The 553,174-nt window shown below is 40.3% G+C and overlaps 7 protein-coding genes and 1 non-coding gene across 12 annotated transcripts; 1 reads left to right on the plus strand and 7 right to left on the minus strand.

The window, feature by feature from the left end:
• Positions 1 to 1,756: 1,756 nt before the first annotated feature.
• On the minus strand, positions 1,757 to 9,826 carry TBXT (T-box transcription factor T). Of its 3 annotated transcripts, XM_054395666.1 has the most exons (9): positions 9,621 to 9,826; positions 9,181 to 9,445; positions 8,455 to 8,589; positions 7,709 to 7,770; positions 7,559 to 7,620; positions 6,566 to 6,569; positions 5,900 to 6,069; positions 4,180 to 4,309; positions 1,757 to 2,024 (listed from the first exon to the last, which is right to left on the minus strand). In XM_054395666.1, exons 1-9 carry the CDS (start codon positions 9,824 to 9,826, stop codon positions 1,757 to 1,759), a joined length of 1,302 nt encoding a protein of 433 aa, XP_054251641.1. The 3 variants fall into 3 exon arrangements, with proteins under 3 accessions (XP_054251641.1, XP_054251633.1, XP_054251648.1); XM_054395658.1 differs by lacking the exon at positions 6,566 to 6,569 and having other exon boundaries at positions 5,900 to 6,076; XM_054395673.1 differs by lacking the exons at positions 5,900 to 6,069; positions 6,566 to 6,569.
• Positions 9,827 to 92,016: 82,190 nt separating this feature from the next.
• On the minus strand, positions 92,017 to 94,876 carry PRR18 (proline rich 18). Its single transcript, XM_054396685.1, is given in 4 exon segments — positions 92,017 to 92,863; positions 92,865 to 92,964; positions 92,967 to 93,182; positions 94,846 to 94,876. Coding segments are annotated over 4 exon segments (1,194 nt in total).
• A 1,484-nt stretch (positions 94,877 to 96,360) lies between these two features.
• On the minus strand, positions 96,361 to 112,688 carry SFT2D1 (SFT2 domain containing 1). The gene is made up of 8 exons (XM_054393258.1): positions 112,591 to 112,688; positions 106,184 to 106,270; positions 104,172 to 104,254; positions 101,355 to 101,436; positions 101,002 to 101,037; positions 100,233 to 100,291; positions 98,972 to 99,001; positions 96,361 to 96,920 (listed from the first exon to the last, which is right to left on the minus strand). The coding sequence occupies exons 1-8, from the start codon at positions 112,651 to 112,653 to the stop codon at positions 96,881 to 96,883; spliced, it is 480 nt and encodes a 159-aa protein (XP_054249233.1). The 5' UTR covers positions 112,654 to 112,688; the 3' UTR covers positions 96,361 to 96,880.
• Positions 112,689 to 121,680: 8,992 nt separating this feature from the next.
• On the minus strand, positions 121,681 to 133,798 carry MPC1 (mitochondrial pyruvate carrier 1). Of its 2 annotated transcripts, XM_054395527.1 has the most exons (5): positions 133,653 to 133,798; positions 128,825 to 128,828; positions 125,075 to 125,171; positions 123,313 to 123,445; positions 121,681 to 122,646 (listed from the first exon to the last, which is right to left on the minus strand). In XM_054395527.1, the coding sequence occupies exons 1-5, from the start codon at positions 133,721 to 133,723 to the stop codon at positions 122,628 to 122,630; spliced, it is 324 nt and encodes a 107-aa protein (XP_054251502.1). In that variant the 5' UTR covers positions 133,724 to 133,798; the 3' UTR covers positions 121,681 to 122,627. The 2 variants fall into 2 exon arrangements, with proteins under 2 accessions (XP_054251502.1, XP_054251510.1); XM_054395535.1 differs by lacking the exon at positions 121,681 to 122,646 and having other exon boundaries at positions 123,319 to 123,395.
• An 18,127-nt stretch (positions 133,799 to 151,925) lies between these two features.
• On the minus strand, positions 151,926 to 443,571 carry RPS6KA2 (ribosomal protein S6 kinase A2). 2 transcript variants are annotated; one of them, XM_054399265.1, is made up of 22 exons: positions 443,509 to 443,571; positions 441,117 to 441,161; positions 242,280 to 242,396; positions 237,704 to 237,785; positions 212,936 to 213,016; positions 212,126 to 212,205; positions 208,492 to 208,598; positions 203,732 to 203,769; positions 202,854 to 202,996; positions 196,395 to 196,465; positions 195,483 to 195,571; positions 190,687 to 190,751; positions 182,057 to 182,159; positions 178,124 to 178,254; positions 176,247 to 176,372; positions 162,877 to 162,966; positions 161,161 to 161,319; positions 159,878 to 160,039; positions 156,091 to 156,167; positions 153,643 to 153,760; positions 152,441 to 152,578; positions 151,926 to 152,051 (listed from the first exon to the last, which is right to left on the minus strand). In XM_054399265.1, the coding sequence occupies exons 1-22, from the start codon at positions 443,569 to 443,571 to the stop codon at positions 151,926 to 151,928; spliced, it is 2,211 nt and encodes a 736-aa protein (XP_054255240.1). The 2 variants fall into 2 exon arrangements, with proteins under 2 accessions (XP_054255240.1, XP_054255239.1); XM_054399264.1 differs by lacking the exons at positions 441,117 to 441,161; positions 443,509 to 443,571 and adding an exon at positions 307,837 to 307,935.
• A 25,490-nt stretch (positions 443,572 to 469,061) lies between these two features.
• Positions 469,062 to 492,210, minus strand: RNASET2 (ribonuclease T2). The gene is made up of 9 exons (XM_054399011.1): positions 492,122 to 492,210; positions 488,585 to 488,648; positions 480,063 to 480,118; positions 478,614 to 478,671; positions 477,724 to 477,794; positions 475,166 to 475,279; positions 472,971 to 473,016; positions 472,702 to 472,776; positions 469,062 to 469,253 (listed from the first exon to the last, which is right to left on the minus strand). Exons 1-9 carry the CDS (start codon positions 492,208 to 492,210, stop codon positions 469,062 to 469,064), a joined length of 765 nt encoding a protein of 254 aa, XP_054254986.1.
• LOC128980812 (U4 spliceosomal RNA) lies at positions 490,055 to 490,194 on the minus strand. Its single transcript, XR_008489500.1, has one exon. It is a non-coding gene; the product is annotated as a U4 spliceosomal RNA (small nuclear RNA).
• A 16,860-nt stretch (positions 492,211 to 509,070) lies between the features above and the next one.
• Positions 509,071 to 534,407, plus strand: CEP43 (centrosomal protein 43). The gene is made up of 13 exons (XM_054396077.1): positions 509,071 to 509,160; positions 516,731 to 516,784; positions 518,536 to 518,590; positions 519,199 to 519,287; positions 523,639 to 523,773; positions 524,508 to 524,591; positions 528,050 to 528,258; positions 530,453 to 530,533; positions 530,823 to 530,932; positions 531,496 to 531,564; positions 532,250 to 532,289; positions 533,026 to 533,119; positions 534,300 to 534,407. Exons 1-13 carry the CDS (start codon positions 509,071 to 509,073, stop codon positions 534,372 to 534,374), a joined length of 1,185 nt encoding a protein of 394 aa, XP_054252052.1. The 3' UTR covers positions 534,375 to 534,407.
• The last annotated feature ends 18,767 nt before the right edge of the window (positions 534,408 to 553,174 follow it).

Below are 553,174 nucleotides of genomic sequence, written 5' to 3' on the forward strand. Positions count from 1 at the left end.
AGTCAAAAGAAATCACAATGAAATATGCTGCTAATTTCTACAAAATAGTCTAAATAATGATGCACTTACATAATTTACACAATTTACCTTCACAATAAAATAGGAGCACTAAGATCATCATTTACATATTGACAGAGAACATGGTCATGCAGCCATCTGCTTCTGATGCTGTTTCCTGCTGGACTACCTTCAGAAGACCACAGCCTGCAGTTGCATGCAAATCCTTCTGCAGGGAAAAAGCCCTGCCAAAGTCTTTCTAGGTGCAGGGACCTGCCCGTAGCATGTCAAAGAGACCAAAATTGTGGCAAATATTTGCTTTTTTTCATCTTAAAGTTGCCACTCTGGCACATGAGCACACATTGAGTTATTTACAGAATCCCCTGGTAGAGAATTTTGCTTTGCTGTATTAGGCACTTCATTAAAAAAGTTATTTATTATGGCTTATGCAAAACAATTCCATTTCCTCAAGATATGTACTTGGCAGAGTCAGTGGGAGAAAGAGACATGTCCAAGGGCACACTTTGAGTCAATGTTTTGGGTTAGCCTGCATTAGATATTTGGATGTAACTTAATATCAGTCCTGAAGGAAGTTATTTTCTCAAGACCTGATCTTTCCAGCGAGTCAAGCAGTCAGTGTATTTTAAAGCTTAAGATATCTCACTTTCCCCCCCCAATAATTCATAGCTATTTCCCTCTTACATTAAGTTAACTACTTATAACCCTACTGTTCAGCGTGCCATTGGGTGACATATCCCACATATGATTGTCTTAAAAGTATACACTGCAAGTTGAGGGATTAGTTACACATCTTAACATGTAGAAAATAAAGTTGTAGTTTACCAAATAATAAATACAGATCAACAGAGTACAATATCAAAAGAAAATAAATTAGGATTCTCCCAGGTGTTGAATTCCCTCTCTTATGGCCCAAGCCAGAGACCATAAAAAACAAACAAACCAAATCAATCCAAAACATTAAAAAAAGAAAACAGTGATGTTTTTTCAGTGGGCTTGAAAAGGTTTTGGGCTTCTTATTAAACACTGGCTTTTTGAAATGAGATGTTTAATTAAGCCGACAGATATCTGAAGTCTATATGACCAAACTGCAAAACTTACCTCTAAAAGGAGGATTTGGGGTAAAAAATTTAAACATTGATACTGTGTTTATTAGGAAGGTTGTAGTTCTTACAGATTGTCTCAATGTTAATTCAGCAGCAAGGAAATAATCACATAATTAATAACACGACGTATTTGTGAGGCAAATACGTGTTAGTGCACATGATTTTCCAAAAACTTCACTCCTCAGCTACATTTGTGCATATTTCAGAATGTTTCTAACTAGACGGTTAATAAAAGTCTTCTCAGAACTATAGCTAAGTTTGCCATTACAAAAATCAACTGGAAAACAGAAGTAACTTACTCAAGAATGATGCCAAACTTCAGGTCCAAATGTCTCAGGGCTCTGAGACATTTGGAATCTAAATAAAAATCTTAAAACTTAACTCTATCAAACTTAAGAAAAAAAAAGAAAAGTTTAAAAGCAGTGAATCTGCTCTCAGAATTGCACACTCACCAGGTTTGTAAACTTTACATGAAGTGATGCGCTGTTCACTATAAGAGGTATAATGTAGATGCTCTGCACAAGCAGTGCAGATGCTCTGTCTGTAATTTACTTCACGTCTCCTTTTCCTCTTCCTTGAGAATTAAGTATGTAAAGTAATTCAGTAGCTAAAAAGTTTTTCTTATAGGAAAGGGTTTACATGGAAGGGGGGGTGACAGGTGTCCATGTGGATGCTAGCCTGGCATGTGCAGAGGCGTCGTACTGGCTGTCAGGCAGGTCCGTGGGTGCCCCACTGTCATACAGAGGGGAGGCAGAGGCGGTGGCAGTGACTGGGTGCGAAAGGGCAGTGTAGTGTGCTGGAGAGCTGCGTAAAAACTGGGAGCTCAGGCCGTTGGACATCCCGCTTGACTGAGACACCGGTGTGATGGTGCTGTTACTCACAGACCATAAGTTAGGATACTGACTGAAAGAGGTAAAGTGATAAACAAGTTGTTAGTGACTCTACTGCCTATTGGCAGTTGCTCAGGCCACAACACAGCTCCCAAGCTGGATGCATTTGCTGGAGACAGTGAATTTCTTTAGGAAGATCCCACTATTCCTACTGTGAGCTAGGAAAGGTCCCCAGGCAGGCTTTGTGTTCATGGCACACCATCAATACACCTAACCTCCCTGTTTTCTAACAGCAGGTTCTAGTGCTAGGTATACCAGCAAATTTTATATCAAGCTGAGGAATGAACAGGCCGACTGAAAAACTCAGAGGGTTTTGAAAGGTGATTCTTGAGCCATGCCATACCCTTGCCTCAGGCTGAAGGCTTGTGGTAGAGGTGGCTGGACACAGAAGGTGTTGAAGGCATGAAGGTTTAAATCCTTCGACACAAGGCTGTAAGAGCGCTAATGCCCCTTGCTTGCCTCTGTAGTCAGAGAAGAACGGATGCCTACAAACAGCAATTTATCCCTTCTTGTTCATCATCTCATGTTAGAAGGGAAAGAGCCAGATTGATGGCTGCAGATTGCATGGGCACTACAGAATGGGATGCTTGAAAGGAAAAAATGCCTTGACAAGACACTACATCTTCTGCAGTCTCTCTCCTCTCAATATGTATATACACACACGTGAATTAAAAGAGACAAGGTGATTCAAGAGAAACAGTGAGAAAAACTTCAGTCCTACTTTGTAATACTACACAGCACTTTCTACCTATTGATCCCAAGCAGTTTAATGAAATAGATATGATAGTCTTACTTTACAGGCAGGAATTTAAATGAAAAAGGGTGGCAGAAATGCCTTTCCTGAGGTTCCTCACTTCCAGTTCTACTCAGTGGAGTTTGCAGTTTTCCTAATATGTATTTTGGGGTCAGACATAGGAGTTCTAGGAAGACCCTTTTACTTGATTAACATATGTTCAAAACTAAAAGTTACATTCAGTCTGATTAAGTGACCATGTGCATGGTTGAAATCAAAATGCTTTCCACAACCAGAGCAGTAGGTGTGAATTGCTGAGCAAGATGCTTAAAACCTCATCCTTCTGTGATTAATAGCAAAGATTTTCCCACCTTATCTGTATTTCTTTGGATATTCAAATTTAGTTCCAAAAGAGACTGACTGTAAGCTACATCTCTACTAAAGGATCCAAAAGTTTAATTAACATAGTAAGTACAAAGAGGAAAAAGGTATTTTTATAGGATCACAAAGGGTTTCACCATGTTATGCTGGCTTGTGTAACAATGCTTAAGTAAAGACTTACTGCCCCAACTGCTTGCCCTTTCTCCACACTACAATTCATTTCCCCTTTGTAGCAGAAGAGTTTGTGCAGACAGCTGGGAAAGCAGCAACTAGCTAAAATAAAAGAGATTAAAAGAACTATAAAAATAGCATTGTTCTTAGAAATGATGAAAGGTCATCCTCAAATTCAATGGAACTGATTTGCAATCCTTAATCTATCAAATACTGATGTCACAAGTATCTGCTTTTCCAAACCCCAAAAATAAAGTAAAATAAAAACATTTATCTGTTTCTTCAGTCTGTTTTCCTTGTGAATGGTCACAGAATCACAGAATGGTAGGGGTTGGAAGGGACCTCTGGAGATCATCTAGTCCAAAATCCCTGCTTAACGCAGGTTCACCTAGATCAGATGGCACATAAACATGTCCAAGCAGGTTTTGAAAGTCTCCAGAGAGGGAGACTCCACAACCTGTCTGAGCAGCCCATTCCAGTGCTCCATATTCCTCAAAGGACTTTTTCCTTACGTTCAAGTGAAACCTCCTGTGTTCTAATTTGTACCCATTGCCCTTTGTCCTATCACTGGGCACCACTGAAAAGAGCCTGGCCCCATCCTTATGACCTCCACCCTTTAGGTATTAATATGCATTGATAAGATCCCATGTCAGTCTTCTGTCTACAGGCCAAAGAACACCAGATCTCTCAGCATCGCCTCATAAGAGAGATATTGCAGTCCCCTTTCTGGAGCATCTAAGTACCCTCTCCAGTCAGCTAATGATTCACACCTGGCCATAAAGATTTCTAATTTGCTGTGAGTTTTTATCTCTTTTTTTCAGCCTTCACTTCATAGACAGAATCAACACACTGATTTGCAGGCTGACGAGGGATGGAGTCCTACCTGGAGCTGGTAGCTGTGCCAGTGCTGTGACTCATAGGCAGCATTGTCGTGTGTGTTGGAACTCCCAGAGAAGACCAGTTGTCATGGGACTGCAGCATGGAAAGGCAGGCAGAGGAATTATCGGCATAGGCTGCTGAGAAAACAAGCAGGCACTTAAACACACAAGAATCAGACCAAATAATGATCATGTATTCAGATACAATATATAGATTGATACCTGCCCTTCCATTACTGCCTCACGAAAACCAAACAAAATTATACACACAGGGAAAACTGAAGTCTGTTATTGCTTGTCTTGAGCTTACATTTTCACTAGCACTTTCCCTGCTGATGCTCAAATAACTGCAGTCTTATTTCTGTAAAGCATCTGTGGCCAAAAAAGCCATCTTCAAACCACCTGCTAATTCAGCCCATGCTTCCTAATTCAGTCAGTAGGAAGAGGTGGGTTTCTTACTTACATTATCCCAATCGCTTTTGCGGGGGACCTTCTTTATCTCGGTCATCTCCATTAGCATTAAGAGTCTGACAGCCCTGGGTAATAACAGCACAGCAATGAATATGCTCACTCATTTTTGAACTGAGTATGCCACCATGGGTTCTGAAGTCTGCCTTACGAATTGCCAGGAGTGACTGGACTGTAACTTAAACTTCTTGGGACTAGTGACCAAAACTGGCTGGCCAACACAGTAGAGGCACTAGGAAGCTATATAAGGAATCCTATACAGCAGTCCAGAGTGAGAAAGAAGTTGCTGTCACAGCTGGCTAAGGGAAGAGGTTCTTTGCTGACGACCAGGAAACAAGAAAGAACACTGGAGGTATTTCATTCTTTTCTTCTGTTTCAAGGCACAAAATTTCAAATATGCAAGAAAAGCCCATAGAAAGTCACTTTTTCACTTTAAAATGTCCTACAAAGCTACATACAAGATTGGTCAGGCTGCATCTAGAAGCCCATGTATGACTTCACAACTCAAAATGTTTCTTTCTTTCTAATGGGAACTTCCAATATCTACACAGCTTGAAGGACAAAAATTGTTAACAGGCCGTTGCCAGAAGGAAAAGAAACCACCAAAACAAAAACAAACAAAAAAACCCACCTGAACGTCCCCCCCAAAAACCAACCAACCAATCAATCAAACAAACAACCCACCAAAGAAACCCAAACCCCACTACTAAAAACATCCTTCTCTCTGTGAAGTACGTATGGCTTAAGGCACTAAGCCTTGAGTTATTTGGCCATTTCTGAGCATGACATTTAAATAGCTTTGCAGTTTACTCTGCTCCATATTGTTTCTGTGTATCCAGTTGTGGTATAGCCAAGCAAAAGTATTTATAACAAGTGACACTAACAGAACCAAACATAGAATTCTTAATTTCATTGCATTGCCTATAACTAATGATTTAAATTCTCACTTTCAAACTTAACAAAAAAAAAATTAAGCTCAGTGGTTACACGAATTCAAGAACATAAGACAAATCCAGCCAAATCTAATCAGTTAGCAGGAGACGTGTCTACACACCCTGTTTTCACATCATAAAGAGACTGAGGATGCATGTACTCGTCATCCCTAATTCTTTGCAATGCTCGCTGCAAACCCACTGCACAAACCAAGCTAGACAGAGACCTCAGCTTCTGTGGCATTGCCCAAGATGCCCACTGCTCAAAGCTTGCATCCCTCTGCTCCTTTCCCATTGTTTTACAGAGCTACAACATCAGACTTACTTGGCGAGTTGTTTCTATGAGTGTAGGGGTTGGGGTAGGGGGCAGGACGGTGGCTCCTCAGCGATGAGTACCTTTCACAGCTGTGAGCAGAGGAGAGCGACAAGGGGGCTCCAAACTGAGGGTGAGGATTGGCAGGTGGGCACAAAGTCCCAGTCCCTGGAATAAGCCAACTACCTACTGTGGTGAAAGAAGGAGTCCATAAGATGGGTATGTAATGCAATCAGGCAGGGAAAGAATCACAGCAATGAGATAAAAATCAATCAACCAACCATCTATCAGCAAGGAAGTGCACACTCAGGATGGAAACTATTTCAACATGGCTGAAAAATCTGGATCTGTACAACTGAAGTGATCTTATGAAGGAAAATTAGACAACAACTTAGGAGAAGCCCTAAATCAAACTAACATTATTTTCTAAATTAGCATTTAATTACAGTCACAATAAAGAAATACTGAAATGGTTAATCTCTCCCTTACGTGTGTACTCAGTTGTGGTGGATTGAAATTACCCCCCAACATAAAACTGCCAGACCAGCTCAGCTGGAAGCAAATGCTGTGTTTACAAACAAAACCACAATCTAAAATGAAATTGCAATGAATATATACAAAATACACAATATTTACATATATTTGCAGATATGTACAATTTATAAACAGCACAAGAACCCCCCTGGACAAAACCAGGGGGCTAATAATAGCTTCCCCACTCCCTGCCCCCTTCCCTCTATCCCCCTGTAGACAAGGGACAAGAGAAAGAGCAGAGAGTTGTTTGTTAGTACTTAGCCACAACAAAGACACAGCCAAGATGAGCAAAGCCAGGAGAAGCACCAGCCAGAGCAGAGGAAGCGGAAAGAGAGAAAGTTAGTTTACCTTACTAGCCTATGTTTGTTATCCATCCAATGGGATTACTTAGATCTTATCATTATTTTTCTTTTTACACCCAAAGGTGATTTATTTACATTCAACTACATTCTGTTCAAGATCTGTGAAAAATTTTCAAGGCACAGCCTGAAACTACCACATCAGTAATAGCGTAGTATTCAATTTTAATCTGCTCTTTTGCAGTCTCAATCTATAGCTAAGATCTGAGATTTTTCATACTAAGAAGAACTCTCAAATTTAAGCATTTTCACTGAAACAAAATAATTGCTGGTGCAACTCAACTTTCCCCCTTCATAGGTTGCAGACATTTTTGCCAATAATCCGTTAAACCAGAAATCATTAAAACACTAATGCTTTTTATTAATCTAAAAAAAAACACACAATAAAACAAGTGCCCCTCGTTTTCTTAAAGTACTTCAAACGAAATATATTTTAAATAAATTTCTGATATATTTTGAAATAAACTTTTGTCTCCATATCCATATGAATACTGCCATCCTCATATACAAAGGCAGCTGGTTTTTTTGAACATGAAGGTATATGCAAGATTCTATTAAAGGATTTTGAATGTAATACAGAAATCTTAACTACACAAACACAGATCACAATTTTATTCAATCATAAACCTGCATGAAACACAATCATGAGGACTGGTAATATTATTCTCCCTACAAACTGGCAAGCCAGAGAGCAAACATCACTCTCAAGGTTCTGCTTAACAGATGAGATGGAAGAGATGAAAGTTACGTTCATGGTGCGAAATGAAAGGAAACGTACACTGAGAATACCCAGATTGCTGGTTGTCTCCCACTTCCTCCATCATGTCTTTGTGATCACTTCTGTGAAAGAAAACATCTTGTATTAGCGAAGAATATATTTTCATAAACTGTGCAAAAAAATCGTCACTTTAGAATAGTAAGTTCTCACCTTTCTTTTGCATCAAGAAATGCCTTTGCAAATGGATTATATTTAATTTTTAAAGCCGTGATCTAAAAACAACAACAAATATCTTTATTGGCAAGTATCATCATTCATTATCTGCAAATATTAGGATTCCATTGAAGTTAGTGTAATCACAGATTTGAAGAAATAAGATTAGGCCCATACTACCAAACTATGCACATCAATTAAACAGCCCTAAGGTCTGAAGTAGTAGCAGAGGGCTAGGAGGAGACTGAATTGCCTTGGTTTATTATCAGCTAAGAAAGGTAGAATTATAAATAGCTTCACATTTCAAGCCAGAGCAGAATGGACATTAAAAAGAAAAATCTCAAAAAGACTGATTATTTACAGATTTAACAACCATCAGGGGGCATTTTGGCTAACAGGCAAAGGCCAGTTTTGAAAACAGCACCTCCAGTTATTTCACTGAGTAGCTAAAAATGATGACTGTCTTTCCTACTGTGCTTTTTTGTCTCACATAACATTTTAAGAATTACTCTCCTGCAATAAATTTGCAGTACATATTAAGACAATCAGTGATCAGAACTTGGTACTACTACACATTCAGAGGGCTTTTATGTATCTTTTATTCACATTTTATGTTTAGCTTCAAGCAAAGCACAGAAAGAACTGAAAAACATGAAACAAGATGCATTATTTTGCTCTGTAACATGCACTTTGCCACTTGAAACCTCCCTGTACTTGCATCCTTTTTTCCCTGCTGTGCATACCTCCTCGTTCTGGTAGGCCGTCACGGCTATAAACTGGGTCTCTGGGAAGGAATGGCTGGTGATCATCCGCTGTGGGCCACCCACTCGCACTATATGAATCCTAGGCTCATACTTGTGCAGGGAGTTCAACATGATCTGTGAGCAAACAGAGCAGGTAAGCAGTGACAGAGCAGTGGCAGAGCAGTGGCAGAGACTGGCAAGCACAGAGGGCACCCAGTTTTTAAAGTATTATCTGCTAAAGTATCTATATTTCCAGCACAGGAGAAAAAGACAACAGGTACCAATAAACTAAAGCTGCAAGAGGCAATGAACACTGTAGTCATACACCCCAACTTTTTGTGTAGTTATTCTCATCACTGTTGCTTGACACAGTCACAAACATGTTGGTGATAAACAGCCTGAAAGACAGATCTGCTGTGCCACTGTCATTCTCAGATGTTTGGAGCAGAAAAATATTTTTTTAAAAAGTCAGAACACCAAGGCACCCATCCTCGGTGGAAATACTCTGCTGAGAGAACTCGGTTTGGGGCAGGGAAGGAAGTGTGACCCACCCCAGCAGGTTTGATAACAGTAGTATTAAAAACCAGCGTTAAGAAGGACGTGAGCGGTGCCTCGGCAGTGCCCAGCCGAGCAGAGACAGGATGAAACGGGCTGGCCGAGCCCCGCAGAGCAGGGCGAAGGTGGTGCGGTGCCAGGGCAGATCCCGCCGCCGGTGCCAGCGCTTACCTGCCCGCCGCCGTTGAGCTTGTTGGTGAGTTTGACTTTGCTGAAGGAGACAGGCGCCTTCATCCAGTGCGCCCCGAAGTTGGGCGAATCGGGGTGGATGTAGACGCAGCTGGGCGCCTGTGGCTCCGGCTTCCCGCCCGGCACCCACTCCCCATTCACGTACTTCCAGCGGTGGCCGTCGGCCGCCACGAAGTCCAGCAGGAAGGAGTACATTGCGTTGGGGTCTAGCCCCGACACGCTCACCTTCAGCACCGGGAACATCCTCCTGCAGGGCGACACGGAGGCGCGAGGCACGGCGGGAGGCAGCCCCTGCCCTTCCCCAACTCAGCTGGGTGGCCGCCGCCACCGGGAACCCTCGCCCCGCGTCCCCGCAAGGGGGTGTGCGCACGCCGAAGGGGTGGGAAGGGGGCAGGAGCGCGCGGGGTCCGCAGCACCCCTACCTGCCGTTTTTGGTGACGATCATCTCGTTGGTGAGCTCTTTGAAGCGCAGCCACAGGTCGTTGTCCTCCAGCGCAACCCGCAGCTCCCGCTCTGTCGGGTCCCCCTTCTCGCTGCCCGCCTGCAGCTCGTTCTCCACGGCGCTCAGCAGGTGATCCACGCGGTACTGCGGGGGCTTGCCCGCGCCCTCCGTGCCAGGGGAGCTCATCTTGGCCCCGCACCCGCCTGGAGGGGCAGCCACCCTGGCACAGCCCCAAGCGGCGGCGGGGCCGGGGCTGACTTCACCTGACCTCAGCGGCCCCAGCGAGCGGGAGCGGGCAAGGGGCCGCTGTTATACCCCGCCATAAACACCCCCCCGGTGACATCACGATGCCGGCGGGGGGGCCCTGCTGATTGGCGGACGGCCGCTTTGATCTGGCCGGCCGGCCTTTCCAATTGGCTGCCCGCGGCCATATCACAACGGTGCCCGGGGAAGCCTGTGATGTTAATTGCAGCCCACGGGATTAAACGCGGCTATTTTATGTAAATCTACCCCCAAATGTTTGCACCTCTATCAAAGCCGCCGGGCCGGGGCTCCAGCAGCCTAGGAGGAAATGGCCCATCTCAGCAACAGCCTCATAACCTGCGCGCAGCAACCTCCCTCCTCCCCGCAGCCGTCATCCCCTGGGCCACCGGCCCCGCCACAGCAAAACCCCGGCTCTGGTTTCAGGCTCCCTGGGTGGGAGACAGTCCGCACCCCCCGCGCCGCGAATTCATACTTAGGGAAGAATACGGGGAGTCCTCCCCACGTTCTCGCGGGCTTCCCGCTCCACTACCACAAACTTCCCACGCTTTCTCGTCATGAGTCGCGACGCTTCTGCTGAAGTGAGGGCTGCAGTTAAGCAACGACAACCCTTGCTGGAAAATTCAGCCAAAAAGCTATAGAGCAGTTGACCAGGAACCTGGCACATGAAGGGCAACCCCTGCCAGCGTTTCGCCAGCGAGCACAAGAGCCCGCGCGTGAGAAGGACACAGAGTTTACCTCCCATTGCCGACACAAGCAGTGCCTTCGCAGCCGCTAAAATCGACGACGGTGGTTTCGAGCTATCCCACCTAAATGAAATCATACTTTTAAAAAACATATTTGTATCCAAAGGGGCCGATTCGTAGAACAAGGAGAAACCCCCTCGAGTTTCTGCGCCAGGCTTCGAACCTGAGCTTCACGGGTGAAGCTTTCCAAAGCTGAATTGCTTTTGGGATTGTCTGGCGCAAAAGCAAGGGATGGGGCGAGGGAGAGGAAGGCAGTTTTGAAACACTCCCTCCCGCCGTCATTCTCCGCGGCTGCAGCGGTCTGTGGTGTGAGGGAAACAGTTTATTACCTTTCCGTGAGAATCCCTGGATAGAGGGAGAGGGGGAGAGAGGTGACAATGAGCAGGAAATAGTTCAATGGGATTTCTTTAAACAATAACAAGTTCTTTAAACGGGAGCAAAGGAGAGGGGGAAAGAAGCAGCGCGGTGTAAGAAGAAAGGTTTCTTTTAAAATAGCCATTTCGTCTCTCTCCAAGCACCGCCCACCGTCTCTGCCGAGTTTTAGGAGTTTAGGAGAAAGTGCCCGGGGTTACACGGACAAGCTGTCTGCGAACAGGAGGAGCTGAAAGTCAGGGTTGCCGGGGGAAGGCGCGCTGAGAGGGTCACTTTTCCAGGACGGCGTCCAGTCTGGGCACCGGCTTTTTCTGCGGGCAGCCACTCCCTGGCTGCACCCCTGTCTTTCCACCCTCTGCACACTGCGGAGCAGCAAACCGAGTGTGTCTGCGTCCACCCGATTTCAAATAAACCAAATCCGTCCGCTATTATTTTCGGTTTCTTTTTTGTGTCGGGTGCTACAACTCACGGCCGTATTTTCGTTACACAGCGCCAGCGGGCTCATAGTTCATTAATTCACTCAGCTCCGCAGAGCTTTTTTTTCCCATTTCAACCTGACGTGTTAAATTCCGCATGCCAGCTCTCTTCAACCACTGCCCAGAAACACGTGAAAAAAGTATCATCCCTTCAGAATAATTCCTGCGTTAAAGTTTCTGAAAGCTCTTTCTGCCTGAGCGTCTGCCGCCTTCATGTCCTCTTGTGAAGGGGAAAGCGGCATTTGAAATTATCGGCGAAACTTGCTGAATTAATATGTAGTCGCTGCTATAGATAGTTTCGAGATGGTCTTTTTACTCCCAGGTATTTATTTCATTTAAGGTGCTCCACTTAAACACGTCCTAGCAAAAGCTAGGAGCATTTAAACTCCAAAGACCACGGCACACTGTCCGTCGGTGGGGTTGACGGCACCATCTTACTTTGGGTTTGCACTTCGAAGGCAACTTTTCAAATACTTAATGGTGAGAAAGCTGAGCACCAGGAGAAATTAGCCCTAGAGGAGAACCCGCACGGACAGTCACTCACTCCATGCAGGTGAAGGGCAGAAAAGGGACTTTTTTCCCCTCGTAGAAGTAACATTCTTTTTAGAGTACGGTTCGCGGGGGAGGAGGACGAGCGGTGGTGGGCTGGTGGGGCTGGTGGTGGTGGCTCCAGCGTAGGGCAAACTCCAGCCTCAGTTCTTCTTCAACTCTACATCACCTGGCAATGAACATGTTGAAAAGCTGAGAACAGACCAGCTGGGACTGAAAATGACGGGGCTGTTTGAGTGGAAAATGAACGGTTCTGAAAATCAATGATGAAAATAAGTAGAGCCTATTTTAATGTGTATTCAGGCTATACGAGCTTTAAAACTCTATTCTAATTTCTCCGGATGGATGCTCCAAGGAAGGGCCTGTTCTTAATATATCTATCTCTGTATCTCTATATCTCTACATATCTATATCTATAGATAAATGTTTATATATACATGTATATATGCACACAAGGTGTAGGAAGCATCCTCAACCCTTTTGGCAGCAAACGCAATATGCTTACAACTTTTTGCACTGGCCTCTATCTCTACGCAAAGGGAGAAGAGTTATTTTTGACGTGATGTATTTCACATCACCATTCTGCTCATCCCTGACAAATAACGTGTGCACTCAAATTTAGCTGTCTTTTCAAAAAGAAGTCTGTCCAGCTTTACATTTTTAAATGACAGTAAATAAGTTTCCAGGAGTCATATATAATCTTTGAGGGGAGGCGGGGGGGTTGGGAGGGGAACCCAGCAACAAACCCAAAGGCTAAAATTTTCCTCGGCCTGGATTCCTGTCGTCTTCATTTTATTTCCTTCTCCTTCTTTCTGATCTTAATTGCTCTTCGGTTCTCAGGAGAGGGGACTCCCCACTCTCACAGCCTTTTCACCGAGAGCTCCAGTGCATGACAGTTTACAACCAAAAAACTTCCTCCAGCCGAACAGCTATAAAGAGCCCAGATTTATAGCAATACTTTCATTCTCGCATGGGGCGAGTAGTAGCCTCCAGCTGTTACTTCGGGTTCAGAAGACCTGTCCGTCACTCCCTACCTTATTCCCCCGGGACAGCGCCAATCCCCAGACACCTTTCCCAATGGGAACCGCCCGTGTCTGCTCCCTCAACTCTCGGGTACCACCTTTAATCGCTTGGGGATGTCATGCGAAAATGAGAACTTGGTTAGGAATAGGAGGCATTTGTTTAATTATCTTCCAATTTGCAGTTCTGGGTGGGACACACGCAATTAACACAGCCCCTGGTGCTGGACCAGCGTCCCCGCAGCCCCCGCCTCCTGCCGCCTCCCCGGGAGAGGCGTCGGGCTGGGCTGGTAACGATAACCGGGCCGGCACGCACCCTGCCTGGGGATGAAATTCACCTTTAAAGGTAAAAACGTCTCACTCCTGGAAAATAAACATCTACTTTCCCAACATTTTTTTCCCCTTAAGAGAAATGAATACGTCTAGTACAAACTATATGTAACAGAGATGCAGATTCGTGTCCCTACCTGTCAAGTACTTTTCCCTGGGTACTAGGGATGAATGCCATACTGATCCTACTGTTGAGCCATTGGTTGAGGACACAGATGCCATTTTTCATAAGAAGCTTCTGGATTTCGTTTTAATCTGGTATATAATTTTCCTTATATATAAGGATTAAACAAACAAAAAAGCTTAAAGATCGTTCTGGGAGAGCTCTTTAGAAGAACTCACCATTTTGTAACCCTAATGCACTAACATACATCTACAAAGGAAAGATAACTGAAAGCGTTTTAAGTTTATACATTGTGAGCATTAAGTCTCTGGAATCATGTTTCAGGTTTTCTGCTTGTAGTATTTCAGAAATATGACTGATTTTCCTCCAAAGGTTTTAATGCATACACATTTTTAAAAAACATTTTCTCTGCAAGTCTGAACGGAGGACAACATGTTGATTTTGATTTGTTTTGCTTTCCCCCTCTAGCATTTGGGAGTGCATCCTGCATTTTCTGAAGGTGGCAAGACTCCTGTTGACTTAGTCAGATCTTTGCTTGATACTGCAAAGTACCCTCTCCACCTCAAATGCTAAGACCCTGAGGTTTCCCTCATGAAACCCAGTGCTAAAACTTCTGATGACTTCAGCGCTTGCTGTACTAGACAGCACTGTCTGGAGAAAAACAACAAAACAAACTGAAGCTCCCATGAAAGCCCTTAAGGGACAGTCTGGTTCAAAGATGGATGAAATCAGCAAACTTGGGGGCAGAGTACCTTTGATACAAACTCAACATTTTGAGCTAGAACATCCTTTTCAATATTTTAATGATATTGATAGAAGGCTAGAGCTATTGAAACCAAGTTACCCTGAGTGGGCTAGTGGGAACAAATAGATGACATGAGTCAGACCCATTCACATCTCTCAATGGGCCATTTCTTTAAAAACTGCAAAGAGGAACAGGTACAAGGTACAATGGAGCACTGGGGCTGTAAAAAGAAATAGTAGCAGAATGGATACTGTCTACAGCTTTATCATGCCCTAAGAGATAATTTTTAAAAGAAAAAACAACAAACCAAACCCCAAAACAACAAAACAGGAAACCCATACACACTGAAGACATATTCTGCTTCAAACAGGGATTACAGGAGTCTGATGACAGAAAGTACTTGTCTCATCATAAACATCCCAGCAGGACTCCTGTTGAGAGACCCTGCCATAAACAACACCTTTTCCTATTCTTCAACCCGCATAGCTCCCAAAGGGCACTAATGTAAACACAACTTTTTTTGCTAGGTTGAAAAGCTAATGTTCAGGTTTCAGATACAAAAGTCCTCAGATTTTCTGAGATTAATAACCAAAACAACATACTTGCACTGGTAATGTTAATCTCTTCCCTGAGCATTATCTCTCTTTATAAAAATTTGTGGTGCTAAGAATCAAACAGGCCACATTTTTGCAGTTCCTTTCTTCTTCAATAAAAGATTTAAGGCAATCAGGAACCCACAGTTTCTCCTTTCACTCTCCTCATGGAGATTACTGTAAGGTTTAAGACAAACTGAGTGCTTCACAGGTACATAATATTAACACCTCTTTTTAGTTTTCCCTGGGAAACCTGTACCTAAACTTAGCTCATCTCACGTTCTGGAATTAGTAATTGCTTTGAATGCAGCCTCAAAGCTTACAGCCTCTTCTGAGCCCTTTACTGCCAAGATTATTTCCTGATTTCTTGTTCTATGTAATTCCCTCAACCCATGTGAAATAAAAGCATTTGTATACCTTCAGCCGTGAGGGGTTACTGAAAGCAAATTCTCTGCCTCTCATCAGCAAGGAAGCTATTTGATAGAAAACTATTTTCTTCCTTACTTCATTTGAGTTAATCTCCTTGGACTGATATCAACGGTTCTGCATAACTGATGCTGTTTTTGTCACCCTGATAAAGCTGGCTCAGAGGAAAGAACTTGAACTTAACTTAATCTGGATATTATTTTAACTCACAGGTAGTCTACTTCTGCAGCAGTTGAGACATTTTTAGCCCCCTCCACTTTGTCTCTTACACTGTCCTGAATCAAATTTCTTTATTCCAAACTCTGTGTGACCTATATACCCAGCCATTCATCTTATTTACACTTGCTTCATCAGTAGGGACTTCTCTACATCTGTTATAAATATTTTTTGTATTACTACTTTTAAGAAAGCTAAAAACTCCTGAACTGATTAAGCCACAGAATCCCAGAATAGTTTGGGCTGCAAGGGACCTCAAAGTCACTACCATATTTTGTTGTAAATCTTTTTTTTTTTTCTGTTATGTATACAACATGAATTCTGCATATTAGACCCTTCCTCCTGGCCAGAAAATATTTCTTGCTCTTGTTAAGAAAATGTCATCTGTGACTTAGGACTAGTAGTCTGTGCTGCCTGATGTCCTGTCTAACAGTGCTTAGTCAATACATAGGAAGATGTGATTCTTTACTCTGATTATGTAGATTATTTTGCAATGTTTCCAGTCAGAGAGGCATTGCCTTTGTTGTCCTAGTAACTCTTCAAAGCAGAGAATTATAGCTGTATTTTCAACAAGCCTAAATGTTAATTAGCCTTTATGCTAATTAACATTGCTCATCCCTATGAAACTACCTTTTTAATGTCTAGTTTACATCGGTGGATATTCACTGCATTCCTGTGTTACGATAAACATTCTTGCTGGTTGCTAGGAAAAAAATGTATATCTCTCTTGCTTAGAAAAGTATTGCTTTCTTTTCATATTAAACACCAGTGGGCCTCAATTAGTGACCAATCTGTTCAAAACACTCCGTAGACAATTTTGATAACGATGTGCACTAAATTTCTTTCTTTCAGTGGTGATTCCAGCATCCTAACATCAAATTCTCAGATAAGACGAACTAAACAATAGCAGACCTAACTGGAAGAGTTATTTTTTTATTACTCCCTTGGACCAGAGAAAACTTCTTGCACCAAGCTTCCTCTCGTCATCTCATAAGATTCTAACATTTCCTTCTGTATATAATGTAACTGAAGAATGTGAGTAATTTGTTTGAAAAGTCAATGACAGAACCACAGGCTAATTCACCGAGATCTCTAGCGGACAGAGTATGAATTCAAGGATATCCAGCTTTATTATTGCTAAGAATTTAGTTTTATAAAATCCTTCCATCTTTGCCCTCTCCTCAACAGGTACAAACTTATAATTTATGATAGCTGGCCAGTCAGTGTTGTGCTACAATCTTACATCAGTAAGCTCACACCAGTATTCTTGCTGCGTACTACACTGAACCTTCATGTCTTGTTGTGATGTTTTCTTTACAAATCTGTGTTCCTAACTTCTGTGTGTGAACAGAAAAAGATGATCTCAGACATGTCTGTCTGCAGTAGTACTTTTGATAGTTCCTAATACAAGATGTATTTTGTCATTTGTTGTTCATGTTGTTCCGTATCATGCTATGGGACTTTTATCTCAGTGAGCACTAGAAACATTTCTGTTCTTTCAGAGGTAGTCTGATACCTGAGGATTTCTCAAACTTGTAATCTGCTGATGCTGTGCTCATATAAGCTGGCAAGTTATTTACAGGCATGGACTTTCCTTGTTAATATAATATATAAATAATCCTGCAGGCACATTGCAAACATCATCTTTTTTGAAACAAGTTGTTAATCTTTAGTTAAATTAAAACACATCTTAACTATGTTGTACTTATTGCTGTTTTAGCACAGTAAAACCCCCACAAACACTACTGATAGAACCCTTCTCCAGTTCTGTCTTTTAGAAAGCTTGTTATTTGTGTTTAACACTGGCTTTGCAAAAATTTTCTTTAAGAAACCAAAGAGTTGGCATTGTTTGAATCTGTAATCTAAGGTGCATTTCACTTTCAGAATCTTGAGACAGATGCCTGATTCTGATCACTCCTGATTCTGTCAAGGACATAGTCAATCTGAGCAGCAGAAAAAGAAATGCTTTACCTTCAAGGCATCTTCCTTTAACAAACAACTTTCAAGTCCCAATGCTTTAATAGCTTTAATAAAAAGGGAATTTAAATTCAAGATTCCATCTTCAGCAGATGCCTTGCCTCATACATTAAATTATCTATGCTTATAGTAAATATATTTCTATTGAAATAGCAATGGCTATGATGCACTTGATATGGCTTTCAAGATGAATTAACTTTGCCCTCTGAAAAGTTTTCTCCCTGTGTTAAGAAATATAGGATTACATTATGCAAAACTGAAAGAATATTAAGTTAACAAGTAAGGTATTAATTTCTGACAAAAAAGTTAGAAATTCCACAAACTCGTTTTATTAATGAATACTTATGCAAAAATAATTCTTACAGATCGGCTAGACTCTACAGATTTTACATGGGAAAAGAAGGTTTTCCACAAGTAATCTGTACAAGAATGGAGTACAAATGCCACCCTAATTCTTACAATTTTTGTTCTCAGACTAGCAACTGGAAGGTGTAAAATCTTATATTTAAAAGACTGGACAATGACTCATGCTCCCTGTTTTATTTTTGTTTACATATTTTTTAATTTTCCAGATTTGCACCCTGAATAACAGCAAAGAAGGATTGAGAATGAATAAGTCTCAAAAATTCTTTCTTTGGCCCTGACCTTTCTCTAAAAAGATTTGCATTGCCACAAGTTGGTTTTGGCAAATCGTTTCTTTTGGGAAGGGGTGTGGCAAAGGAAAAACATGGGGAAGAATCCAAAAATTTCCACCTTTTGGCTACCTCAAGTACTTGCCTGCCTGGAAACTCAATTATGATGCAATTAATGAACAGCAATCCTCCACCTTCAGTGCTTCCTTCCCTTTCTCAAGACAGATGTGCTGACAGCATGGCACCTTCTTTAAAGGAACTCAATTTTATGGAAGCTGATGTCTCAGCAAGGCATGTGTCTAGAAGCTTAGGGTTGCCCCATGTATTTTCAAGCATAATCACTGTGTTTCATGCCAAATTTCCAGAGTCAATATCGAAGATAAACCCCATTGCTATGCAAGGTCCAGCAAACACCTCCTTTTATCTGCATCCCTTTCCAGTGGCTATGCATGCGAAAATTTCCATTGCTTTTCTTGGAAAACACTCTTATAGACACATACATCTCACTTGCAATCTTTTTTTGTCATACTGCACACATTTCACTCTGCTTGTCTTTCATCCTTTTCCTCCTAGACATATCTTCATATGCAACCTCAAATCAGTTCTCTTTTACATCTTACAAGATATATGATGACACCCCAACCCCCTATCCAAATTCAAGAAATTAACCAACCCCAAACTAACCCATCTAGGTGCCTAAACACCTTAATAAGTTACCTGTTAATCAGTGGTGCCAAATACCTACAATTCCTCCCCAAGTCAGGAACTTTTGAAAACTAGGAGAATTCAGTCCCTACAACCTCTGTTTCCCACCTGCCCCAGACACAGAGAAGTATGCATATTTTCAGCTTCACTCATCAAACTAATCATATTAGACTCAAGGACACTGAATAAAGCAATTGCAGAAATGAAGTTATTGAATCGGATTCACATGCCTAAACTCAGCCTTTGATACTTTGATACTTTGTGTTTTGTGAGGTTTTTTTGTTTGTTTGGGGTTTTTGATTGTTTGTTTTGTGGGGTGGGGGAGGGGATGAGGCTTAATCATCAAAGGAAAATGGAAACAAGAGGACAGAATAAAACAACTAAGTAGATACACAGAATTTTAGTCTTTCTTCCAGGAGAAAGCACAACTCCAGGAAGCCTTAGGGCTATCAGTCAGCTGTCAAGAGATGTAGAGGTATGGTATAATTGCCTGCTCCAGGGTTCATGTTTCGCAGTGCCTTGCAAAAAGCCATTCAAAAGATGCATGCAGAATAAAATCTTTCCCTCCAGTTTTTTCCAAAGTCTTTAGAAAAACTTCTTTTTCCTAATATTGCTAATATTCTGACTCAGAGAAAGATCAGAAGAAAACGGTGATCCCCAGTGTGTTTGAAGTATTCACAGACATATTTTTGGTCTGTTTCTGTAAAAATTTTAGTTCAGCTTCAATCATAGTTCTAAACAAGATTGTATTTTAAACATCATTTTCAAAAAATACTTTTGTAAATTGTCTCAGAATTAACAAAGATGTGTTTCTACATAAGAAATTTTTGACAGAGTATATACCTATTCTTGAATTAGTATTCAACTATGGAAAGTGACATTTCCATAGCTTTAGTGCAACTAATACAACATTTGAACAGAAATACTGAGCCATTACAAAACATTAACAGTAAAGGGTAAAAGGGTGTCTTCCATGAATCTGTTTGAGATGCCCCTGTTGAGATGCTTTGACAATAAACCCGAAGTACTTCTACTTATTTTTACTCCAATGTTTTCTTACCAGGCTTCCAAGTAGAAAGCCTGCAGTGGATCTAAAGGCACTATCTTCCTGTCCTCTTGTAGATGAAGAGCTCTGTGCAGAGCACCAGAGAAACTCTTTCTGTTACTGAAAGTCATGAGGAGAATCTCTTTTAAGAGGACAAACCCAAGGAAACCTCAGGAAGGGCAAGGCAATTGCCAATTTCATAGCTGTTTTGCAATTATTTTCTTCACTCTACTTGAATTAAAAGCTCTGACAGACTGTGTGAATAAAGGAGATTTTTTTTGCAGATTGCCAGAAGCTGTACTTTTCCTTAAGAATATGCTGAAGTTTGTGTATTAAAATTCAGTGAGCAGAACTACGCTATTATGGAATGGGATGATGTCTTACATCTTTAAAGGGCACTATCCACACTTAACACACTGAAAAGTTTCACTTTTCCAGTATTTCTGCTGCCTTTTTAAAACCACTGGTCATAAAGAGAGAAGGAGGGTGGGGAGGAAAATAAAAGATACAGAAAATGTTTTTAGGAATGGTTCCACCATCAAGAAATGTAAAAGAAGATGGATAAAGTCTTGCCTCAAGCACAGCTACTACCATTTTGAAGTGTTCCTCCGCTTGAACATATACAGATTAAAGACGGAAGTCTTTGCTCTATCATTTTATATATTATAAAACCAAAATAGCTTTATTTTGATTTTTTGAGTTGTCTTTACTTAAAACTGAACTTTAGGTTTATACCACCGTCATGCAGTGGGCTTCCAGTTAAAAACTAGAGACTGAGTCAATTCCCATCACTATTCACCAGCAGCCAGCCAGCTATTTGACTGCAGTGCAGTGGAACAAAATGGGGTCTTTACTTTCTCATACTTTCCTTGATTGGCTTTGTGCATACACTCTGTTAGTCACTGTAATAAAGACTTCATTATAACTGAAGACAGATTTATTTTTTTCCCCAGAAAGTATTCTGAACTTTAGCCAAGTAAACCAAACAAAATCTTAGGACACACACCATGATTTTCAGATTTAAATTGCCTAATTTAAATAATTTTTCCATAGTTTTCCATTCATGAATAAACCATGGTGTTTGGGGCAGTTTTGTTTGGTTGGTTTGGGTTTTTTTGCTTGTTTCGGTTTTGTTTGTTTGTTTTGGTTTTATTTGTTTGTTTTTAACTGAAGTTAGTTTTTAGTTAAGTCTATCTTCTCTAAAACTCACCATGAATGATTACTACAGTACTGATCTTTTTTAAGTCATTTCACAGGAGCAAAACAGAATTGAATGTAATGAATATTGATACATCAATGTACTGTGTCCTAGTTTATGCTGTGGCATTACATTTCTTACTCTCCATCCTCGACTTCTGATAATTGTCTTTTAGTTGGCAAACACTAATTTTCATGCATTTAATAATAGTGAAATAATCTGCAAGAAATTTTTTAATACTCTACCTTAATTTTTTGCCTGTTGATTTCTTGAGTTCCACACCTGACGCTTTGGACCAAGTAAAACCTGGAGTACCAAGGTTTGCTGCTTGTCAGAACTTCTTGAGGAAGAGGAAGATGATCTGTAGAAGCTCAGTATATGCTTGCACAGGTTCAGAAATTAGTCTTACATTTGTAAGGAGAGTACAGTTTTGGCTTCAATTACACTATTAATTAAGGGTAACTATTATTAACCTAATAGCAACCAGATTTTAAAATCCTTCTGCACAAATCCAAATATTATATATGTCAGAAAAATATTGTGTATGAAAGAAGTATTATATGTGTATATATATATATTAATACATATACACACACACACACACATATGTAATATATATACATATACACGTATATATATACATACATACGTGTGTGTGTGTATATATATATATATATAAAAATGCTCTCTCACATGCAGTGAGCTACAACTCCTAAGTTAATACAGTTGCAAGTAGACAGGCATCAGTTACTAACTCAGATTTTCCCAGTCCTTAAGCACAGGAGCACACAACAGTATCTCACAATCTATCAATCAACATGCACACCTAAACAGTATAACACAGTATCATGAGTAGGTGACACTACACATCCTCTCAGGGGAAGGCTCTCATCCTGTGGTCCTGAAGCTAAGTGGACTCTCATTATACTTTCCTCTTTAGGGAAAATCTGTCAAGAAAAATGAAAGGATAGGTATTCTTCAAAAGTCTATCTAACAGAATGTACTGCTGCCCTTTGGTTTTTAAATGTTCTTTTTCAAAACTCCAGCAATAGTTATCAGTAAATTCTACCAAGCAATTGTCTCCAGAAGCTGTCTAGGAAATGGCTGCATCTCATAATGAAGTAAAATGAATGGATATATACTTACAAGCTTGCCATAAGTGAACTGCTAGCTGGATGACTGCAGTGAGTATCTTTTCTGGTCAGTAGCATTGTGTCACATGATTAATGTATAAAAAGGTGTCAGAATTTCTAATTCTTTAAGCATCTCGGGGGAAAGATACTACGATCCAAATATGCAAGGTTTGAAGACTGCAGTGATAATGACAAAGCAGGGATTGATTTGGGAGACAGCAGGTAACAATCTATGAGAGCCGTAAGAATTACAATATTTCAAATATCACCCCCAAATATAAACTATTATTTTTCTTTGTGGTGCCTAACAGAGGCTGGCAATTCCTATATGTTTTGTAACCTAATTTGAAACAATTATTCGAGTTTGGCACTAATTGACATACCAGCAAATAATAAGTTGGTAGAAACATCATGATCTTTTGAAGACAGGACTGATCTTGGCCTTTACACTACCTATCTTCTTCTTACATTCTAAATTACTTACCTATGTGCAGCTAGTTAAAACATGTCTTTATTTAACCTACCATCGACAGTCCAACAAAACATTTGAGCAATTGCTTAGCAAGAAGTCAGCCCAGCAATCATTTAAAAGGGAAAACTCTAACCCTTTCTGTAGGTTATCTTTGCTTTGGGAGGTTCTCTCCAAACTTGCTCAGCTCTTTCCCATTCTGAATTATGTAGTTCTGTTGTAAAACAACTGCTAGACCCAGTCCTAGATCCAAAGAAGGGGGTTCCAGTACCTCCAAGGGAAAAGCTGCCCAGTAGTTCAGTTTCTGTCTTAAACACAGGAAGGGTACCCCTATTGGGAGGAATCCAAACCACAGTTCAGCTGGAGTGATTTTTAGATTGCCCCTGTAATAAAAATGCTTAAACTCCTAAGTCTGCACTGACTTTCGTTTCTGCACTGATCTTAGATACAATGTCAGGGTCCAAACGTAGCTCCCAAACCTCTTCAGGATGGCAGAGTAACTGGTGGTTGCTAGGATTTGAGTAATACTGCAATAGCAGGGAAATCAGAAGATGAAGATCTGGTTATCTAGTCAGGTTTCTTCACAGAGCAAGGTCTCCTTCTGTCACACAGGTATACTGTTTGTTGTAAGGGAATTCCTGGCAAGGACAACAGCATTTTAATCACAGGCGTGATTAAGAAATGGAATTCTTAGGGTCCGCTTAAATTGCCTCCCATTTTTTTCCAATTCAAGTAGAATTTCCTTGTTTTCAATGTGTGGGAGGAGGACTCATGTGGAAACACTAGCAAATTTATCTCCTGTTTCAGAGAGGTGTGCAAATAAACAGCAGAAGTGAACTTCTGCAGTAATTATTTTACCACCTATTAGTGCCTGCTGGTTTTCGTAGATTCATCAGGACACCTGAGAATTCCCCTATAAAGTAATCTACATGCTGTACTGCAGAGCAGCTCTTGACTCTTTTGATCTTTGATATTAGCAATAATGAATTTGTAGCCACTGTCATCTTCCTCAGGATTGCTATGCAACCTAAGCAAGTGGCCTGCTCTGGTGGCTGCTTGATCCATTTGCTCAATGCTCAGTAACACATTATGGTTATTTCAAGCATAATCTGGAAGCAGGCAGGGTTTTTCAAACTATTAGAAGAATTTGGATAGAAAGCAAAGGTGTTACATTTGCAATCCCAGCTTTCTTAAATAAGGTGAACAGAGGAGACACATTATAAATATATTTTCTTCCTTGCTTAAACTCATTTTGGTAGTTATAATGTGGTGATGAAAGTTGGCTTTTATGGTTTTAATGAAAAATTTGGGATATGCTCTTTGAAAGCTGGGAAAATGATAGTTGTGCTTTTTATCTATACTTCTCTTACCCAGACCACCACCACACTAACAGGGTCATACTGTGCATCTGAGTCCTTTCTGTACTCTCAATACAGAAAGCTAGTTCCTTGTTAAATGTCCTTGCATGGATTTGAAAATATGCTCACAATTTCTTTGTGTAAAATCTTCCTGAAGACATTGTGAGGTAACTTGAGCTGAAATTAACTGTTCGGCTTAACTTCTCTTAAATTTTCCCTTGCAGGTATAAGTGCGTTCCTAAAAACATTGTTAAACGTGTTCTGAAGGAAGGTCCTTAATTCTGTGCAAATGACTTAAACAGCAAGCTGTCATAGCTGCATGCAAGTTGCAAGCAGTTTTCATTGGTACTCCTATACTTCCTTCTGAAGGAAAACTTGTCTGTGATTTATGACAGCACTTTCTTGAGGTATATGACGGTTCCTTCCTTTCTCTTCTACCTGCTTTTCTGCTGTCAATGAGACTTCAAATGTTCCAGATTTCCCCGCCAAGGAAAGGAAAAAAGAAAAAAAAGAGAGAGCAAGCGAGAGCCGAGCTCTTGCTGCACGGCTCCAGAGCGCTGTGAGAACAAAGAGCTGGAAGGGAGGGTGGAAAACCAGGGGGAACGGGCAGGAGACTGGCAAGGCAGTGGGGGGAGAGGCCATGAGGCAGTAGGGTGAAAGGCAGCAGAGAGGAACCAGATCTTGTAAGCTGAAGAGAAACCTGGTAGGAGAAACTTCTTTGTTTGGAGGAGAGAACAAAGGGGAAGGATTGATGATGGAAGAAGCATAGGTGCTGGGTTAGAAGAAATTCATTATTCCTATCCACAGTCAGTCTGCACCAAGGAAAGGGGAAAGATAAATACAGAGGGAACTGATTTGCATGGGCAAAGAAAAATGCTTCTTTTGCTCTATTGCTCTGGTTGTGACTGTTAATTATATAATCCCTCTAGCCCAACACTTTATTCACTTAAAACAAACAAACAAACAAAAAATTAGATTGGAAAATTTAAAGCTGAAAAATGTAATGCAGCAAGGCTACAGATATTGAATTCATTGACCTTGACATCTAAACATATGTAACTGCTTTGTTTTAGGTTAAAAACTCCTGATGGCAACCATTTATTTCTGTAAAGCAGAAATACCAGATCTTCATGGGAAATTAATATATATCTTCAGTCATTAAGCAGACCACCTAAAATATCAAAACTAGAGCAATAGTTACCTTTCCTAAGTTAACTACTATAAATTCTTTACTGTAGGGTCGAGTGTTTTCCTCCTACCAATATTATAGCAGAGTAGTCAGCATTTCAATGTAATCTGCACTACAATGCCCTGTGTTAATGCAGGGAGACACTTCAAAAACAGAACAACATGTTAATGATCCCTCTCATATCTCTTGTGCCTAACAATTAGTGGCCACTTTTATTAGCAGTTAAGTGCAGAAATATAGCATTTAAAAATCTTACAACCTTTGTTCTGAATTTTAGGTGACTTCAATATGTCTCTACTAATTCCCTTTGTAAGCTTGCATGTCTGTTGTAAGCAGTATTTTTATTCCCTGGCTTCTTGCCTGGTTATAAGGCAAATTTGGATTATTTTTTTTCCCCAATTTATTTTAAGGTATGAGTAAAAGTTGGCAAACTTTCTTTACTGGCCATAGAAGTTTGGGGGTTTTTTTCCAGTGCTTGGAACTCTGAAAGTGGTAGTTGGAAATGAAGCTATTTATTTTGATGCAAACGAGGTTAAAGTCTGGATTTTTGGTTAGAAAACTGGATTAAACATCAATTTATTGTTCAGCCCTGAAAAAAACAGCTCAAAAGAGAGCATGTTCTAGAATGTTCTTCCTGTGAACATGAATTGTTTACTAGAACATCCAGGGCTGGCAAGTCCTGGTTTTGTTAGCTTTGTAAAGCATCATCATTGGCTTCACCTTTCACACATTTACCATTTCAGTTGCTTCTGTTTTAAGACATATTGGTTGTGCTCTGGGCAAGTTATACAAGACCAGCAGACATTTCTGGAAGTAAGAAATGAACCTGTTTTCTAGGTTTCTTCTTCTGCAATGTAGTTTCATTGCCCTTACATGCACATCCCTGTCTCTGTAATTTCCAGCCAACTTCTTCTGTGAGGCTGCAGTTTGATAAATATCCACCCAAGGTTTGCTTACCTAGTAATGGCCACTAATACATAGTCTTGTAATACCTGCTGCGGGGCTTTTCTTCCAAAAGCTGAAGGAGCATTGACTTCATCTGTGTTTAAACAAACCAACAGTTGGCTAGTCAGGTCTCAGGGACCAGGAGGGCACCGTAAGTACCTGGTAAGTTTGCCAGATGTGAGAGGAAACTCAGTTTGCCCATCATGTTTTAGAGAGTGAGGGAACTACTTTTTACATATACAGAAATTTGAGGGGTTTATTTATAAAGAACTTTCTGGAGTTTACATATTTCCCTCTCCATCACAAATTATTAAGTTTTTCATTTTGTTGGATGAAACTCCTAGATCTCAGTATTTCTAGCCTAAAATAGTGATCCATCTGTGATGGGCTTTCTCTTCTCTGCTGACCTTTTTTGATTCGTTGAAGAGTTCTCATTTCTGCCATAGCAAGAAATACGTTCATATAGCTGAGTGTTTTGCCTCTGCTGCATTAACCTATGGTCTGTTTACTTCTATAAGGAGGCACTGAGTGTAAGACAGCCCACTCACACAGGAAATAGAGTGTCTTTCATAAAGCAAAACTGCAGCATGTTTTCTTCAATATACCAAAAAGCTGAACAGATTATTCTTAATATTCTTGTTATACTGTTTCCTGAGAAGCTTAATTTACTGATTCATATTCAGTTTTGCTGCTCGTATGTATTGGTACATGGAAAGTCTTAACACTGGAATACATTTGCTTCCAGCTTAGTTGTAGGGCAAAATAAAAATATCACTGGCATTGTGATTCTCAATACTGTAAGTGCATTAGCTCAAATGGAGAAATTCATGTTTCATGATGACAGTTTAAGCTGTCAGTTACAGTAATATCAACCATTCTGAAAAATTACTTTTCAGATTTAAAGAAGAAGAAGAAGAAGATAGAAGAGTGGCAAAATTTCTCCTCTTCACACATGGTCAGAGTGATCATTAATACTGAGACTTACAAGTATTTATATATAATCTGTACCTGATGTAGCTTTTTGAGAATTTATTAAAAAGTTAATATCTAACTTCTATGGTTTAGTAATTCTTTTCCAGTATAGGAGATTTCTTCTTTATCTGCATAATTAATCCAGTGAGTAAGTCTTGATTTAGCTTCCTAAATTTAAAAAGCAAAGAATTAAGCCACATATATTAATAATACCCATCCTGAACAAGAGATTTGTCACTACTTATAAAGTACTTTCATACTTTGCTACTTACTTAAGGAGGAACAAAAATGCAGTATTTGCAGAAGAATTTTCACAGAACATGTATAATTTGAACTGGAAAAATCAATACAAAAAATAATCTGGTTTTAAGTCAAAACAGAATTGCAATACTACTGTTTGTTAAACCAGTCTAAATGTTTGGAGGCATTGCCTGCCATTGAGCCAGATTCCATGTAAAAGATGGTGGCTTATTTCTACTGGGGTTCCCTTGGCTGAACTGCATATGCTATATTTGAGTATGATGCAAGCAGGACTCCTCTCTGGTAAAGCCCTAGAGGTTTCATGAATGAGTATAGCACAGCAGGCTGTTTTGATGTGGGAGTGGTAGTCTGTGCTTCTCTTTCATGTATTACAGTCCCCGTGAGTCAGAAGGACATGGTAAGTTAATGCTGATCCAGAACACTTGGTGTCATTGCAACAGACCAAAATAACACAAGCTGAGCCAGAAACATCAGTGTTTTAGTTGAAGAAGTTTGGGTTTCAATTTGAAGCCCAGCTTCCCTACTGCCAGACTGATTTTGTCTTTGAGGAGAATAAAAATATTTTACTTTTTTATTGTTTAGGAAGGAGAAAATGTTTCAAACTTCATGGATTTTCATTTTTCATTAGATCTAATTCTAACCACATCCCTAAACCTTATGCTTTTAAAGTTTCTAATAGCATCTTGTAGGGAAAAGGCATTCATACCAATATGCACATGCCCATTAACAGATAGTAGAGTGCAAAGCCAACCCCAAATCTCTCTTCAGCCTCCAAACTTGGTACAGCAAACTTCTGGAACTGAACATGGTGACGCAGAGTAAACAAGGACCAACATACCAGCACAGGATGCTTCAGAGCAACCTCTTGAAAAGTCAGAGCCACTTTAGGGCTAAAGCACTGGCACTGGATTTCTGATGCTCTGAACTGCAAGATACATAAAAAAAATCCTCTGCAAAGTCTTACTATAAACAATTTTAAAGACTTAATTTAAATACCCACAGCATAGAGATGTATTCACAAAATAATTGTATTAGGTGTTAATCTTCTATTATAATAAATTAATGTCTGCCTCTTAATTTATTCACATCTCTCTTCTTTGGAAGTAAAACGTCAAACCTTCTCCTCCTCAGCTGAAAATAAACTAGTAGTAAAATGTTACTCCAAAACACATAAACAAATTTATCTGAGATGTAGAAATTCCATTTGCATGCATTTTTGCATTAGAGGAAACTCAAAATTGGTTTCTTTTAAGGGTATCAAAGTTGGCACAAATGGCACAAATCCCTAGAAGGTAAATATGTGCCTTGATTTGTTTTGTTTGAAGAAATCTGGCTTCAAAATAACAAAGTTATAGACTTTTGAAAACATGCATCCTGGTTTGCACAGCAGGTTTTTCTTAACATCAGAAGCAAACACCAGGATGTGATGTTCTGAATATTCACTTTCAGTATATTTGAAAGGTCACACCTACTTGTATTTGAATGTGTGATTACTTTAAGAACTTCATTGTTCTGAATTCAGTTACAAAAGGAAAAAGGTGTTGGAGACCTTATTGTTTATTATAAATGAGATTTCTGCTTTCAGTCAGAGAATTAGAGAATAAAGGCATTTTTACTCACAGAAACTTCTATTGTTCTTGTAGAAATACATTTTAGACAGGGCTTCCTTCAAGACTGGCTGTGATGTGGGAAATATGATGATTCAAATCATTACAGGGAAAAAATAGTCTCACAGTTCTGTGGCACTGTTTTCTTAATTTATCAATTGCGTGCTTTGGAAGAGCTCTTGCAACGCTGTCCGTGTTGCTTCTGTCTGGCCAAAACAAGGAATGTGTTTTCCTCTGTCTCTTTCTCAATGACATCAGGTGATTTGTGTTCTCTTGGAAATAAATAATTCACCTTGGGATACAAGAAACCAAAATATTTTGAGTAACAAAAAGCAAATCTGCACCCTCACACCAGAATACTGCACACAGCTGAAAGGCATCAAATATTGTAGCAATCAGTAACAGGCTCAGAATGGAATGCATCTTTACCTCAAGCTTTGGGCAGTATTGGTTAGTTATGAGAACTATTCACCAGCTTTGAGCCTCAAGAATAGATTTAGAATGAATTTTAGAATAAATAAGACAGTGTGTTTCTGCCATTTAGCAGATTCATAGCTAACTTAATTTCGAGTGAGTTAGCCCTGATTCCTTACGAGTGACAGAGGGTGAACAGGTGAGAGAGGCAGAAGGTTAGATGTTTAAAGTAGATGCTTAAAAATAGGTAAGATAAATGCTGTTAAAATTTTATGTGGGTTTGCTCTTGCAATTAATATCTGTAAACACACTGCTTGTTAAGTACACAGAAATAATTGGAAGAATTGTGCAAAAGCCTGTGGAAAAACAGCGTTCAAAAGTCTTGTTTTTTAAGAAGAGACATACATCCCTGAGTTCACTAAGAACGTCCCACAACCAGAGACCACCATAACCCATTCATGGGGTTTGCTGGTTTTGATATTTCTTCAGTAAAATATTAACTAAATGAGTATTTATTTGGTTGGTTTAATTTTATTGCCTTAATAATGGCTCTTATTCTAGTCAGATGCCTATTGTTCATATATTAAAAAAAATCAGAAATTAATTTCAAACAGAAGGAATCTTTACTCTCAGATTTTCCCTTTGGATTTCATATATGTTAATAGTAGTAAATATCCAGTATTCTCTTTTATGGTGTACTGTAAAAGCAAATAACCTAAACCTTAATATTATTTTATTATTTTTCAAAGGCATATAGCACCCACAGCTCATTTTCTGCTACCTAGGATCCTGATATCATTAGCTTGAGAGGCTTATACGTAGATACTAGATAACAGTAGATATGGCCTAGAAGATGTCAAATTAAAAAAAAATTTTTTTCCCTTAAGAATACAATATTTCTACCCTGTAGAGTAACAAAGCTATGAAATTTACATCCAAGAACTATTTAAAATGTATTACTTTATGCTTACAGGCAATTTCTTTTAATTTAATGTCTTTTAATAAAAATGATTGCAGAATAGGGAGAGGTTGAAAACAGCAGATATGAGCTCTTGCCTCTCATCTTCTGGGCAGATTTACTATTGGCTCTACTAGAAGCATGATTCTTTAAAAAAAATCAAATATAAATTTTGGTTAGTTTTAGCTCTCACAAGAAAAAGAAGTTACAAGTGTCAGAAGGCATTCAGCCCATAGTCCTTGTTTGACCACTCAGGATTACCAGATTTCTGCTACCTCAGACCTAAACGGACCCTTTTGCCAGTTATACCAAGCTGTGTAGTGATTTCAAAGGTTTCCACATGCAAACTCCCTGCCTCTGGTATCTACCATGCATCTATCTACTACAAGCTTTCACTACGAAGCAATTAATTTTAACCTAGACCTACACGCATCCCCTATAGCAATCCTCTAGAAAGGTGCTTTAGTCCCTACTTTGCATCACAAACTCTTCATTGAAAACAACAACCACCAAAACAGAGGAGAAAGCTCTGATAACTCGATAACTAACCAGATCATGGACACTATGTACACTTTTAGCAGTTGTAAACTGTTTTGCTCCAGTCTCCTGCTCTAAGTAGCACCAAATAAAGAAATACATTTGGAGGAAAGCAGTAATGTTCATCAGTCTCTGTGCATATAGTAGATATTATCACTACTGCTGAATCACCAACCCGTGTGAAATACAGCATACCTGTAACCCAAATGTGGAGCTCCCTTAATAAACTGCACCTCTGCATACCTCACTTGTTGTGGTTCTCCCTCAACATTACAAACCGTCAGCTGCTTTTCTGGAGGACTGAGGGAATTTGTCCTAAAAGCTCAAGTATGGAAACAGGCTTTCTGGCACAGGGAAGGATATATGAATCAGGTGTAAATTTTAAACAGCTTCCCATCTAAGGTGGAGCCTTACTCTGATTTTGTCCTTCACAAAAACAGTAATGAGTGTGAGGGACCATCAAAACACTAAGGCTGCTCACCATCCTAAGGAGACAATACTACAGTGGGGAAAGCCATCTGAATTCCTAAGTGTTTTTGAGAAGCTTTAGCAAGATGTTTGCAAGAAGGTTCATCAGCTTCCAAAATAAGATTGGGGTGCCACAAGGAGAGGACTTTTTTAACAACAACAAGAGCAAGTTGCCACTCTAATCCTCTAGTTCACATTCCTAGATCAAGATGCATTACATTTCTATTTTATTGCTCTGGTCACTGAAAAGCGACTTTGAAATGGGAATACAGTGATCTAGCCTTAACGCAACTGGGATTTTCTTTAAGTGTTGATCTGGTCCTCTGTCTCTAAGGCCTTTTGTTCCAGCAGAAATTTATTCATTCATTCTACACAGAGCATAAAACACAGCAAATTGATAACCTCACTTTGCCAAAAGGTGTCGTACACGGGGAAACAAATCTGAAGTTTAATCAATTTTTCAGGTACCTACCAGCTGCTCTCTTTCTTTTGTTTTGAGCATGATTAACATGTGAGAAGTAGATTCATCTTATTATAATGATTTTTAATATTTACGACATTTGTTTTGCTCCATCATTTTGGTACTTGATTAACTACTATAAGTAAAACCCTTTTGCAAATGGAGACACACACACAGATGCTTGTAAAACAAATGTTAGTATAAAAACATCATCTAAAATTAGACAGAAATCTGTTAAACAATGGAACTACTTGCTATCCTAAATAAAATTCAGAAGACCTGAAAATGTCTTCACATAAGATAAAAATAAATATCTTAATATATAATAACAGTAACCTCCCTCATGGATGATGCCATATCAAGAAAGGCAAGATGATACATATGATCCAAGTAAGTAAGGCACCTTTCATGTTGGAAATGTTTCTTACTCCTTTTAGAGGTTCTATAGTGTAGGTTAAAATAAATATTAGAAACTGCGATTATTATAACTAACCATTATAATCTTAATTAAATATTTTTTTGTATTTATATCAATTAGGAGATAAACATTGTCTTTAAAATCCTGTATAACTCTTGATATTTAATGACCTCCTGAAATTCCTATTCACTTGTTTAATACAATAAAGCCTTGAATTAGACTCACAAAAATAGAAATAAATTTTTAAAAATATCAACAACAACAACAAAAAATCCAGCCTAACTCCCCCTATGGTTAAATTACAATTTTCTACCATATTGGAATAGCTGTAGATATCTAATTTTATATATATATATATATAATTTTTATATTAAGTATATGAAAATTCAGTGTTTAACTTCCCCTGTTTTACTCACTGGTGCAGCAAGCAAACACGACTTGCCACTAACACTCTCTGCCTTTCATTATTTCACTCCATGTCTGTGTCATTCACATACATGTAAGGTTCAGCTTTTCATTTGTAACAAATAGATAAACTGTCATTAATGGTTTTCAGAAGCAAGTTTTAATTGCAGCAATCTTTAATTTTTGTATGTGTATGTGGCAAATTCATTGAGCTCTTAATTTTGTTTTTCTTTATGAATTCAGGGGCTATCTTGTCTCCTGAAGGAAGCAAATCTGCTTAAGAAAAAAATCAACATGGCATTTAATTTCTAATGAGTTATTCGATGTCTAAAATTCTTGAGTGACTTGAGGACTAGCTGTAACCTAAGGCTCTGGAGTTGGGCTTCAGAAGACTTCAGGAATCATTCTTAATGCAAGATCTTTTTATATACAAATTACTAGTGTGGGTGACTTGTTATACAATGCCTTTGGCGTTCTATCTTTGACTAGAGTGAGGCTAACAACAGGTAGGATTATACAGAAACAAGAGCAGGGCCATATGCTTGGTGGGCTGCTCAGCTATGCACTGAAGTATGACTCCAGTACTGAAGCTAGCTTTTCTGTCCTGTGCATAACACTGTCATCTTTGGAAACAATTTATGACACTAGTCTTTAGTGACGTTGTATGGCCTTGACCCTCCAATATGCCTGTGCCTATGTGGAGTCTTTGGGGCTTCAGTGACTTGTTTATGCAGAACTCCTTTCAGAGCCCTGTATAAACAAAGCCCTGCTATGAAGAACCACAGAGAAAGTGAAGTTTAACTTTCATCTGGACTTGTCTTCAGGACTTTTAAAACTTGTATTTGGCAAGTACCGTATCATAATTACTTGTGGCAGCTACAGATTTAAATTCATACAGTTCCAGTGAGTAATTGTGAGGCTGTTCATGTAAACTCTGTACTTGGATTACTCAGATTTAAAGAGCAAATACTCCCATCGCTGCTTACTGAAGTAGTTTTCCCTTCAGCTTTGAGTCCAAACTAATACTGTTTTGTAAAGGGTCATCAAAATCCTCTCACACTTACCCGAATTATTTTGCTTTCTGCAGTAACAGAGCATATCCACTGCTATTGGACGCTCCTCTAGCTCCTTTTCATAAGAATTCCTTTTCATAATTTTGTCCTTCAAGCATCTGAAAAAACACCAAGATGTGGAGGATCAGGGTTCCTGGGACATACAGAGTTAATGTAACCCCGTCTTCTTGTCATGAATAGGAAATAGCTTGCCCCTGAAGACAATTTGCCTAATTGATTAGAAGCCTGATTGCATCCCTGAGAGGCTAGATGGCCTGACGGGATATGCGTGCACCGAGGCAGGGAGCTTACATGGCAGCTTCACAGAAAGGGAGTCTTCTGTGCTGCTGGACTGTGGGTTGAGAAGTCATTTTCCACTAACCACTTCTGGATCAGTGCTCACACCCAGCTCACACCCAGTGCTCCAGCATGCTCCCAAGCACAAAATCAGCTTGTAAAATTGGAGAGAGGGGGCCAGCAAGGGAAATCTGAGGGCTACCTCCTACAGGTTGCTGTCAGGCCCAGATGGCATAGAAGCCAGCCAGTATGTGAAAACACTCAGCCTCCTGCAGTGAGGCTCTGCAGCAGAAGAAATGTTTTGCCCACTCAAACCCTTCCTACCCATAAACAGTAAGTGGTTTGCTTCTCTATCCTTTCCTGCCTCTTCACTTCTCAGGAGTGAGAACCAGAAATGCCCAAGCAACTGAAGTTCCAAGGCTTGGCAAGCTTCCCCAGGAGTCAGAAACAAACAGAGCAGCCCTGTGGTTCCCTAATCAGCTCAGTAAAGTTGCCTTGTGAAGCCCAGTGTCAGGAAGCACTTTATAGTACAGTAACCCAGCCTGCTATCTGGGTTTTTTCAGCTTGGCTTCATCGCTATTACCATAATAAAGACCAACTTTTTTTTCCAACTTTCATTTTGCCCCTTCAAGTCTCTACTTGCTCTTGACTTTTCTGAATTTCACTTTGATACTTTGATTGTTCTTTCAAATAGATATAATTATAAGAATTCAAGTAAAGTGGTTTTTTGGGGGGTTTGGTTTTGTTGGGTTTTTTTTTGGTCAGAACACTGTGGGAGAGAGTGAGAAGAAAGCAAGGGTAAGAGAAACATGCTGTCAAGATTTGCTGGGAGAACTTACCTCCTCCCAAGGTTCTTCAAGTGTTCTCTGCAATTCAGAGGGCCAAAACAGCTGCAACTGTGGGACATAATCCAACATTCATGTTTAGCATAAAACAAAACAGCAAAAAGTGAGCCCAACAGAACAATTAGAGATTGCAGACTTCAGACTGTGTTTTGGCATGCAATATTCCACCTTCTTCCAATTAGACCATTCTTACCTTGAGAATTTGACAGCAGTTCAAACTTTAAAAGGAAGAAAACCCCATGTTAAGGCTTCTTCAAACCATCACACTGTAAAACAGCATGGTGGCTTACAGTCTATTACATTTCTCATTCAGTGCTGATGTGAATGAAAAAGCCTTCTGTTCTGCCTGTACCATCAATCCCACTCCACTAGTATCTCTACCAGTCTTTGGAATTTCTGGAGAGCCCCCAAACCCAATACTTTGATTATGGTTCGTCTGGGAGTGACTTACAGAGATTCTCCTGTATGTCAGCAGGAAAAAAGGCAGTTGGCTTCTGGGCGCAACACAGCCATCATCTGATCTCTGATGCAGTGGAAAAAGGAGAACTATGGCAGGTGACATTCATAAACCACCTGGAACAAAGACACATGGGAAAAGTGAGATTAGTCTCAACAGAAGAATTATATCTGTTCTTTCCAATTCAGCATTTAGTTATGTCATTAGAGATACCATTACATTATTAGGAAGTAGGGTTGTGCTTCTCTCAGGAAGATGGATCTTATTGCTTTTTATCCTATTACTTTCCAAGTGTTATTTTTTTCTGGGCCATAAGTCATTGTACATCCACACACTTCACCATTACAGATTTTCATTTAGTATTCTGAGGATCACTATTAGAACCACTAGACACAACTATAATCCTTTAGACAAAATATTTTTATATTCCTTCTGTATTAATCATAGAGTCCATAATACGTCATGCAGTGATCTGGATGACAGAATAGGGGATGCTCTTATTATACCTGTGGCTGACACTGTGTGGAAAGAGACTACCAGGAAGCTGGACTTAGAATAGAAAGTGACTTTAACAAATTGCAAGTGTGGTCTGAAGAAGTGGCAGATATCCAGCACAGACAAATGAAACACAGTGCACACAGCAAGAATAGAATGAATCAAAAATGTTTTTTTAAATTATACAAGCCAGCTGTGTGTGGCACAACACACGGTTTGGTGCCCCCTTTTGCCTTTATTTGAAGCCTTTAAAAAACACTGGCGCAATGGACCAGATTCAACTGCTGTGTAAAGCTACAATATTCCTACCTGAATTCAGTGGATTTATGCTAATATCCAATGTTATTATTTTCTTTTTTTTCTTTTTTTTTTCCCCTTTTTTTTTGCTTTCAAGCAGAGAACTGTCATTGATGTTGCACCCTTGGACTTTACTGTGAGATCACTCTGCATTTTACAGCAGGATACTAGATCATTTTGTTGATTTGTTTTATTCTCCTTCAGGATGAAGGATTTTTGCTGTCTCCAGTAAATTTCCAAATACATTTTCCCAGGCTTGAGCAATACCCACTGAATGTATTCAGGATTTGACTGTGTTACCCTTTAATTGTCTCATAGAAATTCTCAGTCTGTTAGATATGTCATTGAGTGCTGAATTATGAGAGTGTTATATTTATTATTAGAAGTTGGGGCATAATTTACATCTTCTTTATTAGAGGATCTGTAGCACTTCAAAATATGTTTGGTTTCCCTTTTTTTTTTCTTTTGAATTGCAGTCTTCCCTTTGGAGAATGTCTTTACCAGATTTACAGCTGGAGAAATGAAAAATATTTTGAGTGTTTAGGTTTCTTATCACCTATTACGAAGTATCACTATCATTGCATAGGCAAAAATATGCAAATAACTTGAATCCCCCTCCCTCCAAGAAACTCTTGTTTGATTATCAGGAATTATACATCCCTTTGTGGGCACAAATATATTTCCTTGTCTTTAAATCATATTTAAGCATAAGCCTTTTTAGTTGCAGAAGCACATATAAAAAAAAAAAAACCTCTCATGTATAAGTATCTGAAAACCTCTCATGTATAAGTATCTGACACTAATATAGACTACTAACATCGATGTACTTATTCTTGATTTACAGTCTTGTACATTAAATGCATATAGTTCCCACATGGATGACAACTACAGTTTGTATTTTCTCCCTGAACATGCTTTAACATGCATAGAAAGTATGAGGAGCAAACTAATTCAATTCATGAACTTTTGTTGTCTTGAAGGCACAGGAAAGTTTGGTTGTGGCAGCAACAATTCCTTTACAGGTTTGCCACAGTTCTGCTTTCAGCTATAGTAAAGCAAATCAAAACCACCCTTCTGGTGCTAGCATGGATATTGACCAAAAGTTAACACTATATACATGTATAAAATAACTACCTGTGTACCCCGGAGGTTTGTACTGGTTGCTATGGGAATGTTAATCATGAATTTCCTGGCAAGAGTGTGATCAAAATCCTAACTTTCAACACTGCATTAATGTTGTTTTTCACACTTGCAAGATACAGATTTTAACTGCAGTTCAGGCATTCCCAAACAGAATAAGCTCTTTTCCCTGACATTGTGCTAAGATGTTAAACTTAAAAAAAAAAAACAAACCACCAAACAATAAAACAAACACCCCCCCCAAATACCCCAAAAACACACACAAACAACAACAAACCACAAAACCCAAACCCAAACCTACAAAACCCCAAACCCAAACAACTAAAAATACCAAACCAAACCAGAGCATTTAAAAAGCGATAGTCACATACAGATGAGTCTCTCACAGAATTACCTTCAGCATTTGCAACAAATTCCCCAAGTTTCCGTTCAAACTTGTGGCTCAATGTACCTGAGACAGCTAATTAAAAAAGGAAGTGGTCAAAGTCATGCTTTTTTTTTTTTTTTGTAAACTTCAAAGGTGATCCCTCTCCTTCCTCCTCTTTACATTTTACTGTCTGGCTTTCTGCCCATCCTGCAGCTGTTAGCTGAGCCTGTGTTTCATGGCGTCAAAGCTGCCTCCTCACGGTCCATAAAGTTACAGCAGGGATCGTGATACACAGGTGTGGAAAAGCCAGAAGTGCAAGATGGGCCCGTTAATGATTTTTCTGGCACCCCATGCTGAGCTGCTGAAAAAAGAGAGCAGCTTGCAGAAGGCAAGGGACTCTTTGTTTGCAAAGGTATTTAAGATTGTATTACTTCTCCCACAGCAAAGGTGTTGGGTTTTCACTTTAAGGGCTGTTTACAGAAATTATTCACATTTTATACAGCTTTTAAAAGATGCTTTGAGGCTTTAATTGGACAAAGGATTTTCGTCACACCAGTATGAAAACTCTTACTTTTCATTTAACCCCACATTAAATCATTCCATGATCTTACTCAGTGATAAGCAGCCAGGTCCCATTATGAGGATGTAAGAGAGGAAAACAAAAACAAATTATATGGGTTTCACTTATGCCAAAAGCTTTAATCTTGGAATTTCTGCACCCATTTACATTTGGGCAGGGAAGGCAATGAAGGAAGAGGGAACTGACTGCTGAAACAAACAAACAAAAGCAGGGAAAAAAAGAGCACAAAAATTTGCTGTTCTTGAAATAACTCCTATCTATAACTCTTAGCTTGTACAAATAACTTAAAAGTCTCCTTTATTTTAAACATTGCTTGAGTTGTGCCTAAAGAACAACTTTAAGCAACTCCAGTTCAAGATTTTTATTAGTGAGTCCCTGAAACTAATAGCCAACAGGAACCATTTTCCAGAATGCACAAGTGACACATGATATTCTCTGCCACTCAGAATCAATGGAACTTAAATTTGCAGATCAAACACTGAAGCATGCCCCAGGTTTCACAAAATATTTATTGTCCAACTTCAACTAGTGTCCCTACTTCCTGCTAGGAGAGAGAGCCTGAACAGTTGAATTTAGGCTTTAAACTCCATCCTCAAATCCCTGGTTAGTTTTGAGACACTAGCACTTTTGCTACCTCTACATCCTAGATCCCCTAGCACCACAGTCCTTAAGCATTTATATTTTAACCCTGTCCATTTGCATCAGTGTTTTAAAGCTGGGCAGTATTTTGGTGCTAACAAAGAGTAAGCAGTTATGAGCTGAGAGAAGCGGCTAGAGAGGGGATGTGAGGTTTTAGACACTAAGGCAGAAAAGTGACAGATACACTGTCACCTTTGCTGTTTGTCCATACATCATTTACTTATATCAAAAATTTAGCAAAGTAGAGATTTATCTCCCCACAATTCTGTAAGAGAGTTACAATTTCTGTTGCTACAGCTTCTAAAGATACAGAGCTGCTGGGCGCACTGCCCAAAGCTCAAATATGTAAGTTCAGTTCTGGAATTGCATATCCATCTAGACCTACATGATGGATATGCCCCCCCTGGCAAGCAGTGGTTGATGAATCTCAGGCTCCTGACCTGCTCACATATATTCCCCCCACTCCCCCCATCCCCCAAATGCTTTATTTTACTGGACAATCATTTCTGATTCAGTAATTCCTAGAATCTCAAACCAGGACTAGCAGCCATCACAAACTGAAGAAAGGCAATGCCAAGCAGAAAGTAGATGGAAACAGGAACATTATGCTTCTGCTACCGCTTCAGCATTTGGTTGTGTTACTGAGTGGCATTGGATGTTGCCAGACAGCAGGGCATCTCTTTAAGTCAGTGGGAAGCAGAAGGGACCTTACTGTATGCAGGAGTGAAGAATGCAGTGTTGTTTTCTCTATGCCTGTGGTTACAACTGGCATGGCAGTAACTGGCAGTTGCAGAACTGACATGACATGGCTTTTGCTGACAAACAAATGGATTGGGTGCCCTTCCTAAGGTCATTAGAGAACGATGTGTGTGTGTTTTGTGCTGCTCCTAAGTCCGGTTCTGAGAAGAGAAATTCAAGGGAACTTGGTACATGTAAAACATTGTCTCTCCTCTCTTCCATTAACTGCTGTGGAAACTGTGCCAATACTTCCAGCATGGAAATGTAACACAACCTGCTCAGCCCAGGACTTCACAAAGATGGTCTATATCCTAAAAAAGTAACAAAAGCTTAAATAATTAGCTGTCCTCTCTTAAGACAGCCCACTCTAGCACACACCAGATTGAGAGGGAAAAATAGCACACTCAAAAAAGCCTTGGGTTGAGATAAAAAGAGAGTTTAATGGAAATAACACAATGTACAATTACCTCAGCCTCTTTTGTAGAAAAGCACAGCAAAAGAGCAGCAGCAGCCGAAGCCAGCCATAAAATGACTTCCCCAACCCTCAACCCTGCAGCCAGCCCAGCAGAAAAGGCCAGCACCCAAAAACTGGCAACCAGAAGTAGCAACTGGAAACAGGAAGCCTCTTGTGTTACAATATGAACTACAAGCCCCATGATACTTTGCTCCAACCAACACTTTCATTTTAAAGCTCGTCAGCAGATTCAGCTGAACCCATTACACTAACTCAGGAACGGAACTGTCATAGTATCCATGTACGGCAGCAAGGATGCAGAGAAGGTAACATCTCTATATTTTTGCTTCCAGAAGGAAGCTTAAGGTGAACTCATTTACATTTGCTTTTGCTGGTTCCCTCGACTGCCAGACTAATCTTTAGCTATCCTTCCTGAAGCAATCCATAATAACATCCCCGTCTGTGTCAGGAGATACATTCTAAAACTGAAGCGCAGGAAATAAAACCTTCTTTTAAACTCAACAAATCTCAATAGCTTTTGTGCTGCACCCACAAGCCATTTAAATAACATGAATTGGCTTTTCTTGTTATGTTTACAATATCTCAAAAACGTCTTCCCCAGATGTATGTTACATAGTTCAAGAAATAACTCTACCGTCAGCTTTCCAGGATAGGGTCTGACCTCACAGCTCTGAAGGCTGATGCGTCAGTCCTTTCAGCTCTCACGAGAAAAGAATTTAAAAAAAGACATGTTAGACACTGAAAAGCTGAGAGAAACTGGGCATGGTGGGTGGGTGTTGCAGAATGCCACAGTATGCTATCTGCTCTGCCATGGGACTCTTCAGTGGCCACATGCATACTATGCAGTCTTTTTGCACTAAAACTGCTTTTTCTGGTGGTGAGAGAAGCACAACCTTCATCTCACAATAAAGGGTTGCAATGAAACAAGCAAGCAACCAACCAACCCTAAGAGTTTTGAGTGACTGAAATATAAAAGTAATTGAGACAATATATTTATCTCAGATTGATTTTTAGGTTCTGCCTTTCTCTAGACTTCTGTAGGTTTTTTTACGCTGAGATTTGCAGCCTTCTTTTTAATGGATACTGCCAGCAACAGCAGTGGCAGCATCCTGGTTGTTGCTGCATTAAAAGGTCCCTTGAACTGCCTCCAATTACAGTTTGGTAAAGCCAGATATAAGCCTCAAGGACTAAACATCCAACTTCCAGATGCACTCACCTGTTCTTCATGGACAGTTAGGGGGTCTATCTGGGTTCAGCTGTAAGCATCCTACTGGGACAGTGCTATGGGATTTTCTCTGCACAGCTGGGGCAGTGGCAACTGTAGCTTCTGGACACATGCTACACTGACTTTTATCCTGCAAGTGACACGTATCACAGCAGGGCACCCCCTGCTTTACTAAATCCTGCAGGCTACTTAAAACACATAATGGTTGTCAATGTTGCACACTGGCAAAACAGTTTTTGCAGACTGCTGTTACCATCTCAGCTCTTTATCAGTGTAGTTGTGGGATATATTTTGATTTAAAGAAGTACCTTTATGACAGCAAATTTTGGTTTTTACCAGCTTGTTTGTTCAACATTTAATGTTACGTTATCATGACATGGTCATTTTCATTTTGTAAGCAAAACTTCAACCCTTTGGCTGAATGAGGCACAGCACAATGCAGTGTATTGCTGAACAATGCTGAACCTGAATGGAGCAGCAGACTAGCAGGTCTATCCTGTTCTTATAACCCTGCTAGTTTACTTAGACAATTGGAAGTTTCTAGTACATCTTGGTTTTCCAGACTTGTCTGCAAAATTTTCAGTTAAAAATATTTGGGGTTTTCAACTTGTATTGAATTCCAATTGGCCAGCTTATAATATCTGAAACAAGTATAAGCTATAGCCAAGTATATGTGCTTTTATATTTAAATTTAAATACCATTTTCAAACTGCAACAATTTCAAAACTACCAAAATGCTGGAAGTATGTGAACTCTAAATCAAATAAAACACAGTGAAAAACAGTTGAATTCAAACATATAAATATTTCCCAGTTATTCTTTTATCTTTTTTTTTCCCCAGGCAATTCTAATTAAAGAATTACTAAAGAACATTAAAACTTGATAAATCCATGATTATACAACAAGGGCTAGACTTTGTCTGATCTGGAAACTAAGAGGAAAGTGGGAGGAATTCTGAGGGAACAGCCAGAGTGAGAAGTAAAACTGCAAGACGATGAGATGGTGATCAAAGGGAACAAGGACTTCCAGGCACAGTGACAAAAAGCATTACCATCCTGAAGAGATGAATGAAGAAAGTTTGTAGAGAAACATGAGTCCTCTTCATGCTGCAATTCCCCCAACACCATTCAGAAGCTGTTACATTAGCCCAATTCAGATACTTCCATTAGCTTCCTAAAATTTGCCTTGTATCTCAAATAATATCAAAAGCTCTAGAATGCATTGCAGTGTGTGCTGGTACAAATACACCAGATATGACCACATTTCAGGGACTGTCCACTCAACTAGATGTCCAAAGGCTTAACTAGCTGATGTCTGGAAAATGTTTAATCTAAGAATCTTGAAAGGCAAATAGTACAGCACCACATTAGTAAGAATTAAATTAACCATCTCAGTTTTTCTTTTCACTAATGCTGTCAACAACAGTCTTTATACATCAAGCAAACAGATTTCAGAAGATCACTGTGTTTTAAAGCCTTAATTAATGTGGTTCATTTTCCTCTAAGATAAAAAATTGAACTTGCCTATACTGCAATGGAAAGGATTTTTTTCAAGGCATTTTCTAGTATGAGTTGGAGCATAAAGATTCTTCAGATATCAAATCAACACGAGGGAAACTATGTAAATTAAAATTTAAACAAACAACACACAGAGAGAAAAAAAAACACATCAAAAAACCCAAACCAAACAACAACAAAAAAACACCAAAAAGAAAACAGAAGAATAATCTGCTCCTTAATTCTGAGGTCTTGGCACACCTCAGTGCTACTCCACAGCTGTCATTCTTACAACCTTTTTCTGGTGCTGAATGAGTACATGCAATATTTCAGGTTCTAGAACAAGATCGTAGTAGAGAAGGGGAGAAGCAGTGTTTTTTAGTAAAGAATTAGAAGGCAAATGGAAAGCTTCATAACTTCCAGCTAGAGCTGAAATTTAAAATACTGTCTTGAGTCTCTTTTCTGCTCTTGACTGAAGGTAGACACCTCTTTCTTTGAGTAGCATCTATTTTGTGTATGATTATGTAGCAATAGTTGTTTTTAATGTTCAAGAAAGAGCTGTATCTCTCAAGAGAAAAAATCAGCCAAGAATAGAACTTATTCTCATAGAGCTTTGAGACCTGCTGCAATCAGGGAAGTGGGGTGGGCTATCAGGATGACCATAGTCTGGGCACTCTGGACGAGTTCAGAGAACTTGTGCAATGCTTAGGCAGCAGCATACAAGCAACAGTGGAGAAAATAAAATACAGGGATCCAGTGAGAGATCCTACCATGGGAATAGCACAACTCAAGCTATAAGCCAAGAAATTATTTTAGCTCTTATACCATGAGGAATGGAAGTATCTCTCCTGGACGAGGGGGTGGGCTAACCATCATTGTGTTATCAAGGTAGGACTAAATGCATACCTGAACCATGGTCCAGTGCCAGAGATGACATTCAGGCAAATTTCTCTCTCGTGAGTACTTTGATCCAAGTGTAACCAAACTACCTACATGAGTAACTGTAGAAAAGGTTATCAAGTGCAACTCCACTAAGGTCACTGGAAAATACTGCCAACAAACATGGCCTTTAGTTCATACATTCAGTTTAGTAATTGTAGAGCAAAATTCAGCTGAAAGGACCTAGTGAGGGCTGGGATTTTCATACTTACCTTATGAAATATTTGTTCAGTTTCTGTTTAGGGCTTGGTGTGTTTAAAAGGCAGACATTGGCAGCACGCTGATCCCTGCTCTCTGGCTGGGCATTATGGTCAGAAGAAAGAAAACAGTGTCAGAAAGATAATTTTTATAAACGGGATATTCAACTCATAATGGTGCATTTGCCTCTTGATGCGTCATCCCGAAGTGCATCTTCACCTGGAAAAAAGTAACTACCATAACAAGCAGGAGTGTCTTAGAGATTTTATTTTCCTTATTGAAGTTAATCTCCATTTCTTTGAAAGAACTGTGCTCTCGTTTACCTTCAGTGGAAGTAGAGAGTGAATGCTTTGGTGTCAGTGAAATGAAATGAGCCCAAATTTACACAGACATTGCTGAAGCAGCCCTTCCATGCTCTCTCTTGGCCAAAAGAAGCAGAAGTTACCAACTGAAGGAGGTCCTGTCCTCTCCTTCTAGTATTTGTACAGCTATGTAGTAAGCCATATCAGGAAACCAGCCCAAAACTAATCTGACAAAAAATTAGGGAGCTGAGTGGGGAGATGATTTTATTTCAGGTCAGCACTAAGATCTGCCTCCTCACACGAGTGGCCTGAGTTCCAGAAGCAGAAAAAAAGCAAGGAAGAGTTGGGGGTGACATCTTTGCTTTATACAGCACATTTACATCAATCCAAAATCATTGTGAAACTGCAGTCCTGGCCTAGTTCACAATTAAGGAAGGCAAATCAGTAGAAAGAAAAGCTCAGAAAAAACCAACCAACCAAAAAACCCCAAACCAAACCAACAATAAAAAAGCCCTCAAAACTCCCCCAAAGAAAACCAGAACACACACACAAAATACTTTTTCCTTTTCATTTGAGCTCTGTGAACTTGCTCACTTTAGTGTCAGACAAGCACTAGCAAGAGACCAGGGACAGGAAGGGGAGGGGAACAGCAATAGCTATTATACCAACTTTGCTGTGTTAAGCTGATTGTTAACAACAGCAAAACTTCAAAACTCTTGAAATGATTGGGTTTTTTTATGGGCTAGGAAGTTATGGTGGTTCTTTCTGAGATCTTTCATAAAAGGCAGGTATAAGTGAAGGCATAAGATCTGGCTCAGAGACAAAGAACTGAAATACTAGGGCATTGAAACAGACTTAAAGCCTTGGTCAGGCCACCTTACCCCTCTTTCAATAGCAAAAGCTACCATGGAACACATGGTACTAATCTTTGCACAGATGCTGTTCTGATAGAACTTTAAACAGTGTTCTTACTCCAAGTGGTTATTACACTTCTATGAGACCTACAGTAGTGAAATTACATTGGCTTACTCTTTGCTCCCATAGCTTCCTCCATCTGCTTTAAATCACTGCTGATCAAGTAAGTGCTACCTGAAGCTCTCAGGAGCAGCCTATGAGCAGCACTGTACTGGTGTTTCAGAAATGTTTCTATCTGGCTCTGCTGGAAGCAGTGTAAGAGTAGGGTATTTACACATTTTCATTTCCAGGCATGAGCCAGAGGTGCAAAGTTTTGTGACTGACACAGCAAAGGAAACATCAGGCATAAGGTAGGCTTGATTTTGACCAGTTGATAGCAAGTTTCATGCAAAACTTTGAGTCAATGCCTCAAAAAACTTATATAGATGAGTTTATTAAAATGATTCACTGAATAAAAACATAATGAATGAGGTCAGCAGCTTTTCTTTATTTGACAAGTTAGGCTGGCAATGGTAACTGTGTGGATGCAATACACATTGATTTTGTAATGGATCTGATCTCAGATTTTCCTGTGATACTTTGTTCTTGGCAGTAGGCCGAGTTCAACTAGGGAAGATCTGAAGCAGCATGATCTAGGTTTGAGGTCAGAACAGACGCTGGATGAGAAACCTTCAGAGGTCCCTTGCAACTGCTATCTTTTCTATACTTTTAAGTGCATGCAGCAGTAGTTTTGATCCAGTCACCTTAACAGAGGCACCTTCCCTGCTTCCTTTGCCTACTTTACCAAAAGCACTTATAAGTAGTATTGTCTGAGGTCGTTACCAAAGCTGAATGCCTCTCTGGAGCACCTTTTTTAGCCAAACACCAGTCACTGCCCTGTGTGACAGCAGGATTCTTCAACAGGAGACAGGGTCAGTAATTAGGCTCTCCTGGCCTTAAGATGCAGTGAATAAAGACAGGATTAGGTGAAGAGATGTCAGGAAGAAAACATCCTTTGGAGTTTGGTTAACATTCTTCAAACTTCAAGATTATTAGTCTTGGCCTGGAGAAAGAGTTTACATGCCCCAGAAACCATCTCCTTTTTGCAGCTGGTCTAATTAAAGAAACATACAAACAGTCTTGCTTGTGTCTTTCTGGCCATACAGTACAACACAAGCTGTTACTGAGAGGGAAACTAGCCACAAACTCCCCAGCTACAGCAGGCAGATTAGGCAGGAGGCCAGCTGAGCAAAGAGAGAAAGTAAGTGAACCAGCCTCCCAGAACCAGTGCCAGAGGTTAGCTATATACTGTACTTTGTAAACAACAAAGTCCTTTTAGTTATCTCCCTGCAGAAACCCCACACAGCCTACAAACAAGAGTTAAAGGGAGTTGTTTCCAGCAACGTCCACAAGCCTGTGCATCCCATAGTTTATCAGAGGCATACTCAGCCTTAACTCTGAGACATTCATTACTTTAACTGGCCACGTTTGCTTTGCAAAACAAAAGGTAAGGAAGAGTCAGTCTCGGAGCAAAAATATTCATTATAACTTGCCTAGTCTTTGTTAATGTGTTAAATGTAGGAGGTCTGCTCTAATTTCAGTCGTGTGAAAAAATAAAAGGGAAAATCTTGTCACAGTGTATCACTATTACGCTCTATAAAAAGAAAAATGCTAAGTGTTTGCAAGATGAGTGACACTTGCATTTCCTGCATGAGGGAAACAAGAAGATGTCTGAAGAGAGAAAGGATCAGGCATTCTCCTGACAAAGAGGGGTATGAGTGAGAACTGATTTTACTTGCTGCATGGTCCTGCAAGTCAATGCAGATCCCCACTTCTTGCTTCAGATCTGTTTCAGGAGAGATTTTGCACCCAGCAGGCAAAGTGTGCCAGCACTGGAGTGAGCAGTGTTATCGGGTGTTAGCTGCAGCACTCCGATACATCCTTGAGAACTAGCACATAATTAGGGATACTTTCACAATGGAATGTGTGGCTCAGGTCCATATGTTAGGCAAAACTAAGGATGCTTTCAAGGAGGAATTAAAAACACCTTAACAACAGCTAACTTTTAATAACTATTCCCTTAAGTGCTCCTTTTGGATTTGATTTCAGCACTATTTCTGAGATTCTCAAAAAACTAGTTTTGATAAAGTGACCCTGTATGCTCTTGTGTTTAAAAAACCCAAACAAACACAAACCCCACAACAAAACATAAAAAAACTCTCACAAAACAACCCCCCCCAAACAACTAAAAAAAAACAAAAAACAAAAAACAAAACCCCACCACACCAAACCCACCAAAAAACTCCACCGTGAGATATAGATATATGTCTTTGTTTGAAAAGTGCTCTGGATGAGAAATTAAAGGGCACATGTTTTAAAGTGCAATACCAGGTATTAGGTATTACAGATATAAAGTCAGACTCTCTAGTCTCTGCATCTCGGGCAGTCATTGCCACCTCCCAGAATTAGCTGAGCACTTTACACCTACTTGTACTGACATAAATGACAACACAAGAGCAAGGTGATAGAAAACAGGTCTGCAAGGTATAGCCTCAGCCAAACACACCTGCAAACCTTTTACAAAGAAAACTGCTGTTCTGGGTCTAGCTTGCTGTATATTAGAATATAGTAAGTGGACCTACTAATACTGGTATGGAACTACATACAACATAAATTGCACTGGGCTTATAAGAGATTTGGTAATCACTGATATGCACACAAACAATAAAATGCTCCTGGTCACATTTTTCTTTCTAAGCACATTTTAAAATAAATAAGGATTTGTTCTTTGGCACAGATGAAGCAGGACCCACTCCCCCAGCAGCCACCTTGATAAGGAAAACAGTCCACACTGATCAAGGACTTGGCAATACAAGGTATCATGGCTGCTGAGAGGACTTCCAATTCCCACAAGTACCTGTCCCAGTGACACAGTTTCAAGGGCACACTACAGACAACCACAAGATTAATTATGAAACTCCCTGACCACAATGGCATGTGACCTCAGCCGTTACTGTTTGCAAACTACGTGGCTGAATAACCCCATATTTTCTAAGAAAGAAGTGATATCATACTGTGGTTTGTGTTTTCACTGTAAGGTTGAAGACCTGTGGTGCCCTCCAGCTTTCCTTACTGGCTAAAAATGAACTGAGACAGGTCTCTCACTCTCCACATCAATCTCCTCTGCTGGAATGTCAAGAGATCACCAATATCGTATCCCAGACTCCTCCATTCATGGAAACATTTGTGGTTAACAGCTCTAGACTTTTTTTCCCTGATTATCAGTTTTCACTCTAGAGGTAACTGCAGCTATGTGTAGATATACCTGTTACTTTGCACCATTTTCTACATGGATTATTTCCCATCCATAATCCACCTGCTTCCTAGCCAGCAAGCTAATACAGTGGAGAATAAAAATTAATTTTAAACCAAGGGCCAATCCCTATCCTGTCTCCAATCCAGGAAAAAAGCAAACTCCACTTTAGAATGAATCACCTTAAAAGTTCTAAAGAAACAATGATTTTTTTTTTTTTTGATTCTCAATCACTTTAGAGTAAAGAAAACAGAATTTCATGTTAACCTCAGCTGCTGTGCCTAGAGTTAAAAGGGGAGTGTCTCTGGTTTGAGAGTTACAGGGATGAGTGGAACATGTACCGGAAAGGGAAGGAAGTTTGTTTATACAACTGATGACAATTTCTTAGCTATCAGTAGCTGCTTTTCTGAAATTTCTATACCTAAAAGTGAAAGTGTTTGTTGTCCTCGGAAAATGCAGTTCCTCAAAAGCTCTTTCACATCAAGAGGCCAGCCTCTCCTGCTCCAGCACCAAGGGGCCAGATCCACCAGTCACAGACTGCCTCCTCTTCCTCCTCCTAAAGCTCCTAAGGCTTTTTCAGGACAAGAGGCACTGGAAACAGGCAAAGCAATACTGTTCTGGGAACGGAAGGGTGCCTGAAGAATGAAGTGAAGACATGTGGGGATTTATTTTAGTGTGATTAGAAACGTGTGGAACGGAAGAGGGGAGCTGTAATCTTCACCTACTAGTATTCAAGTATGCCTTGTCGCTTTTTCTCCTGTAAATTCCACCTTGGCTTTGTCCCCTAGTTTTAAAATAATGTCCATACTGTGAGGTAGAGATATCTGATTTATTTTTAACAGGCAAGTTCAAACACCCATGAGTCTGAGCTAGGCTGCAAAGAGCAAGCCACGGACACTTTTGATGCCCCCCAGGTCTAACAAAGCTCTCTCTGTGCTACATCGCAGACCAGCACATGTATGGATTTCTCATCACCCCCTAAAGGCACCTCATTCTCCTCTGTCTCTTGTCCCTTGTCTGTGAGAGCTCTTCAAAGCTCTATCCGGGGTCTCATCTTCTGTATCTTATCCTCAGGGAGCCTTCTCTCTTCACACTGATATAAGTATCACCTTTAGGTAAATAGCTTGTGAATCTACATCTCAATACCAAACTGATCTCCCTCAGTTTAGCTCTACATATCTAATAACACTTCTGATCTGTTGTCCTGAAAGGATGACTATTTGTCTAATGCTAAACTTTGCTGTTATTACTGAGCAGCTTGTATTTTTCCTTTTATGTCATTTCCTTTTCTCCTTTGCTGTTAGCAGCAGCATCATACCCATTGCTAAAATAAAATTTTTAAAATGTCTACCTACCAGTGCTGGAATATTCCCTGCTTTTCAGGTCCTCTTCCATAATAAAAAAAAATGCAAAAAACATGCTTGCTCACATCTCGGTTATTTTAATCTACTATAAGTATTTCCCTCTTCAGTTCTTCACTGCTCCTTTCTTTCTGGACATGTGCTGACCTGAATGATGAATATGCATTACACTTAACAGAGCTCAGTGTACTTAGATACACAACAACTTTAATTACATAAAAAAAAAAGTGCAGCAGCAATAACAAAAATAATCATTCCATATTCTCTGTGACTTCCCTCCTGTTAGCACTGAATCTCCATATCCTGCCTGCTGTCCTCAAATTCTACACCAAAAGCTGGGGAAAAGGTCTCACTTGCTGGTTCTTCACAGGGTCCATGCGGAAGAGCATGCCCTCAAAGTGGCATTAAAAACAAAACTCAGGCAACTTGAACTTGCACTGAAATCTCTCCTTCAAATTTGAGCCTGATTCACACTGCTGTTTCTAGATATGAGTTTTCACAAACCTTTTCATCACCTTGAGATGAAATTGCTCAGTGTGCTCAAAAGTGAGGGGAAAAGAAGAGCAGGTAGTAGAACTACAAACTTAATTTCCTTATAACAAGAATGAGAGTGAAGAAATTATTTACTTAGACATTTACATGCTTCACTTACACCTGCAGTTTCTCCTAGTTATTTCCAGTTAGAATCATTCTGGTGAAAGAGACAACAATTGTTACAATTAAACTGTCATCTTTATATTTCAGATCAGTCTCTTTTGAGAGGCATGAAATGAAGGGAGGAATGAATGGTCCTGCCATTTGAGAAAGCCAAGGCACACCTGTTTGTTCTCAGCACTTTCACTGCTTTTTTTCCACGCTTTGTACTACAAACCATTTTTCAGGGGTTGGTGATGCTCTGCCAACACTCATAAATCACGTGTTCCCAGGGAAGCTTTCTAGCACAGAAACTAAGCTAGGTGAAGCAGCTGGTGTTCATGACAGGAAACTCTTAGCCTTCAAACCAACACGGCTGCACACAAGCTGCCCATCAGTGGACCTTCCTGGAGCACCAAAAGGACTACCTGGTATGTTCCAGTCTCCACAAATGCATAGATTAAGATAGGTGTCTTTGCCTAAACAAAAATTATAGACTGTAGTTCTGTCCTGAGGCTGATTTGATTAAAACCCTAGCGTTCAACAGTTAAATACAAGCAGTTCTCCTTAGACATAAGTGACATCTGAAAATGAGGTTTATTTTCTTGCTATCAAGCTAAATGTTATTGACTTCCACAGTTTATTATGTATGGTGGCGTGACCCCACAAAAAAAATCCCATCATCTCCTTGTATACACGTTAATTGTTTTAATAGCTACTATTTGGGATGAATTTGCAGGAATCACGATTTATTTGTAATTATTTTTTTATATATATATATATACTAACAGACAGTGGGAATAGATGATCAGTGTAGGTTCCTTTCAACCAAGCTATTCTGTTTTGTCTTCTCTTTTAACACTCAGGAGAAGTATTTAAGATGTTAAAACTAAATTTTGAAAAGAAATGACATGATGGATCTGGTCCTCCTCTATTCTAGGGTTACTCCCTGCAGAAAGCCAATAAAAATGCTCCCTTCTCAGACTAATAAAAAGATGACCTTGACGTAAATTAAAATCAGAGATGGTGAACTAGAATCACAGGGGAAAAGTATTGTAAAGATAATTTTTTTTAAATTTTTTAGTGCGGCTGAATATCTTTGTTTAACTTAAAGCTGAAGTGCACAACTAAGCCAAATAAAAAGTGAAAGAGGACTTGCCTGTCTTTGTATGACGGGAGCAGAGAATTTAAGGAAAGTACAACTGGCTAATACTTATAAAGGTTTGCACTGTGAACATAAACACCTAAGCATACCAGCAAATTTTAATACAGGAGCTGAACATATATCTCTGACCTTGATGGGGAGGAACACAAAACCAGGAAACACTTAGGTGATGACTGTGTAAAACCAAAATCAATTGTCTATGTCTGTTACAAACACCAGATATGTTTAAATTAGTGCCAGTTTGTGAGCAGACTTGGGGCTTGTTTGAAAGCTATTTGCCTCTCATGGAGGAAAATGAAAGGTGTCTCGGCCTGATTCGCCATAGGTTTGCACCCAGGAGACTACCTATGCTTGCACTGCACATGTGTACAGTTATCACTTTAGAACTGGTCAGTATTATAACTACTTGCAACTTTTTATGTGACTCCAAAATACTCAGGGGAAAGCAAACAAGCTAATCTACGTATTCTTTTCTTTCCCCATGTCTCCCTTGGGAGCACTGGTTAGCTGCCCCAAGCTGAGCATGCCGACAGCAGCCAACTCATTTTAACCAGCCTCTCTCAAATCCTGGACTGAACTATTTTCCATAGAGTATAACACATCTTCTAAAAATACCTAGACTGCACTGCATTTTTGCTTCTTATCGTTCTGCCAGTATAGGAGCCTGAAAAGTCTGGAGGTTTTCAAGTAATTTTCCAACTGGCCTTTTCCCCTTTTCATGCACAAAAGGCTGCCCCCTCATTTCTCTGCTTTATTTTTCTTGCACCTATTTGTGAACAATCACTTCTGCTTCAGTCAACCATATAGAAACAAGCACTGAGCCAAGACATATTTGCCTTGGGTCAGGCAAACAGGGCCTATGTGGCCCACCTTCAGCTTGGGGCAGGATGAAAGGCCAGCCAGGCCTCCTCGCGGTTTGGTGACATCTGAGCTCATCTTTCCTTCGTTTGGGAACAATCACAGAAAGTCACCTGAAAGTGTCTACAAATAAACCTCTTTCCAACAGCTTAGAGAGGGTGCTTTTCACCTCCAGCACTTATGACCCATTTTCTGTTGTCACGCTGGGGGGGAGCTCAGTGTGCTTTCACAGAGAGAAATTGTGTAGGTCTTTATTTGGGCACACTACTTGGCTTCCCTGTGGCTAATCTAGACTAGACAGTAGTTCACACATTGTTTTCTTTCCTTAAACAATGAAACAAAGGATAATTGCGTGTTTTCACTTTTGCTTTTTTATGGGGGGTGAAATTAACCTTTCTTTCATGCTGTTTTGCTTTTTTTTTTGTGCCAGATCTGCACACTGCACACAGAACATGGCCTCAAAGTTGCTGGTAATAGCAATGGAATGAATATGTCTTATTTATATATGGCTGTCCAAATGAGATTTCTTGTCAGATACACAAAAACATGAAGTAGACCCTAGTCCATCTATGTGAACTACCCTGTGTTCAGCTTGGGTACTGCAGCTGTCAGATTTATAAAGAGAAAGCAGAATGACATTTGTCTGCTCAAGCTCTTTTCCAACCTACAGCCAAAAGATACCATTTGGCTTTTTCTGCTTGTACAGTGGGCCAAAGGCAAGAAGTCCACATCCGAGTCAAAACAAGGCTCTCACAAAGCCTCTGTTTTCCAATGCGAAATCCTACCCAGAGCTCAAGTGATTCTTCATTTATTTATTAAAGTTTATTTATATAAACTTCATTTATTATTATCCAGGGCATGTTGTTGCTATCATGGGGAAAAGTCTGCCATAACTGTGGTGAACTTTGGTGTCCTTCCTTTAAGGGCTGCTAAGTGTTGGAACGGACTGCCCAGGGAAGTGGTGGTGTCACCATCTTTGCAGGTATTTAAAAGATGCGTAGATGTGGTAATTAGTGATATGGTTTAGTGGTGGACTAGGAAGTGATATGTTAATAGTTGGACTTGCTAATCTTTAAGGTGTTTTCCAACGATTTTATGATTCTGATCTATTTTCCCATCTTGTAGTGAATTACAGTGTTATACAGAAAAAGGAGAGATGATACATGGGGAGAGGACAGATGGTCAGAAGAGGTAATTGGGTCATTGCACTTTCTGTCATCTATGGACACCCACTTTCAAAAATTAAGATAATGATTTGGTCTGAAGTTCCCCCTTATACTGTGGTGGTGGCCATTCCTGCATACCTCCCAGTGGTATGGCTGGGAGATTCTCTATGCTAGGTGATGTTCTAGAGATCTTGCCATAGGGGACTGCAGCTGGGTGGAAGTGCGAGTAGCATCTTCAGTTTAACAATGCAGACCTGCCCAACTTCAGGTTTACTAAGGCTTCACTTGCAGAGTCCACAAAGCACATTTTTCTCTATTCTAACTGGGAGGAGAGAGGCTGGGTCTTAAGCTGGACATGAGGCTGAAGCCCTCTTTTGACCAAATGAAAAGCATTCATAACATCAAGAGTCAGCTCTTCCTCTCACATTAGAGGCCACCTTCTAGACCTCACCGGCTTCTTGCCAGAGAAAGAATGTGTTGCCTTAACAATGACAGCAAGATGCAGATGAAGATGTGCAAGCAAAAATGGCTGGGCCCATTCTTCACTGCTGGAGATGAGCACATCAGATCAATGTGAGTGATCAGTCAGCAATTCCACCACTCTGGGATGGGAGCATAACTTTCTAGATTCTCTCTTCAGTCAAAACAGAAACCAATTAACATTGTATGGGAGAGCAGTAGGGAGAAGAAAAGTCCTCTATACCAACACCATTACAATTGCTGATGTTGTAACCATCACTTAAATAACAGTGATGAACACACTAGAAATCTGGAGATAGGAGAAAAGTTGTTCCGATGATCAGTTATTACACTGTTTGGTTTCAGCATTTTTTAGAAGAAAAAAAGCTGTATCAGAAAGCTGTATCACATCAGATCATCAAAATCAGCATCACTTAAGAAGCTCTACCTCATGTTAAGATGCAGGAAAGTATATTAAAATTAAACTGAGAAATATAGTTCCATCTAACAACATTTCTCTAGTTTTTTTGGGGGTTGGTTTTTGGTGTTGTTTGGTTTTGTTTTTTTACTTCTTTCAAATCAAATAACAAAATTCACTTCTGTTTCTTGTTCCATCTCTCAAATTGAGGGAAAAAAAGGGGGAGAAATAAGATTGAAATCTCATTTTCTCTTACTGCAAAATGGTCTTTGCTCACTAGGTAAACCATCCCTCCTTTACACAATTACTTCTTCAACTTGCAGTGACATCGCCATAATTCAACAATGATGACTCCCTTCAAGCTGTTAAAAGATTAGAAGTCATGTAATACATTTTTATATTTACAAATGAAAGTTTAAGCCATATTATCAGGATAAAGTAATAATTTTCTATTCTATAATATCCAAACCAAAAGCATACAACTTCTCTTGTCTTTCAAACTGTTTCACTGTCCAGTGATGATTTGTAAATAATCTCTAAATTAATTTGTAAACCACAATAAATGGAAAATTCTAGTGTAAAATTGTCTATGTAATTTATATAGGAAATACTGCAATTTAGACAGCAAATTATATGCCCCAAAAAGGTAAATTAAGGCACAAAAATTACCATGGATGTATCTATGTGTGCTTTTAAAAAAATCTGAATTTAAGATTAGAATATTTAATTTGTCATGAAGGGATGGAGATGCACCACATTTTTCATTCCCCTAGAACCAGGATGATATTTTTGTCCCTTGCAATATAACTGAGCTTAGTGTGCCCAACATGTGAAATATCTTTTGGACAGAACTGACTTTATTAAATTAGAAGATAGATGGATGGAACCATTGAGTTCACAATCATATAACTGCTTTTGACTTCTCTCCAGAGCAGTGCTTAGGTAAAGAATGCAAACTGCAAATTAAACCTTCAGTTGTACTCAGCAATCTGACTGTCTGGCTCAAGAAATACTGCTAAGTCTGGCAGTTTGGGAGAGCAATGTGTGCATTGCACAGGGATGTGAGGAACGCAGCCCACCCTAGCTCATCTCACAGAGCACAGCTGTTGAACTGTACACAGAGGAGAAACAAGTGGGTTTGATGGGAGGAGGTGAGAAAAGGCCTCTCAACTTAGATATTTTTGCTTTCCTTTATATCCTGCTGCTGTGAAAAGTGGTTTTTTGACCAACACAGTTTTTGGACAGCAGAGCAAATCTCTCCAATAAAAGCAACTGGGAGTGATATTCAGTCTTTTCAAGTGCTCTTCATCACCATCCTTTGAACGTGCCTTTTTTTTTTTTTTTTCATTTTCAATCTACAGCACCTTTGATTAGGACATCTGGCAATAAGGAGCTGGTAGGTTTTCTATCAAGAATACAGAGGCAAACATTCATAGATCTTTTTTTTAAAGCATTTGTACCCTCCATATCTCTGTATCACTCTTCTTCTACTCATGTTCATTCAAACACTCTCCCTGCCTCCATGCCACTCTTGCACACAGCAATGAAAAACTGGATACTTTCAGGAAAGTTCTTTTCTTAAGGTCTCTCACTTTCTTTTAGCAGCAACAGGTCCCTGAATCTGACACAGAAATTCCTTAGCGTGAAAACACTGCCTGAATAATTAATATTTCTCTCCTCTAACTTCCGACAGTCCTTTTCCATCATACAGCACAGTGATGTGCAGGTGGACATGACCTCACTCTCAAACTTACAGTAAAATGCAAGGATTATCCTAAGCCCACCTAGAAAAAGGTAAGGGGTTAATTGTCAGTCTTCATGAGTTACAAAGAACTGGAAAGCCAAATGAACTTGTCCTTAAAGCTAGGTCCACATTTTAAACCCTGCCAGGCAGCCGTATGACTTAAGAATACTGCAAGGGAAGGCAAGAAGCAATTACACCACCATGGGACACAACTACTTTAGCAAAATCACAGTAAGGACATAGTTTGACAGTCAAAAATGTTCTTCTATTTACTCTTTCCAGAGAACATCTATCAGCAAAAGAATTATTTTGCTTGTATAATCATGTGAAGCACAGAGGTAGATGCTTGACAAGAACAGAGGCACTGGGTCTCCTTCTGGAGTCGACTGGCTCACAGTGGCTGCCTCCACTATTTTCCCATACCAAGCACAGTTTACACACAGTGAGAATTTACTTTGAATGACATAATTCCAGTCTCAGTAGCACTGCTTGAAAGCATGAGTGTTTTGTTTAACTACAATACAAATTGCTCACTTCTTTCAGTTGCCCACATCTTTGGCTTAGAGAGAGCATGGCAGGCTGCTCCATACTGGTTTTTACAAAGGCACTAGAAAGCAAAATTTTATAAGCAATCACTGTAAAGTCAAAACTAAAACATAATTAAAATTTTACTTCTGGTTTGTGAAAGGAATAAAAATGTCTTAGAGACACAGTTTGGAATGAGAATAGTCTAAAGTACACTAAGATTCTTTTTGAAGATGGGGCAAATCTGTTAACCCCTCCCTCCAGTTTTTTGATCAGCATTCTTCTACTCAGGCGGAAGCTTAGCTATCTCTTCTTTTTCTTACAGCTCACAACCCTGTAGGAATTACAGAAAAGAGGTCTCATGTCAGTTAGATCTGCTTTCCCTGAGACCAGCCTGCAAAGCAGAAATTTGCCTGGCTGCCTGTTATGAACCATTTTACACCCATCTCCCTTCCTTCTCTTTACCACTCTGCTTAAATACACTAATCATCCAGAATTCAATTATCTAGATCCAAGTCTTCTGCACTGGGTGAATTTTCCTTCAGCTCTTTGTACCTTCTAGACTCAGTGCCTGAAAAAGAAGAGCTCCAGATGATGTTATCTGGAATGCTAATGCAAAATAGCATGTGCAAGGTGTACAAGGAAAACGCATATGGGAAGTGATATGTATGTGAAACAAAGCAGAGATGACAGTGGTAATCAAGGAATTAGACTTATGTCTCCAGACAAAATGTTCTGTACTTCATTGAAGACTTCTCCCACATTGCATGGCTTGCCTCGCAGGGCATTTCAAACACTAACTGAAATCTGTGACTGCTATAGAATTGTCTCTCAAACATAGCCTTATCACTAACAGATTCAGTTCTTTTCAATTATATTATGTTTTTCTATGTCAAGCTTTATACCCCTGTGAACTAGAAGACATAACTAAAAGTTCTTCTTCAAGCAGACGTATGCAGAATAAGAATTACTTGCTAAATTGAGATATACATATTTTTTCTTAGAAGTCTGCTTTGCTCTCTAGGATTACTGAAACTAAATCTCCCTTGACACCACTCAAAAATCCCCAACCACCCCACAACCCAGTAGAGGAGAAGCAAATGATTTAAGATTATAGGATTAGGATGGTTTTACTAGTTCTAATTCTTTCTTGATCAGTAATGTGTGTACATGGTTGTTCACCACAAACTGTTTGGTGGCCTAGTTAAAAATAGCGGTCACACCCCTTTTTCCCAGCAGGGAGGTGTTCACACCATAACTGGCATTAACAAGCTATCTTATTAGGAAAACCAAGAACAGCATAAGCAAAGGGTCTGAAACATTGACCTGGGTAGAGTTTTTTTCCAGTCCCTCTGGATTAGAACAGAAAAAAATACCACTAAAACCCAGACGGTGGCCATGTCACACATGAGAATGCTTGCAGGGAAGTGCTGAGTATGCAAAGTTTCATTCTTCCTCATCTTTCCCAGACCACTCACAAGTATCCCATAAAAATTGAAATTTATGATAAAAGTTGCCATTTTAAGAAAAGAGCTGTTTAAAAATACTTTGGTATTATCTGAGATTTTTTTTTTAATGTCTAACCATGCAAAGCCTTGCAGTAGACAATGCCCAAGACTTTTAAATTACATAATTTTCTCATTGTATAATTAATATGTATCTAGTAATAAATTAGAAAAATTTCCAAATAATATAAAAAGAGATCCAAAGCAAATCTAACTTTTGAAGCATACCAGATAATTACAGGACTGAAGAACAGACTCATGGTGCTTAACATTGGAAACAATTTGTAGCACACCACTTGATGTCCAGGGATGCCCACTTGAAAGCAAAATAAAGTTTTGGTCAGTATTTTTTTCTCCTTCCAGTAGCTGGGAAACAAAGCACAAAACAAATGACAAGTAAACATTCAGCCACAGGAAGCCATTAACAACAGTGGGCACCAATTAGGACCCAGCAGGTATCCTTTACACCGCCTGGCGCTCTAGCTCCTCCTCAAATACTTTGGCATAACACTCACAAACTCAGTCTTAGGAAACAACAGGCTGTTTCATTTACTCAGCAATTTGTAGCCACATATTCCTGCTGATAGGCCCATAAACCTGTTTGTAGTCGTTTTCTGTTTCCCTTCAAGTTTGTGTCATTAGAAACTACAATTACTGTCTGTCCAAAGAGAATATATTTCAGGAAAGAAAATAAAATTGAGATACTGTGATCCCTGCCCTCTTTGTCTCCCCTTTTCAACTTCTTTTTTTGGAGGAGAATGCACAACACCATGACTTATGTCAGGAAATTCAGCTCTCAGAGAAAATATTTATGAATTCTCAGATTTTGCAACAAGGATATTATTTTTTTTCAGAGCACAGCTTTTTTGGTAAAACAGAATGAAAAGGATATTGTTCTTAAGATTAAGCCAAGACCTTAAACCATTTAACAAAGAACTGCATAAAAATAGACTCTACTTCAGCCAAAAAAATATTTCACAAAATATGTGCAATTTTGAGGTCCTTATATTAACTATAAGATATTTTGTCTCTATTATCCAAAGAACCTCAAAAAACAGTTCAAGCCTTTTAAAGTCAATCACAGATTGTGTTTCACATTGTGAGGGTAAAGATACAGAGTCTTATTAAAATGTGTAGATTCTTATTTTTGCTGTAATATACAGAAAAAGCAGGTTGGAGTATCTCAAACTAAGATTTTACCATTTGACCACTGTTTTGACAAAGCAAAAAAGTACTTCCACAGCATTTTGCCACTGCAAGAATCACAAGCAAACCATAATCCAGCCCCGAGAGCTGAGAGCTCTTTCCAGTGTGTGTGTGGTGATATAACACGATGTGGGTGGAACAATCCTCTTGGCGCCACTAAATTAACCTTGCTTTTTCAACCACTCACAGCCTAGGTGCTCTCATGTGCCACTTCTGCTTCCATCATCACTGCTAGATGAAAGTTAACCAAAACATCATCAGTTATGTTTGATCATTTCTTGAAGCTTTTGGCATTACAAGAAAATAAGGAAGGCAGACCTTGATTGTGCTAATTCAGAGATCTCCACATCAGGTCAGACTCTTTCAAGACATGTTTCCCTCGCTTGAATTATCTTTCCTTCTTAATAGTTTAGTATTTTTTCTCCCTGTCTCTGCCATCTAAAAATTTAAAAACAAAAGAACAACCAAAACCAATGACAAACACAGACAAAAGCCCAAAACAAACAACAACAACAAAACCCCCAACAAACCAACCAAACCCCAACAACAATCAGCAGATTAGGGAGTTACTTTATAACAGAAATTTATGTCAGATCCCTGCTGCCTGTTGGCAAAGGTGTGCTCAGCTAGCCAGTCTCTATCTCCTTACACCACCCTCTGCTAACAGTTCTTACCAAAGCTCCCAACTCTGGCTCCTCCAGCAGCCCAACAGAGCAGTTCACAATCCTTACAATCTGCACTGAAAAAAATCAGCAATAGTGGGATAAACTCTGCAACAATTTCCAGAATTCCTGTCTGGTGAGGAGTGGTTGAAGGAACTGGGACTGTTTAGTCTGGAGAAGAGGAGGCTGAGGAGAGACCTTAGTGCTCTCTACAGCTACCTGAAAAGAGGTTATAGTGAGGTGAGTACTGGTCTCTTCTCCCCAGCATCAGGTGATAGAATGAGAGGAAATGGCCTCAAGTGGTGCCAGAGGAGGTTTAGATTGGATGTTAGGAAAAATTTCTTTACTGAGAGTGGTCAGGCATTGGAATAGGCTGCCCAGAGAGGTGGTAGAGCTACCATCCCTGGAGATGCTCAAAAAAAGGCATAGGCATGATACTTCAGCACATGGTTTAATGGCCATTGTGGTGTTACATTGAGGCTTGATGATCTTAGAGGTCTTTTCCAACCAAAATGATTCTATGATTCTGTGAGTTTCAGAGAATAACCAGCTACATGCCTGAAGCCTTGAGATATGCATCTCAGTACTGCCATACAAGTGTGTGCTTTAGAGGTGTCATTATTGTTCCCAGATATTGGCAGCATGGCATTCAGAAAGATAGCTGAGAAAACCCCCACAGTCCCTGTGTATATCCACAGCTCACCTGTCCTGTGCTCATGTCACAGTAAGTGGCTAGCAACCACTGGCTACTGCAACAGCAACACAGTCGAAGTCTCACAGCTGCTGTTCAGCTCTTCCACCAAGGTGCAGAAATTCAGTACCTGGCCTGTCCCTCTCAGAGCAGTGGGGAACCAAGAGCTGAAGAGTCTGCATTGTTGTTGCCTGGCATGCTGGAGGACAGAAACACTGGGTAACTAAGGTGCCTTGGCAATAGAGAAAAATACTACACATGGGGAATCCTAGGTACAGCCAGCTTGCCCTTTGCCACAGACCTAGACCTATTGTGACCAGACATCCTTTGTCATAGCCAAAAGGATACAGCTATGGTGGACACTCAGTGAATCTTCATAATGAGAATTATTTATTCCATTTGAGATTATCATAGATTGGCTTATCCCAGGTACCAAGGTGGTGGGAGTTTCACTTGTTACAGAGAAAACTGTCCCTTTTCTCTGTGGGAACATCACAGCTGCCTCTTTGTAACTGTACTTGCATACACACATTTCAGTTTCATCTTACTACTTCTGAAAAAGAAATTTGGGACACAAAATTATACACTTTAGTATTGATCACTTAAGTGTACACAAATTCATACACAAAATACCCAGTAGTAAGAGAGGTGACACTTGTACAACTAGGTGCATATGTATATAAACAATCCATTCAGCACTAGGAGAACATCTTTGAAAACTACAACTGAGATCAAAAGAAGTAGTCTCCCTGGTTTGTAGCCACCTACAATTCAGGTGGCTCGTTGAAGCCAGTCATCTAGGCTCCTTCTGTAGTCAAGCAAGAGAGATAAGTGCCTCCAGATTGCCATTTATCCCATTCTAGGATAGGTGAGTAAAACAGGTGAGATGAATCACCCTGGCATTGCTGTCGGCCATGTGGGGGATGGGGCACTGTAGATGACTAGCTTAGAAGAGAGACTTAACTTTTAGCAGCTAATGTTAAGAGGAATCCCATGCTATAAGATTAGGGAAGACTTTATATTTGGTCTTACAAAGAAAGTCAAACTTCAGTTTCCCCATGAAAAAAATAAATCATCATGGAGTCTCCATCATTCAAGCTGTAGACTACTGAATCTATGACATTCAAAGGATCTGAGGTGCATGTTTTCCTAGAGAAATGAGGTTCACACTGTTCTGCTTTCCCAAGTAAATGAGGTTCACATTCTTAACATGAATGTTAAGAAATTATTTATTGCAAACCTGTTGGCTGTTTTCATCTGAGTGTGATGAAGATCTATAAAAACACTTAAACATTTTGTGGGGGTATGTTATCAAGTAAAGGACAGATCTGTGAGTGCAAGCCAAAGGGAAAAGGTGGGAACATGGCATCAACCAAGAGATTAGAGATGAAGCCATAAGAGTTGTCTTGAGGTACAAACCCAAAGGAGGAACTTGTTTAGCTCGCTGCTCTAGGTCATCTGACACCATTGTGTCAATTGCAGACAATAGATTTTCACATCTTCTGTTCTTCAACAGTGCAAGGTTTCTGTTTAGATTTAGCATAATATTCATGCAAATAGCTAGAATAGCTTCTATTAGTAGTAATTCTCAATGTTATGTCTTGCACTACTAAACCAGAAAGCGATGAGTCTTTTTCTTCAGGCTATCCAAGCGTCTGCACTAGCATTTACTACTTGGAATGCAGGCAAGTAGACACAAACAAAAACCTCAAAATGAAAAACTGCTCAAACCAGCTGGACACAGTCCCCAAGTTTCTTTAAACCACTGATATTTACTTTAAATAAGGAATTATATTTAATATTTTGATGAGATTCATGTCTGGCCTTCTTTCAAGGTTAGCTGTCAAATTAATTGAAAAATTGTGCCAGTAATATATATTCCATTACCAGGTCCCCATTTTCTCCCTGCATGGGAAAGAATGTTCTATGTCACAAGCCCTGAATAAACTAAACTTGAAGATAAGATGAGAAAGGGGCAGACAGTGTATTTACTGTTTTTCTCTGTTCATTTCCTACTGTCTTTAGGATCCTTTGGGAGTTCCTCTTCTCATGTCAATTATTTGCAAAATGGGGAGAGAGCGTAAAAATGTGACTTAGATGGTACCTGATTAAAAGTAGATATAAATTCTAGAAGTCAGAACCTGGTTTCACAAAATAGGTAAGATGTAGACATGATATTTGCCTTTCACTGCATTGCTGTGGCTGAAAAGAAGAACAGATACCTACCAGCACTGTATTGATATTTAGGTATTAAGAAGTAACCATCATAGTAACAACTGAAAAGCTGCCCTACATACAGTGTTTCACATTTTGTGTTCCTTTAAATATAGCTATAACCCTGTCACACTGATAATCTTACTGAAATCAAAAATGATTGAGGAAAGGAGCAAAAGCTTTAATCTTCTTGTTAGTTTACAACCATTCACCTGCCTCATCCCAGAGCTTGGTGCTGCATTCCAGTAATTCAAGCCCTAGGAAGGCTAGAGAGATGTAAAAGAACTGTAAAACAGAAGCACCAGGAGACACTACAGAGATTAACAGGTCACACACTACAGTTTTACAGCCCCAGTTTCCAATGACACTAGCTCACAGGGAGGCAAAGCCTGGGCATCTACAAGCAGTGAGTTGAGCAAAGCAGCACCTACACTGTATACGTCCACTCACTTCCACACTCCGTAACCTATCACATATGTACATTCCTACACAGAGCAACTGTGAGGTTTGGGTTCAGAAAGGTGTTGAACTTGAAGAACTAAAACACACATTTAAATGCCTTGCTTTTTGGAAATACTTTACAAAGATTTTCTCCTTATACCCACTACATCCAACAGAGAAATGGATATTGGCAGGTCTGCTAGAGCAAACCCCAGCTCTGTTTCCCTTGAAGTCACTTTTTTCCCCTTCCTCCTCAATATTCTCCAATTCTTTTTCTTCTCAAGAAAGTACCTGAGGAAAATGTCCAAAATTACAGTTTGCTTCTACAGACACTTATTTTATAACGCCGATTGGCACAACCAGACCTGCAGTCTGTTGGTTATTTACTAAAAATAAATTTCTTTCAGGATTATGTATGAATGCATATTCAAGCTAAAAATTTTAACTCTTAATACAGTTTTACAGATTCTATCAGAACAAAGGACTCACTGGGATCAAGAGGTTCACACCTCCTAAGATGCACTGCAGACACTTTAAAAACAATGGGGTAAAGGTATTCTGGGTGCACATCTCTGGCCATGTCAGTGCCAAATACCCAACATCCACTGTCGTTTTTTTTTTCCCCTTTGGGCTACCTCTAATCTGGTTCTGTGGACTGAAACACCTTCTAGCTGTTGACATACATAAGGTGGAGCATATCCTCCAGGGCTGTCTGACCTCAGCCCTGCTTCATGATGTGAGATGCTTAGTGCCAAGGTGGAAAACGTCAAAATACTTTTACTTCAAAATATGTTGCAGGTCTGAACTAATTATCTTGGAAAACTTTTGCTACATAAACAAGCATTTTAATATATTCCCAAGTTAAAGCTGGTAAGGGTAAAGATGATTTAAAGTTTTTCAGGAATTAGGGTCACTTATTTAAATATGCTTATTCTCATCACTAATGCTTTTTCCCTGCTTTGTACTCAAAACACTCTGGGGGCCCCAGTGTCCATACAGATGTGCCAGACAACGAACACAAGTCCAGTTAGACATGTACAGGCCTTTACAACAGAAGAAATGTTGAGCTGGCCTCAACATTTCTACAAATATGGTCTCCTCCACAGGTAGATCTTGGGCAGAAAAGGGATGCATGGGGTTTTTTTCTATATTATTTTATTTCTATATTAACCTGATTGTTGTTACATCCATGTGCAGAAATTACTGTGGAAAATATTCACTTTAAACACACTTAATGTGCTGGAGGAGAAGAAAACTTGAGCTGGTGTTTCTTTTTAGACTTTGAGGTCCCTGTGATACAGCTGACAAGGCTACAAAAATTCGATTACTTTGTGTGTGCAGGCCCAGACAGAGGAAACCTATATTTTCTGATCAACAATGCATATATTTGGCTTTTAATATACAGTGGGAAACAGCTAGGTAGAAGCCCTGAGGAATAATGTGCAAGTAACTCCTGTAAAAAGCAGCACTAGCATAGTTTTACTAATCTGAATGACAACTTAGTAATTGGATGCAGTGACTTTTCCACACAGGCTTCCAGACCTATTGGCACACAGGTGTGGGAAGAGCTTGCCCAGAGACTCCTTATGCTGGCTTTGCAGCACAGTTACCAGCAGGCATCAAGCTGTAAACAATTCAGGGGACACTTTCACTGGCAGCTACCAGTCAAGAAAATTAAAGGGAAAAATGTTTCTTAAAAAATACCTTAAAGAATGATGTACAAAAGTAGGGTTTTGGCAGTTTCAACAACAGAAAACTATTGAAAACTTTCTAAAATGTGAATGAGATTTTTTAAAAGAACATAAATAACCAGTCTGCTTTTAAAAGCACACACTTCCACCTTGATTGCCAAATGAAGTTTTTCTCAGCCCTCAGTCTTTCTTAGAATTCCCTCATACTTTTAAACAGTTCCCAACAGCGCATGAGTCAGGTAGGAAACTCTGCTAGACACCACACAAAACAGCATATGCACAGATCTATTCTATCCCCTCCTCACCTGCAAATCTCAGCTTCTTTTACACAAATACTACCCTGAATATAAAGCTCATTCTGGCAACTGTTACATCTCATGCTCTGCATCCTGCCCTGTGCAGAGTGCCACAGTTCCTGACAACTCATTCAAATGATTCTGGAGCCCAGACCAGGCTCTGAGTCATAACTTTTCAAACCAGCTCAGACCAAGAACAGTTAGGAAATGCACTTTTCCACAGCCAGTTTCTCCTGGACTCACATAACATCACAGGTTAAGAAATAGTAATAGTCAAGTGGTAGTATGACTACCAGTGCAGGGGAAAGTATTATGAGATGTGTATAAAATGACAAAAACCTACTTAACACATTTCCAAAATGCAGTGTAAATATAAAAGTCAGTACAGTATTTAGGAAGTGGCTTTTCTTTTCTGGTTGACAAAACTAACAGTGTGTTTCTCTATCTGCCTGGGAAAAGGACAGCCCTTAACTAGCATCAGACTCCTGTCTACATGACTTGACAACTGGGACTTCTCTTTGTCTAAGCACCAAGCTATGCTAGTTTAGGAAATAAGTTAAACACTGAATTTTAATGTTGTGCAAACCTCTTATTTCATTTTAATAACGACTTTTAATAATTCAACCTAAACCAACTGCTTGCTAACAGAAGCTAAAGGGAAGTGATTTTCCACTGCATCACCTAACTCAGCATTAAACCAACCTAAGTGTTAGAGATAATTTTGCAGTGTATATGAAGCACTAAAATACTCAGAAAAAAGAATGCCACTATATTCAAATAAATAAAACAAAACTTATAACACAGTATAGCCTTGGCAGTCCTTTCTGTCTAAACATTTAATAAAATACAAGTGAATATACTCTGTACCCAACAGTTCCCTAACCTTTACCTATAAAGAAAAAAAGCCAGAGATGGTTCAATATTTTTGGAAGTGATTAATATTTTACACAAAAATAAAGACTAATATGTCACAATTAAAGAAATCATCTCTCAAGTGACTGTGTCATTCAAAAAATAATTTAAAGAGTACTCCCCTGTTAAGTATGGGAAAAAAGTGTTTCCTTTAGAAGAGGAAATTCTCTTAAGGAAGTTGTTTTAAGATAAATAAAAGTTCAGGATAAAGCCAGCAAAAGGTGTGAAGGATTTCTCTTTGATTTCCCAGCGTGTGTATTTGGGCTCAGACACAGACTACATTTTATGCACATATTAATAGGATGCTAATAAGTCTACAACTCTACTTTAACAGAGACTTGTAGAGACAACCTGATATGTGGCACCAGATACTAGCCATCTTAAAAAGATTTATTTCCCCCTCACACAGGGAGAGAATCTATGTATGTTTAATTACAAATTCACACAAAAATGTCTTTCAATGTCTCTGCTAAAGTGACTTTCAAATCGTAAAGATATAAGCCAAGCCTTTTAGAATAACTAGGAACAGATTTACTCTTCACTAGTAATCTTATATGCAAAATAAGGCCACTCAGTTGCAAACCCACTTAAATTACTTGGTCATGAAAACAATGCAGGTATCAAAGTCATGGAGCACAGAAACTGGCAGCATCTCATGGAAAACTTTTGAGAGAGGTCCTGTTTAGTTGTGAACCTCAGACATATTTCAAAGTTAAATCTTTTTTTTTTCTATTTTTTTTAAATGACACTTGAAAAATGTATTAAAGAGATTAAAACCAAAAAGTAGTAAGTAAGACTAATCTCAACCTTATTAAACCTAGCTTATAGCTATCCATTAAAAAAAAAAATCTAGGAATTATATATAGTAGCATCTTAAGAATTAATTTAACCATATATTCAAATAAATCTTCCATAGATCTTCACCCCTGAAAGACTGGGGATTTTTCACCATTTCAACTTTTTATTTCATCAGTTTAGAACAACTTTGCTTTCATCATCAGCCACTAATGTGCTGGTGATGTAAATAAACCAAAACCACCACAAAACAAGCAACTCCCCTACCCCCATATATTTAAAAAAAACCCAAAACACAACCAAACCAAATCTCGAGTTACTTCCATTTGAAATGAAAATAAAAATCGTTAAAAAATACTAAGATTTTTCTTAAACTATTGACACAGAAATTTATCCCTTATATTAACTGATGTTTTAATATAATAAAACAAAACAAAACATAGTTTTTTTGTTGTTTAAAAAAAATCTATATGACTTAACTTTTAAACACTTTTTTGTTTTGTTTTGTTTTGTTTTTTTCCCAGATTCATATTTCCAGCCTGGCCAGTTGGCCAGCATGTATGTGGCCAGACACTAGTAAAACTGTGTCAAATACCTTCTTCTGTCCTGGGAAGGTTCTCAGCTTTAAGCTTATTTCTGTCAGCTCAGTGCTGCACTGACAGTATTCAGTCCCTTTGATTTCAGCACTTAGCAAAAAAACCCAGACAACTGTCAATCATCAGCTACTCTTAGTTGTCACTTTGAAGAAAGTCTGGCAGCCTTTCTGTTTTTAATGCAAAACCCAATAAATTAGTTCTGAAATAAAAAGCAGCATATTAATACGAATGGCAGCTTATAGGAGATTCCCCTCCCCTTCTCCACCATTTCTACATGGCAGGTTTCATCTACTCCCTTCAGCCTACCATCTCAAGAGTATGAAAAGAGTAGAAGCAAAGTACCACCCAAAGATGTGGGTGGTACAAATGCCCTTGTATCCACGCATTTGACCTCATTGACTCTTATGACATTAATCAAGCATATTCTGAAATGGGGCATCCAGCGTTACTCCAAAGGTGCTGTTCCTCATGTACATGACTGCAGCCATCATGGCACAATGGATTTACAGAAAATTGTGCTTTTTTAAATCTCCCATGACCACCATGCTGGAAAGAAGTCTTTCAACCTCTGCTTGCTCTAAGTCCAGCTTTCAGGAAATATACATGAAGGTCTGGAGTTTCAGGCATCAGATTCTCCAGCAGAGGGAAGAGGACAACTCTAGAGGATGGTCACAGTATCTTAAGTGCTGTGATGTTTGCGTGACTGGTGCACTACAAGAATAGTAACAAGTCCGGTAACTACTAGTTACTCCTACAAATCTGCATTGATTTGCTAAGTACATGATCTCAAAATCCAGATTGAAGGCTCAAGAAAAGCACATTTAAACAGGCAGATTATAAACCAGCACTAAATCAAAAATACAGGACAAGAGGCAATGGGTGGAAGCTGAGACACAGGAAGTTCCATGTAAACGTGAGGAAAATTTTTTTCACTGTGAGGGTGACAGAATACTGGAACAGGCTGTCCAGGGGGTTGTGGAGTCTCCTTCTCTGGAGGTATTCAAAACCCACCTGGATGCATTCCTGTGTGACCTGGTATAGGTGATCCTGCTCTGTCAGGGGGGCTGATGATCTTTTGAGGTCCCTTCTGACCCGTAACATTCTGTAATTCTGTGACATATATCTACACACTGGTGTAACACACAAATGTGCTACTGATTGCATTCTGTACCACAGGCAGTGAAACATGAAGAGATGTTCTCTATCACTTTGGCTGTCATTCAGACAATGGTCCAAAACCATATTGCCTTCCTAGTTCATGCACTGTGTTTTGAAACTAACAAAGTCTTTATTACTCTTTGATTAAAGGCATCCTTAACCTCATGGAGCCAGCCTATATGTTCAAAGTCAAGCCAGGTTTCTTCCAATAGCTTGCCAACCGTTCATGTCAATCGTGATGGGATCGGTTCAAACTCTAACACGTCAGCTGTGAAAGAGCACATGGGAGGAACTGAACCCACTTAAGCAGTGGCTGAATGCATTGAGGGGAAGGATCCTAGATATTAGGAAATGTACATTTCCTGTAGGCAATGCCAACCTTGGCATTGAAGCTGAAATTATGGCATTTCTGGGTAAACACAAGCTAATTTTGATCTCTGCTATTGGTGACCTCAGATGTAGTAATTGCACCATTAGGGAAATCTGTGAAAGCTCATCTGGGCCAAGGTGATGTATCTCACCACAACTAGCCCCAGTCTTGGTCCTGCCTGCTGCCTCTGACCAGGCCTGACACCCAAGCTAGCAGACAATCACTTCCCTCCATTAACCCACTCAGGCCTTTTTTGCAGCACAGGAAATGTCTCTCAGGAATGTACAGAGTCCAACCCAAGGTAATAACAAAACATTATCTTTAGAAAGATGAGATTCTGAGGTGAACCTGCTGAAATCAGCAAGGAAACTAACCTTGGCAAGTTCACTTCACAGCACCACAGGACAACTCAAGTCTGCTAACTGCCCTGACCAAAAAAAAAAAAAAAAACTTTTTCACAAGCAAAGACTAACTTTAGCATTCCATAAGAACATTAAAGCTTCTGGGAGCAATACTGGCAGCTGTATTGTTCTTCCCAGGACAAATGTAAAAAGAGAAAGAGAAAGAAAGGGAAACCCCAAGTTACAACAGCTTAGCTTATTTGATCTGGGTTTGTCTTTGAGAGCTGATACACTTTGGTTATCTTGCCCTACATGGACAAGATGCCCTACATCCCTTGGGTTTTTCAATTCCCCCTCCATCAAGAGTAGGCTTGTCTGAAGATATGAACAGCAACAGACATCCTGTGAACTAGGAGGTAAAGCCAAAACAAGAAAGACGAGAGAAACTGCTGGTATTCATGGTCTTGAAATGAAAGACATGAAATTATCAGAATGAGAAACTGAAATGACTGTCACAACTTTAATACAAATAACTTCAGTTTCTAGGTTTATATTTCTGATATAATGTATATTATATAAATGTATGTGTGTATATATATATAATGTATTGCATAGTATATCACGTATTTTATATATATAATGTATTTCAATATTAAGAATGTGGCAAGAGCAAAAGCAACATGCAAAGTAATTACAAGAGTTGGAATCAGGAATGTGTCACATATAGAATGCTATTTTATGCAGCATTTGGAGGCATTTGAAATGCTTAACTTGAAGTCTGTAGGTACCAAAGACTTCCCAGAACAGGGATACATTCTATTCCTCTTCTGAGGCCAGAATGGTTGTTCCATTCTAGAATGGATGTACAGGCAAGCACTTCTACTTCTGGCAGTAAACACTCTGTTGATATCTCTAATGTTTTTGAAGAGTAAGAATCACATATCTGTTTTGGCTTACTTAAGTTTTTTTCGTTCAAAGTCCTCAGGTTGTGTGGTGGGTTGACCCTGACTGGATGTCAAGTGCCCACCAAAGCTGCTCTGTCACTTTCCTCCTTAGGTAGACAGGGGAGAGAAAAAAGTATAATGATAGGCTCTTTGGTTCAGATAAGGACAGTGAGAGATTACAAAGCAGACTTGACTTGAAGAAAGTAGTTGAATTTATTACCAGTCAAATCGGAGTAAGATAAAGAGAAAATACAAAACAAATCATTAAAACACCTTGCCTCCACCCTACCCTTCCTCCCAGTCTCTCCTCTGGTCTTCATTCTCTCTGCCACCTATTCCTCAGTGTTACAGGCAGTGGGGAACAGGAGTTGCAGTCTGTTTGTCACACCTTATTTTCCATTCCCCTGCTCCAATCTGGAAGAAAAGAAAAAAGAAAAAAAAAATATTACTGCTGATCTTTTGAGAAACACGTCATCACATGTTTAAAACACGCCAATGAAAATTAGCAGGCAAGAAACACTCAAGGCTCATACATTTTCTACCATGTATTTGATACAATTCTGCAAAGCATTCTAAGAACATCACAGAAAGAAATGTAAAAAATTTAAAATAATTCAGAAGCTCACAGGCTCCCCCCAAGCTCCCTTTGAAACAAGCATGAGTGGCCTGCAACACTGAGAGAAATAATTACATACATTCTGCATTAGTTTTTGGAAGCAAGCCTCCAAGTTCTTTGATGCTGGACATTAATAGACCAACAGTGTCAGAAAAATACTTCAGGCACCATGGGTGGGTTTTGCTGGAGCATGAAGGGTGAGATGTGTTGGCTTTGCTAAAGTGTTAATCACGGAAAAGCCTGTGGAAGCTTTGAGCAACAGATGAGCCACCTGCACAAAACCATGGGTTGTAGGACAATAAATGACAGTCTGGCAAAGTAAGTGGCAGGTGAAAAAGAAACAAGGATGATATTTATTGCATACTCATGATCCAGCGTCTCTGGTAGGAATGAAATAAGAAAATGGAGCCCAGGATATGCATGCCATCTTACACAGCACTCTGACCAAGACTCAAAAGCAGAATTATAAACCTTTGTAGCCTTTGTGTTGGTGAAATGGTGCCTTTGAGATGTGCCAACACACTTTCACAGGCACCTGCTGTCTTGCCAACTCCTAAGCGCATGAAGGCTGGACCTTACTGAGTCTCCAGTTGTCAGAACCTTTGCCTGTGAAGCTGGTCCAGGGTCATTTTCTAGGACACAAATGTCAGCATCCTGGGGCGTCTAGACTGGAAAGCCACCACCCTGAGAAACCCAGCACAAAACACAAAAAACATCACCACCTAGTGAAAGCCCAGACTGAGAGGTTACACAGGGGGAAACTGAAGCTGCTGATCATTCTGCTGCAGTCTACCAGACACACAACTAATGCTGCAGGTGTACAGCAGTGAAACGCCACACTTCCCAGCACAGGACATGCCCTTTGCTTCCTCTATTAGGGTAGTACAGCTCTTACCTAACTTCTTTGCAGCGTTCAGGCGCCTGTGAACCTCAAAAATGTTCACTGCAAGATTATTTAGAGAGAATAACCCTTGATACAAAATAGTGCACCTGCCCATGATGAGATTCCAAAGTGCTGTCACACAAGCACAGCTGTGTCATCAAAACACAAGTCCCACACTGTATGGGCTGTTAGTCCAACAAGCCAGGCTGATGAAGATTGCCTGCAACAGTCAGTTCACAAGAACCACCCAACAAAGGTGGAAGAGCTTTTCCTGAGGTAAAACATAAATGTTTATGCCACAATATGATCCACTAATAGATGATAAGCCATGGTGCTACCTTGATGTTTCTTCCTCTCCTTCCCTAGCTGACTTGCAAGGATTTATCAAGAATTGATTTATTTTTCCCTTCTGTGTTTCAGTGTATTTCTTACATAGTTTTTGTACTGGGAAAATTGTACTAATCTTAAAAAAAGTATTAAAAATCTCCAGTTCAGTTAACAGTACGCAGGATTATTAACTCACTACTCATCTATGAGTACTATGGAGTTGAACTGAATTTTCACTCTAAGACAAAAATGAGGACGCAAGAATAAAACATGATAATATATTGCTACTTCTAATTATTTAGGACTCTGTAATGAAAGAAGTTTTTGCAGATGTTTATAGCAATTTCTTAGAACATCACATCCCATTCCCAAGTAAGAGTAAGTTTTGAAAGGGGACTATGCAAGATAGGGAAAAGTCCTGATGGAATAAACTTTAAAAAACAAATAAACAAGAACAAAAAAACCCAAACCAAAACAAAGCAAAACACTTGATAATTAGATTATGGAGTAGAGGGGGGGTTGTTGTTGTTAGGTTGGAGTTTTTTTTTTTATATTAAAGCTGAAAACAAACAAAAATCAAAAATCCCTCCCACCAAACTAAATCTGACAACAACAATAAATGCATTAAACTTCAAAACCAAATGCTTAGGCTTGGCAGAGGAGTAATGAGTTTGGATGATACAGTATTCTCTCACTTTTTCTGAGGCTGTTCAGTAAAGTTGCTGCTCACACTGTGCAAACTTTTTTTGTTGAAGCTTTCTTTATACATTGTCAGCAAAGTTTTCATGGGAAAAAAACCCCAAACCAACTCAAACCAAAAAAAGTATGTGTCCAAAGTCGTTACACTTAAGTGGCCTGTTTCCCAAGAGTGCTGATGACCCAAGAGCAACTCTTCACTTCAAAGCCTAGGATTTGGGGATGTTTGCTGCTTTAAGATTTATGGTCTCCCTACATCCTAACTGAGAGATTCGAGAAATTACAACCAGCAGCTCGTCTCCATTAAAATTAGAAAGAAGTGTTAGCCTGATTTGTGGCATCTATTTCAGAGGCAAACCTGTTCATGTTTTCAAGTACCCTGCCAGAGGAATAACTCATGTAAAGAAATGGGTATACCCCAGGGAAAGCTTTGCTACGTGGCAACAGGGCACCTCACCACAAAATCCATGATCTGACAGAAACAGCAGCACGTGAGAGAGAGAAGAGGATGAGAACTGTTTCTGCCTGCAGGCTAGCACTAAACAAACACAGTATTATTTAACTGACTGCTCTGACTATTTTTGTGTCAGCAAGCCAGCCTCACAACACTAACAACACTGTAAAAAATAAAATCACAACCTGTGCAGTAACAGTCCAAGCCAGCATGTGGAAATTCACAAATGAACAAAACAATACCACCAGGAGCAAAAATCTCAGTGCATACAGGGTGGGACTTCTTACCATGCAGCAAAGCTGCTGTACAACCAAGCTGATAGCCCAAACCTACAAAACCTACACAACCCCCCATTATTTAGATATTGCTGTCCACTGGGATTTTGAGGACTGGCAAACTCCAAAAATATGTTATTTCACTCAGGGCAGGATTGTTGCCCAGTACTTCCTGAAAATATGTCATGCTTCAGCCATGAAATTTTGGAAGGGTTTTCTCCTCTTTTGAGAAAAAGAAGTAGCAACTGCAAGGGAGTAAGAGTCCATAAAATGATGCCATCATTAGCAACCTGAGTGACAGACAGGAAAGAGATTCACACAATTGGTGTTTGTGAATTGCAAGCTATAAAAACTGTTTGGAGCTTGCTGGGTTGTGTGCAGTTTCTAGGCTCAGCAGTTTAATTCTCTCTGCTTCTAAAAGATCTTGGTCTCTTCAAAGACTTATTTCAGAATTTCTTTGTACACCAAATTAAAGCAAGAAAATGGAACAAACCACACTTACTCTTAGTAGGCTACATTTTCAGTGATGCATAACTAGAAAATTATGTTTAATATCTCATGCACCTTTACATCTGTCATTGGAAAAAATAGTTACATACTACAGTAGTTACTGTTACAAACTGTCTCCCTTCCATTTTGCCTGATTTTTTTTTTGCTTTTATTGTAGTTAATAATTTTTTCTGCTTTTAAATTTGTTACTATGTATAAATTGCTGAAACATGCTTGCACCTATGCTGAAGTCACATCTTAATAACCCAGGCCTTCAGCGCCAACTTGTTCCTTTTAGTTGAACTGAAGGTAGAAAATACTTTTCTGCTCCAAATGTTTTCAGAGGAAAACATAAGTAAAGTCTTCCTGACCACAATATTTCTTCTCCTAATTCAAAGAACATCACACATTGGTTGAAGTAGAGTTAAGGAAGCGGTTTGCCCTTTCTCTTCATTCAGTACAGTGTCATACTGGAAGAACAGTAGGAAATCTTGAGATACAAAAATGAAATTCTAAGGCCTAACATTTAGACACCAAAAGACAGGGTTAAAAAAAAATATCTGCTTTCTTTTTGTTCTTCTGATACAGCTCCACCAGCAGCTTTCTAGGCAATCCTTCTGCAATACAGTTCCCCAACTGGAAAAAAAAAAACCAAAAATCCAGTACATATGGATGCTCCCATGAACACACCAGTCTTATTAAAAGTAATAAATATTGGCTGCACTTCTTATGCTCTGTTACCTGCTCTGCCCAACATCCTTATGCCCTTTAACTTCACACATTTTTTTTTTTAATTGCTGTACAAGATCTTGTTTGACCCTAAAATCAGGCACTGGGATCTGCAATCTCTGCTTTGGAGCTTCTCTGTTCATCAAGTCCCAGTAGCATACATACATAGCATCTCTCTGCCTGTACAGATCCTTATATACTTCAAAGTGACACCAGTGGGAGGCAAGTCTCTCTGATTAACTGCTTTCTGCTTGGCAAAAAAAAAAAAAATTGTAAATATATGCATTTATCATCTCATATATATATATACACACATATATAAAAGAGATTGAAAATAAAAGGAAAAGCTGAAGAAGCTTGAGTTGTTTAGCAATCTGAAACTTCATATTATAAAAGCCCTTTGAAAAGTCACTTTTAGTACTTGTTTAATTGTGCCTTTAAATGGAAGGAGACATCTTGGTCTTTTACATATAAGTAAGACAAACAAATGCAACAATGAAACTAAGGCATGAATTTCCTCATAGTGCTTAGAGGCTCTTAAGAGCAGAAACACACACTTTGATGGAAGTGCTGCTTGGCTAAACAGGAAATTGAGATGTTCTGGGCACAGAGCAAGAGAATTTGAATAAACCCACCTCATACAGAATACTCTACAAAGAAGCAAAGAGTACTCTACAAAGAGTTACAGACCAGTGCTTGACAGTAATGTCCATAGTGGTGGTGGGATTTTTTTCCCTGGGGAAAGGAGAAAGCACCAGCAGGTTTGGCCCATGACCTCTTTTCCATCCCTAGTTTCTGGAAGACTCTTCTCTAAACTCAGCTTGAGCAGGAGGCCTTTGTTTTTCAGGTGGTTGTATACTGCTAGCTCGTACATGCACGCATTCAAACTCCAGATTATAAATGTCAGAAAGTAGTCTCGTCTAGCTACTGGCAACTCCTCCTTCCTCATCTTCCCCAGTAGATGGCAACATTGATCTAATTGTTATTTAGTTACACCTGCTTGCAAAACTACCCACCCAGGAACAATGTATTCACAACAGAACTTCCCTCTGAGCTGCAGAAACCTTCACGCCTGGGAGCTCATTTCCCCGCCATACATGTGTCTGCTGAGCAAGGTGTACAGCTTGTTTCTGTGTGCTGCCTGAATTTCTATGAGTTTGCATTAGTAACTGCCTGCTACACTCTTCCTGTGTGTCATATTCCCAAAGAAGATGCACAGAGAAGCCATTTCAGCTACCTAACATGCTAAATAGTAATGTATTCCTGGAGATCCAGTGAAAGAAGAAGAAGAAAAGCCATAGGACTTCACTTTCTGAAAGTACATTCAAACTTTCAACTGAATAAAAGGTGTCTTTTCAGCTGTGTAGAGTTACAATTTCTGGCACGACAGGGCAAATTTCAGCCACTGGACAGAATAAAGCTAATATGTAGCTGGCTGCAGCACTTTTCCGTGCTACACATACTTCAAGAACAAAGAGACTGCTGCTGGTTCTTAGATGCCTCCAGTAAATCAGAGTTGTGCATACTCATTCACAAGTTAACATACTCAGCAGACACACTTTTGTGCTGCCCAGAACAGAACTGGGCAGCCAAAATGCTGCAAGCCAAACCTACAAACAACAAAGATATCCTCCTACACAACCTATAAATCCTGCTGAAATGCAAAGCTTTTTGCACTATGCATGATGCAGGTATGACTCAGGAACTTCAGGGCACTGGCAACAGCCAGTGGTCTAGAGTGATAGCTTGTGGCAGAACGACAGCTGTAGTGCTTCACAGTTGACAAGGCTTACCCAAAGTTGTGATACAAACAAGAAATAAACCATATTGGCTGAATGTCTGTTGCATGTCTGGAAAAACAGAATTTTACTGGTTTATCAAGGAATCAAAGTATGCCTGAAAGTAACAACCCACAAAAATCAAACAAACAATAAAAAAACCCCCACAGCTTTTAAAAAATGTTTCATTAATGTCTCACTAAAACTGGACTAACCTGGAAGAGCTGCATTACCTGACTGAACAAGGAATCTGTCAGATATTCTCTAAGCTTTAGAAATGGCAAGCATTCCATGCAAGAACAATGTGCAAATTCAGGAAAAGCCCCTGATATGTTCTCATTTTTTGAGGTCTAGGATGGAAATGCTTAATGGCAGGAATACAAAACAAGTCAGCTCTTTGTCCTGCACTAACCTGTGTTCTGAGGTGTGGCTTGAGGAACTAAAGTACTCAGCTACCAGAGACAAGAAAATCTGATGTTATTTAGTGAAATCTATCTGTGGCATCTGTTTTCTCTAGATTTATTCTAAACTATCAACTGTTCAACATTCAGTATTGGCTAAGCCTAAGACTTTCCAGGTCTCACCAAATTTGTAAGTGTCATTCCAAAAAATACATCAGAAATCATCCACTCATCCTAACTCATACAAGCCTTGTCTTTTGTGGCAATGCTTCTGAGGCAGTACAAACTCCTACACCAGCTCAAGAGGCAACACAAACCAGTGGAGAATGTGTACATTCACTTGTCCCTAGAAAGCGCTATTTGAGGTGAAGTCTGAAGGCATCTTTCTTCTTTACAGGAGACTGAAATCTGCAAAGGAAATAGTTACCATCTCACAGAAATTCTTGGCATTACTGAAAATACTTCTGCACAACTTCACTTCTCTCTCTCACTAGTACAGTTTGTTGCTATGAAATCTCAAGAATGCCAGTGACTGATTTTGAAAGTTGATGAATATCCAACATGTATGTAATAAGCAGACAAATAGGGCAGATGTGACAACAAGCAAAAAAGACAATCTAATAAAAATTATTGGCAGGTTTTTTTTTAAAGTGCACACTGCTTCCTCCTCTTGCTTATTTGCAAAATCTGTCTCACTGGCTAAACACCAAAGCACTGTTCAGTAGGTACACTGCTCACAGTGGGAAGAAACCCATTTCCATTGCAAGTAATACTTCGCTACCAAGGACATGAGCAAATATGCATAATACTGGAGGTCCCCACCCTGCAGAAAGGCCTGCAGGCACCCACTGCATTGAGAAGAGGGGAAGGCAGCCTTGGCACTCACCTCACAGCCCTGGCAGTTACCTCACAGCCCTCACCCTCCAACTACGAGGTAGCAACAGTGCCTGGAGCAGGGACACACACCAGTGATGCCTTATGGCAGTGACAGCGTTTTGCAAGGCTAGACGAGCTTCAAACCTGTAGCAATAATTCCACCCATGCCTGTTCTCATCCAATTTTTAAATTCGATGTTTGAAGCACCCTGAGCAGTGAGGCAAAGCAAATCTTTACAGTCCTGTCAAAAGTGGCAAGGGGAATATACATGGATTACACTATGGATTCAGATGAATGTAGTCCCACACTGAGTTGACACTGAGCACCACAGGGATTTCCTGCCTAAGAGAAGACAAGGCTGACAGATGGTGCAGGTGCTTGTGCTCTCCAGAGACAAGATGACGCTACTGAGAACCATGTGGATTCATGAGAGAGAGATGGAACCATGCCACAGACTGTGGTATTTTGTTGGTGTGCCATGACCTTAATCCTGCCTACTCTTACTCCATTTTTGTATTTTTCCCACTCCCATCTTGCAGCAACTCTCTGGTGATATTCCATTTGCCTCCTCCCACACAGAGCAGCACCATTCTAAGACAGTTCAGTAAGTTTCCTGGAGCTGAGCTCACATCTTTAGTTTGCAGTGGACACTGATGTATAGAAGAAGCGTATAGATTACTTTAGATGAAGAGAGACTGTTATGAATCTGGAGCTATTCATCTACTCCCTACCAAGACAGTTGTGTAGTTATTTCTGATTCAGCATCTGATTTCTGATTCAAAGGGGATTGAAAGGGCAGAAAGCTAAACAAAGAAGCAATTAAACCACCATGAGAAAAGTTTCTTGAAAAGACAGTGATTATGCAACTCACCACCTGCAATGTTTAAGATTTTGAAAGTAATATATTTTTTACCCTAAGTTTCCATACCTCGTGCAGCAGCAAAGTGTAACTCAGCCTTCAGACAGGTGAGGAACCATCTTCCAGATGGTTGCTGGAAGAACAGGAGGTAACATAAGCAATAAAAAGATGGTGTTACACAAAGGTGAGTTACAGCGTACAGTGCCCTGGCATATACACCAGGAAAAGCAGAAAAATTATTCAGCAGATAATCAGATGCATACATTGGCACACCTGTCCTTCCTTTATGTGATCCAAATTTTGCCCCAGGTAAAGACAGCTGCTGAGAGGTCACTACAAACGTACTGTTAAAATAATAAATAATCTGCTTGCATGTTTGCTAACATTAACTGGTTAGTCAGCCTGGTTAGTCATGTGTTGGATTAAGCTATACATAAGGTACTATTCTGAACTCACAGAAACCAACACTGCTTGGTGTCAACATTGCTCTTCTGCTGGGTGGTGCAGAAATTTCTAAAGAATTTAAGCAAAGCCCCATTGAAAGAAAACATTATTGTTCTAACCTCAGCACTTCTTAATTTTCTGCCACATAAATTATTTTTTGTTGTGCAAAACCATCTGAATCACAATGCATATAAATTAAGGCAAGAGCCTGAAAGCAGTCATACACTTGCAGTTAGGCAACACTTGGCATTGTCCTATCTAGTTCTTAGGCATTCAAATCAGGTTGGCATTCACAAGTCCAAATCAGACCCCAAAACTGACATCAGTGGTGCCTGAGACAGTCTGCGGTTTATGTTCTGAAGACTTGCCCTCTCATAAGTGCTTTGCCATCTTTCATACCCTGGCTACAGAAGGGAGAAAAGATAACTTGAAAAAATCTTAAAGTAAGAAAGAAATACACAAGAAGTTTCTCAAATCTGCACTCAGAAGCTTTCCTACAAATTACCATAGTGAATCAATTTCTGATTTAGCCATCTATAGGACACTGGGTTCCTTCACAAGCAGAAGCATTTCACCATCATCTTTATGACAGCAAAAACTGTCCCATGAAATGGCAGACTTTGATTAACAGGCTAGTAGTAGTAATTACACTCCTACACTCAAACTCACATCTGCTAACCTTCCATGAAAGCAATTTAATAACCAGGCTGTTGACTATGTGGGGAATATATTTTACTTCTTTTCTGTGCTTACAAGATGAGAAAAAGAGGATGGACATGGGGCTATACCTCTCCCCAAGGGGCATGAACCAGATAGAGAGGAATCCTGCTTTTCATATGCTTCTAAAGCCATGTGCTTCCTGTTTCAATTACAGCAATCTGCAAGAAACATCAATCCATAGATTTTCCCTCTTCCAAAGACCAGAATCCTACCTCCACACAAACATGCAGTTTACACACACACACACACACAAAGCTGCCCCTGAAAACCTAAGAGCTGTTTTTGAAACTGGAACCCCACAAGTCAGATCATCCAGAGTTCTAACAACAACGACAAAAAAGTATTCACTACTCACAGACAGACAATAAAATTACCCTTCAGGCAACAGTTCAAACTGTGAAAAGAGACCAAGCACAGGACTTTTGTTTGTTCCCTTACAGACTCTCTGGCAGACAAAATGCAAAAAAGCCTGCATTAGTATTCTCAGGAGGTGAAAGCTCAAGTTTGCTTTTACCAGCCTTTCACCAGGCAACACGGTCAACATCACTAAGAGCATCTCAGTGTGCAACCCAATAGGCTTCATAATTAGGTTCTAGCATTTTCCAGTTGCTGGTGCAGGGAGGTGGTGTAAATTCTTTCATGGCAAGGCAGAATGAACTCTGATAAACACAACTGCACAAGCGTTGCACAAGGGCTGCACAAGGAAGAACAAATCCTAAGCTGTTAAGTGACATGAGAAAAAGCCTGTCTGAGAACATAAAGGAGGGTGTCTACATTCCTTCATGCTTAACTTCTGTGTGCTTGACCCTATAACTGTAGTGTGTATGTGTATGCATGACTACTTAGGACACTCTTTGAAGAGGAAAAAGTGAGTGCCAGCGTTCCTCCTACCGTCTCAAAGAAAAAGCATCATATGCATTGCCTCACCTGCATCACCCACCAGTTACCAGTGTGGGTGGGACTGTCTGGGTGCCAGCACAGAACTGAGCAAAAAAAGTGGCTCTATCTCTGGAGCCAGTTTGTTACCTGCTACCTGAGTCACCCACAGGAGGAGCTGGGACAGATCATTTACTTTAGGGTTTTACAGCACTCTCAGTCTCTGCTTCTACCAGCCCCAAAAGAGACCATCTCCAGCTATCACTCCTGGCTCTGCCCTGAATCTGTATCATTTTCCCAAGCATCTGAGGACAGATTACTTTCCCTGGAAGTGCTGCCTTCAGCTCTCGTGTGTGTGTTCTAACCTCAACCAGAGGCGTGAGAGGCTGGCAGAAGGCACTGGTGGTACAGAAAAAGCTGTTCCCATAGCCACTTACTGTCTCCCTGTCCTAGCTGTGGCTGCTAGCAAAGTTCTGCTCCATCCTTCTAGCCCTCATTTAAAACACATTTCAGGCTGAAAAAGCCTTCTGGAAAAAAAGCCACCCCAAATAAGTAAGAATTTTCAAATTAACAAAGCCTTCGTGAGCACACAGAATAACAGATTTCTTTTCTAATCTATAATTTGATGAAATACAGATTTTTTTTTTTGTTTTTAAGCTGTTATTGGTCACAAAAATGCAACAAGTTGAATGTCAAATTCTTGCTGCAAAGCACAAAGAAGCTTGAGTAGAAACAATAAATTATGTTAGTAACAGTGCACCAAACCATGTGCATTTTTTCATTCTTAAATTTTACTCTTGAATAATTAACTTTTTTTAAAGTGAAATTTCAAAGCTATATATTTTTACCCAATGCACACACCAGAAAATAATTTTATCCCCTCTGGAAGCAGTTTAATGGTTAATAAATAGCACCAATACCTAAGAGATATCAAGCAGCTCTAAGTACATAAGATACTTTACCCACTTATATTTTAATCTGATTAGAGCAGAGACAATCAATGCTGCTTTACAAATATTTGTCAATAGCCACAGCCAACTGCCATGCCAGAAATGTATTAGGCAGAAAAAGAGAGAGAGCTGTTCATCTCATGCAAATTTAATGTCAGAATATATTATCTGTGACTGCACTTCACAGCTCAGCAGGGCTTTGTGTGGAAGATAAAACACTCTGATTTACAGCATTATAAATGTTTGCTAAATGCCTTAATTGCCCTTTCTTTTTTCAAAGTGGCACTTTATTACTAGCTTACTGAACATGTTATGTAAGGCAGATAATTTTCTCCTGGTTCTTTATTGACACCTTAAAAATCTGTATTTTACTAATATTCCTTTGAATAAGAAGAGTGTCTTCTTTACCTTGGCATTCAGTGATGAACAGCCACATTCAGCTCCTTGTTACTATGGCAACATTACGTAGGAGGTACAGATACAGACTGATGCTTTTATCTTCTCCCTTTATCCTTAGAATATACTCTCTTCCTCCCTTTTACTTTTGAATAAAACAGCCACAAATGGGGGTGGTGAACCATTCAGAGAATCAAAGCAAAGGTTGTTTTCTTAACTTTGTTGTTATGTTAACTGAGGATAAATTGTAGGGCTGTGAATGAGATATTGACACCAAAGACCTTAAGATATGGTTTTGCAATCGAAGTACTTTATTTTCATGAAAAAATAAATAAAAATCATGTATGAGTGATCCTCTCTTGCTTGCTTCTCAAGCAAAACTGAACCTGTTTGCTGTTTAGCAGGCAATGGCGAGAGCAGTGCTCACATAGCTTGCTGTTTCCCATGGAAACAGCTAAAACAGTCAATGTATGCACATTTGTGAGTGTCAGGTGGGATGAAATTCCACTTTTTATGCAACCTCATCCAAGAAACCACAGAAATATGCTGCTGCATGACTACTAACAACACTTCCTCTGGATTCATTTGCTTCCAACTAGCCATTCTTTAAGCCCTTCCCCCCTCTTCAAAAAACAAAACCAAACAATAAAACCAATGTGATGCAAAGTAAACTCTTTGGGTGATCAATGCACCGTGAATTAATTATTTGGTCCTGCTGGGTCCAAACAAAGTTTATAGCAAAATATCTTATTTGCAACTATTGATTCAGCCTCTTACAGAAGCGCTCCCTGGTTTTATCAGTCAAAGCAAACCAAGTGAGTCAAGATCCCCAGGCCAGCCAAGCTCACTGGACATGATGGTTTACAGAGCAGGCACATTCAGCATCTCAGCCCGCTGAGCCCAGGAGGAGCTTTTGCCACAGATGGGGATCAGCCAGTGGTGGCACAGCTGTCTGAAACCGGGTTTGCTGTGCTCCTTCTGTTCTGCTTGTAATCTGTATTCCTCCACCAGCGGTGAGAGATATAGTTATTGCCTGCAAATGTCTTTCCAGATTCATCATTCTGAAGTTAGGAAAAATAAAAGGAAACAATGAGATTCTGCCCCTTTCTCCCCACCTCCCCCCCCCAGTTACTAACAAAATAAATCAACTCCTCAAATTCAAGATTTTAGGATTTCCATCTTCATATACTATGTTGCTCATTCAGATGAGCACACCATTTGATAGATGACTTTTTGTAGTCTGTGATTCTACTTACACTTCAGTACTAACCCTAGACAACCCATTTTTCTTTCTCCTTTGCCAAGTGGTCTGTAGTTTTGACACCTATGCATTCTTAATGTATGTTCCTGTGGCTTTTAGCAATTTTAAAATAACTTGCCTGTGGATTTAAGCATACAAGCCATTGGCTTATTCTTTCAGAAATTTAATTAAACCCCTGGAAGTGGCCTGGAGATTCCAAGCAATCCATAAACTGTAGGATTTTAAACTCCTGCTGGTATAAAAACCACAATTACTTTGCCATATTGCTGTAAATAAATGCAGGGAAAAAAACACACAAACTGAAAAATCTTAACTTTGCAGCAAGACATTTCCCATGGGCTGCAGAAAGCACTAAAGAGACATATTTTATAAGAACTCCAAAAAAAGGACAATCCCCAATTGAAAACTGTCAGTATGACCCATAACAAGATTTATAATAAGGACGTGAAAGCCATACCTTGCACATTAAGCTTTCCCAAACAAGCCAGGAACTGAAAACCAGTTCAAAGGGCACTGTAATAATCAACATTAATTCAGTATTTGTCATTTCACAATATTTCCCCCTGAAATATTGCAAGTTTAAAATTAAAGATATCCTACTGATAACTAACAGTTTCTGGGTCAAACCATTTTCCATTTTGCAGGAGCTTGTTGTAAGCTCAGTGGGAAAAATTAGAAAGACATGACATCAAAAATGTGAATTTAAGTTACAAATATAAAGATATTAAGTAATAATTTACAAATGCCATGTTGTGTATTAAATTTCCAGATAAAAATAATTTCTACCTCAAGATGTCCTGCATAAAGTCTGTGCACAATACTTTCCTCAAAGTTAGAAGCACCTCACCTATTACCTATGATCTGAAAAAAAATCCATTTTCCATAGATCAAATGGTTGAATACAACAACTAGCACAAAATATCTTGATACAACTATTTAACACTAGGACACCATTGTATTCTTTTCTAATGTTGTTTCTACAGAGCACTTGTGCCTGTCCAGAGAAGTGGATAGTCACTGCAAACTGATGTGCAGAAGGTATGTTAATATGTCAGACAGCCCTCTCAGAGTAATGAAATCCACTCTCAAGAATCTGTTCAGCACTTCACACAGTGGTAAAAAAAAATTAATCCTAATGACACATAGTTGCAAGAAAACAGTCTCCCAGAAACACTAATCCAACTGTTTTCTCTTTTTGTCTTTCATTCAAACTTTGTGCAGTAGGAATAAGGAGGAGAAAGGGGAGATCGGTTTAACTTGTTATCAGGAACTGTATGAGAAGTTATATTAGTTGTTTCCCCGAGGTAAAAAAAAAAAAAAAAAAAAAAGTGGTGGTGGTGGTGAGAACTTTATTATATGAGTATCTATTAAAATTGCTGTATCTCTGTTAAGACCTTCAGATACTAGATAGTAAGTAGAATCATAGAATGCTTTCGGTTGGAAGCACTTATAAAGGTCACCTAGTCCAACCCAGTCGGTCGCTGCCCCGGTGCGCAGGACCCGGGCTCTGCGCAGCGCTGCGGGGCGGCGGACGCAGGCTTAACATCGCAGCTCTGCCAAGGGAGGGGGCAAGAGTAGGCTGGACCGCACGAACACGGGGCAGCACAGCTCCACCTCACGAGCAGCCCAGCCACAGAGTAACCCTCGGGCACATCCTGAAGGCTTCTCACAACCTGAGAGCACCACGGCACCACATCCCAAATGGGCCTGTGCTGCAAGAGTCCATCGCCCCCGCCGGGACCCCGGGAGGCCCCCGGTTTCCTGCGGGCAGTTACGGGCGTTTGTCGCGCCCCGCTCGGGACTCCAGCACGACTGCTGATAAACCCCTCACAGAGCTTTCCCTGTTAATGGCTATCAGGTACTTCGCGCCCCAGAGCCTTCTCTTGAGGATACAGCTCCTATCGATGCTCGAACACTAAGGGTGTGGTCGCTTAGCATTGTATTTACTCGGCCTTTGCTGTTCGGAAAGTGCCCTGCAAATTATTTCTCATCTCTTTGCTACATGACTCTCGCGGTCGGCTGTTGGTACTACACCGACGTGTGAAACTCAGGCAGCCAAATGAACATTAACACAAAACGTGGAATAACAGAAATTACTGCAGTTTGCTCTCTTCTGTGCTGATTGCTAAGTTAATAGCTTCTGTGCTAATTTATTTTAATGATTCATTAGGGTCTTTTTTTCCCATTTCATACAGACTTCAGCTTTTACCAGCACTCAGAAGTGTGGTGATGACAGAAAGGATGATGAAATTCTTACATTCCTTTAGTGAGTGTGCTGAAAGCTGACCATCAGTTGATCTTCATTCAGCACTCATCCACAATGTAAAACTCATTTAGGGAGCAGAAATCATTCTTAAATATTTTATTACGCCTAGTGCTTCCACCAAAGATGTGAGCCCTCGCAGTAAGGGTGACCCAAGGTCACTGTCTCAAAACACCTTAGTGCAAAACACAGGTTGTGTGGTTTATATATCTTCAATTTAATAAAAACAAAAAATCCAAGAAAATTTTAAGCCATTCCAGAGCTCTCAAGCCTTCATTGCAAAGAAAGTGAAAAAAAAAAAAAAAGGCCAAAGACTTAACATTCTTCAAAAAAGACTTCCAGTAAAATTAAAAGATGTTAAAGGACCTTATTTCATTTTCTATGCGCTCATCTTACTATTATGACTGGGAATCAGCTTACTCTGGAAGAACCTCCTCACCTGCACCACACCCATTTGCTGGTTTGCTCCTGAAGCTGGTGGTGCATTATGTGTAAAATCCTTACACCTACCTGTCTCAGAGCCTCAGGACCGTTACTGAAACTGTTTGATAAAATTAATGTTTGCCTCTTTTTCAGTGACTCAATAAGGACTTGCACCGACACAGGTTTGAAAAGTTAAAATAATTAATAGGTTTATTAATGCAACAGATACAGCACATTGCTGGTGATAAATGCACTGACTACAAGTGATCGAGCTGGAGTTAATAAATCTGGGTGGCACCTGACACAGTTGGAGACACAAACCTTTGCAATAGTGCTCATTTATGATAGAAATGCAGCAGAAGTTAAGTTGTATATTGAAGGCATGATTCTTACCAAGAAGGTGTCCCTGTCTTGGGTGGAGGAAAAGGAGCATAGCCTGTTGGCCATCCTCACCACTGCTAAATCCATGATCTCTCCCATCTCCCCAAGAGGTGTTCCTCTTGTGGTTTTTATATCCTAACCCCAGCTGCCTCTGCCTTCTAGGTAACATTTAGCATGATTTAGGTGGAGATTTGAGTAACATAGTCATATGTTTAGCATGTACTCCATTTGACTCATTATCGTACTGAGGAGTGTCAACTTTAATATTAATTTTGCAGTTAATTAGGCAAAGGTCTCCACTCAGCACTAGAGCCTTCAAAATCTGTTTTGAAGCTGCATGGTTTTGTTGGCTTACCCTTGCTTCATTATTTTTACCTGAAACAGGGCTGTCTTATCTTCACAAGTTTCCTTCCTTCAGCTGCTTGGCAGGCCAGCTTCATGGATCTTCATTTCCAAACATAACATAAACACCACTTGGTTGTAAGCATCTCAACCTTTCTGCTGAAGCACACTAAGTGAATTTGTGTTCATGTCATACAGCAAGCTGTGCAGTTATCTCACAGCTGGGTAGAGATCTGGACCAGAGGATATTGGTACAACAGCCCTGCTACACCATCCATTCTGTTAATGTCACAATGTTTTGGCCATTATCTCAGAAGCAGCAAGAGCATCTATGAGGAACAGACAACTGTCACTATTTCAAGGATTTGCTTCACTGTTTCCTTACTGGGAAGGGCAAAGAAACATTCATGTCAGGTACTGATCTGCAGTAACTTTGGTGTCTGAGCAGACCAGAGAGGGTAGACAATTAGTATCTCTTCGTGATCACCTCACAACACAGATGCAGGTGGGAGATTACACATTGCTGTATCTGTTGCAAAACAGTGATTCCTCTTTCAGGAAGTATCACAGCCAAAACTTAACTTTTAATTTCTTCCCCTCTTTCCAAAACCACTAAGAGGAAAGGCTTTCTTTAAAAGAGAAAAGAAAGTTGGAGAGAGATTTTTTACAAGGGCATATAGAGACAGAACATGGGGTAACAGCTTTGAACTGCAATGGGTAGAAGTTCTTCACTATGAGGGTGGTGAGACACTGGAACAGGTTTCCAGGAGAGGTTGTGAGCACCCTGTTCCTGGAAACATTCAAGGCCAGGTTGGATGGGGCTTTGTGCAACCTAGTCTAGTGGAAGGTGTCCCAGCCCATGATAGGGAGGTGGAACTAGATCTTTAAGGTCTTTTCCAACCCAAACCATGATATAATTTTATGAATGTGCCTTTAAATACCTCAGAAAAATGGCCCTCAAAACCAAAGAAACATCCTCCAACTGGAAGGAGTGTTGGTGCTCTAGACACTAACCCACTACTCCTTTCAGGAAAGCAGCTGCCAAATGCTGAGTCTCCCTTCCAGCTGTGTGTAGGATCCATTAGGTAGGTCTGAGAGGTGCAGGTGGAGCTGACTGACAACCCATAGGGAATACTGCTTGTCTGGGCTTTACAAGTGTTCTGGAACACCATGAAAGAACATAAGAGATGGGCAACAACATATTCTCCCTCAAACTTGAGAAATAAGATGGTACTAATTGTGTCGGTGCGGAGGGGAAAATGAGATTCAGGGTAGAAGATGAGAACAAACTCAGCAATGCACAGGGCTGGGGCTGCTCAGTTAGAGAAACATGAGGTTCACTGTTGTCTGGCTTCTCCAGGCTTGTTTGTCACAGTACCTTCTTCATCTATTAGCTACCTTAAAAAGAAAAGAAAACAAAAGCCCCAAATCTTAGTATGTTGATTTGTGATTTCCCCCCCCCAGCATAAATCATACTGATGCATTTGGAAGAAGAAGGGAAGCTATCCAGCCTGAAGCAAATATCGATTATTTTAAGCATCCATGGCACCAGATGCTCATAACTCTCTTTCAGCAGCTAAAAGGGTTAGGAGTGGGAGGCTTAGGCTGAGGCACTTTAACGATGACTAATATAATGTAAAAATCAAATGTAGTGACTTCCAGGCTGCTTGTTTTTCCTTATGGCAAAAGCAGATCTTTTCTACCTGCAAAGTGTTCCTGAACACATCTAATCTGCTTACCAGCACAGAATGGTTCTTTCTTCATTTTTTTCACTGAGGCATAGTGGCAGCTCTACAGGCTAAGAAAAAGGGGGAGCCAGCAGCAGCTCTACTCAATCTGGGGAAGCTCCTCTGATTTTCACCGAGCCCAGGCACAGCAGAGGGACAGGAGAGATATTGTTTCACAGCATCCTACTGGCACTTTTCCCTTGCACTAACAGCACCCTGTCTGAACGCATGGCTCAGGCAAAGGAAAGCTGGGGGTCCTGTGATGGGAAGTTTCAGTTCTCCGCACTTTAGAGGGTTTTCACTCTTTCAGCAAGAAAAGGAACTGTGATACATTTGTGACACAATGCCTATTGACATATAATTAAATAATGGATCTTAAATAGTGCTAGCAATGTTGCACATAGACACACAGGGTTTTCACTGCTGTCTGAATCTCCACAGGCATTTTTGCCTTTTGAAACCTGCCATTAGCCTCAAGCATTTATTATACCACATATTAATGAAGTAAAAAAAGCAGGTTTATTATATTTATTTTACCTGTAATTGTGGATACAAGAATCTCTCAGGATTTTTTTTTAGCTGAAAAAATACTGAGAGGTAAACTACATGCAAAATTAACAAAAGTTACTTCCTCTGTCTATTCTAATACCACTTACAAAATTGATAATGATGATGATGAAAATATTCAGAACATTAAGGGCATCATTTATCATTAAAAGGATGCAGTGTTAGCAATACTGAAAACAAGAAATCTTTATGTTAATGTTTAGTGAAGGAAGTATTGTTCCAAGCAGACATTAATTATGTGACTTCAGAGAGCCCAGAAGCTCTTAACATCTATCCCAGTATGAGGACTGAACATCCTCATCTTCAAGATGAGTCCATGTTAGGCCCACTTCCAGTTACCATGTACACAATGACTTACCTAACACAAAAGATTGTAGCTGCATGATCTTGGGATAGCTTTGTTCAAATTAATTTTTTAGAACGAAAAATATCTATCCAGGCAGTTCTGAAGTTCCAAATTTCTTCTTTCTAGTGCACTTTGGGCATGTCCCTCTTTTGTCAGACTTGGTATTTCCTTCTGATTCCACCTGTGCTGCTTCCAAGTCATGTTGCATTTGCTGTTGCTGTGCATTCAAATTTGTTGAATTTCCTGCCACACATCATACTCTGAACAAAGGTGCTTTCAGCCTCACAAGTAATCTTTATTATACTTCAGTCCTTAATGAGTGGACCACTTCTCATTGCAGTCAGAGATACTGATTCTACTTGATACGAAAGCATGGAACAGTTTTAAGGAGCAACATTTTTAAGAGTCCAGGATGCTCCTTTACAAACTCTCAGTTGCTAAAGACACACAAGATGAAAGCTCACCTACAGCTCAGTTACTACTGTTTTCCTCATTGTTAGAAGGAAAAACAAGCCCAAAAGTGTGTCTGACATCAATCCAACGTAAGCTTAATTTGACAGGAATTTTGCAATTAAGGCAGGTTTACATTAAGATATTACTGAAAATTGATGAATATGCCAGAACTCCACGCACACTCAGTTAAAATTATATGAAGATACACGTGCTTCATAGCTAGCACTGCAAATTACTCTATCGTTGCATAAATGAAGTAGAATTACTCTCCATACATTCTCATGTTCCATACTTTTCTCTGACCTATGAGCATAGCTATTTCACACCTATATTATATTGGTTCATTATTTTTTCAATGGTTGTATCTGTGCATCCATATGTCAAAGCATCTCTCATGTCATTCCTGAGGTTTCAGGAGGAAAAAAAAAAAAGGAAGGAAAAACAAACCTGGAGCAAAAGGGAATATTGCACAAAATGTAGCACATTATTAAAGGTAGCACATCACTATGTTATGCAACTAATTTATAGAAAGGTTTCTTTCCCATGATTTAACGGGATAGTCAACACAAACATCATTTGGTGTGAAGAGCTGACATCTACATGAAATGTGTAATTCCCAGGTTGTGGCACTGAACTGTTTTACTCTAAACAAACTCAACATGTTCTTACATGCTCAAGCATTCACTTGCGAAATGTTTACTATATCATAGCAAATATTTGGATCTTACTTTCATTCTGAGAAGCTGGATTACAGTGTGAGAGTGGCAGTAAGTGGCCAAGACAACAACTGTAAGCCTGTTAAGATTTACCTTTTCTTTTCCAGTAGTGATTTTTTGCACACATAGCCTCTTGCATCTCCTTCTCGCCTCACCCAAGATACAGAACCCTGATGAGCATCACGTACGGTCACAGCATGGAGCGGCGGGAGGCTGGGGAGGATGCAGCGGGTCCCGGGGGTGGGAGGCGGGGTACTCGCCGGAGAAGGCTGACAAAGGATGCTGCCGCTACGCTCCCTCCCTCCTCCCTCTCGTACACTGACAGCAGATCGAAAGGTCGGACGTGTTTGCTTGTGACGGGAGGTAAAATCTCGCAATCCAAGCACGGACACAGTGTCTCATCTCTCGTTCGAGACCAGGGGAGCGGAGCAGCCTCTGACTATATCGCTGCCTCCAACCTGCTGTTCTTTGCGATTCTCCCCGGGAGGGCTGCTCCCCGTCACCAAGCCGATACGGCGCTGGGCCGGCATTGCCTCCATCTCCCCTCGGCAGGGATCCGCGGGGAATGGGGGAGCTCCCCGCCCTCTCCTCGTTATCCCGCCTGCCGGTGCCGACCCGGCCCCCAGTCTCGATGAAACCCCAGCGCTGCGTTTGCTTGAAGAGGCATCCGACGCGTGAGCGTTTTGTTGACAGCGAAGCTGTCAGTGGCCGTGATCGGCAACCATCCTAAACAAGCGTTTGAACTGGAGACGCTCTCCGTACAACCACCAGCGTCTCACAGCCATCCAAACGCAGTTACAGCCCCATAAGAAAGAGGCCGACGCGAAGCTAGTAAGGCGCTAAGGCTACTGCAACACAGAACTCGAGTAATTTATTCAAATAAATAAAAATGAACTTTTATGTACAAATATACAAAATCATTATGCACATCTTATAAAGTACTCAGAAGTCTGAAAAAAAACACGAGGCGGGGAGACAGGACGCCCACAACGTCTTCTCTCGCTCCCAGCACCCGGCCACTGGCGGGCGGAGGCCGACGCCTCTCCTTTGTCTCTCGCCTCAGCCACGCTGCCGCACCGCGGACCACCCCAGCCCCTACCGTCACCCGCCGGGTCTCCCCCGGCGCAGAGACACTACAAAGGACACAACAGCTACGGACAGTGCCTTCTCCACGGGCCCGGACGCCGGCCGTTCCCTCAGCCCCAGTCCCTCGGTGGGTCTCAGAGAGTGCCCAGGTGCGGCAGCGTGTCCAGCCTGTCAGAGCGGTCGCGGCTGGCCGCGGTCTCCACGCCGCGCAGCCACTCCGTACACTTCCGCACCAGTCCCTCATCTATCGCGGCCCCCGCTGCCGCCTCCTCTTCCTCATACTCCTCATCGTCGTAGCGGTGCCTGTCGTTAAGCAGCGAAATCTTCAGCAGAGCGCGCAAGTCGCCGCCGCCGGCGCGGGCGCCCCGCCGAGCGGGGGCCGCTCTGCCGCCGGGGGATGGGGCTGGCTGCCCGCGCTGACGCTCCTGGCTGCGGCGCTGCAACAGACGGACGGCCTCCGGCGGCAAGCTCAGCGAGAAGCGCAGGGCAGCCTCCCCCTGCGCTCCGCCGAGGCTCTCGCAGGAGCGGCTGCCTGGTCCCGGAGCTCCCGGGCGGCCCCGCGGTTGCGGCGTGGCGGGCTGTGGCCGCGCTCCGCGATCCGCCGGCGGCCTCCGGGGCGGCTGCCGCTGTAGAGAGGAGCAGGGCCAGGAGCTGGAGAGGGGGCCCGCCCGCTCCGGGAGCGCCCCCCGGGCCTTCCTTTCTGCCTTATCCTCCACGGGCCGGGGGGCTGCCTTTTTGGGGGTTGCCGCCTGTGGGGGCTTCTTGGGCTGTGCCCGAGCAGCGACAGGAGAAGCAGCAGGGGCCGGTAGGATGGGCGGCAGGGACGTGGTGCGGCCGGGAGCTCGCTCCGACTCCTCGCTGTGGGCCCAGGTGGCCGCCGTGCGCGCTCCGGGCAGGACAGCGCATCTCCCTGCCGGCGGACAGGGCACCGCGGCGCGCCGGGGCTGCAGCCCCATAGCCAGAAGCGGACGAGGAGACCCCTGCCGGCAGCAGCGCGGGGTGCGAGCTCCGTCTGCGCCGACAGCCGCTGCTTTTCCACCTCGATAACCCGCCCCGCTTCCCGCCCTTCGCCCGCCCCGGAACACCCCGCCCCAGCGCGTGGTGGGCGTGCGGGGAGCGGTAAGGGACTGCCGGCAACAGACGCGGCCTTCCCGAGCCAGATCGCAGAGAGCGCTGCGCCGCCGCCCCTTCTCCCCGCTCCCGCCAAGCCCACCGGAGACCCGAAGGTAATGTCCGGTGGGGCTCATATTCCCTGGGACTGGCAAACTCTGAATTCCTCCTGAAGTCCTCAGGCGCCCGCCTGTGAAGGGGCAAGTTTTTAATGTCACGTTAAACTAGCACCCTCATGCCATCTTCAAAACATTAACTATACATTGACCTCCTTGACTACTTGAATTACTGTTCTTAAGACCCTGCGCAGACTTGCGCCTACATGAAATACATAAACCTCGCTGAGGCTGAGAGCAGCCTGTCTTGGTAAATGAGGAGCCCAGTTCAGAGATCCCTCTTCCTAGTGTCCATTCTGTCTGTGATTGAGGCAAAACACATTGCTCAACAATTCTGTTGGGTTTTTGAGGAGGAAGGCAGTCATTTCCTACCTTTTAAAGTACCCTAAACAGTAATAGAGGTTTGGAGAGGTTCCATGTGGTAGCAGTAAGTAAGCAAATATTCCAAATTAATTCTACTTACTACCGCTCCAACATTTGGTCTAAAAAGCCATGGCATGTTTCTGCAGATTTTACGTCAAAGTACTATTTTAACTAGAGTACCATAATTTCATCAGAAGATGGGTAGGAGGTATACAGTGCACAGGAACAGAGATTCTCCACATCTACCGTTTCCTGCTGTCATAAAAGGGTATTTATACACTGATAATGCTTCCACTGTGAACTTCCAGAACATTCATACACAGCAAACAGGATGTGAAAGAGCAGAATATACCAATGGAAGAATGCATAGAATCCTAGAATTGTTTCAGCTGGAAAAGACCTGTAAGACCAAGTCCAGCTGTGACCTAACAACACAATGGCCATTAAACCATGTCCTGAAGTGCCATGTCTACATGTTTTGAACACCTCCAGGGACAGTGATTCTACCATCTCCCTAGGCAGCCTACTCCAGTGCCTGACCACTCTTTCGGTAATTTTTTGTAATACCCAATGTAAACCTCCCCTGGTACAACTTGAGGCCATTTTCCTCTTGTCCTATCACTTGATACTCTCTCTAGGGAGTAGAGACCGATCCCCACCTCACTACAACCTCCTTTCAGATAGCTGTAGAGAGCAAGAAAGTTTCCCCTCAGTCTCCTTTTCTCCAGACTAAACAACCCCTGTTTCCTCAGACACTCCTCACAGGACTTGTTCTCCAGCCCTTCACCAGATGTATTGCCCTTTTCTGGATATGCTCCAGCAACTCTGTCCTTCTTGTAGTGAGGGGCCCAAAACTGAACACAGTATTGGAGGTGTGGCCTCACCAGTACTGAGTGCAGGGGCACTATCACTTCCCTACTCCTGCTGGCCCCACTCTTCCTGGTACAGGCCAGGATACTATTGGCCTTCCTGGCCCCTCGGGCACACTGCTGATTTATGTTGTCAGATGTCCACTAGAATCCCCAGGTCCTTTTCTGCTGTGCAGCTTTCCAGCCACTCTTCTCCAAGCCTGTAGCATTGTATAGGGTTGTTGTGACCCCAATGCAATGCAAGACCCCCTTGGCCTTGTTAAACTTCATACAACTGACCTCAGTGCATTGATAGAGCCTGTTCAGATCCCTCCCACCCAATTTGGAGTCACATGCAAACTTCCTGAGGGGGCAATTGATCCACTCATCCAGATCATGGACAAAGATTTAAAGAGAACTGTCTCCAATACTGAGCCCTAAGGAACACCACTCATGACCAGCTGCCAACTGGCTTTAATTCTGTTCACCACCACTCTTTGGGTCAGGCCATCCAGACAGTTTTTACCCAGCGAAGGGTCCACCCATCCAAGCCGCATGGAGTGTGCGTACTCTCTATGCAGACTAACAAAGTGAATCCTTAAACATTCAGGAGAGAAAAAAAAAACAAAACAAAACAAAGAACAACAACAAAACAACAACCAAGAAAGCACGTGATGTAACAGACCTAAGTAGATACAAAAATGACACCAGTACACAGAGTCTTTCAACTTCAATTGTTGAACCCATGCTGCTCTGGTGATCTGATACTCAGTGTAAACTGTTGACTGCTAACTTTGTTATTTATCACAGTGCGTAAATAAAAACCCCAAATCCAAATAGCTAACACCATTCTAATTAAAGATTACAGGGAAAGTAATTTTGTACCAGAATTGGTGGTTGGTGGGCAACTCTAGAGCAAACAACTGCCTGGCCCTGAAGCACCAACTAGAGGATCTCCCCAGCGCCAGTTAATGGTCAGTAGCAGCAACTGGGAAAGGGTGTGACAGCCAGTTCCAAGACGACATCACCACCACGTATACACATACTAGTGCATCCTCAATGAAAACTGAAAACTAAAAGGAGCTAAAAATTCACTCAAGGGTCTGCCAGCACCCAAGGGCTATGACAGGCAGAGTTGGAGAGGCTGTCACTACATCATGCAGCACTAATGAGCTCAAGAGCCTCCTGTGGGGTTGGGACTACCTGGTCCCCCTATCACCAGCAGGAAAAATGCATCATTGGCAATTTATTGCTATTAATCAGTTAAAAAGTGAGGCCTGGTTGGCAGTTTATCTGCAAAATCTTACCATCATCCTTTACACAGCTTCCCCAGAAGTTGTTGCTATTTGTGCAACACATAGTGAGATTTAAAACAGGAATGTACCACAATTAGTCTCTTAGCCTGAAAGCTGAATGCTGGAAGACAGGTTATTTCCCCCTTCCTGACACTGCAGCTCGCATCTTTTCAAATCCATGCCTTCTATTTGTGAATTATCAGAAAAAAACCCAACACCCGCACATCCACCCCAGCAACTGGGATTTCAGAATACAGATAACCAAGCATGTCCATCTTGTGCTAAAAGAACCTCTTGTCATATAGTCTCAGCTATCAAACATTAAGGATTTAACTTTACTCCTGAATAATTCTCAATTGCAAAAAAACAGAGTAATTTCAGAGTAATTTAAGAGGATTTTACTTCAATCTGTTACCAGTTTAAGTCAAAATGAACAGTTTGTCTAAATACTAGCATGGAGAAGCTTTCAAGTCACTTCTGCAAACCTAATAACTGAATTTGGATGTAGCCATACACATATCCCACTTTTCAGATTTTCATATTTATTCAACTGTAATGCTGAAATTTTCAAAAGCTAAATAAAAAGATATTTTAGGCACCTTTTAAACCAATTTATTTTACAAATTTCATTTATACATTAGCCATAAGTTTTTACTAAAAAGTATTTAAGTATGAAAGTAAAAACAAACAAAAAATTTAAATACAGCTTTTTAATAAAATTGAACAAGCTTTAAACAGATCTTTCAGGTACTTTCATTAAGCTTTTTTCCACAAAGCACATGTATAAACATTTTAAAAGCAGCAGTTAATTATAATTTACCAAATCCTTACAACACGTATAAAACTCTGTCTTTGGAAAAGCATACAAAGAATAATATACAAACAGAAATGGCACGCTGTAAATTTTAGACAGAACTGTAAATTAAATCTTTACGTATATTATCCAGATCTTAGTGGCTTGCCTGCACTGGGGGAATAAACTGTTACTGGATGCAATGTAATCTTAAGACTACTTAGCACAAAGTACTTAAATGTACTTTTTTGTTTAAAAAAAGCCTAAAAGTTCTAGGGTTAACACAAACAATTTACCAAATTTATTTTTGAAACTGTTTCTAGTAAGAGTTATTACATCCCCCCAATGCAAAAGGTAAGGAAAATACTAAATTGTTACTGGATATTTAACAAATGGAAAAGTATGGTTTGTCGAGGAAAACTCAGAGGAATGAAAGTTGGCTTTTAAAGTGTACAGTGGTTCTCCTTTTTAGTTTACCCTAGACAGGTTGTGAAGCATTTAATCACAGCATCCCTTTAAAAAGAGAAAAAAAAAAGTCAGTTATTTGCTATTTTCTTTATATATGTATCAATCATTACATAAAAAGCATTCCATAAACACAGGAAAAAACAACAGTTTTATCAAATGCAGGATCTTGGCAGATATCCCTGAGCAAGTACATCTACAACATCAGCTAAACCAAAGGCTCCAGCCCCTTCTGAAGCTCTGATCAGCCCATACGAAGTCTTCCACAGTGTTTATGTTCAAGCACATGCTAAAATGCAGACACAGCTTTAAAAACTGTTTTGCACCACATTTGGTGGCTTAGCAAAATCAAAGCCTTATTCCACAAAGCTAGACAGCAAGAGTACCAGACCATCAGCAAAGCACAAGTGCTTTCAGTTCAAGCCACATTAGAGTTGGATCCCAGTGTTGCAGGAAAGAAAGGCCTGTGCTGAAGGGTTTACAGTGCAAGTACTAACAGTGCAGGATGGAATGCTGCCTCAGCTTTAAGGCTTGAAAGATCTGAAGAGGTCTATTTCTTTAACTGACGCTAATTGAACTGTTTTCTGATCACTCTCTTTAGTTTCCATTGTTTTTAAATTTCTCAAAAAAAGAGTAGAATTTGTTTATTGGATTTGTTGTTTTGCATTTTTTGTGCCTGGCCCCCCCTTTTTTTTTTTTTGCAATGCCAGCAGGTGATCCAGAAATAACTGAAAAAAACCCCAACAAACCACAAAACCAAAACAACCAACAAACTACAAACAAGTTCAGCAAATCAAGACAAATGCATACTTTAAAGGAATTACAGAATGTTAGAGTTTGGAAGGGACCTTGAAAGATCATCTAGTTCTCCGACACATAACATGGGTTAGATCACTATTTCCATGAGAAAGGCAGTATTCCACATGAGCAAATAACAACAGCTAATCACTGTACTACTAAATGCAATCTATGTAAAACGTAGTTCTTTGGTTCATAAAATCCAACAAAGAAAACCAAAGAAATTAAATTATGCATATAATCCAATGGTTTTCTGCCCAAAACTTAAATGCTGTTGGTAGGGAAGAAAGGACTAACAGTTCAAACTGTTTTCTGTGCAGAAAAAAACATTTGAAAAATAAAGGGGAAAATAAAAAATGGAAGGAACGACCCTATTGAGACTGTCACATGGTCACAGAACTAAGAATTCAGGATATTACTTTTGACCGGGTAAGCCTGAGATGTCAGAAATACTAAGATGACAATATGAAGCCTGAATTCAGTATTCCAAAGGAGTAATTTTCACCTTATAAAAAGTGTATATAGCTTAATTCTCCCTAGATCAAATACAGTTCTTTTAAAAACATCCATAGTACAGATTTTTTGGCAAAGTCACAGAAACACTTTGGGAAAATATCCACAGGAAGAGAAAGACAATATTTTGTGTTCTTTCCCCCCCTCATTTCCACAACAGAAAATCTCATTAAGTAATACAGAGATGGAAGCACTTTATTTTTCTTAAAAAAACTACTGAAAAACAAACTGCATCTTACACCACAGAAAAAATTAGATTTTTCTATTTACTTGCATGGAGTTTCACTATGTGTTTGGCCAGCTTTTGTTCCCTTTTTGTACATGCAAGAATGGAAAGAAAGGTAATCCTGCCAACATTAACGAAAAGCATTGACTTTGCCTTTCCTAAAAATATGGAGGAATTCAGAATTAGACTTAGCAGCTGAAACTACACTTAGTTCGCTTTCAGCTAAGACTTGGGGTCCTTGTTATCTTATATTTAGCACTGGAAAAGTTACTATTACATCAATGTATTTTTTAATCACTGGACAATTCAAACAAAATTTCAATTTATTTTCAGTGATGAAAACTAGAATGACATTTAGTAAAAAGAACTACTATGTACTTTACTTGCATTTAAAGCTTATATTAAGCATTACCCTGAGTTCAGCTATGTCATTTTCTAAAGATGAAAAGGAAAGGGAGGAGGTTATGCGTCTTTCTACATACTGAATTTAAGGACTTTTCCCCCCTCCCAAGCATAAAGAGAACCAAATGTTGTTAAGATGGAAGTTATTATGCAGACTCACCTTGCAAAAGGAATATATGACAGACTATACCTGGAAAAAAAAAAGTGGAAAAATTTGCATTTGTTCATGTTTCTCCTAGAACTGAATTATTTCACTTTAGTCCAGTATTAATAAAAGCAACCTGTTGTAATGTAACTTATAACAAGACTACCTACTCCACTTAACACTTACCTGAGAAAAGATGATACATTTGGACAAGTACTAAGTGTACTGCCCAGGATTTCCTGGTCTACTTTTTCCTCATTTGTTTTTTGCACCCCCTCACCCACCCCTTTTTTTAATTATAGTTCACAAGTTCTATTGCATGTAAGTGTAAAAAAAAAAGGCAGATTCACTATCACCATAATCAAAAGGAATGGAGATTTCTGGGAAAACTATTCTTCAAGATGATAGACAACCTTTTTCCAATCTAAAAGACAATATACATTACTATGCAAATATATGTCTAATCGTATTAAAACAGACCTATGCTGTATTATAATACGCCACAATCGTGATAATTTTATTACTCTCTGAAACTTGCTTCTTGCAAGCTTCCAGGCTATGTTTTGTCCCTGTGCTCAGCCTGATGAAGTTCTAGGACACTCAACAGATGTGAAGCTTTCTGCTGTAAACATGTAGAACATTGTTAGCAATGTTCCCTCTGCCTAGTATCATGCATTTACCTGGGTTCAACATGATGTCCAACAGTCCCTATCCTGAACAAATGGTTATTTGTCCTCAGATCCCAGTTCAATATAGACACTGTGTATTGAGGGCAAGTTCAAACAAGAACTGTGGTCACTTTGGATCAGTTAAGAAGTAATACCAAGTAATTCACCTGAGACAAGGAGACTGAATATGTTCAGTTTTATCTCCATGGAGAAAACAACAACTTCTAAATCTTCTGCCAAACTTGCAAGCATTCACCTGACTGTGCTCATGTATTACCAAGATCAGCCCTTATATGTGCTTAGCCCAGAAGCAGAGCATATGAATATACAGTTACTTTCACAAAAGAAAAAAAGACATTGAGGGTTTTTTGCATATAAATTCCTTTCATAGTGCTTCAAATAAGTTCACACGTTGTAGAATATACTTAAAATTATCATTTTTTGCAAGACGATTGCATATAGATTTTTCTGAAGTTACACAACGTAGAAAAACAGATCGAGGCTAGCATTTGGGCACGCTTGTTATGCTAAGTGTATTATATATAGGTTTAAATCATGTGGGAGTAGGGGTAGGGAAAAGAAGCTAAAATGAATTTTAAGAATCTTACCAGGTCATTGCCAAGAACTGCAATATGCAGAATAACACTGCCAAACCTTTTTTGTTCCACTAAGTAAAAATAAATAAAATATTGCAAATTATTACATTTTGCACCAGTCTATACTGTAAACAGTTGGAACAGTCTGTTCAAAAATTCAGTTAACCAGTGATGCCTAAATTTCCTTGTCTTAACTTATTTTGCTATTTCTTTCCACTCTAACAAATTTCCATTCATTTTATTCATCACTCCATTAGCTGTGAGAACCTTCTCTAGCTTTGAAAACATTTAATATACTGTACTTCTGCACATACAGAAGTTTACCCTGGCTCCATAATATACTTCTATGGAACATAACTACTGCCAGTTTTTCAGTCAAGATGCCTGAAGGTACTTATTCTGTCTCTCTTGTCTCAATCAGTTTATATTCTGTACTCATGGTTTCTGAAGACCACTGCATATTCTCTGACACATCACTAAGATAAAAGTGCATCTTAACTTGCTTTTCTTATTCCAGTTCTTATTGCAGAGGTCTGCAGACTGAACCTGATGCTCTACGTTTTGTAATCTCATCTATGCAACATGCAGATGGAAGAGTGCATTTGCTTTGTAGCCAGCAGGCTCATCACTGCACCTAAACTCAACTGCAAGTTGAAAACACAAATACCACATACACAAGCTCATCCTTCCTCTACAGCTGATCTGCATGTTAAAGCAATACTACAGTTAATAAACTAACAAGCTACATTGCTTTTTAGATCAACGAAGTAGGCTCACTTACCCAGAATACAGCACACAGTGTCAATACGAGGCAGAGCTGGGTGGAGATGAAAAGAAAAAAAAAAAATTTAACGCCCCCAAAAAACCTCAAAAACACCAGAAATTGTGTAAGGATATTTTACTTCAAATGATTAATTAAAAAAAAATTGTAGACAAGAGAAACAATGGGTCATAGTCAGGAGTTAGATAATCTTTATGATACACAGAGCTAAGCAGTTTGGCTAAAATTATTCAGGAAAAAAAAAAAAAAAAGAGGTCGACTTAGAAATAGTTTCCCTTTAGTAAAGCCTCAGATTTAGGTCTGATACTAAAGGAAAACCTTTCAGCAAAAGGAAGTAAAGACAGTATACTTACCAACATCACAACTGTGGCTATTAATCTTTTTGGCTCAAACATTGCTTTCAGTTGCTTCACTGGCCCCATCAGGAAACATGTACTAACAGAAAGGAAAAAACAAATGGTAAATCACTTTCAGATAAATCTTTATGAAAGACAATAGGCAATTAACCAGTTTTCCAGCAGTTAGAGGACTACAAAGGTTTTTTAAATAGGCATTTCAGTGTTTACAATGTTTACCAGAATGAAAGGTGAAATAGTCCACAAATTTAGTCCTGGAAACAGCTTATGTATTGAGTCACCCTTTGCAAAATTCTCTCCAAAACATCACCACTTACAACAGAGGTGTTAAGTTGAAGTCTACCGAATTTCATATTGAGGTGGTTATAAGAAATGACTTGCCAAAAGAATGCAAAGACCAAAATTCCACAGAAAATTTCAGCTTAACAATAAACTTCTTATTCAGGCAGCAACAACTGAGATTATAGGGAAATTGTTGCCTAAACTCAGCAAGCGAAAAAAGAAAGAAAAAGTTCAGTAGTTTGTGTTAAAATCCTTCTGCTTTATTCTGTTCTGTAGTTAACATGAAGGGAAGAAAGAAAACCACCAGCAATGCTATGCTGTACCTGTTCATGCAAAGAAATCCAATATGAACTAAGAATTCACAACTGTAGGAGTAATTATCTAGCTTCAAATACTCTGGGATGAGGCTCTCTTCCCTGTTATTGAAACTCTTCTGCTTTGCAGAAAAATCCAAAAATTTAGCGAGTGAGTATGTCTGTGAACTTGTGGTGGACTGAATGCTTTACTACAGAGCAAGAATCCTAGTCTAACTCTTTTTCTAGTTAATAAATGAAACAATCAGCAGCAGGGAAGAGTTTGGTAGAGCTCCTTTCTGAAAACAATCATAAGCCCGGTGAAGGAAACATCTTCTAAGAAGAAATAGGGGAATCCACATCCCAAGCAGTAAACTCAACCCTTTATCTTCCACACTCAGATGTTCACCTAGCAGCAACTTTGTGTATATATCCCTTTCTTTTCACCTTTTTTTTAAAATTCAAGTTGAATAGACAGATCTCAAAAGTACATATTAAATAGCAAAAGAAATGTTCTCAATTCAATGGAAAAAATGTTTTAAATTCACTGCAATCCAAACCGAAATGTTCCCAGTATTTTGTGATCTTGGCTGTTGGGCCACAAAATTAAATTAAGACACACACAAACACACACACAAAAGAGACCTGAAGAACTAGAATAAATAATTAGTTAACAACTGGAAAGATAGGGATGATGAAAACATGATGGTACAAATGAAGGAGGTTCAGGCCACATAAAATAGGCAGAAAAATATAGAAAGCAAAATGCACTGACATTGATCAGTATTGAAGGGCAGTCATCACAAGAGCTTCTTCACAATATAAGAGAATGCAAACGGAGCAGACAGGATGGGGAAAAAAAATCTAGATATCCTTCATTTACACAGGATATTTCTTATATACAACACATTCTGTAGGAGATACACTTGTCATATCACTGTTTTCATCTCTGTGGTTGGAAAGGTATAGTTAAAAACTGGCTAGAGAAGACTACTTAGAGTGGTAACTGCATGTTTTAAATACAGACTTGCAAAAAAGAAAAAGTTTAAATCTCCTTATCCGTTTGAGACTTAGTTACTTTCTACTGTTCACAGAATGGTTGCCTGTTGTTTATATCTGAAGAAGATAATACTTCTAATTCTAGCTGGCATCCAGACTAAGGTTTTCCTGCATTCTCCTGAAAGAAATAACAATTTGTAAAAGCTTTCCTCTTAGTTCACAGACAATTAGACTTGAACAAGTTTCTAAAATATTAATTTCAAGCAGTGAAAACACACACAAAATTGCTAGGCAAAAACCCCACACCAACCAGCCAACCGAAAAAACCCCAAAGCCAGACAACAAAGAATAAGGCAAGGGAGAGAAAGGGAAATAATCAGTTTTGTCCACATACTAGAAAAAGTATTGTGAGATGGAAAAATTATACAAATGAAGACTAAATTCCAGTATAAACATCTTTGTCCCCTTACAGATTTGTTGAGCAGCATTCCTTAAATATTAACTCCATATTGCATGAGTTTTGACAGATTTACAATGCTTTGACTCAAGAGTTAAGTGACTGAACTGCAGTCACAGAGTTCATGAAAGTCAAGATCAGACTCCATGGGCTCTGAGGCCCACCACCATGCTTCAACTACGCTAAGGCAGTAAGAGAAAGAGGAAAACCAGGAACTGAAAACACTGTATTGACATTAACCTGTTTCTTGTATGTCTTTCAAATAAAGAACAGTTTTAGATCCTAGGAGGTCCCTTCTGCAAATCTTTTAAGACTGTCTGCTATGGTGAACACTGCAAAGTACCAAACATAGACTTTAAAAACATGCCATGAATGATTTTTAGATTCTGCCTGGCCTCACAGTCAAAATGTAGATTTCCTGAACCTCCCTTTTTTCAAGAGTTTTCCCAGAAAGGAGGTGATCTCTCTGCTAAAAACAAAAAGCTCCTTCCTGTAACAAAGTATCCACACAGTAGGCAGACTACCAGTTTGCCTCTGAAACTGAGGTACCTCTGTAACTGGCAGAAGGACCTGGCAGTAAAGAATACAAAATAGTCAATCAGCAATTCAGTACTCATACTTCAGATAGCAGTGGTGATATGTCTCCAGAACAGTCACATAAAATATTACAATGGGAGAGTGACAACAGTAACTGTTATTAGCATTTTAATATAAAAGCAATGTTATTTATACACAAATAGACTTTCATAGGGTACTTCTCCAATTATAATAAAGAAATCATACCTGGCTAATGCAGCAATATTTCCCAGGGTATAAAACACTGCAAAGAGTTTGATCCCCTTTGGGAGCCATAGCAATGCTGTTCCCTATAAAAAACAGGTTATTTACATGTTTTTAATTAGTTTATATTATTTGTTTAAATTTTAGTCTATAAATACATTTTCAGACTATGAAACTTTTCATAGCAGAGTATACTGCTCTCATAATTGTATTAGTCAATATTCAGCACATTTCTATTGCCACCTACTGGCAAAATAATGTATCAATTTACATTATTTCACAATACTTTCACAACTAGACAACGTATATTTATATTGATGATAACATTTATTTGTACTGTTTATATTTGATTTACCACACTTTCATTTTTGTTACAGTGCCCCACCAGACATCATACACTTATGTACACAGAGGATGAAATATCATAAAGCCACACTAATATCCACCATCTCCTTTCTCCTCCAATCAACCACCTGGAGTGAGTGTACGCAACAAGACTGTAAATATAAATATTTTAGAACTATTAAGTCCAGGCATCTCTTATCTTCATTAGCAAAAAAAAATCCAAAGCCTCCTGCTGATCACAGTCCCCATGATGATCTGGGAAAAACAGAGCCTAAACATGGGACTTCAGTTTGCTTAGGTTTTCAACTTTTTTTTTTTTTTAAGCTGTAATGTGGATACCCTGTTCTTGAAATAAGTAACTATACTCTATCCAGTTGCAATTTCAGTGGGAATCTGTGCTGTCAGTTTGCAGAGATCATAGTACAAGTGAGCATGCAAAATTGCAAGAGATGAGTGTAATTGTATTCTACAAAGAAAGCCTATGGACACATTGCAAGGGCTAGATCAAAGGAAAAACACCACCTGCAATGGTGACATTTTGGCTAGCAGAGAGCACAATGAATATTCCCAAAGGTCCATAACCTGAAGCAGATGAATCAGAGGCTTCTCCACCAACGAGTGGCTATCTCTAAGTGAACGCTTGGAACAATTAGCAGGCAGTTCCTCCACAGCTGCTGCTTCCTGTCATTATGCAAGCCTCCTTGGTTCAGAAACTCTTCATGGTAGATGAAGCATGCAGCAGCAGCCATTTAAATAACGGCAGAATCAGAAACTAAAGCACACAGGACAAAGTTTCCCTACCCTACCACCAAAATGCATTACAAATCAAAACGATTTGCCTGACAGTCTCCATAAAAACTGTAAATGTCATCCACACACATTAGCTAAAGGCACTGACTAGCTTACATCAAATAAAACATTAAAAAAGAAAGAAAACCCACAAAATTAGTAGTCTGGATAGCTCCTCATTGCTATGTCACCTGCTTCTGGGGCTTTCCATGCAGAAAAAAACCTGCTTTGTACTGCAAGTTACCTGTGCCAGGTTTTGATAGACCAAATCAATGAACACATCTCAACTTTTAACTGCAGGCTTGAGCCTCCTGTCAACACCTGAAGGTTGAGAATGAACAAATTATTTGCTGGCCATAAGATTAATAGGAGTGCATTAGGCTTTTAAAGTGTCAACATTCTGCCACAGTTGTCACCTATTGATTTGTGAGTGTGACAGGCTACATTTGTTTTGAGCTCAGCCCTTAAAAACCTTTCAAGCTTCCTTCTCCTTTTCCCCTTTCACTAGGGAGAAAAAAAATATAAGATGGGTACACACAGAACAACAGCAAAAGCTCTTTCCTGGTACACCTCTCACATATCTAAATTAAAAATATAGCACATCTTGTCAGTGTTTGAACCTTTGAGTAAGGAATTTTACACTACAGTAAAAATGCTCCCTGTTGTGAATGGAAGAAGGATGGTCAGAATCATAATTTACAGAACAACAGCCCCTACATGCGAGTTATACCCTTTCTGTTCAGTTAAATTTATGGATATAAAATTTAGGATACAGTACAAAGCAAATACAGGATCACATATTAAATATGGATATGAATGCTACCAGAGAACATTAATTAACAAAGTTCAGAGGAAAAAGCCACAACAAACACTTTACTTACAAGAATGGAACATACAATGCCTGCAACAAAGCATATGGCAAACCATCTGACTCGAGTACCAAAGCTGAGTGTTGAGGCATCAAGGACCTTAATAGGAAGAGAGAGTAAAACACATGTTATGAAAAACCCAGTTTTGATCAAATTAAAGGACAATTTCTTATTTACTACTGAAATCCTTAATTTCAAACAAATTGATTTGCTTAAAAGTTGCCTGCATATAAATTACATCAGTTTAAGAAGTTGTATTATCAATCTGGAAACATATTTCCAAAACAAACAAAAAAGACAAAATCTGTGAAGGTATATTCTGTTGCTCAAGCAATACAGCTCCACTGTCAAAGAGACCTTGTCTTCACCATACAATTACAAAAATTCTTAAAATTGTACCAAAACAGAAGGATGAATGGACCTTCTAGCAATTTGCAGATGAACATATCTATTTATACGGCACTCTATATTCCTATAGTCATTACCACTTTTTCCAGTTACTAGGCAGAAGCCATTGTATGTATTAGTACAAGTGCCCACTGCCAGCATTATGAATCCACTTCAATTACTGTTTCTTACAGGGTGAATGAAGGTATGGGCAGATTTAACACAGTTTGTCTCATCAGACTTGTTGAAAGGGATCATTTTACTTCCCACTTCTTCAGGGTGATTCCAGAACCTGCAAGATCCCTTAATGACCTGAGCTGGCTGACAACTCACGAAGCAGGAAAACTAGTCTTCCTTCTATTCTGATTAGTCCTATGCTAGACTGATGAGCCAAACCAGCTCATCAACAAGTCAGAAAAATGGTGGGGCTGATTTAACAGGCAGGGCCACATAACTGGCAGAGGAACAGCCCATTTCAGCAGATGTGATTTGTTAGATATATCCAGCTTGCCTTTTCTACCCATGCTGTAAGAACAATGTATTTCAGCTTACTTCAGGACACTAAAATGAAATATAACTTCTATTTTAAACTGGTCTGTTAAGCAAAGTGTTACTTCAGCTTACATGAGTAAAAAAACTTAACTTTTCTATTTGTTCAGATGACACAAGCAAACTTGTCCTCGTGTTATGTAGTTTTAAGGATATTTTGAATTAAGTAAGATTAAACAAATACACAGCTTAGGGCTTCCTCAACCAATGAGTTTCATGTTTGTCCTATTCTCTTGAGAAATTTCTCTTTCAGGTAGTGGTAACTGAACAAGTGGAATTTGGTTACTGCTTTGAATGATTTCATGTGTGTACAAATGAAGATTCCATATCTAGTTTAGTAAAAAAGGCCCACATACAGGCATACATTTATGTGCTGTGATGAATAAGCACCTGAAATAGGTAAACAAGGGATAGCTTGGACTACTTTCTACCTATAGAAGTATTACTAACCTTACTTAATCAAATTAGATATTTTGAATATTTACTTAAGAAGGGGGGATTAGAATACTAGCAATAAATTTTTATGCTTGCATACTGCCTGAGCAGAAATGGTGGAAAATACAATATCGTTCTGAATTTTTTAATCTGTGTTCAGCGGCTAAGGCAGAAGTTCCCAAAGGTCAGAAGATGCAGCTTACCTTGTTAGGTTTGACTCTTTATCCTTATGTAGGCATTAAAGAAATAGACAAAACAGTAACTGAAGGATGGTTTAGTGCATGAAGTAATATTTCATAGTCATATTCCTGACTGCCTATCCATGTAAGAAGTACAGGAAGAGGTGGTAGGACATAACCTTTGAATCATGTTTGTCACCTATTAGTGCAACCAATCACATCTGTACACACACAGACAAAAAAAAAAAAAGGAAAAATCCTTTTCATACCAGCTTAGAAATGAAGTGTTGATTGAGCCCATACTATCACTATACTCAATGCACACCTTTCAATTGCTTAGAAAACAAGCAACAGATGAAGGTAAACTGTTTCTTCAGCTGTATCAGGCAAATTCCTGCCACTTACTGCTATCCTGCTTTTAATAAGAGACAGAGTTCCTGAAAGAACTACCAGCAAACTTCATTCTTCATATAATTTGAAAGTATCTTTATCTTCATTTAAATCCCTAACAGTTCCTAGGTGGAAAAAAATATGAACACTGTAACTACGTGAATCACAAAACAGCTCAAACAAGAAAAATCCTCACAAGATTTAAAATGTTGGTTTTAAACTAACTTAATATATTCTATGGATTTAATTCTTAAAAATTTAGATTGACAATACATGCACATGAAGTTCAGGAAGATAACCATGGAGGCTGCTAGAGTATCACAACCCAGCATTATCTGTAATAATTAAACTAGATTAATTAGCATAAAATGTAAGCTTGTTCTTCAACCATTCTTTGTTCCACCACTACTTAAGTTACTGAAATGGATCTAGTCAACGCGATGTTTAAAATCTTGAAAACGGAAATCTGGTAATGCACTTTCTTAGTCTCTGATACCTTACACTTTTTGGGTTTCACAGAAGCAACGGAACTGGCTACCTTTCTGAGATGTCTGTTTCACCTCTGTAGTGAAACAGCTTGCTGCAGGAGTTGAATAACAGGTATGCAGTTCAACTACTTAAGCCACAAACTTATGCGTGTTCTAAAATGCTAGGCTGTACTCTGTAAGAGAGCCTGACACAATACTTGCTCATTCTGTCATATCCACTGCAGGCACAATAATTTCTGTAAAAGAGGGGCTGTGAGACACCCTAAAGTAACAGCTTATTTTATTGCTCCTATGATCGGAGACTACAAACTGGACCCTAAGAAAAATTAATAAGCGTAAGCTGCCTATGCAACAAAAGCAGGAAATCATGTATGGGTGATTACGACTCTACTGTCTACATAAGCCACACAGCTAACCCTAGATTTCAGGTAAAAAGAACTGACATTACACTCTATGATATTTGCATTAGCAGAAGACCGAAAACACTGCCAAGCAAATTCCACATTTGGGGCAAGATTCATACGGAGACCCTATGGAGTGGCAGCTGTAAGGGAGTTCCTGTAAAACATATGCCTCTTCCTCTACAGCTTATCACCTTGTTTCTAAGCAATAAAAGAAAAAAAAAAAACAAATTAACAAATAGAAGCCCTTGGTTTTCTGTGGCTAAGATTTAACTCCAAACTCCCAAGCAAGAAGCAAAGATATTCCAAGAAAACATTACAGCAAAGAAACGACAAAGACGTTCAGAAATCAAGAAAAAATCCTAAGTGGAAACGCGAATCCAGTAGGCAGGCTTTCTGAAACATAAGGAACATTCTTGTACTGGTTTAATATACAAACTGCAAGGACAGGTAAGTGTGTTTACTGAATAGCTTGCTGTGGACACCTAACAAGTCATATGAATGCTAATCTGCAAGGCTGCCCCTGACCAAAAAGGCTTCTTGTGGTTTTGAACATCTACCTAGGCTCCTCCCATACATTAATGGTCTTGTAAGAGTTTTTCACATGGGCAGCCAAAAACCATAGAAACTTTATTTTGCAGGTTTCAAGGCAGGTTCCAGATTACTACCAAGAAATCACATACTTGTTAGTTTAAGAATTTGCAAGTAGTAATCTCAATTTCAAAGAAATGTTGAGCATATCTGCAGAATTCTGTTCCTAAGTAATACTTGAAAAAAAATATTATAGATATATTTTCATGTATCTCTGAAAGGCTTTTCAATCAACAATTTGGAACAAAGTGTAAGAAATGCAAGTACCTGGTGTATTCCTTCTTGCTAAAATCCTGCTGAATGTTTTAAGCAGTTCTCAATCAACAACTATCATTCAACTACACTAAGAAATAACCCAACTCTCAAACAGACTACTTTTATATTAGTTTGGGCGTTGATGAAACTAAACAGCATAATGCTGCCCTGTCAACATCATTACACTAGTATATTTACAATTTGTTATTAACTTAAAAAATATTAATTCCTTTTTTGAAAAAAAAAAAAATAGAATAGCTGATTCAATTGCAGCAAAAAGTGACAGTCAGTCATCTGAAGAGCTCAGAAAGTACACAACTGGTTCACTGAACCACCACACAGCTGTCTCACTATATACTTGTGCTTCCACTTGACAAGAAGTACTGCTGCCTTCATGATAATGGTTCTGCAAAAAATCAAGAAGGAGCAGAATACAGCTATCGAGCAACACGAACCATATGATGGCTATTACACAACTATCAGCTATTCCAAAGAGAGGGCCATTGTTTTTAACCGAACATATGACTCAGTTCCTGAAAGGCCATCTGAAAGAGCTGATTTTACAGACAAAATGCATGAACTTCTATTTTCCTTCACAATCTTATCTCTTTAAAAGTGTCCTTCTCTGCATAGGTGCACCTACCTTTTTACTCTACTTACATACTTTTCAAAAATAGTCAACATCATCCAGCTGTACAGCTGTAGCTCTAGTGAATGTCACATATGAATTTCCTCACTAAAAGAGACCAGATTTCCAGTGTTCCTGAAATACACTGCTACTTTGAGAGAAAGCTATAGCAGAGACACTGCCTGACCTAAGTACTTTGTTTTTTCTTCAGTGGTTATTTATTTAAAGAAGATCCTTCCAGTTCATATTCTCAGCATGCAGCTTCTAGGGGTTGGTCTCTTCCCGCAGGGGAGGTTTAGGCTGGATGTTACTCTTCACAGAAAGAGTGACTTGCCATTGGTTTGGGCTGCCCAGGGAGGTGGTAGAGTCACCATTCCTGGAAGTGTTTAAAATAAGACTGGATGAGGCACTTAGTGCCATGGTTTAGTTGATTAGACGGTGTTGGGTGATAGGTTGGACTTGATGATCTTGAAGGTCTTTTCCAACCTGGTTACTCCTGTGATTCTCTGCACTACACCAAAGACATGTATGTTTTCTTCTATCACATACTGGATAGGCTTCAAATAGGGTCAGATTTTTCCTATTTAAAGTCTTCTCCAACTATAACAACATCATTACAAGCAATAGTCAAATCATACCAAAAGAAGTGTGGCCAGCAGATCGAGAGTCCCTGTTGACTGCAGGGGGGTTGGACTAGATGACCTTTGGAGGTCCCTTCCAACCCAAACCATTCTATGATTCTATGATACATATTTTAGTAACTGACATTTAACAAATTACACATTCTTAACTCAGGTCTCTCCTTCTCAGGATATATATCTAAAATACAAAAAGTATTAAATATTCAGGCGTTTATCTATTGATTGCTGCCTGAAAAGAAAGCATCACAGCATCAAGGAAAACTCCCTTATGCTATCCTGTGTGTGTCTCATTTGAAATGTGCCTCGGGATGGCAGATTAATTATCTTGGTATTGAACAAAGATTAACAGAAATGCAAATACGTCTTTGATAATCTTGAGATAAGATCAGAAGGTGAAGCATTCCTCCCAAATGCTGAAAGTCACTTCTGGTAAAAAAGCGCACGTTGCTTCCTCAATCAGTCTGGTGTGAATACAATTTAGCTGCTTTACTGTAACAAAGAGGCCAAGTTCATGAACCTTGAAGAGAGCAGCAACTCAGTACAAAGGCAAGTGAAGCATGTCAAGCAGTAAGCTGCCAGAACTAACATTATGCCATAAACACTACCTATACTGTAGCTGTGCTGGTTCACCAAGGTCTGTTAGCTGCAGCTTGGATCCAGGCTGCTCTACGTTGCACACAGCCAGTACACAGCATCAAGATATTTCACGGTGCAGAGCACTCTGACCTGTAGTCAGACCAATTAAAAGGAAGCCAATGGTATAAATGATTCTTTGTAATTATGTTTAGCTTTGCTTTAACCTAGATATCTCAGAAAGTTACGGTATTCAAACTCTGTAAAAAAAAAAAAAAAATCCAAACTGACAACAATGAGGAAATAGAAAAAAAAAATTGATAAGTTGTACTTAACGATTATGTGGCAAAAAAGGCACTTCAGCACAATATACACAAAAAAAGATCTAACTAGAGAAAGCCTTTCCTTTTGCAATTTAGAAAGAAAATCTGCTGTTAAACTGATCATGAAATACCAAGGCCATATAGGATGACTACACACAAGACCAGGGGACTCTTATCCTGAAACAGAACGCGGAAAACAAACCCAAAGAGCTAAAACCACCAATACAACAAAGAGCTTCTCCACACTCCGAAAATTTGCAGGATCTGGTGCCCCGGAACTCCGTTGTTCTGCGCAAGCAACAAAGTCGCGTCTCTTCTTTGCCTCTGCGTCTCTCCCGCTTATAGACACGGACAGGCATGCGGGCAGATACCGAGGGGTGCGGGTGTGTGCACGGGCCACGAGGAGGGGCGGAAACGCGGGGCACACGGTGGCGCCCGAGGCTACGGAAACCAGTGCCGACCTAGGTCTGGGAGGCTTCAGCGGCGCCCCGTCAGCTCGCCGCCAGACGCAACTGGGCGGCCATTAGCAGCTGCCAGTGCCGGGAAGGGAAAGATGAACCGGTCCTCGCCGGGAGGTACCTGTGCCGTTAGGCCCTGCTCCTCATCGTCCTGCCCGGTCAGTACTCGCCGCAGCTTCTCCATGCCGGCACTCGGGCAGGGACGGGACGGGCCGAGCCGAGCCGCACCGGAGGGGCCGGAACGTAACCACACTCCCGTGCCGGGCCGCTGGCCCGCCCGGAAGTGACGTCCACTAGCGGGCTTCGCCCCCCGGCGACCGGCAGAGTGAGGGCCCGCGCCTGCGCAGCTGCGGGAGGGAGCTGCAGGGCAGCGCTTCCCGGGGATTGCTACCTCCTCAGGCCGGATGAGGAAGGCGACAGGACGGGCTTTGCTGAGGAGGAAGAACTTTTTCAGAGGCCTCTGTCTTCATCATTCGCTGCAGAACTGGTTTATTTCGATGCACGCGGAAATCACTGGCCTGAGCTCGATAGCGCGGGTTTGCAGCCACTTGTTTAGCTAGGGAGTGGTAACATCCTGGTTATACACGGCCCTGTAGAATGGCAGTAAGGGTACGTCGCTGTCAGGCTTGCTTGTGCCGGGAGAGGCTGCCTCGCTTCAGAGCACAAGCGTCGTCGTGGGCGGTGGAGCCTCCTGTCTGCTCTTACCTTGGCTGTACCATGGAACGGGCGCAGGTGGGCCGAGTATTGGGCCATGCAATTACCAGGCAGCAGGCATGCTGCAAGCACCAATGTAAACAGCTTGAACTAGGGGCTCCTGCTGTGTCCTGGGCACTACCTGTGGGCAAGCCATGTGCTTCTCCAGCTATGAACGGGTGGGACTGAGATCAATGGGTTGAGCTGTAAAGGCCTGCTTCTGTGGGTAAATGTAACACATATGTTGTTGTGGAGATTTCCAGTATGGCTCTCTGTTGCTTGTTAAGCTCTGCCCTGAGAGAAGGGCCATGACCCTGCTGTCTTGGCTGCTTCGCCTGCTTGTTCCCAGCAGCACACCAGCTACCATGCCGGCTCTTCAAGCATGGCTGCTCCATGTAAGTCCTCCCCTTCCTGCTCTGTTCAAACACTGATTATGTATGCCCTTTGGGACTGTTCGTGTATCTTAGCATGTGGCTCTGCTGTGTGACTGACCCTCAGGTGAGCACCACAGCTCTAGCCTGTATGGTTTGCAGGGGGAGTAAGACTGGCAGCTAGGGGGAAAGGAGCCAGCAAAAATGGAGTGTGCCTTGCCTGCTGCTTGGCTGCAAAGTGACAGCAGACAGTGGTGTGGAGTAGGAGGAGTAGATGAATGGTAAAGGCTGTGTAACCTGCTGCTGTGTGAGTAAAACTCAGTAAGAGCCAGGGCAGTAGAGCTCCTGCTGAAGCCTTTCAGGACAGAAACCTTCCACTTCCTCTTTGAGAAGCTCCTACTGTTTGCCCTTCCATGCACACTTAGGAAGAGTTTCCCACATGCCTTGTACGCTGGCTTTTAGGTGAAACTCTTGGACGCAAACTGTACCTTTCCATCCTGATGATAGGCCGTTGGCACCTCAAGAAGCTTTAGGTCAGGCCAACATTCTGAATGAGAGAAATGCTTGCAGACATGGCTGTGTCAAAGAAGTCAAACAACAGCAAAATATCACCTCCTGAGGCAGCCAGTACGGCCTATACTTACAAAGACCTGAGCAGAGAGATGAGTATGTGTAAAGGAACAACATGACCATGACTCTCCAAACAGAAATAACCTTGGGTGCTTTGCAGTTAGCAGGGGCAGGAGATGGTGAGCAGAAGTCTTTGGAGAATTCCTCCTCCTATGCAGCTGGCCTGAAGATGTCAATGAGACTGTCATTTGGTAATGGCTTTGAAGGGAACTGGTTCTGTCAGTGATCCTACATTGCTGGTGCCTCTGGAGATGGTAAGTGAGACCTTATAAGTATAGCATTCAAATATCACGACTGCATGATTCTGAGAGTTTTGCTTGCTAAGAGTTTTGCTATTTGCCTGGGCAGAGGGAAAAATCACCTACCAAACACTAGTAAACTACTGTTTTCTGTTGTGGACTCATGTGTCCACTGGAAGTAGTTACATGACAGTATGAGCCTGGGAGTCTCCACCTCCTCCCAAGCAACACACAACCACAGCTGAGATCTTTGGGCTTCCCACTAAAACCAAATCTGTGTAAGTTGTTCTGTGCCTCCATAGCCTTCCTACAAAGCCCCAACTCAACTGGCTGCTCAGTTGACTGTTCAAGATGCCATGTTTGGTCTTCAAGGCTGTGGTGTATGGTCAGAGGAAGCTTCAGGAGCAGGACACCTCCCACTCATCAAAGCAGCTGAGGGAGAGCTACCTGTTCATGTATGGTTTTATGTGAAGGTGAGCCAGAGAACAAGAGAGTGTTCTGAATGAGTGCTGACTGCTTTCAGTTTCCAGTATGCCCCCACAACCTGCTGATGGCTTCCAGACTATTTGCATGTGCAACACCACAGCCATGTGATCAACCCTAACCCACTGTGCTTGGGGAGGAAAAGGGACTGTTCAGCTGAAGCTCCATGTGGAAGTTGTGGAAGGCTGTGCATAGGATTTGCAGTTAGCCAGGTGCTGGCACTCTAATCCCCTCCTATGGGAGAGGCTCTGAGTAAGTGCTCTCTGCCTTCCATAGCTGGTACATACCATGGTTCCCCAGGGAACATTTTTTAAAGACCTAACAGTCTTTGTGGTGCTACCCATGATGTACATCGCTTCTCTATAGCTTTGAGGCCGATGCAACAAGTCTCACATACTTCTCCTTCCCCAGCTGGCCCCCTGCCTCTGCATTTCCAGAAAGGCAGCACCTTTTTAATCAAATGCTAATATTAGAAATTAACCACATTAACTAGATGCAGCCAAAAATTAAGCCTAAAATTTAGAGTAGGTTTCTGGATTGCTACAGTTCATAGAGAGAGTGGCACTTTGGAGGGACAGTTCTTGTCTAAAGCAATTATTTGAGTAAGGGAAAGATTGCCTTCTGCTCTCTGGTGACTATAGGGGAAGCAGAGATGACTAGGTCAGACCAGACACTGAAGTTTCAGTCTGATGAATCTCACCATTCCCTATTTTAACTTAAATACAGGCAGGGCCAGCCTTTATTATAATTTCTATTTCCTTTTACAAATATATATGTATATAATGAGCATGATAGGACTACTGTGTAGAGCAATAGAAAGATGGGTCCACAAAGTCCCAAAGTGGCTTCCAGAATTGATGGCATGGAAGTGCTGCCAAGATGGCTAAAAAACCCACACCTTCAATCCAAAGCATAGATGAAAGCAAAAATGTAAAACTAAGGAAAAAAAAAAAAAAAAAGCTCTCTGTGGGTTTTTCCCCTCTAATTTGTAGATAGATATAGACAATTTAAGCCTGGCTCTGCCTTTGTGGTCTGCATGACTTCATGCAGGAGTGTTTGGTTCTGCTTTGGATTACTGATGGCCTATGTTGTTCAGTATTTCTGTGTTGATAGATTTTGGCTAATAAGGCAGCAGGAGAAAAATACAGTTCCACTTTTCTAGAAAGCTGATTTTTTTTTTTTTTCTGAACACAAGCCAGTACAAAATATCCTTTTGTCTTTAGCTGGCATGTGTACCACATTGGTAATTTCTGGTTTCATGATGAGGATATTTTGGATTTGCAAACACCAGTTTATTTCACTGTTCCTGAAGTATCGTATGGTCTGCTTACAAATTTCATTGATTCTTGACCTCACTAGTTTGCATGTATCCACATATAAATTTGAAGGTAGCTAGAAAATTTGCTAAGTAATGCTGTCTTCCTGAAAACAGCATGAATTCAGATAATTTGCTGAATTGATGGAGATGGTGGCATATTTTTAACATAGAGCAGTGTCTGTACCCTTCAGTCTCATAGCTCAATCAGCTGTCAATCTGTTATTCTGTAAGAGTAATGTGATTATTCTGGTCACACTTTAGGACTGTAATGTTCCATATAGCTCCTCATTTTTGCATTCCTTGCTCTTGGAAATGGGATATTTGAATGAATATTGCTGAAAGGTGAAAGATGGGTTACCAGGAATGTGAAGTAAAACTGAATGAAGGATCTCTTACAGAGGCCCACCGGGAGCATGGTGGAAAGCAGAAAATGCAGACCTGCTTCAGGGACCTGACCTCAATGTTGCTTGGTGTTAACACCTCACACCAAACAAACAGCAACTTCTAAAGCCTTCCCACTGAAAGGAAGGCGGCTTACTAGTGGGGACAAATGCTCTTTGTGTCTTTTGAAAAGATCATGTGCTTCTAGGTGATCCTGCTTTTGGCAGGGGCGTTGGACTTCATTTCTGAAGGTCCCTTCCAACCTCTAACATTCTGTGATTCTGTCATTCTGATTTGGAAAATTTTGAACCTCTGCCAACAAGTCTGCATTGCTGACAGCAACAGGTAGTGGTGAGCCAAAAATGAGAAGCAAGGAAGGAAAGGCAAGAAAATTCAACCCCTTTCTTATACCTCAGTTCAGGAAACTCAGCACTTCTAATTTGTCTATCAGTTCCTGCACATAGCCCAGAGGGACAGGGCTGTCAGGCAGAGCACACACTTGGTGGTTTCATACATCTCCATAGTAACCGTTTCTGCTGTCACTCAAACCATTGTAGACCCAGTCATCACTTCTTTGGTGACAAAAAGTGATCTCACTCATAGGTCTCTGATGTAGGGAGCTGAGGCATACAAAAACAACTACAAAAATAAGAGCTGTTCCCCAGAGTGCTTGGCAGGCACCTAGTAAGCTAGGTGTGTTTGTGGTTCACAGTAACACTATGAGCTACTGCAAAGCTTTGGAAGGAAAAGTAATAGCCTTTACCACGCTGCTGGCTTTGTGCTTTGCTTACAGGTCACCCATAACATCAAGTAGGTACAAAAACACTTTGCAATTGTTGCTTTGCATGACCTCCCTATGAACAAAGACAGTAATCATCTTGGGATTTTAAGTGATCTCAGGGGCAAGGAGGCATGGTCTATCCAAATGTGTAAGAGAGGAATGTTTGAGATAATCTCGCTATTCCCTTGGCATTGCTACAAATTAAAACATGGAGATCTTTCTGTGACCTCAGAACCAGGCAGACTGCAGAGTGCCACATTAGAGAAGATTAGTATCATGTCCTGCCAGGAGACAACTTCAAGACTTCCCAACACCACATGTTCTTTTCAAGGAATGAGAGAGGCTACTAGTATTCTTTACATCACTCAATACCACTCTAAGAAGGCATCCCTTCAGTTAATACATACCCTACAACAAGAATCATGACATGAGACTATTCCAACTAACCTATAAATCAACATCAATTAAAGCAAATTACAGCATGGTTCTCACCTGTGTAATTTGTGTTAAATGCTTTCTAAATTATTAAATACTTTCGGAATTGTAAGCAGCTTTCTGTACTCCTTTACATTTTTCTACCCAGTGGACCAAATACAGCCATCACATTAATACTTGCAGGTGCTGCCATAATTGGTGCTGTTCCTCTTGCACCAAGTGCTGAGTTTGGAGCAGTTACCCCATACAGTAGTTTTACTTAAGGAGAAGGACATGACCCAGATTTCAGCTGAAATGAGTAAAATTAAAACTTCCAGGTTTGTTGCCATAGTTACTTAAAACCTACTGTTAAGGGCAGGGGGGTTGGGGGGGAGTAAGGGAGAAAGAAAGAAAGTAGGAAAAGAATAGAGTAATATGACAGTCAGGCTTAGGCTAGGTGATAAAGTGAGGCAGAGATCTTGAAAGGAGTAGGACCTCAATGATGACAGAGGAATTTAGTCAGGGAGCCAGTATTCTGGCTGCTAGTGGGTTGATCCTATGGACAGTGGTTATTTATATGTGGTTACCACAGTGACTAAATGCAAGGTACTGGCAGCTGCTAGATCAGCAAAAAGCATAAAGGAATTGGGTGGAGAGACAGACTTCTCCATGGTTTATCTAATAACGAAATTGCCTCATTTTAGAACACCAGACTGCTTGCTTGTTTGCTTTACAGAGACAGTGAAATTTGTAGTAATGTCTTACTCAGTCAGAATAAACATTTTAGCCTCTTCATAAGATGACAGCAGAAATACCCCAGTTCTGTAGAAGCAGAACTGCAGATGTATTAAATTAGGCAGTTATTACTGTCCTCCAAATGCAGACAGGATCAAAGCATCTTGTGAGACACAAGCTGAAAAACCTAAGAGAGCTGGTAACTGTGTTTGTGAATCTTTCCTATGCTGCCATTTTATGTTGTTGGTAGGCTGTCACGTTAGCATGAGCAAACAGGCCTCATTCATGGCTTTCTGCTAAGCCTGCCATTGAGTATATCACCCTAGTATTGTTTTTTATTATTCTTATCTCATTCTCTTATTCATGCTTTTCTTGACTCCATTTTGTTATAACTGGCATATAAAACAGTAACCTGTGTCTGTGGCAGTGTAATACAGGTTCATGCACACTGGAAACACACAGATGAAGTAAATGCATCTGATGATCTTAGTTGGACAATAATACAGTTTGTACCAGCATTCATGTGAGAGCTCTGAAGGCACTGGAGTTACTGGAAAACTGCTCTGTTCTAATCTCTGATTGTATTTTCTAAACACTTCACTTCTATGTCAAAATGTGTCTTTGTTCCAAGAACCAAACTCTGCCTTTCTTGCTGCTTTTTCTCAGCCTTTAATTTTTATTTTTAATTCCTTCTCTCCAACCCCAGTTCTCTACATTGCTATCCTTGCTCAGATGGCACCAGTGTATGTTGAGAATAAAAAAATAACTCATGATGTTATGAACCAGGTTTTACTTAGAACGTGTTTTCTCTGAGCTGGCAGGCTGTATTTGCTTTCTGGTTTTCTGCTGGTTTTAGAGTAAGGAAAGCTCACTTCTTGCTACCGGTATCATAGAAGCAAAATTAAATAACAACAACAAGACATACACAGTAGCATTACCAGAAATTATTATATACCATGAGACAGTTGTGGGAGGTTGAACAAAATTCACTCTAGGGAACTGTTATTCTCATTAAAGAAGCCTTGAAAGTAATTTCTTCTCCTGACTGCACAATTATAGTTATTGCTGTCTGTCCATTTTTACTGTACTACTAAATGACCTCCATATTTGAATTATGAATCAGCAAGCTTCCAGATCAAGGACACTTAATCATGTAATAGTTGAAGAAGTGGGTCAAGAGATCTCGTGCTCAAACTGGAGAAAAAGGGGGAACAACAGACGGAGTGAGTGTGCAGCTTTAGTTGTTTCCCACTTGAATTCCTAGGAGTGTCTAGCAGCACTTGCTCAGAAAGGTGAGAAATTCTTTTCTGTCTGAAAACTTGAGAGAAGACAGCAACTGATGCTGCAGCAGCAGTCACTGCAGCAAGACAGGAAAGACCACGTAGTTCCTAGTCTTGCTGTAGTGACCAGGATGTAGTACACACAGGAGAAGTTTCTAGTGGCAGGACATAAGCTACAGTTGAAAACTTACTAGGATTAAGCAAGCTGTGAAATTCAAATCAAATAGGTGTTCCAGAAAAACAGCATGTAGAGACAAGCCTTCTAATCATACAAATCCAATGCAAATACTAATCTCTAACTTTAGATTATGACTAATCAGTGCAACTGGCACAGTTCCATTCTTTTATCCAATGGTACCTGAGGCAAGAGGGAAAGAAAAGAAAAAGAAGGACAAAAGGAAGCCATTGGCTCCATTGAGATAGTCACACTGAAGAATATGAAAATCTCCATTCTCTTTAAAACGTTCTTTTTGGACTATCCCTGACAGCACCATCCCAAAATGGTCATATGCCAATGTGTCTCAGTATGAAGTGCCAGAGGATGAGGGTGCAGATGTATAGATTAACCATACAATTATTTATTTCAGTAATTCCTTATTTCTCCGCCTCAGGGTTCTCCCCCACCCCAAGCACCATTATTTAAACAAACTACGTAAATGGCTTGATAAATAATGATCTGAAGGACACAGGTCACAAGCCACTTTGTGGCACGCTGTCCATATAAACGTTTTTGTCACTAGGCAGACTGACAGGCTGTAGAATATCCACCTCAGGCCCAGGGTCCATGTCCCAGACTAGGCCCTGTCCCTTCAAGGCACTTGAAAGATGCTTTGCTCTACCCCTTCCCCTTTTTTATAGACGCTTGCATGGACTGCAGGAAGCATGACTGATTTAAAACCTAATGAAAGCAAGTTAGAGTTTAGAGCCCACTTTTTACCTGCAATTCACTCTTGCATTACTGCAGTATTAAAGAACTTGAGTCTTGAACAGTGAAGAGATATGGGGAAGAAAGGAAAGATAGAAGGAAGTATGTAAGAATGTATGGTGCAGGCAGCTACAAGGAAAATAAAAGAAAATAAACTATTGTAACTGGTGTTCCCTAGGTAGGGAAGTTAAGACAACCAGCAGCCAATGAATGATGATCAACACAGCAGGTGAGAGTATTCCATCTATTGCAAGCTTTATCGAGGAGCAGTCCAAAACACTACATACCTATGAAGCTCAAACTCACCTATATCATATTTCTGAAGATAATAACCTATAAGGTGCTAAAAGAATCAGTTATCCTTATTTGCTTCTATCTCACTACTCATTTATACAGAAATCTAATACTTTTTCTACTCCAGGAGATTTGGAAGGAGCGAAGATCACTAGTTGTGTGACAAGACAACAGCACTGAAGGGGTAGCTCTATGCATTAACTTTCCTAAAGGAACAAGTAGCAGTCAGCAGCAGTTTTAGGCATCCAGCAGGGCATGCCCTATAAGCCTCTTTCTTCTGTGCCTGTTAGAAATTAGCCATCATGGGATTAGGAACACAGTATAGGCCTAGGGTTAAAGCAGATGTTTTCTTTGACAAATCTTAGAATTGGTAGAATCCAGTATGTAATAATGACAGCTCTGAATTCAACTCTGCCTTATCACAGCAAGAATACTCATTCTCAGCCAAGTACCCACACCCCCTTTTTCCTTTGGGAGAAAGGGAGTTGCTAGGTATTAGGTAGGCCTGAACTCAGGCATAATACCAGGGTAAGAGATGGATAATACCATTTACTTTTCCAGCCTGTTTTTTGCTTCATGGTGTTGTGCTCCCATACTACAATTTCACTTCAGGATCAGTATTGCAATATGATAAACAAAACTTTTCAAAATGTTGAAGAGATTTATTGCCATTTGTAACATCTTTATTGTTAAATACGCTGCACTGGAATAAAATCCATCATATACAGTCTTTGCCATCTGTATCTTCAAAGCAATGCAACTTTCAGGCAGGCCGTGCAGGAAAGCCACTCTCCAAAATGAAGTCAAAAACTGCTGAAAGGCACTTTGTGTCCTTCAGATCCTAGACTCCAAACAAGTTTCTGCTTTTATAAGGATTACATACATCTAGAACAACTCAACAACTCAGTAGGAGAAAACCCCCACAATTTAGAACTTGTTACAGACTTTGTTGCCTTCCTTCATTCAGTGCTGTGCTTTTGTTTTTTTAAGTCTTTAATAATGTGCATCTTAAAAATTTATGTAATGAAGTCTCTTTACTGAGGAAAGGCATGCAGTAAGGGAAGAGGGATAGCTGGTCACTTCCAGGCTGCCTGTCTACACATTAGTTCTTGTGGATTAGCCAACCACTGCTTAAGTTAAAAAGAGAGACAGAGTAGGAATTAACGCACCCAAGTTAAATGGCTTTTAAGAAGATGTTAATATATAGAACAACGACACCACCTACAGTTCTGTTCATGGACCTCTGTCCTTGCTGATTTGGAAACAAGTTTTGTCAAACCATCATGGGCCACTTTCATAGACTGTTAGATACAAAAAATTGGTTTTCAAATATTACTTGTTATTTCAATGACTTCCTCTTTATTGAAAGGGTGGTTACTAAGGACCTATAAAGGCATCAAGACTTTAAATGCAATGGTTTACATTGCCAAGTAGTACTTTTTAAAAGGCAAGATTAAACAAAAAAAAATAGTAAGAGGATTCTTGGTGGGGGTTATTCATAATAGATGTTTCTGTTTTATCCCCACTTAACTGTCACAGCAATTGTAGATGGCAAGTCTTCCTTGGTTGTAATTCAGGATGAACACATTCCTTGGCTTATTTCAAGTTAGATATTTAGTTCTTTTTCTCCATCCTGCCAAGACAAGAACAGCTTTTGTAAGAGTAAATATTGAACTACAATTGTTATAAGAAAATCTGGACTTAGAGTAGAACTTTAGGAATGAAAGACGTCTGCCCAGTTATTTATGCAAAGGCAGTTTGCCTGCTGTTTTGCTCAGTCTAATTTTTTAATTCATAGTTAAGGAGGCTTTATCCTCCCATAAGCTCCACACAGTTTTATTGGTGCATAAGTGAGAAAAGCCATAATCCTTACTCATCGGCAGTGTCTGGGCTGGTGTCTGCACTGCTTGCTACACAATAAAGGTGTGAGACTGCTTGCAGTCACAAGAAGTTGAATCTACCCCACTTATAGAACAGTCAGCTTAGAGGCATTTTGTTTGATTTCTCTTTCAGACATAGAAAACCCTTCAGAGTTTTATGGATGTCTGCATCTCAGGAATTAGTTACCAAGATGGACACACAGAGACTAATCAACATAATACATGAAACAAAACCTAAAATAGCCAGCAGCTGCTGAAAGCTGTCTACATCCATGGCCTTTTCTGTGTGTGCACTCCTAAAAAGCTTCAAAGGATGTGCAAGGCAACAAGTCATAGTTCAGCTTACTGACAAAAAGCCTGTTAATAGGTTTGCAAAAGGTAATGAAGCTTATGACCTCCCTTTCTAAAGGGTGACTTGCCTGTGTTTGATCAGTCGTCCTCCTTGAATAAGTTGTGCAACTTCATTAGTCAAGTGGCATGCAAAAAGAAGCCAGTTCCGTGGCTGCACTTTGTAGGCAAATCTCATGAAAGTCAAGGAGTAACAACACAGTGCTGCAAAACATGACAGGTATTTAGTATGTTATTTTTGATGCTTGTGTTTTGTTGAGGCATAATTTTTATACTAACAGAATGTAATAAGTATAACACTTCTCAGAGCTTTTGAGTTTTCCACTAGTTCTATATTGAGGATCCAATGCATGAAAACAAGCAGCAGTGCTCATTTTTGCTACACATGAAAGCCTACAGGGCTGCAGCTTTTTACCAAAACTCATTTTCCTGTCATGCAACTGAAGCCTTTTTAGTTTATTACCTAAACTATCTCAGCCACAGAATAAAAATTAATCCAAATGAGACATGGTTTGTCCTATACAATTATTCTGACAATTTCTAGGACAGAGTAACTTAAAAAATGCTAATTACTTGAATATATTTCTTCCTAGGAATATTCTAAAATGGACTTTAAAAGAAGGAGGTTTACATCACCAGCAAATCATGATCATTCAGAGCATAAAGCTTTGTTACCTGCTTTCCAGGAAGATGAGAAATAATTTTAATCTACTCGCCTATCATAATTACATTTAAATGCCGGAAATTACAACTCAAGAAGTCACTAGTTTTGTGTAGTTCTGACAGGTTTAAAGATAAAAAATAAAACTGGGAAATTAATTGCTCAAAGAAAACAGCTTTTTATTAAGTACAGAACAGAACCTAGCAGATGGAAATAAATAAATAATGTACACACATGTACAACCCTATATGTACTTGTAAAAATTGAGAGTGTTTTGACTTTACTGAACTGGGTAGTTGCTACCAAGACACTCTGTGTAAAACAGTTTCACTATATCAGAGACTAGTTAAACTAGTCTTCCAACTCAAGGAGACTAAATTACTGAATTACCCTAAGAAACTACTGAGAATAAGGCTGTAAATTTCCTTAACTCAAAGGCATTTTGCTTCAGGGAGAAGAATTACTTGTAATTAAGTTATTAACTGAGCTAAGGAAGTGACATAATGCCAAAAAATAAGCTAATTAATTAAAGCTATCATATTTATGATCCTAGAAAAGTATTTGAACAATAAAATTCAGAAGGAGACATGTAGACAAAAATTTTATGTGTTCCAAAAAAGCTGGAAAAACTATCACTTACGCATTTCAAAAGGAATTTTCACACCATTTTGTTAAGTCACACTAGCCTGTCAAAGGTAACTGCTTTAACTGAGTTAATGCCCCTCAGCTGCTGTATGAAACCTGCAGACCAAGCATTACCAGTTCTTCACTTTGTCACTGTTGATAGTTAAGTCACACACTAACCACAAGGCATCACTGTTCTTGATACAAAAACTAAAGTTGGGTGAAGAGATGCATTTCTGAACAAGTGCATACAGTAGCATAAGATACCAAAAGAAGTATACATTGGGAGTCAGATGGTGATCAAAACTGCTGAGATTCAAGACCTGCCTCACTCCCCTCATTACTGGAAAGCCCTCTGAAAGAGAGCTCTGCAACTTTTCAGTATTTCAGTTTTCAAATGGTCTCTGAATTTATTTAACAAGACATTTGGTATCTGTGTCTGCTTTGAACACAAGTCTGCAAGCAACTGATAATGTATCACTGCTTGAAAGACAAAATCTGTGTTCTGCAGGTCAGTTTATTGACAAGAAGTTTGTCTTGGGTCTTACCAAATGTCATTCGGCCACTAATGATTTCTGGAGATTTCTTCATGTCATTAATAGCAGCAACAGGAAGTCCCCAGTTGGCAACTGGCCCCCAAAAGTGCTGTAAAGAGGGAAGAAGAAAATGAAGTTACACAGAAACACAGATGACCTGCAGTTTTCTGATAGTTTTCTTTAGCCACATGAAGCTGCACTGGACAGGGTTATGGGTAAAATTCCAAGTTAAGACAAGACTACTTTTGATGTAAGAGAAACTAAACACTTTTAGCAGGATCTAGTTTTCAAGATGAAAGGAGGAACACACTGAATCTTCTTGCAGACTGGAAAGGAACTATTGTAGGCCACTGAAATGCAGTTTTGTATAATTAGAGAAGTCCTATCTGTACTTCTGTAAAGCCCTCAACACAATCCCCCACAACATCTTTCTCTCTGAATTGGAGATACAGATTTGATGGGTGGATTGTGGATAATGAATTGGTTGGATGGCCATGTCCAGAGGATCATGGTCAAAACCTCAATGTCCTGATGGAGATGGGTGACAAGTGGTGTCCCTCAAGTGTCTGTACTGGGACCAGTGCTATTTAATAGCTTCATCATGACAGTGAGATCAAGTGCACACTCAGCAGTTTGCAGATGACACCAAGCTGAGTAGTACAGCTTAAATGCCAGAGGGACAGGATGTCATCTAGAAGGGCCTGGACAAGCTCAAGTGGGCCTCTGTGAACCTTATGAGGTTCAATGAGGTCAAGCGCAAGGTTCTACAGTTGGGTCAGGGCCTGACCCAACTGCAGAACCTTGCACTTGGCCCTGCAGAGAAAGACTTGTGGGTGCTGCGGGATGAAAAGCTGGACATGAACCAACAATGCATGCTTGCAGTCCAGAAGGCAAATTGCATTCTGGGATGCATCAAAAGAAGCATGTCTAGCAGATCAAGAGAGGTAATCCCACTGTGATGCTCCACTCTGGTGAGACCTCACCTGAAGTACTATGTCCATCTCTGGGAATTTCAGCACAAGACACAGGCTTGTTGGAGCATAACCAGAGGTGGGCCACAAAAATGATCTAGGGGTTGGAGCACATCTCCTATGAGATTAGGCTAAGAGAGTTGGGGTTTTTCAACCTGGTGAAGAGAAAGCTCCAGGGAGACCTTATTGCAGCCTTTCACCACCTAAAGGGAATATGTAAGAAAGATGGGAACAACCTTTTAGCACAACTTGTTGTAACAGGACAAGGGGTAATGGTTTTAGACTAAACAAGGGTAGATTTAGATTAGATAAAAGGACGAAATTATTTAAAACAAAGGTGGTGAAACACTGGACCAGGTTTCCCAGAGAGGTGGTAGATGCCCCTTTCCTGGAAACATTAAAGGTCAGGTTGATTGGTAACTGAGCAACCTAATCTAGTTGAATATGCCCCTGCTTATTGTAGGGGTTGGGATTAGATAACCTTTAGAAGTCCCTTCCAACCTAAAACATTCTGTTTCTGTGACTCTTTACCTCAGCCATTATTAAGCAATCCAGTAGGTATAATCATATAATAACCTCAGATTTACAGCTCACTTCTGTGCAGAGAACTAGCATTCATTTCTTTCAAATAATGCTCCTCAACAGTGTAAAGAGAACACAAGGAATTGCTGAAAAACTGCTTTTATGCTGAGGATCAAGAAATGCTCAGCAAGCATCTTCGAAGTGCTTACACCATCTCTTTGAAGAGCAGAGCCATGCAACCAAACCAAACTGTTACCTACAGCTTCATATGCAATAGTTGAAACAACTTTGTGATTATCAGCTTTGTGAAGCAGCTCAGTGATTAGACAGACATAAGAGTAGAACAGTTAGCTACAGGTGTGTAAACAGAAAACAGAGACAAGTAGTAGAAAGAATCAAGTTAGACAAACTTGAGATTGTATCAACAATCTCAATTTGAGTACAGTCTAAGAGGCTCTAAACTGAGAGCGTTATACATCCAATTTCTACTACTGCAGCAAGTGACTTCAGTAGAATTCTTTCCACAGAAGCAGCATGCAGTACTTGTACCCACTTCCTAATGGGAAACTAAGTAACATGGCCAGATATGGCAAGAGAGATGCACTTTGCAGGAAAAAGCTTTGTGGGTACATCTATTCTTTTATTGCTTCCCCTAATTGTAACACTGCAGATATTCAAATCACTTGGAATTGTCAGGTGAATATTTATGTTTCTGGCAATTTTAATTCCAAGATACTCTTTTGATAGTTTGGATACTAGCATGTAACACTACAGTGAGATTAAAAGGCACACTTGCTTCCTGCAGATTTGGGTTCCAATACAAGAAACTTAAATTATCTTTTTTTCTATACTTCTTTTAGTTGTATACACTGTTTTGATAGTTTAACCTTAGTGCAACATGCAAACAATGTAGGATTTTTGCAAGTGTGTATAGAACATGCATGGGTCCAAACTCAGACTTTATTTTGTAGGCTGCAATAAATGCATTTGTTGATTACATTCCTACTGATGGGAAAATTTAAATCTAATGGTTAAAGCAGCTTAAGCACATCAGATAACATGGCATAACAGAAAAGTTGCATGGCTACATGGTATTTACACTGTTAGTGTAAAGAAATGTACCTATTACATCCCTTACACAGAAGATGTAGCAACAGAACAAAAACATTCACAAAAAACAAAGTCAGCAGCACACAAGATGTTGGTTTAAGAGACTTTAATGTAGCTATTTAAATAAATTAAAGGGACAGTAAGAGGACTAGAAACAAACATCTAGTTAAATAACCATTTGCAGTGAGACAGGAAGACAACTTGTGTTAGCATAACCACACTAAAGCAGACTGCAAAAGGTAACTGGTGAGGCAGTATGTGTACTTAGGTTTTTACAGTCACTTCAGGAGCCTCATTTGAACAACTGTAGTTTCAGAAAAACAGGTTTTCAATCGTGATTTTTTTGAATCTGTGAAACAATTACAGCTCAAGAATCTTAGTCATGATTTCTGTTCTGAAAAGTAAACCAGGCCAACTTGGCAGTTTTACTTAACTGTCACTAGGACATAAATAAATAATACACTATAAACTATGGACCACTTCCAGCTCAGACTGCGCAAGCTGAAGAATCATCAGTTCACATTCCAGCGGCATGGCTCCAGCGCCTTTCATCTGCTGCCCAGGTAGGTAGATTTGGAACTCTCACTTGAGATGGTTATGCAGTTTTAAGTACTTCTAGGCAGGCAGCCTTTTCATGTTTCCACACAAAATAATTAATCTACACCTGTACTGTTTGTCTTTGGTCTACACAGAAGAGAAAGTCTTCTGTAACATCATGATTCACAGTGTAACAGGCATAAAATACCACTCCCAGTTTCAGGAGCAAACTCAGGGAAAGAAAGTCTGTAGCCAGAGTTATATTGCACTATTTATTGTCTGAAGTAAAGCTGGTTAAAAATAAGCCAGGTAGTTCAGTACCAGTATTGTTGCTATGCAAAAGAATAGCTCCAGATTGATCTGGTCTCCTTAGCAAAGGAGATAGAAGAAATGAAGCCCCCTTAATTTTGTAGTGATCACTTTACAAGACATCTGAAGGAGCTAATGTTTGGTCACCTTAACCTCAGACTTCTGAATAAATATTACTAGCGCATCACTCCTGAATGTTTGCAGTATGCTTTTCAGATGTAGGCAAGGTTGTAACAGTGCTGGGGCAAAAAGACTGCAAGTTACTGAAGTTAGTGAGAACAAGAAACCAGGAATCTCCTCTCTGTTTTCTTACCGTACTGTTCAAGTGGGCCATCATCGTTTCCATTAAAAAAGAAAACAAACATGGAAGAAAAAAGAAAAAAAATGTTAGTTTCTTTCATTATTAACATAGAAAGAATTATACCACAAACAGAAAATAGGCAGAAGCTGGAAAACTGCTGTTGTACCAACCTTGCTTAATGCAACAGCATTTAAAAACCTATTTATTTCAAGAGCTGTCATTGTGACAAATGTTTGTTGTTCAAGTATTTTTTTCCTAGCAAGATAAAATCCCATTACAGTCTGTGGAAGACATTTGTCCCCCATAGACTTCAAAGCCTCCAAAATCCCACACCGACTACTTTAAAAGGATGCCAAAAGCCATACAAGTTTGTCATGTTACAGTTCCTTTGTGGAAGTTTTGAAAAAGCTACCTGGAATTCTCCATACCCACATAAGTAGGTCAAACCAAGCACTGCCACAAATCTTACTGTCACTAAGTTCAGGCCAACTGTGGCTGTACTAAACACAAGCTATGACAAATTTTCAGTAATCTAACATGCAGTTACACTACAGTTGTGTATGGGATCATTTAAGTAATCACAGAGGTACTGAATTATATATATAATAACTTAGTAAACTGTTTGAAAGCTAGCATATACTTAAGACTCTTTGCTATTAACACCTTTTTTTAATGCTTCAGAACTTTCAAATATTCTCTACTATGGATAGTGGTAGGGCTCAGTTCTGAATTATGACTTAAAAAAAGCCAGCTACTAATAGCCTACTGCTGACCAATTGCTACTTATCTACTCTTGCCCTGAGATGCAGAACATTTCATAACAGTCTTATGCTGATTTCCATCTTAGAAAACTGTTTTACAAATGGTTACAGCAAGGGAACAACCAGGTCTACTTAGGAAATGACAATGCACATTTCAGTGAGTCTTTGTTACAAGCCAGACACTGTTCAAGATCTCAGAATGGCTGGGATTGGAAGGGACCTTTAAGAGTCATCTGGCCCAAACCCCTGCAATAAGCAGAATCAGAATAAGAATCAGAATCAACCAGGTTGGAAGAGACCTCCAAGATCATCAAGTCCAACCAATCAGGGACATACTCAACTAGATCAGGTTGCTCAGAGTCTCAATCAATCTCATCCTTAGTGTTTCCAGGAAGGGGGCATCTATCACCTAAGTACTTAAATACTGGAAGGTGGCAATAGTCTCCCCAGAACCTTCTCCAGGCTGAACAATCCTACCTCTCCCAGCCTGTCCTCATAATATTTCATTCCTCTTACTAATTTTTGTGGCTTTCCTCTGGACTCACTCCAACAGGTCCCTGTTGTCCCTGTCTTCCCTGGACTAAGGGCACTAGAGGTGAAATATGCTTTGTTAGGGTGTCTTTGACTAGTCTAACCACTTGGATTTTGTTTTCTTATTAACTGCAGTGCAGCAATAATTAACTGAAGTTCACAAGACAACTGCACACTTTGCTTTCTTCATAAAACCTTAACAAGTTGAGATGTGTCTCTTGGCATAATGTTTTTGTGCTAACAGAAGTCAACCTCCATTTTTAGAGTTGAAGTTGTTTCCATGCACCGCCATCCCCTGAAGTGGAAAGAGTTTTACCTTCTTTAGAGGATTTGGATTGTTTTGGAAGAGTTGTATTTTTCATTTCTGCAAGAGTTAGACTGTTTATTTCTCAGAGCATACGAGACAATGCCAGCAGGCACTGTGTCCTTCAGTTTCTAGCACAGACCAGTAGAGGACTTAAGTTCTTACATTCTTCTGTTTAAAGATTTACTAATGAGAACCAAAGACCAGCTAATTCTAGTCGTACCACTGATGATACCTGTTTTGAGGTTAATTTCAATTAAAAAAAAAAAAAGGCCCTAGACAGCTTACATCAATACAAGTGCTCAAGCTTTACAAGGAACAAAGTACCTAACTATTTCAAAGCCATCTACAGTAACAGAGTCACTACTTTTGTATTACTGCTGAGTCATTAGGAAAAGTCACTTCAGAAGTGCCCCAAAAGATGGCGCACTCTGTTTTCTACCAGAAGACTTTGGGACTCCTTGGGATTCATGACATGAGTACAGTAGTTTAAGCTTCTACAAGAAGATGCCAAGGCTTGTCAACAGTGGCATATAGTGGCCTTCACCCTCAAAAGAGGAAAAGCATCTTACTGAGTATTTTTTTAGAAGATAGTGTTTTAAACTGTTAAGATAGAAACTAAGTGGACTCAGCTGCCTACTATTTTTAGCTTAGATAATACAACTTTAGTGATAACTGGTATTTGTAGGATCTGTGCCACTTCAAGTTTCATATGCTAATCAGCTAGTTTTAAATTAACATTACTGCTGCATTTCACAAGAAGCAGGAAAATCTACCTACAGTTTACAGTCTTACTATGCTTACTTTAAAACATGGTTAGGGTAAAATCTGTACTTACATGATTTACAGTTATTCAGATCCCTATCAAATCACCACTTCAGAGAAGTCAGATATGAAACTGGCAGAACATGTAGTTATTACTGACAGTTTTAAAGGCAATTTATCTTGCTTCATTGTGCACGATCCAAATGCTAACCCATGACGTAATGCATCTCTCAGATATCCACCTGAGAAAAGCATCATGCATTCATTACACTTGCTTTTGTGTTTTCAAGTTATGAAGCTGAAACAGAGTTATTTATTCCTATAGACGTCTACAAGTTTTGATTGCCCCAAGCCATAATAATAGAACATTCAATTCCACTGCTTTGGGTGACTACAGGTATTCTACTTAGGGCAAGCAATTTAAAGCACAACACTGGTATAATAAACTGTCTTAATTCATCATTTTACACAAACAAGTTTCACATTTATAAAGTGGTGCTTAGATGCCAATTTCTAGAATAGATACCATAGCATCAGAGCTTTGAGGAAATTCTCGTTCTGTGAGCAAGACAAGAAGGGAATTTTATTCAGGATAGAGTCCTGCATTCTGGGGAAGCAAGAGCCTTCAGGAAGGAATGTAACAAAAAAGAGCTCTAAAGCAGACACATTTCTCCTATGGAGAAGACAGACTACAGTCTTTTGTTGCCTGTTATCTAACTCTTAAACTCAAAGCCAACAACTTAGCCCTATCATGTAGAGCAACTGACTTTGGCCCTTCATGACACTCAACAACAGAAGTACAAATGAAGCAGGCATCTTTGTACATAACAAGGCAGAACACATCCCACAAATGTAGAATCCTGTGGCATACCCTTTTTTTTTTTTTCTAATAGTTTTATATAGATAGCTTATTTCAAGTCTAGAATTAAGATGAAATACAGCTGAAAAGCTACTTTCTCAGTCTTTGGTAAAGAAAGAGATACTTCCAGGAAGTAACTATGATGGTGTTAGAAAACAGCTGGTATCTCTTCCAGATTTTTGCTTGCTTTTCTAATTAAGAAGCAGACTACTGTTTTACTGGACATTTACACACTTCACACAAAATCTGGTACAATTAACTAAAAATTAACATTAAAATGCATCTATCTTCTAGACTTTCAAAAGGAATCCAGATAGAAGTCTACTCTGAGGTTTTTGGGTTTTTTTTCAGGGATATTCTCTTCCTTGCCATATTTTACTTATCTTTTTGCCTGACAGTTACTGTGGAACTCCATTTTGCAAATGCCAAATGGACCCTACTACTTACTGAGCTTTTATATTATAATCCCTTTTCCATTACTGGCTTACACCATATCATACTACTTTAACTGTGTTTCTCAGATAAAGACACATACTCCTACATACTTGCTCAACATTAAACATCAGTTGAAATAGACATAGGTAGAATAGCAACACCTATAGAGAAAGGTTGCTCAACCACCTTTATTAGAAGAGCCCATTTTTATTTGTCAGGTTTTGCTGAACTGCTTGTCTGCCAAGGAAACTTTCAGCTTGCCTACTTGCAATAGTTCCAGTACAGCAGTTCAACCAGATTTAAGAAAGTATGCTGCAACTGCATCTTCAAGATACCCATGTGATTTCAGTTCAGGCACCATACCCCTTACCACAGCACACAAACTAAAACTTGACACTAGTGTTGAGCTGTCTGTGAGGTGACTTAAGCCACACTCCCAGAAAGTGGGACAAGCCTCGGAAAAATGCACCTATTTATGCATACCCAGGAGATCTAAATGAAAGATCTTAAGACTGTATCTGCGGCCAACCTTGCTTCTGCCCACAACTGCGCTCTTTATGTCCTTGCTGCAGGCAATGGTCAGTGTCCATGCCCCGGCTTCTGTGCCTGCTGCCACCTCTGTCCCCCCAGGGAAGGCCTGTCTGCTGAGAGGACGCACTCCGCGCTGGAAGGAGCCGATGGGTTTCCCAGTCGCCAGAAGAAAGATCACAGGGAAGGACAGCTGCCGCGGCAGTTTCAAACCGCATCGCTTCGCTTCAAGGTCAAACCCGGACTGCCCGAGCCGGGATGGGCGGGAGACTGACAGCCCTGACAGCCTCCGCAAGCCGACTTGACGGACGACAGGGACGCATTGGCACCGCAACGACATGGCAAGCCTCGCGCCCCCACAACCATCCCCCTCGGCACCTCCGCGCCGGCTTCGTCCTCCCGCGACGGGAGCTGGCGCCCTCTCGGGCCCCTTCTCCCCTCCTCCCTCCGCTCAACTGCTGGAGAAGGGTGACCCCGGTAGAGGTCAAACGGCGTCTCTCAGCCGCCGCCGTCTTAGGTGCCTCAAAGCTGCGAGGAACGGGGGCGGGTGTTGAAGGGACGCCGACCCCCACCACTCGCCCGGGTAGAGCTGCGAGAGCTGCCGCCCGAGGCAGAGGCGAGAGCGGCAGCCAGTAACGACCCTCGCCCCGCGCTCACCTCATCAGGTAGTCCCTGAACTCCTTGCTGCGTACATAATCCACGGCCTTGCGGCCCAGTGCCCCCGCCATGGCAGCCCTAGGTGGCAGGAAGCACACAAACCGCTCCTCTCGCACACTGCCACCACCTGCAGCAGTGACAAGTCCCCCAAGCCCCGGCCCGGCGCTCGCTTTACGGCAACGCCCGCGCCACCGCCCCCTCCGTCACCATGGTGCTCTCGGCACCTATTGGCTGCGGCAGCCCCACCTCCCTCCTCCCGAGCTCCGAAACCGCAGGGATGGCCATGGGGAAGGGAAAATATAGGATGCCGTAAAGTAACGCGGCAGGAGAAGGGGGTAAATTATCGCAAAGCACGACGAAGAGGGTCATCATCTGCTGAGCTGCCGGCATTCCTCTGCAGCCCGCAGGGAAGAGTCGCGCGGCGACTTTTCAAGCCACTATTGGCTGTAGGGCTGAGGCTAGTGGCTTCCCATTGGGCTGTTGTGTGTCGCTCCGCCCCTCCGGTGGCGCGTGTCAATGGCGCTGCTGGGCAGTGCTCGCTGCTGAGCTGTGGGCGGGGGTGTGAGGGAAGCGTGGGGGTGTGCATCCGCAGCCCTTCCAGTACGCGGTGCTACTGAGTGGCTGCTCGGATTGCGGTTCGCTTGTCCGCGACCTGGGTCGAGTGAATCCCGCGCAAAGCCAGCGCCTGCTCAAGGCCGGTGCGGAGTCAACGCTGACCCCTGCAATTGCATCCCTTAAGGGCACAGCGACAGGGTGTCCTGCGTCGAGGCAAGCGCCCATGCCAGCTGCTGTGCCTTCGGCAGCACGCTCGTCGTGTTCGCCTCGCGGTTTGCCTTTACCCGCAGCACTCGGGAGGTGAACGGACGAACACCAGCTGCTTTCTTCGACAAACGATTCTTTTCCCGTCGCCACAGTGGCTGAAGTGACTGAAGACACAGCACTAACAAAAGCTCATAAAACAGGATAGAAATAAGAGGGCCTATGAATACTTAAGTGATTTTTTTTAAAAAGATACTCCTATTGTGTTTTAGGAGCCCAATTTGTGGAGTTTGATTTTTTTGGAACTGGGAGTGTGGGGTTAAGACAGAACATTGTAACACTTCAGCCTTTCCCTCTGTACCTGAAAAGGTCTAAAATTCCATCTCTCATGAGCACTTTCTATTTCATACCTGAGCAGAGGTTATTTAGAAGGGATGATAAACACTAACCCTGCTAATACCATCTCCATAAAGTTTGGGCTGTACAAACCAATACCTGTATCTGAGTTACTACTTATCTCTGCTCAGTGCACTAGAGATAGTGAAAACGTATGTTTATCTTCTCTGCTTTACAAAGACTTGCAGTCTCAGTTTCTACAGTCTAGAACTGGGCTGAGAGTCCAGCATGGGGTTTACCTATGCTCTGCAAGAAGCCCTGGAGGCCACAGCTGCTTCATTTCCTGCTTCCCTTCTATTCCCTGTAGAATCTGATGAGAGTGGAGGGGAAAAAAAAAAGGAAAAAAGTAAGAACTCTACAACCTTCTCTGTCTGATCACTTGTCTGAAGAGCCCCAAGTTTGAGGAAAAGGATTGAGTATACACATCCTTTTGTTTTTCTATATCCACAGCGTATGATACGACACCTCACAACCACCCCTAGCTTTTTACTATGTACAATTGCCTTAGTATACTGCATTATGAATAAACAACACGTAGCCCAACATATTTCCATGAACTATTCAGACTTGTGACTAAAACAAGCCACATATGTCTGAGGATGGCTCCACCCCCCCACCCCCCCCGCAGTTTCCTGATCAGAACTGGTAATTGTAGCTTGTTTGGTTTTTAAACAGATTCCTTAGTTTATCTTTAATCCCTTAGTTTAGCTTTACAAAACCACTATCTACTCACTCCTGGAATTTATTCCTGGAATTCCTATTGCTTTAATTTGTATCTTGTTAGCCTTGTGCTTCTGATTTATGTGAGGAGATGCCTCTGAAGTTCATTAGGCTAACCAGTTATGCTCCTTGGTTTCCCTCAGCCTTTGGCCAGATCACTACATTTTAAAAATTCACTTACTGACTTTTCTTACTGGCCATCTTTACTTTGAACTCTTCCTCACTTGTGTAACGAGCTGGTGAACTTTAATTCCTACCCCTGTTTTTAGCAGATAAGACTGTAAAGTTGTCCAGCAATTATTTTACGTGGGAGATTCTCTGACGGATTTTCTGTAGATACTGTTTCTGCACCTCATTATCCCTTGCTGTCTGTGCACGTCTGTGCTCTCTTGAACTGCTGTCTGCTGGAGAAAAGCATCCTTGGCTCCTTCAGCATTGGTTCCACAAATCTTCATTGCTAGAGCTCCTAGTGCTAGTGGGTTTGTCTGTAAGGACACACACATGAAGTAGCCAGGGCTGGGTGACCTTTAGTAATTTTTTACAGTATCTTCAATTTTGTGTTTGTGAGGAGGGGAGCTGTTGCTTACTGGGTCTGTTTAGCAAATGAATATTGAGTCTTCCTCAGAAGAGAGTTCTGTATCCCTCATTCCCCATTTTTGTGGGTCTGGGTGGCAGGGGTAACCCTTCCAGATGCAGGGAACTTACAGCCCTTCCTGTTTTTCTCATTCTGGAACTGCAGCTCAGTAACCAGCACTCAGGAACCAGCATATCTTGACCCCAACAGATGCAGATCCTACTGCTGCTGGGTCAAATGGCCTGCAATTTTTGTTCTTGCAGAGCATCTCTTTCTGCCTCTTGACATGCCTTTGCAGACATGTGCACAGTGACATATCCCTCTCAGGGAGAGAAGAATGTATTACCAGACAGTAGCCAGTGAAGAAAAACGTATTATGGACATTGCAGAACGATCTTCTAGTGCTATATGGTAGTTTTGTTTCTAGCATAAGACATGAAGTCAGTCCTAAAAGACCTGTCTGATATAATTATTAAGAATCATCTTCAGGAGAAAATGATGGTGCCTTTTCCTACCTGTTAAAGAAATTGCAGGAAAACTTTTGAAGTGTTGCATGACAGACAAAAGAACAATAACTAAACAAGCTTTTTAAGAAACTGTTACTTCAGCACTGAAGCAGTTATTATTTCCCTGCTCTAAAGTTGCAGGTAAATATGAAGAAATATTGCTTTGACAGTCTTCTTACATTTTGTAATGAAATGCCTGTTCATTAAACACAAATCTGGTAGGTAGATGAGAAGATTAACTAGAGCCATTGACTATGATACTTAATCAGCCAAGCAAGAGCACAACTTTCTGTGACACTTGCATTTATCTTTGCATCTTTAATTATGAATACATTATCCCTATGTGCTGGCATAATGCTTGAGGAGTTTTAGTCTTCGTGCAGCATACAGCAGTAACTAAGTAGATTGATTTCATGGGTTGAGATGAACCTTCTGGTGATATTCAATACCATGCAGCTGTCATGCCAGCTTCAAAATGAAAGTGCTGGCTGGAGCAAAGTATTGTGGGGTTTGAAGTTTAGATTGTAACATGAGAGGATTCCTCTTCTGGTTGCTGCTTCTGGTTTCAGGTTTTTGGGGTGCTGGGCTTTTCTACTAGGTGGGCTGTGGGTCAGGAGGTAGGGAGCAGGCGCAGCATTCTGCTGGTGCTTCTGTATTTTGTTGCACTTTTCTGCCAACAGAGTAAGGTAATTGTACATTGTATTATCTCATTTCCAGTAAAACTCTGTATCTCAGCTCTTCATCTCAGCCCAGAGGGTTGGGGGTTTTTTGGTTTTTTTGGGGTTTTGTTGGGTTTTGTTTTTCCCTCCCACCTGTGTGGGGAAAGGGGGGAGGCTTGTGAGAGTGGGCTGTGTTAACCCAGGACAATTGAACACCTGAGAATGCAAACTTGAGATGCTAGCTCATATAAATAATGAATAATCTCTGTAAAATGCATGGTCAACCCTGACATGTTTGCAGAGACATCCCAGTAGAAATATGACTTTGGTAGTAGTATAAAGAAAATTGAAATAAATGCATAACAACCAAAGCATTGTAGAAGGAGTTATACCTCATTTTAGAAAACATTTTCCAAAATGCGGAAACACATTTTCTCAGTGCTGAAAAACATAGCAGCTAGTAGGATGCAGTTCTTACAGTGACCATGAGCCAGCACACTGTTGCATAAGATCAGCATATATCATTTATAAGATCAATAGTTTCTATGTAAAACCTCATCAATTAGGATGAATTATTACATTATGGAGCTAAAGGTATTTAATCATCTGCAATTCTTAATAGGACCTGGAGTAGGATCAAGCATCACAATAAAAATATTTCTTGCCAGCTGAGGACCTTAAAATAAGGCAATGGTGTAATATTTATAAAACCACAAGAAAAAGACAAACTCCTCCATTAATGACCAAAGGAACACTATGATGTAGAAACTTAAATGGACAAAGTTAAGAAGTGAAAAGTAAATTAGATGCAAAATAGAACTAAATAAATGATGCAAAACTAGATGGAACTAAATAAAATAGATGCAAAATGGAACTAAAACTGTATTTCTGAGTCATAAATATTGGCAAATTAGCACTTACCATGATTAACAATCATTGTGGGCAAGCCAAACCACAGTTGAGTAGCAGCAAGAGAAGCAAGGGGTGCTGCCTATAACAAAGGGAAAAAAAGAAAATATGTTGTCAGGATAGAAGACAAGCATTCCAGGCAATTGTTGCAATTTCCACTGCTTTTCTCTGCTTTACATGCAGAAAAGACCTGTCTGTCATGATTAGATTAGGTCTGAACACTTGAAGCTTATATTAGTGTTGTTATTCTAAACTATATATATGTCTCATATAAGTTCTGGCCCTAACATGATCTGTATCATGCCTACATAGAAAACAGCTAGTCCTGTGCTGTGAAAAGCATGTAAAGCTTATACAAGTGAAAGAGTACACTTTGACTGTAGGTGGAAAGAGGGGCCCTTTGTGAGAAGGACTTTATGTGTATGGTGCAGTGGAGCCGTGGGGCAGCTGAAAGATGTGGCTTTTATGTGACGAAGCTGCTCTGAGTCCTCAGTTAGTCACACACAATGAAACAGACAGACAAAATTGCAGCTGAAATTACTTAAACCATCTTCATCCTGAAATATGTGTAGCAGAGACGGCTATACCTAGCTGTGTTCTTCCTGTCATGAAGACTGAAAATTGTTTTAAGTGTTTTAAGATATTTTTCTGGGCTGAAGCTTATTTAATAATACTTCAAATGAGACAATTTTAGAATCTATTTTTAAATATAAAACTGTATTGCTATAGCTGTTTAGAATAAGTCAGTTTTTACCACATGGGGAAAAAAAATCTGGTTATCATCGAATCATTTTGATTTTTGTTTAGTTTGGCAAAGACCTTTAAGATCATCGAGTCCACCCATTATCTAACTACCAAGTCTGATGCTAAAACATGTTCTTTTTATTCATAGATTCCTAGAATGGTTTAGGTCGGAAGGGACCTTAAAGATCATCCAGTGCCAACTCCCTGCCATGAGCAGGGACTCCATCTACTAGACCAGGTTGCTCAAGGCCTCTTCCAACCTGGTCTTGAATGCCTCCAAGGAGGGTCCACAACTTCCCTGGGCAACCTGTTCCAGTGTCTCACCACCCTCACTGTAAAATATTTATTCCTAATATCTAGTCTAAATCTACTCTCCTCAAGCTTTAAGCTGTTCCCTCTTGTCCTATCACTACAAGCCCTTGTAAAAAGTCCCTTCCCAGCTTTCTTGTAGGCCCCCTTCAGGTACTGGAAGGCTTCTATTCACTGGTTACTTGTATTTCCAGTTGGCAGTGTAGATACAGGTGCTGGGCTACAGTGGTATGGTGATCAGTATTTAAAAATGAACCTTTATAACATGATTTGTTTTAAACTTGTAAAATTATCTTTTCTGGAGTAAAGAAATTGTGATAGTAAATGGTCACTTTTTAAAAGCCATGCCCACACATCTGTGTAAGAAAAAACACCAAACTGCTGTTTCTAGTATTGCACCACTGCACACTGTTGGTATCTTTGAAGCAATTGTTGATGTTTGTGTTTGGGAAGGAAGGGATGAGAGCTGCTTGTTCAGTCAGGTGCATTCTGTACTTTATATTGCTAAATCTGCTCAGCTGAGGTAAGAGAGCTTCTTGTAACACCACCTTGCAACATTCTCCTCCTTCTCTTGGTTGGGGAAATTGATTACAGTTAAATGACATATAATTACCTCATCCCTGAGAGCAGAGCTGGAGAGTTGGTGGTGTTTACTTGCCAGGCTGCACCTCCTAGAAGGAGCTGAACTGGGCTGCAAAAGCAGAGTTGATTTCCATGTGGAAAAGATGCTGAATCCAACAAGATTTAAAAAAAAATAGTTTTTTTTTTTAAAGAAATATTAATATGACATGAATGTCTGAAGTAGGGTTATGAGATGGTTTACTTTCTCCATTACTGCCTTATAAAGTGTTTGTTCATAGACTCATAGAACAGTTGGAAGGGACCTTTAAAGGTCATCTACTCCAACCTCCCTGCAGTGAGCAAGGCTGTGGTAAGGGCTTTCTAAGTGTCTGAAACACTTATATTTCCTGAGGAGAACTAGTTGCGTGTTTTGTCCCAAGGTTTGTGTGTCTTTCAACAAAATCCAGTAGAAACATCCCACAGATTGTAAGGAGCAGTCTAAAATCAGTTTTCTGACTGATGGCAGAAAGTGAAGGCATCAAAGATGAGACAATTAGTAATTTTAGTTTTGCAATCCCTTCCTCAGGGCTCATGGGTCTTCCTTGAGCTGAATAAATATAAATTTAGCAGAACATGATGAAAAATATAGGCTCCTGGTATGTTTCACTACTAATAAATTCACTTACTTTATTTAAACATGGTATTTCCTGATACCTTGTCTCTCCCCAGCCTGAATAACCCTAGGTAGGAGGATGGGCAAGAGAGTGTGATCATTCCTGATAGAAAAGTAGGAATTCTGTGCTTCTAGTCTCTTTCAGCCTTTCCCCCATTAAAGAACAACTACCCAAGCTCTTGCCACTGGAAAACTTTGAACATAAATATTAGTACTGATTTAGGAAAGAAAAGCAGATTAGCATACTTGAGCCAGAAAGGCATAATTAGATCAGGGCTCATTTTGGTCTAATTATAGTATCCTTGGTGATGTAACATCCCCTTAGTTTAGAGTCAGTTTTTCACTTGATGGATTGAGATTTCTCCCACTCATTGGAGAACTGTGAAAAGCAAGACAGTACAGTATGTAGGATGCTCCTTACTAGAAAAAAGCCAAAGGTTGTCTTTGATTGAATTGGCAATGCATATCCAGATAGGGACCCTGAAATCACCTTTGGCCTATTTCTTTAACTAAAAAAACAGGGCGGGGGGGAAAGGGGCAGATTTCTGTAGACAACAGTGGATAAACAAACCATTGGTATACAGATTAGTAAATTGGAGGTAAACATGCCAAAGTCCTTTTCAAAGCTACCGAGATCAAAGTGAAATAAACAACATGTCCTGGCGGACAAGGCTATTCAGGACTCAACAGGGAATAATTTAGGTTTATACAAGGTCTTACAGAAAAAATTGCTGATTAAAGTGTGCATACTTTAAAAAAAAAAGAAAAAAAAAAGTAGATGTATTTTACTCATGCACCCAAAAGTGCATGGCTTTTGTGAGATGGCTGGTTGTAGAAAACCTTCAAACTCTGTATTGGGGGTCCTTTTATTATCATAAGGATTTGATATATTGTGTCCTGAAGATGTCCAAAGTCATCTTTCCATGGGAATTGATCTCTCCAATAAACAGAAATATTAGTTGATGATGCTACAGTTTCAGTTCACAAGGATTATCTTGTGTTTTCCTTGGTTTTTTTACACAGAGAGCCTTATGAATAAATATGAGAGCCTACATTCAAAAGCTGTGCAATACCCAGCTAGGTACTGATCCTTAGCACCTGGGCTGGACCATAGCACTTGTCCTGCACACCCAGGTTCACTGAGTGGGTGAGGTAGGGAAGGTTAGCCCTGCCAGAAGAGGAGCCAAATCTTTCACACAGGGCAGGAAGCTCAACCTGAAGATCTAACCTAAAGGAAATACGAAGTAGAGAAATGTCCTTATCATGATACCATCCTGTGACTTCAGTGCTTCTTTCTGCTCAGGATTTTTTACAGCCTGCTAAGAGCAGCTCCTTCTTTTCCATGGAAAGCAGAGGAGGCAGTGTAAGGATCATTTCTGCATCATGTGAAATCCCTGTATTTGCCAGGAGTGCAGCAGGACAGAGCAGGAAATCCTATCAGCTTCTTCCTCAGGCTGGTGTTGGTCAGACCCACACATCTCACCTCCTGGGAACAAGATGTAAGCTTCCAACTGTGTGGTCTTATTTAAAACTCTTTGGGCTAAGAAGAGGGACTGTCACTCCACAGCAGGGCACCTCAATGCGGGTGTCTATGAAGCACTTCCACATTGAGTGGCTGCTCCACACAGATCTATGCCACATTGTACCTCAGAACAGCTGCTTTGGCAGTGTTTGCTGCAGAGGTGTAACAACTCTCACTGGATGTGATCTTGAGTGTTTAGGATTTACTAGAAGTAGTTCTTATGGGAATTGCTGAGTTTTACAATCTTTAAGCTGGGGTTGGTGGTGGTGGGGGCGGAAAGTGCAGTAGCATTTTCTCTGGAGAAAAACCTTCTTTTACTGTCACCACTCATTATTAGGAAGAGCATTTGCATTTGCTATTGATAATGTCTTCTTTTATCTGTTTTCTGTTTGTTTGTTTGACTGTTTTTATTTTTATTTGTTTGTTTGGTTTTTAATATCCAGGATACTGTGATTAGGATCTGTAGTTTCTCTTCTGTCTTGGGGCACACCTCACAGGTGGGCAGAAGCTGCATATAGTCAGTTAACGAGTCACCACTTAGCTACAGGCCTTGGAAATTTAAGAATTTAGGGGTTTGTGGTATAATTTTTATTCTGTTTTAAACACCGTAATTCTAATTGGAGAGCTTAACACCTTTATCACTCTGTACTGGAAGATTTCACTCATGAAATATTTGTTTAGGGCCCTCCTGTGGTTCACAGGAGTAGTGCACTCTTAATGCTATTGTAACTTATTTTGAGTTTAAGGCACTCTGCTTTTTATGTTTTGGGTGGGCACACCATTTACCCAGTCCTGCTACAGACTAACCATATTACACCAACGATGTTAAGCAGGATGTTCAAAGTTAACATTACAGGTAGTCATAAATATCACAGAAGTTCAGAAGGGTATTCTCTTTTGTCAAAGATCTTCCATATGTAACACAATAAAGGCACACATTTAAATGGAGAAAGTTGTGGCCTCACAATCTTTGCAAATTATATGGAAACCTCAGCTGTTCACTCAGTGCTGACTACTTTGGTAGGACAATATGTATGCATGCCATAGTTGAAGTCAAAAGACCATCACAGCACGTATATTGATTTCCACATTACTGCCCATTACTGAAGTCATCCACTTGCTTCCATACACTGATGTTTTGTTTGATAAGGCACATCTACTGAAAGCGACTAAGAGGAAACATATTTTTTCTTTTGATGGTTTCCTTCCAGCCCCACTTTAAAATCTATGGCTACCTTATTTCCATTCTGCAACTGTGTGAACATTGCACCTAGACATTTGTCCAGTTTTGTTTTCTGGTCTGACTCTCTGTGCTTCCAGAACAGTTTTCTCCTTGTCAAAGTTTTTGTAAGCAATAATCAAATCACCTCTCACCCATCTCCAGGCTGAGCTGAACAGATCAAGGTCTAATCACTTCCACGTCGGACATTTATGTTTTTCACTGCAATGAACTCTGAACCCTTTAAATATATTCAGTGATATTAGTTTGTGCATTTTATAAATGACACGTGAGGCCTGAATAATAGGGTTTGCATGACATTTTCTTACCTTTAGCATGTACTGTCTAGTCTCTTCTTCCACCTCTCTTTAGAAGCCAGGGATGAAGCTTCCAGTTACGCTGGTGAAGTTTTTCTTGTACATCTTACAGGTCTGTTCTTAAGAGCATTAAGTACTTGTTGATAGTAACTGAAAATTTTGAGAAGATTGAAGCCCTGGTGTTTAAATATAGGATATGGACAATGGGCTTCCCCAGTTAGGCATCCTACTTGAAATGAAGCATCATCTGGAAGAAAGCTTCTGTAACTGAGGGAGCCATCCAGCCTGTTTCAAACAGTTTACAGCTGTTGACTGCATGATGGAGGTATTCCTGACCTGAACTGCTATCAGTGGTATAAAAATGCATCAAGTTTAAAGGTCATGTTAGTGCAAGACCAACAATTTCTGCATGTATGGTAGACCTACTAATACATAACATAGGAGACTAATATTATAACCAAAGCCTGCTTTCTACAGCAGGGAAGTGTGAAGCTTTGTGGCTGTAGCTCTTTTTACCTGGGACTGCAGAACCTGATGGACAGGAAGAATCAATTGGGCAAGAGGGTGCCAAGCCAAAACAATGCCCAACCTTACCAGACAGTGAGTCAGCAGCCTTTTTATGAACTAATTTCCTCAGCAATTTACAAACTAATTTCCTTTGCAAAGAATGGAATCGAGCATGGGGACCTAAGGAGTGGGAAGTGTCATTTCTTATAGAAAGAGAAAAAAGAAAGTAGTGCAATGGAGAGAGGAGCAGCTGGCAGAAGAACAGAGGCATGAGACTACTTATGGTCAGAGCAGAAATCCTATGAGTAACATATTTAAAGTCCATGTTCACTTGGTTATGCTTGCTTGGACCTGAATCACATGCAGTTTCTCCACATCTGGTACCACAGATATGTTCTTGCTGGGAGCCTGAGCTGGACTTGCCAGCTCTGTGATGCTGCTGGTGCTGACAGAAATCCACAGACGTGAATGCCAGTGTAACAGTACACAGGCTCAGATATGGTAACGCCAAGGAAGCAGAACAAATCCCTCAAAACAGGAGAGGTTGATTATCCTTTTGCAGTAGCTAGTAAATTCAGCAAGCAGAAAAGGCTATGCAGGTTGCTTACCAGTGACCAATAGTTTCCAGAAGAACCTCAGGAGATCTCAATGGGACAAGAGAAATCCATGTCAGACAGCTTGTGTGAAAGTGTTCATTTGTCTGTTAGTGAAATCCAAAGTTTGTCTGGTGGGTGAACTGTCTGACTGATGAGGGATTAAAGGCTGTCTTGTTGCTTCCCAAAGCAGAGGCTTGAGTATTCAGGATGCACAGAGGTAAGAGCTTCAAGTATAATTTGAAAATATAACCGTGTGCTTTTACTGTGACCAGCACATGGCATACAAATATGGCAGTGTTTGGGGACTGGAAAAGAATTATGCAAAAAAGAGCAGAGGTTGGGTTTTTTGTTTGTTTGCTTGCTTTCTTTTTTTTATTTCTTTGTAAAGAAAGGAAAGGATGGGCATGATAAGCCGAAACGGTGGAGTACAGACAAAAGGTGGCCTCAGGGGCCACCCACAGTAACCTCTGGCCCTGATAGAGTACAGCTCCCATCCCTCTACCTGGGAGGGACTCAGCACACAGCCAGCCCTTCAGCACAATCACAGCTCTTAGAACTTTTGTACAATTTCACAATACTGTCAGCCCACGTCACAGCAGGGCAGCAGCAGCAGTTGAGGGCAGCAATAGCAGCAGCAACACTGGATACAGCACACAGGAAAAAGGGAGCAAAGAGCTTATTTGCAAACAATTGTAGGTTAACAATATAGAAAATTCAAAGATCATAATTCTGCTATAAAAATATTACACTTCATAAAACCACATACTATTAAAAAATTCTATTCAGAAACACTGGTAAATGTAATAAATATTTGTACACTGGCTGCCCTTTTTATACAGGAAACATAAAAAGTGTAAGCCTCGGAAATCATCATTTGTAAACATGGACATGGAGCCTGTAAACAAAGTGCTAGATCACAGTTCATATTTTGTCATACACATTTAGTACTACCCATGTAAACCCCTTGCACACATTATCTAGTGACCAGACTCCACAACTGCAACAGGGAAGAGGACCCTACTCTGAGCTGTCCCTTTTGTTTCAGTGAGGGTGCATACAAATTAAGGAACTAATACAACAAGAGTGAAGGAGACAAGATTTGGCTTAGAGCAGCAAATTAGGAACAATCTCTTAGCAACTGGTTTTCTGCACTTCAGAATTCTTATTTCCAGCTTCTTCTTTCTAAATTTGCATTTAGCAGAGAGCACATGCATTTTCCTCATTTGCCTTTCAGGCTATGGTGTCTCTGAAAACTATGACCATGACATCCCTTTCGGAGACATAATAGAGCACAAATTGGCTCTGTAACTACTTAATACAAAAGCAAGAAGCAAGTGGTTGTATAGTTCAACACTGAACAGCGTGGTTTACACAACACAAGCTGCTGCAAAAGGCCTAATTCTTAAATTGAGAGTCTAAAATTTGGACTGCAAATGTTTCCACGTGTAAGCCTGTGCTGACATGCATGATCATATGCCTGGTTAGCTGGATGTGCAGGTATTGTCACCCCTTTGCACATGGCAATCCAAGTTCTGCGCTTACAGAACTTATGAATAGTTCTTAGCTAAAATTTGGCTCTAGGAGCTGCTGTGACTTTTGTTCTGTAAAATTCGTGTTCTGCACAGGCTTCTACCCACCCTTCTCCTAAATACTGAGAATTTTAATTCTGCATGCAGAGAGAAGTTTACTGTTAACGTCACTTTATGTCACTTTATCTTGAGAGTTGAAACACTCAAATTTTTGCTAACTTTCAGAATATGAGAGGATGTGAAATTGTTGCTTGTATCTGTTGTGGGCAGACAGGAGTAGGACATGTGGGACTATGTTTACACAGGAACTGAGGTCCCAGAAGCAGCTAACTGCTATGTCTTGGGACAAATACATGGTTTTAGGAGCAGAACTAGAAGGAAAGAATACAGAATACACACTTCTAAAGGATTATGCTGTATACTTTAAAGGAAGAAAAGAAAATGGGCCTGCACATTTTCCTTTTTTGTTAGGCTATATCAAAGCATCTTATTTAAATTATTTTAAGCCTTTTTATTTTGAAGTAGGTGGTTGGCCTAGTTGTTCTGCTTGCTTGCTTTTCAGGATTCTGATACGTGACACTGGAGCTCACATGACTCTTGTTTAGAGTCATTGTCAGCTGATGTTCAAGAGAACTTCACTTCTAAATATTTGCTTTGGCTACATACAGAGCTACAAAACACTTAAATGAAAATATTTTTCCAGTGAAAGCTAAGATATCTCATTTTCTGCTATAGTAATTGGCTTTGTCTTCCATTTGTGTCTGTCTTACGCCTTCCTACTAGGGTTCTAAAAAGCTGTAGCACTCCACATAGTCAAGAAATTCCTCTGTAAAAATGGGTGATTCAAAAACAAGCTCCATTTTTCTTTCTACCCTCTTTATGAAGTCAATGATGGCAAAAATACATGCCAGTCAACATTATGTCCCCATGACATGTCATCTGTGACCCTACACCTTCTGGTTACAGGGAGTTTATATGAACTGTGGAGAATTTTCAGAATCCTGGACTTATCCTTCCCCTCTGTGTGTGCAGCTTGGCAGTGTGACTCTGTTAACAACACTGCTGGCAAAAAAGACTGCTGTTGCGTTCCTGATGTACCCAGCCACTTGTTCTGATGCACAAACATTTGTCTGGTAGTGACCTGGAGAAGGAAGATGTAAAAGGACAGAGGAGCATCTGAGGTCAGGAGAACTTGCCTGCATGCCTTTTTTCAGCATCAGCACTGGCATACGCTGGCATAAGCTCTGGGGGCTGGTGGCATAAGAAACACTTGTGGCACTTGTGCCTTGGGGATGATCCAAGCCCTGACATAATTCGTATCACAGTCACACAGCAATTGCCATTCTTGATGAAGGTTTGGACCTATTTGGGTGTACCATGTACAAGTTGTTAGAAAGCACTGCAGAATGTAGGCAAAGCCAGTCTGACCCTCAGAAAATCTGCATACTGATTTCTAAGAGAGTCTCATCTGCCCTGTAAACCAACAGATTTATGTTCCTTTCAAACTCAGGCCAAAACCTATAAAACAACAACTCTAGCTGAAAAGAGTTCCAGTAGTACATCCAGGGTTAGAGGAAGCATAGGGACACATAATCTGTACTTTGTGTGACGCACAACATCATGTCATGATGTCATGTCACACAAGATGTACTTCTTGCAGCTTTCTGTGCCTGGGTTATCCCAAGCACACAGGGCTGTCTCAGGGAGCTGCTGAAGATGACTTTATGGAGAAGCAAATCAGAATCTACTGTCAGCTGGACTTTTTCTTTGTAGATTTAGAGATTAATGACAAAGTGTCTGTCAGGGTCACTTGAAGTGAGGCTTTATAAATGCTATCTGCTGTTAAAAAGTATTTGAAAAAATGACATAGATTTTAAAAAAGCAAAACTGTATGAAGTCTGGGGGTAGCAGTCAGTTCTCCCTCTGAGCAGCATCTCCCACACCTCTGCCATATACTCAGGCTATGGTGTGGTATAGGAACTACAGTAACTCTTCTCATGATCTTCTGTATCAGAGCCATTTGATTTCTTCAAAGTCCTGGAACTGCAGAGGTAGGGTCCCGCTGGGAAAAGTGTGGGGAGATTGCCTCTTCCCTGCTGGGCAGACTCCTCTCTACTAAGCTGAATGACAGCTTTTGACAGCTACACCTTAGCATGCCTTGGACAGTCACCACTTTGCACACCTTGATGGTTTAGAAACACAACTATACTATCTGTAATAGTCTAAGGCATTAGGTCACTTTTTGGACTAGTAATCTGCAAGATGGTATGATCTAATTCCAAATGATTTTTAGACTTTCAGGATTTAGACATAACATTCAGTAAAAGCCTCCTAAGAGTAAAAAGAGAGAGAGAGAGAAAAAGAGAAGCTAAGCTTTTTTCAGTTAAGTTTTCTCCTAGGAGAAAGAAATGCTTATTGCTGAACTATACTGTCACAAGGAGTCTGGAAAGGAGATGCTTGTATAAAAGCTAAGCCAGGGGAAGCAGTGGCTGATATCAATCTGAAACCGTAAGTGCCAACAGCATATTCCTCCCCTTCTGCCCTTGGATTTTCTGATGGAGGCTCTTGTGTTTAAGTCTTAAGTGAGGTGGATCAGCAAGACTGACAGTGGAAAGGGTTTAATTGGGTTCATCTTGACTGAAACAGGCCAGAAAACCTCAGAAGAGCACCTCCCATGGCATTCCTGGAAAGGGGGCTGATCTGCCTTGTGGATGTGTGAATTTGCACATCTGGGGCAGAGGGGAGGCTGTGTGGGAGTGCTACCATTTTCAGTGACAGATTTTCAAGAGCACTGTAGACAAAACTCTTTTGATTATTGCCTTAAGCACAGCCTACACTTCTATTCTCCTTTGGACAAGCTGGGACAGGACTTTTTTGGTGTATGTATTCATATATACGTACACATGTGCATACATCTGGATGCACTGTCAACAAAATCTTAATAAGCAAACCCCCTTACATGTAATTTATAGGCTTATAAAATAATCAATGAGCATCAGCATGTATGTGGCCCAAACCTTGTATGGTTAATAGGGTGATCGCTGGTTAGTTAGAACCAGATCAGGAAGAGATTCAAACCATTAAACTTTGGAAAAAGCAACATCCTGCAAGCTTGGCCTACAATAATATTCAGATGAAAAAAATGCTCAAAGAATTAAACCCGAGTATATCATGAGGGAATTACACCGTTTCCAATGTCTGTGAATGGAAAGCAAACTGAAGCAATGAAATATATTCAAAAATTCCCAAGGGGAGGCGAAAACTGTTACACTCAGTGTCCACAGGGTGTATGGACACTCTTTCTGTCCATATACAACACAATTACACAGAGCATTAAAAGTATATTTTGTTGAAAGAGCACAAATCATCTGGGGCCCCAGAAAATCCAGCCCCACCTCCAGGTTACCCGCTGCGTCCTTGTGCCCACCTTGCCATCTTTCAGGATAGAAGTCACTTCAAAGGAAACAAGGCCTGGCCAGAGCATTTCTTCATCAACCAGGATATCCTCTGCCTGTGGACTCACCTCACAGTGTGCTGCTAGTAGAAACATACGCAACTTAACTTCTTAGAAGAGGAAGAGTGCAAAGGCTTAAAAAAGCTGATACTGAGCACAGCAGAGGAGAGAACGAGGGCTGCTGTGTAAATAACCACAGACACACACCTGCATGTTTGCACACACCAGACCACACCAGCTCAGCAACAGTGTGAAGTTTCACAACATTGTTTATTCCAGAAAAGAGAAAATGCTTCAAGAAGAGCTGCTTTGCAGCAGTCCTCTGTGCACAGCACATAAACCTGAACATTAAATATTGGTTTAAATTATTAAGAATAAATTTAAATTTAAAAATAGACTAAACCAAACAAATTTCAGTCAACACTGGAACAAAGCTAGTTTTAGGAAGCATATTGCTATAGCAAATGCAACTCCTTGTTCCCTTGGACACTCTGACGCAATGATCTGGTTATTCCAGTCCAGCACCAAAATGCACAAATTACCCAGCAAGGAAGGAAAAATTGTCATCTCTAGCATATGAAGTTCCATGTTCACATTTTTTTTCTTTTTCCTATCACAACCAGAAAAAAAAAAAAAAAGCCAACACAGCATATTAGCTTTTCCCACAAAGCATCTGAAGTGACAAAATTTACTTGGAAAATAAAAATTAATAAAAACAGTACAGAGACAAATCCTGGTCAGCTTGTGACCACAGTAAGTCAAAATGGGTTAAGAAAAAGAATAAAAAAATAGTTTACATCTGGCACCACAAACCTTGTTTGCTTTCTTTGAGATCAGAGAATGAGAAAAAAAGGTCCATTTTGCTGAGACCATTTCAAGAAAGTTTCTTTCCCTGAATCAGGAAAATCTAGGTATTAGGGTACACAACTTTTGTTTTATATATATATAAATACACATATACATATTTATATAAATATAAAAGCAGAGCATCCTCCCATTTCTCCTCATGATTTACTATCATTAAAGCTTGTAACAGAGTTAGCTGAAGTCTTCAGAACTGGGTGTTCTCTGCACACATGGCAGAGGGAGTTTATCTCAGCTAGAGCAAACCAGCCAGGTGGGGACATGAAACGTAAGATAACGGAGGTGAATTTGGGTGAGCTGCTAGGAAGGGCAGGGAGCAATGACTGGAAATGCACTTGCTGCTCCAGGATGGCACTCTGGCCTGCCAGAGCTGATTTGGTTTGGGAGGATGGCTGCACCAACCCACTCAGCCCCTTAGCAGCCCAGCCACCTACCAACTCTCTTCTGTACCAGCTGCAGAAGAGGGACTGACCCTTGCTTTTAAAGGAAGTCCCAGTTTGCCCCCTGAACACATGCACACTAGTTCCCCTTGGAAGCACTCCTCACCACGCTGCCATGGGGCTTTTTGCCTGCCATCCTCAAATTCATCTGTGCTGCTCCCTGCCTCTTCTTAGTTACCCCTCTCCTAGTCCTTCCAGACCCACTGCTTGCTGGTGGAGACCAGACACGTTTTTCTCCCTTGATGCAGAAGCTCCTCTTCACACTGTTTTACCGAGAATGCATTGCCACAGTCTTGTAAGACTCAGTAGTTTCTTCCAAGGACTGAGTTTCTCAGAGGTTTTCTCCCTCAGAGACTAAGTCAGGGATGATGGCACATACTCTTTGAGTGATGTAGGCTTTGTTCTAGAGAAGGCAGGTGCAAAGTGCAAAATATTTCTTGAAATTGGAAGGTATTTCCACCATTGACAGCTCACTCTCCTTCACATTGTACAGCACTCGGTTCAGGCAAGGTATTATTCATGTGTCTGTGCAGCATTCACTCTTCCTGGGATGAGCAAGGATCAGTAGATGTCTACTGCTGGTCAGCTAAGTCACTATCATGATGCATGCTGGAACAGCTGGACACATTTAAACCTGACTGTGTTCTTCATAGCAAAAAGTGCTTTTCATGAGAAAAAAAATGAAAAGAGTGTTCCTGTGGAACATAGTAAGGACTCAAAAATAGTATTTTCTAGGTGGGAAGGGTGGAGCACACCTACTTTATTGGCTTTATTTCAGTAAGGAAACAGAGCTACTAGTAAAATTGGCACATCTTTGTGAAGTTGTTAAACTCAGGATGCTGGCTGGAATGTAAAAACACTGACTGACCAAAAGAGAACCTTGCCTTACACTGGGCTTCTGCTAATTCTGATGATTTCATGTGTGGGTTGTCCAAAAATATTCTGCTAGCCAAGTAAGGACGAATTTCTCAAATAATAAACTGTGGGTTTTCAAAGAGGTGCTTTGGGGGTGCTGCTACAACCTGGTCGAGGTCAGTCTTTTCATGCCCCGTCGCTGAGCCAGATTGGAGGACAATACAGGCTCAAGCCTTGGTGCCTGAGGTGCTCGGTTTAAAGCGAAGTAAGTGGCTGCCATTGCACCCTATAAAACAGAAAAAGAGAAAATGATGGGCTGATATTCAGTTTTTACTGCTTTCCCCCTCACTTCCCCAGTTCAGTCCTCTGAAAAAATGGGCATGACAGATATTTCCATGAGATGATAACAACATTTAGGCTTGTCAGACAACTGAGATATCTCTGATTCAAAGTGGTGGGTAGCAGTATGTGTACAGAGTCAACGGGTTATTACAAAACAGCTTGAAGTGAAAACCATTGAGCAGCTGACAGGTCAAAAATTTACTATTAATACAGTGCCACATAAAATCTGGCTTCTGCAAACGATCTTCCCAATTTCTCTATCGCTTTCCAGAATATTCACACAAGTGACAGCTCAATCTGCAAGGCAGGAAGAGGTAGGAGTGTAGGATGTACCTTCACCAGATGAACATCCTGTCTGCTGAGTTGATTTTGAGACAGATACTCCCTATTCACTATCCATGGATGCCTTAGGACTTGGACTGCTGTGAGACGCTGATGAGGGTCTACATGAAGCATCTTAGACACAATGTCCTGGATTTAAGAGGAAGAAAACAGAAAAAGGGGAAAAATAATTAATGGCAGTTCAGGTTTTACTAAGATTTTCCCAGTGGCTGTGTCATCACCAGCATGCCCAGTGGAGAGAAGGATGCACCTTAGATAGGCTTTATATTTTTGAAGTGTAAAGCTCAATCTTCAAAAACTTCAAATTCAACTCTCAGTTGATAATCCAGTCAAAAGACAATGATGTGGAGGATGTTCATCTGTGTCATCTGGAGACATCTCCTTACCAACTCCAAAACATGCTTACAAGAGAAGCTTAGAACAGAAATATAACATTCAGGTGGCTAAAATTCAGAGAGACCAGTTCTGCCACATGTGAATGTTTTAATTTCAAAACTGGACATCTGATAAAAAATGCATTGTGAGGCTCTTAGGGGTTGGCAGCACGATCAATATGTTACTTGGATTACTTACAGCTTTGTGGTGGAATATATCTTTGTTATTCAATTGGATACTGCCAGTTACTAAAACTGAAATCCCTTGCAGGAGTCTCTAAATCCTGGCAAAGTTTCTGATTAATGCCAGGCAGCTGGAAGCTTTCCAGCTTTTCTGCTCATCTACCAGTCTCATAGTGCACATCTTGATGCCCACAAGTCTCAGCACCAGATGAATGTTATCTCCTGGGATTTCCAGGAGGCTTTGTAATAGATCGGCAGCATAAACTCTCAACTATACAGGAATTAAAAATGCTAGTTTGTAAACTGCCTGCTCTTGGTTAAATTTGAGGAGCAAACATACATACAGAATGTACATTTGTGGCATAGACAAGCCTACACTTTTAAAAAATTTGGTTGTACCAAAAAAGAGTTTTGTGATATTTAAATCTCAAGAGTATTCACAACTGATGGTGCTATGCTATGCTTTAGTTCAATGAAATAAATTAACAGTCCTGACACACTGTTTCATGTGGAGGGCTAGAAAAGGAAAGAATGAAGCTTTTATTTCTTGAGGCACTGAGAAATAACCCTTCTGACTATCCTAAGTTTGTTACAAGTGCAGACTGCAAGCTTGTTTCAGAGAAAGTGTTCACTGACCTTTGCAGTATCAGATACTGAATCCCAGTTTCCTCCTGTAAGTGCATATTTGCCACTGCCAATCCTGGCCAGAATCTCCTCTGGGGTATCATCTGGTCCATTTGCAAAAGGAGTGAATCTGTTTAAAAAAAAAAAAAAAAGAGAGAAAAAAAAAAAGCACAGTGTGATTTGCACTTGTAAGATTTTGAGGGTCTAGTGCTAACTGCAATAGATTACAACAGGAATTTGATTCCAGAATGGACCACAGATGTTGCTGCTTCATTTTCATGCAAAACATACTGTCCAGTAGTTCCACATACTAAGTTGTTCTGCAGACTAAAAGACTGATTCTATTTTTTCCCCCTAAACTTTTGTTATGCTCTAATTTTTTAGGAATGAAATATTCTTTAAAGAAAAATACACAGGTTTTTACTTTTAAAATGGTTTTAACTCTGTTTTATTGCCAAAAGAACTACCTTGATAATGGCAAGTCAGGATAAAAGTAATAAAGCAGAAGAAGTAGGATCTGGAACAGAAAAAAGGAAAAGAAAGAAGAACCCCTTATAACCTATTTCGCAATGCTTTGTTAACCATAATGTGCAAATTTGCTGGGCAAAACAAATGATCTGCAATGGGTTACTTCCTGATCTAGTCAGTCAGAAATTACTAGTAACATGCACCCAGCTTTACAAAATTAGTGTCACATGCAGAGAGTACACTTCTTGTCTCCATAAAGTGACAGGTGATAGGATTTTTGCAGCTGACTAAAATGTACCAGCACAAATTTTACTCTGCCACCTTCAACAGCTGTTTAGGTTTAAAATAAGGGAGATTCGGGGCTTTTTAACTTTTCCTTCCATCTATCTTTTCTCTTTGTAAAACTTGCCAGGGTGGTTTTCAGATGACTAAACAGTTGATTTAGCCACAGATTCCTATCCCACCTATTTTTACCAGCAAGTTCAATTCCTCATCTTGTATTTTCTCATTTTCAAAATAATTTCAAACGTCACAATAGTTCAACACAAAGAGATAGGCTTAATATCATTCCAAGCTGTAACTATCAAGACAGGTGCACTAAGAGTTAAGGGATGACTAAAACTCCAAGATTTGTCACTACCTGCCTTAACAGGATTTCAAGCTGGTGCTCTAGTCCTAGCTGTCTGAGGCCTCCCTGCCCACAGTAATGATGGGAGGAGAATAAACAGCCAGTTCATACTAACTCTCCCCTGGTGAGGAAGAACAAGACCATCCTTAAATGTAGTGGTGACAATTAAAAAGTCAATTTTCTCAGTTGTTTGCATTACTCATATATTCTCAGATAAAAGTGAGTTCCAAGTTAATGGCACCCATCAGCAAATATAATATCCGCTAAGTTGCACAATTTATATTGTAAAGTCAAATACATTCAAAGATATTTCCCCCCACATTTAAAGAAGAGGCATTTTGAATATAACTAGCTAAACAAATATGACTGTGGGTAATGCGTTCATTTTATTTTATTGATGTTGGTTATCACTGAAAGTCTAGGGCATTAGTCAAATAGAAACAGGTTTTGGGAGACTGCCCCAGTAAGTCATAGTACATTTCAGCTAATGGTGAACACATTTGTACTCAGGAACAAAATAGATGGGATAGAAGCTCCTGGCACCTTTTCTAGAAACCATGGTGCAAGAAACATGAGTAACAGAAAGGCAGGGTCTTTGTTTTCTGTACAAATCTAGGAATCGATACAAGCTTCCGCCACAGCTGAGTGAATGTGAAGCAGATTAAAGGACTGTAAGGGGTCACTGAAAAATGTCAAGCTGCACTTAGGTACAATAAGTGTGCACATACCATACCCTGAGAAATGAAATTCAGGGGGCTGATAATTCTAGATTGGGTTTGCACACTGTTTCCCATTCATCCCTGCATGCCTTATTCTTATCCTTCACTGCTTATTTCAATCTGTCTCTTTCTCTGGGTCTTCTTGTGTCAATATTTAACTTCAGACAGCACATTGATGGGGGTATTTTTGCCAAGTACTCTCCAGAAGTTCCTGCTGCTTGTTGTTCTTGGTGGTTTGTTCATTTACTTTCTGTCCTTTCTGCAGCATATTATCCACGTGGCATCTGGAAACTATGCTTAGGTTTGTGTTTTGTTTTGTTTTTCTGTTAGCCTATAAATGTGCTCAGATACTGCAATTCCATGCTGCTTAAGAGGTGACTGAGCCTTTTAGGAGTCTGGGTCTCATGAGGTGCATGCTTATGGGCACAGGCTGTTAAAAACCTGAACAGCTTTTAAAGTGTCAAAGAAATCTATGAGTTCTGGAGAAACTTCTTCTAATTCTAGGTCTTGGCATCTATTTTCTTGCTTTGTGCAATGGAGCATATTTCTCAAAGGAGGCCATACAGCTTGCTGTCTCATCTGTGCTTAGTGCTGAAGTGCTGAGCCCACAGGAGACTGCTGCTCCAGAAAAAACTCTTCACTTACCCTGCCAACATGGTATACAGTAGGATCCCCAAGCTCCAGATGTCACAAGCTGCATCATAACCTTGTCGTTTAAGGACCTATGTGAAGGAAAGAGAAAGATGAAAATACATTAACCTGAATTCCTGAATTTTTAGCTTCTGATCTGTTGCATCTGTTGACATTTCCAGGGCTTAACTGCGTATTTATCTCGAATAGGTGGCTGCCTCACAATCAAAAAGTTCAGTAGTGGTGTGAAACCCAGGTTGGAATGAGCTGGTTAGTGTGCAAGTCCAGCATATCTGTCACCTCCACAGTGACAGAGATGAGTGTAGTTTGTTGGAGGCTCTGGTAGCCTTCTTTGACCATCTAAAACACAGCAATGCAGAAGGGTATTTCAGTGGTCTAAAATGTTTCTTAAAAAAGGTCATTAATACTGTGAAACATAGCCTCCTAATATAAAGGTTACCAAGAACTCTGCAGGACTGAGTGACAATGGTAAGTATGTCTGAGCTCAGTTGAAATTTGGTACAACAAATGGACACACACTATCACATATCTAATGTCAGACTAGTAGAAATGCACAACGACTGTGAAGAAAGCTAAAGGCTTATTCTTGCCTTCTGTATGAAGAAAACTGGCCACATTTAGATTGCATGTAACAGATAACAGGCTAAATCTTGATTCCTTTTTCCTATGGGGAAACCAAGGCCCATGGTACTCATGGCAGATATCTGACAAGTAGGTTCAATATTGGTAGAGGATGGTGAGTTACAGCAGTAAGGGTAAAACCTAGATTTTCTTTATGCTAGTGCATACTAGAAGAAATGTCTATTAGTGTCACTGCAGGTCCAAGTGGAAATGAAGTCACCAAGTGAGGCAACATTTTTGAGATTAGAGGGAGAAGTTTGTTTCTGTTTGGCTCCAGATCTTCCACTTGCTCATAAAAGCAAACTAACCTTCTGTTTATGCAGTTCTGGTGCACAAGGAGAGTTTTGTCCCCTTCTGATTGATTAGTAGTGGGGTTTTTTGGTTTTGTTTTTTTTTTTTTTTTTTTTTTTTGTAAAAGCACATGAAAAAGGATTGTATAAATTCAGCAAGTTTTTCTCTGACCTGCAGCCTTATTACCCAGGAGTGATTTCAGCTATCCTGAAAATCTACTTGTGAGGACATTTAATGGTGCCAGGTATTAAACAAGTGGTTAGACAAGCCTAAGAGAATGGACAGTTGTCACTGTGTGCTTTTACCCAGTTTGCAAGAACTCTGCTAGATAACAGGGACATTCACTCCATGCCAGTGCCTAGGAAAAGCTTCATGTCACAAGTAACAACAAGATCTAGTAAGAGTTATCAGTTAGTGACACCGCTATTTGCAAATGCCTCCAGCAGGTCTGTGCAACTGTGGTTAAAGTGAGAGCACTGAGATGGAAGGAGCAAGTTTGGGAAACCTTGGTCAAAAAGATGTGTGTCTAATCTAAGGGGCAGATATTATGAAACAGTAACAAGTATATATCTTAGGAATGGAACTTTGCAAAAGGTACAGTCATGTCTTGCTCTAACGAATGCCGGAGAATTTACCACTCATGAAGGGATTTAGGTCACCTCAAGAATTTGGTGGAATCTGAAATACAGGCACAAGCTGGTTCTTAGAACCACTTATAGCAGGGCACTGGGATGATATGGAAGAAACTTTCTCTGGGTTCATCCAGTCCTGACAATGGTTCAGGTATTTACCCAATCCTCTTTCATTTCTGTAGGCTTTGGTTTATAGGATTAACAATGTTATGAATACAGGTTTTTCTCAGTTGTGACATAACCAGGGAAGCCTATAGGTGTGAAAGCTAATAAACAATCTCACAACTTTGAATGTTAAAACAGTGGTTCTTCGCAAATTTCGAGGAAAACTGCAGAATAAACTATTTCTTTTTCCTTTGTTTAAAAGGACTCTACCGCATCAGCAGAGAAACAGCAGGCTGTTTTTCCTCCTCATCCAGCCTGGTTCTTCTGCATTCCCTGCACACAGCGTGACTCGCGCTAGGTGGCAGCCAGCGTGCATCTTTCTCTCGGGGAGCCTTCATTTCTGCTCCTTCTCAGCTCAACCCAAAACTAAACGTTTCCAAAATAAAGTAAGTTCCATGTGAGCAAACGTCCTCCTTTTTCTGCCACTGTCCTCTTGCACCATCAGCTCGGCTGACTTTCTGCTGCATTGTTTTGTTTCACGTGTGTATGGCAGATGTCGCAGCAGGACTAAGACAAGGAATATGAAAGTCACGTCTAGGCTGAAGGGCAGCATTACATCACAGGTAAAATGCACAAGCACTTAATGCTTTATGTAAGCTCTCTGTCAGTTCTGGTAATGTTTCATTTAATTTCCAACGTTTCCTGCATTAACAGGAACTGTCTTGCTCATTACAAATGTCTCAGAATGTGAGTTCTGCTTTCAGTTCAAATCATAAGAGTCTGATCTGAAACTGCACTGGGCTGGCAATGTTTGTGACTACAGAAACTATACAAAATAGCCCATTACAGAAAACAGCTGCACCTATTTTAAGCACCTTGTATCTTGAAGAAATACTCAGTGCTTTAAATCTTGTGAACATGATTACTTTTTTGGTTTAGAAATCGAACTATTGTGGTGACACTTTTTTTTTTTTATTTTGATAAATTTTATTTTGATAAATTTAAATGCATTCCAGTTTCTAAAATGAAAATCCAACCAAACAGAATAACAAAGCAATCTATCTTGGCAATGGAAGCATTTTTTTCTGAAAAAAATTTGCTTTGAATTTATAGTGCCATGGTCTCAATTTAACAAATTCTCCCTCTGGTGCTGGAAGGCTGTGATTCCTGTAACTACTACTATCATGAAAGGACACTGTTTTTCTCATCCCATTTACATACCACGCAGATGAACACTGGATGGAGAAGAAAAGTCTGCTGAGTGGTACTGAGAGACAAGTATTTGACAGCAGAGAACAGATGAAGTATCAAACTCAGTAGTTCTGTATTTTTTTCATAAGGACCATAACAAGCAGAGAACTACACATCTAAAGTAGTGTATAGCACATATGAAAATTGCTGATAAGCCTTGCTCCAAGAAATGGACCTCTTGCTCCTCCATTGGAACACAGCAGCTGTGAATGCTTTTAAGGGTCAAAATCACAACAAACAGCCCAAGTCATTCAAACAGCTGTGAGATCCAAACCCTCTTATGTGGGGCTGAATTAAAGGAACAGCACTCAGCAATGATGCAAAGCCACCTGTCCCTACACTCGAGGCAGTCTATTTGGGCTGCTTCTGTCTCCCTGTCTGTGAAAATTGGAAAACAGCCCTTTCCTACATCCTGCATGACAGGAGGGATTGGTACTAGGAAAGCCCAAGAGGAGAAAGTTTTCTGTAGCTCAATGAAGTGAACACTGACTTCAGCATGGTAAGGATTTCATGCACAGATTTTTCTTTTGAGTCTTATTCTTGATACCAAGATTTCCCTCTTAAGTTTTTATCCTGTTCTGATAGAGTGCACTAGAGAGGAACAGTCTGAGCAGAAGCACCTAGAGAAAAACAGTATTTATCCTAATAATGAGCCAAAGCATTTTGTATGTCAGTCTAAGACAGACAACAGTTTTTGTTGGGAGCAAACTGCCCTGACAAGATGAGAAATGGGAAACTCATGGTAAGAGAGGCTGTGCAAGTGCTGGTAGGCTGGTTTATGCCTTCTTTCCCTTCTAAGGCAGCAAGGAAAAGGAAGAGAAGGAGGAAGGACTGCTTCCTAGAACATGCTCATTACTCATAGCTTTGAAATGCAATCCTACCTCAGGAGCCACAAAGTTGGCTGTGTAGCAGGGAGTCATGAGCAGCCCATTCTCAGCTCTCAGTTGCTTGGCAAACCCAAAGTCACAGATCCTGATCGAGTCTGGGTTTCCTGACTCATCCATGTAGAGAATATTACTTGGCTTGAGATCTCGGTGCACCACCTTAACAAGAAAGCAGGGAGTAGCAAGTGAAGAGAGCATTCAAAGAGCTTCAGACTTGGCTGCCATTTCTAGTTGAGATAACAGCTTATGGCAAAAATATTTAAGTTTTGGAGAAAAGTTATTTAAAAACCTTAGGTAACAAAAGTAAAAAAATTAGTGAAGACTGGTTAAAATTAGAAACAACATGTTCCACAACCTTTCCTGGTGCATTAAAAGGGAGGCTGCTGCTATAAATGGGGACACTGCAGGGTGGTCAGAGTGGGTTGCTGTGTCAGAGTCTCCTGGAACCTGATGGTCCTAAATACTCAGATGAAAGGTGAAAATGAAATCCTGTCACGGGAGAAGGTGTGTAAGGGTCTTGAGATACTGTCCATGTGAATGGCTCACACCTGGAGGCAGGGATTATTTTTTTTCCCTAATTTGAAACTGCACCCACAAAAAACCTTTCTGTGAGCACACAACTTCAAGTGGCTGTGTGTTTTGGTGGTGGGAAAACAGCCTCTATTTGTCATAGAAAGACTTAAAAACTAGCATGAAACCATAAAAGCCCAAGCACAAAATGTGCTTGTCTTAACCATGAAACAGGAAAAGCAGCAAATATTTGACTAGTCATCCAAACTGCTTGTCCCTGGACAGATGAAATGAGAGATTTTTCAAACTGCTCTGTATAGAGAGCTTAGATTTAAAAGCCAGCTCTTTAACAGTATGTCAGGAGCCTTTCTCATCAGCTGCTCAAACTGCCACCTCATCTGGAAAGATGAGCATTTGATTTTCTACCTATCTGCTGGTTCAACTATGCTATACGAAATTCTGTTAAAAGATCGGGTATTGCAATAATGACTGTGATAAAAAGTAAGCAAGCAATATCTCACTAAGATACATGAACTTGAAAATCAGTGTAGTTTGGGAATAAGAATACCATTTCAACACACTGCAGCTCAGATGAGGAATGGCTAAAGAGTCTACAACTCTATTTCACAACCCAAATGTAATTATAAATACGGAGAAAGAATCAGGGTTTTGATGGAAAAAAATATATTTACATTTCAGAGAAGCAAAATCACAGTCATTTGCCTTTTCTGAAGTCAGATTTCAAGGTAGGCAAAAAAAGCAATTCTTACACCCTGAGAGTGCAGGTAATCCACAGTCCTGGTGATGGTGCACAGCACAGCACTGGCCTCTCGCTCTGAGAAACACTTTTGCCGAAGAATGCGGTCTAGGAGCTCACCTCCCCGCATCAGCTCCATCACCAGGTACACATATTTCCCATCATCATAGACCTGTAAAAGCAACAGAATAAATATATGTTTTGTACCCATTAGCTTGGTAAAGGCTGGTCCTTTTATCACAGATTTGGCTGCTTTTATGAGACTTTGTTAGAAGAAAACGTCAGCTAATGTGTGGGAAATGTGCTTATTACGCTTAACAACAGAAAAGGCAGTTTTATAAAATGACTTAATCAACACTTCTAACGTCTGTAGCAACTTGCTAATTTGTCCACACAGAAATGTAGCTTTCCTGATCTGCTATGTGTCAGCAGAGTAGACCAAGCTGCTAAAAGCAGCACCACTTCACACCAGCCTGAAATGACTGTTGGCTCTCACCCAAGCCTCCTTTGCAGTAGTGTTCTCTTTTTCCACTTCTACAGGGTAACATTTGCCATTTCAAATATCAATATTTCCCTTTGACTCATGATCAGCTAAATAAACTGTATTATACTGTTGGCCATGACCTGCTTCAAATACAATATAGCTTATATTTACAATTCTGGTGAATACACTGTTGACATCAGCTGCAATATCTGTTTACCTTTAACGTCAATTGCCAGGGATAAAAGACACATTTTGTCTGAATTGGAAGGCAGACATTTTCATGTCATAATCCTTTATCTGGACTGCAAAAATAGGCAGTGTTATAGTCATCAGTGCTAAATGTTTTGGAAAGGAACAAACCCTTTTTTTTTTTTTTTTCCAGCGATATTAAGATACTCTTTAATGCTTATGAATTAGGTGAGAGTTTCCTCAAGGTATGTGAATAGAAATTTTCTATATTCTTCTCTCAGGTCTGAACATTAGCCACTGACACCAGCAGGATTTTGTTCTGTAAACTCAGAATTTGACACGGTGTGGGCAATCCCAGGTGAGACAGCAGGCAGTGTATGTATAACATTTGGCTAAAGATCATTACTGCACATAAGCATAGCAAAGTCTGTTCCTCGTATGAAATGCTGAAGAAAGATACCTTCATATCTTCTCAGGCTGCTTGAGTAGAAGGTATAGTCCTGGCATTAAAACACTCTTGGAGGAAACTCTAATGACTTTGTGAGCTCTCCTCATCCCAACAAAGCAGATACTATAGGCTGTATAGAAACAGCTGCCGCTCATGAAAGAGCAGTCCCTGCCCAGCAGCACCACTGTATGTCCTCAGTTAGTTGCTCTGAAATACCCAATTAGGGAGATCTTGCTTCCAAGAAGAGCTGCAAAACCAAACACACTTTGTTGTTCTCCAGGACTCTGCCCCTTTGGTTTTATTTACAGTTGATTAGACAATCATTGCAGACTGTATAACTTGACCAGTCTTTCTAACTGCTATTCAGTAACTTAAGTCACATTTCTTCTCTTGATTTCAGTGGGTCTGGTTTTAGCTTTGAACTTCAACTGAAGGATTTTCCAGACATGGACTGTTAGGTTGTTACAGTGGAGAGCTGGAATCCCCCTCCTGCATTGACAATAACCAGGCTAAATCAGTCCAGAAGCAAATGAAAGACCATAAAACCATCACATAGCTCCTGACTGTAATGTGGAAATCATCTAATGAAGCAATCAAAGACTACTCACATCTTTAAGAGTAATAATATTTGGATGCTGTCCATATCGCAAGAGGATCTCAATTTCTTCAGAGGGGTCTCTCTTGCTCTTATCGATTATCTGGAATAAATGAAGCATAGAATAGTAAGATACTGGCAAGCAGCACTAAGCACAAACCAAGCAATTTCTACAGTTTAAACAAATTAATATTTAAAATTCTTCAGTTAATCATTACTTGAGGAGAGGACAGCTCAAACCCTGTGCAAATGAGAGCCATGCTGACTACACACCAAAGCATGGCAAAGCAATATTTAGTTTAGATTCTTATGGGATAGGCCCTCTTTTTGATAGCTATGGTTTTGTTTGCCTGTAAATAACAGCAGTTACAAGAAATGCCATTTAGAAATTAACCTGGAGAGTTTTAAAATGACCCCTTTGACATAAAAATTGGATATGTTCATAATATTGGCATATGTTTGTATATCTGGTGATAAATTAACAGAAATCACTTCTCAGGCAGGCTTGCCATAAATGAAAGTGTTATGGACATTTACTGAAGTGAAGCTCTTGGTAATCACTTGGCTCTTTGGGCTAGGCTGTTGTAATGAACAAGAATGGCTGAAGATTGCATTTGGCTGTATTATCAAACTCCTCCCATTCATAAGTGAGAAAGAAATCACAGAATGTTATGGGTTGGAAGGGACCTCCAGAGATCATCTAGTCCAACCCCCTTTCCCAAAATAGGATCATGTAGGGCAGACACAATTTTCTGGATGCACCCAAGGATGCTGTTTGCCCTCTTGGCTAGAAGGGCACATTGCTGTCCCATGGAGAACTTGCTGTCCACCAGAACTCCAAGGTCTTTCTCCATGGAGCTGCTTTCTATATCACTTTTCTGAATTCAGCATCTTTTACCTTCTCACAGTATAGTGAGGCATGAAAACGTTTTGATTTTATAGCAGCAGGTCTCAGAAAGATATGACACCTGCTGCTTAGAGAGCATCACAGCACAGAAACACTGCTCTTTGGATGGCATTGGCTTCCATTAATGATCCTGTTATCATTTTTGGGGTGTTGATCAAAGAGCTTCACTCATTTGCCCAGTTGAGAGCACTGATTCTAACTGAAGATTTAAATGATAAATATGAAACAAAAAAATAGCTGTAAAATGATAAAAGGTAGAGCTCTATGTTTTGGAAACTCAAATGCAACTGTACAAGGAATGGCAAAAGACTCATTCTACTAGTAAGTCATTAGGAGTACAGTATTTTGGCACAATTTCTTGCAAGAAAACAGAAGCAGTATTTTTGATTAATAGATTTACTGAAAAGGAATGGGTGGCATTTTCAGAATATTCACTATTCCATTAATGGCTTGGATTTCAAGGCTCACCACTTTGAATGTGGCTATCTCTCTCTAAGAGCTAGGCACAGAGCACAGATTTAAAGCAATGGTTAAATCTTTGTTGTTAACAAGGATAAATGCCTGGCTGCTTTTGTATGCATTTTTTAATGGCTTAATTATGGTGATACAAATTTAAACATGTTTAGAATTTTATACCTCAGGTATAATAGTGCATACTTGAATATGTATCAGAGGTTTCAGTCATGATGACTGGCATGCATTTGCAGTGATAATGATGGTCAGTAGTTGTCCATGGTTGAGGTGTGCATTTGAAGCCATAATAGTGATTTGATTTTGAATTAATAGCAGTGTGACATGTGACAGTGCAACAGCAAGCTGATGCATGTAGGTGGCTGTGGTCCACATTTGAACAAATGAAGAAAAAATCTCAAGAACAAGTGAGTGGAAAAAAATTCCACTAGCAATTTCTCCTTAGAATAGTTCTGTTCACCCAGTTTAGTTGAGAGATTCTTAAATAAACAATGAAACCCTGACTCCTTTTAAATACAACCACAGTCACTGAGTATATCCTACTCAACCAATAATTAACACATAAAAGGATCCACAGGGCCTTGCTTGGCTAAACTAATTCAGCTTCTTTCATATTAATGGAGTTACATATGTGCACCTGTTAGGACCTGCCTAGCTTGTACAAACCAGCAGAATTTACTGCAGCAAGTATCACTACCACTGCATGAAGTGCTACTATAGCAAACACTATATTCCAGATTCCTTTTCTGTTGTATTTTCCTGTGAAAGGAAATATGCAGAGCTGTGGAAAAATTTAAGCAACTATTAATAATGCAGGATTATAAATGTATGCATATGGGTCTTAAAAATATCCAAGCCAAAAATAGTCTCAGCCATTGACATAAAACTCTAACATAATCTGAAGTAGTCTGCTACTGATTTAGCAGCAACAGCAAAAGATGATATGTAATGCTACTAATTCATAATATGCTATATAAATATAAATCACAAGACCGTCCTGCTGAATATGCATGATTTTTACTTTAATGTGTGCACAAGCTGCCATATACTGATTAAACGGACAGGCTGCCCCTAAACCCACCACAAATCATTGTCAGAGCTGTGAAGGGCTCTGCCAAATTTCTCTCAGTCCCTGGGCAGTCTGGCTGGACAGGCCAGAACAATTTTTTCCTCCACAATGAAAGATTATCACCTTGATGGTTCATCTCTTCAGCATGCCTGTCCTTGGTTTATGACTGATGAAGCAGCGAAGGAGGTGGCTGCTGCTGCTTTAGCAGATAATCACTCTTCAGGTCAGACTGGCTGACATATGCAGTTTCTTTATTCATATGCTGCCATGGCCATGGCAGCTCCTTAAATATCCCCCATAGCTCCACTGTGCTACTCAGTTTTGCTGGTCTTTCTCTTCAGAATGTGTTTTGGTGTTTTAAACCCACACCAGACCTTCCAAAGAGAGAAGGTGCCATGCCAGGATGGTTTGGCTGCTGATTGCTGCCTCCTTCAGCACCCAGAGGTGTCTGCATCACAACATGAAGTGCTGCATCCCCAGAGCATCTACAAATCTTACCCCATCTTAGTGCCAGAATGAGCTGTTGTCAAATGCAGTCCCAGTGCTCTTTATTGAATACAGAGGCTCAGGAAGAGGCATTGTGGGATTCCAGTGATATTCATAAGCAGTTCTGAGATTCTCAAAAAATATCAGATTAAGTGAATTAAGTTATGTAAGTTTTGGAAAAGGCTGTGGTATTGCTAGGCAGGTGTTAAGTAAGTGCCTTTTTCTGCAGCTGGATTTTTCAGCGCAGGTGTTGCTGGAGAAAAAGCAGGCTCTGAGCACCCTGTGTAGGTGCAGCAGGAGAGAGGCTAGAGGCAGAACTGAGGCAGCCCCAGCTCTCTGCATACTGCCCCCATGCTCGTCAGCTAGCTGCTGGGCTGCTTGGTATCCCAGCAAAAGCACATGGCTTCTTATGTAACAACCATTTTCTTCTCTTGAAGAACCCAGACTCCAGCAGCAGCCAGGCTGCTGGGTGCAGAGTCCAAAATCGCCACTAACACTTCATCCACAATCCTACATACTTATCTACATGCACATTCTCCTCCCAGGAGTGGATCAATGCTAAGATATATGAAGCAGTCTGAACTGTAATTTGGAAAGTGGTCACTACATCAGACATTGATTTCCAGAGAAGGTAAGGGAGGTATTACAAAGTCTAACCATGGTTGTACTCTGCCTCCCGGAAATAAACCAAGACACTCTTTTAGCTAGTCCTTTCCAAAGGGGACCTGGCAAGCATCTTCTGGCTCCTTGGGGCTGTGCTCCCATTGTGCTGAGCTCTGGTGCCTCCCTGGGCTCTCCCAGGGTGTGGGTAAAGCCTTGCTGAAATCACTACAGCAACTACATAGACAATATATATTTATAGTTGCTTGTTGCAGCTTTGTGAAGATATTTGTGTGCCTCCAACTGCATAGATAAATTTCTTCTTCTGAATCTAGTTATGCTGTTAGCAGATGTTAGAGTCCTCAGCTGTTTCATACCACCCACCAGCTAGGACATAAAGTCTTCACAGCCCTGCCAGAGAAATGGTATGTGCAAACACTTCCTAATCAGCTTTGGGCAGAATTAGCCCTGTTAATGCAAATTTCCTTTTCAAACTGAAATTAACCTGGGCAACCTTGCTCAAGGAGAATGTCTGTGTTTCTCACATGGAGTTCTCCGTCACTACAGTTGTATGATTGGAAAAAGGCAAGAGGAACTGTAGTGATCACTCATACAGGTGACAGTTAACTGCCTTTGCTGTCTGGAAAACAAGCAGCCTAAAAGAAAGAATAAGAGAAAAGCAATAGAGTGAGAAAGAAGACAGAAAAGAAACATGAGATGCACTGATGGGAATAGCAGTGATATGGGCCTGAGGAGAAAGGATGGGGCTCTTGCCAGACTAAGCTGGAGCTAGCAGTGAGGAAACTGCGGTCAGTTGTTGGGTCTTTCTGTGCTGGGGAGAACTTTATACATCTTTAATGAACAAACCTGATTGTATTCAAACATTCTCCTGGCTCTGACTTGATTTTTCCTTTAAGCGAAACAGGACGTTAAAGTTCTGTCTAATCACGCCAGCCGAAATGGGCAAGGTAGCTATCTACCTTCTTGGGGAAATCAAGCTAAATGTACCTGCTACTGGCACTGTGCTTTAACCATTAACACTGTGCTATGTGCCACTACTGCAGACTGCAGCAAAAATTCTGTTTAGTTTTAGTGGATTTATTCCACAGCATCAACCACAAAAACGGAAATGTGTTACAGGCACACCCTGCAGCAAGGGCATGGATAATACCTAGATTGTGGGGCTTTGAATGAGGAGCTTTAGTGAGTCATGCTGCCAGGGCATAAGGTGTGCTCTTTTTGCCTCCAATTCCAAATGGAACCAGCATCTGCCTTTTCCTCAGCTGCCCTGCACGACCTTTCCTAGCAGCTGAAAAAGTGTGAACTGAGGCAGCTCAGCCACTGGTACCATCCTAATCTGCTGCTCTGGCTACAGCAAAAGAAATTTCAGCAGAAGGTTAGGGCATTGCAATACCTTAAACTGGCTCTGCTGAGGTAGCCAGTGTGTTTAGCCAGTGGGACTGCCTAAAGATTCTTTTGCTCAGCACCAGAGAACTCATGAGGGCTTTGTGGAGAAAGCATGGAGTTGAAAGAGAGGTTTGTGTACTTCTATAAAGCTGTTTTCTCTATTACATCCTTTGAAATTTTTTCTAAAGCTTGCTTAGAGTGTAAGCATGAGCTAATCACATTTAAGAAGAACCATGTAACATGATACGATGTGATGCTTCCTGTAGAAATCCTTTCCTTTTTGGGGAGAGGACGGAATGGGCAAAGGGAGCATTAATTTTATGTCCCTTTGCATATTATGCCTACACCATATCTATAATATATTTTAAAGTTCAGGGCACCACTTGTGGAATTAAGTATAGGTGGGATTCACAACCCTTCTGAAGAAAGGAGGTGCAACAATACATGTAGAGGTTTTAACCCGACAGTTTCATTTACAATATTAGTGTGTCACAGAGATGGCATTCTACAGTTCTGTGCTGCTGGAAAATGTACAGGTTTCCATTCCAGTAATACTTCCTTCTAAAAATAAGCCCTATTCATGCCAAGCATCTGTTTTAATTTTTTTTTTTATGTCATATTACTCAAGCGGTCTGAAAATCACTGCTGAGAGGCTAACGTTATTTAAAAGGACCATGATATGATTTTACATTTACGATGTTTCCAAGGAGAACTCTTCCAAGCTTAATAGCTTCTGAGGGACTATTTGCTGTGCTATTAATTTTTATTAGCTCTAGAGATTCATTCCCACCATCCATGCTTAAATCTTCCAGAAAAATAGTGAAATGAATATTAAAAGAAACAGACCTAACTACCGATGCTTTTCTGAAGTAAGCACTGGCCATCAGATCAAGCTGTGTGGGTGAGACATTAAACTTGCTGCACAATGAACATGCCCACTCTCTGCCAGTGTTTGCCAACTTAGCCCTTCTAAGCTGCCAATGGCAACTGCAGTACTTATTAATTAGCATTTATACAGTAGCACACATTTTCTAAACAAGGCAGAAATATTAACCAATTTGTTCCACTAGCACCTGTGAAGCAGAAAAGCTCACTTTAGAGGAAAGTCTGCAGTTTTGGAGGCAGAATAGCTTGGTGGGGAAGGCTCTGCATTGTGTTGTATTCTGTTCAGCCCTAGCACACATCCTTGGATTAGACCGATGAGTTTGCAGTCTGTAACATGACCCCAGTGCTACTTGCATCGTTTTTTACCAAAAGCTTCAGGGATGGAAACCAGAATATCATATTCAGACCCTTATAAAAGGGGAAATTATTACATCAAGTTGGAAGAAAAATACGAGAAACATGGTTTAAACAGCCCTGCAAGAGAAATAGAGCCACAAAGGACCACATTATGTCCAAAATATGTTGGTATTTGGCAAGCGAGCTACAGAAGAGAGACATGATATTACTAAGCTGCAGAAAAACTGCTGCTTGTTCCTAAGTCTCAGAAAAGATCTAGTCAGCAGTAAGAAATACTATCATCTCACGTTCTTCAGAGGCTCAGCCACGCCAAGGAGAGAGACACTGTTAGCTTCAAGGCCAAATGGGAAGGATGCTGAAGGAATCCTTATGCCAGAGAGGATGTACAACCATTGCAATGACTCTTGCTGCTACAAACAAACTTGCTGCTTGTAGAAGTGCTCAGGGCATTCCTGGCTCACTGCCCTTCTATCCTGCAAGTCCTTCAGGCACAGACCAGCACAGCACTCTGTACTGGCCTGTCCTTCCTGAAGCTGTAGCTTCAGGGTTTTGCCTCTAATGAGCAATGCCTCGGGGACCTAACTGATTTCCATGAAGGAGTATCTGGCAGAAATCTGACTAAGCCCCAATCCTGAAAAATGAGGAAAGCATGTAAAATACGCTAAGCTGCTTCCTGCTGTGGTGAGTGAAATTGTGCATAGCAGTCCTGGTCCAGCGTGGAAGTCAGGCCCTTTGATAAAGTTGTTTGAAATGGAAAAAAATACAAGAAAGCTTTCAAAAATACTCTCACAGATAAGATATAGCATCCTTGCAGACAACTTCTTCACCATTCCTTTGCTACATCATCCATATTACTTTAAGTAGCTTTTTGTTTCCACCCTATCAAGAGGACACTTGTCCATGCTGTTTGTAATCACTATTACCACATCCACCATGGATCCCAGTTGTAGTCCAGGGCTTTTCATGCTCTGAAAACGCTCTGAAAACCAGCCCTTCCTGTGCAGATCCAAAGAAGCACTGAGATTTGTGCCTAAATCTTCTCTGAAGCCTTTGTCACCTTGTAGTCTACTGAATCTGGTGCCACACTATCAGCTTAAGTAAACATCAGCATCTCATCCATCGCCTTTCAGTCCATCCTCTCTCTTGCAGAGTCATGTTACTACTCTGCTCCAGCAGCAGGTAACTTCTGCTACACTTTCAAGCTAAATTTAATGGGGATGCATTTACCAATGGCTCTGATCTGTAGATTTATGCATGTACCCTGGGGCCTGACCCTTGTACCATGTTCTGGTGTAGACAGAAGAAGCAACTGGATGAGCAGAGCATGAGTATGTTCTGGTGTTGACAAACTGGCAGACTCAGGACCAAGAAATCTGAGGTCATCCAGCAAACTTTCCACTGACTTGCCTATTAAAATACTGATATATTTATCGATGTTCCATCAGACACTGGGTACCTCCTAAACAGACAAAACCAGACACAAATTCTCTCCTGAAAATTTCAGAGTCTGTTTCACTTTAGGGGAAGTGGTTAAAGAAAAACAAATCTAAGCAAATATCTCTAGATCTACAGACATCTTGATTGTCAAGGATATTCCATGACCTTTGGACTGTTTTTTCATACTTTTTCCTCCTTTTATTGTTTCACTAAATAAAGCTACATAAGTTTAGGATTTCTATTTTCTTTAAAAGAATTGCAAAAGAGTGCACCATGCTACAGCCAATCTTAGAAGACTACTTTTTTTGTTACTCACTCTTTGTGCATTCAGTACTAAACTCCTGACAGAACCACGGTATAGGTTATGGAGAAAATGTTAAAAAACTAAATACCACTGTGGAACCTTCTGTCTTCAAAATAGCAAGGTATTTTATCTCCTTACGCAAAACCTCCTAAAAACAACTAAACCAAGACTTGGAATGTCCATGAAGGGGAATATGAAGTTCAAAGAAACAATGAAACAACTCTGGAATTTATACAGCTTTTGCTGAGTATGTCACTCACTGTTACTAGCAAATAAATAGAGGTATACAGCAAGCCTGATGTCACAGGCCTGCTAAAAACAGCTCTTAGGATTTGCTGACATCTATTTATTGATATTCTGTTGATATCACATCTACACAGGTATTGCATTTTTATAGCTAATTAAGATCTACCTTCTCCCCAATCTGCATATACCAAAACACGCTGAGATAGATATACTTTCAGTGCTTCATAATTACCCAGATTATATATATATTAGCTGTAGGATTTACTAGAACTAGTTTGTGTTAGACACAAACTAACCTGTATCTCCCAGAGGCAGACACAGACTGCAAAAATTGGCTCTGCTCACAGCTGTGGAACATTTGAAGCCAAATACTTGGTTAGTACATTACAGAGATAGGAAAAAGTTATGAAATTCACATGTGTTTTGAGATCAAAATTCCACTGTAATATTGGCATCTGCAAAATTGGACTATCTCTACTGTATGATTTTCTTCTGCAAGGGTGGGAGAAATGTATACTCTGTCCTTTTACTCCGTTGTTCACCCTGTTCTAACAACATGGAAGGACTGACAATCTGCAAGACTTAACCAGTTAGATATTCTTTCACCTGAAGAAGAAAAGAGTTGGCATCTGGCACCCATGCCACCCATCTCTGAAATATTTGGGGGCAGTCACCATACTGGGGCTAGAAAAGACCACAGCAACAGCAGTTTCTAGTTGGCTGTTATCCATCATTAATCTTTCCTGGCTGTAAAGAGTCAAAACTAAATAGGGAAATCTTTAGAAAAAGGGGAATGCAATCTGGTCCTTTGCAAATTTTCTTAATCTGGCAACCTTAAGAAGTACATCTGAAAATCCATCTTGAAAGCTTCTCAACAAATAGGAATCCATGCTAGAAATCAAGGCAATGGCTTTAAATAAAGAAAAACTTCAGGAATACACTAATTGCACCAAATCTTGGGCAGATTTTGAAAAATCTGATTCAGTAAGAACTCTGAACTGTAGCATTGCCTTTGTCTTCCAAATGAGAGCTCCTGTTTAAGCTTCCATTGCAGATTTTCTTCCATCCACAGGAATCCTTCCCACCTACCCTAGCATCATTCTTTTACTTAATTGACTTATTTTCTCTAGGCACTGTTATGACTGAAATAGTTTGATCAGATTTTTCTTTGCTTCTGACCTCGCTGTTACATTTATACATGTGTGAAGTTTGTAACTGTGATCAACAATGCCAGTTCTCTTACGCTATTAAAAATCACTATGCCTGCTCTAGTTAGGATGATCAATATGCTTGCAAAAAATTAGAAACACATTAGAGGTCTATCACAGAACAAATTCTTATTTCCCCCCATATATTTCCACCAGAATCTCATAAAATATTCAGAAGAATGAACTACATACTTATGTTTCATAAGTTTACACTTTTTTTTTTTTTTTCCACTTGGGAATGAGATGGAAAGAAAAACTAAGAGTAAAGTTTGAAAAGTACCTCAAAGTGTGTCCATGCAGTAGAATATAATACAAAGACTTGCTAAACCAACATCTACCTGCACTGACCCAGGTAGGTGGCTTTTAGTTCCAGGGTAGATTTGGTTTGCAGGGAATGTCTCTCTACGTGGCTTTCTGTTGCACAGTATTGAAATGTTCTCAGAAGTGGAGATCTAAGTCTGAATTCTTAAATATTGCATTTAGAAGCCTGAGGGCACATCCAAAGTAGATGTAGAGTTCATTATTAGCATTTTATTTTTACAGATAACACAGGAAAAGAGGGAATAGGTTGAAGAAAATTCTGTTTTGCAGGTTCAGTGATTAGATTTACAAAGGTACTTAGATGCTTACAGGTGCAGAGAGGTGTCTAGGGCAACTTCCAAAAGCACCTCAGTGAGTGGATGTGCCTGGTCTCACTGAACTCTGAAACGAGTGAATTTCCAGATCTGTTCAGGCTCCTTTACAACACCAGCAAAGAACTTTTTTGCACTGCTAGGCATCTAATCATCTCTGTAAGATGGACCCCAATTAGTTGCAGATGGCCAGCAAAAGAAAAAGGGATGAAATGTTTTCTATTTTAATAAATGTATTCTGGGCTAGAAAAGGTTTTATTTTACTGAGTGGATTTTCCAGCTGTAGCTCTAACTCAAGTTACTCTGGCTGAGTACTCTGCTGTCTCACTATGGTACTACCCAACAAAAGTAGATAAGGCCTGGTGAGGGGCTCTGCTGCCTATCATACAAACTCATCATCACAGATATTTTTTCATGTGAATATCATGTATTAGGGAGCACTGAGAAATTACAGAAAATCAGAACAGTCTAGTTACAGTGATTTTTATAGAGAGTTAAAGGATGCATGTCAGAAGAGACTACTATATAATTACAATAACATCAGTTACAACTCCTGTGCTAATTACTCAAAGTGGGTGGCACTGTGTAATTTCATGAAAGTTTTGATAACAAACTATTTAACCTTAATATGAAATAAAAATAAAATGAAAAGGAAAGTAAAATGAATATATTAGTAGGAACAGGAATCTTAAGAGACAGCACTCAATGTGCTGGAAGGACAGTACAAACAGAAACCCACCAACCATCTCCAGCCCCACATGTCTGTGCTACACATCTGACTGACGCTGTGTCAGAAACTCAGCTGCTCTGTGTGTTGCCTAACCTGGCATGACAAGAAAAGAGTTGTAAGAACTGGAGAAAGAAAGAAATAAAAAGAGAAAAGATTAATAAAAATAGAAAAGAGCATAAACCTAGCAATCAAAGTGTTAAACTCTTACGGAATTTTGAGTGCCTCCACAATGCTGAGCTCGGTCTGGATTCTTTGAGGTACTCCAAACCCTCAGCTGCTGAGTAGGTTCTGGACCCTCTTGGACTCAGGCACTCAGACATCTTTGAGGACTGGGGTCTTTATATTTTGTTTCATGCTGTTTGCATCACACTGCTAAAACTGTCAGTAATAGTTGATATAAATAAAATATTGAAACATACATTTAACATACATTTCTGTTCATCAGAGATGTAATTTAATTACACAGAACCCTACCTACTGTAACATAATTGCCATCTGTTGACAAAACACCTAGACACTGAAAAATATTTTTTTTCATTCATTAGAAATGAAAATCCTACCATGTTCATATGTAAGCCCAGAGACCTGCTGGTAGGTCCATGCTCCTAATTATGATGTAGCCTAGAAAAAATCATCTGTTATCTGAACAGTGACATCAACAGATTGTCAGTTATTTGTGATTACCTAATTTTTGTGGCAACTACAGGGACACACCATTTATACTTCATTATCATCAGTCTTGTAATGGAAATGAAGACTGAATAAAAGGTTTAACATTTTTCTATTGACTACCTGCAGCTTATTTACCTCATGGACTCACTTCTTGAAGGTGTTGTGATCTCTTTTAACAGCAAATCACAGCTGAGTTTACATTTATTTTCTAAAATTTTAAAATAAGAAAAGTTGAGTGGCAGTTGGCTAGAATCCCTCATTTTCTGCAAGTCTGGCAAATAAATTTCTCTATGTACTGATTTTGAGGGGCTACTTTGGCTACTCATTTAAGCAATCTGTTCCCATGAGACCATAACAGAATGATCTGACTTAACTGTTTGTGTCTTTTCAAATTCATTATTGTAATTCCTTATTTAATTTCATCTTGTCTCTTTGTAGTACAAGAACAAAAACATGACCATTAGCCAGCAACATGCTCTTATGGCCAAGAAGGCCAGTGCCATTCTGAGGTATATTAGAAGGGGTGTGATTAGTAGGTAGAGAGAGGTTTTCCTCCCCTGGTGAGGCTGCATCTGGAATATTGTGTCCAGTTCTGGGCCCCTCAGTTCAAGGACAGGGAACCGCTTGAAAGAGTCCAGTGCAGAGCCACAAAAATGATTAAGGGAGTGGAGAGACTGAGGGAGAGGTGTCTCTTTATCTTGGAGAAGAGGAGATTCAGGGGTGACCTCATTAATGTTTATAAATACATAAAGTGTGAGTGTCAAGAGGATGGAGCCAGGCTCTTCCCGGTGATGCCCAATGACAGGACAAGGGGCAGTGGGTGGAAGTTGAAGCATAGGAAGTTCTACGTAAACATGAGGAAATTTTTTTACACTGTGAGGGTGATGGAACACTGGAACAGGCTGCCCAGGGAGGTTGTGGAGTCTTCCTCTCTGGAGATTTCAAGATCTGCCTGAATGCGTTCCAGTGTAATCTGGTATAGGTGATCCTTCTCTGGCAGAGGGGTTGGACTAGATGATCTTTCAAGGTTCCTTCCAGACCTAACATTCTGTGATTCTGTGAAATGCTTTTCTGACATGAGTGTTTTAATTGCTGCACCTTTTTCTTAAAGAAAATTGAATATTTGAATTCTTCCTGGGAGCCGTAACCTCACAATCACCTGCCACACATATTGGTCTGCTCTGCCCTCTGTAATAGCTGCATACTGTTTATTCAATAGCATTTAGTAGACAACATGACAGTCCTCTGATCATGATCTTCCAAAGCAGTTGTACTGAAGGTCTTCCCCACTAGAAAAGGTTCCCTCCTACCTACATGCTAGCAGCTTCCTGGCCTCTGCAGCTCCAATGATTCTGTCTTAGGTCATATTGCTTGATCAAATCTGAAGTTTACTGATTTGTCTTTTATGAGCAACTAAATTCTGCTGCATTAATATTTTAAATCTCTGATGAAGATTGCCTTTTGCCTCTTTGTGTAGCATGTTGGTGTTGAATGTCAAGGAGACAAATGGAAATCTGGTTTTGAAGGTGATCATGGTTTTCACTGACAAATCTATCTAATTACAATAAAAAATGTCAGAAGGAAATAACCTGAGAAGGAAGAATAAAATTCTGTTTCAACTCTGTAATAATTTTTTTATGCTATTTGATGATTTATGATGATTCAATGTAGAATATGTTAGAAATCTTGCTAGTTTGCAAGGACTGTGAATGAAATTATTAGCAGTATTTCTATGCAAGACTGTAAAGGGTTTTTTCCATCCAGGAATTTTACTTCATGAGATTAAGGTGTGAGAAACCATATAAGGCTTGTCATGAAACCTGTCACCTTCCAAAAGGAAAAAAAAAACCAATACTGAGCAACACCCATCAACAGGAAACAAGCCAACGAAAGATCCACTGTCCACACTGATGCCCAGGCTGGCAGAGCAGTTTCAATCACATTTCTGGCATCTACCAGAAGGCTTTCTTACCTTCACTGCAAACTCTGTTTCTGTAGCTTTATGAATGCATCTTTTGCACACTGAATAGGAGCCAATTCCTATGTCCTCCTTGATCTCGTATCCATCTGTAAAGTGAATGTTGTTCCCGTGTAACTGCTACAGAGAAAGACAGAAGAAACAAAGTTACTAGGACATGAGCGTGTAAAAGTACTAGCTTTGTCTTAAACAAAGTGCATGACCTCACCTCCTTCCGTGAGCTTTCTTGTTCTTTGCAGTTTTTCTAAGATGAGTTAAAAAAAATCGGAAGGTCTTTAATTAAAAAAGTTTGTCCCCCCCCCCCCGCCTTACTTTTTCTAGTCTGCAAGATGGAGTTGTTCACATGGAAGTAATGGCAAGAAAGCAGTGATTTTCTAAACTGTTTAGGGATAGATGACAATCAGTTCTTATTAGAAACTCCAGGAAACTTTGTGTCCAAATCCTCTAACAAACCTGTATATCTTGACAATATAAACTCATTTCTAATTACTGAGGGGCCAGGTAACTTAAAATCTACCAATAGCTTCACAGTCTTCAAAAACAGATACCTCACATATGGTTTGTGCGCCCAGATCACTGGAGTCCTTGTCCAGGATGCATTTAATTATGATTTCTGTGTTAGAGAGAAGCTACTATTTCAAGTCAACTTAATTTAAGAAAATACTTTGTTAGTGAAAATAGTAGGAAAATACCTTAAAATTTCTAATTGTATTTATTTAAAGGTATAAAATGATCTGTGGTACATGGCATCACTGGTTCATATGGCCCATGAAGAATGACTGGGCAGGTGGATTGATTAGATGGTGAAACCCAGTCTGAAGGCTTGCTGCAAATTCCTTCCCAGGATTCAAGAAATGACCAGAAGCTCTAAAAATCCTCTATGATCCTCTGTCTAAAGAATGTAACCTCATTAGCAAAGTCCACACAGAACCTTGAAAGTTGTAAGACATGCATGTTTTAACATTTGATATATTTTTACAAAGCAAACCACAGGAACGTATCTGGGATGTAATTGCTTTGGTAACATTGCACTTACTGTCTGCAAAAGAGAATCTTTAAGAATATGATATATTCCACTGTAAATTATTATAAAAGGGATCAAAACTATGAAAAACTATGAAAGCTACAGCCAGGGGTTCTTCCCTTGAAGCATGTACACCTCTGGCTGGAGAGGAAGGAGAGGAACGTTTTTGCTTGTAGAAAACTTTATTGCATCTTTGAGCAGTCCATTTCTTTCTCCTGATTCACTGTTCCTCTGATGCACTGAGCCATTTGTAGCAATTTATTTCTGGTTTAAATGACAACAACCGGAGAGCATGTTGTAGGGGAATGGCAGCAAAGAACCACGTGCCTGGCAAGAGTCCTTCCCCTGTCAAGCCACTCTGATCTGGCTTCTGTGAGTACACCCAGGCCCTTGTGCATTAGGAACAGGAACACAGTGGCCTCTTACTCCCAGCATCTTTGGCTTTATGCCTGTGGGAACCTACAGCAGTAGCTCATTGAGCTTCTTTGCCAACACAGGCTAGATCATATAATTGAAGACAAAACTGTTGAGATTGACATGCATTCACTGAAGAAACACTTTGTTATCCAGCCTGTATGCACGACTGGAATAGTGTTTCAGATATTCAGAAGTACTTCTCATTTCCATCGTGATAAGGTGTGATTCCTACTTCCTTTGTCAAGGCTGCAGAGAATGTGAATTTAAAGGTGAAAGCCTTTGGGCATTCCCATCTCCAACATCTAGCATGTAAACACCTACCTGCACTGGGTGGCTGTGAAACACCAGTGGGAATGCCAAAGCAGTTTAAATACACCATGCACACATGCATCTGCCCATCATATGTGAAATGTAACATCAATATCAGTACCTGCACAATTGGATGAATGGTGGGTTTGTGCATATCTTGCTGTGCAGGCTCCTGCACCAAGTTAGAGGCAATGAAGCTGAACCCTCTGAAAAGATGATGAGCATTGGCACTTGGAGGAACACCTGGGGAATCTGTCAGCGAATAAAGAAAATGACCTTATGAGCTGCAAAAAAGTCCAGAAACGAATAGTGCAGTACCTTCAACAAAGTCACCCCTGCCACACAACAGGAAATCCTATTAAACTCACAGACACATGTGAGTATAATTCACATCTGGAGCACTTTTTCCATTCTTTTGCTCTGTATCTGAACAGTGCAGGGTAATTGTTTGCAAGGAGGATCCCTCTTGGACCTAGATTTTTTTTCACAGTGCATGTTCATTTATACGCAAAGCAGTGGCCTGTGCCAGGAGTTCACACAGAGAGAGAAAGTGCAGGATGGTGAGATGAGGAGAAAGACAGATGGCTCAAGGCAGGGAACTTCTTTGGCTTAGCAGAGGTTATCTAGGGAGAGGGGAAAAAGATGCTGTACCTGTCCTTCACAGCACAGCCTGACTACAGAAATTACAAAGGCCAAAAAGCATTCTGGCTAATGTGATGTTGTATGGGTTGGGAGAATGTGGAGAAGGCAGGACCTGAAGCAAAAGCAAAAGCACAGTGCTCCAGTAGTGATGGCTTATGGCCTGATAAGGATTTTCTGGAGCAGCCTTAGAATCTGGGACCTACTCCAGAGAAGATGCTGGTTGACTTGTTGTCAGATGAACAAAATTACTACAATTATTTTAACTAATTGTCATGAAGACTTTCTCCCCATTCTTCCCCCTGACCTGCTCAATCCAGGGGATGAATGGCTGGAGATTAAAAAGCCCTTAATTATTCTACCTTTGGAATGAAACAACTAGAGAGCAGTTCCTTGTACCAGCACCACTGCTCAGGGAGAGAAACAGCATGACAAAGCAAGGAGAGTTGTGCTTCACCTAAAATTTTGAAAACCTTTAAAGAGATCTTTCTCCCCAGTATATATTTTGTCCCAGGTATTTTCATAAGCAAGAAAGAGTCATCTTGGTAGCTGAGTAGCTGGATGGGTATTATAAAACCTAAAATTTGCTCACCTTTTGTTTGTTCTTATTTTGGGAGTGTTTTTTTTTTCTCACTTCCCTGTCACATCTCCTCCAGTGTAAAATGATTTACCACAGTGAGATTACAAAGCTATACTTCCTTTAGAAAGATAACTCCTTGTAGGAAGTGTCTAAACCACCCAGTCTCACTAGAGAGAACACATCCCCTGGACCTTGTATTTGACTCACCTGCCTACACCATGAACATCACCCATTAGCATATAGGGCAATGATATGGAAGACTGAATATTGCTCACAGTCCTGGAAAAATGTGAGAATGTGTTTCCTTGTGTAGATATTCCCTGTATAAATCTCCTAGTTAAGTGAACAGAGAATCTGAAGGCAGAAGATGGTAAAAACAAATAAACAAAACCAGGACTGCAGTTAATTCTGTATCTCATTAAAAAGCCTCCTCAGTTCTGACAGCAGTCAGAAATAAGCACAAGAAGTCAGACCTCACTGCAAATTACCTGGAGAAGCTTGTCTTTTGGCAAGTGACGTGGCCTTTTTATCTCAGTTTATTGATGGGCACTCTTCTCGCAAATACATGGATGAATCAAACCAGACCTCTTGCATCCCTGGTACTTCTTACAGTGGCTTATACATAACAGTGATTTTCCAAGAGGGATTAATTAAGAGGAAAAAAAGGTTGTTTAAAAAAAAAAAAGAGTGACAATATCTGAAATCTGAATGCTCTTGACCTTAAGCAAAGCTGTGATTTGGCTCTAAAATGTAAATGCTAGGTCACCTCTATTTAAAAATAACTGTTCCTTCATAACTTGCTGCCAATCTCTTCTTTATCAAACACTGTAGAATTACTGATTATTTGCTCTTCAACATTAAATATTCATCACCACCAACTGATATGCCCACCATATGAATTAAATGTTAAAATGAAAAAAGCACAGAATTATGTTTAATCATGTTAATTAACTGATAGCTATGAAGCCTAAATATTTTTTCTAGTCTTGATAAATCCAGAAGAATTTTGTCTGTCTGAATTAGACCCACTTGCAAACACTGATCTTATATAATGGTTATCTTTCTCACTGTGAAAGTCCATAATACCTTATCCCACTACAGCATCAAACTTTACAGGATTTTTGGAGGCTTTATAAATCTTAAGTAATTTACTTAAGTATGGTTCCCTAGGGCTAGCACACATTATTATCTTATTTGTAGAGGAGGAAAGTTAGATACTTCAGATGCAATTTTATGTATTTTTTTCTCAGCAGTAAAGCCAGCCTAAGATATCTCTGACGATTACAGTGTGCTGCCCCAACAGTACAAACATTTGTGAACTGAAATCCTCCTGAGCCACCATCTCAGCCAAACCTTCCAGTGTCTTGCACAAGATAGCAAAGTTAATTAGGCAGCAGTAGTAACAAGTAGAGTACAAAATATAACCCTGAGCATCAGCACATGCATGAAGTACGAGAGTTTCCACAACAATGAAACTAATGAAGTGTGAACTTACAAAGCAAACAAAACTCTCAATGCTTCTCTGAGGCCTTCCAGGGCAGCACCAGCATGCCCTTCTCCCAAGATGAGACTAACTGGCAGTATTTCAGAGAAATGAGTTCTTCTGAAACCTGACTTAAAGCTAAAATCAAAGATGTGAAATTTCTGGTATCCAAAGAGAATTTGTTTCCATGCAGTGGGAAAGGAATATCAGAACACGACTAACATATACTGGAGACTGGTAGATGTTCTAGTTCTATCCAAATAATCGGAGTGTAATATTTGTGAAAGCTGGTGCATCCTTGGGGAAAAAAAAAGAAAAAAAAGAAGCTAGTAAGCAAGACCAGTACTGCTGCTATTTGATACCCCACAAAAGGAGATTTGAGCCAGGCTTTGAATACAGGTTTAAGAAGACTGCTGAAGGTCGTGATAAAACTGAACAAAAATTACAGGAAATCTCAGCTCTGATTCATTTGCTGTAATGCAGGCATTTTCATCATGAAATCTCAGATCTTTTACTCTCACTGTAACAGTTTTGGAGCAGTTTGAGGGTTGAAGCTTGAGACCTTATACTTGGTTATTACAATATGTGGTATTTACAATGCTTACCATCTTCAAAGTCTTTTAAAACAACAGCATTTTAGAAGGTATAAATAGATACTTCTTTATACAGAAATATCACAGGCTTAAATGTAATGCCACTTATACATGTTTAGCAAGAGGCAACATTATAACTGGGATTGCCACTCAGATTACTGGTATTATTGCTTTCAACTAAAAGAGTGGAAAGAAAGTGTTTTGCACCTTCACATATATACAGTATATGAGATGGGACATTCTCACAGCAAATATTTTCTAAATATTATGGACCAAATTTGCTGTTGGCATAACTCCACTGGTCTGAGAACTTTATGACTCTTCATTTATTTTAACCACGTATTAGCTTCCTACAGTCTATAATCTATGGGATTTCATAATTAGAGAAAATATCTATGGAATATATACTTATGTACTAACTTGCAGATATGCAAAGGTCTTTGTAGCTAAGGTAATTTAAAACAGATAAATTCAGCTAATATAAGCAGTGATGGGAGTAGTAAAATAGCAAACCAATAGTTATTTTTCCTATTAAAAACACAGAATCTGTCTCTCCTGAAAACGAATGTCGAGCTGGTGAAATGCTTATGAGCTGCTTTACTTGGAAATGCTAAACAGTTTTCACTTCCTGCTGGATATTGAAAAACCCAGTAATGTCACAGGAGATCAGATTTTTTAGGCTCTGTTGAAATGGGGAAGGGGAAGAACAATTAATTTACTCACTGAAAAGATGCATTGACCATGTGCCACCTTACTAACCTGTGGGAGTCCGAGATGTGAACTCTGGATCAAAATGAAAGGTGTCTTCTGGCCGCCCCACTGCAGGCTTGAAAGGTGGCTTGATTTCTTTCCTGTAGAGTTTCTACAAGAGGAACAGATCACAATCAGCAACAATCTGCAATCTGCAGGTATGCATTCTTGCTTTGTTTGGAGTGTTCTCTCTCAGCTCTGTGCCACTCTTGCAGGACTGACCAAAAACAAACAAAAAAAAAGGATGATGTATCCACAGCTCTGAGTCCTGCTTGACTGGTTGGCTTAAAACCTGTGCCCTGGATGGTCCCTGCACTTTTTAGTTACTGGAATCTATAATGTAAATGCAGATGTTTCTGGTAAAAAAAAATAGCCTATAGACTGTCACAATATTCCAGCTGGGGTATTTGGAAATTCACTGTTCTTAAAGGTAGAACTGGAACACGCAATGGGAACAGCAGGGTGCATGGGTGGGTTCAGCAGCACAATGGCAATCAGCACAAAGAATCACTAGGGAGCAGTGGCTGGTTTAGCATTTATTATTTATCATTAACTAGCAAAATGTTTGACACCTTGCCACCCTAAGCTAAGCAATGGGCCTGGTGCTCACAACCAAAATAAGAGACTTGTTTTTTTGGCATATCTAGTAAAAGGGAAGGGGCACATAGCTGAGGATAAGATGAATTCCCTATCAAAAAATGCTAGGAAGAAAGCACTGTGTATGGGTGGGGCCCAAACATGGCTTAAGCAGATGAGCAAAACCAAGGGAAAACATAAGGAACAGAGGAAAGTATGTAACAGGTAAGCACGGCTAGGTGTGCGAGTTTGCACTGGTGAATGAGTGGGCACATAAGGGATCAATTAAGTAAGTCACCAGTAAAATATGCTGATACACTGCCTTATTACCAGAGATTTTGTGGCCTCTTTATTCATGCTTTTTGTATTTAAGAAATTGCTTCACTCTGCTCCCTTGCAAGCATTCATACACATACACACACACTCTGGGAGATGAAACAGCTCTGCAGCATGTCTGGATCTGATCCAAAGTCTACAGGCATTAATGGAAAAAGTCCTATTGATTTCAGCAGTCTTTGCATCATCTCTGCTTGACATGGCCAAAACTGAACATCATGCTGATGGAGGTACGAGGAACAGAGCTCCAGTTTGATTCCCTACCCCATGCTACACTCCCTAGACTGCATTCCCTTTCTAGCAATGTTTTTGTTCTCAGGATTCAAATGACTGAATTAATTGCCACAGAAAACACCCAATAATTAACACGTCTCAGTACAAATACAGCACTTCATCCAACTTTTCAAGTTATGGTAAGAGCTGGAGAGTTCAATTCTATGACTGCCTGCAATATGCGTTTTCAGGTTAGCTCTTAAAACAACTTCATAATGAGCTGATTTTTCAAAATATTTAATGGAGATTAATGCATGCTTGTCTTGCTCTTTGTATGCAGGAATATTCTTTTTTAATTCTGGGTTTTGTGGTGAAAGCACGTGGTTAAACATAAGATACATCAACATAATTTGAGCTTGATTTTGCATAGATAAATAAAGGTTCTTGAGGCAGGCCATTCTGTAGCATTAATCAGCATTAGCATAAAGCATATGCTGGTGGTTGAATTATGATTCCTTGGAAAAGTGGAATGGTGAGGCTGGAAAGAATTAATGGCCATTTAACCATAGAAAGTTCCTGTTTGCGTAGAACTACTCCATATATTCTGAGAGAAAAAGAGATGAATAATTGCTGTCAGCCACAATGGAAAGCCAGTCTTCCAAATAATTAAAAGGCAATTGCAATATTAAGCAGGAAATGTCACTCACCAGCTGAAAAGTATCAACCTAGTAATTAACATATATCTTTTTCTGTCTGCACAGAACTTTAACAGAGAACTGAGCACATACTGAATATTTTTCTGTTGCTAGGATTTCACCTTGAGAAAGCTATTTGCTTCCAGCTTCACTTATTTAATTCACAGCTAGAGGCCTTCTACTGCAGAAAGCAATAGGGTCACATGCACATACCTCCTTCTTGAATTAAATGCACCTCGCATCCTGTGAGGTCCAAAAATGGGATAATGTTTTAAGAGTCATACATCGTTTGGGAATCGCACTCTCTTCTGATTATTGTAACTATATTCTCTCTGGCCTCTTAGTTCCTCCCCTCATCTGTAGTTTCTTAAGTGCTGTCAGAGCTACGTTTGTGTTTTGAATCCCAAAATCACATCCTCCACTCCTCGGGAGGGATTTAATATTCATTGTGAGTCACATGCCACTTGAAGATATGTAATCATAAATTTGCTTCTAAGAGGAGACAGAAAGAAAGAAGGCACCTCCTCAGAGCACAGCCAGGATGATTCCCTTTTCCATTTCCTTTTCTACTTGTGATAAAAATAATTTCTGTTGTTTCTCGTCAGACAACTGGGAACAACAAAAGGTAAACTGCCTAAAACATTTTTTCTCCAAGGTCTTGAATCAGATAACTAAACAAAATCTTTGAGGAGCAAGAAGAAGCAAAGAAGTGTCATCTGTGAGCTTTCCCATCCCACTCTAGCTTTAGTTCTCTGAGCAAACCACTGCAACCAAAGCCAATTCCCTGAAGCACGCTAAACCACAGGGCAGCCCAACAGTTAAAGACGATGGCTTGCTGCAGGCAGAATGCTTCTTCCTTTAAAAATCCACATCCTATGGACTTCAAAACATAAAGTGACCTCGGCTGATCTAAGAAAACAGTAAAAATCACAGTCATTGTTTCCTATACACTCCTGGAGCATCTACTTTTAGGTGGAATGTATTAATGTATTATCTCTTAGCCTGGTCTCAAAATTATTTGGGGATGTCAAATCACCTTCAACTCTTCCAGCATAAAACCAGCCAGAGTGGCAAATGCCATAGCAACTTAAGTGTCAGATCTTGTCTTTGACACTTTCTATTAGGTTGTAATTTCTGGTAAAGTTTAAACTACATCCCAAATCATAGTAATCCTGGCTCTGTATGCAGAAGTGACTGGGAGTTTATCACCTGTTTTAACAGGAACAGGGTCCCATTTGTCTCCATTTAAAGACCATTTTTCATAACCAAATTATTATTCTGGGGCATCATATTAAGCACTAAATAGAGAGTTTGGATATGTTAGTGCTAACTGAAGCATTTAAATTTCAGGTTGGGTGCTTAAGATCATTATGTGGGAGTTATTTTGCACAGGTATAAGAAGATGAATATATGCATACTTTTTCTTTTCACATTACTTCCATACCCATAAAGGAGAACTCTTAGCCCTTAATATTTTATTGATAAGTAATTTCTCTCTGTTTTCCAGTAAAGAATAAGCCTCCACATCCCACCTCCATTTTTTAAAACTCTCCACAACATTGACTTATCACAGAAAAATGTGACTGACAGGTGTAGGGAATCAGTGTGCATCATACGTGGCTGTTGTACCCGGAGGCTATGAGAAGGAAGTGCATCATCCACAGAATGAGAGCTATGAACTCCAAGGTATGAAAGCACTGATTGAGATGTTCACATCTGGATACATATCCAAGCTTCTATCACATTCTTCTGAGACTTTGATAATCAGTATCTTCATATTAAAAAGTACCTATAAAATTAACTAGAACACATTTCCTTAGCAGTTTGAGAAACTAAGAACTTCTATCAAACTTCCTTTCTGATTTGGGATAAACCCCCTTTTTAAGAAAATAACTAATTTTCCCTCAGGTGCTGATGGCCTTTTCTCTCCTGTTCAATATCTTTATTGATGATCTGGATGAGGGAATTGAGTCCACCATCAGTAAGTTTGCAGATGACACCAAGTTAGGAGCAGGTGTCGATCTGTTGGAGGGTAGGAGGGCCCTGCAGAGGGAGCTTGACAGGCTGGGCAGAGGCCAGTGGGATGAGATTTAACAAGGCTAAGTGCAGGGTTCTACACTTTGGCCACAACAACCCCAACCAGCGCTACAGGCTGGGGACAGAGTGGCTGGAGAGCAGCCAGACAGAGAGGGACCTGGGAGTGATGGTTGATAGTAGGCTGAACATGAGCCAGCAGTGAGCCCAGGTGGCCAGGAGAGCCAAGGGCATCCTGGCCTGTATCAGGAGTAGCGTAGCCAGCAGGACAAGGGAGGTTATTCTTCCCCTGTACTCAGCACTGGTTAGGCCACACCTTGAGTACTGTGTCCAGTTGTGGGCTCCTCAGTTCAAGAGAGATGTTGAGGTACTGGAACGTGTCCAGAGAAGGGTGACGAAGCTGGTGAGCACAAACTCTATGAAGAGAGCCTGAGGGACCTGGGGTTGTTTAGCCTGGAGAAAAGGAGGCTCAGGGGTGACCTCATTGCTCTCTACAACTACCTGAAGGGAGGTTGTAGCCAGGTGGGGGTTGGTCTCTTCTCCCAGGCAACCAATAGCAGAACAAGAGGACACAGTCTCAAGTTGTGCTGGGGGAGGTATAGAGAGAGTGCCCATTGGAATGGGCTGCCCAGGGAAGTGGTGGAGTCGCTGTCCCTGGAGATGCTCAAGGGAAGATTGGATGAGGCACTTAGTGCCATGGTCTAGTTGATTGGATAGGGCTGAATAATAGGTTGGACTGGATGATCTTGGAAGTCTCTTCCAACCTGGTTGATTCTATGATTCTATGATTCTTTATATATGTTGCCAGATCTCTGATATGAGCTTCATCTGAACACCTCCTTATCTGCGACTCAAGTAGCACACCGGTAAGACTAGTAACAGAATGTTGTGATATGTGTCTGTCTCTTCTTGATTGATAAGCAGTTAATTTTTCCATATTAAAAAAAAAAATCCACTCCTAAAAAACCCAGAGATACATGTATTGTATATACATGCCCTGTACATGTGCCTGGAAAATACCAAGGAAAAAAAAAAAGGTTTATTTCATTAAAAACTATTTAGTCATTTCCTCAACTGAGTTTCTTTGATGAAGAATTGAATTATTCCTTAGCCATCTTCTGGAAGCAGAAAGATGCTACCCTCCATAGTGACGCACTCGTAATGTGAGAATAAACTCCCTTGATACATGTACCTGTCATGGAAAAGCCAGCAAGCAGACAAAAGGATGAACTACATTCTAAAATGCTTGTCCTCTCCCAGTTTAATGATTCAGTGTTCTAGTCTACAAATGGCAGAAAAGATAGCAGAATTCAGACCTTGGGACTGATTTCTGCTGTTGGTAAAATCTGCAACTAAAGAATTACAGTTTTCAGTTTAGTTTGACCTCTGATTAATATTGAAGGAAATAGAACTTAAGTCCACTTTCTTCTCACACCTTCCCCTCAGCTGCGTTTGACTGTTCATTTCCTAGCATGTCATTTGCTCTATTTCCAATTTAACCTGTCAGCTAAACAAAATCTACTGTTTAAAGTCCACTCCACTGCAGTCTGCAAAAGGGGATTTCATCTTTAATTTTCAGTGAAAACCCAGAATTTTGCTAGGTGTGACCTGGAAAGAAGAAACTGTTAAAAAAAAAATAATCAGGAACCAAACTGTGTTTTGTCAGACACAACTCAGTTTGGGTCTGCCTGTCTTAGGCAGGAAAGGGGTGCAAGAGTAGTAAGCAGATAATACTCGGAACTCTTTTCTGTGAGTGCTAGACTTGATCATGAAAGACAGTCCATTCGTTTGACAAGAGATCTATTGAATTAGTGTCATTGTGCCTACTAAATGCCTTAAAGCAGTAAGACTGACATTTACAAAAACTTCTATCTATTTTTCATCCTGGGAAGTGGAATTTAGGGCTTTATTACTGGGTGACTACACTTGTAAAACTGGGACTCTTCTAGAGATTAGCTCATGCTAAACAATTTATAAAAACCCTGTCTAAGATTGTTCACAGTTCATCTAGGCTACTTACACATCAGAAGTTAAACCCAGGAGGTCTGTGCTGAAGGATGGCACCCTGGAATATGGGAATGCCATCTGGGTGAAGAGGGAAGACTGTGCTCCGGCCACATTCATCTTTTCCAGGATTGCACCTATTGCCTCTATCTGCAGTGCTCACATGCTATCAGCACTGCTCTGCTTGGCAAGAGCATCTGCAGCATCGTAAGAGGGTTTGTTTTTACACTGTCTGTGTTGTTTCCACTGTGTTCACTGCCTTCATCTGAACCAGATACTATGTCCGATTGTGTCTCTCTGAAGACAGAGAAAAATGGGTAACAAGTGGGAAATGACTGTTTTAACAGGTGAACACTTCAGTGACAGAGACAATAACCAATCCTGAATCCAAAATCTGAGGGAACAGCTTTGACAGTACTCTGAAACCAAGGTCTTATTTATACATTTCTCTGTGAGATTCTGATGACTTTATCATTGCAGTATCTAGACATCACATACAACTTGGAAGGAAGTAGCTAACTCATTTCTAAGTCCTTTTTTAAAAAAAATAGATGTAGAAAATAGTTGGTTTGTTCCTAGCTATAACGTTGCTCCTGTAGGAAACAGCTTGCTTTAAAAAACCCACCTCCTTTGCACTGGATTTCTAGAAGACAATAACCCATTCTGACCCTTCATGATAAGGGTTTGATGGAGGATTAAGTTGCTGAAAGTTTCTGGGCTGTCAGCTGCATCAGTCCTGTCTATTGCAGTTGCCAAGGCAGTACAGAAGCTCTCTGTAAGAACTTGTCTCATGCTCTCTGAGGTCTTCATAGTAGCAAGGCTTAAAATAAATCAACATTCATATCCTGTTTGCTGACTGTCTGAAAATTGATATGAGAGATGATGATGTGATTGGAGATGAAAATGAGGGCATAAGGTACTCTTTTCCTGATCAGAGGTAACCATCTGTGCCTGATCCATGTCCTTTCTCTGATTCTGCTCTGTTTCTGTTCATTGAGAACACATTAACAGTTGGATGATCATTGTAAGGCAGTCCTGGCTTCAGCTCAGAGCATGCTGGCTCACACCACTTTCAAACACATACAATGCTGCTGCTGTAACTAGATAAACCTCCCAAGACCTCCATGACTGATAGTAAAATTATAATTAAATCTGCAAATATATTACAAAGATGATAGCTGATCTGTATAATAATGATCAGTCTCCAAGAGAGTGTGATAGGTACTAATTACATTGGATTAAAATGGATCTTTACAATTACATTTTACAGCCAAGTTAGAGGGCTAGATAAGACATCAAAGGCAATTAAATCCACCTCCCCCTCTAGCACCAAGTCATGTTCAGACATACCTAGCCTCTTCATGATAGACATTTCCCTAACTTGTCTATAAGAACTTTTTCAAATGATGGAGGGCTGTACAGTTTCCTTAGGATGGGCATGAAAATGTTCCCAAAAGACCTGAGCTTGAAACAATCACCAACATCATAGGGTTTGTTCTCCAGGCCCCTCACCAGCTTCGTCACCCTTCTCTGGACACGTTCCAGTACCTCAACATCTCTCTTGAATTGAGGGGCCCACAACTGGACACAGTACTCAAGGTGTGGCCTAACCAGTGCTGAGTACAGGGGTACAATGACCTCCCTTGTCCTGCTGGCTACACTATTCCTGATACAGGCCAGGATGCCATTGGCTCTCCTGGCCACTTGGGCACACTGCTGGCTCATGTTCAGCCTACTATCGACCAGCACCCCCAGGGCCCTCTCTGTCTGGCTGCTCTCCAGCCACTCTGTCCCCAGCCTGTAGCACTGCATGGGGTTGTTGTGGCCAAAGTGTAGAACCTTGCACTTAGCCTTGTTAAATCTCATCCTATTAGCATTGCTGTGCTATTGGAAGATTTATGATGCCCCCAGCATAAAGTAGCACAACTTGATGTACAGACTGCTGTACCAACTCTAGAAATACTCACCTGATACCAATAGTGCTGTGCTATATTTGGGAAAAGAGTGCACCTGGAGGTCTTGGGGCTCCTTGAGCTACTGTTGGCAGAGGTATAAAAGCAGACCTGGGATTATCTGAATAAATCCAAGAGAGAAAGGATTCCTGGAGGTCTCTGATTTCATAAGGAATAAAGCTAGTCCAGCTTGCCTGATTCAGTGAGAAGGAACAAGTATTTCAATATGGAGTATAAAAGCAGAAAGACAGAGGGACTTAGAGCATCAAACTGCTTCCTTCTGGAGTATCTCTTTCAAGCCCAGGCCTTTGCCTCTCTTTTGCAATTGATATATTACAGGAATTCTTTCATTTAAAACTGCTAATTTTCACTCCAGTCCAGCTCCCACAATCAATGCATCATGTTTATTAGAGCTGAATGGGGAAATTATTCCACAGAACACTGCAAATAGCCTCAGGTAGTACCGTGCAAGCCAGACCATCAGACAAAACAGAGACAAGTGGTTAGAAAAAACTGGCAATGCTGAAAGCAGCTTTTTATTTCTTTTGTTTGTGAAAACATGAACAAATGTATCACGGAATGCAAGAACCATAGAATCACAGGATCATTTAGGTTGGAAATGACCTTTAAGAACATTGAGTCCAACTTAAACCTAACACTGTCAAATGTGTATGCAAGAGACATAGACACTGACGTAAAAGGCTCTACCTCCTGGGTCCTTTATGTTAGAATTCACTTCATCTTTTTTATCTAAGCATAGCAGCTTGCCTCCAATAATCTACCTAAGAAAAATAAAAACAATTAAAAAATAAAATGGTGCTCCACTTACGTTCCAGTCTATCGTAACAAAGAAAGGGTGACGCTTAATTTCTTCCACTCCATCGAGTCCAGCACCTAACAAGACAAAGACAAAAATCAAAATTAAGTTATGCTTAGGAGAGTGCTGCCAGACATCTCTTCTCTGACTTTCCTCCCCATCCCCTCTTTTCTTCTGACAAAGTCAGAATCACTATCTAAACCTTTTCCTAGCCAAGAAACCCTAAACAGTGCAACTTCCATAACGTTATAAACTACCATAAATACGAATACGAGCAGCTAATTAATGAAAATCTGATAGCTGAGGTATCTTTTTACTTTTCTCTATTTGAGGCTGATGCCAAAGTGGAATAGTTGCTCTCCTCAGGTTTCAGGCAAGACACAGGATTTCAGCTGCAGCAGAGTACATGCACCAGTGAGGCCAGAAGAGGTCCCAAGATATCTCGATATCTGCTGTCACAAGCAGTACCTCTTCTATGCGCATCAATTTTCAAGTCTTGTCTAATTATTCTTTTTCCATGAGTGAGGAAAAATGCACTTAAAAATTAGTTCAGACCCAAAATACCAAAAGGGTACAAATAACTTGAGGTAAGACAGGGTCTTAGGCTCCCCCTTTTCAAACACCATCTTCAAGTCTGCATAAGTACCAAAATCATTACTCTTAGGATGGTATGTTTGTTTCACTGTTAAACTTCTGTGACATTGTAGGAAAGTTAGAGAAACTCAAATCTGGTCATGAATCTATTTCCTTCATTATTTTTTCCCCTATGTCTTTGCCGAATTTATTTGTTTCAGTGCCATCACAAAAACCAAGAGGTGCTTAGTAATAATTACACAATTGCCAGAAATGTTTCAGCATGCCATTTTGGGAGGTGATTTGACTTTATTAATAGCACCTTTCATTTTCCCATAAGAGAAATAACATCTGGAAGCAGAGGCTTTGAATAACAATTTTGGAATCAGTTCCTGAAACATACCCACCACTTCTTCACAAGGATGCTGATCATCCTTGATTCCCAAAAGGACTTATGATTCATAAGCACCCTGCAGAAGGCACTCAGTATCTCAGAGGACTCAGCTTTTTATATGCAGTATTTGTACTTTCTGAAGATCAACATTACAAGCAGCTTTACAAAGGTCTTGTCAAACCTTGTAAAATGTGACATCTGCTTTCCATGTGTACAAGATACTACCAATGTTTGCCAAAATGCAGTGATCAGGAATGGCTTCCTACAGCCTGCTTAACGTTCACTGATGAATGGATGGATATGACAAGCAAACACTTTGTGAATGTAACGTGGGAGTGTCTGTCAGGCCTTCCGGATACTAATGCAAGACAAATATTCTTCTGCTTATTTCCCCATCCTGATGATCTTATAGTATAAACAAATCTAAGTAATGCATATGAGGATAAGCCATCCTAGCCTGCCATACAAAATTATGTGCTCAGAAGGTGCTCACCCCCTGCCAGGAACAAGGCCTTTTGGCTGTGAGAGACATTTCTAGGGAAATACAACTCAAAATCAAACCTTCGAAGAGCAAAAGAGGACAAAAGGGAGAACATCATTATATTGTCACTCTCTAAGTCTGCTGTATACCTACAACTTGAGTATGTAATATGGTCAACATGCTTATCTATAAAAGGGTGTATTTATTAAAGGTAGGAAAAATCAAAGAGCAACACGGATGGTATGTAATTACTGACTTTTCAATCTGGACACAGATGACTGAGGGGCTATACAACAGAGATCTAAATGACTATGGTTATTTGGAACAAGGCAATAGAGATTAACTTGTCCACATTTTTTATAGTATAAAAACAAAGGTCATTAAATAATGCTTGCAGGGATCAGGTTCAGAACAACCTGGAGATGTTTCCTCAGGCAAAAGATAGTTGTGTGGCATGGAATTCCTTTGGAAAGATGATGTGGGTGCAAAATATTTATACATCTTCAAAGGAAGATGAGAAACTATAAATTAAATGCGTTGAAGATTGCTTCATCAACAAGCCACAAGAGGTTCAGGAAATCCCTTATTGAGCTTAAAGCAGGTGTAGACTGGGAGAAAATGTGGGTGATGCATCTTTAATGCTTAGCTTATTTTTACTCTTCCCTAGACAGTGATTTATGGCCTCTGGGTACTGAGCAAGAAAATATTAAGACTTAGATAATAATAAGATTTGTTCTATGCCTTCCTCAGCATGTATTTTCAATGCACACTCTAAAGTCTGTACCAGATACCCTTGGCAGATTTATTCTGATTTTAGTGATGCCAACAGAAACGTGAAACCAACAGAGTTTCTCTGGAAAGAATTACACTGAGAAACTCTTTGGGAAAGAAATACCTGTGAAAAATGTCTTGTCAGTGGAGGTGACAGGGAACTTTGTTATGCAAAACATTTTCTCTGTACTACAAAAGGATGAAACCTGAGTACCAAACTGATTTCAAAAGACTGGAATAAATGTTACAGACATGTAAGCATTCCCTAGACTCAGGATAACTACTGATGCATTGAGTCTTCCCTGCTCTGTTTTTCCCCCACTGTTTCCATTTTCCTTCTTTTTTATGCTTGTGGATTCAGCATTGTCTGATGGGAATGACCCACCTTTTTCAGATGCTCCATTAGAAAGCCAAACTTTTAGCTCCTGTTCTCTTTTTCCGTAAAACCACAGAAATCAGAACCAAGAAAAAAGCCCACCCATAGCTACATCTCTCAGTGGAGGACTGTGATGTGTGGCAATGAATGCAGCATGACGTTGACACAGGCATTTATATAAAAAATTAGCATCTGCCACTTGGGGCCAGCTCAGAGCTGTTAGAGTGCCAAGGCTTAACTCTATCTCTGGTTAATTTAATGTAGTAAAGAGATTTAGGATGTTAATAGCCAAATTTCACCTAATCATTTGCCCTCTTGGTCATAAGAAGTCAGGTTGTACCCTGGTCGGTAAGTGGAGCAAGGGCACTTACTTCCTGCTCCCCTAGTGGTGGCAAGGAGAAGCAGCCTGCTCCATACTGTCCTTGCTCACTTAGGATTTAGGATTTCTTGGAAAACAGCTGAGCTACTGTGTCTGACCTCTGTGTGTTAGGCTGAGGGGGGCTTTGGCTGCGTTTCTGCAGCCAGGCAGAAAACATCATTCACTGAAAACACCACAGTCTGATGGTGCTTTTCACCCTTTATTAATAATCCTATTTAAACTGTGGTAAAGTAGGTGGATGCATTGTATTATGTACCGTATGCTATGTCTACCTTTGTTTGGGAGTTCTATTAAGAAATTCATTGCAATTTGCAGCAGCAGAGGGTTGGAGTAACCTACACACTGCCCCATTTGAAGCAAGGGGCCGAGCTAGTCGAGCATGAAAAGGTCAAGCAGAAGCTCAAGGGGAGAGAGCAGAGGGTCCATCTTCCACAGGTGTGCAGAAGCCACTGCTCAGGCAGATGGGGATGGAAATGGCCTGTCCAGTGTTTAGCTTTCTGTCACCTGTCTGGCCAGTAACACTGTAACTGCTAAGCAGAGGACCAAAAGCACTGGGCACCCGACCTTCAGCTGCATCACCTCCAGCATTTGAGAAGTGAGTATGGGTACTGCAAGCAGTAAAGGGAGAAACCTCTCTGGCAGCTCTTCCTTCTTCCACATCTCAGAACAAGCTGTTTCCTAATTTAATTTTGCTTCTAACTTTATATTTCCAATCTGAAACAATCTTTCAAATGTAAACAATTACAAGACAGAACAGCAAACTGCTTTTCTCAAGTCACAGTATTTAATCAGTCTATGCCATTCCCCACAAGATAAGTAATTTGTTAGCTGCTAAAACTCCTACGGATAGCAATGAAAGTCAACTGCATAATCTAATAAGCTATCAGCTCTCTTGTGGTACTATACAACTGAATGACTAAACTCAGGATCCTAAGGTCACAAAAAATGCAAGAGATATGAAGGGAAGGTTTGTCCCTTTCCTTTGGAAGCAAATTCTTCCCCTTTTCACTCAAAATGTAGCACAAGAAAGCTGTAAGGAGAACAAACCTCCACAATTTTTCACAGAACTAGATGATTTTTAAATGAAAAGCCATACAGTGCTATTATCTCCATATCATTCACTTGGTATGACTGTTCTTATTTTTACACATAAAAAACAAAGAATTTGTCCAATTCTGCAATGAAAATCACGCACCAGGTATTATCCATGACTGCAAATTGCAATGAATTTCTTAATAGAACTCCCAAACAAAGGTAGACATGGCATACAATACATAATACAACACATCCACCTAGTTTACCACAGTTTAAAGAGGATTATTAATAAAGGGTGAAAACACATTTGTAAGCATGGAGAGAATACATTTAGGATAACAAAAAAAACAGCCCGCTGTGAAAATGTTCCCAGCAAACAGAATAAAACAGCATTAAAATATATTTGAGAATAGGTGAGACAAGTTCTACTCCCTTTTACTTCCCATCTCAGAGTTGCAGCTAAAATATACAGAATTAAAATGACTTCTTTTTCAGTTCCCTATATTATCATACGTAGCAGTTCTCATCAGTCCTTCATAAATGCTAGTGGCTTACTCTCTTTCTTCACCTAAAAATACCCCAACCAGCTAATACCATGTTTTAGATTCCAATAGTTTGCCTGTGCTTTTTGCAAATTTCTCTAGTAATGCTCAAGATTCACCATGCTCTGGGAAGGAATGCAAAACATTGCTTAATGAAGAGGACAGCTCTCAGGGAAGATGCACAGAGAGAAACAATCAATCACCTGACAAGACAGAGCACACATAACAAATGCCCTTGATCAAATGTCTGCACATACCTAATCTGTTGGAGGGGTTCCTTTTGAAGAGGGCTCGCAGCAGGCTCTGTGCTTCTGCACTCAAGAACTGTGGCATTCCCAGCTTGGCTCTGAAAGAACACAACACTTGAAAAGAAAATAGATTTTTCAAAACTTTTTCCGTCTCACTGTGGTTTAAAAAGTGTAACTGGAGTAATCAAGACAGGCAGACATGGATTTGGTGACCAAAGTCTGCCTAAGTATATTCCAATACAGAGTGCAGACCTGATCTTGTTCTTAAATTCCAGTTAAAGAACGTTTCACTGCTGGCTTTACCAGCAGATCTAATAAATCTCATAACACCATTTACAACCAAGATAGGTCATTTTTGTAGTGGTTTTCTTTTTCTTTTCTGTTTTTCTGTTTTAGCTCTCTGGAATAAATTTGGGAATAAAGAGGAATTTAAACAAACTAATAAAAATTTATTAAAATAATTATATTAAACCATGTATTCATTAAAGAGAGTAATTTTTTTCATTGGTGATTCATTGCTACAGAGAAAAATAATGTAATACGGATCAAAGACAAGCTTCAAATACTTGTGCCTGCATTTACTCTTAAATGAATGGGGAATTTCCAAAGGAAAAAATTTGAAACTTGGCAACAACGAAACATGAGCTGTCCTGCAGAAACTGACTGTTATCACCTCTGCGTGGATCATAGAAAATAAGATACAGTTCCTTTGCAAGGCACCCTCAGTAATTCACTTCCTACTGTTTACTTTGAAAACTTAAGAGCCACATGCAGGCATCAGCTGTGCATGCCTTCCCAAACTCATGCTTTATATAGCTTTGAAAAATGCATTATGCTCAGTATTATTCTCCACCTTTCATATATTTAGGACCTGTGGGCTGCCCAGAGGTTAAGAGGAAGGAAAGCTGTTTCAGTACTTACTTGAGGATGAGTGCCATTGTTTCCTTTCTGTCTTTTCCCTGGAAGGGTAATGATCCCGTCAGCATCTCAAACTGTGGATTAACAACCAAATGACAAATCATGTGAGCATTTCAATGGTCTGCATAGCTGATAGACACCACGTTTACTTCCTGTTTCCAACACAACTGAAAACTTGAGGAACAGAATTGGTCCAACAAGATGTACTTCAGAAAAAAATGACACAGCCTGTCTGGATTATGCAGAACACAAAGAACCAACATGACTGTTTTGTTCAAGTGTCTTGTTACACTGACACTTAGGGTCAAGTTTTGCTGTGTTTGGTAAGAACTCTCATATATGATGTTTCCTCCAGCACCTGGTTTATGGCCAATGCTGGAGATGCAATATTTGGCTGAGAGGATGCTTAATATGAATGGGCATTAGATGTTCTTAGGTGTTTGGCATGTACTGTGGTCCAAGGAAAAGGGGTTTGACATGCCATAACTTTTTACCTTGAGTTGAACCACCTTCTCAATTGTATACTTACACCACTTTAGAAGTACCACAGCTATACTTTGCAGGAGAAACCTGCACAAGCCCCACATTCTCAAGGCATTTCTGTGTACTTTTTTCTCTCATGCCACATTAACGGGACCCAAATCTCAAAGCAAAATTCAGGAATCATCATCAATTATTCGCCTAACTCACACATGGAAATATCAACCACCTATGGGTCCTTTAAAACACATTAATGCTTTCAGTAAATCTGACATGAATTTCACAGTTGTAACAACAACAACAAAACAACCAGAGAAGCTTGTGTAATATGGACTCAAATCCAGGTCTTTCATGCAGTTCTTGCCAATGTGTAATGGGGGTATGAGTGTCAGCTGGCTCTTCTGAGTAAGCGGAGATGGAAGTTATAGATCACCAAACACAAAGACACCAGCCTGGACACAAAGGAGAAAAACATCCATTGAAGGTAAGGAGAACTGTTATAAGCTTACATCTGTGACTGTGTCTTAGGATCTCTTCTACTATAGTAAGTGTCTCCTAATTAATATTAATTGTTATAATCAAACACTTGTTTAGACATAACAGATTTCTCCAACCCTTATCACACAAGTAGTTTCACTCTTGGCAATCACATTAGTGCAAAAAATGATCCTTTCATTACCAAAACCTGTGTCAGACTGTTTCATAGCCTGACTTTTCCCTTTTCCAGGATTAAATGTAGCTATACCATAAGAAAAATAATAGAAAAGCATAAGAAAACTGTAACTGCTGGTTTTGGGAGGAAGGCAGAGGAGATGTTTAGAAGCTGGAAAACTAATTGACTCTAATCAATTGAAGAAGTAATTTGCATTGGTATGAAGTTACTTCAAGGCAATAAACAAGGTAACAAGTTTGAGGTAACAAGTGACTACCTGAGGTAACAATTTGCCTCAAGGCAATAAAACATGCAGTAGAAACAAGGAAAAACACTTAAAGTGTGTATGACTGACAAATATAAATAAGATCTGGAAAACTCCTGCTTGGTCTAAGAGAATCCAGTGAAGAACTGCCTGGCAGAGCTGGAGGAAGGCAACTCATCTTCTGGACAGAAATAATGTGAGAAAGAATTTTTAAAACTACTTAAATGATATTGGAGATCAAGCACCATTTTCAAAGTAATTCTGGTCTGTCAGAGCCTTAGTCCTGATAAAACTGTTCAGATATAAAGGGATACGGGACAGGGACCATTGCTTGCCAGGGCAGAAGTGGTATGTGTTGTACCAAACCCTTGTCACGATTTCTAAAGAGTTTACATTCAGGATAAGCACCCAGTGTTCACTTACACTTGTTCATGTCACTTTGTTATTGTAATAAATCTCATTTAGCAGCACTAGCAATGACTGCTACAGCTCATTTATTTTGGCAGAAACGGGCTTTAATGCTACTGATGCAGATGATACAGCTAAAGGCAACTGTTGGTTCAGTGACTATGTGGGAAGAAGATGACTGTAGCTCCCACCCATCATGATATCACAGAAGCATCTGTAGATGCAGTTGAAATCAAGAGATTCAGATGTACTATCCAAAGAAGGAGGGTGGGGTGGTTGGGACAGGATGGACATGGAGAGGAAGGCAGGCAGGAAGGAAAAAAGGAATTTAAATTGCTCAAGGGAGCAGAGGAAATGACCAACCTGGTGGCCTCAGAGAATATTTACAGAACTGTTCTTTGCTACCATGTCTGCAATTACACAGGTCTGATGCTGAGTTTAATTCAGATTCAGAAGAAATGCATTTAACATCAATATTTAAAGTGACAAACAGCTACAGAAGTTAAATGGACTGAAGCTTTGCACTTCAGTGAACTCAGCTAAGCAGCAGCTGGAAGAAAACTCTGGCTTCTCGATTGCAGTCCTGACTAAATCTATTGAAGGTTAAAAAATGAAATAACAAGATTGAAAAAAATATATTGAAATAGTTACTTTCATCAGTTAAAGCTACTTACTTACTGCACAACAACCTGTTTTTCTGCTCATTTTGTTTAACAAATATAAAATCTTGTTCGACCTAAATGTGCAAACAGAAGTGAGCATTTGCCACTAACACCTTTGGGCATAAAGGCAGAGGTGTGTGCATCACAGCAGGTTGACAAGGAGCTGAGCCTAGGTGTAGAGAAACTCTGTAGTAATTTTGGCTATTAAAGCAGACCCTATAGTTTTGCCAGGAGATTCTCCCCACTTCCCCATCTGTATAAACCATCTACTTGTTCCTTGCTTCCCAATTGCTTACTTCCTGGTTATTCTGGAGGGCCACCTTCTGTTAGCCAGAATTTTAGAAGGTTATGCCTATCTTCAACCTTGCCTTCATTTCTGTATCAATATTCAGCAAGCATAGTACACCCTGACTCTTCAAATTGTAGCATTAATTCCTCTTCACAGAATCAGACAGACTAAAGAGTGTCAGGCTGCTTTTCCTACAGGTTATTTTATCACTATCTGCTTAATATGTTCTCTCTATTGATCAAAATTTTAGGTATGAAAACTACACTATCACATTCACTTCCTTTCAGTCTATGCATATGCCACCAACTGGTACATTGTTTTCATATATTTCACATCATACTGCAAATTACTTACAGAGAAATGCTAATAAATCTTTTGGATACTATTTAATTCTTCAGTTTTTCAGATTGGCAGAAAAATAACATCCCTAATAGACCATACAAGTGATAGACCAAGGATAACAAGGAGAAATGAGCAGATGAAAAGACAGCATCACAAAGTTGTCCTGCATTTTCAGTGTATGGAAACATCCTTATTTTACCTCAACCAATAAACTGTTAAAAAAAGGAAAAAGATTGAACTGATTAGAGATATTTTTCTCTAAGATACCTGGCAGCACTCAAGGGCTTAAAGCATTAGCTTACATTTAAAAAGATTTTACTCTTTAACTCATCTCCTTTTATATACAATTTTTTTTTTTTAAATTCTAATGTATTGAATTGCTGGGGAAGGGGATGAAAGGAGGGAAAAGAGGAAAGCCTAGCAAAAAAAACAGAGGGAAAGGAGCCAAGTTCATTAGCAGGTGAAAGAAAAACAATCTAAACACCAAATATACCATCATTTAACTGAACACAGAGAGTAAGAAGACACAGATATTCCCAAAAACTAAATATGTAAAAAAAAGATAAAGGATTGGAATATATTTATTATATGAGACATAACCTAGTGATGTTCCTGAATAAACATGATAAACATGTGATCATCCACAAAGTGGATTTGTGGCCACAGGAGATAAGGAAGTTCTACTGCTTTTAAATTCAGGTCATAAATGATGCTATTTACTTAGATTACCTGCTGGCAAACAGTTAGATCACTGATGCAGGCCTTCCTCACCTCGGATTTTCACTTGTTTTCACATTGCTTGCTATCCTTACTTCCTCTGGTGGTACAACTTTTGGTTGTAGGATAAACACAATTTAAACATGCTCAGTGTATTGTGGTATGTAGTATCACACAAAACTAACCAAAATAGCTTCTGTATCATAGCAAATGGAGCTGTATAAGAAGGGCACATTGCTATGTTAATTTATGCTTTGGCTCTGGCTCTGCAGGGGAGCCATGATAACCATGTTGAGGTGGAACACGAGCCACAGCTGCAGTGCTTCATTGTGTTGTGTTGCCTGCTGGTGAACATGCACTGAGCACTTGGGTAGACCCTCAGTCTGTGCTCTTTAGGAGAGCAGCATTACCTTTGTTATCTGAACATATCCCTGTGAGAGTAATCAATATGTGGTGTCTGACCTCAAGGCACAGACACGGGGAATAATTGCTTAAAAAAACCCTGTATCATTCATATAGCTTAAAAAAATTACAGCATCACAAACAAACTTCTCCTTGATCTTCTCTTCATCCTCCTCAGCAATAATGGCACCATAGACTGAAGAGGCTGAATGGCTGCAGGAGGGAGCAGGTTAGCATCTGAACATCTAATTCTAGATGGTTGGCTCGAGAAGGGTTCTGTAGCTCTCTGAAAAAGTTTCTTGACACTACATCCTTGAGTCAAATGCTGCAGGGCTGAGAATGTTATTAGGTCCTTCTCATAAGCCAAGCAGCTTCACACTAGTCCAATCTCTCTTGTAGAGCACTGTCAAGCCTCCAGGGATGGGACCTCAACCACCTCCCTCCCTCCTCAACCTGTTCCGGTGTTCCAGCACCCTCATGCAAAAGAAATTGTTCCTAACATCCAATCTAAATCTTCTCTTCTCTAGTTGGAAGCCATTGCCCCAGGTCCTATCACTGCAGACCTTTGTAAACAGCCTCTCTTCTTCCTTCTTGTAGGCTCCCTTCAGGTCCTGAAAAGTCATTATTAGGTCCCCTTGGAGCCTTCTCTTCTCCAGACTGAACAACCCCAGCTCCCTCAGCCTGTCTTCATAGCAGAGGTGTTCCAACTCCCCTGATCATTTTTGTGGCCCTCCTCTGGACCCGCTTCATCAGGTCCATGTCCTTCCTGTATTGAGGGCTCCAGACCTGGATGCAGTACTCCAGGTGAGGTGTCACCAGAGCAAAGTGGCAGAATCACCTCTCTCAATCTTCTGGCCACGCTTCTTTTGATGCAGCCCAGAAGGCCAATTGCAACCTGGGCTGCAGCCCAGAACACGATTTGCCTTCTGGGCTGCAAGTGCACACTGCCTGCTCATGTCCAGCTTCTTGTCCATCAGCACCCCCAAGTCCTTTTCTGCCTGGCTGCTTTCTAACACCTCATTGCCTAGTCTGTATTGGTAGTGAGGATTGTTCTAGCCCAGGTGCAGGATTTTTCCTCCTGTGATGTATTCATAGATAGTATAGGAACTAATAAGTGTCTTCAGTTAATGGATTTGCCCTGCAACACTGTATTAAGCAATTTTTTGTAATGGGGCATATAAGATCCACTTAATTTACTTTGTTTAGAAAGAGATGGCTATCTCATCAAGTAAAATATCAAATTAAGCTAGCATGATTTTTGGTAAATTCATGTTGTATTTTAACTAACTTTTCATTGATTTCCGTGTATGAAAAATGAATTAGCACAGTTTCTCATGTGGGTTCCATTTACACTACATGTGGAATAGTTTGCAGGACTCTTCAATGTTAAGTAGCAGTGAGGAAAAATTTCAACTTTTGTATAGGTAATCCAATGCAAATATATGTAAGAAAAAGATGAATTCCTAACTATTCTTCCATGCCAGTTGATACATTTGTGTCAGTTTCCAGTGATTTCTCCCCTATGAAAAGTAGTAATTTTAAAACTGTTTCAGATAGTTAATTTTAAAAGCAGCTTCAGCATGCACTCAGGACAAAGCAAACATCCCAAACTAGTCATAATCAAGACATAGTAAAATGGTACAGAAGAAAAGAGGATGATATGGTACATGTATTTGTTTTCTTTTCCTACCATGAGAAAAGAGAGGTTTTTGAGTGACAATATACAACCAGCTAATAAGACTACAATGAATTCACTGTCAGTCCAAGTACTGCCTAAATCTCATTAGTGGAACAAGAATCAGCAACGCTGACATGAATAAGACAGATGAATGGCAAAAGAATCACTGAGGGACTGTGAAACATTCAGAATTCTTTCTAAAATATGTCCTTTTAATCTATATTTTATGGGGGAAAAAAAAAAAAGAGTCATGTCTGAGTTTCTCCACAAGGATGTCTCTTACATCTGAAAAATGCTGCTTGTTTCTGTGCAGCAGAAACATTCTTAGCTCACGGTAACCAACCAAAACAGCAAAGGACTGTGAGAAAGAGAAGAGAATATGGGGCCAAACGCTGCCTCCCACACTGCCATCAGCAGCTGGTTTGCTATCACTGATGCAATGTAAAAAAACACAACACACCTACTTTTCTATCAACCTTCAGTTGCTGAAGGCAGTACTTCCTATCTGAGGGATCTGATCACTTGTACAGTCATCTTTCACACAAACAACCACAACTTTTCCATTACCATGAGTACGCCAAAAGACCACCAGTCAGCACTCTGCGTGTGTCCTCGTCGGTTGACCACCTCTGGGGCCATGTACTCTATTGTCCCACAAAATGAATATGCTCTCTTGTCATGGTCGATGGCTTCTTTACTCAGACCAAAATCTAAATAAATGGAATCAAAAGAGACCTGTCAGGTCTGAAAAATAATTAGTTATACTTTTTTTCCACTTAAACCGTTCAAACAAAACACACCAACCAGCCAATGAACATCCTTCTGTCTCCATGCGAAGCAGGCCAGAGGCATGTGTGTGCTGAACCCCTGCCTAGGTGGAGTGCCTCACTGCCATATGTTAAGAGGTCCTGAAAGCAGGTATATCATTCCCACTGCTCAAAGCCAAAAAGATAGTTTATTTAAACAGAAATTCTCACTTCAGCTATGGTGAACACAATGTTGGTAAGGATTCTGGCTCAGATAACCAAAGAATTAGGAATAATGATCCCAGATGGACACCAGTGAAAGAGAGGGCCTGACAGCACCTCCAGGGTGGCAAAGGGATGCCTTTCCAAGTATTTTCTGGGCTGTTTTAATTCAGAGAATTTAACCTAGAGTAAGCAGTCATATTGGAAACATCCTTCCATCTGTGATGGTAGGCAGTCAAGCCTGCATTCTTCATGTCAATCAAGAGTACAATTTTAACAAGAAAATACCATGATCTCCATGTGCTGCATAGCATGGGTGCTTAATGACTTGCCAGAGAAGAGAAGCCCAACACTCAAACTCTCCTGGCTTCTGATGTTTTGTAAGCAAACTTTTTCCATGCAAAACCCAAGATGCATGGAACACACTGCAAAAGAAAAATTGACTTGTAGACATCAAGTCTTCTGTTCCTCACATACCTGTTATCTTAATGTGGCCCTCTTCATCAAGAAGAATGCTGTAAAGCAAAAAAGTAAACATTCATCCATTCATTAGGTAGGCCCAGAGTTCCGTTAACATGGCTAAAACATGTTTAAGACAGGTAAGGAGATATGCAAGACTCAAATATGCATGTAAATAAACCCTCAGTGTATTATGTACCTCCAGAAAGAAAAAATGATCCTAAAAATCTATCTGATCTCATGTGTGAAGCATGTATGTCCTGTGGCAGTTGCAAGGGGAGTCTCTTATTCTATGGCATGTGAATAGTGAGTATACAAACTAAGCTCAGAAAGAACAGAGTGTTCGAAGCCACTAACTGCAGAGTATCTGCCTCCAGCAAGAGAGGAGCTACAGGTTTTCTGCTCTCCTCATAATAATAAAGGCAAGCACACAAATAATTAAGGCTTAGACTCACTGGGCCTAAAATTAACTCCAAAGGTAGATACACTCATGCTGAAGTAATAAAAGTGATTGCAGAGCATGACTAGTCACAGTCTAACTGCATGAATCTCTGCCCCTACTAATTTATTCTGTCCTGAAGCATAAATTAAAATTCAGCCTGGAAGCCAAGTTTAAATGTTCTCATGTTTGCCACCTGCCAACATATTTTGTTCTCACAAAGGCACTCCAACATTTCTCTGAGAAAAATGGCTGTGGCTCACAAAAAACACTGCTAGTTTTTTGTAGAAACAAGAAGGAACACTGAAACTGAAAAGAATGAGTTTTGGTAACTTTTCTGCCTGTAAATACTGACAAAGTAATGAGGGTGGTGTTTTTTCAGTTCTGGTTAGATTTAGCATATTACTCTTTTTGAAACAGTCTAGCAAGATGTCAGCTATTTTTATATTCCTCTTATAGAGTTACTTGAACTCAATTATTCAGGAAGAATAATAAGACAAAAGTGAAACAAACACATTGCCCTATACTTTCGTGAAAGGTTTTCTCCGTGCTGAAACATTACTGCGAAGAGATGGTCTTCTGTCATTGGTGTTTAGAACAGATTGCTATTGTTCAATTCAAAGGCCAGCAGATGAGTCACTACATGTTCAATAAATGAAAATTCTTCTTGACAGAAGCATCTTTACCATTATTCTTTCTCTCCAGATTTCTCAAAGAGGCTTAATTTTTAAGCACTAGCCTGTAACACTCATATTTTAATGTCTTTTTGTGACTACAATCCCTAAACAAGAGGCTTACGCTTCAGAAGAGAACAGGAAAAAGCCAAACCCCAAGCATCTGCCAGTGTGGAAGTAAGGTGAATGTATGAACAGCCCTGGCTCTGGAAAAAGGACAAGGAGGAGTACAGCTCACAGAAATTACATAAAATTTTGCCCCACACCCAGGAAGCCCCTGTGAATAATAATGCAATTCAAAGGATGTGGATTTTCCCCAGAAACATCTATTGTATATTTCATTGATTCCCTACTGAAAATCCATACTGCTTTTCTATGTATACAATGCATGTTTTTCATTCCTTTGGCTCATTAAAAGTGTTCATACCTTAACCTCATTAAAGGAACGGAGGCAACACCAACACAGCTATTACTAATGATACTGTCTTGGGGTAAATTAGCCTGAAGCATACAACAGATTTTCTCTCTAAGAATGTTTATACAAACAGAAAAGGGAACAAATCATGGCTTCCTATCAATATGCATCCTATAGCCCCTAAAATTTGATCTACAGTTCTCTCCTCTGTCTTTTGTTACCCTTATGTGATGCCCTCAGCTGCCCACAGCTTCCCTGTTGCCCCTGGCATCACTCTTTAGAGAGCTGAGTGTTTCCACATTTGCCATCTGTCAACACACACAATACTACTGTTAAGAACTGAAAATTATACTCTCTGTAAAATGAAAATAATGTACTAACAGTGAGAAAAAGGTAAGTGTTGACTCTTTGGTACTGGGTTGAAGGTTGGACCGGATGATCTTTGAGGTCTTTTCCAACTATATATATATATACACACACATATATTCTGTGAATTAGCTTTGAGTGACAATAAGAATCAAAAAACAATATAGCTGCTTCTAAGCATTCAGATTATGACAACACACAGTTTTCCTTTGGTTGTGGAAGCAAACTTCTCTGATCATACTTTCTGTCTTCTCTTTTTATCTTTATTTCATAATGGGTCCTTTTTATTCCATACTTAGTAGAAGAAAATCTGTTGTGACAATTACAATTACATTAGCTATGGTTTGCAAGATCCGTTAATCTGAAATAAAATAGTATTTTGCAGAAGGGAAAAAAAGAACCAGAAGTGCAACTGTGATTCAGGCTTGAGAAAAAGCTTTCTTCTAAATCAGCATTTTGAAATTATAAACCTCCTAAGAAATAGTCTACTTTTAAACATCAAACTGAGCTATAATCCCACTACAAGATTCTTTCGTTTCACTTGTTCAGCTCGAGTGTGTTTACAGGATACTATAATGATCAATCTGTTCATTTCATAACAAAACCAATATTTTAACTTAAGGATTGTCCCACATACAGACAATCAAACTGATACTTTGGTTTATCCTAAGGTATGAATTAGAGTTATACCAGTCTGGATGATTCCCTTTTACATATAGCAGTAGTTATATTCACGTCAATTAATTTTACACAGTGACAGTTGTATCCAGATTCAACTGTATCACTGATACCTATTTAACTACACATCAAAGCCCATAAACTACACATTTAGAAGTTAGGAAATACCAGAAAGAGGGATGCCAACTTAACTTTACACAGTGAACTCATTGTATAAAGGGTTTTAATTATACTATTACTTTTTTTTTCTTTCTTCCACGGAACTGTTGCCTCGGTTTGCAAAACAGATAATACTTGGGGATTTTAGCAGACTGGTACAGTGAAGGGGATGTTTGGCTGGTCTCAGGTCAGATGAAAATGCACCCATAGTGCCTTTTCAACATGTTTTTGTGTGACAATGGCAAATCAGTGACACCTTCCTTTCTTAGGTGAGCTCTAATTTCTCAATTCATTGATCCCTGGTTTGAGACACTACAGTTTGGTCTGCAGAAATTTTAAGTGCTCTCACTTGCAATTGAAGTCAGTGAGAGATGTGCTTTGAAATGCAAAGTGACACACAATCCTGACAACTCTGAAAAATCAGGTTCTCAGTATCTCAAATAATTTGAATAGTTTTGACATGTACTTAATTTTCTCCTTGTTTTTTTGTCATCTCCTACAGCAAAAAATTACAGCATAAGCCTATAAACACCACAGCACCAGAAAGAAAAATCATGCATGATTCATACTAATGCTCAGCAGAAACGGAATTTCAAGCTGAAAATCTATAATTGGAGTTATTCTATAATGCGCACTTTTGTTGATGGTGAATGAATAGAAGAGCAATTCAGAACAAAGCAGAAAGTGAAGAGCTGTTGGCACACGATGCAACAGCACCTGGCAGTGGCAGCAGCAATGTGACCACTGCCTACCTGCATTTCATACTATGGAACAAACTGGTACCTTCATCCCTCTAGTGGCTTAATTTGGAGGATGACTTCCCCAATTTCCCAAACTCTGTTTTTCAGTTCTGGTTGCATAAACAGGTAAGATTGGAAATTTCAGTCACTTGTGAAAGGGTCTCTAGCCCAAAGAGCACAGAGCTCTGGTTATGTACATCTGTATGTATTCATATAGTACTGTCACTGTTGCTTTTGTAGCCAAAACATAACATTGAATTTACAGTTTAAATCACACAGTACAGTGCTGGAGATAGTCAGTCTCCTTCCTTTCAACTTCTCACCTGCAAAAATCTACCTTCCATTACTCTTTATCTCTTACTTTGTCCATGAGTATGAAGGCAGTAACACTCCATTTTAAAGAAAAACCTGCATATTTTTGATCTTTGTGTCACAGAAGTAAAAGGCTGCTCTGCTGTTACATGGAAGTGCAAGCAACAACCAAGCAGATTGTTACCAGTGGTCATATTTTTTTTTAATGACAGTGACTGTTACATTTAAAAGTCTGATAACCTTGAAACGTTGCAGCCAGATTTATGTGAGCAGGCACAGAAGATAGAGGCAAAGCAACAGAGAAGAGGAATGGAATAAAACCAGTATCATGTCACTCTCAATGACAGCACTGGGTGTGTCATTTAATCTACTGATGTACTGCATAGCAAAAAGAGAAAGGAAAATCCCATGTAGCACCACACTGGGAATAGAAAATAGGTGTGAGTATAAGAAAGAATCAGTTTTGAGAAAATATTTTGGATAACATATGTAAGTGTTTTTAAGATCTTGATTATCTTGTCTCTCATGAGCTAATATGCACAGCAGTTTTCAGAGATGCTCATTTACTTTAAATAACAGCTACAATAAAACTGAGTGATGCCACAGTGTATTTTGTATGAGCTAGAAGTGGAGTGGCTTTGAACATTTCATACCACACCTAGGCGAATGCCCGATTAAATGTGGAAAATGGAGAACAGTGTTTCCAAAGCCAAAGGCACACAGATATGAATCACATGCTGAGATCGTTCACTGAACTGAAGACCACGTGCACAGAGGCTGCATCATACAGGAACAGAGCTGAAGTATTTTTCCTCATGCTAAAATGATAAGATAGGAAGACTCTATTGATGGTGAGGATCTCATGTACAGAGTTTCTCATACAAGAAAGTAGGTAGAGTCTCTGGCACCTTTTGCCTTACTAGCATGACAAGGAGCAGAAATGACCTAAAAGCTCACATATTTACATTTCAGTTCACTCCTTCTCATTAACTTACTTTTCCGGTTTTAGATCTCTGTAAATAATTCCAAGACCATGCAGGTGGTCTAATGCCAAGGCCAGCTCAGCTAAGTAGAACTTGACATCCTCTTCTGTAAACATCACCTAGAAATAAGCAAGAGAAGAACACAGTGGTGGGCTGGCTTGCATTAAAGAGACATGGAGAACAAAATGCCTAACTCAGGAATGTTGGAAGTACCAACATATTTGGTTCAATTTTCCATAATTTGTCCGAGCTCACATTAACAACTCCTGCCAGATTCTCCTCATAAAGCAAAACTTGATCTGTGAAATACTTCCATTTCTCAAAACATGCTGCTCTCATTAGTCTGCTTGATATGTTTAAATGCTATCACGTCACAATAGTAAGAATAAGGTTTTAAGTCTTTGGAAACAAATCCTAATATTCAGTATGCTCAATTCAAAATTCAATATGCTTTCATATCTCTTACTTTGCTAAAATCTTTGTATTTGGTTACCAAATTCCCAAATAACATGGGGTAACTTAGAATCATAGAATCAGTCAGGGTTGGAAGGGACCACAAGGATCATCTAGTTCCAACCCCCCTGCCATGGGCAGGGACACCTCACACTAGATCAGGCTGGACAGAGCCTCATCCAGCCTGGCCTTAAACACCTCCAGGAATGGGGCCTCAACCACCTCCCTGGACAACCCATTCCAGGCTCTCACCACTCTCATGGGGAAGAACTTCTTCCTCATGTCCAGCCTGAATCTCCCCACTTCCAGCTTTATTCCATTCCCCCTAGTCCTATCACTACCTGATATCCTCAAAAGTCCCTCCCCAGCTTTCTTGTAGGCCCCCTTCAGATACTGGAAGGCCACAATAAGGTGACTTTGGAGCCTTCTCTTCTCCAGACTGAACAGCCCCAACTCTTTCAGTCTCTCCTTATAGGAGAGATGCTCCAGCCCTCTGATCATCCTGGTGGCCCTTCTCTGGACATGTTCCAGCATGTCCAGATCCCTCTTGTAATAGGGGCTCCAGAACTGGATGCAGTTTGGAGAAGTCTTTGGAGAAGTGAAATGCTTCCACATCTGAGCAGAATACACAGCATGAAGGGACTCAGATGGATTTAAAAGCCCACACATTGAGGGTTCAATGAATCTCAGTGCAGATGCTGTAAGCAGTCACATATCTAACATTCAGGACCTGATGAGATCTAACATGAGGTCAGCTGTTTTCATTCTATAACTAGTACGGATACTGCTAACACTGAAAGCTCTGATTTAGATGGGAAGAAACTTCTGCACGTGAAAGAACACTAAGCTCAGAAAAACTCAGAAGGCAAAAAGACTATTTGGTTCAACTTTCTTTATATCCCAGATGTTATTAAGTTCTTGCTAATAGAATTTCTATATGTACAGCAGTAACAATGTAGAAAGAGAAGCCGATAGATTGGATACAGAAGTGTGAATGCTATCTACAATAGAAGTAAGATGAGTCAGCTCAATATAATTGTCAATGTCCTGTGTAAATGTAAATATCTACAGTAGAAGTTGCTGAGCTGCCTTTTTTTTTTTTAATTAAATCTCTGCTCATGGAAAGGGGCAGCCAGAACACTTGATTGCTCTAAGAAGCTGCAGAGGGCTGAGAGCAAAAAGAAAGGACTCGGAGAACAGATGTCACATAATTTAATTAACAATATTACTGCAAAGGCTAGAAAGAAAAAGGATACACAAGCATAAACTAAAAATTTAATTGGTCTGAACATAAACCCAGCATTGATTAAAAATATATTTAAATTATTTATAAGGTTTAAAATAAGTAATGCAGAGGAGAGGAAATCAATAGAATTAGAGAAAATCTCATCTCTACATATATACCTGAAGTCAAATGTCTCAGAAAGACAGAGCAGGAGAGACAAGCTTTGCAAGCATGCATGCTGTAGTATACGAGATCCGTCTGAAAGTCCACTGAAATCAACACCAGTGGACTGAGTACATAACTAACAAATTACAAGCAGTACCAGTTTTTTTTCCTTGCCACTAAACAGCTGCAAAGTACAGGCAGACAACATGAGCTGCAAACACTGAGAAAAGACTATGTAAAAGAACTGTCCAGGAGAGCTATTCTTGATTGTATAAAGCACAGAAGTTAGTTCATTGGGAAAAATGTGAAATTTCAAAGGACTACAAAAATTGAGCGGTTCTCTTTTCTTTCTAGGTCCTTGACTGGGCAGAACAGTAACTGCCCTCTGTGGGCAAGAATCACTTTTTCTTTTTTCTATGAAGAGGCCCTTACTAAAAGAAGCCTGCTCCCTCACTAACAAAGCCTAGTCTCATGCACAGTAGAGGATACTTTTATTTTCTTTAATCTTTTTCCTCATATTAAAAATAACTGCTACCACGTATTGAGTGCTTGTACAACTATCATTACTTGGCAGTGCAAAGAAGCTGTTGCTCATGTCTTCTTTCATTAGGAAGCAAGCCTTAAAAATAAAATCTTGGGGTCCCAAGCTGTGGCATATACAGCAGCCTGCAGTATGCCATTGAACCAGCAGTTGAATGGGAAAAAAAAAAAAAAGCAACAGGGAATTTTTTTTAAATAAATATACGGTTTTTATTTTTTTCCCAGCCCATGAGTAACTCTCCAAACCAAGAAGAGTGAACAGATCTTCCCCTCAAGATGGCAGCTGAAATGCTCTTATCTTGTCTGTGTTTGGTGGCTGCCCACATCTCTAACTCCATACTCCAGAAAAAGATCAAGGGCTGGGGACATCATGTTGGTGACAGAATGCTGGGAAAAGCCCCGGGGAAGCAGGGCTGCCTTGCCAGAGCTTCTGTACTGCCTGCAGGGCCATCTCTGAGGCTAACTGCAGGAGGATGCGTTGCTTCAAGCAACGTGGTCATCTGGAGATGCAGATAGGTGCTAAACGAATGTAGAAAATCTGCTACTCTCTACAGGCATTAGTGAGACTCAAGCTTGGACAGTTTTCTGGCTACCTTTCACTCCAGCAGCAGCCCCTCCCCAGGAGCAGGGGCTGCAGAGGGCAGGAAAGGGATGGGAGCCCAGGGAGGTGATGGGAAGCAGCAGCTGCCTCCAGGCAGGCAGGAGGAGAGCACAAGGACTGTGACAGCCAACCTCCAATCCCCAGGGTAGTGTGTGGTAATCCAGCCTGCTCCCAGTAGCTGTTGCAGGAGACAGGTTTTTCCTTGCTCACTGGCTGATGCTCCCTGCTCTGCATGCTTGCCGTAGGGGTCAGGCCCTGACTACAGACATTTCTTATTTCTTCTTGTAGTGGCTGTGTTTTTCCAGGGGCTGCGTGTCCTTGCCCATGGCAAAATGTATTGGGTATTGATTTCTCAAACTGTTTCTCATCACATCCAAGATTTTGCAGGCGATGAGTCTAGGGCTATTTTGCTATGGCTTACTAGTGGTGTAGTGTGTTGTAAAGTGTGAATGGCTTAGTGTGTTGTAATCATCATAACAAATGCTATCTGTTGCACTTTGTATGGCATCATTCAAATACAATCATTAAGAACCCAAGATGATGCAACTCTATATATATAGCAGAATAATTCTCAAGGCCATTTTCAATTCCCACCAACTTAATCCACGTTCTGGAAATCCAGGACAGTATTTAATTTCTAAGGTAAAAATCTATCAGCTTACCTCTTTGGAGAGTCTTGTGAAAAGGTCCCCTCCCCTCAGGAAATCTAGTATCAGATACAACTTTCCCTCTGTTTGAAATGCTGCATTAGAAAAGGATGAGATGTCAGAAGTTTGAATAATAATAAAAAAAAAGTCTTCAATGAATGAATCTTATTCACTAGCAGTGTATCATTTATGCCATAAGCTTTTCTGTCGTTTCAGCACTTTGAGAACAACAACAACAAAACAATATTCTGTATAGAACAAAGCAATTGAGCTAAGACTATGGAAAAAAATGGTATCAGTTGGGAGACAACAATGCATTACTTATATATTGCTATCCGTGCTAACCATCTATGAACTAACATTGCTTTCCACTGCACAAGGCACTAGGAGTCACTGATGGCTAGATGTAGAGAGAAGCTCCCAAGTTTGTGTGAGAGGACTATCCAAAACATCCTCAGATGACTCTCCTCAAAGAGCTGGTGAGACAAAGGAAGGCAACTCCAGGAAAACATCCCATTCATGTATACCTGTACACATTCATGTACACAAATTTGGACTGCTGCCAATTATTAAAACCAGTTACCCCACCAGCTCTATCTAGCACATCAGACTTTAAGACAAATGTATTTTAATGGCAGAATGGCTAAAACCTACTTATACTGAAACTCTTCTTTAGCATATATGAAGAATTTCACACAGGTAGCTCCTACGATTTTGTTCAAGACAGTCATAAGTAGGCAGGAGGCAATCTATATGATATCATATCTAGTTAAAATTCCCCAACCAATTAAAGAACAAACATTAATTGTATTTTATTATAATTACCATAGTGAAGCTTGACTATGAAAGGATGATTCACTTCTGCCAAAATATCTCTCTCCATTTTTGATCGTACCCGATCCCGAACTACAAAACAAGAACAGTAAGAACAGTGATGGATTAAGATGCAGTGTAGTCAATGGATACAGTCCTCGAACAAGGGTCAGGTGATTTGGATTCTGCTTCTCTCTCTGTTGTCAGCTTACACTTTGCCCAAATCACTCTATAGTATTTTGGCAAAACACTGTCTAGTGTTCCCTTTTTCAGCCTATCTTGTCTGCAAAGAGGCACTCCTCAGGAAGGCACCATGTCTTCCTCTGCAGAGAACTGCCCTAACTGAAAGGGCTACAGTATTACAAACAACAGAAAGATGATTATGGTTTGCAGAAGAGAATGTTAATGTGAAAATTAAAATAACATAAAATTAATAACTTTATGTTATTTAAGATTAAACAGAATGGACCTGTTTCAGAGCTTGTCAGGTTAACCTTGTGCAAATTAACTTTCTCTCTTGTGCTGATGTAGGATTTATGAGATATCACTGAACAGCACTCTCTGGAAGTGATTTATACAAAATATATTAAGCTTCCAATAAACCACCCAAACAATCAGTCATAAAGAGAAAATGCTGATTTAAAAATAACAAAAAGCTATTTTTATGTGTAGAGATGAATTATATTGTGTTAGCTGCAAGAAAAATACTTTTTGTGGTTGAGAAAAATAGACAGTAAGAGAAAAATAGTTAAAGAAGTGAGCTGGGTTCAAACTAATCAAAACCGATGCTGAAGATTTCCTGGCAAACACATTTAGCAAAATGTTCAGACACTTAGGAGGATTCAGGTCCCCACATTATCAGCTCTTGATCTTACATATCTGTTTTTCAGTGAATCAAAATTGTACAACTAATTTTGTAATGACAGTTATCAAAATTATCTTCTGTTTTCTTTGCATTAGACAATGCCAATATGCTTTTCAGCTGAAAGCATCTACAAGGAGTGTTATGAGACTATTTTAGGTGGTAAAGTGTGAGATCTCAGTAAGATTCTGTCATCACCTGCATGTGTTGTGGAGCTGCAGAGAAGCAGACTATTCTCACCACCCAAGTAATGAGCATGCCATAATCAAACCACATATTCTGTCGCTGTACATCAAAAATTGATGCATACAGTTAGGTCCAAAACAGCTGATGTGAAAACCTTAAATAGGAATAGATGGACATTTTGATTTCTTGCTATTTTGATGCTTTACCTAGGTTGATAGTGATACAAGCTTACTAGCTCACTTAAACTAAGCTACCCTGTGGCTAAAATCAAAACAAAGGGAACCCCAGAATCTTAATCTTACCACAAGTAAAAATCTCATATTATGTGAAGACAAAGCACTTCTCCTGTTGTTGATCAGCAATGCTGGCAGGAGTTCTTGTTGGACAGGTAAGCATGGCTGAACACTCTCTGTGAGACATTTCCCATTATACTTGATTAGATAGCCTAACAAAGTGCCTCTGTATGCTTGCACCACACAGCTCTATGAATAGGCTAGCAGAATGGCAGTGCACCCTCCTGTCCCCATCACTTTAACCTCTGAACAGGTAAAGTCAAAGCTGTGCATCCAGGTGCATTGCCAAAGCCTCCTGCACTGTGCCCTGCTCACTGCTGTGCTAATTACAGGCTGTGAACCTGTCAGGCTGCCATGTCACCCTCCACCCCACATCTATACAGCAGCCACAGGGACATTAAAGGAAAGGTTATATCAGCACAGAAGATGACACCCTCTCTGCAGTCATGGTCCTGTAAACTCTCTGAACCTAACCTCCTCCAAAGCTGTTTGAAAGTGGCTTCCAAAAAAGATAATTGGAACCTGTAATCAGGATTACAGTTTGCATGTGAATTGGTGACCTGCGTTCTCCATCTTACAGCATCAAATACTGCCTGACTTAAATGCTCTGAAGGGCAGAAGTTAAAAAGGCCAGATTTTTATACAGTTTTACCCATCAAAGAAGCTATTAATCACACTAACTAAAAAGCCAAATCCAGTTGCTTTCTCCCACTGTCTTGTTCTTACTCTATTAATTCCACATTCCTAGGCTGTGCCTGATCTTAACCTCCCAACTGGCTTCTCTAGGGGTATCTACCTGCTTGCATCAGTTTACATACCGCAGGGCACTGTGACTTATTGCACCCAATGCTGCCCATTCATTGCCATGGTATGCCATAAACATGGAAGGTTGAATCCTTTCACTATTAATTCTGTCATAACAGGAGGGATTTATTTTCTCTTATTCCAGATACAGCTTGACATAGGAATTCCCTTGCTCTTTCCCCTGTTGTATTTTTTGGGATCAGTGCAAGATATATTCATTGGGAAAGGCTTTAAGAATAGATGGCACTTCAACATAATATTTCAACAGCATGCAGCTTTGGCTTCATTTGACTCCTCTCTCATCTTCCTGGTACAATAAATGGGAAAGTGCCTCACTTTTGCAGTTTGATTATTTTTTTCCCCAGTGTTCAGTGGCCCCAGTGTGTTCCACTGACAGAGTCTTCATGTTAGCTTTTACATCCTGGCAGTCAGATAACTAGATTAACTTGCTGAAGCATGATCTGGATTAGTTCTGGCTGCTTATTGAGCCTGCTGGATTCTGGATATGAAGGGAAATTTCCAGCAGCATTGGGAGAGATGGACAGGGTTTGAACAGCTGCTGCAGTTCCAGAGATGGTAAGGATGGAAAGCTAAAGTTACTTACTTCCACACAGGTGATGAAGGAAACATCTATGTGTGGTCTCATGTGTTGAACATGGACCACTACAAATCTCTGCACTTACATAAAAAAATACTGGCTCTCTGACAAGGAGCTATTTCTGTGGATTCTTTTCTGAGTGAATCTCTTTTCTCTGATGGTTTTGTCAAATAGTTGCAAGACCAGGAGCCCTGGAGCTCAGTAACCCCAGGAAAGATGTCCAAGTGTCTCAGTTCAGCATCGCTCAGTTCCATCTGAGTTTTCCCTACACAGGTACCTGTCTGGTGCTGCAGAACAGCCTCTTCATCTGCCCACTCCTTGGTAATGTGAGGGAAAGCACAGCAAAGGCACTGAGGGAAATGCACGCAACTTAGCTCCCCCATCCTCACTTTGACCACTTGCAGGGACGTCAGTGCAGCACACAGGCATCTTGGGATTGCACCAGATATTTACCTCTGTCATGAAAATGGTCAATGGAAGTAGTAATCATCTGCTAAACTCTTGTCCTTTCTACCCACTATCCAGTTTTGTGTGAAAGGTGAGTTTCACCTCTTATCATTAAATTGTATGTCAGACAGAGAACATAACTTTGGAGCAATAAGAACAAAGTCATGAATATTGTTTGCATGCTCCTGGACAAATTAGCTCTCCAGGAAACAATCTCTAACATCACAAGACAGAAGAGACTGTACTGGTGGAGCCTGTAACAGCAAAGGAAGCACCTGCTGCTCTGAAATAAAAACATTTCCTATTTCCAGGTATTAATGTAATATGAAAGAGGAGTGGAGGCAACTGAGGATACATGTAAAAATAAATAGAGCTTATATACTTCTGTCTGTTTAGCTCAGAACATCAAAGACGACAATGTTACTACTTTGGTTATTTACATTGAATGCTTAAGGAGAAGGTTTTATTCAAGGCATGAATTTTCACTTCTTGGGCTGTTTTAATTTTAATAACCATGAAGTACAGAAGGAAAAGGGGAAAAGGAAAGAGTACATTCAGAGCATCTTCCAAGGACAGAAATGTCCTTCTCAAGAACAGAGTAGCTGTATATTTTCTGAATAAGAAAACAAAACCATAATGGTGTTTCCCTTTCTGAAGTTGTCATGATATCAACCTTGGTTGAGACTTAAATAACAAAATAGAAATTAAATTTCAGCCTATTAACTTCTTGCCCATAAGTCTCACTGGAAAACTAATTGTTAGTGCATCTCTAAGCTATGTACACTATCAAATAATGATGACCTATGGGACAACCAGTGATATAGATGCAATGACACTGAATCAGTTCAGCAGGATGTTGAGCCAACCCAGTGACAACTTTAATTAATGAAATCATGGCCTACAGGAGCCGTAAAGGGGGAGTTTATACTAGAGACAGTAATTTAATCACTGTAATACTGATTGAAATGTATAGATAATGCACCATAGGGGGAAAGTAAATTGCCATATATCTAGTGACTGGATAGCTAAGCTGCAGTCACATCTCTTGGGAAGTTAAACATCATTCAGCCACTGGTTTCAGTGGAACCAGAGTAGTGCTTCTAGGATCTCTTTGGCCAAATAATAAATTCCAAACATTTTGATTTAGTAGCATCCTTCTCACTGCTTCCCCAAGTAATTTTTATTTCTACTTGAAAGAAATTAACTTGAAGCTATCTTCTAAATTTCTGCTTAATACTTTGCTGGTCTTTTCTCTGTCTTCAGACTTACCTAGGCTAAAAGTTGAGGTTTCTACTTCAAGAGAAGAAATTTTCAATTTAACTTGCAGAGTAGTTTTGGTTTTTTGCATACAGATTTGGTCTTAGAAGGCATCGGGGTGTTTATCTACAGTCTTTTACAAGCTAACACATGCATCTAATTTAAATTTGCATTTATTCAATTTTCAGCTGTCAATAAAAATGAAATAGTTTTTTTTCTTTGCCCTTTTTCCTGGGCTGAAACCCTTGTGGTGTCTCTCATGTATCCCTTCATGCCTCTTTAGGTGCCAGATGGATTCTGTCTAGACATGGACACTTTTAAGTTAGTGGTCCTACGACTGATAAACATTTTCCATTTATGGCTTTCCTCTTTAAAAAGTTTCTGTAGAGGAAGGTCCTGCAAGGGAGCGTGTATTACAGACACCTTAATGGACTGCCTTAGAGAAGTGCACTGAGCTGCAAATCAGGTTTGATAAACAGCAAAACCTTCATCTTGGGCTCACTCATGGGAGAAACCATGCACGATGCACGAGGGCTAAGAGACAGGAACTGAGACATACATCTATAACAAAGACCAGCACAGAGCAAGGGAGTGGGTCTGCTTTTCATTGTCTTCTGTGGGGATCAGCAATGATGCAGGGACCCAGTGGCTTGGGGCTGCTTGGCTTTGGCTGCCCATGGACCTATATTCTGACTTCCCCCTCAGGTGCCAAACTTGGAATTGCTCTTTCCTCTGTTGGTGAACAGCAAGGGGAGCCAGAGTGTCAGGGGAGAGGTTTTTTCTACATGTTAGCTGAGATCCGGCATAATTCTGCTTTGCTCATGATTGCTGTCATCTACCTGTTCGTGCCCTGTAAATGTCACTGACTGGCAACCTTCTTGGTGCCACCAAGCTGAAATTGTCATCTGGAACTAGGAATGGGTTGTCAGATAATGAGTTTGGTGTGTCAATGACTTGTCCTTATGGCCTTTTGCTGTTTTTGACAATTTTAGTCAGGTTCTCCTTAATCCTCTGACCTGAAACAACAGGGAGAGAACCCCTTTGCATGTCTGACACCAGCAACTGACACCAGAGGCATGTGGAGAGCCTCCCCTGACCCTCCTCCTTCCCTGAACCATCATCTCTCGTGAGAGAGGCATGGGCAAAGATGCAGCCACAGAAGGTGATTTAAATGCCCCAAGAGTTTACCCAAACAAAGTCAGCAGAGGGAGGTGCTGAGTCACATCAATAGACAATGGGAGAACAACTGATGTCATTTGTCTGGACCTGAGCAAAGCCTTTGACACTGTCCCACACAATATTGTGGTCTCCAAGCTGGTAAAATATGGGTTTGATGGATGGACCACTTAGTGGATAAAGAACTGGCTTGACAGCCACATCCAAAGAGTGGCTTTCAATGGGTCCATGTCCAAGTGGAGGCCAGTGACAAGCGGTGTCCCTCAGGGATCAGTACTGGGATCAGTCTTGTTTAACATCTTTGTTGGTGACATGGACAGTGGCATTGAGTGCACGCTCAGCAAGTTTGCTGATGAGACCAAGCTGTGTGGTGCAGCAGACACACTGGAGGGAAGGGATGGCATCCAGAGGGACCTTGACAGGCTGGAGAGATGGGCATAAACCATCCTCATGAGGTTCAACAAGACCAAGTGCAAGGTCCTGCATCTGGGTCGAGGCAATCCCAGACACCGATATAGGCTGGGCAGTGACTGGCTTGAGAGCAGCCCTGAGGAAAAGGACTTGGGGGTGCTGGTGGATGAGAAGCTCAACATGAGCCACCTGCGTGCACTTGCAGCCCAGAAAGCAAATCACATCCTGGGCTGCATCAAGAGAAGCATAGCCAGAAGGTGGAAGGAGATGATTCTTCTCCTCTACACCACTCCTGTGAGGCCCCACCTGGAATACTGCATCCAGTTCTGGAGCCCCTGTTACAAGAAAGATCTGGACATGCTGGAATGTGTCTAGAGAAAGGCCATGAGGATGATCATAGGGCTGGAGCACCTCTCCTATGAGGACAGGGTGAGAGAGTTGGGGTTGTTCAGCTTGGAGAAGAGTCCCAGGAGACCCTATTGTGGCCTTCCAGTATCTGAAGGGGGCATACAAGAAAGCTGCTGAGGGACTTCTTAGGATGTCAGGTAGTGATAGGACTAGGAGGAATGGACCCAAGCTAGAAAAGAGTAGATTTAGATTAAACATTAGGAAGAAGTTCCTCACCATAAGGGTGGTGCAACACTGGAACAGGTTGCCAAAGATGTGGTGCAAGCCCCGTCCCAGGAATTTTTTAAGGCCAGGCTGGATGTGGCTCTGGGCAACCTGATCTAGTGAAAAGTGTCCCTGTCCATGGCAGGGGAGTTAGAACTAGATGATCTTTGAGGTCCCTTCCAAACCTGACAATTTTGTGATTCTGTGATTACAGAAAACCATTCCTTCAGGAAGTTACATGCAGAAAAGGTGTGGATAATGACAAAGGTTTCACAATCTGCTCGGAGATATTTGCAAAAAGCATTATTGGTTATAAATTATTTACCTTCTACTTTTACCTTTCAGAATGATGTTTGGTAAGTAATCTCCCTACTCAGTCAGGAGTAGAGCACTAATTAATTAACAAAGTAAGAACAAGGGAAGTTAGAAAGTTAGTTAAAATAATTAAATCACCACCAAATAATATTTGTAGCATGAGAAGCATGTGAATAAAATGATAGATTTAAATTTCATCCACTACCCTCCTCACTTTCCTAAAACTCAGCACCATGCCTTAAGTGGAATAAAAGCAAAATAGGACTCAGGCTCAGAAACATGCAACTCAAGTTTCAAATTTTTCATGCAGTACTTGAAAATATGAGTGATAGCAAAATGATATATATACATAAAAGCATGTACAACATCCTATTGAAATTTATTTTGATTATTTGAATGTGTTTTTAATGCTGGCTATTGTAGATGAATGCAGAAATCTAGGTTGTAATTTCAAATCCACGGAGTGTACAACAGGAATTACTTCTGTCATTACTAATTACTCAAGATATGGAGAAATAGAGGCTTTAAAAAATAAAAACCAAATCAACAACAACAACAAAAAACCCAACTCTGACTTCAACAATTCTTTTTAGAAATACTATTGATATTACTGTGATTCTGCTCCACACACTAATGTACTAAAGTCTTCTAAAGAACAGCCTTTCATGTCATACCTTATCAGCAGAACATAGAAAAACACAAAGAAAAGAGGTGAAGTGTCCTGTTGACACCTGAAGGTAGAAGTATATCAATAATGTGACATAGGGATTTTATGCACATTTCTTTTGAAATGCATGTCATTTCTTGAAGGTTATTTTTCTGGAAGAAAGATCCTCTGTACTCCCAAATATGGAACCTTTTAGAGATGGGGTAAGAGCCATTGGAAGCAGAGCTTTACCACTCAGCCCTAGCACTGCTGCAACAAAGGGAGAAAGCAGATTCCTAGTGCAGGAGACACTCCTTTGGAGAAGGGCACCATGAAAAACCAATACAACTGCAGACTGCTTTTTAGGTGTCCACAGTCTGGAGGAGGTCATTTTAGCTTCTTCTCCTCTTCTTTTTTTTTTTTTTTTTCTTTAATCCCCATTTTACATGAAACAACACATTTAGCTTTAAAGAAATTAAAAACTTTCCTTTGTTTGGATTTTTTTAAAAGTACCTTGGATGCCTCAGTGTTGACAACTGGAATGACAAATATTTATATATTAATCCTAAACTTTCAATATCCATTTTTGTTATTTATCACCTATTAATTTCATTACTCTCTCCAAATATTTGGAAAAGTTAATTAAATCTTGCAATATCCCTCTGATGTACCTCTGCTTGATTTTCCAAGAAGGAGAGTTAATGGACAGATAGAGGAAGTCTAATGCTACTCAAGAAGACTCACATGGGAATTTTCAGGAGCATACCCAGGTTTCTAGAATATATAATTCTGGTGAAAAATCCTCAGAGCAGTAACCTGAGCTATTCCTGCATTTTTTCTGCCCCTCCTCTTGCCTGGGAGAGTAGCCTGCTGAGGCTTCAGAGAGTCTGAGCTCTGCAGGTGTCTCTTGATGGGTTCCCTCCTGCCCTTGGTGCCTCCAGCAGCTGCAACCTCTTGTTGCTTCCCCATTGGGACACCAACTTGGATTTCTCTCCCCAGCCAAAAACCCCACAGACACTGTAGGAGCTTGTGTGTTTTAAAATTTTGACTGCAATTAGACAGTGTGTTCTACCCTATCATCAGAGAAGTAGTAACTGACAGACCAGCCATATGATCATACAAACCTCAAGTGCTGAAATTTCAATTCTTGTGCATTTTTAAACAGAACTGGACCAACTAAATATACACAGATGTCCTGTACACAGCTCCCAGGTGACCCATTCTACATCTTCCCCTGCTCCCCCCCACCTGCAGCTGTCCAGTGGTATCCAATAAGCTAAATCCTCTGGTGATTGTACAACACCAACAAACTCAGAATTACACCTCTTAAAATCACATAAATCAGTTCTAACTACTAGTGTCACTAAAACCAAAATGAATAAATGGATTGATGAAGAGAAGAGAAAGCTGTATGGAACTTTCTCCAGAAAAGCAAAGCTTACAGCTGGAAATACATCTGTCCATGACTTGAGCAAAACTGAAAGCCTTCAATACCCCTGCATCCGGGTTTTGGTGTTTTTTGTTTGTTTGCCTTTTTTTTTTTTTTAAGTAAAGCATGTGTTTTATTTAAATTTATTTACCTTAGTGGGTGTGTTATCTTGTCAAATGACTCATGAACTCATACTTTTGTTTCTTGAATTGTACTGTAACAAACTCCTACTTTTTATTGTATTTGCTTTAGTTTAACAGATTTATATTTATCATTATTGTTATTACTATTGCAAGCAATAGCAACAATTTTAATATAAATATTAATGACAGGCAATCACTACTTATGCTGTAGGAATAAGCATTGTTTCTGTAACTTATAATAACCTGTATAAAACATTAATTGCTTAAAACATTTATGAGACAGTAGGCCTCCTTTCCCGCCTCACAAAATAGATATTTAAAATTTAATTCCAATCTACAAGAATCCAAAGGAGAAAAACATACAGGTACATGTAGTCCTCACATCTACTCTTAAATACAGTTCAAAGAAGGATGAATATTCTCTATCAGACTTCTGTCGTATCTCATTTCAGACCAATTTCCATGCAGCTACTGCCCTTCTGCAGACTCAGCTTACTCATGTGCAGCTGCAAAGGAGATGCAGCACCAAGCCTCACGTTTCCTATTGAGATGGTTTTAATTTTTCTTTTTAATTTTTCTTCACAAAGTTCAAGCAGAGAAAGTGAAAGAATGTAAATAAATCACTATTGGGTGTAAGAAAGCAAAGTAATGACTATTCTAAACACTTCCATTGGAGAGGTAGAAATGTTTAAGAATCTCTACTCAAAACAAGGTTGGGGAGTTGGGCAGTCTTAGCTTGCTCGGCTTCTGTCTGTTTCTTCTTTTCTGGCTGAAGATAACATACCCACATACTGACCTTGACAAGCTAAGTCTAACAGCCTCTCTGCTTCTTTACTCTCTGCCTTCTGCCAGGGGGACCTGAGGGGATTCCTTCTGGCTGGAGGGGTAGGCCCCTTGGGGGAAGCAAAGGGAGCTTGGTTGTGTTTTTCTGTTGATTGTACATATTTGTAAATGTTGTGAGTAGTGTATATTTGTACATATTCATTGCATTGCATCATAGATTGTAGTTTTGCTTGTAAATACAGCTTTCTTTTGCTTCCAGACTGAGCTAGCCTGGTTATTGTCAGTGTAGGGAGGGGATTTCAGCTCTCACAGTTACACCTACCCAGGAAAAGAGCATGCACCTTATGTTTGCTATTGTGACATTGCTGAGTCATCAGAAGCAATTAAGAAATTGTTTTAATCTTTTCCTGCATGAGATGGAGACGGTCGGATATCTAGGAACTACTGGGTCTCTCAGAGTAACAATTTTCACCACTTACCTTGTCAGCTTGGTGCCTGGGGTGGTTTAATTAACTCTTTGCTCTTAAAACCCTCCTGTTTTGTGGGTATTACAGGCAAAGCTAAATAAACTTTGCAGATTACTTTACTGTGGAAGTGTAAAAACTGTCTGTGCTTTAGTATTCACAACAAGTATGTTCTACATCATGCCACCAATAGTAAAAATACAGCTTTTATGACTGAGAAGTATTAAGAGTGACCGCCGGCTCAGTGGTGAAAAAGCAGACATTTCCTCTTATCTGAGCTTTTTATAGACAAAAATAGTTCCCTTTATTTATTCTGTCCAGGCCTTACAATCCCCTTGTACTGGAAGGGAAGTTTCTTCTCCAGGATCTTTGAGCAACTACTAAAGCACTTACAAAGCCTGGCGGAGGTGGAGAGGGTGAGGGTGATGCTGTACCTTCCCAGGTTGCTCTTTAGGATGCCAGTTCAGGGCAAAATGCCCCTGCATAGGAGTGACTTAAAGCCCACCCAAGACCCCTCTATTTTTTTATGTAAGCTGCTACTATTTTGTTTGATGACATAACATGGAACTTTCTCTCTGGTCCAGCTGGGATGTTTATGGACAAGGCCAACAATCTTTTGTATAATATTAAGTGAGAATTCCTGGAAGGAATGGAAATGTGTTATTATCCCTCTGTGGGAAATATATGTGCTGTGATGTTGTAATTTGCTATCAGGGCAGTTTTGCTCATAGGCTGAACTAATTCTGGTAAATATTTTCTGTAAAGCTGCTTGAAACTTGTAATTTTGGAAATTTTCAAAGATGCTCTTGCTGTGGCTTTTGTTCTGAATTGGAACAAAAAGCCTAAATACAGTGAGTTGTGCAAAATTAAATTGTGAAAATTTGTTTGGGGTGCATTAAAGTACTGTTTTGTTAAGGGGTTTAATTTATTTTTTTTTAATCTATTATTTCTTTAACATTAACTACAACGTACAACTATGAAATAACTTTAAAGAAGACATATAATCAAATCAGGGAATTCTTCTGAAATGTTTGGTACCAATGTTTTTTCAAGCAGAATTTCACCTAACAGTCTTGTTCTTGTGGATAGACCCTCTACAAGAAACAGTATGCCAAATCTTTTCTTGACCAATCATAATGCATGTTCTAAAGACAGAATAATAAAAAAAAGAGGATTTAAGGGCACTTCAGGAAAAAATATATTCACTGAGCTCACTGGGAATTTTTAGAACACAATCCCTGTGTTTTCCAAGTGTAGAGTGAACATAGAAAAGTACAAAATGTTGTTTTTGTGATTTGCCTAATTGGAAAGCAGTTGGCCAGCTTAGTTCTGATACGAGTAACGTTGGCCATGAGAGGTGCATGTCTCAGGAGGGAGAGTTTGGGCTGAGCAGTCACAGAGCGCAAGGCAAATGTTAACATTCACCCCAAGCTATGCAGCAGTGCTGGCCATGACCGTGCTAGGCTGACTTCTCACTCTAAACATTTCTTCCATTAGGCTTCTTGGATGTGATAAACAAAGACCCAATCCAGTATGACTTGCTCTAACAAAATGTTTTGGACAAGCATTTTAGTTACTGAATTCCAAATATTTTGGTTTGTGAAATGAGTAACCGGCATTGCTAAAAAACTTGGGATTGCGGGTTCTCATCCTGGACTGAGGGCATTCAGTTGATTTGGAGACATGAATTCTTGAGACAGCTTCTATTTCTAAACCATGCAGGATGAAGTTTATAAGATTGCCTGCAACTCAGCTCTGAGATACCTGCACACAACACAGATGGGAGTTCAGAGCAGTATTTCAAGACAATTGTGGCCTTTAATGTCAACCTTGAGACAACCCAAACCTTTGCTTTGCCCAGGCCCTGATATACTATGCAGACGTGCTTAATATAGCTTCCTTAATATGTTTGCCTTAAAAACAAATGAGCATCTGTGAGACTGCTATCTGTCACTGAAGAAGCCTCCAGTCCCATCAGCAAGTAGGGTGTGAAGTCAAGGCAAGGTCATTTCCTAAATTAGAGCTCAAGGAAAAGCCTGTGATTACTGACACACTGACAAAAGCTTTGCAACCAGCAAGCCTTGGATACAGAAACAAGAAGAAAAAGGTTGATCTAGTGTTTTCTAGAGCTAGGAGAGAACCATAGGGTTTAATCACAAATTATTTTTCAGCCTGGACCGCACTACCTTATAGGGAGCCTCATGGAATATATGACTAAGTTCAGAGAGTTTCTGGATGAAATCGTGGCCCTAAAACAGTAAGTAGTAAAACTGCTGTTGACATCAATAGTATCTAGCATCTACATCTCAGTCCCTGTATAGAGTTCTGAAAATATATGTAGCTGCTTGAACTCTTAAAAGAATACCTAACTGAAGAGGAAATCTTTTTTTCACATGTCACTGGGTAACCGCCAAAAGCTAAACATAAACCGTAATAAACAATGACTAAAGGGAGGCAGGAGAAGAGCAGGTAAATATTTAAAGGATATAAAAATGAAGGACAGAGAAGACTTATTTAACAAAATAAAACGGAGGAAAGGAATACAAATAGGATGAGGTAAGTGAAAGAGAAAAAGAGGACACACAGGGCATGCTGGCCAAACTGCAACCAAATGAACCCCTCTGTAGTGGAGTGAAGGGGTGGGATTGTATCCTCTTCACTTGATGCATATTACAACTGAACAGAAGTTGTTAAATAATGATTAAGTAAGAAACCAGCCTGCCCTGGCTAAATGGGAATGAGATGACATCTTTCACTATGTGCTACTTTGCTGCAGTGACTCTACCTCAGTAAAGCATGCTTTCAGGATTTCCCTACTCTTCACAGGTGTGAAGACTGATTGAAACAGTTTTTGCACCAGGATTAACTCCTGTGACATTATGTTAGAATATTTCAGCAAAATATTCTTATTGGGAATGGACTGTGAAAAGTACCATGAGCAGTTTAGCTTTCACACAGTGCTTTAGATTCTAAGATCTCAAATAGCCTTACCAAGAGCCTCAGATCACTGTGGCTGTTATCCTGAAGGTGACAGCTGGGGGTAACACAGCTCCTCTGGGGCCACCCAGTCTTTCCAGTCACTGCTCAGCAAACCATGCTTCTCACAGAGTGCAAACTTTCAAGCTTCCTTGAAGTCTTACTTTGGTAGTTGCCTGAACTTTGGTAGTGTTCCTGAACCCTCTTGTGATAAACTCTCCATAGCAAACTACTATACAAGAGTGTTATTAACAGCATGGAAGAATTTCCTCATATTTCTAATTAAGATGCATGCAAGGAGTCCTCTTACACTGCTGAATCTCATGTAGCAATGCCAAGTCTTATGCCTCATGATCATCTCATTTTTGCTCCATCGGTCTCACCTATAGCCACCCTTCAAATCTCTTCCATCCCCACTCTGGTTGAAGGGCTGAACAGCCTTGCCCTTGCTCTTTTTCTCTCTATGAAGAAAAGTCTCTGAGTGCTCACTTTGCCAGTGCTGGAACTAACAAGCCCTCTTCCCTCACAGCCCTCTCTTGGTCCCAAGCTGAAAGGGGCAGAGGAAGGTTGCTTTGGAGAAAATGGCAGACAGCTATCGCTTACATCCTGAAGTTGCAGAAAAGACTAGCTCTGACTCTTGATCCAACATGCAGCTCAGTCTTCCCCTCAAAATGACTCCTGGAGCAAGAGCTGCCCATGATTCATGACCTTCTCTCTTCCTGGCACTCCACTTCTCTGCTTACGGTTTTGCCCTTTTCCATTGCCTTTCCTTTGGCTCCACACACCAGATCACATCTCCAAGCCTGCTGCTACCACTCACAGTTGGCTGAGGGGATGGCAGCTATCTGTTGCTCCAGAAAGATGCCCTTGGGAATCTGGGGGACATCAGCTCATTTGGGGACAGCTGAGGGGCATCTGGCAAATGAGGTTGTCTGAATTCCAGTAGGTTGGAAAGTCAAATGATAGCTGTGCATTTAGTGGGACGGTCTAGCAAGAACCTCCTGGTTTCCTTGATACAAAGGCCGAAATGTGATGCTTAAGAAACTCTCTGCAGTATAAAAGTCTGCTCTTAGGGAATTGCTGGAGGTGCTGCACAAAGCCACTGGCTATTTTCCTAAACAAGGCGAGAGAGGGGAGGCACAAGCTGGGGGGACCATTCTTTTCCCTTTATGGGGACAGTTTTCCAGGAGACAGAGATAAATGGTAAAGGTGATCCCAACATAAGGAACAACAAAAATACAAAACAGTCCATCTAAACATACAATTGAGAGTATTTCTTTCTCATGACAACATGCAGGGGTCCAATTAGTACCTGCATCTTTTTACATCTTACCTACATGTATGACATTTGTATCTACATTGAAAACAAAACTGGATAGATCAGCATTGACACTACCTATAGGGCACTATAATCCCATAAACACGAAACTTCCTCTGAGCGTTAAAGGCAGGTTTGAGTTAACAGTGTTGATGACAATTGCCCATTAAGTGGCACAAAAGAAGTCAGAAAGATGACCAGGGACATTTCATAATTATCTGAGCAATTCAGCCTTTGCCCAAATGTACAGAATTAATCTGCTGCTACAGAGGAAATGGCAGTTAAATTACTGCACTATGGAAATCTCTCAAGTGTGTCAATTATAGTTGCAGGCAGATAGAAAATGCTGTAGACAAACTAGAAAAGAGAGGCTGTCATTGATGCTGATTGCTGCACTCTCTTGACCATCATCAAAACCTCCAACCTGGAGAAAATGCCATAGGCATGAAGAAGCCCTAACTGACATGGGTAACCCACGTGAAGAATATAAAACACAGAGAATATTTTTCTTTCTGTTGAAATAAATCCCAGATGATAGCCTCCCACACTTTTATGGAGATCCAGTTGAGTGCTAGCACACCTCCAGCAGCAGTTGCAAAAAGGAATGCCTGGCCAGCTGTTTGGTGAAGCTTTACAAGTGATCCAACTGCAATGCTACAAGGGAAACCATCGCCAGTGTAACTGATCTTTTATTTCCTGATATCAGCCTGACTTAAAGTGGCATCAAGTGGCAGTGCTGACCTCTCTGTTAATCTGTCCTCACTCTCAAAAGGAAATAACTTTATTTTGTTCTGTTATGGGAACCAGTAAAAGCAGTGGGATGCAGCTCCCAGAGGATACTTATGAATTTGGTTTCAAAGCAACTATAAATGCACTGCAGTTGCAGGCAGCTGAAATTGGTTAAATGAGAATTATGTTGGATGTTCCAACCGTTGCAACTTATTCAGTGAACAGAACAAACAAATGCTTTTCATATAGATAATGGATTTGTACCACAGCCAAAGACTTTCAGAGTTCATCAGGGAGGTTAAAAATCCCAGAGATATTTAGCTATTGTATTTCCAGTTCAGCTTTTCACCACAGCTACAAATTTATGCAAAAGTACAGTTGATTCATAGCTCTGATTATTTCAAATAGTCAATGCATTATACAGAAGACACATTTCCTAACAATTTCTGAGTTTGGATTCTTTAGTCATTAATTTCCATGCACTTAAGTGGCAACGAGTGCTAATGCCATCTCCTTTAATGGAGACGGGCTATTACTTTTCATAAGGACATTGAGTACTGCAAAGAGGAGGTTGCCATAATTAGGTTAACATTACAGATACGGAGACTGAGAAGAGCAGCAGCTGTAGCAGTAGCTGGTTTATGTTCATGCAAGCAGACTGGCAGTAGAGATGCAAGCAGAGCTGAAGTCTTGTAACTCCTCAACTGAAGTACCAGCTCCTGTACTAAACATGCCACAAAAGAAGAGAAGACATGACATAAAATGTCATGTCATGAAAGAACAGACTGCGTGACATGAACTCACAGGAGATGAAGACTAAAAGTGTGTGTATTTGCCGAAAGAACAATTTTCTCTTCCTATACTTTGTGTGGCTTCTTGGAACCAACAGCAAACTCTTGCATATCAGGCAGGATTAAAAGGCTCCAGTGGTTCGTTCACATGGTGGACAGCTGACTCTATGAGCTGCTGGCAGTAGCTACTCTTTTTCAGCAGTAGGTTTCTTAAAATTAGAAGCATGGCAAGCAAACAGAAAGTTACAAAACTCTTTTACAGTGTAAGATAAACAAGACACACAAAATGTCAAGCTCCAAGACCATGCCAGAAGAAAAGAAAAAAAAAAAAGGCAAACCTTCACATGAAGATTCTCATTTGGCCTACAGGACACCAGCCAGAAAGGCATCAGACAAGACAGTGTGCTATGTTATCACTGGCAAAGACTGATTGGCCTGGGCATGTCCTACCCGCTGATGTTCTGCTTAATTCTAAAGCTAAACACATGAGAAAAGGGGAATGAGGGTTGACAGCTGCAGGCAATCATGAGGAAATGAAACCACCTCCAGTAACTGCCTCAAGCAGCAATGCAAAGAAGAGCCATATTACAAATCCTTCTACCTAGGAACTTTCTTTGTGTGAAGGAACAAACATTCAACATCTCAGCAATATGACAACTCTGCTCTTTCTGTTCTCTCTGTGCTCTCCAGCTGTTGCAGGTGAGGGGTGTGAGAGCTGACAAAGGCCACTGCACCTTCCAATTCCTTCCTGCTAAAAGTGGGTTTTCTACAGACAAAACTGAATTGCACCAGATTTGTCAAATAGGATACACATTTTACTCATGGATTCAGGACAACTGTCAATGTAGACTCTCCATTCCTGAAACTACACCAAAAGCAACTAACAGAAATCTGCTACTTGACAATAACAAACAGTAGTCTTTTCCATAAAGCCATGACCAATTTGGTAATAACTCCAAATAGCTGTGATTAAATACACAGTGCAGTGAATGTGACAAAAAGCATAACCCAAGGGAAAGTAAGCAGTAGTGAAAGCCCTTGATCAAATTTACTTTGAGGACTTTGAAGAATGAGTTTGGGTCTCACAGTTTTTTACTGATGGCACCTACAGTGCCTACCTAAACTGCAGTCCCAAGCATTTACATTGCTATTTATTCAGTAAACACATCAGGATTAAATGATGGACTACTCATTCCTGAAGGAAACCAGCCACCATTTGATCATCTCTCTTGTGAGGAAAGGCTAAGATACCTGGGGCTATTCAACCTGGAGAAGGCTCAGAGGGGGTTTAATCAATGCTTATAAACATCTAAAAGGCAGGTGTCAGTAGAATGAGGCCAGACTCTCTTCAGTGGTGCCCAGCAATAGGACAAGGGGCAACAGGCACAAATTGTAACACAGAATTTTCGACCTGAACATGAGAAAAAACTGGTTTTCCAGAGATGCTGTGATGTCTCCTTCTCTGCAGGTATTCAAAACCTACCTGGATGTGTTCCTGATCTATGCAAACCTGCAGGGGTGGACTAGATGATCTCCAGAGGTCCCTTCCAACTCCTACCATCCTGTGATTCTGGCTGTTCCAGCCAGAGGACACATTCAAATGCAACCTTCAAGAGCCAGTGTTTTTTTTAGAAACTTTACACAAGTAATTCTTTCCATATTTCACTGACAGAAGAGTGTGACTCAACAATTGTTTAGAACAAACTTCTATAATTTGATGGCAGGTGAAAAACTTACCCTTTCTGCCAAAGAAATCAGCAGTTTTCAGTGTTCTCTTTCTCTGACATCAGATTTGAATCTCCTTTGTGTTCCCTGGGGAATCATCATATGAATGCCTAAATAGCACAATGCTTTCAGCTGCTGCCCATGGATCTGCTCAAGGATTAGAAGCTAGGGGTATGGACATGTCAGCTTAGCAAAAAGATAGAAAAAGTAAGATGCCTCTGTGTTGTACCAAGCAAAACCCACAAACACAGGTGCACTCAATGTCTTGATAGCAAAGTCTGAAACTTTGTCTTAAGCCTGTGACTACACTAGCAAGCAGTGTGGTGCAGCCAACAATCTATGGAAAGTACCAATGGGTGCTGGGACCTGAGGTTGCCCCACACTTGATGTCACACTTTGGTCCCATGGCCTGAATGCCCATGAGAGCCTGAAGGGCACTGAGTTTGCTGCTAGTTTAGTTTCATCAAGAGGCAAGACAGATTGTGTGCCCTGGAACTGGTGTGCCTGGCAAATCAAGTGAATGGAGATGAAGGGAAGAATTGCTTCAAAAGCTCAGTTCAAGCCCAAACAGCAATGCTGTTGGATGCCAGGACTCCCATCACAGTTTTTGCTACATCACTGAACTTTGTATGGAGAAAGCTGGGGTTTGCTTCTGTGCCCCCTTTGGGGAGAAAGAAACAAAGGTATTTCAGGCAGCAACATACTAAGCTGCTGAAGCTGCATTCCAGACAAATGTACAACTATATAGTATGCTGTGTTTTTTTTTTCATTACTGTAATGGCAGAGTTGTATTGGAACAAATGTGTGGATGGGAGAAAATTAGGCACTATTGCTGCATTTACCTACAGCATGTATGACAAGTGTGTGCTCTTATGTGACTCACAGCTAGAAAGATGGGGAGGTTGATTATAATTTCTACCAGTATTTAGGTGAAGATTTAATAATCCTGTGCTTCACAGGACAATAGGAAGAACTTGCTATGTAGCAACCTGAGCAACATTTTTTATCAAGGTGACACTACACAGAACCTAACAGCCAAAATTTTCATGAAGAAAAATTTCGGCACTTAGGAAAACCCCCATGCAGAACAAAAATGTTTTGTGTAAAAACAAACTAGCCAAAATGCATCTTTGCTACAAAGCAGATAGTATTTTAATACCCATTTTAATATCCATTCATTTCTTGAATGTATTAATAGTGAAAATTTATGCCTGACAAAAGGATCTTCGTGATGCCCTTGGCATTGTGAAGAGACTGTAACGTAATCAGGACTTCATGCAATGAGGAGTCCTACATGGCTTGAACAGAAACAGATAATAAAATCTTTAAGTGATGCATGTTCAGTTTAGCAGGGTCCAAATGGTGACCCAAGAGCATTTCTGTGTGGCTGAGAACATACTGACTAAGCTAATCTTCGTGTTTCAGAATCACTTGTGAAATATACATAGGAAGCACACAGAAGTTGCTATTTCCTTCCTTCTTGCATTGAAAATTTAGTATATGGCTATTTGTGGAGAGCGCTGAGCCTGTGTCTCAATTGTGTCTTCAAGAGCACTTCCACGTCCAGTAATGTTTTCCTTTGAGCTCAGAAACCTGACATCTGAAGAGTTAAAATTCTCAGTGTAAAGAAGCCATGTGTATCCAGCAGTTCCCAAGGCTTCAGAGCATGTGGCCTTGTTTATAAAGAGCATGACAAGGGGACCTCTGCTGTAGGGTCTGGAATCAGAGGAAACTGGATGTGTGGCCAGAACTTCCCTGGTGAATTGTTTAAAGAGGGTAATAAGAGGCCTAGAAGGGTATAAAAAGCTCATTAAGAAAATATAATAACCCCAAATTGAGTGAATAACAGGGACTCTCACCAAACACAGGGGCTGAAAAAATTAGCACAAGACACCTTGGAAATCTCAGCATCAAAAAGATTTTTTTTTTTCTGAGATGAAGGCTCTTTCTGTGTCCTTCCTTGTAAGGTTAAACTGCCCTATTTTAATTTTTTTTTAAATTTTATATTAATTTTTTCCCATTCAAACCAGAAGAAAACCACTGGAGTTCAGTATCTTAGGTCTAAACACCAGTCATGACAGGGAAACTGAGTTGTATACAGAGGAAAACTGAAGCTGCCACTTCAATTACTGTCCAAACAGGGTAGCCACTTCTACAGTTTTATCAACAGTTTATATAGAAACCACAGTCCACACGGTGATATCTAAGTTAGTTGTTATTTAGTGTATAACTAATATTATTGAATCTACATCCCCAAGAGCACGACACGCTCTCTGTGAGTCACTACAGCTGCTCACCACTTACTGCATTTATAACCACTGCACGCACTCAGCACAACTTAAACCCATAAGCCTACTGGCTTAGACTGAGGGGATCATAAACCCCAAAGCACTTCAGAGCTTTTGACAATGCAGAGTATCATTTCTAAATCCTATAAGCAGAAACAGGTAGACTCTCTCAGTTCTCAGGGTCAGAGAGCTTCCAGTACTGAGATTTACACAGCCCATTACCAACAAGATGGGCAGATGCAATCTACTTCATCGTGACCCATCACATAAGCTTCACTAGAGCATCACTGTAATGTTTACAAAGTTTGTAAGCATTATGCCAGTGAATTATGACTTCATGCTGCTTTCTCTAAAGTGGCATATGGAGGGATGGGACTTTGATTTTCAGGCTCTAGAGGTAGCCCTTACATCCCAACACAGCAACCTGTTGTGGATTTATGGGTGCTTTACAGGTGTGTAATGAGGCTTACACTGTAAGCAATCTAAACAGCTCTTGTTCATGGAATGCTGAAGCACATCCAGTAAAGCCAATGGAGCCTAAGACACCATGGGAGAAATACTGAGTGAACTGAAATAATCAGCCTGTCCTTTCTTCTGTCCCAGCATTGCTGGTGAATACAAGGCACACACATACACAGAATAAACTGTCCCTGTTTTCTTTCTGTTCTCTCAGCTTCACAGTGTGTTCAGGCCAGGCAGTCAAGGCTCACTGATACATGTCTGTGAGTTTTCAATCATATGGATTAAATGTATTATCTTTCCATTTTTTATCTAAAAATCAGATTTTCAAGAAAAAGTTTTAAAAAATTACAGTGTAATGAAGATACAAAAGCAACATATTAAGAAGGTGGTACCCCATAGTATTATCTAATGCCATTCTGAAAAGCAAAATTTCATTCTTGACAGGTATTTGTGTAGTGATAGGACTAGGGGGAATGGATCCAAGCTGGAGGAGGGTAGATTTAGATTAGACATTAGGAAGAAGTTCTTCACCATAAGGGTGGTGAGACACTGGAATATGTTGCCCAGGGAGGTGGTGGAAGCCCCATCCCTGGATGTTTTTAAGGCCAGGTTGGATGTGGCTCTCGGCAACCTAATATAGTGTGAGGTGTCCCTGCCCATGGCATGGGGGTTGGACTCAATGATCTCCAGAGGTCACTTCGAACCCCTATGATTCTGTGATTTAAGTGCTTAAATATCTTTGAGTACCTGGACCACCCAAAAGAGTTTATTTGCAAAGGTAGCTATTAGAATATTGTAATTTAATAAATAGTGTTTCAAAGTCAGATGAGTTAGAGTTATGCACATAGGCAGCCTTCTATCTGATGTATCTGCCATCTGGCACCTGAGTGACACAGCATTCTCAAACATTTTGGACAAAGTTCTCCTAGAATTAATAATTAGAATGAAACATTTGTCTAGTTTCTTCAGGAAGTTCTCTGATTTAAAAAACAGATACCCACAATCTCTTGCAAAAGGAAAATGAGGCATGAGGCAAAGAAATTTGTGTGTGATACTCTCATTTACAACCAAGAAGAGCAGTGACCTTTCTCAGTTTCAAGGATCCATGTTGTTATCTGTGCTTATTCAGATATACTTTACATTTAATATAAACAACCATGAGGTAAAGATCAATTTTATTTCCACAAACATTTGTGTGTATAGCTTATGCCTCTGCAAATATTTACAGTCTAAGACAGAATATTTTGGAATCCAGTTCTCCCCTCACAGCAAGAATGGTTCTGCTGTTTTTTCCACATCTTTTTCAAGCTTAAAACCAGACATGCAATTGATCTAAAAAACCTCCTTTTTTATCAAGCAACTTTTTTGAGCTCTAAATGCTGGAGGAGTGCTGTTTCTGATTGCTGCACCCTTCTTATACCACACTTTGCTGTCAGGATCACACTAACAAGGGACAGCTACTCTAGAAAGAGGTAGGAGACAGCACACTCACTGAAGGAAGCACAGGTTTGTACTTCTGCTGTTTCTGAAACACTACCTGCCTGCCACAGCCATAGTAAAGCTCCTGGGATAGTAAAACCTTCATCAGGATCCCATATGGTTGTTCTTCAGAGCGAGGTACAAAGCTAGTTTTCTCTCATCACTCCTGAAGGCATTTAACATTCTGCTATGATATTTAGGGCTGTGTGGCAATGCCAATGGCACTGGCACCAAGAGTTTTAACTTTCCTGCTCCATTCTGCACTGTTAGGAAGCAAAATCATTCAGAAATGAGTCTCATAGCATACATTTTGTCTGTAAATATTGAACACAGCATTAACAAGTAGTGATGGCTTTGTTCCCATTACTTGACGTAGTGACAAATACTTCACATTGGAGTGACTTCCAGCCTTTTTGAGTGTAAGTAGGCAGCAACAATTTGTCACTCATTTAAAAGACCAAAGGAAGCGGTCAGGAACATTATCTCTGTGCCAAAAGTTACATGAAAGCTCACTGACAGCAATCATCACTGTTGCTAGTCTCACTTGCCCTGTGTCAATGGAGTTTTAGCTTTATTTTTATACTTGGAGTTAAATAGCTATCAAGTTTAATTTATTTGCAGAAACTAGTGTGGACAAATTAGTTTCTACCAATGTGCCAATTATCTTGAGATTACTGAGAAATCCAGAGCTACCAGTCACAGAGGTAAGTCATTTGACCGGGAGAGAAATGCAATCCAGCAAAATCACAAAGCAGCCTCATCTTTTGCATCTTGTTACCCATGCTTGAGAAGACAAGCTGTAATGGCCAAGGGAGGACAGAGACAATTATTTCGTGGTATAACAAAGTGAGCAACTGCAACTACTGGGGGCAGCTAGAGATGCCTGTGGAACTGAGGTTAAACCACTTGGAGTAGTTCAAAATCACCATGTAAGTTTTGAGATTCCCTAAAATACTGCCATAATACAGATTTATTGTCTTTTTCCCAGTGGCATCTTAACACTACAGATTTAGCTATCAAACGTTAAGCAAAAATTGTCTGCTTGGGGATGCCAAAGAAACCCTCCCCCAAGACTCTTTCTGCTCAACACAGCTTGGAATTATACATAAAAAGGGAGAGAATAGATAGTTTTCATCTTAGGTGAAAAGTTGCGGGCTCCTGCGAGAAACCAAAACAAGCCTCTGGCACACGCTGAGAACAGAGGGATCACACAATCCCTCCTCAGATGCTGTAACAGGCAGGAGATGGCTTTCCCTGTGGGAAGGCTCTGAGTGTTGAGTTAAGCTCATTTTGGGTACTACAGGGTCCTACTCTTGACTGAATAGTTGCATATATACAGACACGACCTCTTACCTTTTATGCATTATACGCAGTACTATTTAAGTGGTTATTTGCACCACACTCTTCTCCAGAACAAATTTTCACATCCACATTTCAAATAAAAAGATCAGCAAACCAGCACTGCTTCAAAAGAGTATTTCTTCGAAAAGGTTTTCTTAGAGGAAAGGATTATGCAAACACCTGGTTTGCCACTTCCTTATTTTGATTAGTACTCAGGAGAGGTGATATGTCTGCCTGCCACCACCTGCTGTAACTCTTACCTTGCAATTACCAGTAGCCTCTTTCTTCTTCTAGTTCCCCAATTGAGGGAACTAATTGCTAAAGCAATTTAGATTTTTTTCAAGCCATCAGAACTTGCTCAAAATTATCTCTCTTCACATTAGGACATAAATTTAGGCACTATACTGCATTAAGTAAACCCATATGTTCCAAGAAAGAGCAAAAAACTACTCTGAGCAAAGTGAATGCTGTTCACCTTATTTGCAAAAAGTATCAGGCTATTGATGGGAAAAAACAAAGTAGAGTGCTAGGTCAGGAAAACAAGACAGCTTGATCTTCCTAACTCTATGGAGGAACAAACAGTAAGGACTTCAGCTGAGACAGAACTTTGATTTTCAATCCTGTGTTTTACTAGAAATTTCTTTTTCATCTGAGTGAGACAGTAGCAGTCAGTGGCTCCAGAAGAGGACTTAAAACATCAGTCATTTGGCACCAGCATACTACAGACCACACACTGACTGGTCATGAGCTAGGAAACAGCATGTTCTCAACAAACTCAGAATAACTTCTCACACATTAAAATATACTCTCCTGAATTTTCAGGCACAGAGTGAGAAGCACTAGATGGAAGGTCAGTACTTTTCCTTCTGCCTACTAGGAGCCATATTCTACTTCAGCAATATCTTTACTAAAAAATACTTCAGCTTACTTAAGCAACAGAAAGATACTGCCACTGAGATACAAACTAATATATGTGCATCAGAAGTCCTATAGACAAACCCAAGAAAGTCAGCATGCAAGTGGAAAACTCCAAAGCCCTGGCTTCTTGCTCCCACACTGCAGAAGCAACATTTTTTGGCATGTTTCTTTTAGAACATTCACTACAGTGAGGCAGAATTTTGAAGGCTGGTGGAGACAGTTATGCACTCATATACTACAAGACAGCAGCAATGCAAAAAATGGCAAGAAAAGTAAATAACACAGTAGCACAGAAACAGGGACTGCAGCCATTGTCCCAGTCCTCACCTTTCAGAGTTGCCTTCTTTAGTACCTTCATGGCATAAAGCTGACCCGCATCAGATCCTTTGATCTTCCTCACTAGAAATACCTGTAAAAAGCACATGTCTTGTGTAGATGAGTAATTAACTTCCAGTTACAAGTCTTGCTGCCTTTGAGAGAGGAATAGATACTACACAATTCAGGAAATCTAATGAAAATTATTGGCCCAAAGTACTTCATATATGTTTCACCTGCAATTGGTTAAGCTAGCTCTGGAAAAAAGTTTTAAAACTTTACCGCAGTGCACCTGCAGGATGGCCAAGGGATCAGGCCCAGCCAATACAGATTCAGGAGGGACAGGTCCAGCCTGACAAACCTTATCTCCTTTTATGACCAGGTGAGTCTCCTGGTGGATGTGGGGAAGGCTGTGGATGTGGTCTACCTGGACTTCAGCAAGGCCTTTGACACTGTCCCCCACAGCAAACTCTTGGCCAAGCTGTCAGCCCGTGGCTTGGACAGCAGCACTCTGCGCTGGGTTAAGAACTGGCTGCAGGGCTGTTAACTAAAGATAGTTTTACCTGATGTAGTCTCCCATGCTATTTCTTCTGATAGTGTAAATTTCTAATTGAAATAAAATAAAATTGTGAGTAAGACTGTGTGTCTTCTTTTACCCTGTGCAGCTATTTCTTGTCTGCCCCTGATGCCTCTGATTACTGGAGGGGTAGAGAACAAAGTATTAAGTCATACAATTTAGTCTTTATAAGATTTTCACCATTTTAATAATTAAAAATAAGAAACCAAATCTTTTAGCTGATTCCCAGGACTCTTTGTCTGCTGAGGTCAGAAATACCAGACAGTAGTGTACTTTTTTTTTTTTTTTAATAATTTTTTAATTTCAGCACCTGTGTTACTGGACAGAAGCAGAAGTAAAGCCACATGCAGAAATGAATATAAGCCCACTTATAAAGATAGGAATTAACAAAGGCTAAGCAGAATTATATAACTAATGAATATTTAGTTGGCTTACAAAAATATTTGGCAATTATTTTATTCACTGCCTGTTCAGGAACCATGCAGCTTTGTTAACTCTGTCCACCCAAAATATTAAAAGCTGCAAAAAAAAAAAAAAAACAGAAAGGAGGAAGTCTGTTTCTAGCACTTTATTTGCAAGTTGAAAGGCTCTTCCCCCTGAAAAAAAATCCATAAGCTTATTATGATTTTTTCTAACACCCTTTGAGGAAAGATTTGTGGGGAGGGAGAATAACTTTTAACAACCAGGTAGAGAAGCCAGGGGTGGGGGGGAAGGGGGAAATAAAAAGAGTTAATTCCCTCTCAAAAACTTAACCAGATTTCTTATATCTGACAGCATCACTGCTACAGGACTTCCACAATATGATCTGATATGTTTTTGGTGAGACTCTCTTTCACAAAACGTTTCCTGTGCACATGAGATACCCACAGTCCTTCAGCCAAGCTGCTCTAACTAGTTGAGCTTGGGCATGTTTCCCAGTTCCTAGTCCAATGAACATACAAATACCTCCACTGCTCACAACTGTAGGAACAAATGATGAAATCTGGATGCAACATAAGGCTTTCTGAAGTGTTTTCATTAACAATCATGTTAAATTAAGCACAACTGCTCCAGCATTAACAGGAAGTCAATTCATTTAGAAGTTCAGCTAGAGAGAGAAATGTTGGGATATTTTCCTATCCATCCCAAGTGAAAGTTTTTTTTTTTTGTTTAATTGCATTAAAAGTTAGGAGAAATTCAAGCTTGCCCAAGCACTAGATTTTCAGGTGTATTCTGTAGAAATGGTTATGGAATCTTTATCCAAAAAAACTTGTAGTTTTAGACTACGCCTTTAAAATGTTTTCACAGAAAGTAGTAGAAAGTAAATAAATCACTATTGGGTGTAAAAATGAAAATAATGACAGTTCTAAACAATCCCATTGGAGAGATAAGGGACTTCTTAAACTTGTACCAAAACAATCTAGCTCTCTCTTCTTCTTGCCTCTTCACTGTGGGAGAGACAACTCGCTTCTGCTCGACCTTGACTGCACCGTTTTGGCTAAGTCTAACAAATTATCTCTCTGCTCCTTGCTCTTGTCACTTTTGTATACAATGGGGTTGGAGAGGGTAGGGAGAGAGAAGCTACTAGCTTCTCCAGGTCTTTGGCCAGGGTGGTCCTTGTGCTGTTTATCAATTGTAAATGACTGTAAATATTGTAAATACTTTATATTTTGTACATATTCATTTCATTTCATTGTAGATTGTAGTTTTGCTTGTAAACACAGCTTTCATTTGCTTCCAACTGAGCTGGTCTGGCAAATTTAATGTTGGGGGCAGGGGAGGAATTTTCAACCCACCCCAAAACTAAACCCCAAACGTTCAAGATAATGAAGACAATAACTTTAACCTATACTGCACACAGAATGGCACAGCATGCTGAATCTGCAGAAATACTAGGCTGCAGTTCTAGAAATACCTTATCTGCCATGTAATCTTGCAAAGCTTGTAATACTCATATTGTTGTAACAAGCAAAACAATCCATTTATGTTACTAGTGATTAGTCAGCTGTTCCCTGTAGCACCTGATTCATTCCCTCCAAAGAGATGAATCAAGAACACTGTGTGCTCTTTCAGAGGACATCAAATTAATCATCAAACCAAAAAGGAAACAGAACTAATTAAAATGCATTGTAGAGCAAACTGATATTGTCCTTCTGATTAATCTTAAAGGTAAAGTTACATTTTTTTCTTGAAACCACCAAGTTGTCCTGAAGTGCTTACTCAACTGATTAGATTAGTTACACTATCCTAGTTTGCCAGAACAGTACAGGCATGTGGCTGAGCACCACTTTCAGTTTTCTAGTCTGATGTGCATGCAAGTACCTCGGGTTATTTGTATGGGAAATAGCAAAACTCCCTTAGGAGCAACTGGTATATTACCCAAATCCTGGCCTAGAAAAGCAAGTGCTGTGACTTTCAAGAGCATTGAGAGCAGTCCCACTGACACCGAAGACATGCTGTCTAACCCTGCGAGAAATTATTCAGGCCTCCGTTGAACAGCTTGAAAATCAGCCAGTTTGCATCCCTTAACACTCGGGCTGGAAACTTTAGATCAAATACTAAGGTGATGAAAATTTACATGGCTGGGGAGTGCATAAGAAACAGAGAGCAGACTTCCTTCACCCATGTCTTTGCTGCTTTGGGGAGTTTACTGGCTTGTTTCACTTAAGATACAGAAAGTGATCTGTAATTACACAGACTTCCAAACAGGTTAGATGTCCACACTCACACTGATACCTCTGTGAACTAAGTGGAGCATGTCCCAGAAATTGTATGTCCTTTTGGGAAGTGGTGGCAGGGACTAGGCATTTTGCTTATAAAATCCCTACAGTTATAAGGCTGACACAGATAGTTAATAATTAAGTATATCAGTACAACCAACCATAGCCATTTTGAGTGGTTTGATTTTTCACATTGCTCTAATATTTAAAACTCAAATATGATTACTGTGCTCTCAAAAAATTACCTATATCAAAACTTTTTAGTGAATGCTAACTTTCCAAATATCTCTCACCTCAGGAAACTTCTAGCACACTTGTTTATCAACATTATTCTAGAATAGTCAAGAAGTTGACAAATACTCTCATTTTCACTTCTTTCAAGAATAAAACTAAGGGAATAGAAACTAAATTCATTGGTAAGGCGCTCAGCTTTGTTCTGGTACTTCAGCAGCTTCTAGGTATGTCAGTCCTTCAAGTTAGCCAGAATGATGCACCACTGAACTGAAGGCTGGGAACTAATTTTTTTTAAACTCTACAAAACAATATACTTTAAATGATAAGGACTTCAATGCCTGGCTTAAATTAGGCTCACTGTTCTACACAGTTCAAACTCTATTTAAACTGAACTGACTCCTCCCTCTTTCTTTCCCTCCAACTTTCCTTCCTATTCTCATTTCCAATTGACACACCCTGCTGAAGAATAATTCTTCTTTGAGATTAAGAAAAGTCTTGGATTTAAGATAAAAATATTTCTCCACAAATTAGGTTTTTGTTGTACAGGTAGGGTTTCTTCTGCCCATGCTCTCACCTGAACAATTGTTCTCTTCAGCACTGTGGTCTTCTCAGTAAAGTGTACTAGCTTCCAAGTGTCAGCTAAAGAGCAGTCAGGGACTTGAAATGAGTTTGAAACTCCATTTGCCCTCAGTGGAAATTGCCCAGCTAGCTTTCTTAAGCCTTTGAAAGTAGTGTTTACATCCTTGAACTAAGCAGCAGTGGGCACTCACCTCCCTGGTGGGTAGGATGGAAAGAGGGAGAGGCGAGCTGATTTTATGAACAGTGATGTTCACTAATGCTCACTGGTGCTCATTAGTCCAGGTCCAGAGCCATAAGCACTATATCCGAAACTGTTTTATATACAGGAATTCAACCAGAAAATGAATGTGCTATTAAAATGAAGACAGAAAGGGTTTGGGCTTACTTATCTCCCTTTAAAATGGAATTCATATATAGTGTTACCAGTATAAATAAATTCAGAGAAAGGACATGACATTTTCAGTGTTGCTTTAGGAGATTAGATGGCATTAAAAATTACCTTTCCATATGAACCTTGTCCTAATACTTTGAGCAGCTCAAACTGAGAAGGATCTGCTTTTTCAAAACCTTCCTTCACATGATGACTGATGTCTATTTCCTTCACGATACCGTCTTCCTGCAAAGGAAACCACAGAAACCAAAATCACCAAATCAGAGCTGTTATCCTAAGGAAACATATTGCTTATTAAAATCTCTTCTTCTGTGATTCTATAATCACATATGAAAGTTTGGAAACAGAAATAAATGCATGTCCCAATATTCTCTCTGTCTTGGGAGGGCAATGTCAGGACATTCAGGCCTGCTGTTTCTGCAAGGTGAAACGCAAAAATGCACTGCAGAGCTTGGTGAGCCTATCACGCACCTTGCTAACAGTGTCAGGTGCACAAATCTGTTCTACAAAGGCCTCAGAACACTTCTCTCCACATACTTTGTCTCTAAAATACTAATTTAAATCCATTTTAAAAAGCTCCCTTAACCTTAAGCAGCAATTCTTATGAGTAGGCAATAAAGAAAAGGGATTGCTAAAAGCACCACTCCTTATTTACTGCAAGTTAACCTACTGGTAACCTAAACAGAAAACAAATTAATAATTTAGAATGTGAAAATAGGGTGGTGGTGGGAGGAAGAATGACACACTTACTTGCAGGAATTAACTTTAAACATTTCTGATTTTCTGGGTTCCTTTATTAAAATATTTCCCATTGTCAATAGATGTACATTCCTCAAAGATATCAGCTGAGCTAAGACTTTTTTTTTCTCTTTTTTTTTTTTTTTAAGTTATGACATATGGCATTTGTTTTAGCTGTTTCTTTTATGTTTTTATGGCATTCTCTTCTAAAAAGAGCGTGACTGGGTCATATGAGACCCAGAGGGACTACACAGAGTTTGCAGCAACCTAGAAAGTCATTGAGCTGAAGAGACCTGGAAGAAAAGACTTGCTCTTCAAGGACACAGTAGTGAGAAAAGATAATATTTAAGTGTTGGTTTGTTCCTTTAGTGTTTTTTACACCTACATGCCCAGGGAGGCTGTGGAGCCACCATCCCTGGAGGTTTTCAAGAAGTGTGTAGATGTGGTGCTTCAGGATATAGTTTAGTGGTCATGGTAGTTGGGTTACAGTTGGACTTAATGATCTTCAAGGTCCTCTCCAACCTTAACAATTCTTTCTTTTTTTCCCCTTTTTTCCCCCCCACCCCCCGTTCAAATTCCTTGTTCTAACTTCTCTACAACTAAATGGTGGATTTTGAGCACAAAATCTTTTTGCTTCATCTCCTAGGTCAAAGCTCACTTAGGAATAGTTCAGAATATGTCTGTACCCAGAAGAAATCATTAGAATGTCATTTTTCCCCAAGGAAGTACCTTGATAAAGCCTGGAATTATATATATACATTTTTTTTTCTTTCTTAAAATATAGCACAAAGGAAATAGAAATAACATCCTAAAATGAAAATGCTTTCACAAAAACATTTGGCCAAAACACACTCATTTACTGAACAGAGATAAATTTGATTGCCTTCTCCAGAAAAAAGGCTGTTACCTTCTACCAGGTGCAATTCACCTGATACATGGTCAGCATTACCCAGACTGCTGTCTATAACATAGCTTCATCCTTCCTCTTCCCTGCCCTGTCTCTTTACATGCATGTGCTTTGGAACAGATATTATATCCTCTTCTTGGTTTGGAAAGCTTCCTCTACTTTGTGCATGCTACCAGAGTCATGAAAAATAATCATAATCTGATAGCAATTCATTTTTCTGATCCTACTTCCTCTAGTTTAAGGTTTGCCTGAAAGGAATCACTTGGACCAAATGACCAGTTTTCATAGTCTGCACCAACTTCAGAAAACACCATGTAGGTTTTCTAAGTACAGAACTGTCTGGATTGCTCTTTTTTTTCCCCTTTCATTTCTGTGGGAGACGTTTCTTCTAGGCAAGAGAAACAATAGTAAACTGATACAGATTTTATATACAATATTAGGGGAAAACAAAGATTAAAAAAGGTGGAAAAAATGGGGGACAGAGGGGAAGAAATGAGATATTTCCTAAGGAAATCAGGAATTACCTACATGCTACTAGCAAAGACTCCACCAAGTTCTGAGGTGAGGAGCTTGTGTATTCATGTACATGAATCTTTTGGTAAGCAGCCTGTCACTTACCACTTGCACACTGGTAAGAATATTACTTCAAGCTTAGCTCACCCTGCTGCACTGCATCTTAGGTATAGTGTCTGGACCACAGTGCTCCCACACATCTTGTTTAGTGGTTACTTGCTAAGGCTAAAACTAACTTTCTATAGTCAGGCTCCTGAACCATCTCTACACCAGATCTCATATGCTTAGGAGTTTGTTCACCAGTGAGCAAATACAGAGCTTGGGAGGGCTAGTTTCTGCAGGCCAGTCTCTGTGTGTGAACATTAATGACAGCTATCATAGGATGAAAAAACTGCATGATATTTTCTCAAGTCAGTGCAGACTGAGTGTATCCAGTCAGTCAGTTTCATGATTTTGCCCATCTGTTTTGCACTGAAGCACAACACGAGGGCCAGCCACTGCAACCAGGTGAAGCAGGGCATGGATTCACATTTTGAATTCTCTTCATGACACAAAGCTCTACAAAAGAGAAGTTAATCCAAACTTTGTGTTCACCAGATATCCTCCTTAGATTTACTCCTTACTTGAGCTGACACCTTGACTTTAAAAATTGTGGATGAGATATACCACAAACAGCAAAACTCTTTCAAATTCAGTTAGATTGCATTTCAGCCTGAACCATGGAATCACTTCAGCTGCATTCACAAGTTTAAATGATGAGTGATTTTTAATTTGTTCATTCATATTAGTCATCAAAGTCACAGGCCTACAACTTGTTTCTCATTGTATTATTAAATTTAATATCACCTCTTCAGGTTCATAAAATGCATTCTGGTACAGGAATATAATGGCAGTATTAAAATGATAATAATTCAGCTTGCTAGAAGAGTGCTGAAAAAATAATCTAGCATCTCCAGAGAAAATAACTAAAGAAAGCAATAAAAACAATGCTTTAATTACAACCTTTCAAAAAGATTATTTTAAAAGAATGCAATTAAATATAAGGCCTAGCAGTATTTATCAGAGAAGTACAAATTTTAAAGATGGAAAAAACCTGTTAGACTATGTGACTTCATTGAAATAGAAAAATGTTGGCTAGAAGTGGCTTCTAGGGGTCAAGTAGTCCAACATCCTGCCCAAAATATCACCAACACTTGATCATACCAGCTGGTTTTTGTCCACTGTGGTTCTCAGTGTCTCAAACAATGAGGCTTGAGACGCTTCCTATGCAAGATTATTCTCTATTTGCCTAGCTCAGAAATGCCCACAATCATGTCAAGCTGCCTGCTCCATGGGTCCTGAAAAGGAAACAGGATATTTTTCTAGGAAGGCAGGATTTCCTGTGGACTGCCTGTGGTCTTCTCACTAGAAAGGAGTAGCAAAGCAGCACTGAGGAAAAACATACCAGACAGCTCTTTTTACACTGATGTTTACTTGTGAACTATCCAAGAGGTAGATAGTGTTTTAGTTGGTAGGGCAAATCCACTTTGAAGCAAAAAGTCAGCCTGTTAGTACTCAAGATGGACATAGCCCCTTAAAGGAAATTAAGGCTGATAGGTTTGCACATATGCATCCATTTGCCTTGCACGTATTTCTATAGTCTTATTACTAATTTTGCTGCATTAATTCTGAAATTACTTCTGTTTATTTTACCTTACTAGAAAAAAACAACAACCAAAACCAACCAAAAAACACTCCTCCAAGAATTGCATGGATCCCTTTTAATATTCTTACTTATTTGGGATTTCCCCCTATCATTTAGGTCTTTTGAAGTCTCCCTGTATTAAACTATTATGGAATGTGGTATAAGCTTTCTTAGGTACTGCTGATCAGAGTGAAACCCAGACTATGAGAGCACAAGCATTGTGTGCAGATCTCTCAACTAATTTGCTTTGAACTGCATTTTAGGGACTTGCCTAACCTGGATTTTGGTCACTAGTCCACAATATCTGCATTAGGAAGATGCATAATAATAATAAAACTGGGGCAAGAGATTTCAAATACAGATTTGTGCTGAAGCCTGCACACTAAAGCAGCTGTTTCGGTGGAGAGGATTTCACTCTGAACAAAACCAAAAGCCAGCTAGCAAAATGGTTTTGATCAGTGAAGTTGGGGGATTCAAAAAGGAATGTTCCACATTCTGGTCTTGCAGCAGCTGTGCACAGCACCCCAGGCTTTTGCTCGCTGCTGACTCATCCCAACACTGCATTAGCAGAAATGCTTGGCTTGAAGAAGCTTAATGTTTTGTAAACTCCTCTAAATATTTATGTTTGCACAAAAAGCATCATCCTGTGACAAAAGTGAGATGGATGTTCTTGACTGCTTGAAAAAAAAAGCACGTGGTTAAGCAGCACAGTCTAGGGAAGGGAGAGCAATCTACTAGAATACAGGATGGAAGAGGAATGGAGGAGGTTGCTTCTCTGTGCTAATACAAGAAAGACCTATTCAGGGCTTGATTCTTAACTGCATTATTCACTTAAGGCTTCTCCACAAGCCCTCCCATAGTGGCAGAAGCCTTGAACACACAAGTAACCCAGTACTTGAATGGAAAGGCCATTTTAATCTCATTTCCTTTGTGACTCAGGAGAAGAGAGCCGCTGATTCTTGCCCTGTGACTGCGGATGGCACAGACACTTCTTGTTTTGGTGCTTCCAGAAGGCAGCTGCTCCCTGTAGCAACAATATCAGCTCACTTTCAAGACTTCCTCATGGAGACCTTGGAGAAAGAGAGGCACTAATGCTTGATGGCTCCTGGAGAGCAACCACAGAATCTTCTCAACTCACTGTCACATGTCTCAGTGGATTGGGTAAGGGTATGAGGTACAAAAAGTCATGTAAAAGGGAAGAACTTTCTGGTGAGTAGCTATTTTCAGCAGTACAGCCTCTTATCTTGCCTCTCCACAGCCTCTCAGAAAACATGGAAATGAGACCTCCTAGAAAACTAAGGGGTTTGACCCCTTTTGGAGTCATCTGGCTTATCCCCAACATGTTTCTGAAGGAGCAGAACTAAGGTCGTCCTCAAATCCAGAGACCACCTGCAAAAACGTTCCTCATCAAGGCTTCCTGAAATGCTCTGAAATATCCAGAGATGGGGCGATTCCAGAACCACCTATTTTTAGTGATGAAAAATTGTATATAACCATATTGCATGGGAAAACATTATGGTGTTAATGTATTAAGATGATTATTGCTTTGCAAAATCAGTAAGACAAAGTTCTTATTTTTATTCCTCTCCTGGCCATCTCCCCACTTGCATGGAATCAGGATTGCCATGCAGGTATGGCTGTAAAGGGTGGGCTTCATTGTCCAATTAAAATATGCACAAGTTCTCCAGTCTTCAGATCTGTTGAGCCTGCTTGCATGCTTAAGGGCCTAAGGTTAATGAAGACATGAATGAAGCTGTGGCAATAAGAAATAATGGTAAATATAAGAGAACTTATTGTTGAGAGAATTGTTATTCATCTGCAGCACACGCTCAAGATACTGACGTTATTTTTTTACCAGTCTTACCACCTAATATAGACCCAAATCACAACTCTTTAACTTCTTAGTATTACAGGCAACACAACATTCCAAAACACAACTGTTCATTAGGAAAGCATGTTTAACACTCTGATATAGGAATCATTAGGACAGGTTGCCGAGGGAGGTGGCTGGGGCCCCATCCCTGGAGATATTCAAAGTGAGGCTCGAAAGGGCTCTGGACAACCTGATCTAGTTGAGGATGCCCCTGCTTACTGCAGGGGGGGGTTGGACTAGATGACCTTCAGAAGTCCCTTCCAACCCAGACCATTCTATGATATGTCTGATGAAGATGCACCAAGATTTCCACCTCTGCTTCACAGATTCTAATGTAGTTTAATACATAGGAGCGTAATTTTTCTCAAGATATAATAATAGGCTATTCAAATGCTCCCTGGTGCAGGGAATGAATAGCTGGCCTGTGTTCAGTTCTTTGAGGACAAGTATCCACAGTGGAAAAAAAGTATAGGGGAATTTTCATTAGCCTCTTCCCAAGCCCGTTTCCAGCAGCTGGAGTAAAATGTTAATGGTTTGTAATCCAAATTTTGGCTTCTCTTGTGGTCTGGAAAGATTTAAACTGAGCAATAATACTGTAAATGGATGTAATTGTTTTGTTCTTTACTGTCAAATTATCATTTGCTTTAGAAACAATGAACTGAATTTATTGAGCCCTTACAGAAGCACGTGGAACTCGTGGTTAATTCATTGAATATCATGCCAGGTTTGCATTTAGCTTTCAAAGATAATGTCACCTACCTCCTCAAAAGGTCATATAGAGTTAGATAATATACAATAATTTTTAGAGAGGTTGAGAATGGAGTGAAAACGTGAATGGAATGTTTAATCTTGCATATGGGATTCTACCAAGCAGGTAAAAATTTAGTGGAAACCAAAAACGTCCAAGCAAATTCTGTGGAGTGCAACACTATCCATCTGCTAAATCCAATAGACTTTTTTCCAAAGAGTGCACGTGGTTGGCAGCTGGTGGAACATGAGCCAGCAGTGTGCCCAGGTGGCCAAGAAGGCCAATGGCATCCTGGCCTGTATCAGAAATAGTGTGGCCAACAGGAACAGGGAAGACATTCTGCCCCTGTGCTCAGCACTGGTTAGACCACACCTTGAGTACTGTGTCCAGTTCTGGGCTCCTCAACTTAAGAAGGACATTGAGGCACTTGAACATGTCCAGTGAAGGGCAATGAGGCTGGGGAGAGGTCTCGAACACAAGCCCTGTGAGGAGAGGCTCAAGGAGCTGAGGTTGTTTAGCCTGGAGAAGAGGAGGCTCAGGGGTGACCTCATTGCTGTCTACAACTACCTGAGGGGAGGTTGTAGCCAGGTGGGGGTTGGTCTCTCTCGCAGGCAACCAGCACCAGAACAAGAGGACATAGTCTCAAGCCGCGCCAGGAGAAGTTTAGGCTCGAGGTGAGGAGAAAGTTCTTCACAGAAAGAGTGATTTGCCATTGGAATGTGCTGCCCACATTCCACTCCACTCCATGGTGGTGGAGTCACTGTCCCTGGAGGTGTTCAATAAAGGATTGGACGTGGCACTTGAAGCCACGTTAGTGGTTAGTCATCAGGGCTGGGTGATAGGTTGGACTTGATGATCTCTGAGGTCTTTTCCAACCTTGTTAATTCTATGATTCTATTAGACTCTCTGCAGCACTTCTCTCCAGCTGTAACTTTCTATCTCACATTTTTCCTTTCTTCTCCCTAAAGCATGTCTCTACAGCTGAGGCTCAGCTGAAGTCACACAACCTAAATATGAAGAAAGGAATCATAGGGAGTGAGGCAGTGAATGCAGTTTCATAGCTAGATCAGTGAAGCCTATGAGTTGGAGGTTTGAGTATTTGGGAGATTTGGGTCCAGTCTTCTGTGCTACTAGGCTTCCTATGTTTCTTTGATGAATCACTTAGAGCTGGATTCAGCCAAATAAATAAAAGTGTTTATAGAACAGAAGGCAATGTTTCAAACTAATTGTCAACACTTACTTTGCAGTCATAGAGAGAAGCAGGCACTTCATGATTAAAAGAAATCAGATGAAGTCACGTACTAAAACTCCACACTTCTCTTTGCCGACTAAGAAAGCCTAAGACAATTTGCTGAGATGGGGGCTTCTGCAGCTGAATGAGATGAATTCATGAAAAACTCTTAAACAGAGTGGTATAGTGGCCAGATGTTTCATGGCGTTATGAAAGAGATGTTTGCCGATATATGACATGGGAGTTTTAACAGAACTTTAAATATTTTTTTAAAAGAACTTAGATACCTGAAACATCCAGGCACTTAAAAAAATACTCCAAGGTTTTGGGAGTAATCCAGATATCAGGATTTTATAGTTCTGGTAAAGTGAGTGTTATTTCTGCTTCCTCCCCAGTTTGAAAAATAGGGATAGCTGCTTTCTGCTGTCTTGAGAATTAATACAGAAAAAAAAAGTTAAATTATCTCATACTTCAATAACGAATAGACAAATCATCTTAAATGTATCCAGTGATATGTGATGTCAGATGGCCTACAACCACATTTCCATTTATCTCAGATGAGACATCTTGATCTTGAAGATTGATGCTCTGATGATTACAGGGCCTTTTCACACTCATTTCCTGACTAGGGCAAATATATGCAACACAATGACTGTGAAGATATGTGAGAAAAATCATCTTCCTATTCAAACTGCAGATATACGTGAAATAGGAGGAGATGCCAACCCTTGACCTAACGTTCAACTCTGGACTCAAATCATTACCCAGGGTAACTTTATTTTTTATGTTAATTCTGAGTAGAAAGCTCATTAAAAAACTATTGAAGCAAGGGGTTAAAAAAAGCCAGACCAAAAGCAGAACCATCTGGTCACAAAAACACAAGCAGTTGGCCCAGCCTTACTCATACAGCAGCGGTCTACAAAAACTTAAATACGTATGCGAACTTTAACAGAAACAGTCTCAAAATGAGGCACACCATCAAAGGACAGAAAGCACAGCTGTATTACTCTAAGCTACAACAAATAAGAGCAGGAACATTTTCATCAGTCCTGCTTGGCATGGTTTACCATGTGGCTTTGGTCTTTACGTCTCAAAAGACTTCTAAGGTTCGCTACCTATTGTTTCTATTGGTGAAGAGGCAGAAGAAATTGTTGTTACTCCTAGAAGGACAGGTATTCTTGTTTCTTTAGGGTGATTCTGTGTCCCAACTAAACAGGGGTATGAAGACTATGTGCAACAGTAGGGGACAGTATAAATCACCACATCTGGGGAAAAAAAAACAACCAACCAACCAACCAACCAAAACCATTTTACACAGAAGGTTTTCACATTTTACCCTCTACTACAGCTCAAGTCCTACATCCCAGAGCCCTGCATGCTCTGGTCTGAGCCACTCTCAAACTGTTTGTGAGTCTCCTGCTGGAGACTCTCTTATGGGTGCCACCGCCTTCCACCACTACAGCCTGCTCATCAGAGCTGCCAGACAGCTTCTACAGTGTGCCAGTCCCCACAGGGAAGCCCTAATGGGACAGGTTTAATTTGATGGCAATCCACTATTCGCACAGCTCTGTTACACAGTACAGATACCCCACACCAAGGATCTGACAGCCCATTGTTCAACAAGAAAACTATGATATAGCAGCCAACACAGAAAAGTGATGGGATGTCACACACAACCCGAGTGCCACAATCAATGGCTACAAAATCTTCAGAAGGGACAGACAAGGAAAGAGAAGTGGTGGGGTTTGCTCTATATGAAAAGAAGCTTTTTGTTTGTCTTGAGCTTAATGATGGTGACCATAGGGTTGAGTGTTAACAGGTGAGAACTGGGGGGAAAGCCAAGAAGGCAGATATCATGGTGGGAGTGTGGTATAGACTGTCCAATCAAAATGAAGAGACAGATAAAAAAAATGTGTAGGCATCTGGGAGAAGTCTCTCTAACACTGGTCCTCGTTCTCATGAGGAATTTTGACTTTCCTGATGTCTGCTGGAAATACAACACAGCAGAGAAGCAGCAGTCTGGGAGGTTTCTAGAGCGTGTGGAGGCTAACTTCCTGACACAGCTCGTGTGGGAAAGGACCCTGCTGGACCTGCTGTTGGAGAACAGAGAAGGTCTTGTGGGTGATGTAACAGTTGGAAATTCTCTTGAGCATAGTGATCACAAAATGATAGAGCTCTCAGTTGGAGAAGTAAAGAGGGAGGCCAGCAGAACTGACACCTTGGAGTTCTGGCAGCCAGACTTTGGCCTGTATCAGAGACTGCTTGACAACAGTCCTTTGGGAGTCCCAGGAAGGCTGGGCATACTTCAAGAAGGAAGTCTTACAGGCACAGGAACCCCGTGTGCTGGAAAATGAGTTGATGGGGAAGAAGGCTGTCCTGGTTAAATATAGAGAGGTTTGGTTGCAACTTAGGGAGAAAAGGAGAATTCATGGTTGTTGGAAGAAAGGTCGGGGCACTAAGGAGGACTAAAAAGTTGTTGTTAGGCTATGCAGGGAGAAAATTAGAAGGGACAAAGCCCAGCTGGAAATTAATTTGGCTTCATTTGTTAAAGAGAACAGGAAATGCTTCTACAAATACATTAGCAACAAAAGAAGGGCTAAGGACAATCTCTCTGTTGGATGCAGGGGGGAACAAAGTGGTTCAAGGATGAGGAAAAGACTGAGGTACTCAATAGCATCTTTGCTTCAGTCTTTAGTAGTAGGACCAGTTGTTTGCTTGATACCCAACTGAAAGATATGGATGGGAAGCAGAATGAAGCCCCCATCATCCAAAAGAAGATAGATAGTGACCTGCTGCACCACTTAGACATATAGAAGTCTGTGGGGCCAAATGGCATACACCCAAGGTCACTGAGAGAGGTGGCAGAAGTGCTCATCAAGCCACTGTCCATCATTTATTGTAACCCTGGCTAGCTGGGGAGGTCCCAGCTGACTGGAGGTTAGCCAATGTGACATCCATCTACAAAAAAAGGGCCAGAAGAAGGATATGTGGAACCACAGACCTGTCAATCTGACCTCGGTGCCAGGGAAGTTCATGGAACAGACCATCTTAAGTGCTATCACACAGCACATGCAGGGCAGCCAGGTGATGAGGCCTAGTTAGCAGAGGTCTGTGAAGGGCAGGTCCTGTTTGATGAACCTGATCTCTTTCTACAACAAGGTGACCCATTTAGCGGATGAGGGAAAGTCTGTGGCTATTGTTTACCTGGACTTTAATAAAGCATGTGACACTGTCTGCCACAGCATCCTTGTGGAGCAACTGGGTGCTTGCAGCTTAGAGGGGTAGATGCTTCACTGGATAAAAAAGCTGGCTGAATGGCCAAGCCACGAGTGGTGGTGAATGGAGTTAAATTCAGCTGTGGCCAGTCACAAGTGGTGTTCCCCAGGGTTCAGTACTGGGACCAGTTCTCTTTATTGTATTTAACAATGATCTGAACAAGGGGATTGAGTGCACCCTCAGCAAGATTGCAGATGACACTAAGTTGACAGGAGTGTTGATCTGCTTGAAGGTAGGAAAGCTCTACAGAAGGATCTGGATAGGCTGGGTCTATGGGCTGAGGTAATTTGAGATTCAAGAAGGCCAAATGCGAGGTCCTGTGCTTTTAGGTCACGACAACCCCATGCAAGGCTACAGACTTGGGGAAGAGTGGCTGGAAAGCTGTCTAGCAGAAAAAGACCTGGGAGTGTTGATTGACAGCTGGCTAAACACAAGCCAGCTGTGTGCTTGGGTGGGCAAGAAGGCCAACAGCATCCTGGTCTTTATCAGGAACATCATGACAAACAGAACCAGAGTAGTGATTGTTCCCCTATATTTGGCACTGGTAAGGCCACACCATGAGTACTCTGTTCAGTTTTGGGGCCCTCACTACAAGAAAGACATTGAGGTGCTGGAGTATGTCCAGAGAAGGGCAACAAAGCTGGTGAAGGGTCTGGAGAAGAGGTCTTACAAGAAGCATCTATGGGAACTGGGGTTATTTTGTCTAAAGAAGAGGCTGAGGGAAGACCTTATTGCTCTTTTTGACTACCTGAAAGGAGATTGTAGCAAGGTGGGGGTCAGTCTCTTCTCCCAAGTAACCAGTAATAGGATGAGAAGAGGTGGCCTCAAGTTGTCCCAGAGGAGGTTTAGACTGCAAACTAAATGAATTAAATGAAACTTTTCACTGAAAGAATTATCACACACTGGAATAGTATCCTCAGGGAGGTGGTTGAATCCCCATCCCTGGAGGTGTTTCAAAGACGCATGGATGTAGTACTGAGGGACATGGTTTAGCATCAGACTTGGTAGAGTTAGATAATGGTTGAACTCAATGATCTTAAAGTGTTTCTATTCTGTATGCCTCTATGTCCCAGCTTTCCAACTGTAAAATATAAATGAAGCCATCTTCTATTCTCATGGGGGTAATAGAATACAAGGGCACTGGAAAGACTATGGAATGCTCAGAGACCATGATATTAGGCTCAGATAAGAAGGCAGGCAGACAAAATGGTCCGTCTGTCCAGGATACTATTCAGGAAATATAAATACTGACTAAAGGGCTCCAGTTGCCTTATTGCTGGTACTAAGCTGCTCCATAGACAAGCAAAAAGCGTCTGATGTTTTACTAGTACCTTTGAGCATGAAATAAAAACTCCAGCTGCACTAGGAAGATAAACTGCCTAAGAAAAACATATTTGCAACCATTTCCTCACCGTTTCTCAAGTGATCCAAATAAAACACTCGTCAGCAGAGCAGTGTAAATGGCATCACAGCATAATAAGCAGAAAATACTGTAACAAAGCCCTGGTGCATTTGCATGGTGATTTTGAAGAACTGAATCATCTTAAATGTGCACATTAAAGGAAAAATACCAGGTTTTATCTCAGAATGTTAGACATTGTGGACAAAAGGCTGTAATAAGACATAGTCACAATACTGAAGCATTTGATTAGTTAGTTTAGGAAAAATGCCAGTCTGCTGTTTATAGATCACTTGTGGGGTTTGGTACTTAATAATTTTCTTTCCAAGAGGAATCCTAGCCTGCTAGCACATTTTGCGTCCTCTTGTTCATTAAATTAAATATCAGCTAAGGGTTCAACCGGCTTGTACTTCACAAACCAGAATACTGTTGCTGTTCTGTTAGGAAAAAAAAAAAAAATCTCAGTGGCATTTTACAGGCAGAGTATTAATAGGCAAACTGAATAATGTGGGGAGTGCATTAAGAAGCATGTGGCCAGCAGACTGAGAGGGAGGTTCTCCTCCCCCTCTGCTTTGTCTTAATGAGGTTGTACCTGCAGTATTCTGTCCAGTTCTGGGCTCCCCAGTTCAAGAGGTAGAGGAAACTACTGGAAAGAGGGCCATGGGGATGATTAGGGGACTGGAACAGCTCTTACAAGGAGAGGCTGAGAGACCTGAGGCTCTTTTGCCTGGAAAAGAGAAGACTGAGAGTGGATATCAACAACGCATATCAATATCTAAAGGGTGGAGGTCACACAGATGCAGCTGGACTCTTCTCAGTGGTGCGCAGTGATGGGACAAGGGACAATAGGTACAAACTAGAACACAGGTTTCACTTGAACTTAAAGAGAAACTATTTTGAGGGTGGCAAAGCACCTGAACAAGCTACCCAGAGGGGTTGTGGAGTCTCCTTCTCCGGACATTTTCAAAACCTGCCTGGAAGTATGCCTGTGCAATCTGATGTAGGCACACACGGTGCTAGCTGGGTGGTTTGACTGGATGGTCTCCAGAGGTTTGGTTGCAATTTAGGGAGAAAAGGAAAGTTCATGGTTGTTGGAAGAAAGGTCGGGGCACTGAGGAGGATTAAAAAGTTGTTGTGAGGCTATGCAGGGAGAAAATTAGAAGGGACAAAGCCCAACTGTTAGCTGGGTGGTTTGACTAGATGGTCTCCAGAGGTTCCTTCCAACCTCTACCATTCTGTGACTCTGTGATTCTATGAATCAAGAAAATACAAATTAGTTTTAATGCTACTGTTCACAGCCAGGAGCATCAGTGGAGGGACTGAAGGAGAGAGTATGATGGAGCTGAATCAGGCAGACAGAAGATGGCAAGATGGAAATTCTATAGAGAAAATATGACAAGATTTAACAAAAATGTAGACAGAAAGGGCAGAGAGAAAAGGGGGTGACAACAAGGATACCTAATTTGCAGGACAAGAGCAACTGTGGCTTGTGCCTATGTCAACAGAGAGGTAAATTGAGAGAAGACTGGAGAAAATTGTTGTGACTTTACAAACTACTGTAACTGTAATATTAATCAACTTGACATGCATTTTTATCTCTTTTATACAGCAGCTTAATCTCATTTAAATACCTAGACATCTACCTAACCTGAGGAAAGAGAGTGCAGGCATGCACATACGTACTGGAGTCATCTGATGGGGAAGCTGTTAAGCAGATCTGGTATGCTCAGATGTCCTCCCAAAGAAAGAATGAGATCATGATGGGGACCAGGCTTTGCTGTAGAGGTATTTAAGGGCCCTGGGGATCTAGCCTTACCTAGTAGCTCAGCTGGGCCACCAAACTAATGTTGTGGATCCAGGCCTTTCTCAGTTATGTAGACTTCGGCTTTAATTCTTTAACTTCTACAAAATGTGTACATATTAATAAAAAAAAAAAAAGTTACACAGAGTTCATGACAACATCTCATTTCATGCTGGGCTTCAGCTTCATGGACAAATATTTAACAAAGGATGCTAGAACTGCATATTGACCTCTTCAACTGTGTACTTTTATTACGTCCCTGGTTGAGATCCAGGTCATGATTTGCAGAAGTATGCATTTAAGTGCCTAAGATCTGTTACCACACACAAGTACCTGTCTAAACAGATTTTCAGCAGTCTACTGGAAATCTGCCCAAGGAAAAGGCTCATCACATTTGGTGGTTTTGTGAAATTCTAAGAAGCCTCCAGTTCATACCCCTCAAGATTCACACAGTGGATCTCCAAGGAACAAGCTGCTAACTGATTATCACACATCCTCTCTTATGTCAAGGCAAACATTGTTTACAATGCTAAACAGCATTAAACTGAAGCATGTATCATGCATATGCACTGAACTGAAAAGATGTGTATTTCAGGAATGAGAATAAACAAAACACAGAGAATCTATCTGGATGCAAAGAAATACATTGCAACATTGTTTGGAAGACTCTCATTTCGGAGGTCAAAAAGCAGCACCAGTCCTGCCCTTTTGCAGAGGTTTCCACTGTGTAACATATTTGTGCGTAACAAAAGCTCATGTGGTAAGTTTGATGATTCTCAGCTGATTGGGATCTTAATGAGCTTATCATTACAGCTTCATAGATACAAAAATCGAAAGCTTTGCACGCAATATTGTAATGCCAAATCTCTAAATACCACCAGACAAGTTTTTAAAACTTTAACTATTATTTATAAAACAACTATATGTGTGTGGAAAAATGCCAGGAAATGAATATGTTCAAACACAGAAATGGATGAACAACACTTCAGTCAAAGCTGATCCACTTCTAATGAAATCTGGAAGGATTCCTAGAGCAGGATTCATTCAGACATATGTCTCTGTCTGAGGTAGGTGTACAAACTTCCATACAGCTGACAGAGAAAAGGGTGCTTTCAGGCTTTGATTTGTATCAGATAAAAGGAGACCTCTAGGACAGGACTTAGTAAATACCCCCCTTTTCCTCTGCTGACTGTAAAGGAATTCTATGTTGATGAGTTCAGATACAGATTCATTCCCCATTCCCACACCCCTCAAAGACTGCTTTAGTATTGTGTGGAGCACACACACATTTCAAAAGTTATAAGTTGCATTATACTGTATATTCCCAGGCCAGCCTTTAATCAACTCACCTTTTTCACGCTAACAGACAATGTGAGATGCTCTCATCATTTCATCTTCCTGACCTAATACCTTCCTAGTACCAGCTACTGCAACATCCTTCTGTATGGATATTCTTAGCCCGCCTGACTACTGCCATGATCTGCCACCACAAATCTTGGACATGAAACTGGAAGGAAAACCACAACACTGTGTCAGACATCATGCCAAACTTCCACACTAGGGGAAACTTCAAAAAATATGAGGAAACACCAGTTCCTTCAGTGTCTTAATTCAAAACACATTTTTCTTTTTAGCACAATCCTTGCCACATCTAGCACATTATATCCCCTGACACCAGTTAGAAAATTGCCAAGACAACTTAAAACTGAGCCCAGTCACAGTGCTCACAGACTGCAAGATGTGGCTTTCAGCTGCTCTGCAGCTTTTTCTCTCTGCTGCAGACATGTATAGGGCCATTTATATCAAATGGTCTTTGTTCTTATCTTCAGCCACTTTATTCATAAAAGCCCAATTGAAAGCAAAGGTACATGATGACGAAGGCAAGCACTGGAAAGGAGCTTTTTGTTTAATCCTTTTCTGTTCAAAAGCCTACTGGGTTTTAAAGAACTGAGGATACCAGTTTAAGAACGAATTCACTGCTCTAGCCTCCATTCTATAGGTTTTCTGTTTTTAAAAATTATTATTTATTATTATGAAAACATGCAAATGGTCAAACTGAGATCATCAAGTTCCTGTCAGTTATTTTTCACTGACGTGTGTCTATTTCAACATTTTCCTGTCCTGGCTGAAAACCATTATAAAAAAATCTGCATATCATAACAGGTAGAGTTTTTTAAAAAGTAAAAGGTGATCCAAAATGGCTTTAGTGAAAAATTATGATTGACCACAAGTCACACGCACACGTAACCATATTGGTCACACATTTTCCTGACAAGGTAAGGCACATCTTCAGGTCAAAATGATGAAAAACTGTGGGAATTTTAACTGTGTTATAAGCAGCAACCCCAGAGCCCTGATCTGTTCAAGTTTGCTAGCCTCAACAAATATGTGGGGCAATCTCCTTCTGGCCCACTAAGGCAATCCAGTGCCAAAGGGTAAGTGGACTCCGCAGCTCCCTTTGCTGCACTGTAAATGGACAAGGTGGAGAGAGAAGACCAGCTTGTGTCTATTGTTCCATCAAATGGACAGATTTGCTCAGAAGGGATTACAGAATCATATTCACAAAATGACCAGAGCACAGACGAGGATCTTTATCAAATTTGAGAGCAGAGTGCACCTCTCCCATGAAGCACATTCCCAGCAACCTAAAGGAGTTAAAGGCTGCTTACAGTAAACTGCACGAATGGGTCCTGTGCTCAGAGAAGCCACAAAGCTGTTTGGGACTCCTGAAAGAGGCTGACTTTCCACTCAGGGATAACTGAATAGGCACAGACTAAAGAGGTTTTTACTATTCCACTTTTAACGTTTGTTTCAAGTAGAGCTTCAGTTAGTAACCCAAACAAAATCAAATGAACAGCAAGTTACAATGACACACTTCACACATGCATAGTCTGTTTTTAAAATATCAAGCTAATAAAAGAAAACAGCTGGAACAATAAACTGAGATGCCCCCCCCCCCCCCCCCCCCCCCTCCTGAAAAAAGATCAGGACACCAAGCAACAGCTACTCCTGTTATTTTATTGATAAAACAATTTTTTTGCTCCTCAGTGATTTTGTGCTCCCCAGCAATTATGTCTGCAGTTGATTATAGCCTTTATCCTGAGTCTTATTTCATAACCCTAGAGAACTATCCATTTGTTACTATATTAATGTTCTATACATAACAACATAAAGATAACTTAATGGTAAGGGAAGCAATTCAATCAATCAGTAACAACAGCAAGATAAAAATAGTACTACAGAAAAAGGAAAACTAGACAATTGTCATCAGAGGATAACAAATGAAAACCAAAGAGGAAAGCTGAAACCATACAGAAAATTCACTGTGAAGAAGGGTTTAATCAAAGAGAAGCCCAGTGCTCATTTGTTTTCCCCATTTGTCCAGTCACAGACAAAAAGCAGTTCCACAAGTTTTTCCAAGAAGCCACAGGAGGAAACATTTCTGTAATTCAAGCCAATGCTGTAAGGGAAATGCCTTCAATGGAAAACACATTGAAAAGCTGATTATGAATTTGCCGCAAATGTTGCATTGTTTGTAGTCGTAAGTTATTTATGTTTAAAACTGGTCTTTTTCATTGATGACTACACAGCAGGGTCCTACTGTGCCAAAGCATAGCTCCAGTTTGCTTTGTGGAATGATTATTTTTCTCAAAAACACTATTTTTGGACTGTGTGGTTTTTCTTTTCCTGATTGGTTTTTAATGTTCAAAATGTTTCTTTACTTACAAAGGCTGATCAAATTAACATCTCCTATCCTTGAACTTTATCCAGACCTTATAACGAAAATTTCTGTACACGACAATCTCAAAATCTTTATTTTTCACAACAGTTTAGTATCCAAAGACCTAAGGAGTCCAGCACATACTAAAACTGTGCCAGTGAGCCAAGTTATCTTATGAACACCTCTCCTTCAGTAACCACCGATAAAAGGCACATAATTCCTTGCAGTATTTTCTTCACCAACAAACAAGCAAAACTGGTTCCTCCCTGCCATACCTGAAAACCTCCTTACTTCCTTCCAGTCATCCCATCTCAACACTCTGGGTTGTAAGCTGAGTTTGGAAGAGTGACAAGGGAAGCAACAAATCTGGGATGGCAGGAGCCATGATAAGATGCAGCTACAGGTCCTGGAAGCCACATCAGCATCGTGAAAGGCATGATAGGGAGATATGCAGAGCCGCCACCCCTTAGTTCATTTGTAGCTCCTCAGTCCCAGACAGGCGTTGCCTCAAATAGATCTCCAGCTGCTCTGTGCTTAGGAAGTTGTAACCAGTCTCTTAAATCCAGGTAGAAACCAAACCACAAGTGAGTGAGGTTGCAGCTCACATATTGTATACAACCCTGGAGAAGCAACATTCATGAAAGGGGCACATTTCAGCAGTGTGGCCTCAAAGTCATGATGGAAGGGTTTGGGTGAAAAGTCACAGTAAATAAAGTTTAGATAATCTCCCAGCCTCCTGCAGCCACACAACTATTCAGCACTGAAGGGTAACCTTTTGGCAATTATAAATGCCACCAGAATCCTGAGCAAAGGCAATAAACAGGTTTGTAACCTCTATAAACACTTCAGACAGGTACCAGGAGAGCTCTCAGACTTGGTCTCGCAATGGTCAGTAATACTGCTGGCCTAAATTGAGGTTATTCCCCACTTTCTAATTTGCTCATGAAAACTGCAAACTCTAAATTCAGCTTGTTACAACATCTATCTACACTGATTAGCCAATTATGTGAGACTAGAGACATGCACCAAACTTTAATTAAACTATTATATACCCCACCTACCTTACGATACCTCTTTTTTATTTTATTTTATCTGGTATTACTTTCTTTGTGTGTGTTCTGCAACTGCCCACAGTGTATGCATGCACATGGCTGTAAACACAATAAATGCTATTAACAAATGATGGCTATTAAAGGATTTATAGCAGATAATGCAGGATCCATTATGAATCTAGGGCCCAGATCTAAAAAAAACCCCATCATTATATCAATAGGCATAATTCCAATTTATGCTTTTAGCTCCATTACCAGAAATATAATTAGATGTTTGAGCAGAAACTGCTCTTGCAATGGTTTTGAAGAATCAGGCTCTATGAACAGAGGATATAGACAGTGAACACAAGACAAGCTCTGAGTGAAAACAACTCTCACTTTCCACAGTGGCAGAATGCCAGTTAGTTAGAGCCTGCTGCTGATGGTACAAGAAGATGAGCAACCACCACGCCTATGTGCCAAATTTACTCCTTGATAAAGTAAATCGGGCATCACTGTCTGTTGCAGCTAATCAACAAAATGAGATATGTGGGGCAACAAATCATGCCCCTTTTAATCAACCAGCACTATCATCTCCTTTGTAAACAAGGAAAATGTCTAAATTTGGTTTTGATAAATGTGAGGCAGTAAAAGAAGATGGAAATACACTGTCAACAAACTGGCTCAATTCGAAGACCACTACCTAAGGACTTTCCACAGAGTTTAGATCAAGATTTAAATACATAAACTGCATCACTCTGTGAAGGAAAGTCATGGATGAAGAGGGGATTAATCACTTGGGGGTTTAAAAGCTAACTGAGAAAATGATAAATTTTTAGACCCCAATTGCAGTTTTCCAACACCATGACTGCACTATATTGACGAAAACATAAAGGTCTAATTCTTCAAACCTGTATTTCACTTGCTGCTTGACTGGAACAGTCTAAACAACAAACAGATAAAATTGTATTATTTACTTCCTGTTGTAAAAGTGAGTCGAAGGATAACCCAGAATTCCACTGGCTTATCACTCTCCAGAATGCAAATCATCTCCGAAAAAGGGAAACACCACTTATTCTTTTTGTATCCAGAAGGTGTCATCTGGACATTCATGATGAGAATGTCTGCAGGGGGGGAATTCCCAGTGCTCCTGATACACCATCCCAGGCAAAAGAGCTCCACTACCATATTCATTAACTGTACTTGGTGGCAAAGAGCTCAGTTCCAGAATATAATGCTACAGAAAAAGAGTCACCACAAGTAAACTGCATTTAAAGTAATCCCCAGAAGTGGCCTAGGTTTTTAAAGAAACTTTTCCTAAAGTGATAAAGGTCTGAATTCATGATCAATTAAACAAAAAGAACACCCCAGATATATAGAAAATTACTATGAAAATTGGGTTTTCATCCAGATTTGAAAGCTCCTTACACAGGATGCCAGCGGACATTACAGTGTACAAAATCTTTCTATAATATAGACCTTTATCAAATCCAGTAATTCAAAACTAATTTGATTGAAAGTGAAATGAGACGATGCATGATTCACCTGGTTTACAAAAGACACAGAATCTTATGTAATCCAGTTAAAATGATTTACCACATGAAATTACTTGACTACAGAGGGTGAATACACAACCTTTGCGTGTAAGTACATAGGGCAACTGCCCAAGGAACAGCCTATCATTGCATTAGTACTGCATTGTCCTTCCATTTTTACTTTACCCCTCTGAGGGGGAAATTAAATTATCTTCATAGTTTCCACTGTCATTAAAAAACATTTTAACAATCCAAATACAGGATTTACTCCACTGACCACTAATGCCAAAGGCCTCAAAACCACTTACTCTGAAAGAGCTGATTTTTGCAATTTCTAGCTGCATCTATAAAGCAATGAGAAATTGATGGTTTCCTTTTGACTGCCATAAAAAGGGTTGCTTCGTACATTTGTTTCCTTGGGCAACCCATTTCTACAGTTTTCCATTGAAAGGTTTCTGTATGCCTGCACTGTTAAAGTGACTGCAAAGTTGACCTAATTTGGGTCATCAAAAACCTAGGATTAATCACATGTCTAAACCCACACAAATTAATTGTTACATAAACTTGCTTGCTTGATTATCTGTAGCTATTTCTATCACATACCAGGCACTATTCTTCAAATATTGAAACACAGAGGCAGTAACTTCTGCATTCTTTAACCTGTAGCAAAGAGTAACCTACGTTTCATTTTTCTGTACTGTTATTATCAACAGCATATGCACTGCAAACATTCTCCATTGCAGGATGTCAAAGCAACCAAAGAAACATTAATCTAGTCTCACAAAACCCTGCAAGTTGGGTGAGTATTAACCTTGGATACCAAGAGGTTAAGCTGCTTGCCTATGGTCACACACAACATTTGACAGGACGAGGAATAAATCCCAAATTTCCGGATTCCCCAGCCCTATGACAAGAGAAGGCTGATGTAACCGCTAAATTTTAATTTAATGGTCTGTACAAATTGTATTTCTAAATCTCCAGAGTTTGGAACAGCAAGTGACAATATTTTACTTCAGGTTCAAAACCAAAAAGTACACTAAGAGCTGGTTTTAGTTTAATGGAAATGAAGTGGCCCATCTCAAAACACTATGCTGCTTAGAGCATGCTAATGCTTACAGAACTGTATGGAAATGTTAGGTACACAGCTCTTGGGTTTGGTTACTCATGTCATCAGAGCTGGTGATGCAGTGCTCAGATCACCTTGCACAAGGCTGACTGGGATGTGTCCCTACAGCTCCTCTTTATGTAAGGCAGGTGCCTTGACCCTGCCCTCTCAGGCACAGCTGTCTTGAAATGACATGAGAGGTCAGTCCCATTAGATTTTATAGATCTTCATCATAGGGTCACTGGGTGTGACAAGCACCCAGTGTGTGTTGCCAGGGGGGCACCTATCCTGAACTCAAATGATATTCTGGTTTCTGAATGATCAAACAGCAGCTTGTTACAGGAACCATTACAGGATTCAGCTGCTCTTCAGTCTCACTTCTGCTGATGCAACAACTATGTGCCCAACACATCTCTCTGGAGGAACACCAAATTCTCTTTTTTCAGAAGTTCCAAGAGCCCCTGAATGTGGGAAGCCAAGATGAGCTGCAAGTACACAGGTTTTGGAAACTCATTTTTTGTGTGTGCCACAGAACCACAGAGAAGCACACGTGCTTCAGACCACCATATAGGTGGACAATGCTTTCAGTCCCCAGAAATGATGGTAAGTACTAACTGCAAAATAAAGTCTGCCATTCCAGAAAGTTTTGCACATACAAAATACAACATCAAAACTTGTTTTTAGCTTCCCTATATTGATTGTGCTTTTTTATCTCTCTTGCTAACTGACTGTCTCTTCCTCACCTTTTTATTAATGTTTTTCCCCTGATCTACATGCTTTCAAACCTTACTGGTCCTAGCCATTTCACGGATTAAGCAACATCTGCTTGGATAATCAGAAGAGAAGAGATTAACAAGTCAGAGAACAGTCATTACCTGCAGACATTCTGAAAATAGCCATCTCTACAAATCTAAAGACAGAGCCATCAGTTACAGTAATTCTAGAGATGGACAGTATTTGCATAGAAAGAGTATTTTAATCTTGTAAGTAGAATTCCCAGTGAAATAGGCTTCCCTATTTCCACAAATGTCTATTCCAGTATTTCAGGAAATAAACGGTGAAATTGGTAACTGTAAATTGCAGCAAGCTTTTAGTGATTAAGCAGTTCTGGAATAAGGGACTACTTCATACCTGGGAAAGAAAATCAAGAATATTTAGCCACTAACATCTTCATCTCTCACTGACAATTACCTCTTCATGAATTTCTGGGACTACTTGCATATACAATAGCATATACGTGTTTAATATCAGAGCCAGAGTTATCCAGCTTATTCTGGTTACTTTGACAATGGTAAAATAAAGACATGCTTTCTTGATAAAACTCATCTCAGCTGTAATATAGGAACAATTTTTAACCTCTAATAGTCTGTCTTGTTTCATTTTTCATGTGAAGAATCTTCTTATTGGAAAGAATATTCTACTGTATTAAGAATTTGTTGGAAATTTTATTTAACTATCTTGGATTTTGCTATGAAGTTAATTTTATTTATATATATATAAATAAAAGAAACTGGAACTAGATTTTTTTTTTTAATGTTGTGTTTTGGGAGGGGGTTTTATAACAGATCTTTAAAAGATCCTATGAAAAGTAATTTTCCCTATTTTTTAAAAACTCTATTTTTGTCATAGTGTGAAGGTAAGTTTAAAAAAAAGATCTATATATGCTTTTCAAGAATATCACAAGACAAAAATGGAAAAAATCATATATAGATAACCATGATACAGTTTTCAAGCAAAAATTCTGGGCAAGCATTTATAAAATTAAAGCAACTTTTAAAACTGTTATAAACATTATGACTTGGTGACTTAAACCCCACCTCCCTAGTTAAATAAAAAATGCCTGCATGGAAAAACGTATTGGATAGGTAGCTGTAATTTAAATTAGGTGTTGTAGCAGTAAACATAGCAGAGTGACAAGAGGAGATGCGAGTAAGGCTGAGACAGAAGGCACACACATATACACATAGGCACAAAATTTTCAAGGCCTGCTACCTCATTTCATAGCATCTTCCTCTACATGAGGAACAGCTCAGGACAGATCAATTCCTTTCCAAATGACCAGGAAAAAAAAAAAAAAAAAACATAGCCTGTGTCAAACCACTGGCCCAGACAGAGACCAGACTGGTTATGTTGCTGGAGACCCCTGAGGTCTCATGGTGTCATTTAGATCGCGCCAGTGACTGAATACTTGTTCTCAGAAAGATGGAGTTCACTGTGTGAACCTCGGTGCAGCCACCTACCAGCCATACAGTACCACCTTGCATGGACTTTAAAAGTGGAAACCTGAAAGACCTCAGTACCTTTCAAATTCTTATAAAATGTTGTGACAGCAACCTGGACATGCCAATGTACCTATTTTAAACCAATTAAATACACTGAGCACAATGTGACACACTTCTTTCAAGAAAGGAGTTTCTGCACCTGTAAACTCATGTGCAGTGGTTTTCCCACAGAGTGCAGGAAGTACAGACACGGTCCTTTCTCCCCAGGACTGAATGTGAGAACAAAGCAGGCTCAGAGCCTCAAGCTGAATGAGCTGGCTGGAGCTGTGGTATGGTAGGACCGTGCTCTGCACCCTTGTCTTTGGACAAGCAGAACATCCCTTTCTGAGCTGCTTGCTCCCTCTTTGGCACGGGCAAGCTCTGCTAGCACAGAAGAGGCAGAGTGTCAGTCAAGTCAAGTGAACTGTAAAGGGCAAATACGTAGAAGGGGAGCCATCTGGCAATAATATAAGGAAAAAAAGTATTAAGTGGCTTATATAAACCAGTGCTATAAAATCCCTGTATATGAGGCAGCTAAGGACACTATCTCTCTCAGCCTGATGTGGTGCCAGCTGAGTGCTATGAAAAGAACAAAATAAAGGTTATACAATGCCTTGCACTAGGCCCAAACTAAATAGTCAGGACTTGCATTTTGGGAGCAATGGGAACCAAACAAACCTTGTAATGCTGGGTAGAACCCCTGAGCTTCTTGCCACTGTCATAGTGAACTGGGATGGGTGGGAGATGAGCAGGGGCTGCCTTGGCCACCCTCCCTAGGCACCTCCCACCTTGGTCCCCTCTACCTAGGCAGGTCCTCCACAGTCCAGCTTACAGCATAGGCTCACTACAATCAGAAAAGCCATGGAATGAAGGCCTAGACTAGAGCCAGCTAACGTCCATCAATGACTTCAATGCATTTTCAGTGAGATCATTATTAGCACTCTCTACAGTTGCTAAACCTGCACAGTCCCTGATTTTGAAGGGCTAGAGAAACCAAAGATGAACACATTCATTCAATGTTTGCACCCAGTGTTTTCCAAACAATCCTGAAGCCTGAGGAGATGGCAAGTGGACTTGCTTATTCCCATCAAATGTCCTGGGCAACATATTGATGTTTTGCCAGGCTCCCTTAGGATTTTGACCCCATCCTTGTGATGAATGATTTTGCTTGCTTAAGAATTCACTGGGAGCTGGTAATCTGCCAATCCTGACCGATCTAATGTTGGGAAATGGTCATGTGCATTTTAAAAATAGCCTGCTTATCACACCACGTATATTGATTTTCTTTTGGAAACGCTCCAAGAGGCATCATTCTGGAAGTTAATCTAAATAAATATGACCTGAATTTATCTACAAGAGGTTGGAGAAGCCTTGTTACTAGGAAACTAGCTTTTCCCACCACCCCTAACTAAGCTGCACACATTTAAACAATATATAATTGCCTATATATTAATATCACAGCCTCTTGGCAATTATGAATCATTAAACAGAATTTTAATGTGGCTTATTTCACGTGTGTGCATTGATATTTGAAAAAGTTCAGTTCCCATGCTCCAAGTATGGAAATGCCTTTTGAAATCCTAAAATTGTACTTCTAAAGAGGCCCGATATATGCACTGAACCCCAGCCATCCACCTGTGACCTGCCAGAAAGAAAAACAGATGCTGTCAGGTGTTTCTGCGATAATTTCTTTAAAATAATTATAAGAGACATTTTATGGAATAAAAAACTAGTAGCATGAAGTATTGTTACTGCATGTCAACATACAATTGAGAGGTTGTTTTCATTTCCCTCTTTCCTGTCCAGAGCTCAAACTCCATGCATGACCCACCTCTTTGGATTTCCCTAACAAACATCTGAGGTGTGGGGCACCATGCTGAGAAAAAGGTATGGCTCTGTCTCAGTGTGTTTTGACTTCCCTATTGTTCACAAAACTGACCGTCATCTGTTTCACACACTAGATTTGGATAGCAATACCATGCTGCCCAGAGAATTGCAGGATATTTCTGTGATGGAGCTGCACCTGCCAACACAACTGCATTTGGGCATCTCACATCATCTCTCTATGCTGACTTGCAGCTAGAAAACACTCAATCCCTTTCGAATGTCTTGTAGGTAACGATGCACTCAGTTCTCCTCTGTCCAAGCTGTTCTCTGTCAGGAAGGAACATAGAAATAGAAAGCTTTGCTTCTGAGCTGTAAGCTTTCTGAGCTCTAAGTACCACTTTTGGCAAAACTGAGGGCAGCACCAAAGAAGCCATAGCCTCTCCTTCTACCACATGTTCTGCCTCATCTCTTCTATTCCATGAAGGGGAAAGACTGGGTTATTGTGTAGAAGATATCATTACATTGATGAAAACAACCCTAATAAGGAAGAGTTTTCAAACAGGATTTCCACTTGCCTTCCACATTCACTACATACCATGTTATATACTGAAGCAAATAAATTTGCTGGAGTTGAGTATCTAACCTACTACATTTAAAAAACTTGGTAAATTGAAATGGGTCATGCCACTTTTCCCTGATCCTTCCTCCTCCTGGCCCCCAACACAACATGAACATATTTTGTAAGAAGGGAATACACCCACTTCTTGAGCTCAAAGATTATGCATGTAAGGAGGAAATAATAATATATCATTTTGACAAATCTGCAGTGCTTCATGCCTGTAGAAAAACTGCAGGAATTTTAGCAATACAAACACCTAGGCAGGAGGTGTCCTTCCCCTGTGAAGCAGGGACCGAAGTGCAGCAGTGGCTGAGACTGGCTGTGAATAATTACTGACATTTTTTCAGGTGGTGACTTATGCCTGAATTTCCAAAGGAAATATTACACTGAAATTGGTTTCTTAAGGCTTTATCTCAAGAAAAATCCAATGTTTAATGAAGCAAACTGACCAATTTGTGATGCATTTTCCCTCTAACTCTTCAGGTGCTTTTCAATCCATACAGCACATAATTAAATCAAAGATGGCTACAACATCTCACTTGCTAAATTAGTATACATTTGCCTAATTACCAATTACAACCCACTGTTGCCACAGACATTTGCTGAGTAATACCTCTGCTCCACTGCAGGTCTGAGCACATCTACAGAAGGTAGTAACCCACAAAGCTTGCTACAGTTAGGTGCTTAACATACATTATCGATAAATCAAAATGAGGGTGACAAGTTCAAACAAACCAGAGCTTTAATTTACAGTACAGAGGTTAGCAACATAATTAGTGAGAATTATAATAAAATGAAAGAATGAAATTACTTAAATCCTCTAACCATGCAGCTTTGGGAAAAGCAAACAAATAAACCCCAAACCAAATCCAAACACTTTATTGATGCACAGTGCTTCTGATCTGTGCTCCACCCTCTTCCCTCCCTGCCAGCCTCCTGTTAAAAATAAAGACTTCACACCAATTCCACACTTTGGAACAAGATTCAGGAAGCTTTTGTTTTCCTATGATGTAGGGGACAAGTAATGATAGGATCAGATGAAAGCAGATAATGAGATCAAGTCTCATTAAAAAACTTCTCTTGTGCTTCAAAGGCACTTTATTAGAGACAAGACTGAGAACAGTCTATACACCTACAAATGCAACAAAGTCATGCAAAGAGCCCCTGCACCGTAGAACTTGCATTTCTTGCTGCAAAGGAGTCAAATGGCAAAGCACTTCTCTGAAATGCTTGCAGACAAGACAACATTAGACATGGTAGTTGTGCTTTGCATTGAAATGGTTGCCAAACAGCTAAGTGTGGACAATTCCTTATTCAAAGAACGCACCTGTGACACTTGGTGTAATTGCCCATTTTTTTTTTTTTTTTTTTTTTTTTGGCAATGAGCACCTGGTATGTCAGCAGCTCTGGGCACTTGCCGCAATCTAAGTTATCTCCCAGCATAGCTGCATACTACAGATACCAGATTTCTGTCTCAGAGGTGCATCAGGGAAGGCAGCAGACCTATAACTGCACTTGCAATGCTCACCCCCACTTCCTACACCCCACTTTTCTGCTGAAACTGATGCACCTGTGACAGACAAGTCTCAGTATTTCACAAGGACTAGAATTTCTGGATTTCAAGTGCTGAAACTAAAGGAATGAAATGCCTGACCTTTAAGAGAAGACAGACAAAACTGAAAACTTTTGCAGGAAAACAACTCAGTTCTATCAATTTTCACTTCTAAAAGGAAATAGAATTTTAAATATAATTCCAGATTATTACAGGAATTACTTGAAATTCAAAGACTGAATAATTGCATAGAAATAACTAGGAGATTGCATAGAGATTGCATAACTATAATTGCATAGAGATAACTATTAATGAAAGCTAGATGGAAGTCTGAATGAAATTATGTTAATATACCTTCAATAGTAGCAATGAAAATTAAGAAACAAATTCAAGCAATTCAGCAACATATAGAATGCCAAGATGACATTTTTCTCAACAACAAAATAGTTGTAATTTGCATTAGTCATAATTTAAAAAATATCTTTACAGATAGGTATTCAAAGCTATTTAAAAAAAATCACACTTTTTTCCTTTGCAAGTGATGCAATTACTGTTTCCATCAGCAAAATTATTAAAATGCAATAGAAATATATAATGCATAAAACATACTTTTAGTTTCAAAGTTTGTATTACAAAATTCTTTAGCTAAAATAACAAATTAATCCTTTCATGCACAACATTCATCCTGATTCTGTGAAGACAACTGATAAAATTATTTGTTAGCTATGTTCAGTGCCTTCCACATCAAACTAAATCAGATTTTCTAGCTAGCCTCTATTCTGCCAGCACAGAAACAGCTACAGATGACATAATGGAGGAACACAATACCAAATTAATTTTTAAAGACAACTTAAAAACACATTTCTCATATAGATTTATGACTAAATTTACTATTAGGGAGAAGTGGCCTGGTGTGGAATACTGCTGAAAATACAGTGTGTCCTCGGAAGCTAGACAGGATTGCAGACTGAAATGGAGATTTTTAGGGCAGTTCTGTACTCAAGGAGACTTTTCTCATAAATTCTCTCATTCTCCCAGTGTCAGCATCTCAACTTCTTTATTACATTCAATGTCATTTTTGATGGTACTTTGTTGTTTTTTTTTCTCTTGAGGATCTGAGCAGAAATGAAAATCAATGTGTACAAGGATGTTTATTTCACAGTAAATACTATTCCATTGTTTACTTTGTGTCACTCTGGAAATGTAAAAAGACCTTGCAGCAGTATTATATTACATAAATACTCTGTATAAATCTCTTCAAACCATAACTGCAAATGCAGTAGTCAAGATCTAAACTATATGAATTTCCATACCTCTTACCTACTTGTAGTAGTGTTTTGTTCATAACAAATTATAAAGAATAGCAATTCTGTATGTTATTTACAGGGTATAGGAGCACACACAGAACTACTAACCTCTCATCCTAAAATTAACACAACACCCGCACGGATTGTGCAAAAGTTACTTAAATCCAGGCTGGTTTTTTTTTCAGAGATATGTTTCTAAACAGTGATCCATGAATTTATCAATGTCATTATTTTAACAGATGTTTAATTCACAGTCAGTACTTATTTTCACAATTAATTGTTACACAGTTAAGCTTCATATCTTTTTCACCTACATAAAAAGGACAGCCACCAAAACTTCCTGTAATGACAGATAAATTGTCTGGGTGGAAATGCTGTGGTCATCAGGTGTCACAAGACACAGCTATGCTGTACAGGCAGAGTCCATTAGGCCCCCAGAACCTTTTTTCACCAAACCCTGGGGCACCAGTTAGCAATACCACAATACCAGTCCAATACCACAATAAAGCTAAATCCTTCTGGCAACAGACCAAAGGACAAAACCAGTTTGAGTGCCACCTTTCTCCAAACCATCCACCCTGTCACCCACTTATCGCACAAACGTGTTGGGGAAACCTTCTGAATCTTTACTAAAGCTCTGCCCCCTTCTGAGGGGATGACCCCTGCCACACAGCACACAAAAGTCTGACCAAAGAGCTAAAATTAGTGAATATCTCCAGTGAAAGTTCTACTGTTGGGATGTTAAAGCCTCAGTTAAAGAAAATGTTTTCAGCATATTTGTGGAGATTGGTATCAAGGCTTTCACAGCACGACTTGTCCATGAGAATTTACAGTCAGGGAAATATTTGATCCAACTTCACACAATGGCCATTTATTTTAATAGCATAGCATGCAGAAAAGGTATAACCAGTAGTAATGTACTTGCAAATATGCTAAATTAGCTGTTCTCAGATTATAGTAGTAATTCACAGCATGACAGAAATAAAATCTTTTCAGCTATAAAAAAATGAGGTAATAACACATCTCTCATTAGGAACTCTCTCTTCGTCTACTTAGGAAAGCCTCTTTCCCTGACAAGATTTCCATGAATGGTTTTCCATTTCTCTGCCTCAAAGGTTGGAAAGTCAGTCAGTCAGATGAACAAAAATATTCTCAGAACTATACAGATAAATACACAAAGACAGAGAAAATTACGACTTTTGTAAGTTTAGCAGCTTGACACCAGAGAAGGCAATGCACTGGGAGAGGCAAATTTATTTGCTCACTCCCAGAGAACAGGAACTGTTTACAGTGAGACAGCATTTATTTTATTTATTCCCCTCCTCCCTTCCTCCCCCCATCGGGGGACATTTTCTGTAAAAAACAGCTGAGCAGTAAAGCCCAGAAAACTAAGACATTTGTAGTCCAAAAAGAAAAGGCAAGCTCTTTGGTGTCTGTGCTCCAATGCTGAACATCTGCTGTTTTCACTCCTGGTGTGAAGAGCTGCTAGGCAAAGTTGGCTCCAAAAGCCCTTTTTTTTTTTTTTTTTTTTTAAGGGATAGAAAAAACCTTTCATTAGAAGACTCCCTTCCTTTTAAGACAACAGCACTGTATGGCTCTTATTCTGTCTCAGGAGTGGCTTTGCTCAGTGGATGGGCAGACTAAGGTTAAAGTAGAGGAGCTCAGGCTATAAAGAACATCCACAAAGGGGAGAGATCTGTAAGAGACAATGTCAAGCAACCAACATAACTAGTGGACTAAGATGAGACACTGCATCACGAGGACTTGCAGGTTCCAGCAGCAAACTACAGACAAAATAAACCAGGGATGGATGTATAGCATCAGGAATTGAACCAGCCATTCTAGAGTGACAACTGGACCATCAGACAAGCTTTTCTGAGGTGGGCAATGAACTGGGAACAGAGCAAACAAAGAGGAGCAAACCTCCAAGTCTTCTGTTTTCTGTCTTGTATGATTTTGGTGGGTACAACTGACACTTGGGCTTTTACAACCTCACAGCAGGAGACCAATGTTTTCTTCAGAATGGAGGTATCCTCCAGTGAGTTCACAGTCAGATTTGACATAGAGAACAACAGCAGTAGCCACCAAAACCACAATAGCAGCAGCAAAACAGAAGAGGGGTAAGATGGGTGTAGGACTCTAGGGGTGTAGGGGAAGGTTGGAAGGGAATGACAAGAGGGAACTTGGCATTGGAAAGACAGTGCAGGTGGGATTGGGAGAGAAAATAGGGCATAGAAATACCTGGAAAGGGTCTACAATAGATAAGGCTGGTTCTGTGTGTGCCTCATGTGGAAGGTATTTGGGGCAGAGTAAGGACTATGAATAGATTGGTGCTATAATCAATGGGGAACTCCAATTTCCAACGGATGGAAGTGTTGGGAGGCTCTGGGGCTGGTGTGGGGATCTCTAAACTGTATATGAGGGCTCAGCACGAGGAGGGACAGGAAAGACTCCAGGGGAAGATTTTTCGGGAATCTCATCTAAGCTTAGGTGCAGCAAGTACCTCCTTCTGCTACTCCAGCTTGGGGGCAAGAGTGAAGTACCTTACTCTAGAGAACTCTCCACTTCATGTTTTAGTTCTGTGAAGGGCTCTGAGCTTGTGATCAAGGCTGTCTGGCAAAAGTGAGAAATTTTTTATTGCAAAAGTCCAGGCAGGTGATTCAGACACAAGTGTCGTGCCCACATCAACACACCATTCAGCACCCTGTAAATAATTTAATGCAGCTAAGACTAGAATTGTACAAAGTTAAGTTGCAGGCCTTAAGAAAATTTCATTGCAGAGTCTATAGTCTCTGACTTTCTTACCTCTAGTCTGTGGCAGCACAATGAATGAATAATACCGGGGGCTGCACCAAAACACTCGGACTTGACTTTCTGACATAATGAAAACTTACAGATCTCATTCAGTCTGAACTGTGACTAATTACATGCTCTGAAAATTGACACTCCTCCTCAAGAGCATCTCTGATTATGGATATTTGAAAACATTTACTCCACACTGGCCTTCCAAAACTGACAGAGACTGTGGCCAGAGGATATCAGTCAACCTGAGCTAAATTGTGATAAGGACTATTACATGATATGATAAGATTTAAAGGAAGAAAGCACATTCCTCAGACATCAGTTTAAAAAAAAACCAGCACTTAAATAACGTACTTTTTGCCGCATGCAACAAAACATAATTCATCTTGCAACCTTAGCAGCTTGTGTTAAACTGAAGCAGTCACAGCTGACCTTCCTCAGTCATTCTGATGAGTCTATATTAATTGTCCTTATTACATAAAGACAATCAATCACAAACTGTAGAACAATAGCCTTATAGGGGTTCATAAAAACTAAATGCATATCCTCTATGCCACTCAGTCAGGGACAAGTTATTCCCAGAGCTGCAGACACACATCTGTGCCAAAGTCAACCTTCTTTTTTTTTTTTTTTTTTTTTTTTTAAATCCTGGGCCTACAAAGGGAGCTTACTGATTGCTTTTGGAGCAGCAACTGCCAGAAAGCTACTCATGTTTCCCTATTTGGTGTCACCCCTTTATCCTCTCTTAATTAGTGTAGCATAGAATAGGAAAGGTATTTATACAAGTAGCTACTGTAAACTACAATTTATTTTTGTTTTCTGGTATTCTGTTATTACTCTGATGTACATGCTCTATGCCACAAGAATTATCTGACTCATACACAATTTCCATTTCAGCAAGTTCCTCATTACTAATTGGGATTATTAGGAAGGGACTTGGAACAAAGAACCCTCAACTTTCTGTTCCCCAGATTCTCCTCCTGTATGACTGTCCAGGCTGTTTCCACATCACTGATTTCCAGTACAGAGCATAAAGCTCTGTCACACATGATTGAAACAAGCTAATGCCTTCAATTTTCAAGGGAGATACAGAGCAGAGAATCAATTATCAAGAAAGAAATGAGATTTTAGGTGCTTAAGTCATACAGGTCTGCTAGAGGTCACCAGAACTGCAGTTTCTCATGTATCTTCAGAAGAAGAAATATGAGGTCTTATTCAAAATAGTAATGACCTGCTGTGTATTGCATTTGGAATTCCAGATGCCTGTTAGAAAACCTGATAGCTGACAGTCAGAGTTCCTATTTGGCATTCATGAAAAGCAGCTGTTCCTAAAATACCTAGTTAACTCAACACTGTCAAGCTTATTTTTGGTCATTGCTGGGTCAACCATCATTTCTTCCTCCTCTCACCATCCTACACATCCCTTTTCGCAAACAAAAGCCTCATGGCCCCAAAAGCAAATGCCTCTCATCAAACTTTATGTTACTTAAACATTGTTTTATTGGTTTTGTTTTCTCCAAGTCCTACATACAGGCTTAAATCAAGATCCAAGCATTGATTTTGGTCTTGACTTAATGGGTCAAAAACTCACTATCTGAATAGAAAAACAGTGCAATTCTGAATCCCCTTGAATGGGATTTTCTCCTCTAGCTATATTTTAAAGGTGAAAGTAGCTTTCAGAGGCTAAAACACTACAAACAAGAATTTTTGAATTATTAACAAAACTTAGAATAGTCAGTCTTCTACTGGTCATTCTGTTGATCCGATCTTCATCTGAAGGGTATTAAAAAAGGTAGACCATATTTAGCAATTTTGTCTGCTTTGCCATACAGCTTAACCAAGGTATTTCACTGCATACTCCTGGAATCCTTAAAAGCAACTCAAAGTAACTCAAATACCACCCACAAAACACTTCAAAGTTTTGATGTTGCACACTGCATCTGTTAGCTTCTAGATTCTGCACCACAATCACAGATAAATACACTTACACAGCAATGCTTCACATTTCTCCAAGGTAATCTAAGAGCAAGTACAACCACTTGACAAAACATTAGTTTTATTTTCACTTCCAAATGATGATAAAGGAATTAATACACAAACTATTTTGCATGTATAAAAAAAGCACCATTATTGTATTTGGATCTGAAAGCCAAACATGCCCTATGAAATTTAAGAAGTAGCACCCAAGTAAAAGTACCACATTTCACAGTAAGCAAAAAAAAAAAAAAAAAACCCAAACAACTCAAAACCTTGAAGACAGTGAAAGTCTCCACTGTGTTCTCCTTTCATCTTCCATGGAACACACATGCTGCTGACCTGTTAAATTCTGTCCGAGTCCTCTATTGCAAAGCAATCCCAAAGTATACAAACAAAATCTCAGCTGTACCAGGCAGTCATACAGAGCTCCTGAATTTGGGAGCTCCAGGAGTTAACACTAGCTTGGGTCCAAGCCTCCACCTTGAACTGGGAAATTATGCCTCATACTATGCAGTCAGGCAACTTGCATTTACAAACTGTAGCTGTGAATATAATATTAATGCAGAGTGAATAAACCACATAGGTGTATAGTATCCACAGGCACACATAGAGTCAAAGAAAAGGCAATACCATTACCCAGACCTCCAAGTTACATGGAAAGGATAGGTATATAATTCCTGCCCCATGCACTTGGAAGTACAGGTGAGTAGGGTATTGCCAGCAAGATAATTTGAATTCTTAATGAAAGGTACACATACTCAGAAACATATTTGGCAAGTCAATCCTTGAAATGACCCAGAATTTGATGATAAATATCTCAAATACTGGGTCATTTTGCGAAGTAGCAGCTCCATCCTCTAAGCAAAATCTTTTCACAGAATGTCATACATGTTCACAGTCTCATAGATAGCTTAGCTCACCACTTTTCATGAGTGTGGGGAGGTGGGGAAAGAGGAAGCATTATGTTGTGCAGTGCAGTACTTGTAGCCAAGCAAATATGGAACACATTTGGCAACTAACTACATGGAGATACTGCTGCTGCTGTCAAGTCTATCTTCAAACACCTGCCTAAATAAGGGATTTAGAGGTTATTTCATCTTCTTACCGAAGTCCATAGGACTCTCTTTATTATTACTTGCTCAGAGCACTCAAGTTCATGCACAAGAAGTAGAAGCAGGTTGATTAGACCAAATTACAACACACCACTATGAAGTGAGCCTTAACACACACCTGCTTACTGCACCAGCATTGTTCTCAGGAGAAATACAAATCACAGCAGAGCCTCACAATACAGATGGTACACAAACACATTCTTATGGGCTTTTTCAATAGGCCCAACAGACAGACTTTCTCATTTCACCTGTTTTTAAATAACATGTGCCTTCTGTTAGGTTGAGCTTACTCAAAATGTGTCCAGGTAGAAATCTGCAGCTGCAAAGGTTAAAAAGGGAAAAGGGTGGAGAGAAGGTTTTGGAATTGTGGCTTCAGAGGTGATGCTGAAACTGACTGAATGATACCCAGATTTCTGTTGCACTTCAGAGTTTCAGAAGGCTGTACATACTTCAATCCAGCAGAAGTAATGCTGTTTTTAAAACTTTAGGACTTTAGGAAACTACAGCACATACTTTAAATATAGCGGTGTGTTTGAGTTCAAAGCAGATTTTTTTTGTTTGTTTTGCTTTAGGTTGTATTGGGTTTGTGGGGTTTTTTTGTTTGTTTTGGGGTTTTGCTTTGGTTTGGGTTTGGGTTGGGTTTTTTTGGGGATTCTACATCTTGGGGAAAGGGGAGAAAGAATGGCAGTTATGGGATTCGATATATTTTAAGACTTCTGGTCTTAAAATCTGTAGCTGTTTAAATTCAATCTGGGAAAGATCACCTTTGAAAGCAGTTTCACAGCAGGAATAGAATTATTTTAAGTAACAGTAAGTAATTTTAATTAAACTGCACCTTAGTTATTAAATATGAAGATAAGCAACAGGCCAACTTCCTCAACTCCAAGTTTGCAGGCTAGGTTGTTTTCTCTAAGCTTTATGCAGCAGCTGGTCATCTGCTTAACTCCTCTCATTTAGCTGACACTAATTTTTAATCCGGATTTTCCTTCTTCATAAAGATGTCATTAAAAAAAACATAAATTGCTAGCAGTACTTCCATGTAAAGTCAGAATATGAAAATAAAACACACAAATTGTACACACTTATACATGTATTACATTGCATGCTTTAAAATTCTCAAGATTTGAGTAGAACTTTTAGTGATTTTTCATGCATGCCTCCTCTGTCTCAGTTTTCCTCCATTCTGACTGAACAACTGAGCATTAACTGGCTCAGCCAGAGGGATATAAGAGTATGACATGTAATTTGGACGGATTTTGGAGAGACAGTACTTTGGCTGCAAGGATAATTCTGCTTTCTCCAATCCTACCACCTCTGCAAACCAGGCTTTGTGCCCTCAGATGAACGAATCTGATTCTTCACCTCGTTGGCTGCCTTCCAGACTGTGATGGTTTTAAGACTGTCTTTTTAATTTTTCTTCACAAAGTCCAAGCAGAGAAAGTGAAAGAATGTAAATAAATCACTATTGGATTAAGAAAACAAAATAATGATTATTCTAAACACTTCCATTGGAGAGATAGAAATGTTTAAGAACTACTACTAAAAGCAAAGTGTCTCAGTCTCAGCTTGCTCGGCTTCTGTCTACCTGTTTCTTTTTTTCTGGTTGAAGATAACACACCTGCATACTGACCTTGACAAGCTAAGTCTAACAGCCTCTCTGCTTCTTGACTCACTGCCTTCTGCCAGGGGGGTCTGGGGGGAATCCTTCTGGCTGGGAGGGGAGGCCCCTTGGGGAAGAAGCACAGCCCCTCAAGGGGAGGGGGAAGCCAGGGGGCTTGGTTGTGCTTTTCTGTTGGTTGTACATATTTGTAAATGTTGTGAATAGTGTATATTTGTACATATTCATTGCATTTCATCACAGATTGTAGTTTTGCTTGTAAATACAGCTTTCATTTGCTTCCAGACTGAGCTAGCCTGGTTATTGTCGGTGTGTCACACTGTTACACAGACTGTGTGCTCTTCTGCACCTGTGGGCTGCAGCAGCATGTCCACCTGGGTCATCAACTCTTTCCCTTAAGAGACTGTGATCAGTACAGAAAGGAGTGGAGAGACAGCCTTTCTGAAATGGAGTTGTTTCATCTAAACAGCAGGAATACAACCCAACCACTAGTTTATGTATATACCTCTCTCATCCTGAAGTGTAACACTGGGAAGATATATAAACCTGGAGATATATGATATGAACATATGGGGATATATCAACAGGCAATCAATTACCTGAAAAACTCAACGTCCTTAGAGAAAAGCCATAGGCAAGTCAGAATCAAACCCAACATATTTGTTAAAAGTTTGTGCTTCTGAGAGATTTTAAAGTAATTTCAGGAAGAGATCAGGAAAGGAGGCTGAACAGGTGGAGTTAGGCAAAATATTGTTTTTGAAGACTGATAGTCTGAAAGTTTTGAAAGATAGGGAAGGGGCACAGCTCATTGTGACATTTTTGTTATTTTTTCCATTCTGCGTGTTCTTTCATGGCCCTTTCTGGATGCAAAACACACTACTTGCTCAGTGTCTCAGAAAAATAGAAATCCTGCATCATCTACTCTCATGATTACTGAAAACATTCATTCCTATATAAGAGCAGCAAAGAATGAACGGAAAATAGCATTTTTAAGATTATATAGTGAAGGATGCTCAAGCTATAGAACAAAACCACCCAAACCCAACAAACCCAGGGTTTTTGTATCCTTTTCTTTTCCCATCCCCTACATGAGTGAACTCATTCATTTCATATCTGACTCTGGAAATACTTTTCCTGTTGATACTGGACAGATATTAGAAATAGTTTTTGTTCCTGTAACTCTGCCCTTGCTGGCTTCCTCTTTCTCTCTCCTACTGCATCTGCTGTCTTCCAAAGCACATTAGAGTACAGTGGAATTTGGACATTTACTTCAGCAAGTATTTTGATAAAGGCAAATCAGAAACCAGCCCAAGTCCTCTTTCTTTTTTCTGGCCTCATACTCTTCCTTGAAATGGACTGGTACCAGAAGTAAATATTGATTCATTTGCCTGCCACTCTCCTATTGGTTAAACAGTTCCATTTTGTTTTGTTAAATACTGAAACAGACCTTTTTCTCTGTGTTTTATTACAGACTGAACTTTTGCTGTTCCCTGCAGCCAGCCTCAGCTCTGCCCTCTTTTGCAGACAGACCTATTTCACTACATGTACTGAAGTCCTACTTCCTGAGAAGTAGATAGACATTGCCTGCTGATAGGAAGTACAGAATAAACCTTGTCTTTTCCTTTGCTTTGTTCAACTTGCCCTATCTTGACTCATAAGGTTTTTTTCAATATATTTTCTCTCCCCTGTTCACTTGGAGCGGGCAATGATGAAGTGCCTTTGTTGGGCACCTGGTATCCAGCCAGGGTCAACCCAGCTCATCCACGTATTTGGAATGTTTCAAATTGAATATTTTGAAGCAATCTGCAATAATTTGAAGTTCAAGAGCATAACTCATCTGCATAAAGTTTACTGTGTGTCTGAAGTATTTGCAGGTATTTCTGACTTTCATTTTAGAAGTCAGAAAGTATATGTCTTACACAGTTTTTTCTTAAGACATCCGAATTCTGACTTTGCTATGACCAAAATTATTTTACTGGATAATTGTGGCAATCTGCACTACTTATTTGGAACTACACAATGTTCATTGCCCTATTCCAGTTTCCTGGCTACTGCCACAAGTCTGAACAGACTGTTTACACTAGGAGCAGATTTTTCAAGAAGCTATAAAGAAAAGGTAATAAAATTTCATAATATGTGAAGTTAATTGACAAAAGGCAACAATTTAAAAGTTCCTTCTCCCATTGAAAATAGAAACCTAAGCACTATTCAAGTAAACATTTATGCACATGACTAAATAGAAGCATGCCGACTCATCTGCTACATCTACATAAGTGTGTGCAGGATATGAGCTTAATTTACAGTTTCCTCTCAATTCACTCATATTTCCAATCCATACTCTGGAACAAAAATAAGGATCTCCAGTCATTTGCCACATACCGTGATTCCAAATCACTGTGTGAACAATTACACGACAAATAGAGACATAAGTAGCTCATAAAACATGGAACTAAACAAATACTCCATCTTGGGACCTGACAAACATGAGCCACATTACAGCAAACATTTTGCTACTCATTAATACTGTCTCTAAACTGATACTGATGGTCTATAGTACTCTTGAAAGACTCCAGTTAGTATAGGGACACATCAATACACTGTGCTTTCTTCTACACACTCCCAAAAATATTTATTACAATCTTACAATAAAATATCTAACTCCCAACTTCTCATCCACTGCCTTAACAAGAGTGCAAAATATTGTAAAATTTGTATCCTTCCTGCAACAAAGCCAAGCCCTTGGATTTAGTCAAAGACAGGTTCAGAGGTACCTTTTGCTATTTCACCAAAAGCCTTTTTTTCTCTCCCACTGAAGCAAATACGTGTTTTACATTTTGAAGGTTAATTTTCCAGCCTGTCATGGTAGGGCCAAACGAGCCCCAGCACAAACCCAGACAAACCCTGATGTGTCTAGACACGGTCCCCCTCTCCCTTCCTCCTTCCTGCAGAAATCAGGGTAACGCAGGAAGAGGAACAAGAGAGAGGCCCCAACATGTCTGGGTAAGCAAGTCTCCTTCTGTGGTAAGAGCACATGTGCTGGCCACTGCTTCTCCTTGCCCAGGCCTATGTTTCTGCCTGTCATGGCCACAGCCTGGTAGAACCCCTTGTCATCGGGTGACTGTGTGCTGGCTTCAGCTGCCCCTATTGGCCCAGCTGAATCTCAGGCAAGATATATATACAGGCCGATTTCTAGTTGCCTTGCTTGAACCTGCTTGGACCTGCCTTGCTTGAAGCTGCCTCCAGTTGCCCGGTCCAGAGCCTGGGATAAAAGCCACGAGCCTATCCACTGCAAGCTAGAGAAGCCATGAACCTTGGAGCTGGAGCCAAGGCTTGCTTCTCCTTGCAACTAGAGTTTTGCCATGCCTCAGTTTACCCAAGAGAAAGCAAGAGCCTGTCACAAGGAACATGTTGTAAACAGCCTGACAGCCTGCTGAAGCCAGACCAGCCTGAGACTCTGTGGCGTTCCTGCTGGCAACCTGCCTTGCCTGGCACATGAGAGCACCCCAAAAGCTTCAACAGCTAATGCACAGCAACAGCACCTCCCCACTTGTGTGGAATCCGCTGTGAGTAATTAATTTATTGCCTCCTTGACTTAAAGGTTCTTGTCAAGTCTCCCTCGCTGTGGTTGAGCTCCATTTCGCTCCTGGGGGTTCTCTCTGTTACTTCTCCCAGTTTTGCTTAAATTGTTAAAATTGCTATATTTGCCTAAATACTGTACATTCCCACTGTAAATATATATCCTAACCGTACATCAAACCTATTTAATAAGTTTTGGGCAATTTTTCATATTAATAAAAAGTTATTAATATTTTTAATATCCACTTGCCATATCTTTATTATAAATTCAATATATATTCCTTAACACAGCCTCACTGAAGAACTCCATGAGTTGCAAATCAAATAGTGGAGAAGAGTATGATAGTATATTATCCCATAAAATAAAATGGTAGGTACAGTCTTGAAGCAACATTTTTAAAATACAGATTTTATAAATGGGAAGAAAATATATTGGGGGGAAAAAAAAAAAGAAAGAAAAAGGTTTCACAGTTCTGCCTAATTTGCTATATTTGAGAATCAAACGTTCAGCACACCAAAATCTCATGGGTGAGGCACAGCTAAGCATCTCTGACAAAGACTATCCCAAATCCTTGCACGCTCTAAGCAAAATGATAAAAATCACTACTAAACCAAACATTGTAAAAAATTAAGTTAATACAGTGAGTTAAATTATGTCATCACTTCTGAGGAGGTATCTACTGTTAATCTTTCTCATCTATGGAGCAGACCAGGAGAGAGCTGAGATACCTTTTTTTTTTTCATGACCTTTTACTCTTTTTCAGTGCCAGGAAGCAGATAAAGAATTTCTGTGACACAATAGCACACTGAAGGCATTTCTCTCTCCAGTGTTATGAATGCACTTGTCCAATAGTTCACAGTTTGCTTTTGTTGTTTTGTCCTACTTCTCTTGCCCACATGAAATATATGTATTTCCATTTTGGTTGTTTGGCGGGTTTTGTTTGGGTATTTTTTGTTGTTGTTTTGGGGGTTTTGTTTGTGGTTTTTTTTTTTTTTTTGTCTGTTTGTTTTTGTTGTTTTTTTTTTTTTTTTAATCTAATTTGGTTTCTGATGCTGAAGATAACTTTGTTCACTGTCTGGAATTGCTCTTGACCATTTAATTGAAGGGGATGAAAAACAAGTCCAAATTTTCTACGTTGGCTACTGCTGCTCTGTGATGAGGAACAATTTCTGCCACCTTAGATGCAATGCTAGCAGTGCAGTATGAACCTTCAAAAGCCTTATTTAATTTGCAAGCCCAGCCAGCAGTCACAAAGAACAAAAGTGTTATGACAGAGATCACCATCAGCATATGACTTGCCTTCAAAAGAGGAGTGCTAATGAGCTGCTATCTACCCGGGACCCTCCGAAATAAAATTGCAATGCCTTTGAGCACTCAGATGTTCAGATGTTTATGGGGAGCTGCCTCAAGGTGTGAAGCACTCTCTCCTAGTTTGCACACACCTTATGGTAAGCAGCTGTTTTTTCACCAGATCATGGTGAAGTCGGGCAGTAATAACACGTGAGAAAGGAAACAGAAGAAAATGAGAAACTGAGAAAACAACTCCGAAACAGTTTTAATGCTTGCAAGACATTTTTTTTTTTTTGTGCTGCAGCTGCAGAATATTTCTGAGGCTCAAGACAAAAAAAAAAAAAATCTAACTTTCCAAATCAGCAATGGTGGCATTTAGGGGGAAAAGCAAGTCTGCAATCTGAAGAAGTTAAGTTACAAAGTGAGATATTAATGGTGAGATATTAATTTTATGATTCACTAAAATATTGCCAGGATGTAGTTATCAGAAACAAAATAAGTTACGTAACTGACTTTTATGCTCTGCAATAAATTTCTCATGTTTGTGTTAAACACTACTACCATATGATCAGCAGAAATATAACTGGGTACAAAAACTGAATTGCTATCTTGGTTCATTTCTATTACATCTGAAGTGCACTTAGTAAAGCAGCAAAGGGATGCTTGATTCTGTTGTTCATAAACAAAAACACTTGTTGGTTTCCAAAGCTGTAAACCTGTCAATTTTCCTCCCCACACTGAATTCCTCCAAGAACTGAAGGAAATGGTCACTGTTGATAAGGCCTGGATAAACCTCTGGGAACAGCTGATGTAAACTAAGGCAACTTGCAGCAGATGAACCTTCTCTGCAGAACACTCAGGTCAATTCAAAAAGTCCTGACATTCACTTATCAGTTCCAGAAATGTGAGACAGTTCAAGTGGCAGCTCCACCTGACTGCTGTAGGTGGTACAGGTCTCCTGTGCCCTTTGCATGCCAGATATTTGGCAAAGCATAGAAAAAAAAATGCCAACACAAAAAGCTTGTTTACTAAACTGCTCATATAGCTGTGTGTTGGAACAGCCTCTGTGCAAGCAATCCATTGCCTTGGGTGAGTTTTAACAAGTGAGACACAGGCTGCCTGCTCTCCATTTTTCATGTGGCCGTGCTGGGTTTTCACACAAGATTCAGCCTGCTGCCTGGGTGCATGCAAGTCAGTCTGCACACATGCACTAGATCTCCTGTGCTCTTTATTACTTCAAGATGCTGCTTTTGCAGATTCTGTATCTGCACATACAGCAACTGTTTGTCTGAGGTCACCATTGTGATTTATTGTGGTTTTTAAACAGACAGATGGCAACTCCAGCTGCAAAAGATATTACAAAGATGGGAGTGACAGAGTATGCCAAGAATGGGACGAAGAATGGAAAAGAAAGTATAAGACTAGGCATCTCATGCACTTTCCAACATTTTCTGGTACCCCACTCCTTGCCTAAAGGTTATTCTTTCTTTGAAAGCTGAAATTCATTGTTTTCTCCACAGACTGCTGCCCTTTTCACATTTCCCTGATTATGTATAAAAATATGTCATTCTATTGTGGCAGTTTTGGACTGTGGTACTACTCATATATATGTCTATTGGAACCACCATGCTGGGAGGCAGTCAGATGTGACATCACTCTGAAATTTCAATAGAAAATTGCTTCTTCTTGCTTGAAATTCATCAAAAAAGGACACAAGGGGGGGAAAAAAACCCACAACACCATCATATAGCAGGAAACAACAGTTCTTATTACTGATGAAAGTATTATAAATGCATATTTGCCAAGCAAATCCCTGTATTCAGTGATTTGTGACAATTATTACTGAGGAAAGATTTGCTTACAGTAAGACAGGGGAAAAGGTAGAGGCTTGCAGGTAGTACCTGACCATTTCAGAACTCAGATGTTCCCTCACATATTTTAGAAGTAGTTCATCTGAGTTTTAATACTTGCAGTCATGCCCACAACTTCAAGCTAAGTGAAGAATAATTTTATCTACCAAAGGAAATTGTCAATAGGAATTACTGTCATCATTTTCATTGCAACTTTTGCCACATGATCTAGTTGATTACTTTTCCTTAGGGTGGAAGGCATGAAAGCAGCCCATTACTTCCATTCTTTCCTTGAGATCACCTAGGGGAATTCCACCATTGCACACTGATGAAGAAACCACAGCAAAGCACATGAGACTGGAATTAAAATATTCTTGGATGAAAAGTCTCAGTTGTAAAATGCATTGCCAGAAGGGATGACATCAAGGGAAATGACACCATCTCTAAGGCAACCTACAAGACTGTCTCAAGACTTCTTTTTATCACATTCTGTACTCACTCCCCAGAAATGCCTCTCCACACAAGGATGGTAGAAGAGCGGAAGGCTCCAAGCTCACTTCATGAAGGCATAATTCATCAGCCAAGTGCTTAGAGACACAATTTTCACAGAATCACAGAATTGACCAGGGTGGAAAAGACCTTTGAGATCACCAAGTCCAACCTATCACCCAACACCATCTAATCAACTAAACCATGGCACTAAGTTCCTCATCCAGTCTTATTTTAAACACTTCCAGGGACAGTGACTCCACCACCTCCCTTGACACACGCTGCAAGAAACCCCTTGAACAATTAGAGAAGGAGTGGTAAATCCCTCATGTACATCTCCCTTTTTTCAGCTGCTTCCAAAATTCAATCCTGTTTACATTCAGATTTACATTACTGTTTTATTGCTTAAATATATATGTATATTTTATATATATATAATATATAAAATATATATAGTTTTCTACTATATTGCCTGAAAAGAAAGTTCAGGTTGCTTAAGGTCAGTTTGCCTACTGGAACAGGAGATGCATTGGTCAAGAAAGGGTTTTGAAATTTCTTATCATCTCCAATCCTTTAGTTGTGTCATAGAACAGCAAGCTGTGCATAGTCACAGCTAGAAAAAGGTTTTGGAGTAGAGGAAGACACATAGTAAACTATATCTCTTCAGTCTCATGACACAAATACATTTGAGAGTGGAAATTGTCCCTGAAAATATCTTTCATCCTCTCTTGCCTGACCTTACTGGCAGTAATGAGTATGGATGATAAGCTTACATGCCATACAGGCAACCTTCCTGGTGTAACATTGTGTGCTGCCATGCAAAAGGGACAGTGTTTTCCACCCACTAGAAATAGGTAAATCAACAGTGGTGAATGCACAAAGGACCACACAGAAGGTAACAGAGCAAAGAGGTTAAGCAGAGAAGACAGCCTGAGGTCAACAAATAAAAAAAAAGAACCTAGGATAAAGAAGTGGGTGGTGGTTAGAAGTAAGAGCTACAAGATGTGCAGAAGACAAATCTTTTTATTTCTGAGAATCAGCAAGCATTATTTAAGAGGCAGCTCATTTGCCTTCCTAAAATAGTAAAATTTTTTTGCAAAGAGCCAGTCACAACTAAAACACACACTGCTGTATTATTCATAAGCTTTTTAGAAGCCTTTGTCTGGACTTGCCTGGAGATTATGATTTGTATGACAAATGCAGTGGCGTAACATCTGCATGCTTTTCCTAGTATGCAATAGGCTGTTCCACTAATAATAAACACCCATGGACCTGCAGTGGTGGGAAAAGGCCAAAGACCTTGGACGTGGCTTTTGTGGGACACTGGCATAGAGATTGCAAGCCCTAGCCATGCTCATTGTAGTGAGTATAAACAAGCAGAATGAGCATAAATTGCTTCAACAGAGACTAGTACAGGAAATGTATTTAAGAAGGCAAAATATCACTGTCTGCCTTGAGGTGACTACAGATATTAATCTCTACCTTGCCCCATCATAGAAGACAAACCAGCATCAATTCACCTATTTCTAAGATAAACCTATTCATTCCCATGAAGAATTACAGCCTTTTAATCATTTACCGTAACTGGAAACAACCATAGTTGTCTCAAGAATAACATGAAATTCCATTAATTTCTGCTCAGGGCAGATCAATTATCCTTCAGGTTTGCTGGATAAATTTCTGAGCTGTGTACAGATTACCATGGACATGTGAAACAAATTGCTCCACTCCTCAAGGGGAAAATATATTTCTACCCTCTCTCAACTATTCCCTGAAAAGAAAATGAGGAAGAAATTATATTCTAACCTCAGGAGAGATTTTTGCTAAGCTAAATCTAATGAAACTACTTTTGCCTTCTGCTGCTGCTAAGTGTTAATAAATAGTTTGGGGACACCACCTTCCCTCCCAAAGTTGTATCAGTAGTTTCCTTGTTTAGGTATCTATACGCTGGAGGTTATTTTTACTACATCCTGTCAACAGTGAGGGGACAAAACTGCCAGGAAGAGGATGCATTAGGCTTTTACATTTACTGGTGGTAAAATTAGCACCCAAGACAGCTTAAGAGCTGACTTGCTGACACAGTTGTGCTGTGTATTACTGATTTGTTTTTCCACACTAACATTTAGTTCACATGATGCTGTAGGGCTCAAAGGAAGAGACTCACAGTGTGCTAAAAGTATTGGGGAAGGTTTAGAAAAATCCAGCCCATACTGCTTACAGCTGCAAGCTCATCTAAAAGCAGCCCTGAATCGCTGGCCAGTGAACAACTGCACTGTAGCATGTAATCCCAACAGAAAATTGAGGGTCTGCAAACACTTCATGCTCATATGAAATAGCTCATTCTTCGGTCTTGTAGTAGGAAATGTTACTCAGCACCACACTCCACTTTACTATCAGATACTTACTGACTTGTATCCAACTGAAAATGTACACATTATAAGCACAGGACAGGGAACATGCATTTGTATATTGCTATTGCTGTTTTATACACTTTCCAGTACTGCACAGACACAACAGCAAGCATGAAAAATGATGAAAAAAAGCTCCAGAGTGAATTTATAATGGTTAAACCTTAACCTTTAGCTGTCATTGTACTCTAAAGTATTACTTTTATGTTCCATGTTAAATGGAGTGTCAACAAGTAATGCTGGCTTAGGTCTTGAAAATGTATGGCAATAATTCTATATTCAAGACCTAAATTTTATGTTGAAGGCCTTGCTTAAACATATAATCAAAATGCACTTTTAAAGCAAATAGAATTGTTTTCAAAAGGACTATCACTACTTTTCAGAAAATTAGATACTTACTGAAGAGTTAAATAAGGCACTGGTTTTATACATGTCTTTAACACTGTAGCACTGTAGCCACACAAATGTTTTTCTCACTAGTCTCGTACTCTACAGAAATTAGCACAGCATTTTTTGAAAACCTGGCATGGGTAATACATTCTCGGTAGCTAGAAACCTTGACAAATGAACATTTAAGTCTTTGGACCTATTTTATTCAAGAAAATTAACACAGCAGACTAACTGTGAAGAAAAAAATAACCCAAATATCTTGGCTTAGATTCATTGTCCACATTTATAGGAATGCAAATGAATAATTTAAAAAATGCAAAGGATATTGTAAGACTTATTAGGCTTTTTGGTTTTGTGGTTTATTTTCTTTTTCTCCTCTCTATTACAGAATAATAAAAGCATGATCTAGAAAAAAAAATATATGGATAGTAACTTAGTAACCTAATGAGGTTCAACAAGGATAAGTGCAGAGTCCTGCACCTGGGAAGGAATAACAAACTGTACCAGTAGAGGTTAGGAAGTGATCTGATGGACAGCAGCCCTGTGGAGAAGGACCTGGGAGTCCTAGTGGACAACAAGTTATCCATGGGACAGCAATGTGCCCTTGTGGCCAAGAAGACCAATGGGATCCTGGGGTGCCTTACAGAAGTGTGTCCAGCAGATTGAGGGAGGTTCTCCTCCCCATCTACTTTGCCCTGGTGAGACCTCACCGGAAATATTGCATCCAGTTTTGGACTCCCCAGTTCAAGAGAGACAGGGATTTGCTGGAGAGAGTCCAACAGAGAGCTACCAGGATGATTAAGGGACTGGAGAACATGCCCTATGAGGAGAAGCTGAGAGCCCTGGAGCTTTTCAGGCTTTTCAATCTGGAGAAGAGAAGACTGAGATGGGATTTAATAAATGTTTATAAATATCTGAGGGCTGAGTGTCAAGGACGGGACAGGCTCTTCTCCGTTCAATCCTGTGACAGGACAAGGGGCAGTGGATATAAACTACAGCACAGGAGGTTCCACCTCAGCATGAGGAGGAACTTCTTCACTGTGAGGGTCACAGAGCACTGGAACAGGCTGCGCAGAGAGGTTGTGGAGTCGTCTTCTCTGGAGACTTTCAAGACCCCTCTGGATGTGTTCCAGTGCAACCTGTGCTAGATTCTATGGTCCTGCTCTGGCAGGGGGGTTGGACTTGATCTTTGAAGGTCCCTTCTAACCACTAACATCCTGTAATCCTATGAACATCATGCTAGTGGTGTTCTCCAGATCATGACTATAGCCCCTTGCATGTGCAGTAGGCTAGTAAAGTAATTCAAATTTTAAATGGCAGATTGCTAGCAATGCTGAATGTGCTACAAACCCCCAAAATCTAAGTTGTAAAAGATGTTATTGAAAATGGGAAATGGAGTTTGCTGGGTTTATGTCACCTGTGTTTCAGGTTTGATCTACAACAGAAAGATTTGTTGGCCTAGCTTTGTTATTTGCATGTTTTCTGCTGGACTTTGTTAAGCTAAGAAAAGTGGAAGCCTGTAGATTATCTGTCACTCACAGGATTTCCAGTCCCAAACTGGAAGTATCAGATGATTTTAGCTTTTCTCAGCTCAAACTCTGCATCTACAGCAGAAGTTACCAGTTGTTACTCATCAGAGTACACTTCAGCTAGGGTAGGGGAACAAGATTTGTAGAAACAAAACCACTTGGCAGGAACATCTGCTGAAGCAGTCGAAACAAGTGTTTCCCCCCCCCACATCTATCTCTCTATGTCTGAATAGAGTTTCTCAGCCTTGTGTTGATTGCTTGCTCACTCCAACCCTTTGTTTCTCTGCCATTTACTTCACTGTGCCTTCACTCCTCTAAGCGAACCCTCCTCCCTTCCAGAAGCACTGAATCTTCACCAGTCCAAGTTTTGCTGAGTTTCCTCTCTCTATCTGATATATCCCCTCTTTATTTAGCTGGTGAGTACCACTCCAGAGTAGCCACAGACATAGTAATGGCTCCTCAACTGAGCTCACTGATCCTTTCAAATCTCTGGTGTGGTAAAACATCTTAAAAAAAGAAAGAACCAAACAACAACCTATAATTCCTCATTCCTCTCTTGCATCTCAGGGATGCCCAAGGCTCAGCACATGGACCAAAGCAGTCAAGGCTTTAGTGGCTGCTTGTCCTCAGGTGGGAATAGGCTTGAAAGTCTGTGAAAGCAACTGTTCAGAGCATGGGCAAGGTAGGAAAAGCACATGAATGTATGCATGACTTTGTGTGCATGTGCCCGTACACATGCAGGAAATGCAGTAATTACAGGCAGAAGACTAGACTTCAGGCTATCTTAAAAATAATCTTTGCAAATGTTTCTGCCATCAGAGCACTTAATTTTACCAAATTACATGTCTTTCTGTATGGATTAAGGCAATGTAGGAACATTCTAAGACTGAAAACTCACAAAATATCAAGCTAAGTTTCTTATGATTACTTCCTGAAAAAAAATGAAGCTTGATGTAATTGGGTGAATCAGTTGAAAAGTACAGACCCTTGCTTCAGTCGTGTAAAGACAGGTTCATAAAAGATATAGTCTCATTAAAGGTGACATGCCTTTCCACCATCAGATGAATATCAGACTTGGGCCTCTGGTACTTTAAGTCAAAAAATACTCATACAGATATGCTTGGTGTGTAAAAAATAAATTAACCATAAAATACTATTCTTCTAAATAAGTTGATGAAATATTTAAAAATAAAATAACTTAATTATTATAAAACCATATAATTGTTCTGGTTAAAAAAGACTTCTAAGATCATTGAGCCTGACTATTACCTACCAACTCTGGTGCTAAACCACATCCCTTAGCATTACATCCATGTGTCTTTTAAACACCTCCAGGGATGAGGATTCAACAATTTTCCTTAACAGCCTATTCCAGCATTTAATAACCCTTTCATGGAAAGCATTTCTTCTAATATCCAATCTAAACATCCCCTAGTGCAACTTCAGGACACTTCTTCTTGACCTATCAGCAGTTACTAGGAGAAGAGACTGATGCCCATTACAACCTCCTTTCTGGTTTCCCCTCAGCCTCCTTTTCTCCAGAATAAACAACCCCAGTTCCCTCAGTCAGCCTCAGAAGACTGTTCCCCAGACCTTTCACCAGCTTTATTGCCTTTCTTGTTGAGAGAAGCCCAAAACTGAACATAGTACTCACAGTGTGGCTTCACCAGTGCTGAATACAGGGTGACAATCACATCTTGGGCCATCTGGGCACTCTGCTGGCTCATATTGAGCCAGCTGCCCATATGTACCCACATCCTTTTCTGCTGGGCAGCTTTCCAGACACTCTTTCCCAAGTCTGTAGTCCTGGGCATGTTGTGACCCCTTGTTGAATCTCATACAAATGACCTCAGCCCGTTGATCTAGCCTGTCCAGGTCCTTCTGTAGAGTCTTCTACCCTCAAGTAGATCAACACTCCTGCCAGCTTAGTGTAATGTGCAAACTTACTGAGGGTGCACTCAATCCCCATATTGTCATTATTGATACAGAGATTAAGGAAAACTGGCCCCAGTATTAAGCCCTGGGGAACACCACCTGTGACCAGCCACCAACTGGATTTAACTCTTTTCAGTACCACGCTTTCAAATTGGCCAGACAGCCAGATTTTTACCCAGAAAAATATCCACCCATTCAAGCCATGAGCAGCCACTTTTTCTCCAGGATGATGATCTGGGAGACAGTGTCAAGTGATTTATCAAAGTCCAGGTAAACAATATCCACACCCTTCCCCTCATCCACTAGGCAGGTCACCTTGTTGTAGAAGGAGATTGGGTTCATCAAAAAAGCCCTGCCCTTCATGAACCCATGCTTACTGGGCCTGATTCCCTGGTTTCCCTGCACCTGCTGTGTAATGGCACTCAAGATGATCAGCTTCATGACCTTCCCTGGCACAGAAATCAGACTGACAGGTCTGTAGTTTCCCATATCCTCCTTCTGGCCCTATTTTCTACATGGATGTCACAATGGTTAACTTCCAGAGAGCTAGGACCTCCCCAGTTAGCCAGGACTGCTGGTAAATGATGGATGGTGTCTTGGTGAGCATCCACCCCAGCTCTCTCAATCCTTTGGGTGTACACCACCTGGCCCCAGAGATTTTTGTACGTCTAAGTGGTGCAGCAGGTTACTAACCATCATCTCTTGGATCATGGAGCTTCTTTGTTCTTGTACCTCTTTTTCTCTCCCTCTAGATTTCCTTTAGGCCCTATACCACCTGTTCAAGGACTCCTTCTCTTTATGCAGGCTGTTGTATTATATTCCTTCTCAGACAATGATGTATATTTAGTTGTTTTCCTGTCAATACACCCATCCAGAAAAGGGTATTGTTGAATATGACTAGTCAGGAAAAGAAACAATGCAAACAGGGCACAAATCCTTTCAGGAGAGCCATTGGAATGAAAAGCTGTACAGGACTGGGTAGAATAGAGAACTTTTTCCTAAGAATAATCAGAAACAGAGATCTGAATATGAATCAATAAAACCCTCTAAAGCAGCTCGATCAAAGCCAAACAACACCTAAGCAGGGGAAGAAACAAAAGCAAGGAAACACATGCAGCTGGGTTTTTTGTTTGTTTGGTTTTTACACTGCTGCTTTTTTCAGTTTGGGTTTGAAGACCTAGTTTGCTGAAACTACCAGAAGGCCCTGAATGTGAATCCACAGTGCATACATGATGAAAGTTCCAGGAAAGATTACTGTGGAGTTCAGTGTTGCTTGGTCCAGACATAGTTGAAGTGTCTTTAATGTAAGAGTAGTAAGCATAAAGATGGTCCTCAAGAAGTTGGCTGCAGCACAACTGAAATCAGGACAGATGAGAATGCATAGGCCCACTACAGTGAGACAGTAAAGAACAATAATCCAGTGTCCATGCCACTGAGAGTGTCAGTCTGGTCAGAGGCACGATCTAAGACCCAGCTGGGGAACAATTAGAATTACACTGAAAAAGAAAAAAAAGGGAGATTCCAGATTTTAAAATGTCAAGAGAATTTTAGAGGCAAAAAATATAGAATATTGTGACTTCTGATGTTGCCCTCCTACACTTCAACGCTCAGCTCAAGTAAATTTAGGCTGTAGGCTCACTTGGCTCTTCTTTACATGTTATGAGGGCATCAGTTTTGTGCTGGCCCAGAAGCTGGTAATAATTTAAGATACACTTAAACAGAGGGAGAGAATTCTTCTGGTGTAATCCTTCTTCACAGTGTGAAGCCAAGAAGACTTACCTAGAGTACGTTGTCAATGCATTCTGCTACAGGTTGCATTTTGGAAAGGAGGAGGAAATATTTCTTCATCAACCAGAACAATGCCTGTCTGGCAATATGTTAAGTGTCACAACAAAAGCAATACAAGCTTTCTTCCGACTCAGATCTGATTACAGTTCCAGGAGGAATAAAAAAAAGAGCAATTTGATTTGCTTTTCCTTTTGCTTTGAATTGTGTGGGCTTTATAGAATTAAATTTAGGCTTTACGGTTTATAGTATTGTAAATTTAAAAGGGCTACCAGGGTAAGATCCTTGAATGGAAGATCTTTTTTATCCTAAATACCCACATTAATGCAAGCTAGTAGGCAATTTATCATCAAAATCCCAAGACTGACAACTACACAAGTTTACTCCTTTCAGCAAGTTTGAAACTGGTGATGATTGTGTAGAAGCCTGATGGCTTTGCATGACCTGAAGCAGCTGAAATAACAATGAAACAAAGCTGGCATCTGATTTTCTCTTTGAGTTTTTTTATTGAAAGTTCAGAAGGAAACCCAGATGGTGAAAATACAGAGGCAAAATAGGAACAAAAGTTGTCATGGAAAGCAAAATGGTAACATTGGATATCTTAATTTCACTATTTTTCAAGCTATTGTAAATGCCATAGTAACTGTGCTCTAAAAACAGAGTATGGCAGTGTGAAAATTATACTATATAGAGCTAAAAATCAGAGAGATGTTCAGGCACAGTTGCAAGCAGAGCTGAGTCATAGGTATGAAACCCTCAACAATACATTCAGGAACCTGTGATGCAAGAGGATGCTCTAGGAGATTTTGCTGCTGCTCTTCCTGAGATAGAAACAATTACAAGATAGTTAAACTATGGAAAGACAGAATGCAGAGGCATTTGAAGAGAAGTAGGTAAGGACTGGGGGGAGAGGGGGAGGAGGTGAGACAAACACACAACATTTCTGGAATATGCAGTAAGCTCTGCATTTGAGATTTGCTTGGAGCTAGCTCACCATTCCTCAACCTTGGAGATGAATGTCTTCTCTGAATCAGCACTTCCTCAGACAAAGAGAGAGTTTCAGTAGACACCAGGAGCCAAGAGCTTGGTCTACTTGAGGCAGTTTCCACAAGTGCAGAGCTCAGCATTTCCAGTGTCCAGCTGTAGGGCTCTACATCTCAGTGTACAGCATGTTGAAATCTTCAACGTTCGTGAGTGGGAAGAAAATCTGAGGACAAGGGTAAAGAACCATATCCCAAGAGGGCAGAACAACTTACTTAATTCTCCTCAGTAACTGGAAAATGAGGAGTTCGTGTGCTTCCCTGAACAGATGATACAAAATCCCAGACAGTGACAGCTTTCTGATCACCAGAAAAATAAATGTACACTTTTGTACAATAGTCATACTCCATGGAGAGAGCTCTGTTCTTATTTCTTTCTCATGAAGTCACAACATCATAAGGATTTAAGAAGTAAGGGCAAAGGGGCAAACTTTCTCTTGGCTGTGTTGTGCACAGTATGTTCAATGTTTTGTAAGCCCCCATGTAGCCAAGGGTGGGGTTGTAATTGCCATGGTTTTGCATGTGGAAAATAAGAAAGAACAGATGAGCACAAAAGTGACAAAGAAAAATCCTAAACCGATCAATAAAAGAAGTGGTCAAGAGAGGAATCAAAATCTGTTTTTCATAAATATGGGTCTTAAAAAAATCTCTGGTTTTGGAATGACCCAGTTGCTTGCATTAGAAAATACTACCTTTTCAATCTACTCATTTGACATGCATTATAAGAAAGGTGGAACTATTAAACCAGAAAACTAAGACTTTCCTTATGACTCCAAGTAAAAACTTCCCTACAGAGAAAGATGTCCAAGAGCAACTCCCTCCACCACAAATGTATGTCTGTTACAGCACTTCTTTCAAAAAGAAACATTATTAAAACGAACTTCCTGGCTTCTTTCATAAGCCTGTTACAGAAGGAGAAAACACTTTTAAACCAAGCAGGGGAAGAACAGGTAGTTTGCACCATTCACCTAATTGTCTTTTCCTAAGCAAACAATATGACTATAGAGAGTTACACTCTTTCATGAAGGAATATAAACTTTCAAAAGTAAATTGGCATGTAAATTTTATACTGATTTTTGGGGAGAAGCCAAGCCACAAGTGGAATAAAATTAGTGTCCTTTGGCAAATAATTGCTATAGGTAGTCTATGCTTTTGAAGTGAGAGTCCTCAGAAACATTAATGGTATTTCCTCTAAGATCCCACCTGTTTTCCTGTCTGAGAAGAAAGAGAAATTTGTTTGTTAAATTACAAAATCTCTGTTGTTGAAGCCTCTTAGAAATTCATTCTATACCATCAGGCAAAAGATGTCATTAGATGCTTTTTTTCAGCACATGGCCTTTCAGAGAAGAGTAAATACAGATTGAATTTCTCTGCTGTGGAAGAAGGGATGCTATAGCATCAGTGATATTAACAGCTGTAGGAAGGGAAAAGAGAGCATCTGGATGCTGCCATATTTGCACTGATGGAACAGAAGGAAGTAGGTATAGTAAGTTCCACTGCCCACCATCCTTACCAGTATTGCTGCTTTATATCTTATGATGTGACATTAACTTTTGGCAAAAAATGTGGAAAAAAAAATAGTGGAGATGCATTTGAAGCATGCTTTCAGTAAGTGTTCTTCAATTTTGCAAATGCTAAAACAATTGTAATTGCAGGGGAAAATATTCTTAGTTATAGGTCATGTTTTTTCTCCAGCTATGGTAAGAGCAACGAATTTCTTGATCTCATATCTGTTTGCAGTTCTCATGGTGTGCACGACTGTCTTTTTTTCAGACCTGAGCTAACGCTTCCAAAGCTCTTTCCCGAAGGGTCAAACCCTAAAACATGCCCTAACCCAGACAATGGGTCAAGCACCTGGGAATGTGCAAACCTGGACACTTCCTGGGTCCAGGTGGTCCAGGCAAAAGTGTAATTAACTTTATAACACAGCTGTGAGCTGTGTGTGCCCCTGGCCATGTTTGGATATGCCCCATCCTATAGGTCCAGTTATCAGGTTTCTCTGTTGCCAAGGGGCATTAATTGTCTTGGACAGTATTTAAACCAGTCAAGATGGTAGGCAACTTGCCTTGTTCTCACCCAGACAGCAACAAGAGACAAATGCTGCCAGAATAGCAGCTGAAGAGCTTGCCCTAGCAGGCCAACTATACCTGGACCAAAGCAGAAAGGGGAAAAGCTTCAAGAGAACTGAATCCCAGAAGAGCCAAGGAAAGACTACAGCCTGCCAACAGAGCACACAAGAGAGAAAGGCCCCTAGCCCACTCCAAGCCAAGGCCAAGCTCCAGACTGTGAACGAGAGGTCAGAGGCCCCCTAGCCCTCTCCAAGGCAAGAGCTGCTCAAATTATAGTCACAGACAGAAGAGCAAGTCTTGAGTCCCCAGGCAATCTGCTACAGAATCCCACTTGTGGCAAACTGCAGATCAGAGCACCTTCATTTCCAATTTGAACTGCTGTACTGGAAATTCTTAGATCTGTGCATAAAGCATTTAACTCTCTTCATAATGTGAAATGCATCACTCACAACAGAACCTGCAAATATACTTTGTAAATAAGTTACAGCAGTGTCTGAAGATACCACTACTGAAAAATAATAAGTATAAAAATATACATTTTATTACAAGCACTCATTCTTGTGACATAAACACTTGAGCTAGCCACCAAATTAAGGATAATGTGCATTAAAAGTTTGTTGGGTTCTTGTTTTTGGAAAAAAAAAACACCAAACAAAATCCCCCCTAAACCAGTAGCTTCATGTATTTTCTGTTGTATAATTGCTAAATTTTCTCCACGGAAAAAGGATTATTCAATAATGAAAATCAAGAAGTTTTATTACTTCAGATTGGCAAGCATCATAAACCCAGACAAGTCTGCAATGCTGGAGGTACCAAGAGGGATTAGCTGACGCTTTCTTCAGTGGAGGCTTCCCTGCCTTTAGACAGCTCAGCACTTTTTGCTGTGTGGATTCACAGAGCACACTTCCACCCACTTCTCAAGTGAGCCTGAACATGTGGTCCTCTCTTAGAAAGAGAAGCTGACAGAACACGGAACTAAGAGCTAAGATTAACTACCACACTTTTCTTTCTTCCTTTTGTGCCTGTTTCACGGGTTGCCACATATAAAGAGGAAAGTAACTCCCAAAGGTATAAGAACCTGGAAACCAAGGACAGATACACCATCTTCCCCAGAAAGGCATATATTCTTCAAATTAAGGTGCTGCAATTTGTTTGAAATCAGCCATAAAATGCCAACACTTTATAATTACTTTGAATTACCGTTATATGAAAGCTATTCACATTTTGAAAATGTCTTGGTTTAGTTATCTTGATAATACTAATTTAATGAAATGTTAAGTAGTTCATTTCAGAAGAAAAATTAGTAATTGTACTTGCCAGTAAAAAGGTTTAAGTAAAATGCCTTCTGAAGTATGTGCTATTTAACATCTGCACACATTTAGCAGTCAAAAATTGAAACTCAGTTGTTTTGAACTGTGTCATGGAAATAATCCATGTTTTCTGACTATAGTTTAGTAATGATAGCAATAAATAGCCATACAAGAATAAAATAGATACTGTGCAGACTAGCATCAGGATTTAAGATATTTAGACAGATAACTTTAAAATTAATGCAATTAGAACATTTAATTGCTGTTCCAGGCAATTAAATAAACAGACAGAGATTGGCTCATACAGGAAATACTGATGTGGTGATGTGCTGATACAGAAGGTAAAGGCAAAGATATCTTCCACAGTCACATGACTGGTCCAATAGTTGCCCTCAATGTGGAAGAAAAGACGAAGCTGAACTGCTGCAAGGTTTTCTTTGTTACTGACTAGTAAAACAAGAGGTATTTCCATTAAAAGAACAAACTCTTTCCCATGACCAAAAACACCCCAGATGTATGCCCAGCGTTGTTACTTGTTTGTCAGGAAAATTGCCTGCATATACAAACATTATAGAGGGTTTTTTTTTGTACCATTTATCAGTGCTGGACACTTTACATATAAATTACATGGCAGAGTTAGTCATCCATTTAAACATGGGACCAAAGTACTGACTTCTGGGACACTTGGGGTTGACAAATGCCACCAACATGGCCTGTTTCTCAGGAATGCTACCACTCCAGAAAAGGTTTAATCCCAAAGTACCTTCTGCAATACATAGCTCTTTCAAATGAATAGGTTTGAACTTTTTCAAACCTATTTCAGCATTTTTCAACAATTTTGACTGCCTCATGGTTTATTCACTCTTTATGGCATATAGGCTGTGCTGTACTACTATCTGAAGGACTTACTGGATTCCTTTTTTCCTAGGGACATGGTAATATACTGAGAATGGAATACACATTTGTGTCAGTTTGTATATGGAGATGTCTAAGTCTTGATCTGGTAAACAATCTTTAAAAGTCTCAGAAATTCAGACACAGAGTTCAATTTTCTTTGTAATTCTTATGGCCAACCTCTAATATTCCTCTGGAACAGAAATGGCTTTTTTTTTTTTTTTTTTTTTTTACTATGCTTGATTATAATTTCATTATTTGTAGTAGGAACAGCAGCCTATATTATATTCTGTAGTTTTTAAACTAGATTTCCATTAAAAAAAAAAAGTTCTAATCATGCCACTTTTCTCCTTGTTGATTTCTACAGAGCTTCAGGAAAAATGCACAACATACAGTCTCAGACTCTGAATATATATATTCACATATTCCATGTTTACACAAAACGAGAAAAGCCCCTCTCTTCCTGCTTACCACAATTCTCAGCTCACCACTGCTTTATACCCATCACATATAGTGGGAACTGACACCAGCCAGCACTCAGACATCCCTCAAGAAGCCCCATGTTGCAGCACTGAGATGGCATTGTCCTGTTGGGTGTTACAAGAGGGTACCACAAATTTGTCTGAAGAGTGTTATTTATGTGAATAAGCAAGGCTGACTAGCCTCTGTTCAATAATAGGCAAAGGTAAATTTTTTAGAGAAAAATCACAGACTTGGTTCCTTCCCTTGCAAAGCCTTCAGTTTACTCAAAATGACTCTCGAAAAGAACCATTTATTGCCTTCTGCGAGTCAAACACAAATCCAAGTTTGGCCCTGCAGGAAAGTGGTATGATACCTTTTAATTACATATGGAGCTTTTATGAGCTCATCTGTTTAGGTTTCATAAGATAACAGGGATTTAGCTGATTATTGTCATTACTTATTTTCTGGAAGCACACTAGCAGCCTATCTCTCTCCTCCTTAGAATCATAGAATCAGCCAGGGTTGGAAGGGACCACAAGGATCATCTAGTTCCAATCCCCCTGCCATGGGCAGGGACACCTCACACTACATCAGGCTGGCCAGAGCCTCATCCAGCCTGGCCTTAAACACCTCCAGGGATGGGGCCTCAACCACCTCCCTGGACAACCCATTCCAGGCTCTCACCACTCTCATGGGGAAGAACTTCTTCCTCATGTCCAGCCTGAATCTCCCCACTTCCAGCTTCTTGCGGTTTCCCTTATTGGAAACATCATTTTTTTCTTTTGTGTTGTCAATGATTTATACTTGCAGTATCCCTAACTCCTGACACTCAGTTAGAAGAGGGCTCTACACTCCACTCCATCTCACAGTAAAAGCAGCACCACTGAAATACTGATACTGGCAGCACAAAGTAGTGAGAGAGATTTCACAGCTAAACGGTGGTTGCTTACTTCAAAGTCTTCCAAAGCCATGCTGTGGTCACTCCACTTTGCATGCACATACCAAGAGAGCCTGCATCTCAAACTGTTTGCCTCGAAGGCACTTCCCTGGGAATGAATGGTAGCTGTGCTGCAAGGACCTTGAATAGAATAGTTGCTTGCTTCCTTACACATCCTCAGTCAGGAAGCTATTTTCAAGACAGATTCAGTGGTCCACTTATTCTTTCCCATTTCCTGAGACTTTGTTCTCCAGGAAGTAAAACTGTGCTGCTTCTCTGCAGTACTTCAGTCTTTCTTAACAGCAAATACTCTTACAGAATCGCTCCACTTAAGTGCCATTAACTAACAAAAAAGAACTTGAAAAACAGGTAAATAGAGAGGGTTTTTTTGTTCTTATTTTAGAAATATTTCCAGTTATCTGTAGGGACACAAATACAAAAAAAGCCCACACAAAAGGAGTCCTCTCTTGAGACTAGCAGAAAAATTGATGAATTGAAAGCTTCTGATAATAGGAATAGATGCAGAACAGCTCAGACCTCTGAGAACAGACTTTTTGTGCCATAGTTAGAGAGATTATAAACATTATAATCCAAAAACTAGAACAAAACTACCTGGTTTTCACTTGCATAAAATGAAGTTACTCTGAATTCCTGCTAAGCAGACACTTGGCTGCTCACAGTTCCCAACCAGCCCACCAGGTTCCTGAACACTTGCATACATGTTCCAGGCTCAGTGAACTAGGGCATTACGTGGTCCACAGACAAAGTAGAGAAGCATTTGATTCTCCGTGTTTTATTCATTTCATCATTTATTCATGAGCATGTTCAAACATGTGCTCACCATACCACGGGGTCATCAGGAGTCACATAAGGCATGCCTGTGTGTGTCACATCAGGTGATCAGACAGGACCCATCTCACAACTCAATGAAGACCTCTTCTGTTGCATCAGAATATCAGGCCCCTGCTATATGCCCAAACATGCATGTCCCCTGGCTATGTGACCATATGTGACAGTGCCTTTTTACCCCTCATCAACAGAACCCTTATCTTCTGTAATCCACTTCAGTGATAATGATGCTAAGCATGAATTGAAGAAACTATATAATAGCCAAGGGCTAACTTGAGCAATAAGCTCAGGTGTAAGGTCAGTATGAAAGTATAAGTCAGTCACCTTATCCCTTTAAATAGTGTGCAGCCCAAGGGCCCTGTGGTTTGAGCTCTCCTGCACAGCAGCTAGCTGTGCTCCAGGATCTCCCCTTAAGCAAGGATGCCTGCCAAGGATACTCCTGTAGGTTGAGAGATTCCTTGCTGCAACAGATCCTTGGTAAATGTCCAATAACATGCTAAAACTTTGAACATTAATTGTGCACAGAAACTTTTAACATAAATTGTTTCCTTCTATCCTCCATGCAGTAAACAATCCAGCGTACCTTACCAGCCAATCTTTTTAAAAGCTGTGTTTCCTGTTTCAAACTTTGTTGAAACAGTTTTGTATCAATAAATGTATTGCTACTTCTCTCTTGTGAGTGAAGTGCATAGTTCCATCCATGACACCACAGCCTATGTTTAGTCATGATATGTGTCTGACATCAGAGCCCATGGCTACGGTCCATCAGGTCTGGACAGGATCACACAGAATCACCATGATTGGAAAAGACCTTTAAGATAATCAAGGCCAACCATTATCTAACTCTACCTGGGCCACTACTACATCACATCCTTGAGCACCATGGCTTTTACCAACTACCATCAGATCAAGGCATCATGCAGGCATTTAGATGGTGGAAATGAAGCATAAAAATTAAAATTTAGATTGTTCTTGGATGGGGTAGGGTCCTTTAATTTCAAAGTGATTCTTACAAAGGACCATTAGCATCTAAAAGAAAGGAAGATCTTTTCCCTAACAATGTTGCTGGTTTTTGCTCCTGAAAGCCCCTACGTTTCAGAAAGGAGGAAAGATTCTTCCCACTGTACAGCAAATACTGAGAATAGGGGACCTGAAAAGCTTTCAATTGCATCATCCTGCTGCAAAGAAAATGAAACAATCTCTTTTTCATAGTCCAATGAGCAGGATGACACAGGCTTAAATTGCCATAAGAAAAACTTTTGTTAGACATTAGAAAAACTCAGATGCTAAGGATTATGTTACAAAATACACCTCCTGGGGGAGGTTACGGGCATCTCCCACTGGAGGCCTTTGAGAAGAGGTTTCAGAAACATCTTTGTTTGGTGGAATAGCTTAGATATTACTGATGCTCTTTCTGAGGATGGGGAATCCAAATTAAGATTTTTTAGATAATTTCCAGCTCTATTTTAATTTTTTTTTTCCCTGTGGACAAGTTATCTCTGCATCTACCTGCTTAATTTTCCCTTTCTGCACCTTGAGGTTTATGGGAGGGAGCACCTATTAGGCCTAAGGTGCAAGAGACTTCATTCGGGATAAAGTTAGAAGTATTTGGGGAGTGATTTCTTTATTATGAATGTGAACACATGTGAAAAAGCTCTCTTAACACCAAAATAATGTAAATAGGTAGAATATTATCAAAGGACTTGAATAATCATCATAGTTTTCATTTTACAAATGGGGAATGCAGGGCACAAAGGTTTGAACCTTCTGTAATAACACAGCAAGTTATCAAATTGAGCCTGAAAACTAGACTTCCCTGATCCTCTAGTGACTGATCTGATGGACACATTCCTGTTGCTCTTCATCCCCATCCCTACTCCCCTTCCTGCCAGCAAGCCAGGCAAGAGACTACCAGAATTGCAGCACTTCCTCATAAAAGTCTTGCCTGCAATCAGGGTAAGTCAGACTACAATAGCATCAATAACTTCTGCAGTAACAAGAAAATACATCACAATGATGATCACTACCACGGGGGGTGGGGGTGGGAAAAGAACACCCTAAAGCTGCCTCAGGACTTGCACCTTGCACAACTGATCTTGGGCTGTTAATACTCCTTTTTTTAAACTTGCCTCTTTCTGTCTAATCTTTGGCAGAAATAATATATTCCTCTACCAAACGACTATCAAAAAACAACAAAAAAGACAGAATAAAAGACATGCTACTGATAAAGAACAGAATTGCTCTTTATACAAGAGCAGCAGAGTTCACAAGCATTTGAAAGTGAAACTCTGTTCTAGCCTCCTGTGAAAAATGATTAGTCTAGCTCAGCATTTGCTGGCCATTTTCCTCAGGCTGCTGCAACATAAGCCTGTAGGAAATCAGAATTAGAGCCTAACACTACAAACAAAAGTCTCTCCCTTAACTAAGTATTATAAAGCCAGTGCCAGTCCTTCTGCACTGTTCCTTACCAGACTGTATAAGCTTGTTTCCATTTCATAGATGCCAGTGCTAGAACAAACTCAAGGAGGATTTATCTACACTTGAATCACCCACAGGAGGCCCTGCTGCTCGGTCCTGCTGCTCACAGCTGACAATGCTGTGACACACCAGGCCCTTATTTAATTTTGAATTAATTTGCAAGAAGTCTGCTAGGCTCTAAGCACTATACATAGTCCAAACAGAATTTGGATTCACTATTATCAGTAGGGCTAAACAAGATTTAAAAGACTCCAGGAAGAGTTACAAATTAAAAATACATAAGCAATGCAAAATTAAGAAACATCTCCCAGAAGAATCAAGGGCAATGCTTTTGTTCGTCATTTTTCACAAAACAAACAAACCCCAACCAAAAAACCCAAACAAAAACCAAAACAACAAAGAAAAACCTAACCAAAACCCCCAACAAAACAAAAAAACCCAAAGAAACAACAAGTACCAAAGCCCCCTAACACACAAGAAAGGCTTCTGCATGACAGGAATAAATATAATCACATTCTCTGCATGCTTAGGTATCTCCTAGTTTATTCAAAATGTGCATTTAACTTTTGGTGAATAAATAAAGGGATATTGCTTATTGCCACAAGATGCACTGTACTGGGGCTCAAGGTCTAGCAGATCCATGCTGTGCACACTTTCTTCTGATCAGTTCAGGTTCTTGTTCAAAAACACTCAGCAAGAACCACAAAGAAAGTCTTTCTTCGGGATGCATGCATGCAGTTCCCATTGACTTCACTGGGTTTTAAGCTGGCTTCAATAAGAATTCTGTGTGCACGCAGAAAGGCAAAACTTGGCTCTGCACATTTAATAAAATTACATCACTAGATACCTTCTAAATGAAGAGCAATTCAGGCCATACTGAAAAATAATATAAATTGAAAACCCAAAAGTGTAGCCAAATATCAACCATGTCTTTCCCACACAATAAGAACACCACACATTTTAGGCAAGATGAAACAAAATCCCTGAAATATCTTATTTATCTGATTGCATTCTGCCTCCTTTAGCAGAATAAAGTGTGAAACCCAGATGTCTGTGTAAGGCAATGATCTTGTCTCAGATAAAGCAGTAATGCTGGTATATGAAACAAGTAAAGGTCAATTTACAAGCTGTGATTTGCTAAGTCATTTTCTGCATCTGTATCTATGCCCTGTAAATTATGAAGCTCATTCCAAGTGAATTTAAAGCAAAGAAAACACCACAGTAGAAAAAGTAGGTAATCACATGATTGTAATAACTAATATTATATTCTTTTGAACCCACTTTAATAGGGGTATTTTAAACATATTCAAATGCTCAAATCTAGGAGTATCTGTCTCCAACCTTTCAATCTTCCTTCCCATCTAGTCAAAAGAACACCACAACAAAAATTCCACACAACCTCGGAACCCTTCCAAATTACAAATGACATCTAGCAACGCTTAACTCCTGCACAGTGCAATTAGCTAATGCACTCTAAACAAAGCAATGCCACTTGTGTTTTCTCCAAATTTCTTTCCTTTACTTTTACCCATTCCATGATGTAATAACCTGTGCCTTTTTACTGCCCCTTTGAAAAAAAAAACCCAAACAAAATACAACTACCAACAGGCTTCCTTGCACTTTGTTTGGCTGACAAGCACTCATTAGCCTGCAATTACAAATTTATACATGCAAGTACAGAGGGTACTTGACATTCATGTTTGGTTTTTTCCTCTTTTAAGTAGGAACGTCTCTGATGATTTTCATATTTAAACAGCAGAACAGATTTTATCAATTATTTTTCTTTCTGGTTGGAACAACCCCTATTCCATGTTGCACTATAATACTAAGTCACTTTGCATAAAGTTGATCATTACTGCCAAGGGAGGAAAGAGGGAAATGGACAAAATACTTTTAACTTAGAAGTATGAAAGGATACATATCAGGCTGCTTCTTGAAGCAAATTATGTCAAAGAAGGAAAAAAAAAATCATTACAAGACAACTCACATAAGGGAAAACTATTTCAGAGACACTGAAAAGTCCAGTAAATTTGACCAAAGGGATTGTAAAGACTTTTTTTTTTTTAATGACATAAAGGTCTGGCCTGTTACAAATACTATATCCTAACGATCATTCATGCTAGATTAGCTAGTAAGTTAAATTAGTGTGGTAGAATTGGTTTCTCCCAACCTATGGCACTCTCAAATGAATATTTAGGAGGTCTGGTGGGGTTCTGTTGTCTCAAAATCATGTCATCTCTGAATTGTGCTCTGACATTGGCAACTTGTGAAGACACTCATCTTTCTCAGAACTCCATCATACAACTCCAGATCTACTTTCTGTTGACTCTGGTGAAGCACGTGTTTAGTCAGTTTACAATGTGTTACAAGGAACATTTATTTCATCTTAGGATTTGCAATTCTGGGGTCAAAATAGGGAAGGAAAATGTTTCCCTTCTCTGCTCAGTCCTAGAGGGCCAGGGTTGGTGCAAGGAGAGATCTTGAAGAACTTTTATTAATTTGCTTTAAATGTACAGCATGACTAATCAATGAGTGAAATTAGGCACATGATCATTGTTCAAGAAAGCTGATAAAAAAAAAAAAAAGAGGAAGAAACAAAAACCAAACCAAAACACCCACACTTCTGCTTTTCTGCATGTCGTGTTTAAGCAATGGCACATGAAGAACTTTGCATTCAGACAATTACCTGCTACTTTAAATAGGACACTAAGGGAGTAACATTTTAAAATGTATTCATACAGCATGAGACTAATCCTCCTCCTGGGAACACTGGTGTAAATCAGAGTACCTCCTCGAGGTCAGCTGAAATACACCAGCACAATATATATGTGAGGCAGAGGGGAATCAGACTCCATCTACCCATTTTTTAATGCAGTGGTAGCAGATCATCTGCAATGATAAAGTGAACCACATAAATATAATTGAAATCTATTAAATTGATCTCACATCCTGCTGACTATTCATAGCTCCAAATACATAGCTGAAGAACAATGGTTTGAGGAAGGGAGGCAGAAATCCTGGTTCTAACAATTCACATATTTATATCTGCTAATTCCTCCAACTTGAACTGCCCTCATCTCCCCACACTGCTAAATCACTTAGGTTTGATTCGACGTTGTTGCCCCACTACTGAAGAACAACTTCTATAGCAAAATAAAACCAACCCAACCCTCCTCCCTCACCCCCCTCACCCCTCCCGCAATGAAAACAGGATGCATGGAAAATAAATGAAACAATTTGTGCAAGCATGAGAACCCAAAGACAAACAAGCAAGAAAATCCCTAATATGACACATTAAAAAAAAAAAAAAGCGCACTAGTCAAATTATCAATTATTTGGAAAACTGGCACTGAGACAGAATGATATGTTTATAGAGAAGGAAGACTAAAACATGATGCTATTTCAAAGTATGGTGCCATTTATACTGATTTAAGTGGAACCATAATTATTTCCTACAACTTCATGATGTCCTGAACCAGATTCCTTCTCCACTGCCTGGCTGATAAAAGGATCCCTAGCAACACACTGAATATATTATGCAATGTATTGAATATTACGGAGAAAAAACACTGAATTACACTGAAACAAAGAACATCAGGTGCAAACATCACTACCACCAGGGAAAGATCACTTCTAATTATCATGTCACTAAGCACAGGGAATCTCTCTTAGATCTCTGACACCAGCACCTAACGGTATTATTTGCTACCTTTAACAAAGTTTAGAGAAATTTTACCTCAAATCTACTTAGGCTCGAGCTCTTTGACCGAGACTTCTTTCGGAGATAGACTGAGAAGAACCGACGCACTGTGAACTTCTTCATGTTCATGTCCATTGCCCTGTCCCGGCTGCGGCGCAGAGCACGAAGGGGCTGCGGCGCTGCCGGAGAAAGCTAGCGCATCCTGATTGCCCCCTATTTATATCCACAGGCAGGAGATTCTCCAAAGTGTCTGCTTCTGGTCATCAAGTCAGGCAGAGCTAGACCTGCAAGAGCTATAACGCTGGAACCATAGCAGCCTGCTGCTTGCGGCTGAGAGCATAAAGGCGTTACACTCCCTCTCGCTATCCAGTGTTTACATTTCGGTGAGGAGAACAGAACTCCCTCTCCGCTCCTTCTCCCCCTCGCCTTAGGTCCTACTACATCCAATCAGACTGCGCTTCGGCTGCATGCATAATCAGCTCCGGCGGATGACAGCTTCTGTGTCCCAGGCATAGCAGGTTTGAGATAAATATGAGATACGTCTATTGCCTTACACTCCCTCTCCTCTCAGTCAGGCTCTTTCAATTTCCTGGTTTCCGAATCACATGGGGGACAGGCACATGCTGCACTTCTGTTTTTAGCTCAGAATTTCGGCGCTGCTATAATTACTGAGGGTTACGGTGGTCAGATCTGAGAAGAAATCAGCTCCTGCATGAGAGGCTCTCCTGGGAGAAAGCTGAAAGACGCCATGAACCCTACTGCCAGAACAGAAGTGTCTAAACCTCATTTTATTCTGGGGAGCATGAGAAATAATATTGCTGCTCCCCTAAAATCTAAATGCTTAAAATCCTGTTCAGAAATTACCCAGCCACTTCACATTAAAACGCCAAAGGTCTGCACAGCTCTGAAAATAGAAAGCACAAACTAAATGATAAGTCTTGTTATTCTTATTGTACTAGAGCAAGGAGCTACAGCCCTTCTAAGAGGTTAAATATGTACATCTATTTACAGGCTGCAGTTCTGAGCTGCTCACTGTACTGCATGCATGCAGACCTCCAGCTGCACTCCCACCTCCCCAACGTAATCACACTTTCCAGCTTTTCTTAAAAAGCTAATGAATCTCAGTGTGATCCAGAGTTTTCCATGCCTGCCACATGCAGCTCAGGCTCCTTATCCTTGGCAGCTTTTCCTTTCTGACTACCAAGGAACACCCAGCACCCGGACGTGCCTTTCTCCTATAACCTCATAGGGAAGGCGAATGACTCGGATGACTTATTAGTGACTTAAATAAATAAGACTTGGGGGGGAGCTAACACCCTTACAGCATGAGAAGAGTCTTGGAGGTTAAATGACAATACAACTGCACTCAATCTGCTCTAAGAGAGAGAGCATTTTGCTTTAATTACGTTTGGACTCTACTATGGCTGGTCATGCCTGTCACTACCTGCTTTGTTTGAAGGTTCTCCTGTCCCTCTCTTCTGCCTAAAGCTCACTATAGTCTATACATACCTGGAAAAACATTTAAAAATAATAAAAAGAAAACAAATTTTAAAAGACATTTATAGTCTCATTATAAAGGAGGTCAGACTGCAAAAACTACCATTAGTGCTAGGCTCTTACAGCCTCTAACTCTTCAATGCCTGGACCACTGCTGTCTCCTTCAGCCTAAGATAAGCGTAGCACACAGTCAGTCTGCCTTATCCCTTTCTTTTCACAGTGCCTCCTGATTGCTTGATTGCAACAGAAGGGTATCTTCCGAGGTTGCTTTCAAAGTATTGCCCTAGTGTAAGTCATGCCAAGACTAGGAGTCTTTTGCCACTGCAGTTTTGTTGGTTCCTGGCTAAAGATGCCGAAGCAGCCACAACTGTCCCAGCAAAAACTAAAGGTATCTATAGGTACACCAAAGGCCTTTCCACAAGCAAAATAACAAACAGGTGAAAAAGTAACTTGGTTGGTATAATTGTCAATGTCAAAATCATTTGCTGATGCAGCCTATCTAATCAAGTCTTTTCAGGACCTTGCAGCAGTAAAATCATATGTAGCACAAAGGCATTCACCTGATTATCTTGACAAAGGCATTCACCTGATTATCTTGACTAACTTGCCTTCCTTCCCTCCTTTCCCATCCTCACCTGCCCAGCTACAGAGCCCGACAGTTGCTCCTCCTTTTTCCTGTGCCTTGCCTACAGTCTGGCAAAGAAGTGTCCTGACATGTAAGGCCAGGGTTGGCTTTGTGCTGACAAAGGCTTTTGGCAGCCATGCACATTCCTCCTTGTGTAAGCCATTTGATCTTTAAATAGAAATCAGACAAGTTCAGGGTATCTCCTCGAACCCTTCCCATCACAGATACACCCAAACCTCACCTGGACACTGATATCTTTATTCATACAGAGGAGGTGGTAATTTCCCCAGCTTTGAATATACAATAGGTATATATTCATCTCTTTGTGATAATACACAGTATGTGAGTGTCTTTTACTACATTTACTTGTAGATTTATTACAGCCTTGCCACCCTATTATGAACATTGTGTTTTCACATACAAGGACACGCAGTCACCATTAAATGTACCTGCTCTGTAATAAACATCCTAAAAGATTTCACAGGCTATGACTTAATACCTGTCAGGCACGCTTATTACATGCAGAATTTTGTTCTTTACCACACACACACACACACTCCGTTACAATGTATCAGCAATTTATTGTGAACAACAGAACAAAAGTTACAGACCATAACACAAGAGTAAAGAGTTAAAGCAAACGAGTTGCAAAAATGTACATAAAAAGAGTACAGATACAGAAATAAAAGACATAAGCATGTAAAACAAAAGCATAGGGATAAATAGCTGAAGAGCAAATTCTGCTATAGTTGCATTCACATGCTCAGCTTTCAAAAGATTTGGAACTTCACTTTGCTTCAGAAAAATAAAGGACAGGAAGCTTCAAAAACATTAACTTGAACCTGTAACTAGTCAGATAATACCCAGTTTCCCAATGACTAACAAAAAGGTGCTCTAACAAAACAAAATTTTGACTCAAGAAAAAAAAATGGAATTGGAATATTTTTAATTATATTTATAAACATACAGCTGTCAGATTAACCTACAACGTTAAGAATTCATGGCACTTAGAAATTCGTGGCTGTAAATTATTTATTAGCTGCCCTCTGAGCAATTTTAACTGCTGAGGATCTTGATGGAAAAAGAAATCCACCAAACAGAGATTAGGCAATACTTCATTGAAAGGGTTACCAAACATTGGAATGGTCTGCCCAGGGCAGTGGTGGAGTCACCATCCCTGAGGTGTTCAAGCGGCGTGTGGACCTGGCACTCAGGGACATGGTTTAGTGTTGGCCCCTCAATGAAGGGTGATCTTCAAGGGAGTGGATCATCTTCAATGTCTCTTCCAACCAGATATATTCTGTGATTCTGATTCTGAAATGTCTCTGTTTAAGACAAAAAATAAATAACAAATCTGGTGGAAGGGGCATATGATGCATTGGCATCAACCAGTAATACTCTGTCATCTGGATTATACTTTTAGAACCAGACTCATATTGGCTATAAAACAAAATAAATAATACAATACCAGGGCTGCTTCTGCTCCCAGTGAAGTTAACAGCAAAATAATGTTTAAGTAAACTGGAAAATGACTTTAAAAAACCCCAAATAAACAAAAAAAAACCAAACAAAAACCCCAAACCAGAATTCAAGACAAAATCTCCAACAGAAACCTAAATAAATATCTAAAATTAGATATTACACAGCACCAGTTCCAGTTTTTGAAAGATAAGTATAGAATTCCCAGTTAATATACAAATAAAGCCAAAGTTCCTTTCCTCATGTGTACAGGTGGACCATGCCAAGAACAGCAAAAAACTGAAGGACCCAGATTTAGGGAATTCACACAGGGCAGCAAAGCAACTTGCACAGAACCCAAGGGAGAAGGATGCTGGTGGCCAGTGCTGTACGAATCACCAATTTCTGAAGAAATAAAATAACTTAAGCTAATTGTTTGCATGAAAGAATGCACAAGTTCAAGATATCTACCACAAAAAAATAGGCTGGAAAATAAAATTACTGAAATAAACTTTGTATTACTGTATTAAACCATACATCAGGCCCTGTTTCCAAATTTGGCCTTCTTGCTTTTATATGCAAATCAACAACTTCTAAGCAAAACTAGAATGATTCTGTTACTTCAGCAAATGTAGGGAACACTGTAAAAGTAAAAACATGTTGATAGTATCTTCCTTGCAAATACAATTAGTTTTACCTATTCTTCCTCATTAATTTAATCTGAAAACCAGAAAAAAATCCAGAGATAAGAAAGCATCAGAGGCACAGGCACCACAGACAGAACAAATAAGATTAGCAGCACACAGCATCAGAAAAAGAGAAAATGAGACTCCTGCAACAGAGGCCCCAGAGACAATGCTACATAAAAGGTGAATTACACAATGCCATTTATGGTCTCATTAAAGAAAATCAGGAGCAAGAACAGATGTTTTGAAGATACACCAATAAGCAGAATATGAAACAACACTTTCCTCCAGGTGATTAGATAGTACATGACTCTTTCAATGATTGCTGTTTCCTGGTCTTGAATGTTGGACACATTTCCATATGGCTTTTTGTTTCCTTAGTGAACAAGTAAAAAGATTCTTTTTCACATTGATGTTTCTTAAAATTAAATAAAATAATAAAACAAAACAAAACCCCCACCATGGTGGGCTTTGCTTAGAGAAATGCTTGGACTTTGATCTCATTCAATTATTACACCAATGTGGGTCCCAGCCTTTTCAACTGCTGTACCTAGTTAAATACCATGCCACTTACTTGACTGGTGTTTTCTCTCTTGTAAAAAAAGGATACATTGCCCTGCCAGCGCTGTGGAATATATGCAGCAGCTTGCCATATCAGACATACTTCTCACCAGCAATGATAAGTGATCATCTAGGTTGGCTGAATAGGCACATAAAGGAATAGGCAAGAAAGTAAGTGGTTATTTTCCCCTCTTCTTACCTGCTCCTGCTCATATCAGCATATCATGAATGTCAGTAATCTTCAACTCTTTACATATATGAACTATGACAATTTTCTAGTGGAGGTGCAGGCCCCTTCAGCCATGTTGCAAATTAAAATCACTGCTCACAAGCAAGAAGAAAGCAAAATCATACACTGTGTCTAACCACATCTGATGAACTGAAGACTCCTTGGCCACAGTCTTCTCTTCTCCAAGGAGCAACCTAACAGACCTACAGTGTCTTTGATCTTCTAGTCTCAAGGCTTTGAGAGTCTGAACAAAGACAAGAGGATCTCTTATACCCACTTAACTTTAGTTTCATAATCGCTACAAGCATTGCAATTATATGAAAAGTTACTATTATATATACAAGTGCAGTGACCACAGGAGAGAAAAACTTGATTTGAAAAGACTAGTTTTGCTCAATATAGTGATGTTCCAATTAGTAGATTCCATTCAACAGCTTCAAATGTTCTTAAGACTGGACATAAAAACAAACTATTTGATTCAAAACAAATATTTTGCATCTAAGCAATTAGATGAAAAGCCTTCTGTACCTTTCTCTCTACTTCAGCAAATGAGTTTAAAAAAAATTACTTAGTGAAATTGAGAGGGCAAACTATCTCTGTGTGTGTCATGCTGGTGCAGAAGAGGTCTCCTTCCTGCAGTTGCCTATAACTGTGCTTCCTCAATCCCTCCTGAACACCCACTACTCACATGATGATAGAGAAGTGTTACTTCCAGAGACATCAAATGGGGAGCTCTATGAGAACATATGGCTTGTTCTTATTTGTGCAAGAACTGGAACTTCTGCAAAAATAATAGCTCCAGGACAAAATAACAAGATTTGATTGAGTTTTCAGCAGATGACAGACATTTTGATTCTTACAGAAGAGTCTTGTGTTAGTTCTTGAGCATCAGATCAGCAAGCATCACAACTGTTGTATTGACTGATCCCATATGTGCTTTGCTACTTGTGTACTCAGATGAATCCTCAGGAGTGTCACTGGCCACATGGATGTCAGCTGGCTGTGGGCTACTTCTAGGACAGAGTTCAGGTCATCTAGCAATCTGCACAGGCCAGGAGGTGTCAGCTTCAATTTACATTTTTTCTTTCTTTTTTTTTTTTTTATTGATGCCACTAAGAGTTTTGCTTTCTAGGCTGACACTCTAAATTGGTCTTGCAAGATTTTGATGGTTTAGACAGAAGTACAAGGCAAAGAATCCAACACACTAATCTCTTTTATGTTGTGTTAGCTTCTGTTCCAACAGAGTTGAGAGAGTTTGCAGAAGATACAATTCTGCTTTCCTGCTTTTGGATAATAAGCCAAAAATGATACTGTTTCCCTGTAATGGACTAGAAGTTCTCTAGAAAGGATACTACTCAGTAACTGAAGTATGAACAGTCTTACTGTATTAATATTTGTGAATATCCACACTGAGTGAACATTACAGACTACAAAATTGGATGGAAGTGTTTCATTATGTACAGCTTATGTTTACTGTGACTCAAGCTATCCGTGAAAAACACTAAAAAGGAATGCACCCACTGGAAATCTGCTTATGGGCAAATTTACCTTGATAGTTCAGACAGATATTATACACCTAACAGGAGAAATAATATGTGGAATGTTTACCGAAACCTTTGTTTTCACTTTTAATAGCCATCAAAAGGCCAAATTGACACTGCAATAAGTAGAAACGATAGACCATTGTTTGACCTCAAAATCCCAACAAAGTGTAGAATGGCAAACATTTGTTCAAGAACATATCAATTTTAGGTAAAATCTTTCCCTTCCATTAGCTGACAAAACCACACACCAAGGTAGAAAAGCAAACCAGGTAGACAAAAAGCATCATATTTAGCTGAGCTGACTGACCTGAGACTATTTTGTGTGACCTTGAAGCACCTTAAACTCTCTGTCTATTTCTAGCTCCAGGGCATGTACAAAACACAGACACATTCTGATCCTCTGTTAGAATGGGGGATGCATAATGCGTTTTGTTTCTCTTACTCTTTCTTACTTGCACCTCATATGCCCACTGAAGAAAATATGTGTATTTTTAGACAGAAAGGAGACAGAGTGCACTGCACTGAGGTTCCTGATTTTGACAAGTGGGTGCATGAACTCAGACCCTAAAGGAATATATCTGTTGTTTAGTCTGCAGTTTAATCATGCCCATTTCAAATCTTTTACAAAATGGGACTGGAGCACTCAGCCACTGCATGAGAGTTCTGTCAGAGTAAACACAATGATTGTTATTATGTGCTTATAGTCCAAATTTCAGTGTAAGTCTGGCACATATTTGATAGTTTTGTTTACAGAAACAGATTAACTGTGAGGAAGGTCAAAAAAGAATAAACGTGCAAATTTACCTTGGTAGCGTTCCATCTAGCAGGGCAAACGACATATGGGATAGTTTTGATGTATCACACTCCTAACAATCACTGAAAATCAGACTTAAGGTTTTGTGAACACCCAGTGCACGTCAGACACCACCAAAGGGCGATTCATAAATACAAAAAGTCAGTAGTTACTCTTGAAGTACTAATCTGATAGCCTTCTATGAGAGCATGATTTGATGGATAGGTGAGGGGAGGGCAGGGGACATTGTCTGCTTTGCAGCAAAGCTTTGAACAGTTTCCCACAGCATCCTCTCACAGCCTGGGTAAGCTTAGGAAGTGTGGGTTAGATGAATGGACAGTGGGGTGGATTGAAAACTGGCTGAAAGATAAAGCTCAGCGGTCAGTGTCACAGTGTCTAGTTGGAAGTCTGTAACAAGTGTTGCTCCCCAGGGGTAAGTACTGGGTTCAGTCCTGTATTCATCAGTGACCTGGATGAAGGGATAGAGTGTACCCTCATCAGGTTTGCTGATGATACAGAACTGGGAGGGCTGGCTGACATACCAGAAGGCTGTGCTGCCATGAATTGTGACCTGGAGAGCTGTGCAGACTAACCTTATGAAGTTCAACAGGGCAAACATGGGGTACTGCACCTAGAGAGGAATAACCCCATGCACCAGTACAGGTTAGGGGGTGAGCAGCTGGAAAGCAGCATTGTGGAAAATGACCTGGGAGTCCTGGTGGACAACAAGATGGTCATGAGCCTGCAATGTGCCCTTGTGTCCAGGAAGGTCAGTGGTATCCTGGGATGCATCAGGAACCTGGCAAACAGGTTGAGGGAAGTTATCCTTTGCCTCTACTCTGTCCTGGTAAGGCCTCATCTGGACTACTGTGCCCAGTTCCACGCTCCCTAGTTCACAGACAGCAAACTGCTTGAGTAGGTACAGCAAGGGGCTGTGAAGATGATTAGGGGAATAGGACATCTCTCTTCTGAAGAAGGGCTGAGGGACTTGGAGGTTTTTAGCCGAGAAGATTGAGGGAGACCTTATCAATGCTTATAAATACTTAAAGGGTGGGTGTAAGGAGGATGGGGACAGTCTTTTTTCAGTGATGCCCTGTGACAGGAGAAGCAGTTATGGCCTCAAACTTGAATACAGACAGTTCCATCTAAACATGAGGACTTTGAGGGTGGTAGAGCACTAGAACAATCTGCCCAGAGAAATGCTGGAGTCTCCATTGCTGGAGTAATTCAAAAGCCTCCTGGATGTTGCATCATTGTGCAACCTGCTCTAGGTGAAACAGCTCAGAAAAGGGAGTTGGACTAGGTGAACTTCAGAGGTCCCTCCCAACCTCTGTCATTCTGTGTGGTAATTTGAGTGTTGGCTTCCATCTTTGTTGGACTTGTTTTATTTCTTTTTGGACAAATTTTGAAGGATTGCTTTAAATTACTGTAATAACAGTACTAAACTCCAGATTACAGGCAAAGCTCTCCCTGCCTGATTTTTTAAATAGAAGCTGAAGAAACAGGCAGAGGAAAAAAATATATCTGAAGTGTTGTGATACATCCCTTCTTTCTGTCTCTAATACAGCTACATAGGAAGTGTGAAACTGAAAAAAGTCATGCGGAACCATTTTAAACTTCAGAAAAGTTACATTCTATCTGATATTTATAAAGCCACATAATGATTTCTTAATTCACCTAGAACAATATAGCCTAATGTCCCGTTTTACTACTACCAAACTGAAATGAGTATTAAGCTCCACTTCCATCCACTGTAGGTAGTAAAGTTAAAGATATTGGCATCAGGATTTCACAACAGCAGAAACTGAGACGTATGTGGAAATTACTATGCTAGCATATATTCTAAAGCATCATGAAGCAATAAAATCTGAGTTTTCAGAGCTACTTTGAACACATCCACATGCCCTGAGCTCCATGTGTATAATCTCACAGCAGTGTTTGATTGTAGAAATGTATGTGTAGACAGCTTACTTGGGATCAAAGCAAAGTGGCATCCATCCAATAGTTGTTCAAAGACACAGGGATGAACCCTTACAACAAGGATGAAAAGGTACTGGAGAGACCCCCAGAGACAAGTAGTGTGGTTCAGTGAAAGCATCTTAGGTAAAGGCAAGAAAGACATGACAAAAAATGTCTCCTCTAGTTTAGGACTGATTGCTGTTACAGAGATGGAACCCACTACTGTTTTCATATTTTCTATAGTAAGATGACATTTTTCTTGTTTGAATTCAGCCACATAAAGTGTCACCTCTTAGCTATAGTATCACTTATATCACCTAAGCCATCAGGCAGCAGGAAGTACTTGATGCTCTTTCTGCATGAAAGTGTTCCTGGCCACACTGGAAATGAGACTTTCTGACTGATGCTTCAACAAATACCTGGAATAAAAGTCAACATGTTGTATATGTCTTCCTACTCATCCAGCAAGCACGTTGAGTTAGTTCTGAAGAGCACATAGAGAATACACAACATCCAAATGTTTGATCAACCTAGTAACAGTCTAGCAGATAGAGAAATGCCAACTCATCTCAATAAGTCAGCTAAAGCCTTTGACCTCTTTCAGTAAATTTAGTATATCCTTTCAAATATTGAAATAATCCAATAATTCAGATTGAGGTCTAGATAGAAATAAGCAATACTGTCTACAGACAACACAAACACATATGAAACGAGAGTCTATTTCCCATATATGCAATGCCAAATTGCCAGGTTTTGTCTGTTTTTAATCAAGTAGAGGTTAAAATGTTCAGTTAATTCTACCATAATGTAAGCCATACCATTTAAAAAGAGTTCAAATGCTTATTCATAGCCTTAGATATATTGATTAAAATCTTGCAGAACTTCTGCTGTCCTTCTTACTACACTGTGTGGCACAGCACACACTTTGTGGCCAAGACGTTATAAAACACTTTCCAAGTGAAACTCTTTACTGCTATACAGTGACTGATAATCAAATAAAATGAAGTATGCTTCACTCACCCCACAAATCTTAATTTTATGACTTCACCAGCAATCTAATGTTTAACATTTTTTGAACAATGAAGACTCCTACAGAAACCACCTACGTCACAAAATGTCCATCTCAGATTCATAAAGCATAGAGTGTGTGATTCACACATTCACTCAAATATGACTCTGTCCTGGTTTACAGCCAGACAGATCCTCTGTTGCCCGAGAGGGACAAAAGAATAACACTCACACAAATGGATTGGAGAGTGATGGAAAGATTAAATGGAAAAGCAATTGGTGTTTTACAGAAAACTACTAAGCATTGTGGCAAAGATATCCCAAAGTGCATAGAGTCCCTTACAGCACACCTAAAGGCCCCCAATACTTCCCTTCTCCCCACCTGAGGGTCTATCAAAAAAAAAACCCAAAACTCTTTCTTCCCCCACCACTGCTAGGCTAGTCTCAGGCTAGCCAGGTCTGAGAATGCCCCTTCCCATTCTCCTCCTGGCATTAAGCCTAGACAGGCCTAAGAGGCCTTGAGATACTCCCCCGGCATTACCCGATAAAGAGCATCTCCCACGGGAGCAGAGAGGGAAGAAAGAGGCAGAGAATGACTTTGCAGATGGATTTATAGGGGGCAGGATTTGTGGGTAGAAATATGCTGTTTCCTCTGTCCACCTTATTGGTTGGACACTTGGGACACCGGAGGTGTAACTTATGTGGCAGTAACAGGAGGCACCCAGCCTAAACTGCCATGGACTCCTTTGCCCAAATATATTACTAGGACATGGTTTTGTATCTGGATATCGCCCTCCGCTGATGTCTGATGTGCAATCTTGTCATGCAAAGCGGTGTGGGACTATTAAGAGACCTATCTACCTATTAAGAGACTGCAAAGAATGAGATTGTTCTCTTGTTTCAGTTCCTAAAGGAGAAAACAGATGCATATCTCAGATATGAGGGAGAAATAATGCAATAACTACACAAACTTGTGACAAGATTTCTCTTACTTCCATTACAGACAATACAGACTTTTAACATCTTCCAAAGGAGCGTGCTATGATCAGGCGACCTAGAAAAAGCACACAAACAAGGTCATCAAGGAGCTTTTCAAAAGACACAGCAGAGCCTTGCAGCTGTACATCTGAGGGACTCAAAAATGCTTTATTTATCTATTTATTTCACTATGTTCTTAACATTTACAATATCTTCTTTTCTTTCTTCCTTTACTTAGTTCTCTCCTCATCTCTCACTTCCTGTTCCCTAGATCTTCTCTTCAAACATGTTACTCTCTTATTACCTTCATTTCTCATTAAATAGAGAAACTGAACTAATAATAAAAAAACTCCAAAACTTTAGCTTGAAGGAAAGAGAATTACTTTCTGATGCTTGATTCTCAGAGACTATATTGTGGTACATCTCTGGAACTCAAGTCCAAAAACTCATTATAAGATATATGAGGGAAAAGGAATCAGAAAAGGACATTCAGAGGGCTGTACCTCTCACGCAGCAACACTCAGGCTCGTAACAAAAAGACAAAGAGAAATTCTTTTAGCAGCATGACTGATTTTTGCATTATTGGACATCTGCTAGCACACTTGACTTTGAAGCATCTTGATTTCTGGAGCCAAGACAATATATGAGAAGCATCAGATTTCACTAAAGAAGAAAATGCAGATGGCCCAGTTAACCTGCTGCAAGACTTGGGATCAATGATGTTTGTTTATTTCCCAGTTTAAGTAGACTGTTTTTTAAAATGTTCTTTCAACAGGTGTAAGGTCAAGCAGTACTTAGAAAACAAGAGGCATGGGGATGAAACTAACTTTTGAAAAAATGATTGATAGAATAAAAGCAAATCATTCATTTATCAACCTTTTTGACTATAGACCTTTCACATTCTTCTCTGCTTCAGTACGCTTTATCAGAGAGTTCTGAATAATCTGCATTCACAGACACATGGGAGATAAGAAGTAGTGCAGGACAAAGAAAAGTTCAAAGAAAAGTTCATTATGCTGCCAATTTGGAAAACAAATTAAGAAAAAGGAGGTTTCTTAATAATGTTGGTTCTTGTCCTGTGGAGCTGAAGTCACTCATTCTAATCATACAGCATTAAACCAATTTCATCCAACTGTGTATCTTCCAGAGACTGAGTTACAAGGCAAAGGATTTCGAGGGACAGGGAAGGAAAGAAAGGAGAAAAAGGAACAATTCAGAAAGCAAGTATTACAGCAGATAAGACATGTCTCTTTTCTTCCTTCACGGGTCCTTCAGGACAGGAAAACACTTTATAATCCTGTACTGAAGTGATTAGTTAATTGTGTTATGACTGACCCTTTCTGCAAAACTGATTTTTTCTATCAGATCTTGATATTAATAAATTAAAAAATCATATATGTTCACAACACTTGTTAATAGCAGGGATATATATGTTGCAAGTACCATCATGAAATAACAAAACGGTATTGCCTATATTTTAATAATTGGTTTAACATATGGAAACCTCAGAAGTTTAAGTCACACTTAAACTAAACATTTCAATGGGAAATCATTGTACTTCTTTCTCTGCAATTATGATCAAAACTGAAGTAAAATGTTCAGATTTACATTACTTCAGCATTTCTCATTTAAAAGTATATAAGTCCAGTCATTTTACAAAGGCATTGAACTAGTTGTATCTTTTACATTCATTTGAATATGTTTTCGACCAAACTGCTTGTTTCTTGCAGAAGTGAAGGAGCCCAAATCTTTCTTATCTCCAAATACCTCAGTATCAGAACTGAAGCATACACTACTATAAGTACTAGCAATAGCAGCACTGCTTTCTCCATGAAACTTTGCTGTATTGAAACAGAAAAAAAGGCAATTGCCCTGAACCAGAAATTATGTTTATTAACCTCTAGACATTCAAGATAAGCCATAAGTTGTGGAAAAACTACCTGTGTTATTTAGTCTTCAAGGATTCACCAGACTTCTTGTACTGATCAAATTAAAGTTCCTTATAACTCATCACAAAGTACCTTTAATTGACTTATAATTAACATAAAAATAAAAAAGAAAAAACAATACAATTTACCTAGCTACTTACATAATACCCACTGGCATTTATTCTTGAGGGATAATATGGGATTACCTTTGCTTTGTTTGTTCAGTTTGAAAATAGCTTTCAAATAAGTTGCCTTTCAGTAATTTCTCAACACAATGGACTCTTGCTGCTAACCTGCTCTGACAGCAAGTTCCATGTGTTTCCTTGGGTTAGATGCAAACTTAGGGCCTTTTGATGAGAATTTTATTATAGTTATGTGATTGTACCAGTGAAATGGTAAAAAAATTGTTTACTGTGATTTTGAAGGCACTGTAGTTCAAGCTGGATAATGCCAATATCTTAACTAAGTCCTGGTATATCTCTAGACATTTGCTTAACTCCTTTCTAGACTTTTCTTACTTTCTCTGGGACTATGATTTCAGGTAATGTACATGGGATATTAGGCATTTATACTACAGAGGCATTACTGTGTGATTTCTTTATCCTTCTGCAGTCCCTTACTAAACATCCTATCTTTTCAACTGTTGGTGTGCACAGATCAGATATAGTCACTGTCACTTATAGTCTCTCTGTTTCTATTCTTAAGCACATACCAGGCATACCAGGCCTCCCATCAGCAAAATGATATGTGTCAAACTGGTTAAAAGGAGAACATGAAATTAATAGAATATTCCTATTTCAGTTTTCCCATTTGAAAAATTTTTTTTTTTTGGTTGCTTTCTATAATGGAACCACATTAGCATTGTTCTAGTTACCTTCATCACCCAAAATACATTTTGTAAACTACCAAGAATTAGCCTCTCAAGTCTCAGTGAAGTAATGCTGGCCTCTTTTTCACTCCCCTCCCACCCTTGACTTACCTGCTGCAGCCATGGGAAGACACCAGCAAAAAATAATCCCTTTATGAAACACAAGGAGGGAAAAGGAAGAAAAGGTATCTGAAAAAATCAGTTGCCCAGAAAGTAAAACACTTGTGAACTCTAGCATTAAGATTTAGCAAATATGGATTAGAAAATACAAAAGCACCATATTTACATGTATCTGATGCTAGCAGCTACCAAATGACTCACAGTTTAGTATGCAGCTGCCCTAAACCTTTCAGTGACCAAGTGTCTAAAACCCATACAAGCAGACTGCACAGAAACTCCATGTCATCTCTGATTTCCAGATATTTCAGGGAAGCTGCAAGTCCTGGGGAGTTCAGAGGCAAACTCTATGGCTTTATTTTCCAATGGCAACTTTGCTTTTTGGAGCTCTTTGGCAGGCAAACACCATGAACAGCTCTTCCACAATATTAAAAATATTTCAGAAAATGAGAATCTAATAGATTTTGGCTTAGAGGATGGCAAAGAATAGACTGTCATTGTTCAGGCAGCCCTGTAATGGAGCATCTTGTTAATCAGAGATGATTCACAGATGACTTATAGATTCTCATAATTCTGAATAGTAATGATATTTTCATATCAAGCTCGTATCTACTCAGAAGTAATAAAGCTTTAACTTTAATTAAAAGAAAGCTCCATGTTTTTAAAGCCTGTAGATCCAAGCAACACTGAAATATAGAAATACAGCATGTCTTTTACTAAGTTTCTGTACTTAGAGCTCTACACTTTATGGTTTGCTTTCATAATGCTTGCTACCAAAGGGCATCTATTTCAGGGCACCCAAGTAGTAACTGTTTATGAGAATGCAATATTGCTACCACTTTGAATAGAGAAACAGGCAGTGAGGTGGAAGACAGTTTGCTCAAGGCCTCTCAGCAAGTCTGTGATAGAGAATAGAATGGAGTCCATCTTAAATACAGGGTCATCCCCTTATAACTCCATGCCTCATCATACAATACCCTCTGCTTTACTTGATGGGCATCTGTGACTTTAGGTCATGATCATTACAATGGCACAGTTTAAGACTATAACAATCCATTGCTACTGAGCGAGTGGTTCTCTGTCTCTTTGCCTCCTTCTTTTCCTTAACATTCTCTCTTGCTTTTTGCCAGGGAGCCTGAAATGGATGCTCTATACAAGTGAATTTTCTGCTCATTTAACTCCTGAACTGGTGCCTGAGAGGTTCAATGAGATTCAGTAGCTGAGGTAAAGGTGATGATAGGAGCACTGAAGAGGACAAAGACAGGCCTGTGCCCCTCCAGGACAACTAGCCATGAGATGGGCTTAGCTGCAATGTCCAACAGGACCTTACCTGCTGTGGTAAATCGCTTTTATCTGGCACTGAGTGAAGATACAGAGTACCTTCAGCTGCCTTTAGCTTTATGCCTTTGATGTTTGGGTTTTTTGGCATATATTTTACTTGTAGCCAGGTCCTCTCTTTATGCTGAATTGAGAATACTTGCTCTGAGTACTCATGAGGACATAGTTTTAGTGCTGTTTTAGTATTAGTCTGTGTTAAACTTTGCAGCACCATGACAAGCCAGCTTTTACAGCCAGCAAGCATGCAGGGGAGCCACATAGCTACTGGCATTAATTGTCAGTGGCTCCATGGCCCTGGTGATTGCAGTACAGACTTAGAGCAGGAAGGCTGAGGCTACCACAGTTCTGTCTGGGAGTCCCCATGGTAAATAAGAGCATGTGTTGATGTACAGTGTGTGCATACTGAAGCTCAAATCATTTGTACAGTTTGATGTGGATGTGCTGTGCTTACACAGAGCACACACACACAGAGACATGCTTTGAAACATGACATGAACTGACATTAATTACTTCATACCAAACACTTGATAAGAAGCTATTGATTTATTAATTGGCACAATTCTCCTGGTTTTGAAAAGTGGGAGTGAAGGGCAACCTGAATCCAGCAATGACATTGTACTTTCTGAAAGTTCACCATAAAATTCCATAAGGTTTCTTGTTATTAAATGGATCTGGATTCAATATTGTGAATTAAGAAAACAGTAAAACAGTAATACTGTCACTCATAGAAAGCCCAAAGAAAGAAACCCTCAAAACAAGTCACTCTCAGTTTCCACATCCAGTAGGTAATGCCAAAACCCAACAAACCAACCAATTGTCACTTGCAGATTTACATCTCCAATTACATTAAACAGTAAGAAAATAGAGTACATATAACACTAATGCAAAGGTTTAGCCTTTTTGCTTTTCATTTAAGACTCATGATAAGTATATACATGCATATTTCCATTTAATTCAATCAAGAGAAACACATGCAAGCAGTGTTTTGGTCAGGAAGGGATTACTCATCTGCAAGAAGCTACCTGCATCATCCAGTGTTCTCAGGATCAAGACTGTTTTTACAGCCAGCTCTTAGAAAAGACATGTTCTGTGTATAAGCATTAAGCATGTGCTAGGTGCTTGACTAATATAAAAATAACAGTGCAAAAATCAATAATTACATCTTAATTTGAGGAACTAAAACATTTTGTACGATGTAGAGACAGCTAATCAAAGACAATGCTGAAAGGCACAGATAAAGAAATCAGAACATTTAGTTATTTCCAATGTGAGAAAACCACAAATTAATAACTACTTACTCCAACAACTTGCATTACCTATAGCTAGCTTCATTGCATATCTAATAATATGATGTTAAATGTAACAGCATGAACTTTTCTAATTTTTTCATTCAGCAGAATAGCTGTTGATTATGCTTTCAAATGCTTGATAGTCTTATTCATTGATCTGAGATTTAACAGATCCCAATAGCAGAACTGTACAACCTACTGACTATAATTCAGGGAAGTTTAGGATAATGAAAGCATGTCCATTTGAATATAAGCTGTACTTAACTTTCAAGTATACTCGATGCTCAATAAACAGCAAAATCATTACTGTATTTTTCCTTTATTTTCCTAAAAGAAAGCTTCTGTTATACTTTCAGCTGAAGGCTTTGCTTTTTCAGGGAAAAGTTTAACTGTCAAAAAAAAAAAAACCAAAACCACAAACCCCACAAATCACCGTCTTTATACACTGTCCTTTAAAATGCATTGTTTTTTTTCCAATAGATGTTTCCACAAAACAAAAAGTTTTTTATATAAAATAAAACTGACAATTCAGCTTTATTTCAAACCTTCCTCCAAAAGCACTCAATCTGTTTAAGGTGCAATAAGCTTGCAAGAAAATAAGTGCCAATAAGTACTCTCACATTATAAGTCTATAAAAATATTAAGTATAAAGTTTCAAAATGTTACTTTTTCTCCCCAAATCTTTATATTGCAAAAGAATAATGGGGAATGATTATGCTACCGTAACAGGCTCGTTACACATAAATACTTCTATTGTCTGACATGGTACTTAAAATTTTCTATGTGGCTACTTTTGTCAGCTTGCACAGGCTTGTCATGTTCAGGGCATGCTGAAGCGACTCCAATATAAATTCCTGAAAGAATTAAATTTTTACAGGACTATTTTAATTTCATTGTCTTTCTAGTACTTATATATGCTTCACTTCCATCTTGCCTGAGAAGCAGTGTTGCTCTGCCTGCCATGCCAGTTTTGTGCCATCCCATCTTTCAGGTCATGACAGCTCCTAGGGAACTTTCTTAAAAACCTAGCCCCTAAAGGCTGAGCACTTAAAAAGATTTAGGTTTGAAAAAGGCCAAAGGCTTTTGTCTTGCTTTTTGTAAGTTATACATACTATCTCTCATGTCTGGAAAATGAGATACAATGGTTACAATTTTAAAACTTATTTTGATTAGAATTTTGTTTCAAATTCCATTTTGAGAAACACTTATATCCATATTAACTGATATCCATTAACTTATATCCAAATACTTATATCCATATTAACTGTTCCAAAATATTTCCCAGGTCTAGGTAGGATGCTGCTCACATGCTTTATAATGAGTCTTCCCACAGCACTCATTAAACAGCAGTCAACATGACACACATCTACAACAACTCATTAGTTTCTGTGCTTGTAAGCACAAATTTTCACAACCCATCCGCACCCTCCTTTTTCCATGCATAATCATTGTAGGGAAATCCAGGGAAAGCCGGATTTCAGTTGGGCTTTCATATTCTATTATAGAATCATTTAGGTTGGAGAAGACCCTTGAGACCATTTGGGTCCAACCATCAACCCTACTCAACCAAGGACACCACTGAACCATATCACTAAGTGCCACTTATAAACAACCTTGAAAAACTTCCAGGGATGGTGATTCAACCACTTTCCTGTGCAACCTGTTCCAGTGCTTGACTACTCTTTCAGTGAAAATTTTTTTCCTAATGTCTAGCCTAAACCTACCCTGGTGTAACTTGAGGCCATTCCCTCTGGTTCTATCACTAACTACTTGTGAGAAGAGACCAGCACCTACACCTCTATATCGTACTTTCAGGTAGTTGTAGAGGACCATAAGGTCTCCCTTCAGCCTCCTCTTGCTCAAACTAAACAATCCCAGTTCCCTCAGCCACTCATCATCAGAGTTATTCACCAGGACCTTCACCAGCTTAGTTGCTCTTCTTTGCACCTGCTCCAGCAACTCAGTGTCTTTCTTGTACTGAGGTGCCCAAACTGAACACAGTACTCAAGGTGTGGCCTCACCAATGCAGAATACAGGGGGCAATCACTTTCCTACTACTGCTGGACATATTATTTCTGATACAGGCCAGGATGCCATTGGCTTTCTTTGCCACCTGGGCACACTGCTGCCTCATATTCAGTCACTGATCAATTAGAATCCCCAGGTCACTCTCTGCCGGACAAATTTCCACTCACAATTCCCCAGGTGTGTAGGTGTTGCACAGCATTGTTGTGGCCCAGCTGCGTGACCTGGAACTTGGCCTTGTTGAAGCACATACCATTGACTTTAGCACATGAATCCAATCTAAGTCTCTCTCTAGATCCTTTGTACCCTCAAGCAGATCAACACTCTCCTAAGTTGGTGTTATCTGCAAATATACTAATGCTGCACTTTAATTCCTCATCAAGATCATTGATAAAGATGTTAAACAGAAGTGGTCCTAATACTGAGCCCAGAGGAACAGCACTTGTGACCAGCCACCAACTCAATTTAACTCCACTGACCAACATTCCTTGAGCCTGGACGTCCAGCCAGTGCTCTATCCAGTAGAGTGTGTGCTCATCCAAGTCATGAGAATTTGTCATGAGAATTCCATGGGAAGCTGTCAAAGCCTTGACAGAAGTCCAGACAGACAACATCCGCAAACTTTCCTTCATCCATTAGGCACATCACCTTGTCACAGAAGGAGATCAGGTTTGTCAAACAGGATTTGCCTTTCATAAACACATGGTGACTGCACCTGATCCCCTAGGGGATTGTCCTGTGATTGTCTTTTCCATTACCTTCTTTGGCACTAAGGTCAGACTGACAGGTCTATATTTCCTGGATCTTCATTTCTTGTAGATGGTTGTCACGTTTGCTATGCTCCAGTCCATTGGGACCTCCCAGATAGCCAGGACATCAGGTAAATAATGGAAAGTGGCTTGGTGAGCACATCTGCCAACTCTTCTAGTACTCTGGGGTGCATCTAAGTGGCACAGCAGGTCACTGACCACCTCCTCTTTAATTGTGGTGAACTCATTCTGCTTCTCCTCCCAGCTCATGGGGCTGGGTGTCCAGGGAACATCTAGTTCTACTGCTAAAGACAGGTAAAGTAGGAGCCTTTTCCTCATCCTTTGTCACCATGTTTCTTCCTTCATCCAATATAGATAGAGATTCTCCCTAGTCCTCCTTTTGTTGTTAATGTATTTATAGAAATATTTTTTATTGTCCTTAACAGTGTAGCTAGGCTGAGTTCTAGCTGGGCTTTGGGTCTCTTAGTTTTCTCCCTGCATAGCTTCACTACATCTTTAGAGCCCTCATGAGAGGCCTGCCCTTTCTTCCAAAGGCCATAATACTCACCTTTTGTTCCTGAGGTCCACCCAAACCTCCCTATTCAGCCAGGCCAGATGCCTTCCCCACTGACTCATTTTTCAGCACATGGGGTGTTTCAGTGTGAGCTGAAATTCCCCCCCACCAACAATAACCAGGCTAGCTCAGTCTGGAAGCAAATGAAGGCTGTATTTACAAGCAGAGTCTAAAATCTACAATGAAATGCAATGAATATGTGCAAATATACAAAATTCACGACATTCATAAATATATACAATCAACAGAAAAGCACAACCGATCTCCCTTTGCTTCCCCCCAAGGGGACCCTCCCAAAGGGGCCTCTCTCTCTCCCAGGAGCTTCCTCCCAGACCCCCCTGGACAGAGAAGCAGAGTTTGTTAATCAGAAAGTTGTTAACTTAGCTGCCAAGGTCAGTACGTGTTATCTTCAGCCAGAAGAGAAGAAGAAACAGCAGCCAGACAGCCCAGCAACTGCCCCCACTGCCGAACGCAGAATGTGCAGAGTGCCTACTTTGTTTTGGGTAATAGTTCTTAAACATTTCTATCTATCCAATGGAAGTGTTTAGAACAATCGTTATTTTGCTTTCTTACACCCAATAGTGACTTATTTACATTCTTTCACTTTCTCTGTTCTGAACTTTGCAAGGAAAAATTAAAAAGACAGTTTCAAACCATCACAGCCCACCCCTTCTAAACAATTCCATTGGCTGCTACTACCATTTATCTAATTTAAAATAATATCTACAACAATAGGTGAATAAAAACCATAGTCCATTCTGGCTATCTCAGATGTAGATGATTCAAAAGAGTCAAATCACAGGAAAAACAGCAAACCGCTTGTTTCCTCGCAGATGGAGCGAAGAAAGGAACAGGGACTCTCAGGTGACTCAGGGCTCCACAGGATTTGTCTCTCCAGGCCAAGAATGGTGTTACGTGCAGTTGCATGAGGAACTGGATAAGTTTCCAGCCATCCAGTGCTCGCCTCTACCATAGTCAGCACATACTGCTTACCAGATGGAGAACGAGGTAGAGTGATGTAGTCAATCTGCCAGGCTTCACCATACTTGTACTTGGACCATCGGTCACTGTACCACAAGGGCTTGATCCGCTTTGCCTGCTTAATAGCAGCACAAATGTCACAGTCATGGATGACTTGTGTGATAGCATCCATGGAAACGTCAATGGATCTGTCACGAGCCCATCGGTAGGTTGCATCTCTGCCTTGATGTCCTGACGAGTCATGGGCCCACCGAGCTAAGAACAGCTCACCTCGGTGTTTCCAGTCAAGATCAAGATCAGGATCAGGATCATAGTTTGTGTCCACCTGGGAAACTCTTGCAGCTAGATCTGCCTGATGGTTGTGTTGTTGTTCTTCAGTAGCTTTGCTCTTAGGAATGTGAGCATCGATGTGTCTCACTTTCACTGGGATTCTCTCAATGCGAGCAGCAATGTCTTGCCACAGATCTGCAGCCCAGATTGGCTTTCCTTTCCTCTGCCAGCCATTCTTCTTCCAGTCTTTCAGCCAACCCCACAAGGCATTGGCTACCATCCATGAGTCGGTGTAGAGATAAAGCTTTGGCCATCTCTCACGTTCAGCTATATTAAGAGCTAGCTGGACAGCTTTTACCTCTGCAAATTGACTGGATTCTCCTTCTCCATCTCTCGCTTCTGCAACTCTGCGCGTTGGACTCCACACTGCAGATTTCCATCTCCGCTTGTTCCCAACAAGACGACAGGAACCGTCTGTGAACAAAGCATATCTCTTTTCATCATCAGACAGATCACTGTAAGGAGGAGCTTCCTCAGCACGAGTTACTCTCTCCTCTGGAGGTTTTGCACAGCTTGTGCCTTCTGGCCAGCTTGTGATCACCTCCACCAAACCAGGCCTTTCGAGATTTCCCATTCGAGCTCTCTGTGTTATCAGAGCCATCCACTTAGACCAGGTAGCATCTGTTGCATGATGTGGTGAAGAACATTTGCCTTTGAACATCCAATTCAGAACTGGCAATCTAGGAGCTAGAAGAAGTTGTGACTCAGTTCCAATCACTTCAGAAGCAGCTTTCACTCCTTCATAAGCAGCTAAAATCTCTTTCTCTTTTGGAGTGTAGTTTGCCTCTGAGCCTCTGTAGCCACGACCCCAGAAACCAAGAGGACGTCCTCGTGTCTCTCCTGGAGCTCTTTGCCATAAGCACCAGGTTGGACCATTGTCACTCGCGGCTGTGTACAGAATGTTCTTAATGTCTGGACCAGTTCAGACAGGTCCCAGACCCATTGCTTGGACTACCTCTCACTTTATCTGGTCAAAGGCTGCTTGTTGCTCAGGACCCCATTGGAAACTGTTTCTCTTTCGAGTCACATCATAGAGAGGTTTCACAATCTGACTGTATCCAGGAATGTGCAGTCTCCAAAATCCCACTATGCCTAAGAAACGCGGAGTTTCTTTCTTGTTGATGGGATTTGCCATGGTGGAGACTCTGTTTATCACATCCATTGGGATGTGACGGCGACCGTCTTGCCACCACACTCCCAGAAACTGGATTTCTCTGGCAGGTCCTTTCACCTTGTCTCGCTTGATAGCGAAACCAGCTTGCAAGAGAATGTCAAGGATTTTGTTACCTTTCTCAAAGACTTCTTCAGCAGTCTCACCCCAGACGATGATGTCATCGATGAACTGAATGTGTTCTGGAGCTCCACCTTTCTCCAAAGCATCATGGATCACTGCATGGCAGATGGTTGAACTGTGAATCCACCCCTGGGGCAAACGATTGAATGTGTACTGAATGCCTCTCCAGGTGAAAGCAAACTGAGGCCTGCATTCCTCTGCTATGGGAATAAAGAAGAAAGCATTAGCAATGTCTATGGTAGCATACCATTTGGCCTGCTTGGATTCCAGCTCATATTGGAGTTCCATCATGTCTGGCACAGCTGCACTCATGGGTGGGGTTACTTCATTCAAGGCACGGAAATCAACTGTCAGACGCCACTCTCCATTCTGCTTTCGCACAGGCCAGATTGGACTGTTGAAAGGTGAATGAGTTTTGCTGATGACCTTCTGACTCTCCAACTGACGAATCAAGTTTTGAATGGGCACCAAAGAGTCACGGTTGGTTCTGTATTGTCTGTGATGCACAGTTTGAGAAGCAACCGGCAGCTTTACATCCTCTATCTCATGTTGTCCCACAACTGCAGATTCATCTGAAAGCTCAGGTCTAATGGACAACTTCAATTTTCCTCCATCAATTTCTACAGTTGCTATTCCAAAAGCCCATTTGTAACCCTTAGGGTCTTTAAAACGCCCTTCTCTCAGAAAGTCAATTCCCAAAATACAAGGTACATTAGGACCCGTTACAATAGTATGTTTCTTCCACTGCTTCCCAGTTAAGCTTATATCAACCTCTATCTTAAACAATTCTTGAGATCCACCAGTGACTCCCTGAATAGTTATAGATTCTCCCCCTTGATAATTTGATGGTATTATGGTGCACTGAGCTCCTGTGTCAACCAAGGCCCTGTACTTCTGAAATTTTGAAGTGCCAGGCCACTGGATGTACACATCCCAATAGATTCTGTTATCTCCATTATCCCTTACCTCCCCCTGGCGGAAGGCAGGGCACCCCTAATGGTGGGGATTACCTCCACATGTACAACTGGCATAACGTCCAGCATCAGAATTAGGATCACTGTTGGAGCTATCAGAGTTGTTCTGGGAAACCGAGGAAGTGACAGCTACCCTCCTGGTATTGCTACCTCGGGATCTGCCCCTCTGCAGCTCCCGTAACCTCTTGAAAAGATCAGAAGTTGGTTGACCATCCCATCTCTTCATGTTCTCACCAAACTGATCACGCAGAGTTATCCAGATACTGCCACGTGATTGCCTCTGCTGTCTGTTTTGGTTTGACCTATTTTGGAATGGCCTTCTTGGAGCATGTCTGTTCCTAACAGCTGAAACTTGTATCCATCTGGAGGAAGAGGAATCAGAATCATCCCCCTTCATCAAGTTGGATATGGAGGTTTTAAGTTCCTCCTTCAGCTCTTTCATGCAATTCTCCATCTTTCCAGATAAAGTTTCAATGGCTGAAACCAAAGAAGTACGTGCAAGACTATCCTCCAATTGCCTCATTTGGTCAGTGAAATGGCCAACAGTAGGAGGCACTCCACCATAATTTCTTGTCACAATCCTGCTTGCCAGAATAGTAGCATAATTAGGAGGAGCAAGCTTAATGAGCTTTTTGGCAAGGCCTGTTCCAACAGGAATTTCATCAGGATTCAGAGTCTTATGATCTCCATACATTACTTCCCTCACAGCAAACTCTCTCAGGCGCTTGATTCCCTCAGCTATTGTGGTCCAAGGCTTAGGGTTCCATGGTAAATCATCTCTGCTGGGGTACCTCAGCGAGACTGCCAGTAGGAGGCGTGCCCACAGAGAAGCTTTACCAATGCACTTGCCTAGGTGCCTGTCTATGCCTGTATCCTTTGAGAGCATCCCCAACTGAGAGGCCGACTTGTCGCCTACCACCAATGCTGGGGCTCCCATATCAAAACACCTGGCTAGCCAAGACAGGACTGGCTCATTATCTTCTCTGATGTAATCCTTCCTCACATGTCTAATTTCCTGTCTGGGTGCATTAGCTGACTGTATGTCATCCTCATCATCATCATCATCATCATGAGGTTGCTGTCCCCATAATCCTGTTGTAATCCTCCGCTGAATTTCCTTGAGTTCAGAGGTTCTGCCAGCAGTTGCTAATCTACCAGGGTCTACATCCTGACCTACATCTCCATTATCCATGTGGGGTCTCAAGAGGTCTACCAGAGCTTTAAGGCTAACCCTCTCTTCCTCATCAGAAGGATCTTTCTTAACAGAGGGACCCTGAGTAGAAGGACCCTCATCTCCATCTGCACCATCTCCTGCAGCATCTGCATCTCCTCCTGCAGCTCCTTTACGCTTTCTGCTTACAGTGGCCACCAAATTTACTGGATTGGTTTTCACATTCACAGCAGAGTTGGAAGAGCAAGTAGCCTTTCTTGACACAGTGCTATCAGTAGCCATATGATTATTCCAAGAAGCAACAAAATTAAGATTAAGGCTAGCACAAGATATCTAGGGTAGCACTAGTTCCAAAGACCCTCTGTAGTTGTAAGAGGAGTAACAAACTCAAATGTGTCTGCTAGCACATCCATAGTTGAGTTACCATAGCTTCTTAGCCCAATAAGACCACAACAGAATTCACCAACATTCAGTAACTTGTTCTTAACCCAAAGAAATGACTTATATGCCACATATCTCACAATCTTGTCTATCATGCAAGAAATGGCCCATCTGTAAACAATCACACTGATAATAGATGAAATAGAATGACTCAGAATCCAAAACAGCTTCATTTTGCTTCCTAATCTGAGCAGAAATAAATCAAACAAGCAATCAAGCCCCACGTTGGGTGCCAAAAATAAAAAGTGTGTTGGTGTGAGCTGAAATTCCCCCCACCGACAATAACCAGGCTAGCTCAGTCTGGAAGCAAATGAAGGCTGTATTTACAAGCAGAGTCTAAAATCTACAATGAAATGCAATGAATATATACAAATATACAAAATTCACAACACTTACAAATATATACAATCAACAGAAAAGCACAACCGATCTCCCTTTGCTTCCCCCCAAGGGGACCCTCCCAAAGGGGCCTCTCTCTCTCCCAGGAGCTTCCTCCCAGACCCCCCTGGACAGAGAAGCAGAGTTTGTTAATCAGAAAGTTGTTAACTTAGCTGCCAAGGTCAGTACGTGTTATCTTCAGCCAGAAGAGAAGAAGAAACAGCAGCCAGACAGCCCAGCAACTGCCCCCACTGCCGAACGCAGAATGTGCAGAATGCCTACTTTGTTTTGGGTAATAGTTCTTAAACATTTCTATCTATCCAATGGAAGTGTTTAGAACAATCGTTATTTTGCTTTCTTACACCCAATAGTGACTTATTTACATTCTTTCACTTTCTCTGTTCTGAACTTTGCAAGGAAAAATTAAAAAGACAGTTTCAAACCATCACATGGGGACAGCCTACTCCTGTGCATTTAAGACTCTCTTCTTAAAGTATGTCCAGATTTCCTGGACTCCTATACCCTTCAGGACTGCCTCCCAAGGGATTTTGTCAATCAGTCTCCTAATAGGCCAAAGTCTGCCCAAGACAAGCCCAAGTTGACAGTTTTACTGACCCCCCACCTTCCTTCCCCAAGGATCAAAAACTCAATTATTTCATGATCACTATGCCCTAGGTGGCCTCCAACCTCTTATTCCTCCACAAGTTCTTTGTTCACAAGAAGCAGGTCCAGGAGGGCAATTCACCATTTGTGTCACATACCTTTTCTTCCTTGCTGATCCCCTCTTGAAAGTTGGTAGCCATTGATTGCAGCATTCCAGCTGTGGGAGTCATCCCACCAGGCTTCTGTGATGGCAGCTGTATCATAGTTTCCCTATTGCACAGTGGCCTTCAGCTCCTTCTGTTTATTGCCCATGCTGTGTGCATTTGGTATAGATGCACTTCAGCTGGGCTAATGGTCCTGCCACCTTTCAGGGGGGAGAAGCTCTAATTCCTACCTGACCATTTTCAGCCACTTCCATAATTTCTAGCCTCTCAATGATCCTAGTGTTTTTGCTGCCTGATGGTCACCATGCTCCCTGCCCACTCATACGGCAGCCTGAAAGACCGTATCTGTACACTGCCCCATGAGCACCAGAGTGCCGTGTTCAGGCTCCATCATGTGAAAGACCTTATTCCTATTGTCTTCACAGAAGCCTCTGTTTTGTTGTAAAGGATTCATGATACTAAAGATTCCACTTTCAGCAGGAATTTCTGCCCAGTGGTATTGATATGTCAGATCTCAAGTACATGCAGCCACATTTGGTCCAACAACAACAACTGAAAGTATAAAATAGACATGTACAAAAAGAGAATCAAACAGAATCCAGGCTAAAGAGAGTTTACTTCTAAATTTCAGACCAGATGACTAGTAAGCACATAATTAAAGGGAGATTTACTCATTAGAACATGTGTGCTTTTGGTGTTTTGTTTTTACACATCTGGCATACAGCTGCCACCCTTCTTATTTGGGTGACACTGTTAAGTGTTAGTATAACATCAACAATTTTTAAAAGATAAATTCCTAAGTGCTGCTGCTTTCATTTTTCATTAACACTAATTGACACTCTATAGAAATCAGAATGCTACTGAAATCTATGAGGCTGAATGAATCAAAAGCATGCATAAGCAGCTCTATATTCTGCTCTCCAAGTACACTGTCAGCTGACAGATTTGTGCTAAGTAGATAACTTTGTGAACAGTCCACTTGAAATCAAAATCAGACAGTGCAGCGGAGGGCCATTCACTGAACATGAACCAGCATACCAGTAAAGGGACTGGGGAAGCAGTAATGTTGCTTGCTTTGTTTCTGAATGATCTACACATTTATGTTAGTTTACTGTTATTGTTACTACACAGATAGCCAGGCACCATTCATCTCTTTCCCCTGCAATCCCAAAAGGTCTGCTTATCCAGAATCTGAGTTAAAGTAATGTTACTTCTGTTTCAGGTTTTCATTGTCATCAAATAAAATCAGACTTTCAGTTAAAACAACGTTCTAATTCTGTATCCACAGCAGTCTCCCCTAAAAATTCTCTCCACTAGAATGACAATTCCTATTTGGAGCACTTTTCCCTGTCCCCTATAAACCAGAAAAATTTAGCCTATGTTAGTCAGTGGATTAGGCCTTGACAAAAGCTCATGAAAGAAGACACTAACATGTGCCGCGCTCAGAAAGCAGGGCATAAGCTTGCAGCTACAGAAGAGGTATGGAAGGGTGCACAGTAAATTACACTTGTGTTCAGAAGCCAGAGAGTCCTCCTGGAAACTAATGCAGCCAGCAAGTCACTGTGCAAGGGCTTTAGCTTCCTTAAAGTTTTAAGTATTTGCATTAAAAAAAAAGAAAGAAAAAAAAATAAAAAGAAAAAAAAAATCAATGCAGAAAACATGTTTTCCTCCATGATAATTATTTGAGACAATCTCAAATATTTTTTGGTCTCCTTTTATCCTAACAAGGATTAGCACCCACTCAGTAGGTCAAACTGATTTCTTCTCAGTGCCATCATTTTTAGGAGGTACACAGCAGCTTAGTCACTTGGACTTATTGTAAAGAAGCATTCAGCTTATCTTCATTATTGATTTTATTCTCCTGTTCGCTTCAGGCATCTTGGGGAGAGAAGAGCAGCAAACAGTTGGAAGGGTTGGAGAGAGAGGAAGAATTAACTGGAGAGATGTGTAACTCCAGCACTACTATAGTTTGTGCCACTGATTTCTGCTTCAGAACAAAACTGCAGATTTTAACTTTCGTTTTAAAAAAAATATTAAAACAAATTAAAAAGAATGAGGGCTACAAATGCATTTACACAGAGTGTCATATTGTCCTTTCTGAGAAATAAAACCTGAGAACTGGTTACTGAGCGTCTTTCTTTTTGTGCTCTTTACTTTTGATCCTGCAATAATTTTATAGCAAGGAAAACAAATGTAAATTTTGTTCCTACAGAATGACACAGATGACCCTGTAACACTTTGTAATAAAATATGTATTTTATGTATTTTACTATTTAATGTCTTGGGCGGTGGTATCTTCAGGCACCACCATAACTTATTTACAAAGTATACTTGCAGGTTCTGTTGTTTGGTTGTGAGTGATACATTTCACATATGAAGACAAATGATTTAAGCACAGATCTAAGAATTTCCAATACAGCGATTCAATTTGGAAATAAAGGTTCTGTCATCTGCGGTTTCCCACAAATGGGATTCTCTGGTAGATTAGCCAAGGACTCACAGCTTACTCCTCTGTCCAGTATCTTCCCAGATGCTGTGACTCTGATTTGAGTTGCCCTTGGCTTGGAGACGGTTAGGGGGCCTATCTCCTCTCGTGCTCAGTTTATGTTCTGGAGCTTGCCCTTGGATCGGAGAGGGCTAGGGTCCTCTCTCTCTTGTGTGCTCTGTCATCTGGCTGTAGTCTTTTCAAGGCTCTCCTGGGATTCAGTTCTTTTGGAGCTTTCCCCTTGGTCCAGGTGCAAGACCTGGGTGTCGTTGTTGCCTGATAGGACAAGTTCTTCAGCTGCCATTCTGGCAGCATTTGGCTCTTGTCTCTTTTGTGGTAAGAACAAGGCCCAGGTGTAGCTGGTCTGCTAGGGCAGACTGTTCAGCTGCTACTTGGGCCGCATTTGGCCCTTGTTGCTGTCTGGGTGAGAACAAGGCAAGTTGCCTGACTTCTTGGCTGATTTAAATACGATCCCAAGACAATTAATGCCCCTTGGCAACAGAGAAACCTGATAACTATACCTATAGGATGAGGCATATCCACATATGGCTGGCCAGGGGCACACACAGTTCGCAGCTGTGTTACGAAGTTAATTACACGTGCTACACATTTGCCTGGACTGCCTGGACCACCTTGACCCCAGGAAGTGTCCAGGTTTGCACATTCACAGGTACTTAAAAGGTTAATTACATGTGCTACACTTTTGCCTGGACCACCTGGGCCCCAGGAACTGACCAGGTTAGTACATTAGCAGGTTCTTAGCCCATTGTCTGGGCTAGGGCATGTTTTGGAGTTTGACCCTTCAGGACACACTTATGAAAGAGAGCAATACGTTCCATATAAATCTTTGCAGGACTGAGGCCTGTAATGATGTAATGTATTTCTAATTCCCTAAAATAGTATACAAATGACATAGCAGAATTATATACACGTCATCTGAAATGATAGTTGATGCTGTTATAGAGATATTCAGAATCAAAACAGGTTTAGTACTCAGTTCCCTGTCATCACATCTCACAGATTTATGTGCAAATTTAGATGATCCTGAATTGCACCGATTCCCCTTGCACCTTGATATTCATACAGAAGGAATTTGCATGCAAAAGCAACGAGCTGCGTGTTGTTCAGGGAAGTTAGTCTCTCAACGCCTTCATAAAACTCATTTAACCCATCCATCACAGAGTGCTTTTAGCACCTCTGAAATTTAGCTCCTTCCCTAATCAAAGCTGCTTTACAGGTGTTAGCCATGGTTATTCTTCAATTTATTCATCACCTACAGCTGAATAAATGCATGCTCCCATCTGAAGTCTGTCCTCATTAAAATAACATAGGACAGAACATTATAATTAATAGAATCATTATCATTTAACTACAACCTCCCTTGACCTGCCCTATCAGCAGAAAGAGGCCTAAAAGTGGATTAAAGTGTGGTTTGCACCAACCTTTACCTCCTCTTTCATATCACTAGAAGGAGGGAAATGGGCCACAAGGAAAGATGCATAGTCCCAGCACCTACATAGACACAGACCTCTTTTCTATTTGACACCTACAAATTAAAATGGACCCTTTTATAACATTTGATCAGTTTTCCTGTTACAGCCGTGACAGAACATTGGGTCTTGTGTTGGGCCGAGAAAGATTGAACTGCTTAGCTGCCATATGTGACTGAAAATACCAGGCTGCCTCTTTTCCCCAGATACTTTTGTATGTGGACATATAAACAAGTACTGTTTTGAGCTGCAACAACTGGTTAATATCAACAGCAAGAGGCTACAACTTTAAAAGAGAAATAGTCTTTGAAAAAAATTCTTAATTTTAGTATCTTCCCTAATTATTCAGAAATCTACTGGAGGATCCTCTGAGGAGTGTGAGAGACTGCATAATGTGCTTCTCAAAAGCTTCATCGTATCAAAGAAAGGGAAAGTTAAAAAAAAAATAGCGACACAACCAAAACCTAAGCTGATGATTAATTGCAGATATTTAAAAGAATAAAGACATGCATGGGTACCATAGATCAATAGATTAACATCTAAAGCAGGCACACCATGCAGGCAGGATTTTGTTTCAACACGACAATTTGAAGATATCCCATATTCAGATAATGAATACTGGTAAAGACTGACAGTATCTCTAAAACACTACAATTGCTTTATGTTTTAATCCAATGTATTTTCAAAAACTTGTATATTGATGAATTCATTATGATTTTACTAGTTGACCCTTGCCCTTTTTTTAAACCCCACATGACAGATATCACATGGAATATTATTCCCACCACTTAATGAGATTTGTCACTTTGGGCCATGTTCTATGTTGTGCCTAGTATCTACCCAAGCTGAGTGATGAGAGTATAACTTATTCTGCATATTACTATGTTTTATTCATAGCAGTATGACATAATCATTGTTTCATAGTAATGAAAACTCTTGAAACAGTGACATGATACAGTTTTATTATAATTTCTCTAGGGAATGCAAGATCATTTACTCTTCATCTTAAACAATGTATTAGTCATAAGTGGTGTTAATACAAACTGTTAATAGTCCACACTGTATTCATACAGGCCCACAGGCAAAGCCAAACTAAAAAGAGAAGAAGAATACATTAACCAGTTGTGCAACAAGCAGACTAAGGTCAGACTTTCATGAAACACTGAGTTTTGGGCTAAGTCAAAGCATAAAAAGCTTTGGCCACAACAAAGCCTTTGGGTACAAGGTCAGCAGCAACTGGAAAATAAGGATTTGGTAGAATGATGTCTGCACTTGACTCTGCACATCCACACCTATCTTTTTGAGTTGCAGATGAGATGTAAAGGTGAGACCCCAGGAAGGAGTACCAAAACATAGAACACGTTTCTCTGTTTTTAAACTCTCTTCATAGCTGCCCAGGATCCTGACAAACTCCCTATCATCTGCTTCCACAGAATCAGAGAACATATCTGGTTGGAAGAGACTTCAAAGATCATCCAGTTCAACCCTCGACCCAGCACTAAAGGGTCAAAACCAAACCACGTTCCTAAGTGCCAAGTCCACACACCACTTGAACACCCCTAGGGGTAGTGACTCCACCACTGTCCTGGGCAGACCATTCCCATGTTTGATAACCCTTTCAGTGAAGAAGTATTTCCTAATATCTAGTCTAAACTTTCCCTGGTGCAGCTTGTATCCATTTCCTCTAGTCCTGTCGCTTGACATCAAGGAGAAGATGCTGGCCTCCTTCTCATTCCAACCTCCTTTCATGTTGTTGTAGAGAGCAATAAGGTCTCCCCTCAGCCTCCTCTTCTCCAGAATGAACAAACCCATCTCCCTCAGCTGCTCCTCATAGACCATGTGCTCCAGGCCCTTCATGAGCCTCATTGCCCTTCTCTGGACAAGTTCCAGCCCCTCAATGTTCTTCCTATAGTAAGGGGCCCAGAACTGAACACAATACTTGAGGTGTGGCCTCACCAGTACTGAGTACAGGGGGACGATCACCTCTCTGTTCTTGCTGGCCATAGTATTTCTAATAGAAGCCAGCATGCCATTGGTTTTCTTGGCCACCTGAGCACACTGCTGACTCATGTTCAGTCCAGGTCCAATTTTCAGTGATGCTAAACTCCAACAAGTTGTGGCAAAGCAGAGACATCCCCAGAGCACATGAAATGGAGAAAAAAGGCTTGTATCGCACTTCTGCCATTACCATGGCATATATACAACACCTTGACTTCATCAAAATACACACCACACAGCATAATCCCCCTCTGAAGGGCTATGAGGGCAGGGAGCAGCAAATAACACAGGGCAAGGGGAAAGTACCACAATGGCCTCAGTCCCCCATAGAGTGCCAGATCCCACAGAAGCTCTCTTTCCAGCCATCAGCTCCAGGCAGGAGAATGTGCTCCTCCTTATGCTGAAAATAACACCATATGCTGTGATTTGGTACCATACAAGGCCAAATGAAAATTTAATCTAACTTGACTTCCACCCAAAGATAGATTCAGATTAATCTTCCCTGATGGCAGGAACTCAATTGCTGCTACTCCAGATAGATTTTATTATTTGTAGCCTTGTCATGTAATGACTGAATCAGAGGTGACATGGTGGGGAGAATAGGGACCTCATTAAGATCCATCAATATGTGGTATAAAATCTGCTAGCTTCAAATCTGTCATTTGTACCTCAACTCAGTTATGCTCCTTTTGTACTAATCAGCTAATGAAAAGTACAGCAGTTTGGATATTTTGACAGAAAAAGAAATGAAGCAGTGAATTAAATTGGCAGTAGCAGCAATGCAGAGGCACTAAATGAGAAGGATGAGGAAGGAGATTGTGCTGCCTGCCCCACACAATAATAATGATTAGAAGTGAAAATAAATTTGTCCAAAACCCAGCACTGGTTGGATGCACTTGTGACCTCATGAAGATGACATCAGTGACCCACTCTGCAAGCCAGAAGGTAAGTAGGACCAGAAACTGCCTCAGTTTCTTCACTGTTACCTTTTCTCTTCAAAAAAACTTGGAGAATAATGACCACCTAATTTTAAAATATAAAAGTTTCTACTGAAAAGAAACTGTTACTTGAGAATTCAGGATGTTCATCCCCTTGAGGTGGAAGACAGGGATAGAGACCAAAATAAACTCTCCATAAGCCAGGAGGAAGCAGTTAGCAACTTGCTAGGCCACATGGACACTCAAAAGTCTATAGCATGTGCAGGACATCCAAGGAATTTAGCCCAGCTAGCATGGGTTCATGAAGGGCAGGTCTTGGTTCACAGCAACATTCATGTTGGAAAAGACCCTCAGGATCAACAAGTCCAACCGATAACCCTACTCTACAAATTTCACCCCTAAACCATATTCCCAAGCACCACATCCAAATGACCTTTAAACACATCTAGGTTTGGTGATTCAACCACCTCCCTGGGCAGCACATTCTAATGCCTGACCACTCTTTCCATGAAAGAAAGTTTCCTAATGTCCAGTCTAAATCTACCCAGTCACAGCTTGAGGCCGTTCTCTCCTGTTGTATCAATAATTGCCTGCGAGAAGAGACCAGCACCAGCCTCTCTACAACATCCTTTCAGTAGTAGAAAGCAATGAGGTCTCCCCTCAGCATCTTCTTTTCCAAACTAAACAGCCCCAGCTCCTTCAGTTGCTCTTCATAAGATTTATTCTCCAGGCCCTTCCCCAGCTTTACTGCCCTCCTCTGCACTCGCTCCAGCACCTCCACATCTCTCCTGTATTGAGGTGCCCAAAACTGAACACAGTGCTCAAGGTGTGGCCTCACCAGTGCTGAATACAAGAGAACAATCACCTCTCTAGTCCTGCTGGACACAGCATTTCTAATCCAAGCCAGGATGCCCTTGGCTTTCTTGGCCGCCTGAGCACACTGCTGGCTCATAGTCAGTTGCTTGTTGATTAGAACCCCCAAGGTCCCTTTCTGCCAGACAGCTTTCCAGCCACACTTCCCCAGGGGCCTGTAGCATTGCTTGGGATTGTTGTGACCCAAGCGCAGGACCTGGCATTTGGCCTTGTTTAAGCTCATCCCATTAACATTGGCTCATTGATCCAATCTATCCAAGTCCCTCTGTAGAGCCTCCCTACCCTCATGAAGATCAACACTCCCATCCAACTTGGTGTCATCTGCTTGATCATTCTGATCTACTTCTATGACCAGGTGACCCACTTAGTGGGTGAGGGAAAGGCTGTGGATGTTGCCTAACCTGGACTCTAGGAAAGCCTTTAATACTGTTTCCCACAGCACTCTCCTGGAGAAGTTGGCAGCTCATGGCTCAGACAGGTATACTCTTCGATGGGTAAAAAATCTCACTGGTTCAGCTGAGTCCAGTGGGTTGTGGTGAATGGAGTTAAATCCAGTTGGCAGACACTCACAAGTGGTATTCCTCGGGGCTCAGTTTTGGGGCTAGCCTTGTTTAATATCTTTGTCAATGATCTGGATGAGGGTATTGAATGCACCCTCAGTAAATCTGCAGATCACACCAAACTGGGCTAGAGCATCAATCTGTTCAAAGGTAGGAATTCTTCTGCAGAGGGATCTGGACAGGCTGGATCAAAGAGCCAAGGTCAGTTGTATGACATCTTTTCTCTGAAGTAATTGGTGATAGGATGAGAAGAGATGGCCTTAAATTGCATCAGGGAAAGTTTAGATTGGAGATTAGGAATAGTTTATTTCCTGAAAGAGTGGTCAAGCATTGGAATAGACTTTGGCAAGTGGTGGTGTCACTTGGAGTTGTTCAAAGCACCTGGAGGTGTTCAAAAAATATGTAGACTTTGCACTTTGTGACATGGTTTAGTGGGCGTGGTAGTGTTGGGTTGGCAGTTGAGTTAATGATGTTAGAGGTCTTTTCCAATGTTAATGTTTCTACACCTGTATTCCTATATTGATTCTATACCTATATTCTATGGTTCTATGCCTTGTAACTTGTAGAAAAAAAATCTTCAGATGGTCAAAATCCAGACAGCACCTATCATACCTGCAAAGCTCCAGGAATCATTTACAGGACAGAGATGCTGGATTCCACAGGACTCTGCAACCTCACTTGAGGTAAGACTAGCTACAACTTGTAATAGGTTCCAGGGAACCAGAGCTTTGACATGACTTAAGTTGGGGTCATCTCTTCTCACTGCATGGGATTCAGCTTGCTCAGCAAACCCAGCACAAGCCCAGTGCTGACCAGCTGACCTTGCACTGTTAGCAGAAATATTGTTTAATCTGTATGGAGCTGTTCAAGGGCCAAAGTCCACAAAGCAAGAGTAGACTGTGCAATATGCAACCAGGAACTATACTAAAATGCAGTACGTACTATACTAGAATGTAAGACCAGCCAGGGCCTATAACTGAGTATCTTTAGCTGGTCAAAATGGAAAAAGTATGATGCTAGCTGGCAAATCTGACATCTGTAAATTTCATTCTGAGGCATAATCAAACTGACTCCTCTGAACAGAAAGAGGAAATCAAGGTAGAACTTGACAATGGTAGACCTGCCCGCTCCCTATTGTTTCTAATACAAAGAAAATAACAGCTTAAACCCAAATTTGCCTCAAGGAGTCTGATCTCTTCAATGAAATCAAACAATGAAGGAAATAATTCAAAATCCTAATAAATACATACTGAAAAAAACATCTTAAAATCATCTCTTTGGAGAGTTTCCCCTGACTTCCATATTGTGCGTTATGGCATGAAGTGACTTCTCCATGTATTTACTTCCTCTGACACTGAGTCAAATTGAAAAATAAAGAAAAAAAGGTCAGTCTAGAATGCTCAGGTTGTGAACAACATTGTGCATTGCAGTCAGAAATGAAGACTTGCTGCTTGGGAAGTCGGAAGATTAATTTTCTATCTGGGTCATATCGTGGTTCACAGCAATTGGTCTATCCATAGTGACCCACAGATGACTGCACAGCATGCATTAGAACAGGCACTAATGGAAGAGGCTAACCCAGCTGAGAGCAGCTGGGAAAGCTTGCTGGTCCAGTGCATTGCATCTGACTGGCAGAGTCCCAGCACAATTTATGGAGCTTAGCAGTAAATACACAGTGTTCTGGCATGATACTTAATACAAAAGAAAAAGTGCTGCCTGCATTACAAATACAGTCCGCTCCCTCTGCCAGCTTATTTATTCATGAAACTGTAAACGAAGACAGGCACTAACAGAGTAAGCACATTATTAAATAAGTTTTATTTTTGAATGTAGCAGCATTCAGAATAGAATTCAGACTTACCTTTACAAATGTGGCTCTAGAGAGCTAAAATGTGAATTTGACAAGAGCACTTTTAAAATTTTTGCCACTGAAAAATGATTATTTTTTCAGACTGAAAAAGAGTAAAGGAAATATTTTCTGAAACTTGCTTTGCAATTTTAAAAAGCACAAAATGCATCTCCCATAGCTGGTAATGTTGATGTACACATACATACATTTCATTATTATCCCTCTAAGTGATGTCTGTACACAAAATCCATTTATAGATCCACTGTGCAGATTAAACACAGCATGCTAAATATTTCTTCCTAGGCTTATTTGGAAAGCTGATTTTTTTTCAAGAATTTATACTCTAAATTGACACATGAGACCAAGAGTCATAATTTACAGAACTAAACACTAAGACATTGATATAGAAAAGGCAGATTGCAAAGACTGTCAAGCTCCCATTCTCCAGTTGACTAAGGCTAATAAAGTTAGGGGGGGCAGAAATTTTGACAGTTATCAGGGGAAAATAGTTTCCTTCAAAGAAGCTCCAAAGAAACACAAAAAAAATCCCAGTCCAACCCAGCAACCCTTTGTTTACTTGGAGTCCCTCCACCCCTTCAAAACATAAATTTTCCTACTGGAATATTTGCTTATTCAGTTATACCTCATTCTGCCCAAAATATAATTCAAATAGACAACTCTAGCAAGCCAAATAATTAAAGCTTCTACTATTCATTTAAGCAGAAATGATGTCAACTAAAAAATTATAGAACTGAAAACTAATCGATCTCCTAGATCACTACGAAACTCAGATTATAGACAGGCCATCATTTATTTCAGGTAGAATTTTGCTTGAGTAAGCATGCTTTAGTGGCTATAAGCTTTATTCCAATAGGAATGTTTGAGCTTCATTTATAAACTGTTAATTTCTGAATATAGAAGGAAAACTCTGAGAACAACAAATGGAAATTCATACAGTGCGAACATCAATTTGTTGGATTGTCCAGGCCATGAACTGACACAGAAGAAAAAAGAGGTTTTCAAGTGCCTCCTTGCTCTCTGGTATGTGCCAAACTCATATACCCCATTGGTATTGTGGAAAGCTAGATAGGTACCCCAGGAAGGAGGTAGTGAATGTTTACATGTGAACAAGGACAGGAGAAGGTGTATATTTTCTTTTTGGTTTGCTAAAACCGGTAAGACAGTTTATCTTTATTACCAGTTTCCCAAAAAGCCCAAGTAAAAAACCCAGGGTGCAGAGAGAAGTCTCCCTTCTATATTAATTCTGAAACTACATTCCTAGAAGAAGACAGAAGCTGAGCAGTCTTTGTCAGTTTGTCTTTCCAAGCTGCTGCTCTTTTCTGCTTATCTTAATTACCTGCTTAAAGAATAGGGCTTAGGTCAGGTGAACTTGTGATGTCACCTGGAATCAGGTGATGGCTGATGTAATTAGGTGAACTCAATTAACACAGGAGGAACAGGAATCTGGGTCACAGTTGTGGTAGATTAATGAATGTGCATCTCTGCAAGGTCATTTGCCAGAAACTGAATCTCAGCAGTTTGCTGCAATTTTATTGCTGCCCTGCTTTGCTGTGCAGCAGGGAGGTGAGAACATGCAATTCTGAGAGAGTAACTGAATGACTCAATTTGCTGATATATTTGAATATTTGTGCTGTTAAATGGACTTTGAAAATGAAACCCATTTGGTAAATTAAGACAGAAACCTAATGTATGTTTAAAGATTTTAGGACACGGCACTATGTCTTTAAAACACAGAATTCTTCTAGGCCATCATCCATTAAGATGTTTTCTTATGCCACCAGTGGAATAAGATAACATGCCAGTTCAGTTTGTATTTTTACATTTTAGAAGTAAAATAGCAAATTGTTTGTATTTATACTTAGCTTTTGCTGTTATCAACTCTTCATTTTTACTTTTTCAGGTTGCAAAAGCAAATGTCCTGACTAGGAGTGCAATAATTTTTTCAACTTTATATGTACTACAGCAGCTTGAAAAACCTCAAAACTGCATTGCTCTACCCAAGGTGTACTACGTGTCCTACACAGGTGCAGGAGGTCAAGACCCAAACATAATAGTCTGAAGAGCATCCATGAATGGGAGAGGAAAGCAAAATGTTTGCAGACCACACTTGAGAACCAGATTAACACAGAGATGGTGCCCAGCTAAGCAGATGGTGTTCTCCCAGATCAGCCTGCATGGAGAACCTTCCATCTGCTAGCATGTTCAAAACAGGACTTCATAATAAACAACATTTTTAATACTCTCTTAGAAATATTTATTTGATTCCATGTTAACATTGATGAACTCAAGCTATATAGCACACAAAAACACACAGGAGGGACTAAAAGGATTAGCAGAAGCACAGGATTGCTTCTTTGGGTGTTCAAAGTCATAGCTGTCACACAAATTAAAGAATGAGGTGCAGATATTAACAAGTCAAAATAATTCTGCTGCTCCTGTTTCCCTTAAAAGAAATGCCAGGTACCTAGACATGCACCTTTACCAGGTATCTAGCTAATGTGGTGGGGGTTTTTGATTTTGTTTGTTTGTTTGTTTGTTTACTTTTAATAAGGATGGTTTCTACAGTTAGAATCCCATCACAGAGAGCCAGTTCTTACATCTCCTGATCAATGCTTTCTGAGAAGATAAATGACTACTGAAGTCTCACACAGGGATGAAGCCACAGACATAGATATCATAGTCTGTGACATAGATTCACAGCACACAATACCTATAGCACTAATTTTTTTAACTGCAATTATTATTCTATATTTATGTTAACATATTAAAAATAAAATAAAATAAAATAAAATAAATATCCAAGCCCCAAAGAACAGTACTATTTATTTCAGTCAATTTTCTGCAACATTGTTATGATGCATGGTGACATAGTATAATTGTGCAGTCTAAGGAGGGCTGGATCATTACTTCCTAGAGGGCAGCTTTAGAATCATAGAATCATAGAATCATAGAATCAGTCAGGGTTGGAAGGGACCACAAGGATCACCCAGTTCCAACCCCTCTGCTGTGGGCAGGGACACCTCACACTAGATCAGGCTGGCCAGAGCCTCATCCAGCCTGGCCTTAAACACCTCCAGAGATGGGGCCTCAACCACCTCCCTGGGCAACACATTCCAGGGTCTCACCACTCTCATGGTGAAGAACTTCTTCCTCAACTTTTGTCAGAACTTCCTCCTCTTCTTAGCCTTTGTGGAAACACAACTAAGCAGCCATTTGGCAGCATCTGAGAAGAACCTGTATCACTCTCTCCCAGCTGAATGAAAAAGTATTTCTAACTTAAGCATGAGCTGCTGTGCTTCAGGTCAAATTCTTGGGGAGATGCTATAAACTTCCTCATTTCTGTCCCTTCTCTGACTGCCATTACCTGCCAAAACTTCCACCCTTGCTGCTGCCAATAAGCCACAGGGACATGCGTAGTACAGCAGGACCATGCATATGTCTTCCTTCCAGGCCAACACAACACTCATCTGCTATTCCAAAAGCAAAATGCATCACACCAAATCAGATGAGATGAAAGTAATTTTATTTTACTTTTCTGTTTATTGGCAGAGAATTAAAAAATACTTAAATGTGGAATTAATCAAAATGTACCCAAATGAGGATAAACTAATTGGGATAGCATGGCACTTCAGGATGTGGTTTGATGGCCATGGTGGTGTTAGGTTGATGGTTGGACTCAATGATCTTAGAAGTCTTTTCCATATTTAATTTCCAGTTGCTAGCATTTGTGGGTTGTTTTTTTGTTTGGGTTTTTTTTTCTTCTGTGTGGGGCTGCACTTAATGTTGCCTGAAAGCCATTAAGGAACAGTGGTAATTTCCTAAACCACCTGCTTTACACTAACACTGTTTCCAAAACAATATCTTAAGGGACTCTTTAAATTTGTATCTCAGAGTCAATGCAACATTCATGGACTCCAGTATTTGTTTTTGGCTCTTCCTGTAGATAATTCTGTCATTCCACTGTCTCCAATATTCAGGAATGGGAAAACTTAGAATAAAATAAAAAAGCTTGTTGGGGAAGTCATCCATATTTACATAAATGTTTTGTAAGTTGAAGCCTTTTTTTTAAAACCTAGAAACAGAGTACTTAATTTCATTAATATATTTATTTACAGTTCAAAACAAGCAACAGTTCAACTTTTCCCTTACAAAATATTTTTCCTATATTGCCTTGAGTCTGCAATATATAACATGTAGAAACAGATGAAACATCTGCTATATGGGGGAAAAGAAAATGGTAAAAAGATACTCAATGGTGAGAAAAAGCCACATAAGGAGAAGCACTGAAACAGAAGCAACCCTCACTGATGTCTAGATGTCTGTTCAAAAAAGGGCAGCAGAGAACTCTTTTAGCAATAACCCTGGAGACATTTCAGAATTTCACTTAAGCACCTGCAAGCATGGACTTTCTACAAAATTTTCAGATCTAGATAGCATTACTGTAAATATAAAGATGCTATGCATCTTTAAACACATCCAATTCCACTGAAACAAGGATTATTCACAACAAAGTAATTAGCAGAAAAGGAAAAATGGGAGCCCCAAAGGACAAAGAGAATCAGGTCCACAGTAACCTAAAACTCAAAGTCACTTTCTACAGATCCTCAGATAGGCTCCTTTACTCACACAGAGAGAAATTATTTACAAAGAGGGGGGGAAATAAAAATGTAAGTGCTTTGATCTAAAATGATTTTCCATCTGATTGGTCCTATTAGTACCAAATGGCGATGTCTCCCCTATGAATTGATAACTACGAGGGAGGGAAATGAAAACTTCACTCCCAGAGAAAAGGAAAAGGACCAGCCCAAATCAGTTTAACAGAAGAGATAACAATTGCTCTAAAATGTCAGCGTTCACAAAGTGGTATTATGCAGATTTGTACACTTAGTCTCATTTTAAGAAATCAGAAATAATTTGTCACTAAGTGTATAAGCATCAAAGCTGACAAGTTTCTACAACTACCTATCTCCCTGTGAAGGCTGAGGAGCAGAAGCTTACACTCAATTCAGGATATATGCTACTTTTCTTTGAGTACAATGTCTCACAGGTAATGGAAAGGAAAGGTAGATAGCAGATATTACTGTGAACTATGAGAAATGTGGTAAATAACAGACGTGGTAAACACAGTTACATATGGTGAAGTTTTTGTGAGCTATTGTCAAACACCGAAACACACAGTGGTCACTCAACTCACTGAAGTCATGGTGATTGATAGTTCTCTTGCTGTATGGCCAGTTCAGACGGGAGGTTGCTCTCCAATGGAAATTGAGATGGTTTGTTTCACAGGCCTAATAACAAAATTGAATGGATGCCCTAACACTCATGCAACTTGAATTAGGTTGGGGGTGTTCTTCTACAGAGAAAATGACAAACAACTTTAACTTAGAACTAAAGCACTTCTATTTCAAAACATTTTATAGACAATGTATCAATTCCCCTGAACTTTAACCGCAGCTGTTTGATTATTTTTACATAATAAATTAAAAGATTGGGTCTTGCCTACTCAAAAGGAAACCAGGCAAAATCTTCCCAGCTGCTTTATTCTTTTCCTTAGCTTCAGGGGATACATCTCAAAGAGTGCCCCAGCCAGGATAGATAGCAGCCAACGCATCCCTTGAGTCATACATCTTTGCTTATAGTAGGTCATGATGAGTGCCTTAAGGCAGTGAACGTGAATTACCAGCAAGTCATGTAAAATGTGCCCAGAAGGTACCATCTGCGTTTATTTTATATAAATTAACCAGCCAAAAAGAATGGAAATGATTGCCTTACTCTTGTATTCTAATATAGTCAAGGGTTCTTAAAAGAAACCATACAAAGACAACCAAACTTGCTTGGTGCTAGACTGAATAGTCCCAGTACTACAGCTGGCAAAAAGCTATGGTTAAGGGTTGGCATTGATGAACTTGGGGTTCCTAGAGAACAGCCTGAAAAATACCAGCAAGAAGTGCTAAAGCTTGGAGGTCTAAGAGTGACTTAAGATAACTCATGAATAAAGAATTACATACATTATCACAAATGCTGCACGGCACAAAGCAATCTCATTTATTCCCCTCCTCTGACAGGCTGTGGATGCTCCTCATGCTCATTGCTCTAAATCATGAAATCTGCCTCTTCAGACTACAAGGATTTGGATACCAGCTTTTCCTTCTCGGTATCACATTTAGCAGCAATAAAGGTCTTGTTACCAGCACAGCTTAGTATTTTAAGTGAATGCGAAGCATTTGCAAGTGAATGTTGACCTGTCTTACTTAGACTTCAAAGGGTATCTCTTAAGTGATGGACTAACTGTATCTAAAAAGCTCTAAATGCACAGAGAAAATAACTGAAAAATCTGCAGAAGAGTGAAACAGTTTACCCCCAAACCAGATGACTATCATCTGCTGCTGCTTGGAATATATGTTTATCCCTCATCCCTTTTCCTCTAGGAAAGAGATCTAGTATGTTACTTTAAGTGTATGAATGAATCAACATAAGACCAGAACAAATTGCAGAAATAAGGAAGTGCCATAGATGTCAACAGCAGAGGAGAACAAAATGGAATAATAAAAAAGCTTTAGATGAAATGGAGTTACAGCTTAATAACCCAGTATACCTTAGTTCAATGATTAAAGACAAGGTAAAAATGAAAACTGATTTCACATTATTAATCTTTAGTATATGTATATATACATAAATGTATAAGTATAATGTAGAAGACATTTTGCTATGGGGACAACAAAACCTGCTAAAAAGTGCTGCAACTGTAAAAATGTCAGAGGTAAATGTCATTAATCCAACCTAACAGATGATAACCCTTGAATACCACAGAGTGCAGACTCTCTGATGACCATTGCTTGGTATCAAGCGGATCCACTTTGGAAGCAGAAAAATTACTAATTTAATGAAGAGCAACAACAAAAGATTTGGAAGTAAAGGCCCTTCCTCATTTTTTCATTGTACAAACTAAGCAAATGTATGACTTTCTGAAAAAAAGGAAATTAACTAATTGGCAATTAGCAAAAATCTCTGTGGAACCTACTCTTCTCTGCAGGGCCAAGAGTACAAGGATAAGAGTGTAATAGCATCAATTAAAAAAAAAAAAGAATAATTAAATGTTCTATTTCATAATCTCTTACTCCAATTCTCTTACTCTTTTGTTTACAATATTCTTAAAAGATTTAAACTTCAGTGGTTAACTTATAATCTTTTATTTTTATTATTAAAACATTTCATTGTTCTTGGTGTTTGCCGTCTGTTGTTTCACCTGGATTTCAAGTTGAAAATGTGCCTTTATTTTCTGTTACATAATAGTAATTGAGCTAATAATATAGTGACACACAGAAGTACTTTTCCTCCCTGAAGGATTCAATGTGCACTGAGTGCCAAGACAGAAAATATTTCAACGGATTGCCACACAATTCAAAGTTAAGGCATTTTCATGTTACAGAGGACAACGCCTGAACAACAAAATAGAAGGAAAAATTACTTTAAAAGCATCTGGCAGAATAGAGTCATCTATGGAAACAAAAGTCAGAGGGAAATTTATGTAGACAAGCATGTAAATTACCTAGGCTGAAATTTGGCCAGGATCACTAAGTCATCGTAGCTTTACTGTTCCAAAGACAAAAGGGTCTGATCCTGAGTTAATATTTGCACACAAAATCAGGGGATTCAGCAGCAACACAGTGATTCACTGGTGAAGCACAGTGGGGGAAGAATAAAGACTGACACATTATTTTAAGTGATTTTTCCTGCCCCGACTGTACTCTGCCTGTCTTAGAAATACCCTTAGCAAAACTAACAGGGGAGGAAGGGAGGAAGGGAGAGAATAGTATTGCACCACAAAGTTGCTGGGAAATCTTTACAGTTTTGAGACTGGTTGTAGGCGAGTAAAATGGGGAAATGCTTTTCAGGGAAAAGCTCTGTGAAGCTTCCACATAAATAAAGGTATTTATTTCTGATTTCCTACCTCTAAATCAGGAGCAACTCCACCAATGATAATCTTCTAAGACTTGTTCAAGAAGGTCTGTTGTGAGTTGAGAGGGATGATCATTAATGCACTAGAGAAAGGTGATTACCTGCTATCAGATTACATTTTTACTGCTCTAATGTGCTGTACCATAACAGCTGCTGCAAAATACCAACTCTGTGCAGATAGTTGCTTCAGGTACTGTCTATCACAAGGAATACACCATCAGTCTCTAGAGAGATGGCTGTGCAACAGATCATGTACTCCCAATGAGCACTTTCAGCTGCAGGTACAGTATGTGCCAATAACTTGACTGCATATTGCAGAACTGTGGAAAATTTGACAGGCCAAAATTAGTGAACTAGAAAAGAAACTCTTTCCCTCCTTGACCTGCAAGCTCTGCTGTTTTTCTCTTTTGACTAGACTTCCTACCTAGTCTGTGCTTCAAATATTATGCTCAGGGGACCACAAAGACCAGTATTTTCTCTCAAACAGCAGCCTGTAGCAGTTGCCCAAAAAAGGAAGTTAAGCAAATGGTACAAACACACTGATGTTTTCTAAATGTCTTACCAGCACTGGGCTGTTGGTCAGGGAATTTCTGAATCAAAAATAGCCTTTTCACTCAGCACTTACATATTTCTCTATCATTTGTTTGTCCAGCCTCATTTAAACCCATATTAAGTATTAGCATCTTGTAGCAAAGAGCTTAATTACCCAGACCACAGAGAAATAGCTCATTTTGCAGCTTTAAAGAAGATCCTCACTAGTTTCATCTTGTACCCCTATGCTTTTGCATTAGCAGAGAAATTGGCCAGCCTCTACTCATCCTCTTCAAGTATCATGATTCTGTAGGCTTCTAGCACACTTACCTCATCTATGTCCTTTTTGAGCTAGGAGCTCTTGATTATTTAGTTGTTCCTCATAGGGAAGTTCTTCCACATCTTTGATTTCCCTAATTATTATTCTTTCTCCTGTTCTCATTTCTGTACCATCCTTTCCTGAAATGTGGGAGGACTGGAAATGGACACAGTATTAAAACTTGGGTGCATCAAGAAATTCTGCAATGGTATAAAGACACACATTTTGTTCTCTGCTTTTCTATTATAATTTGTAACAAAACAGACAGAAGTCTGTTGCTTTTTACATAGCTACCAAGCACTGTTCAGGCATTTCTATGGAACTGTAATAATCCCAGAGTTTGGTTTTTTTTTTTTTTCCTGAATGGCAACAGTTAACCCAGGGCAAATCACTGTGCACGTAACACCAAGATTATTTTTCCCCCACACACATCAGCTTACATTTACCTGTGCTGAGTGGCATCTGCCATTTTATTGCACATACAGTGTTGCAAGGTCCTGCTATTTTCTCATAACCAGCCCTGCTCTTTAACTATGCTTTGTGAAACTGCACCACTAAAGCTGTTTCCCTTGTCTCTCCCTTTCCAGGTTATTTATAAATAGTACAGGTCCCAGTAGTAACTTCCCTACACTGAGAAAGTTTACTATTTAATTCACTGCTTTTCCTCATTTTTCTCCAAACTGTAGTTACTGAGCTTTCTTAGCATCCTCTGACACACATATCATATGGGTCTCCCTCCTTCCATGATGGACTTTCAGACAAGCCAGGTTTCTGGATCCACTTAGGAACAACTCCAACAACTAGAGAAATTAAGTACTTTTTTGTTGTTGTTATCTGATCAAGCTGAATCTGCTGGACTATAACAATATTCACCCACAGGTAAGGAGAAAGCATTCATGTTGATTGGCTACTCCAGTTTGTCTCTAAGGGAGATATTTTTCCAACATGAGTACCAGCAGCATCAAGCTTTCAAAAGGCCAAAAGGGACATTGCTGATGGACTTTACTGTATTACTATGGCCATTTTCTAAATATTTACATTCACTACTCTGTAAATGTCTATGTAATAAGAAAATATAAAGTTAAATGGACTAAGGATAATATATTTAGGACTAGTAAAAATAAAACAGTAAGACAGTAAGTATGTATGCTTTTCAATCAGCTTCCTTCTGTGTGTGTACTAAATCTGTGTTGTAACCACCTGAGATAGAATCTATAACAAGATGTTTCCCGTCAACTTTTCTGTTTGTTTGGGGGTTTATTTTGATTTTTGTTTGTTGGTTTGGTTTTGTTTCCTTTTTTTTTTTTTTAAATCATTTGTTCCCATGTCCCCAGTGCAATTACAGTACAGTAAGCAAGTGTATTTTCTATAAACAGTATGCAGACACCACAGTGTTGCAATGACGTGGAGTTTTGCATGGGAGCAAGATGGAAGAAGAAACAGTTTGCTTCCCTACTGAAAAAAATTCTCGTTAGAAGAAAATGCCAAGACAAACATTTTAAAGACTATTTTCTTTGCAAAAGTGAGACTATTTTTCTCTCAAGGTAGCTGAAGGGCAAACTGAAAGCTTGCAGTCTTAACTGGATTTTGAGTATTCAAACCTGACCCACATACAGCCACATGTAAACAAAGGCACCCTGACTGCAGCTCAGCTCAGCACAATGTATATCCAGCCCATGAGGATCAGCAGTTGAGGCTTGTCAACTCTGGCAGCGATTTCCAAAAACCAGTGAATTGCTCCAAGTTGGCTTAAGCTGATCTGTCACTGCAAATGGCTGCAGGACCTTGAAAGCTGTGTACACTCAGTACCCCACCATCACTGCAGGTGAACTGCTAGTGACAGTGGTACACCTTTTGTATAAAAAAAGAAATAAAGCCCCCTGTAATGCAGGCATAGTTCAGATATGGTGGCAAGACACATATGAAATGGATAAATCCAGTAGAGTGAGAGTGCTCATTTTTACAACTTTTCTGTCAGGCAGTGAACTAGGGGGAGCATTGGTAGCTTGGCAAGTTGAAGTGACAGCAGTTAATTTATTCCCAAAATAGGTCTTTGTGTAAAATAATTAATCATCCTTGCATGGACTTTAATGGGTGCTGGAACATAAGAATGCTTTCACCTTGCCTTATCACCAAAACAGAGGTGGCTATCCTTGCAAATCCCTTGCAGAGAAATTGGATACTGGGTATCTGGCAGAAACAGAACTCAGTTCCCTTAATGTGACAAAGATTCTCAAATCACTGGCAATGTTTTCAGGGAGAGTAAAGAACTGAATTTTTTAATGACATGTGAGAATGGCAGTTGAAGACACACCCTGGCACAACCCTTTAACATTCAGGTACATGCCATGAACTAAATCTTTCCAGAACACCACTGAAGAAACAGATTTTGTTTCCAAATGCTTATCTATTGAATATTTAAGAATTCACTTTATAAAACACTTGAAATGCATTTAACCTTCACCAACACTTGAAGCCTATTTACCTCATGATGACACAGCTGGTACCTCTGAAGTGGTACATATATTCTATGTTCAAGTTGTCTTGGATTTTGTTATCAGAATATTTTTCTCACAGAAAGCTATACAGCTTTCACAATGAAAATTCACAAGTCTACCCCTATTTTCTTACAGGAAAATAGAAAGTAATATTGTAATTAATATACAACTTTATATATGACTTCAGCAAATATTTTCACACAAACATGAAAAGATAGACCTTAACAATAACCTTTGTATGGATAAACTGAAAATCAAGGATCAGAATCTCAAAAAAATGGCTCCAAGTTAACAGTTCATAACTGAAAGCCCAAAAGGACACCTCAGCAGCTTATGATAACTACAATACATTTCTGTTATTACTTTGCAAGTGGCAAGAAAAAGAAAGCAAAAGGTTTGAGGAGAAGAAGCTGGTAGAGAAACAAAACAAAACAAAACAATGACAAAAAAAAACCCCAACCCAACAGAAAAAAAACCCCAATAGACAAAAAGTTCTAGAGAGATATAAACTGAAAGGCCAAAATGAGTCCAAAAGAGATTAAACAGTCAATGGATGCTTTTATAAAGCAGTATCAGCAGTTCTACCCCACACAGTAGCAGAAACATTCTCAGTAGAGTACAACAGGGGGAAAAAAAAAACAACCCACAGCAATCAAGATATGCCTACATTGTCTTAAATGGGTCAAACTTAGAAGATGGGCATGATTTGGTAACAAAGACCTTCTGACAATCTGATCTTGATTTAAGAGCTTCAGAGTGTCAAAAATGACAGAAATGAGTAAATACAAAAAGGAAAAATTGGTTAGAGAGCGTTTGTTAAACAAGTGGCAAATTCTTCGTTAGTTACCTCTCATCCTTATAAAAGAACATGAAAAGTACAAAAGACACTAGTGCAGCTGACGAAAGACTCATAAGAGGCATTTGAGATGGTGGTAACATCATCAGCTTCAACATCTAGGAAAAATCTGTATTATTCTCATCAGTGAGGATTGGAGGGGGACAAAAATGAAAAGCAATTTCCTTCCTTCTGCAACCTGTCAAGAAGCAAGTAGGTCTCCAGACCAGAAAGCACCAAGAAGATTTCAAGGCGTCAGTGTCAAGTGTCTGGTCTCATTTTATAGAGCTAATGTGAAGTGACAATCATCATTCATGAAAAATATTAGAGATTTTCAAAATGCTCTTGATAGCAATTGTGCTGTCAGAAAGTCCAATTGTTTGTAATGATAACTTTCGTACGACCAGAAAGTGTAAGATTCCTGTTATTATTTACAATCATGACTGGTGTGCAACAAAATTATCTGCAGTGATCAGTTATGAATTTTCATGGAGAAATTGTATCTTTGAAAGATTTTTATTTCACTTCCCAACAGGAAGAAACAAACCAATTATTAGGATACACACCAAAACATATTGGTCATATTACTGACAGGGAAAGCAGAAAGTATGGCTATTAATTATTCCAAACCCCACAGCAGACAGAGACATATCAATAAATTTATATAATTTTAATTTTTTAGGAAGTGGAATGCATGATGATCATTAAACTATCCTAGAATTCATGCAATGAAAACCAAGGCAGGAAATAATTTTTATCAACTTGTGCATATTTGGGAGGGGAGGGAAAAACAGAAGCATGTATCAAAATTTGTATTAAATACTTTTTTAGTCACATTAAGTCTGTCCTCCTTGCCTGGAGCACAGTGACAGAACTCCATAGCAGCATTTGATAAAAAGACATCAACTTATTTAAAAGACCTCATGGGATGCCCCAGAATCCCTTCAACAGAAATGTGGTAAGCTAAGCACGTGAACATAAAATATTAAAGCCTAGCAAGGAGAATAACAGATGTTCTTAGCACCTGCTTTAGGAATGTTGATGATATGACTTTATTATCAATTGATAACGTGAAGTCTGAAGGAAAACAAAAGGGAGAATTAGAATAGTAACATAGAATGAGAGGCACATCTTCATTTAATTGATTTAAAAACAAAATTATGGGCCATGACATTAAAGAAACAGTTTGGTCCTCTGACTGGCCCAAATGTGAAGTAGAATTAGGTCCCATCCAAAACTTCAAAATATCTCAAATGAGGATGTTGACATATAGGACACCAGAGAGCTCAGAGTTAGAATAAAAATAAGAAAATAATTTGCCTTAAAACTAGGCATTACTTCAGTGCTTCCTATTACTGAACATCAGAAAGAGCAGATAAATTGAACAAGGTTTCTTCAGTAACATCTCTGAAAGCCAAAAAGAAGAACTGCCAAAAAGACTGAAAAGGGGCTGCTGCAGAAGGAGCCATCCACTGTTTCTCTACTGTGGTCAGAGGGCTGCTCCAGTCAAGTCTGGCACAACATCACAGGGTTGCTTAGGTGGGAGAAAAAGTCTATTTTAGGATGATTCGTTGGCACCAGGCAACACAACAATTCATTAAGAATAACAAAAGCTCCAGAGCCAAAAAGAGTTTGCAGTTAAGGACAACAACCACTTTGATTTGCAGAAGCAATATGCAACACATTGTAACAGAATCTTAACTCTGCCTCAGTGTGCCAGTTCCTTCATACAAGTTACGGAGCAAAAGTACTTGCAGACAACTAAAGCAGCTAATGTAACAGACTATAGACAGATTCAGCAATTTAAAATAAGTACTGGACAGCTAAAGCACTATTTTGCATGAGTAGGGCTATATAATCTACCAAAGGCCAATACCAGCAATTACTGGGGGAGCACTTACCCTCTGATTTTCTAAGGAGAGACACAGATTATTGGTGATATACAAATGGTGAGCCTTCAGAGAGGACAAAAAGATTTTATGTAAGTCATGTTCTGCTCAAAATACTGGAAGGGGATAATACAATTTGGAGATTAGGTTGTTACTGAGTGTGCTGTACACAGCCCCATGCCATTTTGGAGAGAAGCTCTCTATTCATTCCAAGGAACAAATATGGTCAAGAATTTGGGCAGCAGGAGCTATTCCACAATGTCTTGCTAATGCTCTTTACAAAGCCATCCTGGTGAAGGGAAACAGCTCCTATCACAATGTCTGTGACCTGTCTGTGGAGGGTGCCAGCAGGGATGCAGGCAGACAACACGTACTGTGCCAGGAGGAAGCTTGTCATATCCTATGAAAGGCAGATAGGTTGCAACATTTGCTAGATACTCAAGTTTTGTTTTCCCCAAAGAATTTCTGTAAAGTGTGTAGAACCTATCATAAACTCGGTGCTAAGGCAGTTCCAGAAGTCTGATGTCAGGAGAAAGAAAAATGTGTAAACATTGAAGGAAAACAGACAAAAATGCAGGCTAATGCAAACATCATGCTCCCCATTGTCTGCTTTTCCTACCAGCAACAGGGGTGACTTTTATTATGTCATCACAAATCATAACATTAACATCTTATCATGGTATGAACAAATTAATTGTTTCAGGAGCAATTTATTAATTTAGTGGTAAATATACTTTTCTGTAAATTCTTGAATTTCTTGTGCAATTATCCTTAATAGAGCTATGTGAGAGAAAACTCTTCTGCTATAAAAGTTTTTAAGGACTTCTTTTCCTCTTGTTCTTCATTCAGAGAGACCCCAAACCACCTAAAAATTCTTGTGAAAATCTAGACAAGCTTTCCCTGAACCAATCCACAATCTATCCAGTCACAGCTTCACTGGAGATATGAGATGCTATGATTCAGATCTTAGGTCAGGCTAAGTACTACCAGACGAATGAGTGGATCTCCTACAGCCTAGGTGAGTGCACTAATTACCAGCCTTTCTGCTATTCTCAGGTGATCTGCTCTCAATTATTCTACTGGAGTAACCTCATCTTGTATAACTAATTACACACTTACAGCACCAGCAAGGCTATTTTTCTAAGCCCACTGGTTATGGGACTCCTCTCAAGTTGTGAAAGATCCAGATTCAATTAGTATTTTAATTACTTACATAAAACAGAATTGTTTTCACAAGAGAGGCTCAAATCGTAACACCCCAAAAACTGCCTCAAGGTTAAGACATTCATATAGGTAGGACATGAGTGACAATTTCAAGCTCTCAACCTGAACTACATAATAGGACTTTTGTATGTGACATTGTGCAAACACTCTGCCAGGGTAGGTGCTCCCATCTGGACACCAGAAACTTTCTCTCTTGAGAAGTGGCAAATTTTGATGTTGAGACACTGTCCTAGATAGAGTTGTAACTATAAAAATATATACATACATATATATATATCCATATACATTCCCTAAATTCTTTTTTAGCATAGAGAGTAAGAAAAACATTCTTTACATGAAAAAAAATGGAAACAGCAGAAACAACAAATATACCAATAGAATTCCTGATAATTATTTCAGGCACAGAAGCCTCACCTACAGTACATATATTACAGCTTGAAGGCCATGAAGACCACCCTTTCTATAAGATATTGGAAGAGGAGTCTGGCACTCCTATTTGTTCAGAACCTTGGTTTGTCAATAAATACTTGGTGTGTGTCCACATAAATTAATTTACATACTATATATGCACACATGTCCATAAAGTATGTGCATGAGTTTTACATTAATGTGTGTACTATACATGGTGTTCTCAAACTGTTAAACTCTGTTACACTACAGGGCTATTCACAGATTCTATAGCTCACTGCACATACAGTGTACAGACAAAGCTCAAGGAACTCCAGTCTTTCAATCTACAACCAACTTATGCCTTAGAGATGAAATAACTGGAACTGAACAACATTTTAGCCTGGAAATTTTCAGAATGTGAATCTGATACTGTTTGCTATATTGGAATTTTTAAATTTTCCCTTAGGAAAATAAGAGTCAAACATAATTTCAAAAAGTTTGTACTTAAAAATATCGATATTCTTCTAAAGCATAATTCATTTTTAAGATCTTATATGAACGTCTCTGATGGCTTGAATATTCTGGGGGACAAAAGCAATTATCGAAGCTTTAGAACTTTCCCAGAGGACAAGACTTGCATTGGGCAACCACTTCAGTAATTTCTCAAAGGGAAATTACTCTGGACACCTTGTGTTGATTTAATCAGTTCTGTAGAGCTCAACATTTTCAGTCCAAAGCTTCAACAAAAAACCAAACCATTGCGACTCAATAGCATGTATAGCTGCCTCTGTTCCTAAGGAATCTATAAATGGAAGTGGTATTGGTAGTCATGACTCATATACGTTGGCAGCACTGTGTGGGCAGTTCAGCACAGTGTGTTCTCACCCCAAGACGGATTTACCTGGCTAGAACCTGTTTCACTTCTACTTATCTCCTTCTCAATAAAATTAATATTTGCATCCTGTCTCACAAAATAAAGATATGAAAGTAACAGGATTCAAATAGCATTGATTTGTTATTCACAGATTATCAAAATTTTATCATTATTGAAGCTCCATGAACACAATAATAAAGAATATTACCCTGATTCAGAAGCCCATGAAGTTTTATGAGTTATGTGGTGTGGTCATGACTTTGCTGGATCTAATAGCTATCATGTTAATTCAGAAATTACTCCTCTGATCCTTTCACCAGCTCAAAGCTTGATCGTTCCCCTAATGTTTATTCAAATATTACTTTAATAAAAATTATGTATTGTAGAATTTTATACCTTTCTTTTTAATTTAGTGTCTGGTTCTCCACTTCACCCTCCCATTTCTAATAACACATTGAGCAAGCAACTCATCAAATTTTCTATCCCACATTACTTTTCCCTTATTCAGTGGCAAGTAATTCTTAACAAGTAAGATTCACGTTACAGGATTTGTCATAAAGGAAGATATCTGCTTTGAGTTCCTTTATTTGGTATGCATTTTTTATTGTTTGATTGCTCATTCTGCAGCTGGAGCTATAGGTGTCCATATTTATCTTAGAGCAACTAAACAAACAAACAAAACCACAAACCAAGCCAAACAAACAAACAAAAACCCCCAAACAAACAAACAAAATCCCCAAACACATCCGAACAGCCAACATTATTTAGGATCCTGCAATACTGAGACTGTGTTAAGCAGTTCTTGGGCTTTTAACAGGTGCTTCCTTCCTCCCAAGTCCTCTCAGCAGTCACAGGGTCATGTTCATTCCTACCTCTGCTCCTCTGTTGTCATATATTTGCTGTTGTTTGCAATTAAACTAGTTCTGTTCAACTATTTGGCACTCACTCCCACATGCCTGTGAAGGACCACAAGGCAAAAAGCTTTACTTGAGCATCAGCAGAACCTTTGCAAAAGACTCTTCAAGGAAGGGAGTTGTGAAGACTTCTGCAAGGAAAACCCTCAAATACAGTCTGCCAATTAAAACATCTACTCCCTGGCACACCAATGTAAATGAGGGAGTGCAGAGGAATGCTCTAAAACTGACATTTGGACAAAATGACACTACCCACCTTGAAGAGCTTAGATTGGGGCACATGATGAAGAGGGACTCCTTGTTACATCCCTTATGGAGGAGGCAGATATGCAGCATGCTCCTCCAAAAAAAGCCACTTAACCTAGTCAAAATTTGCTAGATTAAACATCAATTGATAGGAAAAAAAACCAACAAAACACAAAACCAAAACAAACAACCCCCACCCCCCAAAAAAAAACCAGAATATGACCAATCAATCTATAGTATGTGTAGAACAGGAAAAGCCTAACGAGATCAGTGAAAAGAACACAAAACTGCACTCTCTTATTGAAGATTGCTGAGATGCAATAGAAAACAGAAGATTAAAAATATCTTCCTTGAAGAAGGGATTTTGGTTAGCCAGAGTTCCTGCCCTGGAGCCTCTTTTGCTGACAATTTTGTACTCTCCATATTTTGAGGAGAGGAAACTCAGGACTTCACAGGAGTAGCTTCAACCCAGAAAACAGGTATGGGAATCTTCCCCACCTTTCCATGCTATTCCTCCTCTTTCCTCTCCTTTGCAAGGTCAGTCAGTGAATGAACTGGGACACAAGATCCCAAGAATGCAACGATTTAAAAACAGCTACACTTCCAGCCCTGGAAAATCCTTATCCAGATACCCACAAACAAATTGTTAACACAGTTGAATTCCAGTAGGAGTGCAGATAATGACAAAGATAGGAAGAATGAAAAAAACCTTACAGGAATGATAACAAGAAAAAAAAATCACTTTTCAGCAGTCACAGGAAATTGAAGAGAAGGTTTGTGAGCTTTCAGGCATATGATACTCTTGAGAAATAAGAAACATCCTATTGACTGAAGTTCCAACTGCTCCAGGGAAAGTGAGTTGATATTCATTTCCAACCCTGAAGATGGAGGCCCATCTTCAACCTCAGGGAGGCAAAACTGATGAAACTGAAGTTCACTGTGAGCAAAAGAGAGCACTAAATCTAGCAGGCTGCTTGCTCTGTCCACTTCTGCAGAGCCATGGTGTGTGCTGGAAGAAGGCTTTGGTTGTAACTGTAAGTGCTTGAAACAGATAAACTGTCTAGAAAGAGGCTAAATGGTATATTCAGAACAGGTATGGGACTGCCAAAGTTAGCTGGTCCTGCTGTTTAATGCTTCCCCAGCCTTTCCAGTTATCCTGTGTCCTCTTGTACCAAGAGCTGATAAATAATGCTCTTCCATATTCCTGTGTTTTCATCAAATTCACGGACAGGTTGCATAAAGAAACAATTAATAAGTATTTGTCCCCAAAAGGAAGAATAACCAATAATTGTAGTACCTCCTTTAAATGGAGGAAAAATAGGATATGGATAGAAAACAGATTTTCAAGACGTTTGAAACACCTTGCCCTTTCATCAGTGACTTGTAAACAGTCTGCTACATGCTGACTGATAGCAAAAATCTGCTTTCACTCTCAATATGCACTCTAGCTTCCAAGAAAAACTTATGTCTTTGTTATACTGAAGCTTTTCAGTAAAAGGCTGAATAGGAATAGATGGGGTGGGGGCAAGAGGACAAAAAGGCAAGAAAAATCTTTTTGTCCCAAACTAAACTATGATAAAGATTTCCATCTACAGTAGAACAATATTTGCCTCAAGAAAGTAATTTATTCAGCTGCTCAGGAAAGAGGCTTCAATGCTTTCTGATAATGCATTTTCCTAATGATATCAGTGAGTCAGAAGCAGTCACAGAGCCACTGAATACTTCAGGAGATTCTACTGGGAGTTGTGCTCCAATTTTTAGCATTTCTTTACTACAGATAATCAAAAATAAATACCTACAAGGAAGTCTCCTTCAGCTTTACAGATTAGTCTCAGGAAAACCTGACTGTTTGTATAGACAGGACTCTAGCCTATTTCTCAGAAACCCCAAGATTCAACTTGCTGTTCTGCCACATGAAGAAATCACTTAGGCATGCCTATGTGGGCTAATTCCAACAGTTTACATGCTTCTTCCCACAGACCCTAACAAAAGAAACCATTGCAAGTTTATAAAACAGGAGAAAATTATCTGCAGTCCTAATGACTCACCCAACGAGGGCTTGGCTGTGACACCACCATAAATAGCCTCTATTCTTGTGAGAACTGAAGCATTTATTCTTGAGGTCTTCTGTGCAAATGCCTTTGACAATAACACCTCCAGCAGCATGTAAAGTATTCTAGGACATGGAACAATATGAAAATGCTCTGTACCAGCTCTCTTGCATTTATTGGAAGGGATTTGTCAATATCTAAGTGATGAGATCACACACCAAGCCGTATCCACTCAGACCCTTTACCATGTACACCTCACTAGTGTAAAAGACTAGGAAAGTTAAAGATTTTGATGTCGTGCTAGGACTAGTTTAGCTTTTGTGCCTATTACATACTTAATGCATCCAACAGAATAGAAAGACTTTTGGTATCCCTGCTCTTCCAAGCTAGAAAAGCAGCACAGCAACTGGTCTGATATTTGTGACAAAATACAACATATACTGCAAACAGCATAACTGTGTTCTATCTTCATGTTAAAAGAGTAGTACAACACAACACACAACACTGATCACTCACCGAACCCATGTGGCAAAGAGGGCCTAAAAAAACCCCCACTGATATACATGGTTCATGACTTCTTTCTGTCATACCCCCCATTATTGTTAAAAATGTTAATTTTGTTCATAAATATAATTCTTATATTAGTCTAACTTTTTTCTCAGACAAAATATACAGATAAAATTGATAGACAAGAAAATACTGCATGAAATACGGTGTACACTAAAAGCATCAACAAGCAGGTCCGCTGCTGTTATAAGGAAGGGCTACAGAATCATTTAATATTAAGAATGATGCTTCCTTTATGTGACCTTATTTTCAGCCACTTTAGCAAGCACTGCCATGGGAAGTTTCCCTCCAATTTTCAAGGGATGTTTCAATTAAAAGAGTTCTGTTCATTCTTTCATTTTCATATCTATGCCATAGTTTCCCCATCTTCAAGCTGCAAACCAGCTCCTTTTATCTCATAATGGTGTTTTTGCTAAAGCACCCCAGATTCTAATGGCACACGGTACTATAAAAGCACCTGAAAGGCATGAACAACATGGTCTTCAGAGCAGGTAACTGTAAAATGTAGCAAGTTCAGCTCTTGAACCAGATGTTGAAAAAGGGTGAAAGAAAAGTCAACATACACTAATTAACTGAAGATTTTCAGTTTTGGTCAATGAACGAGGTACTTAAAAAAAGATGACTGTACAATTAAATGCAGCATTAGACTACTTAATCACAAGTATTGAAAAATTACAAGTTTGTCTTTTTAACCTTAACTGGATCCTTAGGGGCATGGTTTAGTGTTGGCCCTTCAGTGCTGGGTCAGGTGTTGGACTGGATTATCTTTGAGGTCTTTTCCAACCAGATGTATTCTGTGATTCTTCCTTTTGGTGTATTTTGGTAATTCAAATTGAATTTGGCAACATTTAAAATTGTGGTTTATTACTGCTGAGTTCATTTGAAGTTAATCTCCCTCTGCAGTTTGAAAGCAGGGGCAGAATGTTTTCAGTCTTATAAGCAAATTTGCTGGGATCTTTCCATTTTGGGGATAATTTTCCCTACTACTATTTTTGTAATTCTCCCAGAATAGGTTGAAGATTGACTCCTACCTAGACTGTGGGAGGAGTTAGGTTGTTTCTTTGTGCTCACTCTGCATCAAGGGCTTCTCTGTCCAAGTGCTTTTAATAAGCATTTCTGTATGTCTCTGCCTCTTTGCCATGTACGTCAAAACAAAACGTTAAAACCTGCTTGCATGAACACTTATTTTCCAGTGGGACCCACTGCAAAACCCTACTCCCAGAGTACTGCCATAGCTGTGGCTGTGGCAGGCACAGGCTCTCTTTACATACTGCAAATGATATCTGCTCAGGGTAGACATATTCAAGGCTTCAATAGCCTTGCTCTCTCTAAGTCTCTCAGAGCTGCTTTATCCCTTTATCATTTAATTAAACCACCAAAAATTGAATTTGGTAGACAAAGCTGAACAAAAATTACTACAAAAGGCCAGACTTAAAAGACACTGAAGACATGTTTTACACACTGGGACTCTGACAATTAAAGTCTACCAACTCCTCATTACTACAGCAGAGTTTTGTGAAGAAATATGCTGCAAATGGCTTTTGACTGCCTGCCAAAGCCTCAGTCATTCTGACATATGTGCAGCAAGACTACTGCTGACTCAGTGTCAATGTAACCTATCTATGATCTTCCAAGTCACAGATTCAGGGAATCACTATGGTTGTGCAAGACCTTTAAGATCATCATGCCCAATCATTATCTGATTCTACCAGAGCCACTACTACATCATATCCTTGGGTACCATACCTAGAGAGCTTTCAAATACATCTAGGGATGATTCAACAGAGGCCCTTCAAGAGAAAGGTTCAGTGGGGAAGCTACTTTGTGGGACAAAATCTCTCATCTGCCTCTTCTTTTTCTCAGCAACCAAACAACAACCTTCTCCCTGACATGGCAGATTTACTGAATGTTTGCCAAAACCTGACATTACCCAGGTGTGCTGCACTGGCTGCAACTAGGGTGGCATACACAAGTTCTGCCTGTCTCTATGGCTGGGCATCCAAGACAACACTGAGACATTACTTGAGCTCACCTCACCATAACTTGGGAATCGATCTCAAGATGATAGAAACACTATTAAATGGCCAGTCTCTCACCAATTTACACACTTAAAAGGAACAAAATCATATACTAAGGTGATGCAAAAATAATCCATAACAAGTGGATTTTTTATTGAGGATCCTCTTAATTCATAAGTGGAACCACCTTGATATCATTATTAAAGTTCCCAGATATTAAAATTCAGAAAAAAATAATTTTTTATTTGACCAGATATACTGACCTCTTGAAAGGTTGTGACGACACTTGTCTGATTCATAAGGATGCTGCACAGCTGAATTATGGCTTTTGAAGCCCTTTGTGCCTTCAGAGAATTCACATAAAGCACAACTATCACAAGGACAAATGCCACCATGCACAAGAATAGAACAAAACACCCCAACCAATACACTTAAAATCCAGATTATATTAAAACTCAGGTTTGTTATAAATGCAAATATATATGACACACCTCTGGAAATTATATGTTTTATATTGCACTAGAAAGATTAAACCAAATTAAAATTTAGAAAATAAATGATCTCTGAGTGCATATCTACCAAATTCAATGAAGCTGCATCAATGACAGATTCAGCCCAGAGTAGTAATTGAAGTATTCAAAGGTTGAGATTGCTCAGAGATTTAAAATACGTTTGAATGTAACTCAGACCGAATAAATTTGGAAGGCCTACTGTGTAACTTTCTACAGACTGGGGAAAACACCATGAGTTGCATTCTGATACCTTTGAAATAATTGTATTTTACATTAAATTTCACTGATGTAAACACCACTATTTCTTATTTCTCCTCATCTAAACAAGATCAGAATCAATCTCCAAGTTCCTTGTCATCTGTTCTGAGACCACTCAATCAGTCAGCTCTTGCTCCCTGAAAAAAATTGAAATAAATTTGGTAAAAGGCTACTGACATGTTAATTTGTGAACTGAAACATGCTGTAATGAGAATCATGAACTGGGACAAATGATAGCTAATGAGGCATTGTTATCCACATCTCATGCAGATTGGCTTCATCAAGTACTTGTGTACTCAGGACATTCATTCAGGACTTAGAAAAAGCACTGAGAAACAGCTGAATATACTTTCTCAATACAAGATGCATGAAGTTAAACTTCAACTTGTACAATCACATCAACTAAATCAGTCGGAATCTTGTAAAAATACTTAATCAAATCCACAAGATATACCTATTTTCATACTTTTCAGTTATTCACTTACCATTGGTAAATGGTGGTAATCAGAAAAACAATTTAAAATCAAATATCCCCCTATTTACTCATATCTCTTCAATATGACAATTATGTATTTTAAGCTAATCTGTAATTTAATTCCACAAAGATACAATAAGAGATGTAAGACTAATAAATTTTTTAATACAGTTATATTCCTTCTCTTCTTTACAGGGAAAGGTGCTGCATTTCAAGCACTTTTCCTGAAAAACACTTTAGCTACCTAAGTCTGACTTATGAAAATTACAACTGATTTGTAGACTCCTCAGCACTGATTATTCAGCTGACTGTGGCTACCTCATTTTCTCTCCTGCATACCGGAAAGGTGACGTAAATATATTCTTCTGGTCTTCTCCTGGCCCTTAGAAGAGCACACAGATTGAAAAGAGCCTTAACTCTCAGAAACGAAATATTATTTCATAAGCACTTCCTCTTTTACTTGAAAATGGAGCCCCCCCCCAACTTGCCCTGGCAAACAGAAATTGCTCAGGATGCTTTCCCTCAGCCAGATGCAGTAGTTTCTAATTTAAGATACAATTTTAATGTACTTCTTATTGTGCAAAGTCAAAGACATGACACCAAACCCTGCATCATAACAGAACTTCAGATAAAGATGAACTGAGCAAGGAGATCTCCCATTAGAACTTCACTGCATGTGTATAGCAGGCTAAAGAACAAGACTGTAGTTAATGCATTCAGCCTTCTTCTCCTTGCCACCACTCACATCCAGCTGGTTGCAGCATATAGTCCTGTCTCTCTGCAATTATTATGTATTTTGCAAAAGCACCTCAAAGACAAGAAGAACAGAAGTGTCAAGGATATGAAGGGAAACATATCGAAGGAAACAAGTTATTCCCCCGAAGAAATAAAAAACGTTTAGGCACTGGAAGAAAAAAAAAAACAACAAAACACTAAAAGGATTTTTTTTAAGCCTGTCTTCTGTTTCTGCCATGAGATTCATGCTGTAGCATACATAACACCTGGTATGCTGTCAGGGTTTAAAAGAAAATAATGAACGGAAGAAACCACATTGTTAAACTGCAGTTTGTTTTCTAGAGTGAAGACTTGTCTTCCCTGTTGCTTGTTCTGAAAAGCAATGGATAGCATGATCTATAGCACTTTTCTTTGGAGACAATTTCCTAAGTTTAGAAGCACTGTTGTCACAGAACTGTCAATGCTTATTTTAAAATTTTCTTTGCTTAATTTAATTAGCATTTCCTTCCTCAGAAAATCTGGGCTGCACCTCCTATCTTTCACACATGCTAGAAAGGAATCTGACAGGTACCTTACTGTCATGGTAGGGCCAAACAGGCCCAGCACAAAATCCAGACAGCCCCTAAGTTGTCTCTCCCTCTCCCCTCTCCTCCCTGCAGAAAGTCAGGGCAACGCAGGAAAAGGAACAAAGTGACAGGACCATGCATGTCTGGTAAACAAGTTGTTACCCTGGGTCAGAGCAGGTGTACTGGTCACTGCTCCTCCCTGACCAGGCTTATGTTTTGCCTTTTATAGGGCTACAGCCTGGCAGAACCATTTTTATTGGGTAGCCATGTGCTGGCTTCAGTTGCCCTATTGGCCCTATTAGATCTCAGGTAAGATATATATACAGACTGACTTGTCGTCGCCTTTGCCTTGCTTTTAAGCCTTGCTCTTAAAGCCTGCTTACACCTTGCTCAAGCCTTGCTTGACCTCCTTGGACCTACTGTACTTGAAGTTGCCTTGAGTTGCCCTGCCCTGCCTCAAGTTGCCTGGTCCAGAGCCTGGGATAAAGCCATGAGCCTACATACACTGCAAGCCGGAGAAGCCATGATCTTAGGAGCCGAAGCCAATCCTGCTTCCCCTTGCAACTGGAATCGTGATGTGCCTCAGTTTACCCAGGACGAAGCAGGTGCTCATCGTGAGAAGTGTCAAAAACCGCTCACCGTCCGCTGAAGCCAGGCCAGCCCTGGGACTGTGTGGCACCGTCTTGCCAGCAGCCTGCCATGCCAGTGCCGTATGAGAGTGCCCCAAAAGCCTCAACAATTAATACACAGCAGCAGCACTCCCCACTTGGGTGAAATCAGCTGTAAGTAATTAATTCATTGCCTCTTGGGCTTAAAGGTTCTTATCGAGTCTCTCCACCCCCTCCCCCCATGTTGTGGTCAAGCATCATTTCGCTCCTGGGGATCCTCTCTTTCTTTCTTATTTCCTCCCGGTTTGCACAGAATTATTGTTGTATTTGCCTAAAGACTGTACATTCCCATTGTAAATATATATTCCAACTGTACAACGAACTTATTTAACAAGTTTTGGCAATTTTCCATATTAATAAAAGGTTATTAATATTTTAATTAATACCTGTTTGCCATATCATTTATTAGTTAAGTACCATTCCTTAACACTTACATTCATAGAATCACAGAATTACGGAGGCTGGAATAGACCTCTGAGATCATCAAGCCCAGCCTATAACCTAACACCACCATGACTAGACCATGTCACTAAGTGCCACATCCAATCTTTCCTTAAACACCTCCAGGGATGGCAACTCCACCACCTGCCTGGGCAGTCCATTCCAGTGTCTAATTACCCTGGAACAAAAACATAACCCATATAATTAGTTAGCAAGGAGATTAATTTAAAGGGTTTAAACTAAGAAATAAAAGCTTGAAAAAAAAATCAGATTGTTCTAGAACTAGGAGGAAATCCCCTGCCTAGCATAATGCTTATAACCACATATGGCTAATGCATCACTATTAATAAAGCAGCACTGAACAACATCAAAGGTTAATGTATCATGAACAGATTTATAATTAAGCCATAGCTGATGTTGGGAGAAGGCAGAAAAACTGTAATAGTATTCAGAGTAGATTGTTTCCACTAATTTGAGTATCTCTCAGACTACAGAATATTTAATGGGTATAATCAAAGAAAGAAAAAGCTTATGTCTGTCTTGGTAAAGAGATTTCATTAGGTAAAAGAGAAAATATCAAAGACAATGGGTTTATGCATAGATATTTCATTTCACTCTAGACCTTATGAATCTGCAGTAAGTCTGAAGAAAGGACACTCATCTGTTGCTACAATGTATGCGTGATCATGAACTCAGAACTGATCACCCTGAAAGTTTACCAGCACAAGTAGTTTACCTGTGATCCTTCAAACAATTATAGTGATAAGCTAATTAAATCCATCAAAATAGAACTACCTTATATTTCTTGCAAAGAGATTGTTAGATTTGTTCCTATCTGCACTGTGCAGTAGGCCATACACTCAAATTTCACTGAGTTGTAAGACTGTTCCATGTCATATGCAAAATTTAACTGTAGTATCATGAGATACTTTGATACAAGCACATTTGAAGTCCTATAACATTAAAAATTTTTGTACCTTACAAGCAGGGAAAAGGGAAGATATTCTCTGCATATTCCTCCTGACTTATTTCTAACCAGTTAGAGAGCACTTCCTTTTCAAAGCAAGCACAGTTCTCTGATAATGGAGAACACTACTGCAACTGGATCAGCAAAATTACCTTAGTGACATAGCTAGATATGAAATGCTGACCATCTCTTCTCTGCCCCTAAACCACTAATTTCGGTCCTAAACAGGGGAAGGAACGCTCCTACTCATCCAGGTCATTACTAAAAGAACAGGGGGTGGAGGAGGAGAAGCCAAATAAACAGATATTCTTTTACTGTGGTTCAGTATATGGCATTGACCAAGCTACCTACACTCTCCTAGTTATGCTGTCTTTTGGAAGGTGGGAACTATCACTTTCCAAACCTAGACAGACAGACAGGTACCAGTGTAGTGTAACTGCATTTCTTCCTCCAGCTTCCAAATATCATAGGAGTACACTGATGCTTAAAAACATTTATACAGAAGCCATACAAAAATTACTGGATGACAAGAAACTGTCAAAGAAGAGCTATTATATAAAGGCAATGGGAACATACTGCAAGAATTAACTTCCATCAGTAAATAACTGTGTTTACATACAGAGGCATAAATCCAAGTTCAATGTACAAAAAAAAGTCAGGCTCTAGTCCTATGAATTTGTAAGCAATCAGAGTGATGGCAAGGGGCAGAGCAGTTGCAGGCTTGTTTCATTCCTTGCACCCAAATCTCTGTGGCTTGTCCCAGTTCTTGATATGTCTCATGCATTGTACCAACTTGCAAGGAGATGCCTCCAAGTGATCTTCCTAGAGACACAAGAGGCAATACCCAAGACAGAGGATAATCTTGGCCTAAGAAAAGGGAAAAAGTGACTGCAACAAAAAAAGGGAATTGGGCCAAAGTCCGGACATCTGAATCACCCACATGGGCATCAGCTCCACAGCACAAGCCACAGGCAATGGAAAACAGCTCATGCAGAGAGGATGGCTACAAGCAGGCAACGCTGACTACAAATCCTTGCAAATCTTAAAATATAAACAAAACCTCCAAAATCAAACAGATAAGAAAACTCAAAACAAACAAACCAACAAATCCACCACACAACCTCTTACTTTTTTTTTTTTTTTGCTAGAAGGAGAATACAATTCAAGAAGTAACTCACTGTTTTAAGTTCAACAACTCAGGTACCTGGGTACTCAAGCCTTTGCTCTTGAACAGAACGAATGAAGCAAATTCTGCTCTCAATCACACAAGTGTAAGTCTGGCCTAAATCAAAGTCATTCCATGGGATTATGATTTACACTAGTGTGAATGAAAATGAACCCTAAGATTTTGTTAAGACAAAGATCTATGAATCAATATGGATCTCTGTACTGGTTCTAAGCCCCAGATTTCTAAAATTTTTTATGCATTTAAATCAAGTATCTGGAAAGCTTTTTGTACTGCTTTGACAGAACTGTGCCTGAAGCAAAAATAACAGGAATTCTACACAGACAAGATCCAAACTCTTTCAAATTCTCATTTCCTATTCTGCAACAGTAAACTTATCTCAAATATTTTTAGGGAAAGAATGAAGGAAAAGCAGCTACCTAATTGCCTATCACCTAATTGCCCCCAGTATGTCTGGAAAAGGCCCAGCTTCACGCATCTACAGAAATGCCTCAAGAGGCAGGACTCTGAAAGATTTCATAAAATGCCCAGTACTAGAGGAAGACTGAACCCTGATCATCTCTAACAGTTCTGAACTTTATAGAAATAGAACTCTACCCTGTCTCTCTAGTCCTGGCAGTATATATTAAATTTACTGAGGATTCTCCCTACCGAGGCAGGAGGAAAGATTAGCTAAGGCTTCAAGAAGCCCAGATTCAATTTCTTCTTGGTCACCAACTCCTTGTGCAGCACTGAGAAAACAACCTGTGCCTTCCTGGTATGTAAAGCTAGGGTAACATCCCATCCTCATCTCAAAAGGATGTATAACTGCTTAAATAAAAAGGGATGTGGGCATGTAAATTTATACAAATGCATATAACCTAACTCCATGATTATCATAGCCACTTTGTGAAGTAATTTTCTGTACTTTCTAAATAAAAAGATGTGTTGTTTTGTGGTATTTGTTTAAAATTATTATCAACATGTCAGGCAAAGTGCTGTTCCTTTAAGCCTTCATGATTTTTTTTTTTTAATAACTTTGAGACATAACACAGGTAAAACTAGGAACTGTACAGTGAATAAAGTGTCTTTTTTTCCCACCTCAATATCACATCTGAAGTGCTTTCCTCAAAACTATAAAAATGTACCTCTTGGCAAGCTCAGGTACACCTTTTTTGCCAGTGAGCTGCTTATTGTGAGGACTGTGAAAGAGGTGGTATCAAAATTAATCTTATAACAATCTTGTGTCAGAGCTATGACTTGCTCCATAAATTGCTAAATTTAATATGCATGCAAATATGTCTTATTAGAGAATTTTAAATAATTTATAATGGATGAAAAGACCTACAGAGAGCGTTGCTCTACACATCACTAGTTCAGTGCTATTACTCATGCCACACATCAAATACTAAATACTCCATGTAATTCTTATTTTGGCAAGGGTTTTAAACAGCATATTCTATCCAAAGCCTCCTGCATAATGAGTGGGGTAGATAAACAGCAGCTGTTGCATAAATCATCCAAGAGAAAGAAACTACTTAACTGCTGAAACTTCTGCCAGCTCAGTAGCAACAGGTAGCACAAGCAGCCTCTCTGCATGTAGGGTTTTAGTGAAACTGGCCAGGCAGGGAAGTGTCCCCTGCATGTGCACCTTCCCCAGTGACAGCCACACAGACATTAGGCAACTTGTTAGCTTTTCCTTTTAAAAAGGCTCATTTTAAGAGAGGTGTGGAAATTCAGATTTGTTTCTTCATTCTTGCTTCATCATTTTCCTTTTAATTATCCAGTTAGAAATTTTGCCTCTTTCAGATGTGAAGGAGTGTTTTCTAAAGGCTGTGATGCCTTAAGTGCAGTGAGAAAGTCTGTTATTTCTATGGACACATTTTCAGATGCTCTCTACAAACAATGGGTACACAGAAACACTTCATAAGGCTGCCTGTGCCAGTGAAAGCTTGAAAAGGACTGTAGTGCTTGAGCCCACAGATTCTAGTCTGGTCTTGGGACAAATGAGATCATGCTACATTTCTTTTTTTTTTTTTTTAAACTTATTTCTCCCCCCTCTCTGTTTTTAAGGAAAACAAAACAAAACAAAAAACCCCAACCGACAAAACACCAAAAAAACCCAAAACAAAACCAAACCAATAAATAAAACAAAACAGCCAAAACAAAAGCTAAAACACTGATCTAGGCCACTCATAGTTCTCTGCCTTTTCCCTCACCAGGCTTGTGTGTGGGAATTAGAGATTTGCATTTCCCAGAGGAAAATGACAGTTTTGTTCCTATTCAATCTGATTCCTGCAGATTTTTGACCACCTTCCTATTCTTCTGGTGTATTACCCCATCTCTCAGTAGGCAATCAGCATACTTTGTAAATAATTCCACTATGGTATAAAATACTTATGACCCTTTCACAGAAAAAAAAAAAGTCACAGAATCACAGAAATATTCAGGTTGGAAAAGCCCCTCAGGATCACCAAGTCCAATCATTAACCCTATGCTACAAGGTTCACCCCTAAACCATATCCCCAAGCACCACATCCAAACCATCATTAAACACACCCAGGTTTGGTGACTCCATGCCCTCCCTGGGCAGCACATTCTAATGCCTGACCAGAATCACAGAATTAACCAGGTTGGAAAAGACCTTCGAGATCATCAAGTTCAGCCTATCACCCAACACCATCTAATCAATTAAATCATGGCACTAATGCCTCAGCCAGCCTCATTTCAAACACTTCCAAGGATGGTGACTCCACCACCTCCCTGGGCAGCCCGTTCCAAGGGACAATCACTCTTTCTGTGAAGAATTTCTTCCTCACATCCAGCCTAAACCTCTCCTGGCACAGCTTGAGACTGTGTCCTCTCATTCTGACACTGGTTGCCTGGGAGAAGAGACCAACCCCCACCTGGCTACAGCCTCCCTTCAGGTAGTTGTAGACAGCAATGAGGTCTACCCTGAGCCTTCTCCAGGCTAAACAATTCCAGCTCCCTCACCTGCTCCTCACAGGTCTTGTGCTCCAGACCCCTCACCAGCTTTGTTACCGTTCCTTGAGTTTGAGCAACTCAACATCTTTCTTAAACTGAGGGGCTGTGGCAGTTTAGGGTACCTCCTGTTACTGCCACGTAAGTTACAGCTCCAGTGTCCTGAGTGTCTAACTCCATAAGGTGGACAGAGGAAACAGCGTATTTCTACCCATAAATCCTGCACCCTATACATTCATCTGCAAAGTCATTCTCTTCCTCTTTCTTCCCTCTCTGCTCCCATGGGAGATGCTCTCTTATTGGCTAACAGTGGGAGAGTATTTCAAGGCCTCTTAGGCCTGTCTAGGCTTAATGCCAGGAGGAGAAGAGAAGGCACAGCCTCAGGCCTGGCCAGCCTGAGACTAACCTAGCAGTGGTGGGGGAACAAAGAGCCCTGGGGGTTTTGGACAGACCCCCAGGTGAGGAGAAGGGAAGAGTTGGGAGGCCATTGGGTGTTGTGTAAGGGACTCTCTATGCTTTGGGATACTTTGCTAATATGCTTTGTAATTTTTTTGTCATTTCACCAATTGCTTTTCCATTCAAACTTTCCATCACTCTCCAATCCATTTGTGTGTCATTCTTTTGTCCCTCTTGGGGCAACAGAGGATCTGTCTGGCCCCAACCCAAGACAGGGGCCCAGAACTTGACTGAGTGCTGAGTACAGGGGCAGAATGACTTCCCTGCTCCTGCTGGCCACACTATTCCTGATATGGGCCAAGATGCCATTGGCCTTCCTGGTCACCTGGGCACACTGAGGCAAAGGTGGCAACATTAATGCTGTATTTTCTTTTAAACCATGAAAATCAACCTAATTCCAAGGTTTGCTAATCTGTATTCAACTCCGGTTAGCTAAAGCATCAAAGTCATTTGCTTTCTGCTGAATTTTGGTGAAGTTTTCTAAGTCACTGGGTACACATCAGTTTCTATAGCAAGAATAGGCAGAGAAGAGAGTCAAGTTTAGGTAAGACATACTTCTTTGTATTCCAGCATATTAAAAATGGTCCATCAATATTAGTCACTGTGGTTTTAACAAAATTTAAGTAGAAATGGCATCTTAGTAAAAATCATGTTTTTAGTAAAGCAATGTATTCAAAGAATTGTGTGCCCAGGTGGTGAGTGCCCAGTGTGCCCAGGTGGCCAAGAAAGCCAAAGGCATCCTGGCTTCTATGAGAAACACAGTGGCCAGCAGGAGCAGGGAGGTGATCATTCCCCTGTACTCAGCACTGGTGAGGTCACACCTTGAGTACTGTGTTCGGTTCTGGGCCCCTCACTACAAGGAGGACATTGAGGTTCTGGAGTGTGTACAGAGAAGAGCAACGAGGCTGGTGAGGGGCCTGAAACACATGACCTACAAGGAGTCTTTGAGGGAGCTGGGATTGTCAGTCTGGAGAAGAGGAGGCTGAGGGGAGATCTTAGCACTGCACAGCCTGAAGGGAGGTTGGAGTGAGGAGTGGGCCAGACTCTTCTCCTTGGTGTCGAGTGATAGAACAGGAAATTATTTCAAGCTGTGCCAGCGGAGGTTCAGACTGGATGCTAGGAAATACTTCTTCACAGAGAGGGTTATCAAACCTTGGAGCGGTCTGCCCAGGGCAGTGGTGGAGTCACTGTCCCTGGAGGTGTTTAAGCAGCTTGTGGACCTGGTGCTTAGGGACGTGGTTTAGGATTGACCCTAAACTGGGTTGAAGGTTGAACTGGATGATCTTTGAGGTCTCTTCCAACCAGATGTTTTCCTTTGTTAAGTACCTCTGCCTTTTCCTCATCTTTTGTTACTATATTCCCCTCTGTGTCCACTAAGAAGTGGAGGTTGTCCTTGCCTCTCCTTTTGCTATCAATGTATTTATAAAAACATTTTTTATTGTCCTTCACAGCAGTGGCCACTCTAAGTTCTAAATGGGCTTTTGCCTCTCTAATTTTTTTCCTACATGGCCTAGCAACATCCTTAAACATTGCCTGGGTTGCCTTCCCTTTTTTCCAAAGGTGATACACCCTCTTTTTTTCCCCTCAATTCTTTCAGAAGCTCATTGCCCATCCAGCAGGCCGTCTACCCTGTCTGCTCATCTTCTGGCGCATTGGGACAGCCTGTTCCTGCACCTTCAAGATTTCTTTCTTGAAGTAGGTCCAGCCCTCCTGTACCCCTTTGTTTACAAGCAACATTTTGGTAGATTAATTTATCTCATTTTAAGGATTGCAACATGGCATTTGCTTCCCTAGAACATGTTCTTTTCCCAGGAAACACCTACTGTTCATTTTGTTTCAGCAAAATGGGAGCAAGAAAGTTGTCACCTTGTTGATAATGCAAAGGGCAAAATATTATCCTTTTATTCAATGACAAACAAACATTTATGTCCTAAGCTAAATTCTGTATATCAAGCAATATGAACTGGTGCCAAGAGCCCTCATGCTGTGATGTCTACTCCTCCTGTATTTTAAAGTGCTGTCAACCCAGACAGACTAGAAAAATTAAAGCCTTATATAAACTGCAGTGATAGAAAGTTCTATCCATCAGTTGATGGATCGGTTGTACCTGCACAAATACTCTTCAATGCACTTACACACATGATTACTTCCACAAATTTTCCATTTATATGCCCATGAAAAGTCTATCACTGTTCCCCATGACTAGGGACAAATTGAGTTGTGATTTATGTAAGACAAACCTGTATTTAAGGATGAATGTTTTGCTAGCAGTATTAGCATTTGTTGTCACTGCAGAAATAATTCAGATCTTGAGCTACTAACAATAGACATTGAAGGTCCACAGGATGAGGACCAGAGGGACAAAGTTCCTCTCACTGTAAGTGAAGACAAGCTTCATGACCACCCAAGGAACCTGAACGGGGGAAGTCTATTGGACCTGATGAGGTGCATCCCAGAATCCTGAGTGAATTGGATGATGTAGTTGCCATGCCACTCTCCATGATTTTTGAAAAGTCCTGGCAGTCAGATGAAGTCCCTGGGGACTGGAAGAAAGGAAACATTACACCCATTTTTAAAAAGGGTAGAAAGGAGGACCCCAGGAGCTACCGACCTGTCAGCCTCACCTTTCTGCCTGGGAAGCTCAACGAACAGATCCTCCTAATAGATCTGATAAGGCAGATGGAGGTGATTTGAGACAGCCAGCAAGGCTTTACTGAGGTCAAGTCCTGTCTGACCTGTCTAGTAGCTTTCTACGATGGAGTGCCTACATCAGTGGACAAGGGAAGGACAATGGATGTCATCTATCTGGACTTCTGCAAGGCCTTTGACATGGCCCCTCAAAAAGTCCTTCTCTCTAAGTTGGAGAGAGATGGATTTGATGGGTGGACTGGTGAATGAGGAATTGGTGGGATGGTTGCATCCAGAGGATGTCCCTGCTTACTGCAGAGGAGTTGGACTAGATGATCTCTAGACATCCCTTCTAACAAGTGCATTCTGTGATATGATTCTATTAGATGATTTGTACAAAAGAAAATATTTACAGACAAAACTAGAGTAGGATATAAACTGCAGTTACTTTGCTGTGAAACATGGTCAGGTACACCACTGCATCTAGAAATCATTACATATGTATGTACTGCAGACACTGCTTCTCAGCTACATCCATCAGTGGCAACTCAACAGTCTTCACAAGAAATACTGTTAGGTATCACAAAATTTTGCCCAAATATCTGTTCAACACTTTGGATAAACAAGACAAATGTACCACTTTGCCAAACTACAGGGGCAATTAGCAAGCCTATTCTGTGCACAGGGGACTGAAGAAGCCTATTTCACAGATTTTTATCTTATGTTGCTACAAGCTTTTCCCTGCCACTCATATTCAACACAGCTTTATTTAAACAAGGTCCACCACCACACACCCTGCACTATTCCCTTGTCCCTCCTTAACTCCTGCTAGTGCCTCCTGAGTGTCAGCTGGCTCAACCCTTTTTCAAGGGAACAGGAAACAGCTGCAAGCACATACAGCCTTTTCCTCTTGGTCAGGGAACCTGGTTTGGGTGCCCCCATGTACACCTGCTCATCCACATCTGCCAGAAACACTTTGCTTCTACCTGAGGAAAGCTTTCTTGATGAAAATCTTTGCGTGAAAAGTTTGGTTCTGAAGAGTCAACATTTCTCACTGAAACCAAACAAAACAGAGATATTCCACTGCCCAACAAAGCAAGTGTGAGGAGTTGGAAATTTGATAATGATCTCAACTCTACTAAAAATTGTCATTCTAAACCTCAATAATAAATGTCAACTGTGTTTTAGGCACAGTTATGTCTTTTATCAGCATTTAACAATTTTATTTAGGTGGTTTTATATATTTTTTTAGGTGGCAATATTTTTTCCTTTTTTATTCACTACTTCACATGTCATTCTTCAAGCAAATAAGCCACACAGAAAGCTTAATCATGTCCAAAGAAAAAACAATTATTTCTAATTGGTTAACGTCAGAAATAAACATATACTGGAGCCATTCTCACATAATTTCAAATACCTATAAAACCATTGTGTAAAATATCTCAATATCCATCTGAAAAAGACATGCATGTGCTCATAAGTAATCTGAAGCCATAAGATTAACACTGCAGATCCGTACGTAAAATAAGTACTACTCTCTAAATGAAAGTTCTGACCTACTGTGCCCTACTGAATATCATCCGCCCATGATGAAAGGCTTTCAGACTTGTAACAAGCAGATTACATTTGATTAGGTATTTAAGTAAAAGCTGGGAGCTGACCAGTTTAGGATTAAGTGTTAATAAAAAAATCTTTCAAGGTGCTTAATAATTGCTAGAACAAAATGATCAAGTTAGTACATCTCAGGAAACAAAAAGCTTCTGTGGAGAGGTTTAGGATAAAATTTATAGAATGGGCAATACAAATATCAAGTGGATTTGTTGCTACAGACAACAGATTACATGAAGAATAGTCAATGTTCTATGGAAAAAATGGTGTGACTCAGAAGAAGGAGATTTAAATGGGAAACTTGGAAACCCATATTCTCATTCCTGCTGATGCTCTGCATTGAGAATTTTAACTCTGCAAATAGGTTCGATCTAGGTCTGGCATCCACATTTCTAGAAGAATACAGAAAAGTCAGAGAAGTTGCAAAAAGTATGAAACAACAGCTACAGAACTTCCTAAGAAACAAGGATAACTCAGTAGCATGAGCTCTTTAAGGAGGTGTCATGACCACAGGATACATTAGATTCTCCAAAGTACTTTTGCTTGAGCTGATCAGGAGACATCAAGAAACAATAGCAGAAACCAATGTCCAGCATTTTCCTATTTCCAGTAAGGCAAGAAAGTTTTCGAGCAAGAGTTTGTAGGCACAGGAAAAAATGGCTAAGAGGTGCAAGGAAAGGTCTGTTCCCCAAAGCCTTTCCGTGAAGCCTGGCTGCATTCTAGGCACCCCTTTTAAGTACAAATTGCAGAGTCTGGCAGGGCAGTCCAGGGATAATGAGATGGCCAGCATGATAACTCAGGAGTTCATTCCAGGCTTAAACTCTGGCAACACATGAAGTAGAAAGAAGCAGAATAACTTCAAGAAAAGGGTTAAATCACAGGAAGTAAAATTTAGGATAATTCGCTGAGTGACTGTCACTTGTGATAATCACGAATTCAACAGAGTTTCGTGGGGTTTCTGCTCTTCAGTCATGCTGTATTTGCCACTCCTGGAACTTTATATGGTTTTCAGAGACATTCAGTGGTCAAATAATATACTGCAACTCAATGGTTTTCAAGAAACCGAAAATGTAATGATGTCAGATCTCTTAGCACAGTGAAAGCTATGAAATGTAAACATGACAAAAAAGGACTAAAAAACCAGTCTGTCTCTGTTTTCTAACAGGAAATTTTGCTTAGCTATACTATAATGTTAGTAGTAAGTATTTTAGAAGAGCAAATATAATCTCTCCCACAAGTAAAGATACCCATTTGTTCAACTGTTGCAAAATAAGAACTTTTTATCAATAGCTTTGAAACAACATAGGCTGCCATCAGCAGCTGGAAAACCCAGTTGTGGACCAATATTGTGACAAAGGTTTATGATGATGACAGCTACCCTGTCTGCAATAATGCCACAAACAAACAAACAACAACAACAATAAAAACCCTCTGTCCAGAAACTGCCTCTTCCTAGTATTCAGCTTGTATGCTTGCAAATATTCCCACCTTGCTATTTAGAACCAAGAGTTTAAGGGCAGATTCATCCACAACAAGCTGGTGACCTTTTAGGATTTCTCAACAGCTTGTAAGAATTTTAGCATAAGGATTAAGTTTCTAAAGCAGTGCTACATATGCATGTCCTTAGAGTAATATTCATATTCTGTTACCTTTTGTTGTAGTGTGGTGGGCTGAAATTCCCCTCCCACATTAACAACTCCAGACTAGCTCAGCTCAGAAGCAAATGAAGATGTATTCACAGGCAAACCTACAATCTATGATGAGATGCAATGAATATGTACTAATATACACTATTCACAACATTTACAAATAAGTACAATTAACAGAAAAACACAACGAAGTCCCCTGGCCCCAGAGGGGCCCTGCCTCTTCCCTCCCTCCTTCCCAGAGCTAGCAGAAAGAGGAAAGAAAGCCAAGAAGCAGAGACATTGTTAGGAACTTAGCTTTTCAAGGTCAGTATGTGGGGGGGGGGGGGGGGGGGTGGGGTGTTATCTTCAAAAAGCAAGAGGTAAAACACAGAACTGCCTACCAAGCAGACAGACTGAGAGACTGCCCGTACTTTGTTTTGAGTACTGACTCTTAAACATTTCTATCTCTCCAATGGAAGTGTTTAGAATATTCATTATTTTTTTTTCTTACACCCAATTGTGATAATTTATTTACATTCTTTCACATTTCTGCTTGAACTCTGTGAGAAGACATTAAAGGCACAGACTTAAAACTATCACACCTTTGTCTGTATGCCATGATTTATATTCTAAACACATTTGTTTTAGAATTGGGGGTCAGTGGAACTGGTTGGTCATTCAGACTTCAATTTTGTTAGACCTCCTTCCTTCTCCACCTCTTGGCAGCTTGTGAAATCTGAACAAGAGGATGGGGTCCATCTCCTTGGGTGTTAAAAACAATGCTAGAAAACCTGTCAATGAACAATAAATACTGAGGTAAAGAGCCAAATTCCTCTGCTTCTGAACCAAAACACTAAATCTTTTTTCTTCACCATCTTTGGAAACTGAATGGAACGAGTGAGTTTGTGAGCTCTGAACATCTGCCTGGTAAGACTGAGTAAGGTAAGATTCAGAAGAGTGGTTTCTATCACTAGTAAATAGCTATCAGTCCATTTAAAATCACCCTGCTATTAGCACCATTACTGTTAAACACATCACCTAACAGGAATACCACTAAAGCCTGACATTCAAATGACACGGCAGCTCTATGAACTCAAGAAAAATATTAGATGTATCCTGAAATTGTCTCCACAACCCTCACCAACCTTTAAACAACAAGCCAGAACAAGTTGTCATTTGGGAACTGAAATTTCCCTCCATCTGTGACTGTACCTTTCTCCTCTCCTTGCTGTGGCTGTGGTGTGATCAGGCAAAAAAACCCCAACCAACCAAAACAAAAAATAAAACAACCATGATTTAAAGTAAAGAGGGAAAAATAGAGAAGTAGGTAAGGAACTGGACATTTTTAATGTTTACTTAAAATTTTAAATTAACTTTGTTTGCTTTTTTCTCCTACTTCATTTAAAAAATAACAGAGAAAACAGTCAGAATATAGCAGAAAGGTATTTCAAAGGCATGATGCCTTTGCACTCTGCAAGATGGATGATAGGTAAGCACACAGAGTTTGTGGAAGGATCATGTTTGTGATTTGAAAGCCCAACAGCTTAGTAAAAGCAAAAAAAACTAATAGTTACTCTGAAGTAAAACTATTGGGTTGCCAGTGGGACCAAGTCACAAGGATCTAGGTAGCCTGCTCTGGAGACATGCAGAGGAATTGCGCTAGATTCAAGTAACTGCCAAGAGGTACAAGGAACAAAGCTTGAACATGATAGTGACAAATGAAGATGGTGTAGAACAGTCAGTTTGTGAATTAAAAGATAACTTTAGAAGTCACTGTCTCTTGAATTACAGAAAGGATCTAAGAAGGGTGAAGAAAGATTAATACATTAAATGGGATGTGTGTATTAGCTAGAAAAAGAAACTGCACATTAGCGAAGGCACACATCCATTTTTCTACCTTTGAAGCCTGTAAATTGAGAATAAGCCTTCTTTCTAAAGAAACATGTTCTGGTTCAATTAAAAATTTTTTGGTCTTCGTGTAGAATTGCTCAGAAACTCTATAGCCTCAGGTGTGCAGACAGACACTAATTTTCATTGTTTCCTAACGCTTAAGAACCATTCTCCTCGGTTACACTTCAAATCTCTAGTTAGTTTTTTTTAATTGTACCTCTTCCCATTTTGCAAGCAGTCAGCATTGGCATTTGTTTACCTAAGAAATGCTTAATAAACACCAGATGCTTAGCTGCTTGTTTAGACACATGAACTTCCAGCCATCCTATCCCTTCCCACTCCTAACGCTGTCATCTGCTCACACTACAGAGATCCTGTTCCTACTGCACACGGCCACAAGGTCAGCAATACATGAATTGCAATGCAAGTCACCTGCCTGTCTTCCTGTAGAAGCCTGGAAATACTGGGGGAATATTGGCTCACATTTTTTATTTTCCAGGGACCAAAGCAGATCAGGCAATGACTGACATCTGTCTCTACAGAGATTTCATGATTTGACAGAAGAAAGAGACAGGCAAATTCATTACAAGAAGAAATGATGGAGCTTTGTTGTTATTCATTTTCCTTCCTCTGGCTGAAGGCACTTTGTGTGAGGCTGCCACACTGTCCCTCATATCAACAGGTATGAAAGACAATGCTGAAGGAAAGGTTAAGCTGATTGAAAAGAAACAAAAGATAGTTTTTCACAATTGCAAACTGAATAGCTTGTTCACTGGGTACAGTTCTGCCTACAGCTATAACCTTGGATATATGAATTTAAGGTCATTTCACCCTACTCTTCACAAGACCTTCATCCAGAATAAACAGTTCTTGGGCACCTGGCAAAGTAGGTTTACACAAGATAAACTGCTTCCAAAAGAAAAGAGTCCCTTTGATCCATGTCCCAGAGATACAGATATCAAAGCTATATTAAATTTTGCAGTGCCTGCAAGCCTCAAGCAGTCACCCCATGTATATCACATCTGCATCCCTCAGAGCTGGGTGGGATATATTCAGCAGGGAAAATACTAGTTGCTTACAGACCCAGAAGCAGTCCTAACTCCATACAGATCACTCTGAACAAGGAGGAGGACTACAGCACTCAGGCAACCCAGCAGCCTGTGGCCCTAGAGACAGAGATCATTGGTAGGAGGAGGCTTCCCAGGAGAACCAAGACTCAGCTGCAGGCGCAGGTGGGTGCATGGGTGATGTCAGCATGGGCTGAGGGCATGTTGCCTGTGTGGGTGGTGGGCTTGCAAGTAATATTCTGGAAGATGCCAGGGGTCCTGCAAGCACTTTTCTGGGTGCAGCAAGAACACAGTCAAGAGGTTTCAGAGCAAAACCTTCCTGCTGATGAACATAGAAGTTGAACTTACATTTTAAGTCAAAGATAGGAGTGTGACTTCTAGTGTCAACTGTCATATGAAATTGCAGCAGTAATGAAGCACAAGATTTGTATTATGTTTGCTGAAGGAAACTTGTTGCATATGTTGATAGATTGTTCGACTTCATAGAAACAATTCAGATAGTGACATATAAAACAATTTGAAAGATTTGTGGTACAAAATAGCCTATTGACCAACATCAAAGATTCACAATGGTATGGAGAATAGATGATGAAAGCTGACCTTTCCCTATCTTTCTAAGGCATCCTCAAGAAGAAAAGCTTTTTAAAATAGCTTGCCTGAAATTAAGTATCAAACAACATATGGCATAAATGTCAATTACCTCTGATTCAATCTTTCAAATGATGACAATGTTAGTATGTGGATCAATACTAGTCTCAAAGGTATTTATTGCAGAGCAAATTGAAGGATTACAGTTGTAGCAAAAAGATTAATTTCTAATTATCCTAGCTAGAGTGGGTAATACTTAACCAAATTTCCTAATGAACGTGATTTTACAACTAAAAGAATAAAGTCTTCTCCTCCTCTTTGAGGTGGGATACAGACAGCTATAGTTTCAAATATCTGTTAAATCAAAACTATTAACATTAAAAATTCTGCACGGTTACTTTTGAAAACAGAGCGTATAGACCTGTGGTGTAAGTGCATTTCTGCCATAGAAGCAGAAGTCTCATGCTAGTTTAAATCAGAGCAATACCACATCAAGTTGATGAAAAGCTGAGATGGTGGGGGAAGAGTAGAACTTTTCTGCCCTTCAGGGTAAAGTCAACTCTGAAGCAACAGATCACACAATACACATTGAGCAGAAGTCATGCCTAATAGCAATGAACTTAAATTGCAACAGCAGTGACCTAAATGAAAAGCTATTCAAAAAGACTACATTAGTTATGTCTCCCTCAGGCTTGTATTTAAAGCTACCTCAGAGAGCCAGGAGGGTCTCGTGTGATTATGAAATATGATGGAGGCACAAGAACAAGAAGACATCCTGGGTCTGACCAACTATGCCAGCATCTGCTTCAGAGGTACCATGTGCTTGAGGAAGCAGCACAACAGGACAAGAATGTAAGGATTTTGCTCTTCCTGCCTTTCTCCCTGCAGCCTCTGTAGTACCTCCCAGCTCCTAGTAGCAAGCTGTTAATCGGTTGCCCAAGCCAGCACAGGCTTTGACATAAACCAATGTACCGAGAGTATTGCTAATCATTCTTACAGGTGAATTTGCATACATTCATTTCAGGGCCTTTCTGAACATCCTGTGTCACAAAAACATATACACAGCTTTCCTCATGGAGAAGTTAGTGAAACCTGGAATCTCTCAAAATCAGGTGTGCACGTTGATATCAAAAGTAAGAGACCTGTGAGGAAGAAGGCTGTAAAAACCACTAATGAGACTAGAGACAAGAGTGTTTGAGAGCTGTTGTCAACTGCGTCATGAATATAGTAGGTGTTTGGGAGGGGCTGCACCTTTGAAAACATCACATTCATGAGAGACCATTTATCGTTGTAGGTGTGTCTCACTACTGCCTCTCATAGTTTAAAAACTTGTATCACCACCAGTGGTGATCCAGAAAATGGATCTAGAGGTTCAATACTATCAGATTTGCATTTCATAAATTTCAACTAAAAAATGCTACCAAGTGAGAAATACATATTACACCAAAATAGATAACCAAACCAAAACTTTTAAACAACAAGAGAAGAGATGCTTCATTATCCTCAACAGTTACCATAGATACTCTTTAGCTTGTCAGGTACATTAACTAATACAAAACTATTCCAGTGGGTATTTAACTTTTTGATAATTCTGACTCACAGTTATGATTTGAAAAGTCTGAGAATAAGCTCACTAAGGAAAATATTGAGCTACACTGGGTATAGACAGGAAATTTAACTTGGAAAACCAACCGAAGATTATCTGCACACAGACAGTGAAAGAACACAATGTTGAGAAAAGCATACTAAGATATTAAGAGTATGAAGCAAAACTGTATCAAGGAGAAACTATTACTGGGTTTTTTGGTATAACCACACTGATTCTTGGTCACTAAAATTGATAGAGAATCAAGAAATAAAAAAATAGTATATCCAAAATGCTGTAAAGTGCTGCTTTCCTGCTAAGAAACACAGTTTTTATATCCTTTTGGTACAGAAATTCTAAGCTGAAACTACCAGGATACCATAGTAGGTTCCCAGCACGCACTTCTACAGGAGACAATCAGTATCCTCAGCCCACTTGCACCAACCTTCCCCATGTTAATGTCACTCAAGTTCTTCAGTCTTCCTATTCTGAGTCTTATTTGTCCCCTAGGAAATTGACAGTGTCTATCTGCAGGAGATACCTGCTATCTGGAGGAGATACCTGCTATCCGCAGGAGATACCTGCTATCCGCAGGAGAAGCAGCATCTGAGGAACCAACTAATTTCAAGCAGGTTGGAAAGTTTTAATACATCCCATTTCTGGGGTAGTTCCTCTTCTTAGCTTTTTTAGTCCACATCAAGTCATCAGACATTTCTTTCAATTCATGAAGCTTGGGGAGAGTACACTCTTCTTTCTCAAATGTTTATAGCATTTGGTAACTCAAAATCCCAGTCTTGCCTGAGGCTATCATACTCATCCCACATGATGATCTGCTCAAAAGAAACAAGGACTTGCTTTTCAGTCTTGTCTGTGGAGTTTTTCCCCTGGCCAAGCAGGCTCAAATTACATCTCAATCAGAAAATGTTTAGCTGCACAGAGGTTATCAGCTCCAAGAGGTTCAGAGACAGAACCTGGCCTATAATTATCTTTCCTTCCTGTTTTTTGAAGAATCATTTTATTGTCCTCTGGATGAAAGCTGATGCATGGATGTAAGTTGTATTATGAACAGCATGCATTCAAATTTTCTACAGGACCAGAGAGCTGGCAAGGTTCCTTATCTGACCATGCCATCTGAAACCCATAGGTCCTCTGCAGGTTTCTCAGAATATTTCATGAGTGTGGGTAATACTGAATGAAAATTCCTTTAATATAGAAATTACTGCACTCTTTATAAATCATCTTTCTGAAAAAAGAGGCATTAGAATAAAGCTATGAAAAAGTCAGCTGCCTCAATTGTTGAAATACACAAAAGAAACATCTTAATAGATTACTCTGTAAGTTCAAGTAGCAACAGCCTTGGAATAATAAGACATTACCTTTGTTCAACAATGTTTTCCTCAAAATTTTGAAGTACCTGGATAATTGAAATGTTCCATGAAATCATTTGAAAAACAAGCATTGCCACAGAAGTCAATTACCAAGTTAATGTATCAATGCTTCATCCCCCTATTGAGTTCCCCTCTTACAAACTTGCTGGTGTGCTCAATAGATGTACATTAATCATAAAGCACATGATATGAGCAACTTGCATAAAAATACAATATTAAGGCTTGTTAGTAAAAAATGTCTGTAGCATAAAATGCAATTCCTCAGAATGGTTATATATTTTAAAATAAAATGAAAACTCCTAGTTTATTTATTAAGCGGTAATAAAATGGATGCAAAGTAACCAAAGAGATTAGAAATTAACAAAATGTTAAGGTGAGAAGAACACTGCTGTTACTTCAAAAATATTGGTAGGCTATGCATTGTGCTTAGAAGACTCTGGTTCCCTAAACAAATATTACACCGTTTCAGGGAAACGCCAAAAAGCAGAGTATCCAAATAGTTCAAATATATCTAAGAGATAAAGGGGCTGTGACTTTCAAATCTGAGTACATATGCAAAGACAAAAGAGGATATAAACACAGTCTGACTGCTATTTTAAGTATTATCCCTCATGACCTTTTGCTTTTTAATGAAATAAAAACCTAATCCCATTCTGTGACATTGTGCAGTCCTTATTGTGGCAACTGCATCATATAATAATCATAGGATGACAGAATGGCTGGGATTTTGTTTTGGTCATTTGTTGTTTGTTTTTTCCCTGGTTTAAATAATTTAAAACATGGAAGAAAAGTTCTGGAAAAGATGATGATGGTTAATAATTCCTTGTATATAGGTGTTTGGCTTATTTAAAGTAAGTGTATGGATGTTCACTGTTATGCCTACTTATTCCAGTAGCAGAAACCTGAAAACCAAGAAATATTTATATCTTTTTTTTTTCCTAGAATTTCTTTACCAGTGGCACTTCAAATCCACTTCTTTTTCTCTTTTCAGTTGAAACATCTGTGTTAGCCAAATAATATATTCCTTAGTGTTTACTTTGCACTCTGGTAGCAGAGAACTTTTCAAGGAGACTGCTTCCTGAGAAACGTGTATTTCAAAAGAAATAACAAAAGTACTACTGCTTTATTCTAGGTGCATCCTACAGAAGTAGGGACATAAAAGTGAAAGCTTCGCCACATAGTGTTATGACAGAGACCGATGAACTCTGAGGAGCATGGAAAACAAATATGAAAGTCAGACACAGAGGCTGTCATTTCCCAGAAAACTGCCAGACTTCAAGGAACTTGTTCCTTTTAGAGGAAGAGTATAGCAATTCTGCAAATAAGAGCTTGCCCCACAAATGAAGTAAAAAAAGGGGAAAAAAACATGCAAACCTCTCTGCCAGTATCCAGTCCTATAAAACTAGAAAGAGAAACAGTTCTGCTGGGTCTTGTTTCATCACATTGCAGGGCCTGGCTTTGCTGCAGGACCTAAGATCAAGTTCATGAAGCTTGGAAGTAGAATTAGGCAGTTTATGAAACTCCACAAAATTCAGCAATGGAGAGCAAGAGCAGAGCAAGAGAACATTTTCTTTGATGTTGAAAAAAAAATATGCACAACTTACAGTTGCCATTGGCTGGCTACTATCTCTATTTACAAAACAGTCTACCTAAGCAACACTTACAGCTCTGTGTGGTCGTAGTATTACATATATTTTTACAAAAATTACATTTTTTTTCCCACAAATATAAGCATACTTCAATCAGATTTTTATTCCTTGTACATTATCCCTCTGAAGGCCTAGATTGCCAGCTGCACTACATCAGTGTCACCCTTTTGATTTATGCAAAATGTATTTTATATGTATGGGAACATTTCCATTCCAGCTGCTGCATTGCCATTTCTGAAGTGCAAAATTTTAGAAGGTTCAGACGTTTCCTGAACTGTTCAGATCAGCAACTGAAAGAATGTTACATCAAAATGAATTCTTAAAGCTAATTCAGGGACTAAAGTCAATTCACATCATAATGTGTATGAACAATCCAGACATCTTGTCATGTGCCTAATTTTGCTCAATACAAATTAGCTACTAAGAAAAGGAGACCCAGATACACAAGTTATGAGGGAAAAATTCTGCCGTGGTTAGTCTGTGGAAAGCAAACTATCACCCTATTGCTAAGAAATTGCACTAATTACAATGCAGCATTCATTCTCTCAGATTAGAAAACACTGATTCATCTAGTCCCCTAACTATACTTACATCACTGTTATATTTAAGAGCAGTGATGTGATTATGAAGCAAATTCTCCCTTCATCGACATTAATGTTTTGCTCATCTAGAAATTTTAGTGCATGTATGTCTTGTTTCTTCAGAGAAAACTGTAATGTCTTCTACAGTTATGCACAAAATACATTTCAATCCCCAAAGTGGAACACAAGCATTTGAACAAGTGTCTAGTCTTTTAGACCTCACTGATTACACTTTCTTTCACAAAGAACTGGCTGCAACAATCTATTAACACTCCCTAGGAAAGAGTTGGGAAGTATTAATTAGGTAGGAGGACAGTCTTTTGAAATGGTGTCTGACATTAAGTCTAAATCTAAAATTTGTTGAGTAGTGCAATATCTACAAGACCATATTTCTTGACCGTCCTCTTAAACTAATATGATTACACCTTCTTGTGCTCATTCTATCTGCTATCTGTAGTAAATTATTAGAATACTGGAAGTTACTCAGCAAATAATGTTATTGGTCATCAAATCAGTTTCATTAATCTTGTACAAGAGGTGAGCAATATGCTTTGGAGAGCTTGCTATCAGCTCTGATCATTAATACCTCAAACCCTTAATAACTTCTCTATACATCACAAGGCCAGGGTCAGGGAGTTAATAGCATGAATTATCAGTGCTCTCAACCGTGCTCTTGAGAGAAAGGAAAAGCGTAGCAGTGGACAATGATGGAATGAGCTAATGTTCTAATAGATGAAATTAAGAATTAAGTACACCATGGGAGAATAACAGAAGCTATTTAAGTGCATCAGAACTACCACTATTGAGATCTCTAACAAACATTTTATGTATATGAGTAAAGTCTGGGAAAATCAGTGGAGAATTAGTCTTTGAAGTAACTGAAAAAGCTGCAGTCATATGTTTGGAGACTTATTCCAGTCTTCTTCTTTTACCAGCAGTTATTACTTAGAAAATAAATGTTAATGTGGGAGGGGGATTTCAGCCCACCACACTGTAACAATAAATTTCTAAATTCATAGGAATAGCCAGTCGTAACTTTTCTGGTTCTGGGGCTAATATCCTGTAATAGTATCTCTGTAAGCCCTTCTATATTTTTGATATGGTGCTGTGTTCAACCATCCAGTTTTTAAAGTCTTTCACCCCCACCACCCTATTTAAAGTATTAACTGATCACGAAAAAGCAGTAGCCATTTTTCTATGAAAATGGTGCAGTTTATTCATTTAAGAAAACAACATTAAAAAAGACAAGCACTTTCCACTGTTCCTTTCTCCCATATCACATCACTTGCTTTTGATCTTTATTTTCTTTCCACACAGTCATACATCAATAGATGCACAGAAATGGCTGAGCTCAAAATGAATCATAGAACTTGAGCGTTTCGTGAGCAAGAACAAAGTAATTTTGAGAGTAACCAGACAGAAATAACTGATATACACTTAGATGTACGAAACACATTCATACTTAGTTTTTGAAAAACTAAACAATAGAGATCAAAGCTCCTCTTCATTCGATATTAAATCCTGTAAACCTACATAACTTTGTGTCTTGAGTTTGGCTTGGATCAAAACTGCTCTATACGCTTCCGCACACTGCAGAGGCAACTGTGATCAATTGATAGGAGATTCTATGTCACTAGTTCCACATAAAAACATAAGCAAAGTCTCAGAGTGAAAGAAGTGTATATTGTGCAATCATTTCTCCCCATACTAGTGAACTCCAGAACAAACAACAAAAAGGGAACCCAATCTAAAACCCTTCACCACTGTTAACAAAACTTGTAGCAGGGCTAGTTGCTTCCCAGGTAAATATCAATAACCACATACAGAAGGGGAAAAATCATGGACTGAGCAAGATTCACCAAGTTAGTTTTACACTTCAAATAGGACTAAATAGACTAATACTTCGAGTTTTGTATTTTTCCTTCTTTGTATGTTTCATTTAATCTCTCTTCACAAGTTTAGAAAGCGCAGTGATCAATAGCCATAGCTTTTTCTGATAGATTAGTTGTTACCAATACCAAAGTCCTTGAGTCAGGTGATTTGGCAATCTGCATGAGTCATTGCAAATTATTAATACATACAAGATCAATGTTTTCTTTCTTTTTAAATTGTCTCAATAAGGCATCTTTTTATAACTGATATCAAATTTAGGTAGCAATTCCTTCCAATTGAATAAAAGCCTTAATTAACTTTAAATACAAGGTTTCTTTTCACCTAGTGTAATACGTTAAAACTCAAAAGTCCAGAGTAAGACCTGTGACAACAACAGTGAAGTAAAAGAAACATTTAATGAACAACCAAAACCAGAAAGAAATCTTGGCAAGACTTTCAGAAGTTCCCATTACCACTTGTAAGGTTTGTCACAAACAATGCTGTATCAATTTGTTTTAGTATTAACACTAGGGGGTTTTATCCCCTAAAACCAGCTAAATTATTCAGACCTGCTCACACTGTTGATGAAGTAGTCAGGTGGATTTAATAGCACACCATCTGTCTAAACAAGTTGTGATGGTAATGCTGCTAAAGCTTAGAAGGAGCTATTTGCACAGAAATCAATGCTGCAAACAGTCAATAAAAACTTATGAAGCTAAACCATAAACAAAGTTGATTTTCAATTAACTAGAAACACTTGAGAAATACTTCTTAGTTGTAGGAGTGGAAAACAAAAAGGAATGAGAGGAAGCCATAGGAAGCCAAATGGTCCTTTCAGTAGACAGAGCATTGTTAATCCTTGGTAGTTTAGGTAAAGAATATTAAACTTGAATAACCTGTGACTAAAAGGTGCAGGTGTTAATTTGGTTTTTTGCCATCACAAGTCAGGTACTTTGGTTTTCAATGTCTATTTTCTTGACTAAACACAATTAAATAGACCTGTGTCTTTAAATCATTTGGAAAAACATGTTACTGCCCAATGTAAGTTTCATGAGGAAACACAAGGCAGAGGATAATGAAGACACTTGTATTTTAGTCAAAGAGAACAAAATGATGTGCAATGCAGCCTCTGGAAAGTACCAGTGGGCTACAAGCAATGCTGCAAAGCTGAACATCACGCTTATGACTACACTCCACATACAGACTCTGGTGCTACCCTGAAGGATTATCCACAATCACATAGATTAGTGGGGACTTAAAAGGAATTAATGGATTTGTAATGCTTTTGTACTCATCCTTCATTCAATTTTGTTAATATGAAACATCATCTCACTACTGACCTCTAAATAACTGTCTACAGCTATGGATTCCTTTCAGTTTGCATTTTAATTATTTGCATAGGTATATAAAGTTTAGGTATTTTTCCACCAGCAATAAAATGTCCAAATCTGTTTCACCTGGGGACTCTTCTCTAACAGGCAGACTTGGTTATTTTACCTTATCATAAATTAAATTATTATAATGCAGTTTACACAAAATAAACTTTATGCCAAAATTATGCAATATTTCAAATTAAACTAGTCTCAATCTTACAGCAACTTGAAAAGTATAAGCTTTATCACAATCACTTTCACCACATCTAAAACATTATCTTGAGTTACAAGACAGAGTATCTTTCTCCAATCCCCTTTTACAAGCCTTTCACTAAGTACATAAGAGGAAAATTTTTTAAAAGTCACTCATCTGTAAATACTGGCTCTCAAATCGGCTTGTAGGATTCCAGACTAAACTTCTTAATTAAGAATATACGTATATAGATCCTTTTAGAGTGACGCAGGTTGGGAGGGCTTGTAAAGCAATAGCAAGCAAAAGCATCAGGCTTCACTTCTGTAACAGTGTGAGAGCTGAAACCCCCCCCACTGACAACAACCAGGCTAGCTCAGTCTGGAAGCAAATGAAAGATGTATTTACAAGCAAATCTACAATCTATGATGAAATGCAATGAATATGTACAAATATACACTATTCATAACATTTACAAATATATACAATCAACAGAAAACCAAGCCCCCTTTGCTTCCCCCAAAGGGGCCTTTCCCAAGGGGCCTCCCCCCCAGATCCCCCTGGCAGAAGGCAGAGTCAAGAAGCAGAGAGGCTGTTAGACTTAGCTTGCCAAGGTCAATGTGTTATCTTCAGCCAGAAAAGAAGCAGCAGCAGCAGCCAGAAGCCCAGCAAGTTGCGAACCCAGACTCCAACTGCCCCAACTTTGCTTTGAGTAGTGGTTTTTAAACATTTCTATCTATCCAAATCATTATTTTGCTTTCTTACACCCAGTAGTGACTTATTTACATTCTTTAGCTTTCTCTGCTTGAACTTTGAGAAGAAAAATTAAAAAGACAGTTTTTAAACCATCACAACTTCTCCATTTGAATCCTGCCTGGGCATCTGCCCCTGAGAAAGGAAAGCTCACACCAGATGGTTACAAGTGCGGCCACCACCTGAGTCAGCTATTTACAACAGATGCTCCTTCCTATTTTCCTTTTCAATTTTCCATCCCTCCAGTCACAGTGCTTTCTCTTTCAAGTCCATTGAAGACTCTTGTTGAGATCTCTCTTTTCCCCTTTTCCTCCCACTCCCATGTTGTTTTGAACTGACATTTAACTGTCAATCACTGTGTGTTTGAGGACTCTTTCCTTGTTCCCGTGGTCTTCTACTTTTTTTCTCTAGAGACTTTAAATCACTTTCTACAAACTCCAGCTGTTTCTGTGAGAGACACTACTACCCAGTGAATTTGGGTGAGAAGGTTTCTCACTCTCACTCCCCTGGTAAGTGTGCTAAAGAGACATTAGCCAGGTTTGAGTAGGCCAGGTTGCTCAGCTGCATCAGGACACAGTGCCCCATGCTGCCATGGAAACAATGGACAAAATCAGGACTCCAGCATATTTTATTCAGCAGGCAGTTTATATTTTGCACCTTTTCTGTCCATGAGACAGGATGCTAATGCAACCTTGCGAGCTTCAGAGCTGTTTGAGGGGAACATCTGTTATGCCCTTTCAACCTTGCTCCTAAAAAATAAGACACAAACTGCAGAAGAGCTTTCATATTCACATACATCCACACACAGAGCATACTGAGCAACCACTGTTCATCGCTGTAAGTTCTGAATAAGTGGTTGGATCAGATGTTAACAGACAAATAAGAGATCATTTTTTTTCCCAGCGCACCAGAACAACCATGACACTTTGGACTCAGCAACTACATCTACCCTGATCAGAAACAGAAACCAACATGCTGAAGTCTAATGGGAGAACTTGTAAAATACTCATGACAGGTTGCTGCCAAGTCACATGAGGAGCTTGTGTAAAGCTTCCATCAGAGACTATCACTATACATGTGTTCTCTCTGTTGTAGATCTAGGTTGAGATTTTATTACTACACTGAATCTATGTTCTCCTGTCAAAGGTGTCAACAGTGTAAAATATAAATTTCTACAATTTTCTGAAAACACTAACATTCAACAACTTGGACATCTTTTCTTACTTTCTATTGCCCTAGTAGCTGAAGGAAGTGTCTTACATCTCATAATCATTCAAAATTTCTACTAATATCGTGCCTTAAAACTTTACCTTTTGAATGCTGAGCATGAAATATTGGCAAGGCTTCACTTTCCATTTCTTCCTAACAAATTTGTGCACAGAGCAGACTGAGGAAGAAAATCTGGAAATGCTTTACTAATTTAACAATTCTTTTTCCAAGGTCTACTGCTACAAATTGCTGTTATGCAATTCAGGAACCAGATTCCCAGGCAAGCTCCTCCCCAACAGTTCAAAGGAGAGAGGGAAAAGCACTAGAAGAGTCTTACCCTCTTTATTTGCTTTTCAATTAAGTAACTACATAACCATAATACCATATGTTTGGTTCCCTAGCCTCTTTGTCTTGCATTGTCACTCTTTCCACTGTAATTTGACAAAAATTAAATTGTAAGATTTTCAACACAGAGACTTGGCAAACACCAGCTGCACCTGTTGTGCATTTAAATAACAAAAATCAATAGCAAACAATTATTGTCATCAATTTTTTATGGAAGCAAGGATTGAGACATACATCAATCTTAGGTAACCAGCTTGTATCATCTTCAACAACTGACTATCTGCCCCCTCAGAAATATTCAGCAATAGGAAGACATTGGCAGCAATCACTCTGTTTAGCAGCTAGAGAAAAGCATAGGTTTTGTTAGCCTGGATTTGCTTAAGTGGGCAAACACAGCTGCGCAACCACCTGTAGAAGCAGGGCTTCTCTTTGAAACAAACAAGTTGCTTTCTGTACTTGAGCTTGTCCTCCTCATTACAATCAAATACTGAAATTGAGAGTTTAGGTACAACTTCTCATAGGACAAGGTTATCTAAAGTGCTCTTTTGATGTAAAATTAAATATGATAACCCAGAAGGTCATTCAAGGCGAAAACAGTTAAACCTACACTCGATTTCAACATCAAACATGAAGGCAAAGACCAAAACAAAGAAAACCACTTACCAGTGTTCCCTCTGCAATTTCTTTTAATCAACAGGTCTTTTACTGGCATCTTCAATTATCATTTAGAGATTTTGTGTTATTCAATTAATAATGCAGCCTATTATTCCCTTAAAAACTGAAATATTGAAGTGATAGCTTTTGTCGCGATCTAAGACACTACAAAATTGTTTGGCTTACAGGGAAAATAAAGGAACTTTTAAGTTTGTCGGTTTGGGCTTTTTATTTTTTGTGGAGTGGTGGGTTATTTGTGGTGGTGGTTGGTTTTGCTTCGTGGTGTTGCTGGGTTGAGGTTTCTTTGGCTGATTTTCATTCTCCTGCCCACCTCCTCCCACCTGTTACAGCTGCTATGTGTTTTCTTCATGTGTAGAGGGAAGGTTGTTTTCATAACTAGATATTGTCCCTCAGGTGCACTTGAATTGCTAGTTCTCTCCCAAATAAATGAGGATATTCCTCATTCCTTCCACCCTGTAAGGCAGGTCAGACAAGCCAATACTAAAGGTGTAATTGTTAGTGTGCAATTCTGCCTACTCACAATGTTGCTTATGAATGTGTATATACACAGGTACATAGGGGCCATGGCAATCCACAACTCTTCAAATAGATGTGCCCTTTAATGCTTGTTCATTTTAACCTGCACCACCATGCACCTTCTGTTGTCTTCTATTAAATTAGAACTGCTTTCCCTGAAACTATAAACATCAAAACATTCTTAACATTTCTAGTTAGGTTTCCTTCTGACTACCATAGTTGTAAGTCTCAAACTAAGATTACTCTGTCTCCCACCAGACTCAGAAGTGAGACACAGTGGATGCCCTCCCACCTTAACCAGCTTTTCTTCAGGGAAGAGGCAACAAAACAAAAAAGGGGTGCCATGGCTCCAAGATCTTGACTTTCAGAGCTGAACAATGCATTCGGTAAAGTCTCCAGAGATAAGCCCTTTGAGGTGAAATTTAAGTGAGCATTCATTTTCCTTTTTACTGAAAAGCCAGAGTGTCTGTAGCAGTTACTTTGGCCATTTCAGTCTCTGTAAATGCACCATTATTTTCCAGATTCAGAGGTTGCTTGTGTTTGAGCAAGCAGCTCAGAAGGCTTTTTTTTTTTTTAATAGGGCTTTTTTTTTTTTTTTTACCCTTGAGAGAAGAAGAAAATAGTATGAACATCAAAGGGAGAGAGATACTATCCACATCCTGTCATAAAGAAACAGAATTATTTGCTTGCTGTATCAGCCTGCCTTACACAAAAATTCAGTGCTGACACCTTGGTGCCAATGTCTAAGAACTACACCAAAGGAATGAGTAAGCTTTATGTTGTAAAGTTAGTCACTTCCCATTTCTGTGGCTTGAATGACTCGTTACAATATATTTAGATAGAAATAATGTAGAGAACATCCAACAGAATTTTAAACCAGTTTGGGATAAGAATAACTTTTATACAGAAGATGGAGGATGTTTAAGTCTATCACTTGTCTTGTATAGGCTCATTTCAAATAATATCAAGCAATGTAAGGAGAAGAGCAAAAAGAAAAATATTTTAAGACATTTTGAGTGTGGCAGTTTTTCAGAAGTAGGAAGTGTAGGGTAGCATAATGGGGAGGGAATAAATAATCTAGCACAGAAAAACAAAACAGCACAACCCAAATAAAACAAGAACAAAACAAACAAAAACTAGCTAACAAAAAACAACCACCAAGGCAAGGCCAAACTCCAGAGAAGCAGATAAGTAAGAAGCCACAATAAAGTTCATTCATTGCTCTTTCATTATTTACCTACAACAGTCAGAAAAGTGTGTATGGGGAATCATATCATGTAATCATATGGCTGCTGCTACAGTTTACTTCTCTGAAAGCAGTGCTGAGGAATACTTGAATCTCGAAAGCTGTGAGCAAAGCAAAAAACTTCAATATAAAATTTTATGGTAAAAGAAGAGAAAGCTAACTACAGTTTGAGCTAAAGAAGTGTATTGTATTTCTTTGACATTTCCACATATCTACTAATTTTGGTATTGGAATGTAGAAAAGCACTAACAGTCCATTTTAAAACTCACTTCCTTGTGAGATGGCCATTCATTCATATCAAGATTTCCTTTTTTCTCAACCCTGCCTACTTCTAAGTTTCAAAGATTGCACAAACAGCCTTGATCCCACTACCCCTACAACAGTTAAAAAAGGAAATAAAAAAGAGACATACTTGTAACCTTCTGTCCCCTAGTCCTAATGTGTACCCAAGCCCAAGACTTTTTGGAGACCCTGTTGAGCATGACCTGATGTCTTCATGGAAGGAGCTTCAGTGTTTTCTCTGGAAATGGTACCACTCTCACCAGTCTGTGAGCAGAGCTGAGGGAAAACAATTTCCTATGGAAAAGAATTCAGTATCCAAATGTCCAGAAAACTGTTTTTCTTTTAAGAACATGTCATGGTGGGCTGACTTCACTTTAGTCAAAGGCTGAAAAAATGTAGTTAAACTGATTACTGAGGAGATCTGTACTGCAAATCTCATTTAACCATATCACCAGGAATTCAGATCAGAAAGAGTGCATCTTGGATTAGATCTAGTAAACATCAGCCTTGTATTTCTTCTACAGCCTCCATTCCAGCCTTTCCTTTTGTGGACTGTCTGACACAGGTTTCCCTAAAGAATTTATTCTTCAGCCCAAGTGAAAACACTGATCCCATGACTTCCATACAGATCATCACTTGAAATCTAGTATGGACCTTGCAGCCATATCTTATTACTCCTCACCTTTCAGTGTATCTTTTGGAAACTAGACCAGTCTTAGAAACACAGTACAGAGTACTTTCTAAGAAAGTATTCATTCCTAATTTATATGCTTGGTTACAAATGCACATTCAGGAAGAATTTCTAATGGTTTTGATGAAATATTACTCTACTTGCTACAGAAAACCTGTTAGATATGAAATTGGGGCGCTAAACATTAAGATATCTCTCAGAGTTACAGTTACTTTTCTAGGTTAAATGAGGCAATGCTGAGCTGATACAACTGAGTATATGCTTATATTTTGAGCAAGACTCACCCAGTTTGATAGCCTGCATTAAGCCCAAAACAGGTGAGAAACCCTCCATTCAAAGGAAGAGAGAGACTAATGCCTACATGACTCACACCTTCCTTCACATAGCACCAAAAGTCATTGAGGGGAGATTTGTGCCAAGTCTACAGCTTTTACTTCCTGTGAGTTTGAAAACCAAACACTTGCATGTTTCTCCCTTTTAAAAATAATTTCTGAAGGTCAGCAGTGACTGATGAAAGAAAGTGCTGCTTCCCTGGAAAAGTACAAAAAAGATAAAAAGTGTCAGTACTAAAACCTAATGGACTTGGTATGGAAAGCAAACAAATGGAGTTGCATGTATGGAAATGTATCTGTGATATACCTGCTACAAAGACACTTGATACCAATATTCAAGGTGATGCAGTTAAAGAGATGGAAGATGGCATGAATTAAAGACAAAAGGCAAAAGAGAAGGAAAAAATAACTTAGCCTGAACGACATTTGGAACACTTGAACAGCTACTAAGAGGAAGGATGTCTTGTGCCTGCAGCAGAAGGTGCACAGCATGCGTGCTTTGCTGTTAGCTACAGTGCTGAATCTTGGATATAGACAAAACAAATGGAAAATCACTTGAAAATCAGGCAAAGAATGCAGTGGTGATGCCAGAGGACGGGAGATCACTTGGGCATTTAGCAAAGAAAGAGGTTAAAGCCATTTTGATGAAGAAAAAGGTGTTGCATTTTTCAAAACTGCGCTCTCTATAACAGAGTTGACAGAAAAATCTGTATGCTCTGCTGCTAGTTTTTCCTTAAGGGGAAAACACATGAGAAAATTGGTAGTTTAAGATGCCTTAGATTCAGCAGAGAAGTTTCTCCTTAAAGTGAAGCCTAGGGAAACGATTTTTCCAAAAGAGTCTACATCAAGAGACAAGCAGAAAAGTAGCTAAGGAGTCATGTTTCACCTGTCTGAGATCCTAATCCTTGCCTCTGGTTCAGGCTTTCACCAGCCTCATGTGAAAAACCCTTAACATTGCTTTATGGCAAGAACAGCAATTACTCTTCTGCTTGTACATCTTGAGATTTCTGGGTAAGCACAACAGCACTGATGTTTTTTAAGGCTCTGAGCTCTCACAGATGTCATGTCACTTGGAGTAGACACAGTTAACGTCAAAAATCTCAGCAGTGGTTACGCTGAGGTTGTGATTTGGTAGAAGTAGCCAGTTACAGATAGGGCTCAAATGATATTGCATGTAATAGATACAACTATACCTGCATAGTTTTTGAAAGGTGTGTGTTCCCATTCTTCTCCCGTAAATTTTATCTTGCAACTAGTAACATGTACACTTAAAATTTAAGTGCATATGTGCAAGATGAGTATGCTTAAATACCTGGCAGCAGTTGAAATCTCTTCTCATCCCTAGTCTGCTCCAGTTTATCCAACAAGTCCTGGGAATATTAGTATGGATTATGGTACAAATCTGGGTCCATTTCTGATAGATGTACAGAACTAGGTATAACCAAAGAGACAGCTAAATAAATACTTGAAGAACAGAAAGAAAAAATTTGAAGCCTCTATAAAGACAGTTCTATGGCTTTCACAGTCTACTCTCCTCAGGTACAATATTAGGAGGTTAAAGTATTGGAAGTGAACTTACTAAGTATCATAAAAACTCATGAAGGACTTTCTGGCATCCCAATAAAAGAATGAGGAAAGTATCTGAGCTCTATATTCATAGCCAGTGACAGACCAAGTACTGCAGACTTCTGTCATAAGACTCATCACACCTGACCCCCATTAAACTAGAATAGAGTGTGATCATGAAGGTAAAACAAACAAACAAAAGGGTGAAAAAGGGGACACACACACACACCCACCAGATAATAATTGTAAAAACCAAACAAAAAATCCCCACTGCCAAACAGGTACAGAAACAAACAAACCAACCAAAACAAACAAACAACAACCAAACAAACAAAAAAAGAAACCACAAACAAAAAAATAGCAAGACAGCACAAGCGAAAGGATTCAGAGACAACTTGAGAACATTTATACTGTTATGGCATTAGTAAACCTAAAAAAAAACCTGTCACAAGAAAAAACATTCAACGTATCAGAAAGCTAAAAAGTCTAAAGAAAAAACGTCATCATATTTGAACAAACAAGAAAACAAAAATAAAAAATTTTTAAAAATAAATCTATTTTCTTAGACGCTACCATTTTAGAGAGGAGATTATACATTTTAAGCATCTTTCACATAAACATCACCTTCTGCCTCAGACTCCTGTCAAAGCTGCAGGTTTCCCAACCAATCAATTCTACTAAGAGTTTTCAAGATATAACATATTTTGTTTTTTGAGAGGTGATAAAATTTAGTATACACATAAATCCCAAATAATAGGCTAGAGGAAAAAATAATAATTAAAAATTAAGTGTAGGGCAAGCGGGAAGGGTGTACACCAATTATTTCATGCTGGCTTTGTCCCCACAAAAGCTGCTGAGCTACTGACTCTTTGTAGACAAATAGTCCCTGGTGTCATATTTCCAAAGCAAGCACAGTAGCCCCACAGAAAAAAAGGGACAACTCCACTCTGAGTCAGTTTCCTGAATACCAAGCCTGATCATTTCCTGATGCAAAGTTCTGAACTTTCACCACACTCCTTTTAACTGTCTCCTTTTCACGAGCTCCCACTAGCTCCCAGTAATGTGTTACAGGAGTGGACAGTGTGGGAATACTCAAAGAGAATTGAAGGGGTGCCTCAAAAGTTACTGCATAGTCAAGCTGCAGAAACAGTGCCTGGATTACCATTATCTCTGGCCTTTGTAAATATGGAAGCTAGAGGGGGATAATCCTTTATGCCATAGGGCTATCTTAGAAGTGCTATAACCGTATATAAACCATATATTCTCTTACAACAACAACACAAATCAACAACTATAGAAAGCTACAGAGAAAGTAGACTTGATAGGAAAGCAACATCAGCTGTTTTCTGGAGATATATCTAGAAATATATCTAGATATATATATAAATATAAATATATATAAAAATAATATATATATTGGTATATATATATATGGTATAATATAGATATTATAGATATATAAATACAGGCAATACAAACTTACTCTCAATACTGTGTCACAGGCACTACAAGGCCACGTTTTCCCATTGTTCTAACATGACAAGTCTGAGTAAACTGAGGAGAAAAGCAGTTCTTATGCAATAGTTTCTTGAGCCCTTTACTTTTATGCAGTATCACAGTTAAGCATTTGGAAGACTCTTTCAGAAGACAATTACATGCTCGTCAGACCCCAGGATAACTTCCTCCAGCTGGGCAGCTGTGCAGACTGAGCCCTTTCAGACTGCTAATTCCTCAGCTCTTGCAAGTTTCTCTTATTTGAGGTTCAAAGCATATTCATGACAGTAAGCCTCAACCAACATCAGATTTTGCTTTGAAAAACACCTTTGCTATTAAAAAGTGCTTAGTCACAGCCCTTGGGGACATGCAGCAGAACATGGCCACAAGTCAGCCACACTAGCATTTGCCCAAACATAGAATAAAGGGACATATTTGATGCCTTGAGATATTTCCCAAATACCAATGGTGAGATATTTAATACAGCACCAGTAGTTACCTCCAGCCAAAATTAAAAAATATTATTTTTGGTGGGGATTTTCATGAACAGTAGATGTGTCATAATATCTCTTTAAGAAACATTGCACAATGTCAAGCAATGTGTTAATAAACAAGAAAAATAAATCACAAAAAGGAGGAAAGAAATCTGTGATACGCCATACCTCTCCCCCTGAATTTGAGTTTTTGTCTGACTCCACATTTCAAGAAACCACTGTAGAATACAAAGATCTGCAAATACTGGAAAGTCTCATGTGAGAGTAAAGCCTTGTATTTTTGGCACTCTCAGCACCAGGCCCTCAGGCTGTAGTTGTTATAGCAACTAGTCTTCAATGATCTTACCACAGTCCTGCACTCCAGGGAAGATGTCACCCCCGTGCAAGAAGGACTGGAGAGAGCATTTGATATTATTTTAATACACATCTACATAAGACAAAGGTTAGTGTAGAAGTGTGTGACACCACATACAATTGTTTTCTGTGAACTTTCTTTCATTTAGTCTTACAATGGTGTCTCAGGTAGCCTTTCTTTTCACCTACCAATTCTTTAAATAAGATAATAAATCCCAAGATATACTATAACAATAGGTTAGCCACAGCAATAGCATAGAAATTCACATTGCTTTCACAAAGGTTAGTGCCAAAATCATCGTTCCTTTCTTCAGCCTTGTCCTGCTTTCAGTTAGAATTAAATCTGTTCAGTGATTTTACTTTTCAGCTCAGTTTCTTCCAAGTAACTGCACTTTCTGAAATTAACAGCATGTTTTTGCAGACAGTGTCTGCTTCTAGCAGTGAAAATGCCCCACGTGTTTAGTTAGTACCAAGGCTTGGTACTAAATCTTATGTACTGTGTTGGGGGTGAAGAGTAAAAGGCCACACCTGCTGGGAAGAGTGGGCAGTTCAGGTGACCCTAAACTGACCAATGAGGTATTCCATCACATGTATGTCATAGTCAGTATACATCTGAGGGTCAAATGATCTTTGCTTTTTCTTCATCAGTGACTGAGAAGGACTCTGCCTGTTCTGACTTTGATCCCAATCCATGAGTTCCTGAATCTGTCCAGTCTGGGACTTTGGATACAGCATCAGTGGTGATGGTGATTAATTGCTATCAGGGGGGTTGGGTTTGATATTGGTTTTCTATATATTCATCTACATTTTAATTTTCATTAAAGCTGTTTCAGTTTTCTTTTCCAATTCCTAACTCTCTCTCCCCTATTCATTTTCTTTTCCTTTTGGGAGGGGAGAGGGACTGGTAGAGAATGTCTGTCACTTATTCAGTGGCAGGTCTAGCCCTAACCCTTGATAAGCCCCTGTCAGCGTTTCCTCCAGTCTTGGAGCCCAAACCAGCATTCTTCAGTCAGACCCTATTCCACAACCTCCCCAGTTCTACTGAAATGAGACCCTATTAGGGAAACACTAAACCTGTAATTTTGAGTAAACAGGTCAAACAGTCTGTTGTCCTCAGCCAGGGAGGCAAAAGCACTGTCTGAGAACATGCCCACTTCCCCATGCAGCAAGGTCCTGCTCTCACTATCACTCCCAGGAAGGCAATGGTGGGTAACAGCCAGGAGAAACACCGTGTGTAGCAGGGAAAAGTAGGCAAGGGTCAGCAGCACAGCCCAAGGCATGCTGTGAGTGAGGCACAGAGCAGTTGCAACAGGCTGAAAGCAGAGACCTCTTGATAGCTGTTACATTGCCCAGGGTGCTTAACTGGCCAGAATACTACAATTTTTCTCAAAGCACTACCAAGGTCTGTCTACAGCTTTTTTGGGTCAACAGCTAATTGAAGCATTAAGACAGCATTAGGGTCCACCTAATCAATTTTACAGGAGCTCGACTGGTACATTTAGGAGGTAGTAATTTGCTGTCAATTCCAGAGATCTTCCTGCATCACTGTCAAATTTTGTGATTTTGGGGGGGGGGGTGTTTGGGTTATCTTTTTGGTTGTTCATTTTCACTTGTTTCTCCGGTTTTGCACAGGGAAAAGAGGGAAGCCTTCCAGTAAACTGCCAGTGAAAAGCCATAGTTTAGCCTATCCTGCATTTGGGGTCAGGAAAATACAGCTGCTATTTTACTTCCTTAATTTTATGAGAAATTCAGGGAATTTTCATATTACATATTATTCTGTTGCACATAATTACTGCTTATTCCACTCAAATGTCTCATTAGGGGCAAGACTGACAGTTTAAAGGTAAACTATCCTCTACTTCAAGTAATATAAAAGAATAAAAAGTTTCTTGTCCATATGCATCCTCATTATTTTGAGATCATGACATGACTGCCATATCATGCATAGCAAATGCATGCCAACACAACTCTACCCAGGCTGTGCTGACACATTCATCACATGCAAATTCTCAGATTGGTCTTAACCTTCATTTGCATCACACCTGCAATCATAGAATCAGTCAGAGTTGGAAGGGACCACAAGGATCATCTAGTTCCAACCCCCCTGCCATGGGCAGGGACACCTCACACTAGATCAGGCTGGCCAGAGCCTCATCCAGCCTGGCCTTAAACACCTCCAGGGATGGGGCCTCAACCACCTCCCTGGACAACCCATTCCAGGCTCTCACCACTCTCATGGTGAAGAACTTCTTCCTCATGTCCAGCCTGAATCTCCCCACTTCCAGTTACACAACCCTCAGATAGCGTGCAGAGCTGTGCTGAAGTAGACTTTTTTGAGTCGTTCTCACAGAATTGGGCACGGCATTGCTCAAGACACTCAAGTTGAGGAGGTTGTGAGCTGTGAAGACACTCTCCTAACAGCTGAATTGCATTCTCCCTCTGTAGCTCAGCCCTCCCTCAGCTCCTGCACTATCTCCACAAGCACCACATCCTGTTGAACTTGCTGACACCTCCCCACTACAGAATTATGCTTCAGTTGCTCTTATTTCTGCCAAGCCAAATCAAATCTACTTAGACTGAAGTCTTCCATGCCAGAATGCTGCCTGAGGCTCAATTCTTTTGCAAACTTTCAAGCTTGGCTAATTCATCTACTTCTGAGAATAAAGAGAGAAGAAAAAAACATATATTGCTTAGCTCAAAATCAGTCCATCCCAACCTCCTCCAAATAAAACACCCCTTTTCATTCCTGTCTCTAATACAGAGGGCAGAAATGTGTACAAGACTTATTGCATGGGGAAAGGATAGAATATAATCCTTTAAATGTAAAGAGGCTACCCGTGTAATTGTGAAAGTTATCATCAAGCTATTTAAGTTCAAGAGTGCTTTACATTCACCCTTAAGACTCCTTTTATATAGGGATACAACTTTTTGGTTATAACATGCAAAACTATCATCTAGTGTTTTATAAGGGATTGAAGGCCAGTATTAATATTCATATATATGTATTTTATCTGTCTTTATATTAGTTGTACATATGTATATTCTCTTTTAATACACAATTATAATCATATCCAAACTCAGAATGTTATTGCTCTCCCTTTAAGAGCATATGCCTTAACCTGTTCTCCCCTTAAAAGCATTTGCCTTGACCTAAACAAAATTTCCTGCTTTGAGGAGTCAACTTCGTTTTGGTTTGGCACTTACCAAGAACTGAACAGTTGTTAGGCTGCAGGAAACCCACTGAAAAGCATGCATGTTTAGGAGACTTGCATGCTTCCCATGGAATCTTTCCAGAAATCAGAGAACTGCATCCTCTGCCACTCAGTGTAGTAACAACATGGGAGCCAAAAGCTCCAGGAACCATAATTCCTGCCACTGTCAGGCAGGCAGGCCCAAGACTTTCCTTCTGAAACTTCAGCAGCTAAATCTTTTTTTGAATGGCAAAGAACAACCAAGAGAAGCAGAAACTGCTACTGCTTGCAGCTTTTACACCCTGTCTGAAATAATGTCCAGCTGTTTCAGGTTTCCTCTCCTCAAAACCCCACTGCTTCAAGCGTTAGTTTGAGAGTGGTTTCTCTGTGTGCAGCCACTTGCTCAGAGGGGATCCATTAACTATTCTGGACTTCTGGGGTCTAGATTATTATAAACAAGTACTTATTTTCTTGAGTACAGTTTTCATTAAGGTTAATTCTTCATGCCCAGAAGATTGCAGTTATCCCTTAACAACAGTGTACAAGCTGGAAGACAATACAATGTTGGGGTCAATTCTAGGCATGAGTAAAGCAGGTCGTTGCCTAGAGAAAAAGCTGATGTATGTGGCAAAATAGTCTTCCCCCTGCTCTATCTCATTCATACCACAGCCCCAGAGAGATCAACGGATGTTGCTGCAACAAGCAGGGTAGGGATTACAGGGCAGCAGCTGGCCTCACATATGCGGAATGACAAACAAAGCACTCTCCAGACAGTCCCATCCCTGAGTCCCTCAACAGCTGCAGTTGTAACACGAGGCTGGCTTTCCAGAACTCTGCCTCCTGACCTGGTGTACCAGCTCCAACCTATTCTCCCCTCCTTTGCCCACATGGGGGAAGATACCTGGCTTTACTAGCCACAGATCTCTACTTAGAGTCACTTGTCACCCCCATACCCAGTCAGCAGCTTTTTTGGCTTCAGATCACAACAGCTCTAAGCAGCTTAGTTTGGGGCAGCATAGGCTGAGAACAACAGAAAGACTCCCACTACCCAGCTTCAACAGCATCCCTACAACTGCCAAGTTGAAGTAATTTTGCTTTTCTATCTTAGTTTTCACAACAATACATTTAAAATTCATCAGCATTTACTTACAAGGCAAAGCAACGTCAACAGTAGTCAAGATGGACCAACACAAACAAAACCAGAATCCTCACGAAACAAAAACCTAGGTCTCCACAGACTGAGCCAAGGAGGCTGGTTTCAGCAGCCAACTGAGACAACCTGTACGTTCTCCGTGTCCAATATAGGAACACTCCTCCACCTACACACTGCACACATGCCCTGAGTAGGTTATTTAGAAAACAAAATACATTTAGAAAACCCACATGCCCATTCAAAACAAGTCTGTACCTGAATTATCATGCCTTCTACACTTTGCAACAAATTTGGAGAGGACTATACCTGACTTCTTCTAACAGTGACATGACAAAAGTAGACTATTTGCCAGATTGGGCATATTTAAGCACCTTGACATATGTGCCACTAAAATTCCTCATGCTCCTGTGGGATGACTCTGTATTGACCCATATCACCATCAAAGAGAGGAACTGTGACTCTGAATATCACAGGAGACGTGCACACAGGGAGAGATGACTTGAAAACTCTTCCATTATGAAGGCTTCCAGCTCCTCCCCAAAACTGACCAGCAGCATCAAGATATAGCAGTGCCTCAACTCAGCAAGATGCCTAGGTCCTTCAGAGCACAATGGAAAAGAAGCATGCATATGATAAGGAAAGCTAATCTTTTAGATGTGTATGAAATATATTGCTTTATATAAAATATATTTAAAAAAAAAAGGAAACAAGACTGGAAACCTCACAAAGATCACAAGATACCTTGCCCTTAAGTATGACTCAGATGTGCAAAGGCACAGAAACACATCTGAGAGGTCTGCACAGTCAGATTCCTTTGGCACTCTGTATCTTTTCATTCTGCTCCCCTTTTTATCAGTGACTCAGTCATATATTCTCTAAGGACAGAAAAATCTATTGATGGCAATGGGGGAAAGGCAGAGACATTTATCACAAGCTATAACAGAGAAATAGTCTGCCAATGCTGCCATCATTACCAAAGAGTTCTTCACAACATTGAAAAAAAAAAAAAAACGAAGATCCTCCCTGTACTTTCTGCTACAAAGAACACAGACATTTCCACAAATCACACAATCAGCATTTATAGCACCAGATCTCTGTAAAAGAGTGTATCAGCTGAAGTCTTAATTTGTTTTGGTAAGTGCTTTTCTCCTATTAGCAAAGATTACATCTCGCTCTTTAAACTCTGAAACTCTAATTACACATTTTTAATAAACCTATTTTACTCTGCCAGAATGCCATTCAAATCAAATTGCTTTTCACTAGCTTTTTATTTTCCTGCTGACTCAATTACTGAGTTACAGTTTACTACAAGCAATGATTTTCATATCCATTCCTTAAATCAAACAGTTTATGTGATCTTGCATTTTCTGTGCATACTAATTTCATTAAGTATCCTAATTCAGTGTTATTACACTATAGAAGGAATGCCTTTCTTCCTCTGCACGATTGTTTCAGACAAAGCTTTCAGAAGAAACTGAGTTGCACAGGTAAGTTTACATCGAAGGACACTCACACACTAAAGCATCTGTCCTTTTTTGGGAAGACAACAGTTCTTTCTAAGTTCAGTACAGAACAAGGCTCTGAGATACACTGTTACCAACTAACTTTTGCTGCTCCTAAAAAAAAAGTTCTTAGGAACTACTGAGTAATATTATGATCTTGAAATGCACGTCAGTTTTCAGTAACTCCCCAAGGTAAAGTTATGTTTTCAGTGCAGCCAGTAAGGGATAAACTCTGAAACAACCCCTCATGCATATATAAAGAACCATTCACTTCTCCAAGAGCTGCTGGTGCCCACAGGAATAGCAAATTGAGTAACACATGATAAGATGTTTGTCTGCTGCTTCAGTACATAATATCGAATAGTAAGCTCTGAAGGAGATGTTCACTGCAATGATCAAATTTGATGTCATTCCTCAATAGATACCTCTCCCCAGAAAATCACCCTGAGGTCTGATCTAGTTACCTATTTTAAGGAACTTTTCAATCTGGGATATTCTTTTGTGTGCAAAATTACAAGCATGTTCTCTTGACTACTTAATTGCATCAACACCTGAAAAATATTCAAATGGGATAGCCACCTGGTAGGCCACTGCAAAGTTATGGTCACAAAAGAAAGAAGGGAGTCACAGGTCTTTTCAAACCTTACTTCAAAAAGATATTGGTGTGACAGTGGGCAGTTTAGTAAAGGAAGAAATAATTATCTGAATTCTGTGTCTGATTATGGCAGGAAACAAACAAGCAACCCCCCCCCCACAAAAACAAACTCAACAAAAACCCCCGAACAAAAAACAAAACAAAAAATACAAACCAAATCTCCCCAAACAAACAAACAAAACAGAAAATGTCCATTAACTCTTCCCAGCCTCCACCCAAAGACATAGTTCACCTAATTCATTTTCTAGTTAGCGGAGATTACTTTTGTTCACTACAACGCTACCTGCTTGCATGCAACAGTCATTAAGAAGGAAAGGAAACAAAACTCTCAGCACTAACTAGCTGTGGTAGAATCAGGTGATCTGGTGTTATATAGGCTATTGATTCCTGTGACTTAAACCAAAGCACAAGACCAGCCCGAGACACGTTACTGTCGTAATGCATTCATGCGCTCACTTGGGTGCATATGTAGCAGAGGCAAGGGTCTAGCCACTTGTTTTGTGGTGCCTCCCTTTCCTAGCATTTAGAACAAGGCTTCTAGAAATGGAATCAGCATATAACTCTCAGAAGGATTACAGATGTTTTCACCAATTTCATTTTAGTTTACCACAAATAAAAACAGTGTTGAAAAGTAAGAGGTACTCCACCCACCTCCAGGTAAATAGCATGAATTGTTAACACAGGACAGTATCTCAGTCTTTTTCAGTAGCTCAGTTGTGTGGCACCTGTCATGGTTTGAGGCTGGTGCCTTTAAAAAAAGACATAGAGTTGAGTCCTCCAGGAGTGCCAGAAAGGTCTGGGGATAGACTGGAAAAGTGTAAATTTTTTATTCTATCCCATAATTCTGCTATCTCTTTACAAGCTGGCTGTATGATTTGTTTTTTCTCTTTGCTCCCTCCTTTTAGCTCTCCAGAGGGAGTCCCTTCTCTGGTAACATGGGGGAGTAGGTTTGTTTATGGGCTGAAGAGGCCTTACTAATTTTGTACTGTGCAATTATGGCCTGTTTAGGCGAGGGAGACAATGGAGGGGAAGAAAAGGAGCACTGGGGTTTGTGGTTTAGTCTGGTTGGGGGAAGGTTTTTGGGGGGGTTTCATGTATCCTGTATATTTTGTTGGTGCTAAGGTGTTAAGGATTCATGTGTTTTGTATTTTCCTGTATATTTTGAATATAATTCTGTATTTCTCTTGAATTCAATAAGAGTGTCTTTATTTTACTTCCTTTGGGAGTAAAATTATTTCTGTCTGATCTTTGAACAAAGACAGCACCACAGAGATACCTATTTGACAGAGCAAGTTGCTATAGGACTCCCAAGACTAACAATGACCTACTGTATTGGCATGTTAAATTATGCCCATCATCTTCTTGGTTGCATCCATCATCACTTTATCATTTCAAACCATTTTCAGCATCTACATTAAAATGAAATCTAGCATAACTCAACTTTTTCTTTCACTTTAGCTTTTAATCAACTGGGTGCTTTCAGTTCTATATACAAGTGTATAACATAAACCCCACAATTATTATTATATCCCAGTAGAATTAAGAGCATTTGATCAGATATTGTCAGCAGTAATAAATATATACTCTAGCAAAAATTAAAACTCTTTTCAGTTGACATAAGAAACCCCAAAAAGACCGTTTAACAGCATAATATGTTGTGATGTGAGCATTTAAATATTGGAAATTTTACTCCAGAATAAGAGGTGTTACCATCCATCTACATCTGTGACGCTGTTAAAAAAATTTTTAAAGAAAAATTGGTAAACTGCATGCCAGATTCTAAATTGCACTGAAATGTAACTGTCTTCTCTTGTACCCCTTTAAAATTGCTTTAGTTTGAATTCAACCCAGTTAAATATTTTATTTTGAAGCAGGATATTACAGATATCAACATGAAATTCCATACATGTGAAAGTATTTTGCATTTTCACCACACAGTACTCCAATTAACTATAACTGAGAGCCCTGCACTAAAACTGAGATGCTCTACAGAATGAACAGACTGCACTTCTGATCACCCACTAACAAACTGTGTGTATGAGTAACCAAGATGAGAAGGAGGGGGAAGGGAAAAAACAGTATATATATTTTCATGATTTACATGGTAAATGTTTGTATATTGCCAAAACAGGATCCACAAACAATGCAGACATTAGAGAATGCTGTTTCAGATAGCTAATTACACAGTACTCAGTCAGTATCTACCTATGTATAGTGCTTTATAGAAAAATATGATCTAGAGATAGTTTCAAACTAAAACCCAAGAAGGTCTGAACAGAGTTCTACCTAAAAGTATAATATGTTCTCTATTAGATGTCTCCATATCTCTACTGAGTTACATGGGTATGTTTTAAAATCAGAGTACAAATATGCAGCTTACATGTAAAATACACATACATCATCTAATAGCAACTTTTTATAAATGAGCACCAATGAGCAGTGTTCTTTCTCTTACACTGCAAAAAAACTTAGCATTAAAATTGCTTGACAGATGCAGAATATACAGTGCCACTGAGTCCAAGAGCACAGTTAAAGGCAACATAACACAACAAGGTGACAGAATGTGTAAACTGCAGCTGTAATCAAACTAACCCAGGTAACATGCTGCTTGAGTACAGTTTTGATGATTTTCATTGTGTCTTAAATCACAAACCAAGAATAACATTACATTGAGAGAACAGTTTAAGGCATCTCAGCACGAAGAAATCACAAAGCCATCTGAACATAAACAATGCAATTGTCATGAACATAATTAAAGCAAGGAAAGAAGCAAGAAAAGCATTTTACCTTTTTTAGGAAAAAATTCTGTAGTTTCTTGTGAGGCAGTTTTATCATCTTAGCATTCAGGATACAGGTCAGACACTGCAAGTACTTGAGCCATTTTGCAGGGGTTTGACACTTTTCGTCTTCTCTGTTAACTCTCTGCAGCCAGCTTAGCTCAACGCGTCACCAGATGCCAGTTCAGCCCAGCAACAGATTAAAAGGCAAGAGCTAGGCTGGATCTCATCTTTGACTCATACAAGATAGCTATATACAGACACTCCAGATCCAGCCAAAGCCTATAGCTATGTTATCAGCATGAGGAAGAGAACAGGTATGAGGTCTGCATCTCTTCCTAGAAAATCTGCAAAGTTAAAAAAGGTGCTTATTCAGAGGCAAGAATTTACAGAAAAAAGAAAGAGGTACTGAGATGTTCAGTATCTTGCTGATCCTTTCAAACCCTGTGCTAAATACAAAACTCGATTCAATGTTCAGGACTCTGAAACCTACCCAGCACTGCCTGCTGAGTGCAGTTTGCCACTGTGCACCTGTTAATTTCACACATTGTATGTGACTCAGCCAAGCACAGGAAAGTGGCTGTCATTTATGTTTTGTTTAAATCACTTGGAGACTGATTTCCTTTGAATAATTTTTAGTAGAATCTCTATGAAGAAAGACTACACACAAAGATGCTATATATATACAGATACACATGGATATATTTATAAAGTGTACCAATGATGAATTTGACTCAGTGCCATAGGAACCACAGATCATGGGCATCGTTGCCTTCTCTTTGGGAATCTTCAAGCAAAATTCATCTCAAGATTTGGAAGGATAAAGCTCAGCAGCACACCAGTGATGCTGCACCGCCTGGGCCATGGTGTCTTAAATCAGCAAGGTGCTGTAGCACAACTTCATCTGAAACATTGTGCGCACTCCAAATTATGCCAATGGGATAATCCCTATGTTTAAGAAGACACCACAACACTGAAGCAGCTGGTTGAAACACTTAAAATCACTTCACGAGCAAGATGCCTCCCTGACCAGTAGTGTAGTGCTTGAAGAGTCAATGTTTGCAAGGACACACAGAAATGTTTAGGAGCAGAATGTCAGTCATGCCCTAATCTCCATCTTTTCTTTTTTTTTTTTTTTTTTTTTATGTTACTTCACATAAGTTGCAGCTGAAAAAAATAATACTCAAATCTGTAACAGACCATCTCTACCTGTATCCTATTTCCACCATTTGCATGATTCCCTTATCACAAGAGCTATATTTGTTCCTCTGCTTTCTCACTCTCCCATTCTTCAGGAGCTTAAATACTACAATCACTCATCACTGAAAAGTTCCACTGCTGTGAAGGCACACGTACTTTACCTCCAGCAAGTGGCAAAGTCCTTCAAAGGAAAGCCACGGATTTCAGAGGTTTGAAAGCACACATTTGGCTACAGAGGTTTGTGTTTAAGGGACAATGAAACATGACAGGCAAATCACAGCTGCAGCAAAATGCAGAACCAAACTCAGAGAAGTGATGTCATCATGCACCAGTGAGAAAGTCCTACCAAAAGGGAACTGCAACAGAATGGAAATGCAAGCTGTGACACAGCTTTGGTCATCAGGAAAACAGACCCAGCAGCAGACATGGTGAAAGCATTTAGAAGATATTCTGGCTATCAGGTGGACAGCCTGATAGTGGAGAATTGCAGGTAAGTTTTCTAAGATCCTACACTTGGAGGAAATCTACCAATGGAACACCAAGAAGATGATTCCAAGTCCCATTTCACAAAATGGATCCAAAACTGGCAGGTAGGGAACCTGAGCAAAGAGACAGGGGTCTTTCATTGGTGTGTTATATGCTTGAAACTTCTGGGTGCAATTTTAATAAAAGACAAAAAGAACATTTTGTGGAAAAGTCTCACTGTGCACAATGGAGAAGAATCCAAGATACCTATAAAAAAATGGTGAAAACATCATAAGAATGATTGATCTGCACACATACAGTGGTAATATGAATTGCAATCTCTACAGTTTGTGCTATAAAAGGGCACGATCGGTTTTGACACTTGATTGCCTTCAAGTTAAACAGTTTTAAAAAGCTGCAGTTTTGGGTCATGCTTAACCAAGAAGCATATTGCTTTTAATTTAAAACTCACAATTTTTATTCTAGTTCAACAGGATTTGCACATTTTCTTTTTAGTATCTCAGCTTCTACCTTGGAGCTTTACCAGAGCCAAAGCACTGACTTAGAATTTCAGGCTTTCATACTGTAATTATTTGGCTGCATTTTTATTTCTGCACACACATCCATAAAGGATGTAAGATTTTCCTTGATATGAAAAAAGATTCAATGCCTTAATGAAACTTTTTAAAAATTCAAAAGCCTTCCTTCCTTTAAGATAGCATAACATCACCCCAGCCTCTAGATTCACCTAGTTCTTTAAAGTACAGCTCAAGTTAAACAATCAAATTTAAGATTGAAGTACCATTTTGAAAATAGCTGCATTTTAGAAAGGTAAAGGTAGATTTTTAGATATAATTCTGAATTTCTGAGTGGGGTAGTTCTTTTTTGGGGGGTGGGGGGGGGGACCTGGGTTTGGTTTGATTTGGGTTTTTGTTATTGTTGATTTTAGGAGAGGAGGGTTAAACCAAGAAAATCACTGTGGACCGAAGACATACCTTAACATTATTCTTAGGTGTTTATTTATGTCTGAATACATTCTGAATTCTGTCATGGTTACTATGGTAGACAATTGCCTTTTGTTAAATGTGACAGACCACAGACCTAACACATACATGCTCTGCATATTCATAAGCCTTTCAGCTAAATGCAGCATGTAACAAACTAGGCCTCCAAACTCCACGTGCATAACATCTTTGAATTTGGGCACAGCTACTTTCCCTTTGAGTCTCTGTGCTGTTTTATGGGGGGGAAACAAGCTTCATTCATTGCTGAATGCTTACCTTATCTTTCTTATGCTTACCCAATAGAAGAAACAATGAATTTTTTACATGAAGCATTTTTAAATTTTTGTTTATGAACTACAAAATTCTTAGCAGGCCTGCTCCCATATAATACTAACTCTTATGGGAAAGATGGCATTAGCATCTCAAGAAAAGATAGCTAGCCATAAGCAAAGTTTCCAAGACTGAAGGAGGAATAAAGTGTTCCACATCTGTATTTAATTTTGTATATATAGCATCTATATTAAAAGACCAACATAGCAAGTTACAGCATTACTCTTCAGAGCCGAGATGAAAGATCCATGCAAAGGTAGGTGCTATTACAGATATTTACACACAAGGTTATCTGCCTATATTCCTTGGTAACTCACATCTGAAAAGATAAACCACTTTTCTGTTTTAACTCATACAGGTAAAAAGTGTAAGAGGAAGAACAATTTGAAAAATGTTAAATTTTATCAATAATTCTAACCAAAAGTCAGTCCCTGGAGCTGAGAGTTTTCCATTTCACCTCCTGGTGTGATTTACAAATTCACACTTTAAAAATGCCAGGAGAATTTCTTAATACAAGCCTGTTTCTTCCCTGGTTAGCTGACTCCCTGTAAAAATCAGTCAATGAATTAGAAAATATCGGACCAAATCCAGCAGTATGTTTGTGTTTAGTAATGAGGCTCTCTGAAATAATTTCCACAGATTAAGTTGGACCCCCTAAACACTAAGTGCTCCTTAAGAGCAGCAGCTTCTAACACGCAACTCCTTGTAACCCTAACACTGCACATCTATGCAGAGAACACACAGTCAGGCCTCAGTTCTCAGAAGGAAGGTCCACCAGCTCTACGGTCAGTCACAAGCATTACACTCAACCTTCAGAAGTCCAGTTCCTGACAAAAGGCCCTTTTTTTGCAAGGAGAGGAATTTTCCCCAAAGTCTGGCAAGTGGACCAAGCTATGGCAGTAGGAACAAAAATAGCTGCTTCAGGACTCAGGCTCCATATCTTGCAGACCTCCTAGCAAATCTATAGCGAGGACATCATAGCAGCTACTGACACACACTGCCACTGGTGTCCAAAAGTCCTCGCTCATGGTGCTATGGCTCTGCATACTCAAAAAAACCCAACAAAATTGAAGTTTTCACTCCTCAGTATAGAGGAGTGAATTTTCCTTTACAGTGAAAATTCTGTCACATCACAACCAAAGGTGTTTTTGCAAAAGGGTGATCATATCTAGCTCAAGAAGTTCTGGTGCTATTTACACAGCAGGACACTGCCAGCCATACTGTGACAGCTCAGTCTTGACTGCACCCTGACTTTTTAACCCTGAAACTGAAATCAGGACTTCTTTGTTGTGATGGTTTGAAACTGTCTTTTTAATTTTTCTTCTCAAACTTTGAGCAGAGAAAGTGAGAAAGTGTAAATAAGTCACTATTGGGTGTAAGAAAGCAAAACAATGATTGTTCTAAACGCTTCCATTGGATAGATAGAAATGTTTAAGAACTACTACTCAAAACAAAGTGAGGAGTCTGCAGTCTGCAGTCGGGGCAGTTTGCTGGGCTGTTTGACTGCTGTTTCTTCTTCTCTTCTGGCTGAAGATAACTCACTGGCCTTGGCGAGCTAAGTTAACAACTTTTCTGCTTTAGCTAACTCTGCTTTCTGCCAGGGGGACCTGGGGGGAGGCCCCTGGGAGAGAGGCCCCTTGGGAAAGGTCCCCTTTGGGGGGAAGCAAAGGGAGATTGGTTGTATTTCTCTGTTGATTGTATATATTTGTAAATGTTGTGAATTTTGCATATTTGTACATATTCATTGCATTTCATCATAGATTGTAGATCTGCTTGTAAATACAGCTTTTATTCTCTTCCAGACTGAGCTAGCCTGGTTTTTGTTGGTGGGGTGGGCGGGAATTTCAGCTCACACTGACACATTTGTAAAGGTCCAGTACAAGCCAGGGGAAGTTAGTCCAGAGAAAGACTCCCAGGGAATTCACTCATGGTCAAGATCATGCACCTCACAAATTCAAAGAAGCTTATGAATTCTTATGAATACTTGCACCTAGGAACCTTACATTTAAACAGTTGCATCTGAACAGAAAGGAGACCCAAAGACAGTGAATCTTTCCACATATTGGAAGAACAGTGTGGAAGCAGACAATATTTTAAAGGAGTTTCACTCCTCATCCATAATAAGAAAAGTCATATAGGTCCATCTGACACAGAAGTACCAAAATAAACAGCTATGCTTTCCAGACTCGGCTGCATGCAGATTGTTGAGCTCTGAAGAATCCAGCTATCACTACCTTGAGGAAGGGTGCAGGATCTGAAGCTGAGATCCACCTCTGATGGGCTTTGCTCTCGTGGTGGTGTGGCTTTGAGGTGCCACACAGCAGCAATAGTTTTGCAATTGCCATCTTATCAAGACCACAATGCACCACACCTACTAAGTACCAGACACTAGTTAGCAGACTAACTCTGCACTGGGAAAATGCAATGGACACAATGGTGCCTTGACAAGTAGTTTTGGGTCTTTTCTTTGGGGGGGGCGGAGAGAGGTAAGTTTTGGTTAGGCTGGAGGGAGGGGCTGACTCTGCCTTTTTTCTTTCTTGCTTTTAAGATCAGTACTCAGTATGATATACACTCCCTCTAAAGATCTGAAAGACAATGAAACTTGCAATTCAGCAACTAAAACAGAAATTTCAGGTTTAGGGTTTTTTGGCTGGGTTTTTGTTTGGTTGGTTGTTTTGTTTGTTTGTTTTTAGTAATATAGTTAATTTGGGGTACCCAATAGTTAATTTACATTATAATCTTACAGAAAGAGCTAATAAGAAGGTTAAATCCATTATTTTTGGTGGACAGATGTAAAGCACTATCAATACAATGGACAGCAAAACACATCAACAAATATATGTCAAAGGAGATGTAATATTGTATGTTTAAGGTCTGATCACAGAAAAAGCTTTCTATAAGAACACTTGTGAGCAAGGACTACTTAAAGGAAATTGACTTTTTGTACTTGAGCTTTAAAAATCATGTGCTTTTCTTATTGTTAGCTTTAAACATCATGTACTTATTGTTTTGATTGCAACTGACCAGAAAACAAGAACATAACTTGCAAAATAAGCTGGATTTTTTATATTTCATTTTCTTTTACTTAGGGACAGGATTGATATCTCTCTCTCCTTTTTTTTTTTTTTTTTAATAAAAATACCAGTAATTTCAAAACCTAGCGAGAGCTGTGTTAAAAGTACCTGGGAAAAGAACTTCTCGGAAGTACAAGGTCAAATCGCCATCTTTCCATCAGTACACTGGTTCTGACCTCATAGATGCAGATGCACCTACAGGAATCCAGTGAAAACAGGCCTGGAAGGCAAGACAGTTCTCAGCACCAATGCTTCTGCTTTCCAGTTCACATTTTAGGCATAAATTTTACCATGTCCTGAAGTGTAACTGAGAAAAATTAAGCAAAACTGCTGCAGGTGGAATAACTGCTCCTTCAGCTCTGACTGCAACCTGGAAGTGCATAGGGCTTTTATATTTGGGGCCCTTTTTTCATTTCTTTATGGTAGATTTGTAACTGAGGCTTACTGAAAAAATGTCGTATCAGTAAATTATTATTGGCCTATGAATTAACACTTACAACAGCTGTTGAAAGTCAGATTTTGAACACAGAGTCTTAACTTCTCATGAGTTTTACAGCAGCCAGAGTAAATCCAAGAATCCAGATGGCAAAGTAGATAAGAGATTAGACAAGATTTTATATCTGTCCTAGTTAAACCCTGACAGAATTAATTTGACTCTACATGCATTTGAAGTTTACTTATGAGTCTTGCATATTTTAGACATATGAGAAAGAAATTAAAAAAAAAAAAAGAAAAAATGTAAATTGCCTCTTAAATTGGTTGGTCTTCATTTCTTTTCACAAAAACAAAACACAAAGCAATAGAAGCATCTCTTATTTGTTTCACCTTTAACTAAAGAGGTTTAATATTCTTCCCATCTCCTCATAACTTTCTCTACATTCCTCTAATAAATTTTCCACCAACTATTCAGTCTCAACAACTCTGTTTCACACTTTTTCAAAGATGAAATGGCTGGAAATGAATGGTATGTTACAAATGTGAAAAATCAGCACAGTGGCACAGCTCTGCTGTTATTCACTTCCCCCTGCCTGCAGTGTCTCCTATAATCTTCACAAGCAGAAAGAGGATTGATGCTGCAAAGCCTGGAGCTTGCACGGCCTATAGGTACACACAGTGGAACAGTAGTTGGCACAAGAAAGCTGCACTGTCAAGCATTTTGAAAGATACTTCTAGGAATAACTACACTAGCAAAATTTTCCAAAAATATTTTTCTATTCATCTTCAGTGATTTTGTGACATTTTGTGGATGCACGAAAAGTGTAAATGAAGAACGGCACTGACAACATACAAGTTCTTTGCTCAGATAAACCTTCTCATCACCTTTGCTATCATAGTCTCACATCATGTAGCATGGTTATACTGTTATAATTCCAGGAATTTTAGCAGTGGATCCTAACTTACAGTCAAACAAATGCTATGAAATAAACAGTCACCTGAAAACAATGTGTGAATTTCTACAAGGTGTTTTTCTGTCAGGGGTGGCAATGGATCCAGAATTTTAAAAGCAACAAGACAGCAGAAGCACTATCCATGCTAGATGATTCTGAAGTTATACACACAACACACAGTTGAACCAAAATCAGGAAGAGAGCAATAAAACAAGCTGCAGCTTGTTTCAGGCAACTGAAAGATTTGTTTGATTAAGGATTACCTACTGCAGGACTCCACTTGCACTGAAAACCAAAGAAAATAGTAACCTTCAGCCATATTTTATATATTTTCAGCCATCCAATTAATTTATACAGAATTCCGTACTGTGCTTATCTTTTAAAATTTTTGTATCGACATCTCCCATTACAGAGCAAATATGCCAAGTTTTCATGTGAGAGACTAGTTCATCTATGGCCATGACATTACAGGAGAAATTTTGCCTCTCACATGTGCTTATCTCTAAAATTAAGAAACAGGATTTTGAAATTTATATAGATTAGTAACAAATGCACCAAATTTGAATGGAGGGAACAGGGAAGTCATCTGTACATTGTGTACTTATCCAAGTTGCAGGATGCTTTACTTGCAAGATGATTAGCAGGAACTACCATGGTTTTGACCCATATAGCAGATTATGTGTTCAGGCTAAGGTCACTCAATTTTAACATAATCAGAAATAAACTTCAGCTAGCTCAGTGCGATACAGCATCACATTTTAAAGGAAAGCACCATACCAGAATAGTACAATCAAATGGTTAAAGAAGGAAAGATCACATACTGTAATAGAGAAGGATGCCAAAACTACAGGAGGTTTGAGTCATAATTAACACAAAAGGCCCACAATGGAGATTTGTGCTTTTCATGGCTTAGTGAAATAATTTCTGTACTGTATTGAGTCCCTCCATTCACTGACCTAACAGATAATTGGATATGGAGAAAGAGCTGATGTGTGTTGAAAGAAGCAATTCTGGAAGAAACTTTGTGAGTTAACAGCAGAATCAGCAACTAAAATCATTTGCTAAAACAACTTCTGACGAACATTGCCATGAACTTTCACTCAGTTGTGCAAAATAACCAGGATTTGGCTAAAGCTTATTTTCTTGAAAGGAATTCAGTTCTGACCTGAAAGTTGCAAAACAAGTTTCAAGAAGCTGCAGTTTGTTACACTGCTCAGCTATTCACACTTCCAAAAATCTGGCAGTGGTTTCTAGATTCGTTTTCAGCCACTGGTCCTAGGGAGAGGGCACCAGTTTAAGCTCCAGTTGTAGATTCTTGCACCAGCTTTGTGACAGCCATAATTTCTCAGCTACTGGCAAATGTGATTCACCAAACTGCCTGCAAACATTTTAAAAATCATTATTATTATTATATTTTAAATTATAAGAGCTAGTGTGAAATTCAATTGGTATTCAAATAAACAGAAAGCAAACCACACCCCAAAACGACTGAAGAGCTATTCAAGTTTGCCCATGATTCATTCTTAACTGATAAAAATCCAAACAAGGCAGACCTCTACTGCTGGATGAAGTTACTGCAAGCTTAATAAGCTTACTCATTAGACCAAAATCATTTCATTGCTCTAGTTACAGGTGTTAGCTATGCACTGTGACTCAAAGTTCTTGTTGCAGAATAGTGGAATGATACTTCTTGGGGGCAGAGGTAGCCATGCACAAGGAAATGAGATAAGGAGTCCCTCCCCACTAATGCATTTCTTCTCAAAGAAATCTGATGAAAACAAACATGCTCAGAACCTCACAATGAGATACCCTTCATGGTACTGCTGTTGCTGCTTAAAACAATGTGCTGTAGATCCAAGCAACATATTTAGAAGATGAAATAGCTGTAATTAAGAAATTTCAGAAGAGCATGTTGAATGTCTATACCACAGATATCAAATTGCCTCATTGTAGCCCTGCTTTACGCTGACTTGAACTGAGCTCTATGGTGCTAGGACTGAACAGGTCACTCGGTCAGGTACAACATCCCAAACAGCATTCTGACTCTGTCAAAGTTAAACTGACAACTATGCCCAGGTTACCTAGTGCCAGTCTCCCTGTCAGATCCCAGATTCCACAGTTACTGTGGTCTGCAACTCTGCTTTATCACTGGGTTGGTGTACATACTGGGGGTTGTCCTGCTGGAAAGCAGGCCCATGGAGAAAGACTCAGAGTCCTAGTGGACAGCAAGTTATCTATGGGACAGCAACGTGCCTTGTGGCAAAGAGGGCCAATGGAATCCTGGGGTGCATCAAGAGAAGTGTGTCCAGCAGGTCTAGGGAGGAGAATTCTCCCCTTCTACACCGCCCTGGTGAGATCACATCTGGAATACTGAAAGACTGAGAGAACTGGGGCTGCTTAGTCTTGAGAGAAGACTGGGGGTGGCGGGGGAGGGGGAATCTTATTAAAGTCTGCAAATATCTGAGGGGTGGCTGTCAAGAGGAAGGTGCTAGTCTCTTTTTGGTGGTGCTCTGTAACAGGACAAGGAACAATGGATGCAAGCTGGAACACAGGAGATTCCACCTCAACAGCCCAGATAGGCTGTGGGGTCTCCTTCTCTGGAGACTTTTAAAACCCACCTGGATGTGTTTCTGTGTGGCCTGTCCTAGCTGATCCTGCTTTGGCAGGGAGATTGGACTAGATGATCTCTAGAGGTCCCTTCCGTCCCTTAACCTTCTGTGATTCTATGATTTTCCCAACACTGTACAAGAGTTGACAACAATGTAGTTATCTGGTTAAAAAACAACTGTCACTTCCCTTGCACCTTCTATTCAAACAGCAGACTATGATTTAAGTAGAAACGCAGAATGAATCTCTTGTAGATTCATATAATTCTTTTGGTTGGAAGTGATCTTTAAGAGCAAATCCAACCACTACCTAACTCTACCAAGATGGTGCTAAACCATGTCATTTAGCAGCACATCTATACATCTTTTAAACAATTCCAGGGATGGGGATTCAACCACCTCCCTGGGGAACCTGTCCCAGAGAAAAGGTTATCCAATCTAAACCTTCCCTGCTTCAGTCTGAGGCCGTTTCCTCTCATCACTTGTTGCTAGAGAAGAGAGACTCACCTCTATCTGATTACTACCTCCTTTCAAGTGGAACAACAAGGTCTTCCTTCAGCTTCCTTTTCTCCAAACTAAACAACCCGAGGCCCCTCAGCTGTTTCTCATAAGACTTTTTATCCAGGCCCTTCACCAGCTTCGTTGCCCTTCTCTGGACCTGCTCCAGGACCTCAGTGTCTTTCTTGAAGTGAGGAGCTCAAAAAAGAACATAAGAACCTCAGTTTCCAAAATATTGGGTTCTGCTGTCTGCTAGAAAAATAGGTGGAGGCATAAAACTACGTTGCTTGATATCTGAACTGATAACTTGTTAACTATCAAAAGTTCTGCAACATCATGTTTTCCAACCAGAATTGTTCTGTGATTCTATGATCCTAAATTTCACCAACCTTTGCAGGAGCATCAGAAGCTGACTGTGGCGCTTTACCGAATCTACACTAGGTGTCAGCCTTGCCCGCGGCTCGACCAGCCCGGGCACAAAACCTGTTGCTGAAGTGTTCCTGAAGCGCTTTGTTCATCCCGGACAAACAGGGCTCATGTTGGCATAGCACTCGATTAACATGAATGAAAAATGCATTTTCTTATCATAGGCAAACACTAAGAAATGTCATATTTTGTCTTTAAAATATATTCTCTCTCAAAGCTGAGCTAGTCTTTAACCAGATCAAAGAAAGGTAAAAAAAAACCCAGGTCACCAGGTAACTGCAGTAAGTGCAGCCTGGTTTCTGTATGGAAACAAAGAAGCTGTCAGACTTCTGTACTGATTTTGGGGAACGTCATTTCCCAGAAATAAAGGTAAGTCAAAGCTGTTCTGCAGGAAGCAGACCAATTCTTAACAGATTTACAACTATTGTCCCTCAGACTCCTTTCTTCTTGCCTTTTTGGACAGAGACATAGCACAGAGATTTCCCAGTCTGCTTGTCTTGTTCATTGCTGGCTTGTGGACATGTACATTTTTGCTTTTTCTTCCCTTGCTCATCTGCCGATTTTCTCAGAACCTCTGAAAGATGAAGCCTAAGTGCCTAGCCCTCTTTCAAGTCTGACTGAAGCTGTCCATGGTATGCAAATGCTACTGCTGGGAGTGTACTATCAGAGCAATTCCAAGTGTTGCTTCCCTAAGAACAGGCTAAAGATCAAATCAGATCTATCAGCCTTGGCATCCTTCAGCAACAAACTGCTGCGTAATTGCTTGCTTCCAGGTCGTGCAGCCCTCAGAGTATGGGAGATTTCGGTACAACTGTTTGAAACGAGAAGTATCTTTTTCCCCATGGCAACAGATTGTGGGCACATCCACACTGCAGCTAGAAGATGTGTCGCAGTGTAGCTAGTTCAAGAAAATGTAACAATACATCCAAGGTAGTATCAGTTGGAGTCTTCAGGCACTGAGTGCACACTCATTAGCTAAAGCTCACGCTGCCATCCCTTAGCTGTTCCTGGTACTGAGATCTTCTATCCCAAAATTGCAAAAAGATCACAATCAGCTAGAAAGCAACACCTGGTAAGAAGTTTACATCAAGTGATCTAAAATAATTACTGTGTATTTTACAAAAGCATAGTGTATTAAGATAATAGACACAAGGTGTACGTTGTTGAGGGTTGTAGTCTGTGGCACAGGGTCTAGTAGGAGGTTCATAACAAGTGACATTCCCCAGGAGTCAGTACTGGGTTCGGTCTTGTTCAATATATCCATTGACAACCTGGATGAAGGGATAGAGTGTACCCTCGGCAAGTTTGCTGATGACACAAAACTGGCAGCATGTGGCTAACACACCAGAGGGCTGTGCTGCCATACAGCATGATCTGGACTGGGTGGAGAGTTGGGCAGAGACTAACCCTATCAGTTTCAAAAATGGCAAGTGTAGGGTGCTGCACCTAGGGAGGAATAACCCCATGTATCAGTACAGGTTAGATGCTGACCTGCTGGAAAGCAGCTCTGTGGAAAAAGACCTGGAAGTCGTGGTGGACAAGAGAATGACCATGTGCCAGCAACATGCCTTTGTGGCCAAGAAGGCCAACGATATCCTAGTATGCATCAAGAATAGTGTGTCCAGCAGGTTGATGGAGGTACTCCTCCCCCTCTACTCTGCTGTGGTGAGGCCACATCTGGAGTACTGTGCCCAGTTCTGGGCTCCCCAGTTCAAGAAGCATAAGGAACTGATTGAAAGGGTACAGCAAAGCACACAAAGCGGGTTAGGGGAATAGAACAGCTCTCTTTTGAAGAAAGGCTGAGGGACTTGAAGCTTTTCAGCTTAGATAACACTAAAGTGGGATCTTATCAGTGCTTAAAAGGTGGGTGTCAGGAGGATGGGGCCAGTCTTTTTTCATAGGTGTGCAATGACAGAACAAAAGGTTATAGGCACAAACTTGAACATTGAAAGTTTTACCTAAACACAAGGAGGAACTTCTTTACTTTGAGGATGGTAGAGCACCATGGGAATAGGTTGCCCAGATAATTGGTGGAGTCTCCATCTCCAGAGTCATTCAAAACTCTCCTGGACCCTGTCTGGTGCAACTTGCACTAGGCAAACCTGCTTTGATAGGGGGATTGGACTAGGTGATCTGCAGAGGTCCCTTCCAATCCCTATAATTCTGTGAATTTTTGTCGTCCCTCTCAAAAAATAAACCAAAACCAACCAGAAAAACCACAACAAAACCAGAGTCACTTAAAATGTTTTTGACTAACACAAGCACAGAACAAGAGAGGCAACACTTCCCATACCACAGATGGAGGTACCCAGCAGACTTTCTGCTTCAGTTAGCCACTTTTCATATGGATATTTCCAGGTATAATGTTATACTAAAATGCTCACTGGCCTGCGTAAGAACATCTCCAAATCTATCTCATTAGGCTGGTATTCAAAACTCTAAATAAAATTTCTGCTTTGCTTAAGCAAAATTCACATCAACCCATTACAACACTTAAGACTGATGGCCCTGTGAAATTTCATGTCATGCCACAAGAACAGATGATGCAAATTATTTTAATTCAATTTCTCTCATGACCACACAAACCTCTTGGATTTAGGCTACTTTTATGTTTAAGCTCCCATGGTCCTACACTTCAAATCAGTCAGAAGATCAGAGGAAAAAAAACAACCAAAGAAGCAAACCCAAACAAAACCACCACCCCAGTCCTCCCACTCCCCCCCCCCCCAAAAAAAAAAACAAACAACCAAAACAAAATGAACAAAGAAAGAAAAGCAACAACCAAACTAAAAAAGGGGGAAAAAAACAAACCAAACCAAACAAAAACCCCCCAACCAAAACCCACAAAAACAACTGGATGCATCAAAACACCTCTGTATACAGCTGTTGCCATTTTCAGTCACTATTTCTGCTAATTCACACAGGCTAAACAGCATGCTATCGGCAAAGAGCACTCAACCGCTGTAAGGTAGCCTCTGAAAGATCATGGAACAGATCCTCCTAAACTATGTTAAGGCACATGAAGGACAGGGTGACGATGTGAGACATCCAGAATGGCCTTGGTATCACCAAGGGCAAGTCCTGCCTGACCAATCAAGGGGTATTCTGTAATGGAATCAGACATCAGTGGACAAGGAAAGAACTATAGATATCATTTATCCAGACATCTGTAAAGCCTTTGACTCTGCCCCCCACAATATTTTTCTCTCTAAACTGGAGAATTTGATGAGTGGACTGTTCAATGGATAAGCAATTTGTTGGATGGTCACATTCAGAGGGTAGTGGTCAACAGTTTGATGTCCAGATGGAGATCAAATGCTGTTCTAAGGAGTCCATATTGGGACAAGCATTGTTTAATATCTTCTGTGTCATAGATGGCGGGATCAAATGCACTCTCAGGTTCAACAAGGCCTAGTGCAAAGTCCTGCATGTGGGTCACAACAATCCTCATTATCAGTGCAGGCTGGGGGATGATGCAATAGAGAGCAGCCCTGAGTAAAAAGAGAAGCTTCACCAATACTAAATTATTTAAGTCACTAGACAGTAATATTGGTTTTGTCTACTTGTTGTCCATAAATACACTTGCAATGCACTCTTAAAAGCCACTAAGATACTAATAGAAATACAATGAAGTAGTTGTAATGCCTTGAAAGCAATAAAGTTGTGTAGTTGTACTGCTTGGGGGTGTGGTTTATTGGTGGACTTTGCAGCATTAGGTTTATGCTTGGATTTCCTCTTAAAGGTCCATTACCAACCTAAGTGATTCTATGATCCTGTGTAGGAATATTCAGGGAACAGGTATCACACATATGCCACTACCAAAAGGAAAAAAAAAAAAACCACACCACCACCAACAAAAATATGGAAAGTATTCCTGTTTTTTAAACCTACTTCAACTCATTCTACAGTAGCCAGGAATCTTCAACTCCAGCCACAGGCGGTGCGAGTTACTGGTCAGACAGTTTCCAAGAAAATTTCTTGTGCCTCTCCCCTTACACCACTTTCCATGAACCACTACAGTTTCAGCACCAGATCTGGCAAACTGGTGAAGTCACAGTTTCAAACATGTAGCAAGCACATTCTCTAGACACTCTGGTGCAAAGATAAAAACATTTTACAGGCAAGAGAAGCAATGGGTTGCCATGCCAACCTACTCCATATGCATAGTAGAGCCCAGGGTACAATTATGTAATTAGCATCTCTACTACTAGAAAAGTTAAAGATAAAAAACTCAGATCCCTGAGTTGCCAGTCTAAACTAAATGCATATTTCAGGCGTTTCAAAGAAATTCAGGTCAAATTTTCTCCCAAAGCTGATTGGATAAGTTAGACTGCTTTAAGATAATTGTTTACAGAAAAACTGATAGAACCTGCTAGAAAATAAAAAAATAAGGAAGAATTATTCCCTACTGATCTAATCAATAACAACAGTGAATAATTAGCAAGTTAAGAGATAAATAGCATTCTATATAAAATATGAACTTAAAATTTATTTTCTCCCAGTTCAGACATTCTAACTAATCTTATATTCTTTGCCACAGCTACAAGTTTAAAATATTCAGATTGTTAAAGCTACATTTATGAAAACATTTATTGCAGAACTAAAGAGTTAGGGAAGTCTAAGTGAGGATCCAAGAGTCACAATGTTAGAGACTCCGGGCTGATCTCATGTGCATGAGAATTGTTTACCTGTCTGAAAAGATAAATCTCTATTTCAAATCCAAGAAAATTACATGATTCCAGAGGCAGGAGCTCAATTTACATTTCACATCACTATTCCATTAACAGGATTGCATAAACTTCACCTAGATAGCAAAGCCTTCAGGGTTTTTAAATACCACAATGAGTACAAAGCAAACAAAAGACTGTTTTTCATTTGCACACTAAGTATATCCCTAAGACTAATGTCTTTGGCATTTTTAAATTATCAAATATTAATTTTACATAGTTACTTCAAGGCTGACAATATGTACACCAAATATCTCACCCACCCTCTAATTATTTATTCGAAGTTGGCTCTGAAAACCAAAAAGGTGTGCAAGCCTGCCAGCTACACACAACATGACAAGCCATATCTCAGGAAAATGATTCAGTAAGTTCAAAATGTTTTACACATTTAATTAAGCCTTACATTAACTCCAGCTGGCAAGCAGGAGTATGAGTCATGGAAGTGAGATCACATGAGCAAACTTGAAGTAACATAAAAACTTAAATGCTTACTCCTGGAGCTGAACAATTGCTTACTAAACCCAGAATCCAAGAGGAAACATCCTGCTCCACAGGCAAGTATACTGTCAATAGGAAGCAAAGGAAAAAAGAGATCTGTTGTAAATTGAAGCACAGATACTACACTGACCGGTACTAGCAGAGGCATTACCGTCAGGCCTCCTAATCCTCAGTGTCCTCCCTTTGGTGTCTTCTACAAAACTATGTCCAAGAAGGGAGGACACATTAAGGCCAAAGATTACCGAGAAGAGGTAGTACTACTGTCATTATTACAATTTCTGTGTCATCATTGTGCACATCACCACAGTATCTCAGTTGTTACCATACCTACTGTTATTTGTGACCCTCTTCTACATACTATAACACACTGCATTCCTCTTTATGTAAGAAGAATATACCATAAGATGCAATATGGAGATACTAGTAGAAGATCAAATTTGTACAACATAGTCCTGGTCCTAACATTAAAAAACATATAATGCAAATATGTCCATTCTCCTGTTGTTCAGGAGTTGCCCATTCCCACTGCTGTCGACAATCAGCTCAAGTAAATAAGGACACAGAGAAATGATGTCTGACATCTGTGATTGTATTAGTTTGGGTTAAATTAACAAGGTGGGAATTATAAAATATAGTTATTTTTATTTTCCCAAACCCCCACCCCAAAACTATGTACAAAACTGATAGAATTATTTATAGGTTCTATTCAGTCGTGAATTCTTCCAGGATGCTTAATGGCAATTTTGACACAATTTAGAGAGTTCAGAGACTGAAAAAAGCTATGACAAACAGCTTCACCCTCTTATAAACCAAAAGCCAACCAATAACCCTTAGGAAGATTTGGAGATGATCTCTAGCTCACTCTCTCTGTTGACAGGCTCCAGAAACTGTCGGTTTGTTATCCAACTCGAGGTTCAGGCTTTATCCCAGGGCTCTGGACCAGCCACTCAAAGCAAGGCAGGACACTCGAGACGACAAGGCTTGAAGTGAGGCGAGGCTTCAGCAGATTTGAGCAAGGCTTGAGCACGGCAGGTTTGAGCAAGGCTTGAGCAAGGCTTGAGCAAGGCGTGAGCACACCTTCAGCAAGCAACAGCAAGGCAGATCTGAGTGAGGCAGATCTGAGCAAGGCCCCTAGGCTCCCTAGTCACTTGCATATATACAAAATGCCAGAGGTCACTTGGTCCAGTGGGGCACTAAAGCTGACAGGTAGCCGCCCAATAGAAAGTGTTCTGCCAGGCTATGACCATAAAAGGCAGAGGCCAGGACCTCGTATCCAGGGGAGCTTATATGCTCTGACCCCAGATGGGCATCTTGTTTACCAGGCAGGCAAGGTCCTGTCCCCTCTGTTCCTTTTCCCACATTGCCCTGTTATTTTGGCAGGAAGGAGGGGAGAGAAAGGACCTGTCTAGACATCTTGAGGCCTGTCTGGATTTGTACTGGGCCATGTCATGGCCTACCACCACAGTGATCCCACAAGACCACAGAACAATGTGCAACAGATGTTTAGCTTAGAAGGATCCATAAAACATCCATAGTGTACTGAGCTACAAAAAACACTTCCTGTCACATCCTAGAAAATTTGACAGCAATAGCCATTTAAAAACACATATATGTACAACTAGTTTGTTGCAAGGAAACAGAAGTAAAGTAGTCATTGTCCTTCAAGCTCTCTCACAATTTGAAACATACAAAGTAGTTTACAATGAAGTTGCTGTGTACATTCTTTACCACCATTGTGCTGATCTGCAGGATGGCCAGCTTTCCATATTGACAAGGAGGCCCTGAGATCAAACATCATAAAAATGCAAACTCAAGTTGCTACTTGAACCATACTCAATTACAAGGTTAGCACAGTAAAGGCAATGTTCACACCTGTTGCTAGTGTAGAGCACCAGCCACTATATCATTTACATGGTATCCAAACACGGTTCCAACATCTTCTCACTGTATTCGTTTCCACCACACAACTAGGAGTGTAGCTCCATTTCATACAACTGTCCTGAAGACTGAATGACAACCCTCTTCCACTGTCACCACAGCAGAGAGAGCAGCCTTGTTTACTTGAGACCAGCATGATTTTAGCTACCGGATGACAACCTTCAGAGCCAAAGCTTTTCTCCTTCTCTCTTAAAACACACACACACACACGCCATAAATGTGACCTTCACCCAAAGACTCGTAATCTACAGCTGTTGTCATTTCAATCAGCTCAAAGCTGCACAACTTACGGCACATGTCCTGCAGTACAAAGACAAGATATGATTAAAAGTCCCCATTACAGCAGTGGATTAGGTCTTTCACAGGCGTGCTTGGAGTTACTTTCTTTGTCAACTTGAAGATATTATGAAACATCCTAAGAGATGTTCTTAATGTCTTGCCCTTGTCAAAGAGAACTAGCACTAACTTTGCAGCTCATCAGAACAACATTTGTGGCAGAGGCTATACTGACTTTCATGACTTGTCCCACCAATGTACTTCAAGCTTCAGGCAGCCCCATTTGCTCTATAGAAAAGCTTAGTCCTTCAGCCATTCCCACACTGCTAATCTGAACGATGACAAACTCTTTGGCACAGCTATCGGTGCTGAGCTAGCAGATAGTAAACTCCTCATGCAACCCTAAAACAAGCCAGATTCAAACCAGCAAATAAGTGTAAGGCTATCACCTTGTCACATCTTCTCATTCACCTTTACATCCACCATAAGATTTTGTATGACATATGCATCAGGCCTGAATATCAAGTCATATTTATTTGTCGTTGTGCATTACTGCTTATTTGTTGGCTACTGGATTCAGATGCTTGAAGAATTTGATCACTTAGCTTGCTTCTGTAAACAGCTACACTCCACAAAGTGGAAAACACTATTCAGACCTCTAATCCACCTTAATCTCCCACTGACTCAATAAGACAGTCAACCACCAAAACATGTCAATATCCACCACAAGACTGTTTCTCATACATCGTTTCTTGAAGAAATTTCTGCTTGTGAAAGTAGAAACATGCTGTAGAGTTTCAGGGTCACTTTCTCCCCTTTCATGTGATAAAAGTTGTACAAGTACAAGTCTACAGTAATCCCACAAATTTAAAGGAAAAGTAGGGGAAAACTAGAGTACCCAGGTTAACAACATTATACATATCAGGACTAGGTATTCAGTTTTGAACTTGTCCAAGTTGGCTGCTAACAGTGCAAGAGATAATTTACCTATCTGTGGAAAACCTAGATGCTTGAGCAGGAACTTCCAAACACACCTCTGTGTTAAACAAACTACCTAGGTCTGACCTTGCTTGGTACCCAAAGGGCCGAGGAAACAAGGCTACTTTGGGATTGCACTGCATGCTGACAAGCAGCACAGACTAAAGGACACTGCCCTAGGAAAACTTCCCTCTAGATAGATTCTGTTATCTCCACTTATGCAAACAGATCTGCAGCGCTGTTGTGTCCCTGCCCATGGCAGGGGATTTGGAACTAGATGATCCTTAAGGCCCCTTCCAACCCTAACAATTCTATGATTCTATGACAGACCTCACTCAGAGGCCCATTAAGTGTGGTCAGGAGCACTGCAGTTCAGAGGCTGAGAAGTGTTAGCCACCACCTTGCTCAAACTTCAATTTTAAGAACAGAAGTTAGCCCTTCTCCTTTTACTCTCCCCCATTTAAGAAGCCTCCCAAAATTACTTGAAAGAAGGTAAGACCAAGCATTTCAAAAGCATGCTTTTTAGCTAGCAGCATACATAAATATGTATACATGCACACCCCCACCCCCAATTGCCATGCCTTGCCTACTCAGCTGGTAGGGTGCTCAGAGTAGCTTTTAAGAATACAGTTGCAAGATTTCAAGCAAAGTGCTCTGCACCTTTAGCTAACTCTACTGTAGCCTGTAACAGCCCTCAGGCACACTGTGGGACGTGGAAATTCACAGGTACACTTCTGTGTAATTCAGAAACAGTTTTTAGATGGCACACATTCCGAGAAAGATCATTGATAGAACCAAGACACTATTTCTACAGTTTAATTCCTCTGTATCAACTCCATTTATAGGAAGGCGACTCACAACCTTTAATTTCCTTAGAAAAAGATTAATAAAGCAAATGGTGTTAAAACTGTTCTAATATGCATACTGCACAAGAAGTCTCTCAAGACTATTTCATAATAAAGTATTTTTTATATGAAAATGCAGATTTAAATTGAATATGCATGTTTATTAGCACATACCAGGAAGCAATCCACTCAACAGTCTCATGTAACAGCTTATTTTAGTAGTGCTGTATTGCTCATTGTTTTGTTAGAATATCTTATTCCATAAGAAGTAATATTCAATAGATGTGGATTACTTTCTTACCCCAGTTGAAAACTGAGAATTGGAATAAAAAGGTAACAACTTTTAGATTAGTGTATCTGGAGAACTCCCCCAGTTCCTGATTACTGGAGGTGAAAACTGTGATTGTTACCATGATCAGGCTATTTGTGTGCCTAAATATGACTAAAATTTAAAACTCAAGGCACCATGAGTAGCACAAGATATCAATGAAAGGGACAGTCAGTAATTCAACCATCCATCACACACATGACCTTCAGCTAGTACATACTATGCTTTCCCTCTCCTTTTCTTTTGAAATTTTGGTAACATAAAGGGGATGACCTAGAAAAAGGAATCCTAAACCAGATTAAAGTAACCTAATAATCACTTTAATTACCAACTTCACACAAATATAACAATTGGAAAAGGGAGAAAATAACTATAAAGAAAAGACAAAATAGCAATCAGGAAATCCAAGTCCATTTGGGATGAGACTGTCCTAAGCAGGGTGAGAATTTGGCATTTACTAAGCTACTCACACATCCAGAATGAAAATATTTTGAAAACTTAAGGTTTTAACTTCATATAATTACAAAGCAATCATTTGCTCATAATACCTACACTTCAGGAAACTTGAGTATGCAAGAAATTCAATGTAGATGCTGGATTAAAGCTTTGAACTATTAGGAACTTGCAGTTAGCTTCACATAGGCAATACTGTAAAAATACCCACCTGCAACTGTAGACATCAGACGTTTGTGTTCAGCCCTGCACTTTTCTGGTGACAATGCAACCCTCTGTCTTCCTTTGACATATTTATACAAAACCAATTTCCTGTCCAACTCTGAGAAATAACTGGACAAATGAGACAAAACGTCTGATAGTTTTAGAGCATCCAAGTGCTCAAGTGGTAACTGGCCTTCCTCCTTAATTTCCAAATATTTTATTGCTGCTCTAAGTATTTCACACACCAATGCAATTTTCAACATAATTTTTGTGAAGCCCTGAGTGTAATAAACATGCATATGTATCAATCTGGTGTCTATAAACTTGCAGAAGTTCTCAGTTTGACTCACTTGTTCAAACGCAACCAGACCAAAGCTTCATTTCTAGTCAAGACTGGAAACCGGTTGGGTCTTGGATAAAATAAATTGCACCCTGGAGCATGTAACTGCTTAGAAGCTTGATTCTTGCCATCTACAATGACAACACGATTTTTTTTGTGTATGTATGTGTAACTGTGCCCACGTAAGAATATACATTTAGTAATAGACAGTAGAGCTACCTTCCAATGTTTCCTATCAAATCTTTGGAAGAAGGTAAAGGAAGGCTTTTTCTTCCAAAACAGCTTCTTTGTTATGTCATTTTTCCTTTGGGAAAAAAAGTTATTTATAAACCTTGGAAGCAGTGGGAAACAAAAGAAGAAGATTAAAAAGAAGAATTACCTCACCACAAACCACTACATTCTTCAGAGAGAACAAACCAGAGTAACCATGAAAACTACAGTAAGCCAAAGGGAAAAAAAAAAAGGAAACAATTGACTTTCAGCTCATTGTAATGAAGAAAAATGGATTTTATCACGCTAGAATTGCAACCATCTAATTGCTTCTTTCCTCTTAAAAAAAATACAGCTCTCTAGGAGGCACCATACTTATTACAGAAATAATTCATCCTTGGCGCCAGGGGTTGCCAAGTGACTCAGCTCTCCTGATGACACAATTCGCTCATACCCAGCACATTCTCTTGGGCACCAACTGCCAATACAGAACAAGATCACTTTCATGAGGAAACAGTTTTCCCCAGATGAACGTTCATTTGTCTTAAGTAATAACTCTCATTCAAAAATCAATCAGTCTAATTCTATGAAGTGTTTTAGATCTTGCATGTACTTTGTCAGAACTTCTTTTCCCCATTCAGCTCAGTAGTGATGGTTACAGTCCGGTCTGCAAAGTTTATTTTAAAAACATCTGAACGTATATTGCTGTGCATCCAAGTGCCTGCCTGAATAAAAATTTGGTTTGTTTCCTACTTGTTCTATCACTAAACGTTGCAAACTTGGAAAAATCCATCACATACAACCAAAAACCTGAACCAACAAGACACACACCCACTTCTCATACATTGTCCTTAAGCTCTACGGACTGTACTACCCCATTGTATCCTGGAATATTAGGAACAGAGGAAAGATCACTGCCACAGCAAAGTTCTGATTCAATAAATGCCCAACAAAATCATGGTCAACATATTTAAGAGGCATACATCAGTGGAAGAAACCATCAGCTGTTATCTAAAGTAAGGAAAGTGCTGCCACCAATTATAATTATCAGCTACTCTGCCAGCTATAAACCCATCATCTCCTCATATTAAGTTTCCATAGATACTGAAGCAAAGTTCATCTTTGGTTCTTAAAGACCAAAGTTTCTGAGAAAGAGGATCTGGCACTCTTCACAGTGCCACTCACAGTGCCACAGTGAGGGTGCCACTCACCACAGATCATCAAGAATCTTAGCAATGGCTGTAGAAAGCCAGAGGGGTTGGGAAACCCTGAACAAGGTTCACAGACTTTCAAAAGTTTTTTTTTGAATGCTGCTATCCTGTCTCTGACACATCTGAGCCACAACAGCACACTATCTGAAAACAGTAAGAGTAATTTTAAAAAGTAGCAGAGACAGCACAATAAAAACAGTTAGAAATCAGAGACTAACATTAAATGTTTTAAGTCTGAAATATTAGACAAACTGAAAGAATTTAACAACTTCTACACACTACTTTTCCCAAAACATTTGAAGTTTTCCATCTCTCAATTTGCTGAATGAGTTTTACTAGGGTGAAACAGGACAACTCTCCACAACCACCTTTATACAGGGACAGATCTAAACAGGTCTCTTTACAAGAGATGGCAGGGGGACCACCTGCAGTACATTTGGGTGAGGAGGCAGCAGTGCACAGGCAGAGGGGAAAGTGGCAGGGGGGATGCAGCAAGGGAAAAAGCTCTGGGCACCATTTCAGACCCAGGATAGGAGAGCTGCACACCTGAGCACTGCCTGGCTCATCTGTGGCTTGTGGGGATTTTTTTTTTTCTCTCTCTCTCCCTTTCTCTCTCCCCTAGATATATTGAGACCTTTGATCAACTGAAGCGTAAGATAGACGAGAAAGTTCAGCAGAAACTACTGAAAAGAAAAAAAGACAACCATCACCTATCCACTTTTGCAACAAAGCAACTCTTTGAATGGCAAGCCAGAATGTTTTGACCTGCCTTAGCATAGCTGCCTTTTTTTTTTATTTTATTTTTTTTAATATCAAAGAAATGAAGAGATATACCAGCAATTCTAGTAGTTGTGTACACTGGTTAAGCTGTGTTGAGATAATCCTAGTGATGATCACAACAGCCTGGAAACATTCTCCATTGTCTCTCTAATTGAATACTTCTTGAGCACCTTTGAAAGAAGCTGTTAGTGCCTGTTCAGCATTACAGCAGCACAGATATGCCTCAACGCTGTTTGTGGTAGGTACCTACTACAGACAACCTGACCAGGAAGAAGTAGAGACCTGCTTCAGACAACTGGAACATAAGGTGTGTGTGCAGGCCCTGATCCTCAAAGGATCCACTTTATCCACTCCGGTATCTTCTGAAAATTCACAAACAATCCAGATCTCTGTGTGGATGGATGCGCTTCCTTACACAGGTGATAAAGAAGCCAGTGAGGGAATTCGTTCTTCTGGACCTGATCCTTGCAAATAGGGAAGAACTAATCAGGAATGTGAAGTTCAAGGACAGTCTTTGTTGCAGGAGGAGCTGAAGATCCCAAAGGAAGAACAAAGTAAAAGTAAAAAGCAGGATCACAACCCTGAATTTCAGTAGTGCAAACTTCATCTCCTCTTCAATCACCTGTTTGGATTAATCCCATGGAAGATGATGCTGGAAAGAAGAGGCCTAGGAGAGCTGGTTAATTTTCAAATGATCACCTCCTCCAAGATCAGAATTTGGCCACCTTGACCAATAGGAAGTCACGCAAAGGCAGCAGGAGCCTGCATGAGTGAATGAAAAACCTCTGGCAAAACTCAGACATGAAACTGAAGTATATGAGATAAGGAACCACAGAGAGGTAACCAGGATAAATAAGGAGATCATTCAAGCATGTAATGATAGTATCAGGAAAGGCAAAGTCCATCTGCAGCTGCATCTGGCAAGAAATGTGGAGGGCAACAAGAAGGGCCGCTACAGGTATATCAACAACATCTTTGGTCCTGATGGTGAGTGAGGAAGGGAAGATGGTAAAAAAGAGATACAGAAAGGCCAAGATCCCTAGAGCCTTCTTTGCCTTGGTCTTTACTGGTAATACCAGGCCTTTGGCAATCCCAAGCCCCTGAAACAGATGGGAAAGAAAGACTCCTCCTTGATGGAAGAGGTTCAAGTTAAGGAACATTTAAACAAATTGGCAATAAATTTAAAATCTATGGGGTCTGAGAAGATATATCCATGAGTGCTAAGGGATCACCTGTCTGATGTCATTGTGAAGCCGCTTTTGATAGTCTAATGGCTCGCACAAATTAGGAGAGCCTTTTGAGATTTGGAAGAAAGGAAAACTTATCTCCTATCTTTAAGGAAGATCCAGTAATTGCAAGTTAGTCAAGCTCCACCTTGATTCCTGGAAAGGCAAGGAAGTAAATTCTTCTGGAAAGACTTCCCACATATATGAATGACAAGGAAATATTTGGAGTAGTCAACAATTTGTGAAGAGGAAAACTGTGCTTAAACAATCAGGCAGCCTTCCATGAATAGATGGCCACTTTGGTGGATAAGGGTAGCCCAGTGAGTGTTTTTATCTTAACTAAGGCTTTTGACGTTTTCTCCCATATTATCCCAGACAAACTGATAAAGTATTGACTAGCTATGTGGACAGTGAGATGGATCAAAAACTGAACTAACATATTCAGAGTTCTAGTCAGCACAAAGCCCAGCTGGATGCCAGTCACTAGTGGCATACCCCAGGTGTCACTGCTACATCAAATATTATTGATTATCTTCATTAATGAGTTGGATGATTGGACAGAGTACGCTCTGCAAGTTTGTAGATGTTACAGAACGAGGAGGAGTAGCTGATACACCAAAAAGATATTCCATCAAAAAAAAAAAAAAAAAAAGCCAATTTGCAAAAAAGAAACACTAGACATAAAAATTGTATCACACAAGTCTAAGCAAGGACTGACGCAGGAGTTTGAAGTTCTCTCTTAAGGAAATTCCCATCAGCTAATCCGCTGCTTGCCTTTGTGGCAGGACAAACAGGGTCCATGGCTTTGGGAGGACTTCTGAGGAAAAGGGATCCTGATGACAGCAACTCCAAGTAATCTGGGTAACAATTCTAGAGCAAAGCTGACACACAGTGCTGTAGAAGCAAGATGCGCCTTAGAAATGCTTGCTATATCCAGTCCCATTAATTTATGTTCCCAAGACATTTAAAGAACTTGTCCATCAACAGTAAGGTCGGATCTCAAACCAACAAGTGGTGCAGGTTTTATAAAGTGTTTTGCCACCATCTCATTTGTCCGTTCTATAGACAGCAGAGGAGAAACTGTAAGAGGCCAACATAGCCTACAGCAGGTCATAAAGAACATTCTTTGAGCAAGCACGACCCATTGCATCATGATTTAAATCAACCTTTAACATTTCCTGAAAAGAAAAAACAAAAACAAAAACAACAAAAATGACAAAAAACAGAGGCTATCTGTAAGAAAGTCACCAGAACAGTGGACTGTTATTTCCTGCAGTACCACTACAGTAAGATGCAAGCTTCATGGAAATAGAAACACACAGAAAACAGAAACACAGAAACATTCAGGTTGGAAAAGACCCTCAGGATCACCAAGTCCAACCGATAACGCCACTCTACAACGTCCACCCTTAAACCATACCCCCAAGCCCCACATCCAAATGACCCTTCAGCAATATCCTCAAAGATAATGGTATGAGCCCAGTTACCTGCACTTAATTTCAGCCCCAAGTGGTTTGAAGAGCAATTTAGTGTTGTCTTTGCAAGAAATGGAAAAGGAAGGAAAAAACACATTTGAAAGATGCATCCATATGACAGAGATCAAAACCAAGTCTTCTTCCTCCTTTCTAGCATTAGGGAGGATAAAACTGTTCCTTTAACATAGTGGAAAGTGAAAAAAAACATACCCTTGCACTGAAAACCAAACATCAAAAGTATTTGATATTTCAAGGAGTATGAGATGCTGGGAAACTTAGTGCATTCAAAGGTGGCTATTTAGATAAGTGTCTTTGCAGCCTCCTTCCATCCTGGAGTGAATCTGGTCTCTTTACCTTTTTGAGATCAGGTGATGCCTAACAATCTTTCAAGCAAACCTTGGTTTACTCTACACAAACCAGCAACACTTTGTAGTGACATCTGGGACTTTCAGCAGCCAGTTTTAGTCACATTTGCACTCAGCTCGTTATAATAGCGAATGCTGGCTTGTTCTCACCTGCTTTATCTTCACATCACCTTCTGTCTCTTTTATTGGGCATTTAAAAACATTTAAACACCAAGACAGGTTTGGATATTGGAGGAGAGGGGGCCAGCAGTGAGTGGCTTGGTTATTTGGTTTGGGATTGGGTTTTGGGGGGGGGGGGTTGTTTATTGTATTTTTAATTAGTACAATGCTACCAAAAAAAAACCCCAACCCTAAACAGACAAACAAAAAAACAAGAACAAAAACAAACCCACACCAAAACAAAAAACCGCTTAACTTGAAAGAAGTTTGCTCACTCTTGCTCTGGATGAAGAGCTAATCTAGTGGACAAACAGGAATTAATTCAATTTAATAGTATTTGAAGTTACTTCATCAGGTACAACTCACAATACACGAGCACTGATATGATGATAGCTTCTCTTTTTGAGGTCACTACAAAAATCTTCCCTGCAGGAAATCTGTATATCTTAGGAAGTTTTGTGTTCTTCCTTGGAAAACCGGCACAGGGATAGTATCAATAAATGAAATTCCTTAACCTCTATTTGAACAAGTCTGTTCTCCTTTTTTTCACTTGACCTTGTAATAAGAGACCAAAAATGGGTTGGTTTTGCATCTCCAGGGCTAGAACCATATGGAGAGCCAGTACCAGATACATTGTTGCCACAAAAGCAGAAGACTACATTATCATAACTTCCTAATATGTGTGATCCATGAATAAACAGATTTGTGATTTACCTCTTTGACAGCCTCTTCATCCAGAGCAGCATCTTCTACCACAGGCTGGTTAGAGAGGAAAAAAGAGACAAAAAAAGACTTATAAATGTATGTTAATGAGAAAGACAACGCTAAGCCAAGTTATATCATAAAATTCAGTCAGTTTACTTTTAGCCAGTTAAGTTACTCAAGTCACTCCACATTTATACTACTGTAGCAGGCATGTTCGGTTCTTAACATTTAATATTAACCTTTGAATCCACATGGACCTGCTCTCTCCAAGGTATATAACATGTAATGAGATACAGAAGAATGCAAGGGCACATTGGCACTATTAAAATTGCTGATGAATAGTCAAAACCATATTTGACACAGAAACTGCACAGGAGTGAAGAACACAAAATAATTACTCACAAATAAACTACGGAACTTGAAAAATATTTCTTCCTGACAAGAGAGAATATATGGCATACACAGGACCTAGTTTTCTAAACACTCAACTCCCATTTAAATATTGTCATTTAACAGGTGCTCAGCCAAAATATGCTAATGATGATGATGATGAATGCTTTGGGGAATAAGTAGAAAGATTACACAGAGTTTGGTCATGCAGCCCTTCCTCAGGAAAATATTCCCAAGGTTTGTATTTCACTGCCTCATCCATCCAGCTTGAGAAAGATTGAAAACTGCCTACCCACAAAAAGTTCTAGACCCAGCAAAAATCCCGGTTTTCTTGCTTGTCAGACACAACTGATGGCCTCCTGCGTCAACAGGTGGTAGTAGGATGCTGCTCCAATCTTCTATTATACAAATGTAACATAGAACATGCCCTCAATGCACTCTTCCTTTACAAGCAATTGATTTACTATAACTGTTGTCATTAATATGGGCAATTCATTCACCTGAGTCATGCACAGGAACTCAAATGACAATATTTTAAAAGGATTCTTGGCATGAAGTAAGGAGAGGAAAAAGAGGTCCATATGCATAAAAGAAAAAGAAACTGTCTCCCTCATCATCCAACTGTGAAAAGCTTCTGTGAAAAAGAACAACTTGCAGACAAACATGAAAATATTTTATCCCACACAGATTCAGAGCTCATAACAGCTCTCTTGGAGGAGTCCAATCACTAATGTTTAAGCTGCATCCAGCTCATTGAAGAGTAAATGTCACTGCTGTCTGAAAAGAAGATGGGTCCTCACGGACAATAGCGCACAAGAGACAAAATCAATTTCTATGCATCTTAACTAGATTTTAACAAACAGTACTTTAGGAATTCGATCCACAACACAATTTTAAAGGGTTATAAACTTTTCAATGTCATATTTTCAATGTGCTTAGAGAGAGTAATAAAGGGCCAATGTTGTTCTCATCTAAACTGCAAGTTTACGCCTGTAATTTCTTTAGTCTTTTGTAAACTTTTTGTAAGTGAAATCTGAGCAAGAGTGATAGAACAGTGTATCCATTGTAATGGTATTCTTAAAAGCAGAAGACTTAAAAACCCACATACCAACAGAAAAACACAAGACAAAAACCTTACTAACTAGCATTGTGACAGGTCTGTTACACTTGGTAAGGAGACCCACATGGTTTCTCCTGGAAGAAAGGTCTAGACAGTCCCCTACTAACACAAGAGGTGACAATAAAAGGCTGTTGTTCCCAAGCAATGGACGTTGGGTCTTAATGAAAGACTTTACCCTATGACACAGGGAAGTTTTTCATAGATATTGATAGCCCTCGTTAGCCCCAGAAAGACTCAGAAATTCATTCTGCCCATTGCTGTACAAAAGGATGATTCTTTTCACACAAGAGTCTTACACTGCAGATAGTGAAAACTCTACAGAAATAGTGAGCGTAACACAGCACCCTGCTAGTTATCACAGTGTTATGTTTCTAGTATGATCCTGAAAATGCTGTCTTGTGCTTAGAGGTAATAGCCTTGCTGTTAAAACGAGCTCAAGGAAGCTCAGAAATCCAAACAGAAGGGAGGACAATGGACCTCTATCCCAGCCCCAAATTAGTGATCTCTTCACGTTTAGATGTAAGCCTAAGCCCTACTCAGCCTGCTTTGCAGGTTTCCATCTGTTTTAGGAGCTCCTTCCCTTACAACCACCAGAAATCCCTGGAGGACGGTTCCGACCCCAGCTTCGCGCAGAGCTCACGGTAGAGCAAATCCTCTACCTCACTTGGAGGGGCACACGGCAAGGCACATTCCCGCACCTCTCTGCTCCAAACCACTCTGGGTGTGGGGCAACAGGTTCCCGAGCCGAGCCACTTTCCACGCTCTCAGTAGCGAGTGGAGTGGGCGAGGGCTACTTCTCGTACCCCATTTCACGAGGTTTGGGGCGACACCGAGCGGGAAAGGGTTGCTGGCAGCATCGCTGCGGCCGTCCGCATCCCCGCCGCCGCTCACCTCCGTCTCCATGGGTTCCACCTCTATCCCTTTCCATAGCTCCAGCAAGTGGGCGATCGGCATGCTGGACGATGTCTGCCAGAAGCCGGGATCAAGCAGGAGAAAAGCGGGGCCGCGGCCACCGAGGACAGCGGTAGAGGAGGGAGAAGGTGTCAGTCGGCGACAGGACACCCGACAGAATCTGGCCGGGACCCTCTGCCCGCTCGGCAATATGGCTCCCGCCCGCCAGTGGCCGCCGCGCTCCTGAGGGAGCCCGCAGGAGGAACGCGGGTGCGGCCACTCCGCAGACGCGGAGGCAGGACAAGGCAAGAAGGCAAGGCGGGGCAAGGCAAGAAGGTGGCAGCACCACAGCCCGCGACAGAGCTCCGCCGCCCTAACCCGTCCCTCTCGGGCGCCGCCGCCTTGGCTCGCTTTAATCGAGAGGGTAAAGTTGGTGCCGAGGATGCTGCAGCGACGGGCGCTGCCATGGCAACGGCAGGGCGGCCCCTCCGCCCCAGGGCCAGGGTCAGTGAGAGGGGCGGCTGCATCTCGAGGAACCCAGTGTGTACCCGGGAGGGAAGAAGCACGGCACGGCAGGGACTGGGAAGAGGAAATAATAACATAAACTGGCATTTTTATTCCCCTAATTCAAAACGTTGAAATCTTGATAAATGCGCAGCTAAATGAAAAATATTAAAAGTTTGCCAATCCCCATATTATTCCAGTCTTTAAAAGATTTATCTTACTAATCACTTAGTATTTTATTTCTTTACAATTAAGCCTGTCTATTCAGATGCATTTCCTCCTCCTTTATCTCTTGTGGCCTGTTATAACTTTCCTGTAACAGACATGGTACGTTGTACCCAGCTGCCGAGACCATGATTTATACAGATGTTGATTTGTATTCCTCTCAAACTGTGGTTAAAACATGCATGTTATCTTTTCCAGGAAACTTGGTGATCATCTTCTGAATCGCATTACTGCTAAATAAGTCACTGATCTTCAAAGAGACATTTCAGAACAAGCAATGTGCTTTTTTCTTCTGTTCCATGCTCAAAAGTCACTTAATTTCCATTGCAGCAGTGCTGTACAAATTCAAAACAAATTTTTGTGAACAATAAGAGCTCTTCTGCCAGTTTCTGAAAGAACACTTGAGCAGCGTTCTTTCTTCAGTCCTGCCTCAGCTCCCTTAAACTTTATTTAGCATGAGCAAGCTGCCCATTAAATCTAAATGCCGAGCAGGATTAGGAGAGAGTCAAATTAACCAACCACAATAAAGAAAAACAAACCAACAAAACAGACCTCAGTCAGAGCCACAAACAGAGCCATGCATTTAGATACTGCTGCAAGAACTCAGTCTTCTGTATTAATGCATGAACACTTTCCTTGGCATCTATGCCAAAAAAGAACAAAAACTTGCAACATCAATTATGCAGCTTCATCTGCTTTACAGATTGAGCAATTAAATATCTAAATTACTGGCTCTATTCAATGCTCACAAAAAAGTGTAGTGGGAGTAATGTTAATCGCAGTACAGACACATACCTGAAATCAGAAGCTACAGTATGTGACTGCTACACACTCCTCCTCTTGTGTTCTGCCCCTGCTTCTTCCCCAGCAGTGCAAGAGAGGCAGGCATGCTTGTTACCTTTACCATAACACACAAGTTCTCCCAACAGCTGTGAAGCCAGAGGAAGATCAGGAGCAGAAAATTCAGAGCACAAGCCACGCTTGCTTTACAAAAGCCAGAGACCTTCATCACACATGTTCTCAGAGAAAACATATGAAATTGTACATGACTTGTGTCATCTTGATTTTTTAAAACTGTTTAGCTCTAATTTACTGAATTGCATTTAGCCTTTGAGACCCATCAAGCTTGGATGCCACAGGCTGAGAGCAATAGCAAAGTGTTTGTAACAGCAGGGAACTGGGGAAGTGGGACATGTCCAGATAATCCTTGAGGAGGCAAATCAAGGTAATAAATTTGGGATTATTATATCTGTAGGCAAGTAAAAAGCCATGTGCACATAGAACTAATATTTTTACATCTTCTTTAAGAACTTCACTTAATTCAAGACATGCTTGCTTAAGTATTTATCTATTAGTAAATTTGGATATTAAACTAATATATATTTCCAGATATATATTTCCAGATCTGTTTGGTCAGTTTACATATGCATAAAGTAGAAAGAGAAAACCAATTACTGAGATACTGTTACTGCTTTAGTGTATACAATTCTGTTATAAGCATAAGGCATGTATTTTGCAGTAGACTTACTGTACTCTTTCAGCACCAAGATATGGAGTGGACCTAAATTAAGAGTTCAAGTTTACTGGACTAACCAAAGCATATATTTTATATTACATCCCTTACTCCTACCTAAAGAAAAGCAGATTTCTTTTTCAACCTTAGCTAAAAAGAAATTCAAATAATACAGTTTTCAGTCTTTTCTTTCCCTTTATTTTCCTATTTTTACTAAGAGTAATCCTACTGAACTGTGGAACTATTTTTGACTAGAGACTTTGCAAGAACAAGGTTTCCTTCATTAATAAGGATACCAATTTTCTTCTTAATGATTTCAGTACTCTGCTAGAATCTTCATTACTCAGGAAAACAATCTTTAGCTGCCTAAAAGCTTCATATTCCCAAGTATTCATCAAGTTAAATTCTCCTATATTAGAAATTGGCATATTGGAAGTAATTAAGAATTTGAAACAAAATATTAATTATGTGGTGATAGAAACAATTATGTCACTACAAATGGTCAGTCATTTTCATTACAGTAACACCTAATGGACAACTAGGACTAACATTCTTTTGTATGAAGAGTAGTAGAAAAATCCATGTTTTCCTCCTCAAATGCAGTTCTACTCAAAGACATTAGGTTAGAAAAGGGACTGGCTATCACAAAATTTGGAATAGTCCATTTCCAAAAATACCAGATTAGGAGTGGGATAAATAATAAGAAAGAAGGGATGGCACATGTGTAACTTAGCAGTGGGGGATGAGGAGGGGGCAAACAACAAAAAAAAAAAAAAAAAAAGAACAAAACCAAACAAACCCCAACCAACCAAACAACAACAAAACATGCAACAAAACAGATCGAAGTTCAAAGCAATTTGTCTCTGAGGAAGCGTAAGAGATCTGGTCAGAGAAAGCAGCAGTTAATAGATATTTTACTAAGGAAAGTTTAGTTAATCACATTCACAGTTTAGCAAAATTAACATGGCATTGAGTGCACCCTCAGCAAGTTTGCTGATAACACCAAGCTGTGTGGTGCAGCAGACACGCTGGAGGAAAGGGATGCCATCAGAGGGACCTTGACAGGCTGGAGAGGTGGGCACAAGCCAAACTCATGAGGTTCAACAAGACCAAATGCAAGGTCCTGCATCTGGGTCGAGGCAATCCCAAGCACAAATCCAGGCTGGGCAGTGAGTGGCTGGAAAGCAGCACTGAGGAGAGGGACTTGGGGGTGCTGGTGGACGAGAAGCTCAACATGAGCTGTCAATGTGCACTTGCAGCCCAGAAAGCAAACCAGATCCTGGGCTGCATCAAGAGAAGTGTGGCCAGCAGGTCAAGGGAGGTGATTCTCCCCCTCTACTCAGCTCTGGTGAGACCCCACCTGGAGTACTGCATCCAGTTCTGGAGCCCCTGTTACAAGAGGGATATGGACATGCTGGAAGGTGTCCAGAGAAGGGCCACCAGGATGATCAGAGGGCTGGAGCACCTCTCCTATGAGGACAGACTGAAAGAGTTGGGGCTGTTCAGTCTGGAGAAGAGAAGGCTCCGAGGTGACCTTATTGTGGCCTTCCAGTATCTGAAGGGGGCCTACAAGAAAGCTGGGGAGGGAATTTTTAGGATATCAGGTAGTGATAGGACTAGGGGGAATGAACCCAAGCTAGAAAAGAGTAGATTTAGATTAGACATTAGGAAGAAGTTCTTCCCCATGAGAGTGGTGAGAGCCTGGAATGGGTTGTCCGGGGAGGTGGTTGAGGCCCCATTCCTGGAGGTGTTTAAGGCCAGGCTGGATGAGGCTCTGGCCAGCCTGATCTAGTGTGAGGTGTCCCTGCCCATGGCAGGGGGGTTGGAACTAGATGATCCTTGTGGTCCCTTCCAACCCTAACTGATTCTATGATTCTATATGCTAACTAGGCCAAGAATTGCAAGATTAGTTCAGCTTGCTTCAAGAGTATGCAAGCATTTTTATCTCCTGTGTAACAAAGCACTGGACTACTTACATGGTGATTTTTAATATATTTTTACCTGTCTCCTGAGTACTAGCTAATGGCTGCTGCCAGATGCAGAGTGGGAGATTAGACACTTTTATATTCTTCAGTGTTACGGTAACTCCTACACTGCCAGGAGATACATAAGTACAGTAGAAAATTTCCTAACACCATTGTCTACAAGTTGTATTAAGACACTTTAATAACTTACACCTCCACCAATCTGTGAAAAAGGAAAGTACTGTTTCCCATTTGATGTACAGAAGGGAAGATGAGCAGAGAAATAGTCTGTCAGTAGCTCAACAGACTTCTAGGTTCATTACTTCAGTGGAAGGTTCAATGTAACTGTCTCATGCCAAAAATCATGAATTCACGGGCACAGACAACTTTGCTGAAAGCTTGAGCTAGGTAACAGGCTATCTGTAGCTAGAATATGGCCAAAAAGAGGTATTACTGACATAGAAGTCAGAAAAAAAGAAATTAAAAATCCTCTTTCCTTCAAGAGCATTTCCAATGCCCTCCTCTGCATTTAAACACCTCTTGCTGCTTGCCACAGAGCAACCATCAGCTATTAGGCTAGACGCACTGCCACACCAGCATCATCTGCCTAACATTTTCCTTCCTTTTTTAAATTTCAAGAAAGACTTCATTCAAGTGAAGCTTCCTTTCCTGCACATAGCTTTTTAGGCCAAGGCAGACACATACCTGTCTGGTTCAGCTGCAGCACTATGCTAGCAAAACTTAAACTTCAGTAGTATCTCCCAGGCACACTGTGGTGATTGGGCCAAAGAGGCCCAGCACAAACCCAGGCAGGTCCTGGTATGTCTAGACATGATCCCACTCTCCCCTCTCCCTCCTGCAGGAGTCTGGGGTAACGTGGAGAAAAAGGACAAAAGAACAGGCACCTGTAGCAGGGGAGAGTTAATTGGAGTTTTGATTAGAAATACCCTAGCAGCCAAGGCCTGCCTGGGGATAATTGGTGTTTGTGCCCAGCTGCCCAGGGGTGTCTGGGAGCGCTTGGTGTTTGGTCAGAAGCTCCCAGGTGCACGATAAGAGTAATGGATAACACGTATCTGTAGGGCCCTTTGTTTATGGAACTGAGTGGGGACGGGAATGAACTGGGTGTGTTGACATCTTGGGCTGACCGAAAAATACCTTTGGGCTCTCGTTTGACCACTAATGGACCTGAGGAAGATGAAGATGAGGAAGGCTATTGCTGGGCAGGGGACGTGCGACACCCTGAGCGGGCTGTGTGCATGAGCAGTAGGGTGAGAAGTTACATAACACGATTGTGAAACATGGGAGGGGCTTTGGCTGCAAGAGCCAGCCTCCTGTGATGCCCTGGCCAGACCTCACAGGATGCAGGACCCTTGAAAAACCCTGAGGGTTGCTAATGGTAGCGGTGGCTGCTTCTCTGATCCAACAAGACAAGATTTGGTTTCGCAGGGATGCCTGCCTGGGTGGGAGACAGTCGGCTCTGCCATTTTGTGATCTTCGGTACCGCTGTGTTTCTTATAGTGTGTTTAGGGTAAGTTAGCTATGCTTTGCTTGGGATCAGCCTGTGCTTTTGGGATACTGCGTAGCTTACGGGGTTGTGCCTTGCTTTCAGTTTCCATACTTCACAGCGCTCCAGCGCAGCCTCGTTTGCCTTTATACTAAATAAAGACGTACCTATCAGCACCTGTGGTATGTATAATTAATTCCTCATCAAAAAGATCTCACTGGAACAGCACCAAAAGGTCTGGTAAACAAAGCCTCCCTTTAGGGTAAGAGCGCATGCCCTGGCCGTGCTTCTCCTAGACGAGGCCTAGGTTTATGCCTTCTATGGTCACAGCCTGGCAAAATCCCATTTCATTGGGTAACTGTTTGCTGGCTTCAGTTGCCCTATTGGCCCAACTGAATCCCGGGCAAGTGATAAATACAGGCTGAATTGTATTTGCCTTGCCTTGCCTGGACTTGCCTTGTCTCGAGTCACCTTACCTTGACTTGCTTGTCCAAGATCTTGGAGAGAAGCCATGAGTCCTACTTACTGCAAGTCAAGAAGCCAAGCCTTGCTTGCCTTGCAACTGGAATTTGTGATGTGCCTCAGTTTACCCAGGAAGATGCAAGAGCCCTTCACAGAAACATGTCTAAAGCCCGCCGTTGTGCTGAAGCCAGACCAGCCAACGAGACAGTGTGGCACCCCTACAGCCTTACCAGCTAATATGCAGCAGCAGCACCCTCCCCACCTGGGTGGAAGTTATTTGTGAATAACTAGTTTATTGCTTCCTTTGATTAACAGTTCATGTCGAGTCTCCCTCTGTGGTCGAGTGGCATATTGTGCTGGGGATTCTCTTTCCCAGTTATATGTCCGGTTTGCTTAAAATTGTTTAAATTTTTGAATATTGCCTAAATACTGTACATTCCCATTGTGAATATATATTTCAGCTATATTTGATACAGTTGGGGCAATTTTTTATATTAACAAAAAGTTATTAATATTTTACTTAATATTGTATTTGCCATATTAGTTTCTCCATAAATTCCTAACACACACACACACACACACACACACACACACACACACCAGCTACAGGGAGCATTTTCCAAGAGGATGGATTACCCCAAACACCAGCACTGAGAAAAGGTCAGGTTTCCAAAGTGTCAACAGCATTGTAGAAGGGGGAAAATTGCTTGGGACAAAGAAGCAACACACCTGTGTCTCTTCAGATGTTGCGCTAGAGAACATCCAGCCATTTGAGTGTATCACCTATCTTACACCATTTTTGACTGTCAAAGGCCTTCTGGAAAGCTTTGAATGCTCAACTAAAAGGAACCCAAATCACTGATCATCCCAAAGCTATCAGAGTGCACCATGAGATGTGTGCTGAAGTTCCTCCAAAGGCTGTTTAAAGTAGAAGAAAATAAGAGCAGAGCACTAGCAATTTACTGCAATTTACTTCAGTCTCCTGAAGCATGTAAAAAAAGTTTATTTGGTCCTTTCCACTGATTCCTGTTACATACTGCAGCTAAAAAGGATTGACATCCTCAGGCAAGAATTCTGCCCTGCAACATGTACACAGATTTCAATAAATCAGATTTTAGCTTCCTTATTTGTATCTAAGGAATATGCATATGTGTTGTCCTCTCCAACAGGTAGGAGGAACACAGAGAGATGAAGACACACTTAAAGATCACTTCAAAACACATAAGTTGACAGTAAATGTCTGGCATAAAACTAGAGGAAAACAGCATAGAATACCTGCTGATGGAGACCCTTCAGATAAAGGATTGGTCACGCCTTGTGGTGAAGGCAACACTGCTGTCAGTGCACAGTGGCAGAGGGCAAAGCATACGAACCATGCACAAACAGAATGTCAACAGCAAGTGGAAATGCTTGAGCACATCCCAGTGATTGTGTTAGACTGACGAAGCCCACTGTTTATCACATGCAGTTCCAACAACAGCCTTTCTAGTTTACCATAAAATGCAGCCTTTTGGCAGAGAAGTAGAAAGCAAGACCACAGTCCCATATTAGCCTCTGTCTATCAATATACTGTCCCAAGTATGAAAGAAACAAGCTGTGCATGACTAGTGTCCTATGCAATCAAGTTTTTTCATGCAACCAAGCCTGTATCAGACAAGTGATATCTGTAAGCATCAGATGCTAGAAGCAAACTACAAACAGAAGTACACTGCACAGGAACCATGCATCACTCTTTGATGGAGAGAAGTCTCAGTTGCCTACTATTTTTTTTTTTATTTGTACCAAAGTTATCAAAAGCTGCTCTTCCTGACTGAAAGCAAGTAAACATGCTACTTTTTCACCCTAAAAGCAGATGTTGAAATACTTTAAGCTCATTACTAAAACAAGATGACTACATTTCCTTAACAGAAGCTGTCTTTGTTCAGTGCCTCAGCATTAACCACTTCAAGTTCAGCACCATAACTTGTGCAGAACATGGAGAGAAGCCCGAAATACCACCTACACATTGCTAAGCATGCAAGACAGAGAAAATGTGGCTTACATCCATATAAGATTCATCTGTAGTGCTGCTAAAACAATTTACTGCTTAGTTGTGAAGCACATGCCTGGTCATCTCTGAGAGGCACAACAGGAAACAATGGCAGATAAAACAGGGCATTTGGTATGAAAGCAGTGTGCATCTGTCCCCTGCAAAGCTCATAGCTTTAACATTTTCAAGTCAAAGCCATGTCTGCTCTGTCTCCTGAAATGCGAGTTGCTCAAAATGAGAGACAAGGTTGGCTTACAAAAGTAACTGGGCTCCTTCAGTTTAAAAGGTGCCCCTGCTGAACAAAGATGAAGGCTGCTAGAAGCTGTAGAACAACAAAGGGAGTTGACCTTCTCTGTCTAGTGGCTGAGCTAAAGGGAGGAAGTTGAAAGGCTGAGGACTATTAGGGAGTGTGAGAGGAAGCTGGACTGGTGGAATCAGACTCTGCCATCCTTCAAACAGTCTCATCAGCTGTGTAGTAGTCAGGACACTAAACACTCCTTACTCTCTCACCAGCTTCCCAGAATGACTCAGAAGCTGGAGAGCAATGGAGACAAATTTCTCCCAAGTGCACCAGGTGTGGCACCCCACAAACCACTGAACTCCCTCAGGTGCCCCTGTATAATAGATACCCTGTTCTTAGTGAACCTGTTTCCACCAAAACCAATGTTTAGCAAGTGGAATCATCTAGCAGCAGCTATGAAAGCTTATCTAGTTTATGTCATTCAGAGAGGCTAGGGGTGAGCAAACCTACTGTCAAAACATCTGCAGTCAAGAAGAAACGCCAGGTGCTTGTCATCAGCGACTCACTTCTGAATGGTGCTGAGGGTCCTATATGCAGACCTGATCCACTCTTTAGGGAAGTCTGTTACCTACCTGGGGCCAGGGTCAAGGACGTCGTAAGAAAACTTCCTACCCTGATCAGCCCAACTGACTACTGCCCATTGTTGGTTTTCCAAGTAGGCCATGATGAAATTTCAAAAAGAAGTCTGAGATCAATGAAGAAGGACTTCAGAGCCCTGGTACCCTGGTGAAAAGAATCCTGGGACAAGAACTAGTGGGGCTGATTGATAGGTCTTTTAAACTAATTTCAAAGGGGGAAGAGGGAAAAAGGAGCCTTACTGAGGACATTCCTGGGACAATTGTGAGGCAGGGTACCAGCTCCACTGCTATCCCAGGGGCTGTAGGGGATAGTGGATTATGGAACACCCACAATGGTAACAGAAACTCCTCTGCTAAGTCTCTGAAGTGTCTCTATACCAATGCAAGAAGCATGGGGAATAAGCAGGATGAACTGGAAATCTGGCTGCAGTCACAGGGTTATGATCTTGTTGCAATTGTAGAGCCATGGTGGGACAGCTCCCATGACTGGAATGTGGTTATGGACAACTATGTCCTTTTCAGGAAGGACAGGCTGACAAGGCGAGGTGGTGGAGTTGCTCTCTGAGTAAGCAACTGGAATGTGTTGAGCTCAACCCAGGAGGAGATGATAAAATTGTTGAAAGCTTATGGGTAAGAGTGAAGGGATGTACAAACATGGATGATATGGTTGTGGGGGTTTACTACAGACCACCCAACCAGGAAGCAGCTACTGATGAGAGGCCTTCTGCAGGCAGCTGGAAGCAGCCTCAAGATCAAGTGCCCTGGTGCTTGTTGATGACTTCAACCACTTGGATATTACTTGGAAAGATCACACAGCCAAGCACAAAGAGTCCAAAAGGTTCCTGCAATGCACTGATGACAGCTTTCTCCTGCAAGTAGTTGAAGAATCATCAAGGAGAAGTGCAATGCTGGACCTGGTATTAACAAACAAAGAAGGACTGGTTGTAGATGTCAAGGTTGGGGGTAATCTTGGTTGTAGTGACCATGACATGTTAGAGTTTAATATCAACAGACAAAGAAGCAGGGTGATAAGTAAAATTTCAACCCTGGACTTTAAGAGGGTCAACTTTCCCCTCTTCAAGACTCTACTTGGAAATATCCAGTGGAATAGGGCTCTGGAAGGAAGGGGGGCCCAAGAGAGCTGGTTGATGTTCAAACATTACTTCCTCCAAGCTCAAGAGTAATGTATTCCCTCAAAAAAAATCAAGTAAGGCAAGCAGAAGACCTGCATGGATAAGCAAGGGACTCTTAGTAAAACTCAAAAACAAAAAGGAGGTTTACAATATGTGGAAAAAAGGACTGATCAATTAGGAGGATTATGGAGATGTAGCCAGAGAATGCAGAGATGCAACAAGGAAGGCCAAGGGCCTCCTGGAACTGAATCTCACCAGAGGGGTGAAAGAGAACAAGAAGAGATTTTTCAAATATATCAATGATAAAAGGAAGAGCAATTTGGGCATTTGCATCACACTTGCACTGGTGGGCCCACATATCTGGTAACTGATTTGCTGCCAGTTTGCACAACATCCAAAGCTTGTTAGCCTCTTTGCCATGTGAGACATTAACTACTTGCAGATGTGAGCTGCCGAACACAGGCTGGACTTACCTACTGCCTCCTGCACCTAATAAGAAATTAAGGGACTTTTGTGGCAAAGATGCTGACTTTCAGATGCATTCAGTCAAGTAATCTCTTGCACAGCAATACCTTATGCAAGCTTCTGGGATATTTCCCATTTAAGTGGTAATTTTCCTTTGAATTAAAACATTAGTTAAACACATTCAGTAAAAAAATAGCTGTACTGAAAGCTTTCCTGCTGCACAAGACTGCAATAAATTTTGTGATTTCTTGAACTGAATGCAATAATGCAAGTCAGGGTGGATCATGGCTTCTCAGCAGCTTGAACATTTACTGCAGCCAAAACAAGGGGATGAGAAAAGGGCAGTCATATTGCCCTCAGTTTTGGGGTCAGGAAGATTTATTTGGAGGCAAGAAAGCAATTGAGGTGGTGGGGAGAGAATATTTGAGCTGAGGCCACTTTACTACCCTTCCTTACACACTCACTGCATTCAGAGACATCACTGCCCCAAAAGACCCTCTTTTCCTCCCTGAGAACCAAGGGAAGCCTCAAGCCTGTGCCCTCAGTGCTATAGCAGTGGGTCACATTGCAAGGCCCATAGAGCACGGAGGGGAGCCACAGTAGCAGCAACCTACCCCTTTGGACTGCTTAAACTCGTCCTTACTGAAGGGAGCAGGAACATGTTTGCTACCTTAAGGGGACCATGTTGAAAGGGAGCAAAGATCAATTTTTGGCAGAAACACCAAGAAAGTAAGGCAACAAGTCAGCATCTCACCAGTTTAGATTTGGCTTCACGAAACAGGGTACAAGTACCTGGCCAATCCCAGCATACACAGAGAGAACTGAGCCCAAAAAGTAAACTAAGGTCTTTGTTAACCTTCACTGATGGAATAGACTACTCCTGCACAGGTCACTGTTTCTGTCAGTTACACTTGGAAGTACAAGCAAATTGTTAACCTAATTACATAATGAAGTTACTATTTCAAACACAGAACGAGACAATTCTTAGGAACTAAGACTTCTATATAAACTTTCAAAAATAATTTAAAAAGTCATTTAACAACAAAAAACTTACATTAAGAAAATTGAGGAAGTAGCCTAGGAAACATTGTGGTGGTGGAGAAGGCAAGACTGCCTAGACATGCAAGGAGAAACATCAGGAGACTACAAGCAATATATCTCAAGCATAAATCAACAAGGGTAATGTTCCTGTGACAGACAATTAGACACTGAGTCATAGAAATCTACACAGTTGTTTACTCAATAATTGTGACACAGACTTTAGGTGACTAAGGAGAATGGTCCTGGTTCACTTGGGTACACTTTCATTTAGATACTGCTGAAGATGCACTCTGGTTAAACACATCAAGATAAAAATAATAACTATAGATTATTTGGTTTCTAAAAGAAGATCCATTTTTCAATCAATATTAGGAAAAGTCACAAAGCATCAAGAAAATGGGCTTTCTGAACTACATTTAAATAGGAGATGTTATATTAGCTAACTGCCCCTTCCTTTTTAGTATGTCTACTCAAATGAAACTCATCTGGCCTTTAACAGATGCAGAAGCTTTTCAGCAACTGCAATATTTGGAGGAACAGTGAAGAAACAAAAAAATAGCCATTCAAAAGATTCATGAAGAGTCATTCCAGCTTTGGTAGAATCATAGAATCAGTCAGGGTTGGAAGGGACCACAAGGATCATCTAGTTCCAACCCCCCTGCCATGGGCAGGGACACCTCACACTACATCAGGCTGGCCAGAGCCTCATCCAGCCTGGCCTGAAAAACCTCCAGGGATGAGGCCTCAACCACCTCCCTGGACAACCCATTCCAGGCTCTCACCACTCTCATGGTGAAGAACTTCTTCCTCACGTCCAGCCTGAATCTCCCCACTTCCAGCTTTATTCCATTCCCCCTAGTCCTATCACTACCTGATATCCTAAGAATTGAGGAAGCCACTGTCTTGAACAGAGGGAAGGATCAGGACTTTAAAGGATTTTGTTGTCTATTTACTTCACAGGCTTGCTCATCTTGGTTGGGTTTCACTCAGTAAATCATGATCTCACCCACTCCAAACAGGAGCAAATGCAACACTGACTGAAATAATGCCAACATACTTCAGCTTCATAAATTTATCTTCAAGAGATCTGATCTACAGTCAGGAACTTAATGAAGTCTATTCAAAGTAAACAGCACCATTCCTGTATTATTATAGAAGCTTTGCAACATTGTGTCCTTATTTTCAAAGGGAATTATTTTGTCTCAGAGCACAAAGCACTCAATTCAATGTAGACTACAGAAAGTGGATACAGAAAACAAACAGGAAATGAAGAATGTAAAGAATTTCTAACCCAAATCCAAATATGCAGAATGATTTCTTCCCCTTTAAACAGTTCACATTTGTCTTTTTAAAGATAACGTTAGACTGAAGATGAGAAAGCAAAACAGAATTACTAAGCATTGCAGGTGTTAATGTATCTGAATCTGGAAGAAAGCCAAAACCAACTGAAAACCCAAGACCAAGTTAATTTCTTGAGTATTGTGAATTTAAACACACAGAAATAACAGGTTTTATAGTTTGTTTTTTCTTCTTCAGATGTGCCACATTTTGCATTTTGATTACTTTTTCCAAATGAATCCAAATGAATCCAAATAAGTTGCTGCTTATTCTTGCAGACAAATATACAAGATGACTGAGGTACAGCTTTGAATATCTGAGCTCAAGAAATGAGGTATATCATGGGTGTTGATCAAAGGATTTTTAGATTGCAGCCCTTTCTGCATCTATCAGCTGTGCAGTTCCAGGAAGAATTTCCCTTCATCACTGCAGTGACGAGAGGAGGAGGGAAAGCTGGGGACAAAAAGCCACAGACCAGAGGTACAATCCCGTCATGCTGTGAGAGTGAACAGTAAACCAGGCTACACAGCAGTGTACTACTCCCACATAACCCACATTTTGTGTTTTTTTTGAGGAAAAATAAAAAAGTCCCCAAAAAAGCAGCTTGATGGGTAAGTTAAAACCACACTGTGCAAAGGACCAAAACATTGATCACTTGCATTACTCACTAGCAAAGCAACTCCTTCTGAAAGAGATATTACAAGTCAAGCAAATACTTCCCATGGCAGTATCACTGAGAAGTGTTACATGTCCAGACCAGAATCACTACCTACTGACAGGACAGGAACATATAAGGCTAGGACAGAGGTGCCCACAAATGAGCCAGCCACAGAGCCACCCTCCCTCCTGATCGCACAACAGCAAGATGACCCAGATAGATGCAGCAAACCTGCACACACAGGACATACATTTTCCACACCATTTATCCCTTTTCCAAGATGAATAAACCAGGCTAGTAGCACATACCATCCTACCCATGGGTGCCATGGTGCTCCCAAGAAGCAGTATGGAAATGGGGCTGGCCAAAGCCACTTTCCTACCTTCACAGGTCAAGGCACAGCAGTTCACAGATTCAGAGATTGCACTGGGTTGGAAGGGACCCTCAAAGATCGTCTTGACCAACCACTTTGCATTGATCGGGGATACCTCCAACGAGAACAGGCTGCTTAGGACCACACCAAGTCTGACCTCTGAAGTCTCTAGGGATGGGACCTCAATCACACCCCTGGGCAGCCTGTTCCAGTATTTTACCACTCTCATTGTAAAGAACTTCTTCCTTATGTCCAACTAAATTTGCTCTACTCCAGTTTAAAACTGTTGCCCCTCATCCTATCACTACAAACCCTCCTAAACAGTCCTTCCCCAGCCTTCCTGTAGGTTTCCTTCAGATATTGAAATGTAGACATAAGGTTTCCCCAGAACTTTCTATCTCCAGGCTGAACAGCCCCAATTTTTTATGCTTGTCTTCAGAGAATAAGTAATCCAGCCCTCTAATCATTTTTGTGGCCCTCCTTTGAACCCACTCCAGCAGGTCCATGTCTGTCTTAGTAGGTCCATGTCTTACTCGAAAACATGTCTCCAGAAGCCCATACTAATGGCGCACTTCAGTATCCACTGCATGGGCAACATTGCAGTCCCAGAACATGGCCTCCACAAAGAGAAGCAGCAGAAACTACAGATCACAGCCAGAGAAACTTTCTAGCCTCCGTCTGTACTAATTTCCATCTCCTCATTAGTCTAGTGAGAAACACCTGGATAAGGCTTCAGAGGAAAAGGCAAGTACTCATGATGTTAGTGCTGGGAGCACTGTCAGGGAGTATTCCAAGAACAAAGTTTCTTGGGAAGGCTGGAACAGTTGCTTCTCTGCTGTGGCAGCAGCACTTGACCTCTTGTGGTCTCACTGCAGGCTGCAAGCACATGCTCCTTCCAAAGCAAGAACAGAGAGCATTTGGAGGGGAAGAAACACAGATTGCAAGCACCTACATAGTCTCAAATCTGCCCTGCAGGGTGTCAGTCAGATGTGTGCTTGCTCATCGCAATTTTGACTCAGATTAGTGTTAGAGTAATTTGTAGTGGTGTTTTGTGGCTAACAATAACTACTGAGAAAAAAAGAGTGTAATAGAATAAATCCCAGGTATCAAAACAATCTGATGTTCTGAGTTACTGATTTCCTGGGTTTTCTTTCATCATCCTTCTATAGAGTTTGAAAAGCTCTGGAACAAGTATAGATTCATAAATTAGTTCCAATATCCATATTTCTTTTATTATTATTATTATTGAGTGTAAATATAATTAACCTTGCAGTAGAATTTTATATTTGCCTTATGTTTTACTTCTAAAATTATGATGTCACTGACTTGGTTTTATATTTCTCAAGAAAAAACCCCACAAGGCAAAACAAACAAAAAACCCCCAATAAAGCCCAATTTATGAAGTAAGGTATGAAAAGTAAAAGCCTGCCAAACTTGCTGTATTAGTGCTGATTAATAAAAGCTTGTATTAAAAAAGAAACACAGCTATTCTTCAAAATAACAGAATTTATTCTCTTTTATTACTTTTAAGGCTACTTCCAAGAAAATTTCAAGGCCTTACACATAGGTGGCCAAATAAGATTGACCATCAGCTAGCCAAAAGCTTAACAAAAATGAGACAGTTGTATTACTTCTATAGCAGTACTCATCCAGAGAATGCAGAACAATGGCAACAAGAGGCAAACAAAAGGCTTTAGCTTTGTGCAAATGATGTACAATTTTCCTTGCAAAAAGCACAATTCTGCAAGAGCAGTTGTGCTTCTAGTTCTCAAAACAAAGCTCCATTGGCCTTGTTGGAGCATTCAAACAGGCATACAGAGTATGTCGCAGGCCCTGAGCTGCTGTTATCCATTAGACCTGCAATTTGCTTTTCAAGCTTTAGTGAGTGAGCTTCTTCAAAACGGAGGTCACAGAAGAAAGAATAAACACAAAAGGTTCAAGTTTAGAAGGATTGCAGAGGCTCTCAGTTAATTTAATTCTGAAACAGTGAGGTTAAAGTCCTTCAGCATTTCCATCTATCCTCAACAAGCAGTAAAAAAAACCTGTAAAGGATAATTCTTTTCTCATTCCCCAACTTCATTTAATGTATCTGTTGTGCATACACTGTGCATTTAATGTATCCATGTGGACTCATGTTCATTCTCTCCAAGATCTGGTATTTTCCCACTCTGGCTGCACTATGCTTATCTGGGTCTTCAGGGTTTAATTAACTCTTTACAGCTGATTTTTTCAAGACTAAAGTTGTGATTAACCCTAAATGTTCACCTCTTCAATGAGCACCTGGCCCATCTACACCAATGTGCACCTGTGCCAGAAGGTATCAGACAGTCCCTGCCTGGCAGACAGATGGGAAGCATAAAGGTGAATGCAGATTCATATAGTGTCCTTGAATATGCCACCTCAATGTGCACAGCCTGTAGAGGTGGAAAGTGGGAGCTCACTCCAGTCAAAGGCTGTATTCAACATGGATCTATGCAGCCCTTCTGGATCAACTCCTGCATATGACGGCCTCATGAAGAATATAAATGACCTTAGGAGTCACCTGTACAGCCTGGATCATCTGAGCTGGTTTCTCTCCCTGTATCTATGAGTGGAGAAAGAGAAGTCAAAGCTCACTAGTAAAACAGTCTCTTCTCTCATTTCCTCCTTTATCATTACTACTTTGACAATTATCCTGCAGTTAATTATATGCAAATATTATGTTGCAATTGTTTCCATAATAATTCTGCAGTGATAAATCACAGAATCACAGAATCAATAAGGTTGGAAAAGACCTCAAGGGTCATCAAGTCATATTTGGATATGTGTTTTTAAGCACCTTGTTCAATTAAGTTTAAACACATGATTACCAAGTGTCTCTAATTCATCACTGAACACCATAATGGCTGACCTGCATATTGTCTTGAAAAATTTGCTTTAATTACTTTAATAGTAAATTTGCATAATTTCAGCTTTTAAATTTTTCATAAAAAGCAGTTTTATCGAAGAATTTGCTGTTTCCCAAACACTTATGTTCCTACCTCACATTTAAAGCATGTTATTTATTTTAATACTTTCTTTCAGTGGTTCTATTGAAACTGTTCCTAAACATCCTTTCACTGCTTAAATGGCTAAAGTAACTGCTGGCTTAAATGTTCTAGAAATCATTATACGCCTATTATTTCTGTAGGTCACTAATAACAAGTCCAGTATGCATCTCTGAATCTGCATTCAGCTCATTTAATTGGGGTTTGGAAAATTTTCTAGTGTCAGGATATTGTCTTGAGTAATTACTGGTACAATTTCCATTCTAATTTACCAACCTCACTGTAAGCAATAGTGAAGTCTCACAATAGCTTGTTGAAAGATAAAAGCATTCTCTTTGTTGAGCAGCATATCAGAAGGAGGTATATAAGTGTCTTAATCACCTGTCTGTTACCACTGGAGAGGCAAAGCCTTACCTGTATAATTATGGTATCTCAGTATCACATCTTAAATCCCTTGCAAAACATTTTTACAATTTTTGTTGCAATTTGTCTTGAGACATTACTGTGACATGGTTGAGTAGAAGTTTCTTACATAAAGTGATTTAAACTGTTTCTGTGACTGTATCATCTTGCAACATAGCATGATCAAGTAGCTAAAAAAACAAAGCAAAACAAACCAAAGCAGAAAAAAGCCAAAACAAACAAACAAAACAAAACAAACAAACAAAAAAACAAACAAACAAAAAAAACCCCAACCAAACCCAAACCAAACCAACCAAACAAAAAAATCACAACCAAACAAAACCACCAAAACCAAAGCCCAGGCAAACAGCTGCCCTGGCTTAGATGTATATCTAATTACAAGATCTCTCAGTGCCCTCCAGTTTCAACACAGTTTTCCTCCTTTGGCTCCTGCTCTGTTTGGTTCCAGCCAGAGAAATCTGTTCCTCATCAAAACATACAAACTCTACCAATTGAGTCTAGTAACTATTTCAGGCTTGGCCTAACCTACTTATTGTGGTCATATTTATTTCACAAAACAAGCAAATAGAATCATTGAATCATAGAATTGTTAGGCTTGGAAGGGACCTCAAGGATCATCTAGTTCCAACCCTCTGCCATGGGCAGGGACACCTCACACTAAATCAGGTTGCTCAGAGCCACATCCAGCCTGGCCTTAAAAATCTCCGGGGAAGGGGCTTCTGCCACCTGGCTGGGCAACCTGTTCCAGTGTCTCGCCACCCTCATGGTGAAGAACTTCTTCCTAACATTCAATCTGAATCTATCCATTTCTATTTTTTTTTCCATTCCCCCTAGTCCTATCATTACCTGACACCCTAATAGCTTGTTCTTCAATTTCTTCTCTCTCTCTGGACCTAATTGATTGGATTAATCCCTGTAAATCTGCTACCTGTTTTCAAGCCTCCTACACTCAAAGACCTAGAATCAGAAATAAATTATCCACCAGGAAAGCCAACATTTTCTGATCCACCCATCCCAGTTGCAAAGTACTCTCCTTTCTCAGCTGCTCTCAAGGTGCAAAATTTATTTCAAAGAAAACCTCAAATCTCTTGCAAAACTCTAGGGAAAGCAGCCCACAGGTGCATCGGGTTTTGCAGCCTCGAGGTAGGATCTCAGTCTTTGGGAGAGCCTGATGCAAAGAGCTTATTGTGATTGCTAATAAGGAAAGGTTTTCAATCTTGAATAACCCAAATCAAGTAGTGTGTCCCATAGAGGCAGCATATTTTGTGAAGTTTAGGGAAGTTTTCTGTGGGGCCAGTGTTCTTAGTTGGTGGGTACTTCAAAGAAACACGCCCTCTGGGACAAGTGACAGCACAGCTTTCCACCAGCTCCAGTTTACAAGGTTTTCAAGGACAGAGAAAATTAATCTCCACATGAGCAATGAGCAAACATTGCCTGGGGGAAATTAAAGTCTTCTAAGAAGTATTTCAAACTGCATGCTGACTTTTCTTAATGTTATAAATTACTGCATTTTGAATTCGGATATATAGCACTTTATTTTCAGACTTATTTCTCCTGCAGTCATTTTATTTGTAAACTAGCACCTGTAGGAACAAAACATTATTATTTATAACTCATCTCTTTGTCACATAAACCAACCTTCTGCCAAATCCCTTACAATACTATGCAACAAAACAGAGCAACTACTGCTGCAAATTAATTTTACCTAATGCATGCAGCACTAAATGAGGCTCTGGTTCTGGCTGATTTTACTTCTCTGTGTAAGCTGCAACAAATGACTTTATTCTTCAATTTTTTTTTCTCTTCTTCTGTACAGACAAGAGTAAAAAGGCTAATGTAAACATGGCAGAAGTTCCAATTAGAAGCCCCAGAATTCAAAACTGAATTTTCTGAAATGCAGACGCTTTCATCCAGGTAAAGAATAAAGCACAGCTCTGCATTGTGAGACTTTTGGAACCACAAATACCCTTGGCTGCATTAGAAGCACTTTTTGGTGATTGCTGAAGTCTTGGAAAGGCTCACTATGAAACAGAATTCTGACTTGCAAAAAATGGTTGGCTTGGGAAGTTGTTCTTCCAGGAGAGAAATGAAAATGTAGCAGCATCACCAGCACATTCTGGATGAGTTCTGGAACAAACTGTCTAACCTGGACATAGTTGGCATGTTAACTGATTTGATAGTCTCTTTTTTCTGACCAAGTCCCACTTTTCATCTAACAAACTGGAAATTGTTTCTCAAAATTAAAACATTTCCCCCCCCAAAAAAATCACAACTAGAAGAATCTGGAATTGCTTATTTTCTCATATAAATGAGAATGTACAATTTTCCTTTATTTTCCAAACTACCCTGAAATGTTTCTGAGAGCAGGCAATATGGTAGTTAATATAAAGTCCAGAATAACATTTGGTAATAAACTGCCTGATGCAACCAAGCTGCATCAAGGCATGCTCACTATCTCAGAGTCTTTATGTTTGATTATCTTTGTGGAATAATGAAAATGAAGATAAAACTCTCCCTTCTTCCTATAGAAATGTAACTACTTTCTAACACAAACCCACTTAATTAACATGCTTTTCTTTCCAAACCTTTAACCTCTGTCATTTGATTACAAATTCCAATTGTCTTGAAATATTGACATCTCTTAACAAAACTGAAGTTGACTGTGACATTTCAGGGAATGCTCATATAAATTTTATCTTCAAAAAGAGTGAGTACAAAACACAGTCTCTCTCTAAATATGAATAATGACAAATAACCTAGAAGAGAAATATGCTGTTACTGAAAGTAGGGAGTTAAAACAGGAGCTTTACTGTAAGTCATTCAGGCTAATGTTTAGCAGAATCTGACCGATTTCTTCAACCAATAATAGATTTTTATCTTAAAGAAACAGAAGCCCCTAGTGCTATAGCTGGAGCCAATAGCACAAAGATTCCTGTGCTGTAAAAAACATTCAGGGGGAAAAAAAAAATTAAGGATGTTTCTGAAAAGCAACCTCAGGCTGTTGGTTGTTTTTTCTTTAAATCTAATCATGATGGTACTTAATATTTCATTCTGAAATCCTTGGCTAAATGGAAATAATTTTATTCCAATTCCCCTGCTACAATATATTAGCATTGCCCCAATATTGGTAATTGGCTTTTGGCTTCCTTATTACATCTTAGGCAATCTCATAAAAGACAAACACAGTACAAAGCTTACAGAGATGAAACTGAAATAATTAAAATTTGCTATCATAAAAAAATTGACCCTATGTGTATTGAACTAATTGTACTTTGTATTACTTATGTCACTGAGCTCTAAATTACTGGAAAATTCTTAGTATTTTCCCAGTTAAGACAACAAATTAAATATATAAAATATTACTTTTCCTTGCCTTTTTTTTTTTTACCTTTGTTTTCTGGCCAGCATACTGGCAGTCACTGGTTACTGAATTAGTTCCCATTGCATTATCTAAGGTAAGACTTTCTTTCATTCCAGTCTTCACAAAGGCAAAACCTTAAACTAGATTGCTAAGAAATTGCCAGCATGTTTGACACACTCACTACCTAATTTCACCATGACCTACCTAAAATTTCACCATGACCTTTGATGACTTTGTGTGGTTGGATTACCATAAAACAGCAGAATTGAAACAAGATCTCATTAGAAGTTCTTTCTAAAAAAGCCAGTACTTTTACAGAATAATAAAGCAGCTGCTTTTTCTTTCAAAATATCTAGTAAAATATTCTTTTGAGAAACTGTGATAAATACCTGCAATTTAAGTTCATATAATTCCTCTCTGATTGACTGTAATGAGTCTCCATTTGTCTTGTAAACTGAGCACTTAATCACTATGTTTAAAATGACATCATATTATTACAGTTCAGTACGCATAAAATGAGAAGTTATTAACTGGCTGATTTGAAAGCTTGAAGGGACTTCAGAATCTGTATTAAATAATACATAATTTCTATTTCAGGATTCTGGAACTGGTGTCACCTGGTTGTCTGTGGCTTATAAAACAAGCTGCTAGTACTTAAAATTTCCACTACTGACCACTGGTTGCTTCCAGCAGAATTCAGCTGGAAAAGGTAAAACACAGAGAAACACTGCCTATAAAACTTTGAGATGGGTGTGAAAAAGCCTCTGTGCTTCACGTGAGATTTGGGGGAATTTAGACATATGAAGCATAAAATATGATCATAGGAAACTCTGGTTCACCTAGCACCTGTGAGATTCTCACTCTCACTGTTTTATTTTGATATTCCCCAAGCACTTGTAGATGTGTTGCTGAGGCTGGCCCATCTCGGTGAGCAGGGATAGTTCAGCACCCAATGCACTTGTGCCTCACCAGGTTATTCATTCATGTACCAGTCCTTGGGACTTCCCTACTTCCTAAGAGCCCATGTCACTTGCATGGAGAGGATGACTTTCCTTGCAAAAGACAACAGAGGTGAAAGTGCTGGTGCTACTTGTCTGTAGGATCATCAGCAAGTGAAGCAGTGGTGCCAGCCACAGGAGAGAAGGTCACTTGTACTCTCTCCCTGGCAAGGTAGAGGGACAAAGACTTCTTTTTCCCCATAGAGCATCCAAAGCACCAGACTGGAGGCTCCTTTGCCTGGGACTCTTCCAAGTCTCTCCTTGTGAAGTTGTGAAAACGATTAGCTGCAATTGCCTAAAAGCAGGGAGAAATCCTGGGTTCTCATCTCTGCTACAAAACCTGTTTGTGCATTTTCTCCAGAGACCGTTTGTAGCAGCAGAAACATCTCCTGGGTGACTGGAGGAAAGTGACTGTGCCATATGACTCAGTGGAGCAGGGCATATTTATGCTAATTAGTGCTGTCTGGGCACCTGCTGGGAATACCATACCTGCTTTAGCTCAAAAGGCTTAGGAAGGGCTGCCTCAGAGCAGCAGGGAATTCCCGCTTCCCATTCTGGGAAGCAGCCAGATTTCTCAGTACAACTATTGCATTGGTCCTTCTGCAGCACGATAGTTCCCACCATGTAAGCACAAAGACTTCAGTTGCTTAAACCAGGGCTTTGATTCCACTGTAAGGAACAGATGTCCTAATTGCCTCCAAAAGCCTTTTAAGCAAAGGTTTGTATTGTCCTCACCCAATCTGTGACACTCCACTGTACTTTGGGATAAGGAGTAATAAAGCCCACAGCACACAAACATAAAATGACCTGCCCATCTGCCGTATGAGGTCCCACTAAGATGAATTATTTATATCAACTCTGGGAGATCTATGGCAACTATGTAGAGCAGAGAATACTTACACATAGGAAATCAAGCTATGCAGTGAACCTTGTGAAAGAAGCTGCCTGAGTAGCAGGACAGTCTGAGTTTAGATTAAATGCAACGTTCCTCATCGATTGCTCTGTTCCTGGAAAACCAACTTGCAAAGTCCTAACGTTTTCCCTTTGCATCACCAGTACCATCATCAAGGCAGCAATAACACTCTTAGCAGCACTGTTGACCTCATATGTCCATGACTTAATGGTGCTGAGCCAGATCCAAGCAGAGTGCAGCTGACTGAAGCACAAACACCTGAGTCGAGGAGGCCAAATTCAATAACTCATCCTTGTGAAAATCCCATTTTTCCACTGTAAAAGCCAGTACCTGCTGTCCTGCTGCTCTGCTGCTGTAGATACCTAGGTTGGCTATTTGTGAGACCTGACTTGCAGTGTACTTTCTTCCTGAATGGGCACTGAAATCATGACAGCACTTATTTTCCTTCCAGTAGGCAGTGACTGGGAACAGCAGCATGGCTCAGCACTCACCAGCTGCTGAGGGATGCTACTGAGTGGAGATGCCACAGGGTGGGGATGTCACAGAGTGGGGATACCACTGAGGGCTATGCTACCTCGTTCAGCCTGCAGAAGTAGCTTTGCCTATCAGCTGGGCAACGGCAACCACTCACTGCCCCCGCTAAGAACAGGAGTGACAGGGAGAAGTCCCCTTTGCTTCTCCCACCTCTTGTTCCTGTTGGCAGTGGCAGATCAGCTGGCTGCTGCTAGGCAGACAGATGTGTCCTTAAGCACAACATACATGTGCATGGGTATCTATTTAAAAGAAACTAAGTAGAAGCTGCTTCTTCCAGTCTTGTGTATCCCACACACTCTAAACTTGGCTGAAGCTGGGCTCCTGTGCAGCTGAAGAAGGCCCCTTGCAGGCCAGGAAAAGAGAGAGAACAGGAGAGAGAAAACAGCCTGCCCATAGTCTAGAAAGAGGGGCTGTCCCTGATAAGGGCACAGACAACCTACGTTTTAGCCTACACCCCAAAAAGTTGCTTACATATTTTGCAGGAAAGAGCACACACATAAAGCACACAAATGAGATAAGTCCCTTTGTGGAGCATTGAGACCACACAAATAAACCCCCCTGCTGGGATTTAGTGAATTTATTTAATGGTGCATAAATTACAGCCCTCATCTTCCCCAAAGCATGTTGAATTTTCAAGGCTGGCAATATTTTATTTTGCTTAAGGAAGTGATTCTTTTCAGAAGTGAAACAAATTTTAAGATTCCTGATTGTCTACTTCGTGCATCTAAATTGTGTTAGTGCAACTCTTGAAATTACACACATTCCAATGGAAAACAACTGCCAAGGCTCATAACCAGCTGGGAGATGTGGCCAGAGAACATCCTGGACATGATCTTTGTTACTGCATTGTTACTTCATTCACTAAGTCATAGAAGTTGTCATCTTTGGTCTCTGAGTGAAGAAAGGTTTAATGACTCTGAGGATGTGGCCTCTGTTCAGCACTTTAGCACTTCTTCCATGCTGAGTCAGCATGGGTTCAGGAAGGACAGGTCCTGCTTGACAAACTTCATCTCCATCTACCACAAGGTAACCTGCTTAGTGGATGAGGGAAAGGCTGTGGATGTTGTTTACATGACTTTAGTCAAGCATTTGACACTGTCTGATACAGCATCCTACTGAAGAAAATAGCTGCTCATGGCTTGGATAGGTGGACACTTCACTGGGTTAAAAACTGTCTGAATGGAGTTAAATCCAGCTGGTGGCAGTCACAAACAGTGTTCCCCAGGGCTCAGTACTGGGGCCAGTTCTCTTTAATGTCTGTATCAATGATCTGGATGAGGGGATTGAGTGCACCCTCAGCAAGTTTGCAGTCACTTGACTGTCACCCTGTCTCAGCACTGGTGAGGCTACACCTTGAGTACTGTGTCTGGTCTTGGGGCCCTCACTACAAGAAAGACACTGAGGTGCTAAAGATATCCACAGAAAGGCAACAAAGACAATGAAGTGTCTGAGAATACAGGGAGTGGTTGAGGGAACTGAGGTTGTTTAGTTTAGAGAAACAAGGCTGTGAGGGGAGTCCTTCTTGCTCTCTATAACTACCTGAAAAGGCTGCAGAGAAGTAGGTGTTGGTCTCTTCTCCCTAGTAACATGTGATAGGACAAGAAAAATAGCCTCAAGTTACACTGCAGGAGGTTTAGATTGAATAGTGGAAGAAACTTCTTCACTGAAAGGGTTATAAAACACTGCAATAGCCTTCCAAGGAAGGTGGTTAAATCACCATCCCTAGCACCACACTTGGTGGATAATGGACTTTACAATCTTAAAGTTATTTTCCAAGACCTGGAGAACAAATTTATGCAAGGTATTATGGCTCAGAAAGGACCTCCAGATAGGTCTTTTAGCTACTTTTTGTTTACAGTATTTTCTTCTCAAGAAATTGTCATCTCATGTTAGAGACAAGAATCCTTTCAAAGGAAGAATGACTTCATTTCCCTGACTCGCTGGCAAGAGCCAAGGGTGTCTGAAGCAGCAGACTTAACTGTAACTAATGAATCACTTCTCTTGAATTATTGGTTCAAACTACAAACAAGCCAAAAAGCCCTGGCAAAGCTGTAAATCAGAGACATAAACCACTACAACCAGTGTAACTGTTACTGCTTGTGATTGCAATATTACAAAGCCCCATTGATAAGCCAAGACAGCTTTCCAAGGTATAATGCTTAAGGGTTTGTTTTTTGGTGATATTTAAAATTTTTCAAACTCTTAGGGCTTCATTTGTGAACTTGAACCTGTGAAGGATAATAGGTTGGGAGAGTATCACTGCAGACAGACAACTCCTCAGTTCTAAGCTTCAAGTCAGCTGGCATCAGGTCCACTTCACCCTTCGATGCGGTGCAGTTTCTCAGCTGGAGTTCTTTGGTGAAACAGAATTCAATCTGACCAATTGTTTGTGCTTTTTCACCCTAGAAACATGAGGGATGAGATCAGCTTAGTGGGAAGAAGAAAATAAATCAGTTCTTCAGATATATTGCCTTATTTATAGAACAAAGTAATGCATTTTTGTGTATTTGCCACTTGCAAAATGTGAAGGAGACCAGTACCAGAAGCACCTATTCCGAACAACCTGTAGTGCATACTTGTCTGTAAGGAGAAAGGAGACAAGAAAATGCATTCCCACAATATAATTCAGGAACAATCTGGGGTATTTGGCTAACTAGTAAGACTCATTATGAAATGTCACAACAGATTATTTTAGTATTTACCAATTTTGCACAGTACACAGGAGCTGTTCACCTTAACAATGAACTCTAGCTGAATTCTGTGATTATTGGAACATGACCTGAAAGCCATCTTTCACCAACTCTTCTGCAGCAAGATAGGAATTGAGACAAAGAAGATTCTCCAAAAGAAGAAGGGAAACTTGCTTTTATTGAAACAAATGCAGAAGCAATCTGTCAAAAGTAGCAGAAATGTCATTTTTTTACTACAGGACAGGAAGAAAAATATTGTCCACAAAGAATGCAGGCTTGCATGGGAGCCTCTCATGTGGGGGAAAAAAAGTATACAAAAATTCCCTAAAATGCTCAGGTGCGACAAAGTGCATATGGAAGAAAATTGGTTTTGAAACCACTCAGTGGGACAATATACATACAAGACAACAATAACTATGAGGGTTTTTTTTGTTACTGGTTTGATTTTAGCAGGGCTTTGGTTGGTTGGTTTTTGTTTGTTTGTTGGTGGGGTTTTTTGTGTTTTTTGTTTTTTTGATTGGTTGGTTGGTTGTTTAGGATTTTTTTTGTTGTTAGAAGATTTGAGGATTTTTTTTTGGTGATTGATTTTTTTTTTTCCAGAAACCTAAGAACGCAGCAAGTGTGTAAAACATTTTAAGCATCAAAATATCCCCACAGTGCACTTCAGGCATCATTGAGGCTGGAATTTTGGAAAAGATTATCTTCAAATAACTAGGATATACTTTTTCCTTTCTATTACCCACTAGCTTCATCTCTTAAGCACAAGACACTCAAGCTGTAAATTAATTTCACATAATTTTACCAGTATCCTTCTTGTACTAAAAGCAATGACAGAACTACAGTGACCAGAGCTAGAAACAGGAATTTACGTTAGCTCTGTATTTTTTCAAGAGGTGGGTGAACCTCCATTCAACTCACATTCATCTGTTGCTTAAAATAACAAAAAACTACATCTTAAAAATAATTGTTATCTAGAATTACTTTTCATGTGAAGAAACATGAGTAAAAAATCCTCAGCATTTCTAAAGCAAATGAGCTGACATACAAGCTATTTAACTCAAACAACTCTATGTTGGCTAGTTTTCTTAAGACTGTCATCTGTGTATGGGCAGTAACTGTCAAGTGTTTTGTAGTAAACCATTTTTATCAAGCTGAGATAATGAGGAACCATCTATAAGAGGGAAAGTGATCTTGTGGATTTTTTTGTTTTGTTTTGTTTGTTTGCTTTTGTTTTTTATTACAGGTAGAGCAACCCAGCTGAAAAAGGAAACAAACAGCTATGCAGCCTACCCATGTAATTGGACAGCCTACCAATGCTGTTTTGTTCCTTCAAAGGTGTTTTTGATTCAGATATGGTGATCAGTATTTTATGCTGTAACACTCTGCTGTCCATGTACCACATTCTCTACTGTATCATTATTCACAGTTCAATCACAGGCAAAGAAAAGTAGAAAGAAATGTAAATTTTATACACTGCTGGCTCAAAAGGAAAGATTACAGTAATCCTGAACCACATCAAAATGCCTTTTTATACCTCTTCAGGTAGGGGGGTTTGAGAATTACCTCAGAGAAAAGCCTCTGAGCCACCTTATTTCTGAAATATCTCATCCATTGTGTAACTTCATGCAGAAGTGCCCAGGGAAGGGTAGATTGCTGTTGATAGGCAATATCCTTGTCAAAACCAATGGTCACTGGTTCCATCCAGCTCACATTTGTGTCCTGAATGGTGAAACCCCAAAACATGCCCTAGCCCAGACAATTGGCTAAACACCTGTGAATATGCTAACCTGGACACTTCCTGGGGTCCAGATGGTCAAGGCAAATGCGTAGCACGTGTAAATTATCCTTGTAAGCACCTGTAGATGTGCAAACCTGGACACTTCCTGGGGTTCAGATAAATATGCAGCACATGTAATTAACTTTGTAACACAGCTGTGAACTGTGTGTGCCCCTGGCCATGTTTGGATATGCCCCATTCTACAGGTCCAGTTATCAGGTTTCTCTGTTACTAAAGGGCATTAATTGTCTTGGAACAGTATTTAAACCATCCGAGAAGTTAGCCAACTTGCCTTGTTCTCACCAGACAGCAACAAGAGCCAAATGCTGCCAGAACAGCAGACAAATAGCCCATCTCAAGAGGCAACAACTACACCCAGGTCCTGCACCTGGACCAAGGCAGAAAGGGGAAAAGCTCCAAGAGAACTGAATCCCAGAAGAGTCACAGAAAGGCTATGGCCCAGTGACAGAGCACACAAGAAAGAGAGAGGCCCCGTAGTCATCTCTGAGCCAAGGGCAAGCTCCAGTCATAGCCACAGCATCTGGGAAGATACTGGACAGAGGAGCAAGTCATGAGTCCCCGGCTAATCTGCCACAGAATCCCTTTTATGGGAAAACCACAGATCACAGCACCTTTATTTCCAATTTGAATTGTTGTATTGGAAATTCTTGGATCTGTGCATAAAGCATTTAACTGTCTTCATATGTGAAATGTATCACTCACAACTGAATTAACAGAACCTGTGAATATAATTTGTAAATAAGTTACGGCAGTGTTTGAAGACACCACCACCAAGAAATATTAAATAGAAAATACATAAAATATACATTTTATTACAACTTGTTAGTTCTAGTAATTTACGACATGGCAATTAAACTCTATTAGGAGTGGAAAGTATTCAGCTACAGCAATACCTCCAGTGTGGTGTCTACAGCAGTCAATGCAAAGGTGCAGTTTCAGATTAGGATTGAGAGACCTTCAAAGGATTAAGAGACCTTCAAAGCCCAGTGCTCCCACTTTCTGGGTAAGTATACTAATGGTAAAGGTATTAGTCAAAGAATGGACACTTCCTCCACTAGCAGTATTTCTACATTAAGAAAAGTGTGTGGCCACAGTAACATAAACTGACCTCACTGGAGCCAGAATGTAAACAACGATTTTTATGAACTCAACTCCAAGAACCAAATTATACCCAATTTGAAAAGAGCTGTGTACACAAAGAACACCCAGACCCAAGTTTCACCATGCTGCAGATTTTTCACCGTATTTTTGCCCTTTATTTCTTTTTATATAACAAATGGTTTGTATTTTGTTTGTTTGGGGGTTTGTTTGTTTTTCAGTTTTGGGGGGCTCAAGGCGTGTGTGTGTGTTTGGGATTTTTACCTGCTCTGGAGGAAGACACTGGATCTTTGGAGTTACACCATAAAATCTTTTAAGAGCTTCCTTTATGGCAGTCATCTGAAAAATTATGTAAACTTAATAAGTCATAGCACATCTTCCAAGAGCTTGTTAAATTCACCAAAACATTTACATAAAGCATAACCTTAAACAACTCTGTAATTTAAAAAAGATCACTTATTCTCTAAAAATTACTTGACTCCTGCTGGAAATTACAAACACATGATTTTCTTTTATAAAAAATTGCCTCTTACCTGGTAATATGAACTGCTTGGCTTTATCCCAGCTTTCAGGAGACAACTGAAAGAAAGATAAAGCATTTTTCCACGGTTCCTGTATGCAAACGTTAACTTTGAGATCTTAGTGAGAACTTGGCAAGCATTACAGTGATGGGGAAACTTGCCTTCCATTCTCTGCCAGGCCTAAGAAAGCTTCCCCTTTTCTGAAAGGCTACTTCCCATTCAACTTGGCAGGTTCAGAAAGAACTCTCTCCCTCGCTTTAATATGAGGACCTGGAAGAGTTGAGTCTTCAGACAGCTAGGGGAAGAGACAATATTACTGTTACTTGGACTTTCAGAATGCTCTGTTGAGTGCCAGGTAAGGGCATGAAATTAACTGCCTCCTTTCCCTTATCTTGAGCCATAACCCTGTGGGACAGAGACAGACCTATAAGCCTGCTCTAGGCACTCTAATGTTCTAACACAGGATGGGCTGGCTGAGGCACACAGCACACTGAAGAAAATGAGATATTGCATGGATCTGGATCATCATCAGTGTTACTGCAGAAACATTTGTAATGAATATGTTTTTGAAGAGGAAAGGTTGTTCACATAAAAGAAAGAAGGTAACTCGCAAGAACCTCTAGCCTAAATGCCCCTTCCTTTAGATTCAGTCCTGAGGGAAGTCCACTCTTAAAAGTTGACAAGACACCAGGACCCAATAGGTGCCAAATCTCTAAGTTCCAGCTTCTTCTGTAAAGAATGTTCAGCATCTCACAGGATTGAATCCACGCATGCTGATAATGCTCAACATTTCCAAGGTCAGGTCCTGCACAGGGAAGATTTAACCAAATTGCCTACAAAGGTCTAGCTGTTTGTCATCATCAACATTTGACACTGGATATAAGGAGGCCAATAAAATACATGGGCATTCTGTCGTTCCTACAGGACTCTGCCTGAAGTCCTCTTTTTAAAAGACTGTTTCCAAAAGGAAATTTTTAATCACTAAAACTACTATTTCTCAATCAAGTCTAAACAAAGTACAATGAAAACACTAGCAGTCTTTATTCTTTTGAGTAAAGACTAATTTACGTATGTTCCTTTTTACAATGGAGAATATGCTCTGAGCAATTAACTTCAACATATTTCACTCTTTATGGTTTTCATGGTTACATATGCTCATGTAGAGTCATATAGTTGGTCACTGTGCTATCTGTAAAGTGTTCTAGTCACGCTATCACATCCACTTATGCAATTGACTTACATTATTAACACTACATATGACATGCTCTTAAGCACTATATCTAGAAAAATCTTGTGAAGTTTTACAAGATACCTACAGAAATAGGAGGAGGGGTGGGAAAAACACAGATTTCCTTCATGCATACGCAAAATAATTGAGGCCTTGTCAGGAGATGGCTTTCACAAGATGCTGACAGAACACGAATGGGAATTTTGACGTATGTTTCCATATACAGAAGAACTTATTTCCTTTCTCAGGTACTGTCTCTCACAGGGACAATTTACAGTCAACAAATCCACATCAAACATTCTCCTACCCAGATCCAGCACTGATGAGGAAAGGATTCTGGCCTTCTGGCATTTACGGGCAGCCAGAACATGTATATGCAGTGCTTGTACAAGCCACAACATTGCCATCAAGATTTTTCATCTGGAGTGGCCAGTAGGACAAAGCAAGAGAGTCACTTTGGGGCTGTTTTAAAGGACAGCAGAGGGCTGCCTGACTTCAGGCAAGGACACCCTCTCTTACTGTTACCTCTCAGCATTTTTCTAGGATGTTCTGCACAATTTTGCCTCCAACTTGTCTTTTCTTCCAAGCAGAGAACTGCCTTTTCTAAAAACAAGTGTTTGGGCCTCAATAGATCTCAGAAGTTTGTTTATTTGGGTTTTTTTGTAAGTTAATTTATAAGTTTACAGGTATCATAGCTTTTGGTAGTGAGGCATAGCTGATACATGTCAAAATTTACCATCTCGCACTGTCTAAAATGATGCTACAACGAATGCTTCTGGCTTACCAGACTCTGAAGTGACCACAGATATGCTTCTCAGAATAGACAACCTGTCTTCTGAACTCCAATATTAAAATTAATCTATGCTAATACTCACTTCCCCTCTGCCATCAGATGTTTGGGCTGGTTTTTTATGGCTAGATAGGACATTTTTAGAAACTGTTTTAAATAAGAGGCAGACCACCAAGGTCATTTACATACTTGTTAAGATCAATGTGCTGGTAGAGTTCCAAGGCTTTACCAAAGTATTTCTTCTGCGAATTAAGGACCTCAAGTGTGGCCGCACAAGTGCCATGTTTCTCCCACTCATGTTTCCTACAGGAGGAAAGTAATACTTAAGTCGTAGAGAGCATTATTTACAGATGTATGTGCTGCACAAGCCAGTACACTTAAATCAAGTATCTGAAAGGCTATGTGTGAAGTAGGACACCACACTCAAAAAGTACTGCCTGTGCAAAAAGCAAAACCAAGAAAAAAAATCACTCACTCCCAGCATTTCAGTCACACCAGCATCTATATACTTTTTGGTGGAATCATTTACCATGAGATTTTTGACCTATCAGAAGAGTAAGGAAGAAGCTCAAGAAGTCCCATCAGACTAAGAAAAATAATTTCAGACAGTAAATTGTATATATATGTGTATATATGTATATAAATGAGTTGGCTTTAACAAAAAAAGCTAAGTCATACAAATAGATTCTTGGGGAACTGCAAAAATGCAAAGCAATAAAATTGGTACAACTCAGCTGTGTGGAAAGGAAGCTGAATCTCAAAGAATTTTGCTTCCTATTATGTATGACAACAAAGTTCCCCCGATCACAGTCACACAGGTGTGACAGAAAAAGGAGCATCAGGTGGATCCAACATTTATAAGCAACCACCCAGTGTTACTACTGCAGGAATAAAGAAGATCTGTAAAGCACAGGTCCAGTACTGCCCACAAAATGTAGATTAGGAACAACTGATCCCTTTTTCTGTATCGTATGTATACACTGAATCCTCTTCATCCAGAAATTATTTGGCCCAAGAAATCATTAACTACTGTAAAAGATATGATTTCAGTTCATAAATTTTGAGATTCAAAGCACACATAACCCACTGTTCCGTATGAAGGTGTTCTGTCCTGTCCAATTCAACCTTGATTAGCAATGGTCACAGTTCTGAAGTTAATGAGCTGAACAGGTAAGTGCACCACATCATTACCTTTAGAGAAGCACTCACAGCCATCCTAAAATAACCAGGAAGATTCCTTACCTTCTCTTTTAAACCAGGTTACACTTAGAGATAAAGCCAAGGAGAAATATCCTATACAGTTACGGTAGTCTTGGAAGAGCCCTGATATCATGTGCTAAGACACTCAATATTCATTTTGCTTATCACTGCTCATGCTCTTTGCCCAATTAAGATGTCTTTAGTTTACAATAAAGAAAATGAAGTAGTCAGTTTTACTTTCAGATACTTACTTCTGCTCTGTCAGGGTTTTTACATTATAGAGTCCTGTTTGTGGTTTTGTTTGTTTTTTTATTTTGAAGTACAGTATTTTAACCGAAAGTTACGATAGAATCTTACTGGCTTTCAGTTGGCCTAAAGCTTGCATTTACAAAATGTAAGCTATCAGTTACAATGCATTTGTCATCTTAGTGAAAGTGAACAAGTTACTCTGTCGATTAACATATTAGCTGTAATATTATAGCCTGACTTTTTAATTGCTTTTATGATATTTCTACTTGTAACTTCCAGCTGTTGAAAGCAGTGCTATTTGCTAGCCTTGAACTGAAAAGAAAAAGGATTGCATCTGTTCATACCTGCTGCCTACCAAAATATCTCTGTTAGTAAATAAGGACTGGTATGCACCTGTTTTCATGAACAGGTAGGTGGCCAGGGCATGGGAGGTACTAGCTTTACAATACATTTTTTCATATCACAGAAAAATAAAAAAAAGTCACGCTCTCCCCAGCACAGAGCAAGAACAGAGTACTGGAGGGAAGAAAAGCAAGACCACCAATTTTGGCACTTACAAGTTTAGGTTGCCTTAAGATGCCTGTAGAATGAGCCCAACGCTGACAACAAGCATTAAAAGCAAGCTCTTTGGTCCAAATGTCTGATTATTCAGAAGAAAAAGAAACATGGAGAAAGGAAACAGTTCCATTGTCAGGAGAGATCAAAATCTCCTCCCTTCCCTTGAGTCAAGCAGGTTGATCTCTAAATAAATTCCCAGACCTCATTTTAGGATGCTAGGAAAGCAAGAGAGAATTCTGTAGAGAAGTAAAAGTGAGACTTCTGTATGATCCAGCATATCCTCTTCTTCCATTTTCTATTCTGTGAGGAAACCCAAGAGAAATGGACTCTCAAGGCTAGCAACATAGTGAAGCTAGCTGAGAAAACAGACCCAGAAGCTCTTGCAGCTAGCTGTGACATCCCAGGGGTGCTACTGCTGTTCAGATTTAACATGTCAACAGCAGCTCTTTCTTCCCCCTCGGAGAAAAGGGAAGAAAACACATTTTTTCCTCTCTCTCTTTCACGAAGTTTGATTTTCTCCAAAACCTCTGCCATAGCCCTCTCTTCAACAGCTGCATCTTGCAGGTGCTCTAACAAGAAAATTCATTTATTTTGTAAATACAGCTGACAAGACACACTGCTTTCAGTGGCCTCCTGGAAACTACTTCTCATGCACATGTCACCTGAAGAATTACTAACCTAAATAGAATGTTTTATAAAATAATATCAAAATACTTTTCAGGGTTTTTTTTTGTACTTACCAGAACTGTGTACGATTCTGAGATGAATGAAGCACATCAGGCCAATAGTGTCTCATGTCTGGCATAAGATCCTAAAAATACCACAGTTAGTAAGATTTTCCTTCAAATGTCTCTGCAGAAGCTGTGCAATTATGCAGCTTTTCACATGTATGGGCTCAAGCCTTTTACCCTTGTTCAACACACAACTGAATAACATACAAAATTTAATTTATTAAAAAAAAAAAAAAAAAGAATAAAAAAAGGTCTAATGCCCTGGGAGAAAACACAGAAAAACGTAATCTGAACTCTTTCATCTTGTGTGTTCTGGATTTGCAGCAGAAAATGGAAGAGACAACACTGACTACAACCTCTTTTTCATAGGTACTTTTTGTCACTGCAGATCCACTGCCTCTAGATTTTTTTTTTTTAATGAGGATTTGGCTAACAAGTCAAACTGCATGTTTATAAAGTCAAGTAGGAACAGCTGCTCATGATCACAAGCACTGCAGTTTCAGATAGGACCAGAAGTATCTAACAAATTTTGAGTCTTTAAAAGAATGTATCTCTCAAAAAATATTAAGTGATATATTATAAGCCACAGATTTTACACATAGTATGTATGCAGAAATGGGTATAAGTTGTGCTAGGGGAAGTTTAGATTAGATATTAGGAAAAGCCTCTTCACTGAGAATGTGGTGAGGGTGCCCCAGGAGGTGGTGGAGTCGCCATCTCTGGAGATGTTCAAGAAGCATGTAGATGTGGCAGTTCAGGACATGGTTTAGTGGCCATGGTGGTTGGGTTATGGTTGGACTTGACAATCTTAAAGGTCCTCTCCAGCCTTAGTGATTCTATGATTCTATGTACAAAAGCAACTACACTCAGCTTTGCTTGGTACAACTGTTCTGTTTTACCTTAATCTCAGTGACATTGAAGTGCCAACTCCTATTACACTCTTCACCTTTGTCAGGCCTAGGAATGAAAAATAAACATGAACAAAACCCATGTCATCTGCTAAATTAGTAATGGCAATTAACAACATTCTACTCTATATCATTAGCTTGAATTTTAAATATGCAAGATTATAGCTACAGATTTTATTTTAATAAGCAAGTAACCCACCAGTATCTACATTGTTTTAGAAGTAAAAATCCAAGGCATTAATCATGACCAAAATTTTCTTATGGAGTAGGTCATTACTAAGCCCTCCAGTGCTTCTTACTTTGTGTAAAACACATACGGGAGTAAATGGAAGAACATGGACCTGATGGAATGGGTCCAGAGGATGGCCACAAGAATAATCAGGGGGTTGGAGCACCTCTGCTACAAGGACAGGCTGACGGAACTGGGGTTGTTCAGCCTGGAGAACAGGAGGCTCTGGGGAGACCTAATAGCAGCCTTCCAGTACCTGAAAGGGGCCTACAAGAAGGATGGGGAGAGTCTGTTTGCAAGGGCCTGCAGCGATAAGACAAGAGGCAATAGCTTTAAGCTGGAGAAGAGCAGATCTAGACTGGATGTTAGGAACAAGTTCTTTGCTATGAGGGTAGTGGAACACTGGAATGTGTTGCCCAGGGAGGTGGCTGAGGCCCCTTCCCTGGAGATATTCAAGGTGAGGCTCGATGAGGCCCTGAGCAACCTGGTCTAGTTGGGGCTGTCCCTGCTGAATACAAGGAGGTTGGACTTGACCTTTGGCAGTCCCTTCCGGCCCAGACCATTCTATCATAAATGACATGGAAGGGTCTTCATGTGATGTCAATATGATACTGACCTCCTCGATGACTGCACCAAGTGATGATTCTGTGGGTATCACCAAGACAGTCACTGGAAATCTAGACATAATGCTGTTTCCTTTTCCATGTCACATGGCTTAAACTTCTGTACTGAATTTTGCCCTCTATTTCTCAGGAAAACCTTTGAATTATTGCCATCGGTACCAATTCTAATAAGTTGATTCCTTTAACATAAATTAGTTTTTCCTGTACTTTTGTGATACTTGTGCTGAGGTAAGATATTGAAAGCCACAAATAGTCATGAGACATGGACAAATTTTATGTATTTAGGGAGAAAAAAAAAGAGGAGAAATGATACTTTTTTTCTGTTTAAGAATATTATTTATAAGATGTATTAATAAAAAGTTCATATGGCAAAAGGATTTCAGGAGCTAAACAAGTCATGAGATACAGAAGTATATTTCAGCTTTATATCAAACCACAGGGTTTTGATTTCCAACAAGATGAAGACTTTTATTTCAAGGAATCGTTAAAAAAAAAAAAAACCAAAACCAAAAAAGAAGAGAGAGACTAAACATCTTGGTACAAAATTGCTTTTTCCTTTCCTGGCTGAAATAGAAACAGTCATCATACCACAGTCCATGGATTGTCCAGTATTCTGGAGGGTCTTGACAATCATTAGCACTCATCTGTGGAAAACCGAAACACAGAATACTTGTTTTATCTGTCCAGGGACAATGGCTTAAAGCAAAAAATAAAAACTCATCCAATCACTCGTCCAAAGATCTAGTAAGACAGGAGAAGTTTTGCTTGCCCAAACCAGGAAGTGGTGAACTTCAGTTACTTAAAGCTGTCATGGACTGTGCTACTTAGCAGAGACCAGCTGGTATTCAAGTTTTGAAGCAGTTCAAGTGAATGCTGGAGGCATCCTAAAGAGGCAACACAAAAAGAAGACAAAGGACAGGTTGATGAAACCAGCCTCTCCAGAGAGGAGACAGAGGGAGGTAAACTAGAGCCAGTGGTGAAATCAGCAGCCCAGCTGAAGTGCATGTACACCAATGCATGCAGTATGGATAACAAACAAGAGACACTGGAAGCCTTGGTACACCAGGAAAACTACAACATAGTTGCCATTACAGAAATGTGGTGGGATTACTCACACAACTGGAGCACTGCACTGGATGGTTATAAGCTCTTTAGGTGAGACAGGTGAGGGAGAAGAGGAGAAGGAGTGGCCCTGTATATTAGGGAATCTCTTGATGCCACAGAACTTGAGGTTAAGGATGAACAGATCGAGTGCTTATGGGTTAAAATCAGAGGAAGGATAACAAAACTGACATCCTGGTTGGAGTCTGTTATAGACCACCCAACCAGGATGAAGAGGTAGATGAAGTATTCTACAAGCAGCTGAAGGTCATCTCAAGATAGCCAGCCCTTGTTCTTGTGGGTGACTTTAACCTGTCAGGTATCTGCTGGGAACTTAGCAGAGAGGAGGCAGTCCAGAAGGTTCTTAGAGTGTATGGAGAACAGCTTCTTGGCACAGCTGTTACATGAGCCTTCCAGGGGCAAGGCCCTGCTTGACCTGCTGTTCTCAAATAGAGAAAGGCTGGTGGGAGATGTGATGGTAGGAGACTATTTAGGGTGCAGTGATCATGAAATAGTGGAATTTTCAATAGGCAGAAAAACAAGGAGGAGCAAAAACAACACCCTTACTTTGGACTTCTGGAGGGTAGATTTCAGCTTATTTAAGCAACTAACCCAGAGAATACCTTAAGAAGCAACCCTCAAGAACCAAGGGGTCCAGGATGGTTGGACCTACTTCAAACAAGAACTCTTGAAGGCACAGGAACAGGCTGTCCCAGTGTGCTGAAAGATGAGCCGATGGGGAAGGTGACCAGCCTGGATGGGCAAGCATTTTTTGAAGGAATTAAGGGGAAAAAAGAGGGGATATCGCCTTTGGAAAGAGGGGGAGGTAACTCGAGATATGTTTAAGGATGTTGTTAGATCATGTAGAAAAAAATTAGAGACAAAAGCCCAGTTAGAACTTAAACTGGCCACTTCTGTGAAAGACAATAAAAAGCATTTTTATAAATATATTAATGGTAAAAAGAGGGGCAAGAAGAACCTCCACTCTTTATTGGACTTGGAGGGGAATATTGTAACCAAAGATGAGGAAAAGGCAGAGACACTAAATACCTTCTTTGCCTCAATTTTCAACAGTTGGACAGGAGGGTTTCAGGATAACTGGCCTCCTGAACTAGTAGATGGGGTCGGGGGCAGTATAGTTCCCCTGTAATCCAGGAGGAAGCAGTTAGAGACTTGCTGAGCCACTTGGATTCTCAAAAGTCCATGGGAACAGATGGGATCCATCTGAGAGAACTGGCAGATGAGCTCACCAAGCCACTGTCCATCATTTACCACCAGTCCTGGCTCACTGGGGAGATCCCAGATGACTGGAAGCTGATCAATGTGCTGCCCATCCACAAGAAGGGCTGGATGGAGGAACCTGGAAACTACAGGCCAGTCAGCCTGACCTCAGTGCCAGGCAAGATTATGGAGCAGATCATCTTGAGGGCAATCACAGCGTACCTGCAGGATGGCCAAGGGATCAGACCTAGCCAACACATTTAGGAGGGGCAGGTCCTGCCTGACCAACCTGATCTCCTTTTATGACCAGGTAACCCGCTTGATGGATGTGTGGCAGGCTGTGGATGTAGTCTACCTGGACTTCACCAAGGCCTTTGACACTGTCCCCCACAGCAAACTCCTGGCCAAGCTGTCAGCCCGTGGCTTGGACAGCAGCACTCTGCGCTGGGTTAAGAACTGGCTGGAGGGCCGAGCCCAGAGAGTGGTGGTGAATGGTGCCACTGCCAGCTGGCAGCCAGTCACTAGTGGTGCCCCCCAGGGATCAGTGCTGGGCCCCATCCTGTTCAATATCTTTATTGATGATCTGGCTGAGGAGATAGAGTCCACCCTTATAAGTTTGCAGATGACACCAAGTTGGGAGCAAGTGTCGATCTTTAGGAGGGAAGAAGGGCTTATTACAGAGGGAAGGAGGTTGCTTACTACAAATAAAATGGTTAGAATAAAATCTTCAAATACTTTGACTTGAGGGATAACAGAATGGAGAGGAGAGCATATATGCCTTCCTATAAAAACAAACAAATAAACAAAACCAGCTAAAAACCAAACCACCAACCCCAAACTAAAAAAAAAAAACCAAAACAAACAAAAAAAAAACCCAGCCAAAACTTTTGGAAAAATGGACTGTACATTCATTATTGTTTAGAGTATATATTCCTGAACAAAACAAACCAACCAAATAAGGAAAGCATGTAGACACATCACAGAATACCATTAGTGTATTCTCTCTGATTATTTTGCTTAGTAATAATGTCTCTTTTTAGTAAACAGTTTTTGCCAGTAAATAACAACTCCTCATGCTTTCTTCCCCTTAATAATAGCTTTCTTTTTCAGCTCTGCATCCTGTCTTAATTATGCCACAATGTGTTTTATGTGATGCCAGCACAAGAACAGAGTGTAGACAAGAGCAGGGAGAGGTCTGTAATCTCACTAATTGCCTTCCACAGGCCAGTGGCAGCAAAACTGCAAGCTCTGCAAGACTTCTTTGTTCTGTATCCATTTCCTTCCTCTCCTCTCTTGCTACCAGTAGCAGAAATGAAATGAAACCCAGCAACAGCTTTTTTCCTGTTTTCAACAAAGACACATTGCAGACCAGTACCACTCCTGTCACGACACAAGCTCTGTGAAGCTGAAAGAGTTATATGGTCCAAAATAGAGCAAATTAATAGCAACAGCCATCAGCTAATGCATCATTCCCTGAAAAACAACATGACAGCTAACCAGCTTGTTCATTTGAGAGCAGTAACAAGAATAGTGCCAGTTGTGCTCCTTATCCAAACTTCAGCCAAGCTACTCACCCATGCTAAAGGAAAGCCCAGAGTATTTTAAATCTGGAATTAATTCTCTTTTATCATAGCACTAGCCTTCTTAGCAGTTTCTTCTACACATTTCATCAGGAGCTTGGTGTTACACTGTGTGCTGGCAGAACTGTGAGGTCAATGCGACCTATGACACACTAGTTCACACTTTGCATGCTTTGGCCAACTCCATTCATCCTCCCTTTTAATTCTAGCCATAATATTTTTCCAATGATAATTTTAAATCAGATTCATAAAGTCAGCAAACACTAGTCTGCTGCTTCAGCAAAACCCACTTTCTTTTTCTTGTCAGCTTTCCTTTTTATCATACATTGATTGCTAAAGGATTAATTCAACACCTGGGGAGCCCTCGACTTCAAACAGTTAGAAATGTGCAGGCATTAGACTACAAAAAGCCTTCTATATATCCAGACTAATATTAAAAAGGGACATTGTTTTACCTTGTTTTAAAGGAATCTGATACTCAGATCAATCCAAACTAACCACACGGAGAAAAGTACCAACGAGCCTTTACAGCACCAACATGTTGAGAGGAAATGCTGCAGCAGATTGGCCTATTTGTAACCACAAAACACAGGACAAACAGCAGCTGCCAGGAGCATGGGATCTCCCTTCACTTCTGACGCGTGAAAGTGAAACACTATCAAACTGCCACAGAAGCACTACCTCTGTTACAAATTCCTTGGTACAGTAGCTTGTACATGGGAGATGGCAGCACCCCTGCAAGCCATAAAGATACATCAAGTTTGAATAAAGTCAGCTTTTGGGAAGTGAAACAGATAATCCTGCTCTCTCTTTCAGACATCCTGTTTAAGAAATTATGAAATGCAATGAGTATGTACAAATATACACTATTCACAACATTTACAAATACATACAATCAACAGAAAAAGCACAACCAAGATCCCTTTGCTTCCCCCAAAAGGGCCTTTCCCAGGGGGCCTCTCCCTCCCCACCCAAGAAGGACTCCCAAGAGCCCCCTTGCAGAAGGTAGAGAGTTAAGAAGCAGAGAGGCTGTTAGACTTAGGTCGTCAAGGTCAGTGTGTTATCTTCAGCCAGAAAAGAAGCAGCAGCAGCTGGACATAAGCCCAGCAAGGAAGCTGAGTCAGACTCAGACTGTGACTACCCCAACTTTGTTTTGAGTAGTGGTTCTTAAACATTTCTATCTATCCAATGGAAGTTTTTAGAATAATCAGTATTTTGCTTTCTTACACCCAATAGTGATTTATTTACATTCCTTCACCTTCTCTGCTTGAACTTTACAAAGGAAAATTAAAAAGACAGTTTTAAACCATCACAAGTGTATTTACCCCATCGGGCTAAAATCAATCAATGAATCAAATTTGCAGGATTGCTAAAAAAAACTGAGAGGAGGGAAATAAATTTACTTCTTGAAAACCTCTCCAGCATGAGCAGATTGGATTTGAGGAAGAAATTCTTCACCAGGAAGCTGGTGAGACACTGGAACAGGTTGCCCAGAGAGGTGGTAAAAGCCCCATCTCTGGAGGTTTTTAAGGCCAGGCTGGATGTGACTCTGGGCAACCTGATCTAGTGTGAGGTGTCCCTGCCCATGGCAGGGGGGTTGGAACTAGATGATCTTTGAGGTCCCTTCCAACCCTAACAATTCTATAATTCTATGAGCACACAAGCTGAAATGTTGCTGAAACTAATAAGTAATTGCAGAAAGTGTCTCAGAGCCTTTCACAAAAATGATGAGTTTTGCATCTTCCTTCACCCAGCTATTTTTCCTTTCAACATCAAGTCAACAGCTCTAAACTGAAGAATGACATAAAAATATTTCCTTCCTGAAATAACAGCAAACACATATAAATACACTGTACATGCAGAATACACATCCTTTAGAAAAAGTGCCCACAGCTGAGTCTGGGAACTCCTCTTACATTACCATTATTAAAAAGAAAGCTGTTACAGGAGTAGAGATGAGATATGGTTTCTTCATATGACTCACTGATATGGAACTAGGCAAAAAGTCACTTAATATTTCACTTTTTCTGCACTCCTTTGGAGTATTTTTTCCACCTCTTACTGCAGAAGACCATAAGGAATCAATAAAGTGTAAGAAAGCCTACAGTTTATGATGCTTAATATCTTCAATTATTCATTACAATTTTACTGGAAGGTTATAGAGCTTATTTGTCAATAGACCAATGGCACTACTCTGGAATTAAAAGTAGTACCAGCATGAATATATGGTGGCAAAACTGGTTGGTAAGGGATTTTTTTGTTGGATAGGTTTGTGGGTTTCTTAGGGATTTTGTTCGTTTTTCTTTTAATCATAGAATTGTTAGGCTTGGAAGGGACCTCAAGGATCATCTAGTTCCAGCCCCTCTGCCATGGGCAGGGACACCTCACACTAGATCAGGTTGCCCAGAGCCACATCCAGCCTGGCCTTAAACACCTCCAGGAATGGGGCTTCTACCACCTCCAGTGTCTCACCACCCTCATGCTGAAGAACTTCTTCCTAACACCCAATCTGAATCTACCCATTTCTATTTTTTTTTCCAATCCCCCTAGTCCTATCACTACCTGACACCCTAAAAAGTCCCTCCCCAGCTTTCTTGTAGGCCCTCTTAAGATACTGGAAGGCCATAATAAGGTCTTCTGAGAGCCTTCTCTTCTCTAGACTGAATAGCCCCTACTCTCTCAATCTGTCTTCATGGGAGAGGTGCTCCAGCACTCTGATCAACCTCATGGCCCTTCTCTGGACATGCTCTAGCACATCCAGATACTTCCTGTAACAGGGGTTCCAGAACTGGATGCAGTACTCCAGGTGGGGTCTCACCAGAGCGCGGTAGAGAGGGAGAATCACCTCCCTCAACCTGCTGGCTATGCTTCTCTTGATTCAACTCAGGATGTGATTGGCTTTCTGGGCTGCAAATGCACTCTGGTGACTCATGTGGAGCTTCTCATCCACCAGCACCCCCAAATCCTTTTCTTCAGGACTGCTCTCAAGCCAGTCCCTGCCCAGCCTATATCGGTGCCTGGGATTACCCCAATCCAGATGCAGTAACTTGCATTTGGTCTTGTAGAACTTCATGAGGTTGGCTTGGGCCCACCTCTTCAGGCTGCCAAGTTCCTTCTGGATGCCATTCCTTCCCTCCAGCGTGTCTGCTGCTCCACACAGCTTGGTGATAGCAAACTTGCTGAGGGTGCACTCAATGCCACTGTCCATGTCACCAACAAAGATGCTAAACTAGACTGGTCCCAGGACTGATCCCTGAGGGACTCCACTTGTCACTGGCCTCCACTTGGACATGGACCCATTGACAGCCACTCTTTGGGTGTGGCTGTCAAGCCAATTATTTATCTACTGAATAGTCCATCCATCAAACCCATATTTTACCAGCTTGGAGACCAGGATGTTGTGCAGGACAGTGTCAAAGGCTTTGCTCAAGTCCAGGTAAATGAAGTCTGTTGCTCGCCCCTCATCTATTTATGTTGTGACCTTGTCACAGAAGTCCACCAGGTCTCACCAATCACCTCTTTGTTATTCTTCTGTCTCAGTAGTGCCTCCAGGAGGATCTGCTCCATGATCTTACTGGGCACAGAGGTGAGACTGACTGTCCCTGGGTCATCCTTCTTTCCCTTTTTGAAAATGGGGGTTGTCTTTCCCTTTTTCCAGTCAGTGGGGACTTCCCCAGACTGCCATGACTTTTGGAATATAATAGAGAGCAGTTTAGTGACCTCATCTGCCAGTTCCCTCCGTACGTGTGGGGGTATTACATCAGGTCCCATGGACTTGAACGCTTTTCAGTTCTTCAGACGGTCATGAACCTGATCCTCACTTACAATGGGCAGTTCCTTCCTCCAGTCCCTGCCATCTTCTGTTATTCCAGGAGTATGGCTGGTGACCTTGCTAGTGAAGACTGAGGTAAAGAATTCATTGAGAACCTCAGCCTTCTCCATGTCACTTGTCATCAGCTCCCCTGTTTCCTTTCTGAGGGGGCCCACACCTTCCCTAGTCTTTTTCCAATTGTTTGCATCTAGTTCACATAAGCAAGGTTTTGCACAGGTGCTGACTCTGAATGCCCACTCATGCCAGGCACTTCAAACTCTTCAGCACCAACAGTGCTGGAAGTCAGTAACGGTGATGTTTATTCAACAGAAAATCAGACAAAAATTGTATCAAATCTCCCCTTATTTCCCCTCAAAAATAGGAAAACAACCCTAAAAACTGGAACAGTGGCCACTCCTTGGTCTCAGTCACACTCACCTGAGTTCTGCTATTGATATTTCCCCTCTGCACTTAACTAACATAAAGTACATTAGGCAGTTATTTGACTTGTTGCTCCTACTTTTATATATATTTCCATAAACAGGAATAAGAAAAAAAAAAGGCACATAAAGCATGAAAAATAAGAGTCTAATATGTAATAAACAAACCAAACTCTCCCAGAATCTGGACCTTTTTGAGCTCCAGAATGAAGCATATCTATTATCCAAAGGGTTCCTCATCCTTCTGTTAGTAAACTTGGTCACATCTTCCATTTCAACACATACCATATTTTTTAACTTATATGTATGAGGAGAGGCCTTTGATTATTTCCAGGACAAGAAAAATGTTCTATTTAGCAGATGGCAGTACGTATTAAATAGCAAAAGGGGCATAAGTAGTACATCTCTTAGCTGTGTTTTTGACAGACATATGTTGGAAGACTGGGTTCATTTCTGGTTCCCACCCCCCAAATACTGAAATGCTGAGACAACTGCCGTAACAGCTTTACAGCTCTCTTTTCCCCGACTGCTTCCGTATTTGATGACTTACCATTAAAATACTGGAGCTAACATTACAAAGTTAAAATCTGTCATGTAGGAGACAGTTCAAGTACCAATCTGCTGTCTTCAGTCAGATAAGGCAGGCAGGCCTCCTTGCAGAGTCTGAGGAAAGCCTAGGACTGAGTTCACAACCAATATGACATCACAAGCAATTAAGGCTTAGTATGTCCTACATTGACAACTGTATCTGTAACACAACAACCTTGTCTTGTTTACTGCTACTCTGGAGTTCAGAGGAAGTAATAAAAGTTGCACCAATATCAGAGAAAGCTTTCATAAACATATAGACGCATAAAGAAGATTAAATGCTTCATGGGTTTTGTTCATTCTGTTTTCAAAGATCTGTCATCCAATGCTACCTTTGTCAGGATAAATAATAAAACACGAAAATCTTACCTTACACACAGTCACTGGCCAATGATGAGCAAGATACAGCTTTTTCCAGGTATGAGGGTTGTTGCTGGAGAAAGAAAAACGAATCTATTTTTCCTCAAGCATTTAAAAAAGAGAACAGCTTCAGAAAGCAGGACAATGCCTACTAGCAGAACACATGGATTTTACAGCTGGTTGTTGCTTATAGCTTCTGTTGCAGATTTTGAGAACTCCAAACACAGCAGTATAAAACTAATAAATCACAAAACCAATATATTTAAAAACCTGCTAATACCTGCCCAGCAATACATAAATTGCACTCCTCCTCCTTGTATCCTACCTCCATATGCTTTCCACTTCTTAAATATGGAAGAAACATATTTTTCTGTTTTATATTTAAGAGACTGCTTACAGGCAAGCTTTTGTAACAAAAATTAAGATATCTTTGTTTAGGATGCTAAGAGTCTCCTAATTCTTTTTGACAGGTATATCAGCTAAAAAAAAAAAAAAAAAGCATACAACATTCTTGGAACTGCAATTACCCTTCTAAAAAGAAAGACTATGAACAACCACAAGCAATGTCATTGACACTGCAAGAATCACATTTTGTCTTGTGTCCCACCTTTTTGAAAAAATAATTCTGAATAAAAAGTAAAAACAATCTCAACAATGCTGTCTTCATTTCATAGACATTTAATTTGAACACTACTTTTTTAAACACTTTGTATAATTTTAAAAACGTAATTCAAATGCCACGTTTTTCATATGCTTACCATAAACTAAGTAATTCAATAAATAAACTGTGAGTCTTAAGGTTACTTAAGGAAGAATTAAAGAAGGAATACCATGTATTTTACAAAAGCATTCATGTTTCAAACGCCTCTTAGAATAAAGAGACCTAGAACTCACAGCAGCATTACCACTATCTTATTCCTATGCAGAGGAAAGAAAAAGTCCAAAAATTGTGTTCAAAAACATCTGTCTTTGTCACTTCTGCAGAGGTATTTCCAACAGTTTGGAGCAGATTTATTCTGGCTAAACTTGAAGTAGATGAAAAACCTGCTTCAGACACACCAACCGATATATTTAGAGTCATAGAATCAGTCAGGGTTGGAAGGGACCACAAGGATCATCTAGTTCCAACTCCCCTGCCATGGGCAGGGACACCTCACACTAGATCAGGCTGGCCAGAGCCTCATCCAGCCTGGCCTTAAACGCTTCCAGGGACGGGCCCCCAACCACCTCCCTGGGCAACCCATTCCAGGCTCTCTCACCACTCTCATGGTGAAGAACTTCTTCCTAATGTCTAATCTAAATCTACTCTTTTCTAGCTTGGGTCCATTCCTCCTAGTCCCATCACTACCTGATAACCTAAAAAGTCCCTCCCCAGCTTTCTTGTAGGCCCCCTTCAGATACTGGAAGGCCACAATAAGGTCACCTCCGAGCCTTCTTTTCTCCATACTGAACAGCCCCAACTCTTTCAGTCTGTCAATTTCTCTGTAGAGACTGTCAAAAATTGCCAGTGTCGACTATATTTCAAGTCGTCATGGTGGGGTGTTGGGAAAAGTTTTCAATTAGCAATAATCGCCCACGGATTAACCTCATTAGCTACAATACTGCCACTGCACAAAGCTATTAAGCAACTGGGTCCAGAAAATCCCAAGCACAAATACAGGCTGGGCAGGGACTGGCTAGAAAGCAGCCCTGAGGAGAGGGACTTGGGGGTGCTGGTGGACAAGAAGCTCAACATGAGCTGTCAGTGTGCACTTGCAGCCCAGAAAGCCAACCAGATCCTGGGCTGCATCAAGAGAAGTGTGGCCACCAGGTCAAGGGAGATGATTCTCCCCCTCTACTCAGCTCTGGTGAGACCCCACCTAGAGTACTGCGTCCAGTTCTGGAGCCCCTAATACAAGAGGGATATGGACATGCTGGAAGGTGTCCAGAGAAGGGCCACCAGGATGATCAGAGGGCTGGAGCACCTCTCCTATGAGGACAGACTGAAAGAGTTGGGGCTGTTCAGTCTGGAGAAGAGAAGGCTCCGAGGTGACCTTATTGTGGCCTTCCAGTATCTGAAGGGGGCCTACAAGAAAGCTGGGAAGGGAATTTTTAGGATATCAGGTAGTGACAGGACTAGGGGGAATGGAATAAAGATGGAAGTGGGGAGATTCAGGCTGAACGTGAGGAAGAAGTTCTTCCCCATGAGAGTGGTGAGAGCCTGGAATGGGTTGTCCAGGGAGGTGGTTGAAGCCCCATCCCTGGAGGTGTTTAAGGCCAGGCTGGATGAGGCTCTGTCCAGCCTGATCTAGTGTGAGGTGTCCCTGCCCATGGCAGGGGGGTTGGAACTAGATGATCCTTCCAACCCTGACTGATTCTGATTCTAACCACACTGACTACCTAAAGCAGGAAGTGGGAAAAAACCAAAACAAAAACGTAAATTGATCAAATGGACAGCACTATGTGCAGTACTGTCAAAATAAGTTATTATTCTCTCGAAGTTAATAGCCACATGGCCTTCATTAGTACTTGTCAGAGGTTATACTAAAAAAAAAAAAGGAAAAAAAAAAAAAAAGCTAATTCTTCTTAACCTGAAGAGTAGGGATGCTCCCATGTTATGCAACTTCTCATCTGGTTATTAAATTGTGCAATAGCTTGAGCTCAGAACTGGAATCCCAGGAAAGTAATTTTCAATACCTATCCAGCTTCAGGGATATTCTGCCCTTTTTCACCCTTAGTAGTTCAGCACCGTGTCTCTAGCTCTGCCTCAGCCACCAAAATGGCCAAGCCATATCACAAGTCCTGGGGATTCAAGAAGCCTCAGCATATTGTCTTAAGTTACCAAACGTTTGCAGTTTAGCTGTTATATGAATCTCAGCAGTGAATTCAGCGCTCTTAACCCTTCTCTTGCCAAAAATATTGAAAGCAAGGAGAAGAGTGTATTTCCCAATATAATGCAATAGGAATTAGAGCTTCTACCACAGAAAGGCATGATCTGGAGCATGAGTTCCCCCATGAACCACGAGTATTCAGGCTGAGGTTCTGTCAAGCACAACAAGCATCAAAAGGCTGCACAGCACTGATACAGCCCCAGCTGTATGCTGTATGAGAGGAATTTTAAATTATTGGAACTGAGAAAACAGCAAGGCAGGGGGAAGATAAAAACAAGTATACAATGAATCAGTGCTATAAAAAAAAATCATGCCATAGAATAGGGAAAATTCCAGGTTTTTGTTGCAGGTTCCAAAATTATTTGATTTTTGTCTTTTCTACATCACAAGTCTGAATGACTCATTTAAAGCAAGATTGTAAAGGTTTTCAAGTGCAATGAATGTAATTTAAGTTCCTCTCTTTTTTCATACAGACACATTAATAAATATAAAGCTTTTCTTAAGCATGGCTCCCACTCCTCCAGTTAAGGCAGATGCCTCATTTTACTAGTCACCTTACGGAACAATAACACGTCAAAATAGCACATATTAAATGGGTAAATTTACACTAATTAAACTATTTTACTCTGCACTTAAGACTGAACTATCAGAGATTTCTTTTTGAAGCATAACTTACCTTTGAGCGAATTTATCTGAAATACACCAACAACATAATGCCATAGAAAACCAACATAGAATCCAATAGTGTAGCTTCATAGTCTTCATTTTGTTAGTCAAATAGCTGTAAAAAGGTATTAAAAGGAGGACTCTGTTATTTATCCAACGCAGTAAATTGCAAGTGTTAAAATGCAGAAAAACACAACTACTTCAGAAAGGGCAGGTAATATCAACTGTACGTTAGATTTACAGCCATGGATAAAACGATCTCTTTCAAGGCTGTGCTGGAACCAAAGTATGGTGTTCAAGGATGAAATTCTCTTTAAATGCCAGATGATGACTAAAAAAATTGATGTAAAAAAACCTACCACAAAAAATAACTAGTTTCTCTTGTTATAAATCTGAGACAGCCTCTACAAAACCATGCATGATTGGCCCACTACCTCATGAACCCTAGAAATAATTTTTGCCAACAAGAGAACTTTCACTTGGCACAGGTCAAAAAACCCCCAGCTGCCTCCTGCATCCACCAGCCATTTCACAGCATTTCAAATGCTTCCTCCTTTAGCCAGAAATAGGTGTACATGAATGTATTTACATGCAGTTATTAATGGCTCACCAAACCTACTTTCCAAGTTCCTCATTTTGAGAGCCCTAAAAAGAGCACACGACAATGAGTGTAAACTTTGTGCCCCTTCTAAAATGGTTCACTACAAAAGTCATATTCTTTTCTCTGTAAAGGTTTTAAAATTAATCCTGTTCTCACACTAGTAAACATACTGCTATTAGGCTAACTTTGGGAAATTCAGTGTAACTGATCCACAGCACATTATAAACAAGAATTCTTTTATTTGTCTGTGACACGAATGGTGGGAGGTTAAAAGTACATCAATCTCACCTGAAAAGCTGGCAAATGATGCACTCTGCAGGAAATCCAAATTAAAACTGTATTAACAACTAAGATGAAGAAACTGTATCCAATTTTAGTAACAATTGCTTCTCATTACTAAATATTACACTGGTTTACTAATTCCACAAATACAAGAAAGGAGAGCCTAAAAAATTTTACGCCAATTCTACTCTAAGAAGAAAAAAGGGATTTCATATTGTTGGTTGTAACAGTCATGATCTTCCAAGATTTCATAATGAAGAAAGCTTAAAAATGAAACATGCATACAGACATAAATTCATTATTTGAAACTAGGCTATCAATTCATTTTCACTATACATAACATTCCAAAGAATAAAAATAGCTTTAGGATAACTCTTAATTTACTACACTTGGATACGAATGTACAACACTTGTGACAGTAATCAAGTCAAGACAAGGTCACTTTCAGCTACTTTAGCATTGTTTAGGGCTGGTATCAAAAGTACCTGACCAACCAGACTTGTCAAGGACTAGGGAGAAGTTCTAATATATAGTGATGCAATCTTTAACACATTTACTATTGTTTGAAATCTAATGTATCATCTTGTGAGGGCTGCTGGCAAAGCATGTGCTTCTTTTGGACACTAGCAATTAGTTACAAGTATTCTTCTCCCCCCTTTTTTCTTTTTTTAAACAAATATCTTGACTAGTAAACCCCACATTTATACAAATTTTACTGGTTTACAGTGGTTCAGGCTTAGCGAACAGAGAAGAGACTGCTGAAGAGCTCTTATGTGACAGGGCTCCAACAGCTAACAGCATAGCATACATGCAGCCATGGGCAACATAAGCTTGGGCAGCAACAGCCAGGGATAACAATCAGGGCAACAGCTAGCCTGGCATCTAAAACCATGAAAATTAACACACCTCAAAAAAAGGCAGTGCACACTACTTCTGCTACAATGAATTGAGCATCTAAGTTACAAAGCTGCACACCCCGACTATTCATTTAAAACAACTCTCTTAGCTCTGGCATCTTTTACCTTCACAGCCCACTCGTGGCTTGCCATTCATCCTAAGTCCTAGTGCTGGTCTAAGTAATTACAAAAAGCGCTCTGAAGATTTACAGATGCGATACTTACGTCCACTGACACAAACAGCTTTTTATCAAAACTTTCTTACTACTTCTCTCACAAAACAGACTTCAAAGCAGAACTTGCACAACAGTAGCTTCACGGCGAGCCCTGGAGCGGCTCCCTGATGCACTTGGCCCTTCCATAGGCTTCTTGGGTAAGTATTGAGGAAGGTGGCATGCCGCTTTCCTTACACACAAGCGTACTGCTCTACTTCTAGCAGTGCTGCAAGATTTAACTTCCTGACACCATAAAGTACTTACTCCAGATAAAAAATCACCACCTTTTATTACAAATGTATTTTTATTAATTGTAAAGAATGTAGACGAGCAAAGAACCGGAAGCAGGATGCCTACAAGTGACAGGAGAATACCGAGGCTGGTAACAAGTGTACAAAGGCAAACTATGAACAGAATTTTCCCAACTCTGGGAAATCCTGCAGCGTCTGTGGCCGACTTTCTATTTGCTTCACAAGGAATTTAAGCGTAAGAAATGAAACCTGATACAATTTGAGCTATTACCTGTCCTGCAAATCTCACCTAACTTCATGCAAGTCAGCAATTTCACTGGAGGCAACTGGAAAAAAAATGAACACAGGAATAACTCAGCTATGTGAACGCTCCCTGCCTCCAGCGCGGCCACCGCAGTGCAGCCACACACGGGTCAAGAGGTGGGAATCAGAAGCAGCAGGAACGCCGAAGCTGTAAGGCTTCCAGACCTAACCCTGACGCCTTGAACCAGAGACTTCACCCGACCTCATCTTGCCGCTGCTCGGCCCTGCCCGGGTCCCACCGGCCCGCGTTACCTTCCGCCGCCTCCTCCGGCCCTGCTACGCAGGGGCGCACCCGCGGCCCGGTCTCTTTGCAGGCGCACCCGACAGATCTAACCTCGCACAGCCAGAGCCTCGGTGGAAGCTGTAGGTGTCACGGACAAAGAAACAAAGCAACTCCGCACCCTTCCCACTGCCCCACGGCGAAGAGCCGCCTTCCTGGCTCCCCGGCAAGGCCGCAGGAGACCCGCCCCGCCTCCCGCCGACAGCAGCTGCCGGGTGGCTTCCCGCGGCCTGCACAGTACCGTGCTGTCGGCCCTCCCGCCCGTCCGCCTGCCCCGCCTTGCTCCGGGAGCTCCGGGACCCGCGGCGCTACTCGGTGGCCAGGCGCTGCTGGTGCCGGCCGCGCCGGGGAGCGGGAGCAGACCGGTGGAAGCGCGGCCAAGGCAGAAGGGGTGGGCTGTTCTAGAGGACACCATTGCTCGTCATAATGTTTTGGATTGCTCTTCTTTATGATATTCTGTAAGTATTTGTATTTCCTCATGAAATTTTTTGCAGAACAGAGGTCTTCAGGAGTACAATAAAGACAGTCCACGTTTTTAAGTAGCCTACTCAAAGGTCAAATGGAGAACTGTTGACTGAAGCAAGCCCAGTAAGGGGAACAGAGAAAAGCTGACACACGAGTCTGTGGCTTACTTGTGCAAAATAGTTAGGGAAGTTTGAAATGAGAACATTTGTGTTTGGGAAGAACAGGAAGTTTCTGAGGAAGAAGGAACTCAAAGGGATGAGTCAAAAGTATCCCAGGTGGGACTTGGTTCAGATTCTCTTAGTGCTGTGGTAAGGCATGAAACAGACTGAAACACCTCTCTTTCTGCTGATGCATGAATCACAAATGCAAAGCATGATTATTCATTACTATTGTAAAGTTTTGAACTAGGGGGTATATGTCACAACCATCCTCCCTTAACATGCTTCAGAAATATGTGGGCAGATCCACAAGCAAAACAACATTTGTTTTCAACAGATTAATTGCAAGCTGTGCAATAATGTTTTTGTTCAAAATTACTGTATTATTCACTGGGAAAAATTTCTTAGTTATATTTACACGTTTATACAGCAAGATGAAAGATGAGTCAAAACTAACCCCTTTTCCCAGCTCTATGGAAACATGAAAATACTGGGTGGAACGAGTAATCTGCTGTTGTCTTTAAGAGTGTTGTCTTTAACAGCGTTTGAGGGGTATCAAAAGTTTCAGAAACTTTGTTGTAGTGTTAAAATAGTGAAGCTCTCCAAATCCTTGTGTTTAGAACTGCTCCACCTCCTCCTGTTGCTGAGGGCATCAACACTCATCTGGCACTGAAGTGTCTCTCAATGCCTCTAAAGAATCTGTAGGCATGGACTCTGAGTTATTCTTTCTGTCTGAGATTTTATCTTTGTCTGCAGACTAGGAATGAAAAGAGTGGGCTACACTGCATGTATAGTCTCACATTTCAGTATTAGTCCTGTTTTGAGGTGCAATAAGAAAGTATATTCTGAAGTGCTAAATTAATGTCACTTCATCAAAACTAAGCCCAAAGACAAGTTTCATTTTAAGGTGGTTTTAAGGAGAGATCCACAGCTACTGTAAAATAATGTAGGTTCTTAAGGTATTAAGACAAGGAAGACATTTTTATATCATGCTTTCATTACAAAATAGCACAGGTTAATGAAGGCTGTTACTAAAGAGAATGTTTTTGAGGAAATAGGAGAAAGACAACGGAGAGCTATACTGGATAACTATCTCCTCAAGACTTTCCATTTAGTATTTATCTATGTACTGGAAAGAAGAAAATTTTTAATTTTAAGTCAGACATGTCAGATGCAGATGCTAACATTTATAATGAGGCAGCCAAGTTCTACCTTTAGTGTTTCCAGCATTTTGATGTGAAGACTATAAAATGTTACACTTTCAATAAGTTTGTAACTTCAGTAATGTGAACAGCTGTTGTTGCAACCTCCTTGAAGAATAATACCAAGTATAATAAGACTGCTCTCTCAAATAAGAATTTGTGAAACAAGAATACATCCATCTTTCATCAGTAGTTGGCACATAGACCGTCTTCATATAACTCAGAATGCTGCGGATTTTTGACAAGCATATATAGATATCCAGATGGTGCCAAGACTTAATTTAATAATTGCTGCCTGACACTTGGTTATATTAAAAGCAAGGTTTAGGTACTTCAGTCAGTTCAAGCTGTACTTTATCCAACAGCCTCCACTTACATCCATGGAATTATGAACAACATTAAGAGGTGGTAGTGAATGGTGAAACATCCAGTTGGAGGCCAGTCACTAGTGGTGTCCCCCAGGGATCAGTGTTGGGCCCAATCCTGTTTAATATCTTTATTGATCATCTAGATGAGGGGATAGAGTCTGCCATAATTAAGTCTGCAGATGACACCAAGCTGGGGGCAGGAGTCAATCTGTTAGAGGGTGGGGGGGTTCTGCAGAAGGACCTTGACAGGCTGGACAGATGGGCAGAGTCCAACAGGATGGCATTCAACAAGTCCAAGTGCCAGGTGCTGCACTTTGGCCACAACAAGCCCATGCAGAGCTACAGGCTGGGGACACAGTGGCTGGAGAGCAGCCAGGTGGAAAGGGACCTGGGGGTACTGGTTGACAGCAGCTGAACATGAGCCAGCAGTGTGCCCAGGTGGCCAAGAAGGCCAATGGCATCCTGGCCTGCATCAGAAATAGTGAGGCCAGCAGGAGCAGGGAAGTCATTCTGCCCCTGTGCTCAGCACTGCTTAGACCACACCTTGAGTCCTGTGTCCAGTTCTGGGCTCCTCAATTTAAGAAGGACATTGAGATACCTGAATGTGTCCAGAGAAGGGCAACGAGGCTGGTGAGAGGCCTTGAACCCTATGAGGCCTCCCCTATGAGGAGAGGTTGAGGGAGCTGGGATTGTTTAGCCTGGAGAAGAGGAGGCTCAGGGGAGACCTCATTGCTGTCTACAACTACCTGAAGGGAGGTTGTAGCCAGGTGGGGGTTGGTCTCTTCTCCCAGGCAACCAGTGACAGAATGAGAAGACACAGTCTGAAGCTGCATCAGGGGAAGCTTAGGCTCAAGGTGAGGAGAAAGTTCTTCACAGAAAGAGTAATTAGCCAGTGGAATGGGCTGCCCAGGGAGGTGGTGGAGTCACCATCCCTGGAGGTGTTCAAAAATAGATTGGATGTGGCACTTGGAGCCATGGTTTAGTTGTCAAGAGGTATTAGGTAATAGGTTGGACTTGATCTCTGAGGCCTTTTCCAACCTGGTTGATTCTGTGATTCTGTGAAGAGACTGTTCATGAGGAGTAGGGCAGAAAGAATTTACCATGTGAATCATAGTGAAATGACGAGAAATGGCCATGGAAACTGTTTGGGCCTTTGACTTTTCCTGAAGTGTGGCAACATCCTCACTCAAATACAAGATCTGCTATAGCCATTTCCCAAGTGAACAGGCTGGCCATGTGATTTGAAACTCAGTACCTGTCCCCTATCTGTGTCCTGCGTCGTGGGGATGTGGCTCCACAGATTTATACATACTCAAATCTAAAAAGCACATATAAGCTTAGAATACTCTTCTGAATTGGTATAAAACTGTAAGGTATTGATGAACAAGAGCCTGAGAGCTAAACAGAATTTTTAATACTCTGTATAATTAACTCTGAGAAAAGCATTGTAGTGAAAAGTAATAGATCTCATATCAGAATTTATCATTAAAATTATTATGCCCTTTTATTTCGGTATTGAGTACTCGTTCCTGATCACTCTATTGACACTCATGATGTTATGACTAGAAATTGGTGGAAAACTGAGGAAATGTCAGAACATTTGAAAAGTTAATTTTTTTTCCAGGGAAAACAATAGCCACCAAAGGGTGGCTGTTACCAAACTGTGTGGTGCAGCAGACACGCTGGAGGGAAGGGATAGCACCCAGAAGGACCTTGACAGGCTGGAGAGGTGGGCCCAAGCCAACCTCATGAGGATCAACAAGACCAAATGCAAGGTCCTGCATCTGGATGGCATTCCAAAGCACCGATATAGGCTGGGCAGGGACTGGCTTGAGAGCAGTCCTGAGGAGGACTTGGGGGTGCTGGTGGATGAGAAGCTCAACATGAGCCACTAGAGTGCACTTGCAGCCCAGAAAGCCAATCACATCCTGGGCTGCATCAAGAGAAGCATAGTGTGCTGGTTTGAGGCCAGCCAGAACATATCTTGCCCCGAAAGGGACAAAAGAATGACACTCACACAAATGGATTGGAGAGTGATGGAGAGTTTAAATGGAAAAGCAGTTGGTGAAGCTACAAAATACTACAAAGGTTAGTGCCAAGAATATCCCTAAAGCATACAGAACCCCTCACAGAATTCCCAAAGCTTCCCAATCCTTCCCTTCTCCCCACCTGAGGGTAAACCCAAACCCCCAGGGCTCTTTCTTCCCCTTCCCACTGCTAGGCAAGTCTCAGGCTGGCCAGGTCTGAGACTGCCCCCCCCCTCCCCCATTCTCCTCCTGGCATTAGGCCTAGACAGGCCTAAGTGGCCTTGAGGATACTCCCCCAGCATTACCCAATAAGAAAGGACATCTCCCATTGGAGCAGAGAGGGAAGAAAGAGAAAGAGAATGGCTTTGCAGATGGATTTATAGGGCGCAGGATTTATGGGTAGAAATACGCCGTTTCCTGTGTCCACCCCTATTGGGTGGGCACCCAGGACACCAGAGCTGTAATTTATGTGGCAGTGGCAGGGGGCACCCAGCCCAAACTGCCACACATAGCCAGCAGGTTGAGGGAGGTGATTCTCCCTCTCTACTGCGCTCTGGTGAGACCCCACCTGGAGTACTGCATCCAGTTCTGGAACCCCTGTTACAGGAAGTATCTGGATGTGCTAGAGCATGTCCAGAGAAGGGCCACGAGGTTGATTAGAGTGCTGGAGCACCTCTCCCATGAAGACAGATTGAGAGAGTAGGGGCTATTCAGTCTAGAGAAGAGAAGGCTCTCAGAAGACCTTATTATGGCCTTCTAGTATCTTAAGAGGGCCTACAAGAAAGCTGGGGAGGGACTTTTTAGGGTGTCAGGTAGTGATAGGACAAGGGGGATTGGAAAAAAAAAATAGAAATGGGTAGATTCAGATTGGGTGTTCGGAAGAAGTTCTTCAGCATGAGGGTGGTGAGACACTGGAGGTGGTAGAAGCCCCATTCCTGGAGGTGTTTAAGGCCAGGCTGAATGTGGCTCTGGGCAACCTGATCTAGTGTGAGGTGTCCCTGCCCATGGCAGAGGGGCTGGAACTAGATGATCCTTTGTGGAGGATGTCATACAGGATTGGCTTACAGAAAAAGGCCATAGTCAGATTAACTTACTGATGAGAGAGAAATAAGGCAAGGGTAACGCCAAGGACAGACAGTCCTTGAAAAGACAGAAGCCAAGAAGAATGGAGATAAACAGAATGTCGAAGCGGAACAGAAAGTTAGCTTGTAGCCACAGGGATGCAGAAGTATGCCGGAGTGACGCAGATAGTCAGTAACCAATAATGAGCTTTAATTTTGCAATATGTATGAGCTAATTAACTATTGTATTTAACCTCAATGCTAAGTGCCAATAAATGAGACTTGCTGATGAACCATCTGGTGTCCGCATCTCCCTTCTCCGACAAATGGTGACCCCGACGTCCGAATCCTCTGCGTCTCGCTAAAAGAAAACGGGGGAGGACGCGCCACGGTCGGTGAAGTAGGGTTGGGACCCGACGCAACCGGGCCGGTGCCAAACGTAGGAGGGAAGGCACCCTCAGGAGCTACAGCGGTGGTCCTGGGCCATACGTGCTGCCGGAGCCGGAGAGTTGCAACAGCGCTGACGACAAAAATGGACAGGCAAGCAGCATATGATTTATTTATGACCCACCTAGAAAGGAGGGGGGTGAAGGAGATAGATGTAAGAAAAGACCTCACGGGATTGTTAGCATGGGGTCATGCAAAAGGTTGTTTTGGGAATCCACATACAATTCATGAAATCACAGAATGGAGAAAGTTAGGAGATGAGTTATGGAGTGCGGTCCTGGAGGATGATAAGACGGCAAAAAAGTTAGGGAAAATCTGGAGAGTAGTGCATAATGAGTTGTTAAAACAAGAATCAGAGAGAAGGGCAGCTAAAGAGGCAGCAGAGGCGTATAAAAAGAATGCACAGTATGGATCAGAGGATGAGCCCCGTGCACCGAGTGTGACGCGGGTGGTAATACCCCTTGCTGGAGGTACGGGTGCCACAACCAGCTCTGCCGAGCCCACTGCACCTTCCTTAGAAGAGGTATCAGAATCTCCTGTATCTTCTGAACCCATTAGCGCTAACACAGCCCACAAGGCCACTGAGATTGGTGCTTCTCAACCACTGCAGGAGCCAGAACCTGTCCCTGGGGCACTTAGTGACCTGTGGGAGGAGATGGTAAAGCAGAGGCGGGAAGCATGGAATGCCTTGGCAAAGAATGGGTTGGAGAATGGAGATGAGGTGCAGGTGGAGGCGGCGAAAGAATGGGCATTTCCCGTATTTTATGACCAGCAAGTAGATCAGAATGGACAAGTACAGCAAGTGGGTACTTATACACCATTAGATTGGAAACTACTAGCACAGTTGAGACAGACAGTGAGTCAGTTCGGATTTAAGAGTGAACCTGTTAAGCAGATGTTAGATTATTTGTTTGATACACAGCTGCTTGTGCCTAATGATCTACGGAGTATAGCAAAATTAATGTTTACACAACATCAACAGCTGTTATTCAATGCTCATTGGCAGGCACGGGTGCAGGAATCTATAAGTGTGCAAAGGGGGCCGGGAGATCCGCTTCAGGGAATTACGCTGGATGAATTAATGGGAATAGGGCTTTATCGCAGGACAGAAGCTCAAATGATAATGGGTCCAGAGAAAGTAAGGGAAGCTATGCGACTAGTAAGGTTGGCTATGGATCAGGTGAAAGATAGTACGGGAGTACCTATGTACATGGGAATTAAACAAGGAAGGGATGAGTCATTTGGAAGCTTTATAGACAAAGCCGCTGCAGCAATAGAGAAAGCCGGAGTACCGGACTACATGAGGGGTGCTCTGCTAAAACAGTGCGCCTTACAGAACAGCAATGAGGTCACAAAAAGGGTATTAGCAACTTTAGGAGCGAATTGGTCTATAGAGGAGGCACTAGAGAGAATGGCATTGCAACCCTCGGGGCAACAGGCCTTTCTGGTCAATGCTATTAAAGAGTTAGGAGTAGGTTTGCAGAAACAGGCAGAATTGACACAAAATCAAGTACTTGCTGCTCTTGCACCGCTCCGAGCTTCTACGGTGGCTCCAGCAACCTCCACCGATCGGCGTCAAGCTTCTTTGAGATGTTATCGTTGCGGAGGAGGAGGTCACATTAGGAGAGAATGTCAAGCAACAGGTGTCTGGTGTCAAAACTGTAGAAGCGATAGTCACAACTCCTCTGCATGCCGCCGCCGGTCGGGAAACGCCCAGCGCAGCGCGAAAGGCAGCCGCGCCCGGACACAAGTAGCTGCCGTAACATCAGTGCCACCTCCTGTCTTCAACCTGCAACAGCAGGGAGCTTGGGACTCGACCTGGCAGCAGCAGTAAGAGTCACATTGACAACAACACGACCTACAAAAATTCCTACAGGACTTTATGGACCTATACAAATAAAGGGACAGTGCTATGGAGGGTTGTTGCTCGGCAGATCGTCCACCTCAATCATGGGACTTTTTGTGCTGCCTGGTGTGATTGATGCGGACTTTAAGGAAGAAATACAGATTATGGCACATACTCCTTTTCCACCTTTAACAATGGTTAGCAGGATGATTGAGAAGACATGGCAAACTAACCTGTTGGCCCAAAAAGAAAACGGGGGAAGTGTGGAGGATGTCATACAGGATTGGCTTACAGAAAAAGGCCATAGTCAGATTAACTTACTGATGAGAGAGAAATAAGGCAAGGGTAACGCCAAGGACAGACTGTCCTTGAAAAGACAGAAGCTAAGAAGAATGGAGATAAACAGAATGTCGAAACGGAACAGAAAGTTAGCTTTTAGCCACAGGAATGCAGAAGTATGCCAGAGTGACGCAGATAGTCAGTAACCAATAATGAGCTTTAATTTTGCAATATGTATGAGCTAATTAACTATTGTATTTAACCTCAATGCTAAGTGCCAATAAATGAGACTTGCTGATGAACCATCTGGTGTCCGCATCTCCCTTCTCCGACAAATGGTGACCCCGACGTCCGAATCCTCTGCGTCTCGCTAAAAGAAAACGGGGGAGGACGCGCCACGGTCGGTGAAGTTGGGTTGGGACCCGACGCAACCGGGCCGGTGCCAAACGTAGGAGGGAAGGCACCCTCAGGAGCTACAGCGGTGGTCCTGGGCCATACGTGCTGCCGGAGCCGGAGAGTTGCAACAGCGCTGACGACAAAAATGGACAGGCAAGCAGCATATGATTTATTTATGACCCACCTAGAAAGGAGGGGGGTGAAGGAGATAGATGTAAGAAAAGACCTCACGGGATTGTTAGCATGGGGTCATGCAAAAGGTTGTTTTGGGAATCCACATACAATTCATGAAATCACAGAATGGAGAAAGTTAGGAGATGAGTTATGGAGTGCGGTCCTGGAGGATGATAAGACGGCAAAAAAGTTAGGGAAAATCTGGAGAGTAGTGCATAATGAGTTGTTAAAACAAGAATCAGAGAGAAGGGCAGCTAAAGAGGCAGCAGAGGCGTATAAAAAGAATGCACAGTATGGATCAGAGGATGAGCCCCGTGCACCGAGTGTGACGCGGGTGGTAATACCCCTTGCTGGAGGTACGGGTGCCACAACCAGCTCTGCCGAGCCCACTGCACCTTCCTTAGAAGAGGTATCAGAATCTCCTGTATCTTCTGAACCCATTAGCGCTAACACAGCCCACAAGGCCACTGAGATTGGTGCTTCTCAACCACTGCAGGAGCCAGAACCTGTCCCTGGGGCACTTAGTGACCTGTGGGAGGAGATGGTAAAGCAGAGGCGGGAAGCATGGAATGCCTTGGCAAAGAATGGGTTGGAGAATGGAGATGAGGTGCAGGTGGAGGCGGCGAAAGAATGGGCATTTCCCGTATTTTATGACCAGCAAGTAGATCAGAATGGACAAGTACAGCAAGTGGGTACTTATACACCATTAGATTGGAAACTACTAGCACAGTTGAGACAGACAGTGAGTCAGTTCGGATTTAAGAGTGAACCTGTTAAGCAGATGTTAGATTATTTGTTTGATACACAGCTGCTTGTGCCTAATGATCTACGGAGTATAGCAAAATTAATGTTTACACAACATCAACAGCTGTTATTCAATGCTCATTGGCAGGCACGGGTGCAGGAATCTATAAGTGTGCAAAGGGGGCCGGGAGATCCGCTTCAGGGAATTACGCTGGATGAATTAATGGGAATAGGGCTTTATCGCAGGACAGAAGCTCAAATGATAATGGGTCCAGAGAAAGTAAGGGAAGCTATGCGACTAGTAAGGTTGGCTATGGATCAGGTGAAAGATAGTACGGGAGTACCTATGTACATGGGAATTAAACAAGGAAGGGATGAGTCATTTGGAAGCTTTATAGACAAAGCCGCTGCAGCAATAGAGAAAGCCGGAGTACCGGACTACATGAGGGGTGCTCTGCTAAAACAGTGCGCCTTACAGAACAGCAATGAGGTCACAAAAAGGGTATTAGCAACTTTAGGAGCGAATTGGTCTATAGAGGAGGCACTAGAGAGAATGGCATTGCAACCCTCGGGGCAACAGGCCTTTCTGGTCAATGCTATTAAAGAGTTAGGAGTAGGTTTGCAGAAACAGGCAGAATTGACACAAAATCAAGTACTTGCTGCTCTTGCACCGCTCCGAGCTTCTACGGTGGCTCCAGCAACCTCCACCGATCGGCGTCAAGCTTCTTTGAGATGTTATCGTTGCGGAGGAGGAGGTCACATTAGGAGAGAATGTCAAGCAACAGGTGTCTGGTGTCAAAACTGTAGAAGCGATAGTCACAACTCCTCTGCATGCCGCCGCCGGTCGGGAAACGCCCAGCGCAGCGCGAAAGGCAGCCGCGCCCGGACACAAGTAGCTGCCGTAACATCAGTGCCACCTCCTGTCTTCAACCTGCAACAGCAGGGAGCTTGGGACTCGACCTGGCAGCAGCAGTAAGAGTCACATTGACAACAACACGACCTACAAAAATTCCTACAGGACTTTATGGACCTATACAAATAAAGGGACAGTGCTATGGAGGGTTGTTGCTCGGCAGATCGTCCACCTCAATCATGGGACTTTTTGTGCTGCCTGGTGTGATTGATGCGGACTTTAAGGAAGAAATACAGATTATGGCACATACTCCTTTTCCACCTTTAACAATGGTTAGCAGGATGATTGAGAAGACATGGCAAACTAACCTGTTGGCCCAAAAAGAAAACGGGGGAAGTGTGGAGGATGTCATACAGGATTGGCTTACAGAAAAAGGCCATAGTCAGATTAACTTACTGATGAGAGAGAAATAAGGCAAGGGTAACGTCAAGGACAGACAGTCCTTGAAAAGACAGAAGCCAAGAAGAATGGAGATAAACAGAATGTCGAAGCGGAACAGAAAGTTAGCTTGTAGCCACAGGGATGCAGAAGTATGCCGGAGTGACGCAGATAGTCAGTAACCAATAATGAGCTTTAATTTTGCAATATGTATGAGCTAATTAACTATTGTATTTAACCTCAATGCTAAGTGCCAATAAATGAGACTTGCTGATGAACCATCTGGTGTCCGCATCTCCCTTCTCCGACAATCCTTGAGGTCCCTTCCAAGCCTAACAATTCTATGATTAAAAGAAAAACGAACAAAATCCCTAAGAAACCCACAAACCTATCCAACAAAAAAATCCCTTACCAACCAGTTTTGCCACCATATATTCATGCTGGTACTACTTTTAATTCCAGAGTAGTGCCATTGGTCTATTGACAAATAAGCTCTATAACCTTCCAGTAAAATTGTAATGAATAATTGAAGATATTAAGCATCATAAACTGTAGGCTTTCTTACACTTTATTGATTCCTTATGGTCTTCTGCAGTAAGAGGTGGAAAAAATACTCCAAAGGAGTGCAGAAAAAGTGAAATATTAAGTGACTTTTTGCCTAGTTCCATATCAGTGAGTCATATGAAGAAACCATATCTCATCTCTACTCCTGTAACAGCTTTCTTTTTAATAATGGTAATGTAAGAGGAGTTCCCAGACTCAGCTGTGGGCACTTTTTCTAAAGGATGTGTATTCTGCATGTACAGTGTATTTATATGTGTTTGCTGTTATTTCAGGAAGGAAATATTTTTATGTCATTCTTCAGTTTAGAGCTGTTGACTTGATGTTGAAAGGAAAAATAGCTGGGTGAAGGAAGATGCAAAACTCATCATTTTTGTGAAAGGCTCTGAGACACTTTCTGCAATTACTTATTAGTTTCAGCAACATTTCAGCTTGTGTGCTCATAGAATTATAGAATTGTTAGGGTTGGAAGGGACCTTAAAGATCATCTAGTTCCAACCCCCCTGCCATGGGCAGGGACACCTCACACTAGATCAGGTTGCCCAGAGTCACATCCAGCCTGGCCTTAAAAACCTTCAGAGATGGGGCTTTTACCACCTCTCTGGGCAACCTGTTCCAGTGTCTCACCAGCTTCCTGGTGAAGAATTTCTTCCTCAAATCCAATCTGCTCATGCTGGAGAGGTTTTCAAGAAGTAAATTTATTTCCCTCCTCTCAGTTTTTTTTAGCAATCCTGCAAATTTGATTCATCGATGGATTTTAGCCCAATGGGGTAAATACACTATTTGGGGGAGAGCAATTGAAGAGGTGAACTCTCCACAGTTTCAAAAGCAAGGATTTTTCATAGCAATTCTATGTTTCTATGAATATTTTCCTCCAAAAAAATGTAGTCTATATGCTAAAATGTGTTGCCTGGGGCAAAAAAAATTCAAAGTGCGGTTGGCATGATTCATCTTTAAAGATTTTATATGAAACACTTCAGAAGAATACTTTTTCCTGCTTCCAACAGTTTATATTGATTGGGATTTGTCAATATATAGATCTCCAAATTCTGACCCAATGTGCTGTTTTACTCTAATAAGTCCCACTGGACTAATTAGAGTAAAACAGCACATTGGGTTAGGGAGACAGTCCCACTGGACTAATTAGTCCCACAATGGAAAAAACCAAGTCTAGATATACTTTGTTATTGTATAAGACATTCACAGTACTTTGAGCAGATGCACAAACTTTGAATGTATGTATATTCCCATGTCCTAAATAGACATTCTATGCATGATTTTGAAAGCTTAGGCTGATTTAAATTGTGTAAGAGCCTGTAGCAATGCCACCACATAATTTAAAGTTTTTTTTTAAATAATGCAGTGTAAATTTTACAGAATACTGCATTTCCCATGAAAAACACTTTCTTCTTTCTTACAGTGGTAACTGTAGTCACATTTGCATTGCATTTACGGACAGTAAAAATAATTTTGGCATATCATTTGCAATGAGTTTCAATCATTTCCATAAATGTAGATTTGGGAATTACATACATTCAAAATGGTAACATTTCCTTGAAATGTGAGACAGTCTGAGGTGGTACTTTGTGTACTGGATAGAAAACTGGACTATTAGAATGCTTTGCTGCCCTCTAGGTGTTGAATATCTAGTTAAATAAGATTCTGGTGTTTTGCAGAGCTCAGAAAGGGCTATCTGTAAACTGTATTTGAAATATTGTATTTGTAGGAAGCACTGAAATGCTGAAAGAAATGTTAAAAACTGTCTGGATGGCCGAGTCTAGTGAGTTGAGGCAAATGGAGTTAAATCCAGTTGGCTCAGTGCCAGGGTCAGTCTTGTTTAACATCTTTGTCAATAATTTAGACTAGGCAATTTAGTGCACCCTCAGTATGTTTGCAGACACAAAATTAAGTGGGAATGTTCATCTGCTTGAGGGTAGGAATGCTCTACAGAGAGATTTGCATAGGTTGAACCAATGGACTTTGACACCCAGTGCTGTATTCCTTGAGCAAATACAGAAACAGGCTCAGAAATCCAGTAGTACCTCTTGTAGGCTCAGCAAGAAGCAGGGCATTATTTTGCTGATTTTGCTGTGTTTTTAGGGCACCAGTAAAGAAAAAGTGCCGCTTGCTGCACACTTTTGGAAATCAACCTTCAACAAGGTCCTGCTCTACTTGGAAGATGTACTTGCTCACTTTGAATATTTGTAACTTGTGAAGTTCTTTATCATGTATTTGCATTCTCTTCAAGCAAAATCATAAAAAGTTCTGCATGAAAAGGAGGTCTGAAAGCAACAAGTAGTGCTGCAAATTAAGCACAACTTACAAAGCTTTATATCTTTGTAAAGCACAAAAGCATTGGACCCTCACACACTCACGACACATCCCCAGCATTTTAACATCAGGAAAATGCTCATTATAAAATAAGGATTCTAGAAGCCCTCTTAATATTCTTCGAGGCCAGGTGCCTTTGTGGGCAGTGGAGCAGGCTAGCTCAGTGGTGGGGCGTGCTGCCAGCCGGAAGGAGTTTTCCCCCTCAGAAGGCAGGGACTACGCTTTCCTTGCTGCGGGAGCGAGCTCATCTCCAGAAAGGGGAAAGGAAAGGAGATTGTTCTCTCATGAAACCCGTTTCAGTGGTCCCTCTGCTTTCTCCTTTCAGGTGAGAGCCAGAACACAGAGCAGCTGTAGCCTCCGGGTGCGAGGGGAAGAGGGTGGATGAGTCGTTTTAGGTTCTCCGGGTAGCACCCGGAAAGAGGCACTAACAAGTAGTTCAAGGGGGCAGGTGGGTCACGGTGCCACTAAATGCGCAAGGCCACGCAGCTCAGCCGTTACTGCTACCCCTGCTTTAAACTTCCCGCCCGCCACTTGCGGCGCTGCTGGCTGCGTTGCCGATTCGCCCCCGCAGTTTCCAGGTGCTGCGAACACGAGAGGCGTCGGGGCGTCACGGTCTCTGCGCCTCCAGTAGTGAGGCCAGTAGTGAGGGTGGCCGCTAGCCCGCCGCTCCTCGTTTCCTCGGATTTGCTGCAGGGTCAGTATTATCGCCGGCAGCGGAGACGAATCTGCGGGACTGGTCCTACCGCTAGCGCAGTTTGGGCGGTTGTCAGGGTGAAGCAAGATGGCGGCTGCAGCGACGGAGGAGGACACTGAGCTGCGGGACTTGCTGGTGCAGACACTGGAGAGCAGCGGGGTGCTCAATAAGATTAAGGTGGGGGAAGGAGAGCTTCTTATCAGCGCACTCGTTACCCAGCGGGGAGAGGAGAGCGTTGGTTGGCTCCGCTTAACGGCCTCGCGGGGGCTGAATCTTCACAGGTTTCGTACTCTCTTGCTGCCACTTAGTGTTACTGGTCTGGGCCCTCTCGGTGTCACGGCCTGGAGCTGGCGTTTGCTCTCCCCGTGGTGCTCCTCGGCCGCTCGGCCTGGGGCTCGGCGGAGAGCGGGGTCCAGCACCTGCCTCACCTCACAAAGCTGGTACGTGCTTGACGCGGAGGCGAGGGCCCGAAGCCTGGCCGCTGTATGAGATCTGCCCGGCGACCGCAGGAGTTTAGGGATCACCTAGGAGGGGAGAGGGAGTGGAGCTTTCGGCCCCTGCAGGGAGCCCTGTGCCTAGCTATGCAGTTTTGCCCTTGTAGGTGCTTTGTCGCCGCAAGAGCTCTCTTGCAGCTGACAGGTCCGCTGGAAGCGTGCAGCCTCCGGGTGGTGTGGGACAAGATGCGTAGTTTCTCTGCTTCGGTACGTGAAGCCCCTGTTGATAATTGCAAGCAGCAATTCTTGAAGATCGCAGTTTAAACATTGATCCTCTTGAGCGTGGGTTGCTTGAGTTGTGTCTTGGAGGCTTGCCAAACCTGGAAACTCTGGGAATGCTGCCTGCCTACAGGGAACAAATAATGCTATGCTGATAAAATACATGGAAGATAGTGGTGTAGTGGAGTGTATGCTGCGTCTAAGACTGATGTAGCATGAGCTTGTATCAGAAAGGATATGAAGATTGGTTTCATGGATTCTTGTTCAAGTCAGAAGCTTCCAGCAATTATTCATGTAAAGAGCCATACACATATAGAAGCTTAAGAACGGCTGGATTCCATTCTGAGCTAAAGGAGAAATGAAGTTTGGATTTCAGATCAAGGATAGTGGTGTTTATCCACAGTGTGCTATTTAAAACATCCAAAAGGTGGATGATCATTGCTGATGTTTCAGGAACAGTTTAACGGCTGATGTGGTTAATGGTGGTGAGAATATCTTTGTGTACTTTGAAGTCCACTAGATTTTAGGCTGGTTGTTACACTTTTAACCAAAATAGCGTTATTAATAATATTGTGTTCTTGCATTTCAAATCGATAATTCTTACGTAAACTCCAAAAGTCAATGAATGTTCTTGCTCATGTAACTGTATGTTGAGTAGAGAGACCTTTTTCTAGCTAAGTTGTCAAATAGGTCTTTTGAGCCACCTGTTAATCTCTCATGCAGTGTTAGCCAGTAAAGGTATGGTGAGAAAAGAAAAGATAATTAAGAAATTACGAGACAGGTCATATGAAATGTAATACGAAAGTTTTTGTACTGTGTTTGCCAGTTCCTTGACTTTGGGGAAAAATATTTATTGTCTTCTCCCCCGTAGTGTAATGCTGGAAGTTCTATCAAATTACTTAAAATAATACTAATTGCGTTCTACTTACAAGGTTATGTTTCTTTTTAATACTTGGAGTTACTGCTAAATAGTTAGTATACCTATGGTTAAGGCTGTTCATTTTAGGAATTCATGGTGGTTTTTCTTAGCTGTGAACCTTACCTAGCACTCAAGTTCAACTGTTGATTGATAATATTGATTTACACAGTTTTGATAGTAGTTTACCGAAAGCCCATTGTCTTTCAGAAGAATTAAGGTTGAGCAAGTCATCTTAAATTGTCATATTTTAATTGAAATTGGATTATACCATGTATAAAAAAAACTGTTGTCCTTTCATTAAAATAAATAAACAGTTGTGGTCAGTAGTATTTCTTTATTTATTCTGTCAGTGTTTTCTTTTATTATGTGGTAGAAATGAATGAACGTTTACATATTATCAAAACAGTTTGTTTTATACTTAAGAATGACCACTGATGTCTTTCCAAAATGGATGAGGCTAGGAAGCTAACTACAATAATCTATTGAGATTTATTGAAGTAAATATTAAAAATACATGGTCAATGTATAGGTGAATTGGTATGAAGCGCTACAGATAAGGACAGCTCTGGAAGAACTGTAAGTTAATTTGGGTTATTTCAGTGGATAGAATGTATGGAGTTGTCAGCTAGTACTTCTTATAACATGTATGCCTAATTTTTAGAAAGAAACTTGTGATGCCTTTGTTCTCTAATACAACATAATTTTATAATGGATGACCGTTTTGTTGTGTTTGTTTCTTATTTTGAGATTACTTTCTTAAGCACATTGGTGTTAATATAAACTATTTAGATAAAACAGTGTTACTTGTGTGCCATTTTAAAAAGCTGGTCCTGATTTTTCTATTTACCTTAGAGTTTGAGCACTGGAGCATTTCATGAAGCTATACTGTGAATCTGGAAGATGTATAAACATATTTGACATTTGCAGTTGAGAATTTCCTGTCTTCTCTAGGCTGCAGTATGCATGCATGCATATATATATATATATTAAACTTGTTAATCGTTGGAATTTGATGGGTAGAACTGCTTTCTAATGAATTCTATAAATATACAGAATATAACTGGATATTTGTACATCAGTGAAAATTATCACTGATAACTGTGTGATGCATGATGTATAAATAGAGATGTTCTGTCTTGAGGAGAATGTGGTCTTTCTCCTTCCTAGGGAAGCTGTCATCAGAGCAAGCTATTATTCCTCTTATTGTGTTCCTTTGTTACGTTATTTTGGTTTGTATCTTAATCTCATTCTGGGAAAATAGGGTTATGCTACCTGAATTTTGCATCTTCTCTGGAACTTGCTGTTGCTACAAATATGAGGAGAGTTAGCATCACTAGCATCATGTTTCTGGGCACCTGGTGCTATTCTTACTAATGTGCTAGACAGCTGAGGTACCGGAAAGTAGCTAAGATCAGTGAAACCAAATTCATGTCTTATTCACATGAGTTGTTGTCTGATGAAAATACTTAGAAACAGAAGGGAAAGGGGTACCTTCCACAGGATGAGAAAGAAACCTGTGGGTTTTGTGGATGCAAGAATGATGGCTATCATCATTATCTTACTTATCGATGTCTAGCACTATTGGCATAATCCTGTTTTATTGAAGACTTAGGAAGAATACGGGTGGGGAAGATGAGTATCAGCTTTGGCCTGATTTAGTGCTAGACTATGAATAAAATATATTCGGATTATGTTGAAAAATTCTGATTGGATGAGGAACAATGGAATAAGGGGATGATATTTGAGATTATCTTGCTATAGTATGAGCAGTGCCCATCCCAAAGGACTAAGGTCAGCGTGTTGAAATAGTGTAAACCTCCCTTGTGGACACAGTATAGGTATACTTAACTTCAAACTTACTGTAATGCTTGTGGGATTGAAGGACTGAGTGGAGGGCTGCTTATCTGTGGAAAGGCTGTAGGCTGATATTTTAGATGATGCAGGTAAGCCAAAGGGAGAGGTAGGAAATACCAGTGCTGTTACCTTCTGGTGATGAGGTTCTGACCTTAAAGAATTAATTGGGCACTAAAGGAAATTAAAGTGAACCTGCTATTCATAGAATCGTAGAATCAAGAAGGTTGGAAGAGACCTCAAAGATCATCGAGTCCAATCTGTCACCCTACACCTCATGACTATCTAAACCGTGGCACCAAGTGCCACGTCCAATCCCCCCTTGAACACCTCCAGGGATGGTGACTCCACCACCTCCTTGGGCAGCCCATTCCAATGGCCAGCCACTCTCTCTGTGAAGAACTTTCTCCTCACCTCCAGCCTAAACCTCCCCTGGCGCAGCTTGAGACTGTGTCCTCTTGTTCTGGTGCTGGTTACCTGAGAGAAAAAACCAACCCCTCCCCGGCTACAACCTCCCTTCAGGTAGTTGCAATAAGGTCTCCCCTGAGCCTCCTCTTCTCCAGGCTAAACAATCCCAGCTCCCTCAACCTCTCCTCATAGGGCTTGTGTTCAAGGCCTCTCACCAGCCTCGTAGCCCTTCTCTGGACACGCTCCAGCAATTCAACATCTTTCCTAACCTGAGGGGCTCAGAACTGGACACAGTACTCAAGGTGTGGCCTAACCAGTGCCGTGTACAGGGGTACAATGACCACCCTGCTCCTGCTGGCCACACTGTGCCTGATGCAGGCCAGGATGCCATTGGCTCTCTTGGCCACCTGGGCACACTGCTGGCTCATGTTCAGCCGGCTGTCGACCAGTACCCCCAGGTCCCTTTCCACCTGGCTGCTCTCCAGCCACTGTGTCCCCAGCCTGTAGCTCTGCATGGGGTTGTTGTGGCCAAAGTGGAGCACCCAGCACTTGGACTTGTTGAATGCCATCCTGTTGGACTCTGCCCATCTGTCCAGCCTGTCAAGGTCCCTCTGCAGAGCCCTCCTACCCTCTAACAGATCAACACCTGCTCCCAGCTTGGTGTCATCTGCAAATTTACTGATGATGGACTGAATCCCCTCATCCAGATCATCAGTAAAGATATTGAACAGGATGGGGCCCAACACTGATCCCTGGGGGACACCACTAGTGACTGGCTGCCAGCTGACAGTGGCACCATTCACCACCACTCACTGGACTCGGCCCTCCAGCCAGTTCCTAAATGAGCACAGAGTGCTGCTGTCCAAGCCACAGGCTGCCAGCTTGGGCAGGAGTTTGCTGTGGGGGACAGTGTCAGAGGCCTTGCTGAAGTCCAGGTAGACTACATCAACAGCCTTCCACACATCCACCAGGCAGGTCACCTGGTCATAGAAGGAGATCAAGTTGGTGAGGCAGGACCTGCCCTTCCGAAATCCATGTTGGCTGGGCCTGATTCCTTGGCCATCCTGTAGGTGTGCAGTGATTACCCCCAAGACAATCTGCTCCATGATTTTCCCTGGCACTGAGGTCAGGCTGACAAGCCTGTAGTTCCCAGGTTCTTCTGTCCGTCCCTTCTTGTGGATGGGTGTCACATTGGCCAGTTTCCAGTCTTCTGGGACCTCTCCAGTGAGCCAGGACTGGTGGAAAATGATGGAGAGAGGCTTGGCCAGCTCATCTGCCAGCTCTTTCAGCACCCTAGGATGGATCCCATCAGATCCTATGGACTTGTGAATATCCAAGTGACTCAACAAGTTTCGAACTAATTCCACATGGATTTCAGGAGTACAACACTGCTCCTTGACCCCATCAACCAGCTCAGGAGGCCAGTTATCCTGAAGTCCTCCTGCCTTACTGTTGAAAATGGAGGCAAAGAAGGTATTTAGAATCTCAGCCTTCTCCTCATCCTTAGTTACAATGTTACCCTCCACGTCCAATAAAGAGTGGAGGCCCCTGTTTTTAGCATTTATATATTTATAAATATGCTTTTTGTTATCCTTCACGGAAGCTGCCAGTTTAATTTCTAACTGTGCTTTTGCCTCTTTGATTTTTCTCCTACATGATCTAACAACATCCTTAAACATATCACTAGTTGCCACCCCCCCTTTCCAAAGGCGATAAACCCTCTTTTTTTCCCTTAAATCCTTCAGGAGCTGCTTGCTCATCCAGGCTGGTCGTCTTCCCCGCCGGCTTGTCTTTCGGCATGTGGGAACTGCCAGTTCCTGTGCCACTTCCTGTTTGAAGTAGGTCCAACCATCCTGGACCCCGTTGTTCTTAAGGGCTGTTACCCAGGGAACTTTACTAAAGGGGTATGGCAACACCTGGGAGAAATTAACACCAACACATTAAACAAATGAGAATAGGAAAAAAAGCGCCTCAGTCCATGTTTAAAAGCCACTGCGGTGGACACAGAGGAGTGGAGCAGGCAATCACAGTTATGTGAAAAGTGATGGCAGTTGTGATACAGACCCATGTGGGGGATACCCGTCTGTAACAAATGATGTCTTTTATTTTGAACAGTTGTAATACCCACTCTTTCATGAATGCTTTGCTTTTCTTGTCATTTTATGTATGTATACTTGGGTTCTGTGGCATCAGTGGAAAAGAAAGTCAGCCTTACAACCATTTGAAATTTGTCATTGTGATGTAAGACTGAGTTTGCAAGTTGTTAGCTGTTGGTCAGAAAATTAAATGTAAACTGATTTTGTAGGAATAATACTTAACGGGTTTTTTGAAAAACTTCTGATTGAATGCTGTATACCAACACCTGAAAAAAAATGTAACTGCAGTGTCAGTAGACAGTTGTGGTAAGCATTTTACACTTCTTTTGATGGCAAATTTTTAAAATTTTTTTGCATTTACTTTTTGTCCTTTAAAAAGGTGTGCAAAGAGGGTTTTCCCAGTGGGAGGCGGCAGTTACAGGGTAATCTATGTTTAGTTACCTTCTGTAATATATATGAGAAATCCAGGGAAGTGTCCAGAGAAGAGCCACGAGAATGATCAGAGGACTGGAAGACCTGCCATATGAGGAAAGGCTGAGACAACTGGGTTTGTTCAACCTTGAGAAGCGAAGGTTTAGGGGAGACCTTATTACTGCATACAGAACATAAAGGGTGGCTACCAGGACAATGGAGACTCCCTTTTTACAAGGAGTAACATGGGAAAGAGAAGGGGTAGTGGGTACAAGTTACTCCTGGGGAGATTCTGATTGGAATCCAGAAGAAAAATTTTCACAATGAGAACAGTGTGACAGTGGAATGATCTCCCAGGGGAAATGGTGGATTCCCCTTGCATTGGTCAGTTTTAAGAGTCAGCAGGGTGCTGGACCATCTCTTAAGCTACACCTAGAAAGGCTGGATCAGATGATCCTTGGGTTTCTTCTGACCTGGTGTTCTGTGATTCATATTGTTGATATTCTTAAGTAAGTCAGTTCTTGAAAAACTTGCTTTCTTTTTGCTTTTGAGGGGAGCAGCATACAAAGTAGCCCTGCTTTTTGCAGTTTATTACTGCAGTGGCTGGCTATTTAAAAATACCAGATTGAGAATTGATTGAAGTGGCAAACTGCTTCATCAAATTATGTTGTCTATTTGATGTGTTCAATGAAAGAATTAAAGAAACTGTAATGTTTAAAAAAAATAGAAAAAGTAGGCAAGGCTTAAGCTTAAATATCCAAAATAGAAGAATTCTGATGCTTGATATTTATTCAAAATCAGTTCGGTAAAACCTTGCTACAGGAGTATTTGAATGACTGGAATCACGCTCTCTTTTCCTTGAGAAAATTTCGTTGAGTATAATCTGGTAAGAAATTGTAGGAATTTGTATATCTTGACATTAGCTTGTAAAAATTTTATTATCACTAGCTATTTGTTCATGTTTCCTGACTGCATTGTAAATAAAGGGTAGGTGTGGCAAAGCTGCCTGGAAGAGCTGGATTTTTAACTCCTGAGAACAAACTACTAGGAGATAATGTAGGTAATTTGGAATATACTGTGTATAATTTAGGAAGTCTTGTATCAAATCCTGTTGTACCCTCTCCCTTCCAACCTTGTTCTCAAACTGAAACATCTCAGCCTCAAGTTGCATTACCTGTAATCCTGAGGTCTTTATTGCACTGATGTAGATTACAATGGATGCCAAGCTGCCTGAGGAGAAAAAAATAGCTGTCAAGCCTCTTCCTGGCTCTTTGCATTCTGTTTGCATGGGGAAAACAGTGCTTGTAGAAATGCTGTTTGTTTTCTTTTTGTGTGTTTTCCTTTGGCAGGCAGAGTTGCGAGCAGCTGTTTTTTTGGCACTGGAAGAACAAGAGAAAGTAGAGGTAAGCAAATGTATTTAACACCTTTAATACTTTCTATTTGTGAAACTTAAGGAGAAAATTTTGTATTATTGCAGAGGAGCATGATGCTTAACACAAAGCAGGACTATCGGGATGTTTCCTGATATTTAGAAACAGAAATTGTTATATAGCCTTGTGAAACTGTAGGTTTAAGTAAGTACCTCTGCTGGTTTTATACTGCTTCTGTCTAATTGACCAGAATAACTAAGGATCTTTCTCATCAAATACTTTTTTTTTTTATGTTAAATCTAATTGACTGATCAAAATTGGAATAACAGCTTTTGAAATTTAAAATATCATAGTGAGGCATCCTTGACAAACTTATTTTAAAAGCAATTAAATATGCAGGAACTTGTCAAGTACACTAATGCTTTTGGTGTTTCTCGTAAGGATGTTTTAGGTGTACTGTAGAGAATGTGTTTGTATTTGAGGAGGGATTTTGAATTAAGAGATGGACTAAGTACTGATATCTTGACAATACAAGAATATTAAGTGTATGTGATGTTACTGTGATTAAGTAATGATACTGCTGTGGTATGCAGATGCTAGTTTTGTGACCCATTCTGATGGCATTGCCACATTGTGATTTTCCTAGAACTAGATAGGAGAGAGTGCTCTATGTCCAGGCTGTCTGTTTCAAAAGAGGGGAATGGATAACTGTCCTATATTTCTCCTGGTTACATGGTTGTCCTCTTTCTGGAAAACTGCACAACTGAAACAGGCATTATTGTGACATTAGTGTTATATCAGTAATTATTCTATGATATGAGGTTCCATATTCCAGAAATGTAACATAAAATTGCTGAAGACATAACAGCAGAACAGTGGCATCTTTTATGAGAAGCTTCAGTGTATTATAGAGTATCCAGAGAACAACCTCCCAGACCATCTATACAGATGAAGAGAGATTTGCTATGGCTGATCTCAGCTCACCTTTTTTCCCCCCAGGGTTTAAATGTGTCATAATGTTTAAATTTTACATTACAGAGAACTATACTGACACTTAACCACTACTCTGAATTCCTGCATCTTAAGCAGGATATATTTCTGGGTTTTGTGAAGTGCTTTCTTGTGTTAGTGATAAACACCTATAGCACATCTTTCGCTGAATTAGATTTTTACTCGGGGTATTTTGATATGTTATGAATGGCATTCAGAATTTGGTTTGAAAAATCCCACAGTAATTTTGACAAACACAAACAATGAGAGTTGAAGAGGGCAAGTCTAACAAGCAGAAGAAACATTTTTGTGTAGTACCTTTTAAGATGTTTTAATTACTAGACTAGTATTGATTTGTGAATCATTAGTTAGAATGGTCCACACATTGTCTCGATGGTTGTAAGTTCCTATTTTTTGAAAAATGGGACTGAATTCCCTTAAATAAACTTGGCACTAAAGTAGAGGAGCAATTTGGGAAATTAGCTACTTAATTTGTTAAGCATTAAGTAAAAAAGAAAAATCAGTATGCTATTGAAAACCTTAGTGAAATTACCTCTGTGGCTTTTATAATAGAAATACTGAGACAGTTTTAATTTCCCTAAATATGTACAGCTCTGCAGCTTTTACTTGTAGGTAGTAGAATTAGCACAAAGGTAGATTTTGAAGAAGTGAATTACATGTGCCAGGCATGATTATGGAACAGTGTACAGCAAAACACCAACTTGCTCTTGTTTTTAGTATCTTGCTAGTACAAGATTGATGTTAATTACTGTTTGGTTTTTGCTTTTTGACAGAACAAAACACCTCTGGTAAATGAAAGCTTGAGAAGTTTTTTAGGTACAAAAGACGGTAAGTACTTTGTTTAGTATACTTCTCAAAATAATACAAATAGAAAACAAAGGATTAGATCTCAGGATCATTAATTAACAATGCAGTCTTTGTGACATAAAGGATGCTTTTGTTCCTGCCAAATAGATGGAATTCTGTTCTGAATGAACAATAACTATAATTTTTGAAGTTGGTATTGCTGAAGTTTTATTTCTAACTGAAGTGACTAATGCATTTAAATTAATATTTCATGATGAGTTATGATTATGCTACCTTGGAGCTGTTCTAGACCAACAGAAACAGTAATCAGGGAAAACTTGCTGTAGAGGTACAGTAGTGAATGCATACAAGAGAAATGCCAAAAGGATGTCTTTAAAAGAGCTGAATAGTTAAAAGAAAGTACACCTGAATTATGTAAGCCTTCTGCATTTATCTTTCTGCAGTATTGCTATCTTAATTTTGATGTGATGACTGAGTTTCAGATGAGATTCACATTAGCTATGTGGTGGTAGTTTGCTGAATGTCTAGGAGTGTTGAATCAATGTAGATGTTCATACTGAAGCCATGTTAATGTTAAAACTGAAGTCAGACTTGTTCTCATCTGGTGTATTTTTACTCTTCCTTTGTAGGTCGCTTAGTTGCAGGTCTTGTTGCGGAATTTCTGCGGTTTTTCAATCTTGATTTTACATTGGCTGTTTTTCAGCCTGAATCAAGCACAGTAAGATATACTGGTTTTATTTGTATGCTACACTGATTGTTTGGAGTGCATGGCAATAAATGCAGAAGCAATAGTAGATTTAAGCCACTTGCTAGTGCTTATTGTAAATACTTATTTTTTTTATAGTTAGTTTGTAAAAGGTAGTTATTGCCATAAAGACATGTTCCAGGAAAATGTGCTGATACGAGTGAGCACTTCCTTTGTCAAAAGTCAATGCATGAAAATATATGTTAATTTTGAATTACAAAGTTAATAGTTTTTGTAAAATCATAACAGTATATGCAGCACAATATTCCTGCAGCGTTTTTTGCCAAGAATTTACTATGTCATGATACTAAGTTAATTTTATTACATGAAAATTAAAATAACATCACTAGTCTGTTCTGAGAGACATTTCAGTGAAGCAAAGGCCCTTGTGCAGATGATAGAATGGTTTGAGTGGAAAGGGACCTTAAAAATCATCTACTTCCAACTCCTCTGCCATGGGTACCTTCCACTAGACCAGGTTGCTCAAAGCTCCATCCGCCCTGGCCTGGAACACTTCCAGGATGAGGTATCCACAGCTTGTGAACAGTCTGTTCCAGTTCCTCACCACTTTCACAGTGAAGAACTTTTTCCTTACATCTAATCTAAATCTACACTATTTCAGTTTAAAGCCATCATCTCATGTCTTGTCACTCTGTACCCTTCTAAAAAGTCCTTCTCCATCTTCATGTAGGCTTCCTTTAGGTACAGGAAGGATGCTGTAGGGTCTCCCCAGAGACTTGTCTTCTCCAGGCTGAACAACCCCAGCTCTCTGTCTGTTCTCATAGGGGATGTGCTCTAGCCCTTTTAGCATCTTTGTGAGCCTCCTCTGGACTTGATTCAACAGATACACATCCTTCTTGCACTGGGGGCCCCCAGAGCTGAAGGGAGTGCTCTAGGTGGAGCCTCATGATAGCATAGCAGAGGGGGAGAATCACCTCCCTTGACCTGTTCGTCATGTGTCTTTTGATGCAGCCCAAGATAGGGGCTTTCTGGGCTGCAAATGCTCATTGTCTGCTCATGTTGGCTTCTCATCAACCTACACTCCCAAGTTATCAATCTGTTCTCCACCCAGCCTGTATTTGTTCTTGGGATTGCCCTGACCTGTGTGCAGGAGTTTGCACTTGGTCTGCTGAACTTCAAAAGTTCAAGCTTGTCAAGGTCCCTCTGGATGGTATCCCTTCCCTTCAGCATAAAAACTGCACCACACAGCTTGGTGTTGTCTGCAAACTTGCCAAGGGTGCACTCAATTCCACCGTCAGTGTCACTGACAAAGATATTAACTGGTGTCAGCCACAACACTAACACCTGAGGAATGCCAGTTGTCACTAGGCTCCACTTGAACATTGACCTGTTGACTCCCACTCTTTCAATATGACTATCCAGGCAATTCCTTATCCTCTGTCAAATCCATGCCTTTTCAATTCAGAGATTAGTTTGTCATAGGGAACAGTGTCAAAGGCTTTGCACAAGTCCAGGTAGATGTCATCAGTTGTTCTTCCCTTATCCAGCAGTGCTGTTACCCTATTGTAGAGGGCCACCAAATCCATCAGGCACGATTTGCCCTTAGCGAAGCCATGCTGGCTGTCACCATTCACCACCTTATTTTCCATGTGCCCTAAACATAATTTCCAGGAGGATGCCCTCCATGATCTTTCTGGGCACAGACATGAGACCGAGTTGTCTGTAGTTCCCTGGGTCCTCATTTCCCCCCTTTTTTAAAAATAAAGGTTATGTTCAAGGGGAAACTTCACTGGACTGCCGCAGCTTCTCAGATACCGCGCATTGACTTAGCCACTTCATTCACCAGTTCCCTCAGGACCTGTGGATACATCTTATCATTGTGCACTTTCAGGTTCCTTAGATGGTCTTGATCCTGATCTTCTCCTACAGTGGACAGTTCTTAATTATCTGAGTCCATGCCTTTACCTTCTGGGCAATATGGTTGGTGAAAATTGAGGCAAAGCAGTCGTTGTGTACCTCAACCTTCTCCATATCGCAGATAACCAGGTCTTCTATTTCCTTCTGGAGAGGGCCCATATTCTTCCTCGTCTTACTTTTATCACTGACCTTATTTAGAAGCTTTTCTTGTTGCCCTTGGTGTCCCTGATCTAATTATATCCAGGGTTTTAGCTGTCCTACCGTGAATCCTGGCTGCTCAGACAATTTCTTTGTATTCCACCCAGGCTACTTGTAGCTTTCACGATCTGTAGGCTTCTTTTTTGTTTTTGCATTTGTCCAGGAGCTTATTGTTCTTCCACACAGGCTTCCTGTCTGTTGTTGCCTGACTTCCTTTTTATTGGGATGAATTGTACCTGAGCTTGGAGGAAGTGATCCCTGGATATTAACCAGCTTTTTTGGGCCCCTCTTCCCTCCAGGGCTTTGTCCTGTGGTACTCTACTGAGGAGGTCCATGAAGAATCATAGACTCAGTCAGGGTTGGAAGGGACCACAAATTTCAACCCTGGACTTTAAAAGGGCCAACTTTCCCCTCTTCAAGACTCAGAAATATCCAGTGGACTATGGCTCTGGAAGGAAGGGGGGCCCAAGAGAGCTGGTTGGTGTTCAAACGTTACCTCCTCCAAGCTCAAGAGAGTGTATTCCCTTGGAAAAAAAAATCAAGTAAGGCAAGCAGAAGACCTGCTTGGATAAGCAAGGGACTCTTAGTAAAACTCAAAACCAAAAAGGAGGTTTACAATATGTGGAAAAAAGGACTGGTCAATTGGGAGGATTATAGAGATGTAGCCAGAGAATGTAGGGATGCAACAAGGAAAGCCAAGGCCCTCCTGGAACTGAATCTCACCAGAGGGGTGAAAGAGAACAATAAGAGTTGTTTCAAATATATCAATGAGAAAAGGAAGAGCAGGCAAAAGGTGGGCCCACTGCTGAATGAGAGGGGAGATACAGTAATTGATGATGCAGAGATGGCAGAGTTGCTGAATGCCTTCTTTGCCTCAGTCTTCAGTCCTAAGACCAGCCCTCAGGGAGCTCAGTCTCTAGAAGCAAGGGAGCAGAACTGGAGAGATGTGGTCAGTCAGGACAGAGTTAGAGATCTCTTATACCATCTGAAGACACACAAATCCATGGGCCCTGATGGGGTGCATCCACAAGTGCTGAGAGAGCTGGCTGATACTGTTGCTGAACGTCTCTCCATCATCTTTGAAAAGTCATGGAGAACAGGAGAGGTGCCTGATGACTGGAAGAAAGCAAATGTCACTCCAGTCAAGAAGGAGGACCCAGGCAACTACAGACCAGTCAGCCTCACCTCCATCCCTGGAAAGATGATGGAGCAGCTCATCCTGGAGGTGATCTCTAACCACATGGAAGACAAGAAGGTTATCAGGAGTAGCCAACATGGATTTACGAAGGGGAAATCTTGTCTAACTAATCTGATAGCCTTCTATGAAGTTATGACCAAGTGGGTACATGAGGGCAGAGCAGTGGATGTCATATATCTTGACTTCAGTAAAGGTTTTGATACTGTCTCCCATAACATCCTCATAGAAAAGCTCAGGAGATGTGGCATAGATGGTTGGTCAGTGAGGTGGATTGAAAGCTGGCTCCACAACAGAGTTCAGAGGGTCATCATCAGGGGCACAGAGTCAGCTTGGAGGCCTGTGGCAGGTAGTGTTCCCCAGGGATCAGTCCTAGGTCCAGTTTTGTTCAATATCTTTATCAACGACCTGGAGGAGGGCCTTGAGAGTATTTTGAGGGGAAGTGTCACTAAATAATAATCAGGGTTCAAGATGACCTGATGCCCTTTGCAGTATTGTCATTCTGAGGTTATTCCAAGTAAGCCAGGTTGGCTATAATTTGCTAAAATGTGAAGTTCAGTTTTTAAAAGTATATTTTTTCTGTAATTTTTTTCCTGTAATTTTTTTTTTTTGTTGATCTTGAATTGCTTGCATCCCTGTTTCTGTCCAAACCCATGGGTTTCTAAAATTAAACAGGAATGAAAAAAAGAATTGATCTATGCCAGTGTACTTCTGTATGCACAGAAATGGGAACTCTCCATCATCTCTACAATTTTGCTGAAACCACTGGTTAGATGTTCTAGGAGCCTCTTTTAAATGCAGTGGCCTTAAGTAACCTGACTGCATAAATCTTTAAATCCTGAAGCCTGCTAATGATGAATACTTCGATATTTAAAGCAACTTTCTTTGGTCTGTGTTCAAGTACATATCGGAAGTAAACATTGCAATGCAATATGCAATCATTACTTTAGTCCACGTGCAGTAGTCTTAATTAATCACTCTCTAGTCAAAATATTGCTGTGTTAAATAAGACTGAAAAGCTTTAGTAGTTGTTGTTTTATTTTTTGTCCCCAGCTAAATGGCCTTGATGGTCGAGAGAACTTAGCTCGAGATTTGGGTATTATAGAAGCTGAAGGTACTGTGGGTGGTCCCTTGTTGTTGGAGGTTGTTAGAAAGTGTCAACAGAAAAAGATTTCAGGCAGTGGAGAAGTAAGTACTGTTAACATAATTTCTTTCTTTGTAATTTTCTATTGTTTTTAATATCAATGATGAAAAAAACCCCTGGAATTGAGAACACTTGGGTATTATTGTAGTATTATACTGGTTTAAGTCTTTGTTATGTTATGCCTCCAATATAAATTACTAAAAAATAATACTGAAAGATAAAGATTATAACTTTTCTATTCTTTTTAATGCTACCCTAAATACTCTTTACTGTTATTCTGTGACAACATAGTAACACACAGTGAACCCATATAAATGACATACAACATCTGATTTATAGTGGTTTGATAACACTGTATCTATTTTCTTTGTCGTACTTCTAATTTTAATATGACCTACAAAGCCTAGAATTGGTTTTGTTAAAAACTTTACATATGCTCTCAGAATAGATTTATTTAAAACTAAGTATGTGAAAGTATTGAGATATCTGAAGGCAATGACAGTAATGTTTTAACAGAACATGTAATTAAGTTGTTAAATGAAATCCAGCCAATGGTATTTGATTAGTGTGTTGTGGCTTGAAAGAAAATTCTCTACACTCAAGATGCATTCAGTACCCCAATGAAAGCTTAAATTCAGAAGTAGTTGTCATAGACTTCCTAACATAGCATTGTGTTGTTACAGGTTGCATACTGTGTGAGTAGCAATGCTAGCCTTGTTTCTTGTAGGGTGACAACAGTAAATATATTTTTAGTAAGTGTTTATGTGAAACTTCTTAGGTGGCTCCAGTGCTAAGTGATGGCCTGTGCCCTACATCAAAATCATCTGATGGAAAATCAAGTACACATCCTATACCAAATAAGGTAAGATTGTTTACATATAATGAAAAATTTACATAAGGGTCCTCTCTTACTTATGCATGTTATGAAACTGCAGATATGATGGCATTCACTTAAAATGTCTGCAAAGCCTGTATCTTTTCAGCTGAGACCCAGACAGGCTGTAACTGACTTGTTTGTTCATCAAGGAGATGTCTGCTGCTTGGGATTGATAAGGTTTTAGGATACAACTGTCTTTGTGTTGGGACCTGTGGCTTCTTTTCTGTGTTTTTCTGTTAGCATAAAATCTATAGCCTCTAATACTTTTACGTTTGACCAGAACCAGTCAATGGGTTGAGAATTATGGGAAAGTGTAGGGCATGGAAAGGGGCATGATTAGTTAAGCCTCTTTTCCCCAAGAAACTAGCTACCCACTATACCCAGTTAAAGCAATACAACAACAAAACACAAATCAAATCAACCAAAAAACCTCACAAAGCCAAACAAGTGAAAACCCCAACTAGCAATAACTTAGTAATGAAAACTGAGAAATGTAACATTTCATGGATTTTGTTGTTAGGGAGAGGTAGTAATAAGGTTAAAAGTAAATTAAATGACAGCTCCGTTTGAATCATCTTAATTTTATTCCAATTCTTTATTTTTTTGGCCTGAAAAACAGAATGTCATTTGGAAAAGCAAGCTCCATTTCAGGATTGGTACTGTTTTCCAGAAGTAATATTACAGTATCACAGTATATCAAAGGTTGGAAGGGACCTCGAGAGATCGTCGGGTCCAACCCACCTTCCAGAGCAGGATGACTTAGGGTAGTCTGCACAGGAACACATCCAGGTGGGTTTGGAAAGTCTCCAGAGAAGGAGACTCCACAACCCCCCTGGGCAGCCTGTTCCAGTGCTCTGTCACCTTCACTGTAAAGAAGTTTCTCCTTATGCTGAGGTGAAATCTTCTATGTTCAAGTTTGAACCCATTGTTCCTTATCACTGTGTACCACCAAAAAGAGCCTGGCCCCTTCCACTTGACACCCACCCCTCAGATATTTATAGACATTGATCAGATCCCCTCTCAGTCTTCTCTTCTCAGGACTAAACAGCCCCAGGGCTCTCAGTCTGTCTTCATAGGGGAGATGCTCAAGTGCCCTAATCATCCTCACAGCTCTCTGTTGGATTCTCTCCAGCAGGTCTCTGTCTCTCTTGAACTGGGGAGCCCAAAACTGGACAGAGTATTCCAGGTGTGGTCTCACCAGGGCAGAGTAGAGAGGTAGAAGAACTTCCCTAGACCTGCTGGACACACCTTGATGCACCCCAGGATACCATTGGCTGTCTTGGCCACAAGATGTACTAGTTCGTAGATGCAAAGCTTCTCCTATTGACTGACTTCAGATTAATGATTATGTTTGGGACTGGGCCAGCCACAAATGGTGCTGGGCTTTTTTCCAGTGTTGATACTTAAATCACAATAAGTATATGGACATCTGGAAGTGCTTCTAGAATTTATTTTAAGGTCTCAGTTTTAGAGAAGCTACCAGATAGGAACATTTAATTCTGAACCAGAAATATTAAACTGTGGTAAATGATCATTTATTGAACTGTATTTCCTTACTTTTTTAAGGAGAGTTTTGTGCACTGTCAGAACACCATAGTTAAGAGTTGAATGCTTATGGCATGCAGCAGCAGCCAAGGTGGTGATAAAAACGTTTTCATTTACTCTTTCTGATGGGATGAAGTTGCAAGTAGAATGTGATTTCTAACAATATGGAATTTATGATCAGGTTTTTTGTATTCTTTGTACACATCATCTGTGACAAGTAAGTCATAATTCCATTGCAATAGGAGATTAAACATGTTATGGAAATGCTTTTTGATAATATATTGCTGAATCTTCTGTGAAAATATATTTACCTCAGAAACAGAACACTGGTTTCTGGGTGGATGTTATAACCCTCATAGAAACAGTAACAGCTGTTGGTCAGACTGCATACTCCTCTAAGAATAAGTAGCGGATATCTTAATGAGACCACAGTTCTTGGATGTATTTTTTTTCTTGGTTCTCTCCTTGACAAAAGCAGAATGGGGGTGTAATTTGTGCAACATATTTGAAATTAAAATAATGCAGGAGGAGAAAATTTTAACCAGTGTTGACTAGAGTAAGGTTGGAGTAACCTGGACAATCTAGACTTCCTGACTTGAAGCTTGAGAGCCTCTGCTGGTTTTTCAACAAACCTGTAAGCTGAACTGTTTCTGACTGTGACTTGACAACATACATGTAAAGTAGAAGGGAGTATGCTAGGAGACACCAAGACTGCAGCTCTTGGCAGCAGTAAAGAATTACCTTTGTTTAAGTGTAAGTGTGAAACTACACTCTGACTTACACACCATTAGCCTGAAACCTAAGGTAGATGTATTGCTCTCTAAACACTTAGCCATGGTTAACCTGGAAGCAGTTACTTCACTTCAGTGAAACTTCATGATGTATACATTCAAATAACAGCCACATGTTGTGCTTGCAGTTTCTTGGATGAGATAGCAGCTCAGGGCTTGGAATAGAAAAGTAGCTGTAACTTCACTTTTACTCCAGTCAGAGTATCACTAAGCTCTTCATTTTCAACTGGGATAAGAAACCAAAATACTATTGTAACTACTGCTTACAGGTATAAGTACTTTTTCTTACCCTAGAAGAGCTGCTATCGGTAATTAAATGTGGTTCTGTGAGTGAGACAAAATGACGGAAATCACCTAAGATTTTAAAATGCAGGCCTATAGGAATATCTGGACCAAGAAATTTTGCAAAGGTACTACTTGAACATGTATTCCTTGATGGTAAAGTTAGCGTATGGAATAGTCTTTACATGCTCAAGTATCTGTAGGACTGAGCCATAAGTATGATACAAGGACTGAGAATTGTGTGCTTTTGAAGTATTGCATTTGTGTCATTTTTGGTTTTAGTATTTGGAAGGAGTAAGTGTCATTAACTGCAGTTGTCTTCTGCTTGCTGCTTTCAAACCTAATGTATTGCAGATATTGTCACTTAATGTAGAAGTTAGAGCAATTTGCATGAGTTTAAACTGATTTCTTTTGAAGACAGTGGCTGTAACTAGCAATGTCTGTTTATAAGCAAGTTGCAAAACAACACTAGTAAAGCATCACATAACTTTCAGACTGTACAACAGTTTGAATACAAAGCTAGAAGATAAGAATCTGTAAATTTCTGTATCTGATGACCAATATCCTTTAAAATTGATTGTTTTTATAACATGATCTAGGCAGCAAAGCAGTGCAGAGGATGGAATAAAATTTTTAATGGTGTCAGCAATAAATCTATAAAGTATAAACACAACTTTTTTTCTCATGTGATTCCTGATGATATTAATGAATTCCTGAGAAGTATTAATAAATTTGAGCTGTATATTACATATTTATATTACCATTTAGAGTATTACAAAAAATACTTAATCCTTTCAGTGAGGACTTTTGTCTGTATCTTTTAAGGCTGCTGGAACGACGCAAAGTGATACAAGTGTCTCTTCAGGGGAAGCAAGCAAAAGCAGCGTTCATTTTATGCCTAATGAAACAAAGCTAGATCCTCAACTAGAAAACAGAGATTTAAATACCAAAGATACAGGGGGGGAGGAAGATGATGCAGAGGGAGATTCTTTTTTTGATGATCCTATACCTAAACCAGAAAGAACTTATGGCTGGTAAGTAACTTGGATGTTCTGTTTAATGTAGGTGTATTTTGTCCTCAGTATGCTTGCAGACCTTGGAGAGCTAGCTGATGTTTGATTATTTGTACTCATAAATGTGTTTAAATCTGTTCTGTGTCTTTTTTTTTCCTAAAATGTGCGTTTATACGTTTCTGTGATTCTATTTTTTGAAATACACAGTGACATCTGAGATCTCTTTGATTTACCATGGGTGGAAAAAACGTATTACTTTAAGGTGCATCAGTTAGACTATGTAGTATCCCCAGCCTATTTCCTTGGTGGAATGAATATGTATGAGACACAGACATCACCATTTTTTTCTTGCAGCAGAACTGCAATAGTGATCAGTACTAAAGCAAGCAGTGACAGTGATTTCAGTATCTGTATGGTTTTAAGGAGTACAAAAAAGATGTTGAATGTGTAAACTGGCTCCATAAACTGAGAACAAGGAAACTTTTTTTCAAAGCTGAGGGTTTCCTCTTCACATTGCAGTGCCTTTTGTGTGCAGTTCTGTTTTCACTGAAGTGTTATTTCTGCATATGCCAATTTTGCGTATTCTTCTGAGGCACTTTTAAATTTTTTCATCGAGAGTCCAACGACTGAAAAATACCATTTAAACCAAGAATTAGTGACTGAACTGTACAGCAGCTTTGTTTATGAAACTGAAAAACCCATCTTTGTGGTGTCATGTATTATCTTCGTGAGAAATACTGCAAGGTCATTTCCTGGTGTTCTGCTGTACTTGCGTAATTGGAGAACTACCTGAGCTCAGTAGAGGATAGAAGTTGCAGAATCATTTGTGAGTCAGTTTCACAGTAGTTCCTCTCATGTTGGCTTTTGATGTCCATAGTAGCTGGAACAACAAACTATTTTGTATTATCACTACAGTAAGATGCCTACTTACTCTGTCAGGCTCGCTCTGGTACAGCACCAGCAATTATGCCAGTTAAACCAGATCTGTTTTTAGTATAATGGACTCTTTTAGAAAGATTGTTTAAATACGTTTTTCAGTAAACGTGTTTAGTTGGAGATGACTTTTTTCCCTGGAAAACACTGTACGTTAAAAATAACCTTTCTATAGTCTTTCTTTGTAATTTTCTCAACTGGAAAGCTCAAGATTTAAATCTGTGTTTGTTCCTACTTGCTCAAGAGCTCATTTAAGTAGCCTTTAACCAAAGTCTAACTATCATAGCAGTTGGTTGTGTTGCCTTATAATAGGTTTCAGTGATAAACTGTAAACTGGAAAAGACTGGAAAAACTTCTGGATAATAATGCTTACTAATTTCTTATTGTTCAAGTGTTTTCATATGACAAGAAGGGAAATTCACTTTGAAGTTTAATAAACTAGATTTCTTTCAAAAAAAAGCACCAAAGAAAAAGACTGTTAATCAGTAAATAAAAATAGTTTGTTTTGTTTTTTCTTAGTAGAGAAACTCCCTACAGAAAAATATTTCCAAATTGTGTGCCTGTAGTAGAGTCACAGTTCATCAAGTGGTAATTTGCACCTTGGAATGCTGTAGCGATGTAAATGATAATGTTCCATAAAAAGCTTTACTGAATATATGAATAATAAATGAGATGGCAACTAATTGTAACTGAGCTGTCTCTTGAGTCTTTCTCTACCTTTCTGCCACCTCCTCTAGAGGAGAAAGAACATTCTTCAGGTGAAATCCCTTTGTGGTATATTGTGCTGGTGTACCTGTGTCCTAAGTAATGAGTAAGTAGGAGAGGCACCAGCATTGCTTGCAAGCTCTCAGATCTCTGACCCACTGTTTTTGAATTGTTCTTAATATGTGATGCTGTTCATTTTATTTTGGTACTATAGATGTAATTAAATGTTGTCTCTTATTAATAGGAATGGGATCACAGTAGCAGATAGTTCTGGTAATACTAAATATTAAAATCTTGATACCTTTTTGATGGTGTTTCTTTATCCTTTCCTAGCAAGTAATATTTGAACTCAGCATTTTAAATACATGAACAGATTAAGTAGTTGCCAAGTGAACTTTGACATGTAATGGTGAGATCAATCTTGCCACTAACTGAAAGATTTTCTTTCTGTGAACTGACTGCTCAGGATTAATAGACACATAGGAGGAACAGAGACAATCTCTTCAGGTGTAAAACTAATTCAGATGTTGATTTACATGTGAATCTTTCTTCTTTTGGCTGCTGGGGATAATGAAAGGCCCCATGATAAAAACAGTGATGCTGATGAAGGTGCAGAAGCTTTGTCTGTGAAAGAAGGCAGGCAGAAGTCTTTGCATAGGTGAGAAAGTGGTTTTCTTACTGAATGTCTTGCTTGACTTTTTGTTCCAATAAACTACCTACGATTCTTAAGATTGCAGGATGAATAGTGCTTTCTTCTGGACTCTTTGCTGTAAATGTTGCTGTTCTGGTTTTATGACAATTTAGTAAATAATAGGAAAGTCACCACAAACATTTTGCAGGTCTGTGGAGTACTTATTTGCTCAATTTGTTTTGTTTGGGGTTTGTTTGTTTTGCTTGTTGGATATTTTTGGTTAGGTTTGTGGGTTTTTGTTTGTTTTGTTTTTTAGGAAAACTGAAGCTAACAAAGCAGGAAGTCTAGCATCCCTTTCTGATGCACCACCTCTAAAAAGTGGGTTAAGCTCTCTGACTGGTGCACCTTCACTAAAGGAGTCTGATAGTAAGTTTTCACAGGTCTTTGCTTTGGTGAATGTCAGAGATCTTCTCCATAATGTAATGTATGATCTAGAGATTCAGATGCAAATATCCGTGTGTCCCCCTCCTGGTTTTTTTGTTTTGTTTTTTTTCTATTCAGTAATTGCATACTGGCTTTGATATATTATGTTAGTGTTGGAGCATGTTATGTTTTAGAGCATGAAATACTCACCTACACTCACTTTTTTCTGTGTATATAAAGCGGTTTCCAGGAGTATAAAATTCTGCTGCTCAGTTTAAACTGAAAACTTCCTTCTTTTGTGTTGTTATCTTACCTTATTTGCAGAAGTTCTTTAAGGTTATTTACTTTCATGCTGTAAAACCTGGACCTAAATACTGCTACTTGTGTTTTAAAATGTTAGCAGAGCTCAAATTTGAAAATAGCATTGTATGGTAATTGCATCAAAATTATGTAAAGTTATTGTAAAAGAAGACTTCTTATAAATGGTTGATGGGTATATTAAAGTGGGATCTTAGAGTCAGAAATCAAGTTTCTGGTGTAATTGCTTTCGATTTTTTTCGTTACAGATTTGAATAGAAACTTTGTTTTGAAAGACCTGCGGTTGGTGAATGCAAAACTAGGATCACTAGAACTAGGCAAGTAACTGCTAAACATGAGGCAGCTCTGGTATTTTTAACTGTAAGTTCTGGCCCAGCTTCTTAGAGGAATCTGAGAAACTGAAATACACGCATTGAACTGAAGTCTTCAGCTTTAACTTCTCTCACTATTTAATACCATCAGGAAAACTGATGTCTTTTATGTGAATTTTTCACTTGTACAGCAAAAATGGTATTAATTCCATGCATACATTTGCTAATATCAATTGATAAATTTTGCTGTCTAGGTTTCTAAGGAAAGAAGGTATTATATTTGTGGAAAAAGATAGCCAGACAAGTCTTGCTGGTTTCAATGGCATGTCTACTTGCCTTCCACACCTTTGAAGGTTGCCTTGTAAACTTTAAGAGCAATATGAAGGTGATGTGGTTTAAGAAATGACAGCTATGTTTTGAGAGAGAGCTGATAAGTATTTCAATTTTGTCTTTTTGTTTCAGGATGTTTCAGCTCAACATCCTGAAAACATGTTTAATTTTAAAGCATTTTGTGTAAATGAGGTCGAGCTTTATGACCAAGATAAACAACAAACTTCTCTTCCTAATCTGTGTAAATAATTTAATGTACTCCCAGTTTTGCTGCCCATCAAGCCATGTATTTTTTGTTGTTGGTTTTTTTTTTATTTCCTGAAGATAAAACTTGTTTGATTAATAACTTTTAAAAATTTAGGAAACGGAGATGACGATGAGTATGCTGATGACTTCAACAGGTAAGAGAAGGACGATTCTGTAGTAGTATAAGATTTCATGCATTCTAAACCTATCCATTAGCATATTTGCAATATTTTCATATCTCAGCTAGTCTCTATTGCTGGAGTCTGTCAGTATTTCTGAACTCCTTTAAATTTTGCTTTGCTGTTTTAATAACTGTGGTTAAAAAACACACACAAAAAAAAGCAAAACCAAGCAAACAAAACCACAACAAACAAACAAAAAAAAGCCACAAGAACATAAAACAACCAACAAAATAGAATCAAAAAGATCCCTTTTGTGTAGTGCATAATCAGTTCCTTAACAACATAGGGATAACTTTTAGGATGATATGTTGTTGCCTTTTTGCAGAATTTTTGGCTTTTTCCTAAGCCATGCACTTAATGTTTTAACACTTTAATGATATTAGTGAATATGCTGTATGTTGAAATACTCAACTACAAAGTAAGCATTGTGAATAGTAAGTAATAAATATTTAACAGCCTTTTCCTTATGATGTGAAGGTATTGGTGTTGTAAATTGCAGGATTAAGGCCTGAGTATTTGTCAGTATTTATTCTGGCTTCATCTCAGTAGAAAGCCTTTAGTTATTATGGGGCTTCAAGTAACTTCTTATTTAACTTGCTAGGATGTGAAATGTCAGTCAAATGTCATGTATGAAGTGAAATCGAATGTAATAACTGGATGTTCAAAGAGAAAGTATTATTTCTACTTCCATGGTTTTCTTTCTCTTCAGTACTAGTCATCGCTCAGAAAAAAGTGATATCAGCATTGGTGAAGAAATAGATGACATATCTGTGGGAACAGAAGAATCAAATGCCAGTGATAAAGTATGATTCTTTTTGACATTCTTCTTATTTTCACTTTTTTAACGTTCTGTGAAGGAATATGCTGTTATTATAGGTTCCTAGAATATGTGTTAAAGTTCTATTATTTTATGTTTTAGCACCTAGTATTCCTGCCAAGTTAGATCTTATACTGATTAAAAAAAAACAAACAACCCAAACCTCAACAACAACAAAAACCTACAAGAAACAAACAAAACCACAAAACAAAGGGCTCCATAATTTTTCAGTAGCACAACTCATGGTCTCTAGGCATGTAAAATATATCTGAGACTGGTTTAGTATCCAGCAGATGAATGTCTGATCCCAGAATGTTAAGGGTTGGGAGGGACCTAGAAATGTCATCTAGTCCAACCCTCGTGGCAGAGCAAGATAACCTAGGACGTGCAGGACTGCATCCAGGTGGGTTTTGAATGTCTCCAGAGAATGAGACTCTACAACCTCTCTGGGCAGCCTGTTCCAGTGTTCTGTCACCGTCAGAGAGAAAAAGTTTGTTCACATGGAAACTCCTATGCTTCAGCTTGCACCAATTGTCCCTTGTCCTATCATTGAGCATCAGTGAGAAGAGCCTGGCTCCATCCTCTTTACGCTCACCCTTCACATAAATATTCATAAACATTAATGAGGTCACCCTTCAGGCTCCTTTTCTGAAAGCTAAAGAGAGCCAGCTCCCTCAGCCTTGCCTCATAACAGAGATGTTCCACTCACCAATTGTCTTTGTGGCTCTGTGCTAGACTCTTTCAAGCAGTTCCCTGAGGTCCTTCTTGAACTGAGGGGCCCAGAACTAACTACAGTATTCCAGATGTGGCCTCACCAAGGCAGAGGGGCAGGAGAACCTCTCTTGACCTACTGACCACGTCCCTTCTGATACATGCCAGGATGCCATTGGCCTTCTTGGCCCCAAGGGCACATTGCTGGCTCGTGGTCATCATCCGCCACGACTTCCATGTCCCTTTCCCAAGAGCTTCTCTCCATCAGGTCATCCCCCAACCTATATTGGTCCATGAGGTTGTTGATGCAAGACTCTACACTTGAGATTTGCCTGAGCAGGAGTATGAAATGTTAAAGAATGCAAGCCAAAAGGATGGGATGGTGTATATGAAGAACTACAAGAAATAATACTGTTTCTATGATTTCTGAGCATGTAATTTCATTTATTTTTTAGCTTGAAGTCATCACGCAAGACCTTACCATTTCTCAGTTAAGTGATATTGCAGATTATCTAGAAGATGTGGCATAGAATTGGACAGTAAAAATGTTTCATTGTGCTGGACTAGAGGACTACTGTGGACTGTTAATTTCAGACAATCACTTTTTGCTGGATAGTCCACTCCCTACTTGTGCCTTGTTTCAAAAAGACTGGTGGAGAAGGCTTTTAAATATTAACAGGAACTAAATGAAATTGTGTTTTCCCATTTGAGTCTGATACCAGAATTATTTTCTTCATTTGGTTCAGCCAAAACTTTTACAGCAGGAGATGGATTTTCCGAGCAGAATGTCCGTTGCTGGCAGTGGGCATAACAAAAAACAATTGAGAAGAGAACATCTACAGAGAGGCATGTGGCTTTAAAGTGAACTTGCACTGTTACTGTAACAGTCTGGATTTTTTTATTTTTATTTTTTAAGATAACCAAAGCAAGAACCTTCAGAGGTAGTGGTTCAATTCACACTTCTTTTAACACAATTTTGTCAAGTCCACATGTGTCTATGGTAAATCTAGCCACAACAGTAATTGCTCCAGACTTACAGCAGTTTCAAGTTTTTCAGACTCTTCTGAAAACTGAACTCTTCTTTAAAAAGGCATATCAAATTGAGAGTATCTAAACTCTCAAATCTAAATTTAGCTAAATTTAGGAGCTAAATTTAGCAGTAGTCTTAACTCCAAATGTTCTTGTTTAAATGTTTGTCAGACAGCTCATGTTAAGAACTAAAGTGTTTTTATATATAATTTCATCAATGTTTTCAGTTGCTAAATCATGTGAAGTAGTTCTTTAAGGATACACAAGTCATTAATCTTACTGGGTTTTGTTAAGTTTTTAACAATGTGGTAATGGTTTGTGGAGCTTTTATTACAGAGGCCTCTTCATGTGCTGTAAGCTCTTTTGTTCTTTAAAATCCTTGTTACATAAAAATGAGTGCCAAAAGTGCAACCACCAACCTTCTGTTTTTCAGATGCTGACTGCTATGCAGAAATAAATGCAAATATTTTGAAATACTGAACTAAAGACATTATGGACACTTAAGTTCTAGCTAAGAGTATGTCCTTGTATTTTCATTATGCTTTTGCAAAACAGGGTCAGGAATGGAAAAATCAACAGTTCTTTAACAGTGCTGTTGTACATGGGGCTGCTGTAATGTATAGGTCATGGACATTTGTAATACTGAAAGACTACTTCAAAATGTGCACTTTCTGAATGTTGTGAACACCTTTGGAAATACCCTTGTAAATGAACACAATTGCTTCATTAGGATTTGTAATTCCTTTTCAGGAACACAGCCTCTCATCAGTGGTAACCATGGTGGAAGTAGCATGCTAAACTATAGCCATTGGTTATCATATAGAGCTGCTTCTAGCATTGGATGCTGACCTTTTTTGTATAGTTGGTTGTGGTTTTTTTGCACTGAGCTGGCAGGCATGGAGCAGTGCTGGAAAGTTAGGCTTGTACATAAATGATGTGAGAGCTGAGAGGAAATGTGTGCCTTTTATTTGTGCACCCCAAAATAAACAGCAAAGAAGCATCAGAATATTTACTCATGGTGTTAACTTCTAACTTGGTGCCATATTGTAGCATCTGAACACAGGAGAATTATTTATTTTTTGTTCACCCCAAAACATCAATGTGCCATAGACTTTGAATAGCAACAATGTTGTAACATATGATATGATCCTGTGTAAAAATTCCTTTAATTATGGAGGAACCTGTGCCTCAAGATACCGCGTATGAAAAGTTTGGTTTGGACTGCTGTTTTTTTTTTTTTTTAATGTTTTTTAAAAAGAGCAACAGCATGTCTGAAGGAAATAAAATTCCACTTGAACACCTGGGAACAGTGATTTCTGGCATTCATTTTTAAGGTGTATAGAATAATGCAGAGACAGCATTGTTTACTTTTCTACATGTCGTGGGAAAAACATGATGTTCTTTTACCTGTTGGCTGTAAGATGTGGCAATTAATCATACCAAAAGAAACAAAAAATGTATCAAATTATTTCTAGTTACATATGAAGATGTTGCCTTTTAAATAACTCATTAGCTATATTAAGTGTTAACATTGCTTTTGTTAACATCAGTGTTGTTCTCTTGCCTTGGGAGTTAATTTAAGACCTTACACTTTGGCTCTAATTTCCAGTGCCAAAAAAGTGGGAAGTCTTCATGCTGTTCCTGTGGGCTTTTACTGAATTGTGTATAATAATCAAAAAAATTCAAATTGCAAAATAAAGCTGTTGTGCTGGCCAAGTTGTATTTTTGAAACTTCTTGAACGAGAAATCTTAACAATTAGGAAATTTAGGAAGCCATGTGGGTTCTGAGGAGTTTTCTTGAGAAATACTTATTTGTTTTGTTTGGGTTTTTTTCAGTTAGTCCAGTCTGTAATTGTGAGAATGTGTGTATGCACTCCGTTTTTTTCTGAGCCCATAGGTTATTGCAATTCCTGATGAAGAGATCTGCTAGGAAAAGCAGGATCTACCCAATAAAGATGATTGTCTTTGCTGACAGGTGGAGAGTTAAACTAACTTTGTTGGGTAGGGAGACCAAAGCCTGCTGGGAGCTGAAGGGAGCATACCCAGAAGAGGGAGAGGCATGTTGCAGTGCAAGAAATCAAGGTGATGGGGATCATCTGAGATTCTTTTCTATGAAGATGTGCAACCATAAATGGGAGCAAGAGGAACTCTGTGCAAATCTGCCATCTGGGATGCTAGGAATACAGCTGAAGTGCTACACCGGCTTAACCTAAGCTTAATAAGAAGCCAAGGATGAAAAATGGAGGGAGGGAGGTGTGCAGGAGTAGTCGGACTGTGCAGAGCAGGAGTGGAATAGAAAAAGCACTGGTGACAGGCTCACGAAGAGTTTGTTGTCATGTCTAAAGGGGAGGCCAACAAAAAGAATGTTGTGATAGACACCTGCAATGGACCACTTGATCAAGAAAAGGAAGAGAAGGAAGCCTTCCTTAATTTGAAGAAGTCTTCCAAATTGCATGGTGTGGTTTTTGTGGGGATTATTAACACCTCCACTTTGCAGGAAGAACAACATGGCAGAATGTAAAAGAGCCAGGAGCCTTAGAGTGTGTCAGAACCATCTTTTATTTGGGTGCTGGACAGAATGGGTAGGGAATGCTCTGGGTCTGCTACCCAGGAGTAAGGAAGAAGTACTCATATGCAGTAGTCAGTAGCAGCCTTGACCACAGTGACCATGAGAGGACAGAGTTTAGTCCTGAGAGGATGAGAGGAAGACAAGTATCATACTAATATTGGATTTCAGGGAAGGGATCTCTCTTGTACACGGTTCCGTTTGGCAGGAGCTCATTGATGGCTGCCCTGAGAGGTATAAGGATAGAGCTGGCTATCTTCCACTATGCAAAACAGTGCATAGACATAGGACAGACAGGGTAAGAAATTCCTGGCTGAGCTCAAATGCAAAAGATTGTATGGAAGGCAGAAGTGAGGATGGGCTACAAGGTTTGACTATGGAACTGCATAGACATGTAGAAATGGTACAAGGAACACAAATCTTGAGCTGAAACGAGCAAGGGATGTGAAGGCAGCAAGGGCATCAGCAAAAGCAAGATTAAAGAAAATGTAGGCCTATTGCTGAACAGAGTAAATGACCTAGTGATCAAGGTAAACAGACTGAGTTACTGCTTCTTTTTCACCTCTGTCTTTAGTGGTAAGGTTCTCAGACACTTTAAAAGGTTGTGGTGATCAAGGGATATTGCTGGTGACTCAGAAAATGTGACATCTAGCTTCTGTAATGGTGAGAAAAAGAATCCAGCAAGCTACAGACCAGCTGACCTTAGCTCAGTCCCTAGAAAAATTCATGCAAGTCCTAGTGGCAACCATTTTCAAGTACAAGAAAGAGAGGTATGAATGAGAACAGCCAGGGTTTATGAAGGCCAAGCTGTGCCTGACCAGTGTTGCTTTGAGGGTAATAGTGGATGCCATTTTCTTTGACTTTAGCCAAAGAGTCCCAAAGAATCTATGCAGCCAAGCTGTGAAAGACAGGCTGAGTAAAAAGGAGCTTTACAGGAAAGAGTCTGGGACCAGCTGTGTAGAGCAAAAGCCTGGAGGAGCAAATTACCTTGCTGGCTATGCTTGTGCAGCCACCAGGCTGAGAGACATAATCATTTCCCCTCTATCCCCTTCCTTGTGAAATCAAGCCATACCTAAAGCATTGTGTTCAGGCTGAGCTTCCCCAGTACAAGAGATGCCAACAAAAATTGAGGGAGCCAGAAAATGGTGATGTGTCTGCAGCACATGGCCTATGAAGATCTGGGCTGTTCTATCTGTAGAAGAGAAGGTAAAGATGGGTGGTTAAGTTGTGGTCTTCCTTGTTTATGGGAGGCAATATAGAAAACACACCTGGAGCTTCCATAGAAGTGCCCAGTGAAAGGACAACCGTCAAAGTGCATCAAGAGAAATTCCAGCTGCAGACATAAAATCTAAAAGTATTCACCATGAAACTGGCCCAGGAGTAGAGCAGGTGCCCAGTGAGGCTGAGAATTCTCCATCACTCCATCATTCTCTAAATTCAAGTGGTCATATATGGAGCAACCTGATTAGCTTTGAAGATAGGTCTGCTTTGAGCAGGAGGCTGTATCTCTAGAGAGCCCCTTCAACCTCTTACTAAAGCAGATCCCTGAAACCCCTGCTCTGTCTTTTCCTTGGATTGTCTCAGGAGAGGTACCAGTCTGCTGTCCTCCAGGCAAGCTGCTAGGCCACCTCACAGGCCAAGAGACCTAGAGGCATGGCTTCACAGTAGAATGCCAGGGAAGAACATTTTGGGAAGTGCATAAATCCTGCTATGCGGTATTTAGGGCTAAGACTAAAAGGGATCACAGTGGCATGGGGAAACAACTGTAGGTAAACTAGAGGGGAAAAGTTATATAAGGGACTGGTTGTGTGCAAATAAGTTGCTGCTAAGCTGCAGAGTGTCTAGCCATGCCAACCCCTGACCAGCAATGTCTCTTCTACCAGAACACTCTTTGCAGCCCTTTCAAACATGAATAAAGATTGTTAAAACAGTCTAAATAATTTTGGCTTGTGGATGAATTAGAGATGAATTTAGGCAAAATCTTGAAGCATGCATTTCAATGAAATTAATGTGGTAGTTGCTCACCTAAGAAATCTTTTAGAGCTGGGTTTTACAAAATTACTCTGTCAACCTTTGTAAGAAAAGGCAACTTTGTAGTGTTAAGTGGCTCAAATGAGTGGCTGACATGTTCACTGTTTTCTTCATCTCCTTTGAACTGCAAAGTACGAGGGTTGTGCTCTGTTCATCAAAAGGAAACTGATAAAATTGAAAGATAAGTTTGTCCAAGCAAACAGAGATTTACGAACTAATAGGTCTGATTTTCAGAGACTAAAGCAATCCCAGAGATTAGAATTATGTAGACTTCATATTTTAACGCATACTAATTGGAGAAGTAGGAAAATTAAATTAATTCTTTAAGGAATACATTGTAGATCTAAGTAACAGACTCTGCCATAAAAACGTGACTCATACACCAGCTATGGAGTGGGTCCAGGGGAGGGCCATGAAAATGGTCAGGGGGTCGGAGCACCTCTGCTACAAAGACAGGCTGCAGGAAACTGGGGTTGTTCAGCCTGGAGGCTCTGGGGAGACCTAACAGTAGCCTTCCAGTGCCTGAAGAGGGCCCACAAGAAGGATGGAGAGAGACTATTTACAAAGGTCTGTGGTGACAGGACAAGGGGCAATGGCTTCAAAAACTAGAGAACAGCAGATTTAGATTGTATGTTAGGATGTTCTTTACTATGAGGGTGGTGGAACACTGGAACAGTTTGCCTGTGGAGGTGGTTGGGGCCCCATCCTTGAAGATATTCAAAGTGAGGCTTTACAGGGCTCTGAGCAACCTGATCTAGTTGAGGATGCCTCTGCTTACTGCAGGAGGGGTTGGACTAGGTGACCTTCAGAGGTCCCTTCCAACCCAGACCATTCTATGATTCTATGATTCTATTGTAACTGTAGCACTGCAAAACTGGTGTTCCTCAATTATACTCTACTAGTAGACTTAGTTAAGCCCTAGGAGAGATTTAAAATTAGATACTTGGACAGAAACTGTTAAACAAAACTATGTGAAAGTCTGGGTTTTGAGCAAGTTTTTGCGCTGCAGGTCCCTTTAAGGTATGATTACAGATGAGGGGAGATGCTGATGTTAGAAATCTGATGTTCCCAGAGATAGGACAAATTCTAATGGAAGTCTTCTATGAAATACAAATTAAAATTCTCTTCCTGTAGTTTCTGGTTTCAATAAGTGTATATTAATTTGATGTACTTAATTTGAAGGACTTGAAAGTACAAGCCAAAACAAATTAATGCATTGGGGCCATAGGTCTCATCTAACCTGAGAAGCAAGAGTAGGATAAACTAGTGTGTTGTTAGTACACAGTAGCTCTTATGCACTGATTGCTTGCATCCATGTACCTTTTGCTTTAAATATAAAAAGTAATTAACTTAAGCTGTGGAAAGATTCAAAGGAGTCTAGACACGTATTAAAAGTATGGGCAGAAATTAAGGCCACTTTGAAAGAAACCAAACTAATCCAGTTTCTACAAAGAAATCACATACCCATGAATTGAGAGTAACACAAAGAGTGGTGAATATGAGAAGGCAATGGGTGGTAGCAGAGGGCAAGTTATGTAAGACTGACTGAAATAGTAACTGAGTGCCTGGCAGCCAGCACAGGAGAGTGCTCTGTGCAGGAAACCTCTTTGCCAAAGGGGTGGCTGAAGCTGTGCTCCCTTCAGGCACTCCCTGGGACACATGGCCATGTTCTTGATAGTGAAGCAGACACCAGCTTGGGCAATTTAGATCAGGGAGAAGCAGATGCTGTGATTGATTTGAGTTAAAAAAGGAAATGGTCTGGAAAAATAACAGCAGCACATTAAACAGTAACTCCACTTTTGAAAGTCAGAATCTCGTTTGTAAACAAAAATTCAGAGGTAGACTTTGGGTTTGGCTGTGGCCTGGTATTGTAAGGGATGTGATAGAAAATACATTTGTTGAGAAAACATGAAGAGTTGTGTGTTGACAGCAGCTCATACAGACTACATGATCTCATAGCTCTGGTCCACTGCACAAAGCAGGCACAGTTTATGTGCAGTACAAACCATGTACAGAGCTATTCTGCCTGTGAAACCACATTTTTTACGTGCATAAATAGCACTTACTCCCCTCTCCCTCGTTAATGATAGCAGCAGAACAGCAGAGGTTCTCTTTCTGCACCACAGCATGTTCACCACCACTGCCAACAATAACAAGCCCCACCCCACCTTGGGCTTTGGCTCCACCAAGGAGTGCAGGTTTGGGTGCAACTGAGAAAGAGCTGCTGAGAGGGAAATCTGTTTGTCTTTTTCTATGTTTTCCTTTCTCCCTTTGCTGAAGAGTAGCATTTAAGGTTTGATTCAGGCTTCAGGCCATGTGGATGTTAGAAAGCACACTAGTTAGAGAGCCATGCACCTCATTCAAGGCGTACCCAGCACTGACCATTCCTGCTTGACAGCTCAGACTTTGTACCAAGGGATCAAACCTTTGCAATACATCTACAAACATGAAAGAAAAATGGGGTCACAAATATAGGCCAATTACCCATGCTTCACAGAACAGGAAATATTGCAGAACAGCTTTTTCCTTTTTCATCTGCTCATCTCTCACTGTAGTTTCTTCTTCTGGTCTTTGAATTTAAAAAGGATGCATCCTGATTCATGCTGTTGTATAACGGTGTTCTTTCTGATCATCAAGGATCTGTTGGTCATGGAAAGCAAACTAAACACTGTCCAGATGAGAGGTCTTTTGCAATGAATAGTATCTATAAATTTTCTTGACACTACTGGGCTTTTGATCAGAACAACTGCTTTTTATTCCTGCACAGTAGACCCAAATTCTGCTGTTGTATGATCCTTTGTGTGCTGCTGCTTGGTGAAGCAAATTGAAACAAACTTTCAACAGGTAGGAACATACAAGAGATCATGCAGATCAAGCAAACCTAATCAGACCTTATTTTCCAATCCCCTTGATTCCAACAATATAAAAGTCCAGAAGCTGAGGTGTGGTGAGATGCCCACATAGCTAAAGACAGACTGCCTTCTTGAGTGTAGCTGCTGCTCTCCTCCCCCGGCTTTTGTTCTTCACTTGAGTGTTTTATCTAAAACTGCAGAAGTCTGTTGTTTGCTATGAGCTTGGGACATGCAGTTGTTTGAGGTGGGTGATAGTGAACTATGCCCATTATTTTAATAAATCATATATTTCATAGACTTTGATGCTTCAACTCAAAGCTGTGACAGTGCAGGAAAATCTCATGTGGTGAAGCATTTTCCAGAGCTTCAGGTAAACTAGAAGTTTTGCCGGTCAAGGTTTTTCTAACCATCATGAGGTTGCAAGATAGGCACCATCATACATTCTTGCTGAGAAGGACCAGTGCCTGTGCTGGTCACAAGGTTGCACCAGAGGAGAGGAATTTAATAGTGTGATGTTAAACCTGCCTAACTGAGCAAGCATAGGGACACCGATGTCTCTTAGGGCCCATATGTTCTAATAAAATTCCTCAAGTACAAATTTATATCTAGTCTCAGTTAGGCACATGAAGGAAATAAGAAGGACAGTGGAGAATCCCCTACTACACGTGGCTTGGATGGGTGGATGCTTCTCTGGATTGAAAACTGGCTGGATGTCCAGGCCCAAAGAGCAGGAGTGAATGGAGGTAAATACAGTTGGCAGTCAGTCACAAGTGGTGTTCCCCAGGGCTCAGTACTGGGGCCAGTTCTTTTTAACATCTTTATTGATAATCTGGATGAGGGGATCGAGTGCACCCTCAGCAAGTTTGCAGATGACACTAAACTGAGAGGTAGTTCTGATATGCTTGAGGGTAGGAAGGCTCTACAAAGGAACCTGGACAGGCTGGATCTATGGGTTGAGATCAGTTGTATGAGATCCAGCAAGGCCAAGTGCAGGGTCACGTAAACCCCACGCAACGCAATAGGCTTGGGGCAGAGTGTCTGGAATGCTGTCCTGCAGGAAAGGACCTGAGGATGCTGGTTGACAGCTGTCTGAACATGAATCATCAGTGTGCTTAGTTGGCCAAGAAGGCCAACAGTATCCTGGCCTGTATCAGGGACAGTGTAGCCGGCAGGAGTAGGGGAGTGATTGTGCTCTTGTACTCTGCACTGGTGAGGCTGCACCTTGAATACTATGTTCAGTTTTGAGGCCCTCACTAGAAGGAGAACATTGAGGTGCTGGAGCATGTCCAGAGATGGGTCTGGAGAACAAGTCCTGTGAGGAGTGGCTGAGGGAGTTGGGATGGTTCACTCTGGAGAAGAGGAGGCTGAGGAGAGACCATATTGCTCTCTACAACTACCTGAAAGAAGGTTGTAGTGAAGTGGGGGTTGGTCTCTTCTCCTTGTCCATAGAATGAGACAAAATGGCCTTAAGTTGCACCAGGGGAGGTTTAGATTGGATAATAGGAAAATTTTCTTTACCAATAGAGTGGTCAGGCATTGGAATAGGCTGCCCAGGAGATGGTAGAGTCACTATCCCTGGAGGTGTTCAAAAAATGTGTAGACATGGCAGTTTAGGACATTTTTTAATGGACATAGTTGTGTTAGGTTGATGGTTGGACTAGATTATCTAAGAGGTCTTTTCCAAGTGAAACAATTCTATGATTATATGATCCTATGATTTTTGGAGCCTGAATGATCAGTGGTGAGACAGTGTGGGAGCAGTGCTGAAATTCTGATGGAGCACAGTGATGAACACTTTAGCTGTGTGGTACAGAATCTTCTTTGCTGTCGGATTTGTACAATGGTGTTAGCAAGAGGTTGGAGTATTCTTCCTTCACATTGATTTGGGGGGTTGTGAAAAGGTAAAACCCACTGTTCTCAGAACTGTCCTCTGTATTCTTAGTCCTGAGGCCTGTCAGGCTGGGAACTCGGCCATGCTAAGCACAACACAAGAAAGTCCCTTGACTGATTATTTCAGTCTCCTTCCCTTTATATATGGTCTGTTTCCTCTACAGTTTCCTTTCTGACTTTTCTTGCTTCATTTGTTGCCTTAATTTCCATGTCTCCTACTGGATCTCTCTCCTTCTGTTGTTGATCCTGCACTGCCCCTGCTCATTCCATGTCCTCCTCATCTCCCAGCTGCGCTTAGTTTCTGCAGAATGGCACTGCAAACCCAAATGATGTAGCTCCCACCAGCTGCCTCTGCTCCCAGAACCAGGAGAATTACTTTTGTCTGGACATCATCCAAGGAAGTGCAATCTAGGCCTCATGGCACTGACCACACCTCTCAAGGTGTGCACAGAGTTCTGCCACAGGCAGGGTGACTCTGGCTAGGGTGCTTAATGTTGCTGTGTGCCACGTCCTCAACTGTAAAATGTGGCTGGATGGACCTGCTGCAAGCTGGCAGTTTGTCAGACCATACAGCTCTTGACTTTTGTTACATCCGTGAACATCGCTATTGCCTGCATGGATTTCCTTCCCTCCTGGTGCCATCACCCTCTTCCTCTCTGACCAGGACAATGGCCTGTCATTTCAACTCAACGACTTCCTGCAGAAAGTGAGATGGTTTGCAGCTGGCCCACTGCCCCAGTCTGGAATAGGTTGAGAAGACAGCAAAGCTTTTCTTCAGAAAAAACCCAAAACAAACAAACAACAACAAAACAAAACAGTACGGTGATGATCTAAACCTTTAGAGCAGTTTGGTGAGGAGAAAAGAGAGAGACAACAGGATCTCAATGGGACTTAATGACAGTTCAACATACTTCTGCATGTGAGTGGGAGGCCTGACTACTATATCCACTGGTCTTCTCAGGATCCAGAAAAAAAACCCTTGATTTGCTTTCAACTCAAGCAGAAGATCTGGTTTCCCCAGTGGAGGCCTGTGCTTTTGGTAGTACATTGCCAACAAGCTGTTGTTGGGTGGGAGGAGACACAGTAACCAGACAGACTGAGAGGATAAATGTTCAGGAGGGACTGCTAGGCAGACCCTGGTCATGCCAGAGATGCACTTAGAAGTCATAGTGCTATGGCAGTGCTTTAGACTCAGGTCTGAAGGTCGAAGCATCTGAGGGAGATAGAGATAGAAGAGAACCACATTGAAAGAGCAGGCTGGCAACTATCCCAGGAAGAAGCTGCTGTCTACAAGAACTTCAAAGCCTCAACACGAGTTTGATGTTAATGTACTCTAACACAGACTGAAATCCACTCTGGACCTTGCAGAACAGCATAAAAAGAGAAGATGAAAGACATTTAACATAGGATGTTACCACCTCAGATATAACAAGATAAGTTTGGAGGCAGTGAGCAATCTCTGCATTTATGACTATTGCAAGAAACAAGTCTGATTCTAATCTTTTCCAATTATTATAATAATGATATTGCAACCTCATAAAAAATCATGTCAAGCTTTCTCCAAAACAAAGCACCCTTAATACAAGGCTTATAGGAAATTAAACTCTCTCAAAGATTGTTTCTTCCTTATTCAGGTAACAGTTTTTTATTTAACATATGCTCAGAGGGGAGCTTTTACGAATAAAATCTTATGAGGGGCATCTCCCACTATAGGAGCTCAAAACAACTTTTAACAAATCTCCTCTTGCTTCTAAGAAGTGTTCAGTCTAACTTTCCATCTTGCCTTTTACAGCCTTTGTTGCTCTCAACTGTGACAGAAAAGGAAAATCAGTGTAAACAAAAGGGGTTTTGTAAGTCATAAGAAAACCTCAGGGAGAACTGCAAAAATACCGGCTTTTACCGCACACCTTTTGTCACAGACTGGAACGGCCTCACACTTACCCTGCATTCCCCTTTATCAGGCAGGATCTACTTTAAGTGCTTTAAGGCTTCTCTCCAGCTGTTGGCAGGGGCTCCTCCTCACCCTTCCATGACAAGGTGGCACATCTGAGCAGAGGTAGCAGTCTTTCTCTTACCTACCATGTTGCATGAGAAATGTCTACCTGAGTATTGAAACATCACAGCTGGTTCACATGATGAGGAACCCACAAGGAGATAAATGACTATCACAATACTATACTGTAACAAAAGTTTGGGTTTTGAGTCATTACACCTGCCACAGTTCCACTTCTGCAGAGCTGAGGACACTTCTGAATTTGGAGGTGTAACTCATGGTTTTCAAGCAGTGTCATCTCAGTAACACAGGACATGAATCTAGTAATTATGCTGTATCTCTCTTTATAGTTACTCCTCATTAATCATAGAATCATAGAATCAAGAAGGTTGGAAGACACCTCAAGAATCATCGAGTCCAACCTGTCACCCTACACCTCATGACTATCTAAACCATGGCACCAAGTGCCACGTCCAATCCCCCCTTGAACACCTCCAGGGATGGTGACTCCACCACCTCCCTGGGCAGCCCATTCCAATGGCCAACCACTCTCTCTGTGAAGAACTTTCTCCTCACCTCCAGCCTAAACCTCCCCTGGCGCAGCTCCAGACTATGTCCTCTTGTTCTGGTGCTGGTTACCTGGGAGAAGAAACCAAACCCCTCCTGGCTACAACCTCTCTTCAGGTAGTTGTAGACAGAAATAAGGTCTCCCCTGAGCCTCCTCTTCTCCAGGCTAAACAGTCCCAGCTCCCTCAGCCTCTCCTCATAGGGCTTGTGCTCAAGGCCTCTCACCAGCCTCATTGCCCTTCTCTGGACATGCTCCAGCAATGCCATTAAGTGAGGACTCACAGTGCAAGTTGGATTACTTTTTTAAGTGGCTTCACATTATCATCACCTCAGGACTTCCAGGAACCTTCTGGCCAAGCTTAGCTGGTAGGAGTCCATCCCTTCTCCAGCACAGCTGAAGTAGGGTGTTTTATCATATAAATTACTGTGGAAAGTGCAGCAAAAATCCTTCATTAGTGCAGGTTGCTTGCCTGTTTTTGCATGGAAATACTAACAGCAAGGATTCTCTGACAAGGGTCCAAGCCAGCTTGTGCTAGGATTTTTGTGTATCAGGCTGGTTAGACAGGTCCAGCAGCACCTGAAGGGGTGCAAACCTCTCTAGTCCTGCTCTCTGCATTTGCTGTGGAAAGTGGTATGACATCTGTCTCTTTTTCAGCCATGTAGGACAAGATCTAGAAGCCCCCTTCTCACTTGTGCTGGGAGTGCTGATGACAGGGAAGAAATTGCAGCATGTGTCATGTAACACCTGTGTATGTTAACATGGGAAAAAGAAAAAACCCCTTGACACACCCTGGCTGACAGTAGGTTGCTATGTAACTTGGACATGAGGAACACACCCTGTAGTAGAGCTGGTGGATGAAGATATCCTCAGAGTCCTTGGCTTGGAAGTGAATGCCAGCTGACATCAGTGTAATGGTAACATTTCTGTTGGACAGGCAGAAGAGGGCTCCTGAAGGGTAGGCTGCTCTGTATGCCAGCTGCAGCAGGGAGACCCAGGCATAACCAGAACACACAGCGCATCGTGTCCTGTGAGGAAGATGTCATTGTCCCTCCAGAATCAGGTCAGGGTGAGCCTTAGGGGATCATTTCCAGACTTCATGAATCACTGTGGGTTAGCGTTCACAAATCTCACCTGTGTGGATGAGACATTCCCTTGTGGTTGTGAGTGGAATGACTGTTCTTACCAGGGAGAACCATTTCTCCACAAGCAAAAGGAAGGGAGGCAAACAAGACCCAACTCCCTTTAGGATCAGGGTCGTGTCTTCTTGATGTTTTTTTGACAGACTCCTAAAGGAACTGGTTGTGTTTGCTAAATAAAGGGGCAATTCCTCACTTGAGGAAAACAAACCAACCAACCAACCAAGGAATAAGGAGAATCAATACTTTTGTGTTGTTTTGGCAAGCTCAGCCTAGTATCTGGAAATAAAGGCATGTGCTGAAGCCCAGGAAAAGGTAGGGTACTGCTGTCTGTGGCAGCAGATGTGTTGACTCAACTGTCTCTTTGGGACTACTCCTGTTTGAAAGTAGGCAGAATTCTAAATGCCCTGCTAGAATTAAGCCTTCCATGATTCAGAAAGGGCTGAAGAGTCAGTATTGCAACGTTAATGAAATGCAGTGGTTAGCAGTGGGTATGCTGACCCTGTGCCTTCACTTTACACTAATGTTGAGAAGTCAAGGAAAAAAATACACAAACCTCATGTAACCAGTATTTCCTGTTCTCTTTAAAAGATGAAGACAGATTAATTTCCAGCTGGGATTTGGCCCTTCTAATTTTCTTCCTGCATAGCCTCATGACAACTTTGTAGTCCTCTCAAGTGGCCTGCCCCTTCTTCCAACACATGAACTCTCCTTTTCTCCCTAAGTTGCAACCAAACCTCTCTATTCAGCCAGGGCAGCCTTCTTCCCTGCCAACTCATCTTTCAGCACATGGGGATGGCCTGTTCCTGTGCCTTTAGGACTTCCTTCTTGAAGAATGTCCAGCCTTCCTGGACTCTTTGGGCCTTCAGGACTGCCTCCCTTTTGACCACTCCTCAATACAGGCCAAAGTCTGCCTGCTGGAAGTTCCAGGTGACAATTCTGGTGACTGTCCTCTCTACTTCTCCAATGACTGAAAACTATCATTTCATGACTGCTGATCATGAAATTGATGTTGTAATTGCTATCTATCAGATCATCCTCTATGAAGGGAGGGACTATGCTGGGGCATGTTAGGATCAGTTCCTCCCTGTCCCTCTTTGTAGGAAGAAGCCAAGAGTACACCGTGTGTGGCCACAGAAATCAGCTGTGAGGAGCAGCTGCAGGTCCTGGTAAGGGTGTTCCTGCTAGCATCTAGGTAGTGATTCCTGGGATAGGTGATACAGCTTCAAGGTAGTGAAGGGATGAGTGATGGACCAATGCAAATTTAGATATCTATCAGCCCTTGTCAGCAAAATGGGAGGAAGTTACAGTGACTCAGGAAGTGGTTAATATTAGCACACTTTCCCAGATCTCAGTGGTGAAGGAAACCAAAATATCCTGGGGAGGAGGGAGCATGGGTAGTTACCAGTCGCCAACTTTCTCAAATGTGTCCTCACAGACACCCATGCTTTTTGCCTTCAATAAAGAATGTGTATGTGTTGCACAACACAACCATAGAATAGTTTGGGTTGGGAAGGACAGGGTCAATACCATGAAGAGGTGAGTAAGGTGCCTGGGTGGCATCAAACCCAATCTAACTTGGAGCAAGATAAATTAATCCTTTGGGGGTGGTACTGCATCTGGCATCTGAGCTATATGACATAGCTTTGCCTTGGAAAGAAGACACGCTGAGAGACATGTTGAAAAGTCTTGGGCTTGCTGCAGATGGAGAAGTTTTCTTGCCAGTACCAAGAGCCAAGAGCCCTAACTAAGTTTCTCGTTTTCCAGCTCTAAGTTAAAATCAATGCCAGAATGCCTGCATAACTGAATCTGTCCCTCTGTGCTACTAGTGTTACCTGGCAGGAGAGTTGTGCCTGGATATCTGGGCTGATTATCTACTGTTCCTCACTATCCAGCTTGTTCCCTTGTATTATAACTTCAGTAGATTCAGCTCTGGTGCTGTTCTTGGAGAACATACCTACCCCACAGCAAGAGCAGGTGGCTGTTTTAGTGCAGGCTAGATTATGGAAAAAAAACCCATCATCTTTCAAGAATGGGATGTTAAGACATGTCTGCATGTGTGGTGTAGAATTAATCAACAGCAGTTGCCAGCTGGCTGCTCCTATGGGTAAATGGTCACTAACGTGCATCCTGTTACCTCTGTGGTTTCTTTATTTTTTTTTCTGGGTTTTCATTTTTTTACCACTTCTGTAATCAAAGTGGAAAAATCAATTTTATCAAAGCACTAACCAAAAGTAAGTGACTGTATGCATGACAACCTAGAGATCAAATGATAACCACGGGTGCCCACTCTTAGATGAGAAGTGTAAGGTGAACTATGTGCTGAGATAAGAATTCAGAGAGCTGTGCTTGCTCTTCACAGCAGAGGATCCTGTGTCAACAACTGCTTACCCTCCCATCTGCTTGGCATAGCACTTCAATGTGCATTTACTTTCCCTCCTAATCCATACGGATGTTCATGGGTATGCTCAAGCCTCTAAAGAGGTCTTTGTGATTGGGAAAAAACACAGCCCATGAGCTAAAAAACACATACTGAATCTTGGTCCATAGAGGAGGAAAGAAACCTCAGAGCTATATCCAGACAATGCAGGAACTGCATGTCATTCAGACACAACTTAAAATTTTGTTCTTTGATATCATATTTGTGGTTTTAGGTGGGAGCCAAGATCCAAAATGCCTTAAATTTTTCATACTAAAGGATCAGTTGCATCATTAGATATTTACACACCTTTTAAACTCTACTTTTATCTCTTATGCAGGCCATGAAGGCCACTGTTGTGGAAAGAGAGGTGACTGAGATATTACATCATGTGTGTCTATCATAAAAACTGTCATACAAAGAAAGTACAACTCTGAAAAGAAATTAGGTCAATGAATTCACCATACTTAGGTTGAAATGTCAGTGCTTGGGAGTATAGACTGATGACAGTCTTTGAGACATTATTTTGGTACTTATTTCAGTGAGATGTGAAACAGAGAGTGAGCAGTTGAGTGAGCAAGAAAAAAAAAAAAAACAAAAGATACCGCAATGGGTGTGGTCTGACTATAGCATCAAAACCATGGAAATTATGTCAGTGAATGCATATTTAACTGTACTTGTCTCTTTGCAGCATTTCTGACATGGAAATTCACTTGTCCTCTTAGTCACACACTGACAGGGCATTCAACAGAATTTTCTTGCAGGGGACCATTTACTTCAAAAGCCAGCAGTAGTTTGGAAATATATTGCAATGTTTATTTCTTCTTTGTAATGATATATTTCATTAAAAAAAAATAGATCCACTTTAGCAACAATCTGGTTTTAAGCCCTTCAGTGTAGCTGCTGTGTTAAGCTTGATCTCACAACATATTGTGTAAGTGGTGCAGTAACATGGGCTTGGTTTCATGGATTCTTTAACCACCACAGGGTCAAAGAACGTTGTAATAGGTACTTCTGATATGTAAATCTCCACTGGGCAGAGGAGACACAGGAATTAAGCCACTTTCCCCCTCCATGACCTCAGAAAGGAGATTTACAAGAAATCTCTTCCCAGTTGAGCAAAAGAAAATGTCTGGGTGATGCACAGCTGTACGCAAAGCATTGCAGAGATTAAAGGTCTAGCACTCATGTTATACTTTCTTCCTTGGGATTTCAGGATACCGTGGATTGAGTTGAGTCTGCTGCTATTTTTCATACTATGCTGCAGCCATGACAGATTCAAAAAATGAGAGCACTAACTGGAGCAAAGTATTATGGGGCTTGAAGTTCAGATTGCGACATGGGAGGCTTCAGTTGCTGCTTCTGGCTTCTGGGTTCTTGGGTGCTGGCTCTTTTCTGCAGGCATGGTGATGGAATGGGTGGGAGTTGGGTAGCTGCTGTTTTTTAGTTCTCTGTTTTATGATGTTTTTTCCCCTGTATTTCACTGTGTTCCTTCTGCAAATAAGCTAGGCTAAGCTAATCATGCATTGTATTATTAGATTAAATAGATGATTAGCTAAGGTAATTATGCATTGTGCTTAAGGTATCTTATGTTATATTAAACTCTTATCTCTTTATCTCAGCCCTGAGCTGTGTGTGTTACTCTTCCCCTCATTTTTGTGTTGGAGGAGCAGGCAGGTTAGTCCTTGTGCTAAACCTTACACAGAAACAAACATATTTTCTGGTCCATATAACAGTCTGATTGGTAAACTCAGACTTTGAAAGAGATTAAAATAATGTATAACTGTATATTAACCCACTTGTGCATACAAACTTCCATCAAAAATCTGACAATATTTTGTTTAAAACTTTTGTTTTAATATTTTCACCCAGAAAAGAAAATATTTTAAAACAGCTTTTCTGAAGGCAGTGATTATAAATGGGATGATACACATACTGCTTTTTGTGCTTCTTTTTGGAAACCAGGCCAACCTGGAGTTAGGCTGGTTCTTGAAGTGATGCTGCAGTGAAGCAGAGGGCTCAGTATGAGTGTGTGCCTCCTTCAGAAATTCTGTGTTCAGTCTGTGAAGAAATCACCTCTGAATCTTCACCATTTTCACATGACCAGCAAGCTGTTTCCCATATTTCCTGCCTCCCACCCCATCCCCTGTCCCCATTTTCAAATTAAAAAGCAAGTGCATTGGTGGAGGAAAACTGGTGGCCTGTGACATTTCACAAATGCATTCATGTGGCTTGGACTAAAGGTGAGCACTAAACACTGCTTACCTAGTCCCTCCCCTTCCTAAGTGCTCTGTTTACAACCCTTACCCATTTAATCTCCTGAGCCCTAATTGCCTTAGGAGGGCTTTGTCTGGTATGACAGAGGGGATCAAGTGTTTGAAACACTGATGTATGCCAGTCAATGCAAGAGGGTGCTGGGATCATATTATTTCAGTCCCTTACACCTCACAATGCATGAAGAGGGCTGCTCTGAAATGAGGGGGTAGATGGAAGTGAGGTGGGAGATGGAAATAACAGAAATGTAGAAAATCTGAACAAACAAAAGGTGAGAAATAAGGAGAACAAAAAACTCAGTACAGAAATATCAAAACCAGGAAAAAAATGTGTTTGTCAGGAAGTGAAAAGCCAGATGCAAACAAAAGAAGGAAAATTTAAAGAATTGATGAGAAAACAATACATGGACAATACAGGATGGTAACATTAAAAGAAATTAAACACTCAATATAAACAACCTAATTATAAGTATATAGTTTACATTTTGTAGTCTGAAAGAATGATGAACAGAACCTCAGCTGACGGCTAGATTTTTGATTTAGACTAGAGTGATCTGAATTTAACTGAACGAA

The sequence above is a fragment of the Indicator indicator genome, chromosome 2 (assembly GCF_027791375.1).
Source record: "Indicator indicator isolate 239-I01 chromosome 2, UM_Iind_1.1, whole genome shotgun sequence".
In the NCBI taxonomy this organism is placed as follows: Eukaryota; Metazoa; Chordata; class Aves; order Piciformes; family Indicatoridae; genus Indicator; species Indicator indicator.

Coding starts and splice junctions, on each gene's coding strand:
- CEP43 (XM_054396077.1), top strand. CDS start 509,071: ATGGCGGCTGCAGCGACGGAGGAGGACACTGAGCTGCGGGACTTGCTG. Junction 531,565..532,249: donor ACTAGGATCACTAGAACTAG/GCAAGTAACTGC, acceptor TTAAAAATTTAG/GAAACGGAGATGACGATGAG. Junction 532,290..533,025: donor TATGCTGATGACTTCAACAG/GTAAGAGAAGGA, acceptor CTTTCTCTTCAG/TACTAGTCATCGCTCAGAAA.
- RNASET2 (XM_054399011.1), bottom strand. CDS start 492,210: ATGAAGACTATGAAGCTACACTATTGGATTCTATGTTGGTTTTCTATG. Junction 488,649..492,121: donor TCAGATAAATTCGCTCAAAG/GTAAGTTATGCT, acceptor TTCTTTCTCCAG/CAACAACCCTCATACCTGGA. Junction 480,119..488,584: donor GGCCAGTGACTGTGTGTAAG/GTAAGATTTTCG, acceptor GGTTTTCCACAG/ATGAGTGCTAATGATTGTCA.
- TBXT (XM_054395658.1), bottom strand. CDS start 9,826: ATGAGCTCCCCTGGCACGGAGGGCGCGGGCAAGCCCCCGCAGTACCGC. Junction 8,590..9,180: donor AGCTCAACGGCGGCGGGCAG/GTAAGCGCTGGC, acceptor GTTTGCTCACAG/ATCATGTTGAACTCCCTGCA. Junction 2,025..4,179: donor GGCACAGCTACCAGCTCCAG/GTAGGACTCCAT, acceptor TACCTCTTTCAG/TCAGTATCCTAACTTATGGT.
- RPS6KA2 (XM_054399265.1), bottom strand. CDS start 443,571: ATGCCGATCGCCCACTTGCTGGAGCTATGGAAAGGGATAGAGGTGGAA. Junction 441,162..443,508: donor TGGAACCCATGGAGACGGAG/GTGAGCGGCGGC, acceptor CTCTCTAACCAG/CCTGTGGTAGAAGATGCTGC. Junction 213,017..237,703: donor AAAGAAGGCAACTCTGAAAG/GTGAGGACTGGG, acceptor CTTGTTTTGTAG/TTCGGGATCGGGTACGATCA.
- SFT2D1 (XM_054393258.1), bottom strand. CDS start 112,653: ATGGAGAAGCTGCGGCGAGTACTGACCGGGCAGGACGATGAGGAGCAG. Junction 101,437..104,171: donor AATATTGCTGCATTAGCCAG/GTATGATTTCTT, acceptor CCTTTCTGTTAG/TACATGTTTCCTGATGGGGC. Junction 101,038..101,354: donor TAGCCACAGTTGTGATGTTG/GTAAGTATACTG, acceptor ATCTCCACCCAG/CTCTGCCTCGTATTGACACT.
- MPC1 (XM_054395527.1), bottom strand. CDS start 133,723: ATGGCGGGGGCACTGGGCCGCAAGGCCGTGGATTATGTACGCAGCAAG. Junction 123,446..125,074: donor TAGTGGCCGAATGACATTTG/GTAAGACCCAAG, acceptor CATGTTTTGCAG/CACTGTGTTGTTACTCCTTG.